The following is a 576,716-nucleotide window of genomic DNA, read 5'->3' as shown; positions in this document are numbered from 1 at the left end:
TTTAACATTCGGAAAGCAATCAATATAATCCATCGTATCAACAAAAGTAAAGATAAAAACCATATGATCATATCAATAGATGCAGAGAAAGCATCTGACATGATCGAACATCCGTTCATGATGAAAACCCTCACCAAAATGGGGTTTGGAGGAACTTTCCTCAAGATAGTCAAAGCCATCTACCAAAAGCCTATAGCAAGCATTATTCTCAATGGGGAAAAATTAAGGGCCTTTCCTCTAAGATCAGGCACAAGACAAGGATGCCCACTCTCATCACTTCTCTTCAATATAGTATTGGAAGTACTTGTGATAGCTATTAGAAAAGAAAAAGAGATTAAGGGCATCCAGATAGGAAAGGAAGAAATCAAACTCCCATTATTGCAGACGATATGATACTATATCTAGAGAAGCCTAAAGCCTCTACTAAGAAACTCTTAGAAACAATAGACTTGTACAGTAAATTTGTAGGCTATAAAATCAATACCCAAAAATTCATGGCCTTCCTATATGCAAACAATGAGGCAGAGGAAAGGGATATGAAAAAAGCAATCCCATTCACAATCATGCCCCAGAAAATCAAGTACCTCGGAATCAGCTTAACCAAGGAAGTAAAAGACCTCTACAAAGAAAACTATAAAACGCTACTCCATGAAATCAAAGAGGACATGAGGAAATGGAACCATATACCCTGCTCATGGATAGGGAGAATCAATGTTGTCAAAATGGCAATACACTCCAAAGCATTATAGAGATTCAACGCGATCCCTATAAGGATACTCATGACATTCTTCAAAGAAACGGATCAAGCAATCCTAAAATTCATATGGAAAAACAAATGCCCACGGATAGCTAATACAATTCTTGGGAAAAAGATGATGGGAGGCATCCCCTCCCCAACCTCAAACTTTACTACAAAGCGGTAACAATCAAAACAACATGGTACTGGAACAAAGGCAGAGCCACAGAGCAATGGAACAGGGTGGAATATCCTACACACAACCCCAAATGTATGATCATCTAATCTTTGATAAGGGAGAAAGAGATGTGAAGTGGAGCAAGGAAAGCCTCTTTAACAAATGGTGCTGGCACAACTGGACAACCACATGCAAAAAAATGTGCTTAGACCTTGATCTGACACCATGCACAAAAGTCAGATCAAAATGGATTAAAGACCTCAACATCAGACCACAAACCATAAGGTACATTGAAGACAAGGTCGTTAAAACCCTCCATGATACTGAAGATAAAGGTATCTTCAAAGGTGACACGGAACTAAGCAATCTAGTAAAAACAGAGATCAACAAATGGGACTACATTAAACTAAAAAGCTTCTGCACCACAAAAGATACAGTGACCAGAATACAAAGACTATCCACAGACTGGGAAAGGATATTTACACAATACCCATCAGATAAGGGGCTGATATCAATGGTATATAAAGCACTGGTTAATCTCTACAAGAAGAAAACATCCAACCCCATAAAAAAAATGGGGCGAAGAAATGAACAGAAACTTTACCAAGGAAGAGATACAAATGGCCAAAAGGCACATGAAAAAGTGCTCTACATCACTAATCATCAGAGAGATGCAGATCAAAACAACCACGAGATACCACCTCACACCACAGAGACTAGTACACATCCAAAAGAACAAAAGCAACCGCTGTTGGAGAGGATGTGGGGAGAAAGGGACCCTTCTACACTGCTGGTGGGAATGCTGACTGGTTCAGCCCTTTTGGAAAACAATATGAACGATTCTCAAAAAATTAGATATTGATCTCCCATTTGACCCAGCAATACCACTGCTGGGAATATATCCCAGAGAGACAAAAAAAGTATAGTCGAAATGACATCTGCACTTATATGTTCATCGCAGCACTGTTTACAATAGCCAGAATTTGGAAAAAACCCAAATGCCCTAAAACGGATGACTGGTTGAGGAAACTTTGGTACATCTATACAATGGAATACTATGCAGCTGTTAGAAAAAAGGAGATCATGAATTTTGTATATAAGTGGATTGGTATGTAAAGTTTCATGCTGAGTGAAATGAGTCAGAAAGAGAAAGACAGACATAGAAAGATTGCACTCATCTGTGGTATATAGAATAACAGAGTGGGAGACTAACACCCAAGAATTGTAGAAATAAGTACCAGGAGGTTGACTCCATTCTGGGGAAAGGGCAACTCAGAGAAGGGATCACCAACTATAATGTAGTTGAAGGCCATGCGAGGGAAGGGTGTTTCGGGCTGAATGAGGGCTAGAGACTGAGCACAGTGGCCACTCAACACCTTTATTGCAAACCACAACAGCTAATTAGAGAGAGAGAACAGAAGGGAATGCCCTGCCACAGTGACAGGGTGGGGTGCGGGGAGATGGGTTTGGGGAGGGTGGAAGGGATGCTGGGTTTACCGGTGGTGGAGAATGGGCACTGGTGAAGGGATGGGTTCTCGAACCTTGTATGAGGGAAACATGAGCACAAAATTGTATAAATCTGTAACTGTACCCTCACGGTGATTCACTAATTAAAAATTTTAAAAAATTTAAAAAATGGCCTGGTTGTTGGCAGTTAAAACAGGTTTTGTCTCTAGGGGCTACGAACTCTTTAAGAATGGCCCGGATGGCCATTTCAATGGCATGAGAGGAGCCAATCCCCAAGCATAGCCGAATGTAATCTGAGAGGTCGGCACCAGCATGGTGGGGGCGGATGGCTGCTTGGCATGTAGGATTAGCATTTTCATAAACGAGGTGTTTTACAAATGCACTTTCGTTTTCTCCGCTGCCAACCCAGCGCTCGGCTGCATCAGTCAGGCGCTGATGAAACTGCTATAGGGTTCATCTGCACCCTGCTGAAGCTTTGCGAGAGAGGTGGTCGCAGACCCCTTGGGGGGGGGGAGGCCTTTTCCATGCCTTGAGACCAGCATGCTGAATTTAGGCAAGGAGACCAGGAGGAAAACGGGCCTGGTGAGCCTTGGAGTCATATGGACTGCTGCCCAAAAGTTTATCTCTAGTCCAGTTTTTAGAGGCTGCATTTTCCAGATTTTGTTGAGCAGCTTCTCTGTGATTCTCAACGAACTCAGTCCTCCACAAGACATAGTCACCTCCAGACAAGGTGGCTTGCGCCAAAAAATACCAATCATTAGGCGTCAGCCAGCGGTCACTAAGATTATCAAGGAGAACCAAAGTGAAGGGAATTATGGCTCCATACCCAGTCAACGCTGCTTTCAGGTCTTTAAGATGTTTAATGCTAACGCGGCGATACTTCTGGTCAGGGACCTCGTCCGAGTCGGACTGGTCTGGGTGGTCGGAAGTTTCCTCCTCATCAGAACCCGTGTTTCCTGAACCACCATCCTCATGAGAGTCTGCTTCTTGATCTCCAGAGCCATATTCCTCACTAACAGGTTCAGGTTTCAGAGCGGTGCCAACCTGAGCGGGGCCAGTCTCTGACGGGGTCTTACTATGGATGACTGGGAAGGCAAGGGCAGAAGGCTTAGGCTTTTGGGATGCTTTGATTGGGCTTCCTTAGGGAGGGAAAATCTCACTAATTCTTCATCTAATGCACAGAGTTCTTTGATCAGGTGGACATGTTCCTGCTTGTGCTAGAGAACAGCCCGGAGGGAAGCCGCCTCTCTACACAATTGGTTTTTAACCCGATACAGGTCACTGGAAACTAAATCAAAATCAAGAACCGGAGCATAAAAAGGAGGGTCTTTAGGCTCACAGGGGAGTGCAGGGGCCGAAATAGGCTCAAGATTAGGATAGGATGAGGGTAAGACAGGAAAAGCTCCTAGAGTGGGAAGAGGCTCACAATCATGATAACGGGCAGCCTCCTTCTCCAGTGTTGTAACATCAGTGGGGGATAATTCATCAGGAGGACTCTTTAGGGAGGGATAAAGGGCCTTGGTCTGAGGCGAATCTCTGGATTGTGTTTTATCAGCAGGAGGGCTGTCACTATTGGGCATAGGAATAACAACCGAAGAGCAGTTTGAGGAGGGTCGTGACAATGTTCTTAAGAAATCTCTCCCTTGTGGAATGCCTTGCCACAGTGGCAGGGTGGGGTGGGGGGGAGATGGGTTTGGGGAGGGTGGGAGGGACACTGGGTTTACGGGTGGTGGAGAATGGGCACTGGTGAAGGGATGGGTTCCCAAACTTTGTATGAGGGAAGTATAAGCACAAAAGTGTATAAATCTGTAACTGTACCCTCACGGTGATTCTCTAATTAAAAATAAATAAATTAAAAAAAAAAAAGAAATCTCTCCCTTGTTGGACAAACTTCCTTACTTCTGGGGAGTGATTATAAATTTTAAGAATATCATTTATAAGATTCCAATAGGAAAAGGCTTGGACGGGAACTTTCTCGGGCCCAAAGGTTTCATAATATTCTTTTAAGCAATCTCCTACTCTCCCCCAACGTTTTTCATCAATAGTACCTTCCTGGGGAAACCAGAGACAAACCTCACAGATGTAAGTAAGGAATTTCTGCAGGTCCTTTTTCTTAACCCTAGTGCCATGTGTCCTAAGGGACTCCTTAAGCCCCTTGAGGAACATATCATGTTTACTCAATGACTGTCCTATAATCAAAAGCAAGAAAGGATAGACAGAGAAAAGATCCTCAATAATTTCAAATTAAGAGTGACCAGTGGAATGCTTGGTAACGAGTGCCTACTTGATGCACAGTTTTTCTTCTTTGTTGGACACAAATTTATCTGGGATTCATGGCTGTGACCCCCTAATCCTGTCACGGGAAGTCTTCTAGTGGCGGGACTCCCTAATGGCATTTATGTGCTCGACCCTTGACCGCAGTGGAAGAGATTATTGGTTTAGGAAAAACAGCATTCAAACAAACAAATAACAACAAAAGTCACAACAATTAAAAAGAAGATAATAGTAATGGGTACTTAGTATAGGTGAGTGAAGATAAAGGCAACAAAAGGAAGACAAGTTATGAACCTAAGGTGAAAAGAAAATTCCCCAATTCCCAATCGGTCAGTTCCTCGACCACCCAGTCTGCTGGACTTGGGTTGAAAACAAATATTTACCACTTACCTTTTCCTTTTCCAAAGTTTTTGCAACTTCTATGATCGTGGCCACTTTCCAGCGGTGCCCCTGGCAGTGATCCCTCATGCCTGTCTCACAGGTTGGGTGCCACCTGTCCCATCCCGTGGGACTTGGTCAACCTGGGTAGCCAGGAGAGGGTGCGAGAGTGAAAAGGAGACAAACACAAAGAGAAAGAGACAGACACAAGAATTGGAGAAAGCTCCAACTTTATTTCTCTTAAGCTACTCTTTTATAATTGATTATATGAGGAAGTGGGCAGAATGGGAGAATAGCAAAGAATGCAAACGTTAAAAAAAAAACTGGATGTGGGCCCTGGTGGCAGTTCCTCTGGGCATTGTTCTGCAACCTTTCCCAAGAAGCGGTTTTTCCTAGTTACAGGTCAGGTAATACTGACATATTGGTTCCCAGGCATAGGTTTCTGGCCGTTCCCAGGCATGGTTTTTCTGGCTGTTCCCAGGCATTGGTTCCCAGCATCCAAACCTATCAAAAAATGGGGAGAAGAACAGAAACTTTCACAAAGAAGAAATACAAATGTCTAAGACACATAAAATGCTCTATATCACTAATCATCAGGGATATGCAAGTAAAAACAACATTTAGATATCATTTCACACCACAGACATTGGCACACTTCCAAAAGAACTAGAGCAACTAATGTTGGTGTGGATGGGGAAGAAAAGGGCTCTCTTTCATTGTTCATGGGAATTCTGACTGGTCCAGCCTTTTTTGAAAACAATATGAAAATTCCTCAAAAAGCTAGAAATTGAGGCTCCACGGCCCTGAGCACCCGTGCTTCCCTCCCCAGTGGACTGCCGGATGAGTGGCCGGCACGCCGACCCCAAGCGCAACCGCCATTCTGTCTTCCGGCAAAGGTCTGTGACGCTCCCTCGACCCGCCCTTCTGGACCCAGCCTGCTCAGCGGCCCTGAGCACCCCAAGCTTTGACCGCTGCCGGGTTGTGGGAAAGGGGCGTGGCATAATCGGCAGGGGGTGTGGCCTAAGAAAAGTGGGCGTGGCCTCATCACCAGCGGCCGCCTCTAACGTGGCGGCAGATAGTTTCCTCAACATCCTATCCAATACTAACATCCTAGATATTCGCAAGCAGTAGGACAATAAAACACAAGACTTCACATAAGATTTGAAGGAAACATCTCAGTAGGAGACCAGGTTCTACAAACGGCAAGTAAAAAGGCAACCACTATTAACTGAGCCTATCCACAATCCTTTTTCGCAACAGAAGGAAACAGGGATACCCATCTTCAAGGGCCCTCTTTCATACCACAACAACATGACGAAACAGCGAAAATCCCCAGTGCAAGCAGAGGACGATCAAAGGAGTCCGGAAACCTCAAGGGGTGTTTCCTACAAACTTGACCTCTCTGAGAAAGAATTCAGAGTTGAAATCCTCAACATGTTCAATGAACCCAATGCAAAGATAGACAACTTCAAGGAAGACCTGGCAGAAACAATACAACAGACAGCCGACAAAATACGGGAATAAATGAGAGCAGAAATAAATAACCTTCAAAAAGAAATGAAGCATTCGGTACATGAAATCAAAAACTCTCTGGCTTCCCTCAACAATAGGATGACTGCAGCCGATGACAGAATCAGTATGCTTGAAGATGAGCTGAAAGAGGCCTACAGGCAACAACAAACCATGGCAAGAGACCTCAAAATAGCTCTAGCCAGAATCAGAGTCCTAGGGGATGATTTCAAGAGGAACAACATTAGAATCATTGGACTACCAGAACCACAGGGAACCAACCCCAACGAAAAAGACACAGTCAAACAAATCATTGCGGAAAACTTCCCACAGCTGGACAATGCGGGCATCCAGATTCAAGGCGCCCGAAGAGTGCCAGCTAAAAGAGATCCTAATAGAAAAACCCCAAGACATATCATAGTTACAATGATGGACATCGTTCAGAGAGACACAATACTGCAAGCAGCAAGGTCCAAGAAGGAAATTGCATACAAAGGAGCACCCCTTAGACTCACAGCAGATCTATCAGAGGAAACCCTCCAAGCTCGAAGGCAATGTTGGGATATAGTGAAAAAACTCAATGAAATCAACGCTTCACCAAGAATACTTTATCCGGCTAAACTCTCATTCAAACTAGAAGGAATCATACACTACTTTGGGGATAAACAACAGCTCAGGAACTTCATAGACTCAAAACCAAACCTAAAAGAAGCACTGAAGGGGCTATTGTAAGACAAGAACAACCCCTACAAGCAAAACAAACCCTTGCACAAAGATAGCACAAAATCCCATAACAATAATCTCCCTTAATGTCAATGGTCTGAATTCACCAATTAAGAGACACAGACTGGCAAAATGGATTCAAAGACTGAACCCAACATTCTGCTGCCTGCAAGAAACACATCTGAATAGCCAGAACAAACACAGACTCAAAGTCAAAGGATGGAAAACAATCCTGCAAGGAAACAACTCCCTCAAGAAAGCTGGGGTGGCGTTACTAGTATCGGACAACATAGACTTCAGGTTGAAAAAGATTAGAAGGGATAGTGAAGGCCACTTTTTATTAATCACGGGATGTGTACATCAGGAAGAAATCATACTCCTAAATGTCTACGCACCCAATGAGGGACCAGCTAAATACCTACAACAGCTGCTAAGAAACCTTAAGAAGGACATCTCAAGCAACACAATAGTAGTTGGAGACTTCAACACCGCACTGTCTCCTCTGGACAGATCAAGAAGATTAAAACTCACCAAGGAAATACTGGCTTTGAAGGAAGAAATAGAAGAGAGAGGGCTAATAGATCTATACAGGGCTTTATATCCCCAAAAAAAGGAATACACATTCTTTTCCAGTGCACATGGAACATTTTCCAGAATAGACCATGTGCTGGGCCACACAACATACCTTAACAGAATCAACAAGATAGACATTGTACCAGCTATCTTTTCCGACCAAGATGCACTGAAGATAAAACTTAATCGTGGACAGATGTAGAAAACCAAATCAAACACCGGGAAATTAAATATCTCGATATTGAATAATGAGTGGGTCAGGAAGGAAATCAAGGAAGAAATCAAAAGGTACCTAGAAACAAATGAGAATGAAGACATGAGCTACCAGAACCTGTGGGACGCAGCTAAAGCTGTTTTAAGGGGAAAATTTATAGCTCTGCAAGCATATCTCAGGAAGGAAGAAAGGGCCCACATAAATAACTTGACTTCACAGCTCAAGACGTTAGAAAAGTACCAACAAAAGGAGCCCAAACCAGGCAGAAGGAAAGAGATAATAAAACTTAGAGCAGAAATTAATGACATGGAAACCCCAAAGACAATCCGAAAGATCAATGAAACCAAGAGCTGGTTCTTCGAGAAAATAAACAAGATTGATAAACCACTAGCAAGACTCACAAAGAAAGATAGAGAGAACCCTTATAAGCCGAATCAGAAATGAAAAGGGGGACATCACAACAGAAACCAATGAAATTCAAAAGATCATCAGAGACTACTTTGAAAATCTCTATGCCACGAAACAAGAGAATCTAGAAGAAATGGATAAATTCCTCGACTCCTATAATCTCCCAAGGCTGAACCAATAAGACCTGGAGTACCTGAATAGTCCAATTAACATCAAGGAAATTGAAATGGTAATCAAAAGTCTTCCCCAAAACAAAAGCCTAGGTCCAGACGGATTCACTAGCGAGTTCTTCCAAACATTTAAAGAGGACATTTTGTCAGTTCTTCTCAAGATTTTCCAGGAAATTGAAGAAACAGAAACACTCCCAAACAGTTTCTATGAGGCTCATATCTCCCTAATACCAAAAGCAAACAAATACACCACAAAAAAAGGAAACTACAAGCCAATATCCCTGATGAATACAGATGCGAAGATCCTCAACTAAATATTAGCAAATAGAATTCAACAACTCATCAAAAAGATCATACACCACGACCAAGTGGGATTCATCCCGGGATTGCAAGGATGGTTTAACACCCGGAAATCAATCAACATAATCCATCATATCAACAAAAGAAAAGATAAAAATCATATAATCATATCAATAGATGCAGAGAAAGCATTTGACAAGATCCAGCATCCGTTTATGATGAAAACACTCGCCAAAATGGGTATAGAAGGGACCTTCCTCAATATAGTCAAAGCCATTTATCACAAGCCTATGGCAAGCATTGTACTCAATGGGGAAAAACTAAGAGCCTTCCCTCTGAGAACAGGGACGACACAAGGATGACCACTCTCTCTACTTCTTCTCAATATAGTACTGGAAGTACTTGCAATAGCGATTAGGCAAGAAAAAGATATTAAGGGCATTCAGGTAGGAAAGGAAGAAATCAAGCTCTCACTATTCGCAGATGATATGATACTATACTTAGAGAACCCTAAAACCTCTACCAAGAAACTCCTAGAAACAATAGAGTCGTATAGTAAAGTTGCAGGCTATAGAATCAATACCCAAAAGTCCATTGCTTTCCTATATGCAAATAATGAGAGAGAAGAAAGTGACCTGAGAAAAGCAATCCCATTCACAATTGCGCCTCAAAAAATCAAGTACCTCGGAATCAGCTTAACAAAGGCGGTAAAGGACTTGTATAATGAAAACTATAAAACACTACTTCAGGAAATAAAAGAGGACACAAGGAAATGGAAAGACATCCCCTGCTCATGGATTGGAAGAATTAATATTGTCAAAATGGCAATTCTCCCCAAAGCATTGTACAAATTCAATGCGATCCCTATAGGGATACCCTTGACATTCTTCAAAGAAATGGAGCAAGCGCTCCTGAAATTCATATGGAACAGTAAGCCCCCACGAATAGCTAAAGCAATCCTTGGGAAAAAGAAAATGGGAGGAATCAACCTCCCCAACTTCCAACTCTACTACAAAGTGGTTGTCATTAAAACAGCATGGTATTGGAACAAAGGCAGAGCTGCAGACCAATGGAATAGGGTTGAATACTCTGACATACACCCCAAATATATGATCATTTAATCTTTAATAAGGGAGCAAGAGATGTGAAGTGGAGCAAGGAAAGCATGTTTAACAAATTGTGCTGGCAAAACTGGACAGCTACATGCAAAAAAATGGGCTTAGACCTCCATCTATCACCATGTACAAAAATCAGATCAAAATGGATTAAAGACCTCAACATCAAACCAGAATCCCTAAGGTACATTGAAGATAAGGTCGGCAAAACCCTCCACGACATTGAAGTCAAAGGTATCTTCAAAGCTGACACGCCACTGGCCAAGCAAGTGAAAACAAAGATAAATAAATGGGACTATCTCAGAAGCTTCTGCAACTCAAAAGAAACAGTGACCAAAATACAAAGACAATCTACAGAATGGGAAAGGATATTTATGCAGTACCCATCTGATAAAGGGTTGATAACAAGGGTATACAATGCACTGGTTGAACTCCACGAGAAGAAAACTGCCAATCCAATCAAAAACTGGGGTGATAAAATGAACAGAAACTTTTCCAAAGAAGAAATCCGAATGGATCAGAGGCACATGAGAAAATGTTCAACATCACTAATTATCAGGGAGATAGAGATCAAAACAACAATGAGATATCATCTCACACCACAGAGACTGGCCCACATCCCAAAAAACAAAAGCAACTGGTGTTGGCGTGGATGTGGGGAGAAAGGGACTCTCCTTCACTGCTTGTGGGAATGCCGACTGGTTCAGCCCTTTTGGAAAACAATATGGACGATTCTCAAAAAGTTAGAAATTGAGCTCCCATTTTACCCAGCAATACCACTCCTGGGAATATATCCCGGAGAGGCAAAAAGGTATAGTAGAGATGTCATCTGCATTTCCATGTTCATTGCCGCTCTGTTTACAATGCCACAATATGGAAAAAACCAGAGTTCCCGAAAACAGATGATTGGCTAAAGAAACTCTGGTATATTTACACAATGGAATACTACGTAGCTGTCAGAAAACATGAAGTCATGACATTTGCATATAAGTGGATCAACATGGAAAGTATCATGCTGAGTGAAATGAGTCAGAAAGAAAGAGACAGGCATAGAAAAATCGCACTCATATGTGGAATATAAAATAGCTGAGAGGTACAAGCTTACAATGTTGCGATTCCTGGCAGACATTTCTCTGGACTTAGTTACTAAAATACTAAAATAAAGAAATCCAAAACTATGCTGCTGCTAGTGCGGCCTCCTGACCTCATATCTCTTCATTCTCAGCAATAGAAAACAAATTACCAAATGCTTTCTTTTCAGCAGATCGACTTTAGGGGGGAGAAACTCCAAATCAATAATAGTGAATTTTTTTTGTTGAAATATTGAATGTAATCAAAGTAAAGTGAAATTAAAGTGAAATTTACCAGTTACACATGCAGGGTGGGGGGCTGGGGGGTAGGGGGAAGGGGGGAGGTATATCGTGATTCTTGGTGGTGGAATATGTGCACTGGTGAAGGGATGGGTGTTTGAGCATTGTATAACTGAGACTTTAACCTGAACGCTTTGTAACTTTCCACATGGTGAATTAATAAAAGAATTAAAAAAAAAAGCTAGACATTGAGCTTCCATATGATCGTGGGTATAGAAACACACAGCACACATTTCATCTGCTTTTTTCTCCTCCTCCTCCTCCTCCTCTTCCTCCTCCTCCTTCTCTTCCTGCTCCTCCTCCCTCTCCTCCTCCTCTTCCTCCTCCTCCTTTACTCTCTCAATATCACCCTCTCCATTCCAGGATATCCTCCATTATTATTTACATTAATGATAGAAGGAACCTTATCACCCTTGGCATACCAATGCTGGTGCATACCTAAGATGGCATATACTACTATTAGCTTACATTTTGTTGCCATCAGACAAACTATACAACCAAATATTGCAATAGTTAAATTGGTTAAGTAAATGGAATAAGACTGCCATATAGTTGAAAATAATTTACTTATTATTAATTTCACCATGGAATTTATACATTAAAAGTAGGATATATGTCATTTCAATTCGGGAATTATAAATATTTTGTACGACTGTTTAAATTATTTGAGGAGATATTGGGCCACACCTAGCTGTGCTCAGGGCTTTTTTATGGCTCTGTGCTCAGGGCTCACTTCTGACAGGCCTCTCTGGGTACCATATCAAGTACTGGGGATGGAACTTGCATCATGAACTTTCGTTACCTCAGAACTAGTGCTCTAGCCCTATATCTTATTATTTTTACACAACTAAAAAACTATTTTACATAGTGATTGTTGACACTCACAAAGGCAGCATAGCATCTTTCACTATTTTAGTTTAGGGATTTATAACAATACTCTATATAATTTTAATCATGTCCTTGTAGATTCACAGTATGAATCAAGAAAACTGGTAACTTTTTAAAAGGCGTTTTCATTCTTGTAGCCAATTATTCAATATGGTAATTATTGAACAAAAGTGGTTAAAGTCTAAAATTTATAATATTATTTCCCCATCTTTGACCCTTATACCATCTATGTTAGTTCAACCTGAAAGTTTACAGTATCAAAACTTTCATGAACCACTTAATGATTTTTTATAAACAACTATATTAAAACGTCATTTGATATTATACCTTCTTCAATATTATAATGAAAAATGGCATCAGGCTTTTGCTTCCACATTTCCCCTTCTTGAAATGAATGATTCTTTCAAGTAGTTAGCATACACAGTTATCTTCTATAGTCCATTTCAAAAATTTGATACTACTATAATTTAAAAAAATCAGTCACCCCAGTTTTTTTATTTTGTTTCTAGTGATAACATTTTTATTTGCTTTTTAAAAAATTTTTATTTATTTTTTAATTAGTGAATCACCAATCACCGTGAGGAGACACTTACAGATTTACATATTTTCATGCTTGTGTTTCACTCATACAATGTTCGAGAACCCATCCCTACACCAGTGTCCATTCTCCGCAACCAATGAACCCAGTATCCATCCCACCCTGCAATCTCATCCCCCACCCCACCCCGCTCTGTGGCAGGGTATTCCCCTTTGTTCTCTCTCTACTTTTGGGTGTTGTGGTTTGCGAAAGCTTTCTAACTAAAGGACATTTGTATGATAGCTGTCTGCAAATACAATAAACTCCTCAAATAACAAGTCACTCATCAATTTTACCATGACATTTCATCATGTACATGTGCTTTCTTTGTTACATTTGCATTTTTTTCAGAGCATAAATATTAAGATCGCAGCTATATCATTCAGGAAAACATGATATATATATATATATATATAAATCTATTCTATATTTATGTTTCTTCCTTGGGATGTTTTGGCAAAAACCAAGATGCCCTCTCCTTGGAACCATGTTTCCATCTCTGACAATGCTTTTGCCAGATTCAGCAGTATTTTGACATTTATCAATAATTGCTTCAATGATGCTTCAAATTCTATTTAGCCAGTCTTCAGTTCTAGCTGTAGCATTGTTAGAAAAATAAAAAATTATTCTTTGTGGCGTTTTTAGAAAATGTGGGTTACTGTCATAAATGACATATATTCAAGTGTTTGTACATTAATTATATATTGTTGATGCTGGTGCTTTAATTTGTTTCTCCATAACTAGTGCTCAGCTTTTTTTTTTTAGTTTTTGGGTCACACCTGGCGATGCACAGGGGTTACTCCTGGCTCTGCACTCAGGAATTACTCCTGGCGGTGCTCAGGGGACCATATGGGATGCTGGGATTTGAACCCGGGTCGGCCACGTGCAAGGCAAATGCCCTACCCTCTATGCTATCACTCCAGCCCCATAACTAGTGCTCAGCTTTATCATAAATGTCAAACTAGGTAGAAGAAACTCCAATGTCCCTCAACAGGTGAATAATGAGAATAATATAGAATACTGTATTGGTATACCAATATTGCATACATACAATGACAAATTGTCTATACAATTACTATCCTCACATATAGCTTAGGCATGTAGTGTAGCAAGCTAACACACTGAAATTTCTCTAAGAACAATAATCTTTGAACATAGCAGATTTTAATTTCAGAGGTCGTTACATGTGATGGATTTCTTGTAAACAGGCAATGTAAACTTATGCTATTGATAAACAATATTGTGCTATTCATGTATTTATTTGTATGAATTTGGAGGACTGGTTTTCCAAGCAGTTCTTTGGAGAGTTGAGAGGCCTCTTCTAGCTATCCTGTGTGAAATGGGCCAGAGAAGTAGATGATAGGTCCAGAGTGGATATGCAGACCCACCCCAGAGATGTATCTGGTGGTGATGGAGCATATGTTATGCTAGGCCTTGTGCATACAAAGTGTCCCTGACCTCTGAACTATATCTCCAACACTCTTTATTATAATTTTATAAAAGCACCTTATTTTCTCTTAGTTCAGTGTTAGAATAAATATGTAGAATAAGAAATGAAGTATGTAGAATATATATGTATATATGTGTATACATATACCATACAAAATACATGTTAATACATGCTAGTTGACTTTGCTATCAATGTCTTTTTGTATGGAGAAGTTTATATAAATATACAAATTTGGGGGGGGACTCATAAGTTAAATCATGCTGCATTTTCAACTCCCTGAAAGCTGGTTCCCTTAACATCCACATTATTCAAACTCAATTGAATCAAACTTCATGATGTTCACACAAGAAAATTGCCTAACAATGTATTTCTCAGATGCTTCCCTGTTATTAAGTGGATCATGACTATTCATACAATAGGTTATTATATTGGCTTTAACATCTTAGACAAGGATATTATTCTATGGCATGAATGAACCTTGTGTATGTTAGACTAAACGAGAGAGGTTTGTTACATATAGACAGATTCCACCTACTGTGATATATAGAATAGTCATCTTTTAGGTACTTAGGCCATATGTAGAGCAAAGCTGTATATACTATTTGTCTTTAGATAAAAATCGTGCAACAAATTTGGTTGCTGGTGGTTACTGATGCTAGAGAAAATAAAATGAAATTCTTTGTCTTTTTTTTTTTGAAATTCTTTGTCTTATGGATATATAGTTTTAGCTTAGCAGATAAAAAGGCTAGACTGCATTGTGGATATACTTAACATTACTGTTAAGTATTATTATGAAATTATAATGAATTATAATTATGAAACTCTTTATTTCATAAAATTACAAAACTCTTTATTTAATAATTTTTAAGGTGGAAAATTATATTATTTATTTTTAACACAATAAAATAAACTGGGAAAAAAATGGTGCCAAATAAAGGAGCCAGAATAGTGGGTTGATCATTTGTCATACATACAGCCAATGTGATTGGTCCCATGAGCCCACCAGGAATGATCTTTGAGCCCAGAGCCAGGAGTAAGCCCTGAAAATGTTTTTCTGGGTGTGGCCTCCAAAATAAAGTAAGAGAGAAAAATATAAATCAAAACAAAAAATATGTATATTTTTGTAGCCATGGGTATATGAAATTTTGAGTATAAAGAACATGCCTATTAATATACAAATATGGTGCAGCTGGGGAGTTATTTTAAAGAGATGGAGTGTGTGTGTGGCACATGTGAGGATTTCTGCAGGATCCCTCGTACCGTAAGTCCTATGTCCACACGGAACACTATGTGTGGTGCTGGTGCCCCAACACTCGGGGGAGAGCAGCACCTGATCACCAGGCCCAAACTGGGTCAAATAGCTGAGCTGGTATTACTGGACCTGCCCTCCCTGAGTCTGAGTCCAGTTGTGAGTGTCCTAAGACAAAAAAAGGTAAACAAACAAACAAATGAATATGGAGAATAAAGCAATGTGGTATTGGGTTTTTAAAGTAAAACGTCAAAGAAATTTCAGGCTATGTCAATCCATTATTTCTGTTCAATTTCATGTTCTGATGATATCTAGTCACTTTCTTTTTTAAAAAATTTTGTTTCTTTATGAATCAGGGCGGTCTGAAGAGATAGCACAGTAGGTAGGGCGTTCACCTTGCACACAGATGACTTGGGTTTGATTCCTCCGCCCCTTTTAGAGAATCCTGTATTCTACTGAGAGTATCTCGCCTGCATGGCAGAGCCTGACTAGCTACTTGTGGCATATTCGATAAGCCAAAAACAGTAACAACAAGTCTCCCAATGGAAACATTACTGGTGCCCGCTGGAGCAAATTGATGAGCAATGGGATGACAGTGACAATAATGAATATTATTATGCATAATGCTAAAGAATAAAGCAGCTCTGTAAACCTATTTATAAAGTACAGGAAAAGGCTCATGTTCTCTGTTGCTAAAATTTGACTTCTGCCCACAGGGAACTTTAAATTTTTTTCCTGGTTCTAATGTGTATATCCATATCTCTAAATAGCAAGAATGTTTTGTTACTTGTTGACTCTTTGGTTTTAGGTGCTATTTATTAACTTTCCATTGTTGAAGTTGATAAAATTATGGGTGGGCAAAGGCATCTGAATTACATGTGTTTTGATCATAATCTAACACTCCAAACAGGAAACTCTCATACTTTAATAACAGCTGTGCACTGTGATATAGAGTAACATATTTTCTTTCCTTCAAAGTTTTATTTTCCTGGAATTAGAATATTTATCTTATTGCTTCTCATGTCCTTCAATGTGGATTGAGTGATGGCTAAATTTACCACATATTTTGTTTTAAAATTTTCTTTCCAGTTGTCATGAGTATTTTCATTTCCTCTAGCCATACCACAGGCTCCGTCTTAGTTTACTCCAAAGTTTGGGAAACTCTGTTCCACATTCTGATTTCATGAGGAAAAAGTTGCTAGGATACAGTTAGGTGCATTTTTTTGTGTATGGTCTGTGGGCACTTTCAGGCTACAATGGAAGACTTGAGTTGATGAGACAAAGGTTTGCATACGCTTCCTGATCTTGTCATTTTGCCAAGATTATCTTTTCTTCATTTTCCAAAAGTTCATAGGGAAGAAAATGAAAATTTTAAAATTTCAAGTGATATCTTCTTATCATGTTGACAAGGATACGAACACCACCAAAGCCTCTGTTCTCATATGTTTCGAGGAAAAATTCTCCAGTGTCAAAAATGGCATAATGGAATTGATGTCTCCGGTTTTGGTAAGACCAATGATGTTGATCTTTGCGCATCCACCATCAGGTCCTCAATGGATGCTTCTGATGCCTGTATCCGTGCGTTGAAAGTACAGACAATCATTTTAGTCTTTCTTCGTTTTGGCACTCTAGGTAGTGCACAAGATATTTTCATCCTCTCTTTGCTCATCTTTCTTAATGCTGCCGTATTGGGGTCTATTTCGATGACAGGTGAATGAGGCCAATTGTTGCTACTGTTGTTGGCATATCGAATACATGACGGGTAGCTTGCTAGGCTCTGCCATGCTGGCGAGATACTCTTGGTAGCTTGCTGGGCTCTCAGAGAGGGACGGAGGCTTTTAGGGCAGCCTCCATTCACCCTTATAGCTGTTACCATGGTTCACACCAAATTTGAACCCTATCAAATGTAATGTGGGAAAAATAGGAACTAAGTGTATTATGGTGTGTCTCGCAGTCCAGAGAGCAACCTGGAAAGTGGCAGTGGATGGGTAGTGCATAGTTGGTCAGTGCAGCAGAAGCCGGGAAAAGTATTCGCAACACTCACCTGTTTTTCGCCAACGACAAGACCAAGATGATTGTCCTCCAACGTCCCGATGGATCTCTCACATGCTCCAGAAAGGCAATAGAGAAAATTATTCACGACTTCTACTCAGATCTCTTTGACAGCCATGTCCACCTGCCCACAAACCAAATTCCGCAGGATGGATATGTCGTTCCCAAAGTTCTCCCTTCTGAAACCCGACACGCCATTTCGCTAGTCAAGACACGAACAGCACCTGGTCCGGACAAGGTCAGACCCGAACACCTGAAGAATCTGATGCCAGTACTCATCAATACACTGGCCTGAGTCTTCATATGCTACCTGTCTGAATGCAAGGTTCCATCCCAGTGGTAAACCAGCAGGACCGTTCTGTTGTACAAGAAGGGGTCAGACATCCACGACATCGGAAACTCTCTCCCAATCTGCCCGCTGTCTGTCGTAGACAAGTTGTTCACTCGTGTCATCCTGAATACAATAGGCAGAACATTAGACGAAGGACAACCATGTGAGCAAGCCGGGTTCCAAAGGGGATTCAGCACGATAGACCATACCCACACAGTGAAAAAACTCATTGAAGTTTCGGAGAGTTCAAGTCGCCACTCTGTCTAATGTTCATCGACTTAAAGAAGGCCTTCGATTCTGTTGAGACTGAGGCTGTCATCGAAGCCCTGGCCAAACAGGGCGTTCAAAATCCTCCACGAGCTGTATTGTGGATTCACCACCAGGATCTCACCATTCTACAAGGAAGTGACCATTGATGTAAAGAGAGGGGTGCGGCAGAGTGATACTATTTCACCGAAACTCTTCAGTGCCGCCCTTGAGAAGATCATGCAACGACTGGAATGGGAAGGAATGGGAGTGAAGATAGACGGTCGGCGATTATATCACCTCCGCTTCTCTGATGGCAAAATATTGTTCTCATAACATCAAACATTAGCCAAGCGGCACAAATGCTGACCGACTTTGACCACGAGTGTGGAAAGGTCGGATTGGAGCTGAATCTCAACAAGACGCTGTTCATGAAAACCGAACTGGTCCCTGAAGCTCCATTTGCTCTCAATGGAACAAACATCTCTGAATGCAGCAGCTATGTGTACCTGGGTCGAGAAATCATCATGAGAAACGACTTGGTGCCAGAACTGCGCAGGAGGAAGAGAGCAGCGTGGAATGCATTCAAGAGCGTCGAAGAGGTGGTTAAGAGAACGAAGAACTTCCGACTCCAGGCACATCTTTTTGATTCCACTGTTATTCCTGCACTAACATATGCCTCAGAGACCTGGGCCCTACGCAAACAGGATGAGAATGCCATTAGTGTATCCCAAAGAGGAATCGAAAGAGCTATGCTGGGTATTACTGGGTCAAATGGGAGCTCAATTTCTTATTTGTTTGAGAAGCGTCCATATTGTTTTCTAAAAGGGCTGAACCAGTCGGCATTCCCACAAGCAGTGTAGAGGGTCCCTTTCTCCCCACATCATCTCCAACAGAAGTTCTTTTGTTCTTTCAGATGTGGGCCAGTCTCTGTGGTGTGAATTGGTTTCTCATGGTTGTTTTGATCTGCATCTCCCTGGTGACTAGTGATGTAGAGCACTTTTTCATGTGCCTTTCGGCCATTCGTATCTCTTCCTTGGGAAAGTTTCTGTTCATTTCTTCGCCCCATTTTCTGATGGGGTTGTTTGTTTTCTTCTTGTACAGTTTAACCAGTGCCTTATATTCCCTTGATATCAAGCCCTTATCTGATGGGTATTGGGTGAATATCCTTTCCAATTTTGTAGATTGCCTTTGCATTCTGGTTACTGAATCTTTTGCGGTGCAGAGTGTTTAACAATGAGTGGGTCAAGAAGGATATGAAGGATAAAATCAAGAGATACCTCAAAACAAATGAGAATGAAGACACGAGCTACCATAACCTATGGAGCAGAGCTAAAGCTGTGTTAAAGGGAATATTTATAGCTCTGCAAGCATTCCTTAGGAAGGAAGAAAGGGCCTACAAAGATAGTTCTACTTCACAGCTCAAGGCCCTAGAAAAAGACCAGAAAAAGGAACCCAAACCAGATCGAAGGAAAGAAATAATAAAAATTAGAGCAGAAATTTATGACGTGGAAACCCAGAAAATAGTCCGAAAGGTCAATGAAAACAAGAGCTGGGTCTTTGAGTAAATAAACGGAATTGATAAACTGCTAGCAAGACTCACAAACAAGGAGAGAGTGAGAACCCTAATAAACTGAATCAGGAATGAAAAGGGGGACATCACAAGAGAAACCAATGGAATTCAAAAGATCATCAGAGACTACTTTGAAAGTCTGTATGCCAAGAGACAACAGAACCTAAAAGAGATGGATGAATTCCTTGAATCCTACAATCTCCCATGACTGAACTAAGAAGACTTGGAATACCTGAATAGACCCATTAATATCCAGGAAATTGAAACTGTAATCAAAATTCTTCCCAAAAACATAATCCCAGGTCCAGATGGATTCACTGGCAAATTTTTCCAAACATTTAAAGAAGACCTGTTGCCACTTCTCCTCAAGCTTTTCCAGGAAATTGAAAAAACAGGAACTCTCCCAAATAGTTTCTATAAAGCACATATCTCCCTAATACCAAAAGCAAACAAAGACACCACTAACAAAGGAAATTATAGACCAATATCCCTGATGAACACCGATGCAGATCCTCAACAAAACATTAGCAAGTAGGATTCAACAACTCATCAAAAAGATCATACACCACGACCAAGTGGGATTCATCAATTCAGGCAAGCAAGGATGGTTAACATTCAGAAATCAATCAACATAATTCATCATTTCAACAAAAGTAAAGATAAAAACCATATGATCATATCAGCAGAGAAAGCATTTGACAAGATCCAACATCCGTTCATGATGAAAACCCTCACCAAAATGGGTATTGGAGGAACTTTTCTCAAGATAGTCAAAGCCATCTACCACAAGCCTATAGCAAGCATTATCCTCAATGTGGGAAAACTAAGGGTCTTTCCTCTAAGATCAGGCAGAAGACAAGGATGCCCACTCTCACCACTTCTCTTCAATATAGTACTGGAAGTACATGTGATAGCTGTTAGGCAAGAAAAAGATATCAAGGACATCCAGACAGGAAAGGAAGAAATCAAACTCCCATTATTGCAGACGATATGATACTATATCTAGAGAAGCCTAAAGCCTCTACTAAGAAACTCTTAGAAACAATAGACTTGTACAGTAAAGTTGTAGGCTATAAAATCAATACCCAAAAATCCATGGCCTTCCTATATGCAAACAATGAGGCAGAGGAAAGGGACATGAAAAAAGCAATCCCATTCACAATCGTGCCCCAGAAAATCAAGTACCTCGGAATCAGCTTAACCAAGGAAGTAAAAGACCTCTACAAAGAAAACTATAAAACGCTACTCCATGAAATCAAAGAGGACATGAGGAAATGGAAACATATACCCTGCTCGTGGATAGGGAGAATCAATGTTGTCAAAATGGCAATACTCCCCAAAGCATTATATAGATTCAACGCGATCCCTATAAGGATACCCATGACATTCTTCAAAGAAACGGATCAAGCAATCCTAAAATTCATATGGAACAACAAACGCCCACGGATAGCTAAAACAATTCTTGGGAAAAAGACGATGGGAGGTGTCACCCTCCCCAACCTCAAACTTTACTACAAAGCAGTAACAATTAAAACAGCATGGTACTGGAACAAAGGCAGAGCCGTAGACCGATGGAACACGGTGCAATATCCCTACACACAACCCCAAATGTATGATCATCTAATCTTTGATAAGGGAGCCAGAGATGTGAAGTGGAGCAAGGATAGCCTCTTCAACAAGTAGTGCTGGCACCACTGGACACCACATGCAAAAGAATGGGCTTAGACCTCAACCTGACACCATGCACAAATGTCAGATCAAAATGGATTTTTTAATCCTCAACATCAGACCACAAACCATAAGGTACATTGAAGACAAGGTCGGCAAAACCCTCCATGACATTTAAGCTAAAGGTATTTTCAAAGATGACACGCAACTGATCAACCAAGAGGAAACAGAGATAAACAAATGGGACTATATTAAATTGTTTTATCCTTTCAATAGGTATGTAAAGTACATAGGCTTTACAGGTGAAAATATTATATTAAGATAATTCTTGAATACCTGCAGTAATAAGAACATTTAATATAAATGAAATATTAGCTCATTGTTGAATAAGTATGAATTCCCTTAGCAAGACAGGAATAAACAACCCTTTCCCAATTCTATTGAGGCCAAGCATAAGCACCATGAGTGGATGAAACCTCAATGGCAAAGTGCCGTGAGTTTGTGAGTTTGTCTTTTTGAAAGAAGCTCCTTTGAGGATTCTTGCAAGACTAATTCCAAGGACACAACTTCCCTAAGCTGTTGCCTATCCGTGAAGCCCTGAGCATTTCTTTAAAATTTTGATGATAATCTTGGTGTAGTCATAATTTTATTGTTTTTTTTTTTCAATTTTCTTTTACTCTAGCTACCACTCTCTTACAGTTTATAGAGCTTTTCTATTTGGGTCTATTTATCCTGGTACCCTTTTGAACTCTTGGATCTCGATCTGCATACCTCAACTCTGGGAACTTTTTTTTTTTAAATTGAATCACCATGAGATGCAAAGTTACAAAGCTATTCATGGTTGAGTTTCAGTCATACAGATGTAAGCAGGTAGACAAGGAAAGGCCCTCAGCAATGAAATTTAGGTCAACAAACCTTCAGGGAGGAAAATTCTAAGACTGATCCACCCTGTGGCTATGGAAAACAGGAAAACTGATAATAACTTCAGCAGCAGACATGATAAAATTTTCAGCTAGGGACCCTGAGGAGATTGGACCCCTCCCCACGAAGTTTCTCAAATCCTCAGACCTCTCCCTTAATCCGATTAACTTTAGTAATTCAGCCCCAAGAAGACACCAGAACATTTCGAATCAAGACAACCTAAGAGCCTATAAAAACCGTCTTGAACAAAGGAAGAGTGTGCATATGCTGCCCACGACAATCCCATGTGCTGCTTGCTGAGCACACCTCCCTCCCCTCCCTCCTCCCCCTCCCTCCCTCCCTCCCTCCCTCCCTCCCTCCCTCCCTCCTCTCTTCTTTCTTCTTTCTTTCTTTCTTTCTTCCTTTCCTTCTTTCTTTCTTCTTTCTTTCTTTCTCTCTCTCTCTCTTCTTTCTTTCTTTCTTTCTTTCTTTCTTTCTTTCTTTCTTTCTTCTCTTCTTTCTTTCTTTCTTTCTTTCTTTCTCTTTCTTTCTTTCTTCTTTCTTTCTTTCTTTCTTTCTTTCTTTCTTTCTTTCTTTCTTTCTTTCTTTCTTTCTTTCTTTCTTTCTTTCTTTCTTTCTCTTCTTTCTTTCTCTTCTTTCTTCTTTCTTTCTTTCTTCTTTCTTTCTTTCTTTCTTTCTTTCTTTCTTTCTTTTCTTTCTTTCTTTCTTTTCTTTCTTTCTTTCTTTCTTTCCTTCTTTCTTTCCTTCTCTTCTTTCTTTCTCTTCTTTCTTTCTTTCTCTTCTTTCTTTCTTTCTTTCTTTCTTTCTTTCTTTCTTTCTTTCTTTCTTTCTTTCTTTCTTTCTTCTTTCTTTCTTTCTTTCCTTCTTCTGAGCTCAGCAATAATTTTTAGCCCATATATAGCTTGAGGTACCATATGGGGTGCCAGGGATTGAAACTGGGTTGGCCACATGCAAGTAAAGTGCTCTACCAGTTGTATTATTTGTCTAGTCTACTATGCCATCATTGATTGGAGCTCATTATATATAATGTAGTGTCACTGAAGTCATCCTTTGATAGTTTATAGAACTATTGGTACTCATAGAACCTTCTGTGTAATTATTTTCACTCACTGAACCTGGTGGAGTTCTGCGAAACTTTCCCACTGTGTTTACTGTGATCTTGCTATGCTGAGGGTGCATCTTTGTAGCTAGACACCTTGGGAGGCTCTGAGAGAATAGGCTGAATGTTGAGCCTTTCTTCTCTACCTGTCTTCACCTAGCGGCAGGAAGTATGAGTGCGAACTGTGTGAAGTGTGATTTGTTAGAGGTTATAGCAGTATGAGATTAGAGCTTCAGAGGTGTGAAGGAGGCCTGATTAGAAGATAGCAAAGGCAGTCAAGTCAGGGAGGCTGCTGGGACCCAGCTCAGAGGGAAAGGCTTCTCTTTCTGATGAGAAAGGTCCCGCATTCCTCTGGGAATCTGGTCTGGAAAGCTAGAAGAGCAAGCAGGGATTCGAGATATGTGGAGGTGGCCTGCTAAGGAGATGGCAAAGGAGGCTAGGCCAATATGTATATCTCTTTGTTGTTTAATCTAATGCAAAATATTTTTTACTTGTTTTGTATTTCTTTCCAAGTATGCTTCATTTTATTTTTTCTTAAGCCTTCCGTTTCTTCCTAATTCTGTTCCAGGTTTCCTTTATAGTTTTGACCATCTATAAAAGTTTTACAAAGTTTTTCTGATGTCCCTATCAGCTACTGAAAAGAACAAATTTTCAGTTATTTCTGGTTCTATTTTCTATTTTACCACCTCATGTGGCTAGTAATTGTATGAAGTCCCAAAGCTTTCAGAGTCAGTACATATTTTATGTATTAATCAAGATTTTTATACTCTGGGTAATGGAAACTGAGTACTGCGTGAATTCTGAGAATTATTTGGCACATATAGTTCAACTACCCATCTTCAATTGATTGATAGTTCAACTATCATTTGATTGATAGTTCAATGGATAACTATCAATTGATTGATAGTTTAATTATCAATCAATTGCTAGTTTTCTCACTAGTAATTGATTCTATGGGGCCTCTTGACATTATACACAGTGGAATTTTGATAATGACAAAAATGTATAGAGACTCTTTAATTTCATATCACAGGACACTTTGTTTATTTCTCTCTCTTTTTCTTTCATATTCTTTCCTGCAGTTGTAACCTTCTCAGGCAACTGGTTTATAATTTGTTCCTTCTATTCAATCCAGTTGTTAAGCACTGCTTTGCTCTGCCTCACTGTGCTGCAGCTCAACTATTTCCCTTTGGTCCTATGGTCCGAAAATGATTAACTTTTTCTTTTCTTATCAAGGACCAATATTCTTCTCTTTTTTAAAATTATATTCTATTGAATCACCGTGAGATAGTTACAAGCGTTTATGTTTGGGTTACAATCATACAGTGTTCAAACACTCATCCACCAATGCACATTCCCCAACAGCAGTCTCCCCAGTATACGCCCAATTTCCCACCCTTCCTCTGCCCCCCTGACAGACAATTTCCACCATACTCTATCTCTACTTTTGGGCATTATGGTTTGCAACACAGATATCGAGAGGCTATCACTTTTGGTCCCTTATCTACTTTCAGCACACATCTCCCATCTTGACTGATCCTTCTAACCATAATTTTCTTAGTGATCCCTTTTCCATTCCAGCTGCCTTCTCCCCCTACTCATGAGGCAGGCTTTAAACTATGGAGAAACCTTCCCGGCCCTTGTGTCTACTGTCCAATGGGTGTCAGTCTCATGTTATTTTATACTCCACAAACGAGTGTAGTCCTTCTATGTCTGTCTCTCTCCTTCTGACTTATTTCACTTAGCATGATACTTTTCATACCTATCCACTTATAAGCAAATTTCATGACTTCATCTCTCCTAACTGCTGCACATTATTCCATTGTGTAGGTCTACCAAAGTTTCTTTAACCAGTCGCCTATTCTCGGGCACTCGGGTTGTTTCCAGATTTTGGCTATTGTGAACAGCGCTGCAATGAACATAAAGGTACAAATGTCATTTCTACTGTGCTTTTTTTTGCATCCTCAGGATATATTCCCAGAAGTGGCATTTCAGGGTAATGTGGAAGCTCAATTTCTAGTTTTTGAAAGAATGTCCATATTGTTTTCCAGAAAGGTTAGACCACTGGGTATTCCCACCAACAGTGACAGAATGCCCCCTTTCCCCCACATCCACGCCAGCACTGGTTGCTTTTGTTCTTTTGAATGTGTGCCAGTCACTGTGGTGTGATATATCTCAATTCAACATTCTTTTCTTATTATGTCTGTTGTTAAAAAAAACTTTAATATATTTTATCCAGTTTTCTAGTTGTTTATAACCATAAATGAGTTATAAAGAACATAAGTTAACTGATGTTGTTCCATGTCAAGAAATAGAAATTGGGGGCTGGAGCGATAGCACAGCGGGTAGGGCGTTTGCCTTGCACGCGGCCCACCCGGGTTCGATTCCCAGCATCCTATATAGTCCCCTGAGCACCGCCAGGGGTAATTCCTGAGTGCAGAGCCAGGAGTGACCCCTGTGCATCGCCAGGTGTGACCCAAAAAGCAAAAAAAAAAAAAAAGAAATAGAAATTGTATTATGTTTTTGTCATTAATAAGGAATAGATACTATTTGTTAGCATTTTGTTGCTACATAGATTCAGACCAATAAAAGCTTCTACCATCTGTGTATTCCCAATCATCTGTTCTAGGACCATATGCTCTCAGGTTTGAATATGCTATTGAGTAAAGTTGAGGATTTTACCAGGGCTTTCAGGAAATAGTTCTGAATTTCACTAACTCAGGGCATACATTTGTCTCTAAAGTAATTGCTGTACTGACTTAGGACCGGTTGCATGTGCCATTCCTGCATGAACTTACAGACTTTAACAGAGTATAGGGATGAAAGCAGAATAGGAGTTGACTCCTCAATATATCTTTTGTTTGTTTTGGGGCCACACCAGATGGTGCTCAGGGCTGATTCTTAGCTCTACACTATGGATCACTCTTGGCAAGGTTCAGGGGATTATATGGGATGCCAGAGACTGAACCTGAGTTGGCCTTGTGCAAGGCAATGCCCTCCTCACTGTTCTGAGAAATTTTCTAAAGTCCAGTGTTGGCTCTGGGATCCCCTAAAGGAGCTTTAATTATCTTCTGTCACTGTCACTGTCATCCTGTTGCTCATCAATTTGCTCGAGCCAGCACCAGTAACGTCTCCATTTTGAGACTTGTTACTGTTTTTGGCATATTGAATATGCCACTGATAGCTTGCCAGGCTCTGCGGTGTGGGTGAGATACTCTCGGTAGCTTGCCGGATTCTCTGAAAGGGGTGGAGGAATGGAACCCAGGTCGGCTGCATGCTATCGCTCCAGCCCTAATTATCTTCTAGTTGTATTTACATTTTTTTTTGCAAAAATATTAAAACATTTGCAATTGTCAATTTTAATGATGTCATGTTTGCTAGACCCTAAGTGTGCACATGCTGGTCAGGTTCCAGAAGAGCCTTTTAACAGCTGTGATTGCAGTGAATCACTTACCTCCAATATATCATATTTCTTTATCTGTAAAGTGGATAACTAAAGCAACTTCTCACAGGGTTGCAATGGATATTCAGTATCAATGCGAGGAGAACAGTGCCCACTGCTGTGGGCTGTAGCCAGTTAGCTCTGGTCATTGTAGAATGTTAAATATCTGGACAATGAGAGTTGAAAAGAATGCTATTGACCTCTGGTCTCTAATTCCTGTATTGTTATATTTTATAATCAAAGGACCTACTTTTTTTTTTTTTTTTGCTTTTTGGGTTACACCCAGCGATGCTCAGGGATTACTCCTGGCTCTGCACTCAGGAATCACCCCTGGCGGTGCTCGGGGGACCATATGGGATGCTGGGAATCAAACCCGGGTCGGCAGCGTGCAAGGCAAACGCCCTACCCGATGTGCTATCACTCCAGCCCCAGGACCTACATTTTAACATGACATGTGTCATGTGAAAGTCCCTGAGCTTACTGGAGTCTTACTGAATCTAAAATTCATATTTTTGACTTTCATGTATATTCATCTTTCTCAGCTCTTCATGTGCCTGACACTGATCTGAGACTGAAAACGAGTAGTTTCAGCCTTTGAATTTAGATGTTTGGAAAGTAGGTAATTCTACTACAGAATTAAGACAATCAAGACTTGGGACCATGGGGGCACCCCAAAGCTGCCCAACAACTATCTCCCTTATCTCCAAACCATATTTTAATTATTAAGCATATTTGAATCGATAGCCTCTGCCCATATGCTATGACATATCAAGGATACAAGTCACATTCTCTTACTAAACTTAACCTCTATAACTTTGATGGTACTTTTATTCTTTCACAAATATTCAGTAACTTGAAAAATTTATATTTGCTTCTCTCCTTCTTAATTATTAGAGAATTATCATGGTTTGATAGAAAGAACTGATTTAATGTATCTTGTCTCTTATTGACAAAAATATCTAGCTCAAGTTCCAGTATATACTTCAAGAATAGATTTTGATAGTTGCAGCCATTGACATTCAACAATATTCACCTTATGTATCATGGTTTCATACTCTGGTAGTCATTGTTAATATAAATCTACTTTGTAGAAAGATGCAAACAAAAATTATGAAATGTCAGGGTATAATTTAATTTTTAAGACTCTTTTTTGCTATTATATATAATGAACGATAAAAAATGGTTTAACATATTTCACTGAATGTAATTAAAACCCCAAAGCTTGTGGTTTTTAAAAGCTGTATTTGTTGTTATCTTCCAGGATTTCTGAGGTGATTAAATTACCTAAGATATGTGCATTATTCTATTCTCTCTCTTTCCCATATCTGTCCTTTTTTTGTTCATTGCAGTCAATTCCTCAGTTCATATCAGAGAGTAGGGCCTAGTACCAGTTCCTGTTTCCAAGTAACAGAGAGACACTTATTTATTTATAATTTTATATATTTATATGAGAGTCTCTTTCCCGCACGCCTGGCTGTCTTCCCGGGGGCCCCTCGGAGGGGATGGGCTCCAACTTCCCTTCCCACCCCAAGCAGAGCTCCCGGTGGCCGAAGACCACCAGAACCTAGCTACAGCCATGCTCAAGGCCCCTCTCCACAGTTCGGATGGGCCTCACACATGAAGGTACCAGCAGAGGAACCCAGGTGTGTGTAATCCCATCAACGGCCAACATCCAGAGACTTAAAAGCGAGCTCCCAGAAGCGAAGTGGCCACGTGGTATCTTGTAGCCTACTTCTCCCTCTGGGAGAAACTGGTAAGCTTCTGAGAGCTTCCTGCCCACATGGGACAGCCTTGCAAGCTTCCCATGGTGTATTCATATGCTAAATCCAGTAACAAGCTGGATCCCATTCCCCTGACCTTGAAAGAGCCTCCAGTGCGACATCATTGGGAGGGCCGAATCGTAGAGAGACTTCTAAGATCACAGGGAAAGGATGAATGGAGAGGTTACTGGCCCGAAATGAAATCGATGATAAACGGGATTTTGTGATTGTGATATAAATAAATAAATTTGTATGTATAAATTTATTTATATATAAATAAGTGGTCTCAGTAACGTCTTTATTCATCCTAGCCCTGAAATTTTAGAAACCTCTTTTTACTTGTCCTTTCCAATGGTGCCACATTGGGGGCTCTTTCAGGGTCAGAGTCGAATGAGACCTATCATTGTTACTGGTTTTGGCATATGAATATGCCACATGGAGTTTGTGAGACTCTCTCATTTGGGCAGGAAACTCTCAGTAGCTTGCCAGGTTCTTCCAGAGGGAGAAATAGACTATAAGATATCTTCTGGGAGCTTGGTTTTATAGTGTCTGGATATTGGCAGTTGGTGGGATTACATGGCGCCGGGGGCAGTCCTGGGTGTGACCACCTAGATACTGGAAAATGGGGAATCTGGGCAGAAGAGGCCCAGTCCCGATCTGAGCAGGCTTGGAGGTCTCCACCCCGGGTCCCACACACCTGGGTTCCTTTGTGGGTCCTTCATGTGTGAGGATCTTCCGAACATGTGGAGCATGGCTGTGGCTGGGCTCTGGAGATCTTTGGCCAAAGGAGCTCTGCTTGAGGCGGGGAGAGAAATTGAAACCCAGCCCCTCCGAGGGGCCCTGGGGAAGATAGCCAGGCTCGGGTGCAAGAGACACTTAACAGAATAAAATAGGTTCATAGATTAGCTAAGGATGCTCAGCATACCTGTGGAGAATCAGGACAGCTTCCTGAGATGATCCACAGAGTAATTTGATACATCAAATCTGCCCTTTATGTGATCATATGGGAATCACTTGCTCACCAATAACATCTTTCAATGACCTCAATGACTACCTGCAGATTAGACTTTTCAGATTAGAAAAATACATGATTCCTATGTTTTAAATAAAACCAAGTATAAGGGAAACAAAGAGCATAACAACATAATCTCTCTCTCTCTCTCTCTCTCTCTCTTCTCACTCTCTCTCCCCTTCTGAAATTCCATAATTTCCTCTCATTATTCCTATTCTACTAGTGTCACTATGCTTTGATCTCTTGATACACTAAATATCCACTTCCACTATAATCTTTTCTTTAGAAAGAATCTTTGGAGCCAAGTATTAGGAATAACCGGTAAACTAATTTTGACTTCTGTGTAAATCACTGATTGAAAAAATTAGCCACAGCCTGTACTTTTACAGGTGTTTAGAATCCTTTAACCAAGGAAAAATATGTCTATTTATATGAATGGTATGTCTTCCAAAGATTTAGAGAGATCCAAAGAAGGCATAACCATGCTGAGGTCTGAAATTCCCTGCACGTCAGAGATCTGCACTCATCTGCAAGCTGTAGAGTTGATATGGGGGAAATCCCAAGTCTAGAAAAATTGGCATCAAAACAATTTTTTGCATGTCGGGGTGCATAGGCTTCTAATCCAAAATTGGGGTTTATTTCAATTCGAAGCCAAGTCTGTGGAGAATGATGAGGACTCCCTCATTCCTAGAAGACTGGGTCCAGTTAAGTTATGACTAAAAGACATACTGGGATTAAACTTCAGCTTATTATCTTGTGAATTTATCATCACTTTGATTTATATATTTTATTTGTTCCCAACACCACAATGTAAGCAATGCAAGCAATATCAACAATCTTGCTTATAATTTCTCCTTTAATATTGGGAGGATAGTATGAATTTTAAAAAGGCAATCTGCACATCTCTGAATGAATTTCCAGAAGCCTCATTTCTCCCTCAGTTAAGGAATTGAGTTAAACCAGAGCTTCTTAAACTTTTTCCTCTCATGACTGCCTATGATTTAAGAATTGAAACTTGGGAAAGTACTACCAGAAATATCTCGAGTTTAGTCGAGTTTGAATAAATTTGTGGTTGTTGTGAAAGAGAAACCTCTGTTATTAAGGTTTTCATCATCTCCATGGTAATTAACTCCATGGATTAACCTATAGTTTAAGGAGCTAGGATTTAAAATTCTTCTTCAAAGTCATTTTGACCTGAGTCTTCTTTCTTATGTTTATTTAAAAGAGGATGATGAGAAATTGGGAAGGTAGCTTAAAGGGCTACAGTGCATGCTAGAGGCACAGGTGTGATCTCTGTTACCAGGAACCACCAGGAGTGACCCCCAAGCAACAAACCAGAAATGGTCTCCAGTAAGCTGGTTGTGACCTTTCAAATAATAGAAACAAATAAATGAATAAAATTAATTTAAATTAAAAAAATGTTTGAGCACCCCATTTCATATGATAAACAGATATTTGTTTCTAAATTATTAAAAGAAATAATTGAGTTTAAAGACTGGGAAGAATTAGTTTGTCTTTCCAGAAATAGTGCCTATTCCTGACAGCTAGTAGAAAGTTGTCATAAAGTTGTTGTATTTTTTTGTCTTCAAGCCAAACACAAAACTGTGGCTTTCATCTCTTTTATACCAGTGAACCCACACAGGTCCATGGACCTGTGGTTGATATGATTGAAAACCACTGTTTTACAAGAAAAGGTAAGCTTTTAATTAAAACATATGAAAAACCAAAAAGCATCTCCTCAAGACCAATATTTATAGTAAAAAAAGATAAACCAAAGAACAACAACATCAACAGCAACAACAAAATAACAACATTCTTTATAACAATGTCCTCATGATTTAAAACTCTGCCCTGAGTATGTAGCCCTGCTTTGTGGGATTGCTAGTCCTTCCTGCAGTGGGAAGCATCCCACTCCTTGGAATGCTCATTTGTGCATATCTTAAGAATTAGGTGTTTGAAGGCACTAGTGCTCCTCTGTAATTGAAAATAGTTTCTCCAGTTGCCCACCCCTGAATATTGCAGACCAGCTGTTTTCCATGACCACAAAAATGAAATATGACTCTCTGCAGGGACATGTCAGACATTGCCAGCAGCTGTGGCACCTCAAGCCGTCCCGACCCTGAATGAAGCCAAGCCCACAGGGAGGACTCAGTTTGGGGTCATCTGAACCAGGAATCTGCTAGGGGTTATATGTCCGATTTCAGAGACAGTGCCTGAGGGACAGTTTAGCCATCTCGCAGAAGTCTACTCTTGGAAAGTGAAGTTGGACAGAAAGACAGTAGAAAAGAAGAGTTCTTAATGAGAGATATCTAATATAATTTTATTGGGGGGTGCTCGCATGTGGTGCTCAGAAGTCCAGGGATCACAGCAGAGCTTCTCAGCCAACCAGACCAGTAATTCAATCGAAGGGTCTGAGGGTGATATTGTTCAGGGCCTGCAATGCTGAAGGTTGTCCAGACCACCCACAAGGGCCGCTAGAGCTGCACAGACAATCCACTAGGGACCATGTGTTTCTAAGAATTGAACCTGGGCTGGGTACATACTAGGCATGCACCCTAACTTCTCATGGCCCCAAAGTCTCTTAATTCTCAATTAAACTACTAATGTTAAAGAAAATATTTTACCAAATCATTCAAATTTGACTCTGTTTGGATCTTCTGTAGGATTTGGTCACAGGGAACTGTCATCGGTATGAGTGAATGAGAGTAGAAGCTTAAAATCATCTGTTTATCCCTAGTACTTCTAAGCTTACTTTTTTGTATGTGCTGTTGGGAGAGTTACTGGTGGCTTTTTATGTTTCTATGAGAGTCTTTCGTGATGAGCAGGAGAATTCCAAGGAAGACCAGGGGAAAGAACTTGTAGATACCTTGGGAGATCGTTCTCAGACCCAGTGAAAAGATCCAGGAGAAATAAAGACATATAAGAGCACTTTGACTTGATTACATCCTACCAGAGAACTCTTGTGTATGAAGGTGATGATCCCCACCATTCGCAGGCCTGCCTATTTCAGGACTCTTTCGCTGTTCTTCCTTGTTTTTGTATGGACAGCACATATCCAGAGTAGTAACTATTTCTGGGATCTCTGCTCCCTCTTAACAGAGAGAAGCCTTCAAGGCATTTTCAGTCTTCAAAATAGCAAAGGCATACATTCTTGGTTTTTATGTTATATTCAGGGTTGATAGTGTGTCCACGTGTTTGGCAGCTGTGAGGACTGGCTCATGCAAGGGCGGAGAATATTTGAACTATGGAACTCCCAATTTTGTCCTTCAAGGGGGTGTGCAGGGAAGCAGGTATGTGACCTAACCCAATGATTCCATTGTGTGTATCAATTTTGATTAAAAACTTCAACATTAATGATGGGCCCTCTATAGCCCTCTTTCTGAACAGGTTCCTTTGGGAAGGTTCAATGGATATGTTGAACCTTCATATATAACTGATGATATATATCTATCTCATCTCACGTGATTCAATAAAATTTAAAAAAAATAAAATAAAGCTCTGTCTCTTGGCCCCTGCCTCCCCTCCTTTTCAGTTGAAGCCTGCTTAGGAGTCTGGTGAGACTGGAGAACTTTGGTTCACAATGACAGATGGTGTGGGAGAAGTCCAGAAACTGCACTTGAAATTGGACAGTTCCAGTTCACTCTTTCCTTCCCAAACACCCAGGATCTTCAGCTCAGACTACTCATGTTTTTTAAATTTTAGCAACTTGCAAATATTAAGAGAAATTATTATAATATTAAGATTGTAATAAAAATATTATAATATTAAGAGAAATATATATTTGAAATATGGTTATTAAGTTCTAGATAATTTAACACAATATTGGATCTAGGGGTGGTGGGGAAAGGAAGGCTTGTTCATATTTTTTTTTACATAATCTGATCCTCAAAGAGATCAAAATGCAGGATCTTAATTAGCTTTCTTAAACATATTAGAAATAAGTGCAAATTAGTTGTCAAACTAACAAATTTGTTGTGAAAACAACCAGTGATTTATTATTGTTATTTATTATTTTATAATTTATAATTTTATTTATAATTTATAATTTATTATTTTGTAATTTATTATTATTAAAGTAGTGTCCACATGAAGTCACCAGGACGCACTCCTCAACAAATGAGAAGGTTTGGCCGTAGGACCAGGACAGCAAAGGGTGCACAGAAAAGCCTTCAGTCAGACAGGGTAAAAGATGAAAGTGAGGTAACCACTGAACTCAGAAGATAACACAAGTGATTAACAAAATCCGCCAAAGCTATGAGCATTTATGTAATAATAAAAAAATCAGTGGGAGGAAAGCTGATATGAACAGGAAAGTTTTAAATGAGTTAATTGAAAAGATGATAAAAGTAAAAAGTCTTGGAAAACTAATACTAACATGAAAAAATGCTCCACATCATTAGTCATCAGGGAGATGCAAATGAAAACAACAATGAGATATCATCTCACACCACAGAGACTGGCACACATTCAAAAAAAACAAAAGCAACCAGTGCTGGCGTGAATGTGAGGAAAAGGGACGCTCTTTCTCTGTTGGTGGGAATGCCCAGTGGTCTAGTCTTTCTGGAAAACAATATGGACAGTCCTTCAAAAACTAGAAATTGAGCTTCCATATGACCCTGCAATACCACTTCTGGGAATATATCCTGAGGATGCAAAAAAGCACAGTAGAAGTGACATCTGTACCTATATGTTCATTGCAGCACTGTTCACAATAGCCAGAATCTGGAAACAACCCGAGTGCCCTAAAACAGATGACTGGTTAAAGAAACTTTGGTACATCTACATAATGAAATACTATGAAGCTGTTAGGAGAGATGAAGTCATGAAATTTGCCTTTAAATTTATATACATGGAAAAGATTATGCTAAGTGAAATGAGTCAGAAAGAAAGGGATAGACATAGAAGGACTGCACTCATTTGTGGAGTATAGAGTATAGAGTATCACATGAGTCTGACACCCAAGGACAGTAGATACAAGGACCAGGAGGATTGCCCCATAGCTGGAAGACTGCTACATGAGTGGAGGGGAGAAGGCAGATGGAACAGAGATGGGATCACTAAGAAAATGATGGCTGAAGGAACCAGTTAGGATGGGAGATGCATGCCGAAAGTAGATAATGATGACCTCTCAGTGTTTGTGTTGCAAGCCATAATGCCCCAAAATAGAGAGAGAGAGAGAGTATGGGGAATATTGTCTGCCATGGAGGCAGGGGGAGGGTGGGAAAGGGGGGAGTTTACCCGGAATATTGGTGGTGGGGGATGTGCACTGGTGGAGTGATGGGTGTTTGATCATTGTGAGATTGTAACCCAAACATGAAAGCTTGTAACTATCTCACGGTGATTAAAAAAATAATAATAATTAAAAAAATAAAAAAAGAGAAACACAGAAAGATAGCCATAAAACGTGAGTATCACCCATAAGAGAGAAGTTTTAGTTTCACTTCAGGGGTTAATAGGTTTTATCTATAAAGCACCAGGCAGAAACTACAGACAATATAGTAGACTTTGTGGGTCATGTAACTCTGTCTCAACTCTTCAACTCTGCCTTTGTAGTGTAGAAATGGGCATGTCTGTATTTTAATAAATCTCTAAAACTGATGATTTATGGACCTTGGTGATAAGTGTGTCCACATTTTGCTAACCTTTTGTTGCTGTTGTGGGGGAGGAAGAAGTGGAGAATCTACATTCACTAGAACCCAGAAATGAATCATTTCTACTGTTATGTACAGTGCATTAACAAAATAGAAACTTAAACAGCCAAATTTTCATGAATCAGAAGAACAGAACCAAACACAACACTCTGCACTGCCAGAACCCGAAATCCTCAGGTATGACTGAGAGTCAGCTCTGTAGAGGTCTGTGGTTGCCTCACAGGGATGAGGGGTCAGATGATTGGGGAATGCGCTGGGGAGTTAGTGCAGTTTCAGGGCTCTTGCACTGTATGTGGCTAACCCAGCTTTGTCACTGGGGCTCCATATGGTCTCCCAACCCCTTTTAGTAGTGATCCCTGAGTACAGAGCCAAGGATAAGTCCTGAGCTCTGCTGGATGTGCCCCACCTCAGAAAAAAGATTGTGAATAAAAATGGAGCTAATATTGATTTCCACTATCATCCCTGAACGTAATGAACTTTTTAAGCAGAGGAGGTGATATTTCCAAGGGCTACTTGGAAATCAGCCCTGCACTGCTCTGATATTTTGAGAAACTGTATTCCTTACAAGTCAATATACCTTTAAAATATGTTAAAATTTAAAAAGATTTTTTTCAAAGTATTATGCAGTGTCTGTTAGTGTAGGAGATAACTGTAATGGAAAAGGAAGCTTCAGTGGAATAAAAATATAGTATATTGTGCATTTTCAAAAATAATATCTTGGAATAAAATATACATTTATTATCTCCAAGTTTCTGTGGGTTAAAAGTCAAAGTCTTGGGTGTCTGCCTAGCATCTCACTGGGAAGTCACATAGGTGCTGGTACTAAGTCCTTTTCTGGATCCTGCTCCTCTTCCCAGCTCATGCGGCTACTGGCAAGATTACGATTCAGGTTCCTATGGTTGTAGGACTGACTGTTTTTGCTATCTTTGAGTCAGGTGTTTTCTAATCTGGCCTGAGCACTGTAGTCTGAGATCGAGATGACCCCAGGAGAGCAATTCTATAAGCTTAATGCATCTCTTGCTATGTCCATACAAAATGATCAATAATATGAATACTTATATGTTAGCTGGACAAGGAGAGGAGAAACACACCCATGGGATTCCACTCTTGGGCGGTTGTCCTGCTGAAAGAGTATCTGTCCTAGAAGCAGCATCCCCTGAGGGAAAGAACTTTACCCTATTGATTGTGACCACACCTATGTGTAAGCCCCAACCCCTCATGCTGTGGGATTTAACTAGGCTGTGTGAGTGGGCTGGGGGCGAATGCCAGCGAGTCCCAGGGCCAGTCCCAAGGCCAGTTCCAGTGCCAGATGTAGAGAAGCTAGATTGTGATCCAGATCCAGAGGAGAAAGAGAATGAAGTAGGATGGGGGAGGAAGAAGCAGGAGGAGAATCAGAGGAGAATGGAGATGGGAATGGAATAAACTGCAACTGAGACGAACCAGCCTGCCTCCGTTCCTTCCTTCGCCTGCCTCATCACTGTCATCAACCTCCCCGGTGTGGTGCCCACTCTTATTTTCTTTTTTGTGTTTTTACACAGTTACTAGACTGGAGCCTTGCATACAGGTAGGGATGCGGTCTGGAGTTCCCTAATTATGGCATGGTAGCCAGCCAAAGAAAAAAATCCACCTCTGTTTTCTTACATTTGAAGAAGTACATGATCTTTAAGATCGCAAGATCTTTAAGATGTGCACACAGAAGTGCACATCTGTATATGTGGATAGATTGGGCATAAGTTCTGTGAAGTTATTTTATACCATTTTATTACTTACAAAATTATTTTTACAGTTCTTACAGAGTCCAGCTCACTAGTTAGAATATATAGTGATAATTGTCTCTCATTTAGTTGGGCCATCTGAGTTGGTCTTAGTATATTGACAGTACTGAAATGAAACTTTCGGTTTCTCTTTGACTCTCTGGCTCTGTCTCTTGCTCACCGGCAGCACTGGATGGGGGAGCAGCTCTCTTGGTGCTGTTAATCAGATGGTACTGGGTGCTAACAGACACTGGACAGAGCTCTGGGTCTTGCACATACAAAGGCTGAGGCTTCCTCCTTTCGATCTATCTCTCTGGCCCCCATTATCTCTATTTTAATTCTGCAAAAGTAAATGTGATTGATTGTAATGTCTTCAAGTATTATTGAAATATTATCCATATCTCCATGCTTTTTAAGGTGAAATTTGTTTAGAGGAACTTAAGGGAATAATATGAGAAATGGATTTTTAAAAAAACATATTGTAATAATAAATGTATATAGATTACCACTTATGATCCCCTTGCTGTGCTCAGGAGTAAGCAAAGAAACATTTCCATAAGAATCTATAAATAAATTCAGGTAGAAATTATTTTTTAGAATGCATTGCAAAAACAGTTCTACATATATATCTTATCTAAATAAGAAATTTAATAATTGGTACATCCCTATTGAGCAGAACATGTGTTCTGAAAATTTCTTTTGAACTGGTTTTCCTACTTATCTCTCAAAGTTCTACCTGGTGAGAACAAACGTAACTGAGAGATAAGAAAAACATTTCTTTAAACGCTTCCTTGTCTAAATTTTTTTAAATGAAGGGAAACAGGGGACATTGGTGGTTGGAAATGTATACTGGTGAAGGGATGGGTGATGGAACATTATATAATTGAAACCTAATCATGGAGGGAAATAAAGGAAATAGAGTCTGAGACCCAAATCTCATATGAGTTGATTCCTTAATGTCACTATTTAGAATCTTGACTGTACCAAACAATATTTTCCAGTTACGAAATCAATTCTAATGACACACATCCTTTTCTGGAGAGAAAAACATTTAGTCTTCTGAGCAACAACTTCTGAATAGCGTTGCGCTCTTTGTGGTTAGGTGGCTGAGGTCACTTCCAACTTGGTCTTGCATGTAATGTCTTGCTGTTGTTCTTTGTGTATTTCATGTACAAAATGGGAACTGTATGACTTACTACTGATGGTATGTATGCTCTTCCTTCCTTCCTTCCTTCCTTCCTTCCTTCCTTCCTTCCTTCCTTCCTTCCTTCCTTCCTTCCTTCCTTCCTTCCTTCCTTCTCCATGTTACTTTCAACATATGAAGTCATTCTTTCATTCCAGGCAGTGAATGCTCTGAGCATCATCACCTGCTCAAAGATATTGCACGACAAGCATTGAAGCCACTACTGTTGCTTGCCTCTTTTGTTGATACATAAACAGTCCAAGTAAGCCCTTCCAACATCCATAGTCAAGGCCATTGGAGAAGATGCCAGCTGAATGAAGCTCTGACTGGCCAATCCCTTAATTGTTTCTTATAGTTTGTATTTTGACAATTCAAAACACACCTTTTGCTACTTAAAAGGTGCTGTATTAAGCAATAAAGTCACAGGCATGTTAGAGAGCCCATTGTTGAAACTGAGAGCTGGCAACGGGTTCTGGAACTGACAACTGATTCAGACACTGGTACTGGTAGAAGCAAGGTTGGCACCTGCTCCAAGTTGTGAAACCTGTGAAGTGTTTGAGGATCCCTTTGTGATAAGTACCTTCATGTTTCAGTTACCACCAAGCTTACTTGGCAACACATCATTTTTTTCTTGGCAATATGTATGACTGAAACTTGACCATGAACACTTTCTTTTTTTTTTAAAAGAAATATTTTATTGAATCACCGTGAAAAAAAGAAAGAAGAAAAATTACAAAGCTTTCAGGTTTAAGTCACAGTCAAACACTGATTAAACCCCCATCCCTTCACCAGTGCACATGTTCCACCACCAAGAACCCCAATACAACCCCTCCCACCCCACCCCCATCTAAGTAGCTAATGATATTCCCTTTATTCTCTATATACTTTGAGTACATTCCATATTTCCATACAGAACTCACTATTATTGATTGGAAATTTTCCCCAACAATCAGACCTGCTGAATAGGCATCATCTAATAATTTCTCTTCATTGCTGAGAGTGAAGACTTTGAGTCCGCGCGGCCGCGCGGCTTTGGGTTTCTAATATTTTAGCTCAGTTCACAGTCAAAATGCATGGCTGCAAGAATCCGCTCTGGTGCCAAAATGGGTTAGGAGACCTCAGGATTACAGTCTTTAGGCGCGGAGGGTCTGTTTCTCGTGCCGCGGCTCCGGGTCATCTCTGGACGAAAGGCGCGCCAGGAACGCCCCCCCTCCCAGGACCACCTACAGGCTATGTCACTAAAGAGAGTCCTACCTCCGGGTTGAGGGGTCTTAGAGGGTGGTTCTCACCACATGGTTGCTGCCACTGCCGCCATTTTCGCTCAGAAAAATGGGGTGGAGAGGGAAAAATCTCTCCTCGGGCTGCACGAGGTTGTAGCTCAGTTCACAGTCAAAATGCATGGCTGCAAGAATCCGCTCTGGTGCCAAAATGGGTTAGGAGACCTCAGGATCACAGTCTTTAGGCGCGGAGGGTCTGTTTCTTGTGCTGCGGCTCCGGGTCATCTCTAGGCGGAACTGACCATGAACACTTTCTAACTCTGTATCTCATGGTGCTTCAACTTTTGAAAAAGGCATTATTATTGCTATTTGCAAATTGGAAATCAGACTGATCATTTAACTTTTTCTGTTTAAAAAAACCTCTGGTGCCACAGGGAAGTGCCATGGCAGACTCCCACAGAATGTCATGTTTAAGTGCTGCACTGGAAATTTAAGTGCTTGGTGAGAAAAGATGACTTGAAGTATTATTAGGTTTAGTTGAAGAAGTATCTTAAAGTTAGATCCTTGGATGTGAAGGAAACTCTAAAGAAACTATTTCCCACTTTCCCCAAATTTCTTTTCCTGGCTCACTTCTGGCTGTAGGAGTCAGTGTTCTTGGCCATCTTCAGCTGCCTCTGCTCAGTATGCACTGTACATTGGCAGGGAGCTTTCTGGATTTTTAAAGAGCGAGAGATTTATCACTTTTCTTCCACAGATAAAAGAAATAAATAATTGTGCAAGACAGACTGATATTTGGGCAATTCTGCTAGTATATTGGGTTGACAAGTTCCAGCTATTGTTGCTTCAGTGGAGAGGACATGTATAGGGCACTGTGAGGAAAGGATGAAAGAAGAGTACAGGTGTGAACTCTGAAGATGATCAAAGATAGAACAGCCTTACCTGAGGAAGGATGGTCAGGGACAATGCATTGGTAGCTGGAGAAAGACTCCATCCTGCGGAAGAGCTACTTGAACCTTTCTGCTCACCTCCATGATCCTTAGTGCTGTGGTTAAGGTTGGTACTGCCGACTTATATTTACCTGATGCTCAGAGTGACTTGGTGTTCATGGGACAGATAAGAATAATCCTCCAATTTCTACAAGATCAGGACTAAAATATTGAGTGTTGGGCTAGAGGGTACTGCTAAGTTCATTTCTAATCGATAGTACATGTGGGTAAGCAGCATTTATTATTTTTCATTTTTTTATTTTATAAAGTAGTTTGCAATATTTGATTACACTTAATATTCAAGCACCAATCCCATCACCATTACACCATTACATCATTACACCATTACACCATTACACCCAAACCCCAAGCAGAACTGAAATAATGTATTTTGTATTGTTTCTTATGAAAAACTGATGAAAATGACAGAATCCAACCCCACAGCTGGCTGTCTTCAGCGGGGCACCTTGGAGGGGGGTGGGTTGAGTTTCCTTTCCCGCCCCAAGCAGAACCCCAGCAGCTGAAAACCTCCAGAACCCAGCCACCGCCATGCTCAAGGCCACTCTCCACATGCTTGGACAAACCTCACCTATGAAGGAACCAGCAGAGGAATCCAGGTACGCGAGACCCGTGGCTGAGATCTCCAAGCCTGTTCAGATCGGCCTCCTTCATCCAGCTCCCCAGTTTTCCAGTAGCTTGACAGTCACAACCATATACTGCCCCCCAGTGCTAAGTGATCTCATCAATGGCAAAGATCCAGAGAACACAAAATAAAGCTCATAAAATAACTCAGTAGTTCCTGGATGACGCAGCCACGTGACCCTTTATACTCTAGCCCACAGATGTAATGTACCTAAAGTAGCACGATTTTTTTTGGTTTTAACATACTTGCTTGTATTCTCCTATATATGGCTTAAATGGCTCCAGAATGAAATACAGCAACCTTCACACACTTTCCTCTTATTGTGGTGTGAAGATGCTTGCTGTTGGGTGTTTGAATATTATATGTAATGAGCTATTGTGAACTACCTTATGAAAATAAAATGTATAAAAATAACAAAAAAAAACCAATGAAAATGCTACAAAAAATTTTTTTAGAGGAAAGAGCGTGAAGATTGTTGTAGTTCACCCAGAGGCCATTAAGCCCTTCTCTAAAATCACTAATACATTGTTAAAGGTTGAGCCTTGTGTGCATATATATATATATATATATTTATGTGTATATATATCTGTAAAAAAACATTTCCCTCTAAGATTGTTTGTCTCCTACTTTGAACCCCATCAAATGGGATGTGGTACTCTCAGAATATGGGTGGTGTGTGGAGTGAGTGTTGCAGCTGCGAGGTCCAGGAATAGGTTCACTCGTGGGTGCGGCTCTGCTGGAACTTGTGGAGAGTGGCTGTGAGCATGACAGTGGTTGAGTTCTAGAGACTTTCGGCTGCTGGGGCTGGGTCCCTTGAGAAGGGGAGGGGTCTCACCAGCCCCCCTACAGGGAGGCCCGGATGAAATAGCCTGGTACATAGTCCGTTGGCTTAGTTATGGCAAATGCCATGTTATGCTCCCTTCTGGGAGAGAAGGACATGAGACTCTGTAAAACAGCACTTATAAAACAAAAAATTCTGTGCATGTACTATAAGGCATGTGTTTTGCAGTCAAATAAAATAAACTCCTGAAAGGTGCATTTGTGGTTGCCACAGGTTAGGAAGCAGAGCCAGCAGCCTGCCCCAGGGTGGCTGGTGACTCTCTGATGGAAACAAGTGGACTTGTGCTACCCTTGCACGTGTAGCACCTCTCTGCATGTGACAACACACTTGGATCTCTTCTATCAATCAATTCCTGACAGGACTAGGTTTTCCCTGACAGTTTTCCTAAAAGTTTTGTTATGCAGTTAAAAAGGAGGAAATCTGGACCATACATGATCTTAGGGATATGGCTCAGTAGTCACATGGACACATCAGGTGATTGAGTTCAGTTACTGGCAACCCCTCCAATAAAGAAATGTTACCTTATTGAATTTTTTTTTTTTTTTTTTGCTTTCTGGGTCCGGCAATGCACAGTGGTTAATCCTGGCTCACGCACTCAGGAATTACTCCAGGCAGTGGTTGGGGGACCATCTGAGATGCTAGGAACCGACCCAGATCAGCCGCACGCAAGGCAAATACCCTACCTGTTGTGCTATTGCTCCAGCCCCAACCTTAGTGAATTTTAGTTTTATGTTGGATTTTAATTTTATTCTATAATAATTTATTATCCTCACAGGAAGAAGAAACACGAGCAAAGATTTTTGTGGCAATATTCACCTCTGTAGGGAATTTTGATGGTTATTGTAGCTCACTTGGGGAGGTACAAGATGCAAATCTTTAGACATATGATCTAGGATCAGATTCCACACTTCTCTGTCAGATGCTGTTGTTGGCTGAGCTTCCTGGGTTTTGCCCTCTGACCTCCATGAGTTGCCTTTTATGAATCTTGAATTATGATAGCACTTTTTCAAGATGGCATAGTGCATGGCCCTCAGGCAGTACCCAAAGGTTTGTGCTCATTAGCATTGGCAATTGGATAGGTATTCTATTTGCATCTTTAAGGCACTATTTTTTAGATAAATTCTGAATCTGATATAAGGCCAACCTATAGTCTTGAGGTGAGGAGTGGGGAAGGAAGGTAATGCCCAAAGACAAAGTGGGTCAAAAGTCTGGTCCAGGGATAGGACAAAAATATCACAAGCAAAGATCAAATGCTCTATTTCCCTCCAACTTTATTTCAATCAAATATATTTGTGTGTGGGTGGGTGAGGGGGGACTTCTAGGAAGAAGGGGCTTCTGACCTCTGCTCCTACTTGATGCCACAGGCCTGTGTAAAAAGGCTGAGCAGAGGAGTCAGGCTTTCCAGGTCTCTGTCAGACAAAGAAGTCCAGGGAAACAGAGGCCTTGGTCACTCAGGCCCATGGCATGGATTCTAAGAAGGAGGGAAGGGCTGACACTATTACCGAGAGAATTGCAGTTATTCAGAGGGAAATGTTTAATAGGAAGATCCCACTGTAGCTGGACATATGGAGACGCACCCGTTTCTGGGTTTCATTTACACTTAAGTCAAAAGAACTCCAACATGGTGACAGAACGATGATCCAGAAACTCTAAGGTACCAAGAAAAATCAACTTACAGTAGAATATATTCTATATTGAGTAAAAAGAAAACAGTTCTTTCTATCGTCCATTTAATCTCTCTCTTTTTGACATTGTAAGAACTCATTTTACATATTGTTTTGGGTTTTGAGCCATACCAAACTGCTGCTCAGGACTGACTCCTGGCTCTGGTCGACTGTTGTTGGTGCTCCAGGGACCATATCAGGCGCCCTGGGGTTGAAACTCGTTTGGCCACATGTAGGGAAGTACTTTACCCACTGTACTGTCTCTGGAGTTGTTAAAACTTATTTTGGATACTAATATAAAATAATAAGTTTAAAAATCACTACAACAAAGCTAGGACAGAAAATTATATCATGTTAATTTTTAAACTTACATATCAAATACCACTCTATATAAATCAAGATAAAGTGACTTTAATCATAGCAATATCCACATTCATTTTCCCTGGAAAAACATTTATATGTTTGCAAGTCTATATGTCAAAGAGCCTTCAACAAAGTCAATGTCCATCTATGATTTAGACTTAGTAATTTAAGAAGAGCCTATCATCTTTAATCTGATAAAAAGCAACTATGAAAACAATCAGTTATTATTATAAAATAATGTTTAATATAATATTTTTTGAAAGGCTCCAAGGTAGAATTAAAATTGCCACCATTCATAAACAATTGTTTTCTCAAAGACTAACATAGTGTATAAAATAAATGTTATTCAACAAAGCTCAATATAGTGTTGACTTTTTTTACTATTACAATAGCATTACTTTACTAAAAATTTTATGCTTACTTTCAATATATACCATCATATTTTAGTTTATTTATATGTATACATATAGCCATCTGTCATGTACATAATATATATACTTATGTCTATATATACACAAATATATATATTTTGTATAAAGAAAATATACATTTTGTGTATATAGAAGATATATTTTTAGTTCATGTGAAACAGAAATATTAATCACAGAATAGTGATAGAATTTTAATGATTACATAAGTTATTTTCATGTTCCTACCACCAGAAAACCAAATGGTAGACATTTGAGAAAACACCATTGTTTCCTCAAATATGAGAATATTGGGGATGAAGGAGAAGCCACCCCCAGAACACAGTCTTCTGAGAAGATAGAAATTTTCTGTTTCTGTTGGTCTATATGTGGTAATAATGATTAAGGGATCTGTCCCAATGGTACTTGGGACTCCCAAACTACCCCAGATTCCAGACTGCTCATAAGATGCAGGGGATTGGACCCAGGTCTCCTGAAAGCAGAGCTTGTATATTAGTCATCTGACTTATCTCTGGTCTGGAAGGATAGGAGAACATTCAATCTCAAAGAGCACATTTAATGCTTTTAGTGTGTTGTGATAAATATTGTTCCAACTGTCCGTACAGTGCTTTGGTTCACATAGACGTCTAATTCTTTAACATGAACACCTATTCGGAATCCCAATGCCACTGTCTGGGGCTTTCAGTCCCCACGGTTCACCCAGTTCTCTGGAAGACTCTGAAGGAAGACACAACAGAAGTTGGATGGAAAAGCTATGGCAAATAAGAACATTTAAGAGTCAGAGAATGGAGGGAAGAAAACCACTTCTCAGCAAGGAAGTGTGAGCATTGTGCATAAGGGTCATATTGTTGCAGCAGATCCATCTAATTGTGGGCTTCTGTGGATGGTGTATATGAATTACATGCTGATAACCAGGTGTCTTCAGTGTTAGAGCTCTTTGGTTTATTTGTTTTTAAATTAAAATTTAATTTTATTATAGTTCAGGTAATACTGCCGCTAATGTCAGTGACATTGATGTGCTAAGTTGCTACATGTTCCTATCACTTGGCACCCTCCACCAATGTCCCTAGGATACTTCAGTCCCATTTGTTTCACTTTTCTCTCCCTACCGCCAATGCATGGTAATGCAAGGTTAGGGTTTGCCGTTATTCAGCATTGCCTATTCCATTGTTTGTCTTTTTATATACCACAGATGATTCTGGCACTTGTCCTTCTCTTCGGATTTGTTTTGATTAACATGATACCTTTTAGATTGCAGCAAACTAAATGATTTTTATCTTTTTATTACAGCATAATAATACTCAATTGTGTATATAAGGCACAATTTATTCATTTATCTGCCATTGGATGCAGAGTTGTTTTTGTATTCTGGCTGTTAGTTGCAGAAGTGAATATAGGTGTGTATGTATCTTTCTGAACAAATGTTTTTGGGGTTAGATGTCAAGAAGAGTAGGATAACATAGCCTCAGGTAGTTTAGGTTTATTGGGTTACTCCTGTTAAGGTGCTCCCATTCCTCTGTGTTTATTTGTAGCTTCTTTCTTAGTGTTCTGTTGACTTGTAAATGTTTTTCTCTTCTTGAGTCCTTTGCATAGTTTATTCAGAGCAATGCCCTTTTTGTATGGACACAGGAAGACTTAGCAAATGTCATGCTTTTGTAACCTGGGAGTCATTTGACTCTACATGATATTTTCCTCCTGGGCATCTGTTCTCTAGACCTAAGCCTCAGCTGCCCTTACTTCCTAGCACCCCCAAAATCAGGGTCCCGACGAGGGACGAGAAGGACCCAGAACAAGCAGTGAGTTGTGTGCTACCCTGGCATCAAGATGGGCCTGGCCAAAGTGCCTAATGCTTAACTATAAGTTAAGAGCTTGATCATGGACAAATGTTGTCATGATCCAAACAGTGATAACTAGATTTGGACCCTGTTAGGGTGAGGAATGATTAATCTGGCCTGAGTGCTGTAGTCTGAGTCTGTGGCAAGATGTTGCCAGGAGAGCTGCCTTGCAAGCCTCAATGTATCTCTTGCTATGTCCATACAAAAATAACTAGTATTAAGATGTTAATGAGTGTTTGGAATGAGGAGAGGAGAAAAAAAACCCTTAAGAGGTATCTTGTCTACTGGCAGTCAGGAAGGGCTTTGGAATGCCCCTAGGTTGTGTTCCCTTTGAACCTGACAGCCCTCAGGAAGGGCTTTCTTATGTTGATTTTTCTACCTGGCAGTGTGTAACCTAGGGGCAAGGGTGAGAGAGGAAAAAGGGAGGAGAGAGATGGGAGAGAGAGGCTGCAGAAGATCCAGACAGGACAGAGCTGGGAATGCGGGAGAGGAGAAAGATGGAAGATTGAATAAACGGTCACTATCAGCAACCAGCGTGGTCCTCATTCTTCCTTAGCCTGTCCTTGTCCAACGGCCGGCCCGATCCAGCCTATACACAGCGGTTCCAGAACACCAAACATGGGCGGTGAGACAGAGTCTCCCGGAGAGCCCGCGAGTGCACACGCCCCTCAGCGTGCCTTAGTTTTTTACAAAGAAGGAGTATTGCCTGGTAATATCGAAGTTCTAGCTTTACTTTTGAAAACATTGTCATGTTTAAACTAAATTTAACTTGTTTTACTCAGCGGATATCTCACCTTGGGGATTTTGTTAGGGGGATGATTTAATGGATAACTACACATACTTGACTTTCTATACTAGTGTTTCAGGCAGCTCTGGTAGTATGTTGGGAATAACAGTGTCTGAAACCTAAACCTGGCATGGAGGCTTTAGACACAATAGACCCATCTGAGGAACAGGAATACCATTGAGATACAGAATTACAGGGCCAAGTACAGAGGGCCCTGAGAAAAGAGGTACCACGAATGCATCAACAATGACTGTTTTAGGAATTCAAGAATGGGCAATCAGAAATACAATACTTGAATTGGGAGCAAAGGCAATTATGAAAATTATCCATACTAAACTTTCCCCAAACGCTATGCTGGCCTCTCTTCATTCTAGAGAAATTTGTGTTTTCTCTTTTCTTTTCTTTCTTCTTAAAACTTTTTAATAGAATCACTGTGAAATAGACCATTACAAAGCTGTTTGTGGTTGAGTTTCAGTCATACAGCATTCCAATATCCATCCCTCCACAAAACCAGTGTCCTCAGGTTCCCTCCCATAACCCCCACCCACCTGACTCTATGGCAGGTGCTTTTCTTCTCTTTCTTTCTCTATCCTCTCTCTCTCTCTCTCTCTCTCTCTCCTTTTGGGCATTTTGGTTGGTAATATTAATACTGAAAGGTTATCAAGAAAATCCCTTTACCTACCTTTAACCCTCAGATCTTGTCCATGTCCAGCATGATCATTCCCAGCTATTATTGTCATACTGGTCTCTTTTCTGTCTTACTTACCCAAAGACCCCACACACTTGTGGTTAGTTCCAACCATTGAACAGTCCTCTTAACCCCTGATTTTCCTGGCCATGGAATTCTATTATATATATATCATATATATACATAAACATGTATGTATGTATATACATGTGTGTGTGTGTGTCGCATATGGCATTGATGAGATTACATGGTGCCGGGGGAGTTTGTGGGTATGCCATGTAATCCCATCAATGGCCAAGATACAGAGACTATAAAACAAAGCACCCGGAAAAGAGCAATGCAGAATCTCCTGCCCCTGTGCCAGGATGTCTTCACCAAGCCCCCTCAGAGGGGGGCGGGTGGAGTTTCCCTCTCCACCCAAAGCAGAGCCCCAGCAGCCAAAACCTCCAGACCCAACCACAGCCATGCTCAAGGTCACTCTCCGCATGTTTGGATGAACCTCACCTATGAAGGAACCTACAGAGGAACCCAGGTATGTGGGATCCATGGCTGAGATCTCCAAGCCTGCCCAGATCAGGACTGGGTCTCTTCCACCCAGATCTCCAGTTTTCCAGTTTCCTTGCAGTTCCACCCACAAACTGTCCCAGGAGCCATATAACCTATTCAACAGCCAAGCTCCTGAGACTATAAAACAAAACTCCCAAAAGAGAGCGATGCAGAATCTAGCATGGCAAAGCCTGGAAAGCAACCCATGGTATATTCGATATGCCAAAAACAGTAACAATAATGGGCCTAATTCCCCTGACCCTGAATGTGACAGGGACAAATAGAGATGTTACTGGTGCCCACTTGAGCAAATCAATGATCAACGGGATGACAGTGATACAGTGATATATATACGTATATATGTATATATATATATATATCACAATCATGATCACGAAATCCCGTTGATCATCGATTTCTTGAGTGGGCTCAGTAACCTCTCCATTCATCCTATCCCTGAGATTTTAGAAGTCTCTCTCCACTCGGCCCTCCCAACTGGAGGCTCTTTCAGGGTCAGAGGAATGAGATCTGGCTTGTTACTGACTTTAGCATATGAATACACCTTGGGAAGCTTGCAAGGCTGTCCCATGTGGGCAAGAAGCTCTCAGAAGCTTGCTAGTTTCTCCCAGAGGGAGAAGTAGGTTGCAAGATATCTTCTGGGAGCTCACTTTTAAGTCTCTGGATATTGGCCATTGATGGAATTACACACACCTGGGTTCCTCTGCTGGTACCTTCATGCATGAGGCTTGTTTGAATGTGTGGAGAGGGGCCTTGAGCATGGCTGTGGCTAGGTTCCGGTGGTCTTCGGCCATCAGAAACTCTGTTCAGTGTGGGGAGGGAAGCTGGAGCTCATCCCCTCTGAGGGGCTTGGGGAAGACAGCCAGGTGTGCGGGCAAGAGACTCTTTATATATATATATATATGTATATATATATATATATATACACACACACACACATATATATAACAAAGAAATGCAAATTTCATGACTTTATTTTTCCTGAAAGCTGCATAATATTCCATTGTGTAGATGTGCCATAGTTTCTTTATCCATTCATCTGTTCTTGGGCACTCAGGTTGTTTCCAAATTCTGACTATGATGAATACTGCTGCAATGAAAATAGGGATGCAGATGGTATTTCTGTTGTGTGTTTGTGGGCCCCACTGGTATATTCGCAGAAGTGGTATTGCTTGGTCAAATGGGAGCTCAATTTCTAATTTTTTTGAGAAATGTCCACATTGTTTTCCAAAAAGGCTGAACTAGTATGCATTCCCATCAACAGTGAAAGAGATTCCCTTTCTCCCCACATCAACAGTGGTTTCTTTTGTTCTTTTGAATGTGGGCCAGTCTTTGTGGTGTGAGATGACATCTCATTGCTGTTTTGATCTGCATCTCTCTGATGATTAGTGATGAAAAGCATTTTTTCATGTGCCTTTTAGCCATTCGAATTTCTTCTTTGAGAAGGTTTCTGTTCATTTCATCACTTCATTTTCTTAATGGGATTGGATGTTTTTTCTTTAGAGTTCAACCAGTGCCTTGTTTATCCTTTATATTAACTGCTTATCAGAAGGATATTGGGTGAATATCCTTTCCCATTTCATAGGCTGTCTTTGTACACTGGACACTGTTTCTTTTATGGTACAGAAGCTTCTCATTTAGGACAGCCCTATGTGTTTATCTTTGCTTCCAATTGCTTGCTCAGTGGCATTTCATCTTTAAAGATAACTTTAGCTTTTAGATCCTTGAAGGGTTTTGCTGAACTTTTCTGCAATGTACCTTATGAGTTCTGGTCTTATGCTCAGGTCTTTAATCCATTTTGATCTGAGTTTTGTGCATGGGATTAGATAGAGGTCTGAGTATGTTTTTGCATATAGCTGTCCAGTTTTGCCAGCACCATTTGTTTTTTCTTTTTCTTTTTTATATTTTGGGTCACACCTGGCGATTCACAGGGGTTACTCCTGGCTCTGCACTCAGGAATTACCCCTGGTGGTGCTCAATTACCCCTAGTGGTGCTCAGGGGACCATATGAGATGCTGGGAATTGAACATGGGTCAGCCGTGTGCAAGGCAAATGCCCTACCTGCTGTGCTATTGCTCCAACCCGTTGCCAGCACCAATCGTTAAAGAGGATTTTCTTGTTCTACTTTATAATTTTTGCTCCCTTATCAAATATTAGATGACAGTATATTTTCAGGTGTGTGTAAGGATATTCAACCCTATTCCATTGGTCCGGGGATCTGTCTTTATTCCAATACCATGCTGTTTTAATTATTATCACTTTGTAGTACAATTTGAAGTTGGGGAAGGTGATGCCTCACATCATTTTTTCCCCAATAATTCTTTAGCTATTCATGGAGGCTTATTGATCCATATAAATTTTCGGAGTGTTTGATCAATTTCTTTGAAGAATGCCATGGGCATTCCTATAGGGATTGCATTGAAACTGTATAATGCTTTGGGGAGTATTGCTATTTTGACAAAGTTAATTCTCCCAATCCACGAGCAGGGGATTTGTTTTCATTTTGCTGTGTTCTCTTTTATTTCTTGAAGTAACGTTTTGTACTTTTCTTTATACAGGTCCTTTACCTCCTTAGTTAAGCTGATTCTGAGATACTTGATTTTCTGAGGCATGAATGTGAACAGGATTGCTTTTTTTCATATCACTTTCTTCTCTCTCATTATTTGCATATAGGAAAGCCGTGGACTTTTGTGTGTTGATTTTATAGCCTGCGACTTTACTATACAAATCTATTGTTTCTTGGAGCTTCTTGGTAGAGACTTTAGAGTTCTCTAAATATAGTATCATATCATCTGCGAATAGGGAGAGCTTAACCTCTTCTTTCCTATCTGGATGTTCTTAATATCTTTTTTCTTGCCTAACTGCTATGGCAAGTACTTCCAGTACTATGTTGAATAAAAGTGGCGAAGGTGTGCTAACAACCTTCTCTTGTCCCTGATCTTAGAGGGAAGGCTCTTAGATTTTCCCCATTGAGAATAATGCTTGCTGTGGCCCTGTGGTAGATCACTTTGACTAAATTGAGGAAAGTTCCTTCAATCCCATTTTGTTGAGAGTTTTTATCATAAACAGGTGCTGGATCTTGTCAAATGATTACTATGTATCTATTGATATGATCATACGGTTTTATCTTTTCTTTTATTGATATGATGGATTATGTTGATTGATTTGCGAATATTAAACCATCCTTGAATCCCTGGGATGAATCTTACTTGGTCTTGGTGTATGATCTTTTTGATGAGTCATTGGATTCTGGTTGTTAGGATTTTGTTGAGAATCTTTTCATCTGTGTTCTTCAGGGATGTTGGCCTGTAATTTTCTTTCTTTCTTTCTTTCTTTCTTTCTTTCTTTCTTTCTTTCTTTCTTTCTTTCTTTCTTTCTTTCTTTCTTTCTTTCTTTCTTTCTTTCTTTCTTTCTTTCTTTCTTTCTTTCTTTCTTTCTTTCTTTCTTTCTTTCTTTCTTTTTTGGTGTGTCTATCTGCTTCTGGTATTAGGGTGGTATGTGTCTATTTGGGGGTGTTTCTGTTTCTTCAATTTCCTGAAAACGCTCAGAAAGGACTAGGAATTGGTCCTCTTTAAATGTTTGGAACAATTCACTAGTGAATTCATCTGTGGTGCAGGCTTGAATGGTGGTGGGACACTGAAATAATGGTAGTGGGAAGGTGTAATGGTGGTGGGATTGGTGTTGAAATATTGAATGTAATCATTTATTCTTAACAACTTTGTGAAAAGAAAATAAATGAAACAAAATAAAAACTGCCTCTAAAATATCTAAGCTTAATGATTAATTCTATTGCATGAATTAATTTGTTGAGTGAAATTAATGAAATAAATTAGTTAATGAATAGAATTCATGTTAATGCACAACAGATACATGATCCAATCTGATTCTCGTTGCATTTTATTTGCAAAATAGACAATACATCCAAATAAATTTAATCTAATAAGCTAACTTATTTTGGTTAAAAAAAAACAAATCTTCCTGGTTCTGTCTTGGGAGGTTGTAGGAAACCACAAATTTATCCGTTTCTTCTAGGTTCTCTTGTTTTGTGGCATATTGACTTTTAAAGTAATCTCCGATGATCTTTTGAATTTTTTTGGTTTCTGTTGTGATGTCTCCCTTTCCATTTCTGATTCAGTTTATTAGGGTTCTCTCTCTCTTTGTGAGACTTGCTAGTGGGTTATCAATCTTGTTAAGTTTTTTAAAGAACCAGGTCTTGGTTTCATTGATCTTTTGGATTGATTGTTGGGAATCCAGTTCATTGATTTCTGCTCTAAGTTTTAATATTTCTTTCATCTTGCCTGGTTTGGGTTCCTTTTGTTGGTCATTTTCTAAGATTTTAAGCTGTGAAGTGAAGTTATTTATGTGGGCATTTTCTTCCTTCATGATAAATGCTTGTAGAGCTATGTTTCCCCTTAACAGTACTTTAACTCTGTCCCACAAGTTCTGGTAGCTCGTGTCTTCATTCTTAATTTTAATTTGTTTCCAGTAATCTTTTGATCTCTTCTTTGACTTCCTCTTTAACCCACTGGTTGTTCAACATTGAGCTGTTTAATTTCCAGGTGTTTGATTTGATTCTTCATTTCTGTGTGTAATTAACTTCTATCTTTAGTGCATCATCATTTGAAATTAGTTGATGCAACTTCTACCTCTTTGATTCTTTTGAGGTATATTTTGTGGCCCGGCATATGGTCTATCTTGGAAAATGTTCCACGTGCACTGGAAAAAAATGTGTATTCTGTTTTGGGGGATGAAAAGCCCTGTATTCATCTATTATCCTTCTCTCTTCCATTTCTTCCTTCAGTACCAGCACTTTTTTCCATTGTATGTTGTTGCCCGTATGCTTTCTGAAGCTATCTTCAAACTCACCGATGCTGTCTTTGGCTGTTATCATCCTACTGTTGAGAGCATCCATTGTATGGGGGTGGATTCCTCCAGTTCACTATCAGTGTCCGCCTTTTGCTGGGAGAAAGGAATCTGGATGAGCTCATTCGATGTTGGTCGCCCTTTTCTCCTTATAGAATAGTAACTCTCTCTTTGGTGCTCCTCTGTGACTTATCTGAGGCCTCTAGTGCAGCTTCAGGAGATGTGTTCTTTTATATTAGGCTTGTTCAGATTCTTGTGTTCACTGTTATTTTGGTGAGTTTTGGAAATATTTTGATTGGAATATGCTAGTGGATTATTGGCCTAATGTGTTTGGAATAGCCAGGCTGTCCTCATAAGAATTAGGTAATGGAGGTTGAGATATGAGTCCAAAGCACTATTAAAGGGGGAAATAACTGCAGCCACCTGAGGGGCCCGCACTGGTTCAGATCCTGGGTTAGGATTAGACTTCCGGTGCACTTCTAAAACTGCAGGTGTCCCCTCTGGCCTAGTGCTCAGGTGGGCACCTTCACCGAGGATAGTTCCCAGTCTCCTATGGCTGCCTGCTCAGCACATGTGTTTCCTCTTGAGTCATATCTAACTCTCCCAAGCCCCTTCCCTCTTTTATTTACCCAAATAAACTTGTTTTAATACATTGTTTCTCTTTTCCTACAATTCCTTTTGTTGAGAAGCCTGGGTAAAATAGAGGACTGATTTTGTTTGCATGGAAAGAGCAATACTTTGCTCTGGCCTAAGTCCTTGATTCCCTGAGAAAGCATGTGGCAGAGACATCTCCCAGACACGCAGTGCAAACAGGCTCCAGGTATGTTGGCAGCTGCCTGTTGGGGCTGCCCGGTTTGGGCATCTGTGCAATGCAGGAGCTTATCAGAAACTTTCATCAGTGCTAAATTTTCCAGGCACTTTCCTGGTAACTGAGATGAGTAGAGAAGAAAGCAGTATTTTCTTCTCCAAGTTGCTCTCTCTTTCCTTCTCAATTCACAGAAACCACCTAGGGAACCCTGTTCAATGCCCAAGATTGATAACCCACTAGAGACCAGTGCTGGCAATAATAGTGTATAGTTTAGTACAAGGCATTTAGCACAAGCAAAGTGGAGTTGGTTCCCTAAAGCACCAATTTGTATTGTGACAGACTACTTGATACTGTGTATTTGTCACAGCATGCAAAAGCACATTATCTAGGTGGAGATTCTGGCTGCGAACCATGGTGACAAATCTCAAGGTGGAAGTAAAACTTGGTGAAATCTATTTGCAGAACCAGTCTCCCTTCTGTAGACTTCCTACCAGCATAAATTTCAAATTTAATTCCTACTGCACAGATCTGTGCTACTTAGAATTAAACATAAGATGAAATCAAGTGATAACAGAAATATCCCTTCTTTCTCACTGGTGTCATCAGCCTCAGTCTCTCCACCACTCTGTCCTTAGACTTTTCTCTTCCAAACAAGTTTGCTCCAGTGACAGACTAGCATTTCCTTCAGTTAGAGAACTTCTCTGGTTGTGTCCCCGCATGCCCCCAGAGCTGGATATTCTACATTGTCTTTGACCCAGGGCTTCTCCTAGTCTCCTACCTTGGGGAAAGATAAGAAATCAATGTGACCAGTGGCATAAAGTATTGGGTTCAATCTAGAATAATCTCTAGTGAGCTTGGCTGTTACTTCGATGATCTGAGCTTCCTATCAACTTGGAAAATAACACTTTCAGCCCAGCTCAGGCTGTGGCAGAGAATTCAGTAAAAACTAGCTTTTATTAGTAGAAGCAAACCATAATCTACCATCAAGGAATATTTGAAAACAACTTTTATGGAGAGGTTTAAAAGAGCTAAAAATGCCAGGAGCTGGCTGCCCCCTCATTTTTCTCACAAGTCCTTTCTGAAAGCTTTCCCTAGAGTGTGTCTTGGTCCTGGTCTCCTTGCTGCCACTCTCAGGGGGAGCATCTATCTCCAGGATTTTGGCTGAGTCACTGACACCTCAGTGGGTAGGCAGGAGGTAATGGCCTTCACCGTTTCTATTGTCACTTCCCTCCGCACTGAGGATCTGCTCTTTGTAGGCGCCCCCAGGATCCACCCAGCCCTCTCTGTTGTCTCATACACCGCTTCCAGGACTCTCATCTTCTAACCTTAAGAAAGAAGATGACAGACACCCTAAGAGGGGGAGTAGTTTCTTCTCTGGGAACTAGGGTGTCTGAGATACAAATTTAAAGCTTCCTTCAAAATAGAAAGCCCAATCCTAGAGCAGGAGGCCTCTTGGGCCTGTGTTCAGACTCCTCATTTGGTTCCCTGTTTCCCTGGAGAGGACTCTTGATCTCCCATGCATCTTGTACATGAGCACTCAGCCATTGCATGGTGAGACTTTTAAATAATTTTAAAAGGGGGAACTCTTGGTGATTTCAGAGACCTGAGGCAACCCCCAAAGTTCTTGGATTCTGTGGTGCTTGAGGGACCATGTGGTGACAATTGATCAAACCCAGTAGTACCTTGACATGTGAGGCTTATGATTTACCCTTTAAGCCATGTAATAATTTTCACTTGGAAATAATTTTGAAGTTATGAAAATTAAGTTATGAAAACAAAATTAAGACTAATACAAGGATTTACTTTGAAAATTCAGGTTCCCTCAATCTTAACCCTAAAAAAAAAATGACCGTTTTTAGTGTGAATGCTGTTAACTGGCAAAAATTCTCTTGTGTGAGTTTGGGCATATCCCTGAACTTCTTTGTGAAATGGGAAGGATCAGTGCTTACACCATGAAGAGAAACAAGAAAAGAGCACACTAACAAACTCATGGAGCACTGTGGCTTGTTTCCTAGGCTTTCTGGGCCTTGGGAAACTTCTAAGACCCTGAGGGCAAAGGCTCATGCAAGGCCCCAACTCTGGCAGGGAAATAAGTGCTCAATGTCTCTAAATGGAGAAAGGAAACTGGACCGGCTATGGTCAAGACTAGACAGAGTCCGGGGTGATGGTATTTGGAGTGATTGAAGTGAGCTCAGTCAGGTGGGTGGGGTCTTGGATGAGATTAGTGGCCTTACTGAGGGAGAAAGACAGCTTTCTGTCTGCCACCTGAGGAACTAGTATGAATATTCCCTCTGGAGGCCAGAGAAAGGCCGTCCACAGAATCACATGGTGCTGGCTCCCTGACCTCAGGCTCCAACTCCACGGTCGGTAAGAAGTGACACTTGTGATTTAAACCGCCAGACTGCTGGGGCTTGTTGGTCTAACATACACCCTTGCTGGTGGCTCATCTCCTGTTTGTTCACAGTGCTCTAGAGAGTCTGGTTAAATCGAGAACATACTACCTTCCTTTCTACTTCTGAAACTTGGTCTGTTTCTCTCATTCCTCTCCCACAGTTCTCTAGTTTCCCTCCTAAATGTAATCTTTCAAAGTGGCTGGCTTCCTAGAGCACCCTGACAAAAGCATCCCCTCTTGCTGTTACACTTAGAAATAGTTGATCTCAGACACTTGAAAAATGTATCTGCCCAAACTCATTGTTTTCTTAGTATTTCTGTGGATTTCTCTCCACTGCTTTAGTGCTGGGCTGGGAAGGACTTCTCAGCACATAGAGGGGAGGCCTGTGTCCAGGGAGGGGTATGTTATAGAGGACCAGGTGGGAAAGGGTTTCTCCCTGGGGCAGAGGTGCTAATCTGCTCTTTGGATCTGTTAAGATGGGGCTCCTAACATCCTATAGCTGATGGAGTTCTTGGAATTGCCATTTATTCTATCTGCACTAGCTTCTTCTAGGTGTCTGACCAGAGTAATATGCAGTATCTCCCTGACTCAGCACAGGAAAGGCTTCATACTTGACTGCTTTGGAGTTTTGGACTTCCACTCCCAGATATCTGTTCACCATGCAAGTTCATATCTGACTTTGGGACTCCAGAACTTCTCCTGATGCTAAGTTGCTCTTCAGATAGCAGGAACTGTGCCCTGGGAAGTTCTGGAGGCTAATAACTTTTATTTTTTTCTTATTTTGTTTTGTATATGTAGGAAAAGATTTAAAGGAAAAAGCTAAGATTTGTCACAAATTTCCTTATATGTTTTTGTATTTATCCTGTTTCCCCAAATGTATTCTTTTTTCAATCATATAAAAATAAAGGTTATTGCGGGGTCATATGGATGATCTCTCAGTGTCTGTGTTACAAGCCATAATGCCCAAAAGGAGAGAGAGAGTATGAGGAATATTGTCTCCATGGAGGCAGGGGGAGGGTGGGAAAAGGGGGTATATCAGGGATTTGGGTGGTGGCGAATGTGCACTGGTGGAAGGCAGTGTGCTTGATCATTGTGTGATTGTAATCCAAACATGAAAGCTTGTAACTATCTCACAGTGATTCAATAAAATTTAAAATTAAAAACAATAAAGATTATCTCTGTACAAAGACCCCAAAGTAGGAACTAAATTATCATGAGCAAAATTTTTTGAGTAGTAACAGAATTTAATTAAAGAATGCTGTGGACAGGGGACATTTAACATTGCAGGGAGTTTGCTGGGATATTGACAGCATAAAGTTATCTGGAAGATCAAGAACAATGGAAAAGCAATTCCTGGACTTTCGTTCCTTGGACACTTACAGCTCCATGGCGGGGCTCTAGTGGACCTGTGGGAAACCTCTGTTTCTATAGGATTCCAGGATTTGGAAACTTCCACTCAAGATGAAATTTTTCAAAGATAAAACTATTTTGCATTGTGAGGTCCCCATGAAAAAGTATATACCTGAATAAAGTATGTAGTGAGCTTTCTTTACCTATTGATGTTTCAGCGTCTGTGCAATGCCAGACTTTGTTTATTAAGCAACTTCTGCCAGGTGAGCTATGTGGAGGGCTGCAGATATTATTCCAGATCTGGTATGCTCCACAAGGAGGCTCTGGTTTTGTATCTTTCCCTTGGTAAGCAAGCTAAGTCCCCTTTTCATTCAGACTACACATGAAGGTACCTCATGTCAGTTGGTGTAATTCCATGCATCAGACACTATCCAGTACTGACAGGAGAGGGGGTTCAGGAAAAAGTTATAGGGAGTGAGCTTCCATTGTAAACTTTTTTAAATGAATAAATTGTTATTGTGTAATAATTGACAAGACTATATTAACTTCTGGTTTACAAGCTAGGGATTCATATTATAATGCCTTATAACCATCTTTCACCATAAATTATGAGCTTCTAAATGATTCCCTAAAATTCTAAGCTCTTCTCTCAATGATTGCCTTCCTGTTTTGTTTAACTTGTTTGTCTGCTTAGGCAACAGAAGCGAAATTTTATAGAACTAATTTTTTGTCTCCCTAGCATTATACTTTCAAATCTTCACAAACTGGAGTGAAGACGGTACAAAGAACACAAGCAGAGCTTCACACAGACTCACTTCATGTTGTACTTCTCATTTGCTTTATGGTTTCCTTTTTGAGGAAGCATCTGAAAGTAAGTGACATATACACAGTCTTAAGTTCCATAGCTGTATCTTCTAGGAGAGAAATTCCCTTCCATAGCTACAGTAAAATATCAACCTCAGTGTATTTAAATTTATGCACCATTTAAATCTACCCTTTGTATTTCATTTGTGTTGCTTAACCAAGTAATAGCTCTTCAGCATATTTCTTGCCAGCAGCCAGGAGTCAGGTATTGCATTTTCTTTTCAACTTGCTGGTATGTTTAATTTGGAACATGTCCCGTCTTCCCTTGTTTTGCATAACTGACATTTTTGAAGAACACAGTACTCAGAGTCCCTACTCAGTCTCCCTTTTTTTAATAGGAACTTTGTCTTTTTAACTTGCCCTGCTGTGTTTTTGTGATTATATTTATATTATGAATCTCTGTATATTTTAGAACCTTAGCATTAATAAGGCCAGCCACAACCATGCTCAGGCCACTCTCCACACATTTGGACGAACCTCATGCATGTGGGAGCTTGCAGAGGAACCCAGATGTGTGGGACCCTGGGCCGAGATCTCCAAGGCTGCTCAGATTGGGACTGGGACTCTTCCACCTAGATCCTCCATTTTCCAGTAGCTAAGCAGTCACACCCAGAGACTGCCCCTGGTGCCATGTAATCCCATCTGTGGCCAACATCCAGAGACTATAAAACCAAGCTCCCACATTGTGACCACGCGGCATGTAATAGCCTAGTTCTCCCTCTTAGAGAACCTGACAAGCTGCCGAGAGTCTACTGCCCACTTGGGAGAGCCTGGCAAGATCCCCGTGGCATATTCATATACAAAATACAGTAACAGATTTATAAATACCTCTCGGAGAGCCTGGCAAGCTACCAAGAGTATCCTGCCCACATGGCAGAGCCTGCCAAGCTACTTGTGGCATATTTGATATGCTAAAAACAGTAACAATAGGTCTCATTCCCCTGACCCTGTAAAAGCCTCCAATCACTGGGAAAGATGAGTAAGGAGAGGCTGCAAAAATCTCAGGGCTGAGTGTAATAGAGATGTTACTGGTGCCCACTCGAGTAAATTGACAAACAATGGGATGACAGTGACAGTGACAGCATTAATAAAGAACTCACCCTCCTTCCACATTAGTCAATTGATTATTTAAACAGTAGATTTGTTGCTAGACTTCTTGGAAGTCCTGTTTTCCAACTAGTTTATAACTAGTTTATGTAGATGACTGCTTTGATCTTCAATTCAGGGACTATAGTATGGCCAGTGAATGACCCTTCAAACAGGTCTTATGTCTTGGGGACACATCCCCTTTCTTTTTTGGAGAGCTGCTCCATTGTTTTATAAGACCATTACTCATTATTCCATACTCACTGCTTTGCTCATACCTGTTTACTTAAAACTCAGCATTTCTCCAAGAAACCCTGAGTCTCTTAGAGACTATGGCTGGAATTTACTTATTCATTTATTCAAGTGCTCAATACTTCTATATCTTTTCTTCTTAAGAACAGAAAAAGGCTCTCCAATCCCAGTAGGATCATCACAGTAGGATCTTTCCTGCATCCCTATTCCATATTTACATGTCTTTTCTTCCATACTAGAATCTAGCTTCTGTTAGTCTGATTTATTCCTTTGCTCAATTCTATTAAAAATATATAAAATATCAAATATAGTTTCAGGAAGGCTTTGTCCAAACAATTGTTGGGGTTAATGAATTTAGAATTCCTGTACAATTCTTCATTCTCCTTAATACACTTCAACACATTCAGAATAAATCAAATGATTATAATAAGAGATATGGTACGTGTTAAATATTAAAATTCTTCCCTAATAATTTATACTTTAAGGATAATATAAAAGAAAATTAAAGTGTACAAAACTCAGTAGAAAGAGTCCAATTGTAACTTCCATGTATCCCGAGTATCATAACCTGCTGCAGGAGAATCTTACAGCAGGTTGTGATTCCCTAGTCAACATGGAAGTATCAATAAAGTTCTCACACAAAAGATTAACCAGAAAGGGTTGATACCAAGGATATACAATGCACTGGGTGAACTCCACAAGAAGAAAACTGCCAACCTGCTAAAAAAAATGGGGTGATGAAATGAACAGAAACTTTCCCAAAGAAGAAATCCGAATGGCTGAGAGGCACATGAGAAAATGCTCTACACCACAAATCATCAGGGAGATGCAGATCAAAACAACAATGAGATATCATCTCACACCACAAAAAACAAAAGCAACCGGTGTTGGCGTGGATGTGGGGAGAAAGGGACTCCCTTCACTGCTGGTGGGAATGCCAACTGGTTCAGCTCTTTTGGAAAACAATATGGATGATTCTCAAAAAATTAGAAATTGAGCCCGCCCAGTGACTCCCAGGACACTCTCTCAACAGCTCCTGGGCATTGGGGGCTCCCCTGAACACCCCCAGCCCCCGGTGTGGTGTGGACATGCCTCTCCTCTCCTCTGTAATGCCCGAACTGTCCATCAGGTACTCTTGGAAGGTCGTCACCCCGCCCACCCCGTCTAACCCACCCTGTGCCCCAAGAGATTACTGGGAGCGTGGCCTGTATTTCAGGGGGCATGGCCTCAAAAGGGGCGTTGCCAGTTGCCAGAGCGGCCGAAGTTGTAATTTTCCTTACATTATACTCTCTATAACCTATTTCTTCGAAAATCATCCAGGCCATCTCAATCATTCTTTGCCAAATAGTCCTTTAGCTGATTTGAACTTCACAAAAGCTGTCAGTGAACAATAGAATCTGCACAAACTCTTCATACAAACAGCATAGCCTTAAGTCATCACTAGAGGCCCCACAGAAACCAATAGAAGCGTCTGAGAGTAAGGAAGTATTCTAGAATTGGAACAAGGCTACCATCATCAACTTAGCACCAACAGAATACCCCCTGCAGAAAGAGAGAACAGGGATAGACAACTAGAAGGTTCCAATTCTAGACTTCCATAACAATATGAAGAAACAGCAAAAATCCCCTCCACGAAGAGAAGATGAAGAAAAGTTTCCAGAAATCTCCACAGGGCCTACCCACATACAGAAACTCTCAGAAAAAGAATTCAGAGAGGAAATCTTGAAGAGGGTTGATGTACTCAAAGCAACCATGGAACAGACATCCAATAGATTAAGGGAGGAGAGGAACGATGCTATGGAACGGTCAACCAAGAAAATGCAGGAAGAAATGAGATCAGAAATTTCAAAGCTACAAACAGGTGTCACAAAGCTACGAACAGAAGTCACACAAATAAAGGAGTCAGTAGAGGAATTAAAAATCTCAGTAGGTGGCCTCAACAGTAGAATGACTACAGCCGAAGACAGAATCAGTGAGCTTGAAGATGAGCTGCAGAAAGCTTACAGACAACAACAAATAATGGCAAAAGACCTCAAAATGGCTATAGAGAGAATCAGAGTCCTTGGGGATGACTTCAAGAGGAACAACATAAGAATCATTGGAGTACCAGAAGCACAGGGCAGTAACCCCAATGAAAAAAACACAGTCAAAGACATCATTGATAAGAACTTCCCAGAGCTGGAGAAGGCAGGCATCCAGATCCAAGGACTCTGAAGAGTACCAGCAAAAAGAGACCGGAATAAAAAGAATCCAAGGCATATCATAGTCCGAATGACGGAGGCTGTGGATAGAGATGCAATTCTGCAAGCAGCAAGGTCAAAGAAAAAAATCACATACAAAGGAGCACCCCTCAGATTTACAGCAGACCTATCAGAGGAAACCCTCCGAGCCTGAAGACAATGGTGGGACATAGTGAAAAACCTAAACGAAATGAACGACTCACCAAGAATACTTTACCCGGCTAAACTCTCACTCAAACTCGAAGGAACCATACACTATTTCTCAGATAAACAACAGCTCAGAAACTTCATAGACTCTAAACCAAACTTAAAAGAAGGACTAAAGGGGCTATTGTAAGTCAAGGAAGAACCCCACAAGAACAACCAACCCCACAGAAAGATGACACAAAACCCCATGACAATAATATCTCTCATTGTCAATGGCCTAAATGAACCAACTAAGAGACACAGAGTGGCAAAATGGATTCGGAAACTAAACCCAACTTTCTGCTCCTGCAAGAAACACACCTGAACAGTCAGAGCAAACACAGACTCAAAGTCAAAGGGTGGAAAACAATCCTGCAAGCAAACAACTCCCTCAAAAAAACTGGAGTGGCAATACTAGTATCTGACAACATAGATTTCACGTTGAAAAAGATTAGAAGGGACAGCGAAGGTCACTTCTTATTTATCAAGGGATATGTGCAACAGAAAGAAATAGCACTCTTAAAAGTATATGCACCTAATGAGAGACCGACTAAATACTTAAAACAACTCCTAACCGACTTGAAGGAGGACATCACTAACAGCACAATAGTAGTTGGAGACTTCAACACTGCCTTATCACCTCTGGATAGATCGACAAGAACAAAACTCAGAAAGGAAATACAGACTCTGAAGAAAGAAATAGAAGAGAGAGGTCTAATAGACCTATACAGGGCTTTACACCCCAAAAAGAAAGAATACATGTTCTTTTTCAGTGCACACAGAATATTTTCCAAATTAGACCATGTACTGGGCCACAAAACATACCTCAATAAAAATCAGAAAAATCGAAATTGTATCAACTATCTTCTCAGACCACGACGTGCTGAAGATAGAAGCTAATCACACATAGATGCAAAGAATCAAAACAAACTCCTGTAAATTAAACAGCTCAGTGTTGAACAATGAGTGGGTCAGGAAGGAAATCAAGGAAGAAATCAAGAGATACCTCGACACAAACGAGAATGAAGGCATGAGCTACCAAAACCTATGGGACGCAGCTATAGCTATGTTAAGGGGAAAATTTATAGCTCTGCAGGCATTCCTTAGGAAGGAAGAAAGGGCCTACGTAGATAGCTTGACTTCACAGCTCAAGGCCTTAGAAAAGGACCAGAAAAAGGACCCCAAACCAGACCGAATGAAAGAAATAATAAAAATTAGAGCAGAAATTAACGACAAGGAAATCCAGAAAACAATCAGAAAGGTCAATGAAATCAATATCTTGTTCTTTGACAAAATAAACAAGATTGATAAACCGCTAGAAAGACTCATAAGGAAAGAGAGAGAGAGAACCCTAATAAACCGAATCAGGAATGGAAAGGGGGACATCACAAAAGAAACAAACGAAATTCAAGAGATCGTCAGAGACTACTTTGAAAGTCTGTATGCCATGAAACATGAGAACCTAAAAGAAATGGATGAATTGCTTGACTCCTACAATCTCCAAGACTGAACCAAGAAGACTTGGAATACCTGAATAAACCCCTTACTATCAAGGAAATTGAAACTGTAATCAAAATTCTCCCCAAAAACAAAAGCCCAAGTCCAGATGGATTCACTGGCGAATTCTTCCAAACATTTAAAGAAGACCAGTTGCCAGTTCTCCTCAAGCTTTTCCAGAAAATTGAAAAAAACAGGTACTCTCCCAAATAGTATCGATGAAGCACACATCTCCCTAATACCAAAAGTAAACAAAAATACCACTAACAAAGAAAATTATAGACCAATATCACTGATGAACACCAATGTGAAGATCCTCAACAAAATATTAGCAAATAGGACCCAACAACTCATCAAAAAGATCATACACCATGATAAAGTGGGATTCATCCCGGGGATGCAAGGATGGTTTAACATTCGGGAAGCAATCAACATAATCCATCGTATCAACAAAAGTAAAGATAAAAACCATATGATCATATCAATAGATGCAGAGAAAGCATTTGACAAGATCGAACATCCGTTCATGATGAAAACCCTCACCAAAATGGGGTTTGGAGGAACTTTCCTCAAGATAGTCAAAGCCATCTACCACAAGCCTATAGCAAGTATTATTCTCAATGGGGAAAAACTAAGGGCCTTTCTTCTGAGATCAGGCACAAGAAAAGGATGCCCACTCTCACCGCTTCTCTTCAATATAGTACTGGAAGTACTTGTGATAGCTGTTAGACAAGAAAAAGAGATTAAGGGCATCCAGATAGGAAAGGAAGAAATCAAACTCTCACTATTTGCAGACGATATGATACTATGTCTAGAGAAGCCTAAAGCCTCTACTAAGAAACTCTTGGAAACAATAGACTTGTACAGTGAAGTTGCAGGCTATAAAATCAATACCCAAAAATCCATGGCCTTTCTATATGCAAACAATGAGACAGAGGAAAGGGACATGAAAAAAGCAATCCCATTCACAATCGTGCCCCAGAAAATCAAGTACCTCGGAATCAGCTTAACCAAGGAAGTAAAAGACCTCTACAAAAAAAACTATAAAACGCTACTCCATGAGATAAAAGAAGTCAAGAGGAAATGGAAACATATACCCTGCTCATGGATAGGGAGAATCAATATTGTCAAAATGGCAATACTCCCCAAAGCATTATACAGATTCAACGCAATTCCTAAAAGGATACTCATGATATTCTTCAAATAAATGGATCAAGCTATCCCAAAATTCAGATAGAACAAAAAACACCCACGGATAACTAAAACAATTCTTGGGAAAATGATGATGGGAGGCATCACCTTCCCCAACCTTAAACTTTACTACAAAGAGGTAACAATTAAAACAACATGATATTGGAACAAAGGCAGAGCCTCAGACCAATGGAACAGGGTGGAATATCCCTACATACAACCCCAAATGTATGATCATCTAATCTTCGATAAGGGAGCAAGAGATGTGAAGTGGAGAAAGGAAAGCCTCTTTAACAAATGGTGCTGGCACAACTGGACAACCACATGCAAAAGAATGGGCTTAGACCTCAATCTGACACCATGCACAAAAGTCAGATCAAAATGGATTAAAAACCTCAACATCAGACCACAAACCATAAGGTACATTGAAGACAAGGTCGGCAAAACCCTCCACGATATTGAAGATAAAGGTATCTTCAAAGATGACATGCAACTGGCCAACCAAGTGGAAACAGAGTTCAACAAATGGGACTACATTAAACTAAAAAGCTTCTGCACCGCAAAAGATACAATGACCAGAATACAAAGACAATCTACAGAATGGGAAAGGATATTCACCCAATACCCATCAAATAAGGGTTGATATCAATGGTATATAAAGCACTGGTTGAACTCTACAAGAAGAAAACATCCAACCCCATCAGAAAATGGAGCAAAGAAATGAACAGAAACTTTCCCAAGGAAGAGATACAAATGGTCAAAAGGCACATGAAAAAGTGCTCTACATCACTAGTCATCAGGGAGATGCAGATCAAAACAACCATGAGATACCACCTCAGACCACAGAGACTGGCACACATCCAAAAGAACAAAAGCAACCGCTGTTGGAGTGGATGTGGGGAGAAAGGGACCCTTCTACACTGCTGGTGGGAATGCTGACTGGTTCAGCCCTTTTGGAAAACAATATGGGTGCTTCTCAAAAAATTAGAAATTGAGCTCCCATTTGACCCAGCAATACCACTGCTGGGAATATATTCTGGATAAGAAAAAATGTAGAGTTGAAATGATATCTGCACTCATATGTTTATCGCAGCACTGTTTACAATAGCCAGAATCTTGAAAAAACCCAAGTGCCCTAGAACAGATGACTGGTTAAAGAAACTTTGGTACATCTATACAATGGAATACTATGCAGCTGTTATAAAAAATGAAGTCGGGGCTGGAGTGATAGCACAGCGGGTAGGGCGTTTGCCTTTCACGCGGCCGACCCGGGTTCGATTCCCAGCATCCTGTATGGTCCCCTGAGCAACACCAGGGGTGATTCCTGAGTGAAAAGCCAGGAGTAACCCCTGTGCATCGCCGGGTGTGACCCAACAAAGCAAAAAAAAAAGTAATGAAGTCATGAACTTTGCATATAAGTGGATCAACCTGGAAAGTATCATGCTAAGTGAAATGAATCAGAAAGAGAGAGACAGACATAGAAAGATTGCACTCATCTGTTGAATATAAATTAACAGTGAAGGAGACTAACACCAAAGATTAGTAGAAATAAATACCAGGAGGTTGACTCCATGGCTTGTTAGCTGGCCTCACATGCTGGGGAAAAGGCAGCTCAGATAGAGAATGGAACAACAAGTAAAGTGTGGTTGGAGGCCATGTGGGGGTAGGGTGATGCGTGCTGAAAGTAGACTAGAGACTTAACATGATGGGCACTCAACACCCCTATTGCAAACCACAAAACCCAATTGGAGAGAGAGAACAAAAGGGAATTCCCTGCCACAGAGTTAGAGTGGGGTTTGGGGAGATGGGATTGGGGTGTGGGAGGGATACTGGTTTTTTTGGTGGTGGAGAATGGGCACTGGTGAAGGGATGGGATCTAGAACATTGTATGAGGGAAACACGAGCACGAAAATGTATAAATCTGTAACTGTACCCTCACGGTGATTCACTAATTAAAAAATAAATAAGTTAAAAAAATTAGAAATTGAGCTTCCATTTGACCCAGCAATACCACTCCTGGGAATATATCCCGAAGAGGGAAAAAGGTATAGTAAAAATGACATCTGCATTTCTATGTTCATTGCAGCACTGTTTACACTGTTTACACTGTTTTCACAATCTGGGAAAAAACAGAGTGCCCCCAAACAGATGACTGGTTAAAGAAACTTTGGTACAACTACACAATGGAATACTATGCAGCTATTAGAAAAGATGAAGTCATGAAATTTGCATGTAAGTGCTTCAACATGGAAAGTATCATTTTGAGTGAAATAAGTCAGAAAGAAGGATACAGACATAGAAAGATTGCACTCATATGGAATATAAAGTAGCAGAGAGATATGAGCTTGCAATGATGCAATTTCTGGCAGATATTTCTCTGGACTTGCTTACTAAAATGCCAATATACAAAACCGTGTGGCCGCAATAGAGACGTCATATTCCTTCATTCTCTGCAATGGAAAACAAATTATCAAATGCTTCCTTTTCAGCAGGTCCTACCTTGGGGGTGGGGGAAACTCCAAACAATAATAGTGAGTTTTTTGTTGAATTATTGAATGTAATCAAAGTAAAGAGAAAGTAAAGTGAAATTTATCAGCTACACAGTCAGGGTGGGGAGCTGGGGTGGTGGTGGGGAGGTATACTGTGATTCTTGGTGATGGAATATGTACACTGGTGAAGGGATGGGTGTTCAAGCTTTGTATAACTTAGACTTAAGCCTGAAAGCTTTGTAACTTTCCACATCGTGATTCAATTAAAAGAAAAAAGATTAACCAGAGTTTTTTATGCAGCAAAAACTCTTGGTACTCAAAGGCATATTTTGATTATTTTGATTTTTCTTAGTTTTGAATGAGAACAATAAACTTTGCCAAGGAAACAGGCTGCTGAATCCATATCTTGTGCCATCTACACTGTCCACAATTTTATTTTATTCTTTTTCTTGCCATCTGTGCACTGTGAAATCACTTGGGGTTTGTTCTTTCTCTCTGTATAGTAAATGTCACCTGAATCTTTTTAAGTCTATCATACATTTCATAAGTTGTCAGAGCTAGTCTTATCAACATATCAGAACTTTTAAATCAAGTACATTTGCCAAATATGAAGCCCCTTAAAAGAGAGCAAAGCTGTCTTTGTGCAGATTCATGAAGCTGACCTGTTACCAATAGGACTTTTCCATATTTTTGTGAAGACAGCATAAACATGAATTCTATATGAAACACAGAGAATAGGCAATAAATGACCCAAACAGATTTTATCTCAGAAAGGTGTAAAGATTTTGAAAATAACCCAGTACACTCGCCCACCTCAACATTTGTCCCTCCAGTCATTCATTTATTCAAGAAATGTCTCTTTAAGGTCTTCAGTAAACCAGGACAATTGCAAGAAGTCAGAAAGAGGTTCACATAGCATGGAACGAGATGGCAAAGAATTATTTTGTTTCAGAAAGATATGAAGAAGCCAAGTTTTCTAGGATGAATGGAGTCATCTAAGTTCAGGAGTCAAGGAAGAAGTAGATAACTCTTTCCATATGGTTTCTTGATGCCAGGGAATAAAAGAAGGACTAGAGACTTCAGAGAAAGGTTAGGGTAGGTCAGGGGAAAAGAGACCTGTGGTAAAGCTAGGGGTGAGACTGGGGGCTGATAAATACTACAAAATATCAACATTGCTGATTTCTGGATATTTGTCAATCTCTGCAGCTCTTTTCTATGGTAAGTCATTAGGTCTGGCAATTTATCACAGCTGCTCAAGATAACCATAGTATCTTGCTATTGACATTCCAGTTCAAATGTCAGGAGGTAGGGAAAAGAAGTAAGAGGAAGACATACAAGAGTTACTGGCGTATAGTGGTTCTGAAATCCAGCTGGGCACAAATCAGGACTTACTGGCCTGTCTTTAGAACCATCCTTTCTCTCTTACCTTTGTGTGCAATACATGGGTATCATCATAAGAATCCTGATCAGTCAGAAACTGCAACTTTCTTATCATATTTCCTAATGTCTCCAGATTTTTCATTCTAAGAAAATGCAATTCCTTTTCTGTTCATACTCCAACCATGCTAACTAAAGACTGAAACAGAAAAGCTCTCAGAATGGGATCATAGATGGGATCTCAGGTCTTAAAATGGAGGAGAAAAAATATTTCCTTATTTGTTAATTCAACTGAACTGAAAATTTTTGTTAAACTATTTCATGAAAAAGTTTTATATCTTTTCTTTTTTAAAATTTATTTATTTATTTATTTATTTTATAATTTATTTATTTTTAATTAGAGAATCACCGTGAGGGTACAGTTACAGATTTATACACTTTTGTGCTTATACTTCCCTCATACAAAGTTCGGGAACCCATCCCTTCACCAGTGCCCATTCTCCACCACCAGTAAACCCAGCATCCCTCCCACCCTCCCCGATCCCATCTCCCCCCACCCCGCCCTGCCACTGTGGCAGGGCATTCCCTTCTGTTCTCTCTCTCTAATTAGCTGTTGTGGTTTGCAATAAAGGTGTTGAGTGGCCGCTGTGCTCAGTCTCTAGCCCTCATTCAGCCCGCAACTCCCTTCCCCCACATGGCCTTCAACTACAATGTAGTTGGTGATCGCTTCTCTGAGTTGCCCTTTCCCCGGAACGTGAGGCCAGCCGCGAAGCCATGGGGTCAACCTCCTGGTACTTATTTCTACGGTTCTTGGGTATTAGTCTCCCACTCTGATATTCTATATACCATAGATGAGTGCAGTCTTTCTATGTCTGTCTCTCTCTTTCTGACTCATTTCACTCAGCATGAAACTTTTCATGCCCATCCACTTAACTACAAAATTCTTGACTTCCTTTTTTCTAACAGCTGCATAGTATTCCATTGTATAGATGTACCAAAGTTTCCTCAACCAGTCATCTGTTTTAGGGCATTCGGGTTTTTTCCAGATTCTGGCTATTGTAAACAGTGCTGCGATGAACATACATGTGCAGATGTTGTTTCGATTGTACTTTTTTGCCTCTCTGGGATATATTCCCAGCAGTGGTATTGCTGGGTCAAATGGGAGCTCAACCTCTAGTTTTCTGAGAATCGTCCATACTGTTTTCCAAAAGGGCTGAACTAGCCGGCATTCCCACCAGCAGTGTAGAAGGGTCCCTTTCTCCCCACATCCTCTCCAACAGCGGTTGCTTTTGTTCTTTTGGATGTGTGCCAGTCTCTGTGGTGTGAGGTGGTATCTCATGGTTGTTTTGATCTGCATCTCTCTGATGATTAGTGATGCAGAGCACTTTTTCATGTGCCTTTTGTCCATTCGTATTTCTTCCTTGGTAAAGTTTCTGTTCATTTCTTCGCCCCATTTTTTGATGGGGTTGGATGTTTTCTTCTTGTAGAGTTCAACCAGTGCTTTATATACCATTGATATCAACCCCTTATCTGATGGGTATTGTGTAAATATCCTTTCCCATTCTGTGGATAGTCTTTGGATTCTGGTCACTGTGTCTCTTGCGGTGCAGAAGCTTTTTAGTTTAATGTAGTCCCATTTGTTGATCTCTGTTTTTACTAGATTGCTTAGTTCCGTGTCACCTTTGAAGATACCTTTATCTTCAATATCGTGGAGGGTTTCGCCAACCTTATCTTCAATGTACCTTATGGTTTGTGGTCTAATGTTGAGGTCTTTAATCCATTTTGATCTGACTTTTGTGCATGGTGTCAGATCAAGGTCTAAACCCATTTTTTTGCATGTGGTTGTCCAGTTGTGCCAGCACCAAAAAATTTATTTATTTTTAATTAGTGAATCACCATGAGGGTACAGTTACAGATTTATACATTTTTGTGCTCATGTTTCCCCCATACAAAGTTCGAGAACCCATCCCTTCACCAGTGCCCATTCTCCACCACCAGTAAACCCAGTGTCCCTCCTACCCACCCCAATCCCATCTCCCCCCACCCCATCCTGCTACGGTGGCAGGGTATTCCCTTCTGTTCTCTCTCTCTAATTAGGTGTTGTGGTTTGCAATAAAGGTGTTGAGTGGCCACTGTGTTCAGTCTCTAGCCCACATTCAGCCCACATCACCCTTCCCCCGCATGGCCTCCGACTGCATTATACTTGGTGATCCCTTTTCTGAGTTGCCCTCTACCCAGAATGTGAGGCCAGCTTCCAAGCCATGGAGTCAACCTCCTGGTACTTATTTCTACTATTCTTCTATTCCTGGGTGTTAGTCTCCTACTCTGTTATTCTATATTCCACAGATGAGTGCAATCTTTCTATGTCTGTCTTTCTCTTTCTGACTCATTTCACTTAGCATGATACTTTCCATGCCGATCCACTTATACACAAATTTCATGACCTCCTATTTTCTAACAGCTGCATAGTATTCCATTGTATAGATGTACCAAAATTTCTTCAACCAGTCATCTATTCTAGGGCACTCGGGTTTTTTCCAGATTCTGGCTATTGTAAACAGTGCTGCGATGAAAAAGTTTTATATCTTTTCAATTGTGATAAGATGTACATATATTTATCACTTTGGTCATTTTTGAGTATACAGTTTAACAGCATCAAGAAGGTTTATCTTGTTACATTTACCACTCATCTCTATAAAATTTTCCTCTTCCCAAATTGAAAGCTTGCCCATGAAACACTCACTTTACACTCCCCTTCTTCCAGTCCTGGGGAGCCACCAGTCTGCTCTCTGTATCCATGATTTTGATTACAGTAGGTAACTCATATAAGTGTAACCATAAAGTAGTTGTGACTTATTTCAATTTGAACAATATATTAAGGTTGTTTCATGTGGTGGCATGTGTTAGAATTTTTTTGAGACTGAATAATATGTTTTACATGTATATATCACATTTTGTTTGTTCTTTCATCTGTCCATAAACACTTTTAATTTGCTTCCACCTTTCAGGTATTGTAAATAATGCTGAAATGGGGGCTGGAGTGATAGCACAGAGGGTAGGGCATTTGCCTTGCATGCGGCTGACCCGGGTTCGATTCCCAGCACCCCACATGGTCCCCTGAGCACCGCCAGGAGTTATTCCTGAGTGCAGAGCCAGGAGTTAACCCCTGTGAATCACAAGGTGTGACCCAAAAAACAAAAACAAAAAAAATGTGGCAATGAACATTGAAATATAAATACTGGTTTTGATCTGTACTTTGAAGTCTCTTGAATAGATGCTTTGAAGTGGAACAGCTGGATCACATTGAAATTTACTTTCCAATTTTTTAAGGTACGATTGTATTGCTTTCCATAGGATCCACACCATATTCGAGACTCATCAGCAGTGTTGACACATTGATATGGAGCACCGAATGTACTCCACATAAAAAACAACTTAAAAATATAAATAATGCAATCGCTTTGATAGTACAGTGGGTGTTATGTTTGTTTTGCATGCAGCAAACCAGGTTTGACTCATGGCACCATAAATTGCCCCCAGGCATTACCAGAAGTTGAGTGTTGAGCACAGTCAGGTGTTCCAAAACAAACAAAAGTGCAAATAATTTTCTCCACCTGTCTCCTATAAAATGTTTCCTCATTCTATTTTTCTTTGGTGATTAATATTAATAAACACACATATTAATAATCTTTACTCTGTTTTCCAGTATTAGAAAAGCAGCTTTCCCACATTATTCATTATGCTAAACTAAGATGGTTTAAATTAAAGTGGTTGCATTAGACGTTTTATTTAATGTGGTAAAGCAAAGGTTTAGATAGTGTCCAATAAAAACAAACCCTTAGACTCTAATGAAAGACTGAGGTTACCCAAAAGAAGGTGGCATGGAAGGAAAGAGTTCTATGGACTGTGGTGGAGAAAAATTTGCACTTTATTTTGTGTTGGTGGGAAAGACATAGTAATATTATGTCCTAAAGTATAAATACTTATATGCTTGTAAACTAATGTCACCTCCTTAAAATTAAAAAAATATAAAGAATAATAAAAGTTGCAATCAAGTTGATGGTGGAAACAAGTATATTAACTTAATGAACTCTATCCCCCTGGAGCGATAGCACAGTGGTTGGGTGTTCGCCTTTCACGCAGCCGACCCAAGTTCGATTCCTCCGCCCCTCTCGGAGAGCCCGGCAAGCTACCGAGAGTATGGAGCCCACGTGGAACAGCATGGCAAGCTACCCGTGCGTATTGGATATGCCAAAAACAGTAACAATAAGTCTCTCAATGGGAGACGTTACTGGTGCCTGCTCGAACAAATCGATGAGCAACGGGATGACAGTGATGAACTCTATCATTCTTGTATAACTGATTCTCTAAGGCACCTGTGAGCTGTTTTATGCAAACCATCACAGTGCCTGACCAATGAAGATTCCAAACATTCTTCCCTCTCAAAGCTGAAATAAAATCACTAATAACTCACATATGTTACTGTAAGTCATTAAACCTTAGTGATTGTGAACTGAATAATATCTTGTATATATTAAATGAGATCTCAATATAAAAACAGAGTAACAAAAGGTAGGTGACTCTGATTCCCAAGAGTTGAAGTGTGGTGGGCTGGGAAGAGATCACTTCTTCCTCTTTCCCCAACTTTGGGGCCTTTCTTAAAATACCGTTTGAAATTAAGTTCCCTAAACCAAAGTTTTGTGAATTACAGCCCATGAATAAACCTAGCCTATGGTCTGCTCTAGTAAATAAAGTTTTACTCAAATACAACCATATTCACAGTTTTACAAATATTTTGACTTTCTGGGAACAATCGATGATGAGTCATCAGCGCAGAGATCACAGAACACACAAAGTCTGAAATATTTTCCATCTAAACTTTTACAAGAAAAAAATTTCCAATTTCTTTCTAAGATTGAGTATGACTGATGGATCACCAGGACTCTAGCTGCATCCTGACAGAGTTCTTTTATAGATGGGCATAAAGATGAAGAGTATGGGGTATTGACAATCTCTCCAGAAACACCTGAGGTGGAAGACTGGTTTCTTAAAGGAAAAAGGTTACTTACAAAAAAATGGGCTTAGAACTCGATCTGACACCATGCACAAAAGTCAGATCAAAATGGATTAAAGACCTCAACATCAGACCACAAACCATAAGGTACATTGAAGACAAGGTAGGCAAAACCCTCCAGGATATTGAAGATAAAGGTATCTTCAAAGATGACACGGAACTAAGCAATCTAGTAAAAACAGAGATCAACAAATGGGACTACATTAAACTAAAAAGCTTCTGCACCGCAAAAGATACAGCGACCAGAATACAAAGACTATCTACAGAATGGGAAAGGATATTTACACAATACCCATCAGATAAGGGGTTGATATCAATGGTATATAAAGCACTGGTTGAACTCTACAAGAAGAAAACATCCAACCCCATCAAAAAATGGGGCGAAGAAATGAACAGAAACTTTACCAAGGAAGAGATATGAATGGCCAAAAGGCACATGAAAAAGTGCTCTACATCACTAATCGTCAGAGAGATGCAGATCAAAACAACCATGAGATACCACCTCACACCACAGAGACTAGCACACATCCAAAAGAACAAAAGCAACCGCTGTTGGAGAGGATGTGGGGAGAAAGGGACCCTTCTACACTGCTGGTGGGAATGTCGGCTAGTTCAGCCCTTTTGGAAAACAATATGGACGATTCTCAAAAAACTAGAGGTTGAGCTCCCATTTGACCCAGCAATACCACTGCTGGGAATATATCCCAGAAAAGCCAAAAAGTATAGTCGAAATGACATCTGCACTTATATGTTCATCGCAGCACTGTTTACAATAGCCAGAATCTGGAAAAAACCCGAGTGCCCTAGAACAGGTAACTGGTTGAGGAAACTCTGGTACATCTATACAATGGAATACTATGCAGCTGTTAGAAAGAATGAGGTCATGAAGTTTGCATATAAGTGGATCAGCATGGAAAGTATTATGCTAAGTGAAATGAGCCAGAAAGAGAGAGACAGACATAGGAAGATTGCACTCATCTGTGGACTATAGAATAACAGACTATAAGACTAACACCCAAGAATAGTAGAAATAAGTACCAGGAGGTTGTCTCCATGGCTTGGAGGCTGGTCTCTCGTTTTGGGCAACTCAGAGAAAGGAACACCAAGTAAAATGTGATTGGAGGTCATGTGGGGGAAAGATGATGCGGGCCCAATATAGACTAGAGACTGAACACAATGGCCACTCAACACCTTTATTGCAAACCACAACACCTAATCAGAAAGAGAGAACAAAAGGGAATACCCTGCCATAGTGGCAGTGTGGGGTGGGGGGAGACGGGACTGGGGAGGGGGGAGAGGGATGTTGGGTTTACTTTTGGTAGAGAATGGGCACTGGTGAAGGGATGGGTTATCAAACTTTGTAAGGGAGAAACATGAGCACAAAAATGTATAAATCTGTAACTGTACCCTCACGTTGACTCACTAATTAAAAATAAAATATTAAATGTAAAAAAAAAAGAAAGAATACAGGTTAAGGGAAAAGATAGTACATTGCACTGTATGTTTTATAAAAGCAATGAGGGCTGGAGCCATAGCACAGTGGATAGGTTATTCGCTTTTCACGCGACCAACCCAAGTTCAATTCCTGGCACCCCATATGGTTCTTCAAGCCCAGAAGGAGTGATTCCTGAGTGCAAAGCTAAAAGTACGTACTGAACTTTTCCAGGTATGATTTATTTGGTGAGGCAAAATAACTTTCCCATATTCCTGAATTGCCTGCTGCACTTCTCTCAGATTAACAACATAATTGGCTAGTTTTAAGTTCAAATCCAATAATATATTTGTGGGTTAAAAGTTCTGCCATATAGTAGTGCATAACTGATATTTCCCTGAGGGCCTACACGGTTTCCAATAGTTTTAGAATTTCTACCCCATGGTTAATTAGATAATTTTAGTTGTAAAAAACCCTTGTTCTCTCCAAATGAGTGTATGTTCATATAGAGCTAAGAAAAGCAGTTTTAGAACTAGATTAGATGTTTACTTGGAAGTCCTCAGCCCATTAGCAGGTTGAAGAAAGAGCATGCGTGCCTTTTCATCTGATGTTCTTTCTGAATAAGCTCTGGTTTCCACTATCCTGGCCAGACTAGTGGCAGCATATGCATCTCTGAGCCCCTTCATGAACTAGCCTGCTAGTAAACCTGGTTTCATCTAGATGACAGGCAGTGGATACTTTCTAAATCAAGACCATTATTTACTCAATCACCTTTTTAGAACTAGAATATGATTCCTACAAAAAGTAAATAACAGGGGCTGGAGAGATAGCACAGCGGGTAGGGCATTTGCCTTGCACGCGGCCGACCCGGGTTCAAATCCCAGCATCCCATATGGTCCCCTGAGCATGGCCAGGGGTAATTCCTGAGTGCAAAGCCAGGAGTAACCTCTGTGCATCGCCAGGTGTGACCCAAAAAGCAAAAAAAAAAAAAAAAAAAAAAAGTAAGTAACAGAAACATTTTCTCTCTACCTTCACTTTAAATTTGCCAGATGGCTTAATAAACCTGGCTTGTTCTTTTGCACAAACACAGCAAGATTGGCAAACTCTCCATTTGGGATACTCCATTATCTACTGGATATTAACTAAAATTGGTCCTGGAGCATAATAACAAAGGCATTGATGTTTTCTTGTCACTTCAGGGTTACCTAGGGTCAGCCAATGTGAAGATCCGAAGATCAGGTTAACATGATGAGCTAGAGGTCACCTCAGTCCTCTCATCTTCTGTAGAATTGTCCTGGCAAGGAGCCCATCCCATCACTCTCCAGGGGAGAGAGAGATTCTGGTCTCCAGGACTTTTCTTGATGCAGAGAGCAGGGCCCAGGTTGTGGTCAGTCAGTGCAGATCTGGAAGAAGTCACTTCTTTATTCTTTTTTTTTCTAAACAAAATTCACATTTTATTTAGGTTTAATAAACTATACAAAATTGATTTCCTTCACCAAAAATAATAGCAATATTTTCATATTATTCTTGGGAATTCCACAGAACAATAATTCTTTTGGATTCTCCAAATTTTACTTATAAATCAAGATGAGGTACTAGATAATAGTCAATGGAGCAAAGACAAGAAATCAAAACAAATCAGTTGTCAGTATCCATGGTCTCTGATCCTCTCTTGACCATGGACACTTCTGTTCTATAGCAGAGATGATTGCCAGTTCTTCCTTGAGCTGGCCTGCATCTAGGATCCCCTGAGTTTTGTAGGGTATGTCCAACAATACCTGTTACTACTGCACCTGCTCCCATCATTAAACCTCATGCCTTTTTCCTGAAAGAGGGTTTTGGGGTCCCACATCTGACTTTTGGAATTTCCTGTCTGTATTAAGGACAGATCTAACACTAAGAGGAAACACTTCCTATCTGGAAGCAACATAATGCCATGAAGCATCAAAAATGCACTGAAGGTAATAAGAAGAGAGAAAAACAAACATTTCTCTTTACTCACAATAAGATACAATATACCTCTCTGCTGTGGGTCCTAGTCAAAAGAAGCATTGTTAAAAAATCTGTAGAGGTATAATATAGAATTTAATAATACTATTTATTTTTTCAGAAAGTTCAATTCATTTAGTCCCATTTTGAAAACCTTAATTTCCTTCAACTTTTTAAGTGTCTCCAGTTATCTAAAAGCACTGTAACATGAGTGTGGACTATGCATCTTTTCCCACAGATCTTGAAAAAAAGATATTAGAACAGTTCAGCAGGCATAATTTAAAAATCTCCTTAGAACAATTCAGTCTGACCAGGCAGTTCTTTTCTTTAAAACACAGCCTCAAACCTTCAGACATTCCTTTACATTCATTCTGTCCTGTAACTTTTCTTCATTCTACTTGAGAACCACTTACACCTTAGTAGGGCTCCTTTATTTTTCCCAGTAATTGTCTCCCCATCCATTATCTTTCTGACTTAAAATACACATCTATACTTCTTATAGTCACATCTTACAGATTTAACTTCCTTATCTCACTGAACTTAGTACACCTTGATCAGTGAGGTTCTTGCATCCTCAGTAACACTGGTCAAATGATAAAAAATGCAGAGCCCAATTTTTATTTAAAAGGGTCTACGGTAAAACATTTATCTATAATGTTAAAGATAAAACATTTATCTTTCTTTCATTCTCTTTAACACAAAGACCCAATTTTCCTATAAAAACTCCCACAGGAAGAGTCATAGTAAACTTAGTTCTATTTTTTTCTACTTTCCAAATCTTAGGCTGAACACATTTTTATTACTCAATATTTTCATTCTTGAACGTATTGAAGAACGTGGGAGCCATGGATGAGCAGAGGCCCACCGTCACCTCTTCTGCATTATTTGGAGGCTTGTCTGGGATAACATTCGCCACAGAAGACCAGTAAGTATTGCTAGACTCGATGTCTCTGTTACCTGTTCTTCATTTTCGATCACCTTGTCCTATAGCTTGATCTGAAAAAAAAATTTTTTTTAAGGCATCCACCCACCAGTTATAAGGTGTTAGCACCATGTGGCTGTTCTTATGGTGAGTGAAAGGCCTGTCTGGCCTCCCTTCTCTGTGACCCCCACTTTCCCCTGAGATTAGATTGCAACAGCTTAGGCTGTCAGGGTCTTTTCACAGCTCAGGACCCAGAGCTGATATTTTTGGCACCCAGAGTACCTTCGCCAATTCAGAGCAAGTTATTTCAGGTCCCTACGCAGAGTTTGACACCTAGGGCTAATCTCAGTGGTCCTTCTCTCCTGGCTAGGCTTACCATTTGTGGCACAATGACATTTTTATTGCTGGCTTCCCCAGTGCTGGTTTGGCCTTGTTATACAGGGCACTTACGGAGGAGGTTCCAGAAAAGGTCTTTATCTGCTTCTCTAGGAAACAGACTGGGAGCAGAGGGTGAGGGTCAGGAAACACTGGATAATCTCAGTCAGCCAAAAGGGCTCAATTCAGATCTCTGTTACTCAGTATTTTCATTCTTGATAATATTGAAGGACCTGGGAACTGTGGATGAGCAGAGATCAACCATCATTGCTCCTGCATCACTATAAATGTACATTTTAGAAAAATTGAAGAGAATTAAGAAAATTTATGCAGGAAAATCTGAATAGGCCTATAAAATACAAAGTGAGAAAGAAAATATTCATTTATATTAGAAAATATTATATTACTTGAGTATAATAATCAAGTAATGCAATGAAAATATATGTAGATGTAAAATCTAATAAAACAGAACAATCAACATAAATGTTAATTCATTATTGAAAATGTATAAAATTCCTTATCAAGCTAGAAGTAGACACAACTTTCTTAATTTAGCAAGGGGCAGCCATAAGCACAGTAAGAGAACACTATACTCAATGATCCGTGCTGGGGAGTTTGTCTTGTCATTTAAAGAAACTTCTTTAAAGCTTCTTGTAAAATTGATTTCAAACCTACTGATTCCCTAAACAGTTGCCTGTTCCTGAGAATTGTATATTTTCGTCAAATCTGAATTACAGTTTAGCTGGATAGAGCACTCTTAGTCACATGTCCATTTGTTAAGTTTTTGTACAATGCCCCTCTTCTCTCTTTTGGCTCATAGAATCTCATTGATGCATCTGCTGTGAATCTTATGAGCATTCTTTTCTATGTAAGTTAATTTTTTGATCTTGCTGTTTTCTATATTGTGTTTCCGTGAAGTTTGGCATTTTGAGTACAATGCATTTTGGAGTATTTCTAGTTGAGTCTACTTTCAATGGGGCCCTTTGGCTTTTTGAGTCTTGGTGACTATATTTCTCAACTCTGGGAAATTCTTACCAATGATTTCTATGACTATTGTTTCTGATTACATTTGCTCTCCTGCTCTTCAGAGATTCTGTATTGTTTCTCTTGCTATCATGCTATAGTTTTATGGTATGCTGTTGAGACTATTTTCAACTTTCTTTTGTTTTCTAGTGGTTTCTTCCATCTCATCTTGGAGATCCTTGATATTTTGCTACTTTGCTGTTAATCTCAATCTGTTGTTCAGAGCTTCTACTGAGTTTTCATAACATCTACCTTTCTCTTCATTTCTGCTTGTAGTTGACTTTTCTGACTACCTGTGCCATTGTTTGTTGAGCTCACAATAGTGTCACTAAAGTCACTGTCTTAGGATTTACTAAGATGATTGGTGTTGTTTATGCCTTCCTTGTTATTGTTTTAACTCCCTGAACTAGAAAACTAATGGGAAAATCGTGTAGAAGCTGTTCAAGTTCAGTGGGCCTACACATGTTTTTACTGTTGGTTTTCTTGTGTTCTTGCTGTGCTAGAGGTCTTTGAGTTAGATCCCTTAGGAGATCCTTTGGAGTCAGATTGTAATTAGGGGATCTCCTAATCAGGCTGGGGACCTAGCTCTTTTCCTTCTCCATTTAAATTCACCAAATGACAGGAAGTGCAATTGTGAAAAGCATATAATTTGCTGAGTAGAATGTGGCCTGGTTCTTTAGGAGCTGTGGTGTGGGATCGTATTTACAATAGGTTGGGTCTGGAGGCTGCTGGGATATAGCCAAAAGAAAAGGGCTCTCCCTCTCATTCTGAGTAGTCCCAGTGATGCCACCTGGAGATTAATCTCACCTGAATGGTGGAGCAGCAAGCAGAAATCTAGGCTACAAATATTCTTAACCCAGTTTGTATTAATAATCTGAACCAGTGTTTCAAATATAAGCAGATAGAACGGTTTTGTTGCTGGACATGCATAAACACATAGAACACTTTTAAGTTTCCAGCTGCCTCCAGTTTCCACAATTGTACATTACAGAACTGCTGTGGCCTCTGGCACTTCTTAAAATAACTTTGAACACATGGAAGATGGGAAGGCTTTCTGTATCTTAACTACTGAACAAGCCACGGCAGAAATAACTGGAAATCTTAAATCTATTTTCACATGTCCTGAAGGTGGAAATAAATTGTCAAGCATTAAGTTAATATCATTTAATTAATATAATCTATTATATGATTCCATTATGTTTCCTTTTATAAAGTGTCCCTGCCTTTGAAGAATATTTTCTAATGATATAGAATGGTTTCTGAGAGTTTCTGTCTCAAAAAGATGCAATAACAAAAAGTTCTTAAACTGAAACATTGAAGCTTTGGTCCCAGGAAACTGAGGAAGCTCAGGAATCAGGAACTCTGCATTTTACTAAGGATCAATAGCTATTTTTCCTCCAGGTTAAGAACCTAGCACCCAGCCCACAAAGAGAATTCCACTATGCTCCTCAGCTCTGCATTTCTTCACCTCTCCATACATAACTCACTATAAACATACAAAGACATTTTAACTGTAGGAACATAAAAATACACAAGAAAAAAATCTTCAAACTGCAAAGGTCACAACGTACAGCAATACGGAAACCCACCAGGCTTAGTGAGTGAATATGCTAGACCAGAAGTATCAACCGGTAATAATGAGTTATATAACCACTATGGCAAGGAACTTAGAGAGGAATTGTTGAGGATGCATAAGAAGCCCAAAGAAATAATGGATCATACCACCAACACACTAGAAGGTCTGGGAGCAGGAATGAGGAAAATACAAATAGAAGTGACAGATTTGTAAAATTTGGTAGGCGAAATGGAAAGCACGCTAGAAGTCCTCAGCAGCAGAGTAACAGAATCAGTGAGCTCCAAGATGAGGTACAGAGAATCTCCAGACAACACAGAAAAAGGATGAAAGCCTCAAAATAAGCAAACAAATGACAAGAAAACATTAGGGTAAATTGAAGAGGAACAACATAAGGATCACTGAGACTCCGAGAGGCAGAAAGGCAACACTGATGAAGAAACAGCAGTCAAAGCCAGAACTGAAGAGCACATGCACCCAGACCCACGAGGCCTCAGGGTACCAACTAAAAGAAATCCAAATAAAATACTTCAAGACAAATTAACCAGAATGATGAGATCCATAGATAGAGACAGAATAAGAAAGCAGCAAGATCAAAGAGGGAAATTACTTACAAAGGAGCTCCTTTAAGATTTACAGAAGACTTATCAGACAAAACCCACTAGGCCTGAAGACAGTGGTGGGATATAGTTAGAAACTCTATGAAATAAATACTTCACTAAGAATACTTTACCCAGTCAGATTCTCATTTGATTTGACATATACAACTTCACAAATAAACAACTCAGATATTCCATAGGCTCAAAACCATTGTTACAAGAACTAAACAAACTACTTCAAGATTAGACAAGCCCCACAAAAACATCAAACTCCTGCAGAAAGATGCTAAAAATCCCATAACAATAATCTCTGTCAATGTCATTGGGTAAAATGCACCAATTAAGAGACATGAAGTGGCTGGATGGATTAGAAAATTGAGCCAAACACTCTGTTGCCTGTGAGCAACACATGTGAACAGTCAGAGCAAACACAGATTCAAATTCAAAGGTTGAAAGATAATTCTTCAAGCAAAATACCATCAAAGGTACCAGAGTGGCTATATTAATATCAGATGACAAAAACTTCAGGCTAAAAAAGGTTATAAGAGACAGCAAAGGTGATTTTGGGTCTGTACATAATGATCAAGGGTCTATAGATAAGGAAGAACTCACATTCCTAAATGTGAGTTCCTAAACTCACATTCCTAAATGTATACACACTTAATAGGGGAACATAAATTAAAACAAATGCTAACAGTCTTGAAGAAAGAAGTCGATAAGAACAAAAGAGTAGTTGGAGATTTCAACAACACTCTGTCACCTGTTGATAGATCAAATAGACTATAGCACACCAAGGAAATATTTTATTTAATACAAGAAATGGAAGAGAGGTGGCTAGCACATACATAAAATACATATTTTTCTCCAATATACATGAGACATTATCCAAGATAGACAGCATATTGGGACACAAAACATTATCTCCAAAAAAACAAGAACATAGAAATCATAGCAACTATCTTCTCAGACCACGACGCATTGTGAGTAGTTGATTACAACAGAAATTACTCAAACACCTGGAAATTAAATTTCTAGCTATTTGAGCAAACAGTGGGTCAGAGAGGAAGTCAAAGAGGAACTTTAAGAAGATTTATGATCCCTGGTCAGAGCCTGCCCCCTAGCCCGCCACTTGAATCTGATCTCTCCCAGCATCCCTGGATCCACTTCCTCTCCCCAGTTCCACCCTGCCAGTGGCTCTGCAGGCCCGCTCTCTCTCCCAGGTGTGTGACCCCAGGCCAGCACCTGCAACCCAGCCCGCCACCTGGACCTATCTCCCAGCATCCCTTGGGACCAACAGCACGGCATGGGACATAGCCTCCTCCGCAGGCAGTGTGGTCTCCGAAGCTGGGAGCTTGGCCTTTGTGTTGGGGGCGTGGCCTCCGTTGGCAGTGGCTACTCACTGCAGCAATTATTTTCTCTTCTTTTAGCACTCTGAGCTCACATCTCAATCTCCATTACCTAATTCTGAGGAGAACATCCTGGCTGTCTTAAACACAATAGGCCAAGTAGTCCACTAGTCTATTCCAATTTCACCAAAATACCAGTGAACACAAGAAGCTGTATAAGCCCAATATAAAGTAACACATCCTTTGAAACTTCACTAGAGGCCTCACATAAGTCACAGAGGAGCACCTGAGAGGAAGGTGGAACTCTAGTAGGGGAAAAAGGTGACCACCATTGACCGAGCTCATCCAGAATGCTTCTTCTCAGTGAGAGGGGAATACTGATGGTGAACTGGAAGGTCCCACCTCCATATTACCACAACATGAAGAAACAGCACAAATCCCAACCACGAGGAGAGAATGAAGAAAAGAGTCTAGAAGACTCAACAGCGGTTACTCACAGATAAGATCTCTCCGATAAAGAATTGAGATGAGGGTTTTCATCATGAAAGGATGTTGGATCTTGTCAAATGCTTTCTCTGCATCTATTGATATGATCATATGGTTTTTATCTTTACTTTTGTAGATATGCTGGATTATGTTGATTGATTTCTGAATGTTAAACCATCCTTGCATCCCTGGAATGAATCCCACTTGGTCGTGATGTATGATCTTTTTGATGAGTTGTTGGATCCTCTTTGCTAGTATTTTGTTGAGGATCTTCGCATCGGTGTTTATCAGGGAAATTGGTCTGTAATTTTCTTTCTTAGTGGTGTCTTTGTATGCTTTTGGTATTAGGGAGATATGTGTTTCATAGAAACTGTTTGGGAGAGTTCCTGTTTTTTCAATTTCCTGGAAAAGTTTGAGGAAAACAGGCAATAGGTCTTCTTTAAATGTTTGGAAGAATTCGCCAGTGTAACCATATGGGCCTGGGCTTTTGTTTTGGGGGAGGTTTTTGATTACAGTTTCAATTTCCTTAACATTGATGGGTCTATTCAGGTATTCCAGGTCTTCTTTCTTCAGTGTTGGTAGATTGTAGGAATCAAGGAATCCATCCATTTCTTTTAGGTTCTCCTTTTTTGTGGCGTAAAGACCTTCAAAGTAGTCTCTAATGATCTTTTGAATCTCACTGGTTTCTGTTATGATGTCCCCCTTTTCATTTCTGATTCGATTTATTAGAGTTTTCTCTCTTTCTTTCTTTGTGAGTCTTGCTAGCGGTTTATCAATCTTATTTATTTTCTCAAAGAACCAACTCTTTGTTTCATTGATCTTTCGGATTGTTTTTTTTGGTTTCGATGTCATTAATTTCTGCTCTATTTTTATTATTTCTTTCCTTCGGTCTGGTTTGGGTTCCTTTTTCTGGTCCTTTTCTAAGGTCTTGAGTCGTGAAGTCAAGCTATCTATGTGGGTCCTTTCTTCCTTCCTGAGGAATGCTTGCAGGCTACAAAATCAATACCCAAAAATCCATGGCCTTCATATATGCAAACAATGAGGCAGAGGAAAGGGACATGAAAAAAGCAATCCCATTCACAATCGTGCCCCAGAAAATCAAGTACCTCAGAATCAGCTTAACCAAGGAAGTAAAAGACCTCTACAAAGAAAACTATAAAACCCTACTCCATGAAATCAAAGAGGACATGAGGAAATGGAAACATATACCCTGCTCGTGGATAGGGAGAATCAATGTTGTCAAAATGGCAATACGCCCTAAAGCATTATACAGATTCATCGCGATCCCTATAAGGATACCCATGACATTCTTCAAAGAAATGGATCAAGCAATCCTAAAATTCATATGGAATAACAAACGTCCAAGGATAGCTAAAACAATTCTTGGGAAAAAGACAATGGGAGGCATCACCCTCCCCAACCTCAAACTTTACTACAATGCAGTAACAATTAAAACAGCATGGCACTGGAACAAAGGCAGAGCCGTAGACCAATGGAACAGGGTGGAATATCCCTACACACAACCCCAAATGTACGATCATCTAATCTTTGATAAGGGAGCAAGAGATGTAAAGTGGAGCAAGGAAAGCCTCTTTAACAAATGGTGCTGGCACAACTGGACAACCACATGCAAAAAAATGGGCTTAGAACTCAACCTGACACCATGCACAAAAGTCAGATCAAAATGGATTAAAGACCTCAACATTAGACCACAAACCATAAGGTACATTGAAGACAAGGTCGGCAAAACCCTCAACGATATTGAAGATAAAGGTATCTTCAAAGGTGACACGGAACTAAGCAATCTAGTAAAAACAGAGATCAACAAATGGGACTACATTAAACTAAAAAGCTTCTGCACCGCAAGAGATACAGTGACCAGAATACAAAGACTATCCACAGAATGGGAAAGGATATTTACACAATACCCATCAGATAAGGGGTTGATATAAATGGTATATAAAGCACTGGTTGAACTTTACAAGAAGAAAACATCCAACCCCATCTCAAAATGGGGCGAAGAAATGAACAGAAACTTTACCAAGGAAGAAATACGAATGGCCAAAAGGCACATGAAAAAGTGCTGTACATCACTAATCATCAGAGAGATGCAGATCAAAACAACCATGAGATACCACCTCACACCACAGAGACTAGCACACATCCAAAAGAACAAAAGCAACCGCTGTTGGAGAGGATGTGGGGAGAAAGGGACCCTTCTTCACTGCTGGTGGGAATGTGGACTGGTTCAGCCCTTCTGGAAAACAATTTGGACGATTCTCAAAAAATTAGAAATTGAGTTCCCATTTGACCCAGCAATACCACTGCTGGGAATATATCCCAGAGAGGCAAAAAAGTATAATCGAAACAACATCTGCACATGTATGTTCTTCGCAGCACTGTTTACAATAGCCAGAATCTGGAAAAAACCCGAATGCCCCAGAACGGATGACTGGTTGAGGAAACTTTGGTACATCTATACAGTGGAATACTATGCAGCTGTTAGAAAAAAGGAGGTCATGAATTTTGTATTTAAGTGGATGGGCATGAAAAGTTTCATGCTGAATGAAATGAGTCAGAAAGAGAGAGACAGATATAGAAAGATTGTACTCATCTATGGTATATAGAATAACAGAGTGGGAGACTAATACCCAAGAACTGTAGAAATAAGTACCAGGAGGTTGACTCCATGGCTTCGAGGCTGGCCTCACGTTCTGGGGAACGGGCAACTCAGAGAAGCGATCACCAACTATAATGTAGTCGAAGGCCATGCGGGGGAAGGGAGTTGCGGGCTGAATGAGGGCTAGAGACTGAGCACAGTGGCCACTCAACACCTTTATTGCGGACCGTAGAAGCTAAATAGAGAGAGAAAACAGAAGGGAATGCCCTGCCACAGTGGCAGGGTGGGGTGGGGGGGAGATGGGATTGGGGAGGGTGGGAGGGACGCTGGGTTTACGGTTGGTGGAGAATGGGCACAGGTGAAGGGATGGGTTCCTGAACTTTGTATGAGGAAAGTATAAGCACAAAAGTGTATAAATCTGTAACTGTACCCTCACGGTGATTCTCTAATTAAAAATAAATAAATTAAAAAAAAAAAGAATTCAGAGATGAAATGTTGAAGATATTCAATGAACTCAAAGAAATGGTGGAATAGGCTTCCAGTAAATTAAAGGAGGACGTGAAAGAAACAGTGGAATGGACAGTCAAGAAAATACACGGAGAAATGAAAGCAGAAATAAGAAAGCTGCTAACAGAAGTGTCACTAATAAAGAATTTGGTAGATGAAATAAAAAACTCAGTGGGTGCCCTCAACAGTAGAATAGCTACAGCCGAAGATAGAATCAGTGAGCTTGAAGATGAACTTCAGAAAGCTTATAGAAAACAAAACAAAACAAAAAACAATGGGAAAAGACCTCAAAATAGCTTTAGGGCTAATCAGAGACCTAAGGGATGAATCCAAGAGGAACAACATAAGAATCATCGGAGTACGAGGACAGGGAGGCAACTGTAATGGAAAAAGCCACAGTTAAAGATATGGAAACACATCCTCTGTTCATGTATTGGGAGGATTAATATTATTAAAATGGCAATACTCCCTGAAGTGTTATACTGATTTAATGTAGTCCTTTATAAGGATACACATATCATTTTTTTTAAAAAATCAATCAATCATTCCTAAAATTCATATGGAATAATAAACTTATACAAATAGCTAAAGTAATTATGAGATACAGAAGATGAAGAGCATCACTTTCCTCAACTTTAAACTGTACTACAAAGTTGTAATTAAACAACATAGTTTTAGAATAAAGACAGACCTGCAGAACAATAGAATACACTTGAGTATCCTAAGACAGACCCTAAGGTATATGATCAATTAATTTTTGATAAAGAAGAAAAAGATATGAAGTGGAGTAAATGAAGCCTTTTCAACAAATGGTATTGGGGAAAACTGGTCAGCTACATGCAAAAAAGAAAAAAGAAAGAACGAGACCTCTTTCTGATGCCATGCATAAAATTTAAATCAAAATGGATTAAAGACTTCAATATCGAGACTCACGAATAAAACTCTCAGAAGAGAGAAACACAGAGCAATGCACCACAGAGATGGCTCCAGATCCCAAACCAGACTGTCTTAATACAGGACAAGTCTGAGGCGGGGGCGGGGGGGGGCGGGTGAGTACCTCCACCTGCCCCAACAGAGCCCGAGCAGCTGAAAACCTCCAGAACTCAAATGCCACAAGCTCACAGCCAATCTCCACAGGCTCAGATGAGCCTCCTCCATGAGTGAATCCACTGAAAAACTCAGGTATGTGGATTTTGTGACCCAAATCTCCAGACTCACATGGAGTCAGAATGGTTGACCTCCCCCACATCTGTCTGCTTCCAGCAGCCTGGCAGTCAAGTCCACAAACTGCATCTGATGCCATATAAGCTCATTAATGGCCATGATCCAGAGACTCACAAATAAATCTCTCAGAAGAGAGAAACACGAGAGCTACATGCCACAGAGATGCCTCCAGGCCCCAGAATCAACATCCAGTTTAAAACAAAATTAAATTAACCTCAGCAGTATAACCATATTTAAAATTCCTGGAGCGTGGTTGCAAATATGGCTGCACAACATCTCATAGTACACCACTGATATACCAGCCATAGAGCACCAAATTTTATGGGGTGTAAAGTAGAAGGCACTCAATCTCGGGAGAAATATATATATATATATGTATTTATATATGTATATACATATATATGCACACAGGACTCAAACTTTAGCAACATGCTAGTAATCTCTTACACAAGGGCTTAAGGGATCCAGGATGAAATACAATAATCTTCACACACTTTCCTCTAAGGAAACTTTTTTAGATCTTTTAGTGGATTATTCATAACAATCAATACAAAAATAAATTATTTAGGTCTTACTTTGGGGATAGAGATTGGGATTCAAGGTGGAAACATTCAAAATATGATGGTGGGAAGATGTAATGGTGGTGGGAATATGATGGTGGGAAGATGTAATGGTGGTGGGACTGGTGTTGAAATATTAAATGTAATAAATTATTGTAAACAACATTATAAAAATAAAATAAGATTTTTTAAAAAGTGAGAGGTGACTTAGAGATAGTGGTAGAGGGATGCTAATACTCTGCTGGTGGGTGTGGTACAGCAACGTTGTATTCCTGAAATATTGTTATTAGTATTGTAAATAATGGTAGTTAAATTAATTTAAATAAATAAAAACCATATTTATTAAAATTTTAGTTTAATTTTTTAAAAAAGAAATCAATATACCTGCATACATATGGCACATAAAAATAAAATGTAGAAAGAACTCTCCATGACACTGAAGATAAAGGCATCTTTAAGAATGAAACACCACTGACCAAGCAAGTCAAAGCAAAGATCAACAAATGGCACTACATTAAACAAAGAAGTTTCTGCATCTCAAAGAAAATGACGACCAGGTTACAAAGAAAACCCACATAATGGGAAAATTATTTACCCAAATCTCATCTAATAAAGGGTTAATATTCAATATATATAAGACACTTTGGAACAGTACAAAAAAGTAACATCCAACCATATCAAAAATTGGGAGAAAAGATGAACAGCAACTTCCTCAAAGAAAAAATATTGTCTCCCCAAGGCACATGAAAAATTGCTTTGAATCATTAATCATCAGGGAGATGCAAATCAAAACAATGAAATATATCTCATGCCACAGAGACTGGCACACATCAGAAAGAGAAAGACAGCCAATGCTGGCATGAATGCAGGGAGAAAAAGACTCATTTATTGCTGGTGGGAATGCCAGCTGGTCCAGCCTTTTTGGAAAATGTTCCTGAAATCACCTGCCTGACGATCCTTTGTTTTGGGACTCTGGTTGATTCAACTACTAAGATTTTTTTCATTAGAAAAAACATTGAGAATGCTAGATCTTCAGAGACATTTTATTCGAGATTCAGCTTTGTATGTAGAAACTGTAGCTCATGGAGGAGAGAGATTTGGCTCCTGTAACACCAACATTTCTGGCATAGCAAAGACTAGGGCTCATATTTCACCTGTGGGCCAACTGGCATGAACCAAAAATGTTCATTTTCTTCTATTACTGAATATTATCAGCACTTTATTATTTAGCCTGTACTGAGAGTTTCCTATGTGTCAGTTTGTAGCTAAGTGGGCATAGTTATCACCTCTTGTGGTAAAGCTGTTTCCTTACTGCATTTTTGTTACTGTTTTTCAGCTTTGACCATACCAGCCAGTGATTATGGATTTCTCTGGATAGTATTTCAAGGAGTACCTGGTGCTGGAAGCGAAGCTGCATGCAGTCCACATGCTCACGTCCTTTGAGCTATCTCCCTTGCCGTTTTACTGAACTTTTGATAATGTTATGGATAAGGAAACTCAGTGACTAAATATCTTGTGGTTTTGGAAAAATGTGTGAGGGCCAATATTCACATAGAGTCTTTCTGACTCCAGATTAAAACCACTCTGTAGCACATCTTTCCCAGTGTTCTTTTTGTAGACTGAGTTGGAATCCAGAGCAAAGCTTAGATGGACAGGTCAATGTTGCAGTTATATAAGTCCCAGAGCTTCTAAAAAAAAAAAAAAGAAAGAAAGACAAGAATCTGCTGGGCAGGGCTGGAGTGATAGCACAGCGGGGAGGGTGTTTGCCTTGCATGCAGCTGACCCGCGTTTGATACCCAGCATCCCATATTGTCCTCCGAGCACCCCCAGGAGTAATTCCTGAGTGCAGAGCCAGGAGTAACTTCTGAGCATCACTGAGTGTGACCAAAAAAAGCAAAAAACAAACAAACAAACAAACAAACAAATCCATGAAGAATCTGCTTGGCATGGCACTGCTGAGCTCCAAATTTTAGCACATAATTCATGTATGTATGAAGTATGAAGTTGTACTCATCTGTGGAATATAAAATAACAGAATGGGAGAAGAACACCCAAGAATAGTAGAAATAAGTACCAGGAGGTTTGTTCCGTGGCATGGATGCCAGCCTCACATGCTGGGGGAAAAGGCAGCTCAGATAGAGAAGGAACACCAAGTAAAGTGTAGTTGGAGGACCCGCTCAGGATGGGAGATGCACGCTGAAAGTAGACTATAGATCGAACACGAGGGCCACTCAATACCTCTTTTGCAAACCACAACACCCAATTGGAGAGACAGAACAAAATGGAATGCCCTGCCACAGAGGCAGGGTGGGATAAGGGGAGGATAGTGGGGGGGGGCGGTAGGAGGGATACTGGGATCATCAGTGGTGGAGAATGGGTACTCAAGCATTGTATGACTTAAAGGCAAGCATGAAAACATGTAAATCTGTAACTGTACCCTCACGGTGATTCACTAATAAAAAATAATAAATTTTTTATAAAATAAAAAAATTCAGTATGACGTTGAAAAAGCCATTCGGGTTCAGTGATGCTCAACTCAGGCAGGAATCTGTAGAACACACAGACAAGTCCTCATGGCCACTGGGGAGTACCTGGGGATGCTGGGATGGTGGAAGTCAAGCTAGAGGGTGGAAATTACCTGTGAAAATTGGGAAATAGTGAGAGTCATTACAACGAGGGACATTTGGACAAATCTGACCCTGGTTCAACGATGACCTCCCCCACTCATCTCTCTCCTTTCTCTCTAGCCTAGACTTGGCCCACTGCACTCCGCTGGCTGTTGACCTATGAAGATCATTCCAGTTGCTTCTATGGCCACTCCATTCATGAAACCTCCCAGCCTCTCTGATTGCCTCTAGGGAAAATCCTTGTTCTCCTATAGCTGAGTGTTTTATCCTTAGACACTCACATAGCTTACCAGACCCTTCTGGAACTTTATTCCCATGGTTCATTTCACTGAGTCAAGACTTAGCAGGATAGACTGAAGTCCATTGGTGAGGATACTAGATCCAGAGTGCAGGTTCTACCTGGAATTTGATTGGAAGAGCAAATCTGCAGTCTCTGGTACACGGGTAAAGGTTACACTTCAAACCATAGGAGTACCTGAATAATTATTGAGATTGTGCTGCAAGTTGCTTTAAAATATAGGATTTTTCAAAATCGTGGCCCAGAAAATCAAATACCTTGGAATCAGCTTAACCAAAGAAGTAAAGGACCTCTACAAAGAAAACTATAAAACGCTACTCCATGAAATAAAAGAGGACATGAGGAAATGGAAACATATCCCTTGCTCATGGATAGGGAGAATAAACATTGTCAAAATGGCAATACTCCCAAAAGCATTATACAAATTTAATGCGATCCCTATAGGGATACCCATGGCATTCTTCAAAGAAATGGATCAAGCAATCCTGAAATTTATATGGAACAATAAACGCCCACGGATAGCTAAAACAATTCTTGGGAAAAAATGATGGGAGGCACCCCCCTCCCCAACCTTAAACTCTACTACAAAGCAGTAACAATTAAAACAGCATGGTACTGGAACAAAGGCAGAGCTGCAGACCAATGGAACAGGGTGGAATATCCCCACACACAACCTCAAATGTATGATCATCTAATATTTGATAAAGGAGCAAGAGATGTGAAGTGGAGCAAGGAAAGCCTCTTTAACAAATGGTGCTGGCACAACTGGACAACCACATGCAAAAAAAATGGGCTTAGAACTCGACCTGACACCATGCACAAAAGTCAGATCAAAATGGATTAAAGACCTCAACATCAGACCACAAACCATAAGGTACATTGAAGACAAGGTCGGCGAAACCCTCCACGATATTGAAGATAAAGGTATCTTCAAAGATGACATGGAACTAAGCAATCTAGTAAAAACAGAGATCAACAAATGGGACTACATTAAACTAAAAGGCTTCTGCACCGCAAAAGATACAGTGACCAGAATACAAAGACTATCCACAGAATGGGAAAGGATATTTACACAATACCCATCAGATAAGGGGTTGATATCAATGGTATATAAAGCACTGGTTGAACTCTATAAGAAGAAAACATCCAACTCCATCAAAAAATGGGGCGAAGAAATGAACAGAAACTTTCCCAAGGAAGAGATATGAATGGCCAAAAGGCACATGAAAAAGTGCTCTACATCACTAATCATCAGAGAGATGCAAATCAAAACAACTATGAGATACCACCTCACACCACAGAGACTAGCACACATCCAAAAGAAGAAAAGCAACCACTGTTGGAGAGAATGTGGGGAGAAAGGGACCCTTCTACACTGCTGGTGGGAATGTCGGCTAGTTCAGCCCTTTTGGAAAACAATATGGACGCTTCTCAAAAAACTAGAGGTTGAGTTCCCATTTGACCCAGCAACACCACTGCTGGTAATATATCCCAGAAAAGCCAAAAAGTATAGTTGAAATGACATCTGCACTTATATGTTCATCGCAGCACTGTTTACAATAGCCAGAATCTTGAAAAAACCCGAGTGCCCTAGAACAGATGACTGGTTGAAGAAACTCTGGTACATCTATACAATGGAATACTATGCAGCTGTTAGAAAAAAAGAGGTCATAACGTTTGCATATAAGTGGATCAGCATGGAAAGTATCATGCTAAGTGAAATGAGTCAGAAAGAGAGAGACAGACATAGAAAGATTGCACTCATCTGTGGAATATACAATAACAGAGTAGGAGACTAACACCCAAGAATAGTAGAAATAAGTACCAGGAGGTTGTCTCCATGGCTTGGAGGCTGGTCTCTCAGTCTGGGCAACTCAGAGAAGGGAACACCAAGTAAAATGTAGTCGGAGGTCATGTGGGGGAAGGGTGATGTGTGCCGAATATAGACTAGAGACTGAACACAATGGCCACTCAACACCTTTATTGCAAACCACAACACCTAATCAGAGAGAGAGAACAAAAGGGAATACCCTGCCATAGTGGCAGTGTGGGTGGGGGGAGACGGGACTAGGGAGGGTTGGAGGGATGTTGGGTTTACTGGTGGTGGAGAATGGGCACTGGTGAAGGGATGGGTTATCGAACTTTGTATGGGGGAAACATGAGCACAAAAATGTATACATCTGTAACTGTACCCTCACATTGATTCACTAATTAAAAATAAACTATTAAAAAAAAAAGAAAAGCCCTGTCTTCAGACGAAGACTAATTGAAAAAAAATAAATAAAAAAATAAAATATAGGCTTTGCCTCTCCAAGTTGCTGCCCCACAAAGGGCTCCTGGCTCCTGAATGGCCACGATCCCAGAGGCACACAGACCAACCTCGGAACCCAGTGGCTTTTGGCATAAATGCCTCCAGACTTATTACTAAAATATCAGAAATCCAAAATGCTCTTCATATCAGCAATCACGAATCATGAAATCCCGTTAATCATCAATTTCTCGAGTGGGCTCAGTAACCTCTCCATTCGTCCTTTCCCTGAAATTTTAGAAGTCTTTCTGACTCGGCCCTTCCAATGATGTGTCACTGGAGACTCTTTCAGGGTCAGGGGAATGAGATCCAGCTTGTTACTGGCTTTAGCATATGAATACACCATGGGAAGCTTGCCAGGCTGTCCCATGTGGGCAGGAAACTCTCAGAAGCTAGCTATTTTCTCCCAGAAGGAGAAGTAGGCTACAAGACTTCAGGGAGCTTGCTTTTAAGTCTCTGGATGTTGGCTGTTGATGGGATTACACACACCTGGGTTCCTCTGCTGGTACCTTCATGCATGAGGCCTGTTTGAACATGTGGACAGGGGCCTCGAGCATGGCTGTGGCTAGATTCCGGTGGTCTTCGGCCGCCGGGAGCTCTGCTTGGGGCAGGGAGGGAAGCTGGAGCCCATCCCTTCCAAGGTGCCCTAGGGAAGATAGTCAGGCATGCGGGCAAGAGACTCTCTGCATCGCTCTCTTCTGGGAGCTTGCTTTTAAGTCTCTGGGTGTTGGCCATTGATGGGATTACACACACCTGGATTCCTCTGCTGGTACCTTCATGCGTGAGGCCTGTCCAAACGTGTGGAGAGGGGCCTTGGGCATGGCTGTGGCCAGGTTCCAGTGGTCTTCGGCCGCCAGGAGCTCTGCTCGAGGTGGGGAGAGAAGCTGGAGCCCATCCCCTTGAGGGTCCCTGGGGAATACAGCCAGGTGTGCGGGCAAGAGACTCTCTATCAGCAATAGAAAACGAATTATCTAATGCCTTTTCAGCAGGTCTGAATATTGGGAAAAATTCGAAATAATAATGGTGGATCTTTTGTCGAAATATCGAATGTGATCAAAGCAGAAAGAGAGTAAGTGGAAATCATCTGCCACATAGGCAAGGGGAGGAGTGGGATGGAGGTATATTTGGGTTCTTGGTGGTGGAGGGTGAGCACTGGTGAGGGTATGGGTGTTTGATCATTGTATGACCAAGATTTAGACAGGAAAGCTTTGTAACTGTTCTCACGGTGATTTTATATATATATATATATGTGTGTGTGTGTGTGTGTGTGTGTGTGTGTGTGTGTGTGTGTGTGTGTGTGCGCGCACACGCGTGCGCGTGCACATGCACGCGCTTTGGGAGCTGGAGAGGCAGTACAGTGGTTAGGGTACTAACCTTGTATTCAGCCAATGCCAGTTCAGTCCCTGGCACCACATATGGTTCCCTGGGCACTGCCAGAAGTGATCTTTGCACATAGATCCCTGAGTATAGGAGTAATCCTTGAGCACCATTGGTTCTGATTTCCAAACCTCCCCCAATAAATTGGATAAGTCACTATCACTATCATCTCGTTGATCATTGATTTGCTGGAGCAGGCCCAGTAACGTCTCCATTTGCCCTAGCCCTGAGATTTTAGCAGCGTCTCTTTACTTGTCCTTCCCAACAGTGCCACATTAGAGGCTCTTCAGGGTCAGGAGAATGAGACTCATTATTTGTACTGTATTTGGCATATGAATACGCCATGGGGAGCTTGCCAGGCTCTCCCATGCGGGCAGGGAGCTCTCGGTAGCTTGCCAGGTTCTCCAAGATGGAAAACTAGGCTTCTAGGAGCTTGGTTTTATAGTCTCTGGATGTTGGCCATTGATGGGAATACATCAGGGGCACCTTCTGGGTGTGACTGCCAAGCTACTGGAAAATGAGGGATCTGAGCAGAAGAGGCCCAGTCTCGATCTGAGCAGGCTTGGATATCTCAGCCCTGGGTCCCACACACCTGGGTTCCTCTGCCGGTTCCTTCATGCCTGAAGATGATCCAAGCATGTGGAGAGTGGCTTTGAGCACAGCTGTGGTTGGGTTCTGGAGGTCTTCGGCTGCCAGGGCTCTGCTTGGGGCATGGAGGGAGACTCAACCTACCCCCTCCAAGGGGCTCCAGTGAAGACAGCCAGGGTTAAATTATATAAGTAAATAAATAAATAGTTAAAGTGATTGCCTTGCATACACCTGACCAAAATATGATCTTGGCTATCCTCTGAGCTTCATTAACTGCAGACCAAGTACAGACAAGGCCACCAAGTACTCTACTGTGCCCCAGAGGCCCTGATCATGACTAGGGTGACCTGGGGAAGCCTTGTTACTGTAGTGTCAAAGAACTGCCACATTCTTGGACCCTGTCACTGAACTGCCAGACAGGTTGGCCCAGAGTCATTGGAAGGGGCTCCCAGGCATCCTGAATACCACTTGGAAGATGCTCCTGTGAACCCCTGGCCCCCCAAAGGTGGACCTCTTTGTAAGTAATGTGCTTTAATATAGATGTTAAACAGAGAGATAATTGTTACTTCTTATTGCAGATATCATGATTCTAAACAGTGGGGTACAATGATCCTGCTGGGCTCAGAGCACTACACCCAGGCTGCACCATGAGCACAGAGTTACCTTGCTCCTGCAGGACACCCATCTGGATTAGGTGTTTTACCTGCACCCAAGAGTCCCACCTGGACTCCAGGACTAGAACCAGGGTTCAGAATCTTTGCCTGGAGGTTCATTTTGGCATCATTCCATGTCTACTGGGCCCTGGATATTGGTATTTTGGCACTGAACTCTGACAGTCTATTTTCTCTCTCCTCCTCCCCAGGTCTAGTGCCACCAGATCCCTTTGCCTCAGTAGGCAGCCTGCCCTGTCCTGAGCTGGCTGGGCTCAGTGAGAAGTTGTCGTGTTCATATTGGGGTTGGTCCAGTTCAACAACTATGACATCGATGCTATGTCCTGGTTCTCTAGACCCCATATACCTTGGAAATGCTTTCCCAGAGTGTAAAAAACTAAGGCACACCAACGGGTGTGTGCACTTGCGGGCTCTCCGGGTGGCTCTGTCTCACTGCCCGCATTTGGTGCTCTGGAACTGCTGTGTATGGGCTAGATCCGGACGGCCGTTGGCCAAAGACAGGCGAAGGGAGAATGAGGACCAAAGCTGGTTGCTGATTAGTTACTGTAAATTCAATCTTCCATCTTTCTCATCTCCTGCACTCCTGGCTCCGTCCTCTCTCTGGATCTACCACCGCCTTGATTCTCCCCCTTCACTCTGTCTCTCTTCCTACTTGTCTCCCTTCACCTTGCCCTCTAGGCTACACACAGCCAGGTAGCAAAATCAACATAAGAAAGCCCTTCCTGAGGGCCAGGCATTCCAAAGCTATTCCCGACTCTTAAAGTGTTTTTCTGTTTCTCTTATTCCAAACACTCATTAAGGCTGGAGATGCAGGTTTGAGCTGAGGAATGATGCATGTGGGAAGAGCAGAGCTGACTGCAGAGGTGAGCTTGCTGGGGAGTGACAAGGACTTGGCTACGGAGGACCAGAGGACCGTGTTAAGAAGAGTACCTTGGAGTTTCCAATTAGAGTGTGGGAAGTGGAGGGGGAGCGGGGTGCTTTTTGGCAGAGAAAATGCACAAGGAAGAAAGGAGTGCATGAGTTCTAAGTTTGGGAATGCATGCATTCTTTTACGTGTTTCAAGGTCTGATATGTAATAGGGCTCCTTTGAGAAATGGGGGTGCCAAGTGGCATGTAAAAGTAGAGACAGAGTGCAGGGAGAGCACATCTTTGCATGGTTATCCATTCTTCTGCAACGGCCTCCCTCTAGTTGCTCCTATGCCCAGCAAATCCTGCCTCAGGGCATTGTGCTTGCTCTCCCTCTATCAATCATACATACACCCAGTTTGCTTTCTTATTTCCGGCAGGAAATATTTCTTACTTCTTGAATTCCTGAACATAAATAAAGATAAATCTTTGCATTGAGGCAAGCTATGTATTCTTAATTCCTTTCCCTGAAGATTTGATCACTTCCCAGTATCTACACGCATTCAACATCCTTCTCAACTATTTCATTACTAATGAAATAGTAATTGGTAAATGTAATTATAAATAGTAATTTATAAATAGTAAATAGTAAATGAAATAGTCCACTCTAATATGGACTGGGAAGGATTCACCAATCATCTATTGTATGCGTGGTAGCATGTGCCCACAGATCTCACAAAGTCCTAAATATTGCTTGACTGAATAAAATGAGTCTCCCCTTTCTGCCTTAGGGACAGGTGATCTGAAAAATAGTGGCAAGAAGAAATGAAACCCACAGAGAGGCTACTGTTTCAGTTTCCTTTATTTGTGGCACTAAAGACAAACAGTAGATACAGTGAGACTTGGAGCTACTGGCTAGATGCTCCTGCCATTTTGAGAAAGGTAGTGTCTTTAATCAGACAACATAGAGCCAAATTTCCATTCTATTTGATCAGAAATAGTTTTGAAACAGTAATGTGATCTCACCAAGTTTGTTGTTTTCTTAAGATTGAAACTTGATTTCATGAATGCTTCTTGATTTTTATTAATCTCCTAAAGAGCTCTTATTTCAGTATAATAAAATGTTTTAAGTCTAGATGTGACAAATTATTCTTTAGTTAAACATTATTATAAATACTAGCGGCTGAATGTTGTGAGAGATCTACCATAGGACACAGGGGACTTTGTGGGTAAAAGCATCTGTTGGGCAAAAGCATAAAGAATGAAACCCAGTTGTGAAATATTATTAGCATAGTTTGATCCAATCTTGGTGACACAGACTCCTGCCCTACCCTGCTCCCCATTCCCCTTCTGGCCAGACATGACTCTCAAGGCTCCTAGGGAAGTCAAGGGCTCCATATGTGGCTTTCCTCAGAGAAACTTGCTCTACTTCACAGCCCGCTGGGAAGAGCTGTTGAGTTTGGAGGGCAGTGACATGGATTCCAATGTCATTCTGATATTGGTCATCACAGTATTTAGAGAATTTTAAAAAATGTCCCTGTCCATATGTCATGTGAGTTTTTATTTGGATGAACATAGTTGATTTAAAAAATGCAGTTCATCAGATTATGATCAGTGACCCTCTGTGAAGCTTTAACACCACATTTTTGAGGGATAAACAATCCAATATTTTCTGTCAACAAAATTGCCTTTGAAAATGCCTCCCCTTTTTTCTTACTATCAAGATATATATGTATATAAATACAAGTATAAATATAATGTAGTACCATGCAGCATGATGATACAGTCTGATTATTTCCATTGATTGATGCATTTCCCCTAGAATTTAAGATTTTACATAACTAGATGATTTTGATCATTCATATGTGGTCAAAGTCTTAAAGGTCCCATACTGGTATAAGGCATGACTTTTTCCACATTACCCATTAATATAATTAAATAGTAGTGTTGGGTACCAGCATTTATATACCGTTAACCTGCCAACAAGAATTGGTTATTGGCAACTTAAAATATTCAGAGGCAAAAATGCATTTGCTTGGCACACAAACTGCAGAGTGGAGGAACATAGACTTCCCCACCTTTAAATGATATAGGACTGATAATCAACACCTCGAGTTTTGGCCTATAGACAAGAGAGCACACAAAATCTTTATGACTCTTGAATATAGTGTCCTTGAGCAGTGATGGTGGATTTCTGCCACATCTGATCTTCTGGAAGGCAGCTATGCTCACCGCTATACCACCAACATGACAGCTGATCTTCTGGACGAATCACACCAGCAAAGGCACCTGCAGGAAGACAGACTCAGTTACTCAGGATGTGATATAAGCAAGTACATGGGGATTTGAATGCTAAGGAGCTAGGGCTTATCCATCCTTGCATTATTACTTTACAACACACCAAGTTTTCACACTGCACTGACACCCATAATCCTTAGAGGACCAAATGGAAAACACTCTGAAGCACAAGTATGTCTTAAGGCTTTCAGTGCCTTGCTATCACATTCGGGAGATGGAGCTGATGGGATGTCAGTGTTACATTTGCAGTTATCCCAGGGCTGCCAGATACCATCTGAACTTCCAGTGGTTTTCCTTCCTCTGGTCCTGTCTCTGGAGATGGTTCTTTTTTGGGGGGTGGTTATTCCTTTAATTTGGAAAAGCACTATTTTTTTCTTCAGTAATAGGTATTCATACTCTCCCCATCAAAGTATCTCCTGCTCACGGTAAGTAGCCAACCCAATCACTGCTGCCTTATGTTGTTGGCAACCCAAGCCTGCATCGGAGTCTTATGGTTGCAGTGGGAGTTCCTTGAGCAAGGGAACACGTTGAACTCTCCACTCTATCTCTGGGTACAAAGTCACCATGTGCTGAGTGTCTATGTCATGAGTGAATCAATGAAAATGTTCAGGTTCCTTATTTGTTTAATGAGAAAACACAAACTTCAACAGACAGTTTAGCCTTCCATCCTCCTGTGAAATCTAAACTGCAAAAAAAATTATTTGCAGAATTTGGAAGGAGGTATATCAGTGCCTTTAATGCCAAAGTTTAAATAGCATTTAAAAATATTTAATTAATAAATGAATTATTCCTTTATAAAATAATTACTTAATGAGGAAGACTTGAAAAGAACATTGGATCTATTACTCTAGTTTCACTGAGTTCAAAATACTCTAAACTGAGCAGAGCTGTGACTAGACATACTTCTTCACAGATTTTTTTAAGCATGAATGTTTTTTAAACATATTATGTGCCAAAACCCATTGAACTGCAAGAATTATATGTCTCTCTCTATGTATGTGAAAAAAGATAAATTTTTTGAGACTTAGATGTGAAGGGAGTGAAAGAGAGGAAGCACGTGTTCAAGAGAGAATGCAGGCTTCTCTAGAGTAGAAAAATCAAGCAAAGAGACAAAAAGACAAGCAAAGTCATAAAACAAGACACATCCAAGATGGAACTCAGGCTTGAAGAACAAGCAAGGTATTGCATTACAACTTCAGCTCAACCAAATGAGTAAAGCATTATTGCTATTATCATTACTGTAGTTATCACCTCCAATATTAAGATGAGGATTCTGCATACAACATGCTCAGGATCATATAGAGTAAGTAGCAATTTCCACCGGGCCATCTTGCAAACAGCTTCTGACCTGCCCCTCTACCTGTCTAACATACCAGTTCCCAGTTCTCCAGCTCCATCAGCTCCCCCTATATTTCAACTACCTTAAGAACAGGATAGTAACGAGGCTGGGTTCAGGGATGGGGTTGACACTGAGATAAAGGACTTCATTGAAAACCAACTGAATTTATACCTGTTGAGTACACACTGAATTCCCAGGAGGGGATCCCAAGACATGATGGATGCATAGGACAGATATGGATAAAGAATTTGGGGTCATCAGCAACCATGAGGTGGTGAGAGTATTAGGCAGGGACAAAATATATTTGGAAGAAGAGAAGTCAAATGTTAATTCTAGGGTGTAGATTTGGATAGAGAAAAGGAGTCTAGAAACTGTGGGTGGTGACAAGAGAAGGTCTGGGGCATGCAAACAGAGAGGGCAGAGAGGAAGCAACATTGGTGGGGAGAACACTAACAAGCACTGCTCATAGAAGCAGATGTGTCCCACAGGTGGGAAATGTACGTGAACATAAAGAGCATGTTTATTATACATTCAAATAAGTTGACATATACATGCCAACACGAACCACCAGCGGATCACACTTGAATGTGGTTCAATTAACAAACTGCACTCTCGGCATCAACATGTTAATATGTTTTCTTCAAACTCGAGGCACTACTAGAGGCAACATACTTTTATAACATTAAGGCAATGGTTCATGTTGTTCATCTGATAAAAAAGTTAAGACAGGGAATGGATGAATAGTACAGTGAGTAGGGCACTTGCCATGCATGTGGCTGAAATGGGTTCAATTCCTGGCTCCCCCATATGGTCCTCTGAGTTTCTATAAGAGTGATCCCTTAGTACAGAGTGAGTTATGAACAAGTCCTGAGCACTGCCATGTATGGTCTCCCCCAAAATAGAAAAAATATATTCACTACAGAATATTCAAGAAGTCGAGAAACAGAGAAAATATGCCCATGAACTGAAGAAAAACACTAGAACTACTATTTTCAAAATGCAACTAACATGCAGCTAACGATATATTTATACCATGTTCCTGACCCTTGAAAATCTACAGAATAAAGGGTTGTTGTTCAGTAAATCTTGCTGTATGGTTAACCTTGACCATCATGCTCTGAGGTGTGAGAGAGATGAATTGAGTGGGTAAATGACTTTATGGATGGATGGTGTATCTAGATGGTCAGTTTTGAAGGGATGGAGACATGGATGGTGAGATATTTAAAGATCATATTCACGGTTGATGTTTTAACAAATTATTTGATAGGATAAAGACATGCATATTTAAATGATTTCAGTTGATATATTATGTATATATTTATACATATACAAGGAACCACTGTGACCATCAATGTAATGAATATCCTTCACTCCAAAGAGTATCCCTATTTCTCTTTTTATCTCTTCCTCATCTCTATATCTAGAGAAACAGTGACATTTTATCAATACAATTCATTTGTATCTTCTAGTAGTTTATAGAAATGGAAGAATACATTATGTACTATATTTTTGTCTGTTTCTTTTACTTAATATGATTACTTTGAAATTCATGTATATTGTTACACACACCAATATTTCTTTGATTTCTGAGTAGTAATTCATTGTATGGATTCATTTACTCAAATCACTCTTTAATGGGTGGATATATGTAATTTCATTGTTTCTAGTTTGAAACAATTACAAACTATTTTGAATACTGTATGTGAAGTGCAAGTTTTATATATTGTATACTTTCATTTTTTGGGGGGTGAGCATCTAGTAGTAGAATGACTAGACTTACGGAAATCATAGGTTTAAAGATTTTTTTTTTTGGCTTTTTGGGTTACACCCAGCGATGCACAGGGGTTACTCCTGGATCTGCACTCAGGAATTACTCCTGGCAGTGCTGGGGGACCATATGAGATGCTGGGAATCAAATCCGGGTTGGTCACATGCAAGGCAAATGCCCTACCCACTGTGCTATCACTCCAGCCCCAGTAGGTTTAAAATTTTAGTTTCTCCACATCTTGGCAATTCTCCATACTTCCATTTTAAAACTCTACTGCCAGGTGTGGCCCAAGATAAATAGTTTTTAACAATTTCATTTTATGTATTTTTGGTTTGGGGGCCACACCGGCAATGCTCAGGGCTTACTCCTGACTCTGCATCCACAAATTATTTTTGACTATGTTCAAGGGACCACGTGGGATGTTGAGGAACAAACCTGGGTTGGCTGTGTGCAAGGCAAGTGTCCTACCTGCTGCAAGATTGCTTTGGCTCCCACGTTTTAGTTTCAGATAAAAATTTATTTTTTTTATTGAATCACCATGTGGAAAGTTACAAAACTTTCAGGTTTAAGTCTCAATTATACAATGATCGAACACCAACCCTTCACCAGTGCACATATTCCACTACCAAGAATCACAGTATACCTCCCCCCACACCCCACCTCTCCAGCCCCCCACCCCGCCTGTGTAACTGATAAATTTCACTTTACTTTGATTACATTCAATAGTTCAACAAAAAACTCACTATTATTGTTTGGAGTCTCAGCAATGAAAAACAAATTATCAAATGCTTCCTTTTCAGCAGGTCCAACTTTGGGGGGAGAAACTCCAAAAATTTAGTTTTAGATGATAATACTAAAAAAACTAGTATTTACTAAAATAGATCTGGAGCGATAGCACAATGGGTAAGGCATTTGCCTTGCACATGACCGGCCCAAGTTCGATTCCTCTATCCGTCTCAGAGAGCGAGTATCCTGCCCACACGGCAGAGCTGGCAAGCTACCTGTGGAGTACTCCAGATGCAAAAACAGTAACAACAAGTCTCACAATGGAGACGTTACTGGTGCCTGCTGGAGCAAATTGATGAGCAACGGGATGACAGTGATACAGTGACAGTGATACTTTCAAAATTGTTCTTTTGACTTTTTGCTTTAGCCCATGGGTAATTTAAAACTGCTAATTCATCTGTTCACAATAGCCACAATATGGAAAAAACCAGAGTGCCCGAAAACAGATGATTGGCTAAAGAAACTCTGGTATATTTACACAATGGAATACTATGTAGCTGTCAGAAAACATGAAGTCATGAAATTTGCATATAATTGGATCAACATGGAAAGTATCATGCTGAGTGAAATGAGTCAGAAGGAAAGAGACAGACATAGAAAGATCGCACTCATATGTGGAATATAAAGTACCTGAAAGGTACAAGCTTACAATGTTGTGATTCCTGGCAGACATTTCACTAGACTTAGTTACTAAAATACAGAAATCCAAAACTATGCTGCTGCTAGTGCGGCCTCCTGACCTCATATCTCTTCATTCTCAGCAATGGAAAACAAATTACCAAATGCTTTCTTTTCAGCAGATCGACTTTAGGGGGGAGAAACTCCAAATCAATAATAGTGAATTTTTTTATTGAACTATTGAATGTAATCAAAGTAGAGTGAAAGTAAAGTGAAATTTACCAGTTACACATGCGGGGTGGGAGGCTGGGGAGGTGGGGGGAAGGGGGGAGGTATATTATGATTCTTGGTGGTGGAATATGTGCACTGGTGAAGGGACGGGTGTTTGAGCATTGTATAACTGAGACTTAAACCTGAAAGCTTTGTAACTTTCCACATGGTGAATTAATAAAAGAAATAAAAAAAAAAAGAAACCAGGAAAAAAAATAAAACTGCTATTCAGTTTCTAAAGTTTTGGAGGTTTTTATAAATCATTTTGTTACTGATCTATAATACTATTGTCACAAAATACACTTGATATTGTTTGAAATTATTAAATGTAGTAACATTATATTTGTTTTATTAACTGTCAATTCTAATATCTGTGTCATCCACTTTAGAGACATTATTTTTATTTACTGTTTAAATGTTTATTATTATTTTCTTTGTTAAGATACAGTTTATGATCATTGCTTTGCAGTCGCAGATGTTTTGGGAAAGTTATGGTGAAATAATTTTTAGCTTATAAGGTTTCTTCTTTTTCTGCTTCTCTACTTACCAGCTAATCTTGAAATTGATATAGACATTGTCAATTTCAATTTGTTTGCTGCTAGATATTGATGTATTGCTACAAATATACCTGAAATTTGTTTTTGGATCCAGTGATGCAGAAGCAGTTTCTCTTGATTTGCTGTGCAGTATGTATCATCTTAACTGAATCTAATTACTGCCCACAACTGAGGCCCTTTTGAGTATTCTGTGCAATGCTCGGGAGTTGTCTAACTTTCTGATCAGACTGGTAGGAACAGGTATTTGTGTGAGCTCCAAATGCTGCTCTGGCTAATGCCATCACATAACTCCTCCTAGTCTCACTGCAGATGCTGACTGGCTGACCATTGATTCTACCTGGGGCCTCTGAAGGTCTCCGCATTCTCTATTCCCGCCGCCATCTCCTCTCTAGGACTGTTCTGTAAGCTGCATCTGCTTGCTCACAGAGACTCAGCGCTCTGCTCCTCAGCTCAGGGAGTCTGCTGGGTTTATTCTACTGTACTATGGTCTGGGCCGTCACGATCAATAGGACATACCTTGTTTGCTTATTATCCTGCAGGACCCTGATTATTGTTTCCTGATGCTCATGAACTTGAAAATGAATGTTTCTTTCATTTTATAGAGAGCTTCCATAATTTGATGGGATGGGAAATCCAGTACCTGAATCTTAACTTCGATTCCTTATTTAAGTTCTTGTCCCCCAGTCTGCATTTTAAACAGGTGAGAATTAGACAGATTTTAAAAGTTTTGTTTTATTTCTCCTCCTCCGTACAGTCAGTCATGTAGATCATGGCTGAACTAGTGTGTTTGGGCCAGTGCAGCCTGTGACTTGCCCTCTCCATCCAAACTCTCCTCTCCAGTCACCCTGAGACCTTGGTACCACGCGGCCCTGCTGTGAGCCACACAGAAGACACGCCTCCCTCACAAAATATCTCCATGCAGAAGCCTCTAGTGCATATGAAGACAACCCCCCAGTGTTTGTCCGAAGATCCAACTCAGTGGGGGTGGGGTGTAAAAATGTATTTTGAACTCTTCAAATGGTACTTAAGGATCTGCACATTTCACTGTACATATATTTTATCTTGAAGGTAACTATAAATACCAAACTATATATCCATACTAAGCGATTTAGGACTAAGGTAACTGGATAACAGGGATGTTTATAATATTCTTTAAGATGCATAAGAAACAAAATATATGGGAAAGGCATGTTAGATATATGATATAGATATATGATCAGGCAAATCAGATGATATTATATGTCATTATCAACTCTTAGAGGTAGAAATAAGGAGTTAATTAAACAATTTTTGTTTTCTTTTTAAATTTCTTATTTTATTCTTTTGCTTTTTTCATCCTGGAGATAGAACCGTGAGCCTCACACATTTAAAAAAATGCTCCATCAAAGGCTGAAAACAATCTAACAGTCAAGTAATAACCTTAAAAATGCCATGGGTATCTATACTTATATCACAAAACATAAAATTCAAATTAAAAAGGGTTATAAGGGACAGTAATGATCACTTCTTAATGATCAAGGGATACATATATCAAGAAGAACTCACACTCCTAATGGTGGTCCATCACATAATGCACCTCTGGACAATGTGCTTAATGATGGTCCATCAAAATATTTAAAATAACTGTTAAAATACATGAATAAAGAAATTGACAGCAACTTGATAGCCAGAGACTAACTCTGCTCTATCACTGCTGGATCAGACAGAAATGAAAGGGGAGTTGTCAGAACAGATGCCACAGATATTCAAAGGATCATCTGGTTGCTAGGGAAAATCTTTAAAACATCTTTAAAAAATAATGAAATTGGATAATTAAAAAAAAATGGGTAAATTTTTAGACTCCTATTGCCTTCCAAGCCTGAATAAAGAGAAAGCATATCACTGAAATGACAATTACTATAAAGGAAAAGAAAAAATTAAGTCCTCCACACTCCCAAAAGCCTGGGCTGAACGGTAAATTTTTAGTTTGTAAAACTAGTTTTACCAACCAGTTTTTACAAAGCTTTAATCAAGACATAATTTCAATTCTTTTAAGGCTCTTCAAGATAGGTGAAGACAGGAACCCTCCCAGCTTCCATGAGGAAAATGTTACCCTGATACCAAAAGCAGGCAGATACCACTGAAGAAGAAAACTACAGACATAAACCTTAACAAATATAGATGCACCAAACCACAACAAAATATTTGCAAATCCAACAATACATTAAAAATATCACACACCTCAATCAAGTGGTGGGAATACTGGTCAGCTACATGCAGACAAAATGAACTCAGACTTCTTTCTAACAGTATGCATAAAAGCTAAACAAAAATGGATTAAGGACCTCAATATCAGACCTGAATACATAAGGTACATAGAGGAAAATGTTCGTGGAACACTCCATGACACTGAAGCTAAAGGGATCTTCTAGGATGAAACACCACTGACCAAGCAAGTAGAAGCAAAGACAAACAAATGGCATGACATTAAGTTATGAAGCTCCTGCACCTCAAAGGAAATAATGGTCAGGATGCAAAGAAAGCCCATGGAATGGGAAAAGTTATTTTTCCACCACACATCTGATTAGGGGTTAATATGAAAGATATATAAGGCAGTGGTAAATTAGAAGAAAAAACCCAATGCCATAAAATAATGCGGAGAAGAGATAAACAGCAACTTCCTCAAAGAAGAAATGAAAATGGCTAAAAAGCATATGAAAAATGCTCTACATTATCAATCATCAGGGAAATGCAAATCAAAGCAACAACGAGATATCTCACACCACAGAGTCTGGCACACATCAAGAGAACAAAAACAACCATCTTTTCTACCTGCAAACTATGGTATATCTACACAATGGAATACTACGTAGCCATTAGGGAAAAAATGAAGTCATGAAATTTATAAATGGATGAACATGGAGAGTATCATGCTGAGTGAAATGAGTCAGAAAAAGAGGGACAGATATAGAATGACTGCCCCCATTTGTGGGATATAAAGAAAATCATACTAATACCCAAGGCCAGGAAAAAATAGGGGCCAGAATGACTGGTCAATGGTTGGAAGCTTGCCACAAATGTGTGTGGGAAAAAGGGCAGTTAGGATAGAGAAGGGACCAGTATGACAATAATAATTAGTAATGATCACTCTGGACAAAAATTGAGTGTTGAAAATAGGTAAAGGGATATACATGATAAGCTCTCAGTTTCTGCACTGCAAACCATAAGACCTAAAAAGAGAGGGGGAGGGAGGGAAGGAGAGAAGAGAGAAGAGAGGAGTCTGCCATGGAGAAAGAATGAGCTGGGCAGGAAAACTGGGACACTGGCAGGGAATGAACACTGTGAAGGGAGGATGTTGGAAAATTGTATAAATGAAAACCAGTCAAGAACAACTTTGTAACTGTACATCTCATGGTGATTCAATAAAAACTTAGTTAAAAAGAGGGGGTGGAAGGAATTTTTCTTAATATAGTTAAAGTAATTTACCACGTGTCCAACAGCTAACATCATACTTATCATACTCATCATGGAATGAAAATGAAAAACCTGAAAGTCTTCCTTCTAAGATCAGGCACAATACAAGGTTTATCACATTCATTACCCCACTATTTAATTCAATATAGTCACTGCCAACAGTTGCTGTGATCCCGCTGCTCATTGATTTGCTCGAGTGGATGCCAGTAACATCTCCATTATGAGACTTGTTACTGTTTTTGGCATATCGAATATGGGGAGCTTACCAGACTCTGCCGTGTGGGCGTGAAACCCTCAGTAGCTTGCTGGGCTCTCTGAGAGGGATGGAGGAATCGAACCTGGGTCGGCCACATGCAAGGCAAATGCTCTACCTGCTGTGCTATCATTCCAGCCCAATTCAATATAGTATATAACATTATAATTCTTTTCCATAGCAATTATGCATGATGGTAATATTAAGGATATTCATACTGGAATAGAGTCAAACTATAGCTATTTGCAGATTAAAAATACTATATTTTGAAAACTTGAAGACTCTAAAAAAGGGTCCTAGAAATGATGAACTTGTAAATTTGTAGGCTACAAAAATCAATATACTGAGTATATGACTTTTTATATATAAACAGTGAAATAGAAGAGAGAAAAATTTAAAAAATTCACAATTGCACCTCAAAAATTAAGTATGGGAATAAATCTAACAAAAGAAGTGTCATACTTATATAAAAGACTATCTACCACTACTAAAAAAGAGACATATGGACTCAGAAGAAAATTTCTCAGGAGAGAGCAACATAGGCAACATGCAGAGATACCTCCAGACCCTGTGCTAGGCTGTCTTATCCGGGCAACTCGGAGGGGGGGCAGATGAGTCCCCCTGCCTGGCCCAAGTAGCCCTGGCAGCTAAAAGCCTCCAGAACTCAATCGCTGCCATACTCACAGTTAATCTCCACAGGCTCAGAAAAGCCTCATCTGTGAGTGAATCTGCTGAAACACCCAGGTATATGAGACTTGTGACTGAAATTTCCAGGTTCACACGGAGTCAGGAATGGGTGACATCCCCCATCTCCCTGTGATTCTGGGTAGCATGACAGTCATGCCCATGAACTGTCTCTGGTGCCACATAAGCTCATTAACAGCCATGATCCAGAGACTCAGAAATAAATCTCTTGGAAGGGATCAATATGAGAGCAACAGGCTGCAGAGATGCCTCTAGACTCCAAAGTGCTCATTCAGTTAAAAAAAAATTAAATTAACTCAGCTGTATCACTGTATTTAAAATGATGCTCCAGTGTGAAATACACACTTAATGCTAAGGAAAGATTTCTGGATTACTTTTAGCAGAATATTTATAACAAGCAATACAAAATAAATTATTTAGGTCCTGCTTTGGGGGCAGACTTTGAGGGTTCAGTGGAAACGAAATATGGTGGTGGGAAGATGTAATGGTGATAGGATTGGTGTCGGAATATTAAATGTATTAAGTTATTGTGAACAACTTTATACAAATAAAATACAATAAAAAGTAAAAAATAAGATATAAGGATATGGAACATATCCTCCAGAATATTGTCAAAATCACAATCCTACCCAAAGCACTTTACAAATTGAATATTGTCCCTATAAACACTCCCATGACATTTTAAAAGACAATGAACAAATGCTGTTAAAATTTACATGGAGTAATAATACTTCCACCTGAGTAAACCAATCCAAGCCAATCCTAGGTAAAAAAGAAGATAGGAGACTTTTCAAAATTACATTGCAAAGTTATGGTAATCAAGATAGTGGTACTGGAATGAATACAGACACTCAGGACAAAGGAATAGAATTAAGAGTCCAGAGACAGACACATCCTCAGATATATGGATAGCTAGTCTTCAACTAGGGAGCAATGAATATGAAGTGGAGCAAAAATAATACTGCAACAAGTGGTTGCAGTATTATTTTTGGAGTATTATTGCAGTATTATTTGGTTGTAAAAACTGTTCATTCACAGGTGAAAAAAACAAACTCAGACCACTGTCTAACACCATGAACAAAAGTCAACTCAAAATTCACTGAAGACCTGATTATCAGACTGGAATTCATAAATTATATTGAGGAAAATTTAGGCACAGCCCTTCATGACACTGAATCTATAGGCATTTTCTGAATCCAATGGCATCCAGCAAATAAAAAGAAAAGATAAAAGAGACTACATCAAATTTAGAAGCTTCTACACCACAAAAGAAATGATCATTGTGTGATTGTAACCCAAACATGAAAGCTTGTAATTATCTCATGGTGATTTAATAAAATTTTTTTAAAAAAAGAAAAAAGGTGGGGGGCTCCCCTGGAACTCCCCCGAACTCGCTGCATGGACGCGCCTCTCTGCTCCTCTGTAACTCCTAACTCCCAATCAGGTACTGACAAACAGGATTGGGACTCCGCCTACAGACCCGAGGGGAACTCTCCTACCCGCCTACCCCACCCTGTCCCCCAAGAGATTACTGGGGGCATAACCTGTAGTGCAGGGGGCGTGGCCTCAAAAGGGCGCGTGGCCACTTGCCAGAGCTGAGGCCGCTTATGCAGCAGCAGTTTTAATTTTTCTTACATTACATACTCTATAACCTGTTTCTTTGAAAATCACCTTGGCCATCTAAATCATTTTTTGCAAAAATAGTCCTTTAGCTGAGTTGAACTTCACAAAAGCTATCAGTGGACGATAGAATCTCCACAAACTCCTCGTAAAGACAGAATAGCCTTAAATCATCACTATAGGCCCCACATAAAACAAAGACGAGAGTCTGAGAATAAGGAAGTATTCTGGAATTGAAACAAAGCCTCCAAAACCAACTTAGCACCAACAGAATTCCCCCCCCCACCCCGCAGAAAGAGCAAATAGGGATAGACAACTAGAAGGCTACAACTCTAGACTTCCACAACAATATGAAGAAACAGTGAAAATCCCCTCCACGAAGAGAAGATGAAGAAAAGATTCCAGAAATCTCCAAAGGGTCCACCCACATACTGGACCTCTCAGAAAAAGAATTCACAGAAGAAATCTTGAAGAGAGTCGATGTATTCAAAGCAACCATGGAACATACATCCAATAAATTTGGAACGGTCAACCAAGAAAATGCAAGAAGAAATGAGATCAGAAATTTCAAAGCTACAAACAGATGTCACAAAGCTACGAACAGAAGTCACACAAATAAAGGATTTGGTAGATGAATTAAAAATCTCAGTACATGCCCTCAACAGTAGAATGACTACAGCCGAAGACAATCAGTGAGCTTGAAGATAAACTTCAGAAAGCTTACAGACAACAACAAATAATGGCAAAAGACCCCAAAATGGCTATAGAGAGAATCAGAGTCCTTGGGGATGACTTCAAGAGGAACAACATAAGAATCATTGGAGTACCAGAAGCACAGGGAAGTAACCCCAATGAAAAAAACACAGTCAAAGAACTTCCCAAAGATGGAGAAGGCAGGCATCCAGATCCAAGGAGTCCGAAGAGTAGCAGAAAAAAAGAGACCGGAATAAAAAGACTCCAATGCATATCACAGTCAGAATGACGGATGCAGCGCATAGAGACAGTTCTGCAAGCAGCAAGGTCAAAGAAGGAAATCAAATACAAAGGAGCACCCCTCAGATTTACAGCAGACCTATCAGAGGAAACCCTCTGAGCCCAAAGACAATGGTGGGACATAGTGAAAAAACTAAATGAAATGAACGCCTCACCAAGAATACTTTATCCGGCTAAACTCTCACTCAAACTCGAAGGAACCATACACTATTTCTCAGATAAACAACAGCTCAGAAACTTCATAGACTCAAAACCAAACTTAAAAGAAGGACTAAAGGGGCTATTGTAAGTCAAGGAAGAACCCCACAAGAATAACCAACCCCACAGAAAGATGACACAAAACCCCATGACAATAATCTCTCTGAATGTCAATGGCCTAAATGCACCAATAAAGAGACATAGAGTGGCAAAATGGATTCGGAAACTAAACCCAACATTCTGCTGCCTACAAGAAACACACCTGAACAGTCAGGGCAAACACAGACTCAAAGTCAAAGGGTGAAAAACAATTCTGCAAGCAAACAACTCCCTCAAAAAAGCTGGGGTGGCAATACTAGTATCTGACAACATAGATTTCAGGTTGAAAAACATTAGGAGGGACAACGAAGGTCACTTCCTATTTATCAAGGGATATGTGCAACAGGAAGAAATCACACTCTTAAAAGTATATGCACCTAATGAGAGACCGGCTAAATACTTAAAACAACTCCTAACAGATTTTATAGAGGACATCGCTAACAGCACAATAGTAGTGGGAGACTTCAACACTGCCCTACTACATCTGGATAGATCGACAAGAACAAAACACAGCAAGGAAACACTGACTCTGAAGAAAGAAATAGAAGAGAGAGGCCTAATAGATCTATACAGGGCTTTACACCCCAAAAAGAAAGAATACATATTCTTTTCCAGTTCACATGGAACATTCTCCAAAATAGACCATGTACTGGGTAACAAAACATACCTCAATAAAATCAGAAAAATAGAAATTGTATCAACTATCTTCTCAGACCACGAAGCACTAAAGATAGAAGCTAATCATACATAGACGCAGAGAATCAAAACAAACACCTGGAAATTAAACAGCTCAATGTTGAACAATAAGTGGGTCAGGAAGGAAATCAAGGAAGTAATCAAGAGATACCACCAAATAAATGAGAATGAAGACACAAGCTACCAAAACCTATGGGACGCAGCTAAAGCTATGTTAAGGGGAAAATTTATAGCTCTGCAAGCATTCCTTAGGAAGGAAGAAAGGGCCTACAAAGATAGCTCTTCTTCACAGCTCAAGGCCCTAGAAAAAGACCAGAAAAAGGAACCCAAACCAGACCGAAGGAAAGAAATAATAAAAATTAGAGCAGAAATTAATGACATGGAAAACCAGAAAACAATCAGAAAGGTCAATGAAACCAAGACCTTGTTCTTTGAGAAAATAAACAAGATTGACAAACCACTAGCAAGACTCACACAGAAAGAGAGAGAGAGAACCCTAATAAACTGAATCAGGGATGAAAAGGGGGACATCACAACAGTAATCAACGAAATTCAAAAGATTGTCAGATACTACTTCGAAAGCCTGTATGCCACTAAGCAAGAGAACCTAAAAAAATTGGATGAATTCCTTGAATCCTAAAATCTCCCAAGACTGAACCAAGAAGACTTGGAATACCTGAATAGACACCTTAATATCCAGGAAATTGAAACTGTAATCAAAATTCTCCCCAAAAACATAATCCCAGGTCCAGATGGATTCACTGGCAAATTTTTACAAACATTTAAAGAAGACCTGTTGCCAGTTCTCCCCAAGCTTTTTCAGGAAACTAAAAAAACAGGTACTCTCCCAAATAGTTTCTATGAAGCACATATCTCCCTAATGCCAAAAGCAAACAAAGACGCCACTAACAGAGAAAATTATAGACCAATATCCCTGATCACCACCGATGCAGATTCTCAACAAAACATTAGTAAGTAGGATCCAACAACTCATCAAAAAGATCATATACCATGACCAAGTGGGATTCATCAAACCGGGCATGCAAGGATGGTTTAACATTTAGAAATCAATCAACATAATTCATCATTTCAACAAAAGTAAAGATAAAAACCATATGATCATATCAGCAGAGAAAGCATTTGACAAGATCCAACATCCATTCATGATGAAAACCCTCACAAAAATGGGTTTTGCAGGAACTCTCCTCAAGATAGTCGAAGCCATCTACAACAAGCCTATGGCAAGTCATTATCCTCAATGGGGAAAAACTAAGTGCCTTTCTTCTAAGATCAGGCACAAGACAAGGATGCCCACTCTCACCACTTTTCTTCAATATAGTACTGAACTACTTGCAATAGCTTTTAGACAAGAAAAAGAGATTAAGGGCATCCAGATAGCAAAGGATGAAATCACACTCTCACTATTTGCAGATGATATGATACTATACCTAGAGAAGCTTAAAGTCTCTACAAAGAAATTCTTAGAAACAATAGACTTATACAGTAAAGTTGCAGGCTACAAAATCAATACCCATAAATCCATGGCCTCCTATACACAAACAATGAGGCAGAGGAAAGGGACATGAGAAAAGCAATCCCATTCACAATCGTACCCCAGAAAATCAAGTACCTCGGAATCAGCTTAACCAAGGAAGTAAAAGACCTCTACAAAGAAAACTATAAAACGCTACTCCGTGAAATAAAAGAGGACATGAGGAAATGGAAACATATCCCCTGATCATGGATAGGGAGAATCAATATTGTCAAAATGGCAATACTCCCAAAAGCATTATACAGATTCAACGCGATCCCTATAAGGATACCCATGACATTCTTCAAAGAAACGTATCAAGCAATCATAAAATTTATATGGAACAACAAATGCCCATGGATAGCTAATACAATTCTTGGGGAAAAGATGATGGGAGGCATCCCCTCCCCAACCTCAAAATTTACTACAAAGTGGTAACAATCAAAACAGCATGGTACTGGAAAAAAAGCAGAGCCACAGAGCAATGGAACAGGGTGGAATATCCCTACACACAACCCCAAATGTATGATCATCTAATCTTTGATAAGGGAGCAAGAGATGTGAAGTGGAGCAAGGAAAGCCTCTTTAACAAATGGTGCTGGCACAACTGGACAACTACATGCAAAAAAATGGGCTTAGAACTCGACCTGACACCATGCACAAAAGTCAGATCAAAATGGATTAAAGACCTCAACATTAGACCACAAACCATAAGGTACATTGAAGACAAGGTCGGCGAAACCCTCCACGATATTGAAGATAAAGGTATCTTCAAAGATGACATGCAACTGGCCAACCAAGTGGAAACAGAGATCAACAAGTGGGACTATATTAAACTAAAAGGCTTCTGCACCGCAAAAGATACAGTGACCAGAATACAAAGACTATCTACAGAATGGGAAAGAATATTTACACAATACCCATCAGAAAAGGGGTGGATATCAAATGTATATAAAGCACTGGTTGAACTCTACAAGAAGAAAACATCCAACCCCATCAGAAAATGGGGCGAAGAAATGAACAGAAACTTTCCCAAGGAAGAGATACGAATGGCCAAATGGCACATGTAAAGTGCTCTACATCACTAATCATCAGGAAGATGCAGATCAAAACAACCATGAGATACCACCTCACACCACAGGGATTAGTACACATCCAAAAAAACAAAAGCAACCACTGTTGGAGAGGATGTGGGGAGAAAGGGACCCTTCTACACTGCTGGTGGGAATGCTGACTGGTTCAGCCCTTTTGGAAAACAATATGGACGCTTCTCAAAAAATTAGAAATTGAGCTCCCATTTGACCCAGCAATACCACTGCTGGGAATATATGCCAGAGAAGCAAAAAAGTATAGTCGAAGTGACATCTGCACTCATATGTTCATCGCAGCGTTATTTACAGTAGCCAGAATCTGAAAAAAACCGGAGTGCCCTAGAACAGATGACTGGTTGAAGAAACTTTGGTACAGCTATATAGTGGAATACTATGCAGCTGTTAGAAAAAAGGAGGTCATGAATTTTTTATTTAAGTGGATCGGCATGAAAAGTTTCATGCTGAGTGAAATGAGTCAGAAAGAGAGAGACAGACATAGAAAGGTTGCACTCATCTGTGGAATATAGAATAACAGATAGGAGACTAACACCCAAGAATAGTAGAAATAAGTACCAGGAGGTTGAATCCATGACTTGGAAGCCGGCCTCACATTCTGGGAAAAAGGCAGCTCAGATAGAGAAGGGAACACCAAGTAAAATGTGGTTGGAGGCCACGTGGGGGAAGGGTGAAGAGTGCTGAATGTAGACTAGAGACTGAACACAATGGCCACTCAACACTTTTATTGCAAAGCACAACACCTAATTAGAGAGAGAGAACAAAAGGTAATACCCTGCCACAGTGACGGTGGGGGGTGCCGGAGCGGGGGTGGGGGGGGTGGGAGATGGGATTGGGGGGTGGGAGCGATGCTAGATTTATTGGTGGTGGCGAATGGGCACTGGTGAAGAGATGGGTTCTTGAACTTTGTATGAGGGAAACATGAGCGCGAACATGTATAAATCTGTAACTGTACCCTCACTGTGACTCACTAATAAATAAATTTTAAAAAATTTATCAACATGTTAAGAAAAACATAAAAGGAGCAAAAATTACAGTGATAAATATACTTTACTTTAAAGATAAAAAAATAAATAATGAGAGTAAAAAGACATCCTATACACTAGGAAAAGATATTTGTTCACCATTCATCTGACAAACGGTAAATACATCAGCTATTATGAAACACTTCTAAAACTTAGCAATAAATAAAAACCTAATAAAAAATGCGAAGAAGTGATGAACAGAAACTTTCTTGAAGAAGATATATTTATGGCCAACTGCTAAATGAAATATGCTCTGCATTACTGTCATCAGATAAATGCAAATTAAAACAACATTGAGATAAAACAACACTAAGAAATGATAATTAAAACAACAATGAGATAAAACAACAACAAGATTGGCCCACACTACAAGTAACAAAAATAAGTCTTGGCATGCATTTGTGGGAAAGTGAACTAGGGGAATGTCAACTGGTTCAACCTTTTGAGAAAATATTATGGATACTTCTGGAACAAACTAAGAATTGACCTTCCTTTCTTGGCATCTACCAAGTTCCCTTCTTGGCATCTACCCCAAAGAACAAAATGTCTATTCAGAAGATACTTAACAATAGCAAAAATCTGGAAATGACCCAGGGGTCAAAAAACAGATGACAGTATAATAAATCATAATATGTATACACAATGGAATATTATATGTCCATTAGAAAAATGCACACAATTTGTTGCTACATGGGTAGATTTGGACAGTGTCAAGGTGAGTGAACTTAGTCAAAAGAACAAGGATATATAATAACACTCTCACTTTGGGGATATAAAGAAATACAGTAGGGAAATAACAAACTTCCCGAGGTGACAAAACCTGAGAAGTAGTCCACAGAACTAAAGTTACTATGGGGGATGCAAGCTATAGTAGGTTGGGGTGGGGGCACACTGGGATAATAATGGAGGGAAGAGACACTCTGGTGAAGAGTCATATTTAATGAAACCATGCCATTAAAATATTATAAGTAATAGTGCCTAAAATTTAAAAAATTTAAAACCAAGAATAAAACAGGTTAAATCTAGTTGTGACTACATAGAACGAACTCTTGGGATGTTAAGACAAATAATGCATGATTTCATTTATGTGTAGGATATTAAAAATATTAGTCTTTAATATTATAGCTAGTAACATTGGTATTAAAGGATTTGTATTTATTGGTACTGGTTTTGATGCACATAATTACTGCTCCCATCATAGCAATTATTTAAAATCATAGACAAGTATTCAGATTTGTGGTTACTAGGAGTGGAGGAGAGGTAGAGGGCCAGGAATAAAAGGGTCAAAAGGTATAAACTTCCAGATGAAGATAAATAAGTACTAGAATGGAATTTATTTGCTTGGATAAGAAGAAAATCAACCAAGTTAGAAAGTTTGCAATTTTAAGTCAACACATAAAGTAAAAGTTCACTTTTGTGGGGCTGGAGCGATAGCACAGTGGGTAGGGTGTTTGCTTTGCATGCTGCCGACCTGGGTTCGATCCCCAGGATCCCATATGGTTCTCCAAGCACTGCCAGAACTAATTCCTGAGTGTAAAGTCAGGAGCAACCGCTGAGTATTGCTGGGTGTGACTCAAAGAGAAAAGAAAATTACAAAAAAAAAAAAAAAACAGTTTCATTTTGCTTTTTTTCCATGATGTTTACATGGAAGAAAGGTAAAGTGAGTAAGCGAGACCGACAAGTGTCGGGAAGAGCAAGGGACTTTTCAGGGAGCTATGGGCTTCTTGATTTCAATGCCCATATCCCAGCCTGAATATACATGCACCCTCCAAGGGCACCAAACTCCATAGGGAGCTGGACAAGCTGATGCTGGCTGTCAGGGCAAGGACAGAATGGAGGGGTGGCTTAGGGGTCGAGGAATTCAATAAAGCAATCTGATTCTCTATGGAAAAGAAGGTGGTTTGCTTTAGCTTATTGTGGACTCTGGGGGAAACACTGCAGTTTTCTCTCTCTTCTAGTAAGTAGGTACTGAGCTGTCCTCAGAGCCTAAGCATCTGGGTGTTGGTGCTGTAGGTATAGTGGGCTGACGGTGTGGCAGTGAAATAAGAATTGCACAGAGTGACAATATTTTGTATATTTTTGTGAGTGGCATCACAGAGGAAAGCTGAGTCGCCCTAGAAACTGAGGACCTGAATCAATCCAGGGAACACTAAAGTGAGTAGTGGCCAGCTGATAAGCCGTGGAAACAGCCTTCAGGAATGGGGGATTGATGGTCTCACAGGATGATCCTGGAGAGGGGCCTCTTGGGATGGATTCTCTGTGGTCTGCTGGTGTGTTTGTAAAGGGAAGTATGGTCAGAGACCAACACTCAGCAAAAGCAGAAATATCTGAGCAACTGCAGTCTAATCAGACACACAAGGTCTGTACAATGAGCAGCCCAGACCCAGAAGTGATGCGTTTTCCTTTCTACTCACCAGTCACAGAAATTGGTATTTCTCTAACCCACAAGTCAAGAGTTAGAAGAGAGCTGGTATTTTTATAGTTCTGTCTAGGATAGGGCTATGGGGACAGTGGCACATGTCATTTTTTTCTGTCAAGTTCAAGTGTCATGGCTCCCATGTGGTCAGTGCCATGCAGACTCCTGCCTTGGGAAGCCACATCAGGGAGTGTCCCACAGAGATGGGAGCTGTGGGGCTCAGACAATTCCCAGGCACCTGGTGTGCTGGCTGACTGGAGTCCACTTCCTCATCTATTAGACATGCATGCCTCCCTTTCCACCTGTGGAACGGGGCAGATAGCCTTTGAATTGAAGCTGAGGTATCCTACATCAGGAAAAGGTTTCACACATTTTGCTATCTTCTCCTTGTAAAAATTTCTTGAGATAAACACCACTCCTGATGCTGGCTAAAAGCCTTAGAGGCATAGACATCATTTCCTTCATCTGTGCTGAACAGCTATTACAGGCCCGGGCCTGGTAGGTTCTCAGGAAATGGTTGCAGAAGGCGTGCTGAATGTGGGAATGTCTTTAATATAAACATGTATTAAAAGGATATTCCGTGGACATTCCTGGGTCTTGGAAATTGTGCCTTTAAAGTAAACACAGGCTGAGGAGATGGATCAAAAGGCTAGACCACATCTTTGCATACAGGAGATTCAGGTTCCATGCTTGGCACCAAATGTTCCCCTGCACATGGCTGGTAATGACCCCTGAGCTGGGAATAGCCCTCACACTGCCAGATAAGCCACACTCACCCTGGGTGCCAGAGCGCAGCACATGGCATAAGTAAGCCACCATAAGGAAGCTCCCCAGCACAGACTGCCACCTGGGACAGACTGGGCGGGTATTTACAGTCTGCACTATTCAAGACAGCAAAGGCAAGTCACGATATTTAGACCCATTCAACAGTCAAATTTGGACTTCTGAATGCCACATGAAGCTGAACGAAGATTGAGATGGTAAAAATCAAACTGACACCAGCTAAAATGACACCCAGAGGCCCTTTGTTGCAGGTTTGTGCAAGACTCACTGTCCTCCTGACACACAGCCCCAGCCCTGGCATCATTGCCAGCCTGGCCCTGCTGTGCTTGGACCTCTCCTTTCTACAGCTGCCAATTTCTCTCCACTTTTTAAAGCACAGCTTCCTTTGTCCTCTCAGACAATGCAAAGACATGCTGCTTACTTGCCCCTCCCTCTTTCTTTCTTCCTTCCTTCCTTCCTTCCTTCCTTCCTTCCTTCCTTCCTTCCTTCCTTCCTTCCTTCCTTCCTTCCTTTCTTTCTTTCTTTCTTTCTTTCTTTCTTTCTTTCTTTCTTTCTTTCTTTCTTTCTTTCTTTCTTTCTTTCCCTCATTCTTTCTTGCTCTCTCTTTCTCTTCTTAATCTGGATGGCAGTGGTCTGCACACTGAGAGAGATAAAAGGTTCAAGTTTGAATTTGTTGTATTGGATCAGGCTTGGGTGGCACCAACAAATCTCTGAGTCAGGACTCCTCATAACTGCCCAAACATGCAGAAGGAAAACCATCTACACTCCTCTGTTCTCTGCAGCACCATTGACAATAGCCAAAATGTGGAAACACCCCAAGTGTTGAGAACAGATGACTGGAGGAAGAAATGATGGCACATCTACAGAATGGAATACTGTGCAGCCATTAGGAAAAGTTAAGTAATAAAATTTGCTTATACAAATATGTACATGGGGAGTTTCATGCTAAGTCAGAGGGAGAGAAAGACAAACATAGACTGTTCACACTCATTTGCAGACTATAAAAAAAAAAGGTAGTATCACTGTAGCACTGTCATCTGGTTGCTCAACGATGTGCTCAAGTGGGCACCAGTAATGTCTTCATTGTGAGACTTGTTGTTACTGTTTTTGGCATACCAAATACAGCATGGGTAGTATGAGAATAATACCAAAAAACAGTAGAAAAGAGGGCCAGGAAGGCTGATCCAGGTAGGAAGCTTACCATAAGTTGTGGACAAGTGTAGTTAGGACAGAGAAGTGCCCACTATGCCAACGATCATTGGAAATGATCACTTTGGACAAATGTTGAGAGATGAAAGGAAGTAAATGATATGTATGTTACTATTTAAGTCACAGTATTGCAAACCATAGTACCTAAAAGGAAAATGAAGGGGGAGGCGGAGAGAGAGAGACAGAGAGACAGAGAGAGACAGAGACAGAGAGACAGAGACAGAGAGAGACAGAGAGACAGAGAGAGATAGAGAAGGAAAAAAGTGTCTGCTAACTGGGACATTCATCATTCAGAAGGTAGGAAATGTACACTGATAGAATGATGGGTGTTAGAACATTGTATGACTGAAACCCAATCATGAACAGCTTTGTAATTGTGTATCTCACAGTGATTCAATTATTTAAAAGAAAAAAGAAAAAAATGTACATGCCCTGGATAAATAGCTAGTGATCAATAATATAGTATCATGGAAAAAAGTGTCAAGGAGGCAGATTGGCTGGCGAGAGGGTCCCAGAGGACACTGGTGAGGAGAGATGACACTGGTAGTAGGATGGTGTTGGAGCACGGGATGCCCTAAACTCAAGGTAAATCGTGGTGCCTTGATTTACCTTGTTGTGTATAGCAAGCTAAATCATGGTGCCTTGATATTTAAGACATTTTTCATGTAAAAATTATTTTAAAAAGAGAGTACAGAGTGTGGTCTACAATTAACCTTTTAAAATCCCTTTTAGAGTTATTAAAAATGGACCAAAAGTTCAAATGATAGCTGGTTTTCTCATATTTTGATGTAAAATCTGTTGGTAAGCACTTGATGACTACATATCTGTAGATTCAAAGCTTTGAATCCTATATGACCCAGGATGTAGATAGCAGGATTTCATTTTAGAATATTGCTTTAGAAACTCAGCAGCATGCTGGGGCCAACAGAAGACACTGAGGCTGGGGACCCTTCAGGAGACAAGCTCACAGACAGGCAGTCACACTCTGACCTGTATGATAAAGAAATACAAGTACCAACTGGTTTGTGTATGGGAGCGGTCACTGCAGCCCCCAGCACTGCTGGGTCTGATTACCAAATAATCCATCTCTCACTGTCAGGCCAGGAACCCCCAGGGGTAACCTGAAAGCATGAGCAATGCTTGGGGGCCTCCTGCCACACAACTCATATATATAAGCATGTAGGTTAATCAGTACATACAGTTGACACAAATGAAGGGGAAAAAAGGAAACCTGACAAATTCTCAGTCCCGAGCACAGAATGTGACCCACGAAGACGTCTGTGTGATCCCAGCAAGCAAGCAAGCAGCTTTGCGACCTTGCTCACTGCCTGTGCTGAGAGCCTGGCCATCACCTGGGGGAACGAGGCTAGTTCTGAGTCCCCAGGTCTCTGCTCCCAGTGCACAGCTCCGGACAAAGTGGCAGAGATGGTGACTGGCCCTGCACCTCATCCAACGCTTCTAAAGGAGCTGCTCCCTCCTGGGCATGCTCAGGGCCCACCTGGTTTTGTCTGTACCATGCTGGCATGTCCACATAGCTTAGGGATTCTGAGTCTTTCACTTGGTTTCTAAAGTTAGGATGGTCTTGACACTGCCTTTTCTTCTGGCTTGTTTACTGGACCACACTTGGCACTGCTCAGGGCTTACTCTTAGCTCTGTGCTAGGGATCACTCCTTATGGGACTTGAGGGACCACACTGGGTGGCAGAATTTGAACCCGGGTCAGCTGCATGCAAAGCAGGCACCTAACCCCTGCACTTACTCCCCAGCCCTTAATCCTGACTTCCTCAGGTATGTGTGAGAGCTAAGTTCAGGATCAGAGAATGATCACTCATAAAATAATACCTGTCAATAGCCTAATCATTACTAGCAGGACACCCCAATCTATGAGAGAGAGTGAGAATGGAGTAGCTGTGCATCTGCAGGTTCCCTGTGCACTGGGACCATACCCCGCGAGCCACACAGCCTGTGTCCTTGTCCTGAGGGACTCCAACTGTTGGAACCACAAATCCCATCACCTCCAGAAGCCAGGAAGGGTTTCAGCATACAGTAGAAGAATGGATGGAAGCAGAAATGGAGGCCTAGAAGGTAAGTGCTCTGCCCCAGGGCTAACCAAAGCAATCATTTTAAACACTCTGCTGGCAAATGTAGAGAGAAGCATAGAGAAAAAGCATGCTAATAGTTCGATGCCTCTGGGTGTGACAACACCTTCCAGGCCCAACCTCAGGCTCAGACTCTGTCCCTCCAGGCCCGGCATCAACATGTGGGTGAGGGGGTGCTTAGCAGCTGGGATGTGGCAGAGTCCTTCCCTGTCTTCAGGAGCTTGTAGGGGGTATGCTGGGGCAGGAGGTATGCTGAAATCCGGCCCCGATGCAAGGGCAGCTTCCTAGGGTCACTAGGACAGCATGCTGCCTAGCCACCCTCACCTCACCCCTCCTGTGTCCCCCACACCACTACATAGTGTCCCTTCCTCACCTTTCTCAGTCTTGCAGCTCCGGTGCCTGAACGGATGGCATCCAGCAAGGCCTGCCGGGCATCTGCGGGGTTGTTGAGGGGCCCTGAGGGAGCCCGGGGGGCTGGAGGGAGTGGAGGTGGTGGCGGGTGGTGGAGGTGGACGCCAAGATCTTCCTGTCCATGAGCTTCTGCCCCTGCTGTGGACAGGGAGGCATCACGGAGGCTCTGGAGCTCCTCAGAGGCAGAAGACGACACCTAGCAGAGAGACAACAAAGTGATCGTGTACCCCAGGCCTTGGTGCCCAGCCAGCCTCCATTCTAGGGAGACCGTGGAGTAGTTTGCTTGACCGAAGTTGACAGCACACCTTGACTTGGCATGAGCGCATACCCCAAGAGCATGTGCCACTCTGATTCAGGGCTACTTGGGGTGCATGCCGAGCCACAGGGGGAGCACCGGCTTCTCTCTTAGCTTGGTGCATGGAAGCAGAAGCCGGAGTGCTGCCCCTGATATGAGTCTACACTGGCTCCTGAGAGGCAACGTCACGCCAGAGGAGGGCACAATGCTCACTCACTTCCTCCTCTGAGCTTTGAAGCCATGGGTGGGGCCTGGGGCCTGGGGCCTGAACAATGCTCCATGCCAGGTGCACAAGCAGGGGGCAGAGAAGTTGGGGTGCTTGGGTCTCTCTGGACAGCTCATATGGGGGCTTATCATCCACTTAAAGGTGGAGGGTTGCCTGAATTCACAGCACTGGATCAAGGGGTAGGGGGCTAACGTGCCCCACCTCTTACCTTGCGTAGGCTGCAGGAGCCCCTGTGGCCTCGGATGGCTGCCATCAGAGCTGAGTGCTCACTCTTGGACTCAGTGTACAATGGTTTCTTTGGCTTTCCCTCTGAGGCGTGCTCTGCAGTCTAGAATATTAAGCACCCAGGCATGTCATTCAGAAGACGGAGAGATATCGTCAGGTAGCACACAAACAACACTGGAACTTAGCAGTTCAACTATACACGTTCAACTGCATAGGCCCTATCTGAGGGAAGACTAAAGGTTCTGTGAAGGCCATAATTTATGAAATCAAGCTTCACGTGTATGGAGTAACATTGACAATGGTCTCTCTCTGGCCCAGCACGGGCCTCCTCCTAAGACTGAGTGACTTCCTGCTTCTCTTGCATCTAGAGTCAGAAGTGGGTGAGGAACCCGGCTCCCCACTGTTGGAGGATAACCCTCACCATACTCTCTTGACCTCACTGTGCCTGCTGCTCATTTGCAAGAGTAAGAAAACACTTCCAATCCTGCCCTGGCGTGAGTGGTGAGGAAAGATGCCATTTGCAGTGTGTGCTGAGTGTCCGGAGGCTGCTGTGCTCACACTTCCCGAGTCTGTATTGGACTCTCTGTGGCGACATCGTTCCCTGACAAGCACTAAAACATCAGTGACTGTTCTTTAGTGGTGCCACTCAAATACCCCACGGGCAGTGAGACAAGGCCCGTGTTCAAAGGAAACCTGCAGAGATGTGAATGCTATCCTAGAATCTCGGTCTCTGCTGCCCCTCAGCCCTCGGGAGTAGGAGAAGGAGCCCCTCCCTGCATGACAGTCAGGGCTCACCTTGCGCAGCCTGTCCTTCCCTTCTCCTGAGTGGATGGCTTCCATCAGGGCGCTGTGCAGTGAAGTATCTTTGGGGACCGGCCTCTGGACAACAGGTTTGAATTTTTTCTTTGGCCCAAAGATGCCTGATGTCAAAGCGTCATCAGTTTCTTGTATGTCTGTACATGGCATGCTAGGTTTTCTCTCCTGTTGGAGGGTCTCTTGCCTGCTGAGGCCATTGATGTTAAATGCTGCTGGAGACCGAGGAGGCTCACTGGAGATGGGGATCTGTCTGGAGTTGTTCATTAGGCCCCTGCCAAGAGTCTGGTCATCTGAGGGAGGTGGTGCAGGATTCTGACTATCTGGCAAGTGCTTGAGATCAGACTCTGAGGAAACCTGATGGGTCCTTGTATGGGGCTTTCCACTGGGGCTCTGTCCCACAGAAACATGGTCCTTCTGGAAACATGTGGGTGACTGGACAAAGGATCTTCTGTGGGTGCCAGAGGGACTGTCTTGAGTAGGCAGCTTTCCATGCAGATTCCTAGATTGCTCTCTGTGACGCGTTCCAAACATCAGCTCTTCCCCATTGGTGCTGGGAAGGTGGTTGTGGGGTGACCTTGCGTCATCTTTATGTGCATGTGTGAGTGTCTCCTGATGTGCTCTGGGGGTGGTAATGTTATTGACTTTGGGAGGCTGCCCCATAAGCTCAGGCGCTCTGTCTTCACAGGTCTTCTGGGTATCATCATGCTTCCTTACCACCTGAGTGGGGGTTTTGGGCGGTCCTATACGCTTGGCAATAGCAGAGGCCACATACTGACTGGATGTCCTTCTCTGAGGCTTGGAAAAGGAGAATTCAGAGACATTAGCTGCTGGGGCTCTCCCGTGGCCAGAGGCTCTCACAGGTGGCTGGCTTCTGTTATCCTCCACGGCTTTCCCGTTTTCCTGCTGGCCAGGCTGCTGCTCAGGCACCATCACTCTGGGGTCAGGGGAGATGGGATCTGCTCTAGGGGTTCTCTCTGCCATGTTTGGGGTGGTCGCTGGGCTTCTCTTGGCCACGCTCTCTGTGCACCTACCTGAGTGCTTTTCCACAGAGTTCAACCTCCAGAATTCTTTGACTTTCCCAACGGGCTGAGTTTCTTCTGTCAGAGTCAGAAATTCTAGGGCCGTGGTCTTGTCCCTGTTGGCATGGGGACTCACCAGGTTCCCCAATTCATCGATCTTGATGGCACCCGTTGTAAGGGATACTCCTCTATCGTAGCACTTCATGTCTGACTTTGGAGGGATGATTTTATACGTTGTGAGACCATATTTGAGCCCATAACTTCCCCCTGGGTTTTGGTTCTGTTGGTACCAGGCTGGTGGTGCTGAGGCTCTGTTCTCATTGCCTCCATCTTTTTCCTGTATGGACCGTGAAGTCCCTCTGTCCAGGCCCTGCTGCTTCCCATAGTTTGATTCCTGGTCTTGCTCTTTTGTCTTCAGACTGTGTGTGTGGAGCATGGAAGCAGCCACTGCTGTGTGCTCCACTTTGGATGGCTTCACATCTTTACAGGTGCTGGGTAAGGGCAGCTTGATCTCCTTTCCCAAGTGGTGGGAGGAGGCAGATGAGTCCTGCACTTCTGCATTCTTCCTACCTGCTTGCACTTGTTGATTCTGCTCCATCTGGTCTGGAGACCGGGGTGCTCTCCTGGACATGCCACCTGCGTCAGAGGAACCAGCATTGTTGTTGCTGTTGGAGAGCATCCCTGACTCCACAGGGTCATCGAGAACTTCCCCTATGAATGTGACTGGGATGACGTCTGCGTCACTGTTGGGTATTCCACCCTCCTGAGCACCTCGGCCAGGCACATCACTTATAGAGTTGGTCAGGGAACTGCTGTCTGTTTCATAATACTCTTGTCTTTTTTCTGCAAAATGTGCAAACACAGGTGACAGGTTGACAACACTTGTAATCTAAAGTAGTGCCCTGACTTTAATTTCCCTGGGTAATGGAAAGTTATTTTGTGAAATTTATATATAATTTAGAGTATTATTTCAGTTTGTAATTTATACACAACCAGGGCACATTTAACTCCAAGTTGTAATCACTGGTGGACTCTATGCCAGTCCATGATGTTTCTAAGCTGAGGCTCCTGGGGTCAGGCTCCTGTCACTCTCCTCCACTCAAAACACAGGTGTCTGTGTTTTGAAGTCCTGAAAACACTATCTCAACATGGAATAGTGAGGGACTTGGGGGTATGAAGTTCACCTTGCTCTGGTGTATCAGGCAGCTGACTGAGTCTGGAGCATCTTTCTGAAAACTGGCCCTACAAGGTGTAGCAAGTCAGGAAGAGCAAAAGGAAGCAGGCCCACTGGTTTGCATGGACTGTTCAGAACAGGCTATCAAAATGTCATTCCAGAAACCCTATAAGCCTGCACATTTGCTCTCTGACCCAGCTTGCTCCACACTGAATCATGGTCCCCTCTGCAGACCTTCCTCTGGGTAATGCAGGGCCTGGTAGGGACACATGACCTCCAAGTACACCGCTAAGCAGCTAATATTGGCGTGCAGAGGGGTTCCTCCCACTTCTCACCTTCCAGGTCCTCATCAAGTTCTGCCAGAGCCTTCTGGAATTGTTCATTGAAAAACTGCTCTCCATAATCATTTGAGGCTATAGTGCCTTTTTCACTTCTAGAAGACAGGAAGAATGTTAATTTCTTTTTTTTTTCTTTACTTAACGGACTATTTACAAATATCCAAGGAAGTAAAACTTGTATTTAAATTCATGCAGTTCCACTGTCACTGGGTCACTGCTGTCCTTTGGGCTACTGTGACACATCTGGTGCTTTATATGCATATGTAGGTTCATGAAACATGAAGTTTATGTTTATATGTGAGTGAATGGCAGGCATAAGGTGTGTGAATTATGTGGTGCACGATGTATGTGGAGTGTATGACATGTGCTGGATGCACCTTGTATGTGGTATTACAGTATGTGGATGGGTAGAGTATGATGATGAGTGTCCTGTGTATAGTGTATGCACTGCAGCACATGTGCAGTAGGGAACATGGTAGGTGAAGCTTGTGGTATATGGTATGAGCATGTGCTTATCTGTGGTATGTGTATTGTGGGAGTGTGGAATATGTGCTTAAGTGTGATGTGTATCTGTGTGGAATGTGACTGTAGAACAAGCTCATGTGTGAATGTGGTGTGTGGAAAATATATATATATATTATGTGGAGATTAAGACAGAGACAAAGAATCTGCCTGAGGTTGCAAAGGCTGCAAATTCTGATGACTAGTCAAAGTCTCGGAGGATGGTCTACACCTGATTTGCAGAGCACAATTACAAGACCAATCATATGGGGTCAGTAAGATGTCAACCTGCCTGGACAGGACAGCTGGATTTGGCCTTACTTGCATCACTGGGACAATACCATCCATGTAGCAAAAGCATTTGAAAACTGTCTTTGAAAGGGCTCTGTTTTCTTGCTGTGATTGGCATGCTGCAATTTATCTGTAGTGAAAGTCGAGAGCTTTCTCTATTGATTATTGAAATTGAGGACCAACTTCCAACACTGCTAATCAAACCTAGATAATGATGCGTGCAAGATACTTTGCAAATCATCACTTAAGTAGCAAAGCTTGTTTTTAAACAAATGGGTCTTTCTTCGTTGATCACTGTCTTTTGGAGAACTAGGAAGTGACTGCTAGATTTGTCTCAGCTAATGTTCTTTGACAAGCCAGACAAAGGGGGTTGGCTAGAGATGTACATGCAAGCACATCAATTAATAAGGAATGGAGTCACAAAACAGTCTTTCCTATTTTTTTGCTTTGAGCTTTAATTATGAGAATACATTTTACTAAAGTATTTTTGTTTCTTTCACTGAACGTGATAGCTTAAATAATTTTTAAAAACATTAAATTAAGTATGACAGAGAAAAAGGCATATTTTATACAAAATAGTATTTTCAATACAAAACATTACTTTTTTTTGTTCTTGTGTTAAGATGTTTGAAGCTAGCTTGAATAGAATTATATATATGCCCTTTAATTTCAGATTATTTGCCTTACTACAAAGTATGCAAGATCACATTACAATATTAGTAAAGACTATTAGGAAGATTTAAAAACTAAATTGAATGGGAGGGATGCTGGGTTTATTTGTGGTGGAGAATGGGCACTGGTGAAGGGGTGGGTTCTCAAACTTTGTATGAGGGAAACATGAGCACAAAAATGTATAAATCTATAACTGTACCCTCACGGTGATTCACTAATTAAAAAATAAATAAATTAAAAAGAAGACAAGGGCTGGAGTGATAGCACAGCGGGTAGGGCGTTTGCCGTGCACATGGCCGACCCGGGTTCGAATCCCAGCATCCCATATGGTCCCCTGAGCACCACCGCCAGGGGTAATTCCTGAGCGCATGAGCCAGGAATGACCCCTGTGCATTGCCGGGTGTGAACCCCCCAAGAAAAATAAAATAAAAAAATAAAAAAAGACAATTGGGGCTTAAATAAGTATGTAAAACATAATGGTACCGAGCATAATATGTGTCAGCTGTTATTACAGTCATTATAATTAGAAAAAAAAACTAAATTGAGTAAAATGTTCCATTGATGCTATAATTTTATAAATGTTAATCTAGAAAAATCAGTCACCCCACACTCATGAAAATGCAAGGAACCTGACACACACTAGTTTTAACTGCAAATCAATATGGAAGTACACACCAAGAAATTAAATATGCTTTTAACTTTGTAATAAATTTGGTTCATTATGCTGTTCTCTATTAATTTATCCTAAGGAAATAACCCTGTAGAGGGATAAATACAAGCATAACACTGTTTAGTGTTTTAATGAAAACATTTCTGAAATATTGGCAATCCAGAGTTGCCTAAATCACTGCATGTCAATTTCAATGGGCACTTAAGTGAGTGAATATGAGCATGAGTACTGTGTAGAAATATAGACCAATGCTTAAGCCAGCATGTATTAAAAGAAGAGACTTAAAAATGAAAACAGGATTATCGTGAGGATGTAAAAACAACATGCCTCTTACGAACCAGTGTGACCCAGAAATAGAGAAAACCACTACTATGATTTGTCGCAACTGGAACATTTAAGGGGAATATTTTATACTTTTAAAAAGAGAATTATTTTCATACAAATCAGCTTGAGTGAGAAAATAACTTTTTAGAATACCTTTAAAAAGAACCCTTCAGGGGGCTGGAGAGAGTATTTGCTCTGCACATGGCTGGCCTGGGTTTGATCCCCAGCCCCCGACATGGTCTCCCGAGGCCACCGGGAGTGTTTCTTAAGCACAGAGTTAGGAGTAAGCCCTGAGCACTGCTGGATACGGACCCCCCAAGATCAAACAAGTAAAAAAAGAAAAGATCCCTTGAGTCCTCTATGCACTTTGGGAAAAGTAGCTTAATATTTGTTAAAGCATGCATACTACGGTGTATTATTTACTTTTTTAATTTTGGTACCAAGCACCAATGAGCCTACTGTGTGACTATTAGTCTGACATTCATAAAGGCAGCATGGTATGGTGACAAAGCCTCTATGAGTGATCGCCCTCTTCTCTTTTCTGTCAGGATGGGTCAGGGTCACCACTGCCAAGCATCCAAAGACAGACGCCAGCACTTCCAAGCTGTCCTGGACCTCTGCGGGCAGGTCCTCTTGCTAAAGTGTGGAAACCATCCAATTACCTACACATGCCCGTCCTGGTTCCTCTGACTTCTTAAACTTTGCAAGTTGGCCCCAGAAACTGAAACAGAGATCTAAGTTCTGCAGACGGGCTCCCGTTCCTGGCTTGGCTGTACCACTCTATGGAACCAAGTGAACTGATCAGGGCTGGGGAGAGAGAGCAGATAGGTGACAGGAGCCACCAGTCTAGAGGGAGGGAGAGGCCAGTAGCCAGCAGCCTCACTCCTTGACTGAGGCTTCTTCTCAGGCACCAAGTCCCTGCATCACTAAGATGGTCATGGATGCAGGTGATATTGTAGCCCACCCAGACGGACAGCTCTTCCCGCTGTGGTTGCTCTGGACCTAGCCTTCCTCAGGAACACACTGTCCAGTGAAAAACAAAGTCACTGGAAATCATTTGTTTTGCTCTCCTGTATAAAATTTCCAGAGAAAGAGATGTAATGAAAATGGCTTTTCCTTTATAACCACCCCATCTACCTGTCCTCAAAGGGTCACTCAACAATTCTTCTTTAAAAAAATGGTTTTATGAAGGGATTTTGGAACACTGGTGTTTGGTGTAGTGCTCGGCAACCACAAGACTTAACACAATGAGAGCAGCAGCAGCAGCAGCAACACTGTGTGAGCTTTGGCCTGGGTCTGGAGGCAGCCCCTGAATGCTGAACTGGGAAACTTGGAGGCCCCAGACTCTTCTGAGTTTAAAGTAAATGTGCCCGGATGCTTCCCCCCTCCTCAACATGGACCTGAGTCTTCACTTAGGATTCTTATTGGCAGTTCATGCTGAAGTCAGGCCAGAACAAAAAGAAATAATAGATATAGTTTAATGCTGAGCCATACCAGCGGCATTGTCTCTCATGGAGTGAGACAACTGTCCCACGGGACCCTGGGAGTTGTGGTCCCTACTCTGCTGAGGCCACAGCAGGCTCCGGTCTCATACCCGACACTCACTGACAGCTTTAGAAAACCACAAACTGATAAGCTGGGGCAGTGTCTGGATAATCATGCCTTGTGCTCTTATTTCTTTCATATGAGAAAGAGACTGGGAAAATTCTCACCCATTCCGACAAAGTAGTCATTCTTTTTTTGAAGTTGGCTGCAAGAGTTTCTCTAAGAAATTCACCCAATGACTGAATTATGGAAAGAAAAATGTCTAAAGGAAAAAAATGTTCATTTGATGTACTAGTTCACTTTTCTAGTGACAAGCAAACAAACTCACATTTCAAAAAAATGGTGAACAAAACACCTGTCAAACTACAACAAAACTTAAGTATGCGCCTGTCAAGCAGGCAGGGAGAAAAACTGGGGACATTGGTGAAGTTGACACTGGTCATGCAATCTGTAGTGGAATATTGTATGAAAAGGCCATGAATAACTTTGTGAAGCATGGTGCATAAATTAAAAAAATCTAATTTTTTTTGGTAAAACAAAGGGATGGAGCATTTAAATAAAGCGCCCAAAGTAACAAAAAGATTTGAAAAATAAAATGCAAATGCCTGGGAAAATATAGTAGGTAATAGTTCTCATTTCTTTGACAAATGTTTCTTCTTTTTACAAAGTATATGAATTCCAGAATAACATTGTCCTATTAATAGAAAGGTGTTAATTACATAGGAGTCATGTATGTCTTTTAAAAAATTACAATTGTGGGGGCTGGAGTGATAGCACAGCGGGTAGGGCGTTTGCCTTGCACGCGGCCAACCCGGGTTCTAATCCCAGCATCCCATATGGTCCCCTGAGCACCGCCAGGGGGAATTCCTGAGTGAAGAGCCAGGAGTAACCCCTGTGCATCGCCGGGTGTGACCCAAAAAACAAACAAACAAAAAAAAAATTACAATTGCATTTTTAAAAGGTGAGATTAATTCTAATTGGGCATTTTTATTTTATTAAACCTTATTTAGTATGCTTTATTTAACCTAATATTTAATCCAAATTATTAATTTCATGTGTAATTAATATGAAACTCTTTTTTTGGGGGGGTACCAAATTCTGTGCATATGCTGCACTTATAGAACTTCTCAATTTGGCCCAACTTCTTGGCAATTACTTGGTAGCTAAAGATGTCTAGTAACTCTTGAGAATCATGAAAAACAAGTTATCCAAGATCTCCAGTTTTTTATTTTATCTGGCATGTTATAAGCTCTCCCTGGTCCGCATCCCTCAGTCCCTGGCAACTAGCCACAGATTTTCTTCTACACTTTTCTATGAGTTGGATATTTCCTTTTGTTTTTATTCCACATGTGTGATGCCATATAGCATGTATCTTCCTCTATCCAGATGACCTCATTTTGGTCTAAAGCCTTGAAATTCTATCCATGTTGCAAATGGCAGGCTTATTTTCCTGATATTAGAATAATACTCTATTACATACAAAACTTTTTATTGGTACTTTAGTTAACTGGTTTATTGGTACTTAGTTGCTCCCATTTCTGGATTACTGCAAATAAGGCTGCATCAAATGATTTCTAAATACACCTTTGTAAATGGGGCTACAAAGTTCCATATGTCTAGAGAGTGTTAAATTCTTCTAAATGCTCCTATGGTCACAGTGCTTCTGAACACTAAATTTAAGGTCTTAGATTTTATAAAAAAAACAGTTCTTTGCCTCAGTGGTAGGGAACTGTTCATGAGGCCTTTCATGAGGCCGACCTGTGTTTGATTCTTCCGCCCCTCTCAGAGAGCCTGGCAAGCTACCGTGAGTATTGCGCCTGCACGGTAGAGCCTGGCAAGCTATCTGTGTCATATTGTATATGCCAAAAACAGTAACAACAAGTCTCACAATGAGAGACGTTACTGGTGCCCACTCGAACAAATTGATGAGCAACGGGATGACAGTGACAGTGACAGATTCTATAAAATGTTTCAAATGCTCCGAAAGGCAGACAAATTTCGGTCACAAAATCCCTAGACTCTCAAAAGTTAGTGGGAGTCCAGCCCCTTCCCCAGAGTTCACCCTGACTGTGCCATCAGTGCCACCTCACCCCCGGCCCCAGGTCCACAAAGAGTCTACCCTGACTTGTGCCATCAGCCCCCCACCCAGAGAGTCTACCCTGACCTCTGCCATCAGACTCCTCCACCCCCAAGAGTCCACCCTGACTGCCATCAGCACCACCAACCCCACCCCCCAGGTCCCCAGAGAGTCTACCCTGACCCGTGCCATCAGCCCCCCACCCAGAGAGACCACCCTGACCTCTGCCATCAGACTCCACCCCTAAGAGTCTACCCTGACTGTGCCATCAGCCTCACTCCCTGCAGCTACTGAGCCATTATTTCTGCAGGCAGGGACACAGGCTGTCACCTCTAGCCATCACACCCCACTCACTGACAACCGGGAAATCAGACAGAACCTTAGAGATGACCAGGTGGAGGGGAAAGAAGATGGTCAGCAACATGGGGAGGCCTCCTCTACCTCTGTCGAAGCAATGCATGTGACTTTTTGAGGCTTTTCACATAATTTCAGAGTGGTCCCATTAAAAGTATAGAGCCTAAAACCCACTTCCTAAATGTCTCATCTATTCCTCACATTTCCATAGGGTTAAGATACACAATAATCTTGATATACAGATTACTTTGATTCAAGGGTTTAGAAATAAAGCTACTTTTACCATAACTCTCCCTTAAATTAATAGGAGAAATCAGTTCTCTCTCTCTCTCTCTCTCTCTCTCTCTCTCTCTCTCTCTCTCTCTCTCTCTCTCACACACACACCCCTAAAACAAAGAAAATTAAAGAAGAAGTTGGTAGTCAGACACAGGAATTACCCAACAAATAAAATTTCTACTTTTATATCAGACAATATTAAGTAATATCACCACCACCATCAGTAGCTACCATTTTTTGGAAGTTTTGCAATCACTGGCAGTAAAGGCAGTAATGGTGTATCTCATTTATATGACAATGAAGCTGAAAGAAGAGATAAAATCTCTGCCCAAGGGCATGTATCACTGGCAAAGTGCACATGTGACCTAAGGCAAGTATGGCTAAAAACTTTTTTTTTTTTTTTTTACTGTGGGCATTTATTTCTTTAATTATAAGGAATATGGACTAGGTCATATATAAGAGAAAAAATTATATTTATAAGAAGCTCTTCAAGCAAATGCTGTCATAAGTGCCATTAAGGGTAGAACTATGCATGTGGAGATTAACTTTAAGCATTTCCAGAAGGAGGGGTTTTCACTATGTGGGCATTTCTGTTGCACACATAATCTTGGGCTGAATTATTTCCTCTCCATCCCTGTCTCTTTCTGCTTTCCTCCATTTCCCTCTCCTTCCCTTTCCTTTTCAGGATTGAGCCAGGGCCTGACATATGCAAGACAAGTACTCTATTAAGACACATCCCCAGCCCCTGAATTATTTCATAAGAAACTTATTTGCTGGTTGTAATGAGTTTAAAGGAAGATTCTAGGAATTTGATATTCTACTTACTGTGCCAAGTTTGAGTTGAGGGCATTAAACATTTGACAATGAAAAATTATAATTGCACCCAATCAAATGACTTGACAGAAAACATCATTTTCAGATCATAGCATACAATGTATTACAATAATTGCCAATCACTCACACTTGCTGCTTTTACAAGACCAATATTTACTCTGAGATTCTCCCATTTAAGAACTTGGCCCCATGGGCATTCAGTGGAGGCCATCCAAAGCTGCCTGTGATGGAGCAGTGACTCTGGCGGCAAACATGGTCTCGAAGCACAAGCCCTGGCACCGAAAATAGGCCCTTGGCTCTTGTGCTGAAGAACTTATCACACATTATAGCTTATGATGGAGGAATTCCAGCAGCTGGGGGCTGCCTGACAGTTTCTCATGAGATAGGTGACAGGAGTTCTTGAGGAAAGAGCGTTATCTCCAAGTTGTCAAAATAGAACCTTAGGAAACATTAGTTCTTAGAGAGGCTACATAGTTTTTAACGACTTCAAGTGCAAAAAGGAGAAAAGCTCCAACCAAATTAGGATAAACTTTTTAGGCTTGCAGATATTACACAAAGGTCTTACATGGTTCACAATAGTATAGAGTCATGGGAACCAAGTTGAATACCATGACCAATTCTTATCTAACATGGCCCCTAATGTTTGCAAACTGAGCTTGTCTGAAGCCCCTAGGCGGGCTTTATATCTGTTCAGAGTCCACTCCTATTTAGAGAGATACAATTTTCCAGTCACAGCAAAGAGCAATATCTGCTGTGCCTGAACCTCAAAGTGCTGGCTGGTATTCAAGGAGGCGAGAGAGGGCTGTTAAGGCCAAGCTCTGGATCCTGGCTGCTTCTCAAGCAGGAAAATAGCCCTCTGGGAACACAAAGAGTTTCTTGGGATTAGCTGCGCAAGGTATCAGACTCACACGGGGAATGAAGAAGGTTACCAGTGGCATCATCCATTCAAGTTGCTCCTAAACAATGTTGGTCTTCACAAAAAATACTCCTCAGAGGCATGATGAGACATTCTACAGGTTGGCTGAATGAGGTATGCCAGGTTATTGTTCATTCTGTTCATTCTCCATGAGAATACCAAATGTTAGAAAATGCTGCCTCTCATTACTCTCTCAATTATTCCTACTGTTTTCTGAACACATGGGAAGCTCAGGCTGTGTCCAGATTCAGGTTTATGTACAAGTGGCCAAGGTGAAGTGCAGCCTCTGTGAGTTGCGCTGGGGTCTACTCTACTGTACTGGTTTCATTCTGGCTTGTTAGCTTCTCAGCATCGGTCCTCATCTTATTAAACTGGGCCCCTGGTTACTCTGGTCACAGATCAACGGGGCCTGCCACAGATTGCCTGTGTTTTGCAGACCTGATGTCTGGTCAACCTGTACTTGTCAGCCCTACACCCTGGTCTAACGTCACAATGTCCCTCCAGCCTTCATAAACTCTGGGCTGGGGTTATTACCATCCTATGTCATGGGCAGGACCATGGAACAACCACTGGGGAGCACTATGACCAGGAGGGGGTGTGTTCTCTGTCCAAACGAGGGAGGTGTGTGAGTGTATGAGATAAGTGTGGCCGCACTGGAGAGTGCTCACATGAGACAGCACCCCCAGCAGGGTCATGTAGCACCCAGCGAAGGGCACTAAAGGGAGAGGCTGTCCCCGGGGGCACAGGTTTCTTTGTGACAAAATCTGTAGGAGAGTTCACCACTCCACTGAGAAAAACATTCTACTAACAGATTGCAATTATAACTTCCCAAATGTACCTGTGATGAGATATTGTCAAGAGTTTCAGCACAGGAAATATCTGAGCAATGCACATATATCCGCAAGAGAGGAGGAAGCAGGACCGAGGCATGCTCATTCAGTGTCACGTGATCTGGAGCCAGATCATGCAGAGGCGTGCTGCGGTTGACTTGGAAAATCTGAACAGGTTGCTAATCTTTAAACTTCGAAGATTTCACATCAAAATCTAGATTTTTGGCTTCCCTTCAAAACTCAGCCACTCTGAGTCTGTTAGCTCTGAGCGTCACAGGTAGATGAAGGCTAAGGTTCTCTCTGGAGAGAACAGTGTGCTCGGAGGCACCAGGGTTTAGAAGCCTCCTCTCACGACAGGCCCAGCCTATAGGGAACTCAAAAACGTACTGAAAATCAAATATTTGCAAACTGGCATGTGACAGACTGTGGAAATCTCTGAGTATTTGTGCCTGTGGATATAACTTCTATGTAAAAAATCAACTTAAGGTTATTTACAAGAGAGTTTTGAGCAGAGAATCATCACAAATCCTGGCACAAATAAGTGTTCAACACCCAGGACTGAGGGCTCCAGAGATCAGCCTCCATCGTCAGACACTAACCGAAGGCCTGGGGAGAAAGGCCCTGCCACAGACTCGTGGGGCTCCATTTCCAGGAGACACAGCTGACAATGGAGCGCTCGGCCCTGCGCTCTGAGGCTCCCGGGCCACTACACCCTAGGGCTTTGGAGCTCTGAGTCGCGCATGCACAAGCTGGACAAGGTTAAGCGGGTTCTGGAAGGCTTAGCAGCTCCCGGGGGTGGTGGAACCCCACCTGGTGTCTTCTCCACCAAGTGACTCTAGGCTTCTGGCACTCCTGGGGTGAGGGTAGCAGAGCATGCCAGCTGCCTCTGGATAAAGAACCATGTTCCAAAGTACCCTTGATTATCCCCACTAGCCACAGACACCGATCCACACATTTGGAGAAACTGATTTACATGAGGCCGTAAGTGCAGAAAAACAAACTATTATCCCCAGAAGCGGGAAGGGGATACAGAGGGCTCTTTTGAATGATTATTTCCAGATGAAGAATTCAATATGCACAACTTCTATGTAAACTAAAGAACAGAGTTGGAGATTACTGTAGAAAGCTTTTCTTGCTGTTAAATGTGCTAGGAAGGAAATCTCATGATTGTTTTCTTTTCTCGTGGATGCAAACCCTCCAACCAATTCATCAATCTCAGTCAAATGAGGGAGAAATGGATTGAACACTGCATTCTGATTCCCTTTCACTGAGTATGAACTGGCCTTAGAATTATTACTTTTTTTTTTGTGCCCCTGCTCCTGGCTCTGAGCTTAGGGATCACTTTTGGAGGGTGGTGCTGGGAACAGAACCTGGGCCAGGCACATGCCAGGTTAAGAATCTTCCACACTGTAGCATCTCTCCAGTCACCTAGAACTATTTTATGTTTTTTGGTTTTGGTTTGTTTTTGTCTTTTTTTGCCACACCCAGCAGAGCTTAGGGCTTACTCCTGGTCCTGCACTCGGAGATCACTGTTGGTAGCACTCAGGATCTGGGATTTAACCTAGGTCAGCCACAAGCAAGGCAAGCATTCTATCTGCTGTACTATCACTCTGGCAACCAGTCCCCTAGAATTATTCTTAATGTTAAAATTATTAGAGTCTTTATAACAACATTGGGAAATGCTCTAACAAACTGCTAGGTTAAAACAAGAAAATAATATTTACACAATTACACCAGCCAAATTTAGGCTTGAATGTGCAGGTGGACAAGGTTGGAATAAAACATGAAAAAAAAATCATTCAGTCATTCTGGTTCTTAGCTTATGAATAATATTTTTTGTTGTCTGATTCATTTCTATCAGTGTTTATATGCACTGTGTGCATGTTTGGAAAGGGAAGCTGGAAACCAGTAATCTGGAAAAGGGAACTGGAAGGAGAAACATAGAGAAGACTGATGTAGGGCTAAAGTAAAACAGTGCGGGGAAAAATAATGATCTTGACACCACACTCCAAAGTAAACTCGACACCAAATTCTGATGAACATTTATGATGATCCAAAGATGGATCTGGAGAGATAAGATAGCAGGTAGGTAGCTCCCTTGCATAGGGTTAACCTAGATTCAATCCCTGGCAACACATATGGTCCCTGAGTCTTGCCAGGAGTGATCCCTGGCTGCAGAACTGGGAGTAAGCTCTGAGCACAGCTGGGCATAGCTCAAAAGCAAAAAAAGAAAGACTCTGCCTTATCCTTACTAGCCAATATCTGTAAACGAAAACAAAATAAAATTATACTTGAGACCCACATGCTGCCCAAAACAGATGAAATACTGAATACTCATCTGAAATATTGGGGAAAACTGAAGTCTGAGAGGGGCTTGGGATAGCTCAGTGGCTGGGCGAAGCACCCTCAGCTAGAGTCACAGGCTCCCTTCTATCTCCTCCCCGACTATTCCAAAGGGGCTACAGGTGAAAACCTTACAAAAGGCAAGATCACGGCGTGAGATTGGGGACAACCATTTGAATGGAAGACCATAGGAAGGAAACCAAGTTGGAAAGGGTCCACAGAGGCAAAACCGCTGAAAAACCCAGGCTTCGAGCCCCACCCCTGTGAGCACATTACCAAGAGTTCAATCCCTGGCACCATTGTCTAGCCAACTGTGATCTCTTTGGTTCTGCTATTTGAGTCTATGACTTCCAGAGCCACAAGCAATTTTTTGTTTATCACACTAGTCAGGTGCATGCAAAAAGCACAACTAAATCTGCCCCCAGTGGCCACCACTACAGGATCTATGAGCACGTGGCTAGGAAGTGCCACCCTGGTTATCACTGCAATGAGACCTGGGGAGCACTTTAATCAAACTGCATGGGCACTGCAATGAAAATGTGTGACTTACCTGACTCGTGTGAGAGCTCCAGGTGTGCAGCCCTTGAGAAACACTTGAGCCTGTTCTGTGACCCACCAGCCAAAGAGGGAAAGAAAGGGTGCGAGACAACATCCACGGCAGCAGAAGGGAAGGTGTATCAAGGTTACTCCAAAGTAACCTCGTCCCTTTGGAGATCAGCTCATCAACATTCCATATGGCTGAGGGTGAGTCTGTCTGAAGGCCCAGTACTCTCTCTTGGAGAAAACCTCATGCATACGTACAACTCTTCCTGTTCAGTGAAGAGCTAGAACTCATGTGTCCACTGACAAAATGAAAGACCCATCATTGAACAGACAACACACATCACTGTGGATAAATAGCAAGACCAGGTCAAGTGAGAAAGTATACTGAAAAATTGTATTATTTATCTGAAGAGGGAAAACATGGAAATACGAGCTGTTCTTTATGAATACTTGCATGCACAGACACAGCATGAAGACAAGACCGTGAAAAGCAAAAGCAACCCCCCCTCCCCCAACTAGGGAGGTAACAACTTGCTAGGTAACAACAGCAGGGGACTCTGATTTTTTGGTTTAGGGGCCACAGTGATACTCAAAAGTTACTCCCTGTTCAGTGCTCAGGAGACCATGTGGTGTCGAAGATGGCACCCAGCCCTCCCATATGCAGAGCACATGCTGAGCCACTCTCACTATTCATTGGCTCACCATGCCCAGAGCCCCCTCTCTCCCTCTTCCTCCTGGCTGTGCCATGACTCACCTGGGATGCTGGTTTCCTGAGTCGCTCCCTTCCCAGGAGGGGCTCCTCTGGAGGCCTGAGTCTGGAGTTGCAGCCAGGTCCTGGTCACTGTAGTCCTCCTGGTCTGTGGCCCACTTGTCCTTGGATTTGGTGCTGTCACGTTGTGAGTCGAGAGAGATGATGTCTGACGGGGAGCTCATGACCCCCGAGTCCTCTGTTGTGTCTTCTGATGCGAAGCAGCTGCCAACAGACATGGTCTCCTCGGCCTCTGCTGGCACAGACGAGACCCCATCTGCACTGCAGTGACTCTCGGGCTGCAGGGGCAGGCTCACTGGGTAAAACACAAGCACTGGTCACAGAGGCTGCAGGTCCAATGTGACCCAACCAGCACACCACGGAAATATCCTCCCTCCAAAATCTGCATTCTGTGAATCAGCTTTCTGAATTTTCATCCTTATACAACATGAGCAAACATTTTAAAATTCAGACTAACGATATAGCAGATGCAGTGATTTCCAGTCTGATCCCTGTTTTAATCTGAGTTGTGTAAAACTGAGTTCTTTGTACAAAATTAAAATAAGGGTTCAAAAAACAGATAAAGTTAGAAAAGATTGGACATTTCTGACACATTCTAGGGAAGAACATTTGATTACAGTACCAATGACACCATTGGCCAATATTTGGCTGTAACTTCATTTTTATGTTAAAGACTGCTTTGGTTTAAATGACGTTCTTGCAAAAAGAAATTTTCAAGAAAAAAATGAAAAAATCAGAATGAAAGTAGTTTGGTTAAGATTATCGCTGAATTAGCAGTAGGAGATTTTAATTTTTTTCTGCAGAGAATGATTATATATGAAAAATTCTGCCAATGCTAAAAGCCCAATTTCCATTACTCACAAATATTAACAATGGGAGCACTAAAGCCATCTCTGCAGTACATCTGTACTGCTTCTCTGAGGCACAATGAGTGTAAGACGAAAAACATTCAGTTTTTTTCCTTACTAGGTTCTCTAAGGTCACAGACAATTCCACACATGGAGGAGAAAAAATATATATATTTGAGCTGATTTTAGGTAGACAATAGCTATGGTTCTGGCTTAGTAGTATGCCAGAATTTAAAACAATGCAGAAATAGATATATAATTTCAGAACCTCAAGGCATATGATCCTAAATCAATTTATTATAGTATAAGAAAATATGTCTGTATTATATTGTAGTTTCTTTAAACTACATTTCTTTAGACATCATTTCTCCAATAGTCAGTTGTTGGATGCCTAAAATGAATAAAGACAACAGACATACTTAGGGAAAGTTCCCCATAATCATGCCCCAATGGTGAAATGACATCATAATTATACAGTAATAGGATTTCAGCTGGACAGCAGACTAGCAACATAGAATTAACAGAACTAAAAAAGCACCAAAAAGAAAAGTCCTTCAGGTGTCGGCTTATTTCAGAACAATAAAGTAAACAATTGAAAAGCAAAATCCACAAAAGGGCTCAAAGTACAGAAAAGAACATGAAGGCAGGGTTTCAGAAAAGACCAAATGCACAGGGCAGTAGAGCTAAAGGCAGTGAATGCATCTTAAGTCATTTCTTCCTTCCTGCCTCCTTCCCTTCTCCTGCTGCAGGCCTCCTAATTAGAGGGCAAGGAAGGAGAAGGAATCCTCCTGTGGCTTCATACCAATATTTTCCTTCTCATGGCTTCCCAAGAAGCTGTCAGAGCTAGAATAGTCACTTTGGGTCTCAGCCCTGCCCGGTGTCTCCTTCCCTCAGCCACCCCTGTGCTGGCACCACTATGCTGCCACAGTACATGGCTGTCATGGACTGCCCAGATGGCAAATCCAGATCTCCTTCCTATGTCACCATCACTGAGCCAGTGGAGTACAAACATTGTCTTTCTTCTGTGTGGTGTACAGACATCACGGAACAGTGAGAAAGCATGTTGGAGGTCCCAGAGTCTGGGTTCCAATCCAGCAGGGCAGGTGCCTGTGATAGAGCACACAGAGGACTGTGGAGGGACTTGTGTAACACCTAGCACAGTGCTCGCCACTCTGCAATCACAGCAGGCCCAGACCAGGCAAAGAACAGGCTCTGATTCTACCTGTGGATACTGATTCCAGACTTACAGTCAAGGAGGCTCAGGATGACAATGCCCTGGTGTGTTCACATTCAGGGGAAGGAGAAGGTAGCAGACATCACTGATAAGCCACTCAATCATGGCTCCTGTTACTGCCCAAGCTACCACTAAGTGTGAAGGAGCATGAGGAACTTTCCCTGCAGGCAGAATTCTCAGCGGGCCCCTCCTGCTGGCCACAGGACTGCCGTGGTGGGAAGGGTTCCAGACACACAGCCCCTGTGAATGCAGAATGTGGCCCTGGAGGAGGAGTGGGCTGGGGAGGCACAGGGGTTGGCAGTCCCATCTTCATGCAGTTGGATGATCAAGAATGAAGGGATTTAACTGAGTTTGTTTACAGCCTTCAGAAATTGTGAGGGAAAAACAAAAACACCCTGAGAGTCAGTGGTCTCCATCCAGTCAACTGCCACGTAGATTAACCATCTCATCGAGCAGGGTCATGTGGTCATTACCCATGCGTGTGCTATGGAAGCTGGCCGCAGAGGTTCTACATGCCCTCTGGGGGCCATCCCCTCTGTGAAATCATTCCACGGGTGCTGAGGTAAGGCCACCTGGGCACCGGTGCTGGCGGCCAGAACAAGTGACGTGGACTCTGCTCTCAGGACCTTGCCTGCATAAGGTGAGAATCACTTAGGACTAGAAGGATGATGCTAAATGTCCCAAGAGAAGCAACATGGAGTCATGCCACCTGCAGTGGCAAAAGGTGGGGAGGCAGGAGGAACTTCTGGGGGGAACTCATGACCCAGCTCAGGGTTGGGACGTGGGCTGCAGGCCATTAAGAGAGGTCAGTGTGAGCAAAGCTAGACAGACCTGTGCAAGGACCTTTAGGAAACACTTCAGGGGAGTTTGCAGCTCTGGAGTTTGCTGTTCGAAGACCTGAGTGGAAGTTCCTATGCGGCTCTCGCTGGGGTGAGTTTACTTTGTGAGGAGGTTTCTTGCAATTTGTTGGTAGCCAACACTGCCGTCCGCTAGGATCAGCCACCCTACCTCACTCACTCATCCTGCTTTTATCCCCTCAACCTGACAGTTCCCATTGGAACCCCAAGAGCTACAATATATGTTGACAATTTAATTAGGAGAATGGCACTGAAGATTTTTCCTTTATCATTTTAAACAGATGTCTTTCCAAACCCCTATTCCCCAGCCCGAGGGTGTACCTGAGTTGCCTGTGCTAGCATAAGACTGGGGACCAGGTCCTATTTCCTAGGTCACACTGTGGATACAATTTGTTACTCTCACTGTGATGTTCTGAAACTGGGAATTCTGTCTAAAATTAAGGGTAGCAGGAAGATGGAATTAAACGCTCTTATTGCTGTCCATGTTTATTCTGAGCAATCTTTTCACACTTCTCTAAAGTAAGCAAGCTGGTTCTCATAAGACTTACTGTCAAAATGACAGTCATAACAAAAAATAGAAATCCTACAAAGTCATGAAATTTATTTGGAATTTCTAAAAAACCCAAATAGTAAAACAACAATCCTGAGCCCAAATGTAAATCCCAACCAACAATATACAATGAAGAAAGGAAAGTCTCTCCAATGAATGATTCTGGGAAAACTGGAGAACCACATGCTACAGAAGAAAACTAGATCACTATCTCATACTATACAGAAAAATTAATTCAGAAATGGATTCAAGACTTGAATGTAACGCCGGAAATTGTAAAATACCTAAAAGAGAATATAGCAATAGATCTTGACTATAAGCCTTTGCATTATCTCTAGGGATTTGACTGCAACAGAGAGAGAAACAAAAGCAAATGAGATGACATTTAAAAAAGTTTCCGCACAGTTAAATAAGAATAGAAACACGTCACTACTGAATGTGAGAAGGTATTTATAACTCATACATTGTAAAGAGGTATTTCAAGATTAAAAAAAACCCTAAGATGGAACAACAACAAAAACAAACACCTGATTAAAAAAAATAGGCAAAGAATATGAATAGGAATTTCTTCACAGACTGCCAATAGATCAGTGACAAGATATCCACAATTTTTTATTAGGGAAATGCAAATAAAAACAATGAGCTGGTGAATGACCGTTATCCCAAAGAGAAGATCACAGGAGTTCCGGGGGGTGAGGGTAGACGGAACCCTTTGAACACTACTGGGGAGAATGTGCAGCTGCTCTCTGCAAGGAATAAAGGAGATTCATCAAAAATATGAAAAATGGAAATGTAGTTATTCTTTTCCTGAATATTTATCTGAAGACTATGAAAACACTAATTCAAAGAAGTACATGTACCCAAATGTTTATTAGACAGTACGGCCAGTACAGGGCTTCCATTGCCTGTGACAACCTGTATTGACTCCCTAGCACCACATATGGTGCCCTGAGTAGCACCAGAAGTAGTCCCTGGGCATAATGCTAGAAATAACCCTTGAGCACCACCAGGAGTGGCCCCCCCAAATAAGCTGGAAACAACGTAATTATTTATGGACAGATAAATGGGTAAACAGACATAGTATATACTCACAATGGAATAGTATTGTTATTTTTCAAAAGATTAAATCCTGCCTTGAGCAGCAATCGGGATAGTGTGAGTGAATGGAGAACAAGGGAAATACTTTATAATTTTACTCAGTATATGGTCTGTTAAGGAACAAATGAACTAAAATGAACAAATGGGGTTAACTGAATAAAAGGAACTAACTTTATGGTGAAAAAACAATCAAAACTTTGGAAGTAATGTCATGCATTATATAGAGGAGATTCAAGGCACACCTGAAACCTATGTAGTACACTATGAAATGTATCCTTTCTTTAATATTAAAAAATGATTCTTCCTCAATATTGCATTGTCAGCCACCCTAATGTCTGGCATTCTGCATCTTAGATGAAAATTCACATGCTAGTATGAACATGTGGATAAAATATTTCATGAAATGTCTAAATATTATTTGCCTGCCGCTGAATCCGATGTCCCCTGTAGTGTGTATACAGTTTCTACTTGGCCAAATCATGAAAGAAGCACTAGCCAACAAATTATTTCAATTCCTTCGGGTATATGTTGGTGAAACATATACTTACAGGCCAATAAAAGGGGCAGGTTCATTCAAAATCACAAAGGATCATGTGTTAGTTAAAAATCAAATTGAGATTCATTGACCAGGAAAATGTTCAATGAATCTTATTTAAGATTACCTATGCTAAGTTGCTGCTTTGGTTTTCATCATCAAAACAAAAACCTTACTTCCAGATTGTCTAGTGTTTGAAAGCAAACGTTGTATTTAATCATCACCTTAGACATTTTAATATTCCAGGAAGTTTCCAACTTGCCAAGAGACTCAGTCTGGCATGAAGAGAAGGTGAATCATTTGAGATAAACAATCTATGGCAATTATTGTCTATTTCCCTATTTATTATCTATTTAGTAATTTATTTCAAGCTCTATCCCTTTTTGGGTACAACTGCAGAAAAAAATGAAATGGTCTTACTTTATTTTATGTCACATGAAATTCAGTCATTACTTCATTTTTTTATTTATTTATTTTTAAGTATTTTAATTAATTCACTGTGAGGTACAGTAACAAAAATCTCATGTTTGAACTTTGATCATATGGTCAAAAACCCATCCCTTCCACCAACAAAATTCCCAGATTCACCCCCACCCCATTCCACACCTCCCCCTGCCTGTATGGCAGACAATTTGCAAACTCTTTCTCTACTTCAGTTACCTTCCATGTTTTGAGACCAGTCCTACCACCCTCATACCTGCCGAAAATGCAATGCTATAAAATGTGCTTTTTTGAAATTTTATTGAATCACTGTGATATAGTTACAAGCTTTCATGTTTGGGTTACAATCACACAATGATAAAACACCCATCCCTTCACCAGTGCACATTCCCCACCACCAATATCCCCAGTATACCCCTTTCCCACCCTTCCCCTGCCTTCATGGCAGACAATATTCCCCATACTCTCTCTCAACTTGTGGGCATTATGGCTTGCAACACAAACACTGAGAGGTCATCATGTTTGGTCCATTATTTACTTTTGGCGCACACCTCCTACCCCGACTGATTCCTCCAGCCATCATTTTCTTAGTGATCCCTTCTCTATTCCATCTGCCTTCTCCCCTCTGCTCATGATGCAGGCTTCCAGCTATAGGGCAATCCTCCTGGCCATTGTATCTACTGTCCTTGGGTGTCAGCCTCATGTGATGTTATTCTATACTCCACAAATGAGTGCAGTCCTTCTATGTCTGTCCCTTTATTTCTGACTCCTTTCACTTATGATACCTTCCATATCTATCTATTTAGAAGCAAATTTCATGACTTCATATCTCCTAACAGCTGCATAGTATTCTATTGTGTAGATGTACCAAAGATTCTTTATCATCTGTTCTAAGGCACTTGGGATGATTCCAGATTTTGGCTATTGTGAACAGTGCTGCAATGAACATATAGCTACAGATATCATTTCTACTGTGCTTTTTGCATCCTCAGGATATATTTCCAGAAGTGGTATTGTGGGATCATATGGAAGCTCAATTTCTACTTTTTGAAGGACTGTCCATATTGTTTTCCAGAAAGGCTGGACCAGTAGGTATTCCCACCAACAGTGAAGGAGCGTCCCTTTTCCCCCACATCCACACCAGCACTGGTTGCTTGTGTTCTTTTGATTGTGTGCCATGCCAGTCTCTGTGGTGTGAGATGATATCTCATTGTTGTTTTGTTTTGCATGTCCCTGATGACTAGTAATGCAGAACATTTTTTAATGTGCCTTTTGGCCATTTGTATTCTTCTTTTTTTTTTCTTTTTGGGTTTTTGGGTCACACCAGGCATGGCAAAGGGGTTACTCCTGGCTCTTCACTCAGGAATTACTACTGGCAGTTCTCAGGGGACCATATGGGATGCTGGGATTCAAACCCAGGTTGGCTGCGTGCAAGGAAAACACCCTACCTGCTGTGCTATCGCTCCAGCCCCTGTATTCTTTTTTTTGAGGAAACTTCTGTTCATTTCTTCTCCCCATTTTTTGATGGGGTTGGAGGTTTTTTTCTTATACAATTCTACTAGTGTCTTGTATATCCTGGATATTAATCCCTTATCAGGTGGGTATTGGGTAAATATCCTTTCCCATTCTGTGGAATCTTTCTGTAGTTTGGTCACTGTTTCTTTTGAAGTGCAGAGGTTTCTTAGTTTGATGTAGTCCCATTTGTTTATGTTTGCTTCCACTTGCATGGTCAGTGCTGTTTCATCCTTAAAGATGCTTTTAATGTGGAAGGAGCGGGAACCAGAGACAGCTTTAGGAATTGGGGTTCCAGCAAGTGCTTGCACCCATGTATGGAGACTGTGAACTAAGCTTTTGCCCCACGCTGGCTAACGGAGGAAATAACCTTCCTTCTTGGTCTCTCTCCCCTCCGGGAGAAGGCGTGGTGTCCGACATTTTGTGGGTCCGTTGAGAAGGTATGAACTTTTGGCGCGAAAAAAAAAAATGTGTGCTTTGAACTTGAAACAGCCGCAGGATGCAGGGCCAGCCCCAGCCGGGGCCGGTGCTCAGCTGTGGCCGGCCGGGTTTTCGGCCCGGGTGCCCATACCTCTGCAGAGCCAGTGGATGTGGAACGAGCGGGAACCAGAGACAGCTTTAGGAATTGGGGTTCCAGCAAGTGCTTGTACCCATGTATGGAGACTGTGAACTAACTTTGGCTACATGCTGTTCCAGGAAGGGAAATGATTCATTTTCAAACTTAAATCTTCGCGGACTTAATTACTATAATACAGAAATTGTAAACCGCGCAGCCGCTACCGCGGCCGCGCGACATTTTCTCTTCATTCTTATCAGTGGAAAACTTATTATCAAATATTTCCCTGTTAATAGAGCTGTATTCTTAGGGGATAAATTCCAACAAAAATAGTGAGTCTGTTTTGAAACTCTAACAACAATAGTGAGTTATGTGTTGAAATCTGGAATGTAATCAAGGTAAAGAGAAAAGGAAGTGAAATTATCACTCACGTACGGGGTGGGTTGGGGGGTGAGGGGTGGGATGTATACTGTTTTTTGTTTGTTTGTTTGTTTTGTTTTTGCTTTTTTTTTTGTTTTTATTGGTGGTGGAATATGGGCACTGGTGAAGGGATGGGTGTTTGAGCATTGTGTAACTGAGATATAAGACTGAGAACTTTGTAACTTTCCACTTGGTGATTCAATAAAATAAATTTAAAAAAAATTTAAAAAGAAAGATGCTTTTAGCTTCAATGTCATGGAAAGTTCTGTCTACATTTTCCTCTATGTACCTTATAGATTCGTGTCTGATATTGAGGTCTTTAATCCACTTTGATCCAACTTTTGTGCCTGGCAGTAGACAGAGGTCAGAGTTCATTTTTTGGCAGGTAGCTATTCAGTTTTCCCAGCACCACTTATTGAAGAGGCTTTCCTTGTTCCACTTCATGTTTCTTGCTCCTTTGTTAAAGATTAAGTGTCCATATATTTGGGGGTCTGTGACAGGATATTCAACTTTGTTCCATTGGTCTGCAGGTCTGTTTCTAGACCAATACCATGCTGTTCTAATTACTACTGCTTTGTAGTAGAGTTTGAAGTTGGGGAAGGTGATGCCACACATCTTTTTCCCAAGGATTGCTTTATCTATTCGTGAGGGTTTATTGTTCCACATGAATTTCAGGAGTGTTTTGTCTATTTATTTGTAAAATATCATGTATATCCTGATAAGGACCACATTAAATTTGTATAGTGCTTTGGGCGGTATTGCCATTTTGATAATGTAAATTCTCCCTATTCATGAGCAGGGGATGTGTCTCCATTTGCTAGTGTTCTATTTCTTGAAGTAGTGTTCTGTAGTTTTCCTTGTATAGGTCCTTCACCTCTTTGGTTAAGCTGATTCCAAGGTACTTGATTTTCTGAGGTGCTATTTTTAACGGGATTGTATTTTTAATGTCTCTTTCTTCTCTTTCATTATTTATATATAAGAAAGCCATGGACTTTGGGGTGTTGATTTTGTAGTCTGCCACTTTACTATATCGACATTTTGTTTCTAGGGGCTTTTTTTGTAGAGTCTTTAGGGTTTTCTAGGTATAGTATCATATCGTCTGCAAATAGTGATAGCTTGACCTCTTCCTTTCCTATCTGTATGTCCTTCATATCTTTTTCTTGTCTAACTGCTATGGCCAGGACTTCCAGTACTATATTGAATAGGAATGGTGAAAGCACGCAACCTTGTCTTGTGCCTGATCTCAGAGGGAAGGCTTTTAGTTTTTTTCCCATTGAGAATGATACTTGCCATGGGCTTGTTGTAGATGGCTTTGACTATATTGAGGAAAGTTCCTTTGATGCCCATTTTGCTGAGAGTTTTCATCACAAACGGGTGCTGGATCTTGTCAAAGGCTTTCTCTGCATCTATTAATATGATCATATGATTTTTATTATTTCTTTTATTGATACTATGAATTATGTTGATTAATTTGCGAATGTTAAACCATCCTTGCACCCCTGGGATGGATCCTACTTGGTCATGGTGTATGATATTTTTGATGAGTCATTGGATTCTATTTGCTAATATTTTGTTGAGGATCTTTGCATCAGTGTTCATCAGGGATGTCGGTCTGTAATTCTCTTTCTTTGTGGTATCTCTGTCTGCTTATGGTATCAGGATGATATTTGCTTCATAGAAACTGTTTGGAAGTATTTTTGATATTTCAATTTCCTGGAAAAGCTTAAAGAGAATTGGGAGTAAGTCTTCTTTAAGGGTTTGGAAGAATTCACTAGTGAATCCATGTGGGCCAGGACTTTTGTGCTTGGGGAGACTTTTTATTATATTTTCTATTTCCTTGATGGTGATAGGTCTGTTCAGATATTCCAGGTCTTCTTGGTTCAGCCATAGACAATATGTTTTGTATTGCTTGTTATGGATATAATATAATGTTACGTGGCTACAAGTGCGGCCATGTGCTCAAGGCATTCCAAGTTTTAATAATCAGGGTCTGAAGAAATCGCTGCAGCAAGTTGTGCAGGTTGGAGATTCATCTCTGTGTCTCTGGATTGTGGCCATGTGGGAGCTTAAGTAGACATTGGGCGGATGTGACATCATCTTGGCGTTCAGTCATGAAAGTTGATATAGAAGTGATCCAATAAGGGGCTGGAGCGATAGCACAGCGGGTAGGGCGTTTGCCTTGCACGTGGCCAACCTGGGTTCGAATCCCAGCATCCCATATGGTCCCCTGAGCACTGCCAGGAGTAATTCCTGAGTGTAGAACCAGGAGTAACCCCTGTGCATCGCCAGGTGTGACCCAAAAAGCAAAAAAAAAAAAAAAAAAAAAAAAGAAGAAGTGATCCAATAAGGTGCATTTTCCTACTATAAAGAATTGTTTTGGAGATACCCTCTGTTATAGCACTTTTTTAAAAGTATTCAGTTAAAATTTATCCTACATTTAATTTTCTAATCACGCCTGGAAATGCTCATGAATTTCTTCAGCTCTATGCTCTGGAATCGGTGCTGAAGGTTCTTGGTGCTTGGGGACTATCTGGGCTGTCAGGGATCAAACCTGGGACGGCCAAGTGCAAGGCAAGCACTCTAGCCACTGTATCATCATTACAGTCCTGAGACATTTCCTAGATTTTAGATCTCCATTTTCCCCTTTGAGTAAATGAATGTGTGCTGCTGGCCAAATGCTTTCCCTCCCTTTGCTTTGGCGCAAGAATTAAATGCAGAATTAAAGTCAGTCTTTGCTAAGACATTTAAATTTTTTTTTTAAATTAGTGAGTCACAGTGAGGATACAGTTATAGACTGACACATGTTGTGCTTGTTTTTCCTTCATGCAGTGTTCGCATGAGTGGAGCAAATCCCTCCACCAGTGTCCATTCTCCACTACCAATGAACCCAGTATCCCTCCCACCCACCAATCCCATCCTCCCCACCCTGGCTCTGTGGCGGGGCATTCAAATTTGTTCTCTCTCTCTCCTTTTGAGTCTTGTGGTCTGCAATAGGGGCACGAGTGGCCATCATGTTCGGTCACAAGTCCACTTTCAGCAGGCATCTCCCTTCCCGCGTGGGATCTCCAATCACATTTTACTTGGTGTTCCCTTCTCCATTTGGTAAGACTTTCCCCCAGCATGTGAGGCCAGCTTCCAAGGTATGGAGTCAACTCCTGGTATTACATACTACTATTCTTGGGTATTAGACTCCTACTCTGTTATTTTATATTCCACAGATGAGTGCAATCTTTCTATGTCTGTCCCTCTGCTTTTGGCTCACTTAGCATACTTTCCATGTTGATCCACTTATATGCAAAGGTCATGACTTCATCTTTTCTAACAGCTGCATAGTATTCTATTGTATAGATGTACAACAGTTTCTTTAACCAGTCATCTGTTCTCAGGCACTCGGGTTTTTTCCAGGTTCTAGCTATTATAAACAATGCCGCGATGAACATATAAGTGCAGATGTCATTTAGACTATACTTTTTTGTTTCTCCAAGATATATTCCCAGAAGTGGTATTGCTAGATCAAATGGCAGCTCAATTTCTAATTTCTTGAGAAGCGTCCGTATTGTTTTCCAAAGGGGCTGGACCAGTCGGCATTCCCACCAGCAGTGTAGAAGGGCCGCTTTCTCCCCACATCCTATCCAACAGCGGTTGCTTTTGTTCTTTTGGATGTGTGCCATTCTCTGTGTTGTGAGGTGGTATCTCATGGTTGTTTTAAATCTGCATCTCCCTGATGATTAGTGATGCAGAGCATTTTTTCATGTACCTTTTAGCCATTAGTATCTCTTCCTTTAAAAGTTTCTGTTCATTTCTTCAGCCCATTTTCTGATGGGGTTGGATGTTTTCTTCTTTTAGAGTTCAACCAATGCTTTACATACCCTTGATATCAACCCTTTATCAGATGGGTGTTGGGTGAATATCCTTTCCCATTCTGTAGATTGCTTTGTATTCTGGTCACTGTGTCTTTTGCGGTGCGGAAACTTCTAGTTTAATATAGTCCCATTAGTTTATCTCTGTTTCTACTTGATTGCTTAGTTCGTGTCATCTTTGAAGATACCTTTAGCTTCAATATCGTGAAGGGTTTTGCCGACCTTGTCTTCGATGTATCTTATGGATTGTGATCTGATGTCGAGGTCTTTAACCCATTTTGGTCTGATTTTTGTGCATGGTGTCAGGTTGAGGTCTAAATCCATCCTTTTGCATGTGGTTGTCCAGTTATGCCAGCATCATTTGTTGAAGAGGCTTTCCTTGCTTCACTTCATATTTCTTACCCCCTTATCAAAGATTAACTGATCATACATTTGGGGTTGTGTGTAGGGATATTCCACCCTGTTCCATTTGTCTACGTCTCTGCCTTTGTTCCAGTAACATGCTGTTTTAATTGTTACTGCTTTGTAGTAAAGTTTAAAGTTGGGGAGGGTTATGCCTCCCATCATCTTTTTCCCAAGAATTGTTTTAGCTATCCGTGGGCGTTTTTTGTTCCATATGAATTTTAGGATTGCTTGATCCATTTCTTTGAAGAATGTCATGGGTATCCTTATAGGAATCGCGTTGAATCTGTATAATGCTTTGGGGAGTATTGCCATTTTGACAACATTGATTCTCCCTATCCACGAGCAGGGTATATGTTTCCATTTCCTCATGTCCTCTTAGATTTCGTGGAGTAGCGTTTTGTAGTTTTCTTTGTAGAGGTCCTTTTCTTCCTTGTTTAAGCTGATTCTGAGGTACTTGATTTTCTGGGGCACGATTGTAAATGGGATTGCTTTTTTCATGTCCCTTTCCTCTGCCTCATTGTTTGCATATATGAAGGCCATGGATTTTTGGGTATTGATTTTGTAGCCTGCAACTTTACTGTATAAGTCTATTGTTTCTAAGAGTTTATTAGTAGAGGCTTTAGGCTTCTCTAGATATAGTATCATATCGTCTGCAAATAGTGAGAGTTTTATTTCTTCCTTTCCTATCTGGATGCCCTTAATCTCTTTTTCTTGTCTAATAGCTATTGCAAGTACTTCCAGTACTATATTGAAGAGGAGTGGTGAGAGTCGGCATCCTTGTCTTGTGCCTGATCTCAGAGGAAAGGCCCTTAGTTTTTCCCCGTTGAGGATAATGCTTGTCGTAGGCTTGTGATAGATGGCTTTGACTATCTTGAGGAAAGTTCCTCCAAACCTCATTTTGCGAGGGTTTTCATCATGAAAGGATGTTGGATCTTGTCAAATGCTTTCTCTGCATCTATTGATATGATCATATGGTTTTTATCTTTACTTTTGTTGATATACTGGATTATGTTGATTGATTTCCAAATGTTAAACCATCCTTGCATCCCCGGGATGAATCCCACTTGGTCGTGATGTATGATCTTTTTGATGAGTTGTTGGATCCTATTTGCTAGTATTTTGTTGAGGATCTTTGCATCGGTGTTCATCAGGGATATTGGTCTGTAATTTTCTTTCTTAGTGGTGTCTTTGTTTGCTTTTGTTATTAGGGAGATGTGTGCGTCATAGAAACTGTTTGGGAGAGTTCCTGTTTTTACAATTTCCTGGAAAAGTTTGAGGAAAACAGGCAACAGGTCTTCTTTAAATGTTTGGAAGAATTCGCCAGTGAAACCATCTGGGCCTTTTGTTTTGGGGGAGGTCTTTGATTACACTTTCAATTTCCTTAACATTGATGGGTCTATTCAGGTATTCCACGTCTTCTTTCTTCAGTCTTGGGAGATTGTAGGAATCAAGGAATCCATCCATTTCTTTTAGATTCTCCTTTTTTGTGGCGTATACACCTTCAAAGTAGTCTCTAATAATCTTTCAAATCTCACTGGTTTCTGTTATGATGTCCCCCTTTTCATTTCTGATTCGATTTATTAGAGTTCTCTCTTTCTTTCTTTGTGAGTCTTGCTAGTGGTTTATCAATCTTATTTATTTTCTCGAAGAACCAGCTCTTTGTTTCATTGATCTTTCAGATTGTTTTTTTAGTTTCGATGTCATTAATTTCTGCTCTAATTTTTATTATTTCTTTCCTTAGGTCTGGTTTGGGTTCCTTTTTCTGGTCCTTTTCTAAGGTCTTGAGTTGTGAGGTCAAGCTATCTATGTGGACCCTTTCTTCCTTCCTGAGGAATGCTTGGAGAGCTATAAATTTTCCCCTTAACACGGCTTTAGCTGCGTCCCATAGGTTTTGGTAGCTCGTGTCTTCATTCTCATTTGTTTCTAAGTATTTTTTAATTTCTTCCTTGATTTCCTTCCTGACCCACTCATTGTTCAACATTGAATTGTTTAATTTCCAGGTGTTTGATTTGATTTTCCGTATTTGTGAGTGGTTAGCTTCTATCTTAAGTGCATCGTGATCTGAAAAGATGGTTGATACAATTTCTATTTTTCCGATTCTATTGAGGTATGTTCTGGGGCCCAGTACATGGTCTATTTTAGAAAAAGTTCCGTGTGCACTGGAAAAGAATGTGTATTCTTTCTTTTTGCTGTGTAAAGCCCTATATAGGTCTATTAGGCCTCTCTCTTCAATCTCTTCTTTCAGAGTCAGTGTCTCCTTGTTGAGTTTTGTTCCTGTCGATCTATCTAGAGGCGATAAGGCCGTATTGAAGTCTCCAACTATTATTGTGCTGTTAGTGATGTCCTCTTTGAAGTCTGTTAGGAGTTGTTTTAAAAATTTAGCCATTCGTTCATTAGGAACATATACGTTTAAGAGTATGATTTCTTCCTGTTGTACATATATCCCTTGATATACAGAAAATGACCTTCGCTGTCCCTTTTGATCTTTTTCATCCTGAAATCTATGTTGTCGGATACCAGGATGGCCACTCCAGCTTTTTTAAGGGGGTTGTTTGCTTGGAGGATTGTTTTCCATCCTTTGACTTTGAGTCTATGTTTACTCTGTTTATTCAGGTGTGTTTCTTGCAGCAACAGAATGTTGGGTTTAATTTCCGGATCCATTTTGCCACTCTGTGTCTCTTGATAGGTGCATTTAGGGCATTGACATTGAGAGAGATTATTGTGATGGGTTTTTGTGGCATATTTCTGTGGGATCTGTTGTTCTTATGGGGCTCCTCCTTGTCTTACAGTAGCCCCTTTAGACCTTCTTTCAAGATTGGTTTTGAGTCTATGAAGTTCCTGAGCTGTTGTTTATCCGAGAAATAGTGTATGGTTCCTTTGAGTTTGAGTGAGAGTTTAGCCAGATAAAGTATTCTTGGTGAGGCACTCATTTTGTTGATTTTTTTCACTATGCCCCACCATTGTCTTCGGGCTCGGAGGGTTTCCTCTGACAGGTTGGCTGTAAATCTGAGGGGTGCTCCTTTGTATGTGATTTCCTTCTTTTACCTTGCTGCTTGCAGAATTGTGTCTCTATCCCTAGCATCCATCATTCTGACTATGATATGCCTTGGAGTCTTTTTATTTGGGTCTCTTTTTGCTGGTATTCTTCAGACTCCTTGTATCTGGATGCCTGCCTTCTCCAGTTCTGGGAATTTTTTAGCAATGATGTCTTTGACTGTGTTTTTTTCATTGGGGTTACTTCCCTGTGGTTCTGGTACTCCAATGTTTCTTATGTTGTTCCTCTTGAAGTCATCCCCCAGGGCTCTGATTCGCTCTATAGCCATTTTGAGGTCTTTTGCCATTATTTGTTGTTGTCTATAAGCTTTCTGCAGCTCATCTTCCAGGTCGCTGATTCTGTCTTCGGCTGTAGTCATTCTACTGTTCAGGGCATCTAGTTAGATTTTTAATTCATCTACTGATTCCTTTATTTGTGTAACTTCCATTCGTAGGTTTGAAATTTCTGCTCTCATTTCTTCCTGGATTATCTTGGTAGACCGTTCCAGTGCTTCATTCATCTCCTCCCTTAATTTGTTGGATGTCTGTTCCATGTTTGCTTGGAGTAAGTCGACTCTTCTCCAGATTTCCTCTCTGAATTGTTTATCTGAGAGGTCGTAGATGTAAGTAGCCCCTGTTGATGTTTCTGGTGTCTTTTCTTCTCCCTCTCTTCACGGAGGGTATTTTTGCTGCTTCTTCATATTGTTACAGAAGTATAGAGTTGGAAATTTGTAGTTATTTATTCCTGTTCCTTCTTGTGGAAAGAAGGGGCTCTGATTGTGCTAAACTTCCCTTATTCACTGACAACTTTTATAGTGTCACACTAAGCTAATTGATATTTTGCATAAGTGTGAGATCGCATAAGTGAATTTTCAAAGAAATACACAGTACCGATTGAGGTGAGGTAACAAAGAATATCTGCGGCCGCGTTAATGGCTGCCGCTTCAACAGGTGACCACGCCCACTTTGAGACCACGGCCACTAAGACACAGGCCACGCCCCCAGTGTCTTCCTGTTAGAGAGCAGGGGGGGGACGGGAGGGCGTGGCCGAGGGATGGTCTTGGTACCTGATGGATGGGCGGGTGCAGTTACAGAGCCAGTTCGGGAGATAGGGTGCGTGGGGCGTGCGGGGGGGTGGCTTCAGGAACTCGGGGGATTCAGACGGCTGCGGGAAGTGGGGGACAGGAGGGCGTGTCCTCCCCTAATTTATTGAATGCTCGTTCCATAGTTGCTTTGAGTTCGTCAACCATCGTTACTATTTTCTCTCTTAATCCTTTATCTGAGAGGAGGTTGTATTTCTGGGAAGTCCCTGTTGAGGTTTCTGAGATCCTCTCTTCCATCTCTCCTGGCGATGGGAATTTTCGCTGCTTCTTCATGTTGTTATGGGCTTTACTGTCAGGCGCACTTCCTTAGCTTGTGAGAGGTTTCAGTTGAAGATGTGGGGATATGGTCTCTTTACAAAGGACTTTTTGTGCAGCTTGATGTGTTCACTGACAGTTTTTGTGAAATTAGGGTAGGCTAGGCTAGTTGACTAATAGCATATAGTGACTAAGATGACCAGGGTATTCTTTAGAGGAATAGGTTATACTGATTGTGATCAAAGCATGATGCATGGAATGGGAGAAATAACTGCGGCCACCACTCCAGAAGGAGACCACGCCCCCTTTTGAGACCATGCCCCTAAAGTGAGGACATGCCCCCAGTAAACTGGGGAAGAGGTGGGCTCAGGGTGGCATGAAGAGGTGACTGAGAGCACGAGGCGGGGCTGAGAGCTTCAGAGCACCAGACCTCGGGTGAGGGGCGATAGATCAAGACTTTTTAGATATCACTCCTTAAACCTTTTTTCTACCAAATATCTACATTCTAAATTCTCCTGATGCTTAATTTTAACCACTTTAGGGAAAACGATACATTTAATTTTTTTATGAGGTAACAATATTTTAGAGGAGCACAATGTTGATGAGATTTAGAGGTACACTATTACCCATCACATTTCTGTTTACAGAACTCTATCTGTACACCCTACTCCTTGTTCTGTGGTCAGAGTCTTAGGGATGCTTTTCTTGGACATTGCTTCTTTCCATTATTATTTGTATGCCACAAATGAGGGAGATAATCAAGTATTTGTCTTTCTTCTTAATATGACACCTTCTTATCCCACTCACGTAATAGCAAAATGCAGCATTTTATCATGCCTGAATAGTATTTCATCATGTGTGCATATATATGTATATATACGTGTGTTTGTGTATGACATATATATATATATGTATTTCACTATTTTTTTATACATCCATCTCCTATTAGACATTTGGATTGCTGCGCAGGGCGGCAAGGAACATAGGTTTGATTATCTTTTTGGACTTGTGTTTTTGTGTTCTTGGGTCAGATATCAAAGAGTGAGATTGCAAGATAACATTCTATTTTTAATATTTTGTGATATCACAGCACTTTTTTTTTTTTGCAAGAGCAAGAAAGCTCTTGAATGCAGGTTCATTTTTCTCCCTATTCTGCAAGAACCTGTTTCTGGCCTTTTTTAAATAGACCCTATTCATTAACAATGAGGTTCTGGCTCCTGGACCTTCTGGTGATGAACAATTTTCCAATATGCCTACTGGACATTTGTACAACTATTTTTGGAGAAGTGAGTTCAGTTCCTATTTTTTTGAATTTCCTTTGGTCAAGCTTTTGTGTCCTTTATATATGCTGAATATACTTATATAATTTGAATATGAATATATTTATGTAATCTTTTTTGAATATACTTATGTAATTTTTCTTATTTAGTAGAATATCATTTTCTTTTTGTTCTGTGTCCAAAATTGTAAATAATTTTTTTGGGGTGAGTTAGATCATACCTGGTGTTCAGGGCTTTTTCCAGGCTCTGTATTCAGGGTTTACTCCTGGCAGTGCTCAACGAACTGACCCATATGTGGTGGTGGGGACTGAACAGGGTTGGCCAAACCAAGGCCAGCCGCATGCAAGGCAAGCACTTTAATACCTGTGCTATCTCTTTGGTCTCTAAAATTGTAGTTTTATTTTTATTTTGGTGAAACAAGAAAGACTTCATTAAAACTTATTTAGCAATAGTACTTAGATAGAGTGTTTGCCTTGCTCAAGGCCAACCTGGATTTTGCCCTTACCCATGTACTATGGCTCCAACCCTAAAGAGAAAATTTTTTAAACTTAAAAATTATTTATTTTAGAGCATTACAAAGCCGTTCATCCCTGTCACCTGCAAATCAATGAACAATGGGATAACAGTGATACAGAGTGATATAAAGCCACTCATGATTGGATTTCAGTCATACAGTATTCCAACACCCATCCCTCCACCAGTGTACATTTCCCAGAACCAGCGTCCATCACCTCCCCACCCCCTAACTGCCTCTTTGGCAGGTATTCTCTCTCTTTCTCTCTCTCTAGAGATTTTTTTTTTGCTTTTTGGGTCACACCTGGCGATGCACAGGGGTTATTCCTGGCTCTGCACTCAGGAATTACTCCTGGCGGTGCTCAGGGGACCATATGGGATGCTGGGAATTGAACCCGGGTTGGCCACATGCAAGGCAAACGCCCTACCTGCTGTGCTATCACTTCAGCCCTCAAGAGATATTTTTTAAAAAGAAAAAAAGTATAGGGGAAGATGAGTTGGGTCGTGTCATGTTGAATTTATTTATTTTTTTGAGTTCCAATCTATATAATAATACTTATTTCCTTAAAATTCAATTTCTTGGGGCTGGAGCAGTAGCAAGCGGGTAGGGCATTTGTCTTGCACATGGCTGACCCAAGGTTCAATTCCTCTGCCCCTCTCGGAAAGCCTGGCAAACTACTGAGAGTATCCCGCCTGCATGTCAGAGCCTGGCAAGCTCCCCGTGGCATATTCGATATGCCGAAAACTAAAACAAGTCTCACAATTTAGACGTTACTGGTGCCTGCTTGAGTAAATCAATGAACAATGGGATGACAGATGCTACAGTGCTATCATGGCTTTGGCTATTATTTCTTAGTAAAGCAACCTGTTGGTTTGATATAGTCTCACTTGTTTATGTTTGCTTTTTATTGTCTAGCTGATAGAGTTTAATCATTGAGGAGACATATGAAATCAATTTTCAAGGAGAGTTCTGTCAATGTTTATGGATTTGGGTTTAACAGATCCTTAGGTGTTTTGAGGTAATTTTGGTGCACAGTGTGAGATGGGGGTCCAACCTCATTCTTTTACATATGGCATCAGTTTTCGAAACACTATTTTGTTGAGAGGTTTACCTTTTGTAAATAGGTTTACTATTGTGCTCTAGGTTCCTTATTATAGCTCAATTCTCCATGTACTTGAGGACCTATTTCTGGAGTCAAGTCTATTTCACTGACAGTATATCAGTTGTTACTTCATATACTAAACAGTGTAAAGTTAAGGAATGCGAGGTCTTTTGTCTTACAAATCACTTTTATTTTGTAGCCAAATCTGGCTGTGTTCAGAAGCTACTTTTGGCTCTGCAGCAAGGGATCACTCCTCATGGGGCTAAGGGACCCATACAGAGTTGGGGATCAGACCCAGTCAAATGCCCTGCCCATTATACTATCTCTAAGCTTCTACCTCATAAATATTGTATCTAATTTATAGGTACTTAACTTATAATTTTTTAAATGTATATTTTTAAAATGGACTGGAGCAATAGCACAACAGGTAGGGTGTTTGCCTTGCAGGCCACTGACCCGGGTTCAATTCCTCTGTCCCTCTCGGAGTGCTCAGCAAGCTACCAAGAGTATCCCACCTGCACAGCAGAGTCTGGCAACTATCATGGCATATTCAATATGCCAAAAACCATAACAACAAGTCTCACAATGGAGATGTTACTGGTGCTCGCTCGAGCAAATCGATGAACAACAGGATGACAGTGCTACAGTGCTATTTTTAAAATAGTATATAATCACACAATACTCACATATGCAAGAATAGAGAATATAGAATTATTTAGTATTTCAAATCATTTTAAACAGTGTTTCTTTTTCTAGAATTTTTCTGGATTCGAACAAACTATATACACAAATAGGCATCTTTAATCCCCTTTGAAAATTAATGTGATTTAAATGATGAACAAAATCGATCTTTTATGTGTATTATACAAAAGACAGTAGACCATAATCTCACTTGTCCTAATGTGCACAACATCCAGTAAAAGCATTCCATGTCCCTTTTCCCTGCCTTATCTTCATGTACCATAAAGGGTTGCTGGCCACAAAAACATCTGGGGTCTTTCCAAGTAAATTTCTGCGTCCTCATATAAGCAAAATCTAATGTGTCTCTCTTGATGAGGAAATAATTCACATGTTAATGTTGAAAAATGAAAGTAAGTATTCTTGCCACAACCCAGGAATCTAGACATAACCTTTTGTGTCTCAATGCTGATGTCCCAAGGACAGGCAGTGACCGAGTGACAGGTGTGGGTGGACATGGCACTGCTCTGCACGATGAGTGAGTCACTTCCCTCCACCCAATTCACGGCAGTGGCAGTCCCAAGTCCATGGTCCTGCCTTCTCAATGGCAGTCTCCTGGTTTCCAGGCAAAGCTTCTTGGAGTCAATTTCTCTGGGCTAATGAGGTATAACACCAGGACAATTTCCATCCTTTCCTTTGGTTATTCTAAAAATTTGAGGCCAATGAATGTTGAGGAAATACTAACTGCTCTTGTGAAATGAAATATTTCATTAGGTACTTAAAAGACAAAAAGAATTTCCCCTTTTCTTTATGTTAGACTACAAAGTTCTATTTTGATCAGCATGTTATTTTATTTTCTTATTCATAGTTTAGAAGTTTTATCATCTTATAGAGTCCACTAAGCATATTAGCATCTTTAGACCAAAGAGTTTGTGCAGCTGCCTGTCACAGGAGTGGCCAGGTTCATGAGAGATGAAGTTTTCAGTTGAAACATGGCTGCTTTAACATATTTCCCTCTCCTGACTGACTGGCCTTCAGAGTTTTCCTGGAATCTCCCTTATTGGGACTGCTTCTTTCCTAACTACTTGAGTGTCCTAATGCACCAGGCATCCTGGCACTGATTTCTGGGCAGCCCAGTCTCTGGAGATGTCATCTCCATCAGCTCGTCTCACCAAGCATGTTAGATTTTCTGTGTTCTCTTATGTTTCGAGTTCTCCCTAATTATCTAGCTGAAGCAATTTTATTTACTTTCAAAAGCTTCTAGAATGATGTCCACTGTGTAAAGTCCATAATTTGAGAGGCTTTCATTTCAATAAGCAGAAGAGATTTTCAGGACATTCAACTTGCTTGAATATGGCTTGAAATATATAGGGACTGTCAAGGATATATTTTCTCTTTCCTGTTCCGTTCTTTTCCAACTATGCAAAAAGGTGGCTCAATATCCAGGCTCAAAATTATCCCTCTCATGCAGACAACTCAGAAGACCAGCTGGGAGAACAATGACAAGTCAAAGTGAAAAAGCAGGGAATGGAACACTTGAGAAATCATAGAAAAGGTTTGTAGTGACTAGAAAGAGCCTGTCTGACTCCAGGCTTGACTTCTACATGAATTTCCAACTCTACATTTCCTTGGATGCCTCAGAAATGCCTACTCTTGATTCTTATGTTGATTCTATTTTTAGTATCTGGCTGCAGGGTACCTGCCCCATTACCACTCTGACACTAATAGTCTCTCCAATGTGCAGGGTCTGTTCTGCACTGAGCTGAGAGGGAGCAATGAGGTTCTTCATACACGTGAAGAAGAGCTGCATGTGTAGTGCAGCCTGTGTTCAGCAATGCAGCTTGGCTTCTGGGGAGTCAGCCTAGAGCCCGGCTAGCTGGCTGGCTGGAGGTGTCCTAAGTTCTCAGGGACTGGTGGTTCCTCCACTTGATCACCACACAATTCCTTGTCAATAAATTGTCCAGCTGACTCTTCCTGAGGAATTCTGAACTCAGTGATCGGAGGTGTGTCCCAAGAACTGCCACTCTTCATGTGCTCTAAGACACTTTGGATGGAAAAGCTCTCCCACCCCTTGCTTCCTACGCCCCACAGCTGCTGGTGTGTGCTGAGTCTGGGCTCTCCACCCTCCGTCCTCTGAGACCCATTCACTGCTGTTTCACAGACCACAGCTTCCCCTAAAATGTCACTGGTGTTAACGGTCATATTAATTATTTAAAAAGCCACTTTTAGGCCCTGTTCTCAAAACACTGGCACATGTTTGTCTTTCCTATGCTGGCAGAAGCCATGTTCCATGCCAGCATTTGCTAGGACTCTGATTTCTTGTGAGTCAAAAAAGAATCAGAATGCTCTCAGTCCACAGAACAGTGTCATAGTGTCATAGTAGGAGATTATTTTCCATAGTGGAAACAGTGTCAGATTTTTTTTTCAGAAGTTCTGAATGAGGAGGTAATGTAGAAACTCAAAAAACCCAAAACCACTGGCTGGAAACTATGTCCTGAATGGGAAAAAAAGATGCATTAGAGGCTGATAATGAGTCAGGAGAGAGAATACAGGCAATGAAAGGCTTTACGCACAAACCACCTGTCTAACCCACAACTATCAGAGGCTGCAGCAAGAACTAGGGGATGGTGGTGGGACAGCATTTAGACTCAGAAGCTGACATATAAATAGTGAAAGAAGTTTTAGACAATTGTGTGGAAAGAAATGGCCCTGTTCAATGAGAGATGAAAAGTGATTCTCCTCTCCTCTTAACCTCTTTGCTAATAATTTTTGTTTATTTTTGCCTTATTATATGTTTAAATTGACTGAATTTGAGGCAGAATGAATGGCACAGACTGGCAGGAGGTTATGTAAAAATGTTCCTGGCTCATGCAGAAAACATTTTTAATATTAAATGGTATGCAAATAGGTCATAATTTCAAAGTTACTGCTCCCTGTAATTTTTTTTAATAATCACAAAGCACTAAGATGCCATCCAAATAATAAAAACTAAGTGACTAATAACTAACTTTACATATTAACCCTTTACACATAGGGACACACAACCTACAAGCTGCTCAATTACAGAGGGAATGTTCAGCATATGATTAATGAGAGGTAACACCAAAATTTCCTCCCCATTCCTCCTCTTTAGGTCCAGCCTGCCTTAGAAATGAACACCCACTACTAACAATGATAAGTTCTATACCAGAACCAGTCATTTTAGGAAACATGTATAAAAATGTTTTTAGCTTTATCCAAAGTTAACATACTACAGAGCCAGTAAATTAAAGGTTTCATGCACAAACCACCTGTCTAACTCACAATTATGGTAGCCCAAAATAACTTGGCTTTAATGGTCAGAAGATACTCACCTCAGCAGAACCCACCAGTTTCCAAAATAATCCCAGAGAAAGTGCCCAGCTTTCCTTGGTTGCCACCATCTGCCTAGGGGTTCATTGTGGAGGCTGTCCCCCTGAGCAGCCTAACTCATTTTCCCATCCCACATTTAATGTAAAATAATAAAATTCTCAAGAATGTGAAGAAAATCAACTATATTGTCCAACTGTGTTTATGTAGTCAGTCTTACTTAAGCCATTCCACAAACTATTTTTACTCCTATATATATATTTTAAATCAATTTAAACAACTATGGTGTTGATTCCATGATTATCTCAAGCAAGTTAGTCCTTAGAGCATTTGACTCTCAGATGTATATGAGGGTAAATTGTGTCCTTCAAAGAGGAACCATTATGAAAATCCAATGTCATAAAGACTCAGGATATTTCCTAGAAGACACAAGAGGTTCAGGATATAGGTAGCTACTACGACGAGCTTATTATTATTATCTTGACTTTGGTCTGTAGCAGATATAATCGGCTGGCATGCTTTATCCCCAAACCAGCAAATTTATGCACCACTTTTGTAGGATAACATTTATTTGTCTTTTCTGCCTGCAAGGAGCTTAGGTTTATTTGGGTTAATCCCATCACAGTGCTCCCATTTCTTTGTATTTAGTTGTGACTTCTTTCTTTGTGCTCTGTTAACTTGTAAATATTGTTTTTCTCTTTTCCTTAAGTCCTTTGCATAGTTTATTCAGAGCAATGTCCTTTTGGTATGGGCACAGGGAGACAGTAAATGCTATGCTTTTGTAATGTGGAAATTAATTGACTCTCAGTGATATTTACCTCCTGGGCATCTGTTTTCTTAACTTAATCCTCAATTTCCCTTACTTCCTAGCTCCTCAAAAGCAGGGTCCCAACGAGGAATTGGATGGACCCAAGCAGTGAGCTAGGTGCTACCCTGGCATTGAGATGGGCCTGGCCAAAGTGCCATAATGCTTAACTATAAGTTCAGAGCATGGTCATGAACAAATTCTGTCATGATCCAAAAAGTAATAACTATCTAGATTTGGACCCTGCTAGGGTTAGGAATGATTAATCTGGCCTGAGAATTTGTAGTCTGAGTCTGTGGCGAGATGTTCCCAGGAGAGCTGCCCTGCAAGCCTCAATGTATCTCTTACTGTGCCCATACAAAAATAACTAATATTAAGATGTTAATTAAGATGCTAGGAGAAGAGGAATGCCCCTTAGTGGTGTTTCTGCCCTTGAGCCTGATGGGCAGTCAGAAAGGGCTTTGGAATACCCCTAGTTGGTGTTTCTGCCCTTGAGCCTGAGGGGCAGTCTGGAAGGGCTTTCTTATGTCGATTTTGCTACCAGACTGGATGTAGCATGGGCCCAGAGGGCAAGGGGTGAAGATGAGTGGGGAGAGGCAGAAAAGGGGAGTCAGGGAGTCATCCTGGGAGGAGCAGTCAGAGTCAGAATCCAGAGATCAGAGTCAGAGGCAGAATCCGGAGTGCTGGGATGGAGGAATGAGGGGCAAGGAAGGAAGAGTGTGTGAGATGGGAGATACGAGAGATTGAATAAACAGCAACTAATCAGCAACCACCTTAGTCCTAGTTCTTCCTTCGCCTGCCCATTGCCAACAGCTGTCCTGACCCAGTCCATACACAGTAGCTTGAGAGCACTGAACGAGGGAGGTGAGAAAGAGCTGCCTGGAGAGCCCATGAACACACATTTTTCTCCGTGCGTATTTTTTACACACCTTGATTACACGAAAATTTTAGGAACTGAAGAAGAATTTCCCTAAGACTTGGCATATCTTCAGTCCTAGAATCCAGACATGTGGTGGGACACTGTCCCTGAAACAGAGAGAGCTAAAGACGAGGAAGCATTGAAAGAAGATATAGTTTGAGAACTTTCCTAGACACCATTTGGAAGAGAAGCTCCCCAGCAAAGGTTCTTCCAGGGAACTTCTGCCTGGACTATTAGCAGAGCATGTGCTTCTGACTTCATGGTATGACTTCCCTTGAGCCTATATCTTCCTCATTTATTCTCTAGTTTTCTGAGGAGATAGTTGTCTCCAGTATAAAATAACATCTTTGGCACATATTTCAGGTCTACTTAAAGACGTAAAGCATAAGGGCTGAATTCTTGTCATTATAAAATGAGTGCTAACAGACTTCTCATAGCATACACTTTACTGGGTTTTTATCCCTGTAAGCAACTCTGCTCTGCCAGTACCTGGCAGAGATTAGTGATTAATACATGTGATTTCACTGTTGAACCCATCTTACATTATGATAAAATACATTTATATGATACATTTGAGGGTACATAGTCCATTAAGTCTTAAATAATAAAGGAGATAAATAGTGCATATATATGTTGATTACATTTATCATGTTTGAAATTGTTCTGGAAAGAAAAACATTTATTTATTTATTCATGGTCTAATATTTTACTACCTTGCATCTGTAAAATTAGTTTTCCCAGCGTGCAACCCTGAGTATCACTAGGACAGCATACTCAGTTTAAGTGCCAGAGTGACACAAGCAAGTTGTCTTTCTAAATGCTCACAAGCCTGGGTGCCCATGAGAACTGGCAAACAGTAGATACAAGAGTACTAGTTGGAGCAATATTACCTTTCTGACGCCATGTGCACCCTAGCCCTGGCTGAAAGCCTGAGCACAGAGTCACCTCAAGACACTAGTTTAACCCGGAGTCTTCATGTTTAGGACACACAGCTGTCTGCTGAGACTTGGAGAGATACTTCAAAGTGACCCCATCACTTTCTCTACTGGACTAACCAATGAGCAACCTTTCTGAGAAGCTCAATGAAACTGGCCCGTGTAAGAACAGCCACTCAACACAAATGATTCCAGATGGTGCTAAGGCCAATGAACTTCCATTTTTCATTCACCACATGATAACATGGAGGACATGACCTCTCCCGTATCAACCAAGCACTCCACACACTTTCTTTCAAGGTTGCACTGAAGTTCTGTCTGGTGGAGGAGTGAACGTGAGGAGGCCCAGGAGTGTCCTGGCTCAGCTGTACTGGAGATGCCTTGGCACAGGCCTTACCTCCTAGAAAGCACTGAGTCTTAGTGGAGAGTGCTGAGATACACAGAAGTAACCCCAATTGTGTTCCCTTTCAACTGGAATTTGTGCAGACTGTAAATGATGCAAAATGATCTAAAGACAGGGCACAAGGACACCCACCCTCAGAACAAAAGGCAAGGGCAAACACTTCATTTCCATGGCTATGGAAAGGCAGATTTAAAAATTCTCTTCAAAGGCAATAATACTGTATGTAGACAGATATCTTAAGAAAAATTAGGAATACAGAAAAAACCCTGTGTAATTTGTGTCAGAATATGAAGAAAAATAAAATTTTTATTTAAGGGCTATTTAAAAACAGAATAATAACATTCTTATGATTCAAAAATAAAAGGCACTAAGGTACCTGATCTTCTCAGTTAGACTAGAAAAGGGACTCAAACTTTGAAACCTATAGGGACCAGAGGTAATTTTTTTTTCTTTTTGAGTCACACCCATTGATGCACAGGGGTTACTCCTGGCTCTGCACTCAGGAATTACTCCTGGCGGTGTTTGGAGGAACCAAATGGGATGCTGGGAATCAAAACTCGGGTCGGCCAAGTGCAAGGCAAACACCCTACCTGCTGTGCTATTGCTTCAGCTCCCAGAGGTAATTTTTAATAGCTGGATGAATGTGGGTGGGACTATCTCAAATAATTATCTGTCTCCACAAGAGTTTCTTGTGAGTTTCTTTCACAAGGAAAATTGGAATTGCCACGTCAGTTCTTTTGAAAATAAGAAATTAATATTTTGAATACAGTATACTTTTTAAGTATGAGATACTCTTATAACTGCTAAATTAAAATTTTCGAGAGTCAACCACTGTAATAAATGCATTACATGTACCTGCATATGTAACTACAAAAACCATCTTTCTCATAAGAATAAAGAAACAAGTGGAGAGGTGGAGTGAGTTCTAGGTTGGAGCCTCGTCCATGGTCACCCCCACTCCCCCCAACCCACCAGCAACAACTGGAAATAGGAGCAACTGGTTTCCCTAGTATGCAATTACTGAAGAGATGGATTCTGGGCATTTGGTCAAATGGGGCGATTCTTTCTAGAGAATGGTCTGTTCATTTGGCATCAGTCAATGGGAACACGGCACTCTTTCCGTCACAGTGATTGGTTCAAAACTCCACAAGCCTGTCTCAAGTGCTAGAAGAGAAAGCAGTTGGGATTGAGAAGGGACCACTATGACAATGATAGTTGGAAATTATCACTCTGAATTAGAACTGTGTGCTGAAATTAGGTAAAAGAACAAACAGGATAACCTCTTAGTATCAGTATTGGAAACTATAATGTCCAAAAGGAGAGAGAGAGAAAAAGAATAAAAGTGCCACCCTAGAGGCAGGCTGGAGGGAAGACGGTGGCATGAGGGAAAGTGGGGGACACTGGTGGTGGGAAATATTCATTGTTGGAGGGATGGGTAATGGAGCATTGTATGACTGAAACCCAACCATGAACAGTTCTTTGTAACTGTGTATCTCATGGTGATTTAATTTAAAAAAATCATATAGACCAAGATAGAATTAAAAGCTCATTAACATCTAACTTGAAGGATACTCTATATTTCCTTGTGGATTAAATCAGTTTGAATATTTTTTTTGTAGGCAAGAGCACCTAAATGATACATCAGCAATTTTGTTTCTGAATTTTCATCCAAAAGCCTGAAAGCAAATTCTCAAAGAGAAATCTGTACTCCAGATCTACTCAGCACTATTCACAGTCAACCCAAATGCCTATGTGTGGATGGAGTTTAAAAACATGGTATAGACATTCAATGGAATATCAGTCTTGAAAAGAAATTCTGACAATTATAACATAGAGGAACACAGAAGCCATTTTTTCTGATTGAAATAAGCCATTCACACAAAGGACAAATCTTACATTATTCCACTTAAGTAAGATTCCTATAGCAGTCCAATTCATAGAGACAACACAGATAAAATATGATTGTCAGGGAATGAGGAGGTGGTATGTAAAGATTTATTCACAGGAATAAAATTTCAGGTTTTCATGACAAATTCCTAAAGATCTGTTTCACAATGATTTATATGTATTTAAATCACTGAAAGGTATAAATCAGAAGACATTTTTATAAAAAATATATAGTGGGCAGAGCAATAACATAGTGAGCAGGGGACTTGCTTTGCATGTGGAGAAGCTGGGTTTGTTTCCCAGCGCCCTTATGGTCTCCCAACTCCCACCAGGAGTGATTCCTGAGAACAAAGCCAGCAGACCCTGAGCACCATCGGCTGTGGCCCCCAAACAAAACAAAACAAAATGATATAAATATATTGACAAGCAGCTGGACGGCCTCACATGCTGGGGGAAAAGGCAGCTGAGATTGAGAAGGGATCACCAAGTAAATGATACTTGGAAGGCTTGCTCAGGATGGGAGATGTGTGCTGAAAGTAGACTATGGACCAAATATGATGGCCATTAATACCTGTATTGCAACCCATACCGCAAACCATAACATCCCAAAAGAGAGAGAGAGAAAAAAAGGGAATGTGCCTGCCAGAGGTGGGGGGTAGGTGGGGAGTGACAGGAAGGATACTGAGAACATTGGTGGTGGAGAATGGGCACTGATTGGAGGGATGGGTACTTGATCATTGTATGACTAAAATGTAATCATGAAAGTTTGTAAGTCTGTAACTGCATCTCACGGTGATTCATTAAAAAAGTTAAAAAGAATAATTATACACTTCAACATCTATCAAAGGCACATGAGTAGCAGAGAACAGAGGATCTACTGCCTCTTGCCGCACACTGGTGAGTGATTTTAGCCAACTCACTTGATTCCTTATATAGAAGTGTACAACTATATCCATCTGTTTGTCAATATATTTAGATCCAGTTACATCTTTTTGTTTTGTAACTCTTTTCCTCTGTAAAAAGAGGGGGCATAAGTCTATAAACAAGGTCACCAAAGCTATTGTATTTGTGTTAAGAACAGTTTACATTGGCTTAGATTTAATATTCTGATACTTACTTTGCCTCTACTCTCATTGTCCAGAAATGGGATCACCAGGGTCCCTTGGAGTCAAAAAGACCTTTGGAGACATTTGTTACTCTTTGCTTTCCAGTTACTAAAGGGAAGGGTGAGGTTAGGGGTGATACTGCTCCTGCAGTCCCATTCCTGCCTCACATAGGCCAGTGTCCAGGAGGTACACGGCATGTCTGGGCCTGCCCAGCAGGGAATGGACTAACTGACTCTGCGCTATTAGTCAATGATGGATTCAGACCCTTGTGCCTTTCAAGCAGGAGAAAATTTGGGTATGATCTTTTGTTTCCTTTTGAATACCTGAACAGAGAAGTATCTCAAGGGCTTGTATGAACACAGCATGTATGTATTTACATCTCATGAATAAAGTACTTATACTCCACTAGGACTAACGAAGCTTCTCCTCCCCTCAAGCCAACATACTCCTTTAGTATTAAAGACATCAATTCTCACACATAGGATGGTCTATGTTTTCACTCTGCCCTAATTACTAATAATGAAGCTTCTCAATTCATTTAGAATTCATTTATTCAATTCATTTTAGTTACTAAAAATTCTATTTTTTGAACTAAAAGATGTTATGCCAAGTGTTACTTCACAGATGGAGAAAAAACAAACACCATACAATTTCACTTATATGTGATAGATAACTAAACAAAATAAAACAACAAATTTTGAGAATATATAAACAAAGTACTGATTACCAGAAGAGATAGAGCCAAGCATATTGGCAAATCAAGTGACAAAAAGTCAGTTACATAATAAAGGAAGGAAGCTAGAGCTTTGGTGATAATCATAATGAGTAACACGGGTGTTGGTTTAGATTGGCTAACATCAAAAACCTTTATAATGCTCTAAACAAATATTTCTACTAAAAATAAAAAGAATGATATTTTACTACTTTTCCCATTAAACTATAGTACTGGTGAAGGTTAATCTATGGTTACATGTATAAGGCTTTATTTGTGCATATAATGTAATATGTATCTATATATTCAATGGATACAATTTAGAAACAATTACAAAGAGATACCAGAAAGTTCTGGAAAATATACATATGGTCATTGTCTTGATTTCATGGGTAAATTAGTTCCCTATCTTATAAAAAACTGGACTTTCTTTATACATATGTAGTAGGCCAATAAAGATGTGAAAGAAAATATTTTTAAAAAGCTAACAACCAAAGTGCAGTGGAGGATCCACTCAGGATAGGAGAGGCGGGTTGAAAGAAGACTATAGATTGAACATGACAGCTACCCAGTATCTCCATAACACCCAAAAGGAGAGAGAGAACATTAAGGAATTCTCTGTCAAGAGGCGAGGAGGGAAGGCGGTGGGGGGGGAGGCGGACAGCACAGGGAGGGGAGGGAGGGACCCTGGGGCCCTGATGGAGGAGAATGGGCACTGGTGGAGGGATGGGTACTCGAGTATTGTATGACTGTAACACAGGCATGAAACTCTGTAACTGCACCCTCACGGTGACTCATTAATAAAAAAAAAATTTAAAAAAAGCTAACAATTCTAGGATGCACATGGAGAGTATCATGCTTAGTGAAATGAGTCAGAAAGAGACATAGAATAGACTGCACTTATTTGTGAATATAAAATAACATAGTATGAGACTAACACCCAAGGACAGTACAGTTAATAGGGACAAGGGCCAGGAAGATTGCAACACGGTTGGAAGCCTGCCTTATGAGCTGATGGAGAAAGTGGTGGGGATGGAGAAGCTTGGGATGGGAGATGTGTGCTAAAAGTCGACTAAGGACCAAACATGATGGCCTCTCAGTATCTGTACTGTAAACCATAATGCCTCAAAGCAGAGAGAGTTAAAAGTTAAGTGCCTGCCATAGAGGCAGGGGTTGGGTAGGGTGGGGGTGGGGGGAGAGATACTGAGGACATTCGTGACACTGGTGGTGGAAAATGTACACTTGTTGAGGGATGGGTGTTCGATCATTGTATGACTGAAACTCAATCATGAAAGCTTTGTAACTATCTTATGGTGATTCGATTAAAAAAAGTTACCAGTTCTAATCAATTTTTTTCATATGCCTCAACTTGCAAAATTAATGAAGATATCATTCTACTTTTGGAGACTGAGAGTCTCAATTTAAATGTGTTATACTTAATGAACTCAGCCTTCACATACAGTGAAGTTTAAGAATTTAAAAATATATATTTGTCTCAGAAGTGAAAATTCAAACAAGTACCCTCGCTCTTAGCAGATGAGCACTCATATATCAGTCAAGAGTTAGTGTATGTGCTGGGTTAAAAAAATGGTTTGCATATTCAATAGGACAAGCCCCACTTCTAGAGTGTTCCCTGGCTGTCAGTTGCATCCTATAAGGGTAGCTTTGGGGTTTGTCTACCTAGAGAAGATGGTGAGAAAAGGATATGAGAGAGAGAGAGGGAGAGAGAGATAAAAGACAGAGACAGAGAGACAGAGAGAGATATAGGGAGACAGAGAGATAGAGACAGAGAGAGACAGAGGGATATAGAGACAGAGACAGAGAGAGACACGCACAGAGAGAGAGAGAGAGAGAGAGAGAGAGAGAGAGAGAGGGTACAAATCAATCTGAGGCTGCCTGGATTACGCATAAAATGATAATAGTAAAGGTGCTGAGAGATACCCCTTTCTCACTGACTTTCTCATTTTCCTCCGAACAGCAAGTATTTGTATTTCTCTTTTCTTCTTCTGTACACTTAGCCCAGCTATAAGACATGGTCCCTTTCCCGTTATTCTCGCTCTGGAGCAGGGGACCCAAGAACGTGAGATTCTCAAGCTGCTGGCCACATGTCGGTGGGCATGGTGCCTGGATCAAGATTGTGGAATCCTTTTGGGAGATGCCCTGAAAGCAATCTAAACCAATAGAAAAGGCTCTTACACACTCTGAGATGGAACTTTAATAGAAATAGGACATAATGCACACAAGGAGGACATGTCTGTGGGGCAGGTATGGCCATTAGCCATCCATTTTCAGCCTCTGGTATAGAACTTATGCCATTTAAGAAGCAGCATGGTATTCATACAAAACATGAGACAACATTTTCTCTTTCGCCTTGCTCCTTAGATGCCAAAGAAGAAATGACATAGATTGGTTATTATATTCTAGTTTAGATGACAAGAATTGAAGGTGTCTTGAAGGCACAACCAATTATAAGGTTTCATGGTCAATAAGAGGGTTTGTTTTCCCTCTTATTTCCCTCCCTGAAAAATGTGTCACAGTTTATTTCCCTGGAGATAATGTAGTCAATTTAAATCTCAATTGCTCTCTTGGGGGCTGGAGTGATAGTACAGCGGGTAGGGCATTTGCCTTGCACACGGCCGACCCAGGTTCGATTCCCAGCAACCCATATGGTCCCCTGAGCACCGCCAGGGATAATTCCTGAGTGTAGAGCCAGGAGTAACCCCTGTGCAGAGCTAGGTGTGACCCAAAAGCAAAAAAAAAAAAAAAACAAAAAAAAAACTCAATTGCTCTAAATTTTCTTGGGTTGAGATTTTTTTCTTTACTGAAGAAAAGAGGCAGATTCTACTTTCGTTTACACAACTTCATTCCTAGTCAATTAACTATTATTTTCTTAATTAAAAAGGCTGTAGAAAGCAGCTAAAGGTGAGTAAAGTGATGAATATAGCCTCAAACTTCTGATAATTTGAGTCTCCTTTCTTCTTGAGACTCGAATATTCCATTCAACCAAAGTACTTTGTATTTTGCTTGTTGTTACTTTACCATGGTGACTAATAAGAAGGGAAACTATTTTGAGTTTTTCTTTTTCCACATTCCTTTGGTATGAATGTTGAAGCAGTGAAATTGTAACACACACATACATACATACATACAGATGATAAAAAGCACTCTGAGTGGATTAATTCCTGAAGACCTTATAATTGGTCGTGCCTTCAAGACACCTTCAATTCTTGTTTGGATAGCTCTTATGTACTCTTGTAATACTTGTTCAATATAATCCTATTCTGATGCTAGAAAGTCTGTTTTGTATATGAAAATGTTTTCATGTGGATATGTTTTGAATCAGATTACATGAGTTATGAGACTTGTGAGAAAAAAGAATTATGTTATTATGCAAATGAAACAAAATGAAAACATTTCTGAAAGGCAGATGTTTTGGGGAAAAATGTATTTTACCAAATGATCTGTCAAATTTGTAGTCTCTAGTACCGGTCAGTACAGTGCCATGAAATTAGCAGATCTATAAAATGTGTTCACTGCATTGTCCTGATTATGTGTCATGTATCATGTGTCAGGTCATCTTGGTGACATAGATCACTGAGATTACTGCCAAAAATAGCCCACTAGGAGGAGGTAAATCAAGAGTTTCATGGTCAAGTACTATTCATCATGTAAATTGGTTCAACTATATTAAATATACTTTCCCTAAACCAATTTCCTCAAGTTCTCAATGGTGTGTAATATATTTTTGCATTATATTTTGTATGTTTCTAACCCATAATTTAATGAACAATAATGCCACCTTGCCTCATTCTTTTCCTAAATTTTGTCTTAAAATTTTCTACAGCCAGTTTTCTTCGATATAATTCCTACTTCTTATATAAATACTCATTGCTATAGTTATATGCAATCTTCTACAATTTTAACTGCCTAGGTCATAAATCCTGATATATCCCCTAACATTTAGGTAAACATTACCTCCACTTGTTTAGACTCTCCCCACTTAATGAGTTAAGGTCAAGTGACTGCTTCTTATCAGACAAATGTTCTTTATTTTAATGCAAAGAAAGGTACTTTTTATCTACTATATATTTCTCTTGCCCACACATCTGGCTGTCTTCCCCGGGGCTCCTCGGAGGGGTTGGGCTGCAGATTCCCTCCCCACCCCGAGCAGAGCTCCCGTCCCGGCGGCTGAAGACCACTGGAACCTAGCTGCAGCCATGCTGGAGGCCCCTCTCCACACATCCGGACAGGCTTCATGCATGAAGGTACCGGCAGAGGAACCCAGGTGTGTGTAATCCCATCAACTGCCAACATCCAGAGAGACTTAAAAGCGAGCTCTCAGAAGCGATATCTTTAGCCTACTTCTCCCTCTGGGAGAAACTGGCAATCCTCTGAGAGTTTTCTGCACACATGGGACAGCCTTGCTAGTTTCCCATGGTGTATTCATATGCAAAATCCAGTAACAAGCTGGATCTCATTCCCCTGACCCTGAAGAGCCCCCAGTGCAACATCGTTAGGAGGGCCGAGTCGAGACAGACTTCTAAGATCTCAGGGAAAGGACAAAATGAGATGTTACTGATCCCGCCCGAGAAATCGGTGATTAAAGGGATATCGTGATCGTGTGATCGTGATATATTTCCTGGTGAATAATTTCTACAACTTTCTGTTTTTCTTGTTCTTCTTTCTTTTTGATTTTGTTTTCTTTCTGTTGTTTTTTGCTTGCCTGTTTGTTTTTGGACCATACCTGGTGATGCTCTAGAGTAACTCCTGGTTCTGCACTCAAAATCACTTCTACTTCTGGTAGTACTTAAAGGACCACATAGGATGCTGGGGATTGAACCCAGGTCGGCTGCTTGCAAGGAAAGTGCCTCACTCACTCTACTATTTCTCTAGCTCCGATCTTTGAAAATTCTTTGTAAGATGTTTAATACTGTGGTACATGGGCACTGCTGTTTTTTTGGTTTGTTTTTTGTTTTTTGATTTTGGACCACACGCAGCAGTGCTCAGGGGTTACTCCTGTCTCTGCACTCAGGAATTACTCCTGGCATTTTTGGGGGGACCATATAGGATGCTGGGGATTGAACCCAGGTCAGCTAGGTACAAGATAAGCATCTTACCCACAATATACAATCTTCGTCTGTATTTTGAGTTTCTGTCCAAAAACCCTCATTGTTTTTACCACCCTCCCCTGCTCACTTTCTTTGTTGTATTTAATTTAACAAGGCACTCTCTACTCATTTTCCATAAAATCATAGAGGGAAATATATATAAAGTATATATATAATTATAGAGGGAAAAATATATATAATCCTTAAAGCATTTTACTGTAAGTACTTTAAGTAAGGATTATCATATCCATTGCCACCAACTAGATAGACAATTATCACATAAGCAAAAAAAAATGTAATTGATACTGTTTGGTTACTTTGAGCAGTAACTTGAACAACATATTTTAAAGAGAAACATGACAAGCTTCATGTCAAATGATCTTATGTACAATGACAAAAATTAATCAAAGCAAATCCCCCCCAGGCCCCATCACCTAATCCTAAATCATAATAAAATTATTAGCACCTACTCTCTTTTAGGGTTACTGGGATGACCAGCTCTCAATGGCCAGCTAAGCTTTGGGCTATACTTCACATTCTAGGAAGGACAGACACATGCACACATGTCTGGAATACCCCCGAGCATCTTTACTACTGGTCTAAACCTCCAAATAAGCACTTGTTTAGAGAACCACTGCTACTTCTTTCATGTGCTTGAAGGAAGACACAGGTAAATGCCATTTAAGGGCAGAGGTCAGGTGCTTCTCATCTTCCAAGAGCCCTCAAAGTTAACACAATGTCTAGTATCAAGCAAAACTTAGTGTTCAGTGAGTAAAAAATGGGTGAATGAGTGAATTCACAATGAAGATATTAAATGAAATGCTTTCTTCTTGTTTTCTATACACTATCTGTCACTATCATGAGAGTCAACCTTTCTTTACAGGGGCCATATCAGTGGTGAAAGCTCACGTCTCGGGGATGTGGCGGGATTAGGGAGTACAGGGCTGGCCTGAGACCAAGAACAAGCAGTGGAAAACCACTGATCTAAATGAAGACAGAATAGAAACCTGAGAAACACAAAAGTTGCCTCCAATGTAACCCTGAGTGAACCTGAATGAATTGCTATACCTCAGGAGTTTTAAATTTCACCAGACTGCTCATGTGTTAAGGTATTTAATTTTATCAGATTGACCACATTGGTAAATTTACAGACACAATCTACTTTAAATAAAAATGGAGAAGATTTTTGCAACAGGACAGAAACCTATCCATTTATCAAAGGAGTTTTAAGAAAGGAGGTCTTCAGAGAGGCTCATACTTCTCAGACTTTATGTATGAAAGTCTTGGATGTTCACAATGAAGCAAGAACCTAGGCAAGACACACATCCTGCTTATGTATTTATATGTAAACTCAAAGGTAAGCACATGAGCCCGTCTATGCTGACAGATGAGAGAACAACAGGACAGCCAAAGGACAGCAGAGGCAGGGAAGGTCAGAGGCATGGAGTTCCAGGAAGGCTACATCCATCAGAAGCGCTTGGGATGAGGAGGGAATGGTGCACAGCAATAAACTGTGGAAAAATAAATGGAAAATATGAACACAAACTAGGAAAACAAAATTTCACCATTAGCATTTGTCTTCTAGGCCTCGGGACTTAACATACTTGTGTTCTGACACTGAGAATGCACTTCAAGGCTAGCTTCCTCTCCATTTTCTTGTCATGTATTAAATAAAATACAATAAAATAAGTGGACTATACCATTTAATTTTATTAATATTATTGTTTTAGACTGTAGCGATAAGCACAGTTGGTAGGGCGTTTGCTTTTCACGTGGCCGACCTGTGTTCGATTCCTCCATCCCTCTCGGAGAGCTCGGCAAGCTACAGATGGTATTGTGCCCTCACGGCAGAGCCAGGCAAGCTACCCGTGGTGTATTCGATATGCCAAAAACAGTAACAATAAATCTCACAATGAAACATTACAGGTGCCCACTCAAGCAACTTGATGAGCGACAGGATGACTGTGACTGTGACTGTGACTGTGATAGTGAGCTGCCTGACAAATCCTACAGAATATTCAGTTTCTTCCATTTCCTTTATATCTTAGTCTATACCTACAGTAGTTAGACTATTGATGCAGCAAATGCAATTCTGTCTCCTAGGACAGCATACCCTCCTCATCCTTGTTGCCTGTTTTAAGGGATCTGATAAAACTTATTTTTATTTGATATGAATTATTAAAGTCCTTGTAAGCAGACAGCAACCCACTTGTAGGCAAGAACTTTCTTTCTTCTTGGGAAAAAAGTCTCACTTAGTTGCAAAGCTCCAGGGAGAAACAGATAATGTTCACAATGCTCTCAATTATAGGTCAATCTGCCTGACCCTCTCAAGGTTGATACTGAGAAGACCTCATACATAAACTCAGAAAATATTGATGGATAACTGAGTTGGAAAAAAGATATCAAGAGCAAATGCATGTTGAGCTGTATTGTTTTTAAAGGACATTTATATACATGGTAGTAGCTTAAACCCCAAAGGGTCTCAGAAAATAGAAATAAAAATAAAGAGGAGTTGTAGTTGAATTCATATCATCTTATAATAATTCTACCAATGATTTAATTTTAGTCGCGAATCTTTTGACTTATACTTCTTAATAACTTCATTTATTTATTTACTACTTTTTTTTGGGGGGGGAAGCTACACCCAACAGTGGTCAGGGCTTACTCCTGGCTCTGTGCTCAGGGATCATTCCTGGCAGGCTTGGGGGACTATATCAGATGCCAGGGATGAATCCCAAGGCAAATGCCTGTACTATGGCTTTGGCTCCAGCCCTCTTACTAATTTTTTTTTTTTGCTTTTGAATCACACACAGCAACGTTCAGGGGTTACTCCTGGCTCTGCACTCAGGAATTACTCTTGGCAGTGCTTGGGGAACCACATGGGATACCGGGGATTGAACTCGAGTCAGCTGAGTGCAAGGCAAATGCCCTACCCACTGTACTACGGCTCCGGCCCCCTAATTTTTCATGAAAAGAAAAATCAAATGGCATTTAATACAAATCTTGAACCACTCTTGAAATTAAAGCTGTTCAATCTTTCATTTTATAAATTTAAATTTCTAAAGTTATCATAACTAGATATAAAAGAACATTATTTATACCTAACCTTACTTTTTGTTGCAAGTTAAGATACCCACTGTGATATTTAGATCAGTACTTGGTCAGTGACTTATGAAAATAAAGTATAATTATTTAACATGACATTAGTTTACAACATAATTTGATTAAAATGTTAGTTCACTAAGTGGCCTGTACAATTCCTGAAATTTTAGCAATTTGCTTTCATGAGCTGATATAAACAGTACTCATTTGTACACAACCCTGTGACTAACTTTTTCAACTTTTTTGAAACTAGGGATGTAGCACCTTGTAAATCAAGTTCTAGGAAATAATTAGCAAGATGAAATAAGCCCCTAGTTTGTTTTTTAGTGCTATTCATAGTTGTATAATGGCTCTTTCTATTTCCTAACGTCCATATTTAGTGCATATTGGGAGGATTTGATTGACGAATCATGTGTACATCAAAGGACTGCCACCACCACGGACTCCTTCCTTCCCTGGGAAGGCCACATGCCCCCTGCACTTCCTGTGCGCCCTCCTCCCCCTTTCCCACGGCAGCAGGAACTGCTCTGGGACTGTTCCTCTTTCCACCGGAAGGAAGGGGCCGAACAAGGTTGCATAAGGGCCAGAGCACAGGTTTCAAAGGGCAACCCTGCACTTGCTCCGTGGGCCTCACAGCCCTGGGCTTTCTGGACCGCTTCTCTGAAGGATCAGACCCCCACAGATGTGTCTCAGTCAAGTGCCTTAAAAGGAACTACGGTACTTTTTCTTGAAACAGGCACCGTGTTTCACCTTGAACTCAAACTTTGAGCTCAAAAAGCTGAAAAAGTTGTCAGGTGACAGCTCAGAAAGCTGCCAGGAAACTATAAAACACTGGTGCCAATCTCAGGGGCACCAGCAAACTTCCCGTACTGTTTCTCCAGCTGTAGTTTTCTGCTCAACATTCTCACACCTGTCCCCAAGACTGTGTTTCATGAGCATCTGGTCACGAATGTGAGGGCTGGGTTACAGCCACTGGTCAGTGGAACCCTTAGGCTGAGCTCAAACTCTTTCTAAAGTCTCAGTTCTGCTGAGTGACAATGCTTGTAATATGAATTATTTCTCTATTTCAATTGATTTTATGTTAAAGAAGCTAAGTTTTTTAGTTAAAACAGTTAATTTATCTTATTTTATTTTTCTACTTAGAATTCCTTTAAATTGCCTAGAAATGGGTCATTTGTTACAAATACAAACTAATCGACTAGAAATAACGTGACTGTGCTGCTTTAGCTGTGTATGTCTTTTAGAAGAGGAGACAATGGTTTATTTGTTTCTATGCCTTTAAAATCATTTGCCATTTCCTCTATTAATGTATACTAAAAGAAAAAGACGGATGTGCTCAAATTTATTTTTATTTTATTTTAATAATTATATTTAATAATTGTATTATTATTTAAAATAAGTCACTGAACAATTAAAAAATCCATAAGCAAATTGAGGATTGTGATCTGAGCTTCTTATGTAATGCTCTTTAAATCCTCAGAGTCTTCTTACTGGAATAAATATTTCATAATTTGTTCATAGACTGATCATAACAAGTACTGCAAATGTTACAAAGAAATAACTCAAAGCATCTTACAGGATTGCTTAAGTAGTGTGGTTAAATAGTGACAGCTCAAAGGAAAGAGGTCCTAGTAGAAAGCAGGCTGAATAGAAAGTCGGGGAGGAGATCCATATGCAGCAAGTATATTGGTTTAGGCAGCACACACAAAGCATCCCAGTGAGTAGAATCCAAAGGTTATTATGGAAACTTATTAATTAGAAAACCAAAACCATATCAGAACATTCACAAGAAAGCAGTATCCCATTGTTATTACAATCAACCTGGAAAAATCTAAATGCACACCAAAATGAACTCTGTACAATAAGGTCTCACAGGTTAGCAGTTTAATCAGTCTTCTCACCCCACCCCACCCCCTACCGCAGTTACATATTGATTAATTCAGGATCTAGATATAGGTGACTGCCAGGAAAAAAGTGAAGCAAGGAATGGGGAAGAGGAGCCACAATTCTGGGTCAAGTGAGAGAGGAGAGAAAAACCTTCTTCGGACAAACAGTTTCACAAACTAACTTTAAAAAGCCCTCATTTGTAGGTGAGGCTGCCCTCCTCCCCAGTAGAGCCCCGGCAGCCAAAACCCTCCAGAACCCAATTGCCCCCATGCTCACGGCCAATCTCCACAGGCTCAGGAAGACTTCATCCATGAGCGAATCCACTGAAAAACTCAGGCATTCGGGTTTTGTGACCAAAATCTCCAGGCTTGCATGAAGTTGGGAATGGGTGAATTCCCCCTTCTCCCTGTTTCTCCAAGAGCCTGGCAGCCATGCCCACGATCTGCATCTGGCACCATATAAGCTCATTAATGGCCATGATCCAGAGACTCACAAATCTTGAAGAGATCATTAAAAAAATGTTCCCCTTTTGTCTACTGTAGGTACCTTCAAAAGACAGGATTATATCTTATTATATTTGTATAATAAGAAGTAATTGTAAGTGAAACACGGGATTGGCAAAGATTGGCAGAGTTGAATGACCCAAGTGTGGTAGACAATACAGGCTCTTCACAGCCTTCATTCACAGTATCTCTTAATTTACAAGACTGACCAAACACTTCTATTCATCTTGGGGAATGCTAACCTCATTCTGAGTTCTTAGAATAAACCACCTAAAGATACTCAGTTCTGGCATCAGTCTGGTGGATTATCCAACTATGTTTGATAGGACATCTGAGTGAGGATCTGGAAGACAGCTTAGGGGCCAGGGGTGTATGATTAGCATATACAAAGATCCCTTGCACACCAGGTCCCTGTAACACCCTGAGATCTAGTTCCAGAGCCTCAGCAGGTCCCAGTATTCCTGGGAACAGCACCACATGACCAACTTGAGCATGAAACCATCCCAGAATTGCTGGGAGTGGTCCCCAGACCCCTTCAGTAGTATTTGGGATGTCCCTTTCAAACAGATGTCCAAGTCTTGCAAGTTTTATTATTTATACATTGCTACAGATCAAATGATCTCGATTCAAACAATAAGCATTTGTTGTCTATCTCCAAGTTCCTGTGGGTCTAGAATCAAGGCAAAGCTTAGCTGGCTGTCTCTGCCTCAATATACCTCACAAGTTGCATACACAGTTTTTCATCAGGCTGTTGGCTCTCCTGGAGAAAGCCCTGCCTCCAAACACCCTCTAGTGTGGCTACAGGACTCAGCCCTCATTGCTCCCTGTTAAGAACCTCACATTCCCTGCCACATCGATTTCTCCTTTTCAAATGTCTCCTTATCATGAAGAGTACCCATGATGGAGTCATGGGGTCTCCCAGTACTGGAGTCAGTATGATAACAAGTGATATACCAGTATTGTATCAAGCTTGTGTTGTGTGTGTGTGTGTGTTTCTAAATCCAGTCCCTGTTCATCAGAAAGACTTAGATATAGAAGGAAACTTAGGCCTTGGTGAGCACTGGGGAACATAGTGGAGTTACCCACCATACCACTGAGAATATTCTGACAGGAGAAACCAGAAAATGTTTAAAACAGAAAAAGCAAAGATGGGGGCACTGAAAATATGTATGTTAGATACTGAACTAAAAACTGGATACTAAACCCAACTCTAACCCTACCTTAATATTAACCCAGTCCCTACCCTAATTTGCTTAAATTTAACCAAATCTTAGTCCTAAATCTAATCTTAACCCTAACCCTAACATTAATCCTATAACTGACCCTAATCTTAATCCTACCCTAACACCCTATTATGTTTACCCTAATTTAAATCCTAGCCATCACCCTAATGGTAACTACAAATATATCCCTAACACTATTGTTAACCCTAGCAATAACCCTAACATGGGCTGGAGAGATACTACAGCAGGTTGGGTACTTGCCTTGCATGCAGCTGACCTGTGTTTGATCCCGAATCCCATATGTTCCCCCATGACTAACAAAAGTAATTTCTGAGTACATAGCCAGAAGTAACCCCTGAGCATTGTCAGGTGTTGCCCCCAAGCAAATATACAAAACTAACCCTAACACTGATTTTAATTCTCACCCAAAATGTTTGGCAGAAGGCTACAACAAGGAATGTTGGAAGCACTGAGGGACATACAATAAAGCCATCCAGTAACCTAAAAATCAAGGTGGGATAGAGAGAACAGAAAGCTCTAGAACAAAAGTTCCCAAGTGGGAGCAAACTGAGCAAAAGGTGGTTTTATAGAATATTGATTTTATGCCTTAATGTATCTTCATGCAGTAAAAATTTCCATTATTAATCATTTTTAATCTTATGAATCTTTTAAATTAATTTTTAATCTTTTTATTAATCTTTTTAATCTCATAGCTTTTTTTAAGTGACTTTCCTCCCGTTTTAACATTCTAAGTGCAATCTACACGTTGTTGCACAAATTAAAATGAATATTAAAAAGCAGATATATCCCTGAGAAATTTTGAGCATGGCTGGTGAAAAGTGTAAGGTGATAAATCAAGCAATGGCTTGGGATTAAAGATACCACAATGTGAATTCAAGCTGTTCCTATTCAAAGGTTAGCCCCTGGCTATGACATGACTTCTTCAGCTGAGTTTCTCCCTGCCAACAGACTTTACTACACTTGACTGTGGGTTGGGCCAGGAATGGTCAGTGTAATTAACCTAGTGAGTCCCTTGGTCCTCGAGTATACCCAGGCTAGATCTGCAGCATGAAGGTACTATTTCTTGTATAAGGAGCATAGGTCTAACACTGAACTCAGAAGGAGCTCAACAAGATCTGGATGCAAGTATGAAACTGCCTCTGAGGTCTCTCATTCAGGAGTTTCAAAATACCAGAATTGCACTGGTGGTGTAGGTTAGATGCCTATGCCAAGAGCAGGCAGAAATTCATACCCCAACACCTCCTGTACCTAAAATAGGCTCCCTTAGATTTAGGTGAGAGAAGCTCTAGATTACGAAATGATGTGACAAAATTAAAAATATGACAACAAAGAATTCAATTTCCTTAAGTGTTTCAAAAACCTAAACCACTGAAGCCAAGTTGCCAGTTGCCTAGATGAGTGAGATGAGTAAACTATCCCCACTTTTACTGCTATAAAGCACAGTCAAACTGGGTCTACTGAGTTAGTGTAATGAAAGTTGGGCAATTAGGCTTTGGTGTTCACACAGCCAGAAGGAAGGGCCTGGTAGCAGAAGGGAGAGAGGGACTGCAGCTGGGCCAGGTCTGGGTGAGGTCCTGCGGCCCCTGACACCTCCAAGAGTTTGATCCTATTTTCTTTCTCCTTTACTCCTCACTAGCATCTATCAGAGTGTGAGAGGGGAATAGCAAGGAAGAGAAGCAGGGATGGTGAGTGACACATGGATTGGGGCAAGAAATCATGGAACCGGGGCAGATGAAGCCACAGGCAAGAGCAACCTGAGTCTATCTGCGTTGGTACTGCCTCAGTGGTCTCCTCTGGCCTCTTGTTGCCATATGCTGAGGGCAGGGATGAGAATTGTTTGCACAGAATTACGGACACCTAGAAGAAAGTCTGACACGAGTCTCTGAGCAGCCCCCTAACTGGGGACTGTAGTTTCCCCTGATGATCTTCAGGTCTGTGTTCGGTTGGGGTAATGAGGAGCAGATGATAAAGCCCCACCTAGGTACCATCCTCCCCCCTTAACCATGCAAGAATTCTTAAGTGAGGAGAGGACCCCTAAGAAACACCTGGAAGGAAGGTCAGAGTCTTTGGGATGGAGGCTTCAGACCGAGTCTCTCCAGAGATTAAACTGCTCCAAGTTTTGATAGAGTCAGATACTGTTTCCCATAGAATTCTACCAGGGCTTTATGCATATTAAGTACTAATTCTTTGTCAGATGAGTAGTGGGCAAGTAATTTCTCCCATCTCTGGGCTTTCTTTGCATTCTGGTCATCCTTTTCCTTGGGGTACAGATAGTAGAGATGACATCTGCATTTCCATGTTCATTGCCGCTCTGTTTACAATAGCCACAATATGCAAAAAACCAGAGTGCCCGAAAACAGATGACTGGCTAAAGAAACTCTGGTATATTTACACAATGGAATACTACGTAGCTGTCAGAAAACATGAAGTCATGAAATTTGCATATAAGTGGATCAACATGGAAAGTATCATGCTGAGCGAAATGAGTCAGAAAGAAAGAGACAGATATAGAAAGATCGTACTCATATGTGGAATATAAAGTAGCTGAGAGGTACAAGCTTACAATGTTGCGATTTCTGGCAGATATTTCTCTGGACTTAGTTACTAAAATACTAAAATACAGAAATCCAAAACTATGCTGCTGCTAGTGCGGCCTCCTGACCTCATATCTCTTCATTCTCAGCAATGGAAAACAAATTACCAAATGCTTTCTTTTCAGCAGATCGACTTTAGGGGGGGAGAAACTCCAAATCAATAATAGTGAATTTTTTGTTTAAATATTGAATGTAATCAAAGTAAAGTGAAAGTAAAGTGAAATTTACCAGTTACACATGTGGGGTGGGGGGCTGGGGAGGTGGGGGCAAGGGGGAGGTATACTGTGATTCTTGGTGGTGGAATATGTGCACTAGTGAAGGGATGGGTGTTTGAGCATTGTATAACTGAGACTTAAACCTGAAAGCTTTGTAACTTGGTGATTCAATAAAAGAATAATTTAAAAAAAACAATAGGCATTCTGGTTACAGAAGGGTAGTGGGGCCCAAAATGCAGTCTTTATTCTATAACAAAAGGTTCCCAAAAATATTGCAATAAAGATTATCCACTTAAAAAAATAAATAAATTCATCTAAAGGATCAGAGAAAAAAAAAAGAAGCTTCTTAGTTTAATGTAATCACACTGTTTGTCTACTTGGTTGGTCAGTACTTTCATCCTTAAAGATACCTCTGCTTCTAGGGAAATATCACATGTCTGATGGTAATAGAAATGAAGAGCAAGAGAACAACCAATTCAGTAGGAAGACCTTCAGCAGGAAGCTTGGCACTGGGGCAAGGGTGAGGGATAAGTTAGGGAAGGGAACACTAGGACCATGGAAAGGGGAAGGTTCTGGCACAGAGGCAGGTCGCAGGGGTGGGAGGTAATCTGGGGACACTGGTGGAGGGAAATAAAAACTGTTGTTGAAATAATATATGCCTAAAAGAATATCATAAATATCATTATAACTTTGTAGTGCATGGTGATTCAATAAAAAATAATAAACTACTCCAGGTTTTCTAAACATCAGTTGCCACCTGTGTGTATAATCTCTTACTAGCAATTTGCACTTGGAATCATATCCAAAGCCAAGGTGGTTAAAATAATTTTAGGATTAAAAAATATTATGAAGAGGAAGAGAATCAAGATTCTTTGACCAGAGAAGTGGGTAATTCAACAATTTTCTTCTTTACCCAGAAGCTGGCAGTGAGTCAGCTGACATTTCCAAGAAAGTCATTAAAAAAAAAAAAAAGGAAGCCTCCCCTGGTGGAAGCCAAGCACACTGACCAGCTGCTGCACACATGTGCGGACTACTATTCTCTGGCAGGAAAATGCCATCCTGGACTGTTCCTGAATTCTCACAAAGCATCTTTGTAACTAAGGTGGTTGGAGGATCACAGGTCAATGCACAGATGACATCACCTGAATAGTAAGCAGAGTGGTCACCTATCACTGAAAGATATTCTGCTTTCAGTTAGGGTACGGCCAGAAATAAAATATAAGCAAGTATTTAGTGCTGCCTGCAGCTGCTTCCACCTGGGGCCCCTCTGTTCCTTTCCCATAGGGCAGCAGTTCTGACGTTTCACAGGTTCTAGTTCCACACCTCGCTCTTGACCACATTCCCTGAACTTTATAGCCCACCAAAGTTGTGTCTGTCAACCAAAGCAATTCAGGGTTGGGTTCCTCTGCTGTTTGCACAAACTCTGAGCCTGAGTTTAATTGGAGGAACACTAGCTCCACAATGACTGCCTACACCCACTAGATACAAGTCTGTCTAACCACACCTAAAGAAAGCATGGGTCTAAGCATCCTCTGGGTACCTGCATGGCATCTAGAGAGCATTCACTGTCAGCTGGACACACTGCATTGAGCATTTAGAATAAAAGGCTGGAGAGGAGAGGCACCCCCCCCCAAAAAAAAGAAAAACAAACACACAAAAAAGAAAAAGACAAAACACCTCAAGACAAGAACGGCAAGTCTGGAAACAGAGGCCGGAGACAATAAGAACACCTAGGGGAAGAAAACAGGAGGCACATACGTGTCAGTCTCAGATCAGAGGCCTCGTCAACAGCTCCTTCCCCTGGAAGACCCAGCGGCTCAGCCTCAGTAGGGGGGTAGGGCGGGGGTGGGGGGAGCACTAATTGGGGAGGTCCCCGAGCAGTGCCTCTGGGAGGCTTTTGTGGTACCAGTCGTCCAACACCTACATAAAATCAATGGGGTTTACTTCAGAAGGTATCATCCAGAGACCCTGCCCGCCATCAGGGAGCTCAATCCAGCACCTACCCCTGCCACGTTCTCTCGGGCACCAAATGCAGCTGCAGTTGATACCAAACACAGCCACACCCAGCACTAAGTGCAGTCCCACCTGGCACTGTCCAGTCATGCTCAGCACAATGTCCAACCGTGACCCACATCAAATCCAATCATATCATGTACCAAATCCAGTCACAACTGGTACCAAATCTAATCCAATGGCACCAAATTTAACTATATCTGGCACAAAATCCAACACCACAGACTCATAGTCAGCTATGCTCATACTTTAATGTTTTACACATGGAGTGCCCTAGGCTTCAGTCTATTTGGAAATACTCTCTGGTTGTAACTTGTTTCTGGCAGGTACAATAACGGGGGACAGGGATGGGGTTTGGGGCTGTCCCAGCTCTGTGCCCAGGAGATCTCATGGTACCGGGAGAGAACCTGGCCCTCTACATGCAGGGTACGTGCTCGGCATGCCGAGCCAACTCTCTGCTCCTTGCAAATATTGTAAGTTTATATAGTAAATAAGAGGCTTAAAACTATTCTTAAAAGCCCCATACACAACCCTGGTAAAACATTTTTTTATTCATGATAACTGTTTTTCACAGATTGTTTTTTAAAGTTTATTCATGTGGGTCTTTTGTTTGTTTGGGGTTGCACTAGCAGTGCTCAGGACTTACCCTTGGCTCTGTGTTCAGATCAGGCCTGGCAGTCTCAAGGGACCGTAAGGGGATCTGGGAAGCAAACCTGGGTTGGCCACATGCAAGGCAAATGCCCTACCCATTGAATAATTGCTTCAGCCCCATCACATAGTTTTCGTGTGTCCCTATTCCAGTTCTAGTTTAGAAAAGAATCACTAATACCACTAATATAATGTACTCTTTCAGGTCATTGATTTGTATTACCATCCTCTTCTAGTTTGAAGAGTAATTACTTTCACATTGATTTAAGGAGCATCCTGACTTTGAGAAAGATGAGAAATGGTATCTGCTGCTAAGTTTTGCCTCTCAAACCACCACAGAAATTCTCTTTGATTTTTTTTAAGCATTTAAGATTTATATTTTCTATAAAATGGATTTTTCAATAAATAAAAATTTTGTAACTCAATGTAATAATAGATGTTTGAATTACTGGTGTCATAAGTCATGCTAAACATTATTTTTGGAGTCAAGTAGTGTTACTTAGAAAACCTGAGAGAGAAAGGTAAGAGAACCTCATAAATGAAAAGGCATTACATACTCCAAGGTGGTATGTGGGTGTGAGCAATTCAAAATAAAATGTTCCCTCATATTTTTTTAAAATACTTTCTTCAACTTTTAAAGCTTAGAATTTTCTGAAAATTAGTAAATTCAAAGCCCTATGACCATCACCAAGAAATATGACTATTTATTTCTTTTCTAGAAGCAGATATTTGTTCCTCTAGGAGAGGGTCATTACCTACAGAAGCATCATCAACGGGCAGGTATAGGGACAAGCTCGCCACTCAAGGTCTATTTGTGTTTATCAAGAAATTTGCGTCAAGGTCCCAATCCAAGTACCTATTATACTATTTTTGCAAAGTGAACATTCTTATTTTAATAAAAACAGGTTTGTTTATTTATTTTTATGAAGTAAACTAATAAAACTTTCTTTTTATAGCTAGGTATATGAATGGAAAAGATGCATGACATACTGTATTATGGATAGCAATTATATTTAAAAATGATTTCGCTTTTAACTTAGTAAAGTCAAGCCTTTGGTTAACGTTCTGTTTGTGCTGCTGACAGCATAGCTTTAGGTCTAAGGGTTTTCGTGGAGATGGGCAACTAACCTGAGACGGCCAACAATTTCCTTCCATGCTCCTTCAACTTAGAAAACACTCAGTTATTTTCAGTTGGGAGGTGACTATTGTCCTCATTTTCAACCCTCAGAAGTCAAAGTCTATGGATTAGAGGGAGATTTTGATGGTATGGATTATTATACCAATACGTTCTCCTTGTAACAAGTTCTTGAGTAAAGAAATTATCCCTATAGTTTTAAATCTTTATTGTTTATGTTTTTATTAAAGAATCATGATTTATAAAGTTATTAATAGTTGAGTGTTAGGGCTATAATATTGCAACACTAATCCCACCAAGAGTGTCCACTTCACTCCACTGGTATTCCCAATTTTAAAACACCACCTCCATTCTCTGATACCCTTGGCTAGCAGGCCAACTCGCAGGCCTAGCCTGGTTCTCCAAATTTACTGGGCATGATATCTCAGTCCTTTGTGGCTAAATCAGGAGTTTATTTCTAAACAAAAATTTACTTTCTGGTCTAGAGGTTGGGATGGCATTACCAGTTGAAGCGTAAGTTTTTAGAATTTTGACCAGGGACTCTAGAAAAATAGTGGGGAAACAGCTTGGAAGTCAGAACAGTCTCATGATGAAAAATAAGAAAACTATGTTTATCCTAGTGAGATACTCATCAAATTTTTAAAACTTGGTAACACTTTATTTTTGGAAAAAAGATGAACTGACATGAAATATGGGATACTATCTATTCGGATAATCAAGTCTAATGCTGTGAAATGCTAAGGCATTAAAAGTGAGCTCTTACCTAGAGCCAAAAAAAAAAAATGCTGACAAAGAGCCAATAGCTCATATTAATGTTTCCACTCCTGAAAATGCACTTTTCACTCTGGGCATTTGTTTCCTTTTGATGCTTTAGGCATTGGGTTAAGGGAAAGACGGAGGGTGGGGGGCGAGAGGGAGGGTGAGGGTGGTGCTAAGCGTACCACTACAGTGGGAGTGTGAGCGCAATGCTCTGGGTTGGACACTGCTGCACCTCTGAAATCAGAGGGTGCCGGGCACGTGAGCCCTGCACACTCAGAGCCCTTCTGTTATTACTTAAGTGAAAGAACAAACACTGGTTTTAAAACAAAGATCAGTGGTATCTGTCACTTCTCTCTCCTTCACCTCTAACACAAGCAGATGGGCCATAACAGGGAGTAGATCTCTGGGGGGGCAGGGGGACTGTGAATCCACCTTCTTTGCTTTGAGTTCTATTTTTCCTTAAGAATACTGGCCTTTGTGACATACCTAGGAGGTATGTAAATGGAGATGAATTTTATACAAGGGGATCCAAACATTACAGGATTTTATCAACACTAATGATAAGTTCTAGGATCCAAATGGTTTTAAATGTCAGATGTCATGCAAAACAGCATCTGAGAATGTATCATGCATCCAGAAACAAGTCACACGTCCATTTTCAGGCTCCCCATCATTCACCTCTTCCCTTCCTCAGTTCCTTCTTTCCACACGCCCACAGCAGACTCAGACACGTGCCCGAGGTTAGAGGGAACTCACAGGTGTTTCATTTCCAGCTTTCCTTCTTCAGCATGAGTATTCTTAGGGTTAGTTGCCCCTGTGGCGGCCACTGCAGGAATTAGCAGCAATGCACACACCTCATGCCAGCAACACCCCCATGCGAAGTACGTGCTCACTCACCCGTGGCGCTCTTCCTCTTCTCCTCCTTGTCCTCCATGCGTGTTGGGACAACAGGGGTCAGGGGTGGAGGCTGTGGTGAAGGAGGAGCCGGTGCCCGCCTCTTTTTTTTCTGTAAATCAATCTGTGAGCCCAACGACACCTGTGAAGCACAGAAAAGTGTGAGGTGGTTCTTATCCTGTACTATTTCTCCAACTCTCTCTGATACCAAGTTTATTTTCTAGAGATAATTAATATCTTCTTTATTTCTGGCCATAAATGTAGATATAGATGTATTTATATTTATTTTCCCTTTCTTTTCTTCCTTTTTTTTTTTTTTTTGGTTTTGTTTCTGGGCCACACCTGGGATGCTCAGTGTTACTCCAGGCTCTGACTCAGAAATTACTCCTGGTGCTGCTTGGGGGACCATGTGGGATGCCAGGGAATCAAGCTTGGGTCAGTCCCATACAAGGCAAGCACCTTACCTGCTATACTATCATTCTGGTGCAGATACATCCATATATATTTTTTTAAAGAGACACATATATCTTTAAAGGGTGTTATTTATTGCATTATATTTTTCCATTTTTTTCTTCTCTTGCTGGAACTTTATATTTTAGTAATCCTTGGCTATCTGCTCATATAATATACATATATATATGCTAACAGGAGGTCCTGTAGGCCAGAAAACTGGGTGGTTCACTCAGGAATCCCCAAATACACAGACTCGCAGTATTTGATTCCATGTGGGGAATAGTTCAACTTCCTGCTGGAGGTGGATGCTGGCCTTTCAGAGAGGAATCCAAGTGGGTAAAGCCCTCATTGGTACATGAATGTTCTTTATATTTTCCACGCATGGAACCTGTCTGTGATCTGGAGGCAGTATTTCAGCTCTACTTTCTTTCTCAGCAGGAGCTCTGAAGGCAAATTTTGACTGCTGGTGGTAGGCAAGCTTAGAAGTCTTCAGTTTTGCATGCATACACTTGTCACCTATGCACTGTCATCTTTGTCACCTTCTCAATTGTGTGCCGATAAGGCACACTCCAATGTAAGGTGTGCTGACTGACCATCTAGGTGCATGCACTATCTTAGCCTCGGCTCTGCTCTCCACTGAGTGGTGATGTTATACTGACAGGCGCTAATACACAGTGCCTTTGGAGTCCTTCCAGGGCTAAGAGTATACTCATTAATCATGATTGTTCAAGTGCTATCAAGTCTAGCTTTGCTTTAATTTCTAGTTAACACTCCTCAATCTCTTTTTAGAACATAAGAGACTTAAATTCACTCATTAACTTATTCCTTCAATTAATCAGTGATTGCTAATTCCATACTATAACAGGCAATACTATGGATTCAAAAACACTTCAATTTCCCAATTTCAATCGCTCATAGACAAATTATGAAGAGAATTCTATAATATGAAAATAATCTTATAGGCTAGAAATCTTGTCCAATACTATACTTTATTTGGCCTTCTTTAGGGACATGGTTCTTCTGTGAATTCATGCTGGTTATTTAGAACAAATTCCCAGTGATGATCATATAATAATTATGAGTTCTAAAATTTTCTCAGTGTTGAAATTAAGTTGGAGGTCATTAGACAGGAAAGGAATGATGCATATCTGGTGTATACAATTTGAAAATGCAGCTTCACCCCGTGAAGTAAGTTCTCCCTCACCCCTTGTTATGAGATTTGGAAAGCTTCAAACTCCTGGAGGCTGTGCCAAGGTGGCCCAGATTTGTCACCAATAGTTCTACCAGAGAAAATCATAGTCACTTAAGAAACATTTGTTCAAGACAAAGTGATTTCACATATTATATTATATATATGATTAATAAACTAAATAGCAATGTTTAGCTACATCTGAGACTTTCAATGAAGACTGGATTTTTTTTTTTGAAGACTACTGTTAATGGACAAAAACACTTTTTTTCTCAGATTTTTTTTAAGTTTAAAGTGTTTAAACAGAGATCCGGAGCTGCGGCACAAGAAACAGAACCTCTGCTCCTAAATACTATGATCCGAGAGGTTTTATAACCCATTTTGGCACCCAGAGCAGCTTCTTACAGAAATGCATCTAGACTGTGAACTGAGCTAAAATATCAGAAATCCAAAACAGCGCAGCTGCGAGCTCATAGTCTTCATTCTCAGCAATAAAAAGAAATTATTAAATAATGCCTTTTCAGCAGGCCTGATTGTTGGAGGGAAATTCCAAACAATAATAGTGAGTTCTCTATTGAAATATTGAATGTATTCAAAGTATAGAGAGAATAAAGTGAAGATCATTAGCTACTTAGGTGGGGGGTTGGTGGAACGGGGGGTATATTGGGGTTCTTGGTGGTGGAACATGTGCACTGGTGAAAGGATGGGGGTTTAATCATTATGTGACTGAGACTTAAACCTGAAAGCTCTGTATTTTTTTTCACAATGATTCAATAAAACAAAAACTTAAAAAAAATAAAGTGTTTAAACAACATGTTTCAGTAGATATATTTACAAATTTCAAGAAAAAATTGGAAGCAACAAAGATATACTAAATAGTTACTAGAGGTGAAACTATAACTCATGACTATTTCAAAAATCTGAAAAAATTATTATTTGTGTTCTATAAAGGCATACAATGAATCTGGTAGAAGATAATTTCCAAAGATCATGTAGTTAATAAGTGAGCAAGATTGGGACTGAACTTGATATGACTTTAAGTAAGAATCTTAGATTATTTTACTGATAGTTTCCTTATCTCAGACTAATAGAAAACAGTTTTCCAGTTTTGAATGGTGATATTAAATCTTCTGATATAAAGAGACAGACAAACATGGTGTTTATATGTCCCACTTAGTATATTGTAACATAGTGGGCATATTAAAAAAATTATTTGGAAGTGTTACGTGGAAAACATTAAAGAGATCAATGCATATATGTTGTATGTATTATTTTAATATACTTTTATAAATTTTCAATCCACTACATTATGTTCTCATTATGGTTTTTTTGTGGGGGCAAATATATTCTAGGATTTAAGTGTTCGGCCAAAGGAAAGACATTTGTAGGCTTATCTATTTTATTTAATAAAATTGTTAGGTCAGATATTTACAATTTACTCATTCACCAAACATTCATTCTGCCACACAACTCTCCTTGCTCTCCAGCCCACCTTACCTCCCTCCCTCCCCCCCCCACCATCCCTCTTTCCCTCCCTCCCTTCCCTCCTTCTTGCCATTCAAAGTGGGGCCACAGTGAGTTCATGATTTCTTTTCTTTCCTCAAACTGTTTTGTTTTTCCACCCAGTCAGTCTATAATGTCTTTGGCCTTCCAGTGTTTCTGTCCTTGTTGAAATCCTCTTTATTCTTTAAAGCTACTTTCTCCAGGAAGGGTCCTAAAATTTTACATTTTACCCCCAGGGGCAGCCCATCTCACAGTGATGCACAAAACGTATTTTGATCAGACTCTCAGTAGTCTGCCCTTTCCTCTAATGTACTGATGACTCTACAGCAAGCTAAGTTCTCTGTAAAAAAACATGTTTTATTAGTCTATGAATGTCCACCTAGTCTAGAACTTTTGCATTATATGAATAAATAAATGTTTGTAGGGATCAAGAAAGAATGATGCAAAAGGTTGGTATACAAAAGATATAAAGTACTGACAAAGATTAATAAAAAAATCCAAAACCCCTGTTAAAATGTGAGGAGAAGAAATGAACTTCTCAGAAGAAGGCAGGCAGATAGTAAGCACAGGAAAAAGTACAAAGTATCAGCCATCACTATGGAAATCCAAATCAAGATGACAGTGAGATATCTTACACCAGAGAATAACATATGTCAAAATACTGGGCACAATCTGTATTGGTGGGATGTGGGTATAAAGGAACTCTCATCCACTGCTGGTATGAATGTTGTCTGGTTCAACCTCTGTGTAAAACAACATGGAGAGTTCTCAATAAACTTAAAATTGACTTGCCATATCACCCAGAAACTCTGCTTTTGGCTATCTTCTCCCAAGACCAAAACCGAAACAAAAAACAACATTCATTCAGAGAAAAAATATTTGGATTCAACAAATCAGATAAAGGTTGATATCCACGATAGAGTACTTAGAAAGATCAACATAAAGAAATTCAAAAATCCTTATCAACAAATGGGAGAGAAAATGAACAGATACTTCTCAGAGGAAGACAGGTGGATGGCCAAAAGCACATGAAAAAATTCTCAGCATCAGCATCATCAGAGAAATCCAAATCAAAATGACAATGAGATACCATCTCATACCACTGAGAATGACACATATCAAAATAAAAAATAGTAGGAACCATCTGTATTGGTGGGGATGTGGTGAAAAAGGAACTCTCATCTATGCTGATAGGAATGTTGTCTGACAAAATTCCTATGGAAAACAGTATGGAGAGTTCACAGTAAACTTAGAGTTGGGCTGCCATCATCATCATCATCATCATCATCATCATCATCAACATCATCATCATCATCATCATCCCTTTGATCGTTGAATTTCTCAAGTGGTCTCAGTAACCTCTCCATTCATCCTATCCCTGAGATTTTAGAAGCCTCTCTCCACTCTCCTTCCCAACGATGCCACACTGGAGGCTCTTTCAGGGTCAGGGGAATGAGACCCAGCTTGTTACTGGCTTTGGCATATGAATACACCATTGGAAGCTTTCCAGGCTCTCCCATGTGGGCAGGAAACTCTCAGTACCTTCCAGTTTCTCCCAGAGGGAGAATTAGGTTATAAGATATCGCTTCTGGGAGCTTGCTTTTTTTTAATTTTTAAAAATTTTAAAAATTTTTAAATTAGTGAATCACCATGAGGGTACAGTAACAGATTCACACATTTTCATACTTGTGTTTCCCTCATACAATGTTCGGGCGCCCTCCCTCTATCAGTGTCCATTCTCCACTACCAGTGAACCCAGTATCCCTCCCACCTCCCAATCCCCTCCCCCCCATGGCAGGGCATTCCCTTTTGATCTCTCTCCTTTTGGATGTTGTGGTCTGTAATAGGGGTATTGAGTGGCCATCGTGTTCAATCTATAGTCTACTTTCAGCATGCATCTCCCCTCCCGAGTGGATCCTCCAACCAGAGCTTACTTGATGTTCCCTTCTCTATCTGAACTGCCTTTTCCCCCAGAATGTAGCTTGCTTTTAAGTCTCTGGATGTTGGCCGTTGATGGGATTACACACACCTGGGTTCCTCTGCCGGTACCTTCATGAGTGAGGCTTGTCCGAACATGTGGAGAGGGGCCTTAAGCATGGTTGTGGCTAGGTTCTGGAGGTCTTCGGCCACTGGGACCTCTGCTCAGGGCGGGGAGGGAAGCTGGAGCCCATCTCCTCCAAGGGGCCCCGGGGAAGACAGCCAGGCATGCGGGCAAGAGACTCTCTGCTGGGGGGCTGCCATACAACCCAGGATTTCCACTTTTGGGCATCTATCCCCAGGGCAAAAAATACTCTCTCAGAAGGTCATATGCACACCATTATTCATTGCTGCACTCAGTATAATAGCTAAGATATGGCATGAACCTAGATGTCCACTGACAGATGAGTAGATTATGAAGATGTGGCATATATAAACAATGGAATACTATGCAGTTACAAGGAATGATGAAATAATGCAATTTACTGCAACATGGTTGCAACTGGCAGATATGGTGAGTGAAATAAGTCAGAATAAGAAAGACAAACACAGGATGAACTCACTTATCTGTGGAATATAGACTACTGGATGAGCAAATATATTGCAGTAAAAGGGGGTTCTTCGATCATCCTTGATTCTAGTGTTTAGAGAGGATACAGAGCAAGAAGGAAAAGTCAAGGGAGGAAGAAGAGAATAAGAAGTAATGGGTTAACAGGCATCAGGGCTTCAGATGTCCCAGTGACATGAGTAGGAGTATAGCCACATACCCAAGACATAGACCTTTGCAGCAACCGCTGAAAGTCTGTAATGTGCTTGTCAAGCTGACAGGCAGGGTCCGTAGAGTAAGGGTTGGGCTGGGAGGGAACAGTAGTGGAGGGAAGTTATCACCGCAGGAGGGTCGAGGGATTGTTGTTGAATTATTTATACTTAAAACAAAGCTATCAGTAACTTTTTAAATCATGACTCTTTAATAAAAGTATTTAAAAAAATTCTTTCAAAATGACATGTGTATACCATTATTAATTGCCGTATTTAGTATAATAGCTAAGATATGGAATCAACCTAGGTGTCCAATGGTAGATGAGTGGATCATGAAAATGTGGCACATATACACAATGGGATACTACACAGTAGTAGGGGGAGGGAAAGATGAAATCATGAAATCTGCTGCATCATGGATGGGGCTGCAAGATACCATTCTAAATCAAGTAAACCAGGAGGACAAACACATGACATGGATGAGGGAATACAATATTTGAAAGGCATGATGCCTTGCTTGACCCCTGAATATAGTAAGAAGGGCAGAGAAAGAAAGAAATTGAGGGATGAAGAAGAGATAGTCAGGAAGCAAGAGGGAAAAGGGGTTAAGAGATTCCAAGTACATAAGAGGTGTAAAGGAGCAGTATAGCTATAGATCCAAAGCACAGACTCAACACCACTTTGTAAAACAGGAGATCTAAACTACAACCACCAAACTTTGATACATGGCTGTCAAAGTGGCAGTGGGGGGGGGGGGTTGTAGGGGAGCAGGGGAATGCTAAGGAAGGTTGGCAACTGTGGTGGGACTGGTGTTGGAATACTGAGTGACTAAAACCCAACTATCAATAACTTTGTAAATACTTAGTAAATACTTTGAATTATTTTTAAAGAATGATAAAGCATTGAAAAATTACCATTTTGTTGAAGCACCAAGATTTACAAGGTTATTCATATTTTGGTTGTAGGTATACTATGTTCTAGCACCAATCCTACCATCCATGTCTTCTTTCCTCCAACGGGCTTTCCAGGCTCCCTCCTATCCACCCAACCTCCCACCTGCCATTTTGACAGGCACATTTTAACCTGGGTTGTTGGAGTTTGGATCTCTTTATCTTAGTGTTGTTGACTTTCTGGTTTGGGTATTCAGCCACACCACTCTTTACACCACTGCTGGACTCAGGTCCCCTCTACTCCCAGCCTCTGTTATGTCTTCTCTTTCTCTCTTTTCCCCTCCTGAATTTCCATCCATCTCTGCCCTTTTCCTCCCCATAAAATCAAGATTATATCATTTATATATGGTGTATAGAAGAACTGAATGAGAGGATGCAATGTGTGAAAGGGAGAATGCTCTGACACAGGTATTTTACATATGAGGTACCTTGGGCTGGAGAGAGAGAGGACAGCAGGTAGGGCACTTGCTTTGCATGCGGCTGACCCAGGTTCAATCCCCAGCACCTATAAACCCCTGGGCTCTGCAAGTAACAATGCTTCAGCAGAGATCCAGGAGTAAACCCTGAGCACAGCCAACGGTCTCCCACACAGGAGCAGACACAGCATGGGTGAAATTCAGCACTACTTCCAGGAGGTAACCTTCCTTAGACTTAATGGACACCCTGCATCCTTCCTCCTTTCTGAACCGCACATGTACAGTCAGGACAGCAAGGGTACACTCTGAGAGACAGCTGCTCTGCACCACGATGACCCCTCGATGCTGACAGGAGTGCTCCACCCCTGTACCTCAATACCAATGTAACATCTTTACGATTTGGGATTTTTTGTTTCCAATTTGTAGAAATTTCAAATAATGCTACAAGGAGAATACTCACATTTATCTTTTTCCACTTAGTCATTTTTATCAGGACCCAGTGACAATACGAATTTTATATGCACTGAAATCAAGATCATCAATTGGTATTTGCACTACTCAAAACAGCAAGGATGTAAAAACCACCTAAATGTTCATGGTAAAATAAACTGCTAAAGTATTCTTCCCTCAAAAACGAGGTCAATGTCAGAGAAATAGTACTGGGAGAAATAGTCTTTTGCATTGCATGAGGTCATTTCAGCTTTAATTCCCAGCAATGGTAATGTCCCACTCCCGGCACCTTACAGGAATGGTTCCTGAGCACAGAGCCAGAAGTAATCCCTCAACATTGCCAGGTGAAAAAAAAAAAGGGTCGTGTTGTAAGGTCTGACTTGGATGAGCAAGACAATGCATAGAAAACCAATCACGCCTCTGAGATGTCCAGGACTGCACGTCCACTTCTGGGACGCACATGCAATGGCCACTCATAGACACAGGTGTGATGAGGGGAGAAATCGGAGAGTTCTCCTACTGGGGAGGGCAGTGGGGAGTTACTAAGCATCAGGGACACAGTTTCAGTCAGGCAAAATGAATTCACTCCATGGATCTGATGAATAACACTGCCTTCAGTCAAAAGAAATGTCTGACACCTGCTAAACAGGCAGATTTCTGCCAAGTGTTATTTATTTTGTTTGTGTTTTTTTGGATACCCCCGGTGATGCTCAGAGGTAACTACTGACTCTGTGCTCAAGAATCACTCTTGGTGAGCTTAGGAGACCATATGGGTGCCAGGGATTGAACACAGGACTACCACTTCAAGTAATTACAATTACTTGAAAATCTACACTCTTTTGTTGTTATTGCTTGGGAGGTGTCACAACCACTGCAGCTCAGGGCTTATTATTCCTGGCTCTATGCTCAGGGGATCACTTCTCAGACATGGGGGATTGATATGCTGTACTGGGATCAAGCCTGGGTTCAGTCTATGCAATGCAAGTGCTTTCTCCATTATAACATCTCTCCAGCCCTGTATACAGTCCATATTCTTGGCAATAGAAACAGTGGGCAGTGGTGTCAGCTGCCAGGCAGCTGCTGTGGGCGGGCTGCACAGTGCTCTTAGTGGAGGTGCAGGGCACGTGAGAGAAGGCAGGTTAGTACAGTGGACATGCAGGGCACGTGAGAGAAGGCCATTCGGTACAGTGGAGCTCACGCCCACAGTCCTCTCACTCCCCAAACCTAGGCTCCCCAAACCTGTTTAATCCACCCTACAGTGGATGGGCCAGAAATGTTTGAGACCAATGTGACCACACTGGATGTTTTTTCATATGATCTTTTGTCTCACTAAGAAAGAGCTTCTTAATTCCAAACATTTAAAATTCCGATTGCTTCAAAGTAAGATGGATTAATTTTGAATACTTTCACTTATACCAACATAGACTTAATTTCCTAGATGTTCTACAGTCTGTTATATAATTAAATTATCTTACAATACAAATTATTTTATAAATCTGCCAGTACCTAGACTACCATAACACACACGTGCACAGACAATATTATATGCAGAATGGTACTTGAACACCTGGTATTATGCTTGTATTTCCTTTATTAACTGAACCACCAAGCCAAAGGAAATTCTGGCCTGCTGAAAAACCTCATTATCTTAGAGCCCAAACTAAAGCTACATGGGATCAAGCCACAGTTCCATGGGAAGATTCCTGCTCAACCCTACTCATCCGTACCAGTTCCTCTCACTGAAGTTGTCTGTTCTCATAACCACTAAACAATGAATGCAAAGTTTCCTAGAAAGAATAAGTGGAAGTTTGAGAGGTCATAAAAGATGGCAATGCATCCTAAAAGTATTTCCCTCTAAACTGCTTATATAATTTAAAAATAAGATGTTTTAAAAGGATACATCTTTAGATTTTAAGATATGTTTTATTATCAAGTCCTGCTTCATGAAAATAAAGACAACACATTTATAATCTATTGAGGTTGCTTTAGATTTAAGTTTTAATCCAACTTAACCTATTATTCTTTTTCATGATAACTAAGGGTCTATCCTCAGGACACACAACATTCATTCAGAAAGACATATGCTAACTTTGTAAATCATGGTGCTTTAATAAAATAAATTTTTTTAAAAAGCAAAGCAAAAAGACATGCATGCCATTACTTATTACAGCACTTAGTACAAAAGCTAAGATAATGGAATCAACCAGGATGTCCAATGACATGTGGATGGATTATAAAGATGTGGTATATAACATCTTTAAACATCATTTATGTTTAAAGGAATACTATGCAGTTACAAGGAATTATGAAATAATGCAATTTATTGCAACATGGATGGAATTGGAAGGTATTTAGTGAAGTAGGCCAGAAGGACAAACAGGATGATCTCACTTACCTGCGGTATATAAAATAACTGGATGAGGAAATGAAAAGTAGTGAAGGAGGAATGAAAAGTAGTGAAGGATGAATGCCTAAATTACCCTTGATCCAACAGGATAGGAGAATGACAGAGAAAAAATGGAGTGGGTGAAGGAAGATGAGAAAGAAAAGTTACAGGGGACAAGGGTCAGGAACCTTAGATATACAGGTAATTTTATGTTGGGATCGGTGTAACTATAAATCCAAAGCACACAAAACAACACTGAAAAATCAAAATCCAAACTACAACCTCCGAACTTTATAACATGCCTGTCAAGGTGGCAGGCAGAGAGTGGGAGGGAACACAGGGACATTGGTGGAGGGAAATTGACACTGGTGGTGAGATTAGAGCTAGAATACTATATGCCTAAAACTCAGCTATCAATAATTTTGTATATCATGGTGCTTAAGTAAATAATTAAAAATAAAGTAATTTTTAAAAGTATAAATTAAATATGGCATGTTTGGTGAAGGCAGAAAGAAGCTGCAGATCAAGTGCTGATGTCATAGCAGCAAAAGAGGGAAAAGGAGGATCTTTCTCTGCAACTCCTTCCTACCTTTCAAAACCACCAAGAGCTGTTGCAGGCAGAACTTCACGGTCAGCCAGTGGGTGTGGGGTCTGGAAGCATAGAGTGTTGTGTGTTGAAACCAGTATCTGAATGTAGAATGAATTTAAAGGAGTAAATGGATATAAAGCATAGTCGTGATAATTTTTTAATAGAAGTATAGTTTTTCAGTGTACTTTTCCATATTAAAATACAACTGTAAGTTCCTGTAGCAAGATACACAAATTCTCACCAATGCCATTTAAAATTTCAAAAACATTTAGAGACAAGATTTGAAGAAGGTGAATGAGGCTTCACATCCAAATCTTAGAAGATTTTGGGGCACACAATGGTTTGCTGGCTGCTCAATTCCATCACAAATAATGTAAACAGATGGAAAAAAATATCTGTTTTATCTAACGAGCAATCGATGAGCAATGGGATGACAGTGATACAGCGAACATAATTACTGCTACTCTTAGATAGGTAAAAGATCATGTTAATTAATTAGGTCATGTTAGATACATTGCAAGCTGCAGAATTCCAGTATTCATCAAAAGTTTTGGAGTTTTGTTTTATTATTAGGTTCCTCAGAAAGACTAAAAAGACTCTAAACTCTTGATGCCTCAGGTCAACTCAACACTCCTGGGTTGTTTATATTCCATCTGCTAAAATTAAAGCCCTTTTCACAGGTGTGAGCAGGCGCAATGCCAGGAAAAATCATTTCTGTCATCACCATCTTCGGTAGCTCCAGAAAGAAAAACACCACACGTGCTGTGTGGAAAGTTAGGAGAAGAAACAGAAGCTGCTGTGTAAGCACTTTCTTTCTACTTTATTTAGAGCATATTGCCCTAAAGCAGAATATTTTTTTTCCTTTTTAAATAGAGATTTTTAACATGGGGTTCTTAAGTCTGATTTCCCCTTCACATTCCAATGTGTACCAGAGAATCTTATATCACTTCACTTTCAACATTTGTGAAAGGGTAATTTTTGTTTCTGCTAAAACTGTATCAGCTAGAAATATGTGCTACCTGTAAAAGATAACAACTTTTTTTTTAAGTAATGATAGAAAAATCCTTTGACAGGGCTATGCCAGTGCTGATTTTAAAAAGTTGCCAATCCACAGAACATCGCTTTAAGGAAGAGGAATGACGGGTATTCAACAGCACCTGCACTTGTGCCGAGAAGCCCAGGCTGGGATTGCTGGCCTTCTGCTGGAGCCAGCCAGCTCGGTCAGCACCACCCACAGCCCCTTCCCTCCCCCAGTGCCGCAGGCATCCTTGTGTGAAGTTCTCTAGCCCTCTCGCCCTCAATCAAAACCCAGATCTGGTCTGTGTCCAGGACAAAAGTGAAATGCTCCTGTGACCACGTATCGCTACACCTGCCCTTCTAGAGCTGTGCGGTTTCCTGCAGATTCTTTTCCTGTTTCTGGTTGCATGTGTGTGCTTGATGATCTTCAGTGTCCCTCCTTTTCCTTCTGTTTTCTTTTTCTCTGCATTTCCAACTGCTTCTTCAGTGTGTTCACCCTCTATACTGAGGAAACCACTGACTGATTTTCTGATTTTTCTCACGCATGCTTCCTGAAGACACCTGAGACACAGTGTGTCCCAAATCAACATTCATACCTACCGGTCTACATAACCATGTCTTTCCTGCTGCCTCTCGTGTTGGATATATCAGAGAAATCCCTAAGCCTTCCTTCTGGCTCACTTCCTTGAGCGCACCACTCCCTGCGAGCTCACAGCACCTCTGCTACTCTCATCTCCCCGTGGATTGCCGAATCATTTCAAGTACCTGTCCTCTCATCTTGTCTTCACTTTCTTGTGTCTGGGTCACAGTTCATAGAGCTACAGAGTTTGACTGTCCAATTACTCAAAATTTTACTAGGTGCCTACTTCATGCCATTGTTTTCATGAAAAGATGGGGCCTCAAAAGCGACAAATTCTTCCCCTCCTCAAAATGGGCAAATTCTTCCCCTCTTCCCATGGAACATGTCTTAGATAATTTTAGATAGTGACTATTGTTAGGTGGCGGTCACGTCATGGAACAGTACTCAGGGACTGCTGTTGGCTATTGATCTTAGGGATAACTCCAGGTGGGCTTGGAGAACCATATGTGGTCCCAGGGATCAAACGGATCAAACATGATTTGGCCACATGCAAGGCACTCATGGCAACTGTCCTACCTGTTGAACTATCACTCCAGCCCAGTGACCTACTTTATTTAAGATGAAGAAGTGGAGTTCTTAAAAAGAATTCTTTGCACAAAGGTGAGGTGTCCCCACAGTCCAGGTGAGTGAGCCACATCAGTGTGTCATGGGATTCCTTGTTTATTTTAGGGAAAAATCTTTCATAATATTTAGGTCCATCATAAAATTCAGATGAAAGCTTTCAAAGGATGGATTCCACAATAAAAGGCAAATAACTTTTTAAGAAGAATCTTTCATTAAGATGAGTTTTCCTTCTGAGCAGGAGGAAGGACTGGGTCACAGCATCCGGGAAAGTATTTCATTAAGCATAGGTTTCTAAGGGTTCTGGAGGGGTACACTAAGTAAAGGGGAAAGAATTTCTTTGTTAAGTGTGATAACCATCAAACTTCAAGAGTCCAGCACTAAAGGGAGAAAGTTCTTGTAAATTGCTTTTATCACTAAGGTGAGGTTCTCTCCACCATCAGGCTTGGAGTGGAGAAACAACAGCAGCAGGAAAGTAGTTTTGCTTTTTTTTTTTGCTGGAGCGATAGTACAGTGCTAGGGCATTCGCCTTTCACACAGACAACCATGTTCGATTCCTCCGCCCATCTCGGAGAGCCCGGCAAGCTACCGAGAGTAAGGAGCCCACTTGGCAGAGCCTGGCAAGCTACCGTGCAGTATTGGATATGCCAAAAACAGTAACAAAAGTCTCACAATGAGAGACGTTACTGGTGCCCGCTCAAAAAAATCGATGAGCAACGGGATGACAGTGACAGTGATAAAACAAAATCTTTTGTTCGGGAAACTAAATTTTTATATGACTGTAGGGCGTCCCTAAGGTACTATGGTAAATTATATAGAAAGTATATGAGTCAAATTTAATCAGATAACCTAAACTCCGATTGAAGGTTACTAAAAAAAACACAAAATTTTGCTGGTTCAGAGAAAATCCTATAAAACCTGTAAATTAGCCTAAACAATGGGAGAGATTTTATAATTAGTAGTTTCAAGTCCTAAAAACATAAGCCAGATACCTTATAGCCTAATTAAAAGAAAATAATTCTGAACTCAGCTTAGACCTCATAAGCTATAGATCTTTGTAGAAATGAGCACCTACATAGATAATCAGACGGTCCCTTCCTCTCTTCCCTCTCCTACCACATTTCTCATCTTGGCCTGTTTCTCTACTCCACTTTTTCATTAAACCTTTTATTTGTGACTTCATTTTAATGTGTCATGCTTTATCCATGTTTTGTGTTAGGTGCTGTAATTTTCAGGTTTGTCTATAAATCTGAGGATCTGAAAAGTTTTACATGTTTACCTCTTAGCTTTATGTGCAGTAGGGTCTACACTGTCATTTGTTAATAGCACTGTATACCACTGTTATCCCGTTGTTCATCGATTTGCTCGAGCGGGCACCAGTAACGTCTCCATTGTGAGACTTGTTGTTACTGTTTTTGGCATATCGAATACTCCACAGGGAGCTTGCCATGCTCTGCCATGCGGGTGGGATACTCTCAGTAGCTTGCCGGGCTCTCCGAGAGGGATGGAGGAATAAGGAAAGTAAAAAAAAAAGCAGCAAATATAATAAGTGATTTTAGTTTTCCTTTTATCTTGCCTTGCAAAATGAGACAATTTTGGATCTTTTTAGGTAAGAAAAGTGCTTGTTAGTTACTCTGTTGAATTACAATTAAACTGGAAGATTCCTAATTTGATGACTGAACCTATGGGGAAAATGTAGAGAGCTCTCAATCTAAATTTCTTACTGAAAATTTAATATGGGTTAAGAGGTAAAGAAGTAATGTTAGAATAGTGTGGCTAGGCTTGGAGAGATTGTATAGCATGGGTAAAGAACTTGCTTTATGAATTTGATCCCTGGCACCTCATGTGGCCTCCCAGGTCCTGCCAGGAGTAGCTCCTGAGCACAGAGCCAGGAGTGGCCGTACCACTTAAAAATATCAAGGCAATATGATTTTCTTAAGACCAATGACCAGCTGTTAAAGATTACAGTCTTTACACTAACCACCCCTCCCTACTCCAAATCATCTAAGATTTCTTGGCCACTGGGAATTCCCCTTAATTTCCAAAATGTGGCAAATTCAAAAGCATGGATTAAAAAAAGTAGGAGGATGAGTGCAGAGATAATTCAGCAGGGAGGGCACCTGTCTTTGTGTTAGACCCAACCAGGTTCCATCTCGAGCACCACATATGGTCGCCTGGGCCCCACTCGGAGGAAGTGCTGAGCAGCACCCCTGAATACATCAGAGCATGGCCCAAACCTCCTCCCTCAAAGGAGGGGGAAAAGAACTGATTAGATCCTATCACTAGGATCCTAATTACAGATTTTATTTGTGAAATACATTTTATTTGTTGTTCTGAAATTTTTGAAATTTAAAAAAATAGCTGAGTATTGTTTTCTGCTAATTTGTGTTTTAAACCTTTTGATACCTTTGAGACAAACTTCTTAGAAATAAAATTCTAAAATAATAAATAAAATTTTCACTTGAGAAAGGCATCTTAAGAGAACTAAGGCATGATTACTTTCTCCTCTTATGGAAAAAGGAATTTATATGAATTGGCATATTTGGTATTTAAGACTTCATGAAAAGAGGCACTATCACATAAAATAATATGAAACTCCAAAGACTGTTCTGATTAATTTTGATTCCTATTATAAAGTATTATATATTAGTGTTTTAAATTCTAATCATTTTATAGCCTTTGCAATTTTTTGAAACCACTGTTTATTCTTATACTTTGTTTTTAGAAAATTTTAAGGAAATGGGAAAATGTAATCAAACAAAATAAGATTTGTTCTTTGACAAAGAACTGTCTTTGATTAAAACCCAATTTATGTCTGTATTTACCAGGAATCAAATTATTAAAATTTTATCCTGCAAGACCCTCAGTGTGATTTCCCACTGCCACAGGACTTTCTGATGCTTTGCAACCCACTTCCCTTCCTCAAGAATATGAATTGTTCTTGCGCTTTCTGTGATTCACCACTGAGAAGATCTAAGCTCTATTGCTAATGTCTAAGGTCTTTGATAGGTAAACATCCTAATCCTCCCCTTCAAGTCTTCACAGGTGACCTATGCATATTTTTATAAGACTGTTTTTTTTATTAGTGAATCACCCTGAGGTACACTTACAGACTTACAAACTTCTGTACTTACATTTCAGTCATACAATGGTCAAGTGTCCATCCCTCCACCAGTGCCCATTTTCCACCACCAATGGTCCCAGCATCGCTCCCACCATCCCCACTCCATTCCCCTTCCCTCCACCCCGTCTCTGTCGCAGGGCATTCCCTTTTGCTCTCTCTCTCCTTTTGGGTGTTGTGATTTGCAATAGAGATATTGAGTGGCCATCATGTTCGGTCTAGAGTCTGCTTTCAGGGTGCATCTCCCATCCCGAGCGAGCACCATTTACCAATACTGGCATTTATATGAAGGTCTATTCAGACACTTTCACGAGGTTGAAAAGCAGATGATATATGAAGTAGATAACTGAGCTACTGACAACTGTGAGGATAACACTAGTAGTGAGTCATTTACAGACTCACTCTATGGTTTGTTGACCAATAGAAATTTTTGGAATTTGTATTTGCAGTAAAATCAACCATTAGGATAATGAAAGTTTTTTCTTGTAGAGTGGAATGTCTCTTTCTTTGACTATTTTCTTTGTTGTAACTGTTATTGGCCTTGTCTTAAGTAATTTTAGTAAATTTAAGCATTCTGTTTTTGCTGCCAATTGCTAAAGTAGTTTAAATAGCTTGATAATATCAACATGATCAAAATTTATTTCTACACATGGAAAATAACTTCCAACTGCTACTTGGAAAGTAGCAACTTCCAAGTCATTAGGATCTCTTGGGAATTCATCAAATTGTGGGCCGTGTCCCCATCTCTCATTAAATTTATAGCTATCCTGTAACATTCCTAACACATTTCTCTGTATCTCCCTTTAGCAACTCTGTGCCCCACTGCCTATCTCACTTCCTGTACCTTCAAACTAACATAGTTTTCCTCCCACCACTCTTCTAGGAGACCCTGTCAGTTCATGTTTCAACATAAAATGTGAGAACATTTCTATATTGATATTTTTGGTGTCTCCTTTTCTAACTTCACACCGCTGCCATTTGTTTTAGTTATTAAATTGTTATTAAATGGGCATATAGTTATATTTTCTATGTAGTCTCATTAATTTTTTATGAGTCATTCTGATTGATTCTATAAATCTATCATTGAGTTTATGCTGCAAATAAATGTATGTAAAAATGCTCATATCATGAGTTATGGTAAAGATAAAACATAATTATCCATATGAATTATACACCAAAAAAAAGAAACTTTTGTCTGGCAACCTCAGGTATTTCTAGAAACTATGAAGATGACTGGTTATAGTCAGGACTGTAACTTCTGACAGTATTCTCAGGTGAAGGAATGGTTTCCTCCTATTATGTTCTCCTGGATAAAACAATATGCAAAATTATACCCACCGCTTTTGAATTTATCAAAAATTCAAAATTTTTGAATTTTGTCAGGAAGAAAATTAAAGAAAAAATCAAAAGATACTTAGAAAAAATGAGAATGAAGATACAGCTACCAAAACATATGGGACGAAGCTAAAGCTGTGCTAAGGGGAAAATTTATAGCTCTCCAAGCATTCCTCAGGAAGGAAGAAAGGGCCCACATAGATAGCTTGACTTCATGGCTCAAGACCCCAGAAAAGGACCAGAAAAAGGAACCCAAACCAGACCGAAGGAAAGAAATAATAAAAATTAGAGCAGAAATTAATGACATGGAAATAAAAAAAATCAGAAAGAACAATGAAACAAAGATCTGGTTCTTCGAGAAAATAAATAAGATTGATAAACCACTACCAAGACTCAGAAAGAAAGAAAGAAAGAAAGAAAGAAAGAAAGAAAGAAAGAAAGAAAGAAAGAAAGAAAGAAAGAAAGAAAGAAAGAAAGAAAGAAAGAAAGAAAGAAAACCCTAAAAAATCGAATCAGAAATGAAAAGGGGGACATCATAACAGAAACTAGTGAGATTCAAAAGATCATTAGAGACTACTTTGAAGGTCTATACGCCACAAAACAGGAGAACCTAAAAGAAATGGATGAATTCCTTGAATCCTACAATCTCCCAAGACTGAACAAAGAAGACTTGGAATACCTGAATAGACCCATTAATGTTAAGGAAATTGAAACTGTAATAAAAAAATCTCCCCAAAAACAAAAGCTCAGGCCCAGATGGATTCACTGGCAAATTCTTCCAAACATTAAAAGAAGATCTGTTGCCAGTTCTCCTCAAGCTTTTCCAGGAAATTGAAACAATAGGAACTCTCCCAAACAGTTTCTATGAAACATACATCTCCCTAATACCAAAAGCAAACAAAGACACAACTAAGAAAGAAAATTATAGACCAATATCCCTGATGAACACCTATGCGAAGATCCTCAACAAAATATTAGCAAATAGAATCCAACAACTCATCAAAAAGATCATACATCATGACCAAGTGGGATTCATCTTGGGGATGCAAGGATGCTAAACCATTCAGATGTTAAACCATTCAGAAATCAATCAACATAATCCATCATATCAACAAAAGTAAAGATAAAAACCATATGATCATATCAATAGATGCAGAGAAAGCATTTGACAAGATCGAACATCCGTTCATGATGAAAACCCTCACCAAAATGGATTTTGGAGGAACTTTCCTCAAGATAGTCAAAGCCATCTACCACAAGCCTATAGCAAGCATTATTCTCAATGGGAAAAAACTAAGTGCCTTTCTTCTAAGATCAGGGGCAAGACAAGGATGCCCACTCTCACCACTTCTGTTCAATATAGTACTGGAAGTACTTGCAATAGCTATTAAACAAGAAAAAGAGATTAAGGGCATCCAGATAGGAAAGGAAGAAATCAAATTCTCACTATTTGCAGATGATATGATACTATATCTAAAGCCTCTACTAAGAAACTCTTAGAAACAATAGACTTGTACAGTAAAGTTGCAGGCTACAAAATCAATACCCCAAAATCCATGGCCTTCCTATATACAAACAATGAGACAGAGGAAAGGGACATGAAAAAAGCAATCCCATTCACAATCGTGCCCCAGAAAATCAAGTACATCGGAATCAGCTTAACCAAGGAAGTAAAAGACCTCTACAAAGAAAACTATAAAACGCTACTCCATGAAATAAAAGAGGACACGAGGAAATGGAAACAAAGGCAGAGCCACAGAGCAATGGAACAGGGTAGAATATCCCTACACACAACCCCAAATGTAAGATAAACTAATCTTTGATAAAGGAGCAAGAGATGTGAAGTGGAGCAAGGAAAACCTCTTTAGCAAATGGTGCTGACACAACTGGACAACCACATGCAAAAAAATGGGCTTAGTGGGGTGATGAAATGAACAGAAACTTTTCCAAAGAAGAAATCTGAATGGCTGAGAGGCACATGAGAAAATGTTCAACATCAGTAATCATCAGGTAGATGCAGATCAAAACAACAATGAGATATCATCTCACACCACAGAGACTGGCCCACATCCCAAAAAACAAAAGCAACCGGTGTTGGCGTGGATGTGGAGAGAAAGGGACTCTCCTTCACTGCTGGTGGGAATGCCATCTGATTCAGCCCTTTTGGAAAACAATATGGACGATTCTCAAAAATTTAGAAATTGAGCTCCCATTTGACCCAGCAATACCACTCCTGGGAATATATCCCGGAGAGGCAAAAAGGTATAGTAGAGATGACATCTGCATTTCCATGTTCATTGCCGCTCTGTTTACAATAGCCACAATATGGAAAAAACCAGAGTGCCCGAAAACAGATGATTGGCTAAAGAAACTCTGGTATATTTACACAATGGAATACTACGTAGCTGTCAGAAAACATGAAGTCATGAAATTTGCATATAAGTGGATCAACATGGAAAGCATCATGCTGAGTGAAATGAGCCAGAAAGAAAGAGACAGACATAGAAAGATCACACTCATATGTGGAATATAAAGTAGCTGAGAGGTACAAGCTTACAATGTTGCGATTCCTGGCAGACATTTCTCTGGACTTAGTTACTAAAATACTAAAATACAGAAATCCAAAACTATGCTGCTGCTAGTGCGGCCTCCTGACCTCATATCTCTTCATTTTCAGCAATGAAAAACAAATTACCAAACACTTTCTTTTCAGCAGATCGACTTTAGGGGGGAGAAACCCCAAATCAATAATAGTGAATTTTTTTGTTTAAATATTGAATGTAATCAAAGTAAAGTGAAAGTAAAGTGAAATTTACCAGTTATACATGCGGGGTGGGGGGGCTGAGGAGGGGGGGGAAGGGGGGAGGTATACTGTGATTCTTGGTGGTGGAATATGTGACTGGTGAAGGGATGGGTGTTTGAGCACTTTATAACTGAGACTTTAATCTGAAAGCTTTGTAACTTTCCACATGGTGAATCAATAAAAGAATTAAAAAAAAAGAATGGGCTTAGACCTCGACCTGACACCATGCACAAAAGTCAGATCAAAATGGATTAAAGACCTCAACATCAGACCACAAACCATAAGGTACATTGAAGACAAGGTTGGCAAAACCCTCCACGATACTGAAGATAAAGGTGTCTTCAAAGATAACATGCAACTGGCCAAACAAGTGAAAACAGAGATAAACAAATGGGACTACATTGAACTAAAAAGCTTCTGCACCACAAAAGATACAGTGACCAGAATACAAAGACTATCTACAGAATGGGAAAGGATATTTACACAATACCCATCAGATAAGGGGTTGATATCAATGGTATATAAAGCACTGATTGAACTCTACATGAAGAAAATAACCAACCCCATCAGAAAATGGGGCGAAGAAATGAACAGAAACTTTCCCAAGGAAGAGATACGAATGGCCAAATGACATACCACCTCACACCCCAGAGACTGGTACAAATCCAAAAGAACAAAAGCAACCAATGTTGGAGAGGATGTGGGGAGAAAGGGACCCTTCTACACTGCTGGTGGGAATGCCGACTGGTTCAGCCCTTTTGGAAAACAATATGGACGATTTTCAAAAAATTAGAAAGTGAGCTCTCATTTGACCCAGCGATACTACTGCTGGGAATATATCCCAGAGAAGCAAAAAAGTATAGTCGAAATGACATCCGCACTTATTTGTTCATTGCAGCCCTGTTTACAATAGCCAGAATCTGGAAAAAACCCGAGTGCCCTAGAACAGATGACTGGTTGAAGAAACTTGGTACATCTATACAATGTCATACTATGCAATTGTTAGAAAAAATGAGGTCATGAATTTTGCATATAAATGGATCAGCATGGAAAATATCATGCTAAGTGAAATGAGTCAGAAAGAGAGAGACAGACATAGAAAGATTGCACTCATCTGTGGACTATTGAATATCAGAGTAGGAGATTAGCACCCAAAAATAGTAGAAGTAAATACCAGGAGGTTGATTCCATGGCTTGGATGCTGGCCTCACAGTCTGAGGAGAGGGCAACTCAGATAGAGAAGGGAACACCAAGTAAAATGTGGTTGGAGGCCATGCGGGGGAAGGGTGATGCGTGCTGAATGTAGAGTAGAGACTGAACACAATGGCCACTCAACACTTTTATTGCAAACCACAACACCTAAATAGAGAGAGAGAACAGAAGGGAATACCCTGCCACAGTGGCAGTGTGGGGTGTGGGGAGATGGGATTGGGGAGGGTGGGAGGGATGCTGGGTTTATTTGTGGTGGAGAATGGGCACTGGTGAAGGGATGGATTCTTGAACTTAGTATGAGGGAAACATGAGCACAAAAATGTATAAATCTGTAACTGTATCCTCATGGTGATTCACTAATTAAAAATAAATAAATTATAAAAATGTAAATGAATAAATTATAGAATCATGGATAAAGAAAATAAAGAAAAAGAAAAGGGGATTTTTTAACCTGTATAATCTCTAAAAAAAATTTAAAAAAAACATAAGCTAGCATAAAAATAATATTCAATGCAGTGGTTTAAGTAAAATAAAAGGAGCACCAAGGTAGAATTAAACTAATATACATATATTGATATATGTATATATCCAATTATTTACTCAAAGACAATCGTATTATACAAAATAATATAAATATGATTCAACAAGGTATAACATGTAAAATTAATACAGTAATAAAACTACTTCATGATAGTAAAATAGATAAATGATATTCATGTTTAGTCTCCACACAAAACAACCAAATGGCATTTATCATTTAAGAAAACCCTGTTGCTTTCTCAAGGCAAGAGACTCAGACCATTTGTCTACAAAATTCAGCGTCCCTGGGTGGAGTGGGGGTAACAGAAGTGTAGCGAGGAGGGATCCCTGGACACTGGTAGAGGGAGCATGGTGGAGGGAAGCAGGAATACTAGTGGATGGTGAGATACAGAAAGAGAATATGTATGAGACTATAAAACTAAAACTATAACTCTCAGTTCCTCAGTAAAATGAAAATAAATAACAAAAGAAACCTCCTAAGCTAACTCTTACCAAATGGTTTATCAATTACATTCCTTGGTATTTAATCTCAGTGGTTGAAGGGTCTGTCTTCTATATGAGTCCAGTTATATGATATTCTAGAAAATGCAAAACTATACAGGCCATAAAATGGCCAGCCATTGTCAGAAGTAGGAATAGGAAGCAGAGGCTTTGGAGGCAATGCAAGACTGCAAATATTTGTCTAAACTCACAGAATGCACACCAAGAATGGGCTTTAATGTAACTGTACACTTGGGTGATTATATCAATATAAATTTATCAATTATAGGGTCAGGAACAACAGTATGGGGGTAAGGTGCTGCCTTGCATGCAGCCAGCACTGGCTCAATCCTTACATTGTAGACTTCCAAGGGTCACTGCTAAGCACAGAGTTGTGAATGCCCACTGAATTCCACCAGGTGGTCCCCCAAATTAGTTTGACCAAAAGTACCATGTTGATAATACTATACAATGTGGATAATGGTGGAAGTTGTATATTATGTGTCTCTCGAGGTATGGGGCGCACACAGGAACTCCAACTCTCTTCAATTCAATTCCACTGTAAACCTTAATGTGTGCTAGATTTCACTCACACTCACTCTCTCTCTCTCTCTCTCACACACACACACTTGTTTTTATCTCTTAAATAGTTGAAGGAGCGATGGAGAATTTCTATAATATGCAACTAAAAAATTCCTAAAATGTAACTGAAAAATTATCTATGTATGAAATTTGACTGAAGATACTCAAGTCATAAGCCAGCAGTCCGCCAGGTGCAGTCCCCTCTCTGCTGGCTTCTCGGAGAGCTGTCTGCTTCAACTCACAGGGAGACTTTCAGGGACTTTCTAGAGGCTGTTTTCCTGGCACCAGAGTTTGTTGAGGGCTAAGTGTGCTTGGGTTGGTTCTGTGTGGGCACTTTATGCCCCTGGAACCCTCTGTACTACCGTACCACCTCTGTCAGGAGACCACTGCTAAGAGCAAGCTGCACAGTGCTCATGGAACTGCCAAGGGCACAGAGACAACTCAGGTCTCTCCTGACAGGTCACTGGATGCAGCTGCCTCAATGCTCTTCTGTTTTTTTTTTTTTTTTTTTTTTGCTTTTTGGGTCACACCCAGCGATGCTCAGGGGTTACTCCTGGCTCTGCACTCAGGAACTACTCCTGGCGGTGCTTGGGGGACCATATGGGATGCCGGGGATCGAACCCGGGTCGGCCGCGTGCAAGGCAAACGCCCTACCCGCTGTGCTATCGCTCCGGCCCCAATGCTCTTCTGTTTTTTACAGCAATTTCAGATATTACACAGACAATATCATGGGCCACAATTAAAATATAAAAGGCACTTCAAGTGAAAAGAAATCATTCATCTTCAGTGACTCTGGCATTTTAATTTTCTTCTGAAAAACTACAAAGATTCTCAGGCACAGGTCCTGAGTGTAAATGCATTCTTTTTGCTTAGTAGCCTTTCCTCAGCAGGAAATCAACGCCCTCTCACTCACAGACTAGTATTCCACTGCAGATGACAGCTTACTGGGATGCTTATGCTTCATTGTAAAGTTTGTTAATTTTAGCCCTAGGATCTAGCAATATTCTTAAACTGTGAGTTGATACAACTGCAAACTGATACTCAGAATATGTGAAGGAAATAACAGATGAACCATGCACATAATGAAGACAATCAGGCTGACTACTAAGAAACTAATGAAAAGTAATGATTCTAAACTACCATTGCTATTGTGTATAACATTTCCATTAAGAAATCACACTCTTAATTTTGTCTCATCTACCTTCCATTATCACATTCTATTCTTATTTACAAAACATTTTTGTTAAGAGGCTCTTTTAGTGACTTGAAGATTTTACCATCATCCAATTCCTTGATTACAATGATTAAAGTAGATTCTTTTTTTTTCCAGGCACTTTTGTTCTCTTTCCTTCCCTATCTCTTTCTCTTTCCTATTGAACATTATGGTTTATTCTTGCTATTTTTTTTTAAATTTTTTTATTGAGTCACCATGTGAAAAGTTACAAAGTTTTCAGGTTTAAGTCTCAGTTATACAATGCTCGAACACCCATCCCTTCACCAGTGCACATATTCCACCACCAAGAATCACAGTATAGCTCCACCCCGCACCCCTATACCTCTAGCCCCCCCACCCCCCTAATCCCCCCCGCCTGTGTAACTAATAAATTTCACTTTACTTTCACTTTGATTGCATTCAATATTTCAACAAAACTCATTATTATTGTTTGGAGAGTCTCTCCCCTAAAGTCAGACCTGCTGAAAAGCAAGCATTAGATAATTTGTTTTCCATTGCTGAGAATGAAGAGGTATGAGGTCGAGTGACCGCACTTAGCGGCCTCATGGTTTTGGGTTTCTGTATTTTAGTAACTAAGTCCAGAGAAATATCTGCCAGAAGTTGCATCATTGCCAACTTGTACTTCTCAGTTACATTATATTCCACATATGAGTGCAATCTTTCTATGTCTGTCTCTTTCTTTCTGACTCATTTCACTCAACATGATACTTTCCATGTTGATCCATTTATATGAAAATTTCATGACTTCATGTTTTCTGACAACTCTACTACAAAGCAGTAGTCATTAAAACAGCTTGGTACTGGAACAAAGGCAGAGTAGCAGACCAATGGAATAGGGTTGAATACTCTGACACCTCCCCCCAAGTATATGACCATATAATCTTTGATAAGGGAGCAAGAAATGTGAAGTGGAGCAAGGAAAGCATGTTTAACAAATTGTGCTGGCAAAACTGGACAGCTACATGCAAAAAAATGGGATTAGACCTCCACCTATCACCATGTACAAAAGTCAGATCAAAATGAATTAAAGGCCTCAACATCAGACCAGAATCCCTAAGGTACATTGAAGACAAGGTCAGCAAAACCCTCCACGACATTGAAGCCAATGGTATCTTCAAAGATGACACACCACTGGCCAAGCAAGTGAAAACAGAGATAAATAAATGGGACTATCTCAAACTAAGAAGTTTCTACACTTCAAGAGAAACAGTGACCAAAATACAAAGACAATCTACAGAATTGGAAAGGATATTTATGCAGTACCCACCCGATAAAGGGTTGATATCAAGGATATACAATGCACTGGTTGAACTCCACAAGAAGAAAACTGCCAACCCAATAAAAAAAAATGGGGTGACGAAATGAAAAGAAACTTTCCCAAGGAAGAAATCCAAATGGCTCAGAGGCACATGAGAAAATGTTCAACATCACTAATCATCAGGGAGATGCAGATCAAAACAACAATGAGATATCATCTCACACCACAGAGACTGGCCCACATCCCAAAAAACAGAAACAACCGGTGTTGGCGCGGATGTGGGGAGAAAGTAGATTCTTAATATTTTATTCCTATGCAAACATAAAATGCACAAACCAGAAAAACACAAAGAATATTTTTTTTGTTATAGTCATAACTACCCAAAAATAGATCTGGGGGAGAAAACTACATTTTCTATGGTTAGCTGAATCTTTTACAAAACTTCAGTCCTTTTCAAAACCATTTGAAGCAATTTCTCTTCCTAAAAAAATATTATTGGTGTTTTCAGTATTTAATTATTTTTCAAATTTATTAGAATTTTCAAAGAAATATAATATGGAATCCAGTGTGTTTCTCTTCATACAATCTAAGATTGCCTACTTTATGTGCATTATCTAAAAATAATCCAGGTCTATGACTGAGTTCCAAATGATCTAAATCTATTCTATCCATTAACTGTCCTCTTCAGCTGAAAGTCACACAAGATACAAGAAATGACCTGGTCAAATATACACATCTTTGAAGTTACTCTATTTAATTTTCTGAAAACTGACAAATATTTTAAGAATGTGACGAACACTCTAAACTGTTTCGAAGTTCCAAAGTCTAGGATCTTACTCCACATAGGAGATCTTTATCTTTCCTCCATAAGAAATCAATTGGCAGTCCAACCACATACAGGACAATGCCACATCCAGAATCCACTTAGCATAGAGAGTCATGCCTGGAGAGCAGGACCTGTCATACAGCTGCAAGACCTACATGGCCAGCTCCATAGAAGTCTGTGGGCACCCATCTCGATGCAACTGTCCCTCAGAGTAACAAAAAGTGCAATAAAATGGGTACATAACATAAAAACATTTCTCAAAAAAAAACCCAACATTTATGAGAAAATCTTGAATTATCAAAGAAATTAATCTGGCTTTGTTAATACAGTTTCTATAATACCAATTTATTGAACATTTCTGCCTCTTATTTACTAAAATGCCAAGAGAATCCAGATGCTTATGTGAACCCCCAAAAGAGACATGGCAAAGCTAGATTTTGTTTTGCTACTGAATTTTTCTACTTGAAGAAAACAGAAGGAAGCAACCCTGAGTGCTATGGAACAGGACATGATTGGGTCTCTCTCAAGAAGAAGTCTTTGGCACTGAGTTATGATCAAAGACACAGAAAGCCCCCAAAAAATCACGAGAGAATGAGATTTCAATGTCATTTTCCTGCTACAGAAATGAATTTATGAAAATCATTTTTATTAAAGATGTAAAGAATGATATCAATGGACTGAAGTGACAGTACAGTAGGTAAGGCATTTGCCTCGCACGCAGATCCCTGGCATGGCGTATAGCTGCCTAAGCACTGCCATTAAGAATGATTCTGAGAGTAGAGCAGAAGTAAACTCGGAGTACTGCAGGGTTTGCCCGTTTCCCCCAAAATGACAGCACTGTAGCACTGTAGCACTGTCATCCCTTTGTTCATCGATTTGTCGAGTGGGCATCAGTAATGTTTCCATTGTGAGACTTGTTGTTACTGTTTTTGGCATATTGAATATGACATGTGTCGCTTGCCAGGCTCTGCCATGCAGGTGAGATACTTTTGGTAGCTTGCTGGACTCTCCAAAAGGGATGGAGGAATAGAACCTCGGTTGGCCACATGCAAGGCAAACGCCCTACCCGCTGTGCTATCGCTCCAGTCTAAAACAATAATATTAATAAAGTTAAATAGGATAGTCTGTTTATTCTATTGTATTTTATTTAATATATGACAAGAAAATGAAGAGGAAACTAGTCTTGAAGTTTTCTTTTACCAGGCATTCTCAGTATCAGAGCACAAGTATGTCCTTACTTAGAGCCTTCGCAATAGGTACCCTGGCCTAGAATTTGCTTTGTCTAGAGTTATCTGGTAGATAAGGCCCTCTAGCTCATTTCTGATACACTCCTTGCTTTTAAAAAGGTTTTTATTATCCTAAATTCTGGTCCTGGACTTTTTAGCCACAGAGACAGGGGATCATAGATTACTTTCTTGAGGATATATAAAATATACTAAGACATATTACTTTCTATTTTCAGTTTTTGAAAGGAATTTTGAAAACCATTTAAATTTAAACCTTTGTAACTTAAGTGTAAACCATGCTTTAGTTATGCATCCCTAGATGTCTTCTATTTCTAACTCCTAAATTATTGTCACCTTTTGTTTTCAATATATAGAATATTGACATATTACATGGCAGAGCCAGGAAAGCTACCAGTGACATACTCGATATGCCCAAAACAGTAACAACGGTGGTCCTCATTCCCCTGATCCTGAAAGAGCCCCTAGTATGCCATCGGGCTACACTAGCACGTGACATGGATGAATGGAGATGTTACTGGCACCAGTTTGAGCAAATCGATGAACAACGGGATGACACTGATACAGTGATACAGTGATAGTCTTATGATAATTTACCATAAATTTTGTAGTTTGACAACAAAAATATATTGTTATCTCACAGTTTCTACAAGTGGAGTCTAAACATCCCTTAGTGTAACCCTATGCTAGGGATGTCACAAGGCTGTGGTCAAAGGAATCATTAAACTGCATGTGATTGCACCCAGAGTGTCTGAATGCTGACCAGCTGAGGACTTCTGCCTAACACTGCAGGGGTCTGGAATCTACAGAAGAGCCTAGAGGCAGCTGCAATTTTTTTTTTTTTTGGTTTTTGGGTCACACCTGGCGATGCACAGGGGTTACTCCTGGCTCTGCACTCAGGAATTACTCCTGGCGGTGCTCAGGGGACCATATGGGATGCTGGGATTTGAACCCGGGTCGGCCGCATACAAGGCAAATGCCCTACCCGCTGTGCTATCACTCCAGCCCCTGCAATTTTTTTTTTTAAAGGTAATTCACAGTTCAGTTTGCTACTTTGAGGTCAGCACAGGAATCTTCAGTCTGTTGAGATATAGTCATACATTAGGAAAAAATTCAAGCACAGGAGATACAGTCCCTTATCAAATACTTATCTTAAATCTAGGGCCCAGGAAGGTGAAACAATATCCCTGGGTTGTACAGGTTTATGAAGCTCTGATTTAAATCAAGACCAGTACCACATCTTCACGCTTGACGGCATAACAGGCACACTCTCTGGCAGTCTAGACTCGGTCGCAAAAAGGCATTGGTAAAAAACTAAACAAATAAGCAAACAAACAAAAAGTCCATGCCACTTGCAGTCAGTGTCAGTGGGGAATTCGTCACACGAGAAAACCTAACAAGTGACGTAGTTTAACTCAAACCCGAACTGTACAATGTATCTATCAAAATTATAAGAATAATGTCATGAAAATAAGATTGCTTATAAATCAAATGTCTCAGATGATTCTATAACTTCTCTGAAGTTGCTACAGTATTCCAGCTATGTCACTGTAGGGTCTGCTAATCTTAATGATTTCTATGGTAACAAATTCTAGTGCCTTCTACAGAGAAGAACCCTATGCTAATGGAAACATTAGTTTCATAACCAACTGGTGTTAAAGCTGCAATCCAAGAACCCAAAGAGCAAGGTGTTTTCAGAGAAGCTGTAGCTCAATCTGTACCTGCGGGGCGAGTGCATCAGCAGCCTGATGGTGCCTTCAGGCTTCCTGACACCCCAAAATGCCACTGTGCATTTGGCTAGACCCAAACAACTTGGGACCAAGTTTACCAAGAAATTAAATGACCAAAAGTTAGGTATGTGGGAGCCATGCCCACAAACCACCTCTGGCTCAGCTATACAAGCTCATTTATTAGCCTTATTTCAGAGACCCAGAGATTAATCTCAAAAGAGACCAAAAGTCACAGTTAATCTTGGACCCACATAGGCTAAACAGACTTGGGTAAATAGGAGTGGGGTGGGTTGGCCTGTGCCTACTCAGGCAGAGCCCCGAGCAGATTCCACAATCCAAAATCACCACCATACTCCTGGCCTGACTCCACGGTTTCAGGATGGACCTCACCGAGATATAATCTGCTGAAAATTTGGGTATGCAGGTTTTGACTGAAATCTACAGGCTCTCACGGTGTTGGGTGGGATACCTCCCCCCACTTCCCAATACACATGGAAGCACTGGCAGTCACCCCCATGAATCAACTCCAATGCCACCCTGTAAACTCTACTGCAGGCCTTGCTTCAGAGACCCATAAACAAATCTCGAAAGAGATCAAAAGCCAGAGACACAGCAGCAAATCCTGGAAGACACCACAGAGACAGAGGTCTCTCCAGGCCCCACACCAAGCCAATTCCACCGGGTCACCCCAGATGGAGAAGGTGCAGTCTCCCCGCCTACTCCAGATGGAATCCCAGTAACCAAGAGCTTCCATAAGCAAGGCCCAGGTATGCAGGTTCCAGGACTAAATCTCCATGCTGCATGGTGGCAGAGGCACCAGCTGTCCCTCCCAGGCTTCCTGCCAGCTTGTTGGCCTGGTTGTTACACCCACAATGTGCCTCCAGGCACCATCTTAGTGCATCAATTGCCCTAGTCTAGAAATACACAATTGAATACCAAAATGGATTAGTGCCCTACAGAAATGTCTCTGGAACCCAACCATCTACAATCTAGGATTCCAGAAGCGCACAGCTGCGGCACCCATGATATTCAAAATGAGCAAAGGACAATAAATGATCTAGGTCTGCCCCTTGGAGGCAGGATTGAATAGTGGTGGGTGGTGGGAAAATTCGAGCAAAACATAATGCCCAAAGGTAAAGAGAGAGTATTGGGGAAATTGCCATGGAGGCAGCGTGAGGACTGGGATGGGGAGGATATACTGGTGGTGGTAAGTGTGCACTGGTGGAGGGATAGGTTTTCAATCATTGTATGGCTGAATCTTGAATATGAAAGCTTTGTAACTGTGTCTCAGGGATATTCATTAAAAAAAATAAAATGTGGAGTTCATACCCAGATTAATCAATAGCTGGAAAAAAAAGCAGTACTCCTATATTCTGTATCACTGTATCACTGTCACTGTTTCACTGTCATCCCATTGCTTATTGATTTGCTTGAGCGGGCACCAGTAACATCTCCATGTGAGACTTGTTACTGCTTTTGGCATATTGAATACACCATGGGTAGCTTGCCAGGCTCAGCCATGAGGGCGAGATACTCTTGATAGCTTGCCAGGCTCTCTGAGAGGAGTGGAGGAATCAAACATGTAGGCCGCATGCAAGGCAAATGCCCTACCACTGTGCTATCGCTCCAGCCCACTCCTATATTAAAAAAAAAAATCTACAAATAAAACTGGGTAAAAGTATATTTACCATGTTTAAAGAAATGGTTTTACCTTTTGAAAGAATTTACCTTTTGAAAGAAAATGTTGGTTACTTTATCTATATATTTAAGAATGATATTTTAATTATGATGGATATGCACAAACTAAAATTTATTCTTAATATTTTATTATTTATTTATTTATTTATTGCTTTGGGGGTCACACCCAGCTATGCTCAGGGGTTACTCCTGGCTTTGCATTCTGCTGGTGATTGAGGGACCCTATGGGATTCTGGGAATCAAATGCAGGTCAGCTGCATGCAAGGCAAATCCCCTACCTGCTATTCTATCGCTCAGGCCCCCATATTCTTAATAATTTTTAACTCTTCCCCAATTAAACAACTCTCTCTTACAAAGAGTTCCTGTCTAACCAGATCCTGCCATCCAACAGTCTAACATTTTTGCTCTACAACTTAACTATTCTAACTAGGTACCACATGCAAATGAATTTGTCTTTCTCTAACTAGCTAACTTCATTTACTATTCTGCAGTTCCCCAATGCTGCAGCATGTGCTATAACCTCCTTCGTTATAAAATATTACGAGACTAACACCCAAGGACAGTAGAGACAAAGGCCAGGAAGATTGTTCCACAGTTGGAAGCCTGCTTCATGAGCTGGGGGAGAAGGTAACTGTGACAGAGAAGGAATTACTGAGTCAATGATGGTTGGAGGGATCGATTGGGATGGGAGATGTGTGCTGAAAGTATATAAAGGACCAAACATGATGGCCTATCATTATCTGTATTGCAAACGATAATGCCCAAAAATAGAGAGAGAGTAAAAGGGAGACTGCCATAGAGTAAGGTTGAGAAATACTGGTGACATTGGTGGTGGAAAATGTACATTGGTTGAGGGATAGGTGTTCCGTCATTGTATGACTGAAACTCAAACATGAAAGCTTTGTAACTGTATCTCATAGTGATTCAATTAAAAAGACAGTTAAAAAAAGCCTTCCTTTTTAAGGCTGAATAATTGCAATTGTCCATTGTTCATATATACTCAATTTTATTATTCATTTAATTACTGGACACATGGGCTGCTTAAATCATCTGGCTGTTGTGAATAATAAACTGCCAATAACATCTCTTTGATATTCCTTTCCCATTTTGGACACATAAATAGAAGTTATTTTCTTTAATCATCTGGAATTTTTAAATATTTGAGGAACTATCAAATGAGAGACATTACTGGTGCCCGCTTGAACAAATCAAAAGGTTGCTCAAAATACTGCTTTTCAGTATTTTCAGTATTGATTTCCAAGTGTAAATGCTATGAGACTTAAGACTCTGATGAATAAATCTAAGGCTTTAAAGATGTAAAAATGTGCATGTTTAAAAACCAAGGTTTTCAATTACCCACAGGAATCTAAAGCAGCCAAGAGAAGTTGGGAAGAGAGGTTCTAAACATGATGGCCTTCCTGCATGTATCTCTGCATGGTGCTTCAGGTTATTGATGCATAATAAAATCACCCAGAGAGGAATTACGGTCCTTTGCAGTGTAAATTTAAAGTTCTGATTTGTGTTCTAAAACTCACCTGATTATTGATTACCAAGGCAATTGGTCAGAACCACAAAAACACTTAAATATAAAGACACAGTGTAAAGTATGGAAAATATATATAATTACTGTTTCAAGCAGGGAGTGAGGTGCTGAAAATATATATTGAGAAAAAAACTGGCTTCGAATATTATTCACTCCCGGGCATCTGCTTTCTCAACTTAAGCCTCAGCTGCCCTTACTTCCTAGCACTCCCAAAAGCAGGGTCCCGACAAGGGATGGGACTTGACCCAGGGCAAGTGGTGAGTTATGTGCTACCCTGGCATCGAGATGGGCCTGGCCAAAGCACCTAATGCTTAACTATATGTTAAGAGCTTGGTCATGGACATGTCATGTCATGATCCAAAAGCAACGACGAGACTAGGACCCTGCTAGGGATAGGAAAGACCAATCTGGCCTGAGCACTGTAGTCTGAGATTGAGATGACCCCAGGAGAGCAATTCTATAAGCTTAATGCATCTCTTGCTATGTCCATACAAAATGATTAATATTATGAATGCCTATATGTTAGTTGGACAAGGAGAGGAGAAACACACCAATGGGATTTCACTCTTGGGTGGGTGTCCTGCTTAAAGAGAATCTGTCCTACAAGAAGCATCCCCTGAGGGAAAGAACTTTACCCTTGTTGATTGTGACCACACCTGTGTGTAAAGCCCCAACCCCTCATGCTGTGAGAGTGGGCTGGAGGCCTGTCCCTGGGCCGGTGAGTTCCAGTGCAAGGTCTAGAGAAGTTAGATGGAGATCCAGATCCAGAGGAGAAGGAGTATGAAGTAACATGGGGGAGGAAGAAGTGGGGAGAGAGACAGGAGTGTATAGAGAGGAGATTGGAATAAAGTGCAATTGAGACCAACCAGCTTGGCTCCGTTCCTTCCTTCGCCTGCCTCATCATCGCCATCAACCTCCCTGGGGTGGGGAAAGCGGCTGGAGACTACTGAACGCGGGTGGCAGGAGAGACAGTGCCGCCGCCTTGTACCCCGTGCCCCCGGCGGTGTGCCCCGCGTGTCCCCCTCGCCCCCTTTTTCTTTTTTGTGTTTTTACACGAACAGCTCCAGGCTCACCGCAGTTGACAGCCATTCTAGCAAAGGATTTTGAAAGGGGAGAAGTTTGGGGACAATGTATATAAATTTAGCACAGAAAAAAATAAAGCATATCTGTCTGCCTCACCCTGAGATGGGTCCTTTCTTACCATACGCTGCTCTTGCCTGCATCTCTGCCTGAGATGTGTATTTTCTTATCTCATGGATGCTCTTGCCTCCATGAGATAAGAAAATACATCTCTTAGAGATTGTGCTTTCTTACCCTATGGCTGCTCTTGCCTGCATCTCTGCCTGAGATGTGTACCTTCTTATGTTCCATGGGGAAATGGCCTTGCATCTGCCTGAGATGTGTAGGTTAACTTTTCCACTGAGGAGAGAAGTATGTGTTCTCTCTTGAGTGAGTGTCTTATTTTTTTTCTCTTACCAGATTTTTCCAAATAAACTTGCTTTACTTCATTCTTATCTCCTCCTGCAACTCTTTTCTCTGAGGGAAAGTGATGGATCTGGAAACCCTGAGTGAGATTAGGACTTATTTTCCTTTCTTGCTCCAGTCCCGGTTCCATAGCTCCCCAATAAACAGGGTGGCAGGGATCATCTCCCACACCAGGAAGAAGAGGTAGAACCCAGAAAGAATTTGATGATGGCCTCCTGGAACTGGGGAGAGATCAGGTCTGTATTTCTAGATTTGTCAGGGTGATGGGGGAAGCAGTAGACTCACTTCTCGAGGCTCCTACCTCTCCTCTCCCCACCTCATCCCTAGGCATCAATTATATAATATAAACATTATAATGAGGATGATCAGAATGAGAAATATACTGGCCATATGCAGCACTCAGAAGCAAAAGCAAAGTGACAACCATGAAGGTAAACAACGTATTTAAGCAACAGTGTTTTAACAAGGTGACTACAGTCCAACATCCAGCTTTTCACTTAATTTCTGTCCCTAAAATGTCATCGTGTGGAAAACCAGTGTGGTCCTGGTTTCATTTTGATCTTATCAAAGAGACCTCTATAAAATGTCACATTCAAATAACATCTAAAAGCATACAAGAATCTAATCTTCTTCAAACACTTGCTTCTTTAACTGGAATAAGTCAGGGAGGAAACAATCCACAACAAAAAGTAGATGAGAAACAACTAAAATAGCCTATTTCCTTTCCCTGTGAACTCTCATTATTGACGCCCTGTTATCTATTCCCAAGGAAGTTCCCTGGCAGCCCTGGCTGTTTTCACAGGCTAGGGGAAGGATTTTGTTGGCAAAGGAACTGGACTTCCTCTGAACACAATGCCGTCTGGTCCTCAGCCTCCCGCGCAGGGAAGAAGAAACAGCACAGCCCCCAGGGTGTCCGTCAGCATTTCCACTCCCTCCAAAATTTAAAAAATAAAAAGAGATTGTCCTGAGCCATAGTACATTTTGTGTTTGTTTTTCCACATTTTAGGATATGTACAAAACTGACACTTGGTTCTTCATTACAAAAAATAGTGAGCATCTATTATTTAGTTTTTTGATATTTTCATTTCTTTACTAAATGGGCAGATATATTTTATATGTGAAACAGTTGAAGATCCAGTGATCAATTCTTTTTCAAAATTTTATTTTATTCAAGTACCATGAATTGCAAAGTTATTTATAGTTAGGTTTTTGGCATACAGTGCTCCATCAACAATCCCACCACCAGTCAATTCTTCTTAAAATGTAGGCTATTTAGCTAGGTTCAAAACACTTGAGTAACTCTTACTTGTTTTATTCTTTGTTCTGGATAGGCAGAGAAGTAGAGTTTTAGAAACAAAGAAGTCATCTAAAGAGTAAATATCCACATCTGAGTTATGCTGGTCAATATAGTCACAGGGTATCTAAGCAAGCCTGCAGCAAGGCTTGGCACTTCATTTCTTTCAATATGAGACTCATCAAGCTTTCTTATCTTTGGCCCTGGTAAGGCAGAAGAAATAGCTTTTTCTTTTCTCTGTTCTCTAGAACAGCATTCCACCTAGAGAATAGCATTATATGAACAATAGTCCAGCATTCCTTATCACTAGTTTGCCAGTGTAGCTTAATTTCCTTGACAAAGGCCACAAATGGAAGTAAGGAGATTCTGTTTCTGCCAGATGTTTCAACTGCATCGTTACTTCCCAGACAAACAAAAGGGCCTTGGAGAAGGAGCTCCATGATCCTGGAGCACTAAGAAACTGTTCTTTTGAGAAGCCAAGGGAGCACTGTATATAAATGTAGCATGAAAACATACAAGATTGTTAGGAGATGGAGAGATGGTACAATGATTAGGGTGCTTTGCCTTGTGCATGGCTGACCTGGGCTCTATCCCTGGCACCCCATATAGTTCCCGGAGCCCACCAGAAGTGATCCCTAAGAGTAGATCCAAGAGTAAGCCCTGAGTACCACTAGGTATGGCTCCCAAAACAAAACTAAAACAAGGGAAAAAATACCCCCAAACAAGATTATTAAATCTTTAAAGGTATTCTGAAATCTGTATGGGCTGGGGGATGCTCAAAAGGATTTTTTTACTATGCACGTCCCTGGATCAGTGTTCAGCACTGCATTATTTCCCAAGTAAGCAGGAATGAGTCCAATTTCACTTGGTGTTTGTCACCCCAAGAAAAAAGAATCAGTTGGTACAGGCTCAGGATTTAGTTGACATAGAGCATATGGCTCACATGTGTGAGACCCTGGGTTTGATCCCTGGTGCAGCAACAACAACAAAAAGTAATCACCCCTTATTTCCCAAGTGAACTTGATTTACTTTAAAAGAAAAGCACCTATACTGGGATTCTTGGTGGTGGAATATGAGCACTGGTGAAGGGATGGGTATTCAAACATTGTATAACTGAGATTTAAACCTGAAAACTTTGTAACTTTCCACATGGTGACTCAATAAAAAATTAAAAATAAAATAAAAAGAAAAGAAAAGCACCATAAGTGCTGGACTATAAGGATGGATCTAAGAACTGGAGTGCAGGCTTAGCAGGGGGGCGTCCCCAAGTCCTACCCTGGTACTTCACGGTCCTCCAGGCACCATCAGGAGCGACCCTCCAGTACTGGGCACAGCTGCAGTAGTCCTGAACTCTGCCAGAAGTGGCTCAAAAACAAAGCAAAAAATAGAATCTGTGAAGATTTGCAAAATCTTCAAGATTTTTGGAATTTTTTCAGATCTTTGAGTTGGATTCTCCAGGGGCTCATATGGATTCCTGTGTGACCCGTGCAAGTGAGCTTTCCCATCTCAAGCATTCTGTTTGGTGACCTGCCTTGATATAAGGTGCTGAGGCATAGGTGACACTGCTCCAGCAAATGCCACCAGTGTTCCTCAGCACCTCCCACAGGGTCTGGAGCCAGACACTTGACCAGCAGCTTTCCCACTTAGCACACCTCCAGCCAGGGTTCAATGCTTCCCTTACAACACAATCAGCATCCAAGCACCATGGTCCCTGCTAACTGCTGCAGCCCTAGGGCCCCACTTCTAGGTGTCCAGGTGGTACAATGGAGAAAAGCACAGAATCCACTTCCTGGGGTTCTCGTAAACATTACATGAAATGAAATCACACATGTACGTTCTTAAAAGAGTAGCTAAATACTGAACCCTTGTTGGGGCCTTGCTGTTTTCATACTGACTTTGGAATCAGTCAGCTGAACTGAATGAAGTCCCTTTTCTGCCCACCAGCCTTAGAGAGACTTTGCTGGTGAGAGTACTCCTCTGTTTCGTCATTCTGTACTACAGCTTCCACCTGCCAAATGTTATAATACAGTATTACCATCAAGGAAGAGTAATATTTTTCCTGCTACTAACACTTTATCCAATATTTGTATTTAACTACCCAGAAAATTTTGAAGTGCTACATCCATTCAATCTGGTCTATGATGCCAATCAAGGCTGACAGTTCCCCTAGGTTAGAGACTCAGGTAGAATAATAAAAAGCAATGTCATTAGCAGGAGAAACCCATGGGTATGATCATAGACCCTTTATAAAATGGGCCTATATAAAATGGTATACTAGAATTTTGGGAATGAAGACAATTTCAGTCAAATATCGAGTGTTTTAAAAATATCGAGGTATATAGTCTTCCTTGAATTTCTATGGCCAAAAAAACTGCTTTGCACAAAACTAGACACTTTCCTTTGTCAATTCACAGACTAAAGCCATAATCTTTACTCCCTGAGAATGCTATATATATTTAGATACTAGGTGCTAATGTGATTATGTTAAAATGGTCCCTTTAGGTGGACTCTGGTTCTAGAGTAGTGGCTTCTTCAGTGAGAAGAAGGGACCATAGGGAAGCAGTCCCACAGCAGGCGGGTTCTGAGGGGCTGCAAGGAAGCATCTGCAAACTTGGAGGAGAGTCCGCAGGAGAAACCACTCCTGACTCGATTTCTGTTGCTTGAGCTTCCTGGTCTGCAGTGCTTTGCTATACTGGTTCCTGTCAATAAAGGGCGCACCGTCATCAAGGTCATCAAGATTCCTTTCCATCTGGTAATCTTAAATGGTTATAGTCTTTAATGCTGACTCTGCTGAGAATTCTTTAGGAGAGGGGACCACTACAGTCAGGGCTGCATTTTCCTCACTTAGGTGGTGGGTAGTGATGATGCTAAATAAAAATTCAGATGACTAGAATTACATGTAGGTTTTTACAAAACAGTGTTTTAGCCTTGATCTTCAATTTTACTCACTGCTATGACCTTGGACAAGTGACTGAACCTTTGTGAAGCCCACTCATCACTGCAACAGAGGCAAGGACCCCCGTATCTTACAGAAACATATAATGTCCAGAAAGCCTTTACTTTTCCCAGCTAAATCATAATTTCTGATTGATTTTTTAAGGGAGTGGTAGCTCCTAGACTTTCTAATCCCCAGGATGTTCATCTAGACATCTTTTAGATATTTTCCTCATAAAAAAATAGTATTAAGAAGCAGTCTCTAGCTCCAGATTCATTAGCATCAAATAGTTCTAATGCTGTCTTTAATCATATTCTGATAGTCCAGTCTAAGGGTGCTGCCAGACCCACCAAAGAATATCCATGTCTTCATCTCAGACATGATCAGTGAATCAGGTACCTCATTTTTTGAACTGGAAATTTGTGGACACATCCTGAATGTAGGCTTATGATAGGGATCAAAAGAAGCCCTGGGAAAAAAAGCCTTTGCTGAATCTCTTGCACACTGCTACCCTGGGTGGTGCTGGGGGGGGCACTAAATTTAAGCCTGAACTCAGCCTAAACACCCCTCCCTGTTCCATAGATATTAAATGTCATTTCCATGAACAGTCACACAGCAGATGGGATCACTCTGGGTCTTAACAGATCCTGTATCTATTTGCCCTCCCCTGACCTGAGTTCCAAGCTGGCTTAGTAAGTCACAGAGTAAAGCAAAGCAAACATTTCTGGTAGATGTCACCAGAGTTCTCCACTCAGACACAAAATGAATCACTTATCCTGACTGTCTGGACCTGTTATGAATAAGGTATGGAGTCTCACCTTAGTCTTCTAGATGTTATCATTGAGACCATACTGCTTTTTCAAAACTCTGATTGAGGGCCCACTACCTACAGGCACTAGGTTTGGATATGGGGAATTTGTCCCTAAGAGGAGGGTTCAATTGTGTAGGAAACCAGAGGATAGGAGTGGGCATGAGGACCTCGCACATGTTTGCTCCGAGTGGTTCCTCCACACAGTGCTACTGACCTAAGCCCTGAGAAGAGCAGAGAAACAGGTCGTTGCCACTAGGATAGCAAATTAGAAAGTCACAAGTAGTGTAAAATATGCACCCGGTCACAGTATCAGCCCATGAAAAGACAGGTCACACACAAGATACAGTGAAAACCACTGATGAGACAAACTGTAGTCTGTGCACAAATATTCTGTTCTTATCTCAAGAAAAATGAAGAGAGCAGAACAATGAGATTCTATGCTGTGCTCAAGGGGAAGATGAGAAGAGTTAAGTTACCTTTCTCCCCCCAAGATAGATGTCACTTGTTGCTTTGATCAAAGAAGTCAGTCAATTTGGGGCATGGTGAGGGGAGTGCGCACTGTACTGACTTCTATTCAAGTGAGATTTCTGAACTTCCCACAGAAAGAAATATTTACAATCCCAGCAACAGAGAAAAGGACAAAAGGTTACCCAGGGCATGACCTCGGACAGGAAACTGCCCTATCTCTGTAAGGAAAAGGAAAAGGACGGGTAGGCTGGAGGAAGTGCAAGGAGCGAGAGAAGAGATCCAGATCTACTCGGCATTTCAGGGGGAAGAATACATGGTACAGCTATAATCTTTAAAAAACACAACACAATGACTGAAATGGAATCACGAAAGTGTGTAAGTCTGTAATTCTATCTCACGGTGTTTCATTACAAAATTTAAATAAATTAATTAATTAATTAAAAAATAAAAAACACAGAAATACCACTGACTGATCCTGATCATCCCAAGAGGGACAGGCATTACACCAGGAAAAGGAGACAGCACTCCCACCGCATTCCAGAACATCACAGGTGTTGTTCAACTTACCAATGGGGGTACTAGAAAAAGGCTCCTGGCAGTGAGGCTGAGTATGCACATGTAGCTGCATTCAAACACTACAACAGATAATCCCCAGAGACATAAAAGGATAAACAACCCCCTTTCCTGATGGGTTTGTATCATCCTCTTTCAAAGTCAGTCACGCAAGTAGTGTGTCCTGTGCTTATTTTCACTGTTCTTGCTCTGCAGGGTAAAAAGGAATGGCCTTCATCTCTATTTCAAAGAGGGGACATCACTCATGCAGACCTAGCAGTCTAAAGAAGTGAGAGCAGAGGCTGATGCCTGTCGTCCCAGGATATGGGTCCTGACAGGTGACAAGACTTGGTTTGCAACTGTTTTCTTAACAAAAAGGGGATATCACTGTTGGCAAACTTGCCAGGATGCTTGTGATGGTTATATCTCTACAGCTGATATGTAAGATATTTTATAAACAAGAAAATGTGATACAAAAATTATTGTGAAGAATCCTGCTTCGGTGGCATTGGAATATCAAAGTGACTGAAGGGAACTTAACAGAGTCTTACATAGCAGGGCAGAAAGGCACGGGTTGGAGAAAGGCAATGAATATGAGAAGAGGCATGAGGAAAGGCAGAGAAGAAAGAGAGCTTTGAAGTTTGCAACATTTCCTTAAGTATCTCTCTGTTCTGTCTTCAAGTCAAGGGGTATCCAAATTCAGATCTATTTAAGTGGCAAGGTCAAGATTTCAGCCGAAACCTACTACCTCTTTTGCTCCCATAAAGAAATGTACCTTTGGGGGTCCTCTGGTAGAGTTTCATGATTTTCTGTGATAATTTAATGATCTGATTCTCATAAGGACCCAGAAAATGGAAGTTCAAGGCAACCTTCCCTCTAAATTTCCAATGTACATAGATTATACCAATTATTCATGCAGCATGAAATGCTGGTACTTGGCACTGATATTAGAATACTTTCTATCAATTCATGATACCAAGTTCAAGTTCAGGGTCTTGTGCATAGCAGCATTCAACAAGTAACTTTTAATACACAAAACATTTTTCATAGAAAAAATCCATTTTAGGTTATACTAACAATTGATCAGAACATAAATCTCCATAATCTTTCACTTTAATGGCCAATAGCACTAATCATTTCAGCCCCAATGCAATAAACTTGAGAAAATGTAGAAATGTGTTTTTCATGTTGGAATTTTATCATATAGAACATAATGAGTGCTATCATTCAAATAATACAAGACAAAAGAAAGTCAAATAACAAATACTTTTCAAACTACTTTTGCTTATAATAAGATGAGTTTGTACTTGTTATCAGCCTAACAGCATGTATATAATGACTGGATAAATTAATGACCAGTTGTTTAGTCTGTTTGTTGGTAATGATAGCTAAAATTAGAGCACACAGTCATTGTTTAACAAAGTCTCCTAAGTTTTTTAATCACTTAACAGATTAAAATGTAAAATCAGCTGCCCTAAACCAACAAATGTTGCGTCAATGCAGTAGTTACCATTGAAGGTTTTAGCTTTTGAGAGGCAGACAGGGCCAGCTGACGCCTCCTTCACATTCCCCTCCCACAAGGCTGCCCTGTCTGCAGGTGAGCTAGTGAGCAGAACGCTCTCAGCTGGTGGCAGAGCAGGTGAAATGCCACAGAGAGGGAAGGGCAGGAAAAGGTGTGGGCACTCATAAAATATACATGTTCTTGGGTCTGGATAATAGTATTTTTTAAAATTTTTTTTTTAAATTTTTACCTTTTTATTGAATCACAATCTGGAAAATTACAATGCTTTCAGACTTAAGTCTCAGTTATACAATGTGAAACAACCATCCCTTCACCAGTGCCCATATCCCACCACCAAAGACAACAACAACAACAACAACAAAAAAACACAGTACACCTCCCATCCCGCCCCCCCCGCGCCTCCCCCCGCCTTGTAACTGATAAATTTCACTTTACTTTCTATTTACTTTGGTTACATTCAATATTTCAACACAAACCTCACTATTATTGTTAGGAGTACCCCACTAGAGTCAGACCTGTTGTGAAGAGATATGAGATATGATTTTGGATTTCTGTACTCTAGCAACTAAGTCCAGGGAGATTTCTTCCAGATATTGGATCATTGGAAGCTTGTAAACCCCATCTGTGGTCGTAATAATATGGCGGTCACCATGCCCTTCACCACCAGCAAGGAAGAGGCGAGAGAGAGAAATACCTTTCCCCTCCTGGGCGGGCATGGGGCCGCAGCTTAGTTCTCAGTCTGGAGATATTCTGCGAGGAGCTGCCCATGCTGAAAAATTTAGCTGGCATCTGGAGTCACGCTCATGCAGCTACGGAGAGGCCGCACACATGTGCTGCCCCTGGGATCACATCTTGGCGGCGAATAGTACTTTTTTTTTTTTTTTAATATTATTGACGACTTTATTTATTTATTTTTTTGCTTTTTGGGTCACACCTGGAGATGCACAGGGGTTACTCCTGGCTCTGCACTCAGGAATTACCCCTGGCCGTGCTCAGGGGACCATATGGGATACTGGGATTTGAACCCGGGTCGGCCGCGTGCAAGGCAAACGCTCTACCCGCTGTGCTATCTCTCCAGCCCCGCGAATAGTACTTTTTAAATATCATCTTCCATTTGAGTCATACAAGACGCTGGTCAGGGCACAGGCCCTGCTTCTTCACTGCCAGCGTCCTTGTCCCAGGCACATGGGTGCCTCCATCCCTCATGCGGGGACTGGGCCTTTCTCTGTTCTTATGGAAGCAGCAGAAGCAGCAGAAACAGCAGGGGATGAGTGGGCTCGGAGGGAAGGCCGAGCAGGAATCTGTACCCTGAAAGAGTCGCTCTTCATCCAGCTCAACATCCTGCACCTGAAAATGCTCCTTGGGTTGCTTCTACTTTGCAGAGGATGGAGCAGAGGAAAGCCAGCTGGGGTGTTTGTCCACCTCCCTTAGATCCAGTCTGAAGAAGGACCCCTGCTGAGTCAGGAGCAGCCCCAGGGAACTCACATGCTTGGCAGAGAACCTGGTCTCCTTCAGGTCAGGTATTGGGGACCTAGTTTGTGAAAGGGGGCTCTGATCAAACACTGGGCAGCAAACAAAAGTGCCAGCTGCTGCGCAGAAACAAAGCCAGGGAGTGCTCACTTTACCTGTCTCAGCCAGAATGGAGAGCACTGAGGACTGGAGGATAAAAGAGGAAGAAACCGCATCCGGAACAGACCACTCTCTTTCTCCTCACATGAGCAGCAGTGGTTCCTCAGAGGAAGAAGTGAGAGCTATTTGTTCATTTTAACATTTAACTGTAGACTACAATTAACTCCACTGTGGCACTGTAGCACTGTCATCCCGCTGTTCATTGATTTGCTCAAACGGGCACCAGTAACGTCTCCATTGTGAGACTTGTTGTTACTGTTTTTGGCATATCGAATATGCCACGGGTAGCTTGTCAGGCTCTGCCGTGCGGGCAGGATACTCTCAGTAGTTTGCCGGACTCTCTGAGAGAGATGGAGGAATTGAACCCGGGTCGGCCGCATGCAAGGCAAATGCCCTATCCGCTGTGCTATCGCTCCAGTCCAACTCCACTGGAAACTACAATTTTTTCCAGAGCATAGATTAATCCATTTCAGCTAATGCTCCTGCTGAAGGATCTGCCCAAATATGTAAAAACTATTTCACTCAGTGAACCCCCTCATGTTTGATTAAACAGAACTGAGTGGGCAGAGAAGGGTAACAGTTCTCAGAGTGGGATTCATCAGAGCAGCAGCTGTGTCACAGGGAAACCTGCTGAGATGCAGGGCCTCAGAGTACTCTCGTGATGGCAGCAAACAAATGCCAGGAGTTGGAGTGAAGTATGAGTGCCCCAAAAAGCACTTTGAGGGGGTTCTTTCTGCTGTTCAAGTTTGAAAATTATAAATTCAACTGAATTTGCTTAGGTACTGTCTTAACATTACATAGTATCCAGAGTCAAAAACACTGAAATCATGAGACCCAAACTTTAATAACCAAATTTAAAAGGTTCCTGTCAAGCTGGTAGGCTGGGGATGGGGAGGTGGGCAGGGGAGGGAACCTGGGAACACTGGTGGGGGACAATGACACTAGAGGCAGGATCGATGATAGAAATTGCCACAATGTCAAAATCTCAACTATGAACAATTTTGTAATTTTTCAAAATTTAAAATTTGAAAAAAAGCACATTATATAATACAACTATTCTCTGCATGATCCACACAATTATAATTACACTCAAGAAAGAGACGGAGATTTATGTCTTTTTGAAAGATAAGATATCACTGCCTATCTTATCAATTTCTTTGCTATATAGATTTTTAGCAAAAAAAATCTTTTTGAAAGCTAAAAATTTGTGGTGCTAAATATCACATATGTAAGGCAACTGCTCTATTAAGTTTTTTTTTTTAATTTGGGGCCACACCAGATAATGTTCATGGGTTACTCCTGGCTCTGCACCCAGGAATCACTCCTGGCAGTGCTTGGGGACTATAAAAAATACCAGGAATCAAACCGGAATCAGCTTCATGCAAAGCAAGGGCCTTATCCACTGCCCTATCACCCCAGTCCCTAAAGTTATTTTGGAAACAAAATATACTAATAATCCAATCATAAGTATTTAATCATGTCACAAATACTGATACAAAGATCGCAGAATTTTAAAAGTTCCAGAATGCATGACTAATTATTTCATATTTAAGACTTCAGTAAGAAAAGACCAAATGTTTGATATAGTTGATGGGAAAAGTGTCTTTTAAAATACGAAAACCTAGGGTTCCAGGATAGAACTAGCCAGGGTTTGATGGCCCTGCCTTGGGAATGGAAAGCCATAAGCGATGAGTTTGATCCCTAGAGGCACACACGTGCTGCTGAGCAAGGCTGCCGTGGCCACCCCACCCCACTACCACTCAGAAGGAACAACCAGAGAGTGCAGAGCCAGACTGTGGGAGGGCAACACAGAGTGTGTGAGCCCTGGCCAGCAGCACAGCAGCCCAGAGAGAAGTTACAACCTGAGAAGGGTGCCTCCTGCGGGGCCCCACACCAGTGTGCACATCCTCAGCCTCAGAATAACAACACAGCAAAGGCAAGCAGGAAATCCTGAAAGCCCAAACAGTCTCATTTTCTTACAAAGACTCATGTCCTTGGAAGTAAACCTTTCTTTTCATTCAGAACCCTGGTGTTAGTAAGAGATGCATATAAATAAAGCTTTGCAAACATCTTATCTTTGTATGGAAGGAAGTTCAAGAAGAGGAAATTGACGTTTTTCCTCTGTGATGACAACAATACATTTTTATGTTCCTTTCCCAGAAATCAGTAAATAACAAAATACCTCTCATTAAAAAACTGTTCATAGTACATGTTTAAATCTAATCCATTTGCTGCTCATATGCTTAGAAAATGAGATGGTTTCTGTAAGCAATCTTTGCTACTATTTCAGTGCCAAATAAAACAGATTTCAGCAAAATGCTTTTACTGACTCAAAACTGTTCATTCTAAAGGGTATAGCAGTCTATTTATCTTTTATTCACAATTCCCCATTCTCTACTTTCTATACCTGTTTCCTCTTAAGGAGACTTTATTCAGGGTAGAGACACATATTAAAACTAAAAAAGTACATTTCAGGATTTTGAAAATGCTGATGCAGTTTCGTGTCATCAGTCAATATTACTTTATTTATTTATTTATTTATTTATTTATTTTTGGTTTTTGGGTCACACCCGGAGATGCACAGGGGTTACTCCTGGCTCTGCACTCAGGAATTAACCCTGGCAGTGCTCAGGGGACCATATGGGATGCTGGGATTAGAACCCAGGTCGTCCGCGTGCAAGGCAAACGCCCTACCCGCTGTGCTATCGCTCCAGCCCCAGTCAATATTACCTTAAAATAGATTCCTCACAGACTAACACTGATACTGGAACTCACCATCCTTACTGCTTAAGAAACCTCCCTCCTGGGCTAAAGCAAAAACTCACCTCAGGTGTGGCTGAAGGGGCACTGACACTGTAAGTATGATGTGTGCTATGATAATGTTAAAAGTCTAAATCTAAGTAACATATAAAAACTTCTCCATAGATAATTACTGGAAGCAGCTAGCCTAAAGTTCAACCATGAAAATCTATGACAAAATGGTGGATCATCATTGTATCAAGTTTTTTTTCTATCAGAGAAGTTAAAATGCTACAAAATAAAAGCACAAGGAAATGTTTAAGAAACACAAAATTCAAAATATTTTTCTCTTAGACCACTGCATTACTGCACTGCACAGTTTTTAGAAGGAATTTTAAAGCTCTGAGTGGAAAGCTATGTGGATATGAACAGGGTGAGGCTAAGAGATAAAGACCATCCCTAAAGGGCTAATGAAAACCTGATAGGTGCTTGATCATTGTGTGTGATTGTAACCCAAACATGAAAGCTTGTAACTATCTACAGTGATTCAATGAAAGTAAAAACAAACAAACAAACAAAAAAAAAACTGATGGTCTGATATACAGACAGACAAAAACAACAAAAACTTAAGTGTGACTTCACCATAGTCACAAGGGCCATCAAAGCAACTGGGAGCCACCATCCAGAAGCCAAACATCCCAGTAGAAGGCACAGACTCAGTAAGAGTCCAGCTTAATTTTAAGAAAAGCCAATTTATTAAAGGATGGAAATGGCTGAACTTCAGGTCTAGAGGGAAAATAATACTAATAATCAGGAAAGTTAGCTCCTAGCAGAGAACAAATGGGCCTATTAAGTGTTGGAGGTACATGTTCAAGTACCATGGAGCATCTCCCCAGGAAGCTGGGATGCCAGAAACTGGGAAATTTCTCAGTGTAACAAAGAATTTATATGCCACAGGTAAACACAGTCTCCTGGCAAACATAAGGAGCAAGCACTGCTCCATCTGCTGCCTGAGAGAATCTGTTTTCCAGAAATGCCCAGGACCCTGGTCTGGCCTCAGGTCCAATCCCTGCCATGCTCCACCAAATAAGGATGATGCAAAAAAATTCACATATTATATAGCATTCTCTTTCAATACAGCAAAAGATGAGTCAGCATCAAAGAGTGTCCAACACCCAGAAAGTAAGGCTTACTTATTTTAAATGCATGTTTCAAGGTCTGAATAAGTAGATGAGGAATCAGGAATGAAAAACCAGCAGCTAAATAAAAGGTATTAATCTGTGCTAAAAGTAAACGTGAAAGAAAGAAGGCTTCTTAAGCCTCCCCAAATAAATTCACATCACAAGGAATCAACCCAATATTCAAATCCTTCTCAGACATTTGTGTGTGTGTGTGTGCGCGTGCACGCATGCACGCCTGAGCATGTGTGTGTGTGTGTGTGTGTGTGTATCAAAACTATTTCAGGGAAACCTCATTATAGGTCATTGCTACTCTTTACAGAGTAGGTCTTTTTGAAGGTCTCTTAATTGTGAAATTTTCTCATTAAGAAAATCAAGGTGGAGCCTACAATTTCAATGCTAAAAATCAAGTCTATGTCAGTCAGCAAGTGACAGGCTCCTCCTTGCTACCTGAGCTAAATGGCATCTCAACTGGCTTCCAAATAAAATCTCATTATTTTGCCCCACATGCTCCCATCATGACAGCCAAGTTCAAGTGTTCACACAGAAGTCAGTTAATTTAAAAGCTGCTCTGGCCAAGACAGCGGCTGTCCCCTACCTTTTCTGGTGTCCTATCCTGTGCGCGTGGCCCTGGGCTGGGCTGCGAGGGAGGTGGTGGTGCACGGCGCTTCTTCACGTCCGACTTCATGGACACCCCCGAGATGTTGCTCAAGGACAGGGACGGCCCCGGTGTGAGGGAACGTGATTTCAAGGACGGAGTATTTGGCGTTGTTAGGTAGCCCTGTGGGAGAAAAAAAACAGGATTCATCAACAGGAGACTCTCTCTGGTGGCAGAGTCCAAATCCCTAGTGTAGAGGGTTTGCTTTCTTTCTTCCCTCCCTTCTTGCTTTCTTGCTTTTTTGCATGTTTTGGGGGCCACATCTGGCAGTGCTGTGAGCTCACTCCTGGCAGTGCTGAGGGATCACAGGGGGCACCAACAATCGACACTGGGTCAGCTGCTGTAGGTCAACAAGCACTTTACAATCTCTCTGGCCCAGGGGTATTTCTTAATCACAAAGGAAACAGCAGGCATTTTAAAGTTCTCAGAACAGTGATCAGCTAAAATCAATCAATATTCTTAACCAGCAAGTAGGTAGGAACTGGTCTCTTTAGAACTTTACCATCACAAGATTCTGACATACTAAAAAGAGGATCGAGAAGTCCATTTCTCACAGACAAGACCAACTATTACATCTTAAGATGTATGTCACCTTCTGCCAGTAAAGGGCTCGCATTTCTTCTGCCCTTTCAAAAATAATGAAGGAAAGATACACCTGTGATGATGCTATATGTGACTATCAAATGTAGTATTTCATCTCAAACACCTACTAAAATGAACATTCCTGAAACCCAATATATTTATCTCTCTTCTTGTTTAGGGGTGGTGGGTCTCCCCAGCAGTGCTCCCCAGCAGGGATACCCAGTCCACCTGGGAGGTGCCTTGGGGCCTCCAGGACTGTACCAGATGATGCCCAGGGGCCATTATTGGTGTATCAAGCACACGCTATGCATGCACCCTAACCTCGGTATTATCTCTTGACCCCCTAAGGAAGAATTTCTAGAATATAGTTATTGGGGGCAGACTAAAAAACATGTTGCCCTTCCCTTCCCCCCCTCCCCTCCCCTCTCTTCCCTTACTTTATCCCAGTTGTGCTCATAGATTACTCCTGGTTCTGGGCTCAGGGACCACTCCTGGTAGTATTCAAGAGTCCAGATGTGGTTCCTGGGATCAAATCCACACTGAAAGTGTGCAAGGCAAACAGCATCCTCATTGTACTATCTCCCCACCCCCTATATTGATGTTTTAACCCTTCCCTCCTTCAGTTTGCTTAATAGAATGGTTAAAGGTCAGAGCCTTGAGAGAACTAGCATCCAATTACAATGGAAAACCATGCATTCTGCAGCACCTTCTCCCCAGAACTGCCTGGTGTTCCCCCCCAGTACAATGCCACTGTGCCCTATGCTGAGATCAAGCCAGTGCCTGAAAAGACTAGCCCCAACTAAAAGAGACAAGGGTTCCACTAATCTGGACACACATAAATAGCCCTGATCTATCTCTCAAGGTACTTATCACATTATAGCACTGTAGCACTGTCATAGCACTGTTGTCCCATTGTTCATCGATTTGCTCAAGCAGGGACCAGTAACGTCTCCATTGTGAGACTTGTTGTTACTGTTCTTGGCATATCGAATACGCCACGGGTAGCTTGCCAGGTTCTGTCATGCAAGCGGGATACTCTTGGTAGCTTTCTGGGCTCTCTGAGAGGGATGGAGGAATTGAACCCAGGTGGGCTGTGTGCAAGGCAAACGCCCTACACACTGAGCTATAGAAAATCTCAGTAGTAGGAATGCTAAGACAATACCAGAACAGAATGCTAGCACTCTGTTCAAATACCCCCAAATTCAAAGAGGGTTGGTCGTGTGCAAATATGTATTATGGAAGTTTGTCAAAGCATATGAAATATAATGCAGAACTACCTCCATATACCTGGGCCACTACTACTATACCTGAAGTAAGTTCCACCCCACCTGGCATCGACAATCAGGTTCATGACATGTGTTTCACAATCCTAAAACAAACTGCTTCTCTTTACTCCATCCTGTCTAGACCATGTGCTTCCAATTCAGCTTGCCCTCCATCCTCATGACAACTCTGTGTGCTGACCACTCAACACCTTTCTGACTCCACCTTTGTTCTTTAAACGCCCTGAACATTGCTTATTCTGGGCAGAAGACACCCTGAAAAGTACTTTGTGGTCAACCATCTCAGCTTCCTCATTTGATGCTGATTTCATGCATTAGTGCTGTTATCCTATGCCCTTACAGCAGCACTTTGTCACTGCGGGTGACGGAGTGAACTGAGCTTCTTTGACCCAGAGCCGCTTGTCATGCATGGTAGGTAAGGGTAATCCGCATCTGGAACAGGGGGAGTGATACTAGTCACTTCAAATGCCACATTTCTGCCATATTAGCAGTGTCCAGTGCATGTGGCTTCCTTCTTCTTTGAAAAGTATCAGGGGAGAGTGAGCAAAACTGGGCCACTGCCCAGGAAGGCAGAGGGCACCCGACCCAGCCCTGAACTCTGCTATTCTGGACAGCGTGTGCTCACCATTCATACTGTGTCTGAAACATAACAGAAATTTGACACAGAGGTTATTTTTAGCGGAAATTTGATTTATTTAACCCACAGGCATAAATTACCACCATCTCACCTCACACAGTCAGAGGGAGGCTGATTTTAGGACCTCTAGGACGCAATCCATAGTCCCTCTTGTTCTGTCACATAGCTGTTTCTTAATCTTCAACCCATGGGCAGCCGAGCGATCTGAAGCCCAGAGTATATTTGTAGTTTAATTCCTATCCTCCTTTACTACTCCTGAAATTTGGGCACCGAATTAGAAAACAACCCACAAAATAAGTTTACTACTGGCAAGCATCATTAGGTATTGGCCATTCTTTAAAATGAGTCATATAGACATTAAAAAAAATGTAAAGCCCACAGTTTAAGAATGCAGTCCCGGAGCCAAGCCAACCTGCTCACACATGGCATCCTTGTTCCTGGCCTGTCCTGCTGACATGTGCTAACATTCTGAGGGACAAAAAAGGGTTCACCTGAAGGAAAGATTTGGTTTCCTGTTCCCATCCAGACTGGTCAACAAAAGCTCAAAATTAAAAAGAAAGGAAAATCAAACTCTTTATTTGCCTTCCTCCAAAGGTTGGCACCAAAACCCGCAGACAGTGATTATCACAGTCTTAACAGATTTTCTTAGGAGTTTTTCTCCTACATGCACAATCTGAAAAATCTTTAAGGAAAACAAAAAAGGATAACAGGGAGGAAAAGTGGAACAAAGCAAGTATGACCTTTAATTCCCAGGCCTCTTGGGACCTCAGACTGTAGTGTGTGAGAGCTACGGGATGCTGTCAGCTGGAGGACAGGCAGGGGTAAAGACTCAGTATCCTCAGCACTGGTGAGATTCCACTAGTACATTTATTACATGCAATGTCAAATAATAACTTGAACCTATCACACACATCTATAAGTGGAAGTATGGGACTAAAGAAACTCAGAGTTTCTAGGACCTCAGTATCAGCTCAAAGTGATACCAACATACAATAGTTGATTTTGCCATAAATCAGCAATTTTAAATGAAAAATAATAAAATTTCATGCCCTCCTTGTCCCTGCCAATCCTCTGTTCAGTATATTTGATTACTACTGCAGCCCGAAGCGCCATGTTGCTGGGTGGGACAGAAGCATCTGCACATATTCACGTAACACACGTAACACCCAGAGCATCTCTGACGAGGACCCCCAAGCCACCAAGGAGCCCTGAGCCTCCTCGCACCATTTGGGCAATGGTTGGCTCTGTCTGGAAAAAGAACTTTGCAGGCCTGTCAGGTCCTTGCTAAGGGTTTTGTTCTTGCCACGCCCATCACACCTGTGCACAGGAACTCCAGACTGCACATTTCTCCCTCAAATAAAAGCAGAGGATCAGAGATCAGCACCAAATGAGCAGTTCCAGGTGGGACTCAGGGAATGAATTGTGGGCCCAAGAATTGAATCTGCAACACAAGTGACCTCCCTGCTGTGCTGTCACCCCACTCCAATGTACATTTGGAAGGAACATGGAACTGCAATTCTAAAGCAACAAGTCATATAAACCAATGTTACTTCAATGAAGTAATGATAAAATAAAATCATTTCATTTCATGTTAAGTTTGTCTCCCTTACTTTCCTTTTGTTCCAATTCTGATAACTGGAAGTCAGGCATCTGGTTGTAGGATCACACAGTTGTACTTATCAGCGTTCACACACTTTTAGTTGTGGTGCTCAACATTGTTGGTTGTGGTAGTTGGTGAAAATTGAGCCTTATGTTATGGTACCAGGGATATCAAATGCCAGAGTCGCATCCACCATGTGGGGAGGCGCCAGGGATTGAACTGATGGCTGCATGCCTGAATGGTGGGAGCAAGCCGTCCCTGGCCCTCTCACACCCACAGACACATTCTCTCTCTTCTCTCTCTCTTACCTTTTCCTATGGAGACAGGGACTACTAAACCCAGGATCTCACACAGCAATATATACTCTACCCATGCAAGACAGGCAAATTTCAAATATACAACACAGTGTTATTATTTATTGGCCCTATGTTTTGTCCTCAGGAAATATTAACTTTAAAACTAAGATTTTGTGTCCTCTGGCCCCGCCCCCACCTTCCTGTGCTTCAGTCTCTATCTCGAGAAGCAACAGATTCAAATGTCCATATTTCATTTTCTTTTGTCTATTTTCTCTACACGTGTCTAACAAGGAGCTTTACAAGGGCACACTGAAACTGTGCATCTCACCTGTGCACTTTAAAGAATACCAATGTAGTGAGTGCTGCAGCGGCCTCGCAGTCTTCCTCTGCCTGCACCATGCTGCCCCCTTGAGCAAGGCTTGCAGATTTCTTTTTGCTTCTTGGGCAGGGGAGGGGAACCTGACTGAATTCAGGGCCGACTCCTGGTGCTGAGCTGGGGATCACTCCTGGCAGTGTTCAGAGGACCATAGCTGATTCTGGGGAGTGGCCCAGGGCTAGGTAAGCCCCATGATGTCTCTCCAGCCCCTACTGACTGCTACAAGGAGGACTGGCTATGAAAGACGCTCTAGTATGAACCAAGGTTTAATCATTTTAGACACTTTTAATCCTCCCAAATACTATACCATCTCTTCAGCCCAGACTTTTCCTTTTAAATTCTTTTTCAAAAACTGAGTAACAGAAAAGAGTCATTCAAATATGTAAGGTACAAGATCTTTTCCTGTTTTTGCAGGTTTTAGCAGATATTCAGTGTAGGGCTCCCAATGTTATAAGGCAGAAGGGCAAGCAGCATTGCCATCCTGCCACACTCACTCAGACACACACACAAATACACACACACACACACACACACACACACACACACACACTGTGCCAAGCACAGCAGCTTCTGGCACAGTTTGGTGGGAAAGGAGACATGCTCTGCTTCCAGTTTCCACTCTTATTCCAGCGCAGGAGAAGCACAGTCCCCACAATGCCCAAGGTTCCCACCTGACACCACGGATGGCCCCGCCACTTCTTTGAGGTGGGCAGAGAGAATGGTCTCTGGCACCCCACAACCCTACAACCACCCATGCAAAGTGGCAGCCGCATACCATCATTGTAGGAGCTGAGCCCTAGTGCAACATATGATCTGGGGTTTATCAACATAGTTCCTACTATGTGTGCTCAGTGGAAAATGGCTGACTTATGGCCAAGCTCCTCTTTCGGAAGACCTGAGTCTGGCATTTCTCAGAAGAAAAGTTCTTTGTAAAAATGTTTCATCCAAAACTGTTGGCATGAATGTGGGGATAAGGGGACCTTCATTCATTGCTGATCCAGAAAATATAGATGGGAATTGAGTTTTCCAGAAATTCCACTCCTGGGAATATAATTCAAGGACCCAACAACACAATGCAGAAAAGCCATCTGCACCCTATGCTCATTGCAGCACTAGTCACAATAGAACACGCCTGAAAACAACCCAAGTGCAAGAACAGATGACTGGACACAGAAGCTATGCTACACACACAGTGGGATACTACTCGCCCATAAGAAAAGATGAAATCATCCATTTACTATTCATGGACGAATCTGGAGTATGCTGCTGAGTGAGAAGAGTCAGAGGAGAGGAATGGAAGTAGAGTGATCTCATTCATGTGCGGAACATAAAGAAATATAGGAGGAGAATGCCTAGTGCCCAGAGGCAGTAGAAACCACGAGCAGGAGAGTGGACCCTCAGCTTGCCGCTGTGTGGAGAGAGGGCGACAGGCCAGGGAAGGGGCCACTAACACAATGATAGAGGGAAGTGGTCACTCTAGACAGAACTGGGCACTGAAATCAGTGATATACATGACACCTCATCAGTAACAGTACTGTTATCTACAGTGCCGGAAAGGGAGAAAGAAACAGTTCCTGCTATAGAGGCAGGCAGAGGGGCGGGCGGAACTGGGCACTGATGGGGGTAAGTGGGTTCTGATGAAGGAATCAGTGTTGGGGCACTGTATACCTGAAACTTGATTATGGGTAACGCTGTCACTTTCTAATTCACAGTGATTCAATAAAAAACAGTTTCTTTTTTAATTAAAAGGAAAAACCCACTGTGGCACCGACACTTTCAGATAGATGGGTTTTGGCACCATGATTTGGATCATTTCTCTACTGCTGTACTGGCAGGACATTCTCTTCAAATGAGCAAACAGATTAGCCAGCTGGTACTATTTGATTTTTACTTGGCAAGTAAGTGAAGACATTGCAGCTGATTTCCTTTTGTTTTATTTTTTTGGTTTTGGGTCATATCTGGCTGCGTTCAGGGATCACTTCTGGCTCTGCACTCAAGAATCAATGCTGACTGGGTTTGGAGGCCCATATGGGGTGTTGGATTGAACCAGTGTCAGCCATGTGCAAGGCAAATAAATGCATTACCCACTGTACTATCTCTCCAGCCCAGGAGAACCTTTTTTGAACCTATTGCATTTGTAGTAGGACCATTTTAAAGACTTGCTGGCAGATACTGGGAGCTTTGGAATAATATATATACATACATACATATGTAACAGGACACTTTAAAAAAATGACAATTTTAGAAAACCAGAAATTTCTGAAAAGTTGTCAACTCTTATTACACATTTAAAGAAGTGCAACAAGGGTCAGGTTTCCACGAGAAAGACATGATGCTCATGGCCACAGGGACTCTGCCAGCTCTAAAGGGCATGCAAGATGAATCTCACGAAAGACCGTGGGAGAGTGGGCATGATTGAACCCTCAGAACTTGATGGGGACATGGAGGGTGAAAGCAAAGGAGCACAATGGGATGGAGTGGGGAGCTGCAAAAAGTAAACCAGAGTAAACAGAGGTCAGCAGAAAAGACCAAGGAACTGGTGAGGGAAGAATTGGACAGAAAAAAAATGTGAGAAAAAAAAAAAACCTTGCTCTGCATTGTATGTATTGACACACACAATGAGCTTCTAGACAGGATCTCAGCTGTGGTCTGATAAGATCTGTTGAGGCTGGGTCAACCTAGCACAGTGTCTGAGCACAAAGAAATCAAGTTTCAAATCTGTGTTCAGTTTTTTTCTAGAATCCACATAGCAACAGGTTTTTAAAATTGATTTTGTATATAGTTTATTATAGCTCACCAGAGTCAGGTTTCCTACATGGTTACAGGTGAGATAAATAAATTAATCCAAATTATGCTTCTCATATTAAGTGTCTTACATACATAATTTAATAGGAACATAGATTAGACGAGGAAAGGAAATGAGAAACCATGCTAGAAGTTTGTTCTGGGTAGGTAGGAGGAGAGACTGGAAGATATCTCTCTGTGATGAACACAAAGGCTAAAATGAGAGTTTATCTTTTTGAAAGAAAACTGATTATTTCTAATATTCATGTCAAACTAGGAAGAACTCCCAGGTAAGGATGTGACTTGATAGAGTGCAATAAACTGACTAGATTTCTCTCCTAGCAAAATTTATCTTCAAGGAAAGTAGGGGGACTTATCAGGAAAAAGCACTGGTGCTTAATCATCTCTCCTGGACTGAGAAGACTAAGCCTGCAAAGCAAAGCTCACATGACTCCTCTCCCTTCTCTGCAAACACATCCATCAATTGTTACTTATTGTAGATAAATGTAGAGAGCACATTGGAGATGTTTAACATTAAAAACTTACTACCCCAAAATGGCTGTTTTTGGATAAAAAGATCTAGGAATAAGTGCCAGATTGGAGAGGATACAGGGACAAGAGCATCTGGGGGAGTCTTTCAAAAAAGAAATATTTCACTAGATCAGCAAATAACTACTGGAAGAAACTAAGTATAGGTATTGCAAAAGGAATATTATAAATCACATACAGTTGCATCAGCTGGAGATAATATCAGTGATTTTTATTAACTAATATTCCATTTTATATATCCTTATATACACTTAAGCATATTTGATATAAAGACATGCATATATAAAATATGTATGTTTTTATGTTCTTAGATGTAAGTATACTTGTATATGCTTCAGCAACACTAGCATACTGTTACATTTATTTTCTAATATTAAAAATAATATGTATACATATATACCTTTTAAAATTTTTAAATTACATAAATAAGCCAAGATTTGTTTGCATAATCTATTTTCTTTTTTAAGTTGAATCACTGTGAGATACAATTTCAAAATTGGGTTTCAGTGTTTCAGTCATACAATGTGCAAACACCCAACCCTTCACCAATGTACATTTCCAGTGTACATTCTGCGAGTGTCTTGACAAAGAAAACAATGTCTCTGTACCTAGAAGCTGAATGCTGGCATCATCTGAGCGCTAAGGTAACACAACTAGCCTGTCAGAAAGGAAATTCAGTCTTCTGGCCATAGAAACAAGAACATGTAGAGGACAGGAGCAAAAACAACAAAAACAAAAATAAGGAAATGGAATTGCATCAAATCAACAGGCTTCTTCAAGAAACTCAAGCTCTAATGAAAAGACACCCTAGTAAATGGGAGAAAATATCTGTGTCTAATATTTTTAATAAAGAACTGATATACACGATCTATACAGCACTCAATAAACAATATGTTCAGTGACCCCATTGATAAATGGTTGAGATAAACACACACTTCCCCAAAGAAGATATATGGATAGCCAATAGGCATATGGTAAAGTGCTCATTGTCATTTATAATTCGACAATGTAGAACAAAACAATAAGATACCATCTCGCACCTGTAAGAATAGCACTTATCCAAAAAATGTGGAAAGCCAGTATTGGCAGTGTTTGTGGTGAGAAAAAAATTCTCATCTACTATTGGTGAGAATGTTGTCTAATTTAACCCCTATGGGAAGCAATACTAAGAGTTCTTCAAAAATAAGAATAGAACTCCCCTATGATCCAGCAATAGGCCTTCTTGGGATCTATGCCCAGCACACACACAATAATGTGAAAGGATATATGAACATGTATGTCCAATGTTGCACTTACTCCAATAGCCAGATAGGGAAACAACCCAAAGACTGACTACAGATGAATGGATAGAGAAATTGTGGTATGAATACACAATGGAATACTATGAAGTTCTAAGAAAGAACAAAATCATGCAATTTTCAGCAACATGAATAGAAGTAGGAGATACCATTTGAGTGAAGTCAGAATGAAAGAGACAGATACAGAATGATCTCTCTGAGATGTGGTGTTTAGAGATTCACAGGGAGGCAGCAACAAAGATTCGAAAGGCAATATACTGAGGGGACTCTCAAGTTCTGAGGCCTTTGGTTATTTATTATCCCCTTGCTGATTCTTTACCTACTGCATATGAGAGATCATCCTGTCTATGTCCCTCTCCTGGCTTCACTCAGATTAAAGCCCTTTAGTGCTAGTCTGAAAGCAGTAACTTGCATGGCTTCATCTTTTCTTACAGCAAAGTAATATTCCATTGTGTATACATACCACACAATTTATCCACTCATCTGTTCCTGGGTATGTGGTTTCCAGGCCTTAGCTACTGTGAATAATGTTGCAATGAACACAGGACTGCATTTAAAAAAATATATGTTTAGCCTTTGAGCAGATGTCAATAAGTGGAATTGAAGGATTACATGGAAGTTTAATTCTTAATGCTTTTGAGCCTTGCTGGATTCTGGCATGCAATTCTTCATCTAATGCAAAATCCTGGGCATTCTTCAATATTGCAATCCCCACTTGGGGTATGTTCGTGCTGATATACAAAGGCTATCTGTGTGCCACTCAATATTAGAGAGAGACAAGCTCCACTACTCAAGGACACAATCTCCTCTGGGCTGAAGGGCTTCTGAACTGTTCTCTTCTTTCCAGTATAAGACCGCACAGCCTTCCAGATGAGAATATCCAATTCCCTCTCAGATAGGAGCACCTGTGTACACAGCTAAGGCTTTGTCAGCTTCTTGATGGAGAAGAGGCCCTTCCTCTGGAATAATAGTTACTCCCCCTCCTCTGAGTCACAGAGCTAGAGGTTCTAATGGTTCCTATGCTCATGTAAGCAGTACACATCTTTCAGTCACCTCCAATGTGGAGCTGATTCTCACAAGTTAAAAGTCTTACCCAACTGCTGCACATAAGTCAAATAGTCAACTGAAGTTATTCATGAACCTTCATGTCCTGCAGCCTTGGTAACAGAAAACCTCTCAAAACTTGGCTTGTCCACTGCTCTTTCAGTCAGTTTGTGTTACCTGCAACCCAAAAGGGCTTCCTCTGTGTGACCAATGAGCATGAATTCCTGTGTCCTGGGAAACGTGTGGCCCCTTTCTCCAGACACCACTGATGAGACATAAAATACCCAGGGAGAACAAGTGGACCCCTTTCTGAGGGAGAGTCTTCCCTTCTTCAGTGGTTGATGTTGGCCGAGCAGAAAAGAAAAAACAAAGGTCCCATTATTAATATTATTTTTATTGTTTGAGGGCCATACCTGGTGGTGTTCAGGGGTTACTTTTGGTTCTGCACTCAGGAATTATGGAATTCCAGAAACTGAACACAAGGTTGGCCACACAGAAGGTTAGCAACCTCCCTGCTATACTACTTCTCCGGCCCCATGTTTTGCTTTGTTTTATGGAAATTGTGTGGCATTGTATTCTTATGAAACTACACGAGCAAAAGGTCAGGGCAGACCTTCAGAGAAAAAAGCTGAACTGCAAAAATGCCAAACCAGCCTGTCATTACACTGAAAATACCAAAATAAACTGAAAAGCAGTCAACTCTGCTTAAAAAAAATGTGGGGAGGATTCCTGTGTTAATTCTTAACACAGGCTCTGAATTATTTCTTCAAAAGCAGAGAGGGGGAGCAGGCCTGGCTCCCTCCTGGCCAAGCTGAAAGCCAGAAGGCCCCTGCAGGCAGCCGGGCAACCTCACCACCTACTCATTAAAGGTGTGCAAGTGTTTTAATGACGATCTCGAGATTCACAGCTAGGTCAACACGACCACCGGATAAAATGCACTCACTCAAAAGGCATCATTTTCATGCTGCAGAGTGTGCACACTCTACAACTCTATGCTAAGTATCAAAGTAGCTTTGAGGAGAGTGCTGAAATGGGCGAACACTCAGAGGCAAGAAGGAGCCATCAGGGCACAAGACAACAAGCCAACAACCAGAAATCCCTGGAACTGCTGACTTAAGGAATGCGCGAAAGAATTTAGAAAGAGGCAACCATGTTAATGATAGGTCAGCAGAAATTCCTAATTTTGCCTTATTGGGGAAACCCTTGCACATGCAGCTACACAGCACTGAGACCACCCCCTGGCGTGGCCAGATTTACTGCCTAGTTTAGTTCATGGCTTCAAGGCTGGCTTTCCCCGGCCTGTCAGGGTGTCAAGAAGGCCCCACTTAAGCTACACTGACATCTACCACCTATGTGCAGGGTCTGTCTCCCTCTATCGGACATCTTGTCTCTTGTTAGCATATTCATCAGAGCACAGAGCATGGATTTATATTTCCCCAGCTGTCCCATTAATACTTCCCACCTAGTATTGAGGTGTGTCCCACCCCATCCGTGAGTGCTAGCCCCATGCATGAGCCTTCCCAAGGTGCTGGTGCTTCCTTCACCTGGTCCACATTTCCTCAGCTGAGGAAGCAATGAAAAAGGAGAACAGGGTTCCAAAAGCAAAAGTGGTTATGAACACTGCATTTTTTCCTCGTCCTTCTCATCTGATTTTCTTGTTAGATCTGCTAAGGTGGACACAGAGCTATCAAGGTTTCAGTCCATTTCTGTTTCCTGTGCTTCTTCCAGCATGGGCTTTCTTACTGTTCCACAGTAACGATGCTCACAAACTCTCAAAGGGCCATCAGTAGAACAGACACAGAAGAGACCTGATCCTATTTTCATGCTTATGGAGGGCTGAAAACCACGCATGGCCCACCAAAGAGCTACTACCACTCTGCAATCTTAAGTCTTACCTTAATTTTAAGCATTATCAAGAGTTTTTCCTGCAGTTTTCCATCCCATCCTCTTTGGAGGGTCCTGATTCCCACAGGAGACTATCAAGGTCTCATCAAACTTCCCCAGAGAGTCACCCACAGACATCAGGAACTGTATTGGCATGTTACTAATACTGAACAGAAGGTGAGTTAGGCTTCCAAGTGTTGCTATTTGCCTTTTAATAATAATATTACTGCTGATTCCACTTTATTGCTATCAACTATTATGGGTGATTGTAAAACAATAGTAATATACAGTAGCAAAATAATATAAACTATATGTAGGGATATAAACAGGGGCAAACTTTGTTCAGGGGACACTGTTGGGTGCTGGGGACTGAACATGGGTCAGACAATCAGGCAAATGTCCTACCTGCTGCACTATCACCCTGGCATAGTGATAAACAGTGTTGATAACTATATAAAATATAATTCTAGTTATTTTAATATCTATACTTATTCTAAAAAAAGTTAAACATAACTCACCCAAAATTACTTATACATTTCATGATTCATTTTACCTCATCAACTACTATCCATTAATATGAAATTCATTCACTGAAAATCTGGCTCTAACCTTACATTTTATAATTACTAATGAGGGCCAGAGACGTAGTACAGGGGATTAGGAACTTGCCTTTCATGTAGCCAATGTGGGTTCTATCCCAGGTACCATATGTCTCCCTGAGCACCACCAGGAGTGATCCCTGAGCACCAAATCAAGAGTAATCCTGAAGCACAGAAGGATGCACCCAACCATCCCCACCCAAAATAAAATATAATTATGAATGCATCATTTTTAGTAAGACTCTACAGAGCCTGGCAAACTACCCATGGCATATTTGATATGCCAAAAAGCAGTAACAATAATGGGCCTCATCCCCCTGACCTTGAACGTGACAGGGATGAATGAGACATTACTGGCGCCTGCTCGAGCAAATTGATGAGCAAAGGGACAATAGTGATACAGTATAATTTTTAGCAATTTAAATTAAAACTAATGCACATAATGTGTAATTAAACTTGCTGAAGACTTTGTGGCTATCTAACTTCACATTCTCCTACAAAGTAAACAAGCAAAATGACAGCAAACAAACAGTGAGTTCCTCTGAACTCCAACCTGTCCCTTAGAATGTGTCTGCTCGACAAGGAATGAAGTGGAGACAAGCAGCAGGCACTTGAGCATCTCCAGGCACTGCCTCCCTTGAGGACTAGAGTGGGGCACCGCCCCTGACACGAAAAATCCATTTCCTCTATCCCTTTGTTATCACTCTGAGTGTGTTACTGAAACAAGCATCAGTGAGCTCCCCTTGCCTCCATGTCCCACAGCGCACACACTGGGCATGGCAGTGCCCACCACACGCAGGCACACATGTCCCGGACAGCAGTGTCCTTCCAGAGAAGGCGGGGCCGTGTTAGTGTCTGGCTGGGAACTGGAGTGCTGGCTGGGTCCCCCCACACCCTGGATGACATTCGGGGACCATCAGTCTAAGGAGAATTAGTCCAGTAGGTAACAGCAATTAACTCACAGAACTCTCATCTTGAAATTCTTCTCTTTAATGAATGATTGAATAATACTCCTTACATAAAAATAGTGACACACACTTCAGCATTAATTATATCACTAGTTTTTCTTTGCATGTAATCTAACTTTAAAGGTATCTTCTTCAATGAAGAATGAAAGTATTACAGATTTAATCAGGAATCAGTTATCTTTGGCTGCACTGCTGGACATGGCATGCAAACATTCAATACCTTCAGTATCTGAGGCTCCTCTTAGTTCCAGTTGCAAGCACCAACCAAAGACAACAATGATATTTATAATATGTCCTTTCCCCACTAGAGAGAGAACTTCATGCTATTTTCCCTTTTGGATACCATTTGTGTTCACTGTTTCAACAAAATTGGACAGTGATGGCTGTTGAAAGTAGGCAATATTTTCTAACAAATGTGACAGGTGATTTATGTAACAGCCAAACCAGAGAAAATGAATGGAAAGAGAGGACTTGAAAAAACTAATGCTGGAGTCATAAAATGCAAAATATTTAGAATAACCAAGATAGGTAGCCTTAGTTGGTAATCAAAAGCTCATCCCCTTCCCTATAAATGCAACAAACATCTGAATGAATGAAAACCAAATTGTGACTTTATTTAGAAACATTTCATATATATAAATTGTTTCATATATAATTGCTAGTATATGTATTACTTGTTTATAATCTGTTCTAGCAGCAGAGCCTGGCAAGCTTCCTGTGGCATATTCGATATGCCAAAAACAGTAACGATAGGTCTCATTCTCCTGACCCTGAAAGAGCCTCCAAACGTTGGGAAAGACGAGTAAGGAGAGGCTGCTAAAAATCTCAGGGCTGAGTGTAATAGAGACGTTACTGGTGCCCACTCAAGTAAATCGAACAATGGGATGACAGTGATACAGTGATACAGTGAATCTATCCTAGATCACATTTTAATGATTTATTCCAAGGAGAGCCCAGGTTCTCAGTATGTAAATTGTTAACCTCTATTTTGGAAGTGCCTGTATCTCACACAGGATTCACATCAAACCAAGGTATGGATAGTGCAGAAATTTAATTACAACTTAAAAATCATACTGCTCAGTAAATCTCTGTATTTTTTCAAGGAATAAACTTAATAATCGTCTCATTTATATTTACTTAAAATTATTGCTACAAAGTTAGATGTTCATCCAAGAAAAACAGAAGACAGAAAACATTATGCTAAAAATCATCAAACATACTTCAGAAATATTACCAAATATCCACTTACATAGCTCAAGCAAAATAATTCTGACTAGATATATAACATATAAATAATACATATATAATTTACATTCATAGGAAGATTTTTCAAGCTAGGGAAACATAGGATTTTCTTTCTTACCTTTTGATTTTTCTTTTTTTTTTTTAACTCAAAACAGTCAATTAGTAGTTACTGCCCCAGTCTAACTTATCTTCCTGAAACTCAGTGCCAAAATGCTCGAGATGCCCTTCCTGAGCGTGGGTCTCTGTGGCCCCCAAAAGGCCGCTTCAGGTTCACTAGTGCTTCCTGGCAGGAAATGCCACACTGAAGCATCAGGCTTTATTGGAGTCTGGGGTTCAACAGCGTCACCCACATGGCCTAATTATAGCCCATAGGCTATCATTTGGGCTGTGAGAGCCCAAGCCACCCAAACCTGGGCAGCATCCTGATCAGGAGATGAAAGCAAAGCCCAGCATGAGGGCCGAGACAGATCAGGGTCAACAGCGCAGGGCCTGGGGCTGGGGGCTTCTGCACTAGGAAACTGCCTGCAGAGGTGCAGTTTCTGGGCAGATGCAGAACTGTCAGAGTCCCCGGCCAGTGCGGCCACTCTGCTGAGGCCACCTGGCCAGACTGACTGGCCCCGCAACCTCCGGCTGGACAAATCTATTTCATCTAAGGGCCCCTTCTGACACTTGTCACCTGAGTGGGGGGTCTGTGACAGGAGAGTGACCACGGACAATGCGGAGACATAGAACCCGAGGCAAATCCTGAGGAGGGAGGCCTGAGAGCAAGAGGCTGGCTTCTCTCCCTGCTGGCCTAGCCCAGAGGGACGGGGCAAGAGGCAAAGAGAGGCCCAGCAAAGCTCATTCCAACAGAAGCTGTTCTCCTGGATGGAGGGCTTGAAACTGTCCAGCAGGCCAGCTGAGGCATGCAGATAAGACAGGTGTGAAGGCTCGGTGGCACCAGAACTCAGTGGCCACCTAAAAGATCACTCAGGTCAAATCTATCACAGAAGAAAACCAGGCTTTGCTGTCGAAGGACGCATGAAAATAGTGTGTCTAAGACATGAAGGATGCCCTAGGATGGAGGGGAGGGGGAGGAGGAGCAGGAGGAGGGACAGAAAGGAGGAGGAGGAAGGAGGGGGAGGGAGAGGAGGAGGAGGGGAGGAAGGGGAGGAGGAGGGAAGGGAGGGAGGGAGGAGGATTAGAGGAGGGAAGGGAGGATAAGAGGAGGGAAGAAGGGATAAAGGGGGAGGGGGAGGAGGAAGGAAGGCATGGGAGGGAGGAGGAGGGAAGAAAGGGGAGGAGGAGGGAAGAAGGGATACAGGAGGGAGGAGAGGGATGGAAGGGAGGATAAAAGGAAGGAAGGAGGGACAGAAGAGGGAGGAAGGAGAGGGGAGGGGTGGGAGGGGTGGGAAGGGAGGGAGAGGGGAGGAAGCAGGGAAGGATGGAGGAGGGCAGGGCCAGCAGGGAGCCTGTCCCTGAGAGAGACAGCTGTCGCTCTGAGCTGGAGCACAGGACAGATCACTGACCTGGAAGCCTGAGCTCAGCAACCAGGTGGGCCCCAAAAGCACAATCAGAAGACTAAGGGCTTCCAGGAGGCCTGCAGCAGGGGGGCAGTGGGGGGCACAGAGGCAGCCATGGGGCTGTGCATCTCTGCAGACAGATGGACAGTGTGAGAGAACACAGAGCGAGCAGGTCCCCGGGGCCCCACATCACTGTGACCCCAGGTGGGGAAGCACACAGAGAGAGCACTTTGGGGAGCACTCTGTGCCCCCCTGTCTGGGCAGCCCAACTGCTCTAGCATGCCAGTGTCCCAGAGCCTAAGGCAGTCACAAGAGAAATGCAGCTGTTAGGGAAATCAGACCCATCTCTTTTGAGAAAATGTAAGGAAAGGCAATTATTCCTTAACAGGATACTTTCTACTTTTCATCTCTACAAGCATCAGACGTTCTTCAGCCAAAGGGCTTCTTCTCACTTTGAGAACTAAGGGTTGTCGCTCTTAGTGGTCTTCTCCCAGGATCCAATTACATCTTATTTCCATGCTCAGAATTTCAAGCTAGAGGCAGTGGGTTCAGGAACTCACTGAAGTTGTATTAATATTTGCCACCTCGGCGGCTCAGGTGTGACTGCTGGTGGCGAGCATGCTTGGACCAATCCTGGGGCTTCCAAAGGAAGCCTGTGAGCCATTTTGCTATCCCCTCACTAAGCACAAAAACACAAAATTTCCCTTCCAAAAGTCTCCAGTTTTGCGAAGTGATTTGACAGGGAACTTGTTTAAATGACAAACAAGCAGGCATGCAAAACTAACCTTTGCTAGTTCTTATAAATTATGTTTTGGGTCTATTTTCCTTTCCCTGCCACTTGGTACTTTATGTACAAGGAATGGGAAATTGGCTGGTGGCCCTGGGAACTGCCAGGTGCATTCTGCAGCACGTCCTTTCAGGAAAGATGTGACGCCATGGGTCTCAAAAGCGGGGCTTCACCTTTTGATTTCCCACCACCTTTTCACAGTTCATACATACAGAAGATTTTGCAAATTATAAAGAAATGGATATTAGGAACAAGTAGAACTCTTTTTTATTTTTAAATTTATTCTTTTATTGAAACACCATGTGGAAAGTTACAAAGCTTTCAGGTTTAAGTCCCAGTTATACAATGCTCGAACAACCATCCCCTCACCAGTGCACATATTCCACCACCAAGAATCACACTATACCTCCCCCCACCCCCCCGCCTCCCCAGACCCCACCCCGCCTGTGTAACTGATAAATTTCACTTTACTTTCACTTTACTTCGATTACATTAAATATCTCAACAAAAAATCATGACTATTATTATTTGGAGTTTCTACCCCCTAAAGTCAGACCTGCTGAAAAGGAAGCATTTTATTATTTTTTTTTCCATTGCTGAGAATGAAGAGATATGAGGTCAAGCGGCCACACTAGCAGCTGCACGGTTTTGGATTTCTGCATTTTAGTATTTTAGTAACAAAGTCCAAAGAAATATCTGGCAGAAATTGCATCACTGCAAGCTTGTACCTCTCAGATACTTTATATTCCACATATGAGTGCAACTTTTCTATGTCTGTCTCTTTCTTTCTGACTTATTTCACTCAACATGACACTCTCCATGTTGATCCACTTATATGCAAATTTCATGACTTCATGTTTTCTGACAGCTACATAGGATTCCATTGTGTAGATGTGCCAGAGTTTCTTTAACCAGTCATCTGTTTTTGGGCACTCTGGCTTTTTCCAGATTGTGGCTACTGCAAACAGTGCTGCAATGAACATAGAAATGTAGATGTCATCTCTCTATACCTTTTTGCCTCTCTGGGATATATTCCCAGGAGTGGTATTGCTGGGTCAAATGGAAGCTCAATTTCTAATTTTTTGAGAATCGTCCATATTGCTTTCCAAAAGGGCAAAACCAGTCGGCATTCCCACCAGCAGTGAAGGAGAGTCCCTTTCTCCCCACATCTACACCAATACCGGTTGCTTTTGTTTTTTGGGATGTGAGCCAGTCTCTGTGGTGTGAGATGATATCTCATTGTTGTTTTGATCTGCATCTCCCTGATGATTAGTGATGTTGAACATTTTCTCATGTGCCTCTCAGTCATTCGGATTTCTTCTTTGGGAAAATTTCTGTTCATTTCATCATCCCATGTTTTGATCGGGTTGGCAGTTTTCTTCTTGTGGAGTTCAACCAGTGCATTGTATATCCTTGATATCAACCCTTTATTGGATGGGTACTGCATAAATATCCTTTCCCATTCTGTAGATTGTCTTTGTATTTTGGTCACTGTTTCTATTGAGGTGCAGAAGCTTCTTAGTTTGAGATAGTCCCATTTATTTATCTCTGTTTTCACTTGCTTGGCCAGTGGCATGTCAGCTTTGAAGATACCATTGGCTTCAATGTCGTGGAGGGTTTTGCCAACCTTGTCTTCAATGTACCTTAGGGATTCTGGTCGATGTTGAGGTCTTTAATCCATTTTGATCTGACTTTTGTACATGGTGATAGGTGGAGGTCTAATCCCATTTTTTTGCATGTAGCTGTCCAGTTTTGCCAGCACAGTTTGTTAAACATGCTTTCCTTGCTCCACTTCACATTTCTTGCTCCTTTATCAAAGATTAGATGATCATATATTTGGAGGTGTGTGTCAGAGTATTCAACCCTGTTCCATTGGTCTGCAGCTCTGCCTTTGTTCCAATATCATGCTGTTTTAATGACTACCACTTTGTAGTAGAGTTGGAAGTTGGGGAGGTTGATTCCTCCCATTTTCTTTTTCCCAAGAATTTCTTTAGCTATTCATGGGGGCTTATTGTTCCATATGAATTTCAGGAGCGCTTGCTTCATTTCTTTGAAGAATGTCAAGGGTATCCCTATAGGGATCGCATTGAATTTGTACAATGCTTTGGGGAGTATTGCCATTTTGATAATCTTAATTCTTCCAATCCATGAGCAGGGGATGTCTTTCCATTTCCTCGTGTCCTCTTTTATTTCCTGAAGTAGCGTTTTGTAGTTTTCATTATACAAGTCCTTTACCTCCTTATTTATGCTGATTCCGAGGTACTTGATTTTTTGAGGCTCAATTGTGAACGGGATTACTTTTATCATGTCGCTTTCTTCTTTCTCATTATTTGCACATAGGAAAGCCATGGACTTTTGGGTATTGATTTTATAGCCTGCAACTTTACTATACGAGTCTACTGTTTCTAGGAGTTTTTGGTAGAGGTTTTAGGGTTCTCTATGTATAGTGTCATATCATCTGCAAATAGTGATAGCTTGATTTCTTCCTTTCCTACCTGAATGCCCTTAATATCTTTTTCTTACCTAATTGCTATTGCAAGTACTTCCAGTACTATATTGAACAGAAGTGGAGAGAGTGGGCATCCTTGTAGGAACAAGTAGAACTCTTACCTCTTTGGAACTCTTATGACCTGAGGAAGGATGGGCGCGGAAGGGACAGTGATGAGCTTTACAGCTTGTCACTAAGAGTTGCCCTGTGCTTGCTGCCCTCACCTGCCCGTAAGCATCCAGGGAACTCGGGGCTGATTACATACCCACTGCATGTAAAGATGGGTATAAAGATGGATATGAAGATGGATATATAGCCACTGTATGAAAAGATGGATATAAAGATGGATATATTGCCACTGTATATAGATGGATATAAAGATGGATATACAGCCACTGGATATAAAGATGGATATAAAGATGTAGATATCGCCACTGTATGTAAAGATGGAAATAAAGATGGATATATTGCCACTGTATGTAAAGATTCAACTTCCCAGAGTTGAATGTGCTCAATTCAACCCAAACCCAAGCCAACAGAAAGCTATGTGTTTCCCTTCTGGAAGGTCACACATCCTCAACCGACTAGTAAGAGGGCCTGGAAGTCATCTCAGGAGCCACAGCACATGTCTTGCACAGAGGAGCCCAGTTCCACTCCTGGTACCATGGGCCCCCCACACAAGCACTGCTTAGGAGATCCCCCCAAATTAAGAAGCCACATCATCGGGAGACAAACTGTAAATGACCTTAAGTTACATGAAAACAACAACAACAACATAAAACCCAAAGCAGAGTTCTATGTCTATCAGAGCTGATGTGCTGATGTTAGGTAAAATGCAATTATGCATACTAAAACTTAGAGGATACTCAAAGTGACAAAAATTTTTAAAATGGCTCCCCTTTCCACTTTGAAAATTTTACAAATGCTCTTTACAACTTTTAATAGAAAACGCTTTATAAGTTGAACTTTCAACATAGTCCCTAAAATGTGGTTCATAATAAAAGTTATGCATAGTAAATATATGGATAAATTCTTGGAATGTCTATATTTTTCTTTTTAAAAATACTTGCAGTTTGAAAAACAGCAAGGTTTATATTTTCTAAGCTACTAAGTTGCCATAGGCTTCCAAATGCCTGAGAAAATACTGACCCCTTGTGGCAGAACAGGCTCTTCACCTCTTCACACACTTGGAGGGAACATTGCTAAATTCTTTATAATCCTCTCAGGTCAGGGTTTTTCTCAAATTAAAGATCTCAGCCCCTCTCAGCACCAGGATCACTCTGTGGGGACACTGAAAACTGCATTTAGAGGCATACCTAGGGATTTAAAAAGGCAGTTCTTCATGACCATTTGGGCTGTGTCCACCTCTTGCTGCTATAAACAATGTAGCAATAAGCAAATTTGAATAGGAATCACTTCAATTTTCTGGTAGTAAATATTACGAATAAATTTCTAAACACACAATATCTGAGTCAAAGAGTATAAACATAATTTGGCTAATATATACATATATGTGGGGGGAGGGGCTTGCAAGCAGTGTTCAGGAGGACTGAGCACAGCCACCCCTGGCAGGGACTGGGAAACTCAACACATGGTCTCGAGAATATGGCACTCCTAAGGCTGGAGCAATAGCACAGCAGTTGGCCAGTCGCCTTTCATGAGGCCGACCCGAGTTCAATTCCTCTGCCCTTCTCGGAGAGCCCGGCAAGCTACCGAGAGTATGGAGCCTGCGCGGCAGAGCCTGGCAAGCTACCCGTGTGTATTGGATATGCCCAAAACAGTAACAATAAGTCTCTCAATGAGAGATGTTACTGGTGCCCGCTCGAACAAATTGATGAGCAACGGGATGACAATACAGTACAGACTGTGTGGTGCTGGAGACCACCAAAGCTAGCCTGATAGGGCTCAGGGGTCCCCGGACTGCATCCAGCAGGGCTGAGATCCTCGCAGTGTGGAGTCTGGAGTCTCGCTGGCACCTGCTTCCATCTCTCACTGCTGTTAGCCTCCCTGGCCCTCAGCAGAGTACACTGAAAAGTGTTTGGAAACTTGCCCACATGATGGATGATTATGATAAGTTCATTGTAACTCTGATTCACATTTTTCGTACTTCATATTGTAAGTATATCTGAACAGCTTCTCATTTATTTTTTACACTCCATGTGCTTTTGTGTGTCTGAGTTTTCTAGTCATATCTATTTAGATCAGACTGACTTTTAAATTTCTGCTTCTGAAAAACTCATTCTTAGATTTCTCACTTTCTTTATAATATTCTTTGTCTTTCCTCTTCTCTTTTTCTCTCTTTACTCATCAAAGAAAGCTTCTTAATCCCTGGAAGTTAAATTTATGGGTGTTTTCTTAAAATCACAACTGATTATAAGTCCTAGATAGAAAAGCATTCCTCCATTTATAAATGCTTTATTTATAAATGGATGTATTCCTATTTTCTTGGATCTTGCATGGTTTCAATAGCTTTTACATTTGTATAACTAATTAATTGCCTTTTTCCTCATATGAAAAGTATACGTATATTTTCTTTTTTTTTTTACTAGTCACCACGAAATTGCAAAATTATTCATGATTGGGTTACAGGCACACATTGCTTCGACACCAATCCCTTTGTCAGTGCCCGCTTTCCCTCACCAGTTTTCCCCCATGCCCTCTTTGCCTCTCACCCGCCAGCCGCCTCTACCAGGGGCACTTTTATAAATCTCTGTGCTTGCACTGTGGTTGGTTATATTTCTGCCAGTGGAGTTTCATACCAATGCTTCCTACCTGTAGCCCCGCTTCCTCCTCCTGTTTCACTCTCCCTCCACTATAGCCCTTGCCCCTCCCTGTCCTCTCCCCAACCCCCACAGCTGGCATGTTCTCCTGCTCCTTGTTGCCATTGTCTTTGGACATTCATTATTCTCTCATTACGTTTCCTTATACTCTACAGATGAGAGAGAACTGTCTCTATCACTCTCCAGTCTCTTTCCCTCTGGCTAACTTCACTCAGCATGATATTCTCCAGGTCCCTTCTCGTAGCAAGCAAACTGCATGACTTTCTCTTTTTTTCTGGCTGAATAATATTCCGCTGTTGGACAACACTGGGTTGTCCTTGCTCCCCCCACCCACGGAGCTTAGGTTTACTGAGTCACTCCCGAACAGTGCCCCTAAGACACACCCAATTCCATCAAGCACTAATAATCCTATACTGTTTTGCTCTTTCCTTTATGTCCTTTGCATGGATTAGCAATGTCCTTTTTGTGTAGACATAGGAAGACAGTTCATGCTATGCTTGTAACATGGGAGTTAATTGACTCCAAAATAATATTTACTCCTGGGCATTTATATTTACTTGACTTAAGCCTCAGTTGCCCTTAGTTCCTGGCACTCCAAAAGCAGGGTCCCGACAAAGGGATTGGATGGACCCAGGGCAAGCTGTGAGCTACCCTGGCATCAAAAGGAGACAAGCTAAGATCCATTAAGTATAATAAGAGCACAGTAATGGGACAATCTCTGTCATGGCCCAAAAAGAAGTAACTGAATAAGGACCCTGCTTGGGTTAGGAAAGACTAACTTGGCCTGAGGACTGTCGTCTGGAATATATATCGAGATGTCCCCAGGAAGAGCCAACCTTTAAGCTTAATATATCTCTTACTGTGTTCCTACAAAATGGCATTGCTAGAAACATTATAAGACGTAAATTTATTATGATGGTTTAAATAAATGACTAGCCAAGGAAAGGAGAAAGCAATACACTCTGGACGGAATCCCGCCCTTGAGCAGATCTCCTAGCAATCTGGAGTGCACTAGTGAAAGAAAGTTCACACAAACTAGCATGGGTGACTAAAAAGTTACATTATCATTCACTGCTGTAGAGAGAATCATAATACCTAGTATACTGTAATAAGCAAAACAGTACTAAGTTTAGAAAATGCCTGTGACACCCATACAATTATTGAATTCTTTTCTGGAAGGATGGTAACTACACTTATTGTGGCACTCACTTTATAATACACGTACATTATATTACTGCATACTGCACACCTGAAAATAATCCAATGTTACATTTTCAGTGAAACCTTTAAATAATATAACTAGTAGAATGAGTAGCTGTTAAGCATGTATTTCTAAACTGAGACTAGCAAAAACTTCACAAATAATAAAACAAAAATACACTATCAGCTTCATCATTTAAAACAACTGTAATTATCTGGAAACAATTTATAAAAATTTAGGAACTATATAACAGAAAATTAATTTTTTATATGTTTATATCCTATAATTTAACAACTTTTATTATATACTACCTTATTTAAGTTCTATATGCTTTCATTACATTTGTTATTTTAGGAAAGATACCTTCACATATCATATACAGGTGCCTATGAGTAATGAGTATAATTAATATTTAATAAATGTTGATGAGGAAGTTTTTGCTATTTCTCCCAAGAATTCAGTAAGTCCAGTGTGACTATCTCTATGTCAAATAGCTTTGAAATTTTAGCTACTGACTTCAAAGAGGACCTAATTAGGTATAGATAAGGATCATTAAAAATAATTCATATGTGACTAACCAGAAGAAATTTAAAGAATTGAAAGCAGAAGTTTCCTATCTTCCATCTTCATTTTTTAATAGAAAATACCTCCTTGGATTATAAGTTGGTATAAATAGCAATTAAAAAATGAAATAATGTTTTATTAATTATGTTCATTAACAAATGTGCAGGATAAAAATACCTTTCATCTTGCTAAAAATATCTTGGAAAGAAAAATTTAATTTTTATTATCAGTGGTAATAAATTTTTAATTTTTAATTATAAAAGTAATATGTTTTTTATAGCTTAATGATGATATGAAACTTAAAAATCTAACTTAAACATTTTGGTTCATATCACACTTATATTTAAGTATTTATCAAAGACTTTAGAGCATATATATTGAGATAGCATTTTATGTGGAAAGATGACAATAAAAAATGCAAAACTTTCAATAGAAAGTTATAGAAAATTTACTTAAGTAATTAGGAAAAGTGTTAGGAAATTGTTAGATTAGAATTATTTCAAATGTCAATATTTATAAGAAGCTATCACATATTCTTTCTAAAGTGTCTAAACCTATGAAGAAATTTTTACATGCAACCCTGAAGTATGTGAGGGAGGAAGTTTTTAAAAATTATTTTCAAGTGCATTCACAGAGTTAAGGAAGTGGTAGATAGGAATGAGAAGCATCCTGTGCTCTGAGAATATTCGGAAGAAATTCTACAGCAACAATTCAGTTAACAATTCAAAGAACTCATCAAGAGTTCTCTGACCATGCTCAGTGGGAAATGAAAATTAAAATACAACACATTTTCCAAAATCAAAAGTATTAAGTTTTGTTTCAGTTCTGTGTATCTAGACCAGAAAGCAAAGCAACAAGACACGGGAGATGACCCAGACTTTCAGTTTTCTTAGAGGCTGTGCAGAACCCAGTCCTAGCCCTGGAGCAGATGCCCCGGGTCAGTACTCACGTTCAGGCCCCCGCCTATGGACCTGGAGGAATCCTCATTGCTGATGACTCCCGAAAGTCCCAGAGGTTCTGCCTGGAACATAAATACACTGCATCATCTCCAGGTAAGAACCAGCTCAAACCAACCAGCCATCCTTAACAACTGTCAAGGAAAGGGAAAAACACCCCTCCAACCTGATGCACTTCAAGGAAGTAGAATCTTCAAGAAATAATGGCCATCGCCCTTAACTTAGTGTTGTCAAAGCACACCAAAACTGTTCACTGATTTTAAAACAGATCCAAAGTATTCACTGATTTTAAAAATTCAATTTTTAAATCCACAGTTTATGAAAACAAAATTTATTTTTCCTCAAAGCATTTCTATAGCTTAGCAAACTGCAATGTTAAAAAGCATAGGGACCAAGCTGATAGAAACAGCTTTGAAAAATCAATTAATCCATGAAGATTTGAAGTTTTCTTACCTTAAATTCAGGCAGAAAGAATACTAAAGCATTAAGCACAATTTGATGGAAAATCATTCAGCCAAATTCAGAGTACAATGGATCATAGAATCCATTACCGTAACATCCAGACTCCTGACCCAAAATCTCTTAGACTCATACTCAATGAATGTTAGCAACAGAATGTCTGGAAAGCCCACAACCACATCTAGGAAATTTCCATCTACTCCAAAGCATTCATGTATTTCATCTGGTATGCCCTGTACTATGACTAAACTACTACACAACATGGAACTAAAAGTATGACTATACGGCTTATTTAAAACTAGTCAAATGAAAATTTTAACTTATCTTGCAGCATATCCCCAGATAATACTAGGAAGAATGAAAACATCCAAACATTCCTAGCAAGCACACCTGTTTACCAACACAAACACTTCTCAGGTGCTGACTGTTTTTGAATCAATGTAACTGGGCAATGCATTGACTCACCCATGCATCCAGAGGGTGTTTTACTGAGCCTTAGATTAGGTGCTATGCAGGCACCAACAGAAGGAAACTTATATGGCCACAGATGTGACAATCTATATTCTACTACCTAATAAGACAGTGTTACATGGGACTGGAGCGATAGCACAGTGGGCAGGGTGTTTGCCTTGCACGAGGCCAACCCGGGTTCGACTCCCAGCATCCCATATGGTCCCCTGAGCACTGCCAGGAATAATTCCTGAGTGCAGAGCCAGGAGTACATTACCGGGTGTGACCCAAAAAGAAAAAAAACAAAAATAAAAACAAAAAAGCAGTGTCACATAAGAGAATTACTTTAAGAATAAAACATGAAAGCAGGGTCAGTAACTTAAGTGCATACTGACAAGCTCTCTCTTAAGGAGCTGACCTTTTCAAATATACATAAAAATCGAAGATAAGCAGCATACAAAGATCTCAAGAAACCTATTTTGGAAATGGAACCCCACTAAATTAAGAGCATGCCCAGCATATATGGGCTCTAGGCTTGATGCCCCTCACCACACAGTCCTCAGGCACTGCTGGGAATGAGCCCTCAGCAAGAAGTAGCCCAGAAACTCTGCCAGGTGTGGCACCCAAACATAAGGACTAAGACATCTCTTTCTATGTGATGCAAAATTAAAAGCATGTTTAATCCATTACCTTACTACTTCTTCTTTTATTAACTTTAAAAAATCCCAGAAATTTTTTCTTCTCTTTCTCTGTCTCATCATTGCCAAGTGATGATTTTCTAAAAGTTTCTGGAAAAAAAAGTATGTTATTTTTATGCATATTAAAGGAAGCGATGAAATATTTTGTTTAAAAAAGCAATGAATGAATCCTTTAATCTCTAGTTCTTTTAAGGAAGTACAGCTATTAACCATTTTCCTTCAAAGCATTCTGAACCTCCTTTCATCCAACTGAAATCACTACTGCTTTTAACAATTTTCTATTAATTATGGTGATATCTTTTGGGGGGTACTACTATACCATACATGAGAATAAAAAATATATACATTAAAATTCTAAGGCAGTGCTACTTAAGAACACAAAATGAGTAATACATACCATTTTACTGCATAAAAAAGAGCCAGGCAAATTTAATTTTAATGTTATTTACCTATTATCATTCTGTAACACTATCAAAATAAAATTAAGACTGGGATATTTTCTTTTTTTCCTCTGTTATGGTACCAAGCCTGTTCCCAACCCACAGTCCATTTCAATGGCATGCCCAATGCTCCCAGCTGGTGTGGATTTTGATTAGAAGCAGAATTCACAGCTTCAAGGACTAAGACATTGAGCAAAACATCTGCTTTAAGAAAGCTGAGTGTTATTGGTATGGGCTGGTAACATTATACCCTAAAACATAAATATTTACACTCTTGTACACTTCGATATCAACAAATTAATTATTTCTGAAAGAATGATGAGTGAGGAAAAACATGCATCCTATGTGAAATATACAAACATTTTGAGACTCTACTTATTTCAAAAATGTGGCCACAACTGACCTGATGGCTCACGAAAATAATTGCCACAGGTTTTCCTTCCTAGGTCCTTATTTCCTTGTTTTCCTTACACGTCTCAGTCAGCACATTTCCTGTCTTATTGTCCTCACCTTCTGGTGGTGGACAATTTTGAATTGAAAAATTTGAATTCTAAATCTTTGAAAAAATTGTGAATTCTAAATCTTTGGCATTTTCTTCATCAGGATTTCAGAGCTAGAATGGGCACTCGTGTGTTTCAGACAGAAGGCAACAGTTCACAGTTGTTACGATGCAAATGACAGAGCTATAAACCCTGGTTCCCCTGGAAATAGGTAACAGCATCAGCAACTTGGAACAAGTGAGAGATGGGAGCCCAATCACACTGCAGAGCACTACCCGGACAGTGAGGGTGGACCCGCACTCTTCCTGTGAGCATTTAATGTAGGATACCATTGGTTTAGGGCTGGAGCAATAGCACAGCAGCTGGGCGTTCGCCTTTCACGCGGCCGACCTGAGTTTGATTCCTCTGCCCCCCTTGGAGAGCCCAGCAAGCTACTGAGAGTATTGAGCCCGCGCAGCAGAGCCTGGCAAGCTACCCGTGCGTATTGGATATGCCAAAAACAGTAACAATAAGTCTCTCAATGAGAGACATTACTGGTGCCCGCTTGAATCATTGGTTCGTCCTTTCTCCCTTGCCACAGAGTTTGGGCTTATCTGGTAATAATCTCTAAACATTTTTAGACAACATTGGTATGTCCTGTTCCCCGTGCCACAAGGAGCTTAGGTATATCGGGCCATGCCCATCAAGGTGCTCCCGAGTCACTCCAATTCCTTTGTCTATCTGTATCCACTTCTATGCTCTCTTCCCCAACCAGCTAATCAGCTTTCCTCCCTAATCAGACTCTGTTAATTTGTAAGGTTAGACCTTTCTAGGACACTGAACTTGTATTGTAAGTTAATATTGCCTTTCTCCTCTCCTTGTGCCTTTGAATAGTTTACTCTAAAGCAAAGTCTTTTTTGTATGGACAAAGAAAGACAGTTGTTAATATGCTTTGGTAACATGGGATTTAATTGGCTTCTAATATTATTCATTCCCGGGCATCTGCTTTCTCGACTTAAGCCTCAGTTGCCCTTAGTTCCTAGCACCCCAAAGGCAGGAGTCTCGACGAGGGACAGGATGGACCCAGGGCAAACGGTGAGTTATGTGCTACCCCGGCATCGAGATGGGCCTGGCCAAAGCGTCTAATGCTTAACTATATGTTAAGAGCTTGGTCATGGACAAATGCTATCATGATCAAAAAGTAACGACGAGACTAGGGTCCTACTAGGGATAGGAAAGACTAATCTGGCCTGAGCACTGTAGTCTGAGATCAAGATGACACCAGGAGAGCCATTCTATAAGCTTAATGCATCTCTTGCTGTGTCCATACAAAATTATTGATATTATGAATGCTTATATGTTAGTTGGACAAGAGAGGAGAAACACACCCATGGGACTCTGCTCTTGGGTGGGTCATCTTGCTGAAAGAGAATCTGTCCTAGAAGAAGCATCCCCTGAGGAAAAGAAGTTTACCCTTATTGATTGTGACCACATCTATGTGTAAGCCCCAACCCCTCATTCTTGGGGATTTAACTAGGCTGAAAGAATGGGCTGGGGGTCAGTCCTAGTGCCAGATCTGGAGAAGTTAGATCCAGATCCAGATCCAGAGGAGAAGGAGAATGAAGTAGCATGGGGGAAGAAGAAGCAGGAGGAGAATCAGAGGAGAATGGAGATAGGAATGGAATAAACTGCAACTGACACCAACCAGCCTGGCTCCGTTCCTTCCTTCGCCTGCCTCGTCATCGCCATCAACCTCCCTGGGGTAGGGAAAGCGTCTGGAGACTATCAAACGCGGGCAGTGGGAGAGATAGAGCGCCACTGCCCTGTGCCTGGTGTGGTGCCCCCTCTCCTCTTTTTTGTGTGTTTACACAATTTAAGTCTAAGGATGGAAAACCAGGGCTGAAGAGCATGGAGCATGGGCATGTGAGCCAACTCTCTCACTGCTACCAGCCTCAATTTCCTCATTGGCACTTTGGGTTATTCAGATGACTGGGCCTGGTACCTACCATGCTGCCAGGAGTACCAACTAGCTCTGATTCAGGGGTTTACTGGCACTTCAAACATCACTTCAGACCTCTATCATTAACTCACTCCATTCTGCTCTTTAAGGGGCACAAATATGGTAAAAGGAAGGAAAATTAAGGACCAAAAATTAATTTCTCCATTTTATATGCTACTGAGAGTATCCCACCCTCACGGCAGAGCCTGGCAAGCTACCCATGGTGTATGGAGATGTTAGTGGTGCCCACTCGAGCAAATCGATGAACAATGGGACAACAGTGCTACAGTGCTACTATCATCTGCTGGAGAGATAGGCCACCAGTTGACCAGTGGAAACATCTGGACCGGTAATTCCAAGCTCTGCCATCAAAATATAAACCCCTAGTGAGGCAAATATGAATTAGCTTATCTACAAGTCAAGATTTCATATTCTAGACACAAACATAAGAGTAAGTATATTAGTAACGTTTACAGTAACACCAATCCTATGCAACCAAGAAAAACTCATTCTGTAAGTGGCAAAGATCAAGTTTTAGTCATGAGGACCAAGGCTCTCACTCAAAGGCAGCTCCACTTGAGCTGATTGGCAAGCCACACAGTGCATCTGAGCCACTGAGCAGGTCTGTTGTGACATGCAGGCACATGGTTGCACATTACCGCTCTTCTGGGTATAGCTGTCATGGGTAAGACAGATTCTAGACATAAGAAACCTACGCAAGCAACAACAACAGAGATGTACATTTCTTACCAGTATGCTTTCTGGACTGGTGTGGTGTAAACATGATACAATAATGTGGTCTTAGCACCACACATGGACAACTAACAGGTAAGAGAACATGTTGCTAGTACATGGGCTATCACGTCAGTCACAGGAACAATCGCTTCAGTCAGGAAACCCTCAGAATCCCAGTTTCCTCCCTGGCTGGACAGCAACTCGGGTGGCCACCAGGTCCACGGGACCAAAGCTGCCCACCCAGGGTTGGAGACGCAGCTCCCATGTGGCCTCAGCTCACTAGCGGGGTGTTCGTGCTGAGCTGCTCCTGGGGTGAAGCTGGTTTGTAGGGGAGAGGCTCTGCTGCCCCTGGGCGCTGTCCTTGTAAGGATGCTTGCACTTGGCAGAGGGTTGGAGAAGGGGCTTGAGCACTCAGTTTCTTTACTGTGCCTGTGTCTGTTACAACTTGCCTCCTCCTGATTCAGATGGACAGGTGACAGACCATCATGCATAAGTGGACCTGGAGAAGGCACAGGTAACCCTGGGATCCAGGGTCCATGTGTATCTCACATTTGAGCCCAAGATGTATTTTGTTCTGCTTACTCAAATAAAAAGCTTAGATGTACAAAAGCTCAAATGAAGTCATGCTGAATCCATTAAAAAGTACATGACCTTCTTAAAACATCAAAAAGTTTGGAAAATGAGGAAAGAATTGGGGGTGCCAAGGTACAAAAGGACATAAGGGAACCCTGGAAGTTTGGTTGATCTAAATGTTTACTTTTCTAGAAAAGAGAATAGCATGAGTCCTATTCAGGGAGTCGACCAAGATCTACGAGGAAGGGACCGTGAGAGGAAGATCAAACTGGCACTTCTGAGTGTTGGCCATGCCGCTCCTACTGCATGAGTTTCTAGGTGGTGACCACCATTTTGAGACCACAAGGAGGAAGGGCTGGAAGGAATGGCTGAGTGACTCTCCATCTCCCCTCACCTAAGCCTGTTCCCATCACATCTCCCAGGACTGATAGAGCCAATATGGAGGAGTTTTTCTTTGGGGACTAGCTGGCCTGCTCTCGGAGACACTGAAGGATCATTTTCATCTGGAAGGGAGGCTCAGTAACTACCCATGCCAGGGTCTAGACAGATGCTGAGAGCTCTTCCATTGAACCCTGTTCCAGAAATAAAATCTAATGCTAAAACATGTTTAAAGTAGGAACAGAAATTGCACAAAACACAAATAGTGGTATATTTTAAGCTTTAAAGCTTGTTCATACACATACATTTATAACAAATAGGTGTCAGAAGAAATATAAAGTTTGAACTAATAATTTACATACTTTTCCATGACAGACAAAGCAAAATTTCATCATCACCAAGTTCTCTAGCAGGCAGGCAGGATTCTAGAGGCAAGCAAGGGAAAGCCAGCACAGGCAAGCAGAAGAAGAAGAAAATTGTCCTTTGGGTGGAGCACTTCTGTTCCGCTATGAAATTCTGGTTCATAAACCTTCATTCCTTACCAGTTAGAAACATACAAGAAAATTCTTAAACATGGGGTGCTTCTTTTAGTCAAAGAGTCAAGAAATCAAACCATAAGCTCATTGTAGTCCCCCAAGATGCCCCAAAGGGTGGTGGAAACCAAACTTCCCTTCCCTCAGGCCCTTTGCAAAACATCTAGCAACCCCCCTCGCCCAGAGCCATGCACACAGACGCACAGCAGGAAGAACACTTGCTCAAGGTACCTCGATGGCTCAAAGATGGCTCCGACTTTGTTTTGGTCAGGAGAACTGCAAAAGGCAGGTGATGAGAAAATGAGAAGGAGCTTCCAAATACGCAGGCCAGCCTCATCCCTCCCTGGGCCTTCCCCGTGGCGGGCTGTGCCTGGCAGAGCAGGCAAGTGCAGGCTGTGCTACCAGCCTAGGCTGCTCCAGCCCTGTCGCTATCAGACTGAGGAGTCGCCCTGGGAGCAGGTGGCGGCAATGCCTCGAGTCCTTTCAAGCTGCTGCTGCCAGGAATTCTGCTGGGCTGATGGTGGGGGTGGAGTGGGGAGCGGGGGTGGGGGCTGCCTCTGCCTGGTGGCATCTCCTCTAGCAGCTCCCACCTTTCCTCGAGCAGTTGCTGGCTTGAGAGGCAATATAAGCCAAATGGGAAAAAAGAAAGAAAACTGGACAGATAGACTCAATATTCTCTTATTCGCAAATAGATAGTGCCCTAGTATAGGACACTTGGGAGCGTGGCAGTACATATGGTCCAGAGGGCAGAAACAATGAGCACAAGGGTTGGTACATGTGCCTGGAGGTGCTACGTGTGACTCCTGTGTCTCCGGGGAAACATGCTCTCCATCTCCCAGAGCAGCACCAAGGAAGAGATTACCAGAGGAGAGAAGAGAGGCAGGGAAGAAGGGGACATGGGGACTCAGGCACACACTTCCCTTGAAAGCAGAAGTATAGGACACACCTGAAGGTGCAGAGAGGATCTACCCATATGACCTGCTCTGCATTGGGGATCAAAAAAGTCTGCTCCAGACGCAGGGAGGTTTCCCTGAAATCAGAACCCACGTTCCAAATGACTGGCCATGTGCTTCTAAGGCCCATCCCTAACTTGGGGAGGGCTATCGATAAGATTTCCCCCAAGAAACAGGTTCTATCATCTAATTTTTAACCATCTATATGATGGTTGGCATATTAACAAAATACATGTTTATAGAAACAATTTCCCTCCATATACTTAAATGGGGACAATTTTCTCTTTTTGTCTTGCTCAAAGAAAACCTGATTTTCAAGAGTCACAGAAACTAAACAAACATAATTGAACTGTACACACATATTCACTGCATCCAGGCCTGTTGAACAGATGCTGAGGAATTTTTGGTCTATTTTAAGAATATACTAAATGCACAATATGCATTACTCTCAAAGTTAGAGGGTCTCTCTGTCCCTGTCTCTCTCTGTCTCTCTCTGTCCTTGTCTCTCTCTCTCCCTCTCTGCCTCTCTTTCTCTGTTTTTTTGGGGGGCTACATCCAATAGTGCTCCGGGCTTATTCCTGACCCTGCACTCAAGGGTCACTCCTGGTGGTGTTCAGAGGACCATATGTGGCTATTAAATCTGGGCTGGTCACATGCCAGGCAAGAGTCTCACTTGTTAAACTGGTTTCTTTTTTGACAGCCACTAAAGGATTTTGGGGGAGATATAAATAATCTATATTATACTTGGTTGAGCTAAAATCCTTCCCTGAATGTGAAAGAAACACTGAGGACTAGAATCTCCAGCAGCAGACTTGGGCTAGAGAAGGGATTAATGAGCTCACAATAAATTTCTTAGTAAGAAAATAAATGTTTGAAACTATAAATAGATTGAATATGCATATATATACTTATTTGTACATATTTTTATGGTTACAGATATTGAACCTAGGACTTATATATGCAAGGGATGTAGAATATGTAAAAGTTTAGAAAATCAAAACTATTTGTGAACTAAATAAAAAAGAAAACAAATTAAGTGGAGGTTCACTACAACAGAAAGTTTTCTGAAGTACATTTGAATAATTACAGGGTCAAAAAGCATTAACATTTTGGGAGATGACAACTATTTCAATACAGAGAGCCCTAGGAAATGATCAGGAGACTCCAAAGAACAACATGTCTGTCAGAGGCACCAGCACTGGCGTCACAAGGTGCTCTGTTACCTTGTGGTAACACCAGAGTCACAGGATGAGTTACAAAACTCTTACATCTACAATGAACAAACATTTGCATTCTTTAGAATGGCTGCATTATCGTTTCGTCAGTTTTAGAAAACAGCCCAAACATCCTGTTTTGACTATATTTGGGACTTGGAAGCAGCTACAGACAACTGACAGAGAAGCAGAGGACAGGGCTTGTCTGGGGTCTCTCTGGTCTTCTGTCAGGCCAACTGTCTTCTCTTTTCGCCATCTTTGATTTATCTTAACAATGGTCAGAGGAGATAGGCATGTTCAGAACTGACACTGGGGGTGAAGGGAAGTCATTATAGACTAGGGAGACAAAAACAAATTCATTTCTGCCCAGTTTGGACAAAATTTCAATGATCTTAACATCTAGGTGGGTGACTCCAGCCACTGGCGCATGAGCTGGGGTCCCTACAGGGCCTTCTGGATACCCCTTACCTCGCTGGTTGTCCCAGGCATAAAGCTCCTTGATACCGAGCTCACTCAGGGACTTGGAGAGCTCCAGCTCCTCCCCATCGATGTTGTCCCTGAGGAGGACCACATTTTCCGGGCTGACCCCACACTTGGCGCAGATAGCTGGGAGAATGTTCTGGAGTGGAACTTCAGGGCTCACTCGCACCACGGCTTTTTGAGTTCGTAGGTAATTCACTACCAAACACACAGATTTCTGGAAGAACATGCCAGACATTAAAAAATTCGGTCAGAATCTTTTCTAACACACTCCTACTTGTTTTTTTTGTTTGTTTGTTTGTTCGTTTTTGGAGGACCCCAAGCTATGCTCATGACCTCCTTCTGGCTCTACACTCAGAGATCACTCAAGTGTGTATGTGGCATACATGACAAACACCTTACGAAATGAATCATCTCTACAGCCCTATTTTTAAGGAAAGCACTGTAGCACTGCACACTGTCATCCCATTGTTCATCGATTTGCTCGAGTGTGCACCAGTAACATCTAACATCTCCATTGTGAGACTTGTTGTTACTGTTTTTGACATATTAAATATGCCAGAGTAACTTTCTAGGCTCTGCCGTGTGGGCAGGATACTCTCGGTAGCTTGCTGGGCTCTCTGAGAGGGACGGAGGAATCGAACCCCAGTCGGCCATGTGCAAGGCAAACACCCTACCCGCTGTGCTATCGCTCCAGTCCTTTAAGGAAAGAAATTTTATTAAAAGGAGTGAGAGATATTGAAGAAATAATACTTGAATTGCATGCATCAGACTTGTGTTCAGTCTCCAACACTTCATTTGGTACCCTGAGCACCACCAGGAGTGACTCCTGACCAAAGAGCAAGAAGCAAGTCCTGAGCACCATAGGTTGTGCATCCAAAAGAGAAGAAAAAAAAGAGAGAGAAAAGAATGAGAGAAAAAACAATACCATCTAGATTCTAGAAAGTGGACTAGTGGCTTTTTCCAGTGAGTGACGAACTTCATTAAATAAAATAAAAGAATTACATGCCCAAAGTTGGGATGTGGGAAATTCCAGAGAGGATGTACTCAATTGCCTTTTCCAGACTTGAATCGTATATGGGAAGATTTTATGTAGCTTTACTTTTGTGAATGACATTTTATAAATGACACTGAATACATTGTGCCTAATGATGTCTTAGTCAACATCACACCCTAATATAATAATCCCGATAAATTGAGCCCAAGAGGTATCACAAGCTGTGTCACTTAAACTTGTATAAATGTATATTTTGATTGTGGCAAAGTATAAGCACATAGAATAATAGCCTTTCCATAGAATATCTTTTGCTATAGAATGTACTGCTATCAGTACAGGGGAAATGATGTCAAAAAAGGGATTACCATTTAAAATACAATACAATACTAATTTTCAAGGATTTCAACTAGAATTGGCCATAGGGCACTTACATTTGTTTCTAAAGGAAAATAGTTCAGAAATATTTTGAAAAAGGTCAATTTACAAATGTCTGGGAAGTACACATCAAATTTTTAAGAGGTCAAAATAAAATATGTGCATGTATAGTTAATATACATATTACAAAGGGTTACTAAGCTAGAAAATAGATATATAAATATGACAAGCAGTAATAGATATAATAATCAGAAAGGAAAATAATGAATTTGTCTAGGACTTACTCTAAATGAATGCAGATAAAACAACACATCAACAAAACCTACGATGCCAATGTAGCTGTTATGCTTTCAGATTTCATATGACCTCCTCTGATGGACCACATTATTCTAAGATGTTGGAGAAAGGATCCAATAAACATTAGTGGAAGAAAGATCGACTGAGGCAGACTGTGCAGTCTAAGTTCCTGAGTCCAGGAAATATACATATCTGAGGGATAAATATGGGGGCCAGGGATCTTCCTATTCTTCTCACTCAGGGTCACGTATAAACACTGAACTCTCCCACACTAGGGTTCTATGGAGAGCCAGACAAATCAGGGAAGCTATGGCATGTAAACAGGTTTGGTCTCCCTAGAACATCAATTTTAGAATAGAAAATTAGGAGAAAGATGAGACATGACACCAATTACATTAAGAACCCAAAGCTAGATCTGTCACACTGTCATCCCGCTGTTCATTGATTTGTTTGAGTACCAGTAACTATTGTGAGACTTGTTGTTACTGTTTTTGGCATATTGAATACGCCATGGGTAGCTTACCAGGCTCGGCCTTGCAGGTGGGATACTCTAGGTAGCTTGCTGGGAGGACTGGAGGAATTGAACCTGGGTTGGCAGCGTGCAAGGCAATGCCCTACCCACTGTATGCTTGGGCAGGTGATCATTTTTAAAAGCATAACAATTTAGAAGATATCCCACAGAATTGAAGGAATAAAATAGCACTGCTTTTACTTTGAGTTAAAAGATCCACAGTCAAGTCTTGTTTAAAAGTGTAAAAAGCAGCTAGAATTTTAATTCATCAATACCTGTGGTGTATTCGATATGCCAAAAACAGTAACAAGTCTCACAAAGGAGACATTACTGATTACTGGTGCCCACTCAAGCAAATCGATGAACAACAGGATGACGATGATGATGACAATAAATATATGAAATAAATCTAAAAATGATAAGATCTTCTCCAACTGCAGTGAGTTTCTAACATTGATTTCCTACCCCCAAATATATCTCCTCGCCACATTTTTTGTCTCTTTGGGAAGATGTTTATATATTCTGTTTCCTGGTATAGGATGCTCTCAAGCGCTGAACCGAGACCTCAAGACTAGTCCAATAGGGAAGCCACTGATTACATAGAGTAATTTAAACAAGAAGTAGTTACAATCTAAAGTTTCATTTTTCAATTATAGTAGCTGTATCTCACATGCTCAACAATGTCACATGGCCAGTGGCTATCACCCTCAAGCTGCAGAAAGCCTGCCCATTGTCACCTCTACAAAAAAAACTTTGAACAGAATAGCTCTGCACTAGATACATTTATATAACACAAAAGAGAGATAGTATAAAAATGAACATAATTCAGTTCTGAAAACCTTTATCTCCTAGGATAAACTCAGTGTAGAATCCAATTGTGCTTAGTGGATACAGAAACCTCATCTTTAACTATCTCCTGAGTTACTTGGCTGTGAGAGAATCCAGCTGCCTCCCCACATCACCTTAGCACCTTGACTACATATAGCTGCAGACATCCTGAGATGATGAAAGAGCCCAAGTCCACTGACCTCAGGTAGTCTGGATGGACCAGTCTTCACTTTCTCTTCAGGAACTTTTTCTCTTAGAAATATGGTGTGCACATCCAGAGTTCCAACTAAAGTATTTGGCTTAAAACTCAAAGGTTGTTGGGTGTCTGAAGACCAAATCTCCAGGGCATGGTGGGATGGATTCAGGTGGTTCTGGAGGCAAAGTTCAACCAGCAGATCCATCATTGCTTGGCTGAGGAAAAAACAAATAAAACAGAATTGTTGGAAATGTCTATACTTCTCTGTCTGTCTAGCTAGGGCATCATGGAAAGAATGAGCAAGCTGGTTGTGCTGCTGAAGGAAGGTAGTAATTCATTATACATAAAATGATTAATTTCTTACACATGAATGCAATTTAATTCCTTACACATGAATGTGTAGTTTGAGTATCTTAACATGCATTACTTATAACGCAACTTACTAAAAGAGCAACCAAAATCATCAAAATCATACTAGCTGGGGAAACACTTCCATTTCTTGTAGGATCTGAGAGTCTTCTGGCAAGGTTCAGAACAAGGCAACCTGATCCACGTAAGTTAAGATTGTCCTGCTCTCTGCAAACTCCAGGATTCTTTTTCATCTTTGAGACATCAGAAAATAAAGCTCCCCAGATCTTCCAAGCAACAGAACTATGGTTGTTGTATACTCCCAGGATGTCGAATGAGGAGTCAGGGACTAGACCATCAGGTGGCAGAGACACCACACATAACCCTAAGCATCAGAGGAGTCACCTGCATGAACACGATCATGGGTGAAATTGTATCCCCCAGAGTCATATGTAAAAGCCTAACCCTCAGTGGGACTGATAAGAAAGTGTGAGTCAGGTGTTAAAGGGGGCCTCTCTGTTCCTTCCTTTCTTTGCTAACTGAGTGTTGTCTCTTGATCCCTTCTCTAACTGTTGTTCCTCCCTCCCTTCTCTGATTGTTCAAAGGCCTTTATTCTGGCTGCATTCAAACTGGCTTTCCCCAACTTCAGTTCTCACTCAGCACTGGAGAAGTTGGATTGTACAGACCCTGGGGTCCTAGATTCAATAGGGGATTGTCAAGGTCCTAAAAGCTGCCGCCCTAACTCAATGCCTTCCTGGAGACAAAGCCAACACCTTGAGTGCAGAGTGACTAAAGGACAGAATAGGCTTGAGAAATGTGAATTAGCATAAATGAAGTGAACTCTCCTTCATTTTGAAGTTGGTGAGCTTTCTCCAAAATGTGGAGCATAAACTCTGTCTGCACTATTTTACAAACAACGGCGTTTGTAGTCTACTGTAGAGGGTCTCACAGCACAAAGAGGAAAACTGCAGGATTCTGAATTATATACTCTGCAAATGCTTATCTCTTTTAGCCATGGACTCCTTGGGTATATGGACCACTTGAAGATTATTTATGTACCCATAAAAAATAGCAGGTCAGGGGATGTTGTTCAGTGGTTGGGCACATGCCTGATGTGTGTGAGGCAATGTTCACCCCTCAGCAGTACAAAAAAAAAATCCTGTTTTTTTAAACATTTAATAAGGTTTAATGAAATAATTTTATTTCATTAAAAGGAATAAATTAATTTTGGTTAGGGGCTTTGTCTCTTCAAAGATCTTCTCTATCTGCACACCAATCAATAACTTTCCAGTAACCATGTGGGCAGGAGACATCAATTCTAAAGCTATGGTTGCATTATTTTGGGAGGAATGATCCCAAATACCAATTCTCATGTCTTAATCCTTGTGAGAACAGACAGGGACTTTTATGTTTAGAAATGAAAAATGAAGAAGGGAATTCACTGGTCATATGCAGAATGAAGACATCTGATTTGTCCACATTTCCCATAATTTTTTCAAACTCTGTGAACATCAGTGAATTAAATCTTACCCATAATTTTCATTATAAAATTTAAATGGCAACAAAAATGTAATTTCAGTTAGAATTTGAATACTGCCATTTTAATGTTAAATGTTGTACAGCTCTTTTCAATGTACCTGAATGAGTTCCACCACTATTCATTATTTTAAATATTTGAGGCAAATGACTTTTTCAAATTGATTTCATTTTATTAAAGACCTGTGATAAGCTTCAGGCCAATAATATTTCAACACCAATCCCACCACTAGTGTTAACTTCCCTCCACCAATGTTCCCACATTCCATCACCACTTCTGATCCTTGTTCATCTCTGCCTGTCAGCTTGACAGGCATGTTATAAAATTTCAGTGACTGCAGCTTAGACCTCATGTCTACTGTGGTTGAGTCTGTGTTTTAGATATACGGCTAAACCAGTCACCCCTATCACTAGTATAATTGAAGCCCTGACCTCTGTTAACCCATTACTTTTCATTCCCTCCCCCCATCCGACTTGATTTCTTTCCTTCTCCATGATGATCTCCCTTAATGCTGGGGTCAAGGGTGATCTAGGCACAACACTCCCCTTTGCTACAAAACATTTCCTCATCCAGTATTCTATGTACCACAGGTAAGTGAGATCATTCGTATCTTTCTTTTTCTGGCTTACTTCACTGAACATGCCATCTTCCAGTTCCAAACATGTTTCAGCAAATTGAATGATTTTATCATTCCTTGCAGCTGCATAGTATTCCATTTTGTTTGTATACCATATCTTTATAAGCCATGAATCTATCTTTGGACACCTAAGTTGATTCCATATCTTATCTATTGTATTGAGTGCAGCAATGAATAATGGTGTGCATTTGTCCTTTGGGAGTGATTTAATGTCCTGGAAATAGATACTCCAAAGTGGAACTGCTGAGACATCTAGCAGTTCAATTCTAAGCTTACTGAGAACTTTCCATACTGCTTCCTACTGGGATTGTACCAGAAAACATTTCTACCAGCAGTGGATGAGGGTTACTTTTTCACCACATCCTGCCAACACATATTGTTCCTACAATTTCTGATATGTGCCATTCTCACTGGTGTGAGATGGTATCTCATTGTCATCTTGATTTGGATTTCTCTGATGATAAGTGATGCTGAACATTTTTTTATGTGCCTAATGACTATTCACCTGTCTTCCTCTTAGAAGTATCTATTCAGGGCCGGAGCGATAGCACAGCGGGTAGGGCGTTTGTCTTGCACGCGGCCGACCCGGGTTCGATCCCCGGCATCCCATATGGTCCCCCAAGCACTGCCAGGAGTAATTCCTGAGTGCAAAGCCAGGAGTAACCCCTGAGCATCACTGGGTGTGACCCAAAAAGGAAAAAAAAAGTATCTATTCATGTCCTCTCCCCATTTTTTGGCTTTTGTTTTGTTGTTGATCTTTGTGAGTGTTTTATATATCCTGGATAAAAAACCTTTTCTGATGTATTAACTGCAAACATTTCCCCCATTCAGCTAGCTTTTAGTTTTAGCCTGTATTTCTATTGCCATGCAGAAGTTCTTAAATTTTATGTAGTCCCATTTCTTTTTTTTCCATTTTTTTTTTAATTTTGTTGCCTTTGCCAGTGGTATCAGATCACTGAAGACATAATACTTAACTGTAAGTTAAGAGCATGGCCATGGACAAATTCTGTCATGATCCAAAAAGTAATAACTAGATTCGGACCCTGCTAGAGTTAGGAATGATTAATCCGGCCTGAGCACTGTAGTTTGAGTCTGGTGAGATATCCCCAGGAGCGTTGATAGACACAAGCCTGATTGTGTCTATTACTGTGTCCATACAGACAATATTCAGAAGTAGAATTAAGATGTTAATTAAGTTGTGGGCCTAAGGAGAGGAAAAACACACCTTGAGTGTTGTTTTGCCCTTGTGGGCTACATGTTGTTTGCGCTTCCTGGGAGGGGCAGGGAGGCGTGGTTTGGGAGGTGTGGTCAAAGAAGAGGTGGTGAAGGTGGGGGCTGCGGCGATTGAGAGAGAAATGAGGAGAGTAGAGTTGGAGAGGGGCAGAGTGGGAGTTGCGGGCAAAGCGAGGGACAGAGTTGTGAGTGGGAAAGGGCAGAGACAGTTGCGGGCAGAGAGAGAGACAGTGGCAGAGTGACGGAGAGTGGCAGGACAGAGGTGAGACAGAGCGACGGGTGAGGTGCAGAAAGCTGCGGAGAAGCTGCGGAGACAGCGTGTTGGAGAAAGCGCTGTGAAGCAAGTTAGAGGGCTGGAGAGAGTTGAGAGAGGAAAGAGAGGGGAGGGAAGAGAGGGCAGGGAAGAGAGAGAGAGAAGAAAGATGACACAGTTTCCAGAGGCATATGGGACAAATAACGATTGCTCCAGTGATGCTTCCCACAGTGCCCCGGGTCTGACAGTTATACCCCAGCCAGAACTCAGCGCCCCCTACAGGGTGAGGCATGTACTCCCTAGCTTGAATTATTTCCCTGACCCAAGAGAATGTACTGAAAGTCTCATCCTAAGAGTGACGATTAGTGGTAATTACTGCTGTGATCATTTCACAATGTATACAACATGAATTGTTCCTTTGTATAACTGTAACTAATACAATATTAGTTAGGTCACTTATATCTCAACTTTTAAAAAGAACTAAGTCTTTTATATTACTTATTTTGTGTTTCTTGTATCTTGCTAAATACATACTGAGTTACCAGTACAAATAATAACAAAAAGTGGACCAAACAACATACTTATGATAAATATCAAACATGATATTAAAAATTCTATTAGTAATGAAACTTTCATACTGTGACTCAAGTATGTGCTCATATAACTGCATAATAGTGACATATGAAACACTGTATTTCATATCAAAAAGCTGGTGACAGTGGATCTTTCCATGTATATAGGGACTGGCCTGGCAAGACCTGCCCCATCCAAGTGTGCCTGCTGTGAGTGACAGAGGAACACAAGGCAACATGGGGCAACCGCCAGCGGTGTGTTACTTGCTCATCAGATCTACCTGGATAAGGTGGGAAGCGCAGGCTGGACACTGGTTCCATAAATTGTCCAGTACAACGATGGGAATTTATTTCTTAATCTAAACTTGATCCCTCTCCTTTGGAGAGCTGGCTACTGATGGCATTCACACCCCTCCAGGTCAGTGTGCAGGTAGGTGAGCACTGACCACTGCATTCTGGGGGCCCATCTTCTGCAGCTGCCGTGGGTCTGTGCACCTGCTTCCTCTGACCAAGCGGACCTTTTCAGTGCTGGTTTTTCTAAGCATCAGGAGGTCTGTGAGCACCAGTAAGCCACGTCAGTCCAAGGGGAAGACATCAGGCTGTGACCCCAGCACATCCTCAGATGTATAGCTCCATGGCCTCGGTCCAGAGAGACAAGGATCCACTCCTGTCCTCACTGGGCTGGGCCTGATGGCCTGCAGACTGCTCCCTGAAGCACGGGGATCTTACCTGCCACTGACCGTGCTCCTCTTCTGCAGCCCACTGGGCAGCACCACAGTGACCTCCTCCATGCTGTTCTGGAGCTGGTCCTTCCCAGAGAGCAGGGGGCTGGGGCCTGGAGACACGTCCCGGGTCGCTTTCTGTTCACTGTGCACATTTGGGGGTGTTGCTTTCCCCGGAGGGGGTGGAGCTCGAGCTTTTATCTTCCTCCTTGAAAAAGAACAATACCAAGAACTGATTAAAGAGGCAGCTCCAGCTGAGGATGATACGATGACGTGTTAATACAAAAAGCTTCTCAGTTCTTTACATAAATTCATCTCACAAGCATTCATCTCTCAGCAGAAATGACTCCTGAGTTGCATACCTGTTCAAAATAAGTATACTGACACTCCTCGATGATAAAATAAAATGGACAAATAAGAAAAAAAATAATGCATTTTTTTTTGTTTTTGAACCACATCCAGTGGTGGTATTCAGGGCTCACAACTGGTGGGCTTGGAGGACTATATGGGGTCCAGGAATCCATCCCAGCTCTACCAGATGTATTATCACTCCATCCCAGGAAGCAACTTTTAAAAGGCCATTTTCCTGACAAACGCCCACACCTGTCTTTCATAACTGGGGTGGCTCACTCAGTGATCTTTATAGATCAGAGGTGTGCCAACATTTGCTTGCACCAGCCTTTTCTGAATCATCTAGAGTGCTAAAAGAGTGTTAAAGATAACCATAAAGTTAGTCAACTGCAATATGGTCTGCCTCACTGAGGCATAAAACTGTCCCTTCTCTCTGGATCCATCCCTGGGAGAATGCTGGGGACACACCACGGTTTCTGGATTAGCCACTAGGCCAACAGACACAGGCTAATGCAGACGTGACCCAATGACAGTGACTTAGCACACAACATTTTCCTTTCTATGCTTCACTTTACTCTGAACTGCCTTTACTCTGAATTTCAAATTCACCATTAAAGAGAATTCTAAACACCTGAGAATGAGTCCAGCCAGTGGAGCACGTGCTTTTAGAAATACCTGTCTCCTCAGACTTTTCTTTATTGTTTAAATTTATTAATTTTTAATTAGTGAATCACCGTGAGGGTACAGTTACAGATTTATACATTTTTGTGCTCATGTTTCCCTCATACAAAGCTCGAGAACCCATTCCTTCACCAGTGCCCATTCTCCACCACCAATAAACCCAGCATCCCTCCTAACCTCCCCAATCCCATCTCCCCCCACCCCATCCTGCCACTGTGGCAGGGTATTCCTTTCTGTTCTCTCTAATTAGGTGTTGTGGTTTGCAATAAAGCTGTTGAGTGGCCACTGTGTTCAGTCTCTAGCCCACATTCAGCCCGCATCACCATTCCCCGCATGGCCTCCAACCGCATTATACTTGGTGATCCCTTCTCTTAGTTGCCCTCTCCCCAGCATGTGAGGCCAGCCTCCAAACCATGGAGTCAACCTCCTGGTCCTTATTTCTACTGCTCTTGGGTGTTAGTCTCCTACTCTGTTATTCTATATTCCACAGATGAGTGCAATCTTTCTATGTCTGTCTCTCTTTCTGACTCATTTCACTCAGCATGAAACTTTCCATGCCTATCCACTTATATGCAAAATTCATGGTCTCCTTTTTTCTAACAGCTGCATAGTATGACATTGTATAGATGTACCAAAGTTTCTACAAACAGTCATCTGTTCTAGGGTACTCGGGTTTTTTCCAGATTCTGGCAATTGTAAACAGTGCTGCAATGAACATATAAGTGCAGATGTCATTACGAATATACTTTTTTGCTTCTCTGGGATATATTCCCAGCAGTGGTATTGCTGGGTCAAATGGGAACTCAATTTCTAATTTTTTGAGAAGTGTCCATATTGTTTTCCAAAAGGGCTGAACCAGTCAGCATTCCCACCAGCAGTGTAGGAGGGTCCCTTTCTCCCCACATCCTCTACAACAGCGGTTGCTTTTGTTCTTTTGGATGTGTGCCAGTCTCTGTGGTGTGAGGTGGTATCTCGTGGTTGTTTTGATCTGCATCTCCCTGATGATTAGTGATGTAGAACACTTTTTCATGTGCCTTTTGGCCATTCATATCTCTTCCTTGGGAAAGTTTCTGTTCATTTCTTCACCCCATTTTCTGGTGGGGTTGGATGTTTTCTTCTTGAAGAGTTCAATCAGTGCTTTATATACCATTGATATCAACCCCTTATCTGATGGGTATTGTGTAAATATCCTTTCCCATTCTGTAGATAGTCTTGGTATTCTGGTCACTGTATCTTTTGCGGTGCAGAAGCTTTTTAGTTTAATGTAGTCCCATTTGTTGATCTCTGTTTCCACTTGGTTGGCCAGTTGCATGTTATCTTTGAAGATACCTTTATCTTCAATATCGTGGAGGGTTTTGCCGACCTTGTCTTCAATGTACCTTATGGTTTGTGGTCTGATGTTGAGGTCTTTAATCCATTTTGATCTGACTTTTGTGCATGGTGTCAGGTTGAGGTCTAAGCCCATTCTTTTGCATGTGGTTGTCCAGCTGTGCCAGTCCCATTTGTTAAAGAGGCTTTCCTTGCTCCACTTCACATCTCTTGCTTCCTTATCAAAGATTAGATGATCATACATTTGGGGTTGTGTGTAGGGATATTCCACCCTGTTCCATTGCTCTGTGGCTCTGCCTTTGTTCCAGATGGTTGATACAATTTATATTTTTCCGATTCTATTGTGGTACGTTCTGGGGCCCAGTACATGGTATATTTTAGAAAATGTTCCGTGTGCACTGGAAAAGAATGTGTATTCTTTCTTTTTGGGGTATAAAGCCCTGTATAGGTCTATTAGGCCTCTTTCTTCAGTTTCTTCTTTCAGAGTCAGTGTTTCCTTGCTGAGTTTTGTTCTTGTCGATCTATCTAGAGGTGATAAGGCGTTATTGAAGTCTCTGACTACTATTGTGCTGTTAGTGATGTCCTCCTTGAAGTCTTTTAGGAGTTGTTTTAAACATTTAGCCGGTTGTTCATTAGGAACGTACACATTAAAAGTGTGATTTCTTCCTGTTGTACATATCCCTTGATAAATAGAAAATGACCTTCGCTGTCCGTTTTAATCTTTTTCAACCTGAAATCTATGTTGTCAGATACTACGATGGCCACTCCAGCTTTTTTAAGGTAGTTATTTGCTTGCAGGATTGTTTTCCACACTTTGACTTTGAGTCTATGTTTAGTTTGTTCGTTCAGGTGTGTTTCTTGCAGGCAGCAGAATGTTGGTTTTAATTTCCGGATACATTTTGCCACTCTGTGACTCTTGATAGGTGCATTTAGGCCGTTGACATTGAGAGATATTATTGTCATGGGGTTTTGTGTCATCTTTCTGTGTGGTTTGTTGTTCTTATGGGGCTCCTCCTTGTCTTACAGTAGCCCCTTTAGACCTTCATTCAAGTTTGATTTTGAGTCCATGAAGTTCCTGAGCTGTTGTTTATCCGAGAAATAGTGTATGGTTCCTTTGAGTTTGAGTGAGAGTTTAGCCAGATAAAGTATTCTTGGTGAGGCACTCATTTCGTTGATTTTTTTCACTATGCCCCACCGTTGTCTTCGGGCTCGGAGGGTTTCCTCTGACAGGTCTGCTGTAAATCTGAGGGGTGCTCCTTTGTATGTGATTTCCTTCTTTGACCTTTCTGCTTGCAGAATTGTGTCTCTATCCCTAGCATCCGTCATTCTATGATATGCCTTGGAGTCTTTTTATTTGGGTCTCTTTTTGCTGGTACTCTTCGGACTCCTTGGATCTGGATGCCTGCCTTCCACAGCTCTGGGAATTTCTTAGCAATGATGTCTTTAACTGTGTTTTTTTCATTGGGATTACTTCCCTGTGCTTCTTGTACTCCAATGATTCTTATGTTGTTCCTCTTGAAGTCATCCCCCAGGACTCTGATTCGCTCTATAGCCATTTTGAGGTCTTTCGCCATCATTTGTTGTTGTCTATAAGCTTTCTGCAGCTCATCTTCCAGGTCGCTGATTCTGTCTTCGGCTGTAGTCATCCTACTGTTGAGGGCATCTACTGAGATTTTTAATTCATCTACCGATTCCTTTATTTGTGTGACTTCTGTTCGTATCTCTGAAATTTCTGCTCTCATTTCTTCCTGCATTTTCTTGTTAGACCATTCCAGTGCTTCATTCATATCCTCCCTTAATTTATTGGATGTCTGTTCCATGGTTGCTTGGAATACGTTGACTCTCCTCCAGATTTCCTCTCTCAATTGTTTATCTGAGAGGTCATAGATGTGAGTAGCCCCTGTTGATGTTTCTGGAATCTTTTCTTCTCTCTCTATTCGTGGAGGGGATTTTCGCTGCTTCTTCATATTGTTACGGAAGTGTAGAGTTGGAACTTTCTATTTATTCCTGTTCCCTCTCGTTGTGGGAAGGAGGGGCTCTGGTTGTCCTAAGCTTCCCTTATTCACTGATAGCTTTTATAAAGTTAGACTAAGCTAATGGGTATTTTGCATAAGTGGTTGAGATGACTAAAGTGATTTTCAAAGAAATAGACAATACCTATTGTGCTAAGGTAAAAAATAACTGCGACTGACAGGAGGCCACGCCCCCTGAGACCACGCCCACTGATATACAGGCCACGCCCCCAGTATCTTCATGGCGGGGTTGCAGTTTCTCTCAGGGCCGCGGAGCGCAGGGGGGCGTTCCTGGATGGTTACCTGGGCAGGACGTGTGAGTTGGGGCGGCGCTGGGGTTGACTGGCAGCGGCGGCAAAGTGGGGGTAGGGTCCAAAAGAGCCCAAGCCGACAGGACGCCGACTTGGGGGCAGTTTCTCACTCTCTTCTCAGACTTCAAGGAATGCTACTGACATTAACCCCAGTCCTAATAGGTATTTTATTTTAATATAAATATGCATATGTACATATATGTAAATACACACATCCTTATTTTTATATACCCACCTCCCTTTCCCCAGTGGACTCTAGCTAGACAATTCTCAAAGAGATAGGAAGAAAAAAAGAAAAGAGATAGGAAAAGCCTTAAATTCTGCTGAGCTGGTTTTTGGGGATTCTCTGATCTAAATTATCAGACATGCAAATTTCATTTCTAGAAATAGCTCCATGAGAATGCACTATGGGAAGTTTTAAAATTTTCAATACAACAAATTTATAATGGAAGTTTTATAATTTAATCATAGGTCAATGAGTCACAACTTCAATAAGTTAAGGTACTTTAGAAAAGAGGACTTAGACATTTCTGCATTTATAACCCTTTCCTACTTGAGAAATTTTTATGTGACACTGTGCACATAAGCATATAAAATATAGAAGTATAAAATAGCATGTAAATAAAATATTATAAAAATAATAAAAATAAGTTTTAAAGCAAAATTTTTAAGTTATAAGATCCTCTGACAGGGACTTAAGAAACTATGTGAGACTGAAGAGCTAGTACAGAGGTTGGGACACGTGTCTTGCTCATCTGAGCCTGACCTCAGTCTGGGTCATCTAGTGAGCATCAGAGGGGATGGCCCTGCTGGACCCTTGTCCCTCAGAATCTGAGCACCACCATAACCTCTACCATTGAACAACCCTGTGGGGCTGGATTAAAATCACCAGGCAGAGTCCCTCCTCCCTCCCCCAAACAATACTTAAGAGGGCCTCCCCACCCATATGCTTAAAAAAAGATCTAGAGTTAAGAATGATGCTAAAGCAGTACTAAATAAGCTTTATATTGATCCAAATATGCTAATGTGCCAAACTGCTCAATACAGATCTTTCACAAAACCAAATGTAAAAATCTTAATTTATTTTGTTAATTCTATTTTTAAGAGGATCATACCTTATAACAATAGATAAAAACAAAGTCTAGAAAAAGGGAAAAGATATGGCAATAAAAACATCTCAATGATGTTTACTCTGCATATATTATTTTAACACATTTAAATTTATAATATTATTAATATTCTATTATTTTTAATTATAGCTTTATTTATCTCATGCTTTTATTTTGCTTTTAACTTGTATACATTCCACACCAACTTCTGCCATTTTTGTTTATTTGTGTGTTTTGGTCATGGACCACACTCAGCTGTATTCAGGGCAACTCTTGGAGGGATTTAGGGGTCACTCCAAGCAGTGACAAACCACAAAGTAGCAGGAATGGAACCCAAGGTTCTCACAAGCAAAGCAGACACCTCTCAGACCTTTGCTCTGCCTCCTAGTGTTTTCTAATTTTTCTCTATCACATGTATATATAATATTTTTTCTTTTTCTCTTTTTGGCTTCTCTTGGGGGATCACACCCAGTGATGCTCAGGGGTTACTCCTGGCTCTGCACTCAGGACTTATTTCTGGTGGTGCTTGGGGAGGGGGGGGTGCGGGGGCAGGAATCAAACCTGGGTCAGCCACGTGCAAGGCAAATGCCTTCCTCGCTGTAGTATAAATCTAACCCCATATAAAACACTTTTAAAGGAAAGTAGTAATTTTAAAATGTGGGGAGATAAAAAGGGAAATGGCCCAGAGGGCAAGAACACATACTTGCCCGTGGGAGCTAGGGGTCTGGATCTCTGGCACTGCATGGACCCCCGAGAACCATGCAGGGGAGTAGCTCCCAAGTACTGGCAGGTATCAAAACCTCATCCCAGTAAAACATGGGGGAAATAGAGCAAATGAACTTTCAGTGAGTTCACAAACTACTGCCACTGATGTCAGTGGTTAAAACTAGATGTAGATGTGGCATATAGATCTTATTCTTGGGTACATAAAATGTATTCTTTTTTTCCTTGTTGAACATCATGTATCTGTATCATGATTTTTATTTGCATTCTGTATTTGTGGCACCATGGTGCCAACACCAATGCCAGGGCCTAAAATTCACAAGGCAACTCCTTTCCACTGGGCTAGCTCCCTGAACCCCATTTGCACTTTTTTTCACGGCATTCATTCATTTATTGTTCACTGTAATCCTCTAGTAAGGTACTGCTTCTTTACAGACAAGAAGCAGGCATGGCATAGTTTTACAAAATTACAGAGCGAAGGAAATATCAAGGTAAAGAAGTAGAGTTGCTGCATACTTCCAACAGCAATGGACCAAAGACTAGAAGCCCAGTCTCTGAGCTGCCACTAGACTGCCCAAGGCTTTTCAGAAGATAACCAGCATCAATATTGCCATTTTCAGACATGTAGGAGCTCAACATTCATTTCCAGAAACCAACAAAGTTGGGCTTGACCTCAGAGGTGATTCCTGGGCTCATGAAGGCAGCACTGAGGTGCAAGACAGACAGGGAGGCGGAAGTACTCTCTCCTAGCCCCTTTCCCACATAAACCATGTCCTCCCCCTCTCCCCCTCATCAGCCTGTCGTGTGGTCTCCGTCCACTCTCTCTGCCCAAGCTACCTCCAGACTTCACACCTGTGCAAGGCAGCCTCCTCCTGTAAGCCAGCTCCTGCCCAGCTTAGCTAACCTGCTCACACCTGGATGCACACTTAGGATGTGCTGACCAGGCCCTCATGGCTGTCCCCATGTTCCTCCTCCAGGCACAGGATAAAGATGGACGTATGTGAAGGCATATGTGCATATTTACATTACGCAGCACAGCGACAACTGAAAGACACAGTTTACACAATGTGTATTTCTAGCTTTTTTTTATTAATAACACGTCCTGAACCATATCACAGTAAAGTGGCCCGTGTGTGTCCACTAGGCTCCAGGCCCACCCATTGATGCTCTCTGAAGGGCTGGACTAACCTGCAATCCTGCACCACTCTACACTGCCCCACTCAGCTGCCAACAGGCCCTGATAAAGCTAGCATAACCTACACTCCTTTCCCTGCGGGCACTCTCTGCCCTGGACTTCCATCCCTTAAAAACACAGCTGAACTGGGGACAAGGATGGCAGGAAATGTACACTGGTGAACAGACAGGATCTGGAACATTGTATGACTAAAACTCAATCATGAACTGTAGCACTGTAGGACTGTTGTCCCATTGTTCATTGATTTGCTCGAGCGGGCACCAGTAACATCTCCATTGTGAGACTTGTTACTGTTTTTGGCATATCTAATATGCCACAGATAGCTTGCCAGGCTCTGCCGTGCCGGCGGGATACTCTCAGTAGCTTGCCGGGCTCTCTGAGAGGAATGGAGAAATCGAACCCAGGTCAGCCACATGCAAGGCAAACGCCTACCCGATGTGCTATTGCTCCAGTCCAAAACCCAATCATGAACACTTTGTAAATGTGCATCTCATGTTTGGATACACTTTTACTCTGCATATTTTTTATTAGCTGCAAATTATTTGCATATCCCTCAGTGGGAAAGGGAAACTCTGAAGGGGTGGAAGCTGGGGACACCCTCTGCACTAAAACTGATATCAAGTGATCTTTATTCCTCTGATTAGATTCACAGACACCTGGGCCCTTCAAAAACGTCTCCCTCAATGCTGTCTGGTTTCAAATGGCATCTTCAGCCCTTTCTTGTTGCTGGCCAGCACCTAAATTGCACAATGATCCAAAGACTGGCAATACTAATAGTAGTGGTGGTAGACCAGTGATTTTCAATCTTTCTACGTGTGCAGAGTAGCGCTGGGCCATGGGACTGGTACTTGAAAACAACTGGTTTAAAGGACAACATGTGAGAGGTGGTTCAATGAACTAGAGCACATACTTTGCATCCAAGAAGCCAAGATCCCATCTCTGGCATTGAATAGTCCCCCAAGCACTGTTATGACCCTTGGCACCAAGCCGGGACCAGCCCCTCGGCACAGGTGTGGCTCCTAACCTAAATAAACAGAGAAAAATGTGTGTCTCATGGTAATTCAATTTAAAAGAAAAACTGCTGAAAATTAGAACTTCTGGCACAACTTCAGCACACCAAGCTTCAGTACATGGAGGGTAATGATCAGGGCTCTCATCCTGGTGCTCAAGACACCAGTTGTCACCAACTAGTCAATGAATATTAAAGTGTGGGATCGCAGCCATGGATTACAATGTCTTTTTAGAATAAAGGCCTCCATTTAAAACAAAAATGGTAGATGGTTTTAGTTGTGAATTTTTTGTATCACCATTTAATGAAAGAAACTTACATATTATAAAAACTGCATATAAAATATAACTGAGTTTTTATTTCATCAGAAAACTTGCATATTTTAAGTACACATGAAAAAGTTTCAACTGATAACAAATGACTGAAGTATCTGCGGCTTTGGAGGCCCCTGTGCTCACCTGGGGTGCAGAGCCCTTGGCAGGCCAGGGCCTCACATACCCCGCCCTCGTCATCCTACTGGAACAGTCTAGGTCTCTTCCTCCTTCAGGTATTATTTAACATCAGAAGAAGGTCACAAATCTCATATTAAATCTAATTTGCTCAATGGTTAGCACAGTTTTTCATATTTAAAAGTACTTACTGATGACAGTGTTGACAAAGGTAAAATTAAAGTTCAAGCCTGAAGGAGGAGACTTACAAATGCCTTGAGAAAGAGTGGATTTGTAAAATCTTGAGACAGGAATAAAATGGAGGAATTGCAATATTATTGGGATTTTTAGGCTCTGATTCTAGCTTGAGGCTCAATACAGGCCAAGAGAGGTCATCATAAGCAGCTGGGTTTAGATGCATTGAGTTTGAGACACTGTGACGTGAGAGAATGAACTATTTACTTGGTGAGACACCAAAGATCCTAGTCTCAGGATATTTCAGTTGCTTTGTTCTGAACATTAGTTTTCTAACCAGTGACAGCAGGATTTGGACTGTAAAGGTCTGTCTCTTTTACTTCTAATACCCCAAATCACAAAACCTATAATCCAAAGCTACAGCTGTTAGAGTTAATTAAATTTAAGTAGGAAGGATAGTCATTGTCAAAAGCCAGCATAGAGTAGGAAATTCTATTAAGGAGATGAAGATATTGGAACTTCTATACATGCTTGTTAGGAATATAAAATATGGTGTGAACACTACAGGAAACAAAATAGTTTTTTTTTTCAAGAAATTACAATATAAACTACCAGCTATTCCTAATCTGACTAGCATTGTAGCACTGCTGTTCCATTGTTCATTGATTTTCTCAAGCGGGCACCAGTAACGTCTCCATTGTGAGACTCGTTGTTACTGTTTTTGGCATATCGAATATGCGAATATGCCATGGGTAGCTGGCCAGGTTCTGCCATGTGGGCAGGATACTCTTGGTAGCTTGCCAGGCTATAAGAAAAAAACTTCAGGTATTTGTATATTTATGTTTGCAGCAGCATTATTTACAACAGTCAAAAGGTGGGACAGACTAAGTACTCACCAAAGATAACCAGATTTTTTAAAACTAGAGCAAAAGCAAATCATAGAAATACTTACAGACTTATAAAGGTCATTCTGATAAAAACTGTAATATGTTTTTGAAATATGCCTTGAGGACATTATGCTAAGTACATAAGTCAGACAAACAAAGGCAAATATGATTCCATCTGTGTGAGGCACGAGGATCAGTTAGATTAACAGAAATAGAAAGAGAAAGGCAGGTGCCAGGCACTGGGAGATAGGAGACAGGGAGTTATTTAATGGGGCAGAGTTTCCATTTCCGAAGGTGAAGAGTTTAGGTGATTTGTTGCACAATGATGTGAATGCACTTAGCAGTGAACTGTTCCACAGGAAAGGTTGGTGTGAGGTGGGAGAGAGAATTCAACTGGTTCAGAGCATAGTTTACATGAGGGAGAACGAGGTTCCATCCCTGGCACCACATGGTCCCTCAACATCACCAAGGATAACTCTGAGCACAGATCCAAGAGCACCACTGAATCTGGGTCCAAAAATAATTTTATTTTTTAAAAAAAAGAGCAGCAGGATAAAGTCCATTATATCACTCCATTACACTTAGTGAGGATTAAATGTTTCCCTACTGATTTTACTGGTTTGTATTTGCAAGCCTTTTCCTCAACACTGGCATCTGTCCCATTCAATCTCTTGGCTTCACCTTGCTCTGTCCCCACCGCTGGAAGCTCTTCTGCTGAGGGTACATGACAGTCCTGAGACTGACAAAGGGGAAGGCTGAAGCGCCTGAGAAGGTTGTCGGCGACTGGGCCCTGACACAGGAGGTACATGCTAGGAGGAGCCCGGGAGAGCGGCCGAGTCAGATGAACTCTGCCCCCGAGTGGAGAGTACAGAGGCCCCTCCATTGCCCTGAGCCTTGCTCTGCCTGTCAAGGAAGCTCCGGAACTGTGGGGCTGGGCTGGCCCTGCCGCAGCCCCCCAAGTGGATGGACATTTTAAGCTCCTCTAAGTGGGCACTGCCCCAGGGAGCAGGGGCACGGCCCCAGAGCTCCTCCTCCAGGAAGGCCTCCTGAGCCTGACGGTCTCACCCCCAGCCCTGAAGTGGCTCCCCTTGGGAAGGCGTGCGCAGGTTGATTCAACATGGCAAAGTATGTGGCAGCTGACCATAGGGGCTGGGACGGCAGGAACCACGTGGGTGCCACGCGCAGCAGGCTAATGGTTACCTTCCTGTGCCAGCCAGAGCAGGGACGGAATGAGTCACAGGGCACAAGACTCATTTACCAACCCTGCCTGCTCCAGCTGAAGCGCTGGGCGTGTCCTGGCACACACAATTAAAGAAACTGAAAATGCACAGAGAAAACCATCCTTGGCATTTTGAAGTTATCCACTTTGCCACGGCCAGTTCATGAGGGGTGGGTGGCGGGTCCTAGGAACCTCAGCCTCCGCTCACTGCAGTTCAATGCCTGGACCCCCGTCCTGACCAGGAAAGTCACCAGCATCTCCTGGGCCACACAGCTGCTGGCACCAGAGCCCGCTGGAGACAGCCAAATGACCGCTGGCCCCCAGGCTGGAGGACCCCAGAACAGGACCAATGGGCAGGCCTGTACCTCCACGCCCCAGTGGCAGCGGCAGGAACTCCACTGAATACTCTGTCTCCCCAGCTCCTCCTCAGAGAGTGCTGGGCACTTCAATCAGGTGTGAGGCAGCGACACTCCATGGCACACCCCCACTCAGCCATCCTGCCTGCCCTTCAGAGAGCCCCACCCCGATGAAAAGTAACTCAAACTGGACTAAATGTCTTAACAGCTGACCTCAATCCATGAATTATACTTAGAGGAAAAACCACAGGCAGTGCCTTTCACGACACTGAATCCAGAGCATTTTAAATGACTAAATTCCACTGACTAAGCAATGAAAAGCAAAGATAATGTGACTATTTTAGAAAACTGCACGGGGTGCCAATTACTTGGGGAGGGATCCTCTTTTAAAAGAAAACTGTTCAAATATGGAGAATTCTCAGTAAAGTCAGAATCGAACTACCATGTGACCTAGCAGTTCCACTTTTGCGTATCTATCCCCAGGACATTAAATCTCAAAAGAACATACGCACACCATTTTTCATTGCTGAACTCAGTACAATAGTTTAGAATGGAATCACCCTAGATGTCCAGTTACAGATGAATGGATATGGAGATGTAGTATATGATCCATACACTACATGGATCATACATGGTCCATGGAACGCTGTCCCATAGGATGCTGTCTTGTTTGCCAAGGCATCGAAAATCAGATGGGCCAGACATGTAATGCAATTTAGAGATGACCTCTGGACTAGAGCTGTTACTGACTGGATTCTACAGGATGTCAAAAGAACGCCTAGCCGCCCACCTACGAGATAGTCAGACTTCTTCATCAAGACCCTGAACAAATATGGTTTGAGACTCTTTCTGTTCCTGGAGTGAGTAGATACCATTGGGCTACACTAGCATGTGATAGGGATGAATGGAGATGCTACTGGCGCCCACTCGAGCAAATTGATGAGCAACAGGATGACAAGTGATATAAGTGATTATATATATATATATATGATATATATATGTATATATATGGGGACATATCCATAAGCCACTTTTAACTGGTGCCAGATAATTTCCTCATTGGCCACCCTCCAGAACCCATGGCTGCTTCTTCCAGAAGGGAGCATAAAATGAGGCCCCCATAACCATGCCACCAGACTCTGCACTTGGGGTTCCCCAAAGGGGGCGGCTGAGAGCCCTCCCCACCCCAAGGGACCCAGCCTTGGCAGCCAACCTCCACTACCCCACCGCTGCCACGCTCCAGGCCACTTTCCACATGCTCAGGCTGAGCCTCCCGCATGAGTGAACGTATTCCTGGACACATCATCATAAAGGAAAATATCTATCTATATATATGCCTTTTGAAGTGCCTGTCAAGCTACCGAGAGTATCCTGCCCACACGAAAGAGCCTGGCAAGCTTCCCGTGGCAAATTCAATATGCCAAATACAGTAACAAATAACAGGTATAATTCCCCTGACCTTGAAAGAGCCTCCAATCATTGGGAAAAATCGAGTAAGGAGAGGCTGCTAAAATCTCGGGGCTGGGACTAATGGAGATGTTACTGGCGCCCACTCAAGTAAACTGATGAAAACTGGAATGACAGTGATATACATATAAATGTATACACACACACAATGTAAACAGTAAGTTTTTAAATCTTCAGTCGCTAGCTATGGCACCTTCCCTTTCTCCCTCCAGTGCTGTGAGAGCAAGTGACTAAGCACATCACTCTGCACCCCAGGGGCCCGGCTCCTTCCACACAGGCCACATCTGCTCCAAGCCACAGCCCACATTAGTGCTTCAGAGGAATCTACCCTCAAGACCAGTGAAGAGCTGCACAGCGTTAGTGTATCAAAAACAAGCGCATCCATTTTATTGGAAAAACATTGGATTTCTGAGTATAGTTTCCCTTTGATGAAAGTAGGTGAAACAGTTGGTACAAGGGCAGCAGAGACACCAGGGTGGGATTAACCCTCACAACTCTCCATGTGCAGACGACAAAGCCCAGAAGGACCATTGCTCTGTCACCCGTGAAAGCAGGAGTGAGGGGATAGGGAAGCACAGATGGCAGGTTCCAGAAAGTTCTAGAAAGTTTTGGAATAGTTCACATAGGATCAGAACTAGACATGGAGTGACATCATCATTTGTTAGGCAAAGTTCCTGCGAAGTGGAGAAGCCACATAATTTCTATCTAGATGGCTCTCTGTTTGTGCCCAGCTGGTAGATTCTGCAGCACTGCCATTTCAGAACATAATACACATTTGTCATCAAAACCCTGTGGCCACTGCCTTTGTCCTTTGAATGAGCCACCCCTCTGGGCCTGCGTGAGCAGGCACCCACCTTCGACTCCATCCTTCCTCACCAGCCTTGATCCCCAACTCTCCTGCTGTGCCTCGTGCACACTCTTCCCTCACAGCATCTGTTACATCCCCCAAGTCTCAACGAGAAACATGTGTCCTCTAGTAAGCACCTGCTCAAATTCCCAGTAAAGCCACATTTTCCCAGGAGAGCATCTTTGAAAATATTTTTAATTTATTTTTTAATTGAATCAGAGTGAGATACATTTACAAAGTTGTTCACGATTGGATTTAAGTCACATCAACAGTGACCATTTCTCATCACCAATGTCCCCAGTTTCCCTCGCACATGAGCTGATGTCCCCTAATGTGCAATCAGAGGTCGTGATTTGTCTGATTATGACCAGTCATGACTCTAGACTTAAACTCCAAGGAAACAGGGGCCAAGACTTCCTAGTTCAACACCAAAGAGTAACTCAATAACCACCTGGATTGTGAATGAGTGAGTGACCAAACCTGTCCTTGCTTGGTATTCAACTGCCAAAGAGTGGGCATGTAACAATTCACACTATGTCTTGCAGAAGACGAAAGAATGCTCCTGAGGCAGACTGGGCTGCGAGAGACGAGTGGGCTACACACTGAGTCCAGTCCAGATCCCATGTCTCTAAATGCATCAACAGGGTCCTAGTGAATGCGGGTCTGGGGAAGCTTCCAGTCATTCAGCATAGTGAGACTGGCTCTCCTAGAGCCTGGCTGAGCACCATCAGAATGAGCACTGCTTACCAGTCTTCCTCTCCTGCACTACCACTTGAACAAAAGTATTAATTCTCTTAATAGGAGTCTCCAAGACATAATTAACATAAACTATCTGTAAAACTAAATTCTACAACTCTTTTAGTGAACCCTATGGCCAGCCACGGTGGTACACTTTGTGCAAGCTCAACCCTCACAGCTTCACCTGACAGGGTTGTTTCTGTTTTACAGATACTGACTATTCAGCAGGTTGACTCATGGCTTCCTTAGATTTTTTCACGTGCAACCTCTTTTTGCAACACTGGACATGTGCTGCCAGAAATAGCTCGCATTCACTACTTTTTAAATTTTGAATTCATTTTGTTCACTGCACATTAGGAAACTTTCCACTGTGTCAATTTGGTTTCAGTCCCCATATTCAGTCACTCGTGCACCTTTGGGGTTACAACTCACACTGGCAGAAGCTAGGCATTACATGGCAGTTCCATTCTAAGTTTCCCGAGATCTCTCCATACTGTTTTCAACAGGGGTAGTATCAAGATTCCAGTGATGAGAGTCCCTCTTTCACCACATCCCTGCCAATAAATATTGTTCCCATTTTTTGTTTGTTTGTTTTTGCAGAAGCTACACCTGGTGATGCTCAGGGGTTACTCCTGGCTCTCCTGAGTCACTCCTGGATGACTCAGGAATCATTCCTGGTGGTGCTCAGGGGTTCATATGGGATAGTACTGGGGATCAAACCTGAACTGGCTGCATGTAAGGCAAGTGCCTTACCCACTGTACTACCTCTCTGGTCCCTGTTCTCACTATTTTTGATATTTGCCATCCTCACTGGTGTAAGATATCTCATTGTCATCTTCATTTGGATTTCCCTGATGATAAGTGATGCTAAGCATGTTTTCATGTACTTATTGTTCATTTTCTCTATTTGACAGAGTTTTTGGTTTTTGTTGTAGTTGATCTTTGTGAATACTTTATCTACCCGGATATCAACTCTTTATCTGATGTACTGAATGTATTTTTTCCTATTAAGTTAGCTGGGCTTTTTTTTTTTTTTTTTTTTTTTTTTTTTGCGATCCATTCTACTTTTGGGCATCTACCCCCAGGACAAAGCAACAACATAACCCTTTCACACAAAAGGACATATGCACAGTATAATAGCTAAGAAATAGAATTGATATAGGTGTCCAATGACAGATAAATGAATTATGAAAATGTGCTACATGGAAACAATAAAATCCTGAAATTTACTGCAACTTGGTTTGAACCGAAAGATACCATGTTTTGTCAGAAGAAAGACCAATACAGGATGATCTCACTTATCTGTGGTATATAGAATGACTGGATAAGGAAATAAAATGTGATGAAGTGTGGAGGGTGCCCAGATCATCCTTGATCCCAAAGTACAGGGAGAAGGAAATCAATTGGTGTGGGGGGGGGGGGGGGAGGAAGAATGAGAGAAAGGGAAGCAATAGGGGACAGGCTTGAGACCTGAGATCTACTGGTGACAAGGGAGCTGCATATCCAAAGAACAAGACTGAAACATGACATTTAGCCTGCAGCTACTAACCTTTGCAATGTGCCTATCAAGGAGGCAGGTGAAGGGCAAAGGCATGGCAGGGAGGATGGGAGGAAAGATGGGGATCACTGCTGGCAGGATTGGTGTTGAAATATTGGATGCCTAAAACTCAACTATCAACTAGCTTTGTAAATCACAGTTCTTCAACTAAATAAAACTTTCTAAACAAAAGCAGTTCTGAGTTTAGTGGCATCCTCATCCTGGTATGTCGGGAAGGCGGCAGTTCCAGCTCTGGTCTTCCTGGGCCTGGACTTCTCACTCACACCTATTCCCTCCTTATTCACTAACTGAAAACAAAATCCTAGGGGTACACGGTCAGGCTGACACACCATCCAGCTGTGTGCCCACTAAAGGACGTGGGAGCCTGGCAAAGGCTGTGGAGAGATGAGGGCAGAGCAGCCCTGGGAAGTGTCCCAAAGTGAGGCCCTGCGCTCAGCTGCAGAAGAAAGTGCACATGTTTAAGGCACAGAAAGAACTCAGCATAGGGCTGGAATTGAGGTGTGAAGCCCTCACACAACAGAAGCCGAGGCAGTCACAGGACGTCTCAGAAAAAGCACCCAGACCTCAGCCAGGGAGATGCTGAGCATGGCAGACCCCGGCAGGGCTCTGGGTTTCGCTCTCTTCAGGACCAGAGGCTCCCTGGAGGATCTGACGTGCTCCAAGGATTCTCCCTCCGGTAAAAGGAATCAAGATGCCTTTAGCCGCACAGACTTGAACAAGCCCCTGTGAGTGATGGAAACCCAGGCGAGAATCTCTGAGGTAACTTTTCTTGAAGTTCAGTGTCTTCCCAATCAACCCAACATTCATAAGAATTCCCCTCTAAAGAAGATGAAATGAGGAATAGGTCCCTAATGTTTGTCCCATGGTGTCTGCTTTAATAATAAAACATAAAACAAGAGATACATTCATCAGAATATCAAAAAATAACTAAGGATACTAATAACAAACTGTGCAATTCCTAAACCAAGATCTCATCTTTAGGTTCTAATCAGGCAGAGGATCAATGCACAAAGACACTGGCACCACACAGCACCAATAAACCAAGTGGAAATGACTTTCTCATAGAAACTCTGCATTTCAGGAAATCAGAGAAGCACACGTCTTTTTGAAAGTATGCCCCAAAAACCATCCTAAAACAGATCTCAGTAACACATCCCCATGTCAGAAAAGATGACATTATATTAAAAAATTTTAGTCTGCCTCAGTGTGTCTAAGAACTGAAGAGAGAGAACATTAGCTAAGGCCTGGTAGGGTTAACAGAGGATTCGATGAAAATCTCTCTGCAGTGCTTTAATCTTTACACTTACAGTTACTTTTACACTTTCTAGCAGGTTTATGCCTGTCATTATGGAGAGAACGCAGAAGCCAACTCCTCAAGAGGCCCAATAAAAGCTCATTTGTGCAGAAAACACTGTACAGTCAGCTGAGAATTCCTACTTACAACAGAATTTCACAATTTTGACCTGGGGTTGGAGATGCTTTCAGTAATTCACCTATAAAAGGTTTGATTTCTTGCTAGGAATCTCAAAGGACATAATAACAAAAGCTATTCATAACACCAAACTTTAAACTTGGGGGCCAGAATATGTGGAAACTCTGGTATCACAATACATATCAAGTAAATATTCAATGAGGAACACTTGAGAGCTGGATCCCACAGCTATTACCAAGTCAGGGAAGGTAAGAGAGATCCGTAGGTGTGGATCACTTAGCTGTTGGCAATTACTCTGGACGAAGGCGGGCGGAGTGGCCACTGCCCCCAGTATCAGTTCAAAACAGGACTTACTGCATTGCTGGGGCTTAAAAAAAAGTTTTCTCTCTGTCTCCATTTCTGTCTCTGTCTCTGTCTAGCTCGCTCACTTGCTCTCAGGAAGAGCCACTGCTAGTTCCTAAGTTCGAAAAATTTTCATCAAATGAAACAAAACAGACCAGAAGAGAAAACTCATGGCTCTGCCGTGCCTGGCCGGCTCCCGGCTCTGTGTCTGAGGAGGGGCGGCCTGTCCTCCGGGCAAGCCCGTGACTTATTCATCAGGGCGCCACCTGAATCAGGCCTCTTCAGGAGCACACAGCTGTGGCTGCACACGCCACAGGGCTCACAGATAAAGCCCCAAGCTGCTCTGCTCACATGTTCCATGTGTGCAAGGGCACAGCAGCGCTTCCTCCCTCGGGGGAACCTGGACAAGAAGCTGTTTCTGTGACACCAGCAGCTTCTTCAAAACCCGGCCAGACCTTCCGCCTACTCAACCCCCGCAAAGCCATGCACTGTGCAATCTGTATCAAGCACATTTCTCCATCTCCCAGGAATGACTGTTTTCCTTAAGGAAATTGTATTTTTGTTTCCCTGCAAACAAACAAAAATCCAACAAAAAACTCTTGTTTCCTTGAAGCATGGGTTTTCAAGCTTGCATGCCATGTTCATTTCCTGCAAAACACCACTGTCCCAAATGAAATTCCAAAGAGATAAACATATGCAGACAAACAGGCCCGAAATCCGCTCAGCCTAAATGTCTAAGAAGAGAGAAATTTGGGGATAAATGGGCCCAACAGCCAGGACAACACCCCTACCCACCACGTGGACCATTATGGTTATCTCCCAGGCTGCAGCCACATCTGAATTCTAGACCTCATGGATGGCGGTCCTGAAGCAGAGGTCAACCACCTAGTCGCTGGGAAAACCCACCAACTCATCCCAGCATCATGGAGTCTGCTAACCTCAGAAAGGCACCCGCCTCCTCCCTCTTCCTCATCCTATGGAAGTCCTTCCCACATCCTGCCAATTCTCCCCCTCCATGACCCTGGAGACACAGCCTCTGACACTAGGCTACAGGAGACCAAGGCGAAGCGCTTCTGCACAGAACTCAGCTGCCTCTCCCTCTCCACCAGTGGCTCTGCTAACTGTCAAGGCTCCCTCCTCATCAGTGTTACTTTTTCTCCTTATCCTCCCCTCTTCTTTCTCATCTCCTGCCCCTCCTCCTCCCATTATGTCAGTGATTATGCCAATCAGTTCTAGTCTTGCCAAGCTCCACCCTGTCCACTCACTCCCATCTCTCTTACTCTACCCTATCCCTGCTGTGTCCTCACCTGGATGGTTCCCCTAGTCTCCTAGGGGAATGTCCTAGCTGGAGGGTATCACACTGAGCAAAGTGAGTCAGAGAAAGGACGAATACCAGATGACCTACCTTATCCTGGAACAGAGTGAGACAAAAGAAGACACCCCCTTGACCTTGAATTACAACACTGATTACTAAACCCTCGGGGAAGGAACAGGAGGGAATAATATCCAGACTAGAGATGGCACAGGGCCAGTGGTGGGGGTTTTGGGGTACTTAAGGGTTGGTGGAAAGTGGTAACTGTGTACACCAGTACCATATACTCTGGCAGTTATGTAATCATTTTGTCCAAACTATAATAAAACATAATTTTATATTTGGTTTTGATCTTTTCGAACACTTCAAGCCGTGTTTAGGGCTTCCTGGCTCTGCACTTAGGGATCACTCCTTGGGGTGTGCAGAGGTCCATTATCATGCAGGAACCACACATGCAGATCCGCTGTGCAGAGGTGACCACCTCACTCACTGTCCCAGTCACTGTCCCAGTGCCAGATGCCACTGCCGAACTCTCCAGCTCCTGGGTTTTGTTCCTACTACAGTTTTTTGGTACACCCTGTAAGAACAGAATCCAGGGGTGACCCGGAAGGGGACCCTGAGGAAATGGGAGGGCAAGAGATCAACAGCACCAGCCCTAAATGATGCCCCACAATATTCTGTGCTCCCGGGGCCTGTCTCCCCTCATGCACAGGCGGCCAACCATACAGGTTGCTGAGGAAGTTAAGTGAGCTCCTTCCTCTAGAATCTACACCTCAGTGCACGACTCGACCAGCCTTCAGCAACTGCAACCATAATAGACTCAGTGTTGAAAATGTTCTGCTCCAATGTGACTCCATGTTGTCAAGCCAAGAAGCCAGGCTTCATATAAGAACGGTCCCCATCAGAGGAAACCCACTCCTCTGGTGCCCTGTCTAGCACAATGAAGGAAGGCTAGAGGGAAATGAGGAAGTCCAGAGTCTTCACAGTGGACGTAGCAGTTGAAAAACATACCACAGTGCTCTCCACTGCACCTAGTATTTGCCACAGAGATTCTGGAGAGCCAGACTACGCTGGGCTAGGTTGGGATGGTGCCAAGTGGCATGGCATAGCTACAGACGGGTGGGTATGGGGTGGGAGAATTCTGGGAGACGAAACTGGGCGGCTGGGCAAGCTTAGGCACAAAACCAATGCTGGTCTCCTGCCTCAGGATCTCAGGGGTGCCCCCTGGGACTGCCCATGTCAGAGGGCCCTGTGCAACCATGTGTCAGAGGCGGTAGCTGTGGCAGGGCTCCGTGCACCAAGCAGCTTTCAAGGGCACCTGAACTAAAGGATCTGGGATGTAGTTCCTGGATCCAAGTCAACTCCACAGAGCACACCAGAGGGCACACTGGCCAGGCCAAGGTGGACAAAGGCCACCCCTGAAGCACCGGACCATCTCTTTCCTGTTGTCAGCATTTCCACCAGGTTACAGGAGCATCCCAAGGGGTCCCAAGAAGTGAGATCTAGGTGGGCAGGAAGGTGAACAGGGGTGTGACAACAGACAGGGGCATGACAATAACCACCGAGTCCAACACTGTGCAGACACGGATGCACACCTTTATCTTCACTGTCATTGCCTTTAAAAGGTCCACCCCCTCCCCAAACAGGAGAGAGGGGTAAAAACAGAAATGAAAGAGTCAGTCCACAAGGTTTACTTTCTACCCTTTCTCCTTCTCTAGAAGGCTCTGCGAGGGGGCAGGCCCTGGTCTGGTGCTTGGAGGAGGAGGGTGGCGAGCAGCCCGGCAGGGGACATCCGTGTGTCCCAAGGCTGTGCTGGGACCATCCTGTTTTCACCTCCAGAAGGAAATTGCAGGCAGGCATCTTTATGACTTACTCCTAAATGTTTATGAAATTGCTCCCTGGGCCATTTCTGAAAACTGCCAGTGAATTTGCACGTGAGTTCCACAATTAAGGTCTTAAATGATCATTATGGTAATGAGCAGAGATAAATTACATAAAATATCACTGCAGTGGTGGCTAATAGTCTATTCCACCAGAGGAGTGAAAGATACTAAATATAGACAACAATTAAATTTTCCATTAGACCGGAATGAAAATTTACAAAACTTCATTAAATTTATGGCTTAGTCACATTTGAGGAGTATAGCAGACATCTAATTATTTGCAGTGACAAAAAAAAAATTCCTCGATTTACATCAGCTTTAGAAGATGTGCTACCTAAATTGCATTGATTTTAGTTCCAGAGACCTATGCAAACCTGCCAGTTTTCCTCTCCCTACTTACTAAGAGAAATAGCATAGACTAGAAAAATCAATAGGCAGAAGTGAAATGCTGAACTGAGGAAAAGACCAACATAGTGGTTTGCTCTCAACAAGGTGCATGATGTCTTTCTTCCTTTGGTGGGAAAAAAGGAGCAGCACGGTATCAAGTTTAGAGAAGGAGACTGAGTGGGGATCCACAGAAAACACTCTGAGACCTCAGTTAGATGGGGTGGCACCCACTGAAAGGCACCCGGCGCCTGCTGATAAGCCCATTCTCTTTCTATTTACTTTTGTAAATAACTGAAAAGCAGTGAAATCTGACCAGCCAGCTTTCAACAGTGCCAGAAACTGATTGGAAAGAATAGAGCTCTGAGAATGTCTCAGAAAATGAAGCTGGCTCCCTTTCTGCTAGGCCCGACTCCTAACGCAGCTGAGAAAGGGCCGTCCTCCTGACAGCTCGGCCTGTGGCTTCTGGGGGAATGTCCAATTTCTGGGACTGAATTTTCACAATGTCACCGGAGTCTGGGAGCTCCTACAAACTAGTGCATGATCCCGATATGAACGGCTAAGGGATAAATTCACTATCTCAGATAAAAATCACTTCATGAGCTATTTTCTGCCTTAGTCTAAATGGAGCTCCTTCCTCTCTAAAGTAAATGTACATTGGCTTCCTCCACCCTTGGAGAAGCCCGCGTTCTCTCTTGAGCGCGTTACTCCTACTGTTTTTTTTCTTTCCACTTATCCCTTCCTCCTTCCCTCAGAAACCTCTAAATACAATCTGTTACTTCAAAAAAAAATAATAAAGTAAATGTACATGAAATTTTATTTAGTGACTGCAATCTACAATTAAAGACCCCCTCTGCCAACAGAGCAACGAGGGACATCTCCAGGAGAACGGGCTGCCTGTCGGCCAGCTTTCCCAGCTACAGCTCCAAGCTAGGTGCCTTTAATTCTCTTTTAAAATATGACACTTGGTAACCTCTCTGTGAACTGTTTCTCAAAATAGAGCCTGGGCCTCTGAGCAGAGTCCTGGACTGGAGAAACTTGAGCTGGGAAGCGTCCGAGCTCTGCTTGAGCCTCCCCAACTTTCACCCGTGGACTTGCTGCCACCGCCCACTCGCTCAGGTCTGCTTCCCTCACACCTCCGAGGCACATGGAGAGTGCAGAGCAGGACAGAGACTCAGGAGGGCTGCTGACACCAGGGACGGGGCGGGGGGTCTCACAGCTGCCAAAGGTTAGCCCACCCAACCAATCCACACCTGGCCTGGGCCGCAGATACCCCTGGGGGGTAAAGGGAGGGAACGAAAGAGAAGGGATCACTAAGAAATGATGGGTGGAGGAATTAGTCGGGATGGGAGATGCATGCTGAAAGCAGATAATGGAACAAACAAGATGACCTCTCAGTGTCTGTGCTGCAAGCCAGAATACCCAAAAGGAGAGAGAGAGTATTGTCTGCCATGGAGGCGGGGGGGTGGGGGGAGGGTGGGAAAGGGGGGGTATACTGGATATATCAGTGGTCGGGAAAGTGCACTGGTGGATGGATGGGTGTTTGATCATTGTGAGATTGTAACCCAAACATGAAAGCTTGTAACTATCTCACAGTGATTCAATAAAATTAAAAAAAAAATAAGAAAGAGGAAAGAAAGAAAAAATGGGAAGAGCAAGGAGAATGGTAGGAGAAAAAGAGGAGAGGGAAAGTTAGGGAAGCGGTGGGAAGCCCTCATCTCCCTGGGGCCACTGATGGTGACAATCAACCCTCCAGTCCCGCCAAGGTTACTGAAATTGGCCCCTGGCTTTGGCCCCTTACCCACATCAAACAACTAGATGATAGTGCTGCCTGGTGTCAGGAAAGTTCTTGTAAGTCTGGGATTTCTGGGAGCAGTTAAGTTCTTACAAACCCAAGTGAAATGCTTCCCGAGGAATCTTGGGTGACTCTGCCTCTGCCCCAAATGCCCAGCATCTGCCAGATCCCCACCTGTGGCAGATCCCGGTCAGGCAGAGTCAGGATCAAACAGCTTTTCTAAGTAAAAGAAAAGTTTCTCAAGGACTCATCTCAAAACTAACATGCTTTGCTTTCACTGAACAACAATCAGAAGCTCCTCATCACCTAACACCACAAAATCAACCACCTCTAACAAAAAAGGCCTCAGCAGAAACTGATGCCGCCCTCAGTGGAACCGCATCGCCCTGCAAGCTATTACGAGTGTCTCCCTCTTGTGTAAGCTCTGCTGGAACCCATCCAGATCCTCCTCAAGAGCACATGCCAGCGCCTCTGGCCTCCTGCGGCCACACACCCCCAGAAGCAGAGCCAAGAGCCCTCCAGGGAGCAGTGTGAGCTCAGAGAAAAGAAACGCAATCCGGTTTACAGTGGCCTCCTCGGTGGAAATACATCTGGAGAAATAAGTGCCACTGGGTGTGAGTCGGTGCAGAAGAGATCTCCTGGGTGGCAAAGGAAGTGGCAAGGAGCTCCCTCAGCTATGGCTGCAGGACAGGAGTGGTGTCTGGGGGGACAGGAGGAGGCTGAGCACAGGGCACTTTGACATCACGGTCAGTGACGACAGTTCTGCAGGAAACGCGGACTCTGCCCCCTTGCACAGGAATCAGTGTGGACTCCTCCACCTGCCGCTCTGTGAGGACTCCACTCGGGGCAGCACAGAGAAGGGGAGTGCTCCTCCAGGAGCTCGGAGCCATGGGCTTCTTTGTGTCTCCAATTATTCCCGTTCTCAGGAGGGACAGGGATGCCCCCTCCCAGGTAAGGGGCATGGGATCCAAAAGAAAGGGGCCAGGCATCTGGCACCCAGACCAGCTCCCGACAGGCCAGGTGTGGGGAAGGCAGCAGGAGCTCACTTTCTGAGCCCACCTGTCACCTGTCTGGCTCCAACTCAATGTGGCCAAGACATCAAGCCCATGTGCCCAGAATCCAGGCAGGAAGCAGACATATGATCTCCCTCTTGAAGCTTCTGCGCCCCAGGGCTGGGGGCAGCTCACTGCTCTGTGTGCACGGGTTTGGGGGCTCCACTGTACAGGTGCGCACCTGAGAATGCCCACCCAGCAGGCCCCTCGGGGCTTGCCCTTTGCTTCTTCCATAGCAAAACAGAAACCAAGAAGGAAAATCCTCCACTTAGTGCCAGGCAACCAGCAGTGCCTTGGCAGGCAGGCAGCAGAGCATCCTTCCCGAGCCCCAGAGCACTGGGGAGGAGCCACCCCAGGTCTCCACCATTGACATCCCTTCAACTTAGCATTCAGCTGATTGCCGAGAATCCTTTAGTTAGAACATTTTTAAGGTTCATTTTAATCTACTAATAAGATAGACAAAAATCACAAAGAAAGAATGTCCTCTATGATCTTGACACTGATTTTGTGCAGACAGTATTTCCCTTGTGACAAAAATGTCACTTAAATTTTTTCTAAATCACTTACAAAGACAAATTATAACAATTATGAAAAATAAATTCTGTTATTTTGTATCAGATTAATTTACTTTTGGGCTTTGTTAATCTCATATAAACTTTCTTGAGTACAATTAAGTCTCTTTACCAAAAATGTCACAACTGATTGAGAGAGTGACAGCATTGAAGTATATACCATTTTTGCACAATATGTCACTAGCTTTGGGTGTTACATGGCATTACAAAGGAGATGGAATCATAATTCATCCTCCCTCCAGTCCAGGACACTTTGGAACTGGGCACCAAGAAGCATTCTTCATATGGTAGCAATGGAAATGGAGATGTGTGAGAACAGAGGGTTGGGACAGTCATACAGCACAGAGGAGTATTAGAGGATGTGAGAGCAGGGAAATGGGACAGCAATAGTTACATGGTGTCCAGGTGATGACCAGGCTCCACAAGATTTTAGTTCTTGACACCTCAGGGTTCATCTTTTATTTGAAGTAGAAAGTAAGCAGGGAGTGAGGGATGATGTCACAGAAGGCTTTGTTGGCCTCTCAGGCAGGGAGGCCTTGTACCCCTACCCTAGGGGAAGAAGCAGAAGTAGGGGATCTAACCCCACAGAAAACTGGCCAGGGGCAGGGCCACAAGAGCAATTCCAGGTCCTGTCCTGCCCAGAGTCTGCAGTGCTGACAAGCAGTTTTTAAGCATCTCTCTTGACCACATCTCAGTCCTCCAAGTACACTCCTGGGCTGACTGGGAAGAAGACCCAACTCTTGCTATTTCAAAGCATGCAGACTTCCACACATGGCCTTTAGGGGATTACGGTATGCTTTTCTGTGGAGCAGGACAGCTGGACAATTCTGTGGTCCCTCGGATAGGTTCCCGCCCAGGTCAAGTGCAGTGATGGGGAGTTCCTGCCATTGAGTTTCTCTAAGTGTCCTCAGCAAACGCAACTTGCCAGGAAAGCCCGACTAAGAGCAAAAGGTCGATTTGTCATGGTCCACATAGAACCCCTTTTGAGAGTTTCAAAGCAGTACCCCAGGGCAGACAGCCTTGGCCCAGCCCCCGTTCCTTCTGCCCAAGTGCTCTGGTGAGCAGGTAGCTTCTGAAGACTCCTTGAATGTGTGGGATGAATCTTCTTTTTCTTCCGATTGTCACAAGCACAGGGCATGAGCAAGTCTGGACCCCTTTGGAGCCCTGAGGCAGACAAGGCCCTGCTCCTTTGTCCGTGACATCTGTCAGGCAGGCAGAGAGAAAAATGCTGCCTGCACCCACATGGCACCCTTGGGTCCACTGTGGCTTAATAAAATGCAATGCTGAGTCCTTGAGCTCAGTCACAATGCTACCCTCGAGCACACACACCAGTCACAGTCTCTCTGGGCTGGCGACCAGGCTCCCTTTGGGTTTCCTCCATAGCCTTCCAGGCCACCCGATGGCCAGCAGATTCTAGCCCTAACTGCTCAAACCATAGACTGAAACTGCTTATAGTATGAGGTAACTGAGTGTGGGGCTGTGAAAAAATTTACAGTGTGAAAGGTTTCAGAATGAGGAATGACCAAAGAGTAACGCAGAATTAAATGTAAAAGTGAATCTAAGGGGTTTCTGGCAGCCCTTAGATATTTTTCTGCCCCATGCTGCATTTCTCTGGTGAAAAGGGGTTGAGAGTGTGAAAATTAGAAGACTTCCTCTAGTACAGCACTCTGAGTTTATGCTGCCTTTGTTCGCCATGCCTCCCATGCCTGTTCTTTCCTGAATTGAGAGGTCTCTCCTGGTTCCTGGCATGTCTGCCTCATCCTGAAATCACTTCCCAGGAGGGGTCTGGGACCTTCTCCCTGCACCCTCCTATCCATCGAGACAGGTGGCTTCCCCTTTATGTAGGGTGTCCTGAAACCTCCACAGGTCAATTTTTGGAAATGTTAGTGGCATTCTCGTTTTAAAATGACAGCAGCTGATGAATAAACTGTTGCAAGGTGGGGTGGGGAGGGCACCCCTGGAAGTGCTCAGGATTGACTCCTGCTTTCCGCTAAGCATCACTCCTGGAGGTGTGGCGTCAGGAACCAAATCCGAGTCAGCTGTATGCAAAAGCAAGTGCTTTATCTCATGCACTATTCCTCTGGACCCCAAGATGTTTTTTAAATAAATGGGAAAGGGCTCAGTATTTAGCACTTCTTACTTATTTTATTACTATCTTTGCCCTGTAAAGTTAGACCTAGCTGTGGCTCTCACAGGATAGAAAGGTGCTGCGTTCCCCATGCCCCATTCTGCACTCGCACCTCTTCCTTGTTGCTGGAAAACAACCAGGATGTTCTCATGAGGACATGGGCAGCTGCTTCAAACAGACTCATGCCTCACATCACTGACTGTCCAGGTGAGTGACCAGCAAACATTCCCCAGATACACAGGGAGTAGATGCTTTCAGCTTGGTTAGCCATTCAGTCCACAGAGTAATATGGAAATGAGTATATGTGAGTCCTGTAACATTTTATTTATGAAGAGTGAATGTTAAATATCATATATTTTTCATCTGTCATAAAATACTTTTATTTTTAAAAAACCTAGTTAAATATTAAGATTATTTTTAGCTTTTAGGTAATATCAAAATAAGATCTGACCTAAAGGCTATATTATGCCATGCCCTATTTAGACTTTACAAAGTGATGAACAAAATTTTCACACTTACCAATAAAATTTAAAAGGGTATTGAGTCTGTAGCCATGACCTTGTAAACAGTATAGAAAAATCAGGGAGCAGTCTCAAACTGTTCACATACTATCCAGTTCATAAAAGAAAATTCACACCACTCAGGAAAGTGTGAAGTTTCCTGAGAAACACAAGCCAGAACACTCCTGGTTTACGTTTGACTTACTGTAACTGAAATAACTACCACAACACACTGAAAAAACTTGCTTTGTTTAACCAGGAGCGAGAGTACCAGGACCTGCAACCCTGTATGTATATATATATGCACATATATATGATTTATACTATAAAGTACTGAATGTTTACCATTACTTTGAATTATATACCACCACCTCTTATTTAAGAAAAAAACATATTCCAAAACTGCTGTCTCTCAAAAAGGTGGATGTCAAAGGCAGCAGCCATGGCCTGGACTCACACGGATGAGACAGTTTGATCCCCTCCAGGCACGGAGTCCAAGTGGCGGGACTGGTTTGTCCAGACTTTTAGAGCCCCTTAACAAGCACATGATGGGTGGAAAAGGAAATAAATGAACGAACATTAACTTTCTCCTGGTAACAGTCTTTAGGCACAGTTCATCAGCAGTAACTGCAGTAACTAGACTAAATCTTGTCTTAATTGTGATGCTCTCGGGGTTTCAGTAAGCCTTCAACATGCAATTCTATTCAAAAAGGCAAGAAGAAACCATAATGCCCAAAAGGGGAGGGAGGGAGGGAGGAGTGGAAGGAGGGAGGGAGGGAGGGAGGAGTGGAAGGAGGGAGGGAGGGAGGGAGGAGTGGAAGGAGGAGGGAGGGAGAGACATAGAGGGCGGGGAGAAGTGCCTGCCATAGAGGCAGGCTGGCTGTGGGGGAACAGTGGCAGGAGGGAAAGTGGGGACACTGGTGCTGGGAAGTGTTCATTGGTGGAGGCATGGGTGTTGGAACACAGTATGACTGAACCCAATTATGAACTGTTGCATAACATTGGTTTATCCTTGCTCCTCCCTCAGGGAATTTAGGCTTACTGAGTTATTCCCACAGTAGTGCTCGTGAGACACACCCAATTCCATCAAGCACTAATAATCCTATATTGTTTTTTTCTTACCTTTATGTCTTTTGCATGTTTTTTTTTAGCAATGTCCTTTTTGTATAGACACAGGAAGACAGTTGAGGCTATGCTTTTGTAACATGGGAGCTAATTGACTTCAAAATATTTACTTCTGGACATCTGTCATATTAACCTGACTTAAGCCTCAGTTGTCCTTACTTTCTAAGACCCCCCCAAAAGGAGGGTCCCAACAAGGGACAAGGATGAACCTGAAGCAAGCTGTAAGCTACCCTGGCATTAGAAAGGGACAAGCTAAGTGCCATAAGAAGTATAATAAGTCAAGAGCACAGTCACTGAACAAACTCTGTCGTAACCCAAAGAGAAGTAACTGAATAAGGACCCTGCTGGAGTTAGGAACAATTAACCTTGCCTGAGGACAGTAGTCTGGGATATATAGCGAGATGTCCTCAGGAAGAGGCGACTTTAAGCTTAATATATCTCTTACTGTGCTCATACAAAATGACTAAAAATATTAGAAGTAAATTACTATGATTGTTTAAGTGCATTTCTAGCTGAGGAAAGGAGAAAGCAATACACCCTGGATGGAATCCCTCCCGGGATCCTAGAAATCTGGAGTGCCGACCCTCAGGTGAGATTTTGTCCTTGAGTTAATCCCCTAGAACTTCCCCTGGAGGAGTGGCTTTACCTCTGTTTGTTGTTATGACAATGTTCAACCCCACCCATGTGTACCCACCTTCATGATTTCTATATAACTATGTTGTAGCACTGCAGCACAGTCATCACATTATTCATCGATTTGCTCAAGCGGGCACCAGTAACGTCTCCATTGTGAGACTTGTTATTACTGTTTTTGTCATATCGAATATGCCATGAGTAGCTTGCCATGCTTTGCTGTGTGGGTGGGAGACTCTCAGTAGCTTGGCAGGCTCTCTGAGAGGGATGGAGGGAATCAAACCCGGGTCGGCCGCATGCAAGGCAAATACTATACCCGCTGTGCTATAACTCAGCCCAACTGTAAGGAGGGGAAAAGGAGGAAAGAATGACACTGAAAGGGGACAGAATGAACAAGACTGGGGAAAAGGGGAGAGATCAAACTACAACAGGGAAAGGAGAAATGATGATGCTTTAAGGGGAGAGATCCAATGAGGCTGGGGGAGAGGGGAGAGAAGGAACTATGTTGGGAAGACAGAGAAATAAACTGTCTAACAACCAGCATGGGGCCCTGTTTCTATTCCTCTGGTCCTTCATTTCTTGCCCTGGGCCTGCCAGGGGAACAGTTTTGGCCACTAAAAGCTTGATCCCATGTGCCTGCGCTTCTCTGAAACCCACAATGAACAGCTCTGTAACTGTGTATCTCATAGAAGGAAAAAAAAAATATGGTGCCCTCTTGAACAAATTGATGAGCAATGGGATGACAGTGACATATATATATATGTATATATAACATATTATATGTATATAATAAAATGAAAAATAAAATAATAAAAAGACGAGAAGACTGCATGCAAACTTTCACAATCACTCTACTGACCAATATTGGGCAATTCATTGCAGTCAAATAACATTTGTTGGAACAACATCATCATTCAAGACACTTTCTTGTCTAAACTCAAAAGATAACAAACGAACACATACATCCCCGAGTCACAGCCCCTTCTAAGAAGCAAGTGGCTTCCTGGTGGCATGCTCAGGATGATCATGTGCTACCGGGAGCGGGAGTGTCGGCTGCAGAAACTAACAGGAAGCACGGCACTTCCCAGCCGAACTCTCCTACTCACAATTGAGGCTCCTTCTCTAGGGAGCAAGAAAATAAGTTAAGTTCCTGTTTAAAGGCATGATAATGCATTAAAATAACTGGGTGAAATTAGAAGGGCCTTATAAAATGAAAATTTGGGTTCCTGAGACACGGAGACAAGGAGAGAAAGGAAGAGGTTAAATAACTGGAACAGCCCCATAACGCAAAGATTTCCTCATTCCACACAGTGTTAGGGAGACAGCCAGCACTCGGAAGCCTCAGTGTCCTCATTCCTCAGGTTCCCACAAAGTGCACTCTGTGTTGTCGTGAGTTATGGACACAGTCCTAGAGCGAGCAAGGCGAATTCACCCCCCTGTTGACAACATAATGAACCTGTCATAAAGGACCAGCCTGATAGTGAACTGTGACCCCAATTCCCTGCAATTAAAATAATGTGTGTGTTGTGGGCTGGAGGCCGATCTTTAGGTCACTTGCTGCTGTTTAACTTAATGATCTTAAGGTTACTATGATTCACTAATAAACAAATGTTTTAATGGGATTTAAATATAACGAGAAACCTTCCAGGACCCAAGTGCATTCTGCAGACACTGAGGACCAGGTCACGCATATTTGTCCAGAACTGTCAGCCAGGTCACCCACTTTGACCAGCCCACCCATCCGAAGGGAACAGGTCATCTCGTGACCCTGGGACAGGCGAATCTCCTCCCTGCAGCCTGGATCCTGTACTCCTCATGTCCCTGCACCCTGCACCCGCTCTGCATCCTCACCCCGTGCCCAACACTGCTCTTGCTTCCTGCCAGGACTCTGAAATGCACCTCCCCTCCAGGGAGCCTGTTGGAGACACCATATGCACCTTCCTGGGAAGTCGCTCAGCCGCCCTTCAGTGCTAGCACAGAGGCAGCCCTGCAGCCCTGGCAACACATGCAGGAAAGTTCCGGAAACAGAAGAAACGGCTCCATGCTACTCAGAAAACTGCCCAGGTGCTCCCAAGTCTGAAGTCTGCAGTCAGCCCAGGTGACAAAGCCCTGGGCCCCACCACAGAGACAGAGGAGGACACAGGCACAAGCTCAGAGGGACAGAGCATGGAGCAAGGCCAGGTCTGGATGCTGCCAGGTGAAGCTCGAGCCTATCCTGCACTGAGGGAAGGGCCTAGTGCTTCCTTGCAGCCTGGGTTTGAGACCCTCACATGAGTGCCTGTAGTTCCAGTGGCCAACAGGGGTGACGAAACCTCCCTCCTCCTGGAATCCTAAACAGAACTATGACATAAATATTCAATTTTAAGCTAAATAATATCATGTCCAATTCTCGTGTCTCCAAATCTTTTTTTTTTTTTCCTCAGCAGTAGCAGCGCTGGTGGCTTTGCTCCCAGATCTCTCCCTGGGATGGGGCAGCCCCGGAGATGAGCCCAGGAGAGGGGGCCATGCTCAGCCCCTCGTTGGGGCACTCCAGGCACTTCCTGAGAGCTGGCGTGTCTGGAGAAGCAGACAGGCCTCACAGCTGCCTTCTCTCTCCACATCCCCTCAGCATCCCTCGCCATCACTATTCCTGCAGGGGAAGGTCACCCTCAACTGGAAAGAGAGAAGTCCGAGGAATCAGGGGATCAGCCACCCACATCTCTCCCATCTCTTCCGCCAAGGCAGGAAGGAGCCTATTCCCTCTCAGCTGAGGGGAACCAGTTCTCCCTCATGGCTTCACAGCCAATATGGGGTGCACTGAAACCAGGAATGTGCCCCCACGTCACACCAAACTGGGTTTTCTTCAAATCATATTCAGAATAGAAAGAATGGAAGCACAGCTAAGTAAAAGAAAGAGACATTCATGTTTGTGGCACTACTTTAATAATACCAATTCTACGACTATTAAACAGAGCAAAATGAAACTCTTCTGCAAAATGCTTAAGGACGTGAAAGAAGTTTGCAAGTGTGACTCTATCTGCTGTAAATTTCAATGGGGCTTTTGACCCAACAGAAAGGAAGAACAGCTAAAGGTAACAATGTTAAGAACATACAGTTACAGTGTAAAATGGAGAAGGTATGTTCAAGAAGCACATATGAAAGACAAATGGGAGTAAAATATAGGTTCAATAAGAATGAGATCATGGGATTAATTTTCTATATTGTACAAACTTTATAGAACTTCATTATTATTCTTAGAATTAAAAATAAGCCAATGTTTGTGAAATGAGTCAAAAAGAAGAGAGACATAGAAAGATTGCACTCATCTGTGGAATATAAAGAACAAAATAGAAGACTAACACCCAAGAATAGTAGAGATAAGTACCAGAAGGTTGGCTCCACAGCTTGGAAGCTGGCCTCACATGCTGGAGGAAAAGGCAGCTCATATAGAGAAGAGAACACCAGGTAAAGTGTGGTTCAAGGACCCACTAAGGATGGGAGATGTGTGCTGAAAGTAGACTACAGATCAAACACGATGGCCACTCAATACCTCTGTTGCAAACCACAATATCCAAAAGGAGAGAGAGAATAAAAGGGAATGCCCTGCCACAGAGGTGGGGTGAGTGGGGGGGATGGGGATGGGGATGGGTAGGTGGGAGGGATACTGGGACCATTGGTAGAGAATGGGCACTGGTGGAGGGATGGGTACTTGAGCATTGTATGACTGAAACACAAGCACAAAAAGTTGTAAGTCTGTAACTCTACCTCATAGTGATTCACTAATCAAAAAAATATAATAAGCCAATGTAATACTTAGGACATAGGGAATGGCACAGGGAAGATATGTGTGAGACCCTGAGTGTGAATCTCCAGGAGACCCCACAAATGAGGCTTTACAAATGAGGCCCCAAGTGTGTGCGGTCCCATGTGTAAGGCCATGGATGTGAGCCCCAAGTAAGGCCTGCATGTGGGGCCCTTGTTCTGGGCCCTGCTGGGGAGGTCCTGACTAGCAGATCCTGTGTTCGATCTCAGATACCCCCTGGTCTCCGGGAGCACTACTACTCTGACCCCAGTGGTCCCTGAGCCTGGCACTGCTATCGGGTGAGCCTCCGAGATAAGGCTGGGGCACTCCCTATCAAACAATTACGATAAGCCACTATATAATCCTTTAAGTGTTTGCAAAATAAAATTTGTACAAGGATTCTGGTAAATGGTTAAACCTGCCCATAATCTAAAAGGAAAAAAAAATAGCGCAACAACTTGGGTGGATCTGTGGGGCATTTTTCTGAGTGAAAGAAAGGACTCAAAGGTCATGAGAAGCCATGTAGAAAATGTTATAAAAATGACATTGTCAAGATGGAGAGTGGATTCATGACTTGGGGCTCCAAGGCTTCAGTGGTCAGTGGGTGCGTGTCCAGTGGCTCACAGCCTTGAGCCACACGGTTCCATGCTGTCTCCATGACTTTTCTGGGTCAATTGGAAAAGAGGGGACACGATTCCCACTCTCATACTTTTGGTGAATGCCTCTGAACTAAAAGTAGAAAAAGAACAAGCGAGGGAACAACCAAAGTATTTGCACAAATTATTTTCTCGTTGGGTGCCCTGGCACGCAGGGCCATGCCCTAGTAAGAAACCTTAAGATCCTGAGTATCTTAAGCAATATGCCTGTGCTAGAGCAAACACTGAAAAGAAAAGCCACACACATCAGGTATCACAGAAATTCTCCCTGTGTTCCATGATCTGTGAGTCTCCTGTGCCTACCCTGCACCATCACACTGGCCACCACCACTGAGACACACACAGGCAGTGACCCTCACTGTCCCCTGCAGCTCATGGCTGTGAAACAAGTCGCACCACCTCCCTCTGTGTCATGCTGCAGCGAGAACTCGGGGCAGGGCTGACCACGTGCCCTGATCTCCACTGAGGCAGTCTCACTCTCTGCCCACCAATTCCAATGCTGCCCTCTCGAGTGCCCGGGGCTGAGAGTCACCTGCAGGCCCCGATCCCGTCTGTCGGCCTCACTAAGCCCTCTCCCGCTCAAGCCTCCCTTCCCTGTCGCACACAGTCCAAGACACTGCCAGGCTCCTGCTCAGAGGGCCACTGCATCTTCTTCACACACTCACCCTTCTAGAGCTTGTCCTGGACCCTCAGTTTACCATGAGCCCCACAAGCCATGAGAGGTAATGCAGCCCCACACTGAGAAGGAAGCCCAGGACAGGACAGTTCCTCCCTTCTCCCATCGTAGTTTGGATCACCCAGCTCATGGGAAGAATAAACTTCTCTCCATTGCCACACACCCTCCTCCTCAAAAGGGGAGATTTATCAGAAGGGCAACCTCATGAGCCACACCTTGGGAGCCTGGTCTTCAGCTCTGGGCCCACTTTGATACCCTGGGCCCTTCCAAGGGAATGCCCCCCTCTCTACACCTCTCCTCACTGCTGCTGAGGACCGTCTACCTGTCTTCCTCTAACCCCACTCCGACCAAACTCAGCAATAATTTCTGCAGTCTCCAAATTATGATTCCGATGCTTGGGCATCACAGGCCTGAAGCTGTCTGTCTGTACTTATCTGGTCGCTCCCCTAAAGAGGAAGCTTCGCTTCGCAGCAAATCCTGTAACTGCCAGGTTCTAGCAACCTCCTGAAAATGAGCTAAATAAATAGCTGCCAGGTAAATGAAAACCATCCGCAGGAGGGAGGCAACAACAAGATTAAAAACATCCATATCCACCCTTTCAGTTCCCATGGATTAGGAACACACTGCAGGCATTTACTTAGTGAATCTGTGACACAAATCATTTCCTAATTCATGAACCTAGAATTGAAGACACGTTATTAATTTATTAGGGGCAGTTTGAGAAGCATTTAAGTATTATGGAATTTCAAAAAGCATGTGGGGTCTGGAGAGACAGTACAACAGTAGGCCTTGCACGTGGCAACCAGGTTCGATCTCCTGGCGACCAGGAGTGATCCCTGAGCACTGCGAGGTATTGCCCAAAAGCCAAAAAATGAAAAAAAAAAATGAGCGCTTGATTAAAAAAAATCATTTGTAAATCACAGAGCATTATACACATACTCAAATGCTAGCTATCTGAGTGCATTGTTACATTATGAAAAACAAATTAGGTGAGTCAGATCCTGTGTACAGAGTACACTAATCACAAAATCTTTTAGGAGATTATGCATGAGTGATACATCAACCAAATACTTAATTTTCAATTGCACTGTGTGGTAAGCCCATGTATCTTTAAGAAGTTACTGAAAATATCTACTAGCATTTAGAAAATATTTCACACATTCTTTCACTCCATTGATACTGAAAAAAAGAGTCAATTTTGTTAATGAATAGCAAGTTGATCATCTAAAGTTTCCACCTGAAATAGAAGGGACTGAAGCACATGCATGCTGGGAAGCACACAGGAGTACCTCAGCCCAGGACAGCCACAGCACAGGGGCTATCTCCGTTGGCCTCAGCAGCCAGGCAGCCCGCTCCCGCAGGGAGAAGGGAGGGAGAAGCCGCAAATGTCACCGTCAGCAGGACACACAACTGCCAGCATCCTGATTTTCCTCTCTGCCCCCTCCTGGACCCTGATCCCACTGCCTCACTCACAGATCACTCCCCACAGTGCCAAGGGTAACCCTGGTCTGGCAGCAGCCAGCTGTCACCTCAGAGCTGGGGACAGGGTGCACGGACAGCCCAGCTGGCATAGGGTGTGGCGTGGGGTCATTGCCATGTAGTTCGGAATCACCCTACTGAAAGTCATTAAGTGCTGGCAGAACATGCCCGTGTTTATTAAGGAAAAGGCAAGTTTGCTGGCCCTGGGAGTCTGGACTTTTGCTTATGAACAGAACGTCTTTCTGACTTGTGAACTTTCAGACTTTACTGGGGACAAGGGGTGATTTACACAGCTGGTTCAGTTGCACTTTAATTGCTATTTTTAAGTGACAGAAGAAATAAACAACACCGTGAATTGCTAAAAGAAAATTTCAGGTGCATTGCCAAGATGGGTGGGAGGCAGAGGAGAGGGGCATCATGGGACCAGGCAGGCTTTCAATCCCTGCAACCCGCATGAAAGTTGCCAAACATGCCACTGCCTGGCCCAGAGGATGCCCCACTCATGCAGTCCCTGGTTTATCCTCCTGCTGTGACCTACCCAACGGCAGGACGGAGACTTGAGCAGCACAATAGTGCAGACCAGATGATGGGTTACTGTGCAAGTGAAAAATCTCACCAGGAAAGGGGCACTTCTGGCCTCAGCCCTGGCACTGGCCTTGGGGCCCGAAGGTCAGGGTTCAGACACAGATGGCAGGAAGGCTTCTGTCATGAAGGCTGGGGGGACCCACTGGGCCCCAGAAGCTGGGATCCAGAACTCCTCCCAGCACTGCCACACTGGCTTTCTCTTCATGGGGGGTTTATCACCAATCACAAAGGACAAGTCTAAGGATTCGTTGGTCAGCTTCGCTGATCCCTAGTAAGGATACGCCAAGGTCTCCATACCCTTTTATTTTAAATTTTGGAAACGTACCCCCAAAATGTGCCACTTAAGCGTGTATGTTAAGCAATGTTAAGTCTATTCACATCTTTGTACCACCAAGCTCCATCATTTTCATTCCTTTCCTTTTTCCTTTTTGGCTGAAACCAGTGGTGCTCAGGTTTTACTCTTGGCAATGTGTTCAGGAGTCATTCCTGGTGGGGCTCCAGGACCACCAAGCAGCTGCCACGGCTGTGGGACTACCATGTGCAAGGCAAGTTCTCAACCATTGTATTATACTCTCCAGCCCCTAGGACACTTTCTTTCTTTCTTTCTTTCTTTGGTTTTGGGCCATACCTGGTGGTGCTCAGGGCTTACTCCTGACTCAGTGCTCACTTCTGGTAGTGTTCGCAGGACCTTATAGGTTGGTGCCAGGGACCAGATCCACATGCAGTACTACATCCTACCCACTGTACTATTGCCCAGGCCTCCCAGAATATTTGCACTTATACAAACTCTAACTAGCCATTTCCCCTCTCCATAAGCCTGGCACCTTCCATTCTTCTTTTGTCTGGGTTTGACTCCTATAAGTACAGCAGATGATGGAAGCCTCAGTGTAATGTCCTCAAGGAGCATCCATGCTACTGCTGCCCCTGTTAACACTGAGACATCTTCCACTGACTGCTCAGACATTTCACTGACCCACCCCATCCTGAAGGGGAACTTAGGTTGCTTCCACCTAAATGGCAGTTAAAGGTTGTAAGAACTTGAAAAGACCAAGCTGGTTGAATGGGAGAGATAGCGGAACATTCTTGTTAATATTCCCAGATGACTTTTACTTGTTTTATTTTTTTCTCCTCCTTATCCCTTTGTTGTTGTTGCAGTGACCAGAAGTTGCCCACGTGTAGCTGCATCATGCAGAAATCTCATGCTTTTGTTGCAGTGCAAAGGTTTACAAACCCAGTGTCCCCGAGGCGTCAATAAGCACGTGGACTGGGGACAGACCAAGCTTGCAGCTGCAAGTCTACAGACAGATGTTTTGCCACAGAACCATAAACCTGAACCCCTGAGATTTTTATTGGCAGAGGGGTGAGGGAGATTTTTTAAATTTGATGAAATTGTATAAAAGTAAGCTGTTGGACCAAGTAGCCCACGGATGGGCCAAGGCCTCTGAAGCATCCGTGAGACAGGGTGGCTTTACGATGACTTTGGAAGATGAAGGCATTCTGGTGCATGTATTTCCCAGCCTACGCAAGATGGATCTCATGATTCTCAATTTCTCCAGTAAATAACAACCCACATTTTTTATGTCTACAACTGTCCCTGCTGAAACTATTCAAAGGCAGAGTTACCACTGAAATAATTTACCACTGAAATAAGACCAAAAAGTGTTTTGCATTTTGGACTTCTTTTCAAGGTTGTTCCACAGAATTGCATCTATGAAGTAAAGGGAAGAGTTTAATTATGTACTAGGGAAACCATTCAAAGTGCTCCAAGGGCATGTCGAGGTCCCAAGATCCATTCTTCTGAGCATCATACGGTGCCCTCAACACCAACGGTCTCGCAGTCACACTCCCCAGCACTGCCAGGTCCACGGAGCACCAGGCTGAGCAGAGCCAGTCTCACCTGCCAGCTCTCCTGAACACTGAGAGGATTCCCCTCAAATACAAGTTTAACCTGCACAAAAGGTTTCTTTACGAAAAGTCAATATGCTTCTGCTGTTCACATCTGCTTATGAAAGTCTGACATCTCTCCAAGTGTTATTATTAAGCAATATTTCTCTATCCCATGAGTTTATAATAAGAAATAAGAGCCAGGATTTATACAGAAAACAACTCCTGGATACAGAAGGTGGGAACCTACCCCTGCTCTGTTCTAAAACCAGCAAGACTGCAAGAACCATGGGGCACAGACCCTCAGCTGTCCATGGCAGCTGTCTGACTCTGCCTTCACCCCTAATTCAGCACATGATGGAACACAGGACCTCAAAGTGTACATCTGGACATAGAAAGACACACATGATAATTGCTCTGCATGCCAAGTGACCAGAATTCTTTGAAGATTATTTTCTGATTACTCAAAACATGCTCACTAAATACATACCAATAATTACTCCTTTATCCTCTATCTAAAAATATCTAAATAGAGTTTATATTTAGAAAAAATACACACACACAAAGACACAAAATTTTTGTTTGGGAACAAACCTAGCAGTGCTCAGGGGCTACTCCCAGTTCTCTGCTCAGGGACTATTCCCAGCAGTGCTCCAGGGAACCATGGGATTCTCAGGACAGAAACCAGGCCTTCTGCATGCAAAACCTGCATTCCAGCCCATTGGACTATCTATCTCTCTGCTAACCCTAAATAACTTTAATTACTTTTTTTAACAATGAAAAAAACCTCTCGCAGACTAATAGTCATAGACATAAAGATATACCTAGTGATTAAGCTAAATTCTAAGAAGAAAATTATTCAAGTATAAGTCATCTAGTAGTAATAGTAGTAACTCAAAAATTTAATTAAGAGCAATTTTACAGTTTTTATCTTCTTGAATAAAAATAGCCTTACTTTTTTTTTCAAGATGGTTGCAGTAATACTCCAATGGGCTAACCATTACTAAGAGACCAAAATAAACCAATGTGATTAAAACTCACTCTAACTATGTCCTCCAAAATAGATAACATCTTTATATCCCAGTCAGCTTTCATACTAGTTCAATAAACTTAAATGATGGAACTTTCAAACCAATTTGCTTATCTCTTATCTCTAATGGTGGCAGGTGACAGATCCAAATAAAGAAAGATCACATGGGGTACGACTCTCTGACATATGACCCTCGGACTATGTGGCAGAAGCACATGCCCAAAGGGAGACCTGGCCACAGTGGATGTGCCCCTCTCATAAGGGCAAAGTTGACAGGAAAAGGAATGGAATGAAAACAACCAGGGAAATATCTGGTCATGCTTCCACCTGAGGCTCTGCTAGAGATAATCTCGTATGTCCTCCTGGGAAGACACAAGCTGGAGAGTTCAATGTGAGTCTACTCCTTACAAAAAATCATGCTTAAAACGATGGGGTAAGAAATCAAAAAATGAAATTTTCTAAAATCCTTCAATATGGGATCATCTATGGTCTGTGTGTGTGGTGTGTGTGTGTGTGTGTGTGTGTGTGTGTGTGTGTTTGGGCTAAACCATGTGGTGCTCAGGACTTAGTCCTGGCTCTGTGCTCAGCGATCACTCTGGGTGCAGATTGGGGGACCCTATAGGGTCCCAGGGATCAAAATAAGGTTGGCCATATGTAAGACAAGCACTCTACCTGCTGTGCTATGACCCCAGAGATCTCATTTCAAAAAAATTAATATCACTCTCTAAATATATTTTTCCTAGGGGACAGAATGCTAGTCTAGTGGTGAGGGTACTTGTCTTGCACATGACCAATCCAGGTCCCATCCCTGGCATCCCCTCTGGTCCCCAAATACCACCAGGACTAATTTGTGAGTGCAGACAGGTTATTTACCTAAGTGAGCCCTAAGCATCCCTGGGTGTGCCTCCACACACACATTGTTTTCCCCCAGAGTAACAAAACTTCTCTCACAAGACAGACTGCATAAATACTTCTTTATAATTCCCTTGACTCCTGATACTGCCAGCCATCAAAAGATGTAGAATTTGCTTTTCTACTCCACTGATTCTCCTTCAGCTCTTCCATTCATCAAAGATTAACCACAGCATTCTCAGAGCATAGTGCCTGGCCACCAGCTCTCAACACAAGAGTCTTATGACCCCTTCCCTATACAAATGACATGGTGGTTACGGAAAGAGACAATTGCCAGTGACAGAAAGCTGACAGGCCTAAAGATGAATCGTAAATCCATAAGAGAAATGCAGATCTGCCGCCAAGAGAGAATATACTGACACGAGGGGGAAACAAACTGCACCAACATGAGGGGACAGATGTTACTGAGACTCACTGTGGTGATCACACACACATGTACAAAGTCATTAGGCTGGACATCGAAAGTTCACACAGTGCTATGTGTCAGCTAAAACCACCCAATATTATAAAGCCTAATCAAACATTGAGTAGATCCTCCTTCCACCAGGCACCAGGGGCCGGCCAGGGCCCACCTGCTCTGCACAGCAAGGGCAGCAGAGGTCTGCTCAGAGAACTTTTCTCCCACGGCCACCTTTTCTATTACCAAAGCAAGGCACTTCTTTTTGTTATAAATTTATCACTGCTACTTGCTTGACTTACTATTATACACTTTATTTACATAGTGAAAAAAAGATTAAGCTTGACAATAAAAGAATTGCAATTTTCATAAGTAAGATATCCTACACAAGTTTGAGAAAGTGGATTTTTAAGTATTTAAAAATAAACACTAGCTAGAGAAATGTGCATATAAAAATAGAAATAAGTTGTGTTGGTGGGAATGTGGTAAAAAGAAGACTCTCATTCACTGCTGATTGCAATGTTATCTGATTCAACCCCTGTGGAAAACAGTATAGAGATTTCTCAGAAAAGTGAAAATAGAAGTGACTCATCAACTCCACTACTTTGTATCCAAGACACACAAAATGGACACATGGTCCTCATTATTCTTTGTTGCTATGAAATCTACCTACAACAGATGGGTGTGTAGCGAAGGTGCAGTATATGGATCGAAACATTATGCAGCTGCGAGGAATGATGACATTATGCAATCTGCTGCATCTTGGATGGAACTGAAGGATATGTTAACTGAAGTAAGTCAAAAGAAGGACACATACCAAATAATCTCACTTATCTGTGGCATGACAGGACAAGGAAATGCAAGGTATCAAAGTGGAGGTCCTTAGGAGATCCTTGAATCTGTATTACAGAAGAGCAGGGAAGGAACAAAATCCAGGATGGAAGAGAAGGACAACAGGAGATGATAGTGCAGGGGTGAAGGACTTCAGGCATATTGGTGATACATATTGGTGACATGTATCACATTGGTGATACATATAGCACAGAGAGGTGTGCTACATGTATATATCTGCACCACAGAGCCAAAACCACTGTAAGCAGGAAACCAAATTACAACAACCAAACTTAGAAATGTACCTGTTATGGAGCCAGACAAAGGGGCAGGGGACACCTAAGGACACTAATGGGGGAAAGGTGGCACTAGTGGGGAGATTGGTATTGGATACTAGATGAAGCTCTACTACAAACAATTCTACTATGAACAACTAATGGTGCCTTAAGTTAAAACGTTAAAAAAATTTTAAATCTCAATTAGATATTAGCAAGGGAACTATAGAAGTCAGAGTAGGAGAAATGTGAACATCTAGAGGGATTTATTACTCAGAAGTATGATACTTTTGTTCTTAAAGAAGCTGAAATTTCTAGTTCATGTATTAAAATAATTTACAAAGAAGCTCCTAGATTTGAATAGTGGATCCATATGGCTAGCCTGCCATGCAAACGGGAACAAGGTGGCAGGTCTTTGCGCAGACACAAGCCCAGAGCCCTCGCTGGGAGGTGCAGGAGGCTGTCACCTTCACTCGCTCCCTGCCTGGGCACCTGCTTCGAGGCATCTCGAACTGGCTGCCCCTTGTGCTGGGTCTCCCTCCACTATATGCAGCAGTAAATTGACACTATTGCTCTCCCCACACTCAAAAAAAGAAGGGGTGATAGCACCACACCAGAGAATGGACCTTAAAATAAAAAGGTTCAGAAAGGCTCATGTAGTAGAGCACCTCATGGGCCCTTGAGCACTGCTGGGACAGGATAGTAAACGTATGTCATATTTTAGATGACTTAAAAATAATGGACCAATTTTGGGTTCTACTGATGATTAGACAATTTTCACAGAACACTACAAGCAATTTAAATATATATACAATCTTGACTGAAATTCAATTCTGAGTAACTTTGTAACTCATGGTGATCAAATTAAAAATAATAAAATGTTAACATCCCTAACACTCACATTGTTTACATACTGTGTGACATTAAGAGAAGCATGGATAGACCACTTTTGAAAGCACAGCAACAACAAAAAGAATTATAATCTGATTAAAGATTACAGATTTTAAACTTTAAGTGTGCAATAAAATCTTGATCAGTGCTGGGACAAGGTCACCTGGGCAACAGAGAATTAAGGCATACCTACAAGTTAGGACTTATGAAGGGTCTTAAGGAGAGGCCTGGAAGCACAAAGAACCCTCAGAGCATGCTGGTGTCCTGTTGGCCCGATGCTACGTGATACTTTAATCTGGAAACTCAAAGAGCAAACTTCATGGTACAGGTTATCGGCACATAATAACCCAGGGACGAAGGTCAAAAGCTGACACCTAGGTGTTTCAGGAAAGTGCTAGTAAGAGAATTCTGCTTACCATTTCGAGAAGATACCAGCTTCCTGCTGTCATGCCAACTCAAAACTGCTGAGCATGGCCACTTCTTGAATGAGTTTCATTGAAGGATAAAAGCGAAACTACCACAGGAGTATCAGAGTTGAGGACATACTAAGAATTTACTTGTAAATTAAATTTACTTGTAAATTCTAATCATCCAGATTAGAATTTTGATGGCCTAATCTACTTGAGTTTAGGATTCAATGTCTGTATTGCTCTGAAATCTCTAAAAATTCCCCACAGGATGTACAGAACAAACCTGTACTGTCTTCACTAGGCAACATTTGATGGAAACTATTGCTGTTTCCGCTCCTGGTCCTGGTGGATAATGCTGCCATGAGCATTTGTGCATAAGTTTTTTGTGCATGTGGGTTTTCATAGATTCCCATGCAGAACTTGAATTGTCATACCATAATGTCAATCAATATCTAAAATTTTAAAGAATGGTGAAATAATCTTTCTTTTTTCATTTTTTATTAAGAAATTATTTATTTATTTTATTTTATTTTATTTTATTGCTTTTTGGGTCACACCCAGCAATGCTCAGGGGTTGCTCCTGGCTTTGCACTCAGAAATCAATAATGGAGGTACTCAGGGGATCATATGGGATGCTAGGAATCAAACCCAGGTTGGCCGCATGCAAGGCAAACACCCTACCCACTATGCTATCACTCCAGAGAATTAAAGAATTAAATAAAAAGAATTAAAGAATTAATTAAAAGAATTAAAGAATTAAATAAAAAGAAAAAAAAAAGTAGCCTGAGAAGAAACAGTGATGATCAATATCACACCTGTACCGTAAGGCCAGTCTATCTTGGACATCTCCCAGACTGAAAACCTAATAAAATCGGGCCACCTAGAAAAGAACCACGTTGCTGATAAATCCATTTTCCTCATTGTATTCAATGTTCCCCAAATGTACATTTAAAGATTTACAAGTCTGTGCAGGTGGCCTCCTTGGCTCATAGGGGGAAATACTGCTGTAAGAGTCGGGACAGACAGAACTGCAATTTACAAAGTTATGATAGCTGAGTTCTAGGATATATTATTTCAACACTGATTCTGCTACCAGTGTCAGCCTCCCTCCATCAGTGTTCCCAGATCCCCTTCCCCACCTCCAAGCCCTGACCCAGCCCCGTCTGTTTTGTTGCTGAAGCTTAGTCTCATGGTCTGTGTGCATGAGTCTGTGGACACTCCCTGTCACACCAATATACTTGAAGCCCTGATGCCCTGTCACCATTACTTCCCATACTCTTCTTTCCCCCTTGATTTGTTTTCCTTCTCTGTCTCCTTCCTCTCTAAACACTGGGGTCAAGGGTGATTTAGGCACCCCTCTTTTATTATAGTACATTAAATCATTTTTCAAAATGGCTACAGCATTGTTCATTCCTATCAGTAATGTACAAGGGTTCCAATTTCTCCACTTCCCTACTTGTACCTGTTACTGGTTTTTTGTTTGTTTGTTTGTTTGTTTTTAATATATATACCCATCCTAGTAAAAGTGATGGACTAGAGTGATAACACAGTGAATAGGGCGTTTGCTTTGCACTCAGCCGACCTGGGTTCGATTCCTCCACCCCTCTCGGAGAGCCTGGCAAACTACCGAGAGTATCCTGCCTGCACAGCAAAGTCTGGCAAGCTACCAGTGGTGTATTCGATATGCCAAAAACAGTAACAAGTTTCACAATGGAGAGGTTACCGGTGCCCGCTCGAGCAAATGGGATGACAGTGCGACAGTGCTACAGTAAAAGTGAAGTACTACCTCATTGTGGATTTAATTTTTATTTTACTAACAATTATGCATATTAAACATTTTTTCTTGTGTCAGTTGGTTAGCTGGGAAATTTACAAGAAGAAATGTTTCCAGAAATCATTGGGTCATTTTGGAACTGTATTATTTTTACTTTTAATGATTTAATTTAAAAAGTTATAAATATTTGCATGAAAGTCTTCATATACATAATTTGAAAACAGTTTTCCTTATTACATAGACTAACATTTTAAATTTTCTTGATGGTAGGTTTCATTTCAATTTTTATAAAATGCAATCTTTAAACATTTTTTTACTTCATTGTGCTTCTTGTGCCATTTCTAAAAATGATTTACCAAATACCATGAAGATCTATTCCTGTTTTCTTCTAAGAGTTTTATGATTTTTGCTCTTACAATTTAGTATATGATTCATACACTTAGAGTTAATTTTGTATAGATGTGAGCAAAGGGTTTAACTTAGCTCTTCTATGTACAGACATACAGTTGTTCCAGCACCATTTGTTGATGAAACTATTTTTCCTCATCAAAAAAACTTTGTACCCTTGAGGAAAATAAATTACTCATAAATGAAAGGGTTATATCTGGATCATTAGGTTAAGGGGCTTGCCCCCAGATTGCTCTATTGTAATGTTTTATGGTTTTTACCTTTGTAAACTGTTCATAATCTTTGGCATAACATTTTAGAATATATAATAAATATACTATGCTCCCACAAACTGTCACAGTTGATCATACATAAGTAAGTTTAGATGCATCTGTAGACATATACAGACACAGACACAGATGCAGGCATGTCATACAAATGCACATATCCCTACACACAGGTACAGATATAGACAAAATCCATATTGGTCGTTTCCCCCTCCTCCCCCATTTCCAATTTAGTGTCTAATAGCAATATTTCAATATATTTTATTCTTCTAGTATTGTACAATATTAAAAAAACACTTCCGAATTGTAACAGTAATTCCACTATTAACTATAACAGAAGTAGGTAAGGCTCAAAATCCATTCACCATTCTGTTTTGTCCTAAAGCATTTTCCAACAAAGAACATGGAAAACTTGGTTCAAAAATTACAAGAATAGGTGCTAGAGAAATAGTACCACAGGTAAGGCACTGCCATGCATGTGACTAAGCACATCCACACACCCCATATGCTTCCCTGAGAACAGAGCAAGGAGTAATCACTGGGCACCACCAGGAGTGGCCCCCAAACAAACAAACAGACAAAATAAACAGAATAAAGTCTTTATTCTGGGTGGCTATGTTTATATACTTAGGCTCATTTGTTTTTGTTTGAATTTAACTTACTACTTCCTTTATTTATTTTTTCATCGCTAGCACTAATTTATCTTGTGAGTATATTAAACACTCTGCTTGAAAATCAAAACTAAAGAGCAAGTATATTTACAAAAAAATCCTATTTTTAATATTAGCAACCTAATTCCCACATCCATTTTTCCTATTATTTTGCAAAAGACATTTTATTTTACTTTATTTCATTTTGCTTTTTGGGTCACACTCAGCAACGTACAGGGGTTACTCCTGGCTCATGCACTCAGGAATTACTCCTGGCAGTCCTTGGGAGACAATAGGGAATGATGAAAATCAAACCTGGGTTGGCTGAGTACAAGGCATATGCCCTACCTCCTGTGCTAACACTCCAGCCCCAAGACATTTTGTTACACAAAAGCACACCACGAATAAATTCCATATGCTTGTTCGAGAGTAGCTTAATAGATTATGGAAGACTGAAATGGCTACATTGGTGATAGGTATGGTATTAGAATTATGGACATGAAAAACCACTATTAACAGTACTGTAAACCACAGAATCTCAATCAATAAAAAATTTAAATATAGATATCCCATTATATAATTGCTATTTGTGTTAAATTTGGAAATATACGCAAAATTGATCACATAGCGAATACTCTGCTACTTTGTAATAAATGGAGTTAAAACAAGTGTCTTCAACATCTAACCTGAAACTTTGATTAGACCAAATCAAAGCTATATTAAACAAAATCCTGCAAGTATCCACCTTCAGCCCTGCATCTCATGTCATCCTTCTTATACTTACCTTTTTTATCTTCTTTGAAGTAATCCAGGAAGAAAAATATCTCTGCCTCTTCTCTGCACCATCCTCTAGATTCTATGACTGCAGACTACCTTGAATTCTCTAGAAAGGACCTGCCAAGGTCTTGTGACTCAATCGCTAAAACAGAGAGACCCTATTCCTTTGATAAACACCATGACCACACTGACCTCTCACAAGGCATAATGAAAGATAAAAACCCCCATCCTGTGAGGCCTAACTCACTGTTTTACACATTCTCACAATCACTTTCAGACTTTAGCGCAGTGCTAAGAACTTGTGATCAGTTTCATGGTTTTTGTGACTTTGGGTAATATTTAAATTTCTAACTGTATTTAAGAGTTCACTTCCCATAATTTGCTTCACTTTCAAGTATTCCTACTTCCACTTAATTAAAAAGCACTCTGTGAAGAGTTTAAACTGCTAGCTAAACATTTAAAGATGCAAGGAAAGGGAATTCCAGCTTCCTGCTTCCAGGAGTGTGGAGTAAATGGTCACATCCATTTCTTAAAATAACTATTAAGAAACTTAACTGGCATCCACTTGAAGCTCAATATTTTATTCTATTTCTGACCCCACTATTTAGAATATGCCCGATTTCTTTGCCTAAGAATAAGTGTAAATAAAAGGGTGAGATTCCTAGCTTCCTCCTGAAGCTGTGTAAGGGCTGACTGAGAAACCCTAGGTGGGTCTGGGCAGTGTGGGCATAGAGGTGGCGCATGGCCCTCTGTGAGAGGCACACACCTTTCTCCAGGAAGTATGAGGCAGACATGCTGGAGCCCTCCTGCACCTCCTCTAACAGGTGGTTAGTGATGGGACTCAATAACCACAGGCCACATCACTCAGGGCTTTCCCGGTGTGCTGGCCACGTGGAGGAAGGCTGGAGGGTCACAGTCACAAGTTTCCCCAGACATAGGTTTGTCCACAGAAAAGATCAAACAAGAAGAATGAGCACACTCTAAAAATGATGCCTCCTGCTGAGACCACTTCCTACTGACCAGGACAAAGAAGGAGCCACAGGTCAGGGGTAGAAAGGAAAACCCTCAGCAGGTTTTTCCCTGCTGTGAGCAGTGATCAGGGCACCTTGACTCATGATATTCTGCTGGCCAGACATTAAATGCACAGATCTAGCCGTATTCCATTGTGCCAATCATGCCAACCTTGCCTATTTCCAGGGAACACAGGAGGACAGGAGGTGACCTCTCTCTTCCACAGCCACTGAAACCAGCCTGCTGGATTCTAGTCCTCCGAGCTCCTGCAGGGCAAGAGAGCCACCAGCTCCTAAGGATAGGCAGTGTTACATGACCACCGCCCTGAACCCAGCCCATGACCATTGCTCACAGTCACCAGCTCATAAGGATGGGCAGTGTTACATGACCACTGCCCTGAACCCAGTCCATGACCATCACCCAAAACTCACCAGATACTTTCATTGTTGCTAAGACACACTGCGTAAAAGAGACTTAGGAGGGGGTTCTGGGTGGTGGGGTGACTTATGTGAGATCCTTGGATTCCACGAACACTACAAGTGACAGCTGTAGTGCCTCCCCCTTCACAGAAATGGGTGCATTCCCAGACTCTAGTCAAGAACTCCCTCCCAGTATAGGACCTGGGCGCGGCATATGAGCAAAAACGAACTACCATTTGTCGTCTATCTATAGTTGAAGAAACTATGGGCGGAAGCTGGGGCACAACAGATCCGTCCATGAAAGCTCCCTACAGGAGCCGCATTGGAGCCATCATTTTCTGAAACTTTTGGAAAGTAAATTCAGTGTTGCAAATAAGCCTTTGTGTGTCATAAAAACCCACTCTTTGGGTCACTTAGCATATAGGATGCCTTGCAAGTAGCATCTGAATTTAGAATGTTATGGAAAAGCAATGACCAACCCTGGCTCTATTTCTCAGTAAAAAGTTGAAATCTCAGCACTGAGCAGACAGTACAGGGGTTAAGGCAGAGACCCTGCATGCAGCAGACCCTGGCTCCATCCCCAGCACCATGTGATCCCATACCACTGCAGAATGCAACCTTCGAGGCTCCTGAACACCATCATGGTGGCCCAGGAATTCCTGGTGCAGTGGGGTTGCGCAGAGTCACTTATCACCAGGCACCTGCATTGAACAATAAGCCTCACCGCTGAGTATTGCTGCGAGGAGCCCCCAGAGATGTCTTTGAAGTCTCTCCCCTGGAGTCCCCTGGAATAGAGTCCCAAGGACAAGCAATCAAGCCCAGAGAAGCCTCATGACTCAGTCTCATTCCTGACTTTGAGCAGCCCCACTCCCTTCCTCCCTGGGCGCTCTAATCATCCAGCTTCCAGAGTGTTCTTTGCTCCTGGAGCCCCATATGGAAGCAGGGCTATTGCACAGCCATTTACTAGCAAGAATACAGACTTATTAACAAAGTCACAACTACTAAACTGGTAACAGTTATCACAAGAAGCAGTATTAATATTTTACTATGTTGTTTAACTCTGAAATGTTTTAACTGACCTCCTGTTTTCCTATGTCATTGTTTAAGGTGAGCAATCATTGCTTTTCATAGGCAAGCGATTTTGCACATTGGATCATAGCAGAGCTAAAGTTTCCTTTAATCATTTTAACCTCCTTTTTCAACATATTGAATTATATTGTATGGTCGACAGACAAAATTAAAGAGGGATTGAAGTGTAGAAGAATGTGTGTATATGTCCTCGCATGAATATGATCATGTATACATATTCATGATTATGAGCCCATTTTAATCCCTACTCTTAACAAACATAATGAACAAAAAGTTCTAACTTGCTATCCTAAACAAACTGAGGCTTTTAAATTCAAAATTCCATAGCAGTTAAACCCACACAGTATTTTTAAACATGTAAGACAAACTACGAAATAGTTCTCTCCTAACTTTATACATGTATTCAATAGCTATAATTTGCATTGAAAACGAGAAGGGACCCTGTAGAATAAATAGCCTCAGGTAGTTTAGGTTTATTGGGTTACTCCCGTTACAGTGCTCTCATTCCTTCTTTCTTAGTGTTCTGTTGACTTGTAAATATTGTTTTTCTCTTCTCCTTGAGTCCTTTGCATAGTTTATTCAGAGCCATGTCCTTTTTGTATGAACACAGGAAGACTTAGCAAATGCTATGCTTTTGTAACCTGGGAGTCATTTGACTCTACATGATATTTTCCTCCTGGGCATCTGTTCTCTCTACCTAAGCCTCAGCTGCCCTTACTTCCTAGCACCCCCAAAAGCAGGGTCCCGACGAGGGACGAGATAGACCCAGGGCAAGCAGTGAGTTGTGTGCTACCCTGGCATCGAGATGGACCTGGCCAAAGTGCCTAATGCTTAACTATAAGTTAAGAGCTTGATCATGGACAAATGTTGTCATGATCCAAACAGTGATAACTAGATTTAGACCCTGCAAGGGTGAGGAATGATTAATCTGGCCTGAGTGTTGTAGTCTGAGTCTGTGGCAAGATGTTGCCAGGAGAGCTGCCTTGCAAGCCTCAATGTAGCTCTTGCTATGTCCATACAAATATAACTAGTATTAAGATGTTAATGAGCGTTTGGAATGAGGAGAGGAGAAAAAACCCTTAAGAGGTATCTTGCCTACTGGCAGTCAGGAAGGGCTTTGGAATGCCCGTAGGCTGTGTTCCCTTTAAACCTGACAGCCCTCAGGAAGGGCTTTCTTATGTTGATTTTGCTACCTGGCAGTGTGTAACCTAGGGGCAAGGGTGAGAGAGGAAAAAGGGAAGAGAGAGATGAGAATCCAGGCTGCAGTAGATCCAGGGAGAGGACAGAGCTGGGAGTGCAGGAGATGAGAAAGATGGAAGATTGAATAAACGGTAACTAATCAGCAACCAGCTTGGTCCTCATTCTTCCTTCGCCTGTCCTTGGCCAATGGCCATCCCAATCCAGCCCATACACAGCGGTTCCAGAGCACCGAACGCGGGTGGTGAGACAGAGCCACCCGGAGAGCCTGAGAGTGCACACGCCCCTCGGCGTGCCTTAGTTTTTTACAGGACCCTATCCATCTGGCCTACTTACAGAAATCAAGAAACAGAGAAAATAAGAAGGGAGAAAGTGTACTGTATTTTTATTCCATTAGTTAATAAAAATTTATCTTCTGTGGATTGGTCTCTAGGATAAGATCTGGAGATGCCAAGTGGGGACGAGGGATCCCTGGAAGACAAAGCCAGGTGCTGTGGTCATGGCATGTGTGGAGCATCAGCTTACAGGCTGATTCGGGTTCCAGAGAGGACACTGGACCTGGGAGGTTCGGGGGAGCCATGTGCTGCCGAACAGGACAGAGACTCATCGAGCAGAAGAGTGTTCGTAAAGGAATGGAAAGCAAGAGCAAAGTGTACCCCCAACTGGGAACTGTGGTTCCGGAAGAAGTCATTCTGGGGCTGAGTATGCATGTGGCATTGTGGGCAGAGGCCCTCCTACAGGTGGCCGACCTGTCTTACCCAAAGGAGACAGGACACTCCGGGCGAGGCCATGGGGCAGGTGCAAGATTCTGTTTGCATTTAGTCATGACTGTCCTGGAGGAATGTGGAAGTGAGTTCTGGTCACACCCCGACTTTTGAACTTCTGACGGCATGTCATGAATTTCAATAATTTGTGGGGAAAAAATGGCATCCGTGTCCCTAAGGCCCAGCTCCCATCCATTCTCCCCAGAGCTCTCAGCATTGTCCCCCTCCTCTACACATGCCCCCAACCCAGCCCAGCCCAGGACACTGTCACGTGCTGCTACATACAAGCAGGGCTCACCCCTTCATGTGTTTGATGTACAATGATGCCTCTTCAAAGACAATTCCCTGACAGCTCATCCAAAACAGTCTTCTGTACTCTGTATTCCATCTCAGTATTACTAAGGCTTTGCCTTCTATCTCCTCCACTGGGACATAACAGCAAAAGACATACCTTAGATGCTGAATTCTCATGTGTGAAACATTTACATGGATGCACATGACTTAGAGCCCCTTTCACTCAATGGGCGAGTGTGTCAGCTTGTGTGAGATGTGTGCGGGTTTCTGAGCAGTGTCTGTTTGAAAACATCTTAAGAAAGCACAGCAAAAGATGGTTAGGACCAAGGTGTGGGCTACGGCACAGTAGCAGGGCAGGGAGCCCCCAGAGAAACACTCTCAGAAGCAAAGGTAGAGGCTGCAGGGTTGGGGGAAGGGTGGGCAGGTTGCCTATGAGGGGCACTGCCTGGCCAGAACCTTCTCCATAAGCGCCACCTCAAGCATTCAGGTGTACTCAGGAGAAAAGGCTCTCCAAAAGGGGCTGAGAACAACAGAAAGGCTCAAAACAGAAGAACAACATGAGTTGTTAGAGGCCTGGAAGGTGGGCTGTGTGGAGACAGTCATCAGAGTGACAGGAACAAGGACTAGCTATGGTGACTCAGGGGACAGTGAACAGGGCCGAGGGTGAAATGATGGGGATAGAGTTCAGTCACAACGGCATGAGGGGCCTGGGGACCTTGCACAGGGACAATGAGAGGAGAGTCCAGCCAGGGGACTGGGCCACACCAGGGTTCACGGAGAAACTCCACTGTCACACAGTAGCATGAAGGCACAAAGCAATCATGACAAAAGCACATTGAGTCAGGCTTCAGGAAGTGCCAAGAATCTCTAGCTGGGGCTTAAGCTAAGGGAGAAAGGGTGACACTATGTGGACAGGTGTACCTACCAGGACCCTGTGGTTTGCCAGGCCATGACTCCAATCAGATGCTGCTACTCTCTGGGCAGCATGTCATGCCACGTAATGTCCTTAAGCAGACAGAGGGCAGAAGGGTAGACGGGAGTGTGTGAAGTCCACCAGCAGCACTGGGAAGACATGAGAAAGGCCTGAGCCCTGAGGAAGACAATTAGAGTCGCCATCAAGAGATGGGACGAGGCTGGGGCTGGAGTAATAGCACAGTGGGTAGGCATTTGCCTTGCACACAGCCAAGCTGGGTTCGATTCCCAGCATCCCATATAGTCCCCTGAGCACCACCAGGATAATTTCTGAGTGCAAAGCCAGGAGTAACCCCTGTGCATCACCAGGTGTGAGCCAAAAAGCAAAATAAATGAATGAATAAATAAGAAATGGGACGAGACTGAGGAAGGCCGGACAGCACAGAGAAGCAGAGGATGTCAGTCACAGAAGCAGGGGATGGTGGCCACAGGAGCATGTGACACAGGGGCAGAGTCCCACAGGAACTTCAGAGCATGTCCAGGAGCTCAGGGTCACCCATGTGCTCCTTGCTCTCCTAGTGGGACTATGACCTGTGACCTAGAACCCATGCCGCCATCCAGGTATCACATGTGCTGTGCCAGTTCCTTTGGTCACTCTGCCATCAGCACCACAGCAGGAGACAGGGCAGAATGACCCCACTGAGCACCTGAGTCCCACGCTGGGTTCCTGACTGCTGCAGTGCTCCGGCCCTAGCTTTGGAGGGACACCCAGCAGCTCAGACCGAAACAGTGTCTCAAAATTAGTTCCAGGGCCAGGAATCATGCCTGCCTACCAAGTATTTTGAAGTTTAGACAATTAGGATAGAAGAATCAATGACAGGGGGAAAGGGGACAGCGAGGAGGAGGAAGCCAGGAAATTTTTTTCATGATGTTATTGGAAAGCAAGTTATGGTAGAAAGAAAATGTCTTCTTTTTTAAGTAAATTAGTCTAAGTGCCACAGCACAGCTGAAGTCCCCGACCTGAGTGTAAGTTATAAGACCAAAACTGAGGTGAGGAGGGTGTTTGGGGGGTGTTAGTAGAAATCCCAGTACCCGTGAGGGCAGAGGGACGCCAGGCACGGCCAACTAACTTCTAAGAGCTCCAGCTCCTGCCTATAAATCCTTGCTGACTGGAAAGGCCAGGAGAGAACCCGCCAGACTGGTTCTGTTGGATTATTGCTGAAGGTGACACAATGCCCATGCCACTGAACACCTTTTTCTGAAACTACCAAACATTTCTTAAAGATTTCCAACATAAATATCAGATTGACACCAAAATATTACCATATCTCAAATAAGAGGAAGCAGGTAGCCAGTATTTCTGGTGCAATAAGTGTGAAGTGCTCATTGTGGGCATTTGACCTCACAGCTTATGTAATTTTCATGACAACTCATATGGGAGGTGCTATTACCCCATTTTTATGAATGACAAAGCTGAGAGCAAGATTAAATAATTATCAAAAGCTAACATCAATAGCTCAGGGTGGAGCCAACAGTTCACTCAGGTCTGAGACTGAGCTTTCCGGGACTCAATCACAGCTTCCCACATTCTCTGAAAATTCCTGATCAAACCACAAAGATGGGAAGGACTGCCACCTGCCACCCCCATCCTCATGCTGCATCCCCCTTACACACACATACATATACAGGTCCATTCCCCTGGGATCTGTTCATCCCAAAGAACAGAAATAACTCAACCCTCCATTCTTAAGAGGCTGTTTAAATCAACACTGATGTAGTCCCACTATGGAGTACTTCCTTGCCAGACCAAAGGTATGAGGACCTGATAGAAGACAGGCATCCTACCTCACTGATAAATAAAGCCTAACTACGACATCAAAATCCTTACCTATGAAGTAAAATGAACAATGTGCTCTGACTTGCATGTCAAGTGGGTAACTCTTGTTGGGGTGTGGGTGAGTTAAAGACAGAAAAAAATTTTCCAAGAAATGTCCATGAAATACACTCTGCACAGTGTGAAGATGGAGGCAGGGGGCTGCTACCAGCTCTGGCAATGAAACTGATCTCAATCCAAAGATCCAGAGTGCAATAGCATGGAAGTAAGGGGAAGGAACTGGGGCTGCGTGGGACAGAAGACAAAAGGCAATTCAGTCAGTTCTTGAATACACACGGAGGGGGACACTAGTGTGCCCCAGACTCTGGATGACAGAGGGGAGGGACAGCACTTGGCTTGCCATATCTCCCCATCCCAGGCAGCATGTCTGGGCTCCCATGATTCATCATGCACTGATGTGTTAATCTTTTTGCAGGTTGTGCAACCCCAAAGAAACAAGCAATGAGAGATGATGGGTCCTGGGGGTGGGGAGTGTGATCAGGGCCAATCATAGATGCAGCCTCCCAGCTCCTTACCGTGTGGTGTACCAGCTAGATGCTCAGTACAGCTAACATACGGTCCATAGAGTGATGTCTCCAAGCAACCCAAGGGGACATACCATAATCTCCTTATATCAACAGGTTCCTAAGGCATGTCATACACCACTGGCACCAGAAATGGAGGAGAGATTTGTGGTCTGGAGGGATCCAGGGGCTTTCAAGACCACCTGAGACAAGTGAAGTCACAAAGATTCTACCATCCATCCACTGCAGCCAGAAATGTGTGTATACGCACATACATCTGGAGTGAAAATTCAGAGCCTGCAAGCCTGCAAGCATTTCAATGTGTCTGAATATATATGACCATCTTGGAAGATACTGGCACAGGTCAAGAGTGCTGACTTGCACCTGCTGGTGTCCAGATGCCACTTCTCTTTCATAGCTTCCCCAGGGAATGGACAAGACTTAGTGAAAACCAACCATGGACATTTATATCCAAAGTCTATGACATCCTCTGAGACATGCCGGGGTTGAAACACACCTATTTTGTATTAGAAACACTCTGGAAAATAACCATTGAGAGGAGCTTCTCTCAACACCTGAGGCTTATCTGTAGCAAGGAAATGCACCTTCTCAAGTGTGCTTTGCTTTGGCAGGAGGGGTGACTGGGTGGAATTCTCCCCAGCACTCACACAGTCAGTGATGCTAGAGAGGCAAGTAGTACTGGCGTGATATCAGCTCTGGTGCGCCATGTATGTAGACACACACATAAATATTTTGAGCTATCTCTCTGGCCCCAAGAATGCACTTCCTTAAAAAGAAGGGTTAAAACACATTGATTTTGGAATAATAATTCATACAGCCCAAGTATTGCACAGCTGACAGCCAGCAGCGGCTGGGGTGGCATACATCAATAGTATGTAATAGTACAATAAAGACTTCAAAAAAAGATTTCCTCAGAGTGTAAATTCTTGGTCACACTGTGAATTTGCAAACTATGCTCATTAACTAGGTCATTTGTTATGTTTCCCCTGTTTGCCAAACACTGTTCTCAGGCATCAAATCGGGAAACGGGTCACTAGATACCGAGGACACTCAGAAGAAGCAGCCACATGGCTTGCATTTGACTCATTTTTAAAAGAGACAAGACTCTTTGTGGAAGAAATATAGATAATGCATATTGAAATAAGGATACTCCTTAGATAAATAACATGCTGGTATATATTTAAGAACAGTTGTCACATCCTATTCATGCAAGCAAAGTTTACTTCTAGAAAAAAATGCTCTATCATTTTTTTTCAGGGGAATAAACAAACACAGCAACTAGAGATAAAGATATGAGTGATCAAAAGGTTTTCTGTGCAACATTGGTCTATCAGCAATGGTTACTATATGCATACAATGCATTTTATTGTATTTAAATTTGAAACACCAAATTAGAAGAATTCCCCAGGTATGCAGAAGTTTTTAAGAAACAATAGTAAAATATTATAAACAGTATTTCTAAATTTACTTATTTCTGTAGTGGAATCACAGGAACTCAGTAGCTCATAGCCTGAGACAGGCGCTCTCAGGGGTAGTACTCAATTCTATCACACCTTCTTGCCTGTGCAAGGTCAACCCCAGGAATTCTTCTAGAACGAGAGTCTAGAAGACTACCTGTGTCAAGTTTGAGTCATAGGTCAGTGTGCTGGCTCCCCTCTTCAGTGTAGAAAACAGCCCCCATCAATGCAAAAGCCAGTCGGCTCTGGTTCCTGAATATTTCAAAGCTTCCTGGCTGAGTGTGAGCACAACCCGAGAACCATGTTGTAAGCCAACAGTGAAGAAGCCAGGGGCAGGAGAAAGAAGAATATTCCTTCATTACAGGTCGAAACAGTCCATCAACCTCAACCTCATTTCTGTAACAATTAAATTCAGCTATTAAAAACAAATGCCATTATTAGGACGAATAGGAAGAAGTCACAAACAGTGAGTTGATGGCTGATCCAACTTCACAGGGAAAGTTAGGACCCCATCCATCTCAGAGCTCAGCAAACTCTAGTGCACTCTGAATAGTCAGCAATAACAGAGATGCTAAAACTTGTGCAAGCGTTCCATTTGATCCAGCAATAACCACTTCTGGGAATATATCCCGGAGAAACAAAAAGGTATAGTCAAAGTGACATCTGCACTTATATGTTCATCATGGTACTGTTTACAATAGCCAGAATCTGGAAAAAATCCGAGTGCCCAAGAACAGATGACTGGTTAAAGAAACTCTGGTACATCTATACAATGGAATACTATGCAGCTGTTAGAAAAGACAAAGTCATGAACTTTGCATATAAGTGGATCAACATGGAAAGTATCATGCTAAGTGAAATGAGTCAGAAAGAGAGGGACAGACATAGAAAGATTGCACTCATCTGTGGAATATAAAATAACAGAGTAGGAGACTAACACCCAAGAACAACAGTGTATAATACAAGGAGGTTGGCTCCATGGCTTGGAAGCTGGCCTCACATGCTGGGGGAAAGGCAGCCCGGATAGAGAAGGGAACACCAAGTAAAATGTGGTTGTGGGTGGGGACCCTGCATGAGAAGAGAGAAGCATGCTGAAAGTAGACTAGAGACTGAACACGATAGCCACTCAATACCCCTATCGCAAACCACAAAACCCAAAAGTAGAGAGAACAAAATGGAATACCCTTCCAGAGGTGGGGGGTGGGGTGGGCGGAGGGGATGGGACTGGAGGGTGGGAGGGATACTAAGTTCATTGGTGGTAGAGAATGAACACTGGTGGAGGGAAGGGTTCTCGAACACTGTATGAGGGAAACACAAGCACGAAGATGGGTAAATTTGTAACTGTACCCTCACAGTGACTCACCTATTAAAAAACAAATGAATAAAAAAAATTGTACAAGCATTAAGGTGAGGAGAAAGAACAATTCAGTCACACCTGTTCACTCACACACAACCCAAGGCTGCTTTCTCTAAATAACTACTGAGTAGATGAGTCAGTAGGGGTACCTGGGCCCCCAAAAGCTGAAAATGTTTGCTTTTTTGCAGAAAAGTATGCTGAGTCCCAATCTATAGGGTAAAATCCCAAGACTCTGGGCACAGGATCTGACCCCTGGAACTCCAAACCTCCCTCAGTTCTTCCTGTGAAGCAGACTTCCCTTGAGTCATCCCTAACAACCAACTTTGCCAGCAGCTCTGCTTCAGGCCTATTATTTAAATAAAATGTTACAGACGATAATAGACATAAAAGAAGGAATGTTTTCCTGAAAGCTAAATGAAATATTTAAGGAAAATAAAGCGGATAAAATGAGTCAAGATTTGCTGCAGTGATTGAGGTATAACCCAGGAGGAAGGATAACTGCATCACTAAGAGTAGGGTCCTGCGGGCGGCTCACTCACCCACCGAGCCACAACCCATCCCTAAACTCACTTCCTGTTTTCAGTTGGCTATAAAGAACTGGAAACTAGGAAAATCAATAGTAAGTTCGAAGCATGACCCTCTATCAATCACTCTCACTGTCACTGTCATCTCGTTGCTCATTGGTTTGCTCAAGCAGGCACCAGTAACGTCTCTATTATGAGACTTGTTGTTACTGTTTTTGGCATATCGAATATGCCACAGGGAGCTTGCCAGGCTCTGCCATGCGGGCGGGATACTCTCAGTAGCTTGCCGGGATCTCCGAGAGGGGCGGAGGTACTGAACCCAGGTCGGCTGCGTGCAAGGCAAACGCCCTATCCACTGTGCTACCCTCTATCAATAGAATATAAAATTCATTGAAATGCTTAAAAACATGCAACTTTGGAACTACCTCATGGAATTGAGTTACTAGCAATTAAATCTAGTGGTTAACCCCAGAAACGGTTTCTACTCTGTGTGCTTATAGTGTTCTAACTTTATGTTGCTCTAGAACTTTTTCCAAGTGAAGAGATTCTGGTGCTTGTGTTTCAGAGCTTCTCTGGATGTCATAGGCCATATACGGTATGTCTACCCCCAGGAAGGCCAAATGCATCCCCAATTGCTCTACTATTCTGATTCCAGAAAAGTCAGAACTAAAAATTTCATAAAATGACAAGTCTTATATTTTGCTATTTAAGGAAAAAACATTTAACTTTGGAGTCTTTAGAGGAAGACTACAATTACTGAGAACCTAGAACAGAAACGAGAGGGGTAGGAGTCTCTTCTAGACCCCACACATCAGGGAGACTCTGCCAAATAACTGAATGCTTAAGCAAGCAAAGCCTGGCAAGCGGCTGGGTGAACAAGGTGAGAAGTGGCCATATACGTCCCTCCAAAGCTTACACTTTGGTAGTGTATATATGTCAAACTGAAGACCAAGCCTGGTGGCTAGGGGTAGTGGAGCAGGAGTCCATGTGAGCACTTCCGGGGCCGTGGGGCAGAGGTCTGTGTGAGCACTCCTGGCACACCTCAGTCTGGAAGTTGTTTCTGTCTCTCCTTGCATCTGAATGCTCAACCATGAAGCACAGCATCAAAGACCATCCTAAGCATCATTCTTTCAGAGGAATCAAAGTCAAACTAGGGACCAGGTAGATAGTACAGGGGTAAAGGTGCTTGCCTTGCACATGGCAGATCCTGGTTTGAATCTTAGCACCACAGACCCCAGCCATCACCAGGAGAGATCTCTGAGCATAGAGTCAGGCATAAGCCTTGAGTACTATTAGGTGTAACCCCCAAACCAGAAAAAATATCACTGTCACTGTCGCTGTCATCCCATTGCTTATCAATTTGCTCAAACGGGAACCAGTAACATGTCCATTGTGAGACTTGTTGTTACTGTTTTTGGCATATAGAATATGCCACAGGTAGCTTGCCATTTAGGTGGGATACTCTTGGTAGCTTGCCGGGCTCTCCGAGAGGGGCAGAAAAATCGAACCCAGGTCAGCTGCGTGCAAGGCAAATGCCCTGCTGCTATGCTATCGCTCCAGCCCCAGAAAAAAAAATATAAAGAACAAAAATAAGTCTCTACACAAAAATGAAAGTCAAACTCTATGCAAATGCCTGGAATGCCGGTCTTTCCAAACAAAGCCAAGAGACCATGTTGCATTTACCTCCTTCATAGCCAAAGTCCTGTTGGCAGTAAAGCAGACAATGCTGCTTAAAACGGTCCCTTTGTGCAAGGGATGAGACTCGGTATTAGAACATGTGCCTCACATGTAGAAGGCCATGGGTCTAATCTCTGGAGCCACACATATAATAATAATAATAATAATAATAATAATAATAATAATAAATTATAATAATCCATCTTTTCCTGAAAAACAAGAGCTATTTTCTCCAGAGTCAGAAAATGCATTCCAAATGACGGGGTGGTCTCATACACTGCATATTTGTAGGAACTGGATTAAGCTGACTCATAAAGTCTAGTTTCATTTAAGTATTTTTCTGAAGAGACAAACTTATCTTACTTAGTTTGAAATGTTGACTTGACTGCATATTCAAATAATTAAATATAATTCCCGGAATACTTACATAAATATTTGAACACTTCAATGGCCTTGGAATCCCAACACTTTGTAAATCTTTGTACAGGTATTTCTATTTCTCAATGTTATGGAACCCCCTATTCATAACCCTTTCTCTCTCTTCTTAGCGAGGCTTCCTGTGGCCACTCAGCCCAGTGCTCATTAAGTGTGGTCTTCCTCAGACTGTTTCTTCTCCCCTGTGTGCGGTGGTGGTGGTGGTTATGCAGGAGGGCTCAGGGGCCTGAAGGCTACTCCAAGTGTTGCTGAAATGGGGCCTGCAGTTTCCAGGGATAGACTTTGGGGCCTCAATCATTCTAGGTATATATTTAAGCCTTCTGAGCTTTTTATCTGGCCTCACCATTACTTCTTAATTCTCTCTTCACTTATTTGCACCTTCTCCTGTGTTATGGAATCTTTCACACTTAGTCTCAGGTTTTGAGTCTCCTTAAAAAGATGCTCTTCCCTGCTTCATGATCGGAGGGGAGAAGGCAGATGGAATAGAGAAGGGATCACTAAGAAAATGATGGCTGGAGGAACCAGTTGGGATGGGAGATACATGCCGAAAGTAGATAATGGACCAAACATGATGACCTCTCAGTGTCTGTGTTGCAAGCTATAATGCCCCAAAATAGAGAGAGAGTATGGGGAATATTGTCTGCCTTAGAGGCAGGGGGAGGGTGGGAAAGGGGGGTATACCTGAGATATTGGTGGTGGGGAATGTGCACTGGTGGAGGGATGGGTGTTTGATCATTGTGAGATTGTAACCCAAACATGAAAGCCTGTAACTATCTCACAGTGATTTAATAAATTTTTTTTAAAAAAAAGATGTTCTTCCTTTTAGTTCCTTGATTTTCTTTATTTTTAAAACAAAGCATGGATTTAGCAAACCAAGGAGGCAGCCAGTATGACTAGAGGCTGACTATATAAAGGAGATCAAAGCCAAAAAGGAAATTTACTCAGGTTATGGCAGCCTGATCACAATGCTAAGGATGGGATTTCCCAACTAAAGCATGAAAGAGCCAGGAAGCAAGCAAGGACTAGGAGTCTTGGAAGCAAACTCAGGAATTCATACAGCTTCCTGCTCAGAGGGGAGCATGTATGTACATGCGAATGTCCATGAATGTGTGGACACATGTACATGTATGCACATATAAGACTATAAGAAGGGAAGAGATAAGACCAAAGCACATGCAAATGTTCATTTCAATAAGGTGGCAGAAGCAACAGTGCAGCATGTAGGGCTCTTGCCTTGCACATGAACCACCCAGATTCAATCCCCAATACCACCGATAGTTCCCTGGAACAGGCAAGAGTGAAGTGGTTCCTGAGCAAAGCCAAATGTAGGCCATAAGCACGGGCACGTGTGGCCCAAAACCAAAATTTAATAAAACATGTTAATAAAGGGGGTATATGGGAAATCTTTCTAGCAATCATGTAACATCCCTATAAATCTGGCACCACTGAGAGGAGCAAATTATGAAATACGCTGGTAAAAATAGAGGGAAGACACTAATGTTTGGCCTGACCTTTCAGGGTACTGACCCAAAGGGTCCAAACCTGGTCTTTCCCAATCATTCCGGTCTGGGTAAGGCCCGGAATCATTTTTTCTGTCCCTAGCTGATGTCCTTTGCCAGCCTCTGGCCCTTTGTCCTCTTCCTATCTTGCAGAATCTGACTGGTTTTCTTCTTTTTTCCTACCCTGGTACTACAAATGTAGATCTCAATTACAAACAGATTTAGAGTGTGTATGTAATTAATTATTTAGGATATGCAAAAATACAAACAAGGAACTTCATATAAAATTTAAAGTAGGGGCTGGAGTGAAAGCACAGTGGGTAGGGCATTTGCCTTGCACACGGCCAACCGGGGTTCGATTCCCAGCATCCCATAAGGTTCCCTAAGCACTGCTAGGAGTAATTCCTGAGTGCAGAGCCAGGAGTAACCCCTGTGCATCACCAGGTGTGACCCAAAAAAGCAAAAAAAGTATTATAAATACTTTATACTTTGACAGATGAGAATTATGGCCACATATTTAACTTGATTTAACTTGTAGAGTATAATGAAGAGAAGTTTCCCCCCACCCTACCCAAGTAGAATCACAAATTGTTCTGTTCTACTTTATATGTTCATGGTCCCTTTTATTCTATCACCTTTTAATTGATTCATCTCCATGAACCACATGTACATAATGACAAAAATGAAAACAAAACAAAACAACCCCCCATCCCCAAAGTGGCAGGATGCTTAACAGATACATGACAAATGCCTTTCTGCACTTCTGTCCTCTAGAAGTAACCACAGACACCTGGGGCAGCCGGGAGAAGCTGGTATAATGATTTCCTCTGCGCACAACATGCACAGAGAAGATACTTAAGAACCAAGAAAGCTTGCCTGCCTCATGAGCATTGGGAGAAGGCAGCTGGGATAGAGAAGGGGTCACTAAGTCAATGATGGGTGGACAGATCACTTGGGATGGGAGATGTGTGCTCAAAGTAGATAAAGGACCAAACGTGATGGCCTCTCAGTATCTGTAATCTGTATTGCAAACCATAATACCCATAAGAAGATATATATATATGTACATATATATATGTACATATATATGTATATATATATAGAGAGAGAGAGAGAATAAGAGGGCAATTGTCTGCCATAGAGGCAGGGGGAGAGGTGAGAAGGGGGGACGGGGCCGGAATATGGGGACACTGGCGGTGGAAAATGTACACTGGTGGAGGTGAATGGATGGGTGTTCCATAATTGTATGAATGAAACTCAATCATGAAAGTTTTGTAACTGCATCTCATGGTGATTCAATTTAAAAAAAAAAAAAAGAAAAAAACAAGAAAGGATGGCGGTTGGGTATACAGACCCTCTGTCTCCACCCAACTCTCAGAGCACTGCAGCAAAGCCCTGCTCAGGGCTTGGGACAGAGGAAGAATACGCCTCTGCCCAAGCCACAGGGCAGGTGAGTTCTGCCATATTTAGGGCCTTTGCCTCAGAGCCTTTATGAGATGCCAGGGAGAGTTCCCAGGAATTCCCTAAGGACAATTGTCTCAATACTAAAAACTGTGACTGGACCAGAGTGCCAGCACCTCAAATACAATTTAAATACCCATATCAAGTGATAAATAAATTTAGACTCTTCACATTTACAGGCACACACACACACACACACACACACACACACACACACCCAACAAGATCAATCTGATCCAAAGATCAAATGACTTGGGAGCCTTGCCCAAGTGAGTGGGCGCAGAGTAGAAACAGATGCGAGGTGGAAAGAACATACCCTTGTATGGACACTGAAGTCTCCTCCCTTCTGCCACATGGGAGACAACGGAGTTATATTTAGATGGGTCTGTGGTTGCGGACACTGGCTAGGGCACTAGGGTCTGTGGTCCCAGACACTGGTCAGGGCACTAGGGTCTGTGGTTCTGGACATTCCGGACACTGGCCAGGGCACTACAGATCAGCCACTTCATGTGGTGACACCCCTCTCAACAGAAACAACAACAAGAAGTAAAGACTAAAAACAAGACAAACAAAAAGAACACGGTGAAACAAGAATTGAAACTAGTTTCTTACACTGAGGGGAGAGTCCATATATGTGGTCATGTACCAATATAGGGATCATAAAATGATCTGGCCATAGTCTAAGTTAGCACGCTGGCTTCGGAAGCCCATTTTGGTAGCTTGCCAGGATGCTCTCCATAAGCTCGTGGATGCCGTGGCCTCCTCCTGCCATGCCTGAAAGGGAAGTGCTGTCCACCCACACACGGGCTGGGAAGGAATGGTACAGCTGCTGTCATTCTCAAGTTACCAACATGCCCCACCCTGTGTACCCGGCACCCAGAGTCCCTGGACTGCATGGCTTAGATTCTCAAAATCGAAAGGACTTACTGAGAGGTTCTATGTCAAGCCCATGTAAGTCATGGCACATGAGGCAAGATGTCAATTAAATCAGGAGGATTTGACAGCTACAAAATTTTCTATCAAAATCCAGATTATTCTAGCAAGGGAGATAGCTGAGGGAGTGTGTAGAAGGAGCTAATTCACAGTCACACCAAAGCATGGGTAAAGACAGGAAATATGTGGAAATTACTGGGTGTACTTCCATAAGTGAATTACACTTTTTTGGATCATTTTACTTTGTGTTCTAATAAATCGCCGAAAATGGTCAAGCATATTTTTCCAGGTACTGCAATTATTTCAAACATTAAATACTTCGGCTCATATGTTGTTCTGTTTTTCAACAGATTTGGTTTAGCAGTTTTAGAATCACAACAAAATAAAGCAGAAGCTACAGATTCCAACTTCTCTTGACTTCCACATATTACTGTTCCCCCACTAACAAAATTCCACATTGGAGTTGAAACTTGCTACCACTAAGAAAGCTACAGGGCATCATTATCAAAAGGAAATCATCCTCTATCTTAGGACTTACTCTTCCTTCCCCTCCCCAGCCACAGCAAACTGCTTAAGGGGTCACTCTAGAGTTGTACTTCTATGAGTTGAGAGACGTAGGACATGCATCTACCATTATGATGTCACATACAGTAATTTCACTGTCTTGAAAATCTCCTGTATTGACCTATTAAACCTTTTTATTCTCCCAATCCCTAGTATATAAACACTGATCTTTTTACTTTTCCACAGTACTGCTTTTTCCAAAATGTCACAGACTTGGAATCCTATCATGTGTCACCTTTTCATGGTGGCTTCTCTCCCTTAGTAATATGCATTTAAGTTTTTTGTCTTTGCCTTGCTTTGCCTGGATTGCTTTTTGTCTTTATTTGTCTTTGCCTAGCTTGTAAATTTATTTCCTTTTAGCATGACTCCATTGTCTGGAGGATGAATATATGCATTCTAAAAGAAAAGGGAAAGTGGCTCATTTCCATCTCCATGCATGCTAGCTGCACACTGCCAATCTCCTCACTCTGGGCAGCTGGAAAGCCCTGACAGAATGCTTTGAGAAGCTCTTTGCAGATTCTGGAAAATAAGCTGCACTCAGTAAGCTAGGAATGGGATAAGATCTCAGAGTATCACCACAGTGGTGGTAAATTTGTCTTTTAAAACTAAGCAGCCTAAACCAATCAGAGGGCAAAGGCAAGTAGAGTATGCTCTAGCAGAAATACCTGAGTTGGCTCCCAGAGGAGAGAAGGAAGCTAGCACCCGAAAGAATGCTGGAATTCTCCTGTATGCTAATACCTTTTCTTGTAAACCAATGGCCCAGTCAGTCCTGCTATAGAAATTCTAGAAGCAGCAGCCTCAGGAGCCCAAGAGGTAATATTTTCAAATTGATTGACCACAAAAAAGTGAAACAGTGGAAATGTAGAATTAAACATTTATGTTCCACATAAAATGACAAAATACTGATTCTGAAGATACTCTGAGGGGGCTGCATATTTTAATATCTAGGAAATCCATATAACAGGTAAAAGAAATAATTAAAAGCAATAGAGGGACTGGAGCTATAGTACAGTGGGTAGGGCATTTGCCTTGCATGCGGCTGACCCCAGCATCCCATATGGTCCCCTGAGCACTGCCAGGAGTAATTCCTGAGTGCAGAGCCAGGAGTAACCCTTGTGTATGGCCAGGTATGACCCAAAAAGCAAAAAAAATAGAAAATTTGAATGTGATGCAAATTTAAAATAACTTGAAAGATAGGAAAGGAGAAACAGAAATGAAAACCAGGCAACAAAGAAAAATCCAATAATTAAATGTTTGACTTAAAGCTGTAGATCAGTATAACCTTTGTTTGTATAAATGACTTAATGTAATCTAATGATCTGATAACGTCTCCATTCATCCCTGCCGAGTGCTAGTGTAGCTGGATGGCATATTGGGGGCTCTTTCAGGATCAGGAGAATGAGGACCGTCATTGTTACTGTTTTTGGCATACCAAGTACGCCACAAGTAGCTTGCCAGGCTCTGCCGTGTGGGTGGGATACTCTCGGTAGCTTGCCGGGCTTTACTGGCAAATCAACAAACAAAGGGATGACAGTGATACAGTAATACAGTGAATGATTTGTTAGGGGCCAGAGAGACAGAGCAGGGTGGGGTATTGTCTTGCATGCTGCCAACTGAGCGTGGCCCTGAAGCACAGCCAAGTGTGGCCCCAAATACAAACAATAATAAAAATGATTTAACACAAATTATCTAAGCACTTCAATCAAAAGGCAAACTATTTCAATACATAGTATACTCAGAAAAGCCAAAGAAACTTACCAAGGATAAAGTGGGACACACAGGATAATAAGAGGGTAAATCCACCAAAAAGTCATAATAACCCTAAACTTTACTATATCAAACAGCTAAGCTTTGAAATACATAAAACAAAAAAATCAGAAAAATGGAAAAATCCGCAACTAAATCTTGAGACAACACTCATCACTTTTTAACTGATATAACTAATAAGCAAAAAAGAAAAAAAACAGGTAAAAGAAATAAGGAACAACTATGGGACAACTTAACAACACTATCAACCAAACAGATCTAAGTGACATTTCCAGAACTTCACCCAACTGTAGCATAAATCATGTTGTTTTCGAGGCATACAGAACATTCACTAAGATAGAACATCTCCTGAGTCATGAGTCAAAGCTTACCAAATATAAATAGAATTGAAGACATATAAAGCGTGATCTCTAAGCATACTTGAATTAGACTAGAAATCAACAACAGAAAGGTAACAGTAAACACTTTTTAATGTTTTTATTCTATGTTTCATGTTGAGCCACACAGGGTGTTGCTCACGGCTTACTCCTAGCTCTATGCTCTGGGATCATATTTTGCAAGATCAGGGGATACTATATGGTTCAAGGGATAGAATTAAGGTCAGTACAACAGGCCCTTTAACCCTGAGGTCCATCTTTTAAAAATATCTTTCTCTTTCTTAAATTTTGAACCACACTCAGAAGAACCAAATGATTATTCCTGAATCTGTGTTCAGGAGTGATCTCGAGCAGGGACTAGATCCCCAGCAGACCATCTGTGGTAACAAGGATTGAACTGGGGTCAGTGGCTTACAAGGCAAGCATTTTAACCCCCATGCTATCGCTCTAGCCCTACTTTAAAATACTTTTTAAAAAAGCACTTAGAAATTATAGATTATACCTCTAAACATTTCATGAGATAAAGAAGAGTCTCAAGTACTTGAATATAAACTTCTTAAAAAAGCAAAATTGGCAGGATGAGAAAATTTTTAGAAAGTAATTACAGAACCAAATACTTATATTAAAAAGAAAGTCTCAAATCAATAATTGTCATCTAATAAAAATTTTGAAAGAAAAAACATAATCTAAGTCATGAAATCATGCAATAATGAAAGACCAAAGTAAAAGCAACAGAAAAAAATCACAGATGCAAAATTTATTCTTTTTTAAAGGTCAAAAGTTAATAAACTATAACAAGAATAATAGAAAGAGGATATCAATTACTAATATGAAGAATGCTGAAAATTATCACCACAACAATGCATAAATATATAAGTAGGAAGGATGTTAAGCACAGAACTCTCATTAATTCAGCAACTTACATGAAATCTATTGAAGGAAAAACATAAGACTGTACCATGTGAATCACACAAAGAAGCATTTTACATCATCAAACATCAGCAGTTCTCAGGAAACCAGGCCAGGAGAAAACTCCCTTTCGACTATTTGAACAGAGACACTTCCACCCAACACACAGGAGCAAAGCAAGACGCTCTCCTCTACGCAAAGGCCAACTGCAAGTCTACCCTGTGCAGCAAGACAAAAGGAAACAACTGGTGGAAAGAAAGAATGAAACTCTGGCAGCTGTTTAGACACATACACATAATTCTAAAAGAATCTTCAGAACAATTATTAAAAACTTCAAAGAATTAATAAGTGAGTTTATCAAGGTTACATGGAAAAAGTCAACAAATCCAATTATATCTATATACAACAATGAACCCCTGCGACTTTAAAAAAAAAAAAACTATGGTAGTTAAAAAAATATAAAAACTCGATGTATAAATTTAGAGATCATGGATGAAAGCTCTATGTTGAAAGCAATAAAATCCTTATAACAAAGATTTAATTAAGGCAACCTAGGTGCATTCTGGTTATGGGTTGGAATATTCAACTTGATCTATAATTTTTTTAATTCTATAAAATTTACAGCATACTATTTTTCACATATGTAAACTAACTGAGGCCAGAGAGATAGTACTGAGGGGAAGGCACTTGCCTTGTGTGCAGCCAAGCTGACTTCAATCCCTGGCCCCAAGTGTGGTCCCAAGGATTAAACTTGGGGATATAAGCAACCCTGAGCACTGCCAAGTATGGCCCAAAAACCAAACGGGGAGAAAAAGGATAAAGACACACTGATTCCAAGTTTTTCATGGAGAGAAAAATGCACACACAAAAGAATGAAATTATTTTGAAAAGTAAAGATAAATAAATCACACTATTTTAAGAATAATTACACAGCTATATTATTGAAAATAATATAGTATTAGTAAAGGAAGAAATATAATTCAAGTAACAGATCATCAAAGTATGGCCACACATGTGTAGGACCAATTGATTCCTGATGAAATTACAAAAACCATTATATAGACAAATGACAGTATATCAACAAACAGTGCTGCAGCAACTGGATGCTCAGTACCAGAAAAACAGATACATCAACTAGAAGTAGGTACACAAGACAATTTTGACCTAAATCATTTATATCTTATATAAAAAGTATGTAGATAAATTGTATGTAGAAATCCAAATGTACAAGTAACTACACAATTCACTGTATCACTGTCATCCCATTGTTCATCGATTTGCTTCAGCAGGCACCAGTAACATCTCCATTCCTCCTAGCCCTGAGATTTTAGCAGCCTCTCCTTACTCGTCCTTCCCAATAGTGCCGAATTGGAGGCTCTTTCAGGGGCAGGGAATAAGACCCATCATTCTTACTGTTTTCTTCATATTGAATATTCCATGGGGAGCTTGCCAGGCTCTGCTGTGCAACTACACAATTACAGTAGAAAAATTAAGGAGAAAACTTTGGTTTTTGGTTAGGCAAGAGTTCTTAGACATAGAACACGGAACATCTCTAAAGCATCAAGTGCAAGAACTTCCTCACAATTAAAAAAAAACACTTCTACTCTTCAGAAACACTGTTAAGGCAATAGGAGAGCAAACTACAAACTGGGAGGAAAATACTTGAAAATCGCATAGACAATTCAGGAGTTCCCACTACATAATACAATACACCTCAAACATACAGCTTAAGAAGACAAATATTCCTACTCAAAAACTTCCACAAAAATAAGAATAAAATAAAAATTTCATCAAAGAACGTACAGGGAGAGCAAATCAACATGAAAAATGTTTGACATCTGGGAGCCTGAGCGATAGCACAGCGGGTAGGGCATTTGCCTTGCACGCGGCCGACCCAGGTTCAATCACCAGCACCCCATATCCCCCAAGCACTGCCAGGAGTAATTCCTGAGTGCAAAGCCAGGAGTAACCCCTGAGCATCGCAGGTGTGACCCCCCCAAAAAAGCAAAAAAAAAAATGTTTGACATCATCTGCCTTCAGGAAAATGCAAATAAAAACCATGATATGATACCGCTGCATATACACAAGAATGTTTTTCTAAACATCTTGAAAATGACAAAAAAACTAGTAAGACAGATATTTGAGTTCTCACATCTTACTGAAAAATGCAAAATGATATAGAAAAGAATACTCATAATTGATAATTACTCATAAAGTTAAGCATACATTTACCACTTGACCTAACAATCCCTCTGCTGAAGTTTATCCTAAAGAAATGAAAATGTATTTTCTCACAGACTCTGGCACAGAGTTTTTTCTATAGCCCAATACATAGAATGAAGTAGTAAGAGCAACCCAGATGCTGTGAAATGTGTGGATTCATATAATAGAATAGTACTCAGTAATCAGCATGCAGGAACCACTGATATTTCAAGAGCTGAAGCACAAGAATGAAGTGCTGACAGGATACAGCCTGTGTTATTACATTTACATAGCATTTGTGAAAGACAGGTTAGTGATGGAGAACAGTCAGCAGCTGCCAGGAAGACTATAAAGGAATATTATTAGGGTGTCCTGGGCATGATGGAATTTTTTGTTTGCTGATAGTGGAGGTGGTTGGTAGTACAGATGTATTCTCTATCTTTACTTAATTCTTGAGAAAAAAAAAAAAACAACAACAGAAATTCCAAAATGCAGGTAAGTTGAAATCAAGTACTGTCTTTAAGATGAATGTTCAGGGAAAATTCTGTCTATGTCAGTGTGTGTAACAATGAATTCTAGTTATCTTTTTGAAAAGAAAAAGATGGCTGGAGTGATAGCACAGCAGTAGGGTGTTCGCCTTTTATGCGGCAGACCCGAGTTTGATTCCTCCGCCCCTCTCGGAGAGCCCGGCAAGCTACCGAGAGTATGGAGCCCACACGGCAGAGCCTGGCAAGCTACCCATGCATACTGGATATGCCAAAAACAGTAACAATAAGTCTCTCAATGAGAGACGTTACTGGTGCCTGCTCGAACAAATCAATGAGCAAAGGAATATATATATATATATATATATATGTATATATATACATATGTATATATATACATATACATATGTATATAATGCAGCAGCCCCCTGGGGGACTCTCCCAGACATAGGTCCCTTGAGTAACATCAGAGAACACTCCTGACCACAGAGCCAGAAATTGTTACTAAGAACAGCAGGGTGTGGCCAAGTCCCGTCCCTTCCTTCACATATGAAACAATCCCTAGAAGCCATAGTCCTTGAGTTCACCTGGAATAAAGGTGGAGTACAGAGGCAGGCTTACACAAGTCAGCACCAAAAGCAGCTCCCCACCAGCAAATACGTCACCAAGGATGGTCCCATTTGGGTGAGCAACGGAGAACAATGAGTGACTCAGGAAACATTTTAATTTGATTATTATACTGTCCCAAATAATGAACGAGCTCACCATTTGGTCATTTCGTGAGCTACTACATGAAAACTGTCACCTCACACTCATTTCCACTCCCCTCCTCTCCGCCCCACTCTGAGGAAACTTTAACACTCCAGACAGCCTCACTGGGATCCTGCCCCCTCGTCCCTCACCCTGGGTCTTCTGCTACCTACACCTTCCTTCCACTCAACATATATATTTTTCTGGCCACTCACTCCCAAGGCTGTGGTCCCCCAATGTCACATTTTGGTGTGGAGAAATGGCCCTTCTGGTTTTACAGACCGATCCTGGGTCCCTGTCCTGAAAGGCAAACAGAAAAACACTGGACATGAGCCACCAGGCCAACCATGACCCTAGGACTAACTTAAACCAACATGCCCATCACTGGTGTGATGGTACGTGGGTGTGCTCTGTCTTCTGTGGGCAAGCCTCCTGGCTACGGTCCCCAGGGCCCCGTGGGCACTGGGACAGCGATGGAGGCAGCACAGGGTGGAAGCACTCCTGCTGCTGCCTCAGTCCCCACCGAGCCCTGCCCACAGCCCCCAGGTTCCCACCCGCCCGCCTGGGCCGCTGAGCACAGCAAGGAAGTCTGTCCGAAGCTGATGGACAGCACCAGGCCAGATCCTGCCTGTGGCCTGCTTGGGCCACACAGTCAGCCCGTGAACCTGGCTGGATTACAAGTCACTGCACTGTGCTAAGCGGCATACATGCTAAGGCCTGTAGGAGCTTTTCTGTCCTCTACACAGGACTCTGAGCATGAGAAAAATTAAAAGGGACTTGCCAGCTGTCCTTCATCATCTACTAAGCCACAGCCTCTAGATATCAGTTTTCCCCCTCCACTCCCCCTCCCTCCCCCAGTTCTCTATACTTACAAATGATCACAGTTCATTGGTTTTGTTTCTGGTGCGTGGCTAAAACCCTTCCCTTTCCGTGCCCTGTCTCAGCGGCTGCAGGGCTCAGGACCCCATCCATATTGCCCGACCCCTTTCCCAGGCCTCCAAATTCAGTCCTGCTCCACAGGTACTAGAGCTAGTTCTCCAAGAAGAGCTGATGCTCTCTGGCTCTGCAGTGGTGAGCAGCTCGCCGAATGCCGAAGGGGCCGCGAGCCTCTCGACTAGCCCTCCAGCCTAGGAGCGACTCCCCAGCCCCTGCACTGTCCTGGCCCTTTCTTAGGGTGAGTACTATTTAAAAACAAATGAAAAGACTATAGTAAAGCAAAATGGTCACAGGATACCAAAAAGTACAAATTGGGGGTTATAAAATTAATAACCCTAGATATGTACTGCAGAGTGACTACAATTACTACTGCTTTGTGTATTGTAAAAGTTGCTAAGAGACTAAACTTATCACAGGAAAAAAAATGTTTATCTGTGTACTGAGAGAAGTTAACAACACTTATTATTCTAAGTATTTCACAGCATCGACAAGTGTGAATCATGTTGATTCCAATCTAATGTAACAGTACATAAATTATATCTTGTTTTTGCTTCAGGGTCACACCCAGCAGTGTCTGGGGGCAACTCTGGGCTCAGTGCTCAGAGCTTGATGGTGGAGATGCTCAGGAGACAAGCACGTGGTGCTCAGGATTGGGCCGAGCCTCCCACACACCAAGCATGCACTCAGCTGATTAGGCTCTTTCTCCATTGCATCTTAATGATATTTTAATAAGCATATTATATTTTCATATCTTAAGTTTTTTAATACTGCATCAAAATTTAGGACAGTATAAACTCAATCAAAGTCACAGTATGCTGTGGCTTCCTCAAGCCTTGCTCTCTGGAGTAAGGAGGCCCAGATACCAGGGAATACTGGCATTCCAGGCCTGGGTCTGTGCCCTTTTGAGTGGTTACCCCTCAGCAAAGATCACTGTCCTTGGCTGAAGTGATGTAATTTCCGATAAGTTAAGGAAATTATTCAGCCAATGAGGAGAGTTGATAAACATAAGGGATGACCTCAGTAAAACAATTTACATTTACAACTTGGTTAAGTTTCATACACATCAGAATAGTGAAAATGAGAGAGTGACCCAGCCATTCAGAACCTCCTCCTTTATTAGTGGGAGGTAAAACAACCCTGGCACTCAGAAAACAGCTGGACAGTTCTCAAAATGCTAAACATATACCCACCACATGACTCCATTATCCTACTCTCGGGATTTAGCAAAAAGAATGAGAAAATGTATCTAAATAAGTAAGGATTACACATGAATATTTTCACTGACTTTTATCTGTAATAGTCAAAGCTTAGAAACAACACAAATGTTGAGAATAGGTAAATGAACACTGCTGACAAAAAGAACCATAAATAATGTAAACAAATACCAAACTCTATATATAAGAACTAAATTTTTTTTAAAAGTTGTGTTCTATGGCATTTATAGAAGGACACAAGACATTTCCCACTAAGCTATAGAGTTAGGAATGTCACTGGCTGCCCAGGACCAGGCAGAGCTAGGAATGTAGTGCAGGAGCACAGGGTCACTTTGGGCAGTGAGAGAGAAGTGCCGCGTATTGGTTGCATGGTGGTTTCAAGAGCATGCATTTACATCAGAATTCATCATCCCATACTCCTTATCCATGTAATTTACTGCATGCAAATGTCCCTTAAGAAGTAACTACAAATTCAGCATAACTTCTCAGCACAGGACAAAAGGACAAAAGATGGAATTACTGGAAAAGAATGCAATCTTCAAGATACCGTGAATGAGATGATTCGTACCTGAGCACCAACAGGACCTCTGGCTCCAAGAGCAGTTATTCAATACTGCTGAGAGTGTGCTGTTCTCACATCAATACCAGCACTCTTTGTCCACAACAACCTGCCTTAAGAGTTACATCTGTCCAGGAACTAGAGACACAGGACAGTAGACAGAGCATTTGCTCTGCATGTAATCGACCTTGGTTTGATGCCCAGCATCCAATATGGTCCCCCGAACACCATCAAAAGTAACCTCTGGGCATTACCCCATGTGCACACCCCCCTAGGAAAGCTATTTTAGATTAACTTTGTCTAAATAATGGTTAACCTTTTCTCATATTTCTTCTTTCTAGTTCAATCATATATGCATAATTTTGTATCACTGTTGATCTAGCACCTTCCATGTACATGGTTTGCGTTCAGTATATGAGGAATGAATAGTCTCACAGTATCAACATCAACAATTTATTTTCTTTGATCGTTTGCCTGAGAGTATAATCTTATTTTTATTATTTTATTTTTTGATTGAATAAAATATTATTTTATTTTGTGATTATACTACTACCCGATTAAATGGCACCAAAGGAGTAACTTGGAGAACAATCTAGTAGTACACATAATCACTGCCAGTACACCTCCCTGTGAGTGGCCAAGAGCCTCTGTAAAGGGCTCAGAAGTCCATCGCAAAATAAACCTGGCTCCTGCAGGGAGACGCCACTACTGCTACTCCAGGCCCACTACGCACCTCTGCTTTCCTTCCCAGCGCCAGCTGTGTCCTGTATCCACACAGATAATGTGCTCGAGAACTGCCCCCCAAGCTGGGATCTGCAGAAACCCCGAATCTCAACTTCTGGTGTGCTCAATGCTAACAGTCAAATCTACAGCTTTCGCTATCTTTTCATGCTCCTTTATGGTCATTAAATTTTTTATTTTTATGTTTTTTAATAGTCCCCATGAAATAAAACTTCAAGAGTCTATTTTCATGAAGTAATTCTAGTGCTGTACTTCCAGTCCTACCTCCCTACCCCTCTGCCCCTGGATCATGGAAAGAGTATGATACTTAAGACCTGCCTCGGCAGAACCATTTTCAGGGAAAGCATTTCATTTAAAAAAAAAAAAAGAGCCGCCTTATCTTCGTCCCACCCACATGTGAGGTGAGAACTCCTTCTCCAGTGTTCTGGAGTCCTCTGAGCATATCTCTCACGTCTTTTGTCTTACTTGGAGATTTTTCCCACATCACTAGTGCGGACTCGCAGGTCAGGGATGAATTACCCACACCCAAAAGGTCTGCACAGAGGAACTTTTATTAATGCTGATTTATATTTTTGTCATGAGACAACTAAATAATTAAGTGGCCCTGCGGAAACTGAACAAAAACTTAACATAGACACACACACACACACACACACACACACACACACACAGTCCATGTGTATTCTAAAAAGGAGAAGCTTGAAAGATTTTATTCTTTTTTTTTTTTTTGCTGTATTTTTGTTTTGGAGCCACACTGTGGTGTTTGGGGCCTACTCCTGTCTCAAAGAGCCAGAAATCAGACCCAGGCTTCCCACACAGAAAGAATGTGCCCAGGTGGACCCCAAAAGTTGTAAGTCATTTTATTGTCTGAGAGCAATCAAAAATAAAAAAGCTAAGCTCAACTTTACTTTCTGTTTTACTTCTCTTTCACATAAGTTAAACAGTTCGTGTATTTTTGTCTTTCAAATGCTTCTTGAGAAAATCAATCCAATGATTGGATTGGAAGTATTTCACAGAGCTTTGCGTTTGATGGAGGACGTCTGCAAAGCTTTGGACATTTCCCAGTGCCAGCACAGCCTTACTGTGGGCTTCCTCTGGACTTAACTGTCCTTTTCTAAGTAGTGGGTTGGGGTGAAGAGAGTACAGGAAATAAGGCCCCTGAAGCCCTAATCCTGGTTCAAATCCACAGCACCTCATAGGGCCCCCTGAGCACTGCCAGGGATCACTGCTGAGCACAGAGTCAGGAATAGTGTTCCTGAGCACTGCCAGGTGTGGCCCCAAGCCCCCACCACCACCCCAGAAAACAAGTACAAAAACAAAGGAACTTGGTTAAATCAAGTAAAGTGAATGGAAGGCTCTGAAGGGGAGATACCTAGAGAAGAACCTCCTTATCTCTCCCAGTCAATTCTCTCAGGCTAAACCCAATTCCCAGGATGGCCTCCTTGGGAGGAGGAGCAATTTCTTAGGTACATAATTCAGTTAAGGACTTAGGGGTTGGGGGAGGAACAATGAAGTGGGAGAATAAATGGATAATCATTAGACTAAACGTTGCATCTCAATCATGTAGAGAAGCTTCAATCCACTCTGCTGAGCCTCACCCCACGACTGCAGAGTTAGCAGCTCAGAGGCAGCCGGTGCACAACCAGGTGAGTGACCCAGAGAGAACCAGATGCACTGGAGTTCGTTTCACAGACTGATTTCCCAGGCAGAGTTGCCACAGCATTTACAGTGCAAACAGGGCAGCTTGTGGAGGAAGTCACTGGCAGGAATTAAACCAGATTATAAAGCTCGAAATGCCCCAAACTAAGATATAAGGTGCCTTTCAGTAACAGATTTTTTAATGATATGCTAAAAGATTCATCATTTTGAGAATTATTCTCTTTTTTTTTGGGGGGGGGGATTTACACCCAATAGTCCTCAGGACTTACTCATGGCTTTGTACTCAAGGATAACTCCTGGCAGGTTTGGGGGAACACATGGGGTGCAGGAGATCGAACCACATGCTAGCAAACTCCTTACCTGCTGTCCTACTGCTCCAGCCCCAGAAACTTTCTGTAAACAATATATACTTGTAGAGGTCTCTCCGCTGCTGCTCGAGCATGATCCCGGAGGCAACTGAACTGCTTTGGACACGAGCAGCTCGCAGAAATGCCTCCAGACTGTGCGCTGAGCCATGGCCCCATGCGGCACCAGCAGGGCAAGATTTCTCTCTCTCAACTCTTCCTTCTTGGGCACAACGTGGCGATTGCCGGTTTTTAGAACACAACATGGAGGTACCAGCGGGACGCGCGGGAGATCCCAGGGGGCGGGGTTGCCGGACCCGCCCTTTGCCAATATTTAAGCGCAGCGCCATGAGGGTACGGGTCTCTCCGCTGCTGCTCGAGCACTATCCCAGAGGCAACTGAACTACTTTGGACATGAGCAGCTCACAGAAATGCCTCCAGACTGTGAGCTGAGCCACAGCTCCATGTGGCGCCAGAGGGGAAGGGTTTCTCTCTCCAGGCTTCTCTATCATATGAGCACCACAAAAGGGAAGTAAAAGCTTGCAGTGATGCAATTTCTGGCAGAATTTTCCCTGGACTTTATACAGAAATCCAAAATCCAATTAATATCTCTTAATTGTCAGCAATGTGAAACGGTTCCTTTTTAGCAGGTCTGACTGTGGGGGGAAACTCCAAACAATATTACTGAGTTTTTTGTTGAAATATTGCAGGTAATTAAAGAAGCAGCCATTTCTCTAGACTGTGAACTAAGCCATAGCCCCACGCCGGCCAAGGTGAGGAAATATCCTCCTTTCTCGGTTCTTTTCCCTTTTCAGGGAGAAATGTGGCATGGCGCCCACCATATTATGAGGTCTATGAAGCAGGCACAAACTTAGAGGCGCGGGAAGGGGAAGGAAAAAAAAAACTATATACTTGGAACAGTGGGACGCTTGGGCAGTCTCGGGCTGATACCATGCACGCTCCACCGAGATTCAACCCAGGTGGGTTGTTTTTCCTGGAGGAAACTCCAACAATAGTGAGTTTTGTGTTGAAATATGGAATGTAATCAAGGTAAAGAGAAAATGAAGTGAAATTTATCAATTACGCAGGCGGGGATGGGGGTGGGGGGTGGGGGTTGGGAGATATACTGGGATTTTTGGGGGTGAAATATGGGCACTGGAGAAGAGATGGGTGTTTGAGTATTGTATAACTGAGACATAAGCCTGAGAACTTTACAACTTTCCACATGGTGATTCAATAAAGTAAATAAATTTAAAAAAAAACAATACATACTTGTAGAAAAAAAACTGCTGTGTTTCCTAAGTCCATGAATAAGGCGACTCATCAGAAAGGTTTGTACCAGGGCAATTCCTCAAAAAATTTATTAAAATCTCCCCTTCAAAAAAAAAAAACTCTTCTTCAGATCTCCTTGATATTTCTAATTTTCCTTCACTAGTGATTCCACCAAAGCTCCCTGTAAAAAGGCAATCAAGCCCAGATTGCCCTGGAGTCATTTCAAAATATCACTATCACTATCACTATCACTATAATCCCATTCATCCTAGATCATCTCCATTCGTCCTAGCCCTGAGATTTTAGCAGCCTCTCTTTACTTGTCCTTCCCAACAGTGCTGCATTAGAGGCTCTTTCAGGGTCAGAAGAAAAAGACCCATCATTGATACTGTATTTGTCATATGAATGTGCCACGGGAAGCTTGCCAGGCTCTCCCTTGTGGGCAGGAAACTCTTGGTAGCTTGCCAGGTTCTCCAAGAGGGAGATCTAGGCTATAGAAACTAGGTTTCCGGGAGCTTGGTTTTATAGTCTCTGGATGTTGGCCATTGATGGGATTACATGGTGCTAGGAGCAGTTTCTGGGTGTGACCACCAAGCTACTGAAAGATGGGGGATCTGGACGGAAGTGGCCCAGACCCGATCTGAGCAGCCCTGGAGATCTCAGCCCTGGGTCCCACACACCTGGGTTCCTATGCCAGTTCCTTCATGCATGAGGCTCGTCCAAATGTGTGGAGAGGGGCCTTGAGCATGGCTGTGGCTGGGCTCCAGAGGTCTTCAGCTGCCAGGGCTCTGCTTGGGACAGGGAGGGAAACTCAACCCACCCACTTTGAGGGGACAGCCAGGCACGGGGCAAGAGACTCATCACACATTTTTAACATTGCCTTTGGAGGAACCTTGTTCTTTCTCCCTCTGGGCTCTTAGTATAACTTAAGTGACAATATATGATTCTAAGGCCAAGTCACAAGAGGCACAAATATTTGAATAATACTTTAAGTGAATAGAAAGCTATACTTATATTCTTCAACCTAATCACCTTTGTGACAGGGTTGGGCAATGTTTTTTGAAGTCATCTTCACAAGGAAAATTGTGTATCCTGCAGGGCCAGTTTGCACCATCATGAAGTCTTAGCCACATATGGAAGAGAGCCACAGAAGCAAGTTTGGGGGGCGGGGGAAAGGGTCAGAAGTGTTTGAGACACACTGGCAGAGCTTAGGGAACACTCCTGGGCTTACACACAAGGGTTGGCTTCCTGAGAGGCCCATACCTTCATCCCTCTGGTATTTCTCTGTCCCTCGCTCACTGCTTCATTCTTTCCTTAAAGTCTGTCCAGAGAATATGGAAAGAAATGTCTGCCCTGTAGGAGAGCAATATGCAGATGAGGTTATCTGAAAGCTGAAAACTGGTGCGTGTAAATGTGTATTCTAGAACAAGAGACCCCATCACTACATAAACTGCATCTCAGCTTAACTCACCGATAAGATTAATGACCAAGGTGGCCATCATGGACAAAGCACCTCTTAACAGGAAGGCTGTCCCTCATACACTTCGAAATGCAGATAAGCTTGGAGAAGTTTGGTTTGAGCTGAAAAGAAAAAAACACCCACCCTCTGGGACCAATCCACAAAATGGTGTGCAGTCAGCAATAAAGTCTTGGCTCTTTTATCCTGACTCCGACCCGGAATCTCTTCAGGAAACATATACTCATGCAACAAGGTAATTCAGCCTGGACTACATGCCTTGAGCAGCCAAGCCTTGACTCAGAAATTACTTCCTGACCTCTTCTGAGGCTTTATCAGATAGGCTGCAGGGCACTCTCTCACCAAATGTAAGCAAAAATTCTCCCCCACCAAACACACACACACACACACACACACACACACACACACACCCCTCTGCCTAAGGATTCAGAAGACATGGAGACATTTGCTGAGAATCCCAGCAAATACCACCTAGCCTAATCCACTCTGTGTTGCCTGGCAAGAAGCATTATTTCCAAAGAACTGATGTGAATGCTTCATTTCAGTGTGACTGTGAAATTAAATAAAACCTAAATAAAAAGTGCTGGGAGACTGTTGAACTCCAGGCACTTATGATTCCCTCCTGTTTTTCCTGTTTAAGTCAGAGTTTTTCTGTGGCTGCATGTCTGATAATACCCAGCAAGGAAGCCCATCTCAAGGCCTGATCAGAACCTGGCCACAGGCCCTCTAAGACCCAGCTGAGTTTTCTAAGACCCTCCACGGTGGTCTTGGCCCTGATGGCAGTGTGACATGAAGGATGGGGACAGTGGGAGACCAGCAGTCCTTCTCAAAAAATGACAGAACATAGTAACCATTGAAATGGTGCACAGGGGCAAAAGGGACAGTATCACGGATAAGGCACTTGCCTTGCATGGGGCCAACCCCAGCCCATTCCCAGGCACTACACGTGGTTCGCTGAACTTCGTAAGGGAAAGCTCAAATCCCTACCTCACAAAAAGAGAAAGAAAGGCTGTATGGGGGGCAAGGGGTGGGGGGCTATGGCAGGCCTCCTGTTTGCAGACATGCGTTCTGGAACCTGACCAAGTCAGTTTACTTCTCTGGGAGTCAGGAAACTCATTCTCCCAGCTGTCACACTGGGGTCACCAAACTGAAGATCCACTAGTAGAATACAGGGTATGATGCACAGAAAGCAGACAGTCCACAGGTACTTCCATGCTAGTGTCATGTGACCACAGTGACCCCTCCATGACCAGCACTTGGATGCCCGAACAATATCCAACTTCTGTAAAATTTTCTGATTTTGCTTTGCCTTGTCTGGCTTTGGAAGTGGTGCACCTAGCAGGGTCAGTGGCCACTCTTGGTGTAGCTCAGAGTTTCACCTGGAAAAACTCAAACTCTCAAATGTGACACATGTATCCCAGACTCTGAGCCAGAATGTGACGCGTGTATCCCAGGACCCACAAGCCCTGTAACAGCTTCTGGACCTTCAAACCCAGCTGTATATTTATCTCATTTATAGCACTGTAATCCCATTGTTCATTGATTTGCTCAAGCGGGCACCAGTAACGTCTCCATTGTGAGAGTTGTTGTTACTGTTTTTGGCATATCGAATACGCCACTTGCCAGGCTCTGCCACGCAGGCGGGATACTCTCGGTAGCTTGCCAGGCTTTCCAAGAAGGACAGAGGAATTGAACCCGGGTCGGCCATGTGCAAGACAAACACCCTACCCTCTGTGCTATCGCTCCAGTCCATTTATCTAAATATACACATTTATAGTAATGCCAGTTCCAGGCATTCCCCATGCACGGGCCAAGAATCTTTGACCCCCAAACCCAGTTTACTGCCTTTCTTATGACAAGTGTTAATGTTCACCTTTGGTTCCAACATCAGACTTTCTGTCACTAAAGCGCTGAGGGCGCCTGCCTGGACAGAGTCCTCACCTATCCAGGCTGGGTGAGATGAGGCGAAATATTCTCAACAGGTCTGGGCCCAAAGCCTACCCGAGCATAGTCTCACTGTGTCTGGGGTAAAGTGGATAAAGTCTCCTCTGGGAAGCACTGGAAATGAAGTCCCAGGAACCCTGAACTCCCCCTCACACCCCCCGCATGCTAACCATTCCCCTCCAGAGCCCACATGCCCTGAAGGCCAAACTCCCCTCCCGATGCTCTCTCCTACCCCACCACCTCCTGTGTTCCAGACTTAGGCACCAACTCTCTCCAGGGTGCAAATATTTAATGAGTAGATGATAGGGATTAAGAGTTGAGCCAGGCCAAGTGATGGCTGAGTTTAGAGAGGTGTTAAATCCTGTCACCCTGCAGATTCTGGCTATGCTAAAAACCTCTGTCCCACAGCTCTCATTAGAAAATGGGAGAAAGCACAGCAACCTCTTCATGGACTGCCACGGGATGAAGTGGGGCATCACATCAACACACTCTAAGCAGATCCCAGTACCTGTGGAGTCCTCAGGGAGTTGTTCCCAGAACTCTCCCTGAAACCCTCTCCTCCTCACCTCTCTGACAAAGAATCCATTCACTCCTTCCCTGCTGACCTTCCTTGCCCTTAAGTGTTCTGCACTTGATTCCAATCTGGGAGGACCTTCCCCACACAAACCAACAGTGCTAGAGACACCAGCTGGCTGTCGCATCATCTCAGTTCTTACATTAGCTACTCCAATGCAACACAAGACCTTACCACTGAAGCTAGTTCCCACAAGACTGTCCCCACCCTACTTCAGACAGCAATCAAATATCTAGTTATTGCCTGTATGTCTGAACAAATAAATAGCTACAAATCAGAAGTTCCCGAGATACCCTACTTGGGTTTAGTTAATTTGCTAAAATGGCCCACAGACCCAATAAAACATTCTACAAACCAAACAACCAGTTTATTACACACAAAATAGACTCAGAAACAGCCCAGTGGAAAAGGCAAGGGATTGGCAAAAGGAAGCAGAACTTTCATGTCCTCTGCTAATGCCTCTTTCCTCCAGATCTCCACACCTTGAGGCTTGCTAAGCCCAGTCTTCGTGAAGGCTGAGTTATCCACTAAATCCTTGACCACTGCCCAGGATAAGAGCTGTGGCCCTTCTTCCTCCTAGGGGGTCAGAGGATGGCACTAAATGCTTCGTGTGCTAATCACATAGTTGGCCCTATAACATCCTGCTCTGTCTTCGATTTCCTGAGAATTTTGGAAAGTCACCTCATGAACATAACAAACGGAGCTTCACCAACCTTTCTCACAGGAAACTCCTTTGGTCCTTTGAGCCACAAATGGATGAGTATGAAATATGCATTTATTATGCACCAAGTCCACCTCTCTTCCACTCGGTTAAGCATCTGGGGAAAAGTATGGTTTGACTGTCTTCTGAGCACAACTTCTGGCAACTAACATTAATATGTGAGTGACTATGTGAACTCTCTCCTAACTTCCTGATGCCCTCACCCATCTCCCTTTTCCCTAACTTAATGATATCCATCTCTCTCCAGTTTTAACCTGATTCCCAGTCTAGCCACCTGAGACTCCCCAAGTCCTGCTCTGTATTGGCGATCCCAGTCATTCCATTCTCTTCATGCTGCAGGAAATGAGGGCTCTAAGGCTGGTCACTGACGTGTCCATCCCTGCTATTTCCCAGACTCTCTCTTCTTCTCCGGCTTCCACATAAGCCAAGGATACATTTGGTATCTTCTCGAACACCTCTGCCCATCTCCTAGTCCTCCAAAATAAGATCCAGCCTCCAGGCTGGCTCATCAGATTTCTACCTCAATGCAGACCTCTGAAGGTGAGATCCTCAGTCTTCCCTTCAGCTCAATAGACTGTTAGACTGTTGTCATCTCCTGACACAACCATGGGCTCACCAACTTCTAGAATTTCTGCTCTTGGGATCCCCCCATCTCTCCACCAAGAATTACTATGCCCAATTTTCAACCCAAGCTCAAAGACAGTTTTTCCTCATTGGTTTCAGAGTAGCCTTTGTGTGTCTCAATCAGGAGACAGATTGGTTCTAGCTGTCTTTCAGGTACCTTAGCTTCACTGATCTCTTCTCTGAATTCCTAGCCTGTGCAAGAAAAAGTATCTTAAATTCTCATTAGACATTTAGCTAGGATCTTGACCCAACCTCACCCTATAACAAATGTAGAGAGCCAGATAAAGTACCAATGTTTCTACAGTTCCTACAAAGGAACTTCTGCTTGGAAATTCTACTTATTCAAAAATTCATGTCACAAAAGAAAGAAGATTGAGAGATGTCTCCAGACCCTGCACCAGACTGAGTGTTATCTGGGGCACCCTGTGGGGAGGGGATGAACCCATCACCCATCTAAAAAAAGCCCCTGCAGCCGAAAACTCCCATAACCTGATCTCTGCCATGCTCATGACCAAACTCTGCTGAAATGAATGAATCTGTTGAAAAATCCAGGTATGCGGCTTTTGTGACCAAGGGATGGGTAACCTGCCCCATTCCTCTGTTCTTCCAGAAGCCTGACATCATGCCCACAAACTGCCTTTGGTGCCATATAAGCTCAATACTTTGCCATGATCCAGAGACTCATAAATAAATCTCAAAAGAGATCAACAAGCTGCAGAGATGCTTCTGGATTCCAAATCACCATTCAGTTAAAAATTTAACTCCATATCATTCCATTTAAAATTTTAGAATTCTGAGAGTGCACAACATCTCGTACTCTACATCACTGATACACTGGGAGCAGCACACCACATTGGATGGGATGTAAAGTAAAAGGCAGCCATTTTCAATTAAGAAAATGTTAGCACATCAGACCTCAACCTGTAACAAGATGTTAGTAATCTCTTAGATAAGAGCTTAATGCTCTAGGGTGAGATACAGCAATCTTCACACAGTTTCTTCTAAGGAAATCTTTTTTATCATTTTTAGTGAACATAACAAGCAATGCTTGCATAACAACAATTGCTCGCATAACTACAATTGCTTGCATACCAAGCAATGCAAAATAAGTTATTTAGGTCCTGCTGTTGGAGCAGGCTTGGGTGGTGGTTGGAAAATTGGAAATAATGGTGGTGAGAAGATGTAATGCTAGTGGAATTGATGTTGGAATATTGAATATAATAATAGTGAACAACTCTATAAAAATGAAATTATTTTAAAAATCATATTTAATGAAATAAATAGAAATAAAGATACAAAGATTGGAACTTTTTTTTTAAATAAAAGAAGATCACTTTCTTCTCCAAATCATGATTCTGGTGATAATAATACCTTCAGCATGCAGGCGGATATAGAGTGCATTTTCATTCTCTATAATGAAACAATGATTGGGACACAAAGCATAGGCATCAGCATATATATCTTAGCACAGACCCCTGTACCTACCACAAAGTCCCAGTAACTTTTTTTTTTTATTTTATTTTATTTTATTGAATCACCATGTGGAAAACCACAATGCTTTCAGGCTCAAGTCCTAGTCATACAATGCCGAAAAAACCATCCCTTCACCAGTGCCCATATCCCACCACCGAAGACAAAAAAAAAAAAAAAAACACAGTACACCTCCTATCCCGCCCACCCCCGCACCCCCCCCCCCGCCTTGTAACTGATAAATTTCACTCTACTTTCTATTCACCTTGGTTACATTCAATATCTCAACACAAACCTCACCACTATTATTAGGAGCACCCCACTAGAGTCAGACCCATTGCGAAGAGAAACGAGGTCACGCGGCCGCAGTAGCAGCCGCGCGGTTTTGTATTTCTATACTTTAACAACCAAGTCCAGGGAGACCTCCTCCGGATATCCGATCATTGCAAGCCTGCAAACCCCGTCTGTGGTCGTCATAATATGGCGGCCCCCACGCCCTTCATCCCCGGGAAGGGACAGGCGAGAGAGAGAAATACCTCTCCTCTCCCAGGCGGGCATGGGCCGCAGCCCAGCTCTCTGGCAGGAAACAATCTGCTAGGAGTTGTCCATGTTGTAGTTGGTTCAGCTGGGTCTGGATTCACGTGGGTGCAGCTGCGGAGGAGCCGCACACGGTGCGGCCCCCGGGGTCACATCTCGGCAGCAGTCAGTCCCAGTAACGTTTTTGGTGAGTTTTCAATCACTGACTTGTTTTTCCCAACATAATGCCAAACTATGACAATAATACACACTGAGGGGATTGCAAATTTAGAAATAAGTTTTCAATCAGTGCAAAGAAAAACCAAAAAAGAAACAGTACTTCACCAATCAGAATATAAAAATTAAAATGAAATCATAAACCCATATTTCTCCTAGCCTCATTACAAAATTTACAGAATAAACATAGTTTTTTGTGGCGATGGTAAGGAATGGGAGTCAGAGAGTGGTCATCGGGCTCCAGGCTGATGGAGCAGCAGAAAGAATGAGGCAATGACATTCTTTTCCTTTGGCCAAAAACTGAGTCACTTAACAGAAAGTCATCAAAACAACAAACACTGAGCACTTATCTCCACCAAGTTAGTGGGCTGCAGGTGGGGTATGATGGAGCTCTAAGATTGCTTGTGTATAGTATATCCCTTTACCTGCTTTCAACACTTGTTCTTGTCTAGAGTGATCATTTCCAACTAGTATTGTCATAATGATCCTCCTCTATCTTAACTACCATCCATCTCCACACCATTGACCAACCATGACCAGTCTTCCTAGAAAATGCAACGATAAAGAATTTTGTAATGCTCTACCTCATAGTGATTCAATTTAAAAAAAATTTTAAATTAAAAAAATAGATTGTGTGATCCACAGAGAAACAACAGTGGAAGCAAACTACCCACTATCCGCTGAGCCATCATGATCATATCAGGGTAAATGCCAATGAGCTATTGTGTTTGGATCAGTAAACCAGTCCTACACTTAATCTAATGGAGCTATGAATTTCTCAGTATCTAATCTAATCTCTGAATATACTTCTTTTTAAATTGAATCCTCATGAGACACAGTTACAACATTGTTTATGATTGAGTTTCAGTCATACAATGTTCCAACACCTGTCTCTCACCAGTGTGCACTTCCTGCCATCAATATTCCCATACAGTTTAAGACTATCATTGTATGCTATTTTTTCCCTATGAGTAGTCTTCTGAGAGGTGCACAGAATATAGGGGGCAAACAGCTGACTGTACAACAAGGAGCTCAAATATTTCACATACTCTTTGTGAGACTCAGTATGTTGGACACAAGCCAGATTCAGGGCCACAATGGAAGGAAGTGAATGATTACAAACTATTGATATTCTTCCTAAAGACACTCCAGCCTCCCCAAGGGTCACCCTGGTGCTGAGCAAGAGGTGGTGTTTACTCCACTTGCACAAAATAAAAAAGCGATATAGATGAAACCTGGTGAATAACCTTTGTTTCCTGGTAATGTAAACCATATATGTATATATATATATATAATAAATTCCTATGTATAAAATAAATAATTGGTATTGGGCGTTTGCCTTGCATGCAGCTGACCTGGGTTTGATTCCTCCATCCCTCTCGGAGAGCCCGGCAAGCTACCGAGATATCCTGCATGCACGGCAGTGCCTAGCAAGCTACCTGTAGCATACTCGATATGCCAAAAACAGTAACAACAAGTCTCACACTGGAGACGTTACTGGTGCCTGCTCAAGTAAATCGATGAACAGTGGGACAACAGTGCTATAGAAAAATAACATAATATCAATGAACATCACTTGTATCACTTGTCATCTTGGTGCTCATTGATTTGCTCAAGCGGGCACCAGTAACATCTCCATTCAACCATGTCGTGTGCTAGTGTAGCCCAATGGCGTCTGCTTGCTCCATGAACACAAAGAGTCTCAAAGCGTTCATTCAGGGTCTTGATGAAGAGTCTGACCATCTCATAGGTGCGTGGCCAGGCGTTCTTTTGACGTCCCATGGAATCCAGTTGGTGATGGTCTAGTCCAGCAGTCGTCTCCAAATCACATTAAGTGTCCGGCCCATCTGATTTTCGACATCTTGGCAAATGAGGCAGCATCCCTGATTCTCGATCGTCGACGGAGGTCAGAACTCCGAATTCCTTCTCTCACTTGAGTGAAACATGATACTCCAAGCATAGCTCTTTCAATTCCTCTTTGGGAGACCTGAATAGCGTTCTTATCCTGTTTTCATAAGGCCCAGGTCTCTGAGGAGTATGTTAATGCAGGACAAACAACTCAGTGCCAAAACTACACAGGAGGAAGAGAGCAGCGTGGAACACCTTCAAGAGCGTCGAAGAAGTTGTTAAGACTGGTAGAGATAAGGACCAGGAGGTCTGCCCCACAGCTTGGAAACTGGCCTCATATGCTGGGGGAAAGGGCAGCTCAGATAGAGAAGGGAACACCTAGTACAGGATGTGGGGAGGATCCATTGGGTTGAAAGATGCATGCTGAAAGTAGACCATAGACGGAACATGATGGCTACTCAATACCTCTATTGCAAACTATAACACCCTACAGGAGAGAGAACAAAAGGGAATGCCCTGCCTCAGAAGCAGGGTGGAGGGGTGAGGGATGGGGTGGGGGTGGTGAGAGGGATACTGGGAACATTGGTGGAGGAGAATGGGCACTGGTGGAGGGATGGGTAAACGATCACTGGATGACTGAAATGCAAACACGAAAGTTCATAAATTTGTAACTGTACATCACAGTGAATCACTAATAAAAAATTAAAACAAAAAAAAAAGAGGACGAAGAACCTCAGGCTCCAGACACATCAATGAATATAGTATCATAAAATATTATCCAAAGTAGAAATGCTATTAGAGAATGCTTGGGATATATATAAACCCTACTGCATACATCAGTGGACTGCTAAGGTCAGCTCACTTCAAATCAAGTCATCCATTCCTTCCTGACCTCACCAATTAAGGTCTGAACTCTGACATAACAATATTGTATAGTTTTAAACTCAGAAAATATGAAGTAAGGATCAAAAGAAAAGTTCCAAACATTATTTTGCTCTGGAGTTATCACTCAGATACTTAAATTTAAAGACAGGGTTTTCCACATACCATCAGTCAAAAATAGAGACGAAAGAATTATTTTGATTATTCTTCCAACTTTGCATGTGCCATTTCCAAGGTTTAAGTCACAGGACTGCACACAGGCTTGGTAAAACAGCATAAAAAGGGATACAGTCATTTGAGAATGAGTAAACACAAATATTACTTAAAGGAAGAAAATATGCTGAAGTATGTTTGTTCGCCTAGACCCAGAGTTTCCACTTTCCAAGGCCCTGTGGTATGGCTGCCTCATGGAGCCAAGAACACAGGCTCACCACTCAGCACTAAAGGTCTACACATAGAAATTAGCTCATCCCTGTGCAGGTCACAACACATGGACCCTTCGGAGCTTCCTCTCCCAGGCACCTTGGGTAAAAGCCTGGTAACCGCTGAAACTCTTAGAGCCCACCAAGATTGACTGAAGTTTCCCACAAGAAAACTTCCGGCAAAACTGTGGGGAAAGTCACCTATGCTGATAAACAGAGGTTTAAGCTTCACTCATGCCCACCTGTATCAGCTGACACAGCAAACTACCCAGTGCGCCGAGACAAGGTAGAAGAGAGTTTCGGCAGCACTTATTAATTCACAAACCAGGACACAAGCAGAACTTCTTAAAAGAAGCAAATTAAAGCACATAATTAAAGTTAATGTGTTTGTTAAAGCACTGTTAACAAACACAGTAACTGTTCCACAGAGCTGACTGTTCTTTTTCGATCATATCTGTCTCTTTCAAAAAGTAAAATTCCATCGATGGATGGGTTACCTCAGGAGTTAGCATCAAAAAATGAAGTTTTAAAAACAAACAGTAAAATGCAGTAAAAACAACACGGGAATCAAGCGGATAAGACCTTGTATCCCCCTGCACAGGAAAGAGCCACAGGATGCTCAGGGTGCCTTCAGGCTGTACTGCTGAATAGTAGGTGTGGTGACAATCATGCCAGGACACACCTGCAGAAAGGGGATTTAGATAACATCCTCTGACAACAGGCCCTGGGCATCTGCTCTCTGTGGTGAGAGAATCACGAAGGAGGGAGTGAACAAGACTCCAGACTTCAGAATTGCATGAAAATCTCACCTGTGAGTGCACTGTTGTTCCACTGTTCATCGATTTGCTCTAGTGGGCACCAGTAACGTCTCCATTGTGAGACTTGTTGTTACTGTTTTTGGGATATCGAACATGCCATGGGTAGCTTGCCAGGCTCTGCCATGCGGGCGGGATACTCTCGGTAGCTTGCCGGTCTCTCTGAGAGGGGTGGAGGAATCAAACCCGGGTCGGTCGCGTGCAAGGCAAATGCCCTACCCACTGTGCTATAGCTCCAGTCCATCTGTGAGTGCAAGAGAGAATTATAACCTCCAACTTCAGAGGCCAAGGAGAGCTCAACCTCTCAACAGAACCCCTGTCCTGTCAGCAGGAAAGCATTATTAGCACAGATGACAGCAAAACATGGAAATATGTCAAACTCATAAAAATCATTTACTTCTTTTAGTAAACATTAGGTTCCAATATTCAACATTCCCAAAATATGAAACATTAAAAAACATTAAAAAGGGGGTGACTGAGGAAATACTCCAAACTGAAGTTTTTTAAATTATATATAACCTAATTTTTGTAAATTTTGTAAATTTAATATAAATTAATATACATTCCTTTCTTAATCCATTATAATTCATGCAAAACCACACATCTTGGAGGTTTGCTTCAACACTCCACCACTGCATTAAGCCCAGTACCACAGTGCTAAGATGTATCAGATGGTATGAAGCAGGATTAGAGGACATGAGCGACTCTAGACCTAGTGCCCCTGAGAGCATTTTCATTTGTTTATTTTCTTTAGAATACATACCTGTGCTTGGAGATTACTTCTGATTCTACACTCATGGATCACTCCTGGTGGTGCTCAGGGGACCTCTGTGGGTGCCAGTGTTTGAACCTGGTCACATGTGAGCAAGACAAATGTCCTACCTGCTACACTATGTCTCTTGGCGCCCTGTGGGCATTTCTAACGGGAGCCCCCATAAGAAGTTGGCATTCTCTATTCCAGGGGGTGGAGAACAGTTCAAGGACGTTGTTACCATCATGATTGAAGATGGGAATTAACACACAGAGTAGGAGGAAGAAAGTTTTCAGTTCTTTATCAACCCAGTTCACATGATAATTATAGACAACATGATGGAAGAGCTGGCATACAAGAGGAATCTTGGCATGGCATGGTTCTCAGTGGGAAGTGTCTGGAAACTAACTACAGATAATCAGTCTCTTTACAATCCAATGGCTTGTTTATTGAACAGTAATGAATTATGATCTTAATTAACAATATCCAGCAAATAATACTATATTTAACTTTCAGAAAGTAGTCACAGGGATTCAAGTACACACTTTTGCTGGATTATTACTCCTACTCAATCCATTTTAAAATTCAAACTCTAACTACATTGGGTTTGAAAATACTGCCAAAATCTGATTTGAAAATCTGCTGCCTTTCCAAGTGTCAAAAGCCAGCTTAAATTTCACTCTCACCCCACACTCTTGTACATATTCACAGACATACAGATTCACATACACACAAACACACATACATATGTGACTATTCACATATACTTACATTCATATTCACTCACACAAAACATTCAAATGATCACATCAACACAAGCATATGTTCATATACACTCACACACATTCACATGCAAACATAATTGTACTCACACAAATTAGGTCCATTTTTCCAAGTTCTCTAATCTCTGTTTTCTAATATTGTATTTAATTGTTGAAGTTATTAATACTAAAGTGTAGTATTGATACACATAGTACTTTTCTCACTCCTGTCACCTGGGATCCAGGCTCTGGAACTGGCACTTACCATGTTAAACAAATACTCTCCTCTAGTTGCCAGACCAAGAGTGAACAGAAAAGATCTGATCTTTCCAAGGGCCCAGACCAGAAGTTCCAGCTCTGCCTAGATTTTCTGGCTTCTGCCTCTTCTGATCAAGCACAACAGACAGGTATAGACGACCAAAGTGAGATGTCACATCTGATCTGGGAAAGTGTGTCCCAGTTAATGGGCCTGTGTGAAGGTACCTTCCTGGATGGGCCAAGGGAAGCATTTCCAGGGCCTCTGTGATCAGTTACACATGGAGAACCCAGAACAGAGATGTCAGTAGGGCCAGCACTCGCAGCACTCTGTGGAGCTCTGAATGCTTTCTGCAAGTTATGCTCAGAGCAAATTGGGGACACATTTTCCAGAAAAAAGGTCAAGGAAGTGTCAGAGCACCATTCTAAAGAAACATGGAGTCTTCTAGGTTCCTGGAGGTGAGAGAAAGGAAGCTTCAATTTCCCCTTGGCGGCTTCTGTCCCCATTCCATACTTTAAACATCCCAGAAAAATGCTGGCTCTTCCTGAGGAAAGAAATCAGAAACTCCCCAAGACCATAAATTCTGCCCCACAGTTTTGGTTCACTGGAGACTATGAGACAATGGGCAAGACCTAAGGTGAATAGTCAAACAGAGAACCCAAAAGACCTAAACTGGCTAGGCCCCTCCGTAGGCACTCTGCATCCTCTGTAATATCCCTATCACTTGATAAGACACCATTTCCCTATAAAAACCCACAAAATAAGCCAAAATTAACGTTTCATTTTTCTATAGTAAATTCCTCCTCAAATGCGTTTTTTTCCTACTTTCCAGTAAACTTTCCTATCTTCTAACTTGAGTCAAGCATGTTTATTACTCACTATTGTCATTCTCAAAAATATTGAAGAACCTTACAAACCATGGACAAACAGAGACTCACCATCACTGTTCTTATATCAATAAAGTAGGACAAGAAGAGGGTCATCTTCCCCATGTGTCCTGTCACATTCAAGGCCCTCCTGACCTTGGTGGAGAAACAGATGTGACCACAGCAGCAACTGTAATGCTTCAAGCTCCTGTTCCCTTGTCTTTCAACAATTTTAAAGGACAGGTGACAAAATTGGGCCAATAATGATAAAAGGGGAAAAAATGAAATTTTTATGCCCTATTGGTGGGGATGTAAAATAGTAGTCACTATGGAAAGAGCATGATAATTCCTCAAAAAATGAAGCAGACCTGCCATTCCACTTCTGAGTATACACACACACAAGTCTCAAAAGCAGAAACAGGCATATTTGTTCATAGCATTATTTACAGTAGCCAAGAGGTAGAGCAAAAGTATTCATCAACAGATGAACAGAAAAGTAAAATGTGGAATGTGCATATTCTATGGAATATTATCCAGTTTTATAAAAAATGATAATATTCCATATTATCCACTGAATTTTATTCAGTGGAATATTATCGTTTTATTTAAAAAAATCTGAAACAAATTATGACATAAATAAAATGTGAGACTACTGAGTCCAAAGTGATAGGACAATGGGTAGGACATTTGCTATGCATGTGGCCAACCCAGGTTCAATCCCCAAGCAACACCAGGAGTAATTCCTGAGAGCAGAGCCAGGAGTAACCCTGAGGATTACCATGGATGGCCCCAAAACAAAACAACAACAAAAAAAACCATTGAGGATAGTATGCAAAAATAAATGAGTCAATCACAAGCACTGTATGATTTCAATTACAGGAGGCACACAGAGGAGGCCAATGCAAGCAGGCAGAAAGGAGAACATTGACAGTCAGGGACTGAGGAGTTGATGGTTACTGACTACACGGCTTCAGTGTGAGATGATAAAAGATACAGATGAAAGGGAGCAGTATGGTGGCAATGGACGTACAACAAAGGAAGGTTCTCATTGCCAACGAACTATACAAACCTAATGAGTGCTACCTCATAGACTTATCCTATGAATATTTTAGCACAGGAGAAAAACAAAAAGGCTGAGTCAACCCAGGTGAAGGACATCTCATGTGGATGAAACCTAACAATAAAGGTGAGTCGCCTGCCTGTCAGCCCCTGCACCCTCGGGTCAGACTGGAGCTCACGGAGTTCAAGCAATGTCAGAGATGGAAGCAGGGCCCGCGTGGACAGGCACCTTGTCTTAGTCTGCTTGGAGTTCTGTAACACAGTACTCTAGGAGAGGATGGGGGCTTCAAGGCAACACAAATGGTTTCTCACAGTTCTGAAGTCTGGAAACCCCACATCAGGGTGCCAGCAGGGTCCTCTCTCATCACAGAAGCAAAAGCTCAACCCTCACAAGCTAAAATCTCATCATGGTGATTTTTCCTCACAACATAATCACCTCCCAAACAGCCTACCACCTTACACCTACACTTGGGGTTTGGTTTCACATAACCTTCAGACAAAAACAATACGCATCCTGCTCTGAGGATGCAACCTTACATGTTAAAAGAAAACTGATTTTAAGTCACTGTGATGTTTGGTTGTTTATCATAGTACCTTTATGTGTCTTAAAATGTCTAACTTCTCCCAACTCTGTAGAAAAAGGTACACAGTGAGACAGGCAACATCTGAGCAAAGCCACCTGAAACCTTTTAGTGACAACCAATTTACCTTTGTCACGTAGTTTGGCAAAAGCAAGAGAAAGTGACAATTTTCTTTAAAAGTCATTTTTAAAAGTGTTTTAGGATTTCTAGGAGCATGTGAAATCATACAGTTGTAGTTCAAGTAAGCCTTTAAATTATCTTATATTGATTAACGGGAAGTGGAGAAAATTTGATAAACTCTGACACACTCATTGCCAAAAATTCTCTCTGAGAATCTCAGAATTTAATAAATCAGAGATAAGAATATGGAAAAACCTATCACACAGAAGGGTTTCCAGCAATAAATCAGAAGTGGCTAAAACATGTCAAGACCACACTCTCTGAGACCAAAGAAAGAGCCTCTAAAGTTCAGTGCGGGGAGCCCCACCCATAGCTAGACCAATGAATACAAGTAACTCTGGGCAAAAAAAATAGGTCCCTTGGCCTAGACAAAAGTTTGAGAAAGGTGTCCCAGTTAAGGAAGGACAATGGTCAATGGTCACATCAGAGGTTGCAGCAACACCACCATTCATCCACTGATCATGCAGGTCCCCAAACATATTTGACCTACTACCCCCATTTCAGAAAACAAAACGAAACAAATAAAAACACCCTGTGCCTCATTGGAAATCTACCTCAAAAATAAAAGAAAGAAAGAAAGAAAGAAAGAAAGAAAGAAAGAAAGAAAGAAAGAAAGAAAGAAAGAAAGAAAGAAAGAAAGAAAGAAGAGAAGAAGGAAGGAAGGAAGGAAGGAAGGAAGGAAGGAAGAAAGAAAGAAAGAAAGAAAGAAAGAAAGAAAGAAAGAAAGAAAGAAAGAAAGAAAGAAAGAAAGAAAGAAAGAAAGAGGAAGGAAGGAAGGAAGGAAGGAAGGAAGGAAGGAAGGAAGGAAGGAAGGAAGGAAGGAAGGAAGGAAGGAAGGAAGGAAGGAAGGAAGAGCAAGAAAGTAAAACAGGAAGGAAGGAAGGAAGGAAGGAAGGAAGGAAGGAAGGAAGGAAGGAAGGAAGGAAGGAAGGAAGGAAGGAAGGAAGGAAGTGTTTCCATGGCCTGAAACCCTGCACTAGGGGATCATTCACCAAACTCACCTATTTACATTTAAAAGAAGGTTAAAAAAAATGCAGTTCCTGAGATGAGCCTGGCACCTGTGCAGTGGTTCCTGAATTGCAGATCAGATAGAAAACATTGTGATCCTATCAGAAAGCATCCTTGGTGCTGGGCAGGGACACAGGAAGAGTGCCCCTTAGGAGGGGCCATGGGGAGGAGATCACACAGAGAGGGCATACTTCATACTATGCATCTCACAGAGGACCCTGGTCTTCTTGAATCTATGTTCTTCCCACTTACCCATCTGTCTGCCTTGGAAGAAGAAATTCAAACAGTATTAAAGTCAAGCATATAGCATGTGGATTACAGAAAGATGCTTAGCCTAGAATCACAAACCTCTGCAGAGTATTTTCATGTCCACATATACTTGATCTAGAGGGAAAGTATCCCAAAGATAATGTTTCTCATTTGTGTTCTTGGACAAAAAAGAAGAGATGAGAAGAATGAGAGATGAGAAGAAAGTAGTAAACAGAAAAACAAGATAACACTCAAGGATAGTAGAGACAAAGGCCAGGAGGATTGCTCCACGGTTGGAAGCCTGCCTCATAACCTGGGGGAGAAGGCAGTTGGATAGAGAAGGGATCACTAAGTCAGTGATGGTTGAAGGGATTGCTCAGTATGGAAGATGTGTGCTGAAAGTAGACTAAGGACCAAACATGATGGCCTTTTAGTATCTGTGTTGCAAACTGTAATAACCAAAAGTAGAGAGAGCATAAGAAGGAAACTGAGCTAAGAAGGCACCACAACACTGGAGAATTCTCTGGGCTCCATACCAAGCCAATATCTCCGGGGCCCCCATATGGAGCAGGTGCAGTCTTCTCGCCTTCTCCAGATGGAATTTCAGCAACCATGAGCTTCTACAAGCGTGGCTCTGGTATGTGGCTACAGGACTATTCCTCTGAAGCTCACGGCCACTTATGTTTCACACAACCTTTCCTGATATACAAAGTGAACATTGGAAAATAAATGATCTAGCATCAGACCCTGCCCAAAACTAGAGAGAGAGCAGCAACACATGGGAACTCAAGGGATGGGGGTGGAACTGGCCCCTCTCCCCACCCCAAAGAGCCCCGAGTTGCTACCTATGAATGGCTCCTGGCTCCTGAACGGCCATCATCCCAGAGGCACACAGACCACCTCAGAACCCAGTGGCTTCTGGCAGAAATGCATCTGGATCGAGCATTAAACTACAGCACCGTGCCATCCCAGGTGAGGAAAGATTTGTCCCTTCCGCCTTTTCTCCCCAGCACCACGGTGGCCGTCACCTTTTCAGAGCCAGGTACGAGACAGCCAGGTACGAGACTGCAATGACATGACAGGAGGAGCCTCATAGGATGGGGGGGTGGAACCGCCCCCTCTCTCTGCCCCGATGAGGCCCTGAGTTGCCAGCCATGAACGGCTCCTGGCTCCTGAACGGCCATGACCCCAGAAGCACACAAAACAATCTTGGAACCCAGCAGCTTTAGGCAGAAATACCTCCAAACATATTACTAAAATATCAGAAATACAAAACGCTCTTAATATCAGCAATATGCTGACCAATCAGCACAAATGCTGGCCGACTTCAACCACAAGTTTGGAAAGGTCGGTCTGCAGCTGAATCTCACCAACACAATATTCATGAAAAACGAACTAGTCCCTGATGTTCCATTTACTCTCAATGGAATGAACATCTCTGAATGCAGCAGCTATGTGTACCTGGGTCGAGAACTCAAAATGAGGAACAACTTGGCGACTGAACTGTGCAGGAGGAAGAGAGCAGCATGGAACACCTTCAAGAGCGTCAAAGAAATGGTTAAGTGGACAAAGAACCTCCAGCTCCGAGCACATCTTTTTTATTTTTTTTTTAATTTTTTAATAGAGAATCACTGTGATGTACAGTTACAAACTTATGAACTTTTATGTTTACATCTCAGTCATACAGTGATCGTTTACCCATCCCTCCACCAGTGCCTATTCATCTCCACCAATGATCCCAGTATCCCTCTCACCACCCCCACCCTATCCCCCACCACCCCACCCTGCCTATGTGGCACATCTTTTCAACTCCAGTGTTCTTCCTACACTAACATACTCCTTAGAGACCTGGGCTCTATGAAAACAGGATGAGAATGCTATTCTGTTCTCCCAAAGAGGAATCGAAAGAGCTATGCTTGGAGTATCACGTTTCACTCAAGTGAGAGAAGGAATTCGGAGTTCTGACCTCCATTGACGATCAAGAATCAGGGATGCTGTCTCCTTTGCCAAGGCATCAAAAATCAGATGGGCTGGACATGTAATGTGATTCAGAGATGACCGCTGAACTAGAGTTGTTACCGACTGGATTCTACAGGATGTCAAAAGACCGCATGGCCACCCACCTATGAAATGATCAGACTTCTTTGTCAAAACCCTGAATGAAAGGTTTGAGACTCTTCCTGTTCCTGGAGTGAGCAGATACCTTTGGGCTATACTAGCATGCGACAGGGATGAATGGAGATGTTACTGGTGCCCACTCGAACAAATCGAAGATCAACGGGATGACAAGTGATACAAGTGATCAGCAATAGAAAACAAATTAGCTAATGATGCCTTTTCGGCAGGTCCGAATGTTGGGGAAAATTCCAAATAATAATGGTGGATCCTTTGTTGAAACACTGAATGTGATCAAACCAGAAAGAGAGTAAGGTAGAAATCATCTGCCACATAGGGGAGGGGTGGGGTGGGGGTGTGTACTGGGGTTCTTGGTGGTGGAGGATGTGTGCTGGTGAGGGGATGGGTGTTTGTCATTGTATGACCGAAACGTAGACTGGAAAGTTTTATAACTGTTCTCACGGTGAGTCAATAAAAAATTTTTTTAAAAAAAGAAGGAAACTGCCATAGAGGCAGGGGATGGGGTGGGGTGGGAGTGGGAGGAAGGGATATCAGAGACATTGGTGGTGGAGGGATGGGTTTTTGATCACTGTATGACTGAAACTCAATCATGAAAGCTTTGGAACTATATCTCACGGTGATTCATTTAAAAAATAAAAATTTGAAAAAAAATCCTGATTTATCTTCCTCAGTTGTATTCTTTTTTTTTGGGGGGGGGGGGCTGGTGGTACTTGTTTGCTTTCTGTTACACCAATATTGAACAAATTCAAAGCCTCATGTGTTATTTGTTGTTTTTATTGCTTGTTTTTTTTAAGCACTGTGATTTACAAAGATGTTAGTGGTTGAGTTTTAGATATATGATCCAACACCAATCCCACCACCAGTGTCTACTTCTCTCCTCTAGTGTACCCAGTTTTCCTCACAGCCCCAGCCTGCATTCTTAGCAGACACATTTTTAAGTTTGGTTTGTTGTAGTTTGGATCTTATGTTTCCAGTCTTTTTGTTTTATTTTAAAAGGTATAAGAACTTCAATGATTTACATAAACCAATCAGAATCTCTTATCAAGTTATACTTATTTTGGTGGAGGTAGGCCTCAGCTCTACAACAGAGTTTGCAGAAACACATTTGTGGTCTGGGAATCTATCTAATCAAAACTATCTAAATGTCTAAATGAAGATATTGTTTCAAAAACTTTCTCCCATCCACATCTACTTTTTAATATAAAGTTTGGGGGCTATGAAATTTATTCAAATAGGAATTAACTTTTAGAAGACATGATCCTGCCATGAAAGAATGTAACACTTAATTGGGAGTAATTAGCTAGCTAGAAGTTTGCTAAAACCTTTGAAGTAGAGAAGTTTCCCCTGACTTTCTCCTAAGGGGCTTACTCCAAAGACTGGGAACCTCCACTAATAGGAAGTAAGATATACAGAAACTATTAGAGACCCATTATCTTTTTGTCACACCAGAGTTCACAGCAAAATCTAGTCTAGAATATATATCATTACTATGTCTGGAACCTAAAATCAGATAAGAGATACACAAGGAAAGAAAGGGTGACTGCTAGTATAGAAAGATACTGGTGAAAAACAGAGGACTATGTGCACAGAAAGATTCGGCACAATGCTGCTGGTAGGGCAGGTACTGAAAGCTGACAAGAGGTGTTGACAATACACGTGTACTACGTAAAATAAAAGAAGGAAGCATACATAGGGTAAGAGTACAATTTAAAATTCGCTAAGATAAATGGCTATCATAAAAGATATGACAGGCAAATGATCAATGTTATCAAGAGTATGAATTAATATTAAATATTTAAGTAGAAAAAAGTACAGATATTATGCATATTATATATATAAAATATATGCATATATACTGCTTTCAAATATCAAATGTTTGATCTTAAAATGTAACAGAAGGGACTAGAGCAATAGTTCAGCAAGCAGGATACTCGCCTTGCATGCAGCTGACCTGGGTTCGATCTCCAGGACCCCATACGGTCCCTCTCCCCTCAGCATCACCAGGTGTGGCCCCCAAAACCAAACTAAACCAAAAAAATAATCACTGAAAAACCACAGCATTAAAATTAACCAGCCTATAAAATTCATAAAATCCAGAACAAAATGTGGGTGAACAAACCAAGGAGAGAATGGGAGAACGCACACACATAAGCACATTACCTGGGCCTGGAGAAATGGCTCTGTGGACTAAAATGAGGCTTTGCATACAAGAGTCCCAGGTTCAATTTCCAGTAGCACCCTGTCCTGAGTACCATTAGGCATGACTCCTGAGCACCAAGCCAGTGAGTACAGGTAGGCAAGGCCCCCAAAGCCAGGACAATACAATCAGATTTCAGGGGTAGAAGAGATCTTATAGTATACAAATTCCAAATACTTCAGTTTCATCATCTGTTATTAACACCTGATAAGTGTTTAAGGGAAATATCCAAATCTTCTAATTCCCTAAAAAATGCAAACGATAAAATTCCTAAGTCTACTTTCCACTTCCAGTCATGCCTAGTTCTAGATCCTTATTTCAGTGTGTGTGTGTTTGTATATGTGTGTGGTGGGGAGGGGCGGGTTGGTAGGTTTGGGTCACACTTGGTGGAGCAAGGGTTGCTCGGGAGACCAAGGGCACACAGAAACAGCGCTGACTTCTGCTGTCCAGGCCCACTTTCACATTCCTTTTTTCACTTTTACATTTTCCACTTTTACATTCCTCTCTAATTTTACATTCCTTCTCTTGGGAGGTGCGGAGTTGGGGTAAGGGTTTTGGCCATATCTGATGCCCTGGGGCTAATCCTGGCTCCCTTCTTGAGGGCACCATGGTAAAACTGAGGGTGGAATGAATGCAAGACAAATAGTACTATCTCTCCAGGCCCCACTTTTCCTTTCTCAAGTGAACTATCAACACAAAGAAAAGCTCAAAAGTGGCATCTTTAAAGAAATACAGTTCAAATTAAATGGATATTTAATGTAACCATGATATATTCTTTCTTAAAAGATGTAAATATATCAGCCCAAAAGTTCAGAAACCGTTCGAGAAAAAAAATAACAACAAGCAGCCTAGAAACTGAAGCTGTTTTCTCTGGTATATATTTGTTAATATCCCACGAATATCTGTAAGGTTGTGAGAGTTGAAACAGAAGCTTGCATTGTAGCAGGCCCATGTTTACTCTAGACTCAATAATATGTTGGGTGTTGACAGGACTAGGCCAGCTCAAGTTACCCACTTCAGTTAATTTTTTGAAATTTTTTTCTTGGTCTAATAATTAGATTAAATTACTAAAAACTCAGACAAAACTTATCCCCAAATTTTCACCAATTTTTACATAATCATGGTGCTAGATGTACTCATTGATCAAATGCATAAGCTCTTTTGACTATGTCACTGGAAACTATTCTGTGCCACAGAAATGTGTTTTCTCTATAGTGGAAACAAAACAAACAAAAACCACACCAGGCATTCTGTTTAACTCATAAAGACTCTATGGAAAATGTAACCCTGTGTTTTATAATACCTGGATAAACTTCATAAACTTATAAATGGACTTAACTATATTTTGACATCACCAGAAGATCATTTGCAGTGATTTATATTCCAAAAGAGCTTAGTACTGTAACTGAACTCTAAAATTCCCTCTAAAAATAAGTTCTTTTTGAAAAATTTCCCGGTTAAATTAGTCAACATCATTGGTTTAATAAGCCCACTAATAAAAATAATTCCAAACCAACTAAAAGTTTAAGCTTGCATTTGCAACAGAAACAACCGAGAATTTACTCAACCATATTTATGGATTGATCTGAACTAACATATCTGTTCCCTTAATAGTCCTCAAGAAGAACATCTTGTAGACTTTATTGCCTAATGTGAAATGACCTTAAATTATTTATGCTTTGTCTACAATAGTCCGAGAACTGATATTTTTTAATCATAACAAAATCAGTATATCAGCTGTTTGATAACACATGAAAATATGGGTTAACTGAAAATTTGATTTGAGCGTCATCAATCGAAGCAACTAAAAATTCTCCAGGGCACACAGCAGACTCTGCTGCCCAAGCTACAGAGCAGGTTCAAGAGGAAAGACAAAAGCTTAGTATAAAACATATCAACCTTGCATATCTGCTTGGGTTTTACTGTTTGTTTCTGTGCCACACCGGGAGGGTGCTTGGGGCTTACTCCTGGTTCTGTGCTCAGGGACCACTCCTGGCAGTGTACCCAGACCAAATGGGGTGCCAGGGACTGAGGCCCAGGTTGGCCAAATTTAAGGCAAACTACCCGAAGCACTAAGGCTCTTACTCCTAAAACATACCATTCTTGCAAATCTAAGTCCATTGGTTTGTGTGTATCTCCATTAATAGTACTAAAACAAAGGGCAGGTGATAAGATAACTGGGGCAAAACAAGTTAAAACAGTCTACATTTCTTGGTAAGACCCAGTAGATCAGATGCTGTGGATCTGAGCAGGGAACAAAACCCAATGCGTTAGGAATGGGAGTTTCAGGTATGTTGGCTCCTCCACAGCAGAGGTTCTCTCTGCACTTCCCTGGGGACAGAGGGAGGCTTCACAGTGAGGAACTGAGAAGAGTCAGCCTGAATTTCCTGCTGACTCCACTGGGCAGGGCCAGCCGGAGGAGCCATTCTATCACTTCCATAAAATTCTTTTCAAGAATTTTACAAACGCACTTTGCAAGTTTTCTTGACTTAATATTTCTTCACATATATTTACGTATAAGGAGAAAGTCGATAAATCCATTCAGCCTTCTTTAAATGAGTTCATTCAACACTAAGAAAGCTACAGCTAGAATTCTATTTTACATGCCCCTGCGTCATTCTGGGGGATAACTACTACACTGGGTTGTCCCAAACTGGGTTTCCCCACATTGATTTTCTTGTGGGCTATTAGTCCAGCAAAAATTCCCTAACCCCCACAGGCTGAGGAAGGGCCCCTTCCACTCCTTCTGCATCCCTTGGTCTCCAACCTCTGTCACCTGTCGGTTAGGCTCACTCCCCGCACCCCTACCCCGCACCCCAGGAGACTTTTTGGTTTGTTTCGGTTTTTCGGTTGGTGCGGTGGCTCGGCTGCTCGCTGTTTGGGGTGTCGCAAGCCACTTTAGAGACTTTGTCCAGCCCTGGGCAGCCAGGGCGGAGCTGGTCCGTGGGGCGCAGCTGCAGAGAGAGGGGTCAGCTGTCCGGCCGGCCCTCCCGAGCCCCGCCGCTGCCCCGCGAGCAGGTGCAGGCCGGTAGGGCTCCCGCTCCTGCTGCCCAGGCGGTCCCCGCCCCAGACGGACCCGGGTGGGGACGCGCCAGGAGGCGTCCAGCCGGGACCCTGCGGGGGTCTGCGGCCCCGACCTCAGACCGGACGGCTACACCCGCACGGTCACCCGAGAGACGGCTCCAGTACACGCGCCCCGACCCCCGGGCTGCCCTCGCCCCGCCTCCGCGCCTCCCGGACTCCCAGAGCCTCGAGCCCGGCCCCCCGGAACGCCGACCCGAGCCGAGCCCCCCGACCCGACCCCCAGACCCCCGAGCCGAGTCGAGCCCGAAGCAGGCAGCGCTTACCCGCTGGGGGGCTTGCACGCCGCAGCCCGCGCAGGGTCCATGGAGCCGAGTCCCGCGCCGCCGCCCTCATTCACTTTTTCCGCGCTGACCCATTGCCTCCCACGCAGGCCGGGCGGGACAGCCGCGGGCCCCAGCCCAAGGGCGGGGGCAGCAGCAGGCGGGAGGGGCAGGCGGTCCGTGAGGCTGGGGCGCCCCGGCAAGGTGCGCCGCGCCCCCGCCCCGCCCTGAGCCCCGCCCAAGCCCCGCCCCTCGCCGACAGCCTCCGCTCCCCCCCCGGAGCTCCGCCCCTCGCCCGGCTCCCGCCCCGCCCCTCACCCGTCCCAGTTCGCCCGACTCAGCTTCGCCCCGGAGCTCCGCCCCAGCCCCGCCCCAGCCCCGCCTCCGCCTGCCCGACTCCGCGGCGTCTCCCGGAGCTCCGCCCCCAACTCTCTCCCGCCCCGCCCCCGCCTCGCTCGCACCCCCTCTAGGCCCCGCCCCGCGTGCCCCAGTCACGCCCCCTCGCGCCCAGCCACGCCCACGCCCTCCTGCAGTTGCCCGGGCCCTGCCCAGAAGCTCCTGGGCAACCCGGGCCTACCCGACTAGCGTCAGGAAAGTGACCGGCCCCAGCTAGCAGCGGGCGACGCCGGGCAAGGGCTCTTTCCTCCAGCCCCAAGGAGCTGCTGCGCGCGCTCGGGTCGGGAATCGCCCAGGGCCAGGGGTCTGCTCGCCAGCCCCGCACGACCTCCAGCTGCGCAGCCGGGAGCTTTTGAGAGGCGCCCTCCAGCCCCAGACCACCCCACCCAGGCTCGGGGGGTTCTGAGAAGCGGGGGCGCTAAGGCCTCCTCTGCAGCACGCCGAGGGTCCAAGCCTGGCGATGAACTTAGGGGCCAGCCTGGAAGGGGACAAACCCAGAGCGCGGCTGCTGCCACAGCAAGCTGATCTGCCCTGACTTCAGGAACCTAACCTATGTCACTCCGAACCCGCCTCAAAGCAACCGAAGTTCGGTTCATGTTCAAGTCTCATTTGCAGAATGACAGTTGCACGAAGCTCTTGCAAGGCCTGTTGCTGATGGATGCACCACCAAATGATCCAGTTTGACCAGACTTGGAGAGATGCGCCTGCTACGATACCGTGCTGGGAGAAAGCATGGAGGCCCGGGAAAGCCTCGCACCCGGCCCCTTGTTTTCTCATGAACTAAAGGCGCTTAGGTTAAGAAGTTCCCCAGAAAGCAGATCCTACCTCTGAGCTCCCCCGCAGTTTTGTCATCCTGCTCTTAAAATGCCTAGCAGCTCCAACTTGCCCTCCCGCCCACTCCTCCCATCAACCTGCCTCTACCTCACGAGGGGGGTAATGCAATAAAAACTAATAAAAAAAAAACATTTAGTTTGCTATCACTGTCACTGTCATTGTCACTGTCCTCCCATTGCTCGTCGATTTGCTCGAGCGGGCACCAGTAATGTCTCTATTATGAGACTTGTTGTTACTCTTTTTGGCATATGGAATATGTCAAGGGTAGCTTGCCAGGCTCTGCCACGTGGGTGGGATACTCTAGGTAGTTTACCAGGCTCTCTTAGAGGAACAGAGGAATCGAATCCAGGTCGGCCACGTGCAAGGCAAACACCCTACCTGCTGTGCTATCGCTCCAGCCCAAACATTTAGTTAAGAAGTTTTATTTATTTATTTATTTAATGTTCAGCATGTTCCCAGCTAGTTTGGGATCCTCAGGCACAGGATTCCCTTTTGTTCCTTTATCCCCACCTTCCTAGGGAAGCCTTGATGGAAGGCCCTGTGAAAACACAGCTGGGCTACTACCTCTATTCTTTCTTCTTCTTCTGAGTGAATACTCTCTCTCTCACACACACACACACACATAGATGTACACATATATTCCATGTTATGTTTTTAAATGTTTTATTCTTGAAAGACATTTGTATAAACAAACTGTGGCTAACATTTACATTTCTATAGACATAAGACCTGGTTCTATATATTCCAAATGATGGGTATCAGAATATAAAACTATGAGATTCAGGATGTATTTTGTTCATGGGCTTATCAGCATCTGCCCTAGTATTGCCGTGAATTGGACATTTTGTCCACTAGACTCATGTGAAAACTAGCAGCATCAACTAGCAATAGAGTCCAACAGGGTAGACAGGTCTTTATAAACAAAAAGTGAACTGCATGAATGAATCCTTACAACCACACTGGTTCTGGGATTAGGTATTAGGTTCTGGGAGCCCTTTCTTTCTTTGCACAGCAGATGGGCAGTCTGAGAGGAGCTCAAGCCCAGAGCTAGGGAAGAATCATAAGTTTCTCCACTGAGAAACAGGAAGAGTCCAGCTGGCAGCAAGCGACATAGGCGGTAGATCAATTGGAAGGTTTGTCCAAAGGAAAGCAGTGTACATAGCAGAAACCAGAGTAGCTATCTCTTTTGTTTTGGTTTTTTTTTTCGGGTTTTTTTTTTTTTTTTGCTTTTCAGGTCACACCCAGCGATGCACAGGGGTTACTCCTGGCTCTGCACTCAGGAATTACTCCTGGCAGTGCTCAGGGGACCATATGGGATGCTGGGAATCGAACCCGGGTTGGCTGTGTGCAAGGCAAATGCCCTACCCGCTGTGCTATCACTCCAGCCCCAGAGTAGCTATCTCTTGAAGGATTTTTCAGACAGGTAGTCTCAGAAGAAAATTAAAAGGCTATGTTCTACTCCAGGTTCAATTTGAGGTTCAAATTTCTTTACTTGGATGAAGACCAAGCCTGGACCACCACTAATTTCAAGAACTGAAATCCTGAAAACTAACATGCGCCACTGTCCAGGGCAGAGTTATTATAATGAGGCAAAGAGAAGCATCAAATTTGCTTTTCTCTAATCTGGGTCGTGACACTGATTCAAACGCCTGCACCACATTTGGTCCCTTGAGCACTGCCAAGGGTAGCCCCTGAACACAGAGCCAAGAATGGCCCCTGAGCACTGCCAGGTGTGGCCCCAAAACAAACAAAAAGAGGAATTCTAGGATGAGGTGCAGTTGAGGCATCTGAGTTCCCAAGACCTTGAGAAGAAAGTCCAAACTGGCTGGTCTTGTGTGTCCGCGATAGGGGAGGGAAGCAAAGCCAGGGGCATAGGTAGGGCCTGCACCCAGTTTCTCTGTCTATCGCAAACCAAATTTCTTTCTTGAGGATACTTATAGACCCACACATGTAAAGACATTTTCCAAAAGTGTAAGGTCCACCAGGTACTTTCGACAATGTTATGTGCCACAATGATAACTTCAGAGATAGAAAGAGAAAGTAAAAAGCTATGAGCTTAGTTCTATGAGACAGAGAGAGAACCAGGAATAGATGGGGTGAAGAATCCGAGGGAGAGCATGGTCTCTAGCAGAGCTCTAACTACTGTGAATTGTTGGTGCAAAACTGAGTGTCTGCTCAAAATGATCTCTCACATATGGGATGTAAAAACACCTTGAAAGTGAGTAGCAGATGCCCGATGGCCATAAGAAACAAGGAGTGGAAGAACTGATCTTCAGTAGGAAGCTCGGCACTGGAGCAGGGGTGAGGCTAGTAGTCAGGACAAGGGAGGAGGTGAAAAGCGCCGGTTACAGGGGTGGGCTGGGGGGTGGCAGGGAAACTGGGGACACTGGCATAGGGTAGTGGGCACTAGGGAAGGAATTCATGCTGGAACAATATAAGCCTGAAACTCAATCATGAATATCTTTGCAACTTTGAAATTCAAGGTGTACATATATAATGCACACAGGCACACATAAATAGATAAAACAGTGTCTGCTTAGCAATATTTTTTTTTCTTTTTGGGTCACATCCACTGATGCTCAGGGGTTACTCCTGGCTCTGCACTCAGGAATTACTCCTGGCGGTGCTTGGGGGATCATATGGGATGCCGGGGATTGAACCTGGGTTGGCTGCATGCAAGGCAAATGTCCTCCCTGCCATACTACTGCTCCGGTTCTCTGCTTAGTGTATTTTCAAGTGGCATGATGGTTGACCAAGTTTTAAGTTCCAAGAAAAATCTATTTGTACCGCTTCCACTATACACACATTTTAAAATTTCCTTGACTAAAGGAGAACCTTTTCAGATACTGAATGCCATCTTTCTACTTGGGGTGTCATGAATGTTCAAGAATATACTGATAGATATTGATTCTAATCAAGTGATTCTAATACCTATGGTCTTTGACATATACAAACCCCCTAGTTCCCAACTACAAGTGAAGAGCATGTACACACACACAGACACACAGACACACACAAACACACACTTTTTGGAATAATTCCAAATGGGGCTGGGCAGGGAGTAGAGTGGAAGGGAGAAGGCATCCCGTGATCTGTGGAGAAGGCACTTTGCATGGTATGCTAACACATATTTGTCAATGTGTGAAATTTTCTCCCCAAAACATATAGTCTTGTGAATCACATGATATCAATTTATAAAAGGAGAAAATACCTTTCAATGAGGATAAAAGAAGAAAGTGAGTAAGGGAGGATGATTCCTGGTTTCTGACTTTGGCCATTTTTTTTTTTTTTTTGCTTTTTGGGTCACACCCAGCGATGCTCAGGGGTTACTCCTGGCTTTGTACTCAGGAACTACTCCTGGCGGTGCTTGGGGGACCATATGGGATGCCGGGGATCGAACCCGGGTCGGCCGCGTGCAAGGCAAACGCCCTACCCGCTGTGCTATCGCTCTGGCCCCTGACTTTGGCCATTTTTTGTGGTATAAATGTCCCACCTCATGACAAACCTCAAACTGCCATCTGGACTTCCCTCAGTGTACAGTTAAACATACCACTGCAACCGCAGGGCTGACCTGCCTCCCTGTATGTTGCAGGAGAGTAGGACATTTTCCCATGCACCCAGGATGTGACTGAATCCTGCATGTTCCTGAGCTTCATGTTGGCCATTTTTGTGTCAGATGTCACCAGCTTCATTACAGACCCTGGCCATGGGTCTGTACTCCCTTGCTGTCAGCATTTGATCCAGGAGCAGCATCTGACACTGTTTCAGAACCAGAGTGTGGGGTACTTTATGGGCACTCTTCTCTCCTTTGCTCCTTCGTTTCCTTCCAGATCTCCCCTTCCTGGTGTGCAATCAGCTCCACTGAGAGTGAGATGATGTGTCTGGAAAGCCCAGAGTCCCCATAGCTGCCCTGAAGTGGAGAGGAGGGAGAGTAACATGCATGGAAAAGCATGCTCTATGGGGGCAGCTGGTTCAGAGCCAGGCTTCCTGAATTTAAAGAAGTATTAGGCACTTCTGAGAAACTTGTAAAAACGCCAGTTCTGATCCAATGACTTCAGGGTATTCAATATTCTATTTCCAACGATCTTGCAGTCCTAAGTGTGGAGGCACATTTGGAGCGGTAAGGTTTTTAGGCACAAACAAAAACCTTTGGAAACTGGAGCAATAGTACAGTGGGTAAGATGCTAGACTTGCAAGTGTTTCCTGGAAATGTTAGTCACTTCCTAATATATATCCTCAGAGTTAGAGTTCTGACTAAAGAGAATTTTTTCACCTGGGTTGAAGCAGGTACTCTTCAGAAATCATTTTGCCTTTGAGAACTTGTCTTACTTCAAGTCAGAAGGTTCCAAAACACTAGACTGCAAATAAAACTATAATTTTATAGTTGCTCAATTTCATTCAATTCTGATTTTATTCTAAAAACCAAATATGAAGTTAGCAGCACTCTATGATCCCTTTCATACTACCCTCCCTGCATTTTAAAAATCTTATCCAGCATAGTTCAAAAAGGTAGTCAACCAATTCAATGACCATAATTCCTTTTATAATTTTTTAATTAGTGGTTTTGAACATTAGTGACCTGTGGTGCCAATCTATGGCATCGTTTTCAAAATAACTCTGTGTGTGTATGTGTGTGTGTGAGCCAATGACCCATAATCAGCATGAAGAAAAGGGGTTAGGTTTTGTATTCTTGCCGGTGTAAATATATGTGTTTAGAGGGTTCCAGGCTCTGTATAAACTTTGTTTGCCTTCAAGAATAAGAACATGTGAATAGACCAAAGCTGGCAAGGGTAAAATATTGTAAGTTATGAAGAAACATTCTAGAAGAAGTTGATTTTTAGTGCAGAAGCAAAAATAAGAACAAGGACAAGTAATTGTATAGGGTGGGAATTTTGACCCTTGTAATATGTCATGTTGTCTATGACTAGGACCAGACCTCTGGGGACTCTGGTGGCACCAGCATGTTCAAGAAACATCAGACTCAAAACACACTGTTCGATGATACAGCTTTGAAATGAGGTCCTAGCAGCAGAATAACTGTCAGCACCAAGAACTAGACATGGTAACAGAGCAACAGGAACAGAAAAGTGTAGGAAGGGCCAGGTTGCTCTAAGCATGCAGGTGTCTGTGCCTCTGAAAATATCCTGGGGAAACTCCCAGAGCTATTAGTAGCTTGCATTTATTTAGGATAAAAGGGACAGAAGTAGAAACAATTGCCTTGCACCCAGGCAATTGTGAGTTCTTTCTTTAGCACTTCATATGGTCCCCTTATCACCAATAGGAGTGATATCTGAATCTAGAGTCAGAAGTAAGACCTGAGCACCTCCAGGTGTGCCCCCACAAAAAACAAAAGAAAATAATAAACATTCTATGCTGCTAGATGGGATGTTATTTGGCTCATATGATAATAATCTAGCCAGGCTAGATGATTGGTCCATTGTTTAGAGTGGGCATTAATACTCCAACCAATTTTGCATTGCTGTTCTTGTTTTCTATTTCTATTTGCATTTTCTTTAATACTTAGAAGCTCTCATATTGACTGATGTTGGGCATTGTTTTGGTTTTCAGACTATTGACACCTAGAAAACTTGCTTTATAACAGATATTATTCAGGGATACTTTCTGAGATATTCAAGTTATCCCTGAATATCCTTGAATTGCAAATATTCAAGATATTCTCAAATATCTGCAGATTCATAAGGAAAGATATATTGATCCAGATTTCAGGCTTTATTTAGACTATTTCAGGAGAGAGCTTTTTGCTTCCTATGCATGCCTTCACAACAAAAAGACTTGCTAATTTTTAGCAATTTCAAATGAAAGCAACATATTTTATTATTACCAAGGTTAGCTTCATGGCTGCATCGTGACATAGCTGTCCAGAGGGTCTAGACATTCTGGTCAGTCAAAGTTTTCCCAAGCACATATTTGCTTAGAATCACACTTACCTCTTTGAGGGCTTCCTGACTTTTGTAAAACAAACAAACAGAATGGAATCTCAGATGAGAGACTATCACAACAATTTTGTGATAAGTTTTGCACTCCCATTTTTACCTTACTTCATTCTTTGAAACAAAGATAAAGTATTTGCAAAAGGGGCTGGGGCTAACAACACAAATGGTGATGAAAAAGATTCCTTCCATATTCCTGGTGAAATCTTGTATGATTTAATAAATTTCTCATATTCAGGTAACTTATGAAATGTTTACTTCTTTCTATATATTATTTTTTTTTAATTTTTATTTTATCACCAGGTGGAAAGTTACAAAGTTCTCAGGTTAATGTGTCAGTTATACAATATTCAAACACCATCCCTTCACCATTGCCCATATTCCACCACCAAAATCCCCAGTATACTCCCTGCCCCCCACCCCCAACTGATGAATTTCACTTCATTTTCTCTTTACCTTGATTACGTTCCATATTTCAACACAAAACTCACTATTGTTGTTGGAGTTTCCCCCCAAGAAAGACAGCCCTACTAAGGAAGCATTTGATAATTAGTTTTCCATTAAAAGATTGTATGTTTTCAGTTTTTAGAAAAGGTCGCGTGGCCGCGTCAGCGACCATGCGGTTTCGGATGTGTCCCAGATCCACATCCCGGAGCCATGTTAGTTGCTGCTCAGTGTCGCCAGGGCTCCATCTGGAGAAGGTGTAGTGGCTGCACCTCCCCGTCTGGATCCGGTGTTGCTGGCCCGGTTTCGGGGCCGGAGCATTCTCCGGCCACGTTGCTCACCAGAACGCCTGGCTTCTTCTCTGTTGAATGTGGCAAGATAGCGCCTCTATATATTATTTTAATATTTTCAGTTAATCATTGGAACATCACATGCCTCTTCAGCATTAAACCAGATTTCTCCATCTTGAAAACCCACCCCTGTTGAATTATGCAAGAATCCCAGTAAGTTAACAAAGTAGAAGTTGGAGAGGTAGTACAGAGGGTAATGTGCTTGCCATACACATTCAACCTAAGTTTGATCTCTATCCTCACATATGGGTCCATGGCCACCAGGATAGATACCTGAGTACCACTGGGAGTGCCTCAACACCCCCTCCCCCATTGCAGTTGCTTTTATTTTAAAGCATGTTTCCTTTTCTTTGCTGTTGGTCTTCCTACTACTCATACTGATTTTTATCTGCCTTTTACTAAATAAACATTTTAAAACTTTGAAATGAACTTTACCATTCATCTTTTCATTGTGCAATGCCAATTTCAAATGCAAATATTAGATAATTTAATTCACATGAGAATCACCAAAAAAGATACAATTTTAAACTTGTAGCTCAAATGTATGTACATTTTCTGAAGTCCAAAGCAATGAAGGTGCTGTAAAAGCTACTGCTCTTATTCTACTTCTTGGCACATTCATTAAGCCAACAGATGAATAAGGAAGGAAGGATCAGTGGAGAAGATAGTAGGGATTGTCCAGTTTTTCTTTTCTTTTCATGTCATCATTGTCAGCATCAGTGTCTAGCTGAGACATAAATAACCAAGTAAGTTACTAACTTACATAATTCACCTAATTTACCAAGTAAGCAAGTCAGCATATACTTCAAAAAAGGGATATAATGACTTATCTACTTGCTAATAGAGTACTGAGTACTCTGTATCAGCTTAGATATTGGCAGTGAATTTGTATGAGTGCATGTGTATTTCTATGTTCATGTGTGGATATATATGCATATATTTTTAATTTTACTGAATTACCGTGAGATAGTTACAAGCTTTCATGTTTGGGTTACAATCATACAATGATTAAACACCCATCCCTCCACCAGTGCACATTCCCCACCACCGATATCCCTGGTATATCCCTCCCTTTCCTACCCTCCCCCTGCCTCCATGGCAGACAATATTCCCCATACTATACTCTCTCTCTACTTTTGGTCCTCATGGCTTGCAACACAGACACTGAGAGGTCATCATGTTTGGTCTATTATCTACTTTCAGCATGCATCTCCCATCCCAACTGATTCCTCCAGCCATCGTTTTCTCAGTAATCCCTTCTCTATTCCATCTGCCTTCTCCCCTCCGCTCATAAAGCAGTCATTCAGCTATGGGGAAATTCTGCTGGCCCTCATATCTACTATCCTTGGGTGTCAGCCTCATGTGATGTTATTCTATATTCCACAAGTGAGTGGAATATAGAATATATTCTGTATATTCTTTTTATGTCTGTCCCTCTCTTTCTGGCTCATTTCACCTAGCATGATACTTTCCATATTTATCCATTTATAAGCAAATTTCATGACTTTCTGCTAACAGCTGCATAGTATTCCATTGTATAGATGTACCAAAGTTTCTTTAACCAGTCATCTGTTTTAGGGCACTCGGGTTGTTTCCATATTTTGGCTATTATGAATAGTGCTGTAATGAATATATAGGTACAGATGCCATTTCTACTGTGCTGTTTTGCATCCTCGGGATATATTCCCAAAAGTGGTATTGCGGGGTCATATAAAAGCTCGATTTCTAGTTTTTGAAGGTCTGTCCATATTGTTTTCCAGAAACGCTGGACCAGTCAGTATTCCCACACACAGTGAAAGAGTGTCCCTTTTCCCCCACATCCATGCCAGTACTGGTTGCTTTTATTCTTTTGAATGTGTGCCAGTCTCTGTGGTGTGAGATGATATCTCGTTGTTGTTTGATTTGCGTCTCCCTAATGACTAGCGATGTGGAGCATGTTTTCATGTGCCTTTTAGCCATTTGTATTTCTTTTTTGAGGAAACTTCTGTTCATTTCTTCTCACCATTTTTTGATGGGGTTGAAGGTTTTTTTCTTATACAATTCTACTAGTGTCTTGTATATCCTAGATATTAATCCCTTATCAGATGGGTATTGGGTAAATATTCTTTCCGATTCTGTGGCTCTTTCTGTATTTTGGTCACTGTTTCTTTTGAAGTACAGAGGTTTCTTAGTTTGATGTAGTCCCATTTGTTTATGTTTGCTTCCACTTGAGTGGTCAGTGCTGTTTCAACCTTAAAGATGCTTTTAGCTTCAATGTCATGGAGAGTTCTGCCTACACTTTCCTCTGTGTAGGTTATAGATTCATGTTTGATATTAAGGTCTTTAACCCAGTTTGATCTAACTTTTTTGCCTGGCATTAGACAGAGATCAGAGTTCATTTTTTTGCAGGTAGCTATCCAGTTTTCCCAGAACCACTTCTTGAAGAGGATTTCCTTGTTCCACTTCACATTTCTTACTCCTTTGTTAAAGATTAAGTGGCCATATATTTGGGGGTCTGTGACAGGATATTCAAGTCTGTTCCATTGGTCTGAGGTCTGTTTTTAGCCCAATACCATGCTGTTTTAGTTACTAATGCTTTGTAGTAGAGTTTGAAGTTGGAGAAGGTGACGCCACCCATCTTCTTTTTCCCAAGGACTGCTTTAGCTCTTCGTGGAGGTTTATTGTTCCATATGAATTTCAGGAGCGTTTTGTCTATTTCTTTGAAAATTGTCATTGGTGTCCTGTTCGGGACCGCATTAAATTTGTATAGTGCTTTGGGCAATATTGCCATTTTGATAATGTTAATTCTCCCTATCCATGATCCATGAATGGGGATGTGTCTCCATTTCCTAGTGTCCTCTTTTATTTCTTGTAGTAGTGTTTTGTAATTTTCCTTGTATTGGTCCTCCACCTCTTTGGTTAAGTTGATTCCAAGGTACTTTATTTTCTGAGGTATTATTGTGAACGGGATTTTTTTAAATATCTCTCTCTTCTCTTTCATTATTTATATATAAGAAAGCCATGGGCTTTTGGGTGTTGGTTTTGTAGCCTGCCACTTTACTATATTTTGTATTCACAAAAGGGCAGTGGTGCTCTATCTCTTGTGTTGCCCACGTTAGGCCGTCTCACATCACTTCCCCCACCCTGGGGAGGCTGATGGAGATGGGCAGGCGAATGAAAGAACAAATGCCAGGCTGGTCGGTATCAATTGCAGTTTATTCCAATCTCCATTCCCCTTCTTCTTCTGTCTCTCAACCCCCTCAGACCTTACAGTCTTAGTTTATATAGCAATCACATAGGGTGGTAACACAAAGGTGGGTCAGAACATAAAAAAAAAAATCAACAAAGAGCGGTAAAACCACTTCTCAAGGACAAAATCTCATTTTAGGAGATTAATCCATATTACTAGGAGATCCTCTCAAGGGTGGGATCCAAACAAGGGTGTGTCGCTTTCTTCTTTCTTCAGCTAGTAATCCACTCAAATAGTTGTAGTAAATCTACTTCTAATATTTCTAGCAATGTCTTTCTATATGAGCACAGTAAGAGATATAAAATAAAAGTTTGGTTCTTTCTGAGGACATCTCACTATACATTCTAGACCATAGTCCTCAGGCCAGATTAATCTTCTTAACCCCAGCAGGGTACTAATCTCATCATTACCTTTGGATCATGACAGCATTTGTCTATGATCATGCTCTAAACTTATAGTTGAGTATTGTGGTGCTTTGGCCTGGCCCATTTCGATGCCAGGGTAGCTCACAGCCTACCCTGGGTCCTTTCAGTCCCTCGTCAGGACCCTGCTTTTGGGGTGCTAGGAACTAAGGGCAACGGAGTCGAGAAAGCAGATGCCCAGGAGTAAATATTATTCAGACTAATCAACTTACAAATTTCAAGAACATAATATTAACTGTCTTCCTGTATCCATACAAAAGAACATTGCTTTAAGGTAAAGTGTGCAAAAGAAAGAAAAGCAATAATTAACTTACAATACAAGTTCAGTGTCCTAGAAGGATCTGATCTTACAAGTTAACAGAATCTAATTAGGAGAAAAGGTGATTAACTGGTTGGGGAGGAGAGCACAGAGAAGAGTTTACAGATAAATAGAGGAGAATGGAGGGTCTCCAGAAAGGAAGTGTCTCCAGAGTGCTTAAACCTACGCTCCCTGTGGCAACGGGGGAAGTACAAACCAATGTTATCCTAAAATGTTTAGAGCTATACTCCAACACTATATAGACCTATTGTTTCTAATAGCTTTTCTGTAGAGTCTTTAGGGTTTTCCAAGTATAGTATCATATCATCTGCAAATAGTGATAACTTGATCTCTTCCTTTCCTATCTGTATGCCCTTGATATCTTTTTCTTGTCTAACTGCTATGGCCAGGGCTTCCATTACTATATTGAATAGTGGCGAAAGCAGGCAACCTTGTCTTGTGCCCGATCTTAGAGGGAAGGCTTTCAGTTTTTTCCCATTGAGAATGATACTTTCTCTGGGCTTGTGGTAGATGGCTTTAACTATATTGAGGAAAGTTCCTTTGATGCCCATTCTGCTGAGAGTTTTCATCATAAACGGGTGCTGTATCTTGTCAAATGCTTTCTCTGCATCTATTGATATGATCATATGGTTTCTATTCTTTTACTGATATGACAAATTATGTTGATTGACTTGCAAATGTTAAGCCATCCTTGCATCCCTGGGATAAATTCTACTTGGTCATGGTATATTATCATTTTGATGAGTCGTTGGATTCTATTTGCTAATACTTTATTGAGGATATTTGCGTCTGTGTTCATCAGGGTTATCAGTCTGTAATTCTCTTTCTTTGTGGTATCTTTGCTTTTGGTGTTATTTGCTTCATAGAAACTGTTTGGAAGTGTTTTGGATACTTCAATTTCCTGGAAAACCTTAAAGAGGATTGGGAGTAAGTCCTCTTTAAAGGTTTAGAAGAATTCACTAGTAAATCCATCTGGGCCAGGACTTTTGTGCTTAGGGAAACTTTTTCTTACCGTTTCAATTTCCTTGATGGTGATAGGTCTGTTCAGGTATTTAACTTCTTCTTGGTTCAGCCTTGGGAGGCTATAAGACTCTAGGAATTTATCCATTTCCTTGAGGTTTTCGTGTATCGTGGCATAAAGATTCTCAAAGTAATCTCTAAGGATCCTTTGAATTTCTGTAGTTTCTGTTGTAATGTCCCCCTTTTCATTTCCGATTTGGTTTATTAGGGTTTTCTCTCTCCCTTTTTTTTCTTTTCTTTTTTTAAAATTTTTTTTTTATTAGTGAATCAATGTGAGGGTACAGTTGCAGGTTTATACATTTTTGTGCTCATGTTTCCCCCATACAAAGTTCGAGAACCCATTCCTTCACCAGTGCCCATTCTCCACCACCAGTAAACCCAGCATCCCTCCCACTCTTCCCAGTCCCGTCTCCCCCTACCCCACACTGCCACTATGGTGGAGTATTCCCTTTTATTCTCTCTCTCTGATGAGGTGTTGTGGTTTGCAATAAAGGTGTTGAGTGGCCATTGTGTTCAGTTTCTAGTCTATATTCGGCACGCGTCACCCTTCCCCCGCATGACCTCCGACCACATTTTTCTTGGTGTTTCCTTCTCTGAGTTGCCCAGAATGAGAGACAAGCCTCCAAGCCATGGAGACAGCCTCCTGGTACTTATTTCTACTATTTTGGGTGTTAGACTCCTATTCTATTATTCTATATTCCACAGATGAGCGCAATATTTCTATGTCTGTCTCTCTCTTTCTGACTTATTTCACTTAGCATGATACTTTCCATGCTGATCCACTTATATGCAAACTTCATGACCTCATTTTTCCTAACAGCTGCATAGTATTCCATTGTATAGATGTACCAAAGTTTCTTCAGCCAGTTATCTGTTCTAGGGCACTCAGTTTTTTTCCAGATTCTGGCTATTGTAAACAGTGCTGCGATGAACATATAAGTGCGGATGTCATTTCGACTATACTTTTTTGCTCCTCTGGGATATGTTCCCAGCAGTGGTATTGCTGGGTCAAATGGAAGCTCAACCTCTAGTTTTTTGAGAATTGTCCACATTGTTTTCCAAAAGGGCTGAACTAGTCGGCATTCCCACCAGCAGTGTAGAAGGGTCCCTTTCTCCCCACATCCTCTCCAACAGTGGTTGCTTTTGTTCTTTTGGATGTGTGCCAGTCGCTGTGGTGTGAGGTCGTATCTCATGGTTGTTTTGATCTGCATCTCTCTGATTATTAGTGATATAGAGCACTTTTTCATGTGCCTTTTGGCCATTCGTATCTCTTCCTTGGTAAAGTTTCTGTTCATTTCTTCACCCCATTTTCTGATGAGGTTGGATGTTTTCTTCTTGTAGAGTTCAACCAGTGCTTTATATACCATGGATATCAACCCCTTATCTGATGGGTATTGTGTAAATATCCTTTCCCATTCTGTAAATAGTCTTTGTATTTTGGTCACTGTATCTTTAGCGTTACAGAAGCTTTTTAGTTTAATGTAGTCCCATTTGTTGATCTCTGTTTCCACTAGATTGCTTAGTTCTGTGTCATCTTTGAAGAAACCTTTATCTTCAATATCGTGGAGGGTTTTGTCGACCTTATCTTCAATGTACCTTATGGTTTGTGGTCTGATGTTGAGGTCTTTAATCCATTTTGATCTGACTTTTGTGCATGGTGTCAGGTCGAGGTCTAAGCCCATTTTTTTGCATGTGGTTGTCCAGTTGTGCCAGCACCATTTGTTAAAGAGGCTTTCCTTGCTCCACTTCACAGCTCTTGCTCCCTTATCAAAGATTAGATGATCATACATTTGGGGTTGTGTGTAGGGATATTCCACCCTGTTCCATTGGTCTTCGGCTCTGCCTTTGTTCCAGTAACATGCTGTTTTAATTGTTACTGCTTTGTAGTAAAGTTTGAGGTTGGGAAGGGTGATGCCTCCCATCGTCTTTTTCCCAAGAATTATTTTAGCTATCCGTGGACATTTGTTGTTCCATATGAATTTTAGATTGCTTGATCCGTTTCTTTGAAGAATGTCATGGATATCCTTATAGGGATCGCATTGAATCCGTATAATGCTTTGGGGAGTATTGCCATTTTGACAATATTGATTCTCCCTATCCATGTCTCTCCCTTTTTCTGTGAGTCTTGCTAGAGGTTTATCGGTATTGTTTATTTTCTCAAAGAACCAACTCTTGGTTTCACTGATCTTTCGGATTGTTCTTTGGATTTCCATCTCATTAATTTCTGCTCTGAGTTTTATTATTTTCTTCCTCCGGTTCGGAGTGGGCTCCTTTTGTTGGTCATTCTCCAAGCTCTTAAGCTGTGAGGTTAGGTTACTTATGTGGGCCCGCTCCTCCTTCCTGAGGAATGCTTGTAGAGCTATAAACTTTCCCCCTAAAACAGCTTTTGCTGTGTCCCATAAGTTTTGGTAACTCATGTCCTCATTTTCGTTCATTTCTGGGAATCTTTTGATTTCCTCTTTGATTTCCTTTCTAAGCCACCTGTTGTCTAATAGCGAGCTGTTTAATTTCCAGGTCTTTGATTTCGTTTTCTGTGTGTGTGTGATTTATTTATAATTTCAGCGCATCACGGTCTGAGAAGATTGTTAATACAATCTCTATCTTCCTAATTTTATGGAGGTATGTTTTGTGGCTCAGCATGTATTCTATCTTGGAGAATGTTCCATGCACACTTCAGAAGAATGTATATTCAGCTTTTTGAGGATGGAGTGTCCTGTATATATCTACTAAGTCCCTTTCTTCCATTTCTTCCCTCAGATGCAGTATGTCCTTGATAAGTTTGAGTCTGATTGATCTATCAAGAGGTGATAAAGCGCTGTTGAAGTCTCCCACTAGTATTGTGTTGCTATCGATGTCTTTCTTTGCTCTATGAGAGGTTGTTTTAAGTACTTTGCTGGTCCCTCATTAGGTGCATATATATTTAGTATTGTACGTTTTTCCTGTTGTACAGAACCCTTGATCAATAAGCAATGAACTTCACTGTCTCTTGTGACCTTCTTCAGTCTGAAATCAATGTGGTCTGATACCAGGATGGTTACCCCAGCTTTTTTATGGGAGTTGTTCACCTGTAGGATTGTTTTCCAGCCTTTGCTTTTCAGCCTGTGTTTGCTCTGACTGTTGAGATGTGTTTCTTGCAGGCAGCAGAATGCTGGGTTCAATTTTCTAATCCATCCTGCCACTCTGTGTCTTTTAATTGGTGTGTTTAGCCCATTGACGTTGAGAGAGATTAATGTTATGGGGTTTTGTCTCATTTTTCTGCTGAAATTTGGTGCATTTGAGCATCCTGTTTTGTCTTAATGTAGCCCATTCAGTTGTTCTTGTAACCGTGGTTTTGAGTCTATGAAGTTCCTGAGCTGTTGTTTATCTGTGAAATTGTATGTTGTTCCTTCTGTTATGAATGAGAGTCTAGATGGGTAAAGTATTTTTGGTGAGGCATTTATTTCATTGAGTTTTTTTCACTATATCCCACCACTGTTTTCAGGCCATGAGGATTTCATCAGAGAAGTTGGCTGTGAATCTTAAGGATGCTCCTTTAAAGGCAATTTCTTTCTTTGATCTTGCTGCTTTCAGGATTTTGTCTCTATCTAAGGTTTTGGTCATTTTGATCAGAATGTGTTTGAGGGTATTTTTATTTGTATTTCTTCTACCTGGTACCCTTTGGGCCTCCTGAATGTCGTTGCATGTTGTCTTCTGCTCTGGGAACATCGTAGCAATGATATCTTTGACAGTTTCTTCTTCAACAGAGTTTTCTTCCTGTCCCTCTGGGAATCCAATAATTCTTATATTACTTTTCTTGGCTTTATCATGATCTTCTCTTGCCATCTGTTCCCAGATTGTCAGTCCCTTATCCATTTTCTGTTCTTTTCTTGTGTAGATATATTATATATATATGCATATGTCTCCTATATTTGTTGGCTATATGTATATGTTATGCACAGACTATAATTAAGAGAATAGTAAAAGGTTGATTACTTCTTTCATAATATAATTTTTCTTTGGAATTTTATAAAATTTATTTATTTACAAATTTTATTTTACTTTAATTAAGAGATTAGAGGATTAGTTCCATACACCACATTTTGAGTTCTAGGAGTAATTGAAGACAACTGTTTTCTGAAGTGGAGAAATCACTTTCTAGGCTCTTAGTGGCTAAGAGTAAAATTGAAGGGTCTATATATGCCAATAACAATGGTGACTATGAGATGTTGTTATCACCACCAAAACGCAGATGCAAATACTTGTCATCTCAGACTACATGGTTAGAGATACTTCAAGTTTATTGAGTTATCAAAATAAAAATAAAAAGATGAAAAATAACTGGGAAAATTCTAAACTGCTAAACAGTTTCTTCCAGATTAATTCTGGATATTTTTATGAGAAGTGGTCCATAATGATTTCCCATCTGCTCAGGGGCTATTCCCAACTTTGTGTTCATGGAGTTCAGCAGTTCTTAGGGGGCCAGGCAGTACTGGTGAAGGACATGAAACTGAGCCTCCTGCATGCAAAGTATGCACTTATGTTCATTGAGTTATCTCTTTGGTCTATTCCTTAGTTAGTGTTTATTTGATCTCTTTGCATGAGAATAAACAGAAGGCTGATGTTTTTAAAAACAAAGGGGAAACCCAGTGCCCGTTTGAATCAATTTAGTTTGACCTAATAATCCTGTCATCTTGTTGAATGCCAAAAAGATGACTAGAGGGATGCGTCTAAAGCCACTGAACACAACCAAACTGTCTTTGTCACAAGCGGTCTTGCTGTTTCCTAACTTTCAAATCAGGAATGCAGGCATCCATGCAGTGTCAGCCTCTGACAGCCTCTCTAACTCCTGTCACAGTGCTTTAGAAAAATTTGACCAGGTCCCACCTCAGTTACCAACCAACATAACTCTCCTTTATGATTCCACGATAACCCAACCCCACCTCCTGAAAAAATGTCAATTCCAGACATTATAACAAGACTGAAGCCCTTCTGTAAATTCAATCTCCATGTTACCCTCTTATTTTTAGGGATTGCATACTTCACACAGAATCCCCGCAGTCCCATCCTTCGGGCTTATTTATTAGCTAGAATTTTGTTGGGGAATTCTTTCCTATGTTTAACTGTTGAAATTATTCAGATATTACAGTACAGTGTGGACCATACTGAAGATATTTTCAGGGCAAATAAAGTACAGAGACTTTTGTCAATTTGCAAACTAGGTGAGGGAATGGTAAAGACAAATATTTCCTTCTTTGAGGTTTATCATTCTTCTAATCACAACCAAGAGAACATGAAACTCCAAAAACAGTGGGATGTATGTTTTATTTTCCAAGTGACATTAGATATTTGTCAAAATAAGAAAATATTCTCGATCATCTGATAGTCTTAAATGATATGAAAGGATTCAAATCAGAAAGTGCACTCTTTAAACACAATAAAATTAGACATCAATGATGAAGTCAATGTCTGGAAAGTCAGTAAATGTGTAAATTAAATGCCATAGCATCAGTATTCTGTTAGGGATCAGTATTCTGTTAGGGATTCTGATAGTTGATCCCTTAAGTTAGGGATCAACTAAAGGAGTCAGATGGAAAATTAGGAAATATTTTGAAGTGAACGAGAATAAAAACACTCTGAAAATAGTGAGCATTGAGTGTGAGATGTGATAGTGAAGGCCTGGGTGGGAAGAAGCCAAGTCTCCAGATAGTAAACAGTTTCTTCCACTAAAAAAAAAAAAAAGCCCCCGGGACGCGCGGCCCTGGGAGAAACTGCCCCCAAATTGGTGTCTTGCCGGCTTGGGCCCTTTTGGACCCTACCCCCACTTTGCAGCTGCTGCCAGTCAACCTCAGCCCTGCCCTAATTCACAAGTCCTGCCTAGATTTTGGGGGCGTGTCCTTACACCAGGAGAAGTGGCCTCAAAAGGGGGCGTGGCCTCCCTCCGAAGTTCTTTCTCCCCTCTCAATGCATTGTTCACGCATGTCACAATTTATATAACCTAATCCTTTGATGAGCATTGTGGCTTTCTTATAACTATATGCCAATCATCAAACTACCCCACTTCTTCAATTGAGGCCCCTCACAAGCTAAAGTGAAGTGCCTGACACTAAAGCTCATAACAACATGAAGAAACATCGAAAATCCCCAATCTCAGGAGAGATGGAAGAGAGATCTCAGAAAACCCAACAGGGACTTCCCAGAAATACAATCTCCTCTCAGATAAAGAATTCATAGAGGAAATTGTGAAATGGCTCAGGAACTCAAAGCAACTATGGAATGAACATCCAATAAATTAAGGGAGGATATGGATGCAGCATTGGAATGGTCCACCAAGATAATCCAGGAGGAAATGAAAGCAGAAATTTCAAAGCTATGAACAAAAGTCACACAATTAAAAGAATCCGTAGATGAAATAAAAAACTCAGTAGGAGCCCTCAATATTAGAATGACCTCAGCCGAAGAGACAGAATCAGTGAGTTTGAAGATGAGCTACAGAAAGCATACAGGGAAAAACAAATAATGGCAAAAGACCTCAAAATGGCTCTAGGGTGAATGAGAGTCCTAGGGGATGACCTCAAGAGGAACAACATAAGAATCATGGGAGTACCAGAAGCACAGGGAACTAATCCCAATGAAAAAACCACAGTCAAAGACATCATTGCTAAGAAATTTCCAGAGCTAGAGAATGCAGGCATTCAGATCCAAGGGTGTCAGCTAGAAGAGACCCCAATAAAAAATCTCCAAGGCATATCATAGTCACAATGATGGATGCCATGGATAGAGACACAATACTGAAAGCAGCAAGGTCAAAGAAGGACATTACATACAAAGGAGTGCCCCTTAGATTTACAGCAGACCTATCAGAAGAAACCCTCCAAGCCCAAAGACAATGGTGAAATATAGTGAAAAAACGTAATGAAATGAATGCCTCACCAAGAATACTTTATCCGGCTAAGTTCTCACTTAAACTGGAAGGAACCATACATTACTTCACGGAGAAACAACAGCTCAGAAACTTCATAGACTCAAAACCAAACTTAAAAGAAGGACTAAAGGGGCTACTGTAAGACAAGGAAAAACCCTCCAAGAACAACAAATCCTACAGAAAGATGACACAATATCACATGACAATAATCTCTCTCAATGTCAATGGCCTAAACACACCAATTAAAAGACAGAGTGGCAAAATGGATTCGGAAACAGAACCCAACATTCTGCTGCCTACAAGAAACACACCTGATCAGACAGAGCAAATACAGACTCAAAGTCAAAGGATGGAAAACAATCCTGCAAGCAAACAACTCACTCAAAAAAGCTGGGGTGGTCATACTAGTATCCGACAACATAGATTTCAGACTGAAAAAAGGTTAGAAGGGACAGCGAAGGTTATTTTATACTCATCAAGGGATATGTACAATAGGAAGAAATCACACTCCTAAACATATGTGCACCTAATGAGCGACCAGCTAATTACTTAAAACAACTCCTAGCAGAATATAATGGGGACATTACTAGCACCGTGATAGTAGTTGGAGACTTCAACACTGCCTTATCACCTCTGGATAGATCAACAAGAAAAAAACTCAGCAAGGAAACAAAGGCTCTGAAGGAAGAAATGGAGGAGACAGGGCTAAGAGACCTATACAAGGCTTTACACCCCCAAAAGAAAGAATACACTTTTTTCCCAGTGCACATGGAACATTCTCCAAAACAGACCACGTTCTGGTTCACAAATCACACCTCAATAGAATTAGGAAGATAGAAACTGTATCAACTATCTTCTCAGACCATGATGCGCTGAAAATAGAAGTTAATCACACACAGACTCGGAGAACCAAATCAAACACCTGGAAGTTAAACAACTCATTGCTGAACAATGAGTGGGTCACAAAAGAAATCAAGGAAGAAATCAAAAGATACCTCGAAACAAATGAGAATGAAGACACAAACTACCAGAACCTATGGAACGCAGCTAAAGCTGTGTTAAAGGGAAAATTTATAGCCCTACAAGCATTTCTCAGGAGGGAAGAAAGGGCCTACATAGATGCTTGACTTCGCAGCTCAAGATCTTAGAAAAGGACCAGCAGAAGGAACCCAAACCGGAGTGAAGGAAAGAAATAATAAAACTTAGAGCACAAATTAACGACATGGAAACCCAAAAAACAATCTGAAAGATCAATGAAACAAAGAGCTGGTTCTTCGAGAAAATAAATAAGATTGATAAACCACTAGCAAGACTCACAAAGAAAGAAAGAGAGAGAACCCTAATAAACCGAATCAGAAACAAGAATGGGGACATCACAACAAAAACTGATGAAATTCAAAAGATTATCAGAGACTACTTTGAAAGTCTGTATGCCATAAGACAAGAGAACCTAGAAGAAATGGATAAATTCCTGGATTTCTACAATCTCCCAAGATTGAATAAAGAAGACTTGGAATATCTGAGCAGACCCATTAATATCAAGGAAATTGAAACTGTTATCAAAAGTCTCCCCCAAAACAAAAGCCCAGGCCCAGATAGCGTCACCAGAGAATTCTTCCAAACATTTAACGAAGACCTGTTACCAGTTCTCCTCAAGCTTTTCCAGAAAATTGAAAAAACAGGTACTCTCCCAAACAGTTTCTATGAAGTACATATCTCCCTAATACCAAAAGCAAATAAAGCCACTGCTAACAAGGAAAACTTCAGACCAATATACCTGATGAACACAGATGTGAAGATCCTCAACAAAATACTAGCAAATAGAATCCAACAACTCATCAAAAAGATTATACATCATGACCAAGTCGGATTCATTCCTGGAATGCAAGGATGGTTTAACAGAGGCAAATCAATCAACATAATCCATCACATCAACAAAAGTAAAAATAAAAATCATATGATCATTTCAATAAGTGCAGAGGAAGCATTTGACAAGATCCAACATCCATTTATGATGAAAACTCTCACCAAAATGGGTTTTGGAGGAACCTTCCTCAAGATAGTCAAAGCTATCTATCACAAACCCGTGGAAAGAATTTTCCTCAATGGAGAAAAACTAAGGACCTTACCTCTAAGATCAGGGACAAGACAAGGATGCCCACTCTCATCTCTTCTGTTCAACATAGTACTGGAAGTACTTGCAATAGCAATTAGGCAGGAAAAAGACATTAAGGGTATCCAGATAGGAAAGGAAGAAATCAAGTTCTCACTATTCGCAGATGACATGATTCTATACCTAGAAGAATCCTAAAACCTCCATTAAGAAACTCCTAGAAACAATAGACATGTACGGTAAAGTTGCAGGCTATAAAATCAATACCCAAAAATCCATGGCCTTTCTATACGCAAACAGCGAGATAGAGGAAAATGACATTAAAAAAATCCCATTCACAATTGTACCCCAGAAAATCAAGTACCTCGGAATCAGCCTAACTAAAGAGGTTAGGGATCGCTACAAAGAAAACTAGAAAGCCCTACTACATTAAGTAAAAAAAAGACACGAAGAAATGAAAAAATATTCCCTGCTAATGGATAGGAAGACTTAACATTGTCAAAATTGCAATACTCCCTAAAGCACTATACAGATTAAATGCAATCCCCATAAGGATACCCATGAAATTCTTCAAAGAAATGGACCGAGCAATCCTGAAATACATATGGAACAACAAACGCTCACGAATAGCTAAAGCAATTCTTGCGAAAAAAACGATGGGAGGCATCACCCTCTCTAACCTTAAACTCTACTACAAAGCCGTAACAATTAAAACAGCATGGTACTGGAACAAGAACAGAGCCACAGACCAATGGAACAGGGTGGAATATCCCTACACACCACCCCAATTGTATGAACACCTAATCTTTGATAAGGGAGCAAGAAATGTGAAGTGGAGCAAGGAAAGCCTCTTTAACATAACTAGTCAACCACATGTAAAACAATGGGTTTAGACCTTGACCTGACAGCATGCACAAAAGTCAGATCACAATGGATTAAAGACCTCAACATCAGACCACAATCCATAAGGTACATTGAAGACAAGGTCGGAAAAACCCTCCATGATATTGAAGCCAAAGGTATCTTCAAAGATGACACGGAACTAAGCAGTCAAGTAAAAACAGAAATAAACAAATGCGATTATATTAAACTCAGAAACTTCTGCACCGCAAAAGACACAGTTACCCGAATACAAAGGCAATCTACAGAATGGGAAAGGATATTTACACAATACCCATCTGATAAGGGGTTGATATCAAGGGTGTATAAGGCACTGGTTGAACTCTACAGGAAGAAAACATCCAACCCCATCAGAAAATGGTGCAAAGAAATGCACAGAAACTTTCTCAAGGAAGAAATACGAATGGCCAAAAGGCATATGAAAAAATGCTCATCATCACTAATCATCAGGGAGATGCAGATCAAAACAACTATGAGATACCACCTAATACCACAGAGACTGGCACACATCCAAAAGAACAAAAGCAACCACTGTTGGAGAGGATGTGGGGAGAAAGGGACCCTCCTACACTGCTGGTGGGAATGCCGACTGGTTCAACCCTTCTGGAAAACAATATGGTCGCTCCTCAAAATATTAGAAATCGAGCTCCCATTTGACTTAGCAATACCACTTCTGGGAATATCCTCCGGAGAGGCAAAAAGATATAGCCAAAATGACATCTGCACATGTATTTTCATTGCAGCACTATTTATGATAGCCAAAATCTGGAAAAAACCCAAATGCCCAAGAACAGATGACTGGCTAAAGAAACTTTGGTACATCTATACAATGGAATACTATGCAGCTGTCAGAAAAGATGAAGTCATGAACTTTGCATACAAGTGGACCAACATGGAAAATATCATGCTAAGTGAAATGAGTCAGAAAGAGAGAGACTGACAATAGAAGAATTGCACTCATCTGAGGAATATAAAACAACAGAATGGAGGCCTAACACCCAAGAATAACAGAAATAAGTACCAGATTTGGTCCATGGCTTGGAGACCAGCCTCACATGCTGGGGGAAATGTCAGCTCAGATAGCGAAGGGAATACCAAGCAAAAATGTGATGGGAGGACTCGTTCGGGATGGGAGAGGCGTGCATGTAGCAGATTATAGACGGAACACATTGACCACCCAAGACCTCCATTACTAACCACAATACCCAAAGGGAGAGAGGGAACAGAGGGGAAAGCTCTGCCAATAAGGCAAGGTGGGGAGGAGAATGGGGTAAGAGGAGGTGGGAGGGATGATGGGGTCAACAGTGGAGATCGGGTACTGGTGGGTGGATAGATAATCAAGCTGTATATGACCAAAATACAAGCACGAGAATATGTAAACCTGTATCTGTACCTTCACGGTGATTTAATAAATAAATCACATTTATTTTTTAAATTTTAAAAAATAAAAATAATAAAAAATAATAAAGGAAAAAAACATAAAAGGGGAATAAAACCAAACATTTCAAGAAAAAATAATAAGATCAGAGCTTTAACTAATAGAACTGAAACAGAAAAACTATAAGAAAAAAATCTCTGACACCAAATTCAGGTTATTTAAGATCAATATTTCCACAAGTATTACTCTTAGGGAGGAAAAGATAAATGATCAATATCAAGATTGAGCATGGTCACTTCATTACAGATTCTATAGATATTGAGATTGAAAAATAAAAATTAGCAACAACTTGGCCTTGATAGAATTGATAGCTTAGACAAATTTCATAAAATATAGTCAAAGATGTCAGTAATAAACAGCTTAAAATTCCAAATATTTGTTAATAATATTAAATTTTTAGCTAAAAACTTTCCAAAACAAAGTCTGGGTATTGGAGCCAGAGCGATAGGACAGGCCTTAAGTTGCTTGTCTGCCATCCTGCTTTATCCCCTGTTCAAATTCCCAGCAACACATACAAATCACTCCTTGAGCACTGTCATTGGTCACTTTTAAGCACTGAACCAGGAATTACACCTGAACATTTATCTATGGGTATGGCCCAAACCCTCCCCCACTTAAAAAATAAAAAGAGAGATATTTATTCCAGGCCCATATGGTTTCACCAGTAGACTTCACATGACAACTAAGGAAGAAATAACACCCATCTCACAAAAACTTTTCTGGAAAACTGAAGAGAAGGAAATATTACCCAAGACATTGAATGAAGTCAGTATTACACTAAGACCAAAGTCAGAGAAAGTTATAACAAGGAAATATATCATAGAAACTTACAGCATATGTCTCACAAGCAATCCAAATTCAATAAAAGATAAAATAAAATCTATTGTAATGAAAACACAAATTTATCTTTGGAACCAAAAGTTTATTTAATATTTTGAAACCAACCATCAAAATTAACCATATTAATGCAATAAGAAATAGAACATTAAGATAATAGCCAATGCAGAGAAGACACATGATGAAGTTCAAGCTTCTAATTCTGATTTAAAATAAAACAACTCAGCAAGTCAGGAGTAGAGACAAACTTTACCTATATTAAGAACATTGATGTGAAAATCTCACTTCCGATTGTAAAGAAATGAACACTTTTTCCTTTGGATTATGAATCAAGCAAGGGTGTTTGCTTTAGCAATAACTGTTCAATGGTATATGAAAGCTACAGTTATTCCAATGTAATAACAAGAAATATAAACTACACAGTTGAAAGTGACAAAATAAAACTATCTTTATTCATAGACATGATGAGCCATGATTGTTGAAGTGAAATATCTCATTTACTTGGCAAGAAGAATTATCAGTAGTAATAGTTTGAACAAGGTTTTAGGAAACAAGATAATATAAACGTTTGTTTTTAAAGTCTAGCTGCAGTGGAAAAATTAGAGGCAGAATAATACTAGGGGCAAGATCTCTGAGTGACCCATTCTAGGAGCTGGGCAAAGATGAATAGGTCATAAATCACAAAGTTATGTAAAGAAAGAACAGGAGAGCAAGACTAGTCAGATTGTTTGAGCAGGTACAAAAGTGGGGTCGCAGAAATAATTTATCAATATCTATATGGAAGTTAAAAAAATTGCATTAATAATTCATGGTGCCAACTGTGTATTGGTTGGCAACTATAGTTTATGTTAGATACTTGTTTCCCTACAAATGATGTAGCCTGTATCTATTCTATAAAGCTCTTAGCGAATGGTTAGAGGCTTGACTTATGTGTGACAATAGCCAGGTCGAGTCTGCATGCAGAATAAACCCAGTTGCCTCCATCATACTTCTCAGGTGCCAATCTATTTCTTGGCCAGGTTTCTGTAAACATAGCAAATATCAATAGGAATTTGAAATAAGTAAAAAAAAGTCATTTAAAGTGGCACAACATAGAAATATTTATAAAAATGAAGAAGTGGTTTCGCCCACTATATACATGGTCAGAGATACTGTGAGGTTTCCTATCAAGTTGTTTTACAAAATACAACCTTTGGGTGCTGGCTATTGCACTCAGCTAGCTAAGACCTCTCTATCCTGAGTACTCTCTGTGCCAGTGTCTAACTAACCTCCAGAATTAAAGTTCACAGTTATAAGGAGCTGGGGGACTCAGGGAACTTTAATGAGAAGAAGTTGGAAACAGAAAGTCTACTGAAGGAAGAGTGATGGGCATGAGTGATTTTTCTTTAGTTCAACCTCTTGTTTCTACCTCTAAGAATTTTCTATCTTTTATTTAAATATGGTTTCTCCTAGGGCCTCTAGTGCACAATAGCTAAGAATCTGAGAAAGGGGTTTGAATATGAAAATTGGACCATTGTGGCACCGAACTCATGGGCAGTCCTCACTCTTGGCTCTAGAGTTAACTTTGATGTCCTTAATTGAAGGAAGAATAGAAGCAGAAGCCTTTTCCCACCTGTACTAAGAAGAAAGTAAAGAGCCACTAAGAATGTAAGTATAACAATATAATATGTGAGTTTGGGGTTATTTGGGCTGATACTTTGCCAGGGAGAGAAAATCTCTGCTGTATAAATTATCTTGTGCAACTCTGTGAACATGTGAACACAAATCCACCTAGAACATGTTTTAACTCTAACTCATAAGATAGCCAGAGAAGGTTTCTGGAATTCTTTATTATATGTCCTTGACCTCTGGAACTCTGCCTCGACTTTCAGAAGTTACAGAGGTGTCCATGGTCACATATTACTTCCATGTCTGTGTTATCTGGCCAGTGTGTCCAAATAATAGGTTGGCAAAACTTCTTTCTATCACCTTATCCACTATCTGACACAAATGCTTCACAAAAGCCAAGGATGTGTCAGGCGTGCAGTAGCTGGGGGGCCAAGATGAAGATGATAAATCTCTCACTGTTGGGAAGCAAAAATGTACTCTATAGGAATCAAATGGTTGCTTGGGCTTCTAGACTGCAACTCATCTCGGCCACCTGTTATGTATAATCTCTTAATGATCTCGCCACAAATAATCTCAGGCACCTGTTATATATAGTCTCTTAATGATCTCACCCAGCCAACGTGCTTACAAATACCTGGAGCCAGCACATTGTATTTTTAGATTAATCTAAAAGCTACTTTTCTTGTATTACAGGAGAGTAGATACAAAAATAGTCAGATATCTCATCTCCATGAAAAATAAGGCAAACCAGCCGTGACTTCAATTGGAAGGGATGTGAAGACAGCAGAGTGGAAGCACCATGTAACACCTTTAGGACTGGATGCTGCTATCCCAAGGGAACCCAAGGGAACAAGACCATAGTCCTTTAATCTTTAAGAAAACAGAGTTGGGATATCAAGTGGTTAGTTGAGCAGTTGACTTAAGGAGCAGGGTTGATAGAGCTAATTCCCCAAGACTCTCTGGTCAGGGTGAGAGCCAAAGGTGGGAAACCAAATACAGGATCATAACTGAGTGAAAAAGAAAGCGTAGCGCCAAACTGGGGCCAATGCATCACAAGATGAAGTGCTCAGAGCTGCTTTCTGAGGCTTTCCCTAGCTTGCAGGGTGGGAGTGGATTCTGCTTCAGAATGAAATGCTTCAGTCCCTCATATAGGAATCTGGCAGTTCTGCTTAGTGGTTGTTACCTAATGTCCCTTTGATGAAACCTACTAAGACAGGATGTGCCATCTGATGTGTATTGCTAGGCAGGAGTTAGGGGACAGAAGGAAATGTGTAGAAAGCCACTCTGAAAGGATGTGGCTTCCATTTTCCCTGGAAAAGAGTAACCCACTTGCTTTTCTAGTTGATTCTGAGACACCAGAATTTACCCAGCTCTGCTCCATTCCTCTTACTGAGCCTACCTCCAACACCCTAACTTTGTCTCTTATCAACACCAGGAAATCCACACCAGAGGGAATGTGTCCTTTTACATTTAGGACTACACCCTTCAATACAGCCCTTAAGACTGACATTTGGGAGAAGGAATAGTTTGGTTCAGCCTCCAGGGGACTGACACTTTTATCCTTTTCAACCTCCTCTGATTCCTCCATTTCTCTATCTTCATTAACCATCTTGCTCATAATTACATAAGAATCCTAAATTATTGGAACTGCATTTTTATGTTCCTCAATATACCTTATCTTTGTACCTATGAACACATCTATCATCCTATTAAGCAGGGCACCGACCTTTCAAAGGTTGGAATCACTTTACCCCACCTTAGCACTTGGTTCTTGCAATGCTTGACATTTTTCCTCTATCACTAACTTCTCTTTATAGGAGATTATTTGTAACAGAAAGCACACTAAAAATATGGGAATTGCATTCATTTAAATTATCTTTCATCCTTGACCCTACTTATGACTCTGCTATAATTTTCTGCTTGCCTTCTAAAGCTTCCTTCAATGAGTGGTCCTCACTGCCACCCTGTCTCCATCATTCTCGTGTCTAGACAGCTCCATTGCAGCTGCCCTCCCAAAAAGCACCTGCCATTGGGCAAAGTTGGCTCAAGAATCAGCAAGGCTCTCTCAAATACATGTGTTTAAAATGTGTTAACTAAACAATAGACTTTAGTTGAAAGTTACTAGTTTTCCTTTGCTGTCCTTTGTCTATTTACGATCAAAACCTGAGTAGAGATTGATTGTAATATATCATCATAACCTCTTCCAATATTATTATTTTGGGGGAAATGACCTTCAAGTCAGATTTGTTTGATTTTTAGTTTAAAACTAAATGAAAGAATTTTGAGCAAGAATCACAGATTTCTAGAATTTTTAAAGTACTACATCACAGTGAATTTTAAAAAATTAAATTACTTAAAATCTTTGAGACCTTTTCATGAAATAAATGTTTAACCTTGTTTTAAGATATAAGAGGAATATTAAAACACTGTACAAGGGCTGGTAGAATATATAGCCAATGTGTGAAAAGCTCTGGGTAGAATATATATCCAATGTGTGAAAAGCTCTGGGTTTGATTCTGAGTGCAGCATGAACCCCCAGACTTCACCAGTTGTAGCTCTGGTGGTCCCTGAGTACCACTAGGAATGGCTCCAAGCCCTGGATGCAATTATCAAAATAAATGAATGTGGAGTCACAGTTAGTGTAGATGATATTGTGTATTGAGTCTCACTCTGATGGGGTAGTGGGTAGATATGAAATCCAAGATCCACGGCTGACCAGAGCTGGGTGAAGGAGAAGAGCAGACTACTGAGCTTCCAAGAGACTGAGGTGCCCATGGAATGTTAGTTCCTCAGAAATTGGGGATTCTTAAGCTCCCACACAGCCATGATCCAGAGACACACACATGAATCTTGGAACCGAGTGACTTGCTGCAGAGATGCCTTTAGATTTTGCAATAGGCTGCTTTTGCTGGGACACTCCAGAAGGGAGTAGGTGCCATCCCTCTGCCTGCCCCCTCGGAATCCTGGTGGCCACCATATTCCAGAACTCAATGAAAGCTCCATTGGTGGGAGTGGCAGGAAATGCCAGGCCTCATGGGACAGTGGGGAACTGGCACTTCTTCCCTGCCACCCTGGCCACGATGGGACTCTGAGATGATGCCCACAAACAGCCAAAGGCTACTAAAACTCCCACACGGCCATGATACACGAATGTCAGAACCGAGCAGCTCCCTGCAGAAATCTCTCCAGATCCTGTAGCACTGTAGCACCGTCATCCAGTTGTTCATCGATTTGATCAAGCTGGTACCAGTAACATCTCCATTGTGAGACTTGTTGTTACTGTTTTTGACATATTGACTACGCCATGGGTAGCATGCCAGGCTCTGTCGTGTGGGCAGAATACTCTCGGTAGCTTGCTGGGCTCTCCGAGAGTCTCCAGACCCTAATTATTAATATTTTAGAATTCTTAGAGTGCGCAGCTGCTCTTGCAGCCATGTGACATTATATTTTACCCATAACAAGCAATACAAAACAAATTGTCTAGCATTGCCTTTTCGGTAGGTTTAAGTGGTGGTGGGACTGGTGTTGAAATTCAGATGTAACCAAAGTAGAAAGAGAGTATTGTGAAAATTATCTGCCACACAGGCAGGGGAAGGGGTGGAATTGGGGGGGATTGGGGATTTGAGTGGTGGAAAATGTGCACTGGTGAAGGGATGGGCGTTTGATGATTGTATGATCGAAGCTCAAACATGAAAGCTTTGTAAGTGTATCTCACGGTGAATTAATAAAAAGGGAGGTGGGAAATTGGGGATTAAAGAAAAGATAAAACAATATTTTACATAGCTTGTCCCATGAGTAACTCTAAGAGCTAATTGAGAAATAAAATTAATTCTCAATAATACTGTTGAGATCATATTCATTTTTAGGACCTAACACTCGAGTTTCACCTCCTGATTCATTTGTATTTAGTTTTATTTTCAGACCAGAGTTATAAACTAGAAAGATTATACTCAATCATAAGTTTTCAAATTATGAATACCTAGCTAGAAAACAATATTAAAGAAAAAAACAGTTGAAAAGAGAAGCCTGTTAGTGTAAAACCTAAGTCCCAGTATTACTAACCTTGAAAGTTAATAATAATGTGCATGTTGCAAATGACTTGTTAATAAGCATTAGTATTTGTTAATAAATAGACTTTAAAGACTGTGTACTTATGCAATAAACAATTATCATATTTTCCCTTAGATGGGAGGCACTTTGATGATTTTTCCTAATCCTTTTTTTCTTTTTTTAATTTAATTTTATTATATTGAATCACCATGAAAAAAAACACAAAGCTTTCAGGTATATGTCTCAGTCATATGATGATTGAAACCCAATCCCTTCACCAGTGTACATATTCCACCACCAAGAATCCCAATATACCCCCTCCCACCCAGCCCCCACCTAAGTAGCTATTGATCTTCATTTTATTCTCTATAGTTTGAATACATTCAATATTTCAATAGAGAGATCACTATTATTGTTTGGAATTTTTCCCCCACAGTCAGGCCTGCTGAAAAGGCATCATTTAATAATTTCTTTTCATTGCCGAGAATGAAGATTCTATGCGTGTTTGTCGTGGCCTTGCAGTTTTGGATTTCTGATGTTTTAGTTCAGTTCACAGCCTAGATGCATTTCTGTAAGAAGTCACTCTGGGTGCCAAAATGGGTTAGAAGACCTCTTGGATCATAGTCTTTAGGAGCAGAGGGTCTGTTTTGCTAGCAGCAGCTCTGGATCTTATCTGGGCTGAGGGTGTGCCGGTACCGCCCCTTTCCATGATCACCTATGAGCCACAACCTTGCAAAGTTCCTACCTCTGGGCGGAAGTCTTAGGGGGTGGCTCTCGCCACGTGGATGATGCCGCCGCTGCCATTTTTCGTGCAGAAAAACAGGGTGGAGAGGGAAAATCCCTCCCAGGGTGACACATAGTTGTAGTACAGCTCACAGTCTAGATGCATTTCTGTAAGAAGCCACTCTGGGTGCCAAAATGGGTTAGAAGACCTCTTGGATCATAGTCCTTAGGAGCAGAGGGTCTCCTTTTTCCTAATCCTTTTAAAAGCAAATTATTTAACATTTTATTTAATATTGGCCTATATCACCATTTTGCTTGCATTTTACTTACAAAACACTTGAATAAGCAACTATTACTGGATCCACATATTGGTAGCTAGGGGAAAACTGCATTGTAAGCATTACAATGCCAGAGGTGTGTACTAGCAACATATCAGTTTTATCTAGGGACATAGAACAGGTGCTCTTCAGTGGTTGGACCTAGACTCAGTATTTACTAGCACCTTTATCAATGACCTGGGTGAGGTGGAATGGGAAGCATGCTTCACGCATGTGCAGCTGATACTGAACTGGTTGGTAAATAGGATTCTAGAATAAAGGGTTATCATTTAACTTGAGCTTGCAGATTGTAGCTGTCATGATTCAGCAACCTGTATGGACCATATTTCAATGGAAAGAGAAAGAACTGAAAAGAAAGTAGAAACTGTTTCTGTTTGTCAGCAGTTTGTCAATTTAATGAGAACAAAAGGTAAAAATAGCCTCTGAGAGCAAGTCAAATTTATAGTAATATCCCAGTGTGATTGTTCTTTGGAGTTCAGAGATTGGAAAAATGACTGAGTTGCATGGAAGGAAGCAGGGTAAAGCTACGGTGATTTGACTGAAGAAATAATGCCTCCCAAGGTTAGTCTGGGAGAATCAAAAACTAGGCTGTCCATTTGAGAAGGGTAGTGTAACAAATTATACTGGAGGAGAGAGCGTGACTTTCTCTTACTGTGGAAAATAATTGACAAAGACAAGAATTTAAAAAAGTGGATTAATTCACTAAGGTTATATAATGTAAATTCTAATGTGTTATAAACTGACTACAGAACAAAGTATAAGTAAAATATAAGTGGTATTGATTAGAGTTATATTTTGTAAGTGAATCAGAAGTCTTGGGTTAGGTGATAGAAGAGAGGCAAGAGTCCCACTGCTATGAGGCAATCTTTGTACTTAATATCACATTACCTTTGCAAACTAAACAATAAGTCAAATATATACCCATTAATAAAAGTCCATTTCACAACATGTTCATAAAGTATGTATTTAGGTTGAGGATCACTTGTGTTTTTTATTGAACTTAGTTTATGTGTGGAGAGCATGTGGAGAGTGGCCTTGAGCATGACTGTGACTGGGTTCTCTCCACACACTCAGACGAGTCTCACCCATGAAGGAACTGACAGAGGAAGCCAGGTATGCAGGACCCATGGCTGAGACCTCCAACCCTGTTTGGATCAGGACTGGGCCTCCTCCACCCAGATCCCCAGTTGTGGGTGTGCTTGGCAGTCACACCCACAAACTTCCTGCCCCCCCACCATGTAATCCCAACAGCCAAGATCCAGAGACTATAAAACAAAGCTCCCAGAAGAGAGCAACACAATTTTTCCTGGAGCATGCGACCTCTTTATTTTTACTTATTTATTTATTTATTTATTTATTTTCCTGCACAGCAGAGCCCGGCAAGCTACCCATGACATATTTAATATGCCAAAAACAGTAACAACAATGTGCTCTTTGTGTTCCTGGAGCGAGCAGACGCCATCAGCCTACACTAGCATGTGACATGGACAAATGAAGATGTTACTGGCACCCACTGGAGCAAATCGATAAACAATCGGATGACAGTGATACAGAGATACAGATTCTGTATGAAAAAATTTATCATTTCTTCTAAGTCTATGGTTATTAAATCACTTCTTAGCTTATGAATGAGTTAGCAGAAGACTATCAAAACAAATTCAGAGATTTTTAAATATAAAACATTTTTGAGAAGGGGGCTTCCAAACAGTGCTCAGAAGTAGACCTTGGGGCCACTTCCTGAAATACTCAATTAGGTTAATCAATTCTGGTAGTGCTGGAGGACACGAGGCCCATACCTGGCAGTGCATGGAGTGTTAAGGATAAAATCTCTGGTCCGTGGGGCCTGAGAGACTGTACAGCAGGCAACGTGCTTGCCTTGTATGCCGCTGGCCCTGTTTGATTCCCAGAGCTACATATGCCCACTCCCCACCAGGCATGCCCGAAGTGATCCCTGAGTAAGCCCTGAACACTGTTGGTGGAGCCCCCAAATAAAAACCAAAAGCCAGACAACAAAAATTCAAACTGGTTCTCTTCATGCTAACAAATTAGAATTGGTTCACTTGGAGAGCAGAAAAATTTTCCCCAGAACTATCAGAGGGGTTATATTTTTAAAAACACATAACTTGGGAAGGACGCAAACCATCCACCAGCATAGGCTGGAGAACTAGCTTCTTCAAATAATGGAAGTAGGGGTGAGGTTTCATACCATACAGATAAAGGGTGACATCAGAAATTTATATATATTCATGAGGGACAGTGTTGAGCATGCACAGCTGAGTGAATATATGTATATATATGTTCATAGATAGAGAATAGTGGGAGAAGTCATGGGAGTAGAGGAAATGAATGAAGACCAAAAAAAAAAAAAGACTCAGTTGTGGTATCCACTGGCCAGTGCTGTTGGCAAGGGATCAGGGTTCTTATCAGTACCAAGTGTTCCTAGTCAGCCACAATAATGTAACAAGATGTCTTCTCCCTGGGAGTGACTGTCACCACCCCACCCCCCCAAGACAGCAGACTTCAGCACAGTTTGCTTTAACTATCCCTTACCCCAGAGAGTACCGTAATGAGGGGGTGGCGGTGAGGGGAGAAAGAGAGGAGCTGCAAACAGCTGTATCACTGGGTGAATGTCTTCCATGTTTGATGGCACAAGTATATCCTAAGTCGTTGTGTGTGTATTATTTGGTTTTGATATTTGGCAGTTCTCGAATGTGGTATGTTGAAATTGTTGACACTGTTTTTGCAAATTCTCTTCTCATTCCCCCTGAAAATGTAGAGGGATTCAATGAGGTTAGGGAAAACTAAAACAGATTGACCTGAGACTTAAATTTGGAGGGTGCAACAGCCTGTCACCACTGCACTAACACTGACTGGACCAAAGCTGAATTTCAAGAACACTTTAGCATTAATCAGAATAGCAAACCCTGGCCAGCCAGTACTAGTTAGTGGAGGCAGCACCCCAGAACTTATTTAAGCTCTAGTCTCCTTTCCCTTCATTGCCACACTAAACCACAACCCCCCCTCAATGAAGTGCATCTGCCATTTTTCCGTAGATGTGATGTAAGGTCTCTATATGTTCCACTGTGTATGCTCACTCTTCTTCCTCTGGAAAACTGCTAGAATGTGTGTAAGTTATTATATCACTCTATCTCTATTGTGCATAAAACCAGACTCCCTATTCCCTCCCTTTGAAGTAATTGTCTGCCCTTGCTGGTGAATAATCTGCTCAATTTAAGTAGTTTGGTTGTCAGTAGTTTTGTTGGAAAATGACTCCCACAAGGAGTAGGGCTCCTCGGTGACTGATGGAACGGCCTCCAGAAGGGTGTCTACCACTCCTCTTTGTCACTCTGGGAAGTCTCCGGGAAATGTAGGATAGTGAGAGTGTGCTCTGACCACCTTCCCTGTATAGAGCTGATGTCTCAGCAGCCTGAAAAAGTGGCCATCAAACCACACCTGTGTTCCACTTACTTTGCTTGGTGAAAAGATGAGGGGAGATGATCCCTGACATGATTTCTTGGGGAGTTGTGGCATGGGAAGGGAAGGAAAGTCAGTCCTAAATTCTTATCCAAGCTTTATAGGTCCAAACACTTCCCTCACATAAAAGAATTTCAGGAGCAAATAGTGAAGTAGAAGGTTTCTCAGGAAACAAAGAGAGGAAGATAGAGAAATGTGTTTCTCTACAGTGGACAAAAGCACAAGTACACATCCTCAGCAAGGGAGTGTGAATTCTTTTCCTAGAATAAGGACATATGCATATTCTTATTTAAGAGCGAGAAAATCCATGTCTTAGGCAGACAGTGACCGAAAAAGGCAAAAGTCCAACTTAGCTTATATCACTGTATCACTGTTATCCTGTTGTTTACTTGAGCAGGCAAGCACCAATAGCATCTCTATTCCTCCCAGCCCTGAGATTTTAGCAGCCTCTCCTCACTCATCTTTCCCAATGATTGGAGGCTCTTTCAGGGTCAGGGGAATGAGACCTATCATTACTGCTTATGGCATATCGAATACACCACGGGTAGCTTGCCAGGCTCTGCTATGCGGGTAGGATACTCCTGGTAGCTTGCTGGGCTCTCTGAGAGTTATATAACTCTCTCTCTCTCGCTCTCTCTCTCTCTCTCTCTCTCTCTCTCTCTCTCTATATATATATATATATATATATATATATAGTTTTCCAAAACTGCCCTCCCCTCAACGCCATATCCAGCCCCCCATATGCACACAAAGTCCTTTGCTAGGGTGGTGACTAAAGGAGTGAGCTTGGAACTGTTGATAGTTTTCTTATGACATTTGTAGCATGACTTTTGTTTTAGCAGTGGAGACTCCTCTAAAGAGTCCAGCTATACTATGGGCCTGGAATTCTTCATCTCATTTCATCCATTTCCAGGCTCCTGGGATGGATTGTTTTTCCCAAAGGCCTTCACACTTTGGGGCTGGTTTAGGTTCCAGGCAATGTTTTTCTTAATATACATTATCAGGGCCCCCTTAGCTCTCTGCCTACAACAGTTCCATTCCAATAAAATTCTAATAAAATTTTTTTAAATTCTGCTTTGCATGGTCAGGGCTGGAAAAATCGCCTAAGAGTACCTATGGGGTGCAAGAGTACCTATGGGGTGCAAGAGTACCTATGGGACACTCGCATCTCTCCAGTCTCATGACACAACTGTCAAGCTGACCTGAAGTTCATTTGGTCTCTGCACAGGAACTGACCCTGACCATTCAAGGTCTGGAGCACAAAGGACTCAGGCTGAAGCCAGGAACTGCTCTTTGGAGAGAATTGCACTTTTAACCTCACCCAGAATTTCCAGGAATGTCACCTTTCCTCTCAAAAAGGAATTTCAGGTGACAAAACAGTGAAGCAAAACAGTGTTTTTAAAAGAAGAATTTACACACACAGACACACTCAGAAACATCTGCAAGAGACAAAATAAATTTCTCTAGAGGGAAAAAGGTCAACCATACACATCTCAAGTTGAGATCTGGGTGAATCTCCAGAGTGGAGAATGAGCCTCACATTCCTCTTCAAAGTTCTTTTATTTTGAGACTTGTAAGAACCACCCTTGCCAAGGTAAGAGTCTTTTGCTAGGGCATTGTCAAAAAGGAAAGCTTTGGATTCTTGCCATTATTATCATATTCTTATCACATCCTCATGATTAGCTTGGCGTTTCTCCTTTACTGAGAGGTACACCTATCTCTGACTGGTGCCTCAGTGTCTGCACCTGAGTGGTGTGTGATTTTATCTCTAGATAGCTTAGCATTTGCATCTCAAAGGGATGCTATTCTCAGGCATTTTATCTTTATAATTTCTTGAAAAATTAATTACCAGTCCTCTACTCTCTCTCCACTGCTAACTGGCTGCAACAAGACATATGAATTCAGAAGGGATCTGTCCAAAAGAAAATTTATTAACCAGTTGGACTAGATGAAATGTAAATATTTTCTCAGATTCTGCCAAAATAGCCAAATCAGCACTGAGAGTCTCTTCTGTCTTTCACTGAAGAGCAATCAATGCTCAATGTCAGAGTTTTTAATCAGCTGTCATCATAAAACCAGATGGCATATAATGGTGCAATGCTAAACACCATTTCTCCTGACTCCAGGGAAAGAAGTAAACTGTAAACGATCCTGAATAAAGATGAATAAGAAATATTTTAATGATGTCCCACAGCGATTGTGAAAGATTTTGTGATGCTGCTATATGCTTCTCTCTGACTCTGGAGACATTGTTTTCCAATTTGCTGAGAAAGATGCTGCTCCACTGCTTGATAACTATCTGAGTCCCCACTTTCTCCTTTCTTTCTATAGAGAGGAGAGAGAATGTGGACCACAGCTGGGGAGCATTTCACAGATGGTGCCAACTGTTCATCTACAAAGCCTTTTGTTTTCAGGTGCCCTGCCATCTGACTGGTTCAGATGGTCCAGTGGGTTCAGTAACCTGCAAGCTGGTAAGGACGCTTTGTGAAGTCACAGGAGAAGAGGGATCTCAAGGGAGAAGAGCACTCTGGAGTAGGTAGGGGGAAGACTCCAACCAGAGAAGTCGAGTGGCTCCTCCAGGGAGGGGAGGTTATCTGATCCCCAAACTCCTGTTTTCTCTGTCACAAGCAAAAGAGATATCTAAAGTTTCTGTTTATTTAGATGGTGGTAACAAATCGTCAAAAGATGTTAACTCTCATCAGATTGATAATGTCTACCTATTTTGTATTTCCCTCAACAAGGTTGTAAACTTTTATTTCCTCCTTTCTTTTATTGTTTCATTTATCTCCAGAGTTGAAGGAATGTGAAAAATTCACTTAGCTACATGGTTTCATGTAGAGAAATTGGTGAAAGCAAGCAATGTTCCCCCACTGCTGGCTACAGTTTGTAAGGCCTGGTCCCTCTGCTCTTGAGGATCACTCAATTATGGAGCACAATAAAACACAGACCAAGAGGGAGCTGTAGTTTTTAATTTAAAATTTATCATACTGTTTGAAATATGTAGTATGCAGTTGTACTTTTAAAAAATTAGTTACTTTAAAAGTACTGAAAATGTGAACTAAGATTCAACTTTTGTATTCAGTGATGAAACTAAAGTACTGAATATATTCTAGAGACATTTCCAAGTTTTTTGATCAAGAAGGAAATGGGTACAATCAATTCATTTATTTATCCTTCCATTGATTGGAAGTTCATTTATTTATATACATATATATTTATATTTATATATAGCCAGGCATGTGGGCAAGAGACTCTCTTCCCCGCTACGAGCACAGCTCCTGGCAGCCAAAGACCATTGGAACCTAGCCACAGCCATGTTCAAGGTCCTTCTCCACATGTTTGGACAAGCCTCCAAGCCTCACGCATGAAGGTACAGGCAGAGGAACCCAGGTGTGTGTAATCCCATCAATGGCCAACATCCAGAGACTCAAAAGCATGCTCCCAGAAGCAATATCTTTTTTTTTTAATTTTTTAAATTTTATTGAATCACCGTGAGATAGTTGCAAATGATATCTTATAACCTACTTCTCCCTCTGGGAGAAACTAGCAAGCTACTGAGAGTTTCCTGCCCACATGGGACAGCCTTGCAAGCTTCCCATGGTGTATTCTTATGCTAAAGCCATTAACTAGCTGGATCTCCTTCCCCTGACCCTGAAAGAGCCTCCAATGCAGCATCCTTGGGAAGGCAGAGTGGAGAGAGGCTTCTAAAATCTCAGGGATAAGACGAATTGAGAGGTTACTGAGCCCGCTTGAGAAATCGACGGTCAACGGGATTTCATGATTCATGATATATATATATATATATATATATATATATACATATATATATATGGCACTGCCACAAATTACAAATCTGATTGCAGTTGTAAACATTCAGATAATAAAACAAAATACATAACTTAGTACTTTTCTTTAGCCAGTAATTTTAAAATGATACCATAGGGCAAAACTCTAAGGGAAGGTGGCTATCGTCCCCCAAAATTCCTCTGGCTCTTTCACCTGAGCTAGACACTCACCTGCCTGCAGGTCAGTTCCCATCTACCAACAAAAGGCTAGTGAAAAAATAGGTCTCAGCTATGGAGCCCCAGAACTGCTGATACTGTGAATTTCTTTATATAGTTTGCCAATCTGTTAAAAGCCTAGATGACAACATAATTTGAAAAATAAAGTAAAAAAGACTTGATTAGTGTACCAGAATTCTCTGATGTCCTTTATATGAAACAAAGAAAATTATCAATTTGTTATAAAGGTTTCTCTAACTAATCCAGGATTCTTTTTTTTCTCATCAAAACATTTCTGAGTAAACTTGGAGACTTGGTTTCTTTATAATTTGCAGATAAAGTTGCAATTTCTGAGAGCCAATTAATAATGTTAAATGCAGACTTATTTATTATTCTCATGAAGTGATTAAGATACTTTTGAAGATACTAAAAATCAAAAGAATAAGCAAAATTTTACTTTGAAAACTAAAGGTAAAAAGAAGAAGTTTATACAAATTACATCTCACTTCCCCTCTTTCTTGTTACGGTCTGCACAGATTGCTGTTACGATCCTCCCATCTCAGACTGCACTATTTTATCTGTGCAATCACCAATGACTCTTGTTACTTAAGAGGATCTTATTTATTAGATTGATGTAGTATGGTAGTGACATATTCTTTCCAAATGTAGTGTAAAGGAAATGTGTATTTCTGGAGGATGCTATATTACACACTTTATAGCTTAGAATTTTTTTATACATGCAATCATGAATGGGAAAACAGTAAAAATGATTCTCTCAACTCTTTGGTGGAAGGGAATTGGAGAAGATAAAGGAATATGATCTCTGACTTCACTGATGTAGTAAGTAAACTTCATTTTTTAAAAATTCATGTGAAATTTAGGCCCATTTCCAAGAGAAAAGTTGAATATAATTTATTGAATAAAAGTAGTTATTAATTCACTAATTTCTTTACAGTGCTGTTAAGAAAAGGAAAAGGAAATCCACATCTACACTCCTTGATTCAGTTACAGGAAGTGGGACTTCCTGTTTAAGATTCCTTGAATAGTAAATGTTTACCCTGGAACTCCATCAGCTGTGAAGCCTTGTGGAATACTGAGCACACATAGTCCAAGTGTCCTTTTCTGGATCTGATGTTCCCATGACACAGGATACAGTCTGTCGAGGGGCAGGACTGCTCAGGTATCAGGTCTGAGCTATGATAACACCTTCCAAATAAGGAAGCGTAGAACAGTGTGTGTGCTGTGAAGGCTGGAGTTGAGTTTCAATCCATGAGGAAGAGAGTATGGGATCCCTGGTGTCAGGTTTTTCTTGGCATTCTTGTCCTCCTGCCTACGTAGGTAGGGTCTTGAGCAGTAATTCCTCATTCCATCAGTTACTCTTTCTCTAGAGCGGCCTCAGCCTGGGTCTCTCATGCAGTATATGCGAAACTGTATATTCTGTTGTTCTGTGTTTGAGTATTGCTTTCTGTACACAGCAGTAATATTGATGTAAAGCACATGTATGTAAAGTAATTTGCTGCAATCATTAGTAAAGTATGAAAAGGCAAGTAGAACTAATGGGTAGTCCAGAGTGTGCTCAAGTGGTAGAACACAGGTTCCATCCCCAGCATCGTCTGATGTCCACAGCACTGCTCTTCCCATCCACAAATTATCTTGGCTGCACACAGACCTTGTAATGGTCAAGAGTAAAAAACTATTACATATTATGTAAACCTTTTAAGTTTAAGTGTTCCTTAACATTTCTTCAAGTTTCCGTGGGTGTTCTTTCTGTCATTCTTTTGTAAGGAGAAGCTAAATATTAATGAACGTATTGCCTATGAAGTAGCAACGTTGCACAAAAAAATTGTGTGTGTGTGGTGTTAGGGATTAAACCTGGTCTCATGAATGCAAAGCATGTACTTTTCCACTGAGTCACATCCTGACCAATTCTGTAGACTTTAAATTGCCAAAAAACACTGCATTGTATAACTTTATTTTCTGGTGTGTGAGTAAAGAGAGTCTGATAGAAAAACACAGTAATTTTTCTTAAAGGAATATTTGTCATGATTTCAATGGTCTCTCTGCAAATATTGTATTTATAGTGTACAAATGCTCCAGTTTTAGGTTTATCTTTTCCCTGAAAAAATCACTTCAGGTTGGAAATAAGTTGAAGGAACCATTCTTGAGGCTGGAGCAATAGCACAGCAGGTAGAGCGTTTGCTTTGCATGTGGTCAACCTGGGTTAATTCCCAGCATCCCATATGGTCCCCTGAGCACTGCCAGGAGTGATTCCTGAATGCAGAGCCAGAAGTAACCCCGGGTGTGATCCAAAAAGAAAAAAAATAAAAGAAACCATTCTTTGGATTAGGGATGAAGCAGTAAAGTTTTGCATATGTGTCACTGGGTTCTATCCTGGCACTTTAATACCAAAATGTTATATATTCTATAGCTTTTGTCCAAAAAAGGTGTGTTGTCTTGCCTGAGGTCACACAATGTCAGACTAAATAAGGAATTATCAGTAGTTTATAGCGTAATGCTAATTTAAAAAATACATAAGTACTTTCTAGTTCAGCAAATAAAACCACCAATGACCAAAGGTACAGCTCAAAACAAAACAAAAAATGAGCACAGAATGGAGAAGCTTTGAGTCTCTATAAATTTCCCTAGAGAATGGCCATATCTGAATATACTAGAATTGGAGCCCACTATCTCCTGCACAGACAGCATTGCTAGAGGAGAAATGCACACTTCTGATCATCTAGAAAAGGCTGCCACAGTTCAGACTGATGAAGCTTTCCTGCATATGTGTAGTTTTTTGTAGACAGGCTCAGGATCCCTAGGAGAAATGGTGCTCTTAGGATGTGTCAACTTATGGAGTTTGCCTTCTTGGATATTATTTATTTCTATGTAACCTTCCCAACAGGAGCAAAATCATTTCCTATTGGGTTTGACTAACATCTTTTCTTTTTCCCTTTTTCTGGGTTTTATGCCACAACCCAGCCATGCATAGGGGTTACCCCTGGTTCTGCATTCAGGGATTACTCCTGGCAGTGCTCAGGCTGGGGATTAAATCTGGGTTGGCTCCATGTAAGTCAAGTGGCTTACCCTCTGTATTATCTCTCTAGCCCCAACAGACTTTTTTTTTGGTTTGGCTATTGATATTTCTCATTATCATTCAAGAGCCTATTGTTTTATTTCTACATCTGGCTCTTGTAAATTTGGTTAATGGGAATCATTTCCCTTAAGTCAGCTTGAATTTAAATATACGCAAATTTTCGTTTGAAGCCTGATGGTAGATCCTGAACTTAGGTGACCTGATGGTCGCAATATCACATGGTTGTCTATCTCCTCAGCCATCATTCTGCAACTTCATTTGAATCAAATTGAGTCCAGTCTAGTTATCTTTGTACTACCAATGTGTATCAGGGATGATGCTCTTGCTCCCACTGCTCTTGTAGACAGGCTGATCATTTTTTTAAAATCAGATTCTGATGCCACCCTTGCTTCTCGGTGTGACATTAATGAGATAAGACCTATTTGCTAAACATACTTCCCTGCTACTTAAAATTGATGCCCTTATTTTATATTTTTTTCTTTTTGGGTCACACCTGGCTCTGAACAGGGGTTACTCCTGGATCTGCATTCAGGAATTACCTCTGATGGTGCTCAGGGGACCATATGGGATGCTGGGAAGTGAACCCGGGTCGGCTATGTGCAAGGCAAATGCTCTACCCGCTGTACTATTGCTCCAGCCCCAAAATTGATGTTCTTAGACTCCTAAACTGTGTCCTTAAATTACACAGCTGTGCTTTCTGTATCTTTAACAGTTGGATTCTGGAGTCTGAAAATAAAATTTAGCAGTGATTTTTTTTATATGGTACTGTAACAGCTGAGTATATTAAGAAGCATTACACAATCTACTGGGCTGGCTGTTTCTCCAAGTGACAGCATAGGAGGCTAGAGCAATAGCACAGCGGGTAGAGCGTTTGCCTTGCACGCGGCTGACCCGAGTTCGACTCCCATCATCCCATATGGTCCCCTAAGCACTGCCTGATTCCTGAGTGCAGAGCCAGGAATAACCAGAGCCTGAGCATCTCTGGGTGTGACCCCAAAAAACAAACAAAGAAAAAAAACAAATGACAGCATACAGGAAATCTTTGCTTAAATTTTGTTCTACCTCTACCATGTTAAAAAACTGTTTCCTGTAATAGCCTGAAACTATCAACTTGGAAGTTTTCTACAAGTTACCTGCAGGGCACGTTTCCCCAAGTTGGAGAAGTTTTACAAAGAGAGCCTTTATCTGACACCTACAGTTCTATCAATTTACTATTGTTTATTTTGATGTTGCCAATTAATGGCAGCCCCCCAGAATTTCCTAACAGAATTTAAGCTTAGTTTATAAAGTTTCCAAAATGTATAAGATTCATAAAATTGAAAAGTATATATATTTGAGCCTCTATTTCTCCACAAAGATATGAGCAAGAAAAATCAATAGGGGAATTTCAACAGACCCAGCTCCACATCTCCTGAAACTCTGCTTTCTGCTCCACCGCTCCTGGTGGGTCCATCTCTGGGCTGACAACTCCAAGGCCTGTTGAAACTGGGGTAAAATTCCTGTCCCTTCCAGCAAGGCCCCTGCATCCTCCATGCCAAACCTCCACTGTTTCAATGGGGTTGGATCCGTATCTCGGGAGGTGTGTGAGTGCATACACAAATGCAGTCACACAATAGTGCCTCATCAAATTTCACACTGCTCACAGTTATACTTACTATCACTAGATGAAGACAGGCGGTGGAGGAAAAGAGCAATTTCCAGTTTATTTCCTCAGAGTTGTGGTGGTTAGTGCAGTTAGTGGCTAACTGCAAGGACTCACCTAGCACAGCAGACACAGCAAATACAATGGAGTAGAAGCCCACCAAGTTTGATGAGTGAGATTATAAAACACAAAAGGCTCAACCAGCACAAATAAGCTTAGTAAACAAATCCTCAATGACTTTTTTGACATTTAACAGTTGGATTCTGGAGAATGTTTGATGAGCTTATCTTCAGAGTCTTGGAAGAACTGAAAGGCAATTTGGATGAAGAAACAATAATTAAAGAAGTCATAGATTAGAATTTCCCAGAGTTGAGGAATACAGTATTGAAATCCAAAATATGAGATGGGTACCAGAGAAAATAGACTCAAGTAGGAAAACTCCAGGACCCATAGTACTCAAAATGACAAAGTCCGAAGATGGAAACCTAATATTAAAATCAGAGAGATAAAAAATAAACTTATATACAAAGGAAAGCCCATAAAATTCACAGTTGTTCAATCAAATGAGACTTTATGTGCCAGAACAGAATGAAAGGACATAGTGCAAAAACTCAATGAAATAAACATCACCAAGATGCCCTATCTGGCTAGTCTATCATTCAGATTTGAACGAGTGACACAGAACTTCAGAAATAGGGAAGAGCTTTGAAAGTTCAGTCTTGAAATCAATCTTGCAAGAAGCAATGAAGGAACTGCTTTAAAAGGCAAGACAGACTTTTTTCCCGTTATACAGAGTCCTTTATTTTCTTCTGAATATGTCTCTTTCTCTACGCTTATCTCTCTATTTTTCAATAAAAGACTATTAAAAATAAATGCATGACAAACTTCTAAGCACGTAGCACTGAGCATGGCACTCACTCATGGATCATACAGTTGTTCTGTATTACATTAAGAAAGTTGATGGTTTGTTTACTTCTACCTTCTTATGGGATTTTATACTGTAGCACTGTAGCACTGTCATCCCATTGATCATCAATTTGCTTGAGCGGCTGACCCGGGTTCCTCTTGGAGAACCCAGCAAGCTACCGAGAGTATCCCGCCCGCATGGCAGAAAATGGCAAGCTACTCATGACGTATTCGATATGCCAAAAACAGTAACAAGTCTCACAGTGAAGACATTACCGGTGCCCGCTCCAGCAAATGGGAATTTATACATACATTATATATATAATGTTTTATTTATATTGAACTTGTGAGCATAATCTTAGAAGGTAGTGATTCTAAGCCACTGCTCTATTTGTCCAAGCCCTACAATGACAGAAATGATAGAGTTCAGTGGCAAAGTTTACTCTGAGCTAGAATGCATGGCTCCTCATCATTTCATTGGCCTTGTTTTAAAGTCCCCTTTAAAAATTGATAAATAAGAAAGGAATTATTTTATATTGCCTTCTAGAGATGGTAAATACTTGTGAAGCTTGATGAAAATACTTATGAAGTTCAAAGCTCATAATATTTAATTTTATTATAGATATTAAATTGTATTATATTATAATCATTATTTAATTCTGCACAGAAAGGTGATGTATAATTGAAATATATTTATCTTGAACCTCTTAAGGAACTTAACAGTGTCTATCTGCATACCTATTCCTTTTTTCAATAAAATACTTAATTTTTCCCTCTTTAATTTTAAACATTATTTTATGATAGAAATTGTGATTATGATACTGTTAATGTTAGGATTTCCAGAACAAAACATTCCAATACTACACCCTACACCAGAGAATCTGCTTCCCTTCACCGTTGTCCCTGTGGCTCTTCTATGCACCCCCATCACTAGTTACTCCTCCCCACTGCCCCCAACTCTCCACTGTGGTAAGCTTCCTGCAGAAGACAGTAATCTTTTGTTGCCTTTGACCATTTATTGTCCCTTACCATGTTTCTTTACAGCCTACATATGAGAAAGAGATCATTTTGTTACTGTACCTCTCTTTATGACTAACTTCTTTAGGACTCTCTTTATGACTAACTCTTTATGACTAACTCAGCACTACACTCTTTGAGTCCAATTATGTAACAGCGAAATACTGCATGATTTCATCTTTTCTTATGACCAAATAGTATTAAATTTTGTACACATATCACAGTTTCTTTATTAATCACTTATTCCTGGACACTTGGGTGGATTTCAGATTTTGTCTATTCCGAGCAGTGCTGCAATGAGCGTATGAGTGTAAGTGTTTTTTGTTGCTATTGTTGTTGTTTTAGGGGCCACACTTAGGGCTTATTCCTGACTCTGCTCAGGGACATTGCTTGTGGGTTTGATCATTATGGAGTGCCAAGGTTCAAACTTGGGTTGGCCACATGCAAGGCAAGCACCCTATCTGCTATAGTATTGCTTTGACTTTTATACCCCCTCTATAATGTCTTTTCTGAATATAAATTTTAGACACTTGGGGTAGAGACCAAGAACTTGCTGCTAAGATCTCATGTTTTTAGTTCTGTTGAATCTGTGTTTTGCATATATGGCTATAGGACCTCATACAAATTACTGCTATAACTGAAGCCCTGATGTGTTTTCTCCCATCACGTCATGTCATTGTCTTCTTCCCCTCTGATTTTTTTTACCTTTCTGTCCATCTCCTCTCTAAACACTTGGGTCAAGAGTGATCTAGGCTTTAACTACAATTCATTTCCTCATCCAGTGTTCTATATTCCAAAGATAAGTGAGATCATCCTGTATTTGTCTTTCATCTTCGGCCTACTTCACTCAACATGGTATCTTCCAGTTCCAACAATGTTGCAGTAAATTGCATAATTTCATCATTCTTTGCAGCTGCATAGAATTCCATTGAGTATATATACCACTCTGCAAGAGACTTTCCAGAAGAGAGCGACGCAGAGAGTCTCTTGCCCAGAGTGGGGTATCTTTTTATTTGGGGCCCCCGAAGGGGATGGGCTCCAGCTTCCCTCCCCACCCCGAGCAAAGCTCCCACAGCTGAAGACCTCCAGAGCCTTAGCCACAGCCATGCTCAAGGCCCCTCTCCACATGTTTGGACGAGCCTCACTCATGAAGGTACTGACAGAGGAATCCAGGTGTGTGGGACCCGGGTCTGAGACCTCCAAGCCTGCTCGGATCGGGACTGGGCCTCTTCCGCCCAGATTTCCCGTATTCCAGTAGTTCTACCCAGATTTCTTTCCGATATTCCACCTGGTCACACCCAGGGACTGCCCCCGGCACCGTGTAATCCCACCAACGGTCAGCATCCAGAAACTTAAAACCAAGCTCCCAGACATCTTATAGCCTACTTCTCCCTCTAGGAGAACCTGGTGAGCTACCGAGAGTTTCCTGCCAACCTGGGGGAATCTTGCAAACTCCCCATGGTGTATTCATATGCCCAAACCAGTAACAATGCTGGGTCTCATTCCCCTGACCCTAAAAGAGCCTCCAGTGCGGCATTGTTGGGAAGGACGAGTAAAAAGAGGCTTCTAAAATCTCAGGGCTAGGATGAATTGAGACGTTACTGAGACCGCTGGAGAAATTCAGCAATCAACAGGATGATGATGGTGATGATGATGATGATGATGATGATGATGATGATGATGATGATGATCATAATATATACCACATCTTTATAATTCATTCATCTGTCATTGAGTACCTATGTTGATTCTATATCTTAGCTATTGCACTGGTGTGAATACATTTTAAGAGAGTGTTTCTATGTCCTATGGGTAAGGTATCTAAAAGTGGAATTACTGGGTCATGTGGCAGCATAATTCTAAGTTTACTGAAAGCTCTCCACACTGTTTTCCAGAAGGGTTGTGCAAGACAATATTTCCACCAGCAATGGATGAGTTCCTTTTTTACCACATCACCAATACAGATGGGTTCTACTATTTTTGATATGTGCCATTCTCACTGGTGTGAGATGGTATCTTACTGTCATCTTGATTTCTGTGATGATAAATGATACTGAGCATTTTTTTTCAGATGCCTATTAGCCATCCACCTGTCTTCCTCCAAGAAATGTCTATTCATTTTCTCTCCCCATTTCTTCCGAGGGATTTTGAATTATTTTCCTTGATCTTTGTGAATACTTTATAAATCTTGGGTACCAAGCTTTATCTGATGTGTTAAATGCAAATGTTTTTATTCCTCATTCTGTTAGCCCTTACTTTTAGCCTGTGGTGTTTTTAATTTTTTTGCCAGGCATATGCTATTTAACTTTATATAGTCCCATTGTTAATTTTTTGGTTGCTTTTGCCAGTGGCATTTATTTGACAGAATTCTGTTTGTTTATCTTTGCTTTCATTTGCTAGACCGATGGCATTGAATCATTGAGGGTTACTCAAGGGTCACTGTCATGAAGGGTCATACTTGTATTTAATTTACCTCAGTATAATTTATGGACTCAGGTATATATCAAGGTATATAATTGATTTTGAATTTATTTTTGTGTATAGTGTGAAAGAGGGATTCAAGTTCTTTTTTGTTTGGGGGGCCATATTCAGCAATGATCAGGGGTTTCTCCTGGTGGTGGCAGTGGCGGCATGGCGACCGCCATCTTGTAGAGCCCACTAACTGGAGGTACAAGCTTGCAGTGACAAGACTTCTGGCAGAAATTTCTCTGGACTTAATTACTAAAATACCAGAAATCTCAAACCTAATATGCTCTTCATTCTCAGCAATAGAAACAAATTATCTAATGATGCCTTTTCGGCAGATCTGATTGTTGGGGAAAAATTCCAAATAATAATAGTGAGTTTTCTGTCGAAATATTGAATATAATCAAAGTAAAGAGAAAGTAAAGTGAAAATCATCAGCCATACAGGCGGGGGTGGGGGTGGGGGGGTGGGATGGGAGGTATACTGGAGTTCTTGGTGGTGGAACATGTACACTGGTGAAGGGATGGGTGTTTGATCATTGCATGACTGAGACTTAAACCTGAAAGCTCTGTAACTTTTTTCATGGTGATTCAAATAAAAAAAAGGAAAGGAAAGAAAAAAATTATCATAGAAAAAGGGGGAATGTGAGAAACAGAAGATTCCTCAGTGAGATGATAGGAAAAGGGGAATATGGGAAGCAGCTAGTTTGCCTCTTCTCACTCTGGTTGTAAAAGTTGTAGGGGGCAGCTCTGGCCAAGAGGGATATATGATTTAGCTGAGTTAACTAGTTTACCGCAGCAGATCCAGAGAAGCTCCTGCAGGAACATAAGGCCAGAAAAGGAAATTCAAAGAAGATCATCACCATTCTCAACCCCCCTGGTAAATACCTTAGAAACGGACTCTTATCTAGGTACAAGCCCACGTGGGAATAAGTTGGAGAAATCCTAGAAAGGCCTCCTTGAACAAAGGAAGGGTGCGCATATGCAGCCTGAGCCCATGTTCTGCTTGTGTCCACGTGGCCGAGCACATGTGTTGCCCACATCTCTCCTCTTGAGATGTGTACTTTCATGCTTTTGTGTCCAGCTGATAAGATGCTTTCTTGATGTATGGGAAGTTGGAATGTCTTCTTAATTGGGAATATTTGTTTTCTTGATAATTTGCTTTTGTATGCCTTTGTTCGTTTGGGGATGTTTGAAGTTACTTTTGCCTTTGGAATTGTTTTTCTTTGAGCTTTCTCCTGAGGCCTGCGTGCCCAGGATGGCTATATAAACCTCTTGGCTGTAAATACCCAGGGTCAAGTTCCGACCTGACTTCACAGTCAGGACACCTCAGTCCCAGCTAGCAGGAACATTAAAGTCTCGGTGTGTGGTTTGAAATAAACAAACAAACAAACAAATAAATAAATAAATAAAAGCATCATTTGGATGCCTCTGATGGAGTTAGCACTGACCATATCTCTAAGTGGTGTAAGGCACCTATTTCCTGGCACTGGACAGCATTGGGTGTCACCGTTACTATTTTTGATGGGTTGAGCTATTTTCTGATTGTTTAATTTTAGGTCTTTTATAGGTAGAGAGACTTGACTTTTGTCTTCTCTGGTTTTATTTTTCCTCTTCTGGCTCTTTTTTTTTTCTGTTTGAATTATATCTGATTTTTTTTTTTTTTTTGCTTTTTGGGTCACACTCAGCGATATACAGGGGTTACTCCTGGTTCTACACTCAGGAATTACTCCTAGCGGTTCTTGAGGGACCATACAGGATGATGGGAATCGAACCCGGGTCAGCTGCATGCAAGGCAAATGCCTTGCCTGCTGTGCTATCGCTCTAGCCCCTATCTCTGACTTGAGAATCTGTTATCATGAGAATCTCTTCATTCTCACAAGAGAATGGTGGGGAGTAAGTCGAGAGAGAAGAGAGACCAGAAGAGGCAGTGTTCTTTTCTTGCAGCCCTGTTCTTCAAGCCCTGAGGTACTGAGAGCTGTAAATTTTATGTTCATCACTGCCCACTCTATATCAGAGCATAGTGGCGGCTGTGGGCACCTGATATTCTGTGCTGTGGGCAAATATTTGAGAGCAACTCAGGACTTGAGCTGACTGAGTGGAGAGAAACTCCACCATCTAGTGGTCACCGTGGCAATCTGCGGTCTGTGGGATTTCTGAAGGGCAGACTCCTGCGTACAAGGAGGAAAGCGAAGCCCTTCCCAAGGGCTGCACTCGCCCAGCTTAGAGGCCTCCAGATGAGGTAAAGGGAAGTCCACTAGCACCTTCAGCAAGAAACTGCTTGAAGAAAAATATGTCTCTGGGAAGTGGTATTTGCATGGGGAGCATTGGTGGGTGTCTATTCTCTGGTATCATCATCACTGTCATCACTGTCAATCCATTGTTCATGATTTACTCGAGCAGCCGGGTGCCAGTAATGTCTCCATTCGTCCCAGCCCTGAGATTTTAGCAGCCTCTCCTTACTCGTTCTTGCCAATGATTAGAGGTTCTTTTCAGGGTCAGGGGAATGAGACCTGTTATTTGTTACTGTATTTGTCATACCAAATACGCCACGGGGAGCTTGCCAGGCTCTTCCGTGTGGGTGGGATACTCTTGGTAGCTTGCCAGGCTCTCTGAAAGACATATATATCTATATCTATCTCTCTATATATATATGTGTATATATATATTTCCCTTTATGATGATGTGTTGTACGGCTGCAAAGCAGCCATGCAGTCCAGGAATACGGTCACACATGCATGAGGCTTGGCCCAAGTGTGTGGAAAGCGGCCTGGAGTGTGGTGTTGGGGGGGGTAGTGGAGGTCAGCTGCCAGGGCTGGGTCCCTTGGGGCCAGGAGGGCTCTCACCAGCCCCCCTCTGGGGCACCCCTGCTGAGGAGTCCAGTATCATAAGACATGTTAATAATTGGTGGAGGTGATAAAGCGGTGTTGAAGTCTCCCACTAGTGTTGTGTTGCTATCGATGTCTTTCTTCAAGTCTATGAGTACTTTGCTGGTCCCTTGTTAGGTGCATATATATTTAGTATTCTTAGTTCTCCGTGTTATACAGATCCCTTTATCAATAAGAAATGACCTTCACTGTCTCTTGTGACCTTCTTCAGTCTGAAATCAATGTAGTCTGATACTAGGATGGCTACCCCAGCTTTTTTATGGGAGTTCACCTGTAAGATTGTTTTCCAGCCTTTGACTTTGAGCCTTTGTTTGCTCTGACTGTTGAGATGTGTTTTTTGAAAGGCAGCAGAATGTTGGGTTTAATTTTCTAATCCATCCTGCCACTCTGTGTCTTTTAATTAGTACATTTAACCCATTGAAAAATTAAAAAATAGTAATAATTGGTAGATTGGTAGATAAGCAATAAACAGTGAAGTGTTTTCTAGTTTTAGTTTTAGTTAAGCAGTAATAGAATTGTAAAACATATAATTAAACTTATTTGATAATATGCCACTCCCATTGCATTGCCAGGGGGTCACACTTGGCATTGCTAGGGGTTACACTTGGCAGGGGTTGGGGGACCAGGCAGTGCCAGGGGTCAAATCTGGGGTTCCTGCAAGTGAAGCACACCCTCCAGTACTATGAGTCATCTCCTTGACTCTATAATTCATGCTTAACTCAGTTTTTAACTCAATGCTTTTAATCTTAAAAATTTTAGGGGGCTTGAGTGATAGCACAGTGGGTAGGGTGCTTGCCTTGCACACGGCCGACCCAGATTAGATTCCCAGCATCCCATATGGTCCCCTGAGCACCGCCAGGGGTAATTCCTAAGTGCATAGCCAGGAATGACCCCTGTGCATCGCCGGGTGTGACCCCCCCCATAAAAAGCAAAAAAAAAAATATTAATACTTGAGAGCATAACATAACATATGCTGCCGGACCCCCCAGTTTCATTCGGGGCACCCCAGAGAGGTATTGGTGAGACCCCTCCCCACCCCAAGGGACCCAGCCCTGATACTGAAAATCTCCAGATCTCAACCACCACCATGCTCTTGGTTGCACTCCACACGCTTGAGCCGAGCCTCACCCATGAGTGAACCTATTCCTGGACAACTCATACCTCACACGACCCATACTCCAAGAATACCATATCACATTTGATGGAGTTTAAAGTAGAAGGCAACCAATATCAGAAGAAAATATATTTTTTAAACACACACATTTATAGGCCCTTAACAAGCATTGGCTTCCCTTCTACCTACCTATCTGACCGCCTGCTTGCCTACCCACCTACCTATTGGTGTAGCTTCCAGAGGTGAATAATCAGAAAGAAAATACAGATGTAACAGGATGCTAAAACCCAAAAAAGCTTTGGAAAGCAAAGTTTTTTTTGTTTTAGTAATTAAACTGGTGGACAGCAGAGCCTGGCAAGCTACCCGTTGATGTATGTGATGTGCCCAAAATAGTAACAACAACATGCTCTTCGTGTTCCTCCAGTAAGCAGACGCCATTGGGCTACACTAGCATGCAACAAGGACAAATGAAGACATTACTGGTGCCTACTTTAGCAGATCGAAGAACAACGGGATGACATTGATACAGTGATACAGTGATAATATGATTGTTGACAAAAATTGCACTGCCGTATGGATGAAAGAATATTTTACATTTAGAATCAGAGTTAAAGATTGTTGTGTGAAAACAAGAAAAGAGAGAAAGAGGGAGCAAGTGAGCGAGTGAGAGAGAGCAGAAACAGAGAAACACACACAGAGAGTAAGCTAGCTCTGATTAGCTGCTTCTTTACTTCTTAAGGATGAAAGAAGTTATGATGCTGGCTAGTCACAAAAGGGAAAAAGCTTATATTTAGCATTTAAGTAACAAAGCAATTTTCCTTTAAGTTTTTAATTTATTGTGGTATCTTTTTATTTAAAAACATGTTTAATGGACTAAATCAGCCCTAAATGGAATAAGAGCTAGATTCAAAATAAAAACCACCAAACTCCTCTGGCAGAGAAGGTAAAGAATATTTATCTTACATTACCTTTCCCCCAAAGCCTATACAGGACTGGGAATATGATCTATCTGGTAGGGAAATGGTCTTATACTCAACCAACCTAAGTTCTGTATCCAGGCACCAAATGGGCTCCCTCAAACACCTTCAGAAATGATTTCCTAGGAGCAGAGCTAGGAATAAGCCCTGCTCGATGGTTGGAAGTCTGCCTCGAGTGCTGGGGAGAAGGCAACTGGGGTAGAGAAGAGCCATTTTGACAAAGAGAGTTGGAATGATCACACCAGATAGAAAACCTTATCATGGATATCTTTGTAACTATGTATCTCATGGTAACTCAATTAAAAAATAAAAATTTAAAAAACCAAACACACAAAATATAGACCAAAGATAAAAGGAGTAAAACTTACAATAGATAAACGCAAAAAACATGTGATAGCTTGAGTTGGAATTATAGTAGAACAGTAGGGCACTTGCCTTGCAGGAGCTTGACCAGGGCCTGATCCCCAGCAGCCCATTCGGATCTCCAAGCACTGACAACAGGGACCCCTGAGAGCAGAGCCACGAGTAAGCCTTGGGCATTTTCAGGCGTGGTGACAAAAGCCAAAATATAAAAGTAAAATATATTAAGAGCACTACAAGATAAATAATGTAAATAAATTCTTAGAATTCTTAGAAAGACACAACATCCAAAGCTGAGTAGGAGGAAGTAAAAATTCTATCATTAATTCTGTTCATATTTTAATGAGATCTTTATAGGACTTATCTATGAATTGCTTCTTAAAGCTATTGGTCTGGCATAAAATCTAGACTTAACAATCAGCTTAATCTTTAAAAAGAGCAACTACAATATCAGGCATGTTTTATATCAAAATATCAATTTTGAGTTTATGCTGTATGCACAGAGTTTTAACATCCTCATTAAATTCAAGTAGGATGAGATGAGGATTAAATTTTCAACCATGTGTAGATGTCAGAAGTAGAATGTTATCTTTTTTATTTTGAATGTTATCTTTTTTATGTATACAAACTTCCTTCTAAAAATAACTATGCAATTCTCCTCATTCTCTCTAATTGAAACAGAACTCAAACATGCACTGCAATCTAAAATTGAAAGTCAAATCTCAAGGATATTTTTGTTGCTTGAGTTATAAATAAATTGAAAATCCTTCTCATTTGATATTTGTTTTAGTCAAATTTTAGTCTGATCATAAATCTAGTGGTTTAAATAATATGATTTATGTTTTTTGTTTATTTCTCTTTACTATTTTAAGTTTTGGAAGTCAGAAATGTAAAAAAAGACTTAAAAAGCACCAAAGAACTGTTGTCAGGGCTCAGATCCTGTGAGCTCTTAAAGAAAATAAATATTTTCATCTTTCCAGAAAAAAAAAAGGAATAAGATCCTGAGCATAGGCACGTGTGGCCCCCAAATAAACACACAAATGTGTACATACACACACACTAATAAAATATTCTCTGCAAGGAGGAACACAAAGGTCAACTTTGGGGCTGGAGAGAGTCCAGCAAGTGAGGCACTTGTCTTGACCATGGCAGACCTGGGTTCTGCCCTTGCCCTCCCCACCCGCCCCTCCGCCACTTGGTCCTCCAAGTCTTCCAGGTGTTATCCTTGACCTCTGAGTACAGAGCCAAAAGTAATCCCTAAGCATCATTGCTGGATGTGATCCCCAAATGCCAAACCAAACCAAATCAACAATAACAAAAGCAAAATGAAAGACCAATCCTTAATCAGAAATATTTCTTTAGGCTCACAGTTACATTGGGTTAAGTCTCAGATGAGCAGCCTGCAGGATAATTTGTTGGCCACTCTGGTGTCTACTAGTCTGCAATATGCCCTATCTAATAATGAATTTTCCTGAACAAACTTTTTCTTGGGATCATGCATTAGAAGGTAATTTTACAGAATAGGAGCCCAGCATCTTCAAACCTTCTCCACAATTACTATTTTTGGGGAGAGAAATTTTGGGCCAAACTTGGTTGTGCTCAGGACTTACTCCTGACTCTGCACTCAGGAATCACCATATAAGGTGTTGGGAAATTAAAACCTGATATACTATAATTCAAGCCTGTCCATCCAGTATTTATTAAAGTCTTTCTCTACCTATCATCTGTCTTCATAGATTGATGGAGAGGCAATGAATGGACTTTTGCAAATGCAGTATTATTGATGTTCAAGGCAATGCATATTTCTTACGGAGGAGAGCTTTTAGTCTGAAACAGTTGTTCAGATTTTATTTCAGAAAATAATTCAAAAGTGAATCAGATAAATAACTTAAAGAAAACACATTATTAAAATGAACTAAACAAGGCTAGGGAGAGATAGAATGACCAGGAGTGACCTTTAAGTATAGCACTTAGGAATAGGCCCCAAGCACCGTAGGTGTGGCTAAGAAATAATAAATAAATAAAAATAGAAAGCAGCATTGACATTTTGATACTCTGTATCTCTTTCAGAAAATTGCCTTATGACAATTTAGGCAAGATGGTTACTTTGAGGATATATCTGCCATCTTGCAACCTCCCAGACCATTGCCAGTAAAGTTCTTTCTCAGTCCTACATTCTCTCGATTTATTGGCCCTATAGCAAATGAGTACCTGCATTCATGATAGTTATCTCTAAAAAGAACAAGGCTAGCTGTAAGGAAGTTCGAGGCAAAGAAAATCTGTCAAAATGAATGTGTGTTTGTGTTTGTTTGTTATGTAGACATATGGGCCTAGTTGGCTCCTCCTCTGCCTCTGTCAGAGAGTAGGTGCTGGTGTGCAGAGAAGCCAGCATGAGGGAGCACTCCAGAGTCAAAGGCACCCAACGTGTGACTCGAACCCTGCAGCTTATTTTTTGCAAAATTTTTTTTACTGAAAATGGCTCTTTTTTTGCCTCCTTTCTATACTTCTAAAGTTTTTCCAGTTTTTTAAAAAATTAAAGCACTATGATTTGCAAAATCATTTATAGTTGAGTTTTAGACATTGAAGCACTGATCCTACCACCAATGTCAGTTTTCCTCCACCTATGTTCCCAGGTTCCCTCTCATACACCCATTAACCCCCAATCTTCCCTCGTGAGAGGCACTTTTCCAAGTTAGGTTGTTAAAATTTAGGTCTTTGATTTCAGTGTTGTTGGCTCCGAGGTTTGGATATTTGGCTCTATCGTTTGCTAATACTACCTTCGCACCAGACGCCCCTAACCTGCCTCCTGCTGCATCTCATCTGTCTCTTCTCCCCTTCCCTCCATTCTTTCCTTTCTTCTCCTCCCTGTACTCTGAGGCAAGATTGATGGGGGCACATTCCCTATAAAACACTGCATTCCCTCGTTCAATTATTCTAAATACCACATACAAGTAAGTAACCTTAACCATAATTATTAACCTACATGTAAACATGTTGCCTAAACTACAATACTAGTAAGATAAAATAATTTAAGTAACTAGGAATCAAGTCAACTAATAATGTGAAACCATTATACATAATAAACTAAAAATAAATATTTAAAGTTATTGAAGTTATTGAAGAACACACAAGGAAATAAAAAATATTTCACAAACATTAATTGGAAGAATCAGTATTGCAAAAAAAGATGATTCTCATCAAAGAGTTTAACAAATAAATGCAATTTATATCAAAATTCCAATAACATTTCTCAAAAACAGGGAATAAATATTACTAATGTCTATATGGAATCTCCATCCTTTGATAGCCAAAGCAATTTTGAGGAAAACGAGATACAATTTATTACATTCCCTGACTTGAATATTCCATATAGAACTCATAATAAAAAGTATGGTCTTGAAATAAAAGTGCTTTATTAAATGGATATAATAAAATTAAGGGAACAGATATACACCCTCAAATATACTCTTAATTTATGACAAAGGTGCTGAAAGCATAAAATAGAGGAAGAAACTTCTTTTGAATTAACCTATGTGCATGGTAAGAGATAGTCATCCAATTTCAATCTTTTGTATGTAATATTTTTTTCCTTGTACCATTTACTAAATTGATAAAAAGTCTTAAATGCAACACCTGAGAACATTACATACATTGAAGAAGGCCTGGGGAGATAGTTTGAATGGTCAGAGTACTTGTTTGGCATGTGGAGACCCTGGGTTTAATTTCTGGTACTTTGTGGTAATCTGAGCACCTTTGGGGACCAGCCACAAGGAAGTGAGGTCATAGTTTCAAGATTCTATCACCTTTTCCTATTTCTTCAATGGGATCTACTAAAAGACCCACTGGGAATTATTCTGACTTCTCCATATCAATTTCTTGTACTAAGAGAAAAACTAATCACTAACTAAAATCCTTAAAAACATACATAGATTTTAGCTTTTAAAGAGATAACATTGAATTCTACCTCAATTTTCTGATGCTAGTTTCATAAAGAGCTCTCTGAAGAGTTGGAGAGATAGTACAGAAGCTAAGGCACTTGTCTCATTTGACTTAGTTTAATATCTAGCACTGTGTATGGTCCACTGAGCCTTACTATGAGAAATTCCTGAGTATAGAGTCAGAATTAATCCCTCTGTGCCAGATATAACTATAACATTAAATATAAGAACATGAAATTTAAAAACATTAACACAGAAGGCTTAACTTGTAACAATATTTTAGTAATCTGTCATACAAGCACTTAATGTCTTCGTGGTGAGAAACAACAATTTCCACTAGTTTTTTTCTAAGGAATATGTTTTGATCACTTACCAATTGCCAATGAGACCTATTGTTACTGTTTAAGGAGAGGCTGCTAAAATCTCAGGGCTGAGTGTAATACAGACGTTACTGGTGCTTTCTTGAGTAAATCGATGAACAAGATGACAGTGATACAGTGATTCCAATTACCAATAGCAACTCATTTTTAACAAGCAATATTAAATAAATTTTTGTGGGCCTGCTAGAGAGGCACAATAGCAGATCCAGGGGTGGTTGGGAAATTTGGAGATAATGGTGAGGGAAGTCAAGTGATGGAGGTGGTGGGATGGTATTGGCTTTGGAATATTGAATGTCTGTAATGAATCATCATGAACAACTTAGTAAACTACAGTGTTTAAATAAATATCTGTGGGAAAATTTCATATGTAGTCTTTACCTATTTCACATAAACTTCAAAGTATACATTTTTCTAAAGTTTAATAATGACAGAAAAAACATGTTTGGTACCATAATGAGATCCAAGTAAAATTTAATGCAATATAGTTTAGATTCCAGAGTTGAAAACTTATCTAGTGAGATTTTTAATTCATCTACCAATTCCTTTATTTGTGTGACTTCCGTTCGTAGGTTTGAGATTTCTGCTCTCATTTCTTCCTGCATTTTCTTGGTAGACTGTTGCAGTGCTTCATTCATCTCCTCCCTTAATTTATTGTATGTCTGTTCCATGGTTGCTTGGAGTAGGTAGACTCTCCTCCAGATCTCCTCTCTGAATTGTTTATCTGAGAGGTCGTAGATGTGAGTAGCCCCTGTTGATGTTTCTGGAATCTTTTCTTCTCCCTCTCTTCGTGGAGGGGATTTTCCCTGCTTCTTCATGTTGTTACGGAAGTGTAGAGTTGGAACTTTCTATTTATCTATTCCTGTTCCCTCTTGCTGAGGAAAGGAGGGGCTCTGCTTGTGCTAAACTTCCCTTATTCACTGACAGTTTTTATAGTGTCAAACTAAGCTAATGGATATTTTGCATGAGTGTTTGAGATGGCTAAAGTGATTTTCAAAGAAATAGACAGTAACTATTATGCTGAGGTAACAAAGAATAACCGCAGCCGCTCGACAGGAGGCCACGCCCACTTTGAGACCACGCCCATTAAGATACAGGCCACGCCCCCAGTGTCTTCCTGTTAGAGAGCCAGGCGGGAAGACCCCAGGCCGCAGTTAGAGAGCCGGATCTGGAGACGGGGCGCGCAGGACACGGGGTGGGGCAGCTGCAGGATGTCGGGGACCCCGGTTGGCGGGACAAAAATCTATCTATGTTAATGAGAATAGGCATTTTATTCTGTTGTATTAAATGGCTTTAATTTTCTTATTTTTGTAGTTGAAAATCATGTATCAATTACAACTTGGCTTCCACTGATTTATTTTCTGATCATTCTATTTGCCATTACATTTAGTTTTGCTGGAACAAGCAATAAGAAAGAAATCTGTTATGTGACTAAAGGGACAAGTTGGGGTTGAGAGGGAAACTGAGAACACTAGTGGAGGAAGGTCACACTGGTTGTGTTAGAACACTAAATACCTGAAACAACTCTGTAAATCATGGTGTTTTAATAATCTTTTAAATTCAAATTTACTGTTGTCCTGTGTTCATCGATTTGCTCGAGCAGGCACCAGTAATGTCTTCATTGTGAGACTTGTTACTGTTTTTGGCATATCGAATATGGGTAGCTTGCCAGGCTTTGCTGTGCGGGTGGGATACTCTCAGTAGCTTGCCAGGCTCTCTGAGAGGGACAGAGGAATCAAACCTGGGTTGGCCACATGCAAGGCAAACGCCCTACCCTCTGTTCTATAGCTCCAGTCCCCTAAGATCTGTGTGTGTGTGTGTATATATATACACACACACACAGATATCTGTAAAACACATGTAGTGGAATCATGCATCTCTAATATAAAAACTTTAGATATAATTAAAAAAAATATTAGTGAATCACCATAAGGTACAGTTACAGACTTACAAACTTTCATGTTTGAATTTCAGTCATACAATGATCAAGTATCCAGCCATTGCCCATTCTCCACCACCAATGATCCCAGTATCCCTCCCACCCAACCACCCCCACCTCACTCCAACTCTCTGGCAGGGCATTCCCTTTTGTTCTCTCTCTCCTGCTAGGTGTTGTGGTTTGCAATAGAGGTATTGAGTGGCCATCATGTTTGGTCTATACTCTACTTTCAGCACACATCTCCCATCCAGAGCAGGTCTTCCAAACACCCTTTAGTTGGTGGTCTCTTCTCTATCTGAGCTTCATTTTCCCCCAGCATCTGAGGCTGGCTTCCAAGCCATGGAGCAATACTCCTGGTACTTATCTCTACTATTCATAGGTGTTAGACTCCAATTCTGTTACTTTATATTCAACAGATGAGTGCAATATTTCTATGTCTGTGCCTCTCTTTTTGACTAATATCACTTAGCATGATACTTTCCATGTTGATCCACCTATATGGAAATTTCATGACTTCATCTTTTCTAACAGCTGCATAGTGTTCCATTGTGTAGGTGTACCAAAGTTTCTTTATCCAATCTGTTCTGGGGTACTTGGGATTTTTCCAGATTCTGGCTCTTGTAAACAGTGCTGCAATGAACATACAAGTGGAGATATCATTTCGACAATACTTTTTTTCATTTCTGTGATATATTCCCAGAAATGGTATAGCTGGGTCAAATGGGAGCTAAATTTCTAATTTTTTGAGAATCGTCTCTACTGTTTACCAAATGGGTTGAACCAGTTGGCATTCACACCAGTAGTGAAGGAAGGTCATTTTCTCCCCACATCCACGCCAACACCAGTTGCTTTTGTCTTTTTGGATGTGTGCCAGTCTCTGAGGTGTAAGGTGAGACCTCATAGTTGTTTTGATCTGCATCTCCCTGATGATTAGTGATGAAGAGCATTTTTCATGTGCCTTTTGGCCATCGGTATTTCTTCATTGAGAAAGTTTCTGTTCATTTCATTGCCCCATTTTCTGATGGGGTTGCATGTTTTCTTGTTGTAGAGTTCAACCAGTGATTTACATATCCTTGATATCAACCCCCTATCAGGTGGGTATTGGGTCAATATCCTTTCCCATTCTGTAAATTGTCTTTGTATTCTGGTCACTGTATCTTTTGAGGTGTAGAAGCTTCTTAGTTTAATATAGTCCCATTTGTTTATCTCTGTTTCCACTTAGTTGGTCAGTGGCGTGTTATCTTTGAAGATACCTTTAGCTTCAATGTCATGGAGGGTTTTGTCGACCTCATCTTCAATATACTTTATGGATTCTGGTCTGGTGTGAGGTCTTTAATCCATTTTGATCTGACTTTTGTGCATGGTGTTAGGTAGAGGTCTAAGCCCATTCTTTTGCATGTGGTTGTCCAGTTGTACCAGCACCATTTGTAAAGAGGCTTTCCTTGCTCCATTTCACATTTCTTGCTCCTTTATCAAAGATTAGATAATCATATATTTGGGGTTGTGTGCAAGAAAATTAAACCCTCTTACATTGGTCTGCAGCTCTGCCTTTGTTCCAGTACCATGCTGTTTAAATTATTACTGCCTTGCAGTAGAGTTTAAGGTTGGGTATGGTGATGCATCCCATCTTCTTTTTCCTAAGAATTGCTTTATCTATTCGTGAGGCTTGTTGTTTCATATGAATTTTGGGAGTGTTTGCTCCATTTCTTTGAAGAATTTCATGGGTATTCTTATAGGGATTGAATTGAATCTGTATAATGTTTTGGGGAGTATTGCCATTTTGACAATGTTAATTCTCCCAATTCATGAGCAGGGGATATGTTTCATTTCCTCGTGTCTTATTTTATTTCATGGAGTAGCATTTTGTAGTTTGCTTTGTAGAGGTCCTTTACCTCCTTAATTAAGCTGATCCTGAGGTTCTTGATTTTATGAGGCATGATTGAGAACAAGATGGCTTTTTTCATGTCACTTTCCTCTGTTTATTTATTTGGTATAGGAAAGCCACGGACTTTTGGGTATTGATTTAATAGCCTGCAACTTTACTATACAAATTTACTATTGTTTCTAGGAGTTTCTTGGTAGAGGTTTTAGGGTTCTCTAAATATAGTATCATATCATCTATGAATAGTGAGAGCTTGATTTCTTCCTTTTCTATCTTTATGCCATTAGTTTCTTTTTCTTGCCTACCCGCTATTGCAAGTACTTCCAGTATTATATTGAACAGAAATGATGAGAGTGGGCATCCCTTTCTTTTCCTTGATCTTGGAGGAAAGGTCCTTAGTTTTTCCCCATTAAGGACAATGCTTGCCATAGGTTTGTGGTAGATGACTTTGACTATATTGAGGGAAGTTCCTTCAAAACTCATTTTGATAAGAGTTTTCATCATAAATGGATGCTGGATCTTGTCAAATCCTTTCTCTGCATCTGTTGGTATGATTATATGGGTTTTATCTTTTCTTTTGTTGATATGATGGATAACGTTGATTGATTTCCAAATGTTAAACCATCCTTGCATCCCCAGGATGAATCCCACTTGGTCATGGTGTGTGATCTTTTTGATGAATTATTGGATTATATTTGCTAATATTTTCTGTTGATATATTTGCATCTGTGTTTATCAGGAATATTGGCCTATAGTTTTCTTTTTTTGTGGTGTCTTTGTTTGCTTTGGGCGTTAGGGATATATGCCTCATAGAAACTGTTTGGGAGAGTTCTTGTTTCTTCAATTTCCTGGAAAATCTTGAGAAGAACTGACAACGGGTCCTCTTTAAATGTTTGGAAGAATTCACTTGTGAATCCATCTAGACCTGGGCTTTTGCTTTTGGAAAGACTTATGATTGCAGTTTCAATTTCCTTCATGTTAATGGGTCTATTCAGGTAATCCAAGTATTCTTGGTTCGATCTTGGTAAAGTATAGAAAGCCAGGAAATTATCCATTTCTTCTAGGCTTTCTTGTTCCATGGCATATAGACTTTAAAAGTAATCTCTGATGATCTTTTGAATTTGTTTGGTTACAGTTGCGGTGTCCCCCTTTTCATTTCTGATTCGGTTTACTAGGGTTCTTTCTCTCTCTCTTTTTTTGTGAGTTTTGCTAGTGGATTATCAATCTTGTTTATTTTCTCAAGGAATCAGCTCTTGGTTTCATTGATCTTTTGGATTGTCTTTTGGGTTTCCATGTCATTAATTTCTCCTCTAAGTTTTGTTATTTCTTTCCTTCTGCCTGGGTTAAGCTCTTTTTGTTGGTCTTTTTCTAAGATATTGAGTTGTGAAGTCAAGTCATCTAAGTGGGCTCTTTCTTCGTTCCTGAGAAATGCTTGCAACGCTATAAAATTTCTCCTTAACACGGCTTTAACTGCATCCCATAGGTTCTGCAAACTCGTGTCTTTGTTCTCATTTGTTTCCAGGTATCTTTTGATTTCTTCCTTGATTTTCTTCTTGACTCACTCATTGTTCAAGATTGAGCTGTTCAATTTCCAGGTGTTTGATGTGGTTCTCTGCTTCTCTACATTATTAACTTTTATCTTCAGTGTGTTGTGGTCCAAAAAGATACTTGAAACAATTTCTATCTTCCTGATTTTGTTGAGGTGTGGTTTTGTGACCCAGCACGTGGTCCATTTTGGAAAATGTTCTGTGTGCACTGAAGAAAAGCATGTATTTTTTCTTTTAGGGATGTAAAGCCCTGTATAGATCTATTAGTCCTCTCTCTCCAATTTCTTCCTTCGAAGCCAGTGTTTCCCTTTTGAGTTTTATTCTTGTGGATCTATCGAGGGGTGATAGGCTGGTGTTATTTTGCCAGCAATATCCTCCTTAAAATGTTAGCAGTTGTTTTAAGTATTTAGCTGGTCCCTCGTTAGGTGTGTATACATTTAGGAGTGTGATTTCTTCCTATTGTACATATCCCTTGATAAATAGAAAATGGCCTTTGCTGACCCTTCTAATCTTTCTCAACCTGAAATCTATGTTGTTGGATACTAGTATGGCCACCCCATCTTTTTTGAGGGAGTCGTTTGCTTGCAGAATTGTTTTCCATCCTTTGACTTTGAGTCTGTGTTTGCTCTGACTATTCAGATGTGTTTCTTTTTTATTTTTTGCTTTTTGGGTCACACCCAGCAATGCACAGGGGTCACTCCTGGATCATGCACTCAGGAATCAACCCTGGAGGTGCTCAGGGGACCATATGGGATGCTGGGATTTGAACCCAAGTCGGCCGCGTGCAAGGCAAACGTCCTACCCACTGTGCTATCACTCCAGCCCCCAGATGTGTTTCTTGTAGACAGCAGAATGTTGGTTTTAATTTATGAATCCTTTTTTCCACTCTGTGTCTCTTAATTGGTGCATTTAGACCTTTGACATTGAGAGAGATTATTGTCATGGGATTTTAAGCTATCTTTCTGTAGGGTTTTGTTGTGCTTGTAGTGGATATTCTTGTCTTACAGGAGCCCCTTAAATTCTTCCTTTAGGATTGGTTTTGAGTCTATGAATTTCCTGATCTGTTGTTCTTCTATAAAATGTTGTATTATTCCTTTGAGTTTGAGTGAGAGTTTAGCCAGATAAAGTATTCTTGGTGAGGCATCATTTCGTTGAGTTTTTTCACTATATCCCACCATTGCCTTCGGGCTTGGAGGGTTTCCTCTGAGAGGTCTGCTGTAAATTTCAGGGGTGCTCCTTTTTATGTGATTTCCTTCTTTGACCTTGCTGCTTGCGGTATTGTGTCTATCCATGGCATACATCATTCTGACTCTGATATGCCTTGGAGTGTTTTTGTTAGGGTCTCTTTTAGCTGGTACCCTTCTGGCTCCATGGATATGAATGCCTGCATTCTCTAACTCTGGAAACTTTTCAGCAATGATTTATTTAACTATGACTTTTCCATTGGAGTTGCCTCCCTGACCTTCTAGTATTCCTATGATTCTATAGGAATACTAGAAGGTCCTCTTGAAATTATCCCCTAGGTCTCTGATTCACCCTGGAACTGTTGTTTGTTGTTGCCTGTACAATTTCTACAGCTCAGTTTCAAGCTCATTGATTCTGTCTTTGGCTGTAGCCATTCTACTCTTGAGAGCACCCACTGAGTTTTTTATTTCATCTGCTGAAATTTTTATTAGTGACACTTCTTATTGTAGCTTTCTTATTTCTGTTCTCATTTCTTTGTGTATTTTGTTGGCTGTCCATTCCACTGTTTCCTTCATATCCTCCTTTAATTTACTGGATGTCTGCTCCATTGTTTCTTTGAGTTCCTTGAATATCCTCAGCATAATTTGATCTCGGAATTCTTTATTGGAGAGATCTTTTTTGTGGGTAACCCCTGTAGAGGGTTCTGGACTATTTTCTTCATCCTCTCCTCGTAGTGGAGATTTGCGCTGTTTCTTCATGTTGTTGTGATTGTATGGAGATGGAACCTTTCAGCTCACTGGCACTATTCTCTCTTATTGCAGGAAAGTATTCTGGGTGAGTTCGGTCGATGATGGTCACCTTTATCCCCTTCTAGAATATGTCCTTCCTCTCAGGCTTTTTTCTGTGACTTATGACAGGCATCTAGTGAAGCTTTTGGAGGATGTGCTCTATTATATTGGGCGTATAAAGCTTCTTATGTACATTGGTCTTTTGGTGAAATTGGAGTAGATCCGTTGACTATTGTCCTATTGTCTTTGAGGTAGCCAGGACATTCTCTACTGAATTAGGTGTTGAAGTTTGAGATGTGAGTCCGGAGTGCTTAGAAGAGGGAATATAACTGCCACTGGCCCCACAGAAGGCAATGCCCACTTCTGTGAGGCCACGCCCCCTACAATGTAGGCCACAACACCAGCCAGTATCTCAGCCAGCAGAGTCTCCTGCCCGCACACCTGGCTGTCTTCCCGGGGGCCCTTGGAGGGGATTGGCTCCAGCTTCCCTCCCCACCCCAAGCAGAGCTCCCTGCGGCTTAAGACCACCAGGACCTAGCTACAGCCATGCTGGAGGCCCCTCTGCACACGTTCGGACAGGCCTCAAGCATGAAGGTACCAGTAGATGAACCCAGGTATGTGTAATCCCATCAACAGCCAACATCCAGAGAGAGACTTAAAAACAAGATATCAGAAGATAATGATGAAGAGTCTCTTGCCTGCATGCTTGGCTGTCTTCCCCGGGGCCCCTTGGAGGGGATTGGCTCCAGCTTCCCTCCCCACCCGAGCAGAGCTCCCCGCAGCCGAAGACCACCGGGACCTAGCTACAGCCATGCTGGAGGCTCCTCTCCACATGTTCGGACAGGCCTCATGCATGAAGGTACCAGCAGAGGAACCCAGGTGTGAGTAATCCCATCAACGGCCAACATCCAGAGAGAGACTTAAAAGCAAGCTCTCAGAAGAGAGTGATGCAGAGAGTCTCTTGCCCACACACCTGCCTGTCTTCCCCGGGGACCCTTGGAGGGGATTGGCTCCGGCTTCCCTTCCCACCCTGAGCAGAGCTCCCGGTGGCCGAAGACCACTGGAACCTAGCTACAGCCATGCTGGAGGCCCCTCTCCACACATTCGGACAGGCCTCATGCATGAAGGTACCGGCAAAGGAACCCAGGTTTGTGTAATCCCATCAATGACCAACATCCAGAGAGAGACTTAAAAGCAAGCTCTCAGAAGCAAGATCTTTAACCTACTTCTCCCTCTGGGAGAAACTGGCAATCTTGAGAGTTTCCTGCCCACATGGGACAGCCTTATAAGTTTCCCATGGTTTATTCATATGCAAAATCCAGTAACAAGCTGGATCTCATTCCCCCGACCCTAAAGAGGCCCGAGTGCAACATTGTTTTTATTAGTCAGAGGCGCTGAGATAAGGAACGCGGAAGAAATGTGTCTCATCGCGGTCCAAGGCTCTCTCTGGCTCTTGGCAAAGGCAGAGAGCCCCGTGGATCTCTTTTTATTGATAGGAGTACTGAGTGGAGATAGACTTCTAAGATCTCAGGGAAAGGACGAAATGGAGATGCTACTGAGCCCTCCCGAGAAATTGGTGATTAATGAGATTTCGTGATTCTTGATTTGACCACCAGCCAGTCACGATGCTAGCCGCAGGGCTCACAGACATGTTGAGTAAACTGGTTGAGGCTAGATCAGCAGGCGCTCTGGCTGGAACTAGGTGCCGGAGTTCGGTCCAGCTGGCCTGCGGGAGGTGGGGTAGGGGTAGATGTGGGGTAGAGGCTCGCAGATGCACCCGTGGAGTAGACTGGCAGTGGCTAGATGTTAGAGGTAAATTTTTATAATTTTTTTTATTAGTTTACAATAGAGGTATTGAGTGGCTTCATGTTTGGTCTTATACTTTAAGCTCGCATCTTACAACACCCAAAAAGAGTGAAAACAAAAGAGAATGCCCTGCGAAGAGGCAGGGTGGGTTGGTGGGCGATGGGATGGGGGCGGTGAAAGGGGTACTGGGATCATTGGTGGAAGAGAATGGGCACTGGTGGAGGGATGGGTAAATGATCACTGTATGAGAAAAATGCAAATACAAAAGTTCATAAGTTTGTAACTGTGCATCACAGTGGTTCACTAATAAAAATTTTAAAAAATAAAAAATAAATAAAAATAAATTTTATTAGTGAATCAATAAATTTTGATTGTGGTAATCTTGTACTACAATTCTGTGACTATTTTTTTAACATTTTATTTATTTTCAATTAGTGAATCAACATGAGGGTACAGTTACAGATTTATACATTCTTGTGCTCATGTTTCCCCCATACAAAGTTCGAGAACCCATCCCTTCACCAGTGCCCCATTCTCTACCACCAGTAAACCCAGCATCTCTCCCACCCTCCCCAGTCCCGTCTCCCCCCACCCCACACTGCCACTATGGCAGGGGATTCCCTTTTGATCTCTCTCTCTGATTAGGTGTTGTGGTTTGCAATAAAGGTGTTGAGTGGCCATTGTGTTCAGTCTCTAGTCTATATTTGAAACACATCACCCTTTCCCCGCATGACCTCCGACCACATTTTACTTGGTGTTCCCTTCTCTGAGTTGCCCAGAATGAGAGACCAGCCTCCAAGCCATGGAGACAACCTCCTGGTACTTATTTCTACTAATCTTGGGTGTTAGTCTTATAGTCTATTATTCTATATTCCACGGATGAGTGCAATCTTTCTATGTCTGTCTCTTTCTTTTTTTTAATAGTTTATTTTTAATTAGTGAGTCAACGTGAGAGTACAGTTACAGATTTATACATTTTTGTGCTCATGTTTCCCCCATACAAAGTTTGATAACTCATCCCTTCACCAGTGCCCATTCTCCACCACCAGTAAACCCAACATCCATCCCACACTCCCCAGTCCCGTCTCCCCCATCCCACACTGCCACTATGGCAGGGTATTCCCTTTTGTTCTCTCTCTCTGATTAGGTGTTGTGGTTTGCAATAGAGGTGTTGAGTGGCCATTGTGTTCAGTCTCTAGTCTATATTCGGCCCACATCACCCTTCCCCCACATGACCTCCGACCACATTTTACTTGGTGTTCCCTTCCCTGAGTTGCCCAGAATGAGAGACCAGCCTCCAAGCCATGGAGTACTATTCTTGGGTGTTAGTCTTATAGTCTATTATTCTATATTCCACAGATGAGTGCAATCTTTCTATGTCTGTCTCTCTCTTTCTGACTCATTTCACTTAGCATGATACTTTCCATGCTGATCCACTTATATGCAAACGTCATGACCTCATTTTTTCTAACAGCTGCATAGTATTCCATTCTATAGATGTACCAGAGTTTCTTCAACCAGTCATCTGTTCTAGGGAACTCGGGTTTTTTCCAGATTCTGGCTATTGTAAACAGTGCTGCGATGAACATATAAGTGCGGATGTCATTTCGACTATACTTTTTGGCTTTTCTGGGATATATTCCCAGCAGTGGTATTGCTGGGTCAAATGGGAGCTCAACCTCTAGTTTTTTGAGAATCATCCACATTGTTTTCCAAAAGGGCTGAACTAGTCAGCATTCCCACCAGCAGTGTAGAACGGTCCCTTTCTCCCCACATCCTCTCCAACAGTGGTTGCTTTTGTTCTTTTGGATGTGTGCTAGCCTCTGTGGTGTGAGGTGGTATCTCATGGTTGTTTTGATCTGCATCTCTCTGATGATTAGTGATGTACAGCACTTTTTCATGTGCCTTTTGGCCGTTCGTATCTCTTCCTTGGTAAAGTTTCTGTTCATTTCTTCACCCCATTTTCTGATGGGGTTGGATGTTTTCTTCTTGTAGAGTTCAACCAGTGCTTTATATACCATTGATATCGACCCCTTATCTGATGGGTATTGTGTAAATATCCTTTCCCATTCTGTAGATAGTCTTTGTATTCTGGTCACTGTATCTTTTGCGGTGCAGAAGCTTTTTAGTTTAATGTAGTCCCATTTGTTGATCTCTGTTTTTACTAGATTGCTTAGTTCCGTGTCATCTTTGAAGATACCTTTATCTTCAATATTGTGGAGGGTTTTGTCGACCTTGTCTTCAATGTACCTTATGGTTTGTGGTCTAATGTTGAGGTCTTTAATCCATTTTGATCTGACTTTTCTGCATGGTGTCAGGTCGAGGTCTAAGCCCATTCTTTTGCATGTGGTTGTCCAGTTGTGCCAGCCCCATTTGTTAAAGAGGCTTTCCTTGCTCCACTTCACATCTCTTGCTCCCTTATCAAAGATTATATGATCATACATTTGAGGTTGTGTGTGGGGATATTCCACCCTGTTTCATTGGTCTTCGGCTCTGCCTTTGTTCCAGTACCATGCTGTTTTAATTGTTACCGCTTTGTAGTAGAGTTTAAGGTTGGGGAGGGTGATGCTTCCCATCATCTTTTTCCCAAGAATTGTTTTAGCTATCCATGGGCGTTTGTTGTTCCATATGAATTTCAGGATTGCTTGATCCATTTCTTTGAAGAATGTCATGGGTATCCTTATAGGGATCGCGTTGAATCTGTATAATGCTTTGGGGAGTATTGCCATTTTGACAATGTTTATTCTCCCTATCCATGAGCAGGGGATATGTTTCCATTTTCTCATGTCCTCTTTTATTTCATGGAGTAGCGTTTTATAGTTTTCTTTGTAGAGGTTCTTTACTTCTTTAGTTAAGCTGATTCCAAGGTATTTGTTTTTCTGGGGCACGATTGTGAACAGGATTGATTTTTTCATGTCCTTTTCCTCTGTCTCATTGTTTGCGTATAGGAAAGCCATGGATTTTTGGGTATTGATTTTATAGCCTGCGACTTTACTGTACAGGTCAATTGTTTCTCAGACTTTCTTACTAGAGCTTTTAGGCTCTCTAGGTATAGTATCATGTCATCTGCGAATAGTGAGAGCTTGATTTCTTCCTTTCCGATTTGAATCCCCTTAATATCTTTTTCTTGCCTGATGGCTATTGCTAATACTTCCAGTACTATATTAAAGAGAAGTGGTGAGAGTGGGCATCCTTGTCTTGTCCCCGATCTTAGAGGAAAGGCCCTTAGGTTTTCTCCATTGATGATAATGCTTGCCATAGGTTCGTAGTAAATTGCTTTGATTATCTTGAGGAAAATTCCTCCAAAACCCATTTTGGTGAGAGTTTTTATCATGAATGGGTGTTGGATCTTGTCAAATGCTTTCTCTGCATCTATTGATATGATCATATGGTTTTTATCTTTACTTTTGTTGATGTGATGGATTATGTTGATTGATTTCTGAATATTAAACCATCCTTGCATCCCCGGGATGAATCATACTTGGTCATGGTGTATGATCTTTTTGATGAGTTGTTGGATTCTATTTGCTAGTATTTTGTTGAGGATCTTTGCATCGGTGTTCATCAAGGATATTGGTCTATAGTTTTCTTTGTTAATGGTGTCTTTGTTTGCTTTTGGTATTAGGGAGATATGTGCCTCGTAGAAACTGTTCGGAAGGGTTCCTGTCTTTTCAATTTCCTGGAAAAGCTTGAGGAGAACTGGCAACAAGTCGTCTTTAAATGTTTGGAAGAATTCGCCAGTAAGTCCGTCTGGACCTGGGCTTTTGTTTTTGGGGAGGCTTTTGATTATAGTTTCGATTTCCTTGATATTTATGGGCCTATTCAGGTATTTCAAGTCTTCTTGGTTCAGTCTTGGGAGATTGTAGGAATCAAGAAATTCGTCCATTTCTTTTAGGTTCTCTTGTTTCGTGGCATACAGACTCTCAAAGTAGTCTCTGATAATCTTTTGAATCTCCTTGGTTTCTGTTGTGATGTCCCCCTTTTCATTTCTGATTCGGTTTATTAGGGTTTTCTCTCTTTCTTTCTTCGTGAGTCTTGCTAGCGGTTTATCAATCTTATTTATTTTCTCGAAGAACCAGCTCTTTGTTTCATTGATCTTTCGGATTGTTTTTCAGGTTTCCATATCGTTAATTTCTGCTCTAAATTTTATTATTTCTTTCCTTCGATCTGGTTTGGGTTCCTTTTGCTGGTCCTCTTCTAAGATCTTGAGCTGCGAAGTCAAGCTATCTATATCAATTCTGTGACTATTTTAAGACTATTGAATTATATATTTTGAATAGGGAAATTTATGATTTGTAAATTATGAATCAATAACATTAATACTTATTTTTACTAGAGCCCCAGGGTGCTAATACTTCAATAGGACAATAAAAATAAATGTATTTTTAAAGATTGTCAACATCTCCTTCAAAGAAGAGTATTAACATTTCTTGGAAATAAACACTTTGCTTGTTTCAAAACATTTGATAATAACAAGGATTAAAATCTGATAGACTTGAAATTTGGATCTTGTACTGAGTCATTTGTCTGTAGAATTAGCTTGTAAGAACAATCTGTAGTCATGATCTGTTTCGTGAATATTCGTTCAGTTGGAGGTGCTGAGATAAGGAAAGCGGAAGAAATGTGTCTCATGGAGGCCCAAGGCTCTCTCTGGCTCTTGGCAAATTCAGAGAGCCCTGTGGATCTCCTTTTATTTTTTTTTGAAAGATTATTTTATTTAATTAATGAAGTGTGATTTACAAAGTTTTTGACAGTTGAGTTTTAGGCATATATTTTAACACCAATCCCACCACCAGTGTCAACTTGCTCCATTAGTGTCCCAGTATTTCCTCCTCACTCCAAACCCCTCCCCCCACCCCTGCCTGTCATCTTGACAGGCACATTACAAAGTTCTGGTGGTTTCAGCTAAGATCTCATGTTTTCAGTGTTGTTTATTCTGTGTTTTGGATATATGGCTACACACTCTCCCACATCACCAGTGTGACTGAAATCCTGACTCTGTTCCCCATTGCTTCCAATCTTCCAATTCTCTCTTCTTTTCCTTCCCCCTTGATTTCTGATCCTTCTGTTTTTCTAACCTGCCCCCAAACTAGCAGACATTTAGTCCCTAACTTCCTTTTTCCTCCACCATATTTCTCACGTTTACTTCTTCTTTGTCCCCACTGGCTGGCACCATCACATTCTATCTCGTCCGCTTCAGCAGCCTCCTGGCCTCAGGCTCAGTCTGGCCTATCCACCCACTTACCCACAGTTGTGAGACAGAACTTATAAGAGGCTCAGATGCTGCAGTGGTAACTCTCAGAGCCTTTATCCAGCCCCTTCTCTTGGCCACAGTTCCCTTTGCCACGTATCTGGACTCTGACATCTGCCATCAGTGTGGATCTCAGAGGAAAAGAAACTGACTTCATTGCTAAGGCAGCTGCTTCTCTTTTGTTCCATGTTGATTTTGGAAGGTTTCTCCTTTCACTGAGTAAAAAGTAGCCTCAATCTTGTCTTTTCTAGTTCTTTCTTTCTTCCCTTCATTTCTATTTTTTTTTAATTTTTTTATTGAGTCACCATGTGGAAAGCTACAAAGTTTTCAGGTTTAAGTCTCAGTTATACATTGCTCGAACACCCATCCCTTCACCAGTGCACATATTCCACCATCAAGAATCACAGTATAGCTCCACCCTGCACCCCCACACCCCACCATTACCCCCCCCCGCCTGTGTAACTAATAAATTTCACTGTACTTTCACTTTGATTGCATTCAATATTTCAACAAAACTCACTATTATTGTTTGGAGAGTCTCTCTTTTCAATATACTGAAATTATTTTCTGAGGACAGCTTGAAGGGGGAAAATGTTCCTGTCTGTAGTACAGTCTATGTGGGCTCGCCCTGATAGCTCAATCTGATGTCAGTGGGCCCCACGGGTGACTTACGTGAAGCGGGGAGGAGAAAGATGGTCACTTTCTCTCCAACCGCCTCAAACACCCGGGACCCAGGGTTACTGGGTTCTTGTCTCGCTCGCGGAAAAGAATTTCGGGAGTAGACAAGCAGTGAAGTAACAGATTTTATTCAGAGGTTTCTGAGGGAAGGAGGAAGGATAAGTGGGAGAGAGAATAGTAAGAATAACGCGCTCAAGAGAGAACATGGGCTTCTCCAAGGGTGGAGAGAGCTCTACACACATCCTAGCACTGGACACGAAAGCATGAAAGTACACATCTCAAGGGGGGAGATGCGGGCGACACATGTGCTCGGCCACATGGCACAAGCAGCACATGGACTCAGGCAGCATATGTGCGCCCTTCCTTTGTTCAAGGTGTCTTTTATAGGGTTTCTGCAACCTGCCCCCACCCACATGGGGTTTCTTTCCAGGTAAAAGTTCGTTGCTAAGGTTACCAGGGAGGTTGGGAGTGGTGATGGCCTTCTTTGGGGAACCTCCTGGGAAGGGGTCTATTATCCTCAGGGTCTGCTGAAGGTCTTATCATGTCCGTTTCCTGTATCCACAGGGTGGGTCAGTCTCAGGATTCTCCTCCCCGGAGACTTTGATAATCTAAGTTTCATTGCCAGGGGCCTTTCCCTATCTACCTGCCTACATCAAGTCCATCCCCAACAATGATCTGAAAAATGTGATACTGTCTTAGTTCCAAGAAAGTATTATGAGCTAGAACCAAATATCAACATAACCCACTAGTTTAAAACCAGAGGTATATACTCTGTGTCAAAGAAAACAACTTAAAAATTATGAAGTGAGGAGCCAGAGAGATGGTGCAGCAGTTAAAGTACTTGCCTTGCATGCAACTGACTCGGGTTCAACCCCTGGTATCCCATATGGTCCCCTGAAATGGCCAAGATCATTCTTGAATGCAGAGCCAGGAGTGACTCCTGAGCACCACCAGATGTGACCCAAAATAAACAAACAAAACCAAATGACAACAAAATGCAATGGACTGAGTGTGCAAATTTTATTAACTTTAAGCTAGCTATAAGTCTATTTAGATGATAACATTCATTGATTTTCAGTATTGGCTTTTTGTTTTATTTTATGTTACAAACAGGAAAAAACATGCTCTTTCCTTATCTGCTCACATCTGATATTCACATCTGAGCTGTGTGTTAGGGATTTTTTTTTTGAGAAGCTCATGTCTATAGCTTTCTGCTGACATGCAGGTTTGCAGATATCAGTGGGCATAGGAGACTGAGGCAAAGGAAGAAGCCATAGAGATAAGAAGGCAGCAAGTAGAGTGCCTGGTGAGAAATTTGACTTGTCAGGTGGTATTCTGTACTCTACATTTTGCTACCCTTCCAATCATATCAGAAATTAGTCATGGTGCCAACTACTGATTCTATGTGCATTCACAGATATTCACTGAAGGTTCACATGTTAGAACTGTGGACATGGAAGTAAAATAGAATGGATGAATAGAATATTAGCTTATTGTAATATATGCCCTTTGCTATGCATTTAACTTACTTTTATACTTAAACTTTTATGATTGTTCCATTACACTTCCTAGTTTAGAAGTGAGGCTGAGAATTTTAGTAATTTGCTGAGGTTAAGTCAAACCCTGATGGGATCCACGGCATGAAATTTAGGAGTGAAATCAAAGTTCACACAGGTTGGGGAAGGATATAAAAAAGAGATGGAGAGAGAGGAAAAGGACCAAGAATGGATAAACTGTGAAAAACTTCATCTGTTCCAGGGAAGGGCAGTAGCCATTGTCTAGTATGACTAGAGTTTCAAAGGTCAGAGAGGGTCAAGAGCATTAAGATCCTTGAAGACCTTTGAAAGTTAGAGGGTTTTCATGGGATTAAAATAGTCAGAGAGCAAGGTTGAGGTGTGAGCAAACAGAAGGAACCACTTTATTTGTAGAGGTGACTTTTCAGTCAATTGTCCAGTAATGTAATGGGAAGGACTGGAGCGATAGCACAGTGGGTAGGGCATTTGCCTTGCATGTGGTTGACCTGGGTTCAATGCCTCTGTCTCTCTTGGAGAGCTTGGCAAGCTACTGAGAGTATCCTGTCCAAAAGGCAGCTATCTTCTGGACAGGATACCTGTGGTGTATTCAATATGCCAAAAACAATAACAACAAGTCTCCCAACGGAGATGATATTGGTGCTCGCTCAAGCAAATCGATGAACAGCAGGATGACAGTGCTACAGTGCTATGTAATAGGAATAACGTAAATCAGAAACTGGAGAGACAAATATGATTCCAAATAGACATTTCCTACTTAAGATGAAAATATGTTGACAAGTTTGTGTGGTTTGAGACAGAGTTGCTATGGAGAGACATAATACCAAATAAATACATTGTGTCAACAGGAGATGTGGTGGCAAAGGTCAAAGAGCCCTAGTTAATGATCTCTCTCACATACAAGATATAAAGAAACATAATAATGGAATAATGAACACCCAAAGAAACTGGGAACAAAGAACATGAGAAATGGTCTTCCATAAAAAACATGCTGAAAATTACAATTAACAGTATTGTGAATTATATTATCTATATAATAAATAAATATTATATATTCCTAAAATACTCTCCTGGGGTGAGAGGTGACCAGAGTATATTTGGAAAACAGAGAAGGAAAATAATCCAGTTGTGGAGTAAGAAAAGGTAGATGGGAAGTAAGGGTACAAGGAACAAGGGCCTTGGGTTACATCGGGGGTGTAGAGAAGTGATACAGCTGTATACCCAAAATGCAATCAATAACAATAAGAGCTGGGCATGTCCTTGTTGAAGAGGCATGCTGGAGGACTGAGGTGGGGAAGGAGGAAACCTGGGGTCACTGGTGGAGGGATGTTAACAATGACAGTGGAATTGGTGCTGGAACACAGTATCCCTAAAACTCAACTATGAATAACTGAGTAAATCATGGTGCCTTAATGAAAAAAATTAATATTAGATAAAAGAGTGCAAAAAATAATCCAGGCTTTCTAGGTTGTGGTCATAGATCTGTTCTTCACTGTAGTGATACAGAACATCTTAAACACATGTGGGTGTAGAAAAAAAGGAACCTTCATGAACCAATGGTGGGAATATCAACTGGTGAAGTCTCTTTGGAAAACAATATAAACACTTTCAAAAAACTAGTAATTGAGCTTCCATTCAACCCAGCAATTTGGCTCTTGATGTCTTCCACAAGAGCCCCAGAATTCTATTCAGGAACAGCATTTTCACTCCTGCTTTCATTACAGCACTATTCACAGTAGTCTAAATCTGGAAACAACCAAAATGTCCAAAAAAATACTAATGGACAAAGAATGCATTATATACATACATACATGCATACATACATACATACATTCTCACGATAGAAAACTACTCAGCTATAAGTAAAGATGAAATGATGCATCTTGCATGATAAATATGGAGGATATTATGCTGCATGAAGTTAAGTGAGGGAAAACTACATATAATATCTCATATGTAGATTTAAAGAAACATATTAAGAAAATAACAAAAGGCAAGAGAGTCTTTGTACTGGTTTACAAAATAGTTTACCCATTGCAGGGAGCATGTCAGGCATACAATAAGAGGGGAGCAAAACTATATTAATGAAAAGAACTATAACAGTGGGATATTTCTTGAACTGAGAAAGAATTTACTGCAGACAAACCCTTCAACTGCACACTTAATAATGAACTTACTTTCAAACAATAAAAATGAACTTGTATCACTTGTCACTTGTCATCCCATTGATTTTCGATTTGCTCGAGCAGGGGCCATTCGTCCCTATTGTGTGCTAGTGTAGCCCAATGGTATCTGCTCACTCCAGGGACAGGAAGAGCCCCAAATCGTTTGTTCAGGGTTTTGATGAAGAAATCTGACCATCTCGTAGGTGGGCGACCACCCCGTCTTTTGATGTCCTGTGGAATCCAGTCAATAACAGCTCTAGTCTAATGGTTGTCCATAAATCACATTACATGTCTGGCCCATCAGATTTTCGACACCTTGGCAAACAAGACAGCATCCCTGATTCTTGGTCATCGACAAAGGTTGGAACTCCAGATTCCTTCTCTCACTTGAGTGAAACTTGATACTCCAAGCATAGCTCTTTCGATTCCTCTTTGGGGTACCCGAATACCATTCTCATCCTGTTTGTGTAGAGCCCAGGTCTCTGAGGCATATGTTAGTGCAGGAAGAATAGTGGAGTCGAAAATATGTGCCCAGGGCCAGAGGTTCTTCAGCACTGAAGAGTAACCCTGCTGAATCCCTTTCTGTGTGTCGATGATCACTTCTTTGTAGAATGATGAGATCCTGGTGGTGAATCCATAATATACCTTGTGGAGAATCTTGATGTACTGAGTTTGAATGCCCAGTTTGACTAGGGCTTTGATGACCACTTTAGTCTCAACAGAATCAAAAATCAATGAACGTTAGATAGAGTGGCATCTTGAACTCTGGCGAAACTTCAATGAGCTTGGTCACTGTGTGGATATGGTCGATCGTACTGAATCCTTTTTGAAACCTCACTTGCTCACATGGTTTTCCTTTGTCTAGTGTTCTGCCTATTCTATTCAGGATGACTCGAGTAAACAACTTGTAGATGACGGACAATAGGCAGATTGGGCAGATGTTGTGGATGTCTCCCTTCTTATACAACAGAACACTCCTGCTGGTTTTCCACTGGGACGGAACCTTGCATTCTGACAGGTAGCATGTGAAGAGTCGAGCCAGTGTATTGACAAGTACTGGCTGCAGATTCTTCAGGTGTTCGGGTCGGACCTTATCTGAACCGGGTTCTGTATGCATCTTTACCGATGAAATGGCAAGTCGGGTTTCGGAAGGGAGGACATTGGGAAGACATATCCATCCTGCGGAATTTGGTATGTGGACAGGTGTATGTGGCTGTCGAAGAGATCTGAATAGAAGTCGTGGATAATCCTATCCCTTCTGGAAGATGTGATATATTCATCGGAATCCTTCCCTTCTGGAAGATGTGATAGATTCATCGGAATGTTGGAGGGTCTTGTAGTTGGTGAAAGACAGTCAAGCATTGTGAATACTTTTCCTGGCTTCTGCCACATCACTCAATACTGCTGCTCTTCTCTCTTTGACATCTTCCTTTATCGCTTTACTGCACAGCTTTGCAAGTTCAGACGTTAGCTTGTGATTGCTTGAGGCTCGTGCAAAACCATTTTGGAAAATGAGCTTGAGAGTTTCCGAAGACAGGTGTCTGTGGCTTTCCACTCTCGGCATTCTTCACACAGTCATGGAGGTGCTGAACTAGTCAATCATATTCCTTGTCGATGTTGACAAGGATGGCGTCTTCCCACATTGCCGCTATAGTGCCAAAGAGCTCCCAGTTGGTGGTGATTCTGGGAATTCTCTTCTTAAACTTAAACTTTGTAGTCCTTTCTCCCCACTCGGTGAAGTAGAATTTTACATAAAGGAGATGATGATCCGATCCCATTTGGAATTTTGGGACAACAGCGACATTGGTCAGGTAAAACTGTTAATTGAATATGATGTGGTCAATTTCATGTGGAACTGTCTACTGGGAGACTCCTCCACTATCCAGCCACCATCATGCTCCAGGTCACTTTCTGGACAGTTGGACCGAGCTTCGTGCATGAGTGAAGCCCCACAGAACCAGGTACAGCAAAACTTTGTGACCTTGGTCTCCAGGCTCAACGGGACCTGGAAACAGAGATCCTGTGCCTGCTTCCCCTAATCTTATTGTTTTCCTAATTTTTTCTTTATTGTTTCCAGATCTTGGATATTGTGAAGAGTGAGTATTGCTGCAGAAAACATAGAAGTGGAAGTACCTTTCCTACTCAGAGTTTTTGGGTCCTTGGTGTAGATGCCAAGAAATGAAATTGCATAATGAAATGGAAAATCATTTATAAACTTTTGAGTAGTGTTGCTATATTTATTAGCCCCCCTCTCTTACATTTCTTCCCTCAGATAAAGTATTACCTTCCGGAGCTTTAGTCTTTTTGATCTCTGGAGAGGTGACAAAGTGGTTTTGAAGTCTCCAACTACTCTTGTGTTGCAATTGTTTCAAGTGTTTTGCTGCTCTCTCATTAGGTGCATATACATTTAGGAGTATGAGTTCTTCCTGATATACGGATCCTTTGATTATTAAGAAATGACCTGCAGTGTATCTTATAACCTTCTTCAGCCTAAAATATGTGCAGTCTGATACTAGTATGGTCACCACAGCTCTTTGGAGAGAATTGTTTTCTTGGAAAATTCTCTTCCAGTCTTTGACTTTGAGCCTGTGTTTACTGTGACTATTCAGATGTTTTTCTTTCAGGCAGCAGAATGTTGGGTTTAATTTTCTAACCCTTCCTGCCACTCTGGGCCTCTTGATTGGTGCATTTTTAGCCTATTGACTTCAAGAGTGATTATTGTGATGGGGATTGTGCCATCTTTATGTAGGGGTTTGGTGTACTTGTGAAGCTCATCATATCATACAGTAGCCCATTTGGTTCTTTTAGCAATGATTTTGTGTCTATGGAGTTCCTGAGTTCTTTCAAATCTGAACAAGGGTCTGGCTAGGTAATGTATTCATGTAAGGTGTTCATTTCATTGAGTTTGTATATTCTACCACTACCTTCAAACCTGAAGGATTTCATCTTCTGTGAATCTTAGGGATTCTCATTCACAAGTAATTATCTTCTTTGATCTTGCTGCTTTCAGTATTCCATCTCCATCTGTGATTTTCATTATTCTGATTAGGATGTGTCTTGGGGTTTTTATTTGAATTTATTTTTACCTGGTACCCCTTGGGTCTCTTGGATTTGGGTGCATCTTCATTTCTGGGAACATCTCAACTATGACCGCTTTGGTGTGTTTTCTTCCTGCTCCTCTGTTTTTACATTGTCCTCCGGATTTTTCTCTTGTCCTCTGCTGGTTTATTTTGAGGGTCTTTTCCATCTTTGATGTAGTCTGGAAATTCTCTGCACCTTATCTTGGAGCTCTGTGATTCTGTCAGCTGTTATACTTCAGCTGAGACTTTCCTGTGAGTTTTTCACATCTACCAGGTTTTCACATTTGTCATTGCTGCTTGTATTTTCATTTTCATTTTCCTTATTTCTACTCTCATATGCTCCTGCTTTTTATTGGCAGTGTGTTCTATTGTTTTATTAACTCCTTATCTATCATTAACAATTTTGTTAATCCTAAATTCCTTCTCAGAGAGGTTATATAGCTCATAAAATTGCCCAGGTGACTCATTGGGTCACCTGGGCAAGCTTCTCTCATTAAGCCTGGTGGGTTTCTGCATTGCTTTACCATTGTGACCTTTGCAGTTTGTGGTTGTTTCCTGTGTGTTTTTGTGTGGTTAGGAGCCTAAGTTAGAATGTCTTCTTATGTGTAGGTTGAGTCATACCAGACCCATGATGCAATTAATAGTAGAAGGAAAAAGAATCATGGGACTTCTTGACACTGGAGCAGACCGCAGTATAATAGCCACTAAGGATTGGCCTCCTGCCTGGCCCATGCAGGCTTCTGCCCAGCAGTTGCAGGGCCTGGGGTACCTCAGTACCCCAGAAGTGAGCGCACGTCACCTCACCTGGAAGGATAACGAGGGACACCGGGATAGCTTCCAGCCCTTTATACTTAATTTGCCTTTTTCCCTTTTGGGACGAGATGTTCTAGCTAAGATGGAAGTTAGGCTTTGCACTTCTTCGCGTCCTATTCCTGTTCCTACTGATCAAAATTTATTATAGGGGCCGCTGTGGAAATCATCCCCCTAACATGGTTAACAGAGGAACCGGTGTGGGTTCCACAGTGGCCTTTATCCTCTGAAAAATTAGAGGCAGCTGAAGCCTTAATTAATCAACAATTGTCAGCTGGACACTTACGTCCTCAAAAGATTATGCTTCGGCTTGACCATTTACACACACTTAATGACTTTCAACGTTTGTTGGGAGACATTAATTGGATAAGGGGATACCTTAAATTACCTAATTATGACTTAAAACCTTTATTCAATATACTTCAAGGTGATCCCTCTCTTTCCTCCCCACGGACTGTTACACCTGAAGCTAGAGAAGCCATTTACAAAATTGAGCAAGCTCTTACTGCTGCTGGCAATACACGCGTGCAGCCTGAGTTTTCCATTTTGCTTTGTGTGCTTCCAACATATAAGCAGCCTACTGCAGTCCTATGGCAGGAGGGACCCCTTCTGTGGATTCATCCTAGGTTCTCTCCGGCAAAAGCCATGGAGTTATACCCTGCAGCTGTAGCCTGTTTGGCTATGATTGGTGTTCAGGACTGCTTGCAACATTTTGGGAAACTTCCAGATACTCTTATAACCCCCTATAATTCCACCCTTAAAGCATGCTTAATAAAACAAAAAGGGGGAGTTGGCCTGGGATGGCCCCCTTGAGAACTCTAAATTTTTTGATTAGTGATGATAAGGGCACTTCCCCAGCAGACAGGCACTCTTCAAAGACCCTGTGTGCCAAGGACATGTTAAATGGAAAGATATCCTTTCTGGTGAATGGCGCGGTCCGGACCCCGTGTTAACCTGGGCCAGGGGTTCTGTTTGTGTTTTTCCGCAGGACAGGGCAGAACCAGTGTGGATTCCTGAACGCCTGACACGGAAGACCGCACCCCCAGTAGACCAAGATGTGCAAACTGGTGCTTCTGCTCAGCCTGGTTCCTGTGTCAGTACGAGCTGAAGAAGCAGCTTTCTGGGCCATTGCTACAACATGGCCTGCTTTAATCCCTTCCTTACCCATCTTAAGACCAGAGTAGAAGGCCCCTCCATTTCTTCAAAGAGTGGGCGGAGGTGGGAGCAGTACTATCCTTATTGCTTCTCACTTCTTTGGTTTTAGCCTGGTGTCTATACAAAATGCAGCAAGAACAACTTCTTACAAAGGCGTGGTATTTACAGGCATTCGCGGCCCTGGAGGCACAGCAATCCCCGCAGCTTTGGCTTGCAACTCTGAAACAATAATCTCGCTTCGAACAATCAGGTCTAGCCGGATGTAGCAAAGGTATTATGCAGCTGAGAGCCCTTAACTGCAGGGGACCTCCTGTAGTTGAGGAGTTTGAAAGGGTGCATTATACTCCACCTGACCCTTGGACCAACTTAAGACAGGGACCTACAAGCGAGAGGGCTCCCAATGACGGGTAAGGCCAAGGGGGCCGAGGTCGCTACACAGACTTGCTGTTCTAAAACAAAAAGGGGGAACTGTGGAGAGCCTCCAGGACCGTGCTTCGTGAACACCTGTTTCTTGTTGGTTGCACCTGCTTCGTGGACAACACCTGATGGGGAATCAGGATGTCTTGTCACACCCACAAGTTGTGGCTGGTTTATCAGCTGCAGACACTTGGGGGCAAACAAGCAGGGAGAAGTATATAAGGGGGGAAGCTGCCTAGCTAGGGAGTTCCCTGGGTTCCCCCTTAGGTTCCCCTTAGGTTCTCCCTCGTTCCTCCTCCTTGTTCCCGTTCCCCTTCTTCCCATTTCATGGAAAGTCCCTGAATAAATCGCGGCAAGAAGGATCTCCGAGTTGCATGTTTCTTCGCTGGTCGAAGCAGCTCACAACAATTAGACGTGCAGGTAAAAGTGCAGCAGTGCCAGTTAAATTTTAACCCACTGTTAGAGCTTTCCTTTTGGGTGTTTACTAATTTCTTCTGACCCGGGTTTCCTGTAGCCCTTAGCATTGAGGTGTACGATTAACAGCGTTTTGAGCTAATGCGGATGTCATTGTATTTGAGCTTCCCTCATAGGAACAGGAGTGTAGCAGTGAGAGCTCACACGGATGTAAATGTATCTGTATAGTTGAAAAAATCTATTGTATTCGTGAAATTTTCTGTATATAAAAGAGATTCTTAAAATTAGACTACCGTTTAGGAGAATGAGTTTCTGGCATTGTTCTTTCTGGAGTTTCAGCATAGTTGGGACTATTCAAGTTCATGCATTGTTCCAGCTCTAATTTCAGTTGCGTTCCAATTTTGTGTTTCCCGTGTTTGCTGAATCCCATTGCATTGAGGACCCTCTTAAGAAGGACCCTCTTAAGTAGTACCTCTTCAGTGGGTGTGAGGAAATGCCCCTTTCTTTCATTTGAACTAAAGTGTTACACAAACAGCTCTCATTTATCTTCCATTCTCGATATATCTGAAAGTTTGTACATTGGTCCTGATCTGCCTGTATGTGTAGGAGATCCTTGAAAGGAATTTACCATTTAGAGGAATACGTTTCTCTCATTGTCAGTGGAGTTTCAGTTTCGCTTTCACGGTTCCATTTTCTCTTCCTTTACTGCACTAGATTGAGGTGTGTTCCATACTCGTCTACAAACGGTTTTCTAACGCCATCGTCTTGATGTGCTCTTTTAGGGCGTTTTTAGTACTCCTAGTGTGGATGTCAGTTTGTGTGACTGTCTTTCATTGCAACTAGTGTGTAGCAGTGACCACATGTGTATGTATTACATGTGTATGTATTAGTGTGCGTATATTTGAATGGTCCTGTTTTATTGATGAATCTTCCAGTGTGGGAAGGAGTTACTGAAATGAGGCTACTGTTTAGGTGAATGTGTTTCTGTCATTAGACGTACACGTAAAAGTGCAGCAGTGACAGTAATTTTAACCACTGTTAGAGCTCTCCTTTTGGGTGTGTACTAATTTCTTCTGACCCGGGTTTCCTGTAGCCCTTAGCATTGACGTGTACGGTAGACAGCGTTTTGAGCTAAAGTGGATGTCATTGTATGTGAGCTTCCCTCATGGGAACAGGAGTGTAGCAGTGAGAGCTCACACGGACATATATCTATCTGTATAGTTGAAAACATCTATTGTATTCATTAAATCTTCTGTATATACAGTAGATACTTGAACTTAGGCTACCATTTAGGAGAACGAGTTTCTGGCATTGTTCTTTCTGGAGTTTCAGCATAGTTGGGATTGTTCAAGTTCATGCATCGTTCCAGTTCTAATTTCAGTTGCATTCCTAATTTTGTGTTTCCCGTGTTTGCTGAATCCCGTTGCATTGAGGACCCGCTTAAGAAGGACCCTATTAAGTAGTACCTCTTCAGTGGGTGTGAGGAAATGTACACTGGAAGATTCACAAATAAACTTGGACCCTTCAAGTATATGGACCCTGATACTTAGATAGTTGGCCTCTCACTATTTGACACTAGATCTAATGAAAGACTATCACAAAAACTGTTATCCACTTTGGCAGTACTTCAAAACCCCGTTAATCAAGCACACGAAGATGAGGGCTTCAGGAAACCCTTTGCAGGCGTGTATGGAACACCACTCAAACTAGTGCAGAAAAGGTCGAGAAAATGGATCTGTCAAAATGAAACTGAAACTCCATTGACAATGAGAAAAACACATTGCCCTAAACGGTAAATTCATTTCAAGGGTCTCTTACACATACAAGCAGATCTCTACCACTGAACAAACTTCAAATATACCGAGAAAAGAAGATAAATGAGAGCTTTTCCTGTGACACTCTAGTTTCAATGAAAGAAAGGGGCATCTCCTCACATCCACTATAGTTGTACTACAAGGCCTTCTTAAGAGGAGTCCTCAGTGCAACGGGCTTCAGGAAACCCGGGTCATATGAAATAGGAACACACATGAAACTAGAGCTAGAACGAAGCATGAAATTGAACAGTCACAACACCTGTGAAACTCCAGAAATAACACTGCCAGAAACTTTCTCCCAAACGGTAGCCCAATTGTAAGTTGTTCCTGTATATACAGGAAGATTTCACGAATACAATAGAACTTTTCAACTATACAGATACAGTTATTTCCGTGTGAGCTCTCACTGCTACACTCCAGTCCCCATCAGGGAAGCTCACATACAATGACATCCATTTTATCTAAAAACGCTGTTAACCATACATGACAATGCTAAAGACTACAGGAAACCCGGGTCAGACAAAATGGGAACACACCTAAAACAAGAGCTGTAACAGTGTGTTAAAATTGAACTGTCTCTGCTGCACTTGTAACGGCATGTCTAAGGACAGAAACACATTCACCTCGACAGTAGCCTCATTTCAGAAACTCCTACCCACGCTGGAAGATTCACCAATAAACTAGGATCCTTTAAATATATGGACACTGATACTTACATAGGTGAGCTCTCACTGCTACACACTAGATCTAATGAAAGACCCTCACACAAACTGTTTTCCACTCTAGGGGTACTTCAATACCCTGTTAAACGAGCACATCAAGACGAGGGCTTCAGGAAAACCTTTGCAGATGGCTATGGAACACACCTTAAATTAGTGCAGTAAAGGTTGAGAAAATGGATCTGTCAAACTAAACCTGAAACTCCACTGACAATGAGAGAAACACATTCCCAGAAACGGTAAATTCTTTTCAAGGGTCTCTTACACATACAGTCAGGTCAGCACGAACATAAAAACTTTCAAATATACCGAGACAGGAAGATAAATGAGAGATGTTCCTGTGACACTCTAGTTCCAATAAAAGAAAGGAGCATCTCCTCACATCCACGGCAGGGGTACTACAAGGCCTTCTTAAGAGGAGTTTCATTTTCATTTTGACAGATCCATTTTTTCGACCTTTACTGCACTAGTTTAAGGTGTGGTCCATACTCGCCTGCAAAGGGTTTCCTCATCTTGATGTGCTTGTTTACGGGGGTTTTGAAATACTCATGAAGTGTCTAACACTTTGTGTGAGTGTCTTTCATTGGAACAAGTGTCTAGCAGTAAGAGCTCACCTATATAAATATCAGTGTCCATATATTTGAAGGGTCCTAGTTTATTGTTGAATCTTCCAATGTTGGTAGGAGTTACTGAAATTAGGCTACTCTCGAGATGAATGTGTTTCTGTCATTAGTCGTGAAGTTACAAGTGCAGCAGTGACAGTTCAACTTTAACCCACTGTTAAAGCTCTCGTTTTAGGTGTGTTCTCATTTCGTCTGACCCGGGTTTCCTGAAGCCCTTAGCATTGATGTGTATGGTTAACAGCATTTTCTTGAAAGTGGATGTCATTGTATGTGAGCTTCCCTCATGGGAAATGGAGTGCAGCAGTGAGAGCGCACACGGAAGTAACAGTATCTGTATAGTTGAAAAGATCTATTGCTATTTGTGAAATCTTCCTGTATTCACAGTAGATACTTGAAATTAGGCTACCTCTTAGGAGATTGAATTTCTGGCAGTGTTCTTTCTGGAGTTTTGGCGTAGTTGTGACTGTTCAATTTCATACATTTTTCCAGCTTTAGCTTCAGGTGCGTTCCAATTTAGGTGTGACCGTGTTTCCTGAGTACCGTTGTATTGAGGACTCCTCCTAAGAAGGCCTTTTAGTACCACTCAGTGGATGTTAGTAGATGCCCCTTTCTTTCTTTGGAACTAGAGTGTCACAGGAGCAGCCCTCATTTTCTTCCATTCTCCGTATATTTGAAATTTTGTACATTGGTCCTGATCTGCATGTATGTGTTAGTGATCCTTGAAAGTAATTTTCCGTTTCGGGGAATGTGTTTCTCTCATTGTCAGTGAAGTTTCAGTGTAGTTTTGAAAGTGCCAATTTCTCCACCTTTGCTACAGTAGTTTGAGATTTGTTCCATATTTGTTAACACAGGGTTTCCTAAAGCCCTCGTCTTGTTATGCTCGTTTAAGTGAGTTATGAATTACTCCTAAAGGGGATGTCAGTTTGTGTGAGTGTCTTTCATTGGAACTAGTGTGTAGCAGTGAGAGATCACATGTGTAAGTATCAGTGTCCGTATATTTCAAGGTTCCTAGTTTACTGGTGAATCTTCCATTGTGGGTAGTAGTTACTGAAATAAGGCTTCTGTCTTGGTGAATGTGTTTCTGTCATTAGACGTGCAGTTACAAGTGCAGCAGTGATAGTTCAAAGTTAACTCACTGTTACAGCTCTCCTTTTAGGTATGTTCCCATTCCGTCTGACACGAGTTTCCTGAGTCCTTAGCGTTGACGTGTATGGAAAACAGCATTTTCTAGAGTGTGGATGTCATTGTATGTGAGCTTCCCTCATGGGAACCGGAGAGAAGCAGTGAGAGCGCACACGGAAATAACAGTATCTGTATAGTTGAAAAGATCTATTGTATTCGTGAAATATTCCTGTATATACAGGAAATACTTGAAATTAGGCTACCATTTAGGAGAATGAGTTTCTGGCAGTGTTCTTTCTGGAGTTTCAGTGTATTAGTAACTTTTCAATTTCATGCATATTTCCAGCTCTAGTTTCAGATGAGTTACAATTTAGTTTGACCCGTGTTTCCTGAATCACGTTGTATTGAGGATACTTCCTAAGAAGGCCTTTTAGTACCTCTTCAGTGGATGAGAGGTGATGACCCTTTCTTTCATTTGTATTAGAGTGTCACAGGAACAGCTCTCATTTATCTTTCGTTCTCCGTATATTTGAAAGTTTGTACATTGGTCCTGATCTGCCTGTCTGTGCAAGAGATCCTTGATAGGAATTTACCGTTTCGGGGAATGTGTTTCTCTAATTTTCAGTGGAGTTTCAGTTTCGCTTTGACAGTGTCAATTTCTCGACCTTTATTGCAGTAGTTTGAGGTGTGTTTCATACTCGTTGGCAAGGGGTTTAGAAGTACTCCTAAAGTGAATGTCAGTTTGTGTGAGTGTCTTTCATTGGAACTAGTGTGTAGCAGTGACAGATCACATGTGTTAGTATCAGTGTCCGTATATTTGAAGGGTCGTAGTTAATTGGTGAATGTTCCAGTGTGGGTAGTATTAACTGAAATGAGACTACTGTCTAGGAGAATGTGTGTCTGTCATTAGATGTGCAGGTACAAGTGCAGCATTGACAGTTCAATGTTAACCCACTGTTACAGCTCTCATTTTAGGTGTGTTCCCATTTCGTCTGACCCATGTTTTCTGAAGCCCTTATCATTGACGTGTACAGTTTACACCTTTTTCAAGAAAGTGGATGTCATTGTATATGATCTTCCCTCATGTGAACTGGAGTGCAGCAGTGAGAGCGCAAACGGAAGTAACAGTATCTGTATAATTTAAAAGATCTATTGTATTCGTGAAACCTTCCTGTATATACAGATATACAGGAGATACTTTAAATTAGGCTACTCTTTAGGAGAATGAGTTTCTGGCAGTGTTTTTTTTTTTTTTTAGTTTCAGCGTAGTTGTGACTGATCAATTTCATGCATCGTTCCAGCTCTAGATTCATGTGCGTTCCTATTGTGTGGACGTTACTGGTATGGGTGTGGTCACTGATGTTCTACAGAGTGTGCAACCTCTTCATTGTAGTGATCCTGATAGTCATCCAGCCATATATTGCTCCAAAAGCTATCATCCTATGAGGATGAGATTTGTTGCAAAAACTTGGTGTTAAATATATTTTAAAAAAAGAGGTGTCTCAGCAATCGCTTTTTTAATTTGGACCGCTGCTCGAAGGACAGCTCTCCCAATAGTCTGGAAAACGGTTCAGCCTGTTTGGGTTGAGCAGTGCCCCTTAACAAAAGAAAAACTTGGGGGCTGGAGCAATAGCACAGCGGGTAGGGTGTTTGCCTTGCACGCGGCCGACCCAGGTTCGATTCCCAGCATCCCATATGGTCCCCTGAGCACCGCCAGGGGTAATTCCTGAGTGCAGAGCCAGGAGCAACCCCTGTGCATCGCCGGGTGTGACCCAAAAAGCAAAAAAAAACAAAAAAACTTAAGGCTTTATATGAATTTATTACAGAACAGTTTGAATTGGGACATATTGTTTTCAGCTCTAGTCCCTGCAATTCACCAGTATTTGTTATCAAGAAAAAGACTAGTAAATAGCGAATGTTGATTGATCTAAGATAAGTTAATGACTGCATGGAACCAATGGGTCCTTTGCAGATGGGCCTATCTAATTTGGCCATTATTCCAAAACAATGGAATTGTTTATATAATTGATCTAAAGGATTGTTTCTATACCATCCCTTTGAGAGAAGAGGATAGAGAAAAATTTGCCTTTATTGTGCCTTCCTTAAATAGTGTAACTCCTGCTAAAAGGTATCACTGGACTGTTTTGCCTCAAGGGATGATGTATAGTCCTATGATGCGTCAATATTTTATTAATCAACCATTGGATATAATTAGGGCACAGAACCCTGCAGTCAAAATTATTCACTATATGGATGATATTCGAATCAGTGCTCCACCTTAAATAAATTTGCAGGAAGTTTATGAAGCTATAGGTTATGAACTAGAGCCATGGGGTTTAAAAATTGCACAGGACAAAATTCAACGTCAGGTTTCTTGGGAAATTTGGGGACAAATAGTATGGGAGAGTAATATTACAACTCAGAGGTCAAAATTCAGAGAGATAAATTAAAAATTTTAAATGACTTTCAAAAACTACTAGGAAATAAAAATTGGCTACGGCCTTCCTTGGGTATTCCAACCAATGCCCTACAAAATTTGTTTCAAACATTGGAGGGTAATCCCTCTTTAAATAATCCAAGGCAATTTAGCCCAGCAGCTGAAAAAGAATTAGAATTAGAAATAATTGGGGAGATCGGAAATAGCACCTAGCCAGGATTTGACAGCTGAGAATGGATGAAAATCTTTGGGCTTCTTTGCACTACCCAGGACCCAGGAGGAAGAGAATCCAAGCTTTTGATCACTCTTCTTCCCCAGTGTGTGAAACACTTGCACGGACTCCAGTATGCGCATGCCTGGGCAGCTGCGGAGCTTTTAAAAGGCCTCCTTGCAAAGCTCAGGTTTACTTTTCTTGCGTTTCATCATGGCAATGGTGCGCTTCTCTTCTGCCTGGACCTTGTTACCCTGCTGCTTACTCTCCTCAGCTTTCTTAGAGTTTTCTTTTTTTTAATTTTAATTTATTTATTAGTGAGTCACAGTGAGGGTACAGTTAGAGATTTATACATTTTCGTGCTCATGTTTCCCTCATACAAAGTTCCAGAACCCATCCCATCACCAATGCCCATTCTCCACCACAAATAAACCCAGCATCCCTTCTACCCTCCCCAATCCCATATGCCCTTCCCCACCCTGCCACAAAAGGTATTCCCTTTTGTTTTCTCTCTAATTAGATGTTGTGGTTTGCAATAAGGGTGTTGAGTGGCCATTGTGTTCAGTCTCTAGTCTACATTCAGCACACTTCACCCTTCCCCCGCGTGGCATCCAACCACATTTTACTTGGTGTTCCCTTCTCTATCTGAGCTGCCTTTTTCCCAGAATGTGAGGCCAGCTTCCAAGCCATGGAGACAACCTCCTGGTACTTATTTCTACTATTCTTGGGTATTAGTCCCCTACTCTGTTATTCTATATTCCACAGATGAGTGCAATCTTTCTATGTCTGTCTCTCTGATTCATTTCACTTAGCATGATACTTTCCATGCCAATCCACTTATATGAAAAGTTCATGACCTCCTTTTTTCTAACATCTGCATAGTATTCCATTCTATAGATGTACCAAAGTTTCTTCAACCAGTCATCTGTTCTAGGGCACTCGGGTTTTTTCCAGATTCTGGCTATTGTAAACAGTGCTGCGATGAACATATGAGTGCAGATGTCATTTCGACTATACTTTTTTGCTTCTCTAGGATATATTCCCAGCAGTGGTATTGCTGGGTCAAATGGGAGCTCAATTTCTAATTTTTTGAGAATCGTCCATATTGTTTTCCAAAAGGGCTGAACCGGTCGGCATTCCCACCAGCAGTGTAGAAGGGTCCCTTTCTCCCCACATCCTCTCCAGCAGAGGTTGCTTTTTTTCTTTTGGATGTGTGCTAGTCTCTGTGGTGTGAGGTAGTATCTATGGTTGTTTTGATCTGCATCTCCCTGATGATTAGTGATGTAAAGCACTTTTCATGTGCATTTTGGCCGTTCATATCTCTTCCTTTGGAAAGTTTCTGTTCATTTCTTCGCCCCATTTTCTGATGAGGTTGGATGTTTTCTTCTTGTAGAGTTCAACCAGTGCTTTATATACCATTGATATCAACCCCTTATCTGATGGGTATTGTGCAAATATCCTTTCCCATTCTGTAGATAGTCTTTGTATTCTGGTCACTGTATCTTTTGCGGTGCAGAAGCTTTTTTGTTTAATGTAGTCCCATTTGTTGATCTCTGTTTCCACTTGGTTGGCCAGTTGCATGTCATCTTTGAAGATACCTTTATCTTCAATATCGTGAAGGGTTTTGCCGACCTTGTCTTCAATGTACCTTATGGTTTGTTGTCTGATGTTGAGGTCTTTAATCCATTTTGATCTGACTTTTCTGCATGGTGTCAGGTCGAGGTCTAAGCCCATTTTTTTGCATGTGGTTGTCCAGTTGTGCCGGCACCATTTGTTAAAGAGGCTTTCCTTGCTCTACTTCACATCCCTTGCTCTCTTATCAAAGATTAGATGAAGAAATCAAGAGATACCTCGAAACAAATGAGAATGAAGACACAAGCTACCAAAACCTATGGGACGCAGCTAAAGCTGTGTTAAGGGGAAAATTTATAGCTCTGCAAGCATTCCTTAGGAAGGAAGAAAGGGCCTACATAATTAACTTGACTTCACAGCTCAAGGCCTTAGAAAAGAACCAGAGAAAGGAACCCAAACCAGACCTAAGGAAAAATTAGAGCAGAAATTAACCACATGAAACCCAGAAAACAATCCGAAAGGCCAATGAAACCAAGAGGTGGTTCTTTGAGAAAATAAACAATATTGACAAACAACTAGCAAGACTCAAAAAGAGAGAGAGAACCCTCATAAACCAAATCAGTAATGAAAAGGGGGACATCACAACAGAAACCAACGAAATTCAAAAGATTGTCAGAGACTACTTCGAAAGCCTGTATGCCACGAAACAAGAGAATCTAAAAGAAATGGATGAATTCCTTGATTCCTACAATCTCCCAAGATTGTAGAAGACTTGGAATACCTGAATTGACCCATTAATATTAAGGAAATTGAAACTGTTATCAAAAATCTCCCCCAAAACAAAAACCCAGATCCAGATGGATTCACTGGCGTATTCTTCCAAACATTTAAAGAAGACCTGTTGCCAATTCTCCTCAAGCTTTTCCAGGAAATTGAAAAAACAGGAACTCTCCCAGTTTCTATGAGCACACATCTCCCTAATACCAAAAGCAAACAAAGACACCACTAAGAAAGAAAATTATAGACCAATATCCCTGATGAACACCGATGCGAAGATCCTCAACAAAATTTTAGCAAATAGGATCCAACAACTCATCAAAAATATCATTCACCATGACTAAGTGGGATTCATCCCAGGGATGCAAGGATGGTTTAACATTCAGAAATCAATCAAGATAATCCATCATATCAACAAAAGTAAAGATAAAAACCATATGATCATATCAATAGATGCAGAGAAAGCATTTGACAAGATCCAACATCCATTCATGATGAAAACCTCACCAAAATGGGGTTTGGAGGAACTTTCCTCAAGATAGTCGAAGCCATCTACCACAAGCTTACCGCAAGCATTATCCTCAATGGGGAGAAACTAAGTGCCTTTCCTCTAAGATCAGGCACAAGACAAGGATGCCCACTTTCACCACTTCTCTTCAATATAGTACTGGAAGTACTTGCAATAGCCATTAGACAAGAAAGAAATTAAGGGCATCCAGATAAGAAAGGAAGAAATCAAACTCTCACTATTTGCAGACGATATGATACTATACCTAGAGAAGCCTAAAGCCTCTACAAAGAAACTCTTAGAAATAATAGACTTATATAGTAAATTTGCAGGCTACAAAATCAATACCCAAAAATCCATGGCCTTCCTATACACAAACAATGAGGCAGAGGAAAGGGACATGAAAAAAAAGCAATCCCATTCACAATCGTGCCCCAGAAAATCAAGTACCTCGGAATAAGCTTAACCAAGGAAGTAAAAGATCTCTACAAAGAAAACTATAAAATGCTACTCCATGAAATAAAAGAGGACATGAGGAAATAGAAACATATACCCTGTTCATGGATAGGGAGAATCAATATTGTCCAAATGGCAATACTCCCCAGAGCATTATACAGATTCAACGCGATCCCTATAAGGATACCCATGACATTCTTCAAAGAAATGGATCAAGCAATCCTAAAATTCATATGGAACAACAAACGCTCACGGATAGCTCAAACAATTCTTGGGAAAAAGATGATGGGAGGCATCACCTCCCCAACCTCAAACTTTACTACAAAGTGGTAACAATTAAAACAGCATGGTACTGGAACAAAGGCAGAGCTGCAGACAAAAGGAACAGGGTGGAATATCCCTATACACAACCCCAAATTTATGATCATCTAATCTTAGAGTTTTCTCTGGCCGTTTTTGTCTTCCGCTGCCCATGGCTCTTTTTGATCCTGCTGTAGGCAGCTTTCGGAGGTTTGCTATTATGTTTGGCCATGGTCACAGGACACCTGTCACTGACTGCAGCATTATAAACAATCACTTCTCCCCCTTGCAAGTGTTCTGGGTCTTTTGGCGGGATTTTGGCCTTGGGTTCTCCCTCAAGAGGCTCAGATGCCTCATTTTTGTTCTTCTGGGATGGATGAGATGGTCCCTTAGTGCCACTTGAATTTTCTTGCACTTGACTCAGAGTGATGGTATCTTTGGTGTTCATTACTTGCAGAATCTGATAATGGGAGTGCTTCAGCAATTACTGATTGTGGAAAAACATGGACTGTGAAGTTCATCCAGAAATGGCATGAAAGTGTTGTTTTTGTTTAGAGACTAATTGGTCTTCGTTGAGAAATGTCTCTGGACCAGGACTGGAAATAGAATATTACTTGATATGTGTAAACTCTTTATATGTAAACACTGTATTATAAAATAAAAAGGAATTTCTGTAGAATAAGGTTAGATTTTCTTAAAACAGCATTGAGGTATTGCTGGAAAGATTTGTGAGAATGTTTGTGTTGTTTGTTACTGGTCATTTTGAACAAAAAAGGGAGAAGTGTTGGTGTACAACAGCCCATAATCTCAGGCCTAGCTAGGCTTGGATATAAACATTATTTTTCTGCTACTGTTATTTTAACTGACTATGCTTCCGGTTATGTAAGTGACTTTGATACTGTTTCCGTTGACTAAGCTAATTTTCATATTCTGCCTATGTGGCTGAATGTCATTGGTTAGAATATCAAGCTAGTTAATAAAAGGGGCTGAACAGGCTGCTCTCCAGCACAGCACAATACCGGAGACAATTTTGTGATCCTCCATAAAGTATTTTTTTCGCATGCATATCTTAATGCCTCAGACTGTCTAACCAAACCATACTACAACATTTCTTTCTTTCTTTTTTTTGGTTTTTAGGCCACACCTGACAGTGCTTAGGGTTTACTCCTGCTCTGTGCTCAGAGGTCACTCCTGGTGACCTGGGGGGGGGGGGGCGGGGAACCATATGGGACGCTGGAGATCAAATCCAGGTCAGCTGCATACAAGGCAAGTGCCTTCACCTTTATAGTATTTCTCCGGCCCTAAAAATACTTCACTTTCAAAGAACAATGCTGCCTGATGAATCCTACCATGAAGTTTAATCCAGCTGTTTGGTAGTCAAACTCTGAAGGTTTAAATGGAAACAGAAACCTTATGTGAAATCAACTGAAAACCCTCTTGAAGTTTTCATGATTCTCCTGAATAAGGACTCTCCTAAACCCGTGTCACCCATATAAAACCACACACATAGGATCAGTGCACATCTAGAGAAACTCCCCCAGTTTTTGGACACAAACCCACCTGAAAATACCAAGTCACCTATGTGTTCCTGCCAGGGCACGGGCACTGGCACCGGGTCGCAAATCCATGATGCTTTGCAGGCTGCAGGTTAAAGTTGCTGCCTGGCACACACCGATGATGGTCAGTGTCATAGTTCTGCTGGAGGTCCTTCAGGCTCAGGAACCTGACGCAAAGCAACAGAGAAGCAGATGACGTCGCTGAGGCTGAAGAGGAGATTCAGGGGGATGGCTCCCACGAGCTGAGCCAGAGACAGGGGCCTGATTGTGATCAGGAGCCACTCCTTCCTCAGATTCTTGTCCAGAGCAATGGCTTCCATCTGCAGGTGTGTGGCCATGACCACGTACACGTAGAACAGCTGGTGACTATGCCCTGCAGAACACACACCCAGCAGCCATCCACGTGAGCACCAGATGCCTGCAGTGGTGGGACTGCTACACAGGAGAGTAGCCGCATGCAGGAACCGCACTGGGGGAAAGGGCCAGAAAAGGCGAATCCAGAGGTGGGGGAGGGAGGGAGAGAGGAGAGAGGTGAGAGGAAGGGGGTAATGGAGGAAGGGAGGGAGTGGGAGAGGGAGAGAGTGGCAGATTTGGAGGAATCTTTGGGGCCAGGAGTAGAAATGGGGATTAATAGATTCTGGCAGGGCAGCTCTGACTAGGCTGATGACTGTTCTGGTTATCATAATGTGTGCACAATTAAGCACCTTTCTTACAAGAGGCTTCTTTTTCTGCTGGGGGCTGGGGGCTGTCACACCTGGTGGCACTCAGGGCTTACTTCTGGGTCTGTGCTCAGGGGTCACAAATGGCAGGACTCAGGGGATCATATGAGGTGCCTGGGATCGAACCAAGTTACCTCTGGCGTGTTTGATAAGCCAAAAACAGTAACAACAAATCTCACAATGGAGACGTTACTGGTGCCTGCTCAAACAAATCGATGAACAACGGGACAATTGAATCACTGTGAGATATAGTTGCAAGCTTTCATGTTTGGGTTACAACCACACAATGATCAAACTCCCATCCAGCCACCAGTGCACATTCCCCACCGCCAATATCCCCAGAATAGCCTCCTTTCCCACCCTCTCACTGCCTCCATGGCAGACAATGTTCCCCATACTCTCTCTCTACTTCTGGGCATTATGGTTTGCAGTACAGATACTGAGAGGTTGTCATGTTTGGTCCTTTATCTATTTTCAGCACATCTCCCATCCTGACCGATTCCTCAAACCCTCATTTTCTTAGTGATCCCTTTTCTATTCCACCTGCATTCTCCCCTCTGCTCATGAGGCAGGCTTATAGCTATGGAGCAATATTCCTAACCTTTGTATCTAATTTCCTTGGGTGTCAGTCTCATGCTATGTTATTTTATACTCCACAAATGAGTGCAGTCTTTCTATATCCTTCTCTCTCTTTCTAACTCATTTTACTTAGCATGATGCTTTCCATATCTATCCATTTATAAGCAAATTTCATGATTTCATCTCTCCTAACAGCTGCATAGTAATCCACTGTGTAAATGTACCAAAGTTTCTTTAACCAGTCATCTGTTTTAGGGCACTCGCATTGTTTCCATATTTTGGCTATTGTGAACAGTGCTGCAATGAATATATAGGACCCAAGGACAGTAGATACAAGGGCCAGGGGGATTGCCCCATAGCTGGAAGCCTGCTTCATGAGCGGAGGGGAAAAGGCAGATGGAATATAGAAGGGATCACTAAGAAAATGATGGCTGGAAGAACCAGTTGGTATGGGAGATGGACCAAACATGATGAACTCTCAGTGTCTGTGTTGCAAGCCATAATGCACAGAAGTAAAGAGAAAGTATGGGGAATATTGTCTGTGATGGAGGCAGGCGGAGGGTGGGAATGCGGGGGTATACCCCAGATACTGGTGGTGGGGAATGTGCACTGATGGAAGGATGGGTGTTTGATCATTGTGAACTTGTAACCCAAACATGAAAGTTTGTAACTATCTCACGGTGACTCAATAAAATTTTAAAAAATTAAAAAAATAAAGATGCTTTTAGCTTCTGTGTCATGGAGGGTTTTGCCGACGTTTTTCTCTATGCACCTTATGGATTTATGTCTGATATGAGGTCTTTAATCCACCTTAATCTGAGTTTTGTAGCTGATATTAGACAGAGGTCAGAGTTCATTTTTTGCAGATAGCTATCCAGTTTCCTGAGCAACACTTGTTGTTTATTTGGGTTTTGTTTATAGGGCCACACTTGGCACTTCTTAGGGATTACTCCTGTCTCTGTGCTCAGGGGTCAATCCTGATAGGGCTCAGGGGACTCTGTGAGGTGTAGTGGATTGAACGTGAGTTGACCAGGTGCAAGGGAAGTACTTAAACCCTGCATTCTCTCTCTCTCTGGCCCCCAAGAACACTTTTAAAGTCCAGTACCCAGAAGCTAGGGCTCATGTCTTACACACCACAGAGTTTGGTACCCAAGTCCCAGAGGACTGCATCACTAGTAAAGCGTTGTTAGGGGTGAGCCCCTCTGAGGCTCGGGGGTCAGCACTAACCAAGGCCCAGTGTTCTGACTGTTCAGAGACCTCCCGGCAGCTGCCCAGGGGGTTGGGCCCACACGCAGCCATGCTCAGAGCTGAGTCCTGGCTCTGATTCAGCATCACTCCTCGGGGGCTCAAGGAACCATCAGGGGTGTTAGAGCACAAGGAACAGAGCTGAGGGGTTGGGACTCCCCAGGTGCTCTTTGGCCCTGCTGGCATCCAGATGGCCACGCAGGCAAGGGACTGAACATGGGTCTCCTCACAGACCCCAGTACTTCAAGCCATATCCCCAATTCCACAGCAATTTTCTGGGTTTTTTTCAGGCAACACACTCCTGGCTATGCTGAGGGGTTACTCCTGGCTCTGCACTCAGGAATTACTCCTGGCAGTGCTTGGGGAGCATATGGGATGCCAGGGATCAAACCCGGTCAGCCACATGCACTGTAAGTGCCCTCCCTGCTGTACTATTCCTCCAGCCTCATCCCACAACAATTTTCTTCCACCTTCTGTGTGTGGAGCATACCTGGCGGTGCTCAGGGACTAATCCTGGCTCAGAATGACCCCTTTGCGGTGCTCAGGGAACCATACAGGGAGAGCTGAGATTAAAACCAGGGTTGGAAGTGTGTGTGGGGCTAAGGGTAATTAAGATAGAGACCGGTATGACAGTAACAGCTGGGAATGATCACGCTGGACAAGAACTGAGTGTAACCAGGTCTCAGGGGCTCCCTAAAATCTGCTCCATGATCCTCTCCTGCAGAGACAGATCTCTATGTTCGGCCAAACGCACTGCCTCGGTTCCCCAGACCCTCTGCTCCTCTCATGGCCCCCTGCACCTCTGGCCCAAGCTGTCCATGTCCTGTGAGCCATCGCAGTGACCTGACTACTGACCCCATCTGCTCCCTGCCCCGGGGCTCTAGGAGCATAGCCAGAGCTGCCGTGGGGACTGCTCGGATCTGGACCTCAGGTCCCCTATGCTAAAGCCTGCCTGAGCACATGCTGTGCATCTCCCAGGGCAGCTGGGCTTGGGGTGTCTGATCCAGGTAGAAAGCAGCCCCCAGGGATCCTGAGAAGCCCCAATGCTCCCACAGACAAGCTCCCACCTGCTCCAGCCCACCCTTCTTCCTCAGCCCTGCCGCAACCACAGAAGACAACATGGGCTCCGTGGAGAGAAGAAACACGCATGGCAGGAGGAGGAGGAGAGGGAGGAGAAGCAACGACCCTCATTCCTCTTCCCGGTCCCCAACAGAAGTTCCAGCTGGGTGGAATTAAAGTGTTGTGATTCCATGCCAGATCCTGACCGCCACAAATTCAGATTCCACCTCTGCCCTTCATGACTGTCACCGCCGCTTTGTGCATGCCAGAACCTGCGCAGCAAGCCCAACTCCTCCCTGATTTGACCCTGAGGCTTGCATGAGTGCACGGCAAAGTACGTGCTGGCATTTGTTCTATCCCTAGAAGGGGAAGGAGAGGAAGAAGAGAGGCTCTGAGCAATGTGCCCTTTTTGGGTGGGGGAAGAAGATACTTTTTGGCAATACCTGGCGATGCTCAGGGGTTACTCCTGACTCAGCACTCAGGAACTACTCCTGGCGGTGCTCAGGGGATCACATGGAATGCCAAGGTTCTAACTTGGGTCAGCCAACTGTAAGGCAAATGCCCTTTCCTCTGTCCTATCGCTCTGGCCCCTTTCAGTGACTTGCAGTGAGATGGGTGAACAAGAGGCAGGGACTGTGGTTTTCTGTTTGGCTCCCAAACTTCACACCTTGAACCTCAGCCTGTGTCCTCACATCCAGTCCATCTGCCCCAGGGCAGCATCGGCCATCTGCTCAGACCCTGGGAATCTGTCCTGGCCCTTGCGCTGCTGCCGCGGATCATCTGATCATTCCTTGCTCAGGCACTCTCTTCCTGTGGCTCCTGACGTTGGAAGCTGGGCTCTGGCCGCCGAGGGACACCACAAAAGCATGGGTTTTCTGCCGCTTGAGACATTTCATTTGGCCTGATAAAATGCTTCTTTGGGGGTTGCCAGTGAACCGGTCTGTCCAGTTGCAAAGCTGAATCCACCTGGGGAAAAAGGAGAAAAAGCAGAATAGAACAGAGCGGTGGGAGAAGGCAAAGGGCCCCAGGCCACAGAGCTGCAGTTGCGCATCACACCACAGGGTGTCGATAAAGATTCAGGGAGGCAGGGACCAGAGGCAACAGAATCCTCCCAACGGTCCACAGCCCTGGGCATGCTGGGAGTGTGTGGGGAGGGACTAATCTCTATGGAGCCAGACTCCCCCTGTCCAGAACCAGGTTAACAGGAAACACTCTCTCCCGAGAGAAACGTGTATCAAGGGAGGGTGGTTGATCTGAACTCCTGTTGCTACAGAGCTACAGTGTAGCAAGCTAGCCAGCAAGAGCTGTGGGGCTTTGGGGAAAGGTTCTGTGCAGCGGGTGTGCACACGCCTGGGTATTCACCTACCGATCTCCTGGTCTGTGGCTCACCGCACAGCAGCAGGGACAGTCTTGTGTGCCAGCCTTGGTCCTAGGTGCCCTTTGTCATCTTCCTGAGCTCTCTGGCCTCCAGCTCTGTCGGGAACCTCTGCCTGCATCTCTGGTCTCCTGTTCTCACTGGGTACAACTCAGCTGGGGCAGCTCCACTCTGAGCTTACGGGCCTCCAGCGTGAGGCCTTGGGAAGGCTCCTCCTTGTGGGGTCTCGCCTCCCTCTCTTCCAGAGGGGTCTTTCAGCAGCCTCCTGAGTGGGAGCCCATCTGTTTCTGGAGGAAACAGCCCTCCTAGGGGAACCCCGGGGGCCACATGGCTCAGGCAGTGCAGGCAGACAGCAGCTCCTCCCTCTGCCACAGCCCCCGATGGTTTCACGCCGACCACAGAGTAACCCCAAAATGGGCATTCTGGAAATTGTAAGAAGCAACTCTGTCCAGAGGTGCCAAGTGTACCCCACCCCTCCTCCCTGGGCAAAGAGACGTTCCTTGTATCTAGTCACTTGTGCTAGAGGAAACAGTCCCCCTGCTAGCTCATAGGACACTCAGGAAGCTTCTTCCCCCTTCCACATAATTGCTGTGGGTCATGGACACAGGGGACGGTCCCCCTCACCCAGGAAGCCGTCCTTGCCCTCTGCATACAGGGCTCCTCTCATGCTGATCCATATTCCCAACACTGCCCCGAGTCCTAACCAGACCAGACAGTGCGACCCCCAAGGGCCAGAGTCAGAGCCAGGGATGGGGTGAGTGTGTCCTTCCCGGACCCCTGCCCCCATGCATCCATTCTGGGGGGCAGTTTTCTCCTGGGGTGGGGATCCTGCCTGATCTGGCACCTGTGCAGCTCAAGCCTGGCAAGAGGCTGCTCCAGACATCAGTGTCCACTGCCAGGGTCCTTGAGGGGCTGGGGAGGAGGAGGGCCTAAGCAGGGTCTTGTCCTGTTCCCTACCAGCCATCATGGGCCCTGGGGGAGTCTGTGCCCTCCAGCGTGAGCAAATGTGTCCCTGACCCCCCCCCTTTGCGGCCATTCTGAGGAGGGAGGCCCACGAACCTGTAGGAAGCCATATTTCAATCCTGGCTCTTATCTTCAAGTAAGGCAGAGTCTGGCACTTCTCCAACAGGGGCCTAATTAAAATTTCTGTAACAAGCTTGCCGTTACTGACCTACTGACCTTACCATTCCACTAGCCGATACCCTTGCCTGACATGATAGATGAACATGTCACAATCTGTGATTGACTACTGCTTGTACAGGATCCGGACACACATACCATACCACTGCCTGCCTCCCAGCAGGCAAGTATAAATGCTGTAGCTGCCAGTGAATAAAGCGCTCTCTCTCTCTCTCTCTCTCTCTCTCTCTCTCTCTCTCTCTCTCTCTCTCTCCTCTTGTTGCTTTCTGTCTCTGTGTCTGTTCATTCGGCTACATCCCCTCCTTAGCCCCACAAAGGGTCCTACCTGCTGGCCAGGACTGGACCCTCGCACCTGGCGCCCAACGTGGGGCAGTAGGGGGACACTGAACGCCCGGTCAGGTTCACGTCGGCCGACAAACTCACGAAGAAGGTGAGTATCTCTGAGTGTCGCCTCTTTCGGCGCACACCCTGAGGGTCGCCTCTCTCGGCGCACACCCTGGTATGGGACCGGGCTCGAATACAGTCTCGTCACACCCTGGCATGTGACCAGACTTGTATACAGTCTAGTGTTAAGGACGAGACGGTCACTGGTGGAAAGCTTGAATTCCCTTTGTCTTGTGTGTGTGTGTGTATGTGTGAGTGACTGTGCAGTCTTGGGCGTCCTCGCCCTTGTACTGAGTCTGTGGCTCCACGACTTGGCATCCTTAAGATCCCTTTAAGGTTACGGAGTCCGATTGGGCTGTCTGCGATTCCATGAGGAACATATGGTCTAGGGTGGTGCTGGTTTAGACACCGGCTGCAAGTCACCTCTCAGGCTGATCCACTATGGCTAAGTTCCTCACCGGCCAGACATGCATCTGAGTGATCCGTTATGAGTGCCCTTGTCTCCCCTTCTTGTGATAAACCATAAGCTTTGTTCTTTCTGTGCTTTCATTTCTGTCGAGTTGGCAGAAAGAGCCTACCAGTGACCCTTTCCTTTCTGTACTCTCATTTCTGTCTAGTTGGCAGAAACAGCCTCCCAGTGAAGACAGTCACTGGTGGAAGGTTGAATCCCTTTGCCCTGTGTTCTCATTTCTGTCAGGTTGGCAGAAACAGCCTCCCAGTGAAGACAGTCACTGGTGGAAGGTTGAATCCCTTTGCCCTGTGTTCTCATTTCTGTCTAGTTGGCAGAAACAGCCTCCCAATGAAGACAGTCACTGGTGGAAGGTTGAATCCCTTTGCCCTGTGTTCTCAGTTCTGTCTAGTTGGCAGAAACAGCCTCCCAGTGAAGATAGTCACTGGTGGAAGGTTGAATCCCTTTGCCCTGTGTTCTCATTTCTGTCTAGTTGGCAGAAACAGCCTCCCAGTGAAGACAGTCACTGGTGGAAGGTTGAATCCCTTTGCCCTGTGTTCTCATTTATGTCTAGTTGGCAGAAACAGCCTCCCAGTGAAGACAGTCACTGGTGGAAGGTTGAATCCATTTGTCCTGTGTTTTCATTTCTGTCTAGTTGGCAGAAACAGCCTCCCAGTGACCTTTTCTTTTTTCTTCTTGCTTTATGGCCTGCCTGTCCTCTGTTTCCAAGACTCCCTCAGTCTGTGGCGATGAGGCCACCCCCATGCAGGGGACTGACTCCTCAAATTCTACTACTATAGACTCTGACCATCCTGCTCCCCTACCTAAGCCCTCCCGTGCGGAGGCATCTTCGAGACTTTATCCTGTGATTTCTGGTGTCTCTGATCCCTCTCCTCCGGAACCTGAACCCCTGCCCCTGGAGGATAGGGCTATCCTGGAAGATGAGATGGCGAGGTATCAGCCCTCAGCCCCTTGGCCCCCGTCAAGAAAACAGCCACCCCCTTATCTGTCCCATGCCACTGCCTTTTTTAATTCCCCATATGACGCCAGTGAAGCAGTCCGCCAGCTTGCCATTCAACCAGTGAACAGCCGGAACAAGCTGTGCTTTGGCTGTCAACAGCCTGGACATCTTTTAAAAAGCTGTCCCAATAAAAAAAACCGTGGCCCATGGGGCTGGAGTGATAGCATAGCGGGTAGGGCGTTTGCTTTGCACACAGCCGACCTGGGTTCAAATCCCAGCATCCCATATGGTCCCCTGAGCACTGTCAGGAGTAATTCCTGAGTGCAGAGCCAGGAGTAACCCCTGTGCATCACCAGGTGTGACCCAAAAAATAAACAAACAAACAAAAAAAACGTGGCCCAGACCTAAAACTCCTTGCCCTGTGTGCAAACAGGGCTTCCACTGGGCGTCAGAGTGCCTCTGGAAGGCCAGGCCAGGAAACTTGATTCGGGGCCAGCCCCAGGGTCCCCAGTCTGCTCCCCCTCCCATGACTGGGGCACATCAAAATCATGGGCCGTTCAACCTATCGACGTCCAATCTCTTTGCAAAGCCATCCCATACTCAGCCGGATTGGACCTTTGTGCCACCTCCCGCACAATATTAGCTAAAGAAGAGGGTCCCCAGATAGTGTATGTCAACGCCTGTGGCCCTTTGCCATCTAGAACTTTTGGCCTAATTATTGGACGGGGCAATATGCCCGCTCAGGGTGTGCAAGTACTCCCCGGGAATGTAGATGATGATTTTTCAAGGGCAGATTGGAGTAGTAGTTGAATCAACCTCCCCGTTTTTAATCCCGAATGCTGGCGCACGGCTAGCACAGCTAGTTCAATAAACCTGTATGGGTGGACCAGTGGCCCCTTCCCATTGAAAAATTACAGGCCGCCAAGCTGTTAGTGCAGGAACAACTCGCGGCAGGGCACATAGCGCACACCTCCTCCCCCTGGAACACACGCATTTTCGTTATAAGAAGGAAAAACGGCAGTTGGCGACTGCTACAGGATCTACGAGCAGTAAATAAAACCATGATCATTTTCGGGACACTTCAACCTGGACTGCCGTCCCCAGCAGCCATTCCTTCAGAAATGTATAAGATAGTACTTGATTTAAAAGATTGCTTTTTCTCAATTCCCTTGCATCCTAATGATCGCCCCCGTTTTGCCTTTAGTTTGCCAGCTACTAATTATAAAGAGCCCATGCAACGTTTTCAATGGAAAGTTTTACCCCAGGGAATGGCAAATAGTCCCACACTGTGTCAAAAATTTGTGGCTCAAATTCTTGCTCCCATCAGGGCACAATGGCCCGACATCTATATGGTACATTATATGGATGATATACTGCTTGCTGGATCTAATCCACAGGCCACTATGCTCTGCTGCAATCAAATAATCTGTGTGTTTACTCAGTCTGGCTTTCAAATTGCCCCCAATAAAATTCAGACTGCTGACCCCTATACCTTTCTTGGATTCCACCTCCAGGAGCCCAGTGTACTTTTGCAGAAAATGCAATTGAAGCTTACTTCGTTAAAGACACTACATGATTTTCAACAACTGCTTGGGCATATTACATGGCTCAGTCCCTATCTCAAACTTACCAAAGGAGATCTTATGCCTTTTATGACCTTTTGCGTGATAATGCTGACCCTTCTTCCCCTCGGAGTCTGACACCAGTGACCCGAGAATCCCTAGTTCTCATAGAAAAGGCGATTGAAAATCATTTTGTTTGCTCTCTAGATTACCAGCAACCCCATTGTCAGGGGGATAAGACCAAAGGTAATGTGGACGTCCGTAGGGCAGGTTCAGGAATCTCAGTGTGAACGTGGTGAGTGGGGTGCACACCCGCCTAAAAGAAGGACCGGTCTGAGCGAATGCAGGAGTGTGCTTTGTGCGTGTGCCCTTAGTATGTGTATTTGTCTCATTATCTTTCTCTTAGTTCTGCTTATTATCAGCAGAGAAGGCAGGAAAATGCAAGATCATGTGGTTAAATGTTCAATAATATCAAAAATGAAAAAGTATATCACTAAGGTAGCCTATCCCCAAGTCTGATAAGAAGATACTAGTTCCCCGCCTCAGAACTACTCTTGACCGAGAAAGAAAAATGCTAGCATCTGACCACCTTAGGTTTCAACAATTTTGAAGAGGTTTTGCTGGCTTATATCAACAAAAGTGCTTTCTTTTTAATTTATTTATTTATTTATTTATTTATTTTACACTTTAAATATTTTTTTTATAATTTATTTATTTTTAATTAGAGAATCACCGTGAGGGTACAGTTACAGATTTATACACTTTTGTGCTTATACTTCCCTCATACAAAGTTCGGGAACCCATCCCTTCACCAGTGCCCATTCTCCACCACCCGTAAACCCGGCGTCCCTCCCACCCTCCCCACTCCCATCTCCCCCCCACCCCACCCTGCCACTGTGGCAGGGCATTCCCTTCTGTTCTCTCTAATTAGCTGTTGTGGTTTGCAATAAAGGTGTTGAGTGGCCGCTGTGCTCAGTCTCTAGCCCTCATTCAGCCCGCAACTCCCTTCCCCCACATGGCCTTCAACTACAATGTAGTTGGTGATCGCTTCTCTGAGTTGCCCTTTCCCCGGAACGTGAGGCCAGCCGCGAAGCCATGGGGTCAACCTCCTGGTACTTATTTCTACGGTTCTTGGGTATTAGTCTCCCACTCTGATATTCTATATACCATAGATGAGTGCAGTCTTTCTATGTCTGTCTCTCTCTTTCTGACTCATTTCACTCAGCATGAAACTTTTCATGCCCATCCACTTAACTACAAAATTCTTGACTTCCTTTTTTCTAACAGCTGCATAGTATTCCATTGTATAGATGTACCAAAGTTTCCTCAACCAGTCATCCGTTTTGGGGCATTCGGGTTTTTTCCAGATTCTGGCTATTGTAAATAGTGCTGCGATGAACATACATGTGCAGATGTTATTTCGATTGTACTTTTTTGCCTCTCTGGGATATATTCCCAGCAGTGGTATTGCTGGGTCAAATGGGAGCTCAACCTCTAGTTTTCTGAGAATTGTCCATACTGTTTTCCAAAAGGGCTGAACTAGCCGGCATTCCCACCAGCAGTGTAGAAGGGTCCCTTTCTCCCCACATCCTCTCCAACAGCGGTTGCTTTTGTTCTTTTGGATGTGTGCCAGTCTCTGTGGTGTGAGGTGGTATCTCATGGTTGTTTTGATCTGCATCTCTCTGATGATTAGTGATGCAGAGCACTTTTTCATGTGCCTTTTGGCCATTCGTATTTCTTCCTTGGTAAAGTTTCTGTTCATTTCTTCGCCCCATTTTTTGATGGGGTTGGATGTTTTCTTTTTGTAGAGTTCAACCAGTGCTTTATATACCATTGATATCAACCCCTTATCTGATGGGTATTGTGTAAATATCCTTTCCCATTCTGTGGATAGTCTTTGTATTCTGGTCACTGTATCTCTTGCGGTGCAGAAGCTTTTTAGTTTCATGTAGTCCCATTTGTTGATCTCTGTTTTTACTAGATTGCTTAGTTCCGTGTCACCTTTGAAGATACCTTTATCTTCAATATCGTGGAGGGTTTTGCCGACCTTGTCTTCAATGTACCTTATGGTTTGTGGTCTAATGTTGAGGTCTTTAATCCATTTTGATCTGACTTTTGTGCATGGTGTCAGGTCAAGGTCTAAACCCATTTTTTTGCATGTGGTTGTCCAGTCGTGCCAGCACCATTTGTTAAAGAGGCTTTCCTTGCTCCACTTCACATCTCAAAAGCGCTTTCTTGACCCATTTTTAACAGGCAGGAAACTGGCTGGTCAGGCAGGGAAATGGGGAGCAATGTTCCCAATCGGCTGACAGGGCTTAACTTTGCCCTGGGGACTGCTCCTTCCTTTCTCAGTCTGTCAGTTTTCTCCCTGCCATTTCTGAAGGGTCAGATGGATAGATCAACTGCAGACGTGTGCACATGTACGTGTGGTGTTTTTAGTGAACTTATTGTCTGTCTGTCTGTCTGTGGAACACTCGAGTGTTAGAGCTAGTTTGAAGTCAGTAATTCTTAGACCTGGGCAAACAAAATCAAGGGAGATCAGAGTGATATGAAGCCCAGCAATTTAAAAGATCTAGGTATCTTTGGAACTTGTTAGATCAGGTTTAAACAAAGATTTCTTATTAGAATGTGGCGCCTACAACACAATTGAAATTTTTAGTCTAAATTTCTTATTGGAAGAACATTAATAGTTACTAACAGTTGAAATTCTTTTGAATTCCAGTATCTGTACTATCTAGAAAAAACTACAGAACTAGAGCCAGAAAACTAAAAAGTGAAATAAGAATTCAGAAAGTGCAAGGCTTTATCTTACAAGCCTCAGTCAATTTTAATGAGGAATTTAGCTGTTTTTCAAGCAACAGAGGTACAGAAACCCTCAAAATAAACAAAGTTTTCTTATGTTTCCATAAACATTGACAGTCCAAATTTTTTTCTATGCTATTATCAAAGTTTGGTTAAAATACCCAAAGGGCTCTTTCTGTGTTTGAAAGCATATTTGTATTGTAGAATTGTTAAAGTTAGAAAGCTCATGATTTGAACTAAAGTACAAAAACTATCAAAATTAAGTCAAAGAAGTTTTTACTGTGTTTCACAAAAATTGATGGTCCAAAGGTCTTATGCTATAATACTAATATATATATTTGTATCTGCACTGGATTAGAATTATTTGACCTAGAGAATCTTGTGAGTTGAAATAATTGTGATCTATGAAAACAGGTTCAAAGAGTAATGCTTCAGTCTAAAATATTATTTTCTAGAGTTTCAAAATTGGTTGAAAAACTTATTGTACCTGTGTTTTACTTGATCTCCGAGACTTCTGGTAACTAAAATTTTAAAGCTACTTTGTTTAGGGTTATAAGGGGTTAATCTCAGATGTCTGCTTGGGAGTTTTTAAAGATTCTCCCTGAATCTGCCCAGCCCCCTGCATTCCCAGCTCAGCAAGCTCTAACTCAGTCAGACTGGATATGCAGACCCTCCCTAACCTCAACAGTGAATTCTAATCACACTTTTGCCCAGCAGATAGACTTGCTAATTTAGTGTCTTAACTCTTCCAGGTATCTGGTTCTTGCAACTTTGTAAATGAGAAAGGGCTTGGGAAACAACTGATCCTTATATTTGCAAACACACAAAAAAGAAATAGTGGGAGGGGCTGGAGTGATAGCACAGCGGGTAGGGCGTTTGCCTTGCACGCGGCCAACCCGGGTTCGAATCCCAGCATCCCATATGGTCCCCTGAGCACCGCCAGGGGTAATTCCTGAGTGCAGAGCCAGGAGTAACCCCTGTGCATCGCCAGGTGTGACCCAAAAAGCAAAAAAAAAAAAAAAGAAATAGTGGGAGACCTCCTTGTAGGAGGAAAAGTCTATGCTTATATTTTTAACAGATAACACCTACTACTGTACTCTGGGTCCTGCTATGGCTTCATCTGGAGTAAACTTCATCCTCCTGGTACTGACCCCAAACCACCTGAGACTCCACAACCCTCCAAACTGCAACCTCAAACAGATCTCAGCTGGAAGTCACAAGGAAATCTGAGGAAGAGTCAGCAACACAGGATTCCTATGGGCAAGGACAGGCTGAATTGGCCTGAGGACGGTACCAACCTTATCCTGAACCTCAGAGAACTTTGTACACAAATGTAAAATCCTTGTTGTTTCATGGTAATTTATGAGTGTTTTAATCCTTAAAAAGTGTTTTCCTAGAAATCAGAATTTTAAGATGTCCCCTGGTTAATTTCTAATGTAAAATGAACTTTCTCCCAGTGAATATATGTCGTAAGAACTTTAGTTGTGATCATCTTTAAAACTTTTTGAAAATCTATAGAACTGATGTAATGCTTTTTGAATGATACTGCAGAGTAGTTTTGTCATCTTAAATGAGATGATTGGTAACCAGTGTTCAAATTTGGGAGATCATGTTGTACTAAGTTCAGTGAAATAAGAGTTTAAACCTTGTGGAATAACTATAAGGAAGATAGATGTATGTCTTAAGTCAGAAAGATAATGGATGTAGATATCATCAGTCGGAAAAGGGAAGGGAATCCTGTTAAAGTAAAGTTGATTGTGAAATGGGTTAAAGAAAGTTACAAGACACAATGAATATAAAAGTGTAGAAGTTTTGAGGTTGTTCTTTAAGGAAAAGAAACTGTAATCAATCTGTATTGTTGTAAAAATTCTAAATATATCTGCAGAATTGTTGTAGTACCCAGACTCCTGTTACAGTGCTCTTAGATAATGGAAAATCAATGTTTTCAACATGGAACTAAATGAATTTCATGTGATGGTCACTGTGCTTCCCTGAATCCTCTACTATGAAGAAGATTCTTTATCCCCACAGGTAACCCATCATCCCACTCAGAAGAGGGAGGTGATATCCACTCTAACCATAGCCACGCTGTTTGGAACTAGACTGGCAGGAGCTGGGACTGGTATTAATTCACTCACAACCCAACGGAGCAGATTCTCATCCCTTTGAGCAGCTACTGATGAGGACCTGGAGAGGATCGAAACCTGTCTGAAGTGGTGTTGCAGAACAGGGGAGGACTGGACTTATTATTGTTGCAACAGGGGAGGATTATGTGCTGCCCTAGGGGAGGAATGCTGTTTTAATGCTGTTTGTAATGCTGTTCACACAGGAGTGGTCCGCGATTCCATGACTAAGCTCAGAGTAGGACTTAAGATTACTTACTCCCCTTGTTGGGTTCACTGTCAGCTGTATCATTGTTAGTTACTGTTGGCCCTTGCGTTTTTAATCAAATCTTGGCTTTTATTAGACAACAAATTCAGCAATTAGAAGCCAAGCCTATACAGGTTCATTATCATTGGCTTAATTTGCAGGATGCTCACACCTCCGTTCAGATTCATACCTCATCTTCCCCCAGTTCTCTACCTTGAAGGACGCCGGGCTCCCAAGGATTTCTTCTAGTGGATCAGGTTGCCAGGCAAAGCACTGCAAGGGAGGGCTGATACCCGGGCACGGCTCCCTGTGAGGTATTCCGGTATAGCATAGAGGTTACTCCAAGACCAGGGACTGATGGGGCCTGTGAGGAGCCCGCTGCATAGACCCAATCATCCCTTCCCTCCTCTCCTGCAAAAATGGAGTTTTTTTGTCACAAGGGATACCGGACAATGCCTCCCCTGACCACAGTTAATTTAAAACAAAACAGGGGGAGATGTAGGAAGCCAGATGTAGGAAGCCATATTTCAATCCTGGCTCTTATCTTCAAGTAAGGCAGAGTCTGGCACTTCTTCAACAGGGGCCTAATTAAAATTTCTGTAACAAGGTTGCCGTTACTGACCTTACTGACCTTACCATTCCACTAGCCGATACCCTTGCCTGACATGATAGATGAACATGTCACAATCTGTGATTGACTACTGCTTGTACGGGGTCCGGACACACATACCATACCACTGCCTGCCTCCCAGCAGGCAAGTATAAATGCTGTAGCTGCCAGTGAATAAAGCGCTCTCTCTCTCTCTCTCTCTCTCTCTCTCTTTCTCTCTCTCTCTCTCTCGCTCACTCTCTCTCTCTCCTCTTTCTTGTTGCTTTCTGTCTCTGTGTCTGTTCATTCGGCTACATCCCCTCCTCAGCCCCACAAAGCGTCCTACCTGCTGGCCAGGACCGGGACCCTCACACGAACCCAGCCTTGGGGTGGGAGTAGTGTCCCCCCACAGACCCCCCTGACTCAGGACAGGTGGCTGGAAGGCCACTGGCCTCCCAGGAAAACAAACCACCCAGTCTTCCAGGCTGGGAGACATGCCCACCTTGCCCTGGGGTCCACCGATCTCGTTGCCACCCACAAGAAAGAGGGGTCCAGGTTTGCCTTGCAGAGCACCTGCCCCCACCTACAGTTGGGGTGGGGGCTGAGGAGGTACCTTCAAGAACAGCAGCGACCAGCAGGGGGCGCGAATGGAGATGCAGTTGGTAGATGAAGGGTCCTTACTCCCTCCCTCCCTCCCTCCCTCCCTCCCTCCCTCCCTCCCTCCCTCCTTCCTTCCTTCCTTCCTTCCTTCCTTCCTTCCTTCTTTCTTCCCTCCCTCCTCCCTCTTTCTCTTTCTTTCTTTCTTTCTTTCTTTCTTTCTTTTTTCTTTCTTTCTCTCTTTCTTTCTCTCTTTCTTTTTTCTTTCTTTCTCTCTTTCTCTCTCTTTCTTTCTCTTTCTCTCTCGCTTTCTTTCTTTCTTTCTCTCTCTTTTTTCTTTCTTTCTCTCTCTTTCTCTTTCTTTCTCTCTTTCTTTCTTTCTTTCTTTCTTTCTTTCTTTCTTTCTTTCTTTCTTTCTTCCTTCCTTTTGCTAATTAGAAATTGCCAAATATTTTCTATTTGAAAAACAACACATAACCTTGGTTGATCCTTCACCAGGAAACTTCCTGATTTTGTCTCTGAACTGACTCCTACTGGCTCTTGTTTCCATCACTTCTAAAAAATATTTCTGCTACAGTGACTGAGAAATAATATAGGGATAAATATATTAATATTCCATGTGAATGAACCTGGTTCTATCTCCAGCACTACATATGGTCCATGAGAACCACCAGTACTCACTCCTGAGCACAGAGGCAGTAGTATTTGAGTACCACTGAGACTGCCCAAACACACACACACAGACATTTCTTGGGTTGGAAAGAGAGAACAGAGAGTAGGGTTTTTGCCATGTATGAGGACAATCCTCAAGCGTTCAAAGGACCCTATGGATTGGGATGCCAGGGATTGAGCCCAGATTCTCCATGTACAAGGCAAATGTCTCATGAACTGGACTATCACTTTAATCCATGATGACACTAATTTAAATTACAACTGCTTCAGAATTCCGTTGGATTATTCTGACTCCCTTTACGGATCCCCAACTATCCCATACCTCTTGGGGTTTTCTAATTGTGTAACTTGTTTATCACAACAATCGCTTTAATCTGACTAAATTGTTTCTCATCTGCCAAATCCAAATGTCACCTTCAGCCTCCATCCAACAGTGGTCAGTCACAGAGAATGAGGCAAACGCATAAGCAGAAAAACACGTGGATTGTGCAGGCTTAAAGGTCACCTGGGCAGCCATCTCTGGTCTCACAGGCAGGTCAATACAATCCAATATTGCTTCCACAATCCCCGAGATCCCAACAAGTGAGTCATTGTTGAAGTTGGCAGAGATATCAATCAACAAGCCCTAGGCACATGGAGATCAGAGGCTAGTGTAGTTCACAGAAAATCAGTAGGCATCCTTAAACTATAAAGCTATTTGGGCAAGAGAGATAGTTTTGCGGGCAGGGAGCCTGTCCTGTACCCAGTCGATTGAGCTCCTGCAGGAGTAATTACTGAGTGCAGAGCTAGGAGGAAGCCCTGCGAATGGCCAGGTGTGGCCTATAAACAGAAATAAATAAACAAATAAATAAATCAGGTTGAAACAGTTTCTTATTCTATTTTTGGCCCTATTGTACCCTAAACTAAAGGACCCTAAAGAGTATTAGTCTATGTTTTCCTGACACAAGTTTGCAACTGGCAGATATTTTGTCATTTATTCTATCCTTGCCTACTATTCTTTCCTAGGTGCATGTTTGCCTAGGAGAATAATCCCAACTTGGGGGTTTTTGTTAGGGGATAATTTCTCATAATAACCCATCACTTCCTAACCTTAATTAAGTAACAATGTTTATTATAAAGTATGGATATACAATTTTGTTTTTAAATATTATTTAAAATATATTAGCAGTGAATTACTGTTGTTGGTTAACAGTGCAATCTATATAATGATTTAATAAATTTCTTTACTTATTATTGAAATATGTAACCTCTTGAGTACAAGAGGAGTATTTCCCTAACATGAGAGTCTGAGGAAGGTGAAACTGTTATAACTATCTTGTAGAATTCCATCTCCCTAACCTGCTTAATTCTACCTCTCTTTCTATCCAATCCGGTCTTCTTCTTGGGAATCTGACCTCCTTATTGGCTAGGCTCTATCATTCAACTGCTTGCTTTATGATGTCATTCTCCCACCAAACCTATGACTACATGATAGAATCTTGGGGTTCCCATGCAGTTGTTTGTAAACACATTTGGATCATCACAAGTAACCATGACCAGTCATCTGTACTGGATGCTTATGGTCTTCTGATTCAGTGTTCAGATGTACTCTCGTATCATCTCCTCTACCTTTCATTGATTTTTCTTTTTATCTGACCATGTCAAGTAAGGAATAATACTTTTTTCAGAGATTTTAATTAGATTTCTCATCCCTAAACTGAATAATCAAGTTAAAAACAGCATGTAGTAATGGATGACAGTATTCAGCTAGGATTTTATAAGCTAATTTTAGCTTGACTTTGACATTTGTTGTGTGATTTTAGACATTGACTTTCTTTCTCTCACATACAAAGTGCTTTTCCTCATTTATTACATATTTAGACACATTTACAAGCTCAGATATCTGTAAATATATATGAGTGTTAATTCTCTGCCTTTTCCTTTCAATAGTGATTTTTACATGATATCCATGAAAAAAAAGTAAATCAGAGACAATATTTTGACAGAAACAAAAAGTAAATCAGAGACAGTATTTTGACAGTAATAGAAAATGTAGGTGCTGTAGAAAACTGTTACTATATACCAGGATGTTTTCTCTGAAACAGTATCTCTGCTTGTATTTATAGTTTAGTATTTTCAATGTGGTCCTATTCCAAAGGCATGATCATGTGTCTTTGAGTTTTCTATCTAAACTAGGTGATAAGAAAAATGTTGCGTGGGGATGTTGTGGAATAATAAATGGTAGGGATATAAGTCTCAAAGCTAAGGAAGTTTAATATAATTTTCATCAAGCATTGACCAACAAACAACCAAGGAATAGAAGACAATATGAGAAAAAATAAAATAGGAAATAAAGAAAGAGAATATGGAGGGGGATTAGCAAGGAAGGGGAGACTGTTTGGGATAGAATATTGGAGAGAACCAAAGATTTCAAACCAAAACAGAAAGAATATTAGTTAAATATGCTGAGTTAAACATGCTAAGAGCAAGTCAAAGCAGTTTACCTTAATAAATGCTTTGGACTAGAAAGTATACTATGCCTCAAGCAGGGTACCGGTAGGAAAAGTAGTTCACCGGAAAGCCATCATTTGTGGCTTTTTCCCTTATTGTCTCTTAGAATACAGTATTTGGCACTTGGCAGTTTTGAATATAAACACGTTTCAGAAATGATGCTTCCTATAAATAACGAATAGTGGTTATCTGTAGAGTCTCTTACCCGCACGACTGGCTATCTTTCCTGGAGCCCCTCGGAGGGGATGGGCTCCAGCTTTCCTCCCCGCACCGAGCAGAGCTCCTGGTGACCGAAGACCTCCAGAACCTAGCCACCGCCATGCTCAAGGCCCCTCTTCACACGTTCAGAAAAACCTCACACATGAAGGTACCGGCAGAAGAATCCAAGTGTGTGTAATCCTATCAATGGCTAACATACAGACACTTAAAAGCAAGCTCACAGAAGCAGTATCTCATAACCCACTTCTTCCTCTGAGAGAAACTAGCAAGCTACTGAGAGTTTCCTGCCCACATGGGAGACACTCGCAAGCTTCCCACAGTGTATTCATATGCCAAAGCCAGTAACAAGCTGGATCTCATTCCTCTGACCCTGAAAGAGCCTCTAATGCGGCATCGTTGGGAATGCCGAATAGAGAGAGCCTATAAAATCTCGGGGATAGAACCAATGGAGAGGTTACTGAGACTGCTCAAGAAATTCGAAGATCAACAAGATTTCATGATTCGTGATTCTTGAGTGGTTATCTAGAGGGATGGAAAAAAAACCAGAATCTTCAGAATTTTTATTACTTTAAGTACATGTATGCTCTGCCTGTTAAATAAATGATATCTTCAAACTTGAATCAGGAGACTTGATTCTTTTTTTATTAAATTAATAGTTTATTTTTAATTAGTGAGTCAACGTGAGGGTACAGTTACAGATTTATGTGGTATTTCCTAATGCAGTTTGACCTGGTTACACATTTATGGTTCCTGGAGCCATTTGCTTATCCAGGAAGGCTGCAGCCTGTTTATCTAGCAGTATCCTGGCCTATTTACCTAGCAATATCCTGGCCTGCTTACCTAGCAATATCCTGGTCTGTTAACCTGGCTGTGGGACACCTGGTAGGTTCAGCCCATTGTTCAAACCACAAAGCTGCTGAGCTGTTGCAGAAGGCAAACTAGCTAGTTAGCAAAAAGCATTTTTCATCAATTTTCAAACTTCTTTAACCCTTAGGGTGCCGACCCTTTCATAATTACATATTTACCTTGGCTTTATGGAGTCTGAGTTTACCTACATTAAAAATATTGAAATTGGATTTTAGCACTCTTTTATTTTTTTTGGTTTTTGGGTCACACCTGGTGATTTTCAGGGGTCACTCCTAGCTCTGCATTCAGGAATTACTCCTGGCAGTGCTCAAGGGATAATATGAGATGCTGGGAATCGAACCCGAATCGGCCGCATGCAAGGCAAACGCCCTACCTGCTGTGCTATCAGTCCAGTGTCTTGGCGCTCATTTCTTAAGCTTTGGGAAAGACATTTTCCTGGTTGATAAATATAACTGTAATCTAGGTTTTGAAGATAAAGTTGAAATTTTTTGTGACCATTTTTTAAATGGTCTTTTCTCTTTCTTGTATTATTTACTGAAATTATATGCTGTGTTTAATACCTGTTCTTTGCTGGTTAATATTTATAGATATGAATGAGAATATTAATTATATTTCTTGTATTTAATAAATTTCATTCTGCTTTTTACTCATTTAAAACATATTTTTAGCTACCAAATGCAATCACATTTATTATATTTTCTGCTTGTAAGTCTTCTGTTTTATGCACTGCTAAGTCTTTTGTTTTATGCACTGGTAAGGTGTGCACTAACCTGATGGTGAAAACGCAGAAGATCCAGTAAAAATCACTGATCTTACAGAAACGAGAAGGCATCAATCACATCATGCCATTTTTGACACTTGCGAAGAACCGTTCCTCGGAACACACGACAACAGAGGTGTTGGTGGTGTTGGTGTCCTTGTCAACACAAACTTATCCATGAGCACTGATTCATTTGAATGCCTAACAACCCGAATCGAAAGATTACACTTGAATAGATGTGGCTCAATGCTGGCTATTTCTATCTTCGTTGTCTACGCACCAATATCCAACTATGATGAAGAAGAAATTGAGAAATCCTACATGGAGCTGGACAAAGACCACACCTTCTACAAGATAATTGATCGTGATTTTAATGCCAAGATAGAACTGAGAAGGTCGCCTAAAGAACTCCACATTGGGTCCCATGGACTAGAATGGAAGAATCAGGGTTAGAGACTGTCTGAGTTCATCATGTAGACCAAGACCATTCATTCCAGAAGGCTAAATCTAAAAGTTGGACATGGGAGTCTCCTGGTGGACAGTTCCAAAAAGAAAATGACCACATCATATTCAATTGAAGATTTTGCCTGACTGATGTCACTGTTGTCCCAAAATTCCAAATGGGATTGGACCACCATCTCCTTTGTTCAAAATTCTAATTCACAGCGGGGAGAAAGGACTGCAAAGTTTAAGTTTAAGAAGAGAACTCCCAGAATGACCACTAACTGTGAGTTCTTTGGAACTATTGCGGCAATGTGGGAAGATGCCATTGTTGACAACATCAACGAGGAATAAAATAGACTGTTTCAGTGTCCCGTCCCGCGGGACCAGTAATTCAGGGTTTCGAGAAGGAGCTGCCTGAAAAAGTCATGGGCGAGAGAGAAGAAGGAGACCAAGCAAAGGAGTGTTGTCAAGGTCTCATTTATTGAAGGCAGAAGCACAAAATATGTAGGCTGTAGGGCAGGCCGGAACAGGGGCTCGGAGGGTGTCACGAGGGGTATTTGTGTAAGGGGATATGACGGGCCGGAGCATGATTTGTCTGTGCTTTTTTTGTCCCCAGCTCAGGATGTCTGTCTCTGTAACAGTTCAGCTATTATCTTGTGACACATATATTTTAATAATATCCTGGTGGCTAATCTTTGTTTAGGGAACGGCCAAGTTCTCTTTTCCAAGGTTTCGGCCCCCAACATCTCCCCCTGTGTTTTTATATATGAAAACTTGAGGGCTAATGAGAGCCGCATGGGTTGGTGAGGCACTGTGTCTTAGGCTATGTAACATGCCTCCAGACCCGAGGGGGCAGGGGCTCTGTCTTAGGCTATGTGAGGGGATTCTTACTCTTGCCATAACTGTGCTTCTATATGTGGCCCTTGGTTATTTTCCTACCAGCCGCCCCCTAGGTGAAACTAAGGGGAGGTTGCACAGAGTAAGTGCTTACTGAGAATGTGATGGGGACCCAAGAGGTAAGGCCTCAAACTACTCCCATCATGGAGACCTCTTGCTGCTCCAACTCAGGTCTGGCGTTACACTATACCCCGTCATAGGCTAACCTCACAGCTGACCCAGAGTGGGAGAGGGGATGTCAGGGTGCCATGTTCCTGGGAAATGAGCCCAGAGCCTATGGTACCAAGGGGACCCTAATCTCTCAGCTAATGTAGAGAAGTTGAGCCGGTCCGCCTCTGGGACTTGGTCGGGAACTCCTTCTTCCAGAGGCGGAATCGGCCCAAGGCGAGGATAATGAACAGCAACCGTGCTTCTGGTAGCCGAGTTGATCTGCGACTTAATAAAAGAGGTTAAGTGAGTAAAGGCCCAGGGGCTGAAGGACAGTAGTATCAGGAGACCCACGAGGGGTCCCAAAAGGCTGGCAGTAACGTGGACAGCCAGGGTGAAGTGGAAAACCAATTTTGATACCATAACTCCTGTTTTTCTCTACCCCTTTTCCTTTCTTCCAGGCTCTTTTTGACCTTATTGATGCTATCCTGTACTAGACCTGTTTTGTCTGCATAAAAACAGCATTCCTCTTTAAGGGCTACACAGAGTCTGCCCTCTGGTAAAAAAACCAAATCCAGACCTCTACGGTTTTGCAAGACTACCTCAGAGAGGGAAGTCAAAGAGTCTTTCAAATCCTGCTGCCCTTTTTGTAGTTCCTGAATGTCCCTGTCTACAACCTGGCTGAGCTGATTGTACTGTCCTTGGGAAGTAATTAGGGAGGCAATGCCAGGGCCAGCGCCTGTAGCGCCTAGTCCGAGGACAACAGCTAATGTTAGTGCCGTAAGTGGTTCTCTCTTGTGGCGGGGTAAGACTGCCACTCTTTCCCAAAAACGGAGAAAATCCTCAGGGTCATGAATGGAGAGCCTGGGAAACAGGCGGACGAGGACACAGTAGTCTCCGGTGTGCAAGAAAGCACTGGTCTCGACATGACTGGTAAGGCCGGCAGAGCAGGCAAAGTAAGACTCAGGCGGGGCCGAGACATAGGTGAAAGAGGCGTCCACGAGCTGGGAGACATTACAAATGTCCTGCAATTCAAAAGGAGGGAGCATTCCGGGTCCCAGAAGACAAAGACCTGCACTGTGGACCTGACCTAAGGTAAGACCGTGGCCCTCATCTGGGGCCCATCTCAAGGCCGCGGGGTCATTGGTGAACAAGACCTGAGCAAAGATTGCAACTCCCTCATAAAAGGGGGGTTTTGGGGAAAAGCAAACCCAGCATTGCTCGTATCAGGCTGAATGGGTAGCATGAAGGGCCTCAACAGATGTATTCACCATTTCCAGAATCAGCTCAGAGGAGGAAGGGCCCCATTCAGGAAGTGTGGGGCGAAAGTATGTGGGCGTAGGCTCGGCAACTATTGGTAGGGCATTCACCAGAGGGGGAGAGGGGTGTGGGTGCTCTCGGGAAGGGGGGTGAAGGACTGGGTTAGGCCTGATAGCTGCTTTATGTAGGCTGGGAAGCTCTTTAAGAAGACGGATTCTAAAAAGCAGACCATAGTCCCTTTTGGACATGTAGAGGTGTAGTCCCCATTGCAGGTCTCTGTTCGTTGCCCGCGTCACGATTTCCCTTCGCCAGCAAAGAGTGAGACGACACGGGTTGAGGATCTTTCTGCAGCCGTTTATTTAGTTAACTCACGAAGAGAAAGAACCACAACCCGGGTAACGGCAGTCCTTATATAGCCTGGTTGCCCCGCCTCTGACGTGGTGCTCATCTATTGGCTCTCGCCAATCACCCCATATGAGGTCATTCTGTCATGGCCGCCACGCATGCGCAATGTGCTCTGGCTCCCTACATCTCCCCCTTATGTCTTTATTTATGGAGCCATCCTGTTGGTAGAAGGGGGTGGCGGTCACCACTGCCTGTATTACAAGGGACTGAGGAGGCCTCCGCACGTCCCCATCAGGTCGCGCCAAGGCTCCACCTGTCCCACCGTCCTCACTTCCAGGCAGGGCAAAATCCGACGGCGGCCCTATGCAAGTGGCTCGCCACCCTGAGTCGGGGGCCAACTCAGTGCAGTGCTCTCCGGCCTGACACCCTTCTCAGGGAGAATACTCGGGAGCACCCGTACTCGTGCAATGAGCCCTTGTGGCTCCGAGCGTGCAAGGGCTGCTCCCAGAGCAGGAGCCATGAGCGCAAGATAGAGGGGGATAGCGGGAGCCCAATGAGTCCGAGCCCCCGTCAGAGGATTGGGGCACCAGGCAGCAGTCAGCTATAACACAGGTAAAAGCAAATAATCAAAACAACAATCAAAAATACAACCATCAAAACAAAATCAGAAATGCAATCAACCAACATAGCATCAAGCGGTTTCCACGTCATGGTACACTCTCCGCATTGCGTATTAAATTTGGGGATAGAGAGCCAAAATCAGTTGCTGAATCTGCTGTCCCACCTCCCTTTCCCGAACCACATCGGAGGGACCCCCGTCAGTGACATGCAAGGGGGCACGCGTGGGCCAGCAGGCATCTTTGCCCACTGGGGCCGTGCATGAGGCAGCAGCATACTTAGGGTTCCCTCTGCTGGAGGGGACGACTGACCAGTCACCCCCGAGCGTTCCCTCGTAGGACATATGGGGCTTTGCAGTAAAATACCTCTTTCCTCCTAGGGTACATTCAGAATAGCTGGTATAACACATGGCATTCATCTGGTCTACCTACCACTTGACAGTTTTGAGGACAGGGATCCCCCTTATTTATAAAAGTAGGCTTGGGCACGCACTGCCAAAACTGGGTTAGCCCGCCCCGAGCACTGGGCCGCGTGGCGAGATATATAGTCAGAGTCCCACAGTCCACGGTTTGCGTGTAGCTCGTTGGGGTCACCGAAGATTGTCCTCCCTGACAGTTGCACGGGGTCCCATACAGCTGTTGTAGGAGGCGTGTAGGGTCAGCCGGCCGGCCCAATCCGGCCTCCGTCGGTTGCACAGTCAGCAGCAGGATCATCATTGCAAACCCGCAGGGTCGGCACCGGACGACGAGCCGCATGTTCTCTGTGAGAAGAAAAGAGAGAATCCCTCTCAGGGGTTCACCCTGGAGCATTCTGCGGACTCGGTGTCAAGCGCCTCCTCAGTCGGGGTAGCCTGTTTCAGGGCCCGCGTCAATCTTTCAGGGACCCAGAAAGGCTGCACGGCTTCTTGTGGAAAGACGCACACCGCGCCTCTCGATTTGATCAGGGCAGGGTCAGGACCCTTCCAGGTATTATCAATAGTGTCCTTCCACTTAACCAGCAGAGGTGGAGTGCGGGGAGGGGCCACATGGCGGTCTGCGGCCGAATTCCCTGAGTCATCCAAAATCAGATAATTGAGCACAAAAAGAGTAAGTGCGAGAGCACTTCTGGGGGACCCTACGTCCTCCCATCCCCCTCTCAGTTTTTGTAGGTAAGACTTCAGGGTCCTATGTGCTCGTTCAACCATGGCTTGGCCCTGTGGGTTATAAGGAATGCCCGTAACGTGGGTTACCTGCATCTGAGCACAGAATAGCAGGAATTTTTGGGAGGAATAGGCCGGTCCATTATCAGTTTTCAAGACCTGAGGCTTGCCCCAGGCGCTCCAGGCCTCCAGGCAGTGCTGGATAACATGAGTGGCCTTCTCCCCACCCAGGGGCGTGGCCATAAGAACGCCTGAGCAGGTGTCAATAGAAACATGCACAAACTGAGCCTTACCCAAGCTGGGGACGTGGGTGACATCCATCTGCCAGAGGTGGAGGGGTCGCAGGCCCCGCGGGTTAACCCCAACAGCCCATGCAGGGAGATACTGGACACAGTCTTTACACCCAGTCACGATGTCCCGAGCCTGTTGGCGAGTAATCTGGAACCTGTGCTTCAGAGTTCCAGCTGTAACATGAAACTTCTCGTGGAAGTCTTTCGCCTGTTGGATCGGCTCAGCTAGTAAGGCCAGTGGGCGCGTAGCCTCGTCTACAAGAGCGTTGCCCAACGCCATAGGGCCGGGGAGGTGACTGTGAGCGCGAATGTGCGTCACAAAAATTGGGTTGCAGCGCTGCAAAAGGCTGCGCTGGATTTCCTGAAAAATCTGGGACACGGGGCTTCTGCCCCTTATAACGCCAGCAGTCTCAAGGACTTCAAGGGCATTTACCACATAAATGGAGTCAGACACCAGATTCAAAGGCTCCGGGAAGCGTTTAAGGACTTCTACTACAATCTTGCACTCGACCACCTGTGGTGAGCGCGGGCCGTAGTTCCTACGAACCACCTGTCCTTTGGCCAAGTACGCCCCAATGCCTGTTTTAGAGCCATCAGTATAGACAGTGGTGGCCCCAGGGACAGGGCGCTTTACTGTAACTTTGGGGAAAATCAAAGGATGTAAGGTGGCAAAGCGGGCCAGGGGATGTTGGGGGAAATGATTATCAATGTCCCCATTGAAGACCACGGACAATATGGCCCAAGAGTCATGTTCGGCCACCAGAACCTGACGCTGTTGCAGAGTATAGGGAATAATTAACTTGGCCGGGTGGAGCCCAAAATGTTCCAAAGAGCGCTGAAGTCCCTTTAGAGCCAAATCAGCCACAGCAGCAGGGTAGGAAACAATACTTTTTGCAGGGGATGCATGTGGATGGATCCAAAGAAGGGGGCCATCCTGCCACAGAGCAGCTGTGGGAGTGCCTCGAGTAGGAAAAATACATAATTGCCAGGGATGATGATAGTCTATCCTGGACAGCTGGGCTTTACTAATCGCTTGCTCAATTTTCTGTAGTGCCACCCGCCCCTTGGGCGTTAGTTCCCTGGAGGAGTCCAGGGCGGGGTCCCCCTCCAATATTTTAAATAGAGGGGCCATATCCCCAGAAGGGACCCCCAAGGAGGGGCGCAGCCAGTTAATGTTCCCTAATAGCTTCTGAAAATCATTGAGTGTGCGCAGATCTCGCGCCTGTAACTGAATCCTTTGAGGCATGATGTACTTTGGGTAGATAGTGGTTCCCAGAAAGGAGCCAGTATCAGAAAATTGCACCTTCTCCGGGGCCAATTGTAAGTTCCATTCGTCAAAGGCATCTCTGAGGACCTTGAAGGCCTCCTGCAGGGTATCCTTATTATGAAATGCTAACAAAATATCATCCATATAATGTATAACATAAAGTTGAGGGAACTGCTTTCTAAGTGGTCGCAGGGCTCGCTGGACATATAGCTGGCATATAGTGGGGCTATTAGCCATGCCCTGGGGTAAAACTCTCCATTGATATCGAGAGTCGGGACCCTTATGATTAAGTTCAGGAACAGTAAATGAAAAGCGGGGGCGATCTGCAGGGTGCAAAGGAATGGAGAAAATGCAATCCTTAATATCAATAATATAGAGATACCAATTAGCGGGCAAGGCGGAAAGCAAGGGGAGGCCCCGCTGTACAGGGCCTAAGAGTTCCATTTGGGCATTAATTGCGCGAAGATCGTGCAAAAGTCTCCAGGTGCCTGATCGTTTTTTAATGACAAAAACTGGGGTATTCCACGGGGAAGTGGAGGGCTCAACGCATCCTTTTTTCACTTGTTCTGCCACAATAGTTGTTAATGCTTGGAGCTTATCTAGGGGCAGGGGCCACTGAGGCACCCAGACCGGGGATCTCGTGGTCCAGGGAATGGGTAGCTCCGCCCCAGTGGCCCTGATCAAAAACCCAGCCCCGTTTTGCCTTGATTTCCCTCCGCAGTGATAGGCTCTGTGATGCCACTGGAACTCTTTCCTAGTCCTTCTCCTGGTATGTACCCCATGCCCTGCATCATTTTACGTGCCTGAGGGGAGTACTGATCGGTTAAGACTATGCCTAAGGCTGTTAAGACATCCCTGCCCCAAAGGTTAACTGGGAGAGGCAGGAAATATGGGGTGAAGGAACCCTTGCTCCCTTCATCAGTACGCCAGGTGAGGACCTGGGTGCTCATGGAAGGGCATTGGGTATAACCTAGACCCTGAAGCTCATGCTCAGACTCAGCCACCGGCCAGCCCTTAGGCCACCAGTGCGAGGAGATGATACTCCGGTCAGCGCCGGTGTCCATAATGCCCTCAAAACGCTTACCCTGAATGGAAAGGGTCAGTTTAGGTCTCTTGGCCAGGTCCATGACTAGGTAAGCTTGCACAGGATTCGTGGCGGGGATTTCCAAGGGGCCTCTCCGTTTAGGGTCCTCAAAACCAGCCGGGAAGAGGAGCACCTGCGCGACACGGTCCCCTTCCTTAATTACAAAGGTGCCTGTCGGGCAGGAGCATAAAACCTGAATGCTCGGTTTTCTGACATCTAGTGTACCTGGGTAAACTATAAGACCCAGCTTTGCGAGGGTTGTCCTTCCCACTAAAAGGCCAATGCATCCAGGAGGGGCTTCGTGCACGGGTGCTACCGGACAGGCTGGACTCCTGAATCAGGGGTTATGGTGAGGGAGGAGGTGGCACGGAGGTCCAGTTGGGTGACTCTGCACTGGGTTGCTGTTCCTGAGCCTCCCGAACGAACCTGGTCCCATACTTGTTCAGGCCCTGAGACCATGGGCCTCGCCTCCCGTTTTTTGGCTCCTCCGAGATTAGAGGTGGGAGGAGCCGCCCCGTATTGTCACGGACAGACCGACAACGGTCGGCGGGGTGATTGCCCTTCTTGCAGCACTGACACAGAGAGGGGGTCGCCCGCGGCGCCCTGCAGTCACGCTTAACGTGTCCTCGCTTCCCACAATTAAAACAGGTGCGGTCCCAAGAGGGATCCGAGCTTCGCTGCCGCTGTGAGCAGAGAATGGCGGCCGCTAGGCCAGCGTTGGAGAGGGGGCCCCCGAGCTTGCGGCAGACTTTGAGCCAATCCTGCAAGCCCTTAGCCTTCCTCGGGGCTATAGCATTCCTGCATTCCTGAGTTGCTTGTTCAAAAATGAGCTGCTCGATAAGGGGGGTCGCTGCGTCCGAGTCACCAAAAATGCGACTCGCCACCTCCGTCATGCGTGCAACAAAATCAGAGAAGGGTTCCTGAGGCCCCTGAATGACCTTTGTGAGTTGGTTACCTGTCTCACCTTTTACGGAAAGGCCTTTCCAGGCTTTTATGGCAAGCAAGGATATCTGGGGATATATCCCCCAGGGTAAGTTAATCTGATTCTCTGCATGGACGCCCTGGCCAGTAAGCATGTCACTGGTCCACGCATGCTGCGTGGCATCGCGGGCGTTGCGGTTAAGGCGAGCCTGATCCTGAGCTGCATCATACCAGAGGGCCTTCCACTCTAGAAATTTCCCGTTATTGGGTAGCGTGGCTTTGGCCACGTCCTGCCAATCCCTGGGGGTCATTCGATCCCGCGCTAGCCTGTCAAGCAGGGAAATGGTGTAGTTGGCATTTGTTCCGTACTTCCTGACCGCCTCCGCTAGCTCCTTAATCTGAGCAAACTCCACCTGGGCGTAAACGCGCTCGTCCCCATCCCCCTCAAAGACGGGGAAAGCTAATCGCATCTGCCTGCGCAGATTATCAGGAAACAGGGAAGTACGAGATGGACGTGCCTTGTCCAAGGGAGGATCATGATAGGGTGGAGGGGGAGGAGCGGAAGGCGAGGGGCGTGTTGAGCCCCTCTCACCGCGAGCCCGAGACTCCAGAGGATGGTACCTAGTTGCTTCATAACGGGCCGCTTTTCGCTGTAATAAATCCTCCTCTTCGGAACTAAGGGAGGAATCCTCCGAGGGGCTATGTCTAGGTCTATGTCTAAGGTCTAAGCTGATTGCAGCCACATCACGCCTGGGGTACAAGTCCCCGGCCTCGTCCGAGGCGGATCGAGGTGCACAAGCAGCGGGAGGGTCATTTGTTTCATTTATTTCCCCTTTCCCTTCTAGCTTCTTGCCCCCACCGGGCAGTCCTTTTTCCTTATTTATTTCCCCTCTCCCTTCTAACTTCTTGCCCCCACCGGGCAGTCCTTTTTCCTTATTGCTGGGTATTTTCATACGCGCGCCCAGCCCTTCTGATCGCTCGGTTTCTGACAAACTGTCTTGGACCTTTTCCAACACCTGCCGGCCTTCCCTGACCACTATGGAGCATGCCTCATCCTCCAAACAATTTTGAACCATCTTCCAAGTCGCCTCAGTGCCCATAGTAAAGACACAAGAGCAAAAGAGAAGGCAAATCCAAATAAGGAGGACAAAGAGTGCTCCCCACCACCAGGAAACGGGCATTCTTTTCTTACCAACACTGGGCAGTGGTCCACAGCACGCCTCTCCGAGCAGTCATCCCTGCAGTTCTGAATCCTCCCTCCAAGAGGAGGGGTTCTTCCTCGTGGTGCAAGATGGATTTCCCGGGTTTCGGCACCAGTTATTCGTTGCCCGCGTCGCGATTTCCCTTCGCCAGCAAAGAGTGAGACGACACGGGTTGAGGATCCTTCTGCAGCCGTTTATTTAGTTAACTCACGAAGAGAAAGAACCACAACCCGGGTAACGGCAGTCCTTATATAGCCTGGTTGCCCCGCCTCTGACGTGGTGCTCATCTATTGGCTCTCGCCAATCACCCCATATGAGGTCATTCTGTCATGGCCGCCACGCATGCGCAATGTGCTCTGGCTCCCTACAGGTCTCAAGAGCCAAGCCAAGCCAATCATGTTGTCTGCCACTGGCTGTGAAAGAAATGACAATGGGGTTACACCAGCCGCGGTTGGGGCCCCAGTGGTCACATGATTCTCCGGGGATTGTGCCGGAATATGATGACTGGTACTTGGAGGGGCTGAAGCCTGGGGGGCGTTTTACAGTGATGAAGTCCCAGGAGGAGGAGGGGTTCCAGTACGTAGTGCCGGTGGTTTCGCAACCCCAAGAGGCACAAAAATAGTCAGAGGCCTGGCCGCATTGATGTGAGAGTGAGTGGTTTTGATGGGGGCCGTGACACACATAAAAGTCAGTGTGAGTAAGTTCTGCTCGTGTATCAAAGCAGCCACAGCCGGGTGTGCGGCTAGGGAGGCAACGATCAAGAATGTTAGGGGTCCTATCCAGGGGCCAGAGATATTCATGGGTGCCCCAGTCAGAGCTGGCTCCTAGGGCCAGCTGACACAGGTCCACTCTAAGCTTGGGCCAGTGGGGTTGAGTGCCAATGGAAGAGGAGGTGCAGACAGTATCACCTGCTTCATTCACAATCAACCAAGTATAGTTAAAAAGTTGGTAGACTGAGGCGGGAGCTGGCGATGCCCAGGCAAAAAATAGCCAAGTCCATAAAAACAGCAACCGAGGCAGGTCCATGATGTCTCCTGTAAGAGAACAGAAAAGTCTATCTCAGGGATGGTTTCCCCTGGTTCAATAATATAATTTAACTAGTCTTGCGAGGAGTCGCTTGACTCCTGAGGTTTGTTATATAATTTTACCAATCTCTCAGGGAGCCATCTAGCGCCCTGATTTTTGTTATCATATACACAGACATGTCCTTTTCCCCAAATGAGGGCGGGATCAGGGCTGTGCCATGAACCAGTGGCAGGGTCTTTCCAGAGTATTTGAGCATAATTATCCTTAGGGGAGGGGTGCCACAGGCAATCGGCCGCCCAGTGACTGGCATCATCCAGTGTAAGGAAATTCAGGACGAACAGGGCATGAGAAAGCAAGAGGCGAGAATTGCCCTTGAAGGTGTACAATGCCTCCTGAGCCTGCAGCTTTAGGAGAGTGTTTTTGAGTGTTTGGTGGGCACGTTCAACAATGCCTTGACCCTGGGGATTGTATGGAATGCCGGTGACATGTTTTATTCTCAACCGAGCACAGAAGTCTTTGAATGTTTGGCTTGTATAACCAGGACCATTATCAGTCTTAATAATCTTGGGCTGTCCCATTATTTCAAAAGTAGACAGCATGTGGGTGATCACATGTTTAGTAGCTTCTCCTGCTAGACCTGAAGCGGAAAGGAATCCGCTAAAGGTATCAATAGTGACATGAACATATTTAAGCTTGCCAAAGGTGGGAATATGAGTAACATCCATCTGCCAAAGTTCACCAGGGACAAACCCTCTGGGACTGACACCATAGTGAGGTTCAGGCATGAAAGGGAGGCAGGCTTTGCAGCCTTTAACTATAAGCCGGGTTTACTCTCTAGAAATGCCAAACATCTGGCGTAATGTGGAGGAATTTAAATGATGAAGGGCATGAGCCTCCTGCGAGTCCTTGAGTGGATCAGGAGTTAGTGCTAGAGCCACAAGGCGCATGGCTTTATCTGCCAAATCATTGCCCCGTGACAAAGGTCCAGGTAAATCAGAGTGTGCAGGAATGTGCCCAACAAAGAAAAGGGTGGGATCGACAACGGATGCATTTTTGAATGTCAGAAAACAACTGGAAGGTGTCAGAGGATGGTTGAATGGAAGGAACCGTCTCCAAAACAGTTAATGATCTAACAACATACTGGCTATCTGAGAACAGATTAAACGCTTGTAAAGGAAACATTTGAAAAACTTTAAGAGCTGCAAACAATTCCACTAACTGAGCAGAGGAAAAGGGAGTTTTGATGGGATATGCCCTGCCATGGATGACGTAAGCAGCTATCCCATTTTGTGAGCCATCAATAAACAAGGATAGGGCCCCAGGAATGGGTCTTGAGGCGGTGTTTTTGGATATAATAAAGGGGGTAGTCTTAAGAAACTGTAAAAGCTTGTCCCTGGGCAGGTGTGTGTCAAACTGACTCTGATAGCTAGACAACAAGAGTGCCCAGTCGTCATGATGGCTCTGTAGCCATCCAATTTGTTCTTTAGAATAAGGGGTGATAATAATATCAGGGTCACGTCCAAAATATCTGACGGCAGTTTTTATCCAGAGAAGATCAATTGTCCCACTAGCAGAGGTAAGGAGGCAGAACTTTGGAGAAGGATGCAGGCATATGAATCCACATAAGGGGTTGTTTTTCCTGCCATAGCAGGCCAGGAGGCGAGTAAGGGGATGTGAAAATAATGAGGTAAAGGACTTTGGAAGGATAAAAATAACCGCAACTCTGTTGTGCAATGGCGGTTTCGACCAGTTTCAGGGCTTCCTCAGCCTCTACAGAGAGGGACCAAGGAGAAGTAGGATTTGGGTCGCCGCGGAGTATGTCAAATAAAGGTTTAAGTTCCCCGGTAGTTAATTTTAAGTAAGGTCGAAGCCAATTTGTATTCCCCAATAATTTTTGAAAATCATTTAGGGAAGTGAGAGAAGACCATCTGATCTGAATTTTCTTTGGGTGTATGAGGGAGGGGTCAAGCTGGAAACCCAAAAAGAGGAACGGATACTGAGTCTGAATTTTGTCCAGGGCGATGGTAAAGCCACAGTTTTGAAGGGCTAAAACTAGTTCTTGCGCAACCTGCTGCACTTCTGCAGGGGAAGTTGCGGCAAAGTGCAAGCCTGAGGGGATAGTAACCAGAGTTGGGAGTCCAGGTTGTAGCACGCCCATAGGTTGCATGGTCTTATTCACACTCCTAAGGTCTTGCAACAACCTCCAAGTCCCATTTTTCTTTTTGATCATGAATATGGGGGTATTCCAAGGGGAAATAGAGGGTTCAAGGTGGCCTAAGCATAATTGCTCCTGCACCAGCTCACAGGCTGCCTTGACCTTTTCTAGGGGCATGGACCACTGATCAATCCAGACGGGTTCATCAGATTTCCAAGATATTTTGTCAGCCTGGAGTGCAGGGGAGTCAGTGGTCCTTACGAAAAAGGTTAGGATCAGACCCTAACCCAGCCCTTCCTGTTATAAGGGTGAGTTCAATAGGCTCTTGAATACCTTGCTCGTTCCTGCCCAGCCCTTTTCCTGGGAGGTAGCCCTCTTGGAGCATCTGTCTGGTGACCACCTCATTTGGACTGCACATCACGAGTTCCATTTCGCTTAAGCTATCCCGGCCCCCGAGGTTGATGGGGAGATTCTCAATGACATAGGGCTGAACGAGGCCAGTGTTACCGTCCTCATCCTTCCATGTTAGGATCTTTGCACTTTGCAATGTACTTTGGGTCTGCCTGATTCCTTGTAAGTGAGAGGCGGTGGGGCTCAAAGGCCATGCTGAAGGCCAGAAATTTTCGAGAGAGAACCGTGGCATCAGCGCCAGTATCAATCAAGCCACGGAAGAGCTTCCCGTCTAACCAAAGAGTCATCATGGGTCTAGAGTCAGTTAGTTGATGGACACACAGAACATGGGGATCCTCTTGGGTATTTGAGGCCTCCTTTGGCTTAGGCATGTTGGAAGAAGCCGGTTGCTTGATTACCGGAAGCGGCAAGGCCTGAGCTAAGTGAATTCCGGGGCGGATGGTCAAGGGGCCACTGACTGCAGATACAAGGAGCTTAATTTCTCCTAAATAATCAGAATCTATGATTAGAGGAATCACCGCCAAGCCTTCAAGTGAGGTCGAGGCACGTCCGAGGATAAGGAATAAAGCGCCTTGAGGCGGGAGACCAGACAGACCTGTTGGAATGATCACAGGGCCCTCCTCGGGGATTATAATCCAGGTGGTGGAGGAACACAGTTCCAATCCTGCTGTCCCTGGGACGAGGGAGGCAGAGCCTGCTGGGTGGGGGCTATATTTCGCTGATAAGCCTGTTGGAACGGGTGAGGAATGTAAGGGCTCCGCGAAGGGGCCCCCCACCCGTTTCCCTGAACCGGGGAGCTGTCCTGTGGGAAGCTAGACACAAGGGGACGACCCTCTTTATTAGTCAGTGATCTGCACTCATTAGCCCAATGTTTGCCACGTCAGCACTTAGGGCAGAGGGTGGGCGGTTGAGGTCGCTGGCCCTTCCGCAATGGAGCAGGGGGAGCGGGAGGGGAATGAGGACATTCTCCAGCGAAGTGTCCTGGTTGTCCGCAGCGAAAGCAGGATTTAGGCCTCTTATGAGACTCAGCATTTTGGCCATGGAACACCGCCCCAATGGCTAAACTGATAGATTTTGAGACCTGATGAGAAAAATTGTCTACATCACTGCACATCTTAATCATGCCTGAGATGTCCAAGTCCTTGACCTTTCCTCTAAGCGCCTCCCTGCAGGCTGTGTTAGCATTTTCATAAGCCAGATGCCGGACCAAGATTCCTTCACTCTCATTGGGCCAAGGATTCTTTCAGCCGCCTCCTGTAGCCGCCCAACAAACTGAGCAAACGGTTCTTGCTGGCCTTGTGCTATTTTTGTCAGCGGGGTAGGGACCGCCCCTGTGGACGGGATGGCTCTCCATGCAGCGAGCGCGGCCTGCGCTGCTTGGGAAAGGATCCCAGGGGAGAGTCCCTTCTGCTTCCCCTCATCAGCAAAGGGTCCTTGGCTGCTAATTTTATCGGCTGTCCAAGCAGTGGTTGGGCTGAGGGGATCCTTTCTGTTTTTTATTGCCATATGTTCTGCTCTATCATAAAATTTAGATTTTCAGGTAAGATATTGTCCACGGGAGAGTACTGACTGGGCTACTTTATGCCATTCAGCTGGAATTAAAAAACCAGAGTCGGCCAGCCCCTCTAAGAGGTTGATTGTAAAAGGAGCATGGAGCTCGTAATTGGTAACAGCCTGGTGTAATTCTTTAACCTCTCTAAGCACGATTTTCTTATATATAGGTTGGAGATTAGGGAGAGATTCCTCATCTGGATTAACTGCCTCACTGTCGTCGTTACGGTCTTCCTCCTCGCCCTCAGATTCGGGCGGAGGGACCTCATTATGGCTAGTAGAGTCAGGGGCTGCTACAGCACCGTGAGAGAGCATACGGGCTCGGGTTAAAACAGGGAAGGTGAGTGTGGCAGAGGCGGGCTTTTTGGGCTTATGGCGTGACGCGCCCAAAGCGCTTAGGCCAAGTAATCTCTGGGTGTCTTCTAGCTGAAGGGACAGGTCCGTCAACTCCTGTTGGAGTGCCAGGACCTGATGGAGTCCCCAAATCTGTGCCTGGAGAGTAGCTTTGATTTTGGATAGCTCATGTAGGAAAGGGACTGGCAGGGGCAGTCCTATGGGTGGTGAGCCGGGAGGAATTACGTGGGAGGTGGCTCCCTGTGGGTCAGGGGCAGAAGCATAAGGCGGAGAATGATTAATAACAGGATAGGCCTGTGGTCCCCACGGATCAGGGTCATGTTGCTGTGGTCCATAGCGGGCCGCTTCTGCCTCAAGGTCAACCTCAGCAGCAGAGTCGAGAATCTCAGGCGCGGGGAGTGGCAGCGGAGAAGGAGAAGTGGCTCTTTTTCAGAGGCACAGAAGCAGAAGGCGGGGGTGTGATATGCGAAGGGTAGATAGAGGGAACCTCGCGGCAATGGGGACCAGAGGATTGGGGATCAGATTTTTTGGGTTGTTCAAGGGAAGTGTTAGCAGGCATATCTAGAATAACAGAGGAGCATGGAGAAGAGGGCTTGGATGGAGAGAACAGAGCATTGCGAGAAGGAGGGCGAGAAGATTGGAGGAAGTCGGAGATAATGGTCAATAAATGTGAGCCAGTGTGGTCACTTCCTTGGCTGGCTATAACCTCGTGAACCAATATCCAATAGCTGAAGAGTCAGGAATAGAGGAACCATGGCAATGGGCCTCTGATAGTTCTTTTCCAACCTTGTCCCATGACCGAGGATGGATAGACATAGCCGGGCCGGTCAAGGCCAGCCAAGGGCAACGAGCATCAATATAACTAAAAAATTTAACCAGATCCTTCTTTTTAACTCTTACTCCCCTCTCTCTGAATGAAGACTTGAATTCCTGAATAAACTGTTGTTCCTTAAACAAACAATGGCCCGTGACAAATGGGACGACAATGATTAAGGCGTCAACTTACCTGCCTCCTGGAGAGAGCGCGAGTCGAATAATGCAACAGGAGGGCCACAACCAATGATCCGCCGGCAATGAACGTTGTCCGGTAGTCGACCATGCCTCGATAACCTGTGCGGGCGCCACTTGTCCCGTCCCACGGGACCAGTAATTCAGGGTTTCGAGGAGGAGCTACCTGAAAAAGTCGTGGGTGAGAGAGAAGAAAGAGACCAAGCAAGGGAGTATTGTCAAGGTCTCATTTATTGAAGGCAGAAGCACAAAATATATAGGCTGTAGGGCAGGCCGGAACAGGGGCCCGGAGGGGGTCACAAGGGGTATTTGCATAAGGGGACATGACGGGCCGGAGCATGATTTGTCTGTGCTTTTTTGTCCCCAGCACAGGATGTGTGTCTCTGTAACAGTTCAGCTATTATCTTGTGACGCATATATTTTCATAATATCCTGGTGGCTAATCTTTGTTTAGGGAATGGCCAAGTTCTCTTTCCCAAGGTTTCAGCCCCCAACATTTCAGAAACTTTATGGTTGCACGAAAAATGCCTGAGAGTGGGAACGCCACAAAGAGAAGCCTGTCTTCAGAAACTCTCAAGCTCATTCACTACGATGTTTTGGCTCGAGCCTCAGGCAACCACAAGCTAATATCCGAGCTCACAAAGCTGTGTAGAGAAGCAATAAAGGAAGACCTCAAAGAGAGAAGAGTAGCAGTGTTGGCCAATGTGGCAGAAGCCGGGAAAAGTATTCACAATGCTTGCCTGTCCTTCGCCAACCACAAGACCAAGATGACTGTCCTCCGACGTCCTGATGGATCTCTCCCATCTTCCAGAAAGGCAGTGGAGAGGATTATTCACGACTTCTACTCAGATCTCATTGAGGACCACATCCACCTGCCCACATACCAAATTCCGAAGGATGGATATGTCATTTCCAACGTCCTTCTGAAATCCAACATGCCACTTCGTCGGTAAAGACGTGTACAGACCGGTCCAGACAAGGTGAAACCCGAACACCTGAAGAATATGCCGCCAGTACTCGTCAATACACTGGCTCGTTTCTTCACACGCTACCTGTCTGCATGTATGGTTCCGTCCCAAGGGAAAATCAGGAGGACCGTTCTGTTGTACAAGAAGGGAGACATCCACGACAGTCGCAACTATCGCCCAACCTGCCTGTTATCTATCGTCTATAAGTTGTTCATTCTAGTCATCCTGAATAGAATAGGCAGAACACTAGATGAAGGACAACTATGCGAGCAAGCCAGGTTCCAAAAAGGATTCAGCACGATCGACCATATTCATATGGTGACCAAACTCATCAAAGTTTCGCGAAAGTTCAAGATGCTGCTCTGTGTAACGTTCATTAATTTAAAGAAGGCTTTCAATTCTGTTGAGACTGAAGTGGTCATCGAAGCCCTAGCTAAACAGGGCGTTCAAACTCAGTACATCAAGATCCTCTGCAAGCTGTATTATGGACTCACCACGAGGATCTCACCATTCTACAAGGAAGTGATCATTGATTTAAAGAGAGGGGTGCGGCTGGCTGATACCATTTCACCAAAACTCTTCAGTGCCACCATCAACAACATCATGTGATGACTGGAATGGGAAGGAATAGGAGTGAAGTTAGATGGTCGGGAACTACACCATTTCCACTTCACTAATGACATCGTCACATAGCACCAAACATCAGCCAAGTGGCACAAATGTTGGCCGACTTTGACCACGAAGTGTGGAAAGCTGAATCTCACGAAGATAATGTTCATGAAAAACAAATTGGTCCTTGACGTTCCATTTGCTCTCAATGGAATGAACATCTCCAAATGAAGCAGCTATATGTATCGGGGTTGAGTACTCAACATGAGGAACGACTTGGCAACAGAACTGTGCAGGAGGAAGAGAGAAGGGAGGAATGCCTTCAAGAGCGGCGAAGAAGTCATTAAGAGGATGAAGAGCCTCCAGCTCTGAGCACAACTTTTTGACTCCACCGTTCTTCCTGCACTAACATACACCTCAGTGACCTGGGCCCTTCACAAACAGGATGAAAACTCTATTCGTGTATCCCAAAGAGGAACTGAAAGAGCTATGCTAGGAGTATCACATTTCACTCAAGTGAGAGAAGGAATCTGGAGTTCCGACCTCGGTCGATGGTCAAGAATCAGGGATGCTATCTTGTTTGCCAAGGAAGGCATTGAAAATCAGATGGGCTGGGCACGTATGTGACTCAGAGATGACCACTCGACCAGAGCTGTTACCGACTGGATTCTACGGGACATCAAATGATTCCATGTCTGCCCACCAACGAGATGGTCACACTTCTTTGTCAAAACCCTGAATGAACAATTTTAAGCTCTTCCTGTCCTGGAGTATGCAGATTTTATTGGGCTACACTAGCACGTGACAGGGACAAATGGAGACGTTACTTGTACCTGCTTGAGCAAATCGAGGATCTACAGGATGACAAGTGACAAGTGATAAGGTGTGCACTCAACAATCACCTTCTATTTCACTTTTTGGCAAACACTTTTTTCTAAAATAGAATAATGTCTTCATCTTCTATGCATGGCACAATTTATCAATAACCTTATTGTCCTGTCTTCTTTGGTTTTGTTTTGGTACCACATCCAGTGTGACTCAGACTCTTGGGTCTGCTCTCAATCACGTACTGTGCTATGCTTCTTGCTACATAACCCAGATTTCTCTATGTACTACTTTTTCAGTTCTGATATACCTATTTTTTTATTTTTAATCTATGTTTCCTACCATATAAATCACATGAAATAGAAAAATAATATTCATGTATACATTATTATTCTTAATTAGAGTTGTTAGTAACTACATTGTAGACGAACAACTTGAGAAACAGAATTTAAATAACAGTTTTCCTTCCAAAAGCACTTATTAGGAAAAACTCAAGTAGTCATTTTTGAAGTAGGATCAAAAACCAGGGTAAGGTGGCTAACCTTCAATGCATCAACTAGATTGAGTCATATGTGAACTGTAGGTAACAGATATGAACTGCAAAATCCAAACAAATAGCTGAAGATTACAATGGTGATTGATGTAATGACTCCAGAGACCTGCATTATTGTAGGGTATATTCTGCCTAGTTTCTGGCATTGTAGTGATCAAGGCAGAGTCCTGTCAAGAAAGTCCACATGCTTAGGTTCCATAACCTGAAAATACATAAGAGGCAGAGAGATACTACGGGGGGTGGGGATAAGGCACAGCCAATACAGGTGGATCTCTGTCACTGCATCCAGTCTCCTGAGCACTACAAGGAATCACTTTAAGGAATAGCATAAGATCACTGCCAGGTATTGGTCCAAACTCCACAACACAAAATGCCCCCAAAAAGTTATTGGAAAACTTGAGCAAGTCTCTATGCCATCTCTGGGCCTAGGGTTTTTTCTTGTACCACAAAATGTTAGCCATTCTCTTAGACTTATTTCTAGAAAATAACGTATGAGTCCATAGGAGAGCAAGCTACAGGCATTGTTAAGGAAGGAGAAAGTAGCTCTAAGCAAGAAAACCAGGTACAAACATCACTGGCGACTTCTATAGCTCTGTTTCACTTTGGGAGCATGGTGACAAATATACGAAGTGCCAAAATGTTCCAGCTCTTCAACCACCAAACATTCTTGGACTTTTGGTAACTCACTTGACTGTTGGTACTAGAAGCATCTCTATGTCTAAAATTTCAATTTAATACTGTTTTTCTCAAACGTCGGAAGAGAATAGCATTGGTCTCACAGATTTTTTTTTGTCACCCTCTTGTTCCTCACAGAAAGTATTCAAAATGCATCAGTATGGGGAACTGCACATTCTCTGCAGCTTCCCTTCCAGTGGTGAACAATGCAGCTTCCCTAACAGGAAGGGTTTGCAACTACTCCAGAGTATCTGCTCCAGCTGGTAGTTCTGCTTGGCCCTTGCCCTCAGCCTCTGGCACCTCTTTCCAACAACTAATGGGCAGTGCCTATCTTGACCAACATTTTAGCAGAACAATGCTGTCTGGAGTGTCTGGTCAGAGCCAGATGTGCACTTCAGCTGCTTCCTACCTGAGTGTTTTGGAGTGGGATAATGCAGGAAGTGCTGAAAAGAAGTCTTTCATGGGAGACTCTACTGGAACTGTCATTGACCAAGACACTGCTGTCTCTTCCATGTCGCATAGGCAGCTCGCTATGAGATAACCTTGGATACCAACATCATGGTGTCTCTGTACCCATCACTTTCTGCCAGCCTTGTTAAGAGGACACCATCTCAGGATCCAAATAAGAGTCACAGCCTTTCGCTTCCCAACCAGGAAGGGAGTCAGGTGTATTACTATCATCAGGACACTCAGAGACCTCGCCTTTCTAGAGAACTTGGTCCCTGCCTGCAAAGCTATGGCTCCATGTCATACACAGGAAGTAGGGGCTCTGTCCTGCAAACATACAGCAACGCATCCCCAGAAAAGTTTATGGTTCAAAAGGAGGTCCAGGACCCAAGTAACAGACCACCAGCCTTCACATCTTGAATCTACTATTGTGTGCTTGCTCAACCCATCACAGAATTGAGTTATCAATGTGAGTAAAACAGAGAGAAGGGAAATCACCATTCAAAACTTGAGGTCAAATCTGCAAGTGGAAAACTGTCCATAGGCAGGTGACATTTAAGTTAAACACACTGAGTTTTTTAAGTTTATGAAACTTGTAGATAAATTAACTCAGTTTAATTTTAAACTCCCCTCACTCATTTTAAGGCACCTTATTTTTGATTCAACATAAGAGCTCCTAATGCAGATTGGAAGGTATGATAGTGTAATGGTCATTTAGGCTTCATATAGTGAAACAACAGGAGCACACCAAGGAATGCTACATTTTTCAATATCCTAGTTCATGAGCCCTCCAGTATCACTAAACTAATAGTAAACTACATTTATTAACTATTGTTTTTGTGTGTTCTGAAGACATTTCAGAACTTTTATACTGATGGTGCCACTTTAACTTTCCCTTAATTTAATGTACAACAAGATTTTCAATGCACCTGGTGTTCAGAGATCCTGTTCAAAGTCATCAAACCAACAATTTCTACTTGAGCACTAATTCCCTGGTGAGGGGTGATTAATTCCTTCTCCTATTCCATGATATGAACTGTCCTTTTTTCCCAGGAAAGTGGTGAAATTGATAGTACCCTACAATGCTAAGCTCTGTATAGCATTTAATAGTTTACAAATCTCTAATCTCGACCAACCAGACTCAACCAGACGTGCTGAACCCTACTATTTTGCCTAATCTTCAGGCTGCAACTTCTACACCTGCTCCCTACAGGACAACAGCTAGTACTTGTCCCCAGCGGGAGCCTCTTCTTGTCTCTGTGACCAAGCGCCAGGGTCCACCCAAACGTCAGAGTCAGTTTCTACTCCAAGATTTCCATTTCCAACCAGTTCCATGGAGAAAGTCCAATGTTCCCGAGCCAGTGATGTCAAAGCCCATCACAAAAGAGCAAAGAACAGAGTGTGAGGCTATGAAAAGGCTTAGCAGGATCACCTCTTTGGGAAAGTGCAGTTTTTTATTGAGAGAAAAAGAGACGGTTATCTCTCGATACTATGGCTACATAATGTGAGTAGCTGGAATAGTTGGTACCACTTTAGGTACCAGATGGTTGTCATAGACAAACGCTTGAAATTCCATACAAATTTTATTCATTCTGATATATTTTTAACAAGTTAGAGAGATGCATTAAAGTTCATTGACTGGTAATAAAAGTTCTGAATTTTGAGATGCTATCAACAGTGATTGTTATAGGGGTTTAGGGTGGAGGATGGCATGAAAAAGAATGGAGAGTTAGAGAGACGACAACAGAGAAACAGACAAGATTCCAAGAAAGGAAATTGGTGCAGGGTTTTAAAGCCCATAAGAGGAGAAATTTTAGTGGCCTGATGAAGAGTGGGGGAGGGTCAGAGGAATAGTATCGCTGTAGTGCATTTGCCTTGTAGGAGGCTGATCCAAGATTCATCCTTGGAATCCTATATGGTTCCCCGAGTCCCACAGATGTGATCCTTGAGTTCAGAGCCAGGAGTAAGCCCTGAGCACAACCAAGTATGCCCCATTCCTGACCTCGTCTGAAAAAGAATGAGAGAAATTGGCATGGTGATGGGGTTTGATTTAAATAATGAAATTGGAATAGACTGAAGAAGGCAGATGAGTCTAAGATAACCAGAAGAATAGTATAAATTCTTTCATGCAGGCTGTCTGTATGTCTCATGACCACCTTTGGAAAATTAAGAGATTTGAGACACATCTCCAAAAGATTTTGGTGGTCCTATCCACAAATGATCACGGTTGTGTGATCGGAACACATATTACTGGGGAATGAAACTACAGTTGAGTGGTCAATGGCCCTCACGGGCTACCATTAACAGGGAACAAGCCAAGTGAACAGTTGTAGCAGGAAGCCTGAAGATCAGCTCCTGGGAGATGTAAAGATAAGTCATCACATACTCAGGCCCTAGGTTCAGCACCCCTAGATGCACCGTTTCACTTCCTCTTCTCAACAATACTCAAAGTCGGTATTACGGGGTCACTTTGCTAGCTAGGTTCCACAATGAGGTTGGTATGTAAGTTCTATGGATTTGCAAACTCCCAAGGCGGCCAAGCTGGCTTTCAGGCCACAGCACCCTGACACTTTTGGAGGGAGAGCTCAAAATATATTAGCTTGAAGGGCCGGCTAGATGGTCTTCCTCTGTTCCTGGTACCTGCAGCCTGCTGTAAACATCGTTGTTTACTGAAGCTCAGACACGAACCATGCCATGAATGGTTTCAGGGGCTTGGCCATGGGGAGCTACCGGATTGGGACATGCGCACTAGGTCATCACTCCCAAAGCGGTGCCTACTGTCTCCCCTTGAGGCTAGGCAGTTGGTGTTGGGAAGTGATGGTCGTAGGAGAGTTATGGGGTGATGGACGAAAGGGAAGGAAACAGGGAAGCAGAGGGACAGAGGCAGCAGATGTGCATCATCAGAACGTTGGTGGATGTTTTTTAAAATGTTTTTTGCTGAAAAATTGAATTTCATAAATGAGAGGAAAAACAAAAGTAGATAAAGTAGGTTCCAAATGACAGGTTACAGACTAGGCCAGAGAGAGCTCAAAGGGCTGGCTTTCCTTCTGGAGCTCCTGGCTGGAACTCGGGCAGGGAGACTGGGCCCTCCTATCACATGTGGTTTGACTTCAAAGCAACCCCCAAAAGTTATCCACACAAAGACCAAGGAAACCCAAAGCAAGCTGCAGAACATTAAGAGTGGTGGCCTCATTTTTCTTTTGCAGGGCAGTGGGCGGGGGTTTGAAGTGGATTGTTTTAAGTATTTCTTTAAGGGGAAAATAGTAACAACCCTTTGACAAGCATAGAAATTAGAGGCCCACAGGGGAAGTGTACGCATGTCCTCATAGTCCTACAATGTAAAAGGTAAGGAGTCCTATGTTTATGTAATTTAGAGTTTGCAAAGAAAAGAACTCTGTCACAGACCAACAGTTATTCCCAATTTTCCTATTAACTTGTATGGAATGAGTGAAAAAGAAAACTTGGACAGCAAATAGAACGTTTGATTGCATGCAGCCGACCTGGGTTCCTCCGCCCGTCTCAGAGAGCCTGGCAAGGTACCAAGAGTATCCCTGCCTGCTCGACTGAGCCTGGCAAGCTACCCTCTCATATTCAATATGCCAAAAACAGTTGCAACAGGTCTCACAATGGAGACATTACTGATGCCCGCTCAAGCCAATTGATGAACAACAGGATGACAGTGCTACTTCATATACATGGATCCTAAATCATGTGTCAAACGGCCATCATTATGTTCCTTTCAAAACATGTTACCCCTTTTCCATTCAAACTTTTGCATGTCTCCAAATTTTTCTCAGAGCCAAAGCCAACATTCATAAAATGGCCTATGAGGCCTTCCTTCTTTTACTTTCCCTTTCTTTTCATTTTTTCCTTTTTCTGTCCTTCATTTTTCGTTCCTTCCTTCCTTCCGGCCGTCCTTTCTTCCTTCCATATTTCTTTCTCTCCTTCTCTGTCTTTCTTCCTTCTGTTAATTAGGGACAGCAAATATTTTCTATTTAAATAACCACTCATAGTGAATACCTTAGTCTCTGAGGACCTGTCTCTGTCTCTGCTCAACTCTGCAATTGTACTATGAAATCATCCCCTGGAGCCTTGGATGATCCTTCAGCAGAAAAGTTCCTGATTGTGTTTTTGCACTGGCTCCTACTTGTAGGATTACATAGCTTCAGGTAGTTTAGGTTTATTGGGTTACTCCCGTCACAGTGATCCCATTCCTCTGTGTTTATTTGTAGCCTCTTTCTTAGTGTTCTGTTGACTTGTAAATAATGTCTTTCTCTTCTCCTTGAGTCCTTTGCATAGCTTATTCAGAGCAAGTCCTTTTTGAATGGACAAAGAAAGACATTTATTAATATGCCTTTGCAATTGGGATTTAATTGACTTTGAATATTATTAATTCCCGGGCACCTGCTTTCTTGACTGTAGCCTTGGTTGCCCTCAGTTCCTAGCCCTCTAAAAGGCAGGGTCCCAATGGGGGACGAGACGGACCCAGGGCAAGCGGTAAGTTATGTGCTACCCTGTCATCGAGATGGGTCTGGCCAAAGTGCCTCATTCTTAACTATAAGTTAAGAGTCTGATTATGGACAAGTGCTGTCATGATCTTAAAGTAATGACGAGACTAGGACCCTGCTAGGGATAGGAAAGACTAATCTGGCCTGAGCACTGTAGTCTGAGAATGAGATGACCCCAGGAGAGCAATTCTAAAAGTTTAATGCATCTCTTGCTATGCCCATACAAAACGATTAATATTATGAATGCTTATATGTTTGTTGGACAAGGAGAGGAGAAACACAACCATGGGATTTCACCATTGATAGGTCCTGCTGAAAGAGTATCTGTCCTAGAGAATAGGTGTTCTGGTATTGTTATTGAACTTTTTCAGCTTGAATTGTTACATTGTAGATTCTAGGCTCGGTGAGACAGAGCTGCCTGGAAAGCCCGCGAGTGCACTTGCCCCACAGCAAGCCTTAGTTTTTTACACCTACTGGCCATTTTTTTTTACTTCTAAAAGTTATTTGTACTCCAGGGTCTGAGCAATAATATAGGGGTTAATATATTGCTCATTCCTTTGACTTACACTGGTTCTATCTCCAGCAACACATATGGTCCCATGAGCACAACCAAGAGTCACTCCCAATCACAGAGGCAGGAGTACTTGAATACCACTGGGACTGGCCCAAAACAAAACCTCTTTCTACATACACACACGCACACACACACACACACACACACACACACACACACCACCCATTTCTGGGGCTGCAATGATAGTATAGTTTGTAGGGTGCTAGCCATGCATGAAGACAATCTGCAAGAGACCATATAGGATGGGATGCCAGGGATTAAACCCAGGTCCACTGTGTGCCAGGCAAATGACTTACCAACTGGTCATCATTTTGACATTATTTTAAGTTACAACTACCTTCAAGAAATAGTTTTCCCCCTGCACTCCGAGGCCCTGCGAAAAACTGCCCCCAAGTCTTGGCGTCCCCAAGTTGGACTCTTCTGGACCCCTCCCCCACTTTGCCGCCACTGCCAGTGAACCCCAGTGCCGCCCTATCTCACATGTCCTATCTAGGTACTGAGACCAACTCCTGGCCACGCCTCCCTGTCCCCTAGGCCGCCCGGATCCCCGATGTAATGCAGCCGCCCCGCCCCACGTCCTGGGACCCCACCAGGAAGATGCTGGGGGTGTGGCCTGTATCTCAGTGGGCGTGGCCTCACAGTGGGCGTGGCCTCCCGTTGGCGCACAGGCTGCTAAAGCAGCCGCAGTTATTATTTCTTACATTAGCACAATAGGTATTGTATATTTCTTTGAAAATCACTTTAGTCATCTCAACCACTTATGCAAAATACCCATTAGCTTAGTCTAACTTTATAAAAGCTATTAGTGAATAAGGGAAGCTTAGCACAACCAGAGCCACTCCTTCCCACAACAAGAGCGAACAGGAACAAATAACTACAAGGGGGGCTGGAGCAATAGCACAGTGGGTAGGGCATTTGCCTTGCACGTGGCCAACCCAGGTTCGAATCCCAGCATCCCATATGGTCCCCTGAGCACCGCCAGGAGTGATTCCTGAGTGCAGAGCCAGGAGTAACCCCTGTGCATCGCCGGGTGTGACCCAAAAAGAAAAAAAAAAAAACAAATAACTACAAGGTTCCAACTCTACACTTCCATAACAATATGAAGAAGCAGCAAAAATCCCCTCCACGAAGAGGAGTAGAAGAAAAGATTCCAGAAACATTAACAGGGGATACTCACATCTACGACCTCTCAGATAAACAATTCAGAGGGGAAATCTGGAGGAGAGTCGACCTACTCCAAGCAACCATAGAACAGACATCCAATATATTAAGGGAGGATATGAATGAAGCACTGGAATGGTCTAACAAGAAAATGCAGGAAGAAATGAGAGCAGAAATTTCAAAGCTATGAACGGAAGTCACACAAATAAAGGATTCTGTAGATGAATTAAAAATCTCAGTAGATGCCCTCAACAGTAGAATGACTACAGCCGAAGACAGAATCAGCGACCTTGAAGATGAGCTGCAGAAAGTTTATAGACAAGAACAAATAATGGCGAAAGACCTCAAAATGGCTATAGAGCGAATCAGAATCCTGGGGGATGACTTCAAGAGGAACAACATAAGAATCATTGGAGTACCAGAAGCACAGGGAAGTAACCCCAATGAAAAAAACACAGTCAAAGACATCATTGCTAAGAAATTCCTGGAGCTGGAGAAGGCAGGCATCCAGATCCAAGGAGTCCAAAGAATACCAGCAAAAAGACCCAAATAAAAAGACTCCAAGGCATATCATAGTCAGAATGACGGATGATATGGATAGAGACACAATTCTGCAAGCAGCAAGGTCAAAGAAGGAAATCACATACAAAGGAGCACCCCTCCGATTTACAGCAGACCTGTCAGAGGAAACCCTCCAAGCCCGAAGACAATGGTGGGACATAGTGAAAAAACTCAACGAAATGAATGCCTCACCAAGAATACTTTATTCGGCTAAATTTTCACTCAAACTCAAAGGAACCATACACTATTTCTCGGATAAACAACATCTCAGGAACTTCATAGACTCAAAACCAAACTTGAAAGAAGGTCTAAAGGGGCTACTGTAAGACAAGGAGGAGCCCCATAAGAACAACAAACCCCACAGAAAGATGACACAAAACCCCATCACAATAATCTCACTCAACGTCAATGGCCTAAATGCACCTATCAAGAGACGCAGAGTGGCAAAATGTATCTTGAAAGTAACCCCAACATTCTGCTGCCTGCAAGAAACATACGTGAACAAACAGAGTAAACAGACTCAAAGTCAAAGGATGGAAAACAATCCTGCAAGCAAACAACCCCCTTAAAAAAGCTGGAGTGGCCATCCTAGTATCTGACAACATAGATTTCAGGTTGAAAAAGATTAAAAGGGACAGCGAAGGTCATTTTCTATTTATCAAGGGATATGTACAACAGGAAGAAATCACACTCTTAAATGTATACATCCCTAATGAACGACCGTCTAAATATTTAAAAGAACTCCTAGCAGACTTCAAAGAGGACATCACTAACAGCACAATAGTAGTCGGAGACTTCAATACCGCCTTATCACCTCTAGATAGATCGACAAGAACTAAACTCAGCAAGGAAACACTGACTCTGAAAGAAAAAATTGAAGAGAAAGGCCTAATAGACCTATACAGGGCTTTATACCCCCAAAAGAAAGAATACACGTTCTTTTCCAGTGCACATGGAACATTTTCTAAAATAGACCATGTACTGGGCCCCAGAACGTACCTCAATAGGATCGGAAAAATAGAAATTGTATCAACCATCATTTCAGACCACGATGTGCTGAAGATAGAAGCTAACCACTCAACAACACGGAAAACAAATAAAACACCTGGAAATTAAACAACTCAATGTTGAACAATGAGTGGTTCAGGAACGAAATCAAGGAAGAAATCAAAAGATACTTAGAAACAAATGAGAATGAAGATACAAACTACCAGAACCTATGTGATGCAGCTAAAGCTGTGTTAAGGGGAAAATTTATAGCCCTACAAGCATTTCTCAGGGGGGAAGAAAGGGCCTACATAGATGGCTTGACTTCACAGCTCAAGATCTTAGAAAAGGACCAGTAGAAGGAACCCAAACCGGAGCTAAGGAAAGAAATAATAAAAATTAGAGCAGAAATAAATGACATAGAAACCAAAAAAAACAATGCAAGAGATCAATGAAACAAAGAGTTGGTTCTTCGAGAAAAAAAATAAGATTGATAAACCGCTAGCAAGACTCACAAAGAAAAAAAGAGAGAGAACTCTAATAAATCGAATCAGGAACGAAAAGGGGGACATCATAACAGAAACCAGTGAGATTTAAAAGACCATTAGAGAGTACTTTGAAGGTCTATATGCCACAAAACAGGAGAACCTAAAAGAAATGGATGAATTCCTTGATTCCTACAATTTCCCAAGACTGAAAAAGAAGACTTGGAATACCTGAATAGACCAATCAATGTTAAGGAAATTGAAACTGTAATCAAAAATCTCCCCAAAAACAAAAGCCCAGGCCCAGAAGGTTTCACTGGTGAATTCTTCCAATCATGTAAAGAAGACCTGTTACCAGTTCTCCTCAAGCTTTTCCTGGAAATTGAAAAAAACAGGAACTCTCCCAAAAAGTTTCTATGAAGCATACATCTCCCTAATACCAAAAGCAAACAAAGACACCACCAAGAAAGAAAACTAGACCAATATCCCTGATGAACACCGATGCGAAGATCCTCAACAAAATTTTAGCAAATAGGATTAACAACTCATCAAAAAGATCATACATCATGACCAAGTGGGATTCATCCCGGGGATGCAAGGATGGCTTAACATTCGAAAATCAATCAACATAGTCCATCATATCAACAAAAGTAAAGATAAAAACCATATGATCATATCAATAGATGCAGAGAAAGCATTCGACAAGATCCAACATCCTTTCATGATGAAAACCTTCAACAAAATGGGGTTTGGGGGATCTTTCCTCAAGATAGTCGAAGCCATCTACCACAAGCTTACCGCAAGCATTATCCTCAATGGGGAAAAACTAAGGCTCTTTCCTCTAAGATCAGGCACAAGACAAGGATGCCCACTCTCAACACTTCTCTTCAATATAGTACTGGAAGTACTTGCAATAGCTATTAGACAAGAAAAAGAGATTAAGGGCATCCAGATAGGAAAGGAAGAAATCAAACTCTCACTATTTGCAGATGACATGATACTATACCTAGAGAAGCCTAAAGCCTCTACTAAGAAACTCTTAGAAACAATAGACTTGTACAGTAAAGTTGCAGGCTATAAAATCAATACCCAAAAATCCATGGCCTTCCTATACACAAACAATGAGGCAGAGGAAAGGGACATGAAAAAAGCAATCCCATTCACAATTGTGCCCCAGAAAATCAAGTACCTCGGAATCAGCTTAACCAAGGAAGTAAAAGACCTCTACAAAGAAAACTATAAAATGCTACCCCATGAAATTAAAGAGGACATGAGGAAATGGAAACATATACCCTGTTCATGGATAGGGAGAATCAATATTGTCCAAATGGCAATACTACCCGAAGCATTACACAGATTCAACGCGATCCCTATAAGGATACACATGACATTCTTCAAAGAAATGGATCAAGCAATCCTAAAATTCATATGGAACGAACATGAAGTCGTGAAATTTGCATGTAAGTGGATCAACATGGAAAGTATCATGTTGAGTGAAATGAGTCAGAAAGAAAGAGAGACATAGAAAGATCGCACTCATATGTGGAATATAAAGTATCTGAGAGATACAAGCTCACAATGTTGCGATTTCTGGCAGATATTTCTCTGGACTTAGTTACTAAAATACTGAAATACAGAAATCCAAAACTGTGCGGCTGCTAGTTCGGCCTCCTGACCTCATATCTCTTCATTCTCAGCAATGGAAAACAAATTACCAAATGCTTTCTCTTCAGCAGGTCGACTTTAGGGGGGAGAAACTCCAAATCAATAATAGTGAATTTTTTGTTGAAATATTGAATGTAATCAAAGTAAAGTGAAAGTAAATTGAAATTTACCAGTTACACATGCGGGGTGGGGGCTGGTGAGGTGGGGGGGAGGGGGGAGGTATACCGTGATTCTTGGTGGTGGAATATGTGCACTGGTGAAGGGATGGGTGTTTGAGCTTAAACCTGAAACTTTTGTAACTTTCCACATGGTGATTAAATAAAAAAAAATTTTTTAAAAATTCATATGGAACAACAAACGCCCACGGAGAGCTAAAACAATTCTTGGGAAAAAGACTATGGGAGGCATCACCCTCCCCAATCTCAAACTCTATTACAAAGCAGAAACAATTAAAACAGCATGATACTGGAACAAAGGCAGAGCCGCAGACCAATGGAACAGGGTGGAATATCCCTACACACAACCCCAAATATATGATCATCTAATCTTTGATAAGGGAGCAAGTGATGTGAATTGGAGCAAGGAAAGACTCTTTAACAAATGGTGCTGGCACAACTGGACAACCACATGCAAAAGAATGGGCTTAGACCTTGACCTGACACCATGCACAAAAGTCAGATCAAAATGGATTAAAGACCTCAACATCAGACCACAAACCATAAGGTAAAACCCTCCACGATATTGAAGATAAAGGTATCTTCAAAGATGACATGCAACTGGCCAACCAAGTGGAAACAGAGATCAACAAATGGGACTACATTAAACGAAAAAGCTTCTGCGCCGCAAAAGATACAGTGACCAGAATACAAAGACTATCTACAGAATGGAAAAGGATATTTACACAATACCCATCAGATAAGGAGTTGATATCAATGGTATATAAAGCACTGAAGAAGAAAACATCCAACCCCATCAGAAAAAGGGGCGAAGAAATGAACAGAAACTTGAGATACCACCTAACACCACAGAGACTAGCACACATCCAAAAGAAGAAAAGAAACCGCTGCTGGAGAGGATGTGGGGAGAAAGGGACCCTTCTACACTGCTGGTGGGAATGCCGACTGGTTCAGCCCTTTTGGAAAACAATATGGACGATTCTCAAAAAATTAGATATTGATCTCCCATTTGACCCAGCAATACCACTGCTGGGAATATATCCCAGAGAGACAAAAAAAGTATAGTCTAAATGACATCTGCACTTATATGTTCATCGCAGCACTGTTTACAATAGCCAGAATTTGGAAAAAACCCGAATGCCCTAGAACGGATGACTGGTTGAGGAAACTTTGGTACATCTATACAATGGAATACTATGCAGCTGTTAGAAAAAAGGAGATCATGAATTTTGTATATAAGTGGATTGGCATGTAAAGTTTCATGCTGAGTGAAATGAGTCAGAAAGAAAGAGACAGACATAGAAAGATTGCACTCATCTGTGGTATATAGAATAACAGAGTGGGAGACTAGCACCCAAGAATTGTAGAAATAAGTACCATGAGGTTGACTCCATGGTTTGGAGGCTTGCCTCACATTCTGGGGAAAGGGATCACCAACTATAATGTAGTCGAAGGCCATGCGGGGGAAGGGTGTTTCAGGCTGAATGAGGGCTAGAGACTGAGCACAGTGGCCACTCAACACCTTTATTGCAAACCACAACAGCTAATTAGAGAGAGAGAACAGAAGGGAATGCCCTGCCACAGTGGCAGGGTGGGGTGGGGGGAGATGGGTTTGGGGAGGGTGGAAGGGATGCTGGGTTTACCGGTGGTGGAGAATGGGCACTGGTGAAGGGGTGGGTTCTCGAACCTTGTATGAGGGAAACATGAGCACAAAATTGTATAAATCTGTAACTGTACCCTCACGGTGATTCACTAATTAAAAATAAATAAATTTAAAAAAATAGTTTTGTTCATTCTGATTCCCTTCATAGATCCCGAATTATCCCATACTAATTGGGATTTTCTAATGAATGATGTAAATTGTTTATCACATCATTGGTTGTTTCTGTCTAAATTGTTTCTCCTCTGCCAAATGTAAATGTCACTTTCAACCTCTATTCAGCAGGGTTCAGTCACAGAGAATGAGACACATAAGTAGACAAACTTATGATTGTCCAAGCTTAAGGGTCACCTGGGCATCCATCTGTGGTCTCACAGGCAGGTCAATACAATCCAATATTGCTCCCCTCACCCTCCAGAGCCCAACATGTGAGCCATTGTTGAAGTTGGCAGACATCAAGGATGGTAAATAAGTACATCAACATACCCTAGGCACATGGAGAGCAGAGGCTAGGGTAGTTCACAGAGAATCACTAGGCATCCTTAAAATATAAAGTTGTTGGGGCAGGACAGATAGCTCAGTGGGAAGGGCACTTGTCCCCCACTCAGTTGACTGGGTTTCTGCAGGAATGATTACTGCCTGCGAGCCAGGAGCAAACCCTGAGTATGGCCAGGGGAGGCCCCAAAACCAAAATAAATAAATAAATAAATAAATAAATAAATAAATCAGAACTTGAAAGTTTTCTATTTTATTTTTGGCCATATTGTTTCCCAAATTTATACGACCCTAAAGAGTATTAGTCTATGTTTTCCTGGCACGTTTTCAACTGGCAGATACTTTGTCATCTATTCTATCTTTGCCTACTATTCTTTTCTGGGTGCGTGTTTGATATTGGAATACCCTAACCTTAGAGCTTTTCATTAGGGGATGATTTCTCATAATAACCCATCACTTACTAACCCTAAAGAAGTAATGATGTATATTATAAAGTATGAATATAAATTTAATCTTATTAATCATTACATAAAATATATTATTAATAACTTAATGTTATTGGTTACTACACAATATAAATGATTACCTAGAGACTTTGTTGATTTATTAATGTTATATGCAAGCTCTTTAGTATAATAGGAGTTTTTCCCTTACTTGAGAGTCTAAGGAAGGTGAAACTGTTATAACTTTCTTGTAGGATTCCATCTCTATAACCTGCGTAATTCTACTTCTCTCTCTATCCAATCCAGTCTTCTTCTTGGGAATCTGACCTCCTTATTGGCTAACCTCTACCTTTCAACTGCCGGTTTTATGACATCATTCCCCCACCAAACCTACCACCACATGGTAGAATGTTGGGGTTCTGGTGCAGTTGCTTGTAAACACATTTGGATCATTGCAAGTGACCAGTGACCAATGACCAATGGTCATTGACCAATGACCAATCACCAGAGACCCTACAGCTATCTCTGTACTGGACACTTGCGGTCTTCTGATTCAGTGTTCAGACATACTCTCGTATTGTCTCCTCTTCTCACCTACCTTCTGTTGATATTTCCCCCTCACTGACCATGTCAGGTAAGAAATAACACTTTCAAAACTTTTTATTAGATTTCTTATCCCTAAACTTAGTAGTCAAGTAAAAGCATCATGTAATAAATGGAAGAAAGTATTCAACTAGAATTTTATAAGCCTCATTTTAGCTTGACTTGACATTTGCTGTGTGATTTTAGACATTGACTATCTTTCTCTCAGGTACAGAGTGTTTTTACTCATTTACTACATTATATTATATTTTATACAGACTTTATAAGCTCAAATACATGCTAATATATGAGTGTTCACTTTTTGTGTTTCCTTTTCTTTTCAAAGGTGATTTTTACATTATACCCATAATGTAAAAACCACAACGCGTTGGTGGCATTGGTGTCCTTGTCAACAAGAACTTGGCCATGAGCATCGATTCATTCAAATGCCTAACAACCCGAATTGGATTACGCTTGAATAGATGTGGCTCACTGCCTGCAGTTTCTATCTTCATCGTCTACACACCAACTTCCAATTACGATTAAGAGGAAATTGAGAGGTTCTACATGGAACTGGAGAAGCCCTATAAAGACCACACCTTCTACAGGATCATTGTTGGTGATTTTAATGCCAAGATAGGCCCGAGAAGGTCGCCCGAAGAACTAGACATTGGGACACATGGCCTAGAATGGAACGGTCAGGGTGAGAGACTGTCTGAATTCATCATGTCGACCAAGATCATCCATGGTTACTCACAGTTCCAGAAGCCCATATCTAAAAGCTGGACATGGAAGTCTCCTGGTGGACAGTCTCACAATTAAATTGACCACATCTATATAGAATAACAGAGTGGGAGACTAACACCCAAGAACTGTAGAAATAAGTACCAGGAGGTTGACTCCATGGCTTCGAGGCTGGCCTCACGTTCCGGGGAAAGGTCAACTCAGAGAAGCGATCACCAACTACATTGTAGTCGAAGGCCATGTGGGGGAAGGGAGTTGCGGGCTGAATGAGGGCTAGAGACTGAGCACAGCGGCCACTCAACACCTTTATTGCAAACCACAACAGCTAATTAGAGAGAGAAAACAGAAGGGAATGCCTTGCCACAGTGGCAGGGTGGGGTGGGGGGGAGATGGGATTGGGGAGAGTGGGAGGGACACTGGGTTTACGGGTGGTGGAGAATGGGCACTGGTGAAGGGATGGGTTCCCAAACTTTGTATGAGGGAAGTATAAGCACAAAAGTGTATAAATCTGTAACTGTACCCTCACGGTGATTCTCTAATTAAAAATAAATAAATAAAAAAAAGAAAAAATAAATAAAATAAATTGACCACATCATATTCAAAAGAAGGTTTTGCCTGACCGATGATGCTGTTATCCCAAAATTCCAAACGGGATCAGACCACCATCTCCTTCGTGCAAATTCTACTTCACAGAGCGGAGAGAAAAGTCTGCAAAATTTAAGTCTAAGAAGACAACTCCCAGAATGATCACCAACTGGGAGCTCTTTGGCACTATTGCAGCAACTTGGGAAGATGCCGTCCTTGACAACATCGACAAGGAATACGATCGACTGGTTCAGCACTCCATGTCTCTGCAAAGAATGCCAAGAGTGAGAAAGCCACAAACAGATGCCTGTCTTCAGAAACTCTCGAGCTCATTCATCAACGTGGTTTGGCGCGAGCCTCAGGCAACCACAAGCTAATGTCCGAGCTCACAAAGCTGTGCAGAGATCAGATAAAGGAAGACCTCAAAGAGAGAAGAGCAGCAGTGTTGGTCACTGCAGCAGAATCCGGGAAAAGTATTCGCAACGCTCGCCTGTCTTTCGCCAACCAGAAGACCAAGATGACTGTCTTCTGATGTCCCAATGGATCTATCACATCCTCCAGAAAGGCAATGGAGAAAATTATTCACGACTTCTACTCGGATCTCTTTGACAGCCATATCCACCTGACCACATACCAAATTCCGCAGGATAGATATGTCGTTCCAAACGTTCTCCCTCCCTTCTGAAATCTGACGCCCCATTTGGCTGGTAAAGATGCGTACAGCACCTGGTTCAGACAAGGTCAGAGCAGAACACCTGAAGAATCTGCCACCAGTACTCATCAATACACTGGCCCGAGTCTTCACATGCTACCTGTTTGAGTGCTAGGTTACGTCCCAGTGGAAAACCAGTAGGACCATTCTGTTGTACAAGAAGGGAGACATCCACGACATTGGCAACTATTGCCCAATCTGCCTGCTGTCTGTCATCTACAAGTTGTTCACTTGTGTCATCCTGAATAGAATAGGCAGAACACTAGATGAAGGACAACCATGCGAGCAAGCTGGGTTCCAAAGGGGATTCAGCATAATAGGCCATATCCATCCACACAGTGAATAAACTCATTGAAGTTTCGCGAGAGTTTAAGATGCCACTCTGTCTAACATTCATCAACTTAAAGAAGGCCTTTGATTCTGTTGAGACTGAGGTGGTCATCGAAGCCCTGGCCAAACAGGGTGTTCAAACTCAGTATATCAAAATCCTCTTCAAGCTGTATTGTGGATTTACCACCAGGATCTCACCATTCTACAAAGGAAGTGATCATTGATGTAAAGAGAGGGGTGTGGCAGGGTGATACCATTTCACCGAAACTCTTCAGTGCCGCCCTTGAGAACATCATGCAACGACTGGAATGGGAAGGAATGGGAGTGAAGATAGACGGTCGGCAATTACACCACCTCTGCTTTGCTGATGACATCATTCTCATACACCAAACATAAGCCAAGAGGCACAAATGCTGGCCGACTTCGACCACAAGTGTGGAAAGGTTGGATTGTAGCTGCATCTCAAAAGACTATGTTCATAAAAAACAAACTGGTCCCTGAAGCTCCAATTGCTCTCAATGGAACAAACATCTCCGAATGCAACAGCTATGTGTACCTGGGTCAAAAATTCAACATGAGGAACGACTTGATGCCAGAACTGCGCAGGAGAAAGAGAGCAGCGTGGAATGCATTCAAGAGCATCGAAGAGGTGGTTAAGAGAAAGAAGAACCTCTGCCTCCGGGCACAAATTTTTTTATTTCGCCGTTCTTCCTGCACTAACATATGCCTCAGATACCTGGGCCCTACGCAAAAAGGATGAGAATGCTATTAGGGTATCCCAAAGAAGAATCAAAAGAGCTATGTTTGGAATATCATGTCTCACTCAAGTGAGAGAAGGAATCCTGAGTTCTGACCTTGTTGACGGTCAAAAATCAGGGATGTTGTCTCATTTGCCAAGGCATCAAAGATCTGATGGGCCGGTCATGTAATGCGATTCAGAGATGACCGCTGGACTAGAGCTGTTACCGACTGGATTCCACGGGACGTCAGAAGACCTCGTTGCCGCCCACCAACTAGATGGTCAGATTTCTTCGTCAAATCCCTGAATAAATGATGTGAGGCTCTTCCTGTTCCTGGAGCAAGCAGATATCATTGGGCTGCACTAGCAGGCGACAGGGACAAATGGATACGTTACTGGTGCCCGCTCGAGCAAATCGAAGATCAACAGGACTTCAAGTGATACAAGTGATACCCATAGAAAATTATATCAGAGACACTATTTTGACAGAAACAGAAAACGTAGGTGCTGTATAAAACTGTGAATGTAAACCAGGATGCTTTATCTGTAATGGTCTTTCCACTTGTATTTGTACTTTATTATTTTACATTTAATGCTATTTAAAAGTGTGTATGAGTTTTCTATCTAACCTAGGTTAGATGGGGCTTGGGGAAGGTGTGGGATGCTGAACAGTAGGGAGGCAAGTCCTCAAACGTAAGGAAGTTTAGGGTCATTTTCATGAAGCATTGATCAACAGAACCCAAGAAGAAGAGGATGATATGAGGGAGAATTAAATAAGAAATAAGGAAAGACTATGGAGGGGATTTATTAAAGAAAAGGAAACCGTTTGGGATAGAATGCTGAAGAGAACCAAAGATTTCAAATTAAAATAGAAAGACTATAGTTAAATATGCTGAGAGCAAATCAAAGCAGTTTCTTTTAATAACGGTTAGGACTAGAGGGTGTGCTATGCCTCTAGTATCAGAGTACCAGGAGGAAAAACAGTTTAACAGAAAGTCACGTTGGTGTTTTCTATTCTTATTGTCTCTTAGAACACACCTGGCACCTGGAAGTTTTGAACATAAACACGCTTCAGAAATGATGCTTCCTATAAATAATGAATAAAGGTTATCTAGGGGGATGGAAGGAGCAGAATCGTCAATGTTTTTTTACATTCTAGTTTCTAAGCTACATGTATGCTCTGCCTGTAAAAATAAAGAAATGGTATCTTCTAACTTGAATCAGGAGACTTGATTCTTTTTTGTGATAAGTAGGTTCCAAGTTAAGGCTGCTTGTCATCTTCACAAATAGTTTCTTACTAACATGAGAGCAGTTTGATAAAAGTCGACATCTGTTTTTAGATCCTAAGAAGAAATAGAAAAGTCAAGTCTCACATGTCTATTTACACATTAATCTTGGTTGTGTGGAGTCTGAGTTTTACTACACTAAAAATATTTAAATTGGACGTTGGTGATCATTTCTTAAACTTTGGGAGAGACATATTCCTGGTTTATAAAGACAACTGCAATCTAGGTTTTGAAAATAAATTTGTAATTTTTTGTGACCATGTTTTAAATGGCCTTTTCTGCTTCTTGTGTGACTTTCTGAAATTTTATGCTATGTTTTTTTCCCCAGTGGCTGTCCTTTATTTATTTATTTATTTTTTGAAACCAACAATACTTACTTTATTTTTTTTAGGATTTTTTTAAAAAATTTTATTTATAAGGCGGCTCACAATATTTGATTACATTTAATATTCAAACATCAATCCCACCACCATTACACCCTCCCACCACCAAATTTAGGATGTTTCCATCCCAAGCCCCAACCCATGTTCCAAAGCACAAACGGAAACTTGCCATAGAAATTCATCATGAAATAATCAAAATTCATGCAATGAATATCACACAAATAGCTACTAACATTTAAGATAAAACTTTCTAACAAGTAACTACAGTGGAGCATTTTGTGTAAAAAATCAAAGCAGCAAAGAATATTAACTTTGTGTTCTTAAATTTTTTCTTTTTTTTTCTTTACTTATTTTATTTTATTTTATTTTATTTTTAATAATTTATTTATTTTTAATTAGAGAATCACCGTGAGGGTACAGTTACAGATTTATACACTTTTGTGCTTATACTTCCCTCACACAAAGTTCGGGAACCCATCCCTTCACCAGTGCCCATTCTCCACCACCCGTAAACCCAGCGTCCCTCCCACCCTCCCCAATCCCATCTCCCCCCCACCCCACCCTGCCACTGTGGCAGGGCATTCCCTTCTGTTCTCTCTCTCTAATTAGCTGTTGTGGTTTGCAATAAAGGTGTTGAGTGGCCGCTGTGCTCAGTCTCTAGCCCTCATTCAGCCCGCAACTCCCTTCCCCCACATGGCCTTCGACTACAATGTAGTTGATCGCTTCTCTGAGTTGCCCTTTCCCCGGAACGTGAGGCCAGCCTCGAAGCCATGGGGTCAACCTCCTGGTACTTATTTCTACAGTTCTTGGGTATTAGTCTCCCACTCTGATATTCTATATACCATAGATGAGTGCAGTCTTTCTATGTCTGTCTCTCTCTTTCTGACTCATTTCACTCAGCATGAAGCTTTTCATGCCCATCCACTTAACTACAAAATTCTTGACTTCCTTTTTTCTAACAGCTGCATAGTATTCCATTGTATAGATGTACCAAAGTTTCCTCAACCAGTCATCCGTTCTGGGGCATTCGGGTTTTTTCCAGATTCTGGCTATTGTAAACAGTGCTGCGATGAACATACATGTGCAGATGTTGTTTCGATTGTACTTTTTTGTCTCTCTGGGATATATTCCCAGCAGTGGTATTGCTGGGTCAAATGGGAGCTCAATTTCTAATTTTTTGAGAATCGTCCATATTGTTTTCCAGAAGGGCTGAACCAGTCGGCATTCCCACCAGCAGTGAAGAAGGGTCCCTTTCTCCCCGCATCCTCTCCAACAGCGGTTGCTTTTGGTCTTTTGGATGTGTGCCATTCTCTGTGGTGTGAGGTGGTATCTCATGGTTGTTTTGATCTGCATCTCTCTGATGATTAGTGATGCAGAGCACTTTTTCATGTGCCTTTTGGCCATTCGTATTTCTTCCTTGGTAAAGTTTCTGTTCATTTCTTCGCCCCATTTTTTGATGGGGTTGGATGTTTTCTTCTTGTAGAGTTCAACCAGTGCTTTATATACCATTGATATCAACCCCTTATCTGATGGGTATTGTGTAAATATCCTTTCCCATTCTGTGGATAGTCTTTGTATTCTGGTCACTGTATCTCTTGCGGTGCAGAAGCTTTTTAGTTTAATGTAGTCCCATTTGTTGATCTCTGTTTTTACTAGATTGCTTAGTTCCGTGTCACCTTTGAAGATACCTTTATCTTCAATATCGTGGAGGGTTTTGCCGACCTTGTCTTCAATGTACCTTATGGTTTGTGGTCTAATGTTGAGGTCGTTAATCCATTTTGATCTGACTTTTGTGCATGGTGTCAGGTCAAGGTCTAAACCCATTTTTTTGCATGTGGTTGTCCAGTTGTGCCAGCACCATTTGTTAAAGAGGCTTTCCTTGCTCCACTTCACATCTCTTGCTCCCTTATCAAAGATTAGATGATCATACATTTGGGGTTGTGTGTAGGGATATTCCACCCTGTTCCATTGGTCTACGGCTCTGCCTTTGTTCCAGTACCATGCTGTTTTAATTGTTACTGCTTTGTAGTAAAGTTTGAGGTTGGGGAGGGTAATGCCTCCCATCATCTTTTTCCCAAGAATTGTTTTAGCTATCCTTGGACGTTTGTTATTCCATATGAATTTTAGGATTGCTTGATCCATTTCTTTGAAGAATGTCATGGGTATACTTATAGGGATCGCATTGAATCTGTATAATGCTTTAGGGAGTATTGCCATTTTGACAACATTGATTCTCCCTATCCACGAGCAGGGTATATGTTTCCATTTCCTCATGTCCTCTTTGATTTCATGGAGTAGCGTTTTGTAGTTTTCTTTGTAAAGGTCTTTTACTTCCTTGGTTAAGCTGATTCCGAGGTACTTGATTTTCTGGGGCACGATTGTGAATGGGATTGCTTTTTTCATGTCCCTTTCCTCTGCCTCATTGTTTGCATATATGAAGGCCATGGATTTTTGGGTATTGATTTTGTAGCCTGCAACTTTACTGTATAAGTCTATTGTTTCTAAGAGTTTCTTAGTAGAGGTTTTAGGCTTCTCTAGATATAGTATCATGTCGTCTGCAAATAGTGAGAGTTTGATTTCTTCCTTTCCTATCTGGATGCCCTTAATCTCTTTTTCTTGTCTAATAGCTATTGCAAGTACTTCCAGTACTATATTGAAGAGGAGTGGTGAGAGTGGGCATCCTTGTCTTGTGCCCGATCTCAGAGGAAAGGCCCTTAGTTTTTCCCCGTTGAGGATAATGCTTGCCGTAGGCTTGTGATAGATGGCTTCGACTATCTTGAGGAAAGTTCCTCCGAACCCCATTTTGGCGAGGGTTTTCATCATGAAAGGATGTTGGATCTTGTCAAATGCTTTCTCTGCATCTATTGATATGATCATATGGTTTTTGTCTTTACTTTTGTTGATATGCTGGATTATGTTGATTGATTTCCGAATGTTGAACCATCCTTGCATCCCTGGGATGAATCCCACTTGGTCGTGATGTATGATCTTTTTGATGAGTTGTTGGATCCTATTTGCTAGTATTTTGTTGAGGATCTTCGCATCGGTGTTCATCAGGGAAATTGGTCTGTAATTTTCTTTCTTAGTGGTGTCTTTGTTTGCTTTTGGTATTAGGGAGATATGTGCTTCATAGAAACTGTTTGGGAGAGTTCCTGTTTTTTCAATTTCCTGGGAAAGTTTGAGGAAAACAGGCAGTAGGTCTTCCTTAAATGTTTGGAAGAATTCGCCAGTGAAACCATCTGGGCCTGGGCTTTTGTTTTTGGGGAGGTTTTTGATTACAGTTTCAATTTCCTTAACATTGATGGGTCTATTCAGGTATTCCAGGTCTTCTTTCTTCAGGGTTGGGAGATTGTAGGAATCAAGGAATCCATCCATTTCTTTTAGGTTCTCCTTTTTTGTGGCGTAAAGACCTTCAAAGTAGTCTCTAATGATCTTTTGAATCTCACTGGTTTCTGTTATGATGTCCCCCTTTTCATTTCTGATTCGATTTATTAGAGTTTTCTCTCTTTCTTTCTTTGTGAGTCTTGCTAGCGGTTTATCAATCTTATTTATTTTCTCAAAGAACCAACTCTTTGTTTCATTGATCTTTCGGATTGTTTTTTTGGTTTCGATGTCATTAATTTCTGCTCTAATTTTTATTATTTCTTTCCTTCGGTCTGGTTTGGAGTCCTTTTTCTGGTCCTTTTCTAAGGTCTTGAGTCGTGAAGTCAAGCTATCTATGTGGGTCCTTTCTTCCTTCCTGAGGAATGCTTGGAGAGCTATAAATTTTCCCCTTAACACGGCTTTAGCTGCGTCCCATAGGTTTTGGTAGCTCGTGTCTTCATTCTCATTTGTTTCTAAGTATCTTTTGATTTCTTCCTTGATTTCCTTCCTGACCCACTCATTGTTCAACATTGAATTGTTTAATTTCCAGGTGTTTGATTTGATTTTCCGTGTTTGTGAGTGGTTAGCTTCTATCTTCAGCGCATCGTGGTCTGAAAAGATGGTTGATACAATTTCTATTTTTCCGATTCTATTGAGGTATGTTCTGGGGCCCAGTACATGGTCTATTTTAGAAAATGTTCCATGTGCACTGGAAAAGAATGTGTATTCTTTCTTTTTGGGGTGTAAGGCCCTGTATAGGTCTATTAGGCCTCTCTCTTCCATTTCTTCTTTCAGAGTCAGTGTTTCCTTGTTGAGTTTTGTTCTTGTGGATCTATCTAGAGGCGATAAGGCCGTATTGAAGTCTCCGACTACAATTGTGCTGTTAGTGATGTCCTCTTTGAAGTCTGTTAGGAGTTGTTTTAAATATTTAGCCGGTCGTTCGTTAGGAGCATATACGTTTAAGAGTGTGATTTCTTCCTGTTGTACATATCCCTTGATAAACAGAAAATGACCTTTGCTGTCCCTTTTGATCTTTTTCATCCTGAAATCTATGTTGTCGGATACCAGGATGGCCACTCCAGCTTTTTTAAGGGGGTTGTTTGCTTGCAGGATTGTTTTCCATCCTTTGACTTTGAGTCTATGTTTACTCTGTTTGTTCAGGTGTGTTTCTTGCAGGCAACAGAATGTTGGGTTTAATTTCCGGATCCATTTAGCCACTCTGTGTCTCTTGATAGGTGCATTTAGGCCATTGACATTGAGAGAGATTATTGTGATGTGGTTTTGTGTCATCTTTCTGTGGGATTTGTTGTTCTTATGGGGCTCCTCCTTGTCTTACAGTAGCCCCTTTAGACCTTCTTTCAAGATTGGTTTTGAGTCTATGAAGGACCTGAGCTGTTGTTTATCCGAGAAGTAGTGTATGGTTCCTTCGAGTTTGAGTGAGAGTTTAGCCGGATAAAGTATTCTTGGTGAGGCATTCATTTCGTTGAGTTTTTTCACTATGTCCCACCATTGTCTTCGGGCTCGGAGGGTTTCTTCTGACAGATCGGCCGTAAATCTGAGGGGTGCTCCTTTGTATGTGATTTCCTTCCTTGACCTTGCTGCTTGCAGAATTGTGTCTCTATCCATGGTATCCGTCATTCTGACTATGATATGCCTTGGGGTCTTTTTATTCGGGTCTCTTTTTGCTGGTACTCTTCGGACTCCTTGTATCTGGATGCCTGCCTTCTCCAGCTCTGGGAATTTCTTAGCAATGATATCTTTGACTGTGTTTTTTTCATTGGGGTTGCTTCCCTGCGGTTCTGGTACTCCAATGATTCTTATGTTGTTCCTCTTGAAGTCATCCCCCAGGGCTCTGATTCGCTCTATAGCCATTTTGAGGTCTTTGGCCATGATTTGTTGTTGTCTATAAGCTTTCTGTAGCTCATCTTCCAGATCACTGATTCTGTCTTCGGCTGTAGTCATTCTACTGCTGAGGGCATCTAGTGAGATTTTTATTTCATCTACCGATTCCTTTATTTGTGAGACTTCCGTTCGAAGGTTTGAAATTTCTGCTCTCATTTCTGCTCTCATTTCTTCCTGGATTTTCTTGATAGACCGTTCCAGTGCTTCATTCATCTCCTCCCTTAATTTATTGGATGTCTGTTCCATATTTGCTTGGAGTAGGTCGACTCTCCTCCAGATTTCCTCTCTGAATTGTTTATCTGAGAGGTCGTAGATGTGAGAAGGCCCTGTTGAGGTTTCTGGTATCTTTTCTTCCCCCTCTCTTTGCGGAGGGGATTTTCGCTGCTTCTTCATATTGTCACGGAAGTATAGAGTTGGAACCTTGTAGTTATTTATTCCTCTTCCTTTTTGTGGGAAGAAGGGGCTCCGATTGTGCTAAACTTCCCTTATTCACTGATAGCTTTTATACTGTCAGCCTAAGCTAATGGCTATTTTGTGTAAGTGTTTGAGATCGCAAAAGTGAATTTTCAAAGGAATACACAGTACCGATTGAGCTGAGGTAGCAAAGAATAACTGCGGCCGCGTTAGCGTTGGCCGCTCCGAAAGTAGGCCACGCCCACTTTGAGACCACGCCCACTAAGACACAGGCCACGCCCCCAGTGTCTTCCTGTTGATGGGGGGACGGGAGGGCGTGGCCGAGGGATGGTCCTCGTACCTGAAGGACGTGCGCAGTTACAAGCCAGTTCAGGAGACGGGGAGCGCAGGGCGGGCAGGGAGTGGCTTCAGAAATTCGGGGGACGCAGACGGAAGCGGGAAGGGGGAGCGGGAGGGCGTGGCCGAGGGATGGTCCTCGTACCTGAAGGACGTGCGCAGTTACAAGCCGGTTCAGGAGACAGGGAGCGCAGGGCGGGCAATTTTATGCTATGTTTAAAAACTGATGTTTGCAGGTTAATATTCAGAGGTATGAATGAGAATCATAACGTAATTTCTTGTACTTATTATATTTCATTCTGTTTTTTACTCATTTAAAACATACTACTGCCTACCAAATGCAATCACATTTATTATATTTTCTGCATGTTATGTAAGTTACTGGTAAATCTTTTCTGTTTTATGAACTGGTAAGGTGTGCACTCAAAAATCACCTCTTGCCCGGCGTGCCTTCCACCCAGAGATGAACCGGAGCCGAGGCACGAGAAGCAGACCCTCCGCGCCTATTGACTGTGATCCTGAGGTCTCCTAACCCATTTTGGCACCACAGTGGATTCTTGCAACCATGCATTTTGACTGTGAACTGAGCTAAAATATTAGAAACCCAAAACCGCGCGGCCGCGTGAACTCAAAGCCTTCACTCTTAGCAATGAAGAGAAATTATTAGATGATGCCTATTCAGCAGGCCTGATTGTTGGGGGAAATTTCCAATCAATAATAGTGAGTTCTGTATGGAAATATGGAATGTACTCAATATATAGAGAGAATAATGGGAATATCATTAGCTACTTAGATGGGGGGGTGGGAGGGGGGTGTATTTGGGTTCTTGGTGGTGGAACGGGTGCACTGGTGAAGGGATGGTGGTTTAAATCAGTATTTGACTGTGACTTAAACCTTAAAGATTTGTATTTTTTCTTCTTTTTTTCACGGTGGTTCAATAAAATATTTCTTTAAAAAACAAAAAAAATTTAAAAAAATAAAATAAAACATAAGAGATATGTTTAAAAAAATCACCTCTTATTGCATCTTCTGGCTATCATTTTTTGCAAAAAAAGAATACTGTCTTCATCTTGTATGCATGGCACAGGTTATTAATAAAATTTTGTCCTGTCTTCTTTGGTTTTGTTTGGGGACCACATCCAGTGTGGTTCAGGGCTTACACTTGGGTCTGCTTACAGACACTTACCGTACTATACTGCTTGCTACATAGAGCAGTTTCATGAATATTTATATACTTCTTTTTAAGTTCTGTGATACATATTTTTCATGATTTTTTATCTGTATACTTCCTCCCATGTAAATCACATGAAAAAGACAAACTTTAAGTATGCATATTATTCTCTTGCCCCCGAGCCTGGCTGTCTTCCCCAGGGCCCCTCAGTGAGGGTGGGTTTCAGTTTCCCTCCCTCTCTGAGCAGAGTTCCTGAGGCTGAAGACCTCCGGAGCCAGGCCACAGCCATGCTCAAGGCCTCTCTCTACATATTTGGATGAGCCTCACCCATGAAAGAACCGGCAGAGGAACCCAGGCGTGTGGGACCCAGGGCTGAGACCTCTAATCCTGCTCACATCAGGACTGGACCTCTTCTGCCCAGATTCCCCATTTTCCAGTAACTAGGCGGTCACACCCAGGAACTGCACCCTAGCGCGGTGTAAGTCCACCAAGGGCCAACATCCAGAGACTGTAAAACCAAGCTCCCAGAAGTGCGCAGCTGCGAAAGTCCTCCCTCTAGGAGAACCTGGCCAGCTATCAAGAGTTTACTTCCCACATGGGAGAGCCGGGCAAGCTCCCAGTGACATATTCATATGCCAAAACCAGTAACAATGGGTTTTATTCCCCTGAACCTAAAAGGGCCTCCAATGTCGCACTGTTGGGAAGAACGAGTAAAGAGAGGCTTCTAAAATCTCAGGGCTAGGATGAATGGAGACCTAACTGAGGCCACTCGAGGTATTCGATGATCAACGGGATGATGATGATGATGATGATGATGATGATAATTTTGGGGGGGTTATCCTTTTAGTTCATTATTATTATTATTATTATTATTATTATTAGTGAATCACCGTGAGGGTGATGATTATTCTTTCTTTTTTTTTTGCTTTTTTTTTGGGGGGGTCACACCCAGCGATGCTCAGGGGTTACTCCTGGCTTTGCACTCAGGAATTACTCCTGGCGGTGCTTGGGGGACCATATGGGATGCCAGGGATCGAACCCGGGTTGTCCGAGTGCAAGGCAAACGCCCTACCCGCTGTGCTATCGCTCCGGCCCATGATGATTATTCTTAATTAGAGTTATTAGTAACCACTTTATGGGACAGCAACTTGACAATGAGAATTTAAATAACAGTCTTCCTTCCAAAAGCACTTCTTGAGTAAACTCAAGTACTCATTTTTTAGGTAAGATCAGAAACCAGGATAAGGTTGCTAACCTTCAATTCATCAACTAGATTGAGTCATATGTGAACCGTAGGTAACAAATATGAATTGCGAAAGTCAAATGAAAATCAGGACATTACAATGGTAATAGTTGTAGTGACATCAAATGCCTACGCTAATGTAAGGTATCTTCCTCCTAGTTTCTGGCATTGTAGTGATCAAAACAGAGTACTGGCAAGAAAGTCCACATGCTTAGGTTTCATAATACATAAGCTTATGTATTAGGTAATACATAAGCAACAGAGAGATAGCACTGGAGGGGATAAGTCATATGCCTTGTACTCAGCCAATCCAGTTGGATCCCTGTCACTGGAGTCACTCCAGGGTACAGATCAAGGAATAGCCCCAAGATCACTGCCGGGTATTGGTCCAAATTCCACCCCACCCCACTCCCAATAAAAATAATGGGAAATTTGACCATGACTCTATGCGATCTCTGGGCCTCGAGTTCTTTCTTCTGCAATAAAATTTTAGTCATTCTCTTAGGACTTCCTAGTTTAAAAATGCTTCCATTCTAGGAAATAACATATGAGTTCAATAGGAGAGCAAGCAACATGTAGAGCTATGGCAAGGAGAAAGTAGCCATAAGCAAGAAAACCCTGTACAAATATCACTGGAGTCTTCTATATCTCTATTTTCACTTTTGGAGCACGGTGCCAAATACACAAACTGCCAAAATGTTCCAGCCCTTCAACCAGCAAAAATTGTTGAACTTTCGGTAACTCAGTTGAATGTTGGTATTACAAGCTTCTCTATAGCTGAAAGTTTAAGTTAATATTGTTTCTCTCAAATGTAGCAGATTGTAAGTTAATATTGTTTCTCTCAAATATAGCAGACTGATAGTCACACAGATTTTTTTCATCACCCTCTTGTTCCTTACAGAAAATTTTCAAAATCCATCTGTATTGGGAACTGCACATTCTCTGCAGCTTCCCCTTCCCATGGTGAAGAATGCAGCTTCCCTAACAGGAAGGGTTTGCAACTACTCTAGAGTATCTGCTCCAGCTGGTAGTTCTGCTTGGCCCCTGCCCTCAGCCTCTGGTACCTCTTTCCAACCACTGATGGGTAGTGCCTATCTTGACCAATGTTCTAGCAGAACAATGCTGTCTGGAGTGTCTGGCCAGAGCCAGATGTCCACTTCAGCTGCTTCCTACCTGAATGTTTTGAAGTGGGATATTGCAGGAAGTGCGGAAAAGAATTATTCCATGGGAGACTCTACTGGGACTGTCATTGTCCAAGACACTGCTGTCTCTTCCATGTCGATGGCAGCTGGCTATGTGTTGACCTTGGATACCAACATCATGGTGTCTCTGTACCCATCACTTTCTGCCAGCCTGTTGAGAGGACACCATCTCAGGATCCAAATCAGAGTCATAGCGTGTCGCTTCCCGACCAGGAAGGAAGCCAGGTGTATTACTATCATCAGGGCCCACTGGGAACTTTCCTTTCTGGGGAACTAGATCCCTGCCTGAAATCTTATGGCTCCATGACACTCACAGGAGGTAGGGGATCTGCCCTCCAAACTTACAACAATGCATCCCCAGAAAAGTTTATGCTTCTAAAGGAGATTCAGGCCCCAAGTAACCGACCACCAGACTCCACCTACGGAGTCTACTACTCTGTGTCTGCTGAACCCATCACAGAATCGAGTTATCAACGTGAGTAAAATGGAGAGACGGGAAATCCGGTATTCAATAATTGGCATCAAATCTGCAAATGGGAAACTGTCCATAGACAGGTGACATGTAAGCTTAATAAACTAATATTTTTAAATTTATGAAACCTGAAGTTAAATAAACTCAGTTTAAGTTTAAACTCCCCTCACTCATTTTACAGCACTTATTTTCACACTTAAGATAAGGACTCTAATGCAGATTAGAAGGAATGATAGGATAATGGCCATGAAGGTTTTTTTTGTTTTGTTTTGTTTTGTTTTTTGCTTTTTGGGTCACACCTGGCGATGCACAGGGGTTACTCCTGGCTCTGCACTCAGGAATTACCCCTGGCCGTGCTCAGGGGACCATATGGGATGCTGGGATTTGAACCCGGGTCGGCCGCGTGCAAGGCAAACGCCACACCCGCTGTGCTATCTCTCCAGCCCCGGCCATGAAGGTTTTATAGAAGAAAACTTCAGGAGAATAACAAGGAATTTCACATTTTCATAGTTGATCAGTTCGCCACCATTACCACAGTAACAATAAACTCCATTCCTTAAACTCTTGTTTTTGTGAATTCTGAAGACATGTTAGAACTCTTACTCTGACGGCATCACATTAACTTTCCCTGTAATGTACAAGAAGGTTCTGAATACACCTTGTACTGGGAGATCCTGTCCAAACTTATCTAACCTAGAATCTCTACTTGAGCACAGACTTCATGAGGAACTGGTGCTTTATTCCTTCTCCTATTCCATGATTTGAACTATCCATATTTTTAGTCAGGAAAGTGAAGAAATTGACTATATTATGCTAAGCTCTGTACAGCATTTAATAGTTTACAAATATGTAGCTTAAAAAAATATTTAGTTTGGGGGAGGCAGACTGTGGGTCACAGCCCACAGTGCTCAGGTCTTACTCCTGGCACTGTGCTCAGAGATCACTGCTGAAGGTGTTTAGGGGACCATATATGATGCTGAGGAACAAACTGAGTTCAGCTCTGGGCAAGGAGGATGCCTTACAACTGCTATCCCTCTGTCCTAAGTCTCTTATTTTCAAGTACAGTTTAAACAGAAACTCTTTTAAATACAAAGAAAACCAAGGCAATGGCACCACATGAATGACAGTAAGACTACAACAGTTTCCTCTAATCTTCTAGCACAGGGCTGTGTCCATGATCCTTAGAAGAGCCAGTTAACAATGCCTTGTCCGTTGCTGGCAGGTGAACAGTTGTAGCACCACTGATTGTGTGGAGGAGTATCTTGTTTACGGGGGCCTGATTTCTTCTTTGATTCCTTTGTCTTGATGAATTCTGTGGGGAGGGAGACTTCCCTGTCATTGCAACTTTCAAGTCAGACATTTTGTCTGACACAAACTTCAGAATTGCCCGGGTCTTGCAGTAGCAGGAATGAAATATTTGAGAGGAACCCACCACCTGAGCTCAGAGATGTTCCCTTAATAGCTCCAGCCCAAAGGAACTTGGCACTGCCTCCAGCTCCAATTCAGGAACAAGAAGATGATGAGATGGATGAGATGAATATTGGGCTTTCAAAGTCGTTGGATACCTTGCAGATCCCAATAGAAAATCAAGATCCTCCACTGCGCCCTTTAGCAATCCCCAATATCCACCAGCTCCTGGCTTGCATTGACCCTCTCAGCCAAGAGAAACAGCCTTGCACTGAAACTACTGGTCAGGAAAAGAGAGGTCTATGTTTTGAGGACCCAGGAACACTTGAAAGTGGGATTGAATCTGGCGGTAGTAGTGCAGACATCACTACACTGGTTTAAGATATACATATTCCCCAGCTCTTTGATCGCTTAAAAGACCTAGATCAATGCAAAGATCTGCAGGTAATGAACACCAAAGATACCATCACTCTGAATCAGATGCAAGAAAATTCAAGTGGCACTAAGGGACCCTCCCATCCAACCTGGAAGAACAAAAATAAGGTCTCTGAGTCTTTTGTTGGTGAACTCAAGGCCAAAATCCCGCCAAAAGACCCAGAAAGCTTGCCAGGGAGGGTGACTGTAATGCTGCAGTTAGTGACAGGTGTCCTGTGACCATGGCCAAACATAACAGCAAATCTCAGAAAGCTTCCTCCAGCAGGATTAACAAGATAAAGAGGCATGGGCAAGAGAAGACAAAAAGGGCCAGAGAAAACTCTAAGAGTAAGCAGTCAGGGAACAAGGTCCAGGCAGAAGAGAAGCCCACCACTGCCAGGATAAAACGGAAGAAAAGTGAAACTGAGCTCTGCAAAGAGGCCCTTAAAAAGCCCTGCAGCTGCCCAGGCATGCGCATGCTGGAGTCCATGCAAGTGTTTCACGCACTGGGGAAGAAGAGTGATCAAAAGCCTGGATACTCTTCCTCCAATTCATCCCGGCCAACAACTGCATCTTTGCCAGGTCCTGCCACGCCAGCTCAGCCCCTTTTTACCAACCCATCTCGACCAGGCTTGCTGAACGCTACTAGGTGGCCCATTCTTCAGGCTGCAACTTATAGACCTGCTCCCTACAGGACAACAGCTAGCACTTGTCTCCAGCAGGAGCCTCTTCCTGTCTCTGTGACCAAGGGCCAGGCTTCACCCAAACGTCAGAGTCAGTTTCTACTCCAAGATTTCCTTTTCCAACCAATTCCACGAAGAAAGCCCAATGTTCCCGAGCCAGTGATGTTAAAGCCCATCACAAAAGAGCAAAGACCAGAGTGTGAGGCTATGAAAAGGAAGGCTTAGCAGGCGCATGAGAACGATACCAAATGCACCTCTTTGGGGAAAGTGCAGATTTTTATCGAGAGAGAAAAAGAGATGGACCTCTCTCAATACTATGTCTACGTAATGTGAGTTGCTGGGATGCTTGGTGCCAATTTAGGCAACAGATGGTTGCCGTAGACAAACACCTGAAATGCCATAACATTTCATTCATTCTGATATATTTTTAACAAGTTAAAGAGATGCATTAAAGTTAACAGACTAGTAATAAAAGTTCTGAATTTTGAGATGCTGTCAGCAGTGATTGTTATTTGGAGGGGGTTGGGGCTGGAGGATGGCATGAGGAAAAAATGGGAAGTTAGAGAGAGAACAAAGGGGATACAGACAAGACTGTAAGAAGGAGAAAGAGACTTGGTCCGGGGTTTTAAAGCCCCAAACAGTAGAAATTCCATGGCCCTGACGATGAGTAGGGGAGGATCAGAGGAATATTATAGCTTATAGGGCATTTCCCCTGCATGCGAGGCTGACCCAAGTTCGATCCTTGCAACACTCTATAGTCCCCCAAGTCCCACCAGATGTGATTCTTGAGTCGAGAGCCAGGAGTAAGCCCTTAGCACAACCAAGTATGCCCCCATTTCCGGTCTTCTCCAAAAATTAATGGGAGAAATAGCGTGGTGAGGGGGGTTGATTTAAATAATAAAATTGGAATAGAATGAAGAAGGCGGATGAATCTAAGAAGACCAGAAGAATAGTAAAAATTTTTTCATGCAGGTTGTCTTTATACTCACGACCACCTTTGAAAAATTAAGATATTTGAGTCACATCTCCAAAAGGTTTGGGTGGTCTATCCATAAATGATCATGGCTAGGGGAGTTTCCGTTTAGCTTTGACAGTTCAATTTTAACAACCGTTACAGCTCTAGTTTCAGCCATGGTTCCATTTCATCTGACCCAGGTTTCTTGAAAGTCTTTGCATAGTTGAGTAAGTTTAAGATAGCCATGTAGTATCCCTAAATTGAATGTGAGTTTATGTGAGTTTTATTCATTGGAACTTGAGTGCCGCAGTGACCCGGGCTTCCTGAAGCCCTTTGCATTGTTGAGTAAAGGTCAGTGGGCCTTGAACAAACCTTAAAGTGGATGCCACTTAATGTGTTTCTTTCATTGGAACTAGAGTGTAGCGGTGAGAGCTCTCATTTAAGTGTCATCATCTGCATATTTGAAAGTATGTACAATGTTCGTGAATCTTCCAGTATGAGTAGGAAATACTTGAAATTAGGCAACCGTTTATGGAAATGTGCTTATGTCATTGGAAGTGGAGTTTCAGTGTAGCTGTGCTAGTGCAATTTTAACAACCATTACGGCTCTAGTTTAAGGTGTGTTCTGATTTTGTCTGACACGGGTTTCCTGAAGTCCTTCGCCATGATGAGTCAAGAGGGCCTTGGAGTACCCCTACGTAGGATGTGAGTTTATGTGTGTTTCTTTCATTGGAACTAGAGTGTAGCTGTGTGGGCTCATATTTAAATATCCTAATCTGTATATTCAAAGGTTTCTACGTTGTTCGTCATCTGCCAGAATGCGTAGGAGATACGTGAAATTAGGCTATTGTTTAGATGAATGTCTCTCTGTCATTGGAAGTGCCGTTCCAGTGCAGCTGTGACAGTTCAGTTTTAACGACCTTGACAGGTCTAGTTTCACGTGTGTTCTTATTTCGTCTGACCCAGGTTTCCTGAAGTGCTTTTCATTGCTGAGTATGCTGAAGAGGGCTTTGAAGTACAACTAATGTGGATGTTAGTTTATGTGAGTTTCTTTGATTGGAACGAGAGTGTATCGGTGTATTCGCAAATGTATGTTTGTTATCTCTATATTTGAAGGTTTCTACTTTGTTCGTGAATCTGCCAGTTTGGGTAATTGATACTTGAAATTGGCCTACAGTTTAGGCGAAAGTGTTTCGATCATTGGATGTGGAGTTACAGTGTATCTGTTAGAATTCAAATTTAAGGACCGTTACAGCTCTAGTTTTAGCCATGAGGCTATTTCGTCTGAGCCGGGTGTCCTGAAGCCCTTTGCATTGATGTGTAAAATTATGGGGCCTTGAAGTACCCCTAAATGTGACTTTAAGTGAGTTTCTTCATTGGAAATAAAGCATAGCAGTGACAGCTCACATATCAGTATCTTTGTCTGTATATTTGAATGTTTATAACTTGTTCATGAATCTGCCAGTATATGTAGGAGATAGTTGAAATTCAGGTACCGTCTAGGTGAATGTGTTATTGACGTGGAGTTTCAATCTAGCTGTGACAATTCAATTTTAAGGACTGTATCAGGTGATTGACTATTTTATGGACTAGTTTCAGGTGAGTTCCTATTTCGTCTGATTTGGGTTTCCTGACTCCCTTTGCCTTGAGGAGTACTTGTGAAGAAAGCCTTGAAGTACCACTACAGTGGATGTGAGGTTAAGTGACTTTCTTCCCTTGGAACTAGAATATTGCAGTGATGGCTCACATTTCACTCCTTTATCGGGTTATTTGAAAGTTTCTACCTTGTTCGTGAAGTGAACTGCCTGTATGGATAGGAGATACTTTACATTAGGCTACCGTTTAGGTGAATTTGTACCTGTAATTGGAAGTGGAGTTACAGTGTAGCTGTGACAGTTCAATTTACACGACCGTTACTGCTCTAGTGTTGGATATCATTGGTTTGTCCTTTCCCCCTTGCCACTAGGAGCTTAGGTTTATCAGTCACACCCATCAAAGTGCTCCCGAGTCACTCCCATTCCTTTGTTTATCTGTAACCAATTCTACCAGTTTATCTGCTCTCCCTTAATCAAACTCTGTTAATTGGTAAGGTCAGAACTTCCTAGGACACTGAATATTATAACATTGCCTTTCTCTCCTCTTTATGCCTTTTGAATAATTTACTTTAAAGCTATGTCTTTTTTGTATAGACACAAGAAGACAATATTATGTTTTTATAATTTAAGACTTAATTGGCCTCGATATTCCCTCCTGGGCATCTGCTTTCTCCACTTAAGCCTCAGTTGCCCTCAGTTCCTAGCACCCCAAAGTAGGGTCCCCGACGTGGGACGGGAAGGATCCAGGGCAAGCGGTGAGTTATGTGCTACCCTGGCATCGAGATGGGCCTGGCCAAAGTGCCTAATTCTTAACTATAAGTTAAGAGCTTGATCATAGACAAATACTGTCATGATCCAATAGTAATTATGAGACTGGGACCCTGCCAGGGCTAGGAAAGACTGATCTGGCCTGAGCACTGTAGTCTGAGTTTGAGATGGCCCCAGGAGAGCAATTCTATAAGCTTTAATGCATCTCTTATTGTGTCCATACAAAATAATTAATATTATGAATTCTTATATGCTTGCTGGCTGAGGAGAAGAGAAATACATTCATGGGACTCTGCCCTTGGGTGGATCCTCCTGCTGAAAGAGAATTAAGTCCTAGGAGAAGCATCCCCTGAGGGAAAGGAACCTTACCCTATTGCTGACCACACCTATGTGTATGCCCCAACCCCCTCATGTGGTGGAGATTTAACTAGGCGGTAAGAGTGGGTTGGGGGCGAGATCCATGGAGGCCAGATCCATCGGGGCAGACCCACGGGGCCAGATCCACGGCGCCAGATCCACCGGGGCCAGATCCATGGGAGCCAGATCCACAGGGCCAGATCCACAGATTGAGAGAGAGACCGAGAGCCGGGAGAGAGGCAGAGAGAGAGAGAGAATGAAGTAGGATGGGGGAGAAAGAAGCAGGAGGAGAATCAGAGGAGAATGGAGATGGACATGAAATAAACCGATCGAGCAACCAGTTTGGCCTTCTTCCTTCCTTCACCTGCCTCGCCGCCTGAGCGCCCTTTTATTTTTATTTTTACACACTCTAGTTTTAGGTTTGTTCCATACTCATCTGCCCAGGGTTTCCTGGAGCCCTAGTCTTAATTTGTTCGTTTAAGGAGGTTTTGAAGTATTCCTAAAGTGGATGTCAGTTTATGTGAGTTTCTTTCATTGAAACTAGTGCGTAGCAGAGCTCCTGCAGAGCCCCCCTAACCCCTGGGACGTGTTCACCTCCTCCCTGGGACCTCATGCCTTGCAGTGTCTGCCCATGCCTGGGAACCAGAGGCTCTCCTGTGAGTGCAGCTGCTCCCACCAGAAGGAGACAAAGACTGTCCTTGGGACAGCCGCTGCCGGGCTGCCCCGAGACCAGCGCACCCCAACTTCCCTCTTCCTCTCAGGGGCTGTGTCAGTGTTTTTCCTTCACGGAATTTTGCGGGTGAGGGAGCACAGACATGCCCGGGAGTACCGTCAAACTCAACGACTTGCTCTCCATCCTCTCCCATCCTACCTGGACTTCCAATTTTATGCCCATTGGCCTGTACCTAAAGAACTACCTGTGAAGGTTCTTCTCGCCCTGCCCCTGCCATCCTTTTGCACCTGCGATGTCACAGCCCACGTGTGACCTGACCCCGTGTAGCGGGAACAGCTTGGATGTAGTCAAAGCATCCGGGAGCCAGGCGCTCGGGCAGGTATGCGGAGTAGAAGAAAGAGGCCAATCACTTAATACCTCTACTGCAAACCACAACACCCAAAAGGAGAGAGAGAGAAAAAGGGAATGCCCTGCCACAGAGGTGGGGTGGAGGGGCTGGAATGGGGTTGGGGGAGGGATGCTGGGACCATTGGTGGTGGAAAATGGGAAATGGTGGAGGGATGGGTACTCGACCATTGTGTGACTTAAATGCAAGCACAAAAGCTTGTAAGTCTGTAACTGTATGTCACAGTGATTCACTAATAATAAATTAAAAATTAAAAATAAAAAAAGAAAGAGGCCAGGAGGGTCATGGCTGTGTGCTTATGGGGTACAAGGTGGCTTCGCTCAGGGCACTGTCCCCTGGGAGCAGGAAGGGCTGCAGGCATGGAAGTACCTTCAGGTCTGGAGAGGGCCCTTGTCCCGCGTCCTGCTTGGACTGCACCAAGGACAGTGAGCAGAACACAGCCTGCCCCAGCCAACTGAGGCCCAAGGCAAAGGTGTGTAAATTCCCCCAGGTGCTCGGGAGAGCTGGGGGCTGTTCATTAATTTCTCCATTCAGGGTCACACCTAATCATGCTAGGGGATACTCAGTGGTCACTCGTGGTGGTGTGGGGGGATCCACGCTGAGCCCAGGCCTCTTACCGGCACCTATACTCCTCCCTGACACAATCTCTAGGACTCTTAACTGATACATTTTATTTTTATTTAATTGAATGACGGTGAGATACACATTTACAAAGTTGTTTTGTGATTGGGTTTCAGCCCTACCCCAGCCAGCCTCCATGTCCATGGCAGGCACTTCTCTCTTACTCTCAATCTCCTCACTCTCTCCCTCCCTCTCCCTCTCTCACACTCTCCTCATTCTCTCCCTCCCTCTCTCTTTCCCTCCCTCCCTCCCTTTCTCAACCACTTGCCTCACTCACTCTGCTACTCTCTTCCTCTCGCTCGTTCACTCGCTCTCACTCTTACTATTGCTCTCACTCCTCTTTCTGGCATAATGGTTCATATTAACTTTTCACAACAGTCACAGTAGTAACATAAGAAAACAAAAAGAGAGGAAAGAAAATAGAAAAATCTTACCAGTTACCATTCTCTTTTATCTGAGGATAAAATGCACGCCTGGAGACAGCTCAGGCTGAGTCTGTGCCCTGCACAGATGCCCAGTCCCCAAAAAACCATCAAGAGTGATCCCTGAGCTCAGATGCAGGAGTCAACCTTGAGGATCACTGGGTGTGACCCCCCCCCCGCCCCAAACACAAACAAATCCCCAGACTCAAAGAAAGAGAAATCTGGTATCAAGGAGTCTGTTCACCACCTAAGCATGCAGCCGATGCTCCTAATTAAACCCGGGGAAGGCCTCTGAGTCATCGGAGAGAATCAATACTTAGGAGCAAGGTGGAGTTGTTTGGGACGTGGGGTGGCCACCGCGCCTGTGGGCATCATCCCAGCCTCCACCATCACAATCCCCCTTCAGATGGCTTCACCGAGCACTGAGGTGTGGGAGGTGCTGAGTCCTCTGCCTGCCTGCTCATCCTCAGGTCTCCGGGAGCTCCATCTCCCTCCCTGCTGCCCAGCCCTCGCCCCCAGCACCCCCAGTGCTGAGCCAGGGACACAGAACCCGGAACAAAGCATATGAGACTGGTTTGGCTCTGGTTTCCTGGGCATGGCCCATGTCCTCCAGCAAGGAGTGGGGTCAGCGGGAAATTGAGCTGCACCCCCAATCCGTGCCCCGTCCCAGGTGGGCAGGTAGAGCACAGAGCCTGTCCTTCCCCCTCACCCTCTGTGGTCCTGCAGCTGACCCCCTCCGCACTCACAGCCTCGGTGGCCGAGTCCCTCTCTGCCACTGTGACACGGGGAGGTGAACCTCACTTCCAAGTGGGAAGCAGCTAGGAGCACTGCCTCTGGCCAAGGGCTGTAGTCAGATCCCTGGGACCCTGCTTGCCTTCCCTGCTAGACCCCCCTCTGTCCCGGGTCCACTCTGGAGTCACCCGCATATCCTCACCAGACAGACCTCCTCTATATAAAGGCCTCTCTATATTTACTACATTACTCTAGCAAATTCAATTATTTCACTAAGTGACTATATTTGCTGCTTTGCTTCCCTCTGCCAAAGGTCTGCGTCGAACATCCCTTTGCTTCCAGCCAGCACTTGGTCTCATATATCTGATCACAGCCTGCTGATGGGGTGTCGTGACCCCAACCGTTTAGCTCTCTTAGTCACTCTACTAAGTCCCAGGATGCCTCCCCTCCCCAGTGCTCCCAGACTGCTCCTGAGCCCCCCTTAGCGCCGGCCCCTGATCTGTCCACAATGGGTGCTCAGAGCCTGTGTCTTCACATCACTCCTCGATTACTCTGCAAGTCCCTCGAAGAGAAGCAGTGGGCTTCTTGTGGGTGTCCCCAGGGACCTGCACTGTGTTTGGACCCCCAGGGGCCTTACCCTGTAGAGGAAGGGCAGCAACACCCAGATGTAGAGTAGGCAAAGGCGAGGACGTGCAGCTGCCTGTACAGCTTGGACCCCTGTGTACCCAGAACTCTAAATGGTGCAGGCAGAAGAGGAAGAGACAGGGTGGAAGGAGTCTCAGTGCACGGGGCGCTTGGGAGGGCCTGGAGAGTACCGCGTTAAGTCACAGCGCACCGCCACACTCGATTTCCATGGCCACCTGGCCCCCATCATCACGGGTGCAGCCCGCCAGCTGCCCGAGTATCCCTCGGCTGAGCAGCATTCCATCCTCTGGCCTCACACTCCTCACACTCACCGGAAGGCCTATTGACTGAGAATTGTGATGGGCCCCTGGGCTTTTTGAGGGGAAGGTGCTTTCCACCCCCAAATGACTAAGGTCAAGCCTTGGTCAAGCCTCATTCAGGAGAGGGTGTTTCCGCAACATCTCCTGCAGGTTTTTTTGGTTTTCACTTTTGGGGCCACATTTAATGATACTCAGGGGTGTTACTCCTGGCTCTGCACTCAGGGATCACTCATGGTGGTACTTGGGCAACCATATCAGATACTGGAGATTGAACCCAGGTAAACCGGGTACAAGACAAACGGTCTCCCTGCTGTACTATCGCTCCCACCCCAGGGCTGGACTCTGAAAGAAATGTCTGAAGTACTTGGAGACTCAGTGAGACCCAGATGAAGCTGGGTGGGTGGGTGGGGGAGTGGTCGGCACTGTGCAGAGGTTCTTTGGAAACCCCATACTCTTAACTGCCAGAGTCTTTTCTATCTTCCTTCCTTCCTTCCTTCCTTCCTTCCTTCCTTCCTTCCTTCCTTCCTTCCTTCCTTCCTTCCTTCCTTTCTTCCTTTCTTCCTTTCTTCCTTCCTTCCTTCTTTCTTTCTTTCTTTCTTTCCTTCTTTCTTTCCTCCTTTCTTTCTTCCTTCGTTCTTTCTTCCTTTCTTTCTTTCTTTCTTTCTTTCTTTCTTTTTTATTTTATTGAATTGCCATGAGATATAGTTAAAAGCTTTCATGTCTGAGTTACAATCACACAATGATCAAACACCCATCCCTCCACCAGTGCACATTTCCCACCACCATATCCCCAGTATACCCCCCCTCTCCCACCCTCCCCTTGCATCCATGGCATAAAATATTCCTCATACTCTCTCTCTAGTCCTGGGCATTATGGTTTGCAATGCAGATACTGAGAGTTTTCACGTTTGGTCCTTTATCTACTTTCAGCACACATCTCCCATCCCGATTGATTCATCCAACCCTCATTTTCTTAGTGATCCCTTCTCTATTTCAGCTGCCTTCTCCCCTCTGCTTATGAGGCAGGCTTACAACTATGGAGCAAAATTCCTGGCCTTTGTATCTACTGTCCTTGGGTGTCAGTCTCATGTAAATGAGTGCAGTCCTTCTATATCTGTCCCCCTCTTTCTGACTCATTTCACTTGGCATGATACTCTCCATGTCTATCCACTTATAAGCAAATTTCATGACTTCATCTCTTCTAACAGCTGCATAGTATTCCATTGTGTAGATGTACCAAAGTTTCTTTAACCAGCTCTCTGCTTTTGGACACTCAGGTTGTTTCCAGATTCTGGCTATTGTGAACAGTGCTGCAATGCACATAAAGGTACAGATGTCATTTCTACTATGATTTTCTGCACCCCCAGGGATCTATTTCCAGAAGTGGTATTATGGGGTCATATGGAAGCTTAATTTCTAGTTTTTAAAGGACTGTCCATATTTTTTCAGGAAGGCTGGACCAGTTGGCTTTCCCACCCACAGTGAAAGAGCGTCCCTTTATCTTCACATCCACGCCAGCACTGGTTGCTTTTGTTCTTCTGAATGAATGTGTGCCAGTCTCTATGGTGTGATGTAGGATAATATTGGGTTTGTCCTTTCAGACTTGATGCAGGGAACTTAGTTTTCCTTAAAGAAATGTCCTTTCTGTATGGACACAGGAAGACAGTTCATATTATGCTTTGTAACGTGGGAGTTGATTGACTCTGAATAATATTTACTCTTGGGCATCTGCTTCCTCGACTCAGTTGCCTTTAGTTTCTAGCACCCCAAAAGCAGGGTCCTAATGAGGGACAGAATGGACCCAGGGCAAGCTGTGAGCTACCCTGGCATCAAAATGGGCCAGGCCAAAGTGCTACAATACTCAACTATAAGTTGAGAGCATGGTCATATGCAAATGCTGTCATGATCCAAATGTAACTACGAGACTATGACCCTGCTGGGGTTCGGCAGACTAACCTGGCCTGAGGACTGTGGTCTGGAATATATAGTGAGATGTCCACAGAAAGAACCAAACTTTAAGTTTTATATATCTCTTACTGTGCTCATGCAGAATGATATGGCTGGAAATATTTGAAGTAGATTTACTACAAGTATTTAAGTGGATTACTAGCTGAGGAAGGAAGGGACACACCCTGACACACCCTTGTTTGGACCCCACCCTTGAGCAGATATCCTAGTTATCTGGAGTAATCTCTTTAGATGAGATTTTTGTTACTCTCCTTGAGGAGTGGTTTTATCCCTCTTTGTTGATTTGTTAATGTCAACTCACCTTTGTCTCACCACCCTATGTGACTGCTACATAAACTAAGACTGTAGGGGAAGAGACAGAGACAGCAGAGACAGAAGGGGAGACAGCAGAGATAGGAGAAGAGGCAGTGGGACACAGACAGAGGCAGCAGGACACAGACAGAAGAAGACACAGCAAGGAGAGGACAGAGGCAAGACAGAAGCAAGGAGAAGACACAGAAGTGGGGCGAAGACACAGGAGAAGACACAGGAGAAGAAACAGCAGGGAAGACAGAAAGAAGAGAGAAGACAAAGAACTAGAGAAAGAGAGAGGTCGGAAGAGACCAGAGGAGAGACTACAGAGACAGAGATAGAGAGACAGACAGAAGAGAGCACAGTGAGACACACAGAAGCAGAGCACAAGGAGGAGCCATACCAATCCAGTCCATACAGTGTGGCTAGAGAGCACCAAACATGAGCAGCGAGAGAGAGAGAAAGAGAGAGCGCCAGCCCAGGAGCCCACAAACGACATGACACATCACCACATCACCCCTTATGCGCACATACTTTGTCATTTTTTACAGTGTGAGATGATATCTCATTGCTGTTTTGATTTGCATCTCCCTGATGACTAGTGATGTGGAGCATTTTTTCATGTGCTTTTTGGCCATTCGCATTTCTTTTTTGAGGAAACTTCTGTTCATTTCTTCTCCCAATTTTTATATAGGGTTGGAGGTTTTTTTCTTGTACAATTCTACTAGTGTCTTGTATATCCTGGATTTGAATCCCTTATCAGTGGGTATTGGGTAAATATTCTTTCCCATTCTGTGGGCTCTCTGTATTTTGGCCACTGTTTCTTTTGAAGTGCAGAAGCTTCTTAGATTGATGTAGTCCCATTTGTTTATGTGTGTTTTCACTTGCTTGGTCAGTGATGTTTCATCTTTCATCATCATCATCATCATCATCATCATCATCATCATTATCCCGTTGATCATCGATTTTCTCGAGTAGTCTCAGTAACATCTCCATTCATCCTAGACCTGAGATTTTAGAAGCCTCTCTCTACTCGGCCTTCCCAACGATGCCGCATTGGAGGTTCTTTCAGGGTCAGAGAAATGAGACTGAGCTTGTTACTGGTTTTGGCATGTGAATACACCATGGGGAGTTTTTGAGGCTCTCCCATGTGGGCAGGAAATTCTCGGTAGCTTGCCAATTTCTCCCAGAGGGAGAAGTAGGTTGTAAGATATTTTGCTTCCAGGAGCTTGCTTTAAAGGGGCCTTCAGCATGGCTGTGGCTAGGTTCAGAGTTCTTCGGCCACCGGGAGCTCTGTTCAGAACAGGGAGGGAAGCTGGAGACCATCCCTTCTGAGGGGTCCATGGGAAGACAGCCAGACACGTGGACAAGAGACTCTCTGCATCACTTTTTTCTGGGAGCTTGGTTTTAAGTCTCTGGATGTTGGCCATTGATGGGATTACAGGGCTCCAGGGGCAGTCCCTGGGTGTGACAGCCTAGCTACTGGAAAATGGGAAATCTGGGCGGAAGAGGCCCAGTCCCGATCTGATCAGCATTGGAGGTCTCAGCCCCAGGTCCCACACACATGGGGAAGGTTCCTCTACTGATGCCTTCATCCATAAGGCTCGTCTGAACGTGTGGAGAGGGACATTGAGCATGGTTGTAGCTAGGGTCTAAAGGTCTTCAGCTGCCCAGAGCTCTGCTCGGGGAGGGGAGGGAAGCTGGAGCCCATCCCCTCCGAGGGGACCTGGGGAAGATAGCCAGGCCCATGGCAAGAGACTTTCTGCTTTGCTCTCATCCGGGAGCTTGCTACTAAGTCTCTTTAAAGATGTTTTTAGCTTCAGTGTCATGGAGGGTTCTGCCTACATTTTCCTCTATGTACCTTATGGGTTCGTGTGTAATATTGAGGTCTTTAATCCACTTTGATCTGACTTTTGTGCCTGGCATTACACAGAGGTCAGAGTTCATTTTTTTGCAGTTTTAACAGCACCACTTGTTTGTATTTCTTTCTTGGGTTTTGGTTATGGCGTCACACTTGGCAGTGCTTAGGGCTTACTCCTGGCTCTGTACTCAGGGGTCACTCCTGACATGGCTCAGGGGACCCTGTGTGGTATAGAGGATGGAACTGGAGTTGATCAGGTGCAAGACAAGCACTTAAAACCTGTATTCTCAAAAAAAAAAAAAATCTGTATTCTCTCTCTCTCTCTCTGGCCTCCAAGAACCTTTTAAAGTCCAGTACCCAGAAGCTAGGGCTTAGATGATATGCCTTACATACCCCAGAGTTTGATACCCAAGTTCAAGAACGAAGTGTTGTCAGGGGTGACCCCCCCTCTGAGGCTCGGGGGTCAGCACTCACCAAGGCCCAGTGTCCTGACTGTTCAGAGACCTCCGGCAACCGCCCAGGGGGTTGGGTCCTCATGTGGCCATGCTCAGGGCTGAATCCTGGCTCTGCTCCAGCATCACTCCTGGGGGGTTCAAGGAACCATCAAGGGTGTCTGAGAACAAGGAGGAGAGCTGAAGGCCTGGGACCCTCCAGGTGCTCTTTGGCCCTGCTGGCATCCAGATGGCCATGCAGGCAAGGGACTTAACATGGGTCTCCTCACAAACCCCAGTACTTCATGCCATATCCCCAATTCCACAGCAATTTTCTGTTTTCTTTTCTTTTTTTTTCAGGCAACACACTTCTGGCTATGCTGAGGGGTTACTCCTGGCTCTGCACTCAGGAATTACTCCTGGCAGTGCTTGGGGGAACATATGGGATGCCGGAGATCGAACCCGGTCAGCCACGTGCACTGTGAGTGCCCTCCCTGCTGTTCTATTCCTCCAGCCTCATCCCACAACAATTTTCTTCCACACTTTTTGTGTGAAGCACACCTGGCAGTGCTCAGGGACTAGTCCTGGCTAGAGTGACCCCTGGTGGTGCTCAGAGAACCATAAAGGGAGAGCTGAGATTAAAACCAGGGTTGGAAGTGTGTGGGGCTGAGGGTAATTATGATAAAGACCGGTATGGCCGTGATAGCTGGGAATGATCACGCTGGACAAGAACTGAGTGTAACTAGGTCCCAGGGGTTCCCCCAAATCTGCCCCATTATCCTCTCCTGAAGAGACAGGTTTCTATGTTTTGCCACATGCACTGCCTCAGTTCCCCAGACCCTTGGCTCCTCTGCCCCTGTCATGGCCCCCTGCACCTCTGGCCCAAGCTTCCCATGTCCTCGGAGCAATCACAGTGACCTGACTACTGACCCCATCTGCTCCCTGCCCCGGGGCTCTGGGAGCATGGCCAGAGTAGGCATGGGGGCTGCTAGGGTCTGGAGGGTTCTGGCGTGAGCAAGCCCAACCCCTCCCTGATTTGACCCTGGGGCTTGCACAAGTGCACTGCAAAGTATGTGCTGGCATTTGTTCTCTCCCTGGGAGGGGAAGGAGAGGAAGAAGAGAGGCTCTGAGCAATGTAGCCTTTCTGGGTGGGGGAAGGGAGATGCTTTTTTTTTTTTTCATTCATTCTTAGTCGCATCTGATTTTTTTTTTAATTTATTTATTTTTAATTAGAGAATCACCGTGAGGGTACAGTTACAGATTTATACACTTTTGTGCTTATACTTCCCTCATACCAAGTTTGGGAACTCATCCCTCCACCAGTGCCCATTCTCCACCACCCGTAAACCCAGTGTCCCTCCCACCCTCCCCAATCCCATCTCCCCCCCACCCCACCCTGCCACTGTGGCAAGGCATTCCCTTCTGTTTTCTCTCTCTAATTAGCTGTTGTGGTTTGCAATAAAGGTGTTGAGTGGCCGCTGTGCTCAGTCTCTAGCCCTCATTCAGCCCGCAACTCCCTTCCCCCACATGGCCTTCGACTACAATGTAGTTGGTGATCGCTTCTCTGAGTTGACCTTTCCCCGGAACGTGAGGCCAGCCTCGAAGCCATGGAGTCAACCTCCTGGTACTTATTTCTACAGTTCTTGGGTGTTAGTCTCCCACTCTGTTATTCTATATACCATAGATGAGTGCAATCTTTCTATGTCTGTCTCTCTCTTTCTGACTCATTTCACTCAGCATGAAACTTTTCATGCCCATCCACTTGACTACAAAATTCTTGACCTCCTTTTTTCTAACAGCTGCATAGTATTCCATTGTATAGATGTACCAAAGTTTCCTCAACCAGTCATCCGTTCTGGGGCATTCGGGTTTTTTCCAGATTCTGGCTATTGTAAACAGTGCTGCGATGAACATACATGTGCAGATGTTGTTTCGATTGTACTTTTTTGCCTCTCTGGGATATATTCCCAGCAGTGGTATTGCTGGGTCAAATGGGAATTCAATATCTAATTTTTTGAGAGTCGTCCAAATTGTTTTCCAGAAGGGCTGAACCAGTCGGCATTCCCACCAGCAGTGAAGAAGGGTCCCTTTCTCCCCACATCCTCTCCAACAGCGGTTGCTTTTGTTCTTTTGGATGTGTGCTAGTCTCTGTGGTGTGAGGTGGTATCTCAAAGTTGTTTTGATCTGCATCTCTCTGATGATTAGTGATGCAGAGCACTTTTTCATGTGCCTTTTGGCCATTCGTATTTCTTCCTTGGTAAAGTTTCTGTTCATTTCTTCGCCCCATTTTTTGATGGGGTTGGATGTTTTCTTCTTGTAGAGTTCAACCAGTGCTTTATATACCATTGATATCAACCCCTTATCTGATGGGTATTGTGTAAATATCCTTTCCCATTCTGTGGATAGTCTTTGGATTCTGGTCACTGTATCTCTTGCGGTGCAGAAGCTTTTTAGTTTAATGTAGTCCCATTTGTTGAGGGAGATGCTTTTTGGCTCATACTTGGCGATGCTCAGGGGTTACTCCTGGCTTGGGACTCAGGAACTACTCCTGGCGGTGCTCAGGGGATCACATGGAATGTCAAGGATCTAACCCAGGCCGGCCGAGTGTAAGGCAAACACCCTCCCCGCTAACCTATCGCTCTGGCCCCTTTTAAGTGCCTTGCAGTGAGATGGGTGAACAAGGGGCAGGGACTATGGTTTTCTATTTGGCTCCCAAACGTCACACCCTGAACCTCAGCCTGTCTTCACCTTTAGCCCGACTGCCCCAGGGCAGTTTCGGCCATCTACTCAGACCCCTAGAAATCTGTCTTGGCCCTTGCGCTGCTGTCGGAGATCATCTGATCATTCCTGGCTCAGGCACTCTCTTCCTGTGATCCCTAACTTGGGAAGGCGGGCTCTGGCCACCGAGGGCCAGCCCGAAAGCATGGGTTTCCTGAGGCTTGAGACAACATTTCACTCGGCCTGATAAAATGCTTCCCCGGGGGTTGCAAATGAACCGGCCTGTCCAACTGCAAAGCTGAATCTACATGGGGAAAAGGAGAAAAAGCAGAAGAGAACAGAGGGGTTGGGGAAGGCAAAGTGCCCCAGGCCACAAAGCTGCAGTTGCGCATTATACCACAAGGTGTCGCTAAAGATTCAGGGCCTGAGGGACCAGAGGCAAAAGACTCCTCCCAAACATTCACAGCCCTGGGCCTGGTGGGGGTGCGTGGGGCAGGACTAATCTCTAGGGATCCAGACTCCCCCTATCCAGAACCAGGTTAGCAAGAAACACTGTCTCCGGAGAGAAACGTGTATCAAGGGAGGGTGGTTGATCTGAACCTGGTAACTCCTGTTGCTGCAGAGCTACAGTGTAGCAAGCTGGCTGGGAGTACTGTGGGGCTTTGGGGAAAGGTTCTGTGCAACGTGTGTGCACACGCCTGAGTGGTCTCCCACTGATCTCCTGTCCTGTGGCTCACCGCACAGCAGCAAGGACAGTCTTGTGTGCCGGCCTTGGTCCTAGCTGGTCTTTGTCGTCTTCCTGAGCCCTCTGGCCTCCAGCTCTGTCGGGCACCTCTGCCTGCATCTCTGGTCTTCTGTTCTCACTGGGCACAACTCAGCAAGGGCAGCTCCACACTGAGCTTACGGGCCTTCAGCGTGAGGCCTTGGGAAGACTCCTCCTTGTGGGTTCTTGCCTCCCTCTCTTCCCGAGGGGTCTTTTCCCGAGAACTCTCCTTCAGCAGCCTCCTGCGTGGGCGCCCGTATGTTTCTGGAGGAAACAGCCCTCCTAAGGGAACCCCGGGGGCCACATGGCTCAGGCAGTGCAGGCAGACAGCAGCTCCTCCCTCTGCCACAGCCCCCAACGGTTTCCCGCTGACCACAAATGGGCATTCTGGAGATTTTAAGAAGCAACTCTGTCCAGAGGTGCCAAGTGTACCCCACCACTCCCCCGGGCAAAGAGACATTCGTTCCTTGTACCTAGTCACTCATGCTAGAGGAAACAGTCCCCCTGCTAGCTCATAGCACACTCAGGAAACTTCTCCCCACTTCCACAAAGCTGCCCTAGGTTATAGACACAGGGGATGGTCCCCCTCACCCAGGATGGCTTTCTTGCCCCCTGCATACAGGGCTCCCCTCATGCTGACTCATATTCCCAACACTGCCCTGAGTCCTAAACAGACCAGACAGTGCGACCCCCAAGGGCCAGAGTCAGAACCAGGGACAGGGCAGGCGTGTCCTTCCAGGAGCCCTGCACCCATGCATTCTTTCTGGGGGGCAGTTTTTTCCTGGGGTGGGAATCCCGCCTGACCTGGCACCTGTACAGCTCAGGCCTGGCACAGAGGCTGCTCCAGACATCAGTGTCCACTACCAGGGTCCTTGAGGGGCTGGGGAGGAGGAGGGCCTAAGCAGGGTCTGGTCCTGTTCCCTACCCACCATCAGAGCCCTGTGGGAGTCTGTGCCCTCCAGCATGAGCAAGTGTGCCCCTGACTACCCTCCACGGCCTTTCTGAGGAGGGAGGCCCAGAACCCAGCCTTGGGGGGAGTAGTGTCCCCCCACAGACCCCCCTGACTCAGGACAGGTGGCTGGAAGGCCACTGGCCTCCCAGGAAAACAAACCACCCAGTCTTCCAGGCTGGGAGACATGCCCACCTTGCCCTGGGGTCCACCGATCTCATTGCCACCCACAAGAAAGAGGGGTCCAGGTTTGCCTTGCAGAACACCTGCCCCCACTTACAGTTGGGGATGGGCGCAGAGGAGGTGCCTGCAAAAACAGCAGCGACCAGCATGGGGCGCAAATGTAGTTGCAGTTGGTAGATGAAGGATCCTTTCTCCCTCCCTCTCTCCGTCCCTCCCTCCCTCCCTCCCTCCATCCATCCATCCCTCCCTCTATCTCCTTATGAGACATATAAGTAGACAAACAGCTGGATTGTTCAAGTTTAAGGGTCACCTGTACAGTCATCTGTGCTCTCAAAGGCAGGTCAGTACAATGCAATATTGCTCCCCCAGCCCCACCAGAGTCCAACAGGTTAACCATTGTTGTAGTTGGCAGACATCAAGGACAGTTAGTAAGTCCATCAACAAGACCTAGGCACATGGAGATCAGAGGCTAGTTTAGCTCACAGAAAATCAGTAGGCATCCTTAAAATATTAAGCTGTTTGGGCAAGAGAGGTAGTTTAGCAGGCAGGGTGCCTGCCCTGCACCCAGTTGACTGAGCTCCTGCAGGAGTGATCCCTGAGTGCAGAGCCAGGAGGAAGCCCTGAGCATGGCCAGGTCTGGACTATCAACTAAAATAAACAAATAAATAAATCAAGTTTAAACAGTTTTCTGTTCTATTTTTGGCCCTATTTTATTCTAAATTAAAGGACCCTAAAGAGTATAAGTCTATGTTTGCCTGACACAAGTTTGCAGCTAGCAGATACTTTGTCATCTATTCTATCCTTGCCTACTATTATTCCTAGGTGCATGTTTGCCTAGGACAATAATCCTAACCTGGGGGTTTCTGATAGGGGATAATTTCTCATAATAACCCATAACTTCCTAACATTAAGTAAGTAATAATGTATATTATAAAGTATGGACATACAATTTAACTTTTAAATATTATTTAAAATATATTAGTAATGAATTAGTGTTGTTGGTTAACAGTGCAATCTATAAAATTATTTAGTAACTTTCTTGATTTATTATTGAAATATGTAAGTTCTTGAGTATAAGAGGAGTATTTCCATACCACGAGAGTCTGAGGAAGGTGAAACTCTTATAACTCTCTTGTAGGATTCCATCGCCCTAACATGCTTTATTCTACCTCTCTGTCCAATCTGGTCTTCTTCTTGGGAATCTGACCTCTTTATTGGCTAGCCTCTACCTTTCAACTGCCTGCTTTATGACATCATTCTCCCCCCAAACCTACCACCACATGATAGAATCTTGGGGTTCCCGTGAAGTTGTTTGTAAACATATTTATATCATCACAAGTGACCATGACCAGTAACCAGTCGTCTGTACTGGACGCTTGTGGTCTTCCGATTCAGTGTTCAGATGTACTCTTATATCGTCTCCTCTACCTATCATCAATTTTTCCTTTTCTCTGACCATATTAAGTAAGGAATAATACTTTTCAGAGATTTTCATTAGGTTTCTCATCCCTAAACTGAATAGTCAAGTAAAAACAGCCTGTAGTAATGGAAGAAAGTATTCAGCTTGAATTTTATAAGCTAATATTAGCTTGACTTTGACATTTGCTGTGTGATTTTAGACATTGACTTTCTTTTTCTCACATACAAAGTGCTTTTCTTCATTTATTGCATTATATTTTAGACACATTTACAAGCTCAAATACCTGCATATATACATGTATGTATATATATATGAGTGTTTATCCTCTGAGTTTCTTTTTCCTTTCAATAATGATATTTCATGATATCCATAAAAAGTAATCAGAGACAATATGTTGACAGAAACAAAGTAAATCAGAGACAGTATTTTGACAGAAATAGAAAATGTAGGTGCTGTAGAAAACTGTTAATATATATCAGGATGTTTTCTCTGAAGCAGTCAATCCAGTTGTATTTATAGTTTAGTATTTTTAAATGTGGTGCTATTCCAAAGGCATGATCATGGGTCTTTGAGTTTTCTATCTAAACTAGGTGATAAGAATAAATGGGGAGTGGGGAAGTTGTGGAGTGATGAGCTGTAGGGAGGCAAGTCTCAAATGTAAGGAAGTTTTGGAACACTTTCATCAAGCATTGACCAGCAAGAAACTTAGTAGTAGAAGACAATATGAGGGAAAATAAAGTAGGAAATAAAGAAAGAGAATATGGAGGGAGATTATCAAGAAAGAGGAAACCATTTGTGATAGAATGTTGGAGAGAACCAAAGATTTAAAAATCAAAACAGAAAGAATATATGTTAAATATGCTGAGTTAAATATGCTGAGAGCAAGTCAAAGCAGTTTATTTCAATAACGGCTAGGACTAGAGGGTGCACTATGCCTTGAGTAGAGTACCAGGAGGAAAACCAGTTTAACAGAAAGCCACGTTGGTGGTTTCTATTCTTATTGTCTCTTAGAACACACCTGGCACTTGGCAGTTTTGAATATAAACAAGCTAATAATGCTTCCTATAAATAACTAATACTGGTTATCCAGGGGGATGGAAGAAGCAGAATCTTCAATGTTTTTTATTACATTTTAGTTTTTAAGTACATATACGCTCTACCTGTTAAATAAATGATATCTTCTAACTTGAATCAGGAGACTTGATTCTTTTGTGTGGTAAGTTGGCTCCAGGTTAAGGCTGCTTGTCATCCTCAAAAACAGTTTCTTCCTAACATGAGAGCATTTTGTTAAAAGTCGACATCTGTTATTAGATCCTAAGAGGAAATAGAAAAGTCAAGTTTCACATGTCTAATTACACTAATTACACATTTATCTCGGCTTTATGGAGTTTTCCAACATTAAAAATATTTAAATTGGATTTTAGAGCTCATTTTCTTTTTTTTTTTTTTGCTTTTTGTGTCACACCTGACGATCGATGGATGCACAGGTATCACATCTGGCTCTGCACTCAGGAATTACTCCTGGCAGTGCTCAGGGGACTATATGGGATGCTGGGAATCAAACCTGAGTCAGCCTAGTGCAAGGCAAACGCCCTACCTGCTGTGCTATCACACTTGGTGCTCATTTCTTAAGCTTTGGGAAGGACATTTTCCTGGTTGATAAAGATAATTCTAATCTAGGTTTTGAAGATAAAGTTGAAGATAAAGATAAAGTTTTTGTGACCATTTTTTAAATAATCTTTTCTGTTTCTTGTGTGATTTACTGACATTGTACGCTGTGTTCAATACCTGTTCTTTGCCAATTAATATTCATAGATATGAATGAGAATTATAATTTAATTTCTTGTATTTATTAAATTTTATTCTGCTTTTTCCTTATTTAAAACATATTTTTGGCTACCAAATGCAGTCACACTTATTATATTTTCTACTTCTTATGTAAGTTACTGGTAAATCTTCTGTTTTATGGACTGGTAAGGTGTGCACTTGCCTGATGGTGCAAACGCAGAAGATCAAGTACAACATCATTGATCAACCAAAATGAGAAGGCATCAATCACATCACGCCATCTTGGACACTGGAGAACTTTTCCTTGAACACACGACGACAGAGGCATTGGTGGTGTTGGTGTTCTTGTCAACACAACTTAGCCATGAGCATTGATTCATTCAAATAGCTAACAACCCGAATTGGAAGATTACACTTGAAAAGATGTGGCTCACTGCCGGCTATTTCTATATTCATCGTCTACACACCAACACCCAACTATGATGAAGAAGAAATTGAGAAGTTCTACATGGCGCTGGAGAAGTTCTTTAAAAAAGACCACACCTTCTACAAGATCATTGTTGGTGATTTTAATGCCAAGATAGAACCGAGAATGTCTCCCAAAGAACTCCACGTTGGGTTCCATGGACTAGAATGGAACGAAAAGGGTGAGAGACTGTCTGAGTCTATCATGTCGACCAAGACCATCCATTCCAAAAGGAAAAATCTAAAATTGGACATGGGAGTCTCCTGGTGGACAGTTCCACAATGAAATTGACCACATCATATTCAATCAAATGTTTTGCCTGACTGATGTCTCTGTTGTCCCCAAATTCCAAATGGGATCGGACCACCAACACCTTCATGGAAAATTCTACTTCTTAGAGTGGAGAAAAAGGACTGCAAAGTTTAAGTTTATGAAGATTACTCCCAGAATAACCACCAACTGGGAGCTCTTTGACACTATTGTGGCAACGTGGGAAGATGCCGTTGTTGACACTATTGAAGAGGAATATGATTGACTGGTTCAGAACCTCCATGATTTCATGAAAAATACCGAGAGTGGGAAAGCCACAAACAGAAGCCTGTCTTCAGAATGTCTCGAGCTCATTCGCCAACATGGTTTGTCAGGAGCCTCAGGCAATCATAAGCTAACGACCAAGCTCGCAAAGCTGTGCAGAGAAGTGATAAGGGAAGACCTCAAAGAGAGAAGAGCAGCAGTGTTGGCTGATGTGGTATAAGCAGGGAAAAGTATTCACAATGCTCGCCTGTCCTTCGCCAACTACAAGACCAAGATGACTGCCCTCCAACGTCCTGATTGGTCTATCCCTTCTTCCACAAAGTCAGTGGAGACTTTTCATGGAGTCAATTCATGACTTTTACTCTGATCTTTCGAGAACCACGTCCACCTACCTACATACCAAATTCTGCAGGATGGATATGTTGTTCCCAACATTCTCCCTTCTGAAATCCAACATGCCATTTCGTCCATAAAGATGCTCCAGACCGCTCCAGACAAGGTCAAACACAAACACCTGAAGAATCTGCCACCAGTACTTGTCAATACACTGGCTTGGTTCTTCACATGCTACCTGTCTGAATACAAGGTTCCATCCCAATGGAAAACCAGCAGGACCATTCTGTTTTACAAGAAGGGAGTCATCCACGACATTGGCAACTCTCGCCCAATCTGCCTGTTATCCATCGTCTACAAGTTATTCACTCTAGTCATCCTGAATAGAATAGGCAAAACACTAGACAAAGGATAACCATGCGAGCAAGCTGGGTTCCGAAAAGGATTCAGAACGATCGACCATATCCATACGGTGACCAAACTCATCGAAGTTTTGCGAGAGTTCAAGATGCCACTCTGCTTAACGTTTATTGATCTAAAGAAGGCCGTCAGTTTGTTGAGACTGAAGTGATCATTGAAGCCCTAGCTAAACAGGGTGTTCAAACTCAGTACATCAAGTTCCTCTGCCATCTGTATTGTGGATTCACCACCAGGATCTCAACATTCTACGAGGAAGTGATCATTGATGTAAAGAGAGGGGTATGGCAAGGTGGTACCTTTTCACTGAAATTCTTCAGTGCCACCCTCGAGAACATCATGTGATGACTGGAATGGGAAGGAATGGGAGTGAAGATAGATGGTCAGCAACTACACCATCTCCACTTCACTGATGACATCAGTTCTCATAACACCAAACATTAGCCAAGTGGCACAAATGCTGGCCGACTTTGACTACGATTGTGGAAAGGTCGGACTGCGCTGAATCTTATGAAGACAATGTTCATGAAAAACAAACTGGTCCCTGATGTTCCATTTGCTCTCAATGGAACGAACATCTCCAAATGCAGCAACTATGTGTACCTGGGTAGAAAACTCAGCATGAGGAACGACTTGGCACCAGAACTGCTCAGGAGGAAGAGAGCAGTGTGGAATGCCTTCCAGAGCGTCAAAGAAGTCGTTCAGAGGATGAAGAACCTCCAGCTCTGGGCACATCTTTTCATCTCTACCGTTCTTCCTGCACTAACATACACTTCAGAGACCTGGGCCCTATGCAAACAGGATGAGAAAGCTATTCGGGTATCCCAAAGATGAATGGAAAAAGCTATGCTACGAGTTTCACGTTTCACTCAAGGGAGAGAAGGAATCCGGAGTTTCAACCTCTGTCGACGGTCAAGAATCAGGGACGCTGTCTTGTTTGCCAAGGGATCAAAAATCAGATGGGCCGGACATGTAATGTGAATCAGAGATTACCATTGGACTAGAGCTGTTACCGACTGGATTCTACAGGACATCAAAAGACCATGTGGCTGCCCACCAACAAGATTGTCAGAATTCTTCATCAAAACCCTAAATGAATGATTTGAGGCTCTTCCTGTCCTGGAGCAAGAGATATCTTTGGGCTACACTAGCACGAGACAGGGACAAATGGAGATGTTACTGGCTCCTGCTTGAGCAAATCGCGGATCCATGGGATGATAAATGACAAGTGATAAGGTGTGCACTCAACAGTCACCTTCTATTTCACTTTTTGGCCAACACTTTTTGCTAAAATAGAATACTTTCTTCATCTTGTATGCATGGCACAAGTTATTGATAAACTTATTGTCCTGTTTTCTTTGGTTTTGTTTTGGTACCACATCCAGTGGGTCTGCTCTCAACCATATACTGTGCTATGCTGCTTGCTACATAACCCAGATTTCATTAATATCTATATACTTTTTTGGTTCTGTGATACATATTTTTCATTATTTTAATCTATATTTCCTCCCATGTAAATCACATAAAATAAAAAATTATATTCATGCATACATTATCATTCTTAATTAGAGTTGTTAGTAACTACATTGTAGATGAACGACTTGAGAAACAGAATTTAAATAACAGTTTTCCTTCCAAAAGCACTTCTTAGGAAAAACTCAAGTAGTCATTTTTGAGGTAGGATCAAAAACAAGGGTAAGGTGGCTAACCTTCAATGCATCAACTAGATTGAGTCATATGTGAACTGTAGGTAACAAATATGAACTGCACAAGCCAAATGAAAACCTGAAGATTACAATGGTGATAGATGTAATGACCCCAGAAGCCTACATTAATGTAAGGTATCTTCTGCCTCGTTTCTGGCATTGTAGTAATCAAGGCAGAGTCCTGGCAAGAAAGTCCACATGCTTAGGTTTCATAACCTGGAAATACATGAGCGATAGAGAGATACTACGGGGCGGGGGCGGGGTGTGGAGGGGGATAAGGCACAGCCAATCCAGTTGGATCTCTGTCACTGCGTCCAGTCTCCTGAGCACTACAAGGAGTTACTCCAGAGTACAGAACCAGGAATAGCCCAAGATCACTGCCAAGTATTGGTCTAAACTCCACAACACATCACACCACCAAAAAGTTATTGGAAACCTTGAGCAAGTCTCTATGCCATCTCTGGGCCTCAGGTTTATTCTTGTACAATAAAATGTTAGCCATTCTCTTAGACTTATTTCTAGAAAATAACGTATGAGTCCATAGGAGAGCAAGCTACAGGTAGAGCTAGGGAAAGGAGAAAGTAGCCATAAGCAAGAAAACCATGTACAAAAATCACCGGAGTCTTCCATAGCTCTGTTTTCACTTTGGGAGCACAGTGACAAATACACAAAGTGCCAAATGTTCCAGCCCTTCAAGCAACAAAAATTGTTGGACTTTTGGTAACTCACTTGACTGTTGGTGATAGAAGCACCTCTATGGATAAACTTTTAAGATAATATTGTTCCTCTCAAACTTCACAGGAGATCAGCATCAGTCTCACAAAATTTTTTTCGTCACCCTCTTGTTCCTTACAGAAAATTTTCAAAATGCATCAGTATAGGGAACTGCCCATTCTCTGCAGTTTCCTCTTCCCGTGGTGAACAATGCAGCTTCCCTAATAGGAAGGGTCTGCAACTACTCCAGAGTATCTGCTCCAGCTGGTAGTTCTGCTTGGCTTCTGCCCTCAGCCTCTGGCACCTCTTTCCAACCACTGATGGGTAGAGCCTATCTTGACCAACGTTCTAGCAGAAGAATGCTGTCTGGATTTGACATTACTGGCTCAGGAGCATTGGGCTTTCTCCACTGAATTGGTTTGAAACGGAAGTCTTGGAGTAAAAACTGTCTGGAGTGCCTGGCCAGAGAAAGATGTCAACTTCAGCTGCTTTCTACACGAGTGTTTTGGAGTGGGTTATTGCAGGAAGTGCTCT

The 576,716-nt window shown here is 42.3% G+C and overlaps 2 protein-coding genes and 1 pseudogene across 3 annotated transcripts; 1 reads left to right on the top strand and 2 right to left on the bottom strand.

Moving 5' to 3' along the window:
* Positions 1-98,182: 98,182 nt before the first annotated feature.
* Positions 98,183-385,790, bottom strand: COBL (cordon-bleu WH2 repeat protein). Of its 2 annotated transcripts, XM_055126472.1 has the most exons (15): positions 385,585-385,790; positions 282,190-282,390; positions 276,885-277,095; positions 273,665-273,893; positions 265,885-265,982; positions 264,279-264,350; positions 238,803-238,985; positions 191,099-191,237; positions 187,405-187,566; positions 140,583-140,892; positions 127,650-127,747; positions 125,101-126,983; positions 124,289-124,408; positions 123,522-123,755; positions 98,183-99,616 (listed from the first exon to the last, which is right to left on the bottom strand). In XM_055126472.1, exons 1-15 carry the CDS (start codon positions 385,623-385,625, stop codon positions 99,599-99,601), a joined length of 3,999 nt encoding a protein of 1,332 aa, XP_054982447.1. In that variant the 5' UTR covers positions 385,626-385,790; the 3' UTR covers positions 98,183-99,598. The 2 variants fall into 2 exon arrangements, with proteins under 2 accessions (XP_054982447.1, XP_054982448.1); XM_055126473.1 differs by lacking the exon at positions 187,405-187,566.
* A 123,330-nt stretch (positions 385,791-509,120) lies between these two features.
* Positions 509,121-510,890, bottom strand: LOC129402165 (igE-binding protein-like). Its single transcript, XM_055127541.1, has one exon. It carries the CDS (start codon positions 510,879-510,881, stop codon positions 509,124-509,126), a length of 1,758 nt encoding a protein of 585 aa, XP_054983516.1. The 5' UTR covers positions 510,882-510,890; the 3' UTR covers positions 509,121-509,123.
* A 37,795-nt stretch (positions 510,891-548,685) lies between these two features.
* On the top strand, positions 548,686-552,500 carry LOC129401875 (uncharacterized protein C2orf78-like; annotated as a pseudogene).
* Positions 552,501-576,716: the final 24,216 nt, after the last annotated feature.

Source organism: Sorex araneus, chromosome 2 (genome assembly GCF_027595985.1).
Source record: "Sorex araneus isolate mSorAra2 chromosome 2, mSorAra2.pri, whole genome shotgun sequence".
NCBI classification, from domain to species: domain Eukaryota; kingdom Metazoa; phylum Chordata; class Mammalia; order Eulipotyphla; family Soricidae; genus Sorex; species Sorex araneus.
The sequence above is the reverse complement of the archived record's forward strand: the minus strand, read 5'-3'. Positions and strand labels throughout refer to the sequence as shown.

Excerpts from the sequence above, each read along its gene's own strand:
- LOC129402165 (XM_055127541.1), bottom strand. The coding sequence starts at position 510,881 with ATGCCCGTTTCCTGGTGGTGGGGAGCACTCTTTGTCCTCCTTATTTGG.
- COBL (XM_055126472.1), bottom strand. The coding sequence starts at position 385,625 with ATGGACCCTGCGCGGGCTGCGGCGTGCAAGCCCCCCAGCGG. Across the intron at positions 126,984-127,649 it reads ACTTGATGAGGACCTGGAAG|AAAAAAGACAAGAGTATTAT; the intron begins GTGAGAAGTGGG and ends CACATTTTGCAG. Across the intron at positions 124,409-125,100 it reads GGAAGGACAGGCTGCGCAAG|ACTGCAGAGCACGCCTCAGA; the intron begins GTGAGCCCTGAC and ends TTAATATTCTAG.